The following is a 460,038-nucleotide window of genomic DNA, read 5'->3' as shown; positions in this document are numbered from 1 at the left end:
CTATAAATTGTATAATGTGTCAATAAATTAAGTGCAACTGCTAAACATTGTATCCTTAATAAAAACAAAAAATAGATCAACTTACAACTAAAAATAACAGTTTTTAGTCCAACCATCAATATGTCGATGGTTAATTAAAATATATCATTTTTCAACACATTTATAATGGGCAACAATGTCTACTTCCGTGCTGCTGTTTTGGTTAGTAACAGAGTTCAATTGGGTACAGTATAGTTTCCTGCTCCTATAAGGGAGTCGTCTAACCGAGGGAGGTTTTTACTGTATTTGTCTTCAGTGAATGGGGGAGAGAGAAAAAAAAGGTATATGCAGGCAGCTGAATCCCAAGGTAGCTGTTCCAAGCAAGTCAAGCGTCTGGAAGCCCCACTTGCATGTTTTGGTCAAGGGGTAAATAATAGGTCTGGGATTAGGTTTGTGTTGAATTCATTGGCGGATAACAAGCTTGCGAGGTCCCACGCTATGCATATTCATAGCGTGGTCGAGGCCGTGGGAGAGTGAAGAACATATGCCTGTTAGTCCGAGGGCTCGGCTTTGCTAATTAAACGAGATATTACATACTCGTTTGTGAGCCAAAAGCCCACACGTGCGGAAATCAACTCGCTGGTCATATTAATAGGAACACCCTCACTATCTACAAATCCAACTTTAGGATAGATGCTCTTTTGTAGTGCATTAAAAAAAGAAATTTTAGGTGTATAAACAAACTGCACTTTTTGATTGACTAAAAAGATATAATTTCCTCCAAACAGGGTCAAGTTAAGAACTTTATAACGCGGGGTTAGTTTCAAAACGAGATTATCCTTCCGATTAAAATCTCTCGTGTTTTTCTTTCCGATAAACACTGGAATGTTGAAAACCTGTCGTTTCAGGCAAAAAACAAACAATCTGTCTTTCTTGCTATTAATCAGTGCAACCATCGGATGACTTCATTTACACGCAGAACCGAAAGAAAATAACGATTTCATGGGAAGATCGTAACTCCGTCATAATAACAATCCTTATGTGCTGCTTTTGGCCCGATTTAATGGTGAGCTAAGGTAGTTAGCCGGGTAAGTGAGGATGTGTTTGTTGCTGTGACAAGTCCCCCCACTGTTCATTACTCAAGCAGCAGGTCTAAATGATGGTAATGATAATGAGCTATTGAATCTGCCACCTCCTGGGACAGCCATCAGCGAGTGCCCCTGTACATCAGGAGTCAAACCCACTGAGGTTCATCTCTTCATTAAGTTCCAGTCACTCGCGACAGCAACGCATGCAGTAAAAAGTCTGGAAAGGTCACGTTGGATGCTTCACTGTTCCACCAATAGACAGCCCTTGTTATGTTTGTAAGATTTTCTGATGGGAATATGCAAATGAGATGACTAACACTGGCGGCGCTAGGATTTTTTTTGGGGGGGAGGAGCATGGGGTGGCCAAAGTTATCTCAGCAATAACAAAAATTACAAACCCAGAAAATTCTTCCAAAAATATCGGTTAGGATTTATTATGTGGTTCCGATGGGGGTCGGGTGAGAATGTGAAGAAAAAAAAAAGTGTCCGAGGATATTTCTAGCATTTAACTAAGAAGAAGAGAGACACAGGTGTTGGGAATACTTTGCTCATCCCATTGTTTTTTATTTTTTCAACACAGCAACCTTTACATTGGGCAATCAATGTCCCAAGTCCTTGGTCTTTTCTTCTCTCCTCGTGGGAAATAAGAACTTTAAACACAAGCCTCAACAGTGCAATTTACCCTTTTTAGCGAGAAAAGGACACCATCCTGGGGGAAATGCTCAGATTTCTTGTTCCCACCACTTTTCTGAGTTTGCCAGCTTGGTGAGCTTCATGTCATGCACATATTGTAAATACTACGCACTTGTGGAGGTGACCTTCAACTGGATCAATTCCTCTTTCAATGATTGCTACGGAGTGAGGACCAGAAGGATTCGAATAAAGACATTGAAAAAGAATTTTGGCGAGATGATCCTGTTGGAAAAAAAAATGTTTGACTCAGAGAGCAAATGTTTCTTTCAGAAGAGGCAACATCAAGAAAATAAATCATGATTAAATTAGTATTCGTATTAATAAGTATACTGTCGACCAGTGATTCTCAAAGTACAGTTTGCGCGCCCTCTAGTGGTATGTGAAACAATTACTACCTGAGTACATTTCAGTTGTATTTAACTTTTAAATGGAATCCATCTTGAAAAACTATTTGCTTTCAATCACGTTGAACAAGAACTAAGCCGTTTAGCAAATAAAGGCGTCAGCCATGCTCGAAAGTGACTTGAACCGATTTTATCTCTCGTGCGTAGTCTCGTTTCCACCCAGCGGGATGGATGTTCTACTAAACACTTTGTGAATCTCGACATCCCCTCTGGCATTTGTACAATCGCTGTTCCTTTGGTACTTGAAGTGCCTTTTGTCATCTAGCGCAGTTCTCAGGTTCTTCAGCATCAAAGCCATTGATGCTGCTAATGCGCGACAATATCCCCACTTACCTTGAGGCAGCAGGCGGAGGAGACGCGCTTTGTACAACTCTCAGTGGAGTGTCGTGTTTTGTGCCAAGCCTTGCCTGCCTGCGTCGGCACAGTGTCAGGAGCTTGTCGTTGGGTTCCTTGGGGATTTTTCATGCTACTGCATTTGAACAGATGTGACATAATATATCAATCCATATAATTTGTTATAATCCAATACGAATGAAAGTGAAATAAAGACGCAGTGACAGAGACTCCGCCATCAGTCCCAATGAGACAAATACAATAACCTGAACGAATGACAATATTCATGACCTCGCTTGCCCTGCTAGTGAGTTTGTTGTTTTGATCTAAAATGAATATTTTTTTGTGGATATTTTGGTATTACTTATTATTTTCATATTGGTTGTGTATCAAAGTAGCTCAGCTGTCACTGCAGTGTTTATGATGGTGGTTTCTGGTTGACACATCCAGGCCAGAGGCAAAGCTGGCGGGTTTGTGAAAATGCATACTTTTTACACTAAATGCAGGAAGTGTGTCCTAACGAATCTGTGTGATGGCTTGGATCTTTCATTTATGGGCTTTAATCTGTCCTCGGAAGGACAGGCTGCATATACTTGAAAGTGGGAAATACAAGGTGCTAAAACGTGGCGGAACATGCCTGTGCAGATCAAGCATGCGCGTGGAAGTGTTCAAATGACAGTAAAGTGCAGATGCAATGCTGGATTTATTCATTTTGTTCCATTTGATGTCAAAATGGCTTTTCCTAATTTGTTATTGTATCTGGCCACAAACAGGGCTGTTCCATTGATGCATGGCGGTAATTAATTTTCATGACCAAAGACAGAAAGGAACATTCAAATAAATCACGCGTCAGTTTATGTATCTGACCGAGGGCACGGGCAGATGTTGCACATTATCTTGCAATTTAGTGCCGCTTAAATGGTTTTTCGCAAATGAGCGTCGTAATGACAGGCTGTGTTCTTGGGTCAAGAAACAGCCTGGCAAGATTAAACAACATTTGTGTGACTGCAGACTGCAGTGACTGCAGCAAAGCCATTTGTCATATTTCTTAATTTTCCTCGAACCCTGACACTAAGACGGTAAGCACATTAGCCACACAAAATGGAGTTGTCGAGGCTTACTGGCAAGCCAGATCCAACCATTGTCTCTATAGAAATAGTCCTCATTAGAGTCATGGGTTATCTGACGTCAATGTATATATACAAGGATTGAACTTTTTCACTGAAGAGCTTTGTAGTTATTTTTAAGTTCTTCTTTCTTGGGGGGTGATTGATTAAAAATGTATGTTTGGGCTTGGAAGTAAAAATAAATAAATAAACTCGTGAATATTAGTATATTGAAAATGCATCCATCTATTTATAGAATTTGGAGTTGATTTTTGTCAATGTCATATGTCGCCTTGAACTGTCGTAAAACGTCGCGCTTCTTATGACGTAGGTGAGCAACAGCGGGCTAGTTTGAAATGTGGAAGCCATAATAAACAAATATGACGTGTTTAGGATGCGGTTGACAACCGTCGTGAAGGTCGAAAAAGACATTTAGAGCATGTCTCGTTATGTGATTTCTTTGGAGGATGCTTTTGAGCCAAGACGGAGATTTTATCATCGACAGAGACTTGCGAACGAGTGCGCGACAGCTGCTGGCTAACGCTTAGCATTAGCTCCCGGTGGCTCTGTTGTAGCGGTATTGTGAAAAGTGTAATTATATTAATATTAGAGGGAAAACGACATTTCTGGAGCCACAATGTCGTTTGCAGACGCCTCTTGTATGTTGGCACTGGAGGAGCAAGTGAGAAGCTTATCGGAGGAGTTGGTGCAATGCCAGGTATGTCGCCAAAACACTTACAAATATGTTTGGGCTGATACTTTGTGTTACAGTTTGTACTTTTCCCTTTACCGAGCTAAATAACAATGTCACAAAAAGTGAATTCACGTTAATTGCAATATAGTGGAAGAACATATTGTTTTGCCAGAACCTGTTGAACATAAATATCGACTTAAGTACAGTGACGTTCTTTGAAATCTGTAACTATTATTTGCACTGAAGCCATTCTTGTGCATGTAAATCTAAAGATGCTGCTCACTGAGCATCACTGAGCAGGCTCTCCTCCTCAGTTTGTGATGGAGAGATGTTTCCAATGCACACTCGCCACCAGGTGGTGCCTAACAACATGGGAACTGTTGGAATGCTTTGAATAAGTCACAAGATTGTCATGCGACAGGTTGTCAGCTCATTTCCTGCAATATTGACTCACTTTATTGATGGTCACATTAATGAGCCATCTCCTTGCAAAATGAACGTGACACAATTTACTTCTTCATTGCAAGGAATTGATCATTAGAAAGTCACTTGATCAATTGGAGCCGAAAAGCATGTTTTCCTATTTTGCATTTAGAGTAGGGATGCACCGAAAATTCGGCCACCGAAAATTTTCGGCCGAAAATGACCCAAAAGTGCATTTTCGGTTTTTGGCCGAAAGACCTAAATCACCGAAACAACACGGCCGAAACTTGTGATGACGTGAGCAAACAGCGCAGCCAGCACACGGGAAAACGGGATAAGAGCCAGCATGTCTGCGGTGTGGACTGATTTCACTATCTCAGAGAAAGACCCACGGATAGCGATTTGCAAAACATGCAATGCTGAAATTTCAAGAGGGGGTGCATCTGCAAAAAGTTTCTCCACGTCGGGTTTAATTCATCACCTGAAATCCAAACATCCCGATCGCCATTCTGAATATGAGAAGAAGGCGACACAGAAAAGGAAACTGACACCGAGCACGCCCACTCCGTCTGTGGCGGACGTTTTTGAAAAGGCAAGAAAGTTCTCCAGTGATTCTGCCAAGGCAAAGGGCATAACACACAAAATTATGGATTTCATTGCCTTAGATGATCAGCCGTTCTCTATCGTAGAAGATGTGGGATTTCGTAGGCTGATAGATCACATTGAGCCCCGTTATGCTATGCCAAGCAGACGACATTTCTCAGACGTGTGTTTACCTGAGCTGTTTAATATCGTTATTATTTAATGTACACATGAGTGGGGTCAAGTTAAACATTTTATTTTTATTTTATTTTATTTTTGAATTTTAATTTATATTGTGCATTGTTGTAATGTCAGTGCTAAATAGATATTTTCATACTTTTGTAACTGGTTTATTGCAATGCCTTGATTTTAGTGAGGTTAGTACACATGTAGCCATAAATGCTGTGGTTCTAATAACTGACATAATCATTTCTTCCGGTGTTTCGGTTTTCGGTTTTCGGCCTTGGTTTCCTCATTTTTGGTTTTCGGTTTCGGCCAAGAATTTTTATTTCGGTGCATCCCTAATTTAGAGATTATTTATTTATTTAATTCATTTCTGTGTACAGTATAATTTTGTATTGACCAAATCTCATGAGCATGCATAGATGTCAGTGAAAGAAGCGTGGGGGGGGGGGGGGGGGGGCAAGCCTTGCTCAAGGGTAGAGATGCATACAGCTTCAGATTAATTGAAAAAAAAAAATCAAATATAGTAAATAACATACTACAAATCCATCGTCGTTGACTACATGATACTTTAGATGCAACAATCAATTATCGGCAAATAATTATCAACGTAATTGCTATTTTGATCGTAATCATTTTGAAACGTAGCTTTAAAAAATCGGATCAACCCTTTCATTGCTTACTGAAATAATTTTTAGTTCCAGGCTATTTTTTTTAAATATTTTATGTCATAATTCAATAAGTATATTTCGACCAAAATGGAAGTGCGTAACATTTCCAGTCAACAAGCCGATGGCTTCCCTCTGATTTTCTTACTGCCACTAAACTGCCTGAAAGGCGCAACATCCTCGGTGGTCTCATTCACGGAATATGACATCAGAGCTCCGGACCGTCTAATTAGGGAAGGGGGGTGGGGGGGGGGGCTTTATTCCTGTAGTGTACCATTTAAATATTGCCATTTGAATATCAGTGATGTCTTAAGTCTCTGGCAAGATGTACTCAGGGACAGCCATTAACTACAAAGGCGCCCATCTGTCAGCCAGCAAGTGCTCCTGCTAGACTGATGCTAATTTAATTATCATGTGTGGCTGGATTCCAGTGGCTATGTTTTGGCCCGTGGTGTTTCGCTGTCTTAACATGAAAACTGAATAATTCATCCGGCCATCAAACGCACATCCGACACATGTTTTAACGCGCGCTGATGAGGTTCTTGACCAAACACGGCTAATGGCGGCTAAAGGGTCCTGCATGTTTATTCGCGTCGAGCCGCATTGCAGAATCTCCGGCAGCTCTTCCACGGCCGCAGATACCCGTGGATAGCTTAGCTTGACACTCCTTCCACTTGATATGTTCCTCTCATGGTCTCATCAAGGTCCGCTCTGCCATTTGACTAAATAATTGATGAGACACTTTTGAGATGGGGGGCTAAAATTCATGTACTAATTGGAGACCGGCGGATTCCAGTGGGAGGGATGACTTTTATCTTGTGATGATGTGAACATAATTTATCAGATAATTTTATATCAAGTCGATTTGGTGTAATTCTGTCTTTTAATGTCAGAAACGTGTGGGGTTTTTTTTCTCGCCGTAGATGTCCCTCATTAAACCAAATGTAGCTTTAGAAAACTCCAGAGACAATTTGAATTGGTAATGCGGCAGGCAGGCAGGCAGAGGCCGGCCGGGTTGGTCGACTTGAAGATGACTCGGTCTGTCATCGGTTTTGAGTTTCTTTGGGGCTGCTTAAAAACAGATGTGGAGCGCTTGATTAATGAAGAGACTCCGTATCAACATGGATGCCAGCCCCCTCGCCGATCATAAATAGTGCATGGTGACAAGTGTCAATGCTTGCTCCCCTTGAGTCGAAGGTCACATCCCAGGCGCTGGCGTTCAGAGCCGACTCGGGCCCATCAAAAATTATTTTGTACAAGACGGCCTAAATTATTGATGGGCTTCTCTTTTCCCTGGTATGCTAATGTCATCAGCGATTCCTCTTCATTTTTGTTTTTGAGGGGAGAGAAAACTGACATGTTTTCCTGCTGTCCTTACTGGAGGGAAGTTAAAGGAAAATGTTGCCGAATGTTAATAAGGGTCCAAATTAAAAAAAAAAAAAACAAGCGCCTGCTGCGTTTTGAGCAAATATTGTCGTGATGTCGCTGCTCGTTCAGTCCATTTTGTGATAATAACTTTGTTTTCTCAGGCCGATAAAGACTTTGTGTGGTCCCTGTGGAAACGACTTCAAGTGGAACATCCCGACTTGACCCAGGCTGTGAGTCTGGTAGTTGAGCGGTGAGTCCATTCATTTATTTTTCTCCAGTGCGGCGAGATCAGCGTGAAAGTCGCTCGGCGGACGTAAGGCACCTTGGCCGTTCTAGCGGGGTTAGGACGGAATTTTCCGCAGATGCCCATTTAAGCCTTGTTATCCTCAGCATCGCCGTTCAGCCACGGAAACCTTTTTAATGAAAACACGCTTACTCGGCTCCCGTCGTGGACCGTCCAAAGACCCCTGCCAACGGGCGTCTTTAACGGATAGATTCAGATTGACTATAACCTTTTTTCACCGAGTGGCTAAGCCACATCAAGATCACTGGCATGGGAACGTTCAGCAAAGATAAAATATGTACCGTTTTGCTGACAATGCCCGTATGGATAAATGTAATCTAATATCGGCGGCTTCTGTCCTGTTCCTGGACCGAAAGATCCAAGGACGGGAATATCTGGCTTCTCAGGGTTTTTTTTTTTTTAAAGTCATATACGTGATTATTTTTGCCGTTTCGAGCCACGTTAACATAAAATAATCGATGACAAATCTTCTCGACCGAGTCACACACCTGGTTTGAAAATAGCTTCAATAAATAAAGATGGATGCACTGAAGCTACAATATCAAGGCCCTGAGAGTTGTTAACAGATTCCAAACAGGAGAGTTAAAAAAAAAAATAGACACCGCGTATAGTAAGCGCGTCGAGAGAGTTGCTACAGGTGCGTCCCGGTGTTTCGTCTCAGCTTCTTCAGTTAGTTCACAGCCCCCCGCAGGAAACCCATCAAAGTGTGCTGGTCCGCCGAGACCGCCGGGGGAACATCGCAGCGTGTGTACTGTATCACCTGATGCACAGGAGGATATTGACATGGTAATTATGTCGACTCCAGTCAAGCGCGGGTCCCCACCGGGAGCCTCCGTTCAAACCCCCTCCTTTCCCCCTCTTGTGGATTTCTTTTGGAGGAGCGATTGGTTGCTTTACGCGGTGAGCCTCGACGCACCAGGAGATGTAGCTAGGGCAGCTCGCGTTCCATCGCTTACCCCAAGGGAACCCGCCAGATACTTATTTCAGCGTCTATCAGGGGAGAAAGCTGATCAGAAGAGGCAAAGAGACTGGAGGAAAGGCCTTGAAGATGGGAGGTGTAGCGGGAGTGAGCGATGGGGGGGGGGGGGTGTCCTCCAGCAGTTGAAACAAACCGGTCCCCAATTGCTGCTCTGTTTTTGTCTCCCTAGAAGTTCACACGATTAAAGATGTGCCAGGGGGGGCTGAAAGGAAAGTTCACTGCGGTGTTTCCTGTAAATCTTTAGAATTTTCTTCTTTTTTTTTTTTATTTTTTTATCTACGATATCAATTTTGTGGCATTGCAGCAAGAATCGTGGAAGTCAAGATTTGCTTCGGCGGGCCACACAAAGTGTTGTGATGGGCCTGGTCGGGTCTATGGGCGTTAGTTTGAGGTCTGTCGGGTGCATTTAAACCCTTTTAGAACATGTAAGTTCCTTCTGCAGTGTTTAAAAAGGTTCTTAGGTTGAAAAATGTGTGGGAGACTCTGACGATATCATTCAACAATGTTCCCGGGAGCTTGGTGACTTGGGGATTCCTCCCAGTCTGCTATTTATTTGCCCTTTCCGTGCATTTCTCCATCATAGTCTCTTTTAAGAAGTGACTTTGATCTGAAAGTTTGTAAATCTTCCACCGTTCCGTCTTTTAGGGAGAAGCACAAAGGTGAGATGAAGGACAGGAAGGTGCTGGAGATCCTTCAGGCCAAAGACTTGCAGATACAGGAGCTGAAGCAGGTAATGTCGGGATTATTTTTATAAAGAAAAATCTCATTCCATGTTGTTGCTCCCACTACTTTTTCTAAACTGTTATAAACTTTCATTGTTAACCATATTGGGAATGCACGTGCTAAGCTTTCTGTCCTCGACCTTTAAAAAGCGTCGTTCCCCCTCCCCTCTTACAAATTGAGCACGACCGAGGCTCAGATTGTTCACGCCGACCTCATTATCAACGTTTGAATTGATCTGACGCTCCCACGTCTAAATCTCGATGAAAGCCCCCCAACCACCTCCGCGCTCTTAGCACAGCAATCCGGAAGTGGCGAGGGCCTAAATCCACAATCCGGACGGATCAGAGCCATTTCCCACATCGCGGCAGTTAATTGCATCCCAGAGCAGCGTGTTATTTGAGACGAGTGCACGCTCGCAGAAGGTAGCGGATTATAACACGATTCCAAATCGCGGCCGCCTACATAGCGAGGCCGGGAGGCCCGCAAAAGCTGACAGAATTAAGCAGCAAAATCAGATATTAGCGTTTTTATTGATCTCGGTGGGGGGCGGCCATTTTGCCACCTGTCGCCGACTAAAAATGACATCAGAGTTGCTCGCCCAATCGCGGCTCAACTGCATTCTGAGTTTGGTCACGTGACGTTCAAGTCGAGCCCAATACGATCCAAGACTGTTGTTTGATTTCGCCTCGGCAAAGACTTTTTTTCAGCTTCTCTTTTTTGCCCGCTTTCTATCCGCAGCAAGTGTCCGAAAAGCAGCCAAAGGTGAACAAGCGATGCCCATCGATGGCCGAGGAGGTGGCTTTAATGAAGAGCGAGCTGGACGCCGTGAGTCAACAGCTGCTCGACAAGAGCGCGCAACTGCAGGTGGGTCCGTCAAATGTAGCTCGGATTCTTCTCGAACGCAATGACGAGCTTTGTGGCTTTTTCCTTCCGGATTTGTCCTGCCGCAGAGAATACTTAACAGCTGGTAAGGACCAGCAAAAGAAAAGCCGGTTGTTAACTTGCAGGTAAATACTTAATGACCGCATCAATGGGGAGGAGAGCGGCGAGAGCGCGTCTTTCGCCGCGGACGCCCCCTAATTATGACCGCGTGGGACCCGGCGATGATTAATTGATAGACGAACAGTCCTCTCACTGTTTTGCTGCCGTCTCACGGCGAGAGATGGCAGGGGGACAGCATCAAAAGGCCAGTCGAACGGGCCTCGCGCCCGGCGCCGTTCTCATTAAAGCCGACACGGCGGCCCTTTTGTCGGCGTGCGGCCGGCGAGCGCGAGCCCCTCGGTGCAGGTGACCTCGGCCAATCAGCGGCTCACGCGGGCATCTCCCGCTCTAAATTAGGGGAAAAACAAAATATCAAAGCCCCGCCAAGCATTACATATTCATGCAACGGTAGAGCCCCTACTGTTATTAAAAAAAACAAGGGGAAAGTCGAGACAGCAAACTTGAATCAAAGATGGGTTTATGTGACCCTAAATGTATATTGGGGGAAAAAACACCTCTGGTTTTTAAAATATTTTAAAGGTAAACAGTGGCAAAATTGTGGCTCCATTTGAAAATGAGCTGTGCATGAATCCATTGTGACACCTAATTTACTTAATAACTTCATGAACATCGCTGTATTTTTCATTTAATTTTCCATTGTTGCGTGTGAAATAAATCACGTACTATATGCTGTATATGGCACATCCGGAACTTTTTTTTTTTCTGGACTTGTGCCGGTAGCAAACAATCTGAAACGCGAGGGGAAGGCAAAAGCTCCTCCATCATAACTTTTTTGTTTTTCTCGTGTTATTGTTGATTTGGCCCTCTCGACCCCGTCCCCTGACACGCGCGCCTCCCTCATCTTCATCCAGGAATTGAAGACGGAGTGTGGGAGGAAAGAGGAGGAGGCGCAGCGGGCGGCGCGTGCACTCGAGGAGGAGAAAGGGGGATTAGCGTCCCGCTGCGTCGCCCTGCAAGCTGACCTGGAGGAGAAGGAGAGGCGGGCCCAGCACCAGCGTGACCAGAGGGAGGCTGCTCAGGCCAGAGTCAAGGTTTGGAGCACACGCACGCGATGGTCCTTGTCCTCTGCGGCGTTTCCATTTCTTCTGCACACCTTGACATCGCTGATCCCTCGCTCCTTCCCCTCTCAAACGAACCTCAGGAAAGAAAGGGAAAAAAAATTGCTGCAGCAAAAGCACACTTTGAAAGCACTCATGGAAGAAGAGCTTCCGCTATATATGTGGAAAAAATGGATTTTACCTGGAGGATGGTTTTTGGGGGTGACTAAAAATAGGCTATTTTATTTATGATTAGTTCAAATAAAAAAGGGAAGCGGCAGACACTAAGAAATGTGAAATTCCAAAAAAAGTGGGAAAAAATATTTTATTCCAATGATTTATTTATTTTTCTTCTTCTTTAGAATAAAATGTGTTGAGAATAAAGTTATATTTTTTGTGAATGTGTTCATTTGACTATTTACAAATCCTTAATGACTTTCTCCAAAATTACTTTTCCAGGATCTTGAGGAAGAAGTGCGGATCGCCCGGCAGGAGGTATCCACCACGCAGAGCCACAACAGCGCCCTGGCAGCTCGCCTCTCCACCAAAGAACAGGAAGCGGCCACAAAAGACCATCGGCTTCGCAAACTCGGGTGCGCTCCACGTGCCACCGCACACCTCATCTGCTTTCAACGAGTTTACGTTTAGTGTGCATGCGGATGGCGCTAAGTACCCACCGCTTTCAACGCAGAGACTCGGGGGTGACACTGATATTTCCAAGCGCGGCTCACCTAAAGCCACCCCGTAAGCCCCGAATAGTGGATGCGCTTTTAAGGAGGCAGAAAAAGGAAACTGGGCAGGCTTTGGCTAAGCTGTAGTCGATATGATAAAAACTCTGGGAACCGTTAGGAGCCTTAGCGGTAATCTCATCTCTTTTTTTTTTTCTTTAACTACTTTTCTGTTTTAATGGCCGCCGCGCTCTAATGTGTCAGTCACATTCGGAGCTCGCCAAGGCCTCTCATGGTTTTAGCTCGGTGATTAAAGATGGCTTCGCGCGTTCGAGGAGCACTTTACGCTTGTAATTCCGCAGCAACTCTGGGAATTGATTCGTATTAAGCGTTCTTTATCGGTCGCGCGGTCGCGGCGAGATTAATTTGCGCGACGCGCTTTGTGCGCGTTGGCAGGTGTGAGTTCAGCGAAGTGCAGATGTTGTACAAACGGAGCGCAGAGCACGCGGCGGCCCAAAGCCAGCTCATCAAGCAACTGGAGGGACTCAACGTGGACACGCAGAAGGTGATGAGGAACCAGGAAGAAGCGCATACTGCTGACACCAATTCGTGTCAGAAGGTACACACACATGGGACCGCTGGGACCGATTTTTTTATGCTGCCTAGTCATGCCCCCCATATGTCATTTGACAGCTCTACAGCGAGTTGAGCCAATGCTACCAGACCCTCATGTCAAGTGAGGCCAAGCTGCGGAAGAGCCACCAGGAGCTGAGCAGCCAGCTGGCCCACAAGGAGAAGCACATCTTGCAACTGCAGGCCCAGCTGCAACAACAACAACAGCTCCGACAAACTCAGCGGGCAGAAATTTCCATCTCAAGCAACCGACAAACCAACTTGAAGGTGAGAAAAACAGTTTTAGTGACGGTAGGTAGGCCAGTCTGCCTTGGAGGTCCTTTGTAGTCACATAGCCGTGAGCAGATGCCAGTTTTTGAGTTTGCAATGCGGCCATCTTTGAACTGTCACCCTCGAGTTAGAGAGCGCCTCGAAGCCAGATGAAAACCGCATTCAAATTAAGTGGCAGCTAATGAGGTGAGAAGATATGCGATTTTTTTTTATTTGCCCACATCACGCCGTAGGCCCAGACTTTGTCAGATAACATCTTCACGGCAGCTGATGAGTTTTTGCGCTCGGTCAATCGGACCGCTCGGTAATAACCGGCAGACTGTCGCAGATATCCGATCCAAACGTTAAGCGAGACGCCATCGCCCCGCACCACTTAACCCCGGTAATTTAACCAGCCGCCCGTATGTATAAATGGATCGTTTAGCCGTTAATTAATTACAGCGGCGGAATCTTCCTGCCGGTAATTAATACGATATTTCGAAGAGCCGCTGTTTGCGTGTAGCACGTGTCGAAAGTTGAACGCTCGCTAGCAGCTTGGAGATCACATCTTTTGTGTCTTTAACTTTCACACCTACTGACATCAAGCGAGCAGGTAAACAGATCCGCCGTCCCGAAGCGGGAGCGCTCAGTCGGGAGGGCGTTCTGGTTCCCACTCTGCAATTTCACTGACAGGTTGTGCGAGAGAGGGAAGAAAAAAAAAAAAGGGCACTGAATTAAAAGCGCGTGTGTATTTGGGCACGTAATCACAAATTCCGTAACAAGTTCCTCCGGAACACCTGCTAAATTCTAATGCTCGGGTTGTCGGGGCAGATGTGATTTTAAATTTAAATGTTTTTGGTTGGAAGTTCCCCGTCCAAGGTGATCAAAGTGCTGATCGCAACAGGAGCACGAGGCGGAGGAGACGCGGCGCTCATTTGAAAACAGGCCAGAGTGGCAGCTTTGAACACTCGGCTCATCCCGCGGTGTTGGGATTTTTTTTTCTTCTTCTTCTATTATTGTTATTATCAGGCCGCATAGCTTTGGGGAATACGAGAGGAGAATAAGACCCATTGCGAGTTCCGTGTCCGTGCTCACTTAAGTTGATGCCGAGGTAAAGGTAGCGCGTGATGAACATCTGTTTTTGTGCTCACCGAGGAACCACGGCGGTCCCCGGCCAGTAGCAAACTACACATCTCCACAACGCAACATTCACAAGTTTCACACTGTGAAGTTCAACCAGAGTTTTCTGGAGAAAAAAAAAAGTCTCATAAGACTTTAACTTTACCTCCTTAATTGTGTTTTGCTTTTTTGCGTTTTTTTTTGTGTGTGTAATGCCACGCACGTTGTCACGGTAACCGTCTAATTACAAATTGAATTTAGCACAACGATCTAATGAATCAAACCTAGGATTTCTTTCAACGTAGCTTCTTCAAATGGTGGGTAGATTTTATTTTAATTTCACTTTAAACGGATGAACTTCTCTTTGGAGCTTCCACTATAACTTTTCTACGATCCAGTCGACAACATAGCATCAAGTTTACTCTTGTAGTTTTTTTTTTGTTTTTTTGTCTGGCTGTCAGTCAGTGTTGTGTTGTGATTAAAGGGCACCATTAGAGTGTAATCCGTAGCAGACCTCGGGCTTTCTGGAAGCTTCAGCTGAGTCCATGAGTGATAATGTGCTCATCCTGTGGGCACTCATTCAACTACTGGATGCTCGCCCATAGAGCAAAAGAGCGAAGGTATAAAGAAAAGTTATTTGCTGCTCGTCTTGTGCTTTGACTATTTATTTTTTATTTTTTTAAAGACTCCAGTGTTTTGGTGTTTTTCGTACTGAACATTTAGGTGCCGTGCTAAGTGGCGATGACCATCTGCTCCACTCTTTTAGCCTCTCTAGCAGCATGTTTAATTTAAAAGTAATCCACTCTGCTATTTAGCCCCCATATATTCTCCTCATCTGCATCCTTGTGTTTCTACTTCCATAAAAAGAAAAAAAAAATGCTTCTTCTAGGCTGTGTTTATGAAAAATAAATAGCGTTGTCAACGCGGGTCGCCGTGCGCCTTCTGGAGCCGAGCCACGTCGGCGGCCGGGCTAATGACATGGACTCCGGCGGTGCGCTTTTACCAGCTCAACCGCTCTCATTAGATGAGAAGCCCGGCCCGGCCCGTCCGCGCAGCCCACCTCATTAAGGAAGCGCAGCCATGTGCCGCCTCGGCTACATGGCGCTCGCTTAAGCGCATACGCGCTGGGGTCAAGCAGACTGCGTGGGAGGACTCAGGGCGATGTGTACACACGCAAATATACACACGGCTTACCTTCTCCTCACCGCTCACTGTCCTTCTCCAAAGTCCCTCACCACAGCAGTTATTGCACACACTCATACATATATGCACACAGTGGTTCTTTGAAGAAGCACCCTCTTGCATACCAAGTGCACCTCTTGGCCTGGTGGGGGGGCCTTTAGCTCGCAGCCCCCTGCTTCTAAAGCAGCCGTACCCGCCGACCTTTTTTTATCCCTCGGAACGGTTACATGCGCAGCATGGCGGCTTATTAAAAAAAAAAAAGAGAGAGAAAGAAAGAAATCGGACTTTTACCTCAATTGCAAAAAAGTTTTGTCATTTTAGAGCACCGCTGATTCATGTTTGCTGATTGTTTTTTTACTTTTAGCAGTTGTACACCAGTCTCATGGGTTCACAACCTCCTTACAACTTCATGAATGTAATGATTTTTGTTCTAATTTAATTTTTTTTCTCACAGTCGTTTACTGTATTTTAAATATTTATTTTTGGTTCACTCAGTACCTCTGTTCTTTACAAAATGTGTATTATATGAAAAAGAGATAATGGAAAATTGCCTTTTTTTTTTTTTTTTTTATGAAGGCCGTGCCCCTCCCCAAATCACAGCCACCGTAGTAATCAACATTGATCAGATTTATTTTGCGGTATAAACGGCGCACGTGTCGCACATTAGGCCTGGCAAGTCTCATTGCGCATTCAGCTCAAGAGCTCGGCAACAGACGGGTCACGGGCTTCAGGGAGAGCCATCGCAAGCATCCCTCCATATGGTCCGGCCTCGCCAGCGAGGCCCACCAGTGCCAGACAAGTTCCCCCAAGAACCTAATCGTGTTCGGTAATTACCGAGACAGGCTTTTTTCTTTTTTTCTTCTCCCTCTTATTTACTCCCCCCAGCCTCCCACTTATCTGTTTGCTGTCTTGTTCTCACTGCACCTGCTTCACGCTCACTCCAAATCTGTTGTTTTTAAACTCATGACATCATTATGAGCGAGCTTCTCTTTACATCTAAAATGTCTCTGTCTTCAACTAGAAAATCAATACGGGGAGCGCTATGTATTTTTAGAATAGATTCCTCTGACTGTTTCTTTAGTACGTTGTACAATGCCAGGAAATTAGATCTGGAAATCTGTTCGAGGCACAAGTAGAGTTCACCGAGACTTGGAATTTGCCAAAAATGCGACGTCCGAGCCAAAATCGATGACTTCCACTTCAATTTTGGTGTCCTCAAAACTGGATGTTCTTGCCCGCTTTTGTTTTGTTTTTAATCTTTGACGCTAACAATGAACTAACAAAGTCAAACTGCTCATTTTTAAAGACACAAAAAGATGTTTGCGGATGAAAACCGCCCCTAGTGGTAGTTTGTATGTATTGCCCACACACAAAAAAACACAACCATCCAAATTGCTCAGTAGCCACTGCTGCTGTTGCAAAAAAAAAAAAGTCTGTCTGTCCTCTTGACTGTGTGAAAGTGATAAATAATTGTAGCAGATTCGCCAGTATGGCCAGCGTCCATTAAATGAGACCCCAGATAATTTGGGCTACCCCCCCAACACCCCATCCCCTTTGGCAGGGCAATTTAATAAAACATGAACAAACTCTTCCCAGCTAATAATTTATCATCCACCTCGCCTCCCGGTTTGCTTAAAGTTGATTACTGCAGCAGTTAATGGGGTCGCGCCCAGATGCCAAATTTCCGATAATGCAATCACAACCTCGTCGGAGAGGGAGCAAAAAAGGTGATGACGTGCTTTTCTGTTCAAGACGCCGTTGCTAAGGCCTCTCTTCGTCGGATTTGATGAGTTAAGTGTCGACAGCAGCAGGTGTGACTGTCCCACCCCCCCCCCACTTTACGCCGTAGGTGTAAAGATGTCGGCAAATGTCAAGTTTTGGAGCCAGACAGAAGCGTCTTTAAGTCTCACCTTTTTAAAATAGCTTTTCTGCTTTTAAGTCCATGCCAATCTGTTTTTTTGACTTGCAGGCACCCGCGTCCGAGCTGACGGTCGCCGCCGCCGCGTCCCCAAAGCTTCGCCGCAATCATTCAGAGGATGAAGTCTCTCCTGTCGGGAGGCGACAGGTGGGTCGACGCAAGTTTCTCTTTGACGGGCGCGTGTGCGGGGGGAGCGGCCGCACTTCCCCGAAAATTACGCCGCCGGCGTCAGATCAAAGCGGCAGAAGTGACACGGAGGCAACGGTGCGTTGCTAGCCATGTGATTCATTAGAGCCTTCCTTCCCGTTTTGTCCCGAAAACACATTTCCACACACACTGTGATCAGGCCCGGCGTGTGCTGCCGGTTTCACGCATGCCTTGGGCCCAGGCACCGGCTGATTTACCGCTTGAGCGGGACATTATGAACACGGAGACGAGCTTTTTGATCTTCTGGACAGTCTCTTTAAGTTTGGCAGGTTTGGAGATGGCCTCACTCGCACGACCAACGCTGGCCCGAAGAGAAGTTTGATTTCTGCCACTGTCCTCATTAAGGCTTCAGCGGGAGGGCCTCTTCTTCTCCTTTATTCACGGAATGTAATTATTTTGCGGCAAATACTTTAATAGTATTGATGCCGTTCAACGAGCTTTCCCGGTTTGCCTCAGGACCGACAGGCCGGCGCGATATTGTTGTTTCCGCCTCATCATCATTAAGTTGCCGATTCATTTCCCGTCTGCTTTAACGGAACCGAGGCTGCAATCAAATGATGTATTTTTTAAACGGACGTGATACTAATCTATAGAAGTCCACCAGCGTGCAGCCCTTATCATTTCTAATTTATGATTATCGACGTGGATGTGCTTTATTCGACGCTGCCTCCGCCTTGTTGTTTTTACAGACAGGAAAGGAATTTGTGTGTATGGTTTAATTCAGTGCTTCTCAATTATTTTCTGTTACGCCCCCCCTTAGCAAGAAGAAAACTATTCGCGCCCCCCCTCCCCACCGTGACTATCCTAACTTGTCTTGTAAGTCGTAAAATGTTGCACTGTCGCAAACGTCACAGAAGTAACAACGAGAGCGCCACTGCCCCCTGCTGGGATGATGCGCAATTACACTTTATTCTAGTACTGCAAAAAAAAAAGCCTGTTCCCCAGGGTCACACGCGCCCCCCCAGGTATAGCACGGCGCCCCACTATTTGAGAAGCACTGGTTTAATTTGACCCAGGAGCGGATTAACTGGTTTTCGATTGTTTCCTATGAGGGAAAAAAAGTGTCAAATGCAACGGTTCGAGGTGATGATCCAGAATTTTCTTTAAAAATGTTTCGATGCCGTCAAACTTGAACAAAGTCGTGCTTTGAGAGCTCCAGATTCCCACGAGCCACGGCGCCCACCTCCTAAATAAGCCAGCCCATTGATAGCCGTGACCTCTCTCGCTCCATGCGGAGGGAAGGCGCGAGAAGATGTCTATGAAATGTTTCAGACCCTTTTTTTTTTTTTTTTTTTTTTATATCCGCTCAGAATAGAGAGTCTTCAAATGCTGTATTGACAACGCGCAGCTTCCGCCGTGCGCGTTACGCTTCTGGAGACATTAGCGGGTGCGATGCGGGCGGGTCATGGCCGTCGAACAAGCTGCACAACCGATGCAGACCGCGGCGGCGTCTTTGCGTTTTCCGAAATCTTTTTTCCACGACGACAAAAATATCTGGGCGAGTCAGAAAATGCCATCATCAGAAAATCACACTTTTGTTTTAGTGTATCTTTGGTAGATGCCAGCTTATGCTACCTTAAAGTTTTTAACATTCTGAAAACTGACCTTAAGTACCCCTCACCACACACACACACACATTGAGAAGAAATTTCAACTTCATCTTTGGCCTTTTCTGGTTGACCTCGGATTCCCCTTCCGGCCGTTCGCTTTCGCCCCGCGACATCCACGCGAGGTCGGGCCAATTGGCACGCCTCCCATCGCGAATATGCAAATCGAGCCGCTAATTAGTTGCACGCAACCATTAAGGCCGAGTTAAAGCACGCGCGGTCGGCATCCGAGCGGACCGCGGCGGCGGAACGAAGCGGGCCGGGTCACCGGAGTCGGCCGTAGCCGTCGCGTCCCACACACACGTGCCTCCAGAGTGCGTTTGAACGAGCAACTGCGGCCATCAGAACTGCAATTAATGATCTGCCATCTTATCTCACGTGCTTCCTCTTTGCACTTCACACCCACTCCAGCTCAAGGACTGCTGCGTGTTTAGGCGCCCTGCATTTTTTTTTTTTTTTTCGCCCCGCCATCTGGTCAGGCCTCCTGGGTTCCACAGGGCGCCTCGCATCGTCTCCTATTCATATTCCACCCGCATATTGTTCCCACTGATTTTTTTTTCTTTCTTTCTCCATATCACTTTATTTATTTATTTTCATGTTGAGGGGGAGGCTGGCGAGCGTAGTTCAGCCAGCCAGCCAGCCAGCCCACCTACCCGCCCCGCTCCCCGCTAATCGGTTGTCCTATCAAGTGTAACCTGGAGGCCCCTAGTAGAGCAATTAGAGCGACCTCCCTGCCCACCTCTTGTAATGAAGCCCAGCACATTGTGGAATCTATAGCCCCTTTAGTCTTCCCTAATGGGACATCATTATTGTCAAAGAAACAATGTAAATGGAAATGAACATACTCATTAGCCAGTCGCAGGGAGAAACCTTTGCCGGTCTTTCACACGCGAGCTGAACTTTCTGCCTGCTGCCCCAGCATGCTTTTATTCCTCTGGTAGCCACTTTGTTTTGCTGAGCATCTGTGTGTACCAAAGTCAGCAATGCCTGTTTTTTTTTTAATGTCAAGGTGTGAGGAAGGAGCAGGGATTATTCACCTTTTTTTTTTTTCTGTTGGCATTTGCTTAGTAGCTACCAGTAGAGATGTTAATCGTTGTCTTTCGTCTCTCAGGGCGCAGCTGTACGGCGATCCCGGTCTCTGTCCCCAGCGGGCAGCGTCGAACTTTATCACGGAAGAAAAAGAGAAGCGCAACAAAGAATTCAAGACCTCGAAGACCTGCTGCAGTCAAAGGTGACGTTCCTCGTGTAGATGAACATTTTGTGTCAAGTGCCAGAACGCCTGACAAATTTTCCGTGAAGGAAAAACTAAACACACAAAAACAGTTTTCAAATCGGCCATAAGTGAGGATGCTAAATGTGATCCAATGTGGCTGACTTTGACTTTTGTAAAGTTTTATAAAGAGCCTGGACTACAGCATGTGGCCGGTGGCTCACTTGCGGCACGTTTGATTACAGCTATCAGCTGCCGCAAGGTACGAATCTCCGCATCTCGGTATTTGTCGCCGTCTCAAAAGGTTCAATTGCGATTCCTGGGTGACCTTCTCGAGCAAAAGCCTTTTCAAAGTACACGCTACGCTCAAGCCGAGGGAAAAGTGAAATCACAAATCATTAATGGATTGATTGTGAATTTGTTTTTGAGCCTTTTAGAATGAAGATCAAAGTGCGACACATCTCTCCTAATTGATTGATAGAACTTTAACTTTTAATAAAACACTCAACGATACAGTTCACATGGACGAAGCGTCATTTCAATCGCTACGACGCAAACCGGAGCGGCCCTCCGCTTCACCTCTCCTTTCCGTCTTTTGGGCCGAGCGGCGAGCGAGTGATCAAGCAGAGGTCATCTCCCTTTAGAACACAATCCCGACAAGGTATTAGGCATCATTTTCTTGTCAGATCTGAAGTGTCCGACTTAATATCAGCAAGGCGGACGATGATGCTCGGCACCGATTCAGACGACACGCATGACTGTCTTAGTTAATGGTGCCATTTACGTATCTGCCGCTTGAAGAGCGTTTCGTGAAGGAATGCAGAGCAGGGAGGGAGGTGGGGGGTGACAACTCAGACAAACTGGAACTGACGGCATTTATTCATGCTTTGAGTGCATATGGGCATTGGATAAATGTCTTGTTAGTTTTTGCCTAGATTACAGGTTATCAATTAAAAGTTACATTTATTTAGATTTCTTTAAAACAGTGTATTGTTGCACAGCAGCAATAATAATTTGTTTTTATTTATTATTTATTTTATTTTTCATTTTGATTAGTAACCACTTGAAAAAATGATCAGAATCAGTTTTATTGGCCAATAAACTAATCTTTTTAGAGGGAATAGAAAAAAGTTCATTTGTTGCCATAAGTACGCACACCCTCACGTTCTTTTAATGGGGCTGCAGCCGTGTCCCAAATGCACCTGTCACATTCTGATTAAATACATTTCAGATATTCTTTTGCGCTTTTCCTGTCTATAAAAACATTTTGAAATGATTTGTCTTTCTCCTTTTTTTTTTCGTATCACATCAACTTGGCATTTGAACAGGGGTGTGTCGACTTTTCGTATCCCCGGCCTGCCCATTGAAGACCTCTGCCCTAGATCTCCCGTTAAGCAATGTGCCCCGCATCAAATTGCCGTAAAGCGACCTCGCCTCCAGCGTCTTGCACTCTCGGCCGCATCTTCTAAACTGGCTCTTTCCGACAGAATGCCTTTCAAATTGGGATCGCCTGGCTGTGCCGCTGACATGTTGACCTTAGCAACTAACGGCGGCCGACTGGCAAACAAACAGCACTCTCCATTGTCTTGGCTTTCAAGCAAACAGTGGCTTGTTGCCGTGTAATTATTTTTCAGCTTGAGAACGTCCACCGCACGAGCTACGTATCGATCTGCCGCGGCCAAGGGTCTGTGGCCTGATAACCGAGTCGGGCCGCCCATGGGAGAGCAGCCTGGGAATCCATGATGTGGCTAATGCCCTGCCACTTGTTCCGTCCCCCCCCCCCCTCGGTCGCTCCAGTTAGTAGCACTCGTGGACCCTTTCATTAGAGCCTTGTTTGTCAGAGTCTGCGGGCTGCTTGAAGGGGCAGTCTTGCAGATGTCCTCTGTGAATAATCCACGCTAGGGAAAATCCATACTTGTCATTGGCAGTCTCTGTTTGTGCTCACTCGCCGTCCGCCCCGTGTTTGTGTGGGCTCTCTCTGTTCTCTTTGTCCTTGTTAATAATAACAGGGCCGAGGGCTCGCATTTCCCTCTCTGCAGGGCAGCCGTGTCATATCAGCGGTAAACAAGCTCCTTCCCTTCAGAAAGACAACTCTCCCAAGCCCTGGCCACTCGAGCAGAAACCGAGCCACCCCCACCCCGAGCGCCCCCTCGCCTCGCTCACCCTTCCTTTCACGTTGCCTTTTTGCTTTCTTCTCCTAGTAATTTCTTGGTTTTCGCCGGATCTCTCCTTTTCACTCGCGGCCCCCTCGTTCGCCATGTCCGCCCAAAGTGTTTTCTCGCTCGCCCTCGCCATTAAGGTCAGAGCGATGGGCAGGAGGCGGAAGGGGCTTCTCCTGACAAGAAAAATCCATATGTTGTCTTCTCTCACTACTCCGGTTTGAAGTCAGGAGTCCGATCTCGCTGGGTTTTAATAGCTGTCAACAACGCAACCTACTGTGCGCTCGCTCAGCCAGTTTCAAGTACGAGAACACCGCCAAAGTACAACACTTCCGCCGACATTCCATAAAAAACAAAATGGCCGACTCAATTGAAAGGTTCAGTGGCCCTTTAAAATAATTCCAAAGTTCTTCATTTAGTCTCTCTGCAGGGGAGTTGTTGAAGATGTCAGATAATCTATCTTTTTTTTTTAAATAAATGTGTGTTTCTTACAGACTGAGGAGAATGAAGAACTGAGGAGAGCCCACGACAGAAGACGTGAGCGTCTTTTGTTAGTACAGAAGAACTACAAGGCCGTCAGAGACCAGCTAAAAGCGGCAGAGAAAGCAAACGACATGTACGTACAATCACGTTTCATTCACGAATTGTACGTACTTTTTCACAATATTGATCTACGGGGGCGTTGAAGTGGCTGTCACGCTGACAGAGCAGTCCCGATTCGCCTTCGAGAGAATCAAGCCAACTCAATTTGAGGCGTTTTGTGACTCTCCCACCTCGGCGTTCATTAGGACGTGAGAGCCGGAGGCTGGAGGTGTCTACTCCTGCAGGGTGGCAAGGTGCGGAGAAAAGAGAAAGGGCCACTTCCTGCTATCTTCACCAGTAACCACAGGATTTTTTTCTTTTTTCATACAAGTGTCAAAATATCATTAATAAGCGGCCATTGTTATCTCTATTCATCCAGCGAGGCTGTTTAAAAATGCATGTACGAGTGCACATGGGTGGCGGCTGAACGGGAGCTAAGTGCGGACCCCCGTCAGCTGTTTTCTCTCCGGGTTAATTAAAGAAAACAGCGGTGCAACGTGAGCCCGTGAGAAAGTGCGGCGGGCGCGCTCGGCGCGGCGGCTCACGTCAGCTCAGCGCCGTGTGCTCGCTCGGGGTGAGAACAAAGGGCGGGCGGAGGCAACGGCGCTTTGGCCACAATATTTTTTTCACGCCATCAATGACTTGTTTCGCGCTAAAAACTCTGGAAATGTGGGAGCAGCCTGGTTTTACACTGGCCAATTACTGAAGTCCACTTGGGTGCATTTGATTGATTGATCACTTTTGTTTCACTTTGTCAGAATTTTTAAAGACGTTTAGAGACTATTTAAAGGCAGAAAAAAAAGAGTTTCGAGTTTCTCCTGCCTTGCTTTGACGAAATGAGACGAGTCCCTACATGTTGCCCACTTGCGATTTATCAACATGTGATTCTGACCAAATCATTTTTGTCATCAAAACATCATTGAAGAGCTAAAATGTTCTCGAAGCAGTATTTTTACAACTCTTAAATTGTCACATTTTAAAGTTACCCGCTCGCCGTGTTGCCGAGTGACACACACCGCCGAGAGAGAGAATCAACGGAAGCATGGGCCAATCACAAAGCAGGCCTGAAATTTGTTGTCTCATTAACATGCAGACAGTGTGCAGTCCCGATGAAACCTCGCTGCCATTCAACATTACCAACATTTTTTTTTTGCAAAACGGCTTGGTCGAGAGCGGGCAAAAGCTGACTTCCTGTTTATATTAGAGAAGGGAAAAAGTTTTTTAATCATACTCGGTGTGATGGGGGGGGGGGCGCAAATAAAATTAAAGGTTATTAAAGCATCCGTACTCTGATCAAAGCTGCGCCCATAAACAGATTCCCCCTGAATCAGAGCAATTAGCCGTAGCGGCGTGGAAAAGTTCTCTTGGTTTCCCCCTGCTTAATAATGGAAACTAGGATACCGTAGGGGGGAAGCACTCAGGCCTGAAGACGATCGCTCTCTCATGGCTCTGTGTTCAACAGCTTTTAGGAGCACTCTAAACAAATTAAAATGTATAAAGCTTTACTGTGACTTAATAAAGCGTCTCACGTATTTCTTTCGAAACGCAGATCGCACGGAGGGAATTGAAAGCACTGCTAAGGTAGCAGAGGCCAAATTCATGACTGTCGAATGAGATTATTTGCTAAGTACATGACACGCAGTTCGAGGGATTCGTTAGCCCAAAACGCCGACAACTTTGCTAGCATTAGCCTAGCCTGCTAGCATCTACCGTACATTGCATGTCAGTTTTGAAGTTACCAAAGCGTCATTAAGTATTTACAAGCAAGGTGTCGACATCCGAAGGGCCTTGTTTGCATACGTGGCGCGAAAGCCATTATTCACATTTTTCAAGGTGCTCTGGGAATGCTCCGCCGCATGGCCGTGCGAGGCGGCGCCTTTGGGCTTTTAACAACTACGAAAACAGCACCGTCGGTGGCTGCGCGATTTGCCGCTAAGACGTCAAAGTCAAGGCTGCTCATTTCAATACGGCCAAAGCGGGCAGCGTAACGAAAACAGAGGGCCTCGTTACCGCCGTGCGAATTGGCCAAAGGCGCTGAGGTAATGTGCGCTACCCGCCATTATCCCCAAAGTGTTGCTTTATAGCTCTGCATTACATGAACCTTCCCACTACGCAACAAATTAACTGGGACACGTTGCCATTGAACCTACACAAAATAAAAAGCAGAAACAAAATGGCACCTCCCCGCTCTTAATAAGTGTATCATTGATTTCTTAAGATGTGTTTTTGTTCGTCAGGCCACACGGAAAGATACCTCGCGCCGAGCCCTGGCAGCTAAGACAAGAGAACAGCGATGCGGTGTGGAACGAACTTGCCTACTTCAAAAACCTCACCCGTAAACTCACTCTCGAAAAGTAAGTACTTGAAACACTTTCCCGTGAAGATACCGACACACTTATTTCAATTTTTTTTTTTTAAATTCACTATGACCTTCCTGACTTCACAGCATCCCCCCCTCAGTCCGTCACATCATTACCCAACAGCGGGGGTCAGAGTAAAATCATTAGACTTTCCTCATTTGTGAAATTGGCCACCCAAATATTCACACATGAAAGCGCAGCGGATACAAATGACGTGGTCTCACCGAGGGTGTTTTCACACCTATAGTTCACGTTATCCGCTACAAATCGGTTGATGAGAACTTTCAATGTTCTTTTTTCGAGAGTAAACCAAAGTGCATCGCAACAAACCACAAAGGCAATCGATTTTTTGGGTCATAATAGATGTCGTTAAATAATAATTGTCCGCTCTGATCTTTCGCAACTTTTGAAACACACGCACTGTTTTCTTTGTCTTGTTCATTGTCTCGTGTGATGTGGAGGAGCGCCTGTAATCGGGGCTCTAGCGGTGACCCTCCGTGTGTCTCGGCACAAAGCTTGGCCCAAAGCCACGGTCTGGGCTCCTCCCGTCTCCCCCGGCCTTCACCTTCCCTCACCTCCTCCATCCTCTCTCCTGCGCCTGGCCGCTTTCTTTCCTCTCCACATTTCCCGGTTGCCTCCCCCTGGCCCTCCACGATGCCGCAGTGTAGGTTGAGGCCAGAGTTCTGGTACCCCCCCTCCGACGCTTCCCCTCCGCTCACCCCCCTGCCCTGTCCTCCTAATCCCAGCTGAGCTCATTATGATCTAGCCCGGCTGCCTCTCTCCAAGCCTGAGCTGTCTGAGTTAATTACAGGCTAGTAGCCCTCGTGCCGCTGATGCTGCCTGTTAAGGGATGTGCAACCGCCAGCCAGCCTGCCTGCCTGGAACTGAGCAGTTCACTGGATGGTCTGGGGGAAACAGGGGCCAGGGGGGCGGGCAAACACACTACACGCAGGGTCCTTGAAAGTGACCCGCGGGGGGAAGCCACGAGGGATGACGAGGGCCTGGCCTCTTTCCCTGACTGTGTAACTTGCCTGTCCTGAGGGCTTAGCGTTGATCCCCTTCATGTGCCCCTGAACAGCTACACTTTATTTTTCACATCACAGCCTTTCACGGGTCAGCCCAGTTACAACGTCAGTTTGGATTGGATCACCAGTAACTTCTGGTTAGCGGGGTGAGACGCTTGGTTGCGGTCAAGGTGTTGGTCAGGATGGATGGGTGGTGATGGACATTCCTGATCGGGACATCTTGTATTGGTTCTAGCACACAAAAAAAAAAAAATCTGACTATAAAGTGGAGTCGCAATGAACAGGTTTATTTTCAGAAATTTCCGGATATGGCAGCACACAAGTCGGACTTTATTCAACTTTAATTTAGAATCTATTCATAAGGTGCACCTTATCATAAGATCAATTTTTGAGAAAAGTAAAGGATTTTAATTGCGCCTCGGAAAAATACCCATATATATTCGCATATGGTAGCAAACGGGCCGGGCCGCGGTCACAGAATTCGCCGCCTCTGTCTTTGCAACAGTCGATCCATCATAGAGCACAAACGGCGCAATTTTCGAGAAGTATAACTCGCGGGGCAAGTCGTCACAGCTTGCTCCTCCGTTGACCGCCCGATGATGATTACGCTTGTGAAGGTTACGCCGCGCAATCGTCAACTAATGGCTAATTAACTCGCGCTGGTTGAGAATTTAGGAGCAAATGAAGACCCATTTCGAAGCTTTCAATGCCAGCCGCGTTCATCGCTCCATTTGTCTTTTGGCTTTCGTAGCCTTCTTTGTCATGGGACTCCGCACAGATGCTCTCTTCGGCAAACAATTCTTGCAAAACAACTTCCAGAGGTCCAAAATGACTCTTTGGCTCTGGGTTAGCTCTTTGGGTTAGCTCCCGCACAGCAGGCCCCGCGCATTGCCTTCTGTGATATTCGCGCCGTAATTCAAGGTTGAGCCAGGAGGTGAAGAATGTGCTTTAATTGACTAACTCTGCACGGCGACTAAATATAGACGCATTTCGACCTTCGGAACCCCGCCCCCGCAACGAGGACTCAGTGACTCTCGTTTAGCTAGCATCAAGATTTACGATTGCCAACCTGGCTCTTTTCTGAGCACATTTGATTGAGATGTCCTCGCGCTTGACTGCTTCGAAAGTAAAAAGGCAGTGTGGGCTCTAAAAACTCGCAGTGGGATCCTTTTATCTGCCTCATTATCCGCCTTTTCTCCACTCTCTGTCCGCGCTTGTTAATTGTTCTAAAAGGTTTGTTGGTTAAAAAAAGAGGCAGGGATTATTTAGTTTTCATAAGTAGAGTAAACACATGCAGTGCACCCTCAGACTTAAGATGCTGCACTCGGATAACATCAAAGTATAAATTAGCCGGCGTTTACTGGCGAGGGGGGGGAGAGGGGAAGAAAAAAAAAAAGGCTTTGAGATCATTTGCGGCAGCGGCGGCGGCGCGAGATCCTTTACACGGTGACCATTACGGACATGAAGCTCCCCAGCGAGCGACGTTGACTCTAATTAAGTTTAATAAAGTTTACCACCATGTTCCTCAGCTTGCCGCTCGTTTCATCTTGATTTGCTAAAAGGTAATACCAGTAATGAGTGTCTTTTGCCGAACCACGGACCCCAGGCAGTGTTGGAGGAGGGACATATTTTGCTCACACAAACAGAATGTTTTATGCATGTTTTAAAATCAGACCGCTAACGATTTTCCCCGTCATTAATTATTTGGAAAATTTATAGTTTTTTTTTTTTTCTTTTTACATGCTGTAATTATAATCCATGCTTCAATGCTGCCACCCGGTCTTAGCCTACCTCAAAGCGGAAATAAATGAAAACATAAATAATGCACTTATTTCAATGAATTCACATTCAAATTGAATTTACTTCTTAGAAAAAGGGTTAAATTGTGATTTTTTTTTGCTGATTTCATCACTTAGCAATCTCGCAAAATGGCTCCAACTGAAGATCCGCTATTGTTCAAGTGCCTCTTGGCCCAAAAAATGGATTTTCTCAGCATTGTGAAAAGTGGCTTTACAATTCCCCTCATTTGAAATCCAGCACTAGGCTATGAACTCCCCGTTTCAGCCACCGGAGACTCTCCGAGAACAAGAAGCCCTCGAGCTCAAGTTTGACTCCAGGGCTATCCCCCAACAGCCCTCAAAACAAGATTATTTTTCCAACAATGGAAATGCCAGAGGTCCTTCCACTTCTTTTTCCCGGCGAATTCTTCAGTTCCGAACAAGTGCTCTGCGCTCGCGAGCACAATGGCTGCGAAGGACGCAGCTGCGTTGCGCACCCTCGCGGATCGAAACCGGTCGACTTGACATCAAATGACGTGCAGGGTATTGCTCTGGGCTAAAGTTCTAGCACGCCACGAGAGATTCTTTTCTTTTCTAAAACACAAGACTACAAGTGTCGACCACATCGCCAAGTTGCATCTGTTTGTTGCCATCAGTTTTGTTTCTGCAAAAATCGATTCTTCCAATTGTTATTGAACTTTTGAAGATACTCGGGCCAGTAGAGGTCCAGTACAGCCCCTCAAGGTAAGAACGGCACTGGTGCACCTTATCGGGATAAAATTTGTACTCCAGTGTGACTATTTAAACTTGTTCAGGGGCTCTTTCCAAACTGTCTACGTCAATAGTCCCTTTTTGGCAGCATGTTGTATACACTAATGGTGGGATTGTAAAAATAAAATCTTCCTCCTACTGAGGACCAATGCAAAGTACGGTTTTCATTACCATTAAGGTGATGGAGGGGGTTGAGTCCCACGGAATTCCACAAAACCCGCATGAAGAATTTTGCGGTCGATCTTGGATGTCTACAATCATCAAACATCAAGAGATTTACTTTTGCGCTCGGGGTGTACCCTTTGTAGGTTCTACGAGATCCTTGGCTCAGTTTCCCCATGTCTCGTGTGTTAGATCCATTAGCCGCGCAGCATGCTAATAAAGAATTCCTTGCTAGTTTTGAAGTCAAACCGGAGGCTCTCGGTCATCCATACCTGCAACCGGATCCTCTCTCCATCACGAAAACACGCTCAGCCTTAAACAAAATTGAATGTTTCGCATGTGATTTTTGGCTCGGGCATCAATAACGCCGGCATCTCGACGTGCGCTCCGGAGAAACACGAGCTGGAGCAGGCGTCTTGCACTCACTGCATATTTCAGCTCGTTTGTCCCATTAACAGGCGGGACGCAGGAGGCAGCGCTGGTGCCTCATCGACTTGAGTTCATTTATGGAGGAAAATCCATAAAGGAGCGACACATATCCATCTGCTGCCTCACCCCCTCCCCTCAGGGAGAGTCATTTGTGTACTTATTTAAGCTGCGGTCAGCCATTAGGCCAGGCAGGCGTTTACTGGACTGTGAGGGCTAAAAAGCTAATTATTCCCTGTCCCTGTGCACTGGCTATAACTTTTCCCCAGGTCATTTTCCTGACATTTGGCAAAACAAAACAAAAAATCTCGTAAAAATGAAAGTTGTCTCGTTAATTGCCATTGTGATCGTCGTTGTTTTCCCGCTCACACAAGTGACCTCCTTAACTCCGCGGAGTGGCTCACGCGTTTTGATTTTTTTTTTTCTCTCTTTCTTCCTCTGCAAATGAGGTTAACAGACGGTAGAATGGCACCGAGCTGGTTTCTGCCGCTCCGCTCGGCAGCAAAGGGGAGGGATGCGAGCGAGGTGTGTGTTCTTCAGGTGCGCTGGTCTCGGCGGGGGCCTCGTGCGTATCCTCGCTAGACGTTCACTTGGTGTCCTAATAATAACTTGAAAGTGCAAAGTCTCCAGAACGGTGCGGCGTAATTAGCCTTTAGCAAGAATCAAGCTAATTGCAGAGCGGTAATTGGGCACGCTTTCCTAAGTCGGATTGTCTACCGTGTTGCTTGCGTGACGACCTCCTACCTCGACGTTTCATCTCTTGTCACTTTGAATTGCATGTGAATAAATAAAACACACTTTAATTAATTTCTTCGTGTTATCTTTTCTGCGGGGAGGTGAATGTGGAGCGCGGGATTTCCGAAGGGAACGAGGAGCTAATGTTGCGACATAAATGGAGGTCACAACGGGATGTTTGGAGAAAATTAGGCGGTGTGGTGGAATTATTTTTTTTTTAAATCTCCTTTTGATGTCATTAATGCAGGGTCAGCTTGGAAGAGGAGCTGGACATGCTTCGTGTCCAGGCTGTGATGGATCGGGCCACGATGAAGGAGTTCCACCTGAGTCTCACTGAAGAACACCAAGGTGAATAGATTCTCATTTTTCTGTGGATGCTTTTCAGTTATTTCAAAGAATTAGCAAACATGACGACATTGGAAGAGGTATTTGTGATCAATAGTTGTACAATGGGAAATGTGTTCAATCTCAAGGCATCGCTTAATTTCTTGCAGCATGAAAATATTCCCGTGCGAAGAACTCTTAAACGTGACAGCACTTTTGACTCCCATCCGTGGCAATTTGCAAGGCGAATTAACGAGGCGACTCGGTGGAATTAATAGGACAACTCAATTAAGACTTGATCAGCCCTTCCGCTAATTGATCGGTAGATCAAACACTGCTCATCTTGTCAGCGTGAAACCGTTGCCAATGTTAAAAAAAGAAACGCATCGCTTTTAATTCCGTTTGCAGCCTTTTGTCAGTCGGTGACCACCGCAACCGCCGTGGCTTTAATTAAGAAGTTCAATAACAAATCTGTCCCGGATCACTTTAATTTTGCTCACCGCCAATGATGGCGTCTGGCGGTCGAGGCGCTCGCATTGCATTAAAAGGACGGCGCTAATTGAAATGGAGCGTCCTTTGCTATTGACACTCGAGGCGGGAAGTATTGAGCTTCTTGGAAAGGACGTTCTAATTTTACATCTTCTCTGACAAATAATCGCTCGATGGAGGTGTTGGGCATTTACTTTTGGTGTCATATGATTCATGACTATTACATTGGGTTTATTTTCAACGTTAAGAGTGGATGATTGGTACCCATTACCGTTTTTTCCCCCCTCTTTTCTGTGCTGAGCTGCTGAAAGGAGCAAATTTCCCCCCTCATGGAATCAATAAAGTTCTTTCTAGCTAGCTGACTAGCTAGAAAGAACTTGATAGAACTTGTTCGCTCGCTAGCTCGCTATGTAGCTTGTTAGCTAGCTAGTCAGCGAGGTATCTTAAAAAATAATTTTCTAAAAAATAAAAAACAATACAGCGACGATCAAACTACGCTTTTCGTCACGACCGCTTTTGACACATTTGGAGTGTAACCCTTTTAAATGATTCATCTCATTATTTGCGGGCACCCTCATGAACAGTTTGACTGTAACCTCCGCATCAGGAGCCTTGAGGAGCTCACCTCAACCGTCCCGGAAAATAAGTTGAGAGTGACTACAACGCTCACTCGCGAAACCTCTGCGACCTGATCAAAGAGCTTCGGGGTTGAGGCGTTCACGCTAGGATTAGCGCTAACGAAAGGCAACACATGAAAGGCAGCGGGGGCCTTTGTGCCATAGCCCGTGAACAGACATGGGAGGGGACACTAATGTATGCCGCCGTGCCAGGACCTCCTCCAACAGCGGGCGACTGGGGAGCCACCGCGTCTTCTTATCAAGGAGGTGCCGAGGTGACAACTCCCAATCGGGTCGGAGCTGGATAATTTACTCCCGCCGCCCGTTACGTATATACCCAACCTGTCCTGGCGGCCGCCGCTTCTGATTGGATGTGACGTGCCAGGAAGACAAAAGAGCCGGCTAATTCCAAGTAACAAACTTCCCAGGACAAAACACGAGGGAGCGGGCTCCCATTTCGCTTTGTCCTTCTTTTGTCTTTGACACTGATCTGAAATATCCATGTCGGAACAAATTATTTTGGTCACCTAGTCCCCCTTTTTTTTTTTTTTTTTATTTAACCAAAAAAGTATCCACTTCTTTCCTTATTTGCTCCGCTAAGAAACTGTCATCCAATTTTTGTTTGATCTGATCCATTTCAATTCATAATCCAATTCCTTGATAACGTCACAGATTACAAATGTCAATGCATTAAATACCCTTGAGAACAATTTGAAGAAGGAAAAAAAAAAAAACATTCGAATTCAATCTTTACTCTGTACTGTGTGAAACCCGTACGTCAGTCTGTCCGTCGGGGAAAGCTCTCGGACTACAAAGCTTGGCAGCCCGGGGCTGTACAGCGCTCACCAGAGATTGAACTACTCGCATTTGTTTACGATCCCCCGAGAGAGAGAGAGAGAAAAAGAGGCTGCATCTTATGTGCTTTTTTTTTTTTTCTTTCCATCATTGTTTTCGCATTTCCTTAAGGACTATTAGAAAAACACTCATCTGTTATTTAGGATGAAGACGCCTAACCGTCTGACAATTCTCCCTTCTTTCGGTTTGACTGGCAGAAGGAAGAAGAAAAAAAATCCTTTACGAATCTGCGGATGAAGAAAATTAGGCCTATAGCGGCGCTAATTGATTTAATGCAGCCCCTTTTTTTTTTGCCGTCTTACTCACCAAGCCGCTCGGGTTTGACGAAGCGTGTCACAACAAGCACCTTTGTTCTCCCGTGCAGAACTGCTTCGCAAAGTGGAAGAGGAGCGCCGGGTCAAAAGCACTTCTCCGGAAAGGCCCTCCGTTTCTTCGAAGCGGTTGGAGCAGTCGTTTGTGAAGGTACCACGCTATGCCGTCACTTAGTCTTCTTTGTCACCAGTAAAAAGAAAAAAAAAATTACAGATGGAGCCGTAACTGCAGCATAATGGCTCTGAGGAAATTAACCTCTGTCAAGTGCGGGTTTTTTTTTGGGGGGCGTCACAATTCAGTCCTTCTCGTGTCTTCAAGTCAACTTAAAAAGTGTTTTTCTTTCACTTGCCAATGTCTTAGCTTCAATTAGTCAGTCATTAATGGTGTACCTTTCAAATGCTTCTGCTTTTGTGGCATTGTCTCCTTGGCTCTGTTTTAATTCAAGTCGGAAGGTACCGAGCTTCACCCAACAGGCCGAGCAAAACTCGATTGTAAAAAGGGAGGAAATGCCCGGAGGCACAATCCGAGCAGACAGCCACTGTTGCAAAACAATGCTAATGCGAGAGCTAGCTAACGATCTGATTTACGAAAGATGCAAATGGTTGCAAATGTCACTCACTCAAAATTATGACTATTTAAGTTGTAAAAAATCATTTCAATCAATAAATAAGGATGTAGATATATTTTCCGGAACACCAAAAACGTATTTTTGAAATGCCAGAAATAGATCAACTTATCTATTGAGCAAGTCACTTTTGGAGCTTTGCAGCTTGGGTTTGGACATTTGATTTTTAGCACCATGACAATTCATGCTAATATCTCAGAAATGAAATCCAACCTGACTTTAATCGAATCTAAAAGGCCTTTGACCATTTCTCGTGAAATGCCCGATATGCAAAATTCCGCTGAGGCTCGGAATCCTTGATTCCCCTAGATTGAGCAGCTGGAGCGGAGGATGATGTCCCTGGAGGGCGACACGGAGCTTCTGAGGGAAGAGAAACAGCAGCTCCTTGAGGCCAACGAAGACCTGGTCCACGACTGCCGCGGACTCCAAGCCTCGCTGGATCACCTGCGAACCCAGGAAGCCGTCCGCCTGCAAACCGTACAGGCCCAGAACCAGGCCCAGGCCTCGGCTCAGGAGGAACGACATCGCGGCGAGGTGGCGGCTCTCCGATCCCGACTGGCCGACTCTCGGAAAGAGTCCGGCGAGCTCCATCGGCGGCTCCTGAAGCTGAGGCAGGAGATTGGCATTCTCCGGGCGGCCGGGGACTTCAACAGGAAGAGCGCGGCGGGGCCGAGCGGGATCGCCGGCAACAAGGCTAAGCTGAAAACAATTCGGCTCCGGGGTTCATTACGCCAGCGCAGCCACCCGACCGTCGCCGCCAATCAAGCCATCAGCTGGCAAGGCCGTAGCCCGAGTCCCTCCAAGGACGAGTGGGAGGACATGAGCGTAGCGAGGTAATGATACACGCGCACACGCTCGCCCATTCCGACCTCATTATTTTTAGGTGTTTCGAGTGGGCCGGCGGGCCGCCGAGCATCGAGGGGACACCGCGCATATGCAAAGCGTAAGCAAATGGCTGATTGAATTTCAGCCTTCCGTCTAGTTGCTATTCAGGAGCCATTGAGGAATACAAGCAAGAATGATAGAGGGAGAGGGGGGGGGCACTGTCAGATCCCCGTCAAGCGTCCTGGGACGGCTGGCTCGGAGCTTATTGACTGAAATTTGCATGCAAAATTAGAAGTCTGCGTATCGAAAGTTGAAGCGGTGCCAGAAAAAGCCCATGGATGAGGGGGCCGCCAAAGTCTTGATACCTTTCAGCGGTGCCATTTTCCTGCGCTCGTAACGCCGCCCCGGAATTGACAGTTTGGCAGTTTGATTTAATATACTGGTCCTTTGCATATTCACTAACACCCCCCTCAGCCCACCGGCAGCCACCCTTGACAGCTCTAAAGATCCCCCTGCAAGCACTAAAGCACCCAGCGCACATGCGGAGAACCTCGCCCCGTGCCTCGTTGTCTTGCTCATCTTGTCGTGTCAATTCGCAAACGTGCCTTTGCCACACACATAGCGCTACTCTGCTTGCTTTAATTTACTTGGATAAATTTTGAATGACCCTGCTCGGCTCTGTACCAGATGTCTACAAGCTGTTTAACACCCTCTAAATTAAGACCCATCGACAGTAATTATTTCATGTATGTTTTATGCAAAAAAGCCACTGAGCCGTTTATTGAGTGATGGTCGGAATGATTTGATTTCAAACACTCGGAGCTATTGCTGATATTTAGTGTCCACCCCCCCCCCCCCCCCTCTCCTCACTCATTTCCCCCCCCGAACTCTCCCTTTACACTCAGCCCCGCCTCCTCGCCGGCTAATTCGTCAGACCGTGATCCACGCCGGCCCACTCGAGGCAGTTTAACGGGGACCGGGTGCGGCTAGGCCCCGGCTTTCCCTAATGTGTGGCTAATAAGCAGCCGTCTAATAGACGCTTTTTTACCTGCGAGGAAAGATCCGAGCGGATTTGCCGAGACGGCATCTAAAGCAAGATGTTGTCTTATTTAAGGCACCTGTCGACTCATTTGTCGGTGTTACTTTAAACCCCCGCCCCCCAACCCCCGCTTCTCATCTCGCCGAGGCCTTCTTCAATGCCGAACTTCTGCCTCGAGAAGTTCATCCTAAAATGTGACAAAGGTGTCAGGTCTGTTCAAAGATGCTGACACGTCTTTGTTTTCATCCTCGCTCAAGTTTGAAACAGCTGGAGGCAGTTGACTATTTCTGACCACATCAGCAGTTTTATTGTGGAGGGACGGGTCAGAATCAGCTTGGTGTAGAATAGAGATGGGCACCAAAATTGCTTGGATTGCTTAAAATTCTATTTATAATAATGCAATAATATAATGAATAAATAATATAAATAAAACAGTATGAATAAATAATACAATCATAAAATTTAATAATATAAATAAATATATAAATAATTAAATAAATAAAGATAGTGGAATTGCTTTAAAAGAATGCCGACAATGGTGAGGCTTGCTGGCAGCTCCCTCCTGACCAGTTTTAACCCTAACTAGCCTCCGGCCTTGTCATGTTCCTGTTAGATCCCCTTACCGTAGTCTCACCCTCTGCTGCCTTTCCGCCGCGCTCCACCTTAATAAACCCAGCGGCGTAAATGTCACTGGCTTCCACCTTCACGTCAAAGGTCACCGTCAATAAACGTGCGCGGGTGCGTGCGTCTCAGAGAGAGCCCTCACCGGCGCCGTCCATCAGACGCTTTGCTTCTGCTCGGCCGCGCCTCTCGCACCCGTCTGTCACACGTTGGCGGGCTAATGAAGGCCACAGCCGCTCTCATACATGTTGATGCATTCACCGTGGGCAACAGACGCCAGCCACACTTTTTCCACTTAATTTACACCCGCATTTACACTTCCTGCTTAGAAATTGGATGGGAGCATTGATTTTCTGTTAAAAGGTAGGAGGGGAGCTTGAAATGCACATATTTTGCTTGAAGTCAACTAAATCAACCATAAAAGGCAAATTGGATTTTTGGTCCAAGGGTGGTACACACACACACACACACGCTCAAGCTCAGAGTCAACTCGGACTGTAATGAACTTCAACTTTCTTCTCAGCGACAGCGAGGAATACTCAGACAGCCTCAACGGCGCGCCCTCGGGGACCAGGCCTCGCGCACAGCACAAGAGGAAGGTGAGTCTACTCTTCCGGTTCGCGCTATGTCCCCCATTTAGCGCTTCAGCCAACCTGTCATACATAAATCAATTCGGCTGTCAGTTCCAGAGCTGTAAGATGCTCTCAATTAATGTTTGCCCAATTAACGCTGCTGTGTAATGCCGCTCTGGTGTATATATGATGAAGGGGCGCATGTTTTAAAAGTTTGGAAAAGGATGTGGTTCCTTGTGAACGAAACGGATTTATGGAGATAGTGGTGTCATCTTAAACTAATTTTAGACCATATAAATTCAATATTTTATTTTGAAATTTGGCAGGCCTAAAGTATAGTCTTACCAGAATTTGTGGTATGCCAACTCAGACTGGGTGAAATTACTGAAAATTAAATATTACCATATAAAACTGATGTCATCATAACAGCTGATGGACACAATTATTGATTTTTTTGTTTTATTATTCAAAATAAAGTCCTGGAGAAAAAAAGGCAAGTCAAATAAGAGTAAATCGATGGCTTTTTAAACCAAATGGGTACGGACCAATCACGGCTCACCTGCTTTCTGGGTTTGGTCATGTGACATTCGCAAGTTGAGCCCGAAGGTCATTTTCAGTCGGCAGCGGGTAGCAAAATAGCCGCCCCCCTGAGATGAATAAAAATTTGTTGCTTAAGTCATAGTCCACAAACGCAATAGTTTTGGCCAAGAAGTGAAGGGACATTGATGAGCTCTGAATTTTTCTTTTTTTTTTTTTTTTTCAGTTTTTACTGCATCGGTCGCTCCATGTCAACGTTCTAAATTATTAAACCAACCACTTCCCGTGCTCCTTCCTTCGCAAAGGCTTCCCGTCTCTCCAGGCCATAAATCCCGCTCGCCGCTCTCGTGTCCATCAAACGTCTTCACGGGAGAACACGGTAGCACCAAACCCCTGACAGAGACTTCTTGCCAAGGAGTGAACTCAAGAGGGGAACGCGTGAACTTCCTCTACTTTGACAGCTAGCGAGAGCAATAGCGCTTGAGCGGAAATATTTGCTAGCGGGGGTAATATTCTCACACCCTGTGTAGTTTGTAATCTCAAACTTTGCGCCAGACTTTAGCTTTGTTGCTAATTTGCATCTGCAGTCGCTCAGGAAGAAAGAAAATGGCCAAGTGAGGACACCTGCACTTGCTTTCCAGTCATGTAGAGCTGAATGGGGAGAGAGCAGAGTGGAATTTGTTCCACTGGTTACAAGTTCACTAAGTGTACCCCGCAGCTCCTCCCAGGCTGATTAGCGGGATGACTCGCATCACCTTCACGACGCGCTTTGCTCTTTTAACAGTTCATCTCCTGTCGCCTAAGCACGGCTTCTTCGTGTGATCAAACGTGCCGCTGATGAAATCGTACCTGACCGTCACAGGAAGCAAACACAGAAGAGTCGGGGGGGGGGGGAGGGGGGTTCGGAGGAGCTTGCCTCTTTGATGTCACTACAAACGATCTTGCGCTCGGGAGATGTCACACATCGGCGCAAATGACTACGCTGAGACGTGTCATACCGGAGCAGCGCATCACGAGCGGGGGAGACAGTGATTGAACAAAGCGCAAGCTCCCGTCACGGCTAATACGACTGAGCGACGTCGGCTCCCGAAGTCGGGCGAAGGCGCTCAGGTGAATTATTAAAGCGGCGGGGCTGATTTGTCTTGTCGTGTTAAAGCCAGAGCGGCCTGTGATCACGTTGTCGTTATGAGGCGCGTTGCGGGAAGCGCAACATGTCAACCGCTTGTGTTCGATTATGCGCTTGCTTTTCATCGCTGTCTCTTGACTGCTCTCGTGCTTTTAGTTCGACAGGTGGCAGACAAACGCGGGCCAGACAGCGCCGCCGCCGCCGGCGGATTCCGGCGGGAAGCATCCAGGTAGCGCCTCGAACCGAAAATGCTAACGAGCGGACTCGTCAATGGCTCACGTGTCTTCCTTTTAGGCGATAAACAGCACGAGGGTTTCGAACGTGGCGAGAAGAGACGGAAGTGGCTGCTAATAAAGACCCGTCACGGCGCCGCGACCGCCTTGCAGCACCGCGTCGAATCCCTACAGCGGCACGTGGAGGTATTGCGACGTGCCAGGAAGGATGCCGCGCTATCAGCCCGAGAGCAGCGAAGCGCCAACAACAAGATGGCGGCGCAGCTCAACTCCCTCGCCGACAAGCTGGCCAGCAGCAAGCAGCTCACGCAGGCAAGTCCAGCTTTAAAGGCTGCGCAAGTTTGTTCCTTTCTCTTATTGCGCCTGTCATATTTCCGTTTGCTGCCGGGCAGCACGTAGACCCCATGAGTTGGATTGACAAGCAGCGGCGCTCCATCGCACCATCCGTGACTCTTCTTAATGAATGTTTTAACAGCAGTCTGTCACTTCACTTTACTTTCTACAAACATGTCCACCATACAGACACAAATTTGTATTTCTGGCCTGCTACGTAGTGATGGCAAATGAAGCTTCAAGTTTGCTTCGTGAACCACTTGGTGTATTTTTGACTCCACTAGGTGGCAGTTTCGGTTTAACAACAAAATGTGCATATGTAATAATCCACGCCACACTAATATTTGTGACTTTGAATGTTTGTGGCTTTAGAATGTCAAATTTATGTGGAATAATTGTGGCCTCCTCATAAAATCCTGCCATCTTCCATAATATAACTCCTTTAAACACAACACCTCATGATAGCATAGTCATCTTGTCAGAGCTAGCTTGTTCTCACTTGAGAAGACTCAGCCCGCGCCGCTACAGCCAGCCAGACACGGTCATTAATCTGACAGGCCGCACAAACGTCTATGGCGGATTCCATCGTGGCACTTGCCGGCGGAGGAAACCACCTGATTAGGTGTCAGAAGGTCTGCGTGTGCTCTTACACTACGCCGGACTCAAGCACGGGTCGTCGTGCTGACCTTACAGTGATGCTACCTGGGATGTGGCCCTTGTGTGCTCCCACCGAGGCGAGGCATCTGATTGCCGAGTCCAAGCTCACAAGTGAACGACACACACACACACACTGGGTGAAGTGTTGTTGCCTTGTTTACTTCCTCTTTACTCTTGCAGTATTAATGCCACTCCGCCACAAAAAGTTGCAGCCGACCGAGGTGGACCGAGCCGGGTCTCGTTCCCCTCCCCGGAAAGGGCAAGAGGTGACGGACTTCGGGTTCGTTCCAGCCGCTCGCGTGTAATTGGCTTAAGACGGCTCCTGCAGTGGGAGGGAGCGACGTGTGAGAAGCACGATGACACTTTCAGGGGAACTTGTTTGCGTTTGGACTTGAAATATCAAACGGAAAATAGAGTCGTACCAAAAAGGTGTTGGAAAAAACTTTGACTCAAACTTTACAGCTATGATGAAATGGTCCATTTTTTCAAATGAGATTCACCTTGTAAAATTCCCTGGAATTATTTAAAGTGGAATAAGAAGCTTTGAAAAAAATAGGTGACAAAAGCAAGACCTTTTGATGAAACGCTTGTGTCATGCATAGCATTCAAATACAAGATCGTTTCCTCGCTCGTACGGATTACTCGGCTCCATTTTTTTTTTTTTACCTGCCTTATCTTTTTAAGCGTGGAGTGTCTTACCCTCCTCTTTCATGTTAAACGCTGGGATTATTGCGGGATTAAAAGGCGCACTGACTGAGCCCAAAAAAAAGAAAAAAAAAACTTAAATATCGGTCTTTCTTTATTGCCCCGTCCTCGAAAGCAGCAACTTCACCGTCAAGTGTATCTCGAAACATTTGACAGGCAGTCTCGGACATGTGGCTATTTCTGCAACCTGTCCTCCCTAATTTATCCCGCACTTGATTGACTGTCACCCGGAGCCACGTTAGTCACCGGAGGCGTCTTGTCTTTTCCGGCCTAATGGACGGAGCGCCGGTGTGTCATCACTCCACGTCAGTGTCACGTCTCACCGAGGGGGGCTGAAAATGGCCCGGCCAAATCAAAGCCTGCGTTACAAGAAGTGTCATCAATGCTCCTCGGAATTCCCGCGGCGCCGCTGGCCGCTCTCTGTCACTTTTTAACTCGCCTCTTAAGCGCCGGGATTGATCATTTTCGTCTTACTTGTACATATTTGGTTAAATTTGGTGGTCACTTTTCAGAAGCTGACATCTGATTTGGTGGGTCTGGAGCAGCAGAAGAAGGTTGTGGAGATGGAGCTGGAGCAGTGGAGGCAAAGCACTTTCCCCCGTCGCACAGCTGAATGCTCCTGCCAGGCCTTGGAGGCGGAGGTCAAACAACTGCAAGCCAAAGTCAAGGTCAGTCTGCTCACTGGACGCTTCATTAGGTACACGGCTCCCGACTGAAGGGAAGAAAGTCTCCTCTGAGAAAGACGCTCGCTTTAACAGTCTCGTGAAATACAGATACCGTTCCTAATATTTTGCTACATTTGAAAAGTCCTCCAAGAAGCCTTATTAAATGAATACAAAAAAAATGAATATGCAGGTCGAGGGGTTCAATTTGATTTTCCGAGCGACCCCCTTTATCTGGTTCACTTTGAAAACCACGCTTTCCTCTTAACCTCCTTTAGCACCTTTCCCCCCCTCCCGCTGGAACTGTAATGAGGAGGCATGCTGCGGCTGACCTGTCATCAGCCGTGTCGTGCCCCCCCCCACACACACACACACTCCCCCTCTGCAATCAAGCCCACCTCCCCCATATACAGCACACACACACACTCACAAGGTGTGCCCTTCTTCCCTCCCCCACCAGAGTACAAGTGCGGAGGTCACGAGGCAGGTGGCCGCTAACAAAGCCCTGCGAGGCCAAGCGCAGGAGAAGGAGGACAAAGTCCGCCAGCTGCAGGACAAGTTAGTTTGGTTCTTCTTGTTCTCCTTTCTTCATCAGCTTCCCCCTCTGCCTCTTTGTCTCGTACTCTCCGTCCTGGCTTATCAGCCGCAGCGCTGATCTGCAGTGCTTGATTCCACCGTGTGGCAGCACGCAGGCACACGCTCCTTCACTCTGCACGTTTTGTATGAAGGCAAAAATCGCCACTCGTGGCTGGAAGCAGTATAATATTGTACAGGGCTATTGCACTGTACATTAAGATTTTCTAACGGAAATCCCAATTTTGTTCATAAGAAAAAATATCAAATAAATTATTAAATAAATGCATAAATACATATTGTTTTTGCCCGTAATTTTATGATTCAAATACCTGCACAATAAATAGTTGAGCTAAATTGGATTAAATAAAGCATCTCCATAATACACAAATGGCCGAAAATATATGGTTGTGGTTATTGTTTATTAAATAAACGATCGAATCACATGATTATGCATACGATGAATGCATACATACATTTAGTTTTAAATAGATGTCTCTTTATGTCTCGTACTCTAAATAATATATTACTGCGTCATTTTTCGGGGGTCATCTACTGGGCACATTTGTTGTCCTAATTGGGAATTGGTTTATTTTTGTCTGGCATTCAAAATATCAAAACATGTTTATGTATTGATTAATACAGAATTTTTTCATCTATCACGTGATGCAAATATGCTGATATAAATTTACTTAACGCTGAAAAAGCATCCCTGCTGATAGATTGAATTAAAGGCCCCACAAGTAAAAAGTAAATAATTGCTATCGATAAAGAAATGGAAGTACATCACTGACGATACATTTTTTTTTAAGGCGTTCAATTCAGAGCATCATCAAATTGAAATGAGATCGTTTGTCGTCACTCACACGCGAGCGAGTCGGCGCATGTGTCATGTAGCGCCGCCGTTGTTTATGTGGGCAGCCGATGCGGCTTGCTGATCAAAGCAGCGCAAGGATCGATAGCGTGCCGCAGGAGGCGGCGTTTTGCCCCGTGACACTAAAACCCACGCAGCCTCACTCGTTGCCTGCGGGCCGGGCCGCCAGCCTTAATGAGTTAGATGGCGCGCGGACGCACACTCGCACTGCGCCACTCACACTTTTCTCAACGTCATACTACAAACACTTCACCAGCCTTGTCGTGCAGTGAAAGTTCAGAGGTCAAGCGCACGCTGTCCTGGGAAGCCCGTGGACCTCTGGATGCTTTGGGTTGGAGCAAATCCCATGAGGTGGCATTTCAGTGAGTGGCGAGCTTAACGACATAGCTAAGCACCAAAATGTCTGTCAAATTCCAAACCGCCGCATCCTCTCCTGCCTCCTTTCTTTTTGTCAGGCATGCTGTGTCGTCCGCTCGCCCGATCAATAATGCATCCAGGGCGTGTGTACAATCGCAGCGGGTGTGGCGTGTTTGGATGTGACCAGAGCGCCGGGCGGATCACAGCGTAGACAGAGCGAAACATCCCCCTGCGCTCCGTTTCCACGACAGCCTCAAAAACCCAAAGCGCGCACGTTCGGAGCCCGCCGTTCCTTTTGCCTCCGTGTAGGGACCCCTCTTCTCCAAATGAAAGAGCACGTCTAGACGCCTCTGAAATATACATCTCGGCGTTGCGCGCAGGGACCCGAACTGCTTCGACTTAAAGAAGAGAGTAGCACACATAAAAAAAAAGAATTTCAAAGTACACCGGCATGTCCTCAGTCAATATCCGGCACTACGGCGCTGCTTTATTTATGAAGGTGCGGCTTTCATCTTTTCACCCCGTTGTCTATCAGCCACATCAAGTGTCCGCCGTGTTCCGAGCCCCGGCTGGAAAAAGCGCACGCGCGCGTGTGCGCTCGCCGCTGTTATCATTACAATGCGCGCATGTTTGATGAACAATATTGCCGCAACAAGCGGCGGAACAAAGGGAACAAACGCGGCCAGTGATCAGAGCCGTAGTTTTGCCGCTCTGCCGTCTGCTAACACTCATAAATACAGATCACACACTGGAGACGTATATATATCTCCCTCATTCTTTTTCATCCCCTATTCTTTTTGGGCTGCACAAGAAGGGAACATCTAAAATAAATGTTGTCCATCTAATTGCCATTAGCGTCGGGGTAGAGCGAGCCTACCGGGGCTCTTATTGCCGCTCTTCATCTTTAAGTCAACACCAGACAGTCATCCGAAAGGTTCAATATGGGTTTTCTCATTAATGGCCCAATCCATAGGGGGGGGACCGGTGAGCAGCCCACCCGCCCCCCCTTAAAGTCCTCAGGCCAGACTCCTCCACTCTTATTTAATTTAATGCCACTCCAATAGGACAAGCAGGCTCACATTTATTCAGCCGTTGTACCCTCGGGCGCTCCTTCACCCAGGGAGACGGGGACATTTACTTACACCAAAGCATTTGCTCAAGCGTTGTATCATGTGTTTAGTAGGACGGAAGGTTACGAGGCGCTCCATCCCGCAAGCTGCCATAGTATAAACAGCTTAAAAACTTGCCGATGTAGTGAGCCTGTTTGAAATTGAAATTTGATTTGTAAATTTAATCTGTATGAGGGATTGCAGTGCATGAGCACCCTCTAGTGGTACACCTAGGTATTACTCAAATAAAATCAAACGTGAAAATAGAACTAATAGAGTTGAGATTGTGGTTGTTTATATTAAAATCTGGCATAATTGCATTTAATCGCGAAAGCTGTTCTAGGGACGTCTTGTGTGTGGATTGATGGAAACAAACAAAATGGAGGCCAGTCTGTTTAACACTAGTTGCAGAAGACACAAATTGTTATAAATAAAAACAATAGCAGTATATGACGCATATTTAAAACCATTTCTGTTTGATGCAAGCTGTATTAGTTGTATGAGGTTTGCCGAATGGAGAAAAATCAAAGACGTCACAAAAGGCCGCTAATTGAAATGGACACGAGACACATTTTGTCAAAATGAAACAGCTGGCGCCGAACGAGCCACACGCCGCCGCCGCGTCTGAAGGGGGGAATTATTGTCAGCCCGCAAATATTTCCTGTCATCCATCCTAAGACCTCCCGCCGACGCCTTCTTGTGTGCGACTGCCGCACTTCTGATCGTAATTTAAACATTTACGCTCATTGATTAGCGGTGTCACCGCTGATTCCAAACGCTGTTTGTCAACAAGCGGGGTGGCTCGCTGTCACACTTGCCGCACCTCCTCCGCGCCTTTGATTTATTATGCGCCTGTTGGGATGCGTCTTCAAGTCAGCAACTCTTTGCCTATTTAATGGTCACCATGAGCCGTCGTCGCCCTAGCATGTTAGCGTTGCATTAGCCATCAAATCGCTAGTTCAAAAAGAGGAATTTGAAATTTACGCTAACGTGTGTGCAGAGCGAGCCACGCCGAACGGGACGTGACCATGAAGAGGCAGCTGGTGGAGGACCAGAGGACGAGGCTCAAGTTTTTGCAGGAGATGGAGAAAAGTTACCGTGGCCAGGTGGAGGAGCTGGAGAAGAAGGTGCTCGAGATGCGTCGCTAAAGCTAAAGAAAAATCACACGGTGATTGTAAAAGACAGTTTAATTTTTTGTATTTTTGTGCTGACAGGTCAAATGTTTATCAGAAGAAGCTTCCAACAGAAAGGCCTTCATCGAATCTCTCAAACGGAGACTGAGCGTCGCAACCGAAGAGAAAAGCCAACATGAGGACTCCTGCGCCAAACTGAAGGGTGACTTGGAAAAAAAGGTTTGATCATGTAATTACGCAACTAATTCTGAGCTAGCGAATTCAGTTTAAAGGCGACCCGCTTTTTATAACAGTCCCGACAGGCCCGCAATGAACTGGATTGCGTTGGGGGGGTTGTCATGTTTTGCTAATCCATGGCCTGGACGCTTTGCTAAAAATGAGTTCAGTTGATCCAGACCGTTTGCAGGAGAACTTCTGGCTGCCAATTGAAGCTCAACAGAATAGATGATGTAGCAGAATAACAATTCGAGGAAGAAAAAAATAGTCACGTCATTCTCCCATCCTGCACTGTGACGAAGATCAGATCTAGTTTTCTGACCCATGTATGCAGAAATCCAGATCATTCCAAAGGATTCACATATTTTGTCTCGCCACAGTGTATGTGATTGATCTCCTCTGGTCCAATTTTTTTTTTAAATACATAGCTGACCATCATTGTGTGCATGCAGGAGCAGCGCATCCAAGCCCTGCAGGCTCGCGTGGGAGCCGGCGAGCAGGCCTTGGCCGTTCTGGAGCGGAGCGCCGCCGAGCAAACGGAGCAGCTGACCCGGCAGCGCTCCCAAGCGTTGGACGAGCTTCAGAGGCAGCTCGGCCAGGCCTCCTCCCAGCTGGAGCAGCTCCGATCTTTCATCAAGGTGCTCCGCTTAAAGGCTCCGGCTTGATCAAAAGTCAGCGGGGAGGAGGGCGGGCGGGGGGCGTCCAATCATCCTAACTCGTTTTATATTTTTTCACCCAAAATAAACAAAAAATGATTGATGTCATTATGCCTGTTTTGAAGAGATAAAGGCCATCGCAGGTAGATAAATGAATGCTTTGAGGGAATTGGCACGGTTATTTTTGCCGAGATGTGATCCATCACGCGGCTGGCCGTGTGTTTCCGTATCTGGCGAAAAAGAAGCCAAAGCGATAAAAGATTGTCCTGCAGCTCCGCTCTGCTGACACCTGTCTGTCAAAGAAAGAAGACGCCGGCCAGAGATAGCCCGCTCGATTCCCGCGCATCCATAAATCACGCGCAGCGTTTGGTGGCGCTTTGCCATGGCCCTTCGGATTTTATCTCCTCTCTTCTTTCCAAAGCGCTTACATTGCTTTCGCTACAATTGCCCCGTTTTATTTTATCTCCCTTTCTGCCAATAAGTGATGTTTGGTATTTCTCGAATGTTTTCCGACGAAAAAAAATGGTTATAAAACTTTGTGTTTACGATCGGGCCGCCGTGCCAAAGAGGTCTGTGCTTAGTCTCAAGTTTTTCATGTACGTGGGCCAAATCCAGATTCAGCGCGCTTCGAAATGGGGCCGAGGTCATCCGTGACATGCCGATATTCCATTTTTATTTTTTTTTAGTTTTTGCAGTTGGGAAAAAAATTGATCACTTTACAAGTAGTTTTAGGATTGTCTGCACAAAAGTTCTTTTTTTTTTTCCCTCACTATGCCGCGAACATGCACGAGATCTATCGCGCATATGATTTGAACTCACGCAAGCAACGACGTATTGATATCCAGTCGATGGCTCCATTTTCCCATACCCTGAGGCGGGGTGAGGCCGTCTTGTTGTTGTTGTTGTGTTGAGGATTCACATTATTGTTTGTCCGCCGCCGGCTGCTGTGATCCCGTATAAGAAGCCGGGCCGGGCCTTTGATTGGGCTGCCTGACGTCCGGAGGAGATTTACTCTTGTCGTGTATTGATCACGACCGGAGGGGCTGCTGTGCGCGTGTTTACGGGTCGTCTCGGTGTCTTTGTGAGCTTGTTGTTACTGAATGTCTTTGCGCTTTTATTTTTTTTGATTATTTTATGCAGAGCCTTTTGGCCCCTGCGTACGCCTCAGGCTGTCAAAAGTCGCTTGTGTAGTGGCCAAGTGCACGATAACTTTCACGTTATTGTCCTTCTTAGGAGTCAAATCTGTTCCTGGAATGCATTTTTCAGCGGCAAATGATCATTTTCTCGCTCGGTTTGCTCTCGAGCGGCCCCCGCCGCCCTCCCGTGCGTGTGCGGCAAGGTTCAGAAGGAGCCAGTTATCATTGAAGATGTCTTTTTAGCTGCTCGTTTCATCCCCATCGCTATGCCTTAATCCTCGCCTCGTCTAAATTGGCCCTCTGGCTACGCCAATTGTGCTGCTAGCCCGGTTAAGAGTTCTCAACTTAAGTACGCGCTACACACACGTCTAGCGTGTGTGTGTGTGTTGAGCCGTTCTTCCCGTAGATCGGAAGGTCTGATGAATTCCCTTCCTAATCCCCTTTCCGGATTATTCCACAAGCAGGGTTTAGGTCAATTAAATGTAACCCTCGACTGGTGACAGTGAATATCTATTAGGCGGTAAATAAAAGAAGGGGATGCGTGGCTGTTAGGTAATGAGCTGTGTATTCCTCCAGGGCAAACGGGGAGCCTTTATCGCCCGAACCAGCTCGAGCGGCAGCGGACGTTTATCAGATCAAACGGACGACGGTTAGGAATTAGCCGCGTTCTGCTCGCGACGGAAGGCGGAGCGTGATTTGTTCTTGGATGCCGGTTGACCGCTTGTTTGGGGGTTTTGGTTTTCAGGCCAGCTGTCACTGGCGTGGAAAATAGATTATGAACTGGTTTGCGTCTACATTGTCAAGTAGGACTGAGGAGTTAATCCGGTTTCAATGATTCAATTAGTATTATTATTTGTGATGTAACATTCCATTTTTGTAATTTGGGGAGGGAAAAAAGTTTGTTGTCTTTCAACATTCTTGAACTTCGGGTCAGTAAAACTTTTGTCTCAAATGTTCCCCGGGTCATACCTCCGGACAATGTTTGACCTTTCACCTTTCATGCTAGCAACTTGAAAATAGACCAGGCCAGAATTGTAACTTAAGTGACCACTTTTTTTTTCTTCAATCAGTATGCTCTTTGTTTCTAAACATTTTAATTCCATCCCAACTCTGCTTGTTGTTTACATCCCTTTTTTTTTTTTTTTTTAATTCCCGCTCACAAACCAAAGGTAAGTTCACCACAGCTTTATTAACGTCACCGGTGTGCAACTACGAGAGCAATAGATGTTGCCGCGCTTCATCACCCGTCCCTCGCTCGGCTCCGAGAGCAAGTTGTACACTTCTTTTTGTTTATTTGTTTGCGCGCAATGAGAGCGGGAGGCGTCCCTCGCTCCCGCCTCTTCTATTCCAAGGTCAGCTTTTCGCCAGGCTTGCAGGGGAATGATACGGAAGATTATTGCCTCGATCAATAAGCTGAAAATGAAGCAAAGGGGAGTTTGCTTTATTGACTTGCTCGTGTACAGTGGCAGTTTTAACATTTAATTGTCTCTCCGTATTTAGCGTACACGCTCCCGTTTAGCGCCCCGGCAGCCGGGCCATCCCGGGCCTCGGCTCGCCTCGCTCGTCCGTCCGTGCGTCCACCCGGGCACCATTTTCACGCGGCCCCTCGCAAGCTTAATTATTAAGCGTGTTATGCTGCCCTGTTGTGCCGCGAGACCTTCAGAAAGCAAATAAATAAATGAATGGCTGTATCTTTCACGAGCACCCGCCCCTCCCCCACCCGCCTGTTCTGCCTCTGATGAATGATTCCCTGTCTGTGGAGATTTTAGCCAAAACTCGAGGTGCATTCCATATCAAAGGCTCGTTCCCGCAGCTTTTCAATCGACGGGGCAAGGCACCCTCGGGACGGCGTTCCTTCAAGGGAGCGCGCGGCGAAAACCGGAGAGAATCTGAGCGCACCAAACTCGATAGTCCTCCATAATGTACTAAGCCGCCGCTCTGGCGCACGCTTGATCAATTTCATTTATTCATCTGCCGGGGCACGGCCGTCGCTCGCCCTTCTTCTCCGTTTCGTCATGTTCTCTCTTCGCTCCCATTCCTCCCCGCAGGCGCTGGCCGGCGAAACGCTCCTCGACGTGCACGAGGTCAAACGGCAGCTGATGAAGAGGAGGAGGAGGGCGGCCGGCGTTGTTGCGGCCAAAGGCGGCCCATCAGCCAAATCCATGATCAAAGCCAAATCCGTCGCCGCCTCCATCCTCAATATGTCCGAGAACGATCTGGCCGACATCATGGACTCGGAGCAGGTGAGGCCGAGGGACGACGGGGTCGAGCGTCCAAACTTTTTCTTCCATAATCGCACAAGAGTGGTGGACATTTTGGGCCTGGACTCGGATAGTTGCCTGTTTGAACAGAAAGCACAAATGAAACCGACCCGCCCACCGCTATAGATCTCAACCGAGCAGGGTCGTCAATTAGCACATCGGTGTTGCAATCAACCTCAAGTCCCGTGAGACGTCCTCGTCTCCTTCTAACGGGAGATGAGACTGCGCTCGCCCTGCCCTCACTCACTCACACTTGAAACCAATTTCATTCCCTTGCAGCTCAGCTCCACCAAGGAGAAGTAAATGTCCCACTCATCATGACTGAAAGCTCCATGGGTCCAAATTCCACTCATTTCCTCACCACTGCTTTCTTGACAGCTTCTCCAGTTGATGTGGTCACCAGTAGGGGATGGATTAGATGATTGCGGGAACTTTTTGCGTCTAAGCGCTGCGTTTACCTTCTCGGTGAAAGGAGCAGATGCTCGTCATGTCCAGCTTGCTTCTTCTCCAAAAGCCATTTTGTTTGCTATTTCTGCCTCATTGATCTTCTCCTGGAGCAGTTTGACTCGAGGAAAATATTCGGTAATATTAATTGGTCTTCATAGCTAAAGCAAATCACACATCTAAGCTGGCCCGTTGGATGGAGATGGATGGTGCCATCAGACGCGACAAAGGTTCCGTCCGCCAAGGTCAAGCGGGCCTTTTGAATGGCTTTTCCAGTCACCTCTGTCACGTTTGAAGACCAGCTTCTCACACTCCCCCTTTTCTCGGTTGCTGTTAAGCGGCAGTCACTAATTAGACGCACGCTGAAATTAGCCCGATCCGTGGTGTTATCACAAAGCATCGCACGTGTGCTTCCGGGAACCTCACAAAAGGCCGAGGGATAAACACGCTCTTAATCTACTGCAAGTGTTAAACCCCGAGTGTGTGTGTGTGTCGGTGTGTGTGTGAAAAGAAAAATGGACTCTTCCTGTCATCAATGTATATTTTAACTTGAAATAATGACCATGAAATTATCATATGGATGAACTAACAGAGGTGCGTGGGCATTACATTTATTTTAAAATGGCATGGAAAAGGCATTCAATTAAATTAGCTGATACCATCATTTAAACAGTACATGAAGGGAAACTTAAAAAAAAAAAAAAAATTCATAGTGGACAAAATAACGTATAAAACTGACTGAATTCGAATCTTTTAAAAAGATGACTGCGATAAAAAATTGCTAGCAACTTCTTTATTTTTTAAAAGCAAAGACAATTTGTAATTTTAGTACTGACATGAATTTGATTTGTCTTTGCGGGCCACATAAAATAATGCGGTGGGCCGTACCTGGCCCCCGGGCCTTGACTTTGACACCCATGCTCAACAGTGAGTTCTATATCATCTTTCAGTGCACATAAAGTTTGTATGCGAACGTCGGGTCGGGCTTTCCAGGATTTGTGAGTGTTTGCTTAGCTAGGTCGGCACAGCCGCACGCTTTCTCCCCTGTTTGGCCTTGTCGCACTGAGACACTAGCGGTCTTGTCGCTTCATTTCAAACGGTACCACCTGGTCCAAAGCCAGGAGGTCGAGTCGTGCGGCGAGCAGTCACTCTTCACTGAGTTCATTAGCCGCTACAAGGCTAGCCGCTCTTAGGGCTCGTTTGACGCGAAAAGCATGTAAACATTCGCTGGCGTCCGCCGAGTCTCCGGGGAGAGTCGTCAAGGTCCGGACCTCGGCGCACTCGGACCCGTCTGTGTTTGCATAAATAGTGGCCCGTTCTCTCTGGAGAAATCAACGTTGGTTTTGGTCTTTGCTATTTCTGTCACTGATGGCAAATATTATCTCCGTCTTTCAGGGGACAGAGAGCCTTTCAGAGGATTCCAAAGATCAGGCATGGCTGGACAATGTCAACCACATCCTCCAGCAAAAGGTTGGTGCTATCAGTTTATCTGCTTTAAATCGACTAGATATTTTAAACAATTCATTGATTGAAAATTTACACGCTTGGCCTAAAAATTGTGCCTGTGCTTTGTTGGCAAATTTTTTGCAATAACAAAAACAAAAAACAACCAAAAAAATCACATATTTATATATAGAAAGCATTTTGCAATAGCATAAAAAAACTGTCATAATAATATTAAAAAATATAATAAATAATAAAAATGCAAATAGGTGAGTTTTTTCAGATATTAGCTGCTGATTACACAGAAAAAAAATAATTTGTGACTAGTCAACAAAAAACAATGCGGCCTGCCAACTTGTTTTGGCTTACATTTCCAGTGCCACACATAGCCAAGAAGCGTGGTGGCCCTGAAGGGTCAAAAAGTCTCAATATTGGAGATGTGATGGCGTCCCAGGGTGCAAAGGTTACCCACACTCTGCCTCACTCTGAGGACTCACAGCGCCACCTCTTGACTGTGGCATGCGTTTGAGACTCGTGCCTTTTCACCAAATAATAATAAAAAAAATCCTAACAAAACAAGATAATTGAACAATATCCTCGCACTTGTGTGTACATGGACCTGAGAGGCAGACTTGTATCTTCCCCAGTAAAAAAAAAAAAAAAAAAAAAAAAAGAAAGCAAGTCGGGCCACTCATCTGCGAGCGCTCTGCAGGAGCTTTTACTGGAGAGCTGTCAACGTCTGCTCGCTGTGATACGTGTGTGATTGAGTGTTGCTCTGCGTGTGTGTGTGTGCGAGCGCGCATGTGTGTGTGTATCTCGTCTGTGTTCTTGTCAGAGGCTGCCGCAGGCACTCATGCGTCGCCTCCGCACCACGACACACACCAGGCACCGTTCTCTTGTTCCCCAGATCTTCCTCTGACCTTTCCACCTTCCTCTCCCCCTCCCACACACACACACACACACACACACACACACACACTTGACGCTCGACTCGAATCTGTGTTTTTCCCTTCTAGCTGGACAGCTTTCAGTCCCTGTTCTCTGTCTGTCTCTGCCATCCTGGCCTGTCCCACATTTCTCTCTCGCTCTCTTTCTCGCTCGCTCGCTCTCTCTCTGGCTCAGACCCCGAGGCAGCTTGTTAGTGGGGAACTAAATATTGATTTGGCGGGCCTGTCGATGCCGGGAGAATGAGCTAGTGTTCACTAGAGACCTCGGCACCGGCAGCCTGCTATCGACGTTTTCCGTGGGCAGAACAGGGGTGATGGGGGGGTGGGAGGGGCGGAGGAGGAAGAGAAGAGCCGAGTATGACAAGCCTGAGACTTGCCCCCGGGTCCCTATGGGGACCGCCGGGACCCTTGCAGTCAACCCACCCCCCCCCCCCCCCCCCCCTCATCGCTCTTTCCAGCAGACTTTTTCCATCTTCTTTCAAGTCCATCTTGCTCTTTTTTTTTTTTTTTTTTTAACTTATTTATTTATTTATTTGGAGAGTTTTCTGCCCTCATCTTGATCTGGCATGTTCCACTCATCTTGTTTTTGTCGAGGAGAATTTTTTTTTTTTGTAGTTCAACAGCACATTTGCCTTTTTGTGTTTTTGGGGAGTCACCACAGTCAGAAATATTAAGCCAAGATTTATAACCGCCCCAATAATTCTTTTTTTTTTTTGCAGATTAGACAGAAAAAAAAATATGATCACACTTTAATAACCACATTATAATAATCAAAAGAGAGGGAAAATGCTCAAAATTAGCCTGATTAAAATATTTGTTTGTACCTTACCCCTGCCCAAACAGAGCAAGCAGTGATAATAACCTGCTGGTGAAACACACCCACAAAAAAAAAGCATGTCTTCTTCTCCTCCCTGTCATTGCTTATGAAAAGCTCAGCGAGCAGAACATCTGTGAAGCCGACTGGCCCCGCCTGTCACCCTGCCCGTGACACTAATAGCACTCTGCCAGCACTCTGCCCTAATGGTGATATCATGCCACCGACGGGCAAAATAAGAAGCCACCGAGGAAGACCGAAATAGACGGATGAGGAGGAGAAGACGAGTGTCCTTAACTGGCTGGCTTGTCAGTGGCACGAGATGAGGACTGCGTCCGTCCGTCCGTCGGCCGGCCGGCGCAGCCTCTTCTTGTCACTGACAGAGTCTAATAGAGCTGCCAGTGGGACAGCGCTTTATTATCTCAGTGGCCCTGTCAATAGCTGAGCCATCACTCACTCAGTGTGTGTGTGTGCGTGTGTGTGCGCGTCAGTGAGGGCCATTCCTCTCCATGCCTGTCATGTTCAGCCACATGTCAACATAACAAGAGCAGCAAACGGGCAACGAGACATGTGGCGTGTTGTCTTTGTGTGTGTGTGGGGGGGGGGGGGGGTAGCATCACAGCCCAGCCGTTCAAAGCCAAATCAAATTTGCCCTTCGTCTCCTTTTTGTAAATTTAGCGTCGCAGGAAATAGGAAATTGATTTTTTTCCGAGATGAGATGGAATCCCTGAACCGCGGCCTTTTCTAAAACTACCATCCAGTTTGACACTTGACATTGAAAAGTTGAGTTTTCCCAAATCGCTCGCTTCCGACGAAATCAAAACCCGGGCCGGTCATCGGAGAGCCACCACTAGCGGCTGCTGCAATCGAGGGACGGCGCTGTCTAATAACGATGAGCAGGCCGGCGGGGGTGCTGTACGGCTCCACCGCAGCCCGCCATGAATAACGCCAGCGGTGAAGATGGAGTGTCCACGTGGGCCACGGGGTCCGGGCGCCGGCCCAGGGAAGCATTGATTTAATTGCCTTTGGTTTATTTGTGGAGTCCTAATTATTGAATAGAGGTAGATTTTAATGGGCCAAGTCTTTATGAAGACAGGGAAATGACTGGCTTCTGCTGCTGGCCAATAATGAAACGGAGAAATGCGTGCACCCAAACACACACACACACACATGCTCGCTGGCGTTCCCTCCAGATCATTTTTCAGACTCATTTCACAACGCGCGCTCGGGCCTCCAGCCTCATGACACTATATTAACATTTAAAAAGTCATTGGCTCTGTTGATTTCTTTATGAGAGGACAGCGGTTTACTGGCGCCGGGCGACGCCGAGGGCCCGCTAATATTTACTCGCCAATCACACCCGGGGGAGACCTCCCCGCATCGCTTCTTATCAGCCTCGGAACCATAACAAGCAGGTGAACATTAGCCCGGCCGTGTAGAGACAAGCCGGACCAATCTGGAAGGGGCCTGGCCATAAAACGTCAAAGGCCTTTATGGATTGGCTACGGGGTTGACATAACTCCTTTCGGTTTATTGAACTTTGAGAGGACGGAGGGAAGGGGGGGGCGCTATCGCTCACCGCTGCTAAATAATACACTTAATTTGTGCTGCCACAGCCGCTTACATCATTATTCCTCTGCGCTAAACATATCAAAGAATGAAAGGAAACTTTTATTGTTATGATGCGCCGCGTCGTGTTCCGTGGCTCATTACGGGCTCGGTAATGACAAGGAACCAGCTCCGAGTCGAAGCGCCTCTCCCAAGGAAAGTGACTCTAATTAAGCTTCATTTCATTATTGGACTAATTAAATCTTTTTGGGGTGTGTTTGGATGCGTGCGGCGGGGACTGGAGCCCGTGGCTTTGTTACGGTAAATATGTCACAACACTGTGGCAGCCACTCTCCCGAGAGGACGTTTGTTTTTTTTTTCTCGAACCCAGATGGAGTTATTTGGCTTGTTAAAGTGTCTTTTGATAGAAGTGTCTTTTTATGTGCCATTAAACGCTCTCTGTGAGTAAATAGCAAAAGGCAGCGTAGTAAACGATGGGAATTGAAATAACGTTCCGTGTCTTCGATGATGATGGCGTCCCAAAAATTAACTCCAACTCCAGTTAATTGTTCAGCCGTTCACCGAGCCGAACTCTCCAATGCGCCGAGGTCTGGCGAGATTTCTTCAAGTCAGACATTTTAACCAACTTTTTGTACCCGCTTTCCATATTTGCCGCCGTTTTACCCAACGGGTGCAAATCCTCTCGTTGATCCTTTCGCCGCTTCTCGCCACATTAACCCTCTCTCGTGCCGATGAGCCGCGCCAAAGTCGCCGGCGTGTTCCGGATTGCTAAATCCCACCCAAGGGTTCCATCTCCTTTGTATGGCTCTCACCTTTTGTAAATTTCAAACCCAGCGGTGGCCCAATCAGCTCATTTTCCACACCTAACGAGCGTAGCAACCTGAAACAAAGCTCCGGTGCTTCCCTGTGTTTAATCTGGCCCGTATTTAGGTCACATCCCTAACAAATGCACGTTGCACACCCAAAATGATGTTTCCAAACAAGGTATCAAGTGCAGGAGAGCTTTTTAATTACTCCACGTGTGGCCCCAAGTGTCCAATTCCCTTTCATATCAGTCTCCCGTGGCTCGGAGGGGAGAAAGGAGGGATCGGCTGGGCCGGGCGGCTGGCTGCAAGGGAAGGTAATTACCAAGGAGAGAATGGGCTCGGCTGCGCCCCGGCGCTTCTCTTACCTGCAAATGTGACATATTCATTATCGGGGATAATCAAATGCAAGATTTTCCGACGCCTTTGTGCTTGGACTTTTTTTTTTTTTTATCTATTTATCACCCATGTTGTTGTTGTTGTTATTATTCCCCCGTTTGATACATTTGATTTTCAAACAAAAGTGAGAAGATCAAAGATCAGCAGGAGTTGCTTTTTGTTGTTGTTGTTGTTTTTAAGCCCCTCCCCTTTCGCCTCACCTTGAAATGGTGGCCTACATCGGAGTGTAGCCGGGACTATTTCTTTAAGTTCACGACCCCTACTAGCTCATTTTAGTCCGTTAAACTAACATACAATATAATTTTCCAAAACTATCATTTTTTTTTTTTTTTTTTTACACCAAACCGTCCCCGCCTCGCTTCCTCCCTCCCTCCTTCCCCTGTTCTCATTTTACACATTCAGCAGCCTGCCACAGTCTCCCAAATTGAGCCCTTGAATATAATCGTGCTAAGCTGTTCCGAGGGAGAAGACAAAAAAGTCCAAATGATGGATCTGTGGCGGCGAAGAAAAGAAAGAAGTTGGCTGGTGTAACGCCAAAAGCAGACAATGGCCACTGGAGTGCCGCAAACTCCTCCACCCCGAGGTGCGCCTCGGGCTACGGAATAGCAATGTCATTTAATTGGCTACCGAAAACACCTTTTGCTTGCTGAGCCGCTGTCCTTGTTCTCACACGCGCACACACTCGCACACGCGCCGGCAGTGTTGTCAGTGTCACTGGCTTTCCATGTCAGTTCACTTCTAAAACATGTTCATGGAATCACAGCGAGACAAAAGGTCTGCTCTGCGGGGCCTGTTGAATAGTAATGGCCGTGAGTTATCGTGGCTTAATGCTGCTGTAGCAATTTGCCTGTTGCCAAAGGGGACAGGGCCAAGCTCGTCGGGCCTGCTTAGCGCCCCCCTTTTTTTTTTTTTTTTTGACACACCGGCGCCGGCTCTCGCGCTACGCCGAAGGGGACAGGGGGCGGCCCGGCTAAATCAAGTGTAGCATAACATTAGCGGCCCAGCGCTAACACCTTTGCCTTGAGCGGCCCAGGGGATGCAGGAGAGCAGGTGCGGACCCCTGTGCACCTCCAAACTAGACTTCGGGGTATCGAGTGTGCAAACCATTCGAGAGAGAGAGCTGGTTTTGAATAAATTAGCACTGTATGCAAAGAAAGGTATACATTAGATGTTCATCAGTGTTTTTTTTGAATATTTTTTTTTGTTCCCTACTCGTTTTCCCAATGCATTTTAATTGGCGTGAACTCTAGATAGATTTTTACTATTCTTTGCATGTGCCCCACCTCCTCAAGCGCTAATGAATGATTTCTTAGGATATAACAAAATGTTTAAATTATTGCCTGGGCATAAAATGATGGCCGGCAATTTACTTTTAAATGTTATTTTCCTCCCATTATTTTTGTACAAAATGACCAAATCTGAGTGTCCCGGAATGGATTTTGTTGTACTTTGGAATTTTCCTCCTCTTCACCTTGCCGTCCCGCCGAGGCCTTGGCGTGTCATGGCCGCCTCGCTCATCTTGTTTGTACCTTGTTAGTGTCTCCGGGTGCAATTAGCTGATGAGGAAACAGCGCACCCTTGTGTGGGTGCGTCTTTGCGGCACCTCCGGAGCGAAGCCCTCCCCCCGGGGGGATGGGGGGGTTGGCTGCAAAGGGGTCGATGTCTCAGCAGTTCCTTTGGGCGCTGGCGGATCTCGGAGGAGCCGCGCTGTGTTTGATGTTACACTGCCCGGCCTTGTGTTGCCATCTCCTACTACCTTTTAATGAAGGCAAGCGAGGCCGGGAAGATTCTTTGGGTGATTTTTCTCAGCGCCGATTGATCTGAAGGTGGTTTTGAAGCTCCCCTCAGCCAGCAAGTGTCTTGAGCTTGTTGTCATTGTAAGCTTAATTTCATTCAAACGCAATGTCGAAGACTTTTTGGACTTGCACTAACCCAGTGATGACATTTTAACTGATAAGAGGTACTCACATTTTTTTTCTTCTTTATCTCTCTTGCCCCTTCTTCTGCCATCACCCTGACACTTCCCCGTGCCCCCCCCCCCCCCCTCGCAGATCCCTTCTGCCGTCCAGCTAATGGAGGCTTTGCGTGTGAAGATGAAGGAGAGGAAAGTGCTGACAGAAGAGCTGGCCGCGCTGGCGGCAGCAGCCGCAGTCAGCGAAAAAGCCTGACTCCCCGGGCTGAGGCTGGGAAAACTGTCATCCTCTTCTTTTTCGACCTCCCCTCCACCCTCAACCCCCGCCCGCCCGCCTCGGTGGGAACTCGACCGGGCTGAGCCTCAGACCCGCAGCGGGCCGAGCTTTTTGTAATGAGCCCCTCAACATCTGTGTTCCAGAAGCGCCTTTTAGCCCCAAACTCCTCAAGAAGGAGCAAATGCTGATTTTTTAAAATCTTTTCTTTTTTTTAATTGGCACTTTATGGACTTTGACCCGGCAAATGCCAAATCGACACTTTGAAGAAAAGTAAAATGGTCGTGGGGGGGATTTAAGTCATTTTGTTGACCAAGAATTATCTCCTTAAATAATGGATTTTTTTTAATGGTTTGTATTTCAAAAAAAAAAAAAAAAAAAAAGGAAATCTGTTGTCTTCTATTTGTGAAAATCTGTCTGTGAGCAATTTGGCTGCACTGTTACAAAAAAAGTGGACCCAATTTACATAATAAGCACCCCTTCCAAATTTCTCAGCCCATGACTTTTTCAGCTAGGCCGGGTGACTATCCAGTGCCACTTTCAAGTTGCTCCATCACACTCTCTCTGCTGGTGATTGACAGCCACCTGGTGGGCGGCGGCCCCTCGCTGTTGACATCACAAACAAGTAAGGCGGCGCCCACCGGAGAGCTTCCATCCTTGACACCTTTTCCGTCTCTTCTTCATGTTTAAGGTGCATCGCGGCTCTCCGCTGTCCTTGAGCCGGCCGACGTCCTCCACTGGAGACCCCACACACACACACACTTCTCTTTTCAAATCACCTCCTCTCCTTTTCATTTGCCTCTCTCGCTCTCTCCATGTTATGTATAATTAACCGTGCAAAGAATCCTCCGTTGAAGAATTAAAAAAAAAAATATCCACTTTTTAATCCCCTCACCGCTGCCACCACCCTCCTCCCTTCTCTAGCATATGCTAATGATGTCGTTTTCCTTTATCTTTTTATAATAAAGGATTAGACCAGGACTGTCTCGGGCTGCATCTCGGGGACCAATTTAGCCAAGATCCAGGAGAGATGAGCCCTGGTGGTTAATTACCATTCATTAACATAGTTTGCATCTCCTCCACTCCAATACCCACGAGCCAGCTATTGTCAATATTTGTCCCATATTAATTTCAGGTTTTTTTTTTTTTTGGTGTGTGTCTCCCCCCCCCCCCCCCCCCCCTCCCTCCAATTTCCCCGCCTCCCTTCCTTTTGTCGCTGTCCTCCAGCGTCGCTAATGACAAACATTAATAACTCGCAGCGACGGGGCGGCCCGCTGGGTTTGAAGAGTGCCACGCAAATTAGTGCCCCTTCTTCCTTTTGCGCAGTCAACATGTTTGTGCTATTCTATTTCAGTGACATATTCAAATACCCCCCCCTCCCCTCCACCTCAGCCCCTTTAGCTGCGACCCCCTCGGGTTTAATTAACCTGGCCTTGCCTCTCATGCTCCCGCGGTAAAGACGTTACATCCATCTTGAACACACGCACACACAAATGTCCCACTCCAGACGTCTTTTTTTTTTTTTTTGTCGGAGTGTCGGAATGGTGTGCCATTCCTTTTCTTCCCCACGTTTCATTCTCCTCGTCTTCCACTTGTCTTTCCTTGTTCTGCTCTCATTAAGAGCGAGGCGTCCGCTGGGAGCGACTTTGATCGCTTCTTCCAAATGCAGACTCTCTTGCCTGTTTATTCATTCCAGCACAGTCAACTCTGTGTCATTTCCCCTCCTCTTATTCCCATGTCTCTCTTTTTTTTTTTTTAACTTTCTCCCAACTTTCTAAGGTCTCTCTCTGCAGGAGACCATCAAGTCCCCCTTGAAATATTAATTTCCCCCGACCCCCAAAAAAATAACATCAAAAAGTGTAGCGTAAAAAAAAAAAAAAAATTCTTCCACAATCCCCGTGCCGTCACATCGACACACGAGGCTCGTGTTAGTCTCGGAGCAAAGTTGCTCGTCTCGAAGGTGATGTCGAGGACGGCAACTGTAAGAGGAGGTGGATTAGCGTGCGGGTCAAGCGCTCCTTCGCTCGCCTTTTTTCCCATCCTCCCCGGGAGCTCAGACTGAGGCTTTAGAGACGGCCGCCATGGGGCCAGGCTTAGCTGGTTGTCCACGGGGAGCTGCCATAAAAGGACGACCTGGACACCAGACGCAAGAAATAAGATGGCGGCACACTATCCAATTGAGATGCTGTAAATTTGAAAGAAAGCAGTTTTTCAGCACATGTAAATTTCGAATATCCTCTGTAATCCGGATTTTTACGCCTACAGAAAGCAACTACTGAGTATTTTTGATCTCATACGCTTCTCCGGCCTTTTAAGTAACATTGCGGACATGATTGGGAATGCGTAAAGGGTGACGGGAAGGTGAAAAAAGGGGATATGATGAGGAAGGCGAGATGATAAGACTTCCTTCCATCTTTTGATAAGGACTGTGCGTTCCCTTGTGGTGCTAGCATGGAGGTTACAATGCAAAAGGAGTAAACACGCTGCATTATACATGTGTCAAAAATGCGTTTGGCTGCTTGTCCCGGCCGGGTTCGCTTGTTATCTGCAAAGCGGGTGCCAAACGTCTGCGGCGGCCCATATCAAAGTGGGACGTTGGCAGCGGAGACAAGTGTGTCAGCGAAGCAGTCACCAGAGAGGCTCCTCTACAAACGACTAATTGTGAAACCGGAACGTTCTTGTTGTTTGATGGGGGGGGGGGCAACCTAATATTGTACCTTAAAAACAGATGGCAACGACATCATTCAAAAGAATTAAAACCATTTTTTGCCCTTTGTGCCGCTGGTTCTGGTGTGCCTGTCTTCCACCACCTGGTGGCAGTATGACACAGACAGATCTGTTTATTTTGGTATTATTACAAAAGCAAAGTCTAGCCAATCGTGTCTTCAGCCAAACATATTTCAGCAAGGCGTGCCAATTGTAATGCTCTGATGAGACGTCTCAACTCTCGTCTGGTCTTATCAATACGGCACTAATATTAGCCCTTCCATGCCCGACAAAGTTGAACTTGGTGACAACCTTTTAGTTTGGCATCCTCCAGCTTGGTGAATTTTCTCCAAGTTCATGCCATCTGAAGACTCTGAAGTGTGTGGAGCATTGTAAGAGTAGCCCACCTCAAGTGATCTCACTACTCATATCAAGCAAGTCACACACTCTTGCTTATTTCTTTTTTCTTATTCTTGTTCTCTCTCTGCTTTCTCTTCCAGTGGCCGACAACAAAGACGTGTTTGTATGCATAATGTGAACGCCTGGTAGGCAGCGCCGCACTGCAGGCCCCCAAGCCCACCTCGCCGTCACCCCTGAGCACAGGTGGAGCAGGCCAGCATCACTGGGACCAATTAGAGCGGAATGCAGGTACATTAGCATCTTTGAACGGGCGGCCATGTTGTAGTCGGGACTGTGCTTTAAAAATACAAGCAGTGCTGGATATATACACAAGCACGTTGCGACCATTCGTTCTGATTCAGTGGTTTTCTAATTTGATGCGCTATTTTCTGGATTCCTCCCCAGACACTTATGGTTTTATATTATGTGATCAAGACGCTTTATCATTATCTTGGGTCATTGATTCCTTTACTGCTTTGTAGTGAGTCATTAAGGATTTGAAAGTTAGCTAATGATTGAGACAGTCTCCTGTTTTATTAACACTTTTTAGCCTCCTTCCTTTCTCTATTAGCTTCAGGCCCCGACTTCCCTGTTAGCTTAATTCAATGCAATCTCGCGTTGAAGCACTTATTTGCGCTTCATTGATTTTGTATAATTGCATTATTCTTGCTGTGCCGTTTTTTAAGCACCAGATGGCAGCAAATCACTTGGTGGAGCGTAACATTGGTGTTTTTATATCACTGCCTTCTGAGTATTACTATCCAGTCCAAATGCTCACAATTCTAACCATTCTCAAACTAAATAGTTAGTGTCCCTGTAGTTGAACATTGAAATATTGAATTTCCAGCTGGGAAGAAGCTACCATTCACGAGCGTCATTTATTTATTTATTTATTATTTTTTGCTTGCACGGTCTCTCTTTTTCCACAAGATAGCGCTGCTTGCACACTAGACGAGGCTGCCTCGTTCAAAACCAGCACATAAGTACAAATGCTCTCAGGACACAGACTGCGTAAACATTACTGTAAAAATAATTAAATATGTAGTCAAAGACCACTCACGACTGAGAATTAAATGCATATGTACAATTTTTTTTTTTTTATTGCTATCAGTCCGCAACAGAGGCACACCGGAAGTCGTCCCCCCGCCCTTCTCTTCCTTCAACCCCATTTAACTCACGTCACGTGACTTGTAGTATGCATGTGTTAATCGGGGATTTAAAACCAGGAGATTAGCTGTTCAAACCACCATCTTCATCTAATTATCCTACCATTAAGAATCGACTAATTAGCATTATCACTAAATATACCAAGAAATTCTAATAACGTTTTTTTTTTTTAGGTTTGGTTCAATAACTGTTTAAAATGAGACACGTCTCTGCCTACGGATTCTTTGCAGGAGTCCTGTTAGGAGGGGGCGGAGTTACTGTCACGACGTCACCAATCCAGCGCCTGGTCACCTGCTCCATTTGTGTCCAATCGGCTTTCCGAGGAGAGCCCAGAGAGACCCCAGCAAAGTGAAGACGTAGCAAGGATAGCGTGCAGCAGCCACGACGTTCTCCAACCCCGTTGTGCATAATAATCTGTATTAATAATTCCATCCATTCTTTGAATCCTGAGCCGTCTCTGCAGTCTGCAAGCATGTCTGTAGCGGGCTTCAAGAAGCAATTCCACAAAGCCACTCAGGTAAGTGAGAACGTCTTGCAGAATGTCGTGTTTTTGGGTCATTCTTGTTATTTTCAATTGTTTTGGGTGGAGGCTCTGCTGGTTGCTGCAGCAGCTCACCTCAAAGCTTTTATCGAATCGGAATTCCGGTCTTTGCACCGCATAACAGCCTTCCATCCTACCCTTCAGATGACATTCTGCGTCACGTGACGTGGGCTTGGCGCGTAATAGCAGCCGAAGAAATGTATTTTTTATCAGCATCATTAGTATTAGTATTATTTTGCTGCACGTGCGCGCACACTCCACGATGTGGGTGTTATGCAATCGTTAAGTGCGACCGGCCGGAAATCCTCTCCTCTCAGTTGCAGCACGCCATGACCTGAGCGCCCTCTAAGCATTAGCAGGCGGACACTTCATTAGGTACGCCCCCTATATTTTATACAGTTGCCCTAAAAGAAAAGTAGCATTGTATTGAAGTATTGAAATGTTTATAACGTTCTGTCCGCCTTTAATTCTACTGGCCTGCTTCTGGTGTGTGCATCTTGGCCACTAGGGGCAGGATACTACGGACAGGTGGACTATATGAAGGAAACTCTGGCAACTATGTTGCCATATAATTAGTCATTTGTAGTCAAGGATAAAAGTGTGTGTATCATTATATTGTCTGACAGCATGTGTTGCTGCACCTTTTGTGTTCATTTACCCGGTGCTTGCTACAATCATGTAGATGTTTGGTTTGTTAGCCTATCTATGGTGTTTTGGTTTGTGTCTTAGCATTGAGCTAGTGGATCGTAAAACAAAGTTAATGTGGTTTGGTTAAATACACAAGGTGTATTTTGTTTAAGTTTGATGTTGGCAACAAACTGCTTGAAGCAAGCACATTGGGGTTCTATTTTGAAGAATTGATCAGAATCTATCAAACTGCTTCTTGTTATTAAATTCGCTGCCAACATCTAGCAATCATAACTCATAAAATAACAAGGTATATGAGAAAAAGTGTCAGAGTCACACCTATTGATTTTTTTTTTTAAATGTTTGAAAAAAAAAAACACATTTGAATTCACTGCAAGCGAGATCGTCTCTCGTCTGTCCTGACCGAAGCTTATCGAGTATCTCGTATGTCTCTTGACAGTCCGGGTCATCCGCGCTAACAGAAAATATCAGTAAAATCGTTGTCAGTTGCGAGCAGTGAGTCGGCGTGCCGGTGACAGCACATCCGAAAAAGGCCTCCGATAGGCTCGTGCAGGTCACCAGTAGCCCGGCTGAGTCATGGACGGCGCCCGCCTTCCCTTCACTCACCATCGGAATGCGTCACCGCGCTCGTTCGATTCCACATCGTTATACAACCGCTTTCTTGTGACGACATCATGACGTGTCAGACTTTTGGAATTTGGAACTCCGCCATTTGTTGTCGAGAGAATTTAGAGGGTTCATTGAATTTATTTGTATTTTGATAACTATGCAAAATTGTAAGTTTGCTTTGGAATTCAGTCAGATCACATTGTTACAAGATTTGTATGAGGTCAAAGCTTAGTTTTCTTAATTAACATCTTGTTGGCGCCCTAGTCTGCTTGTGAGTTGTTTATGCGCCAGCGAGATGCTTGAAGAGGTGACGTGAAACAAATAACACTTAAAACATCATTAGCATAAGCGTTAAATAGAAAAGAGAGAGAAAAGCTGCTCTTGTCCGGGAGTTTGTTAATCATTAGCTCATTTTGCCGCACTGGACCAAGATCAAGTTGTAGGAGTGCCATTGTTTTATTGTCGCCTGTTGGCTGCATTTCTCAAGGACTCGTGTGTGTGTTTGTGTGTGTGTGAGTGTGTGTAAGATAGTGTGTGAGGCTATAATTCTACGAAGCACTGTGTTTCGGCTTTTTACTTTCTTACTCCCTGTCACACATTTGCCATATGAAATCTTTATTCAATAATTCTACAGAAATAATTCGACAGAAATTTAATTTTGGAGGAAGGAGGAATTAGATTTAAATGTTAACAGGTGTTCTCCGCAGGTCCCCTCTAAATGTGATTGGTGAATTCTGCCAAATCAGCCCCATTCCTAGTTTTTTAGGGTGTGCACACTTCTGCAACTACGTCAACTTGATTGATTTCGCTTCCCCTTTCTAATTTATTCCTCAATTGAGTTGTACAGTTTATAGGTCAAATCAATGATGGAGAAAACTAGCTAGTTATCCATCCATATAGCAAACGAGCTATCTTGCTTGCTAGCTGGTCAGGCTAGCTAGCGAGATGTCATCTACCCATAGATTTGTCCAACTAACCCCATTTAGACAAAAGACCCCCACCAACTCTCTGCTCCCCTGCCATGACCCAGTCATATTCAGACTACACACACACACACACAGCCGACACACACAGGAGACACGAATGTGATAAAACATCGATCAGATGCATATCTGCACTAATGGCACATTACTCCATTGCCAGTGAATGTCATTTGACTTCAAACAGCCTTTTAGGTCCTGCTAATCGTGATAATTGATTAATAGCAAATTTATGTCAGCTAATCCAACGTAAAGGCCCCAAAGAAGCCAGGCTGCTTTATCCAACTGATGTAAAAGGCATTGATTCTCGTTCAAGTTGTTTGGCACTTCCACTTGAAATCAAACAAACAGAAACTGGCTTACGCCTGTTGGGGAACAGATGGCCGGTCCCAGAAATGCTGCAGTGACCTTAGCGCTGCACGTCTGCTAGTCGCTAACTAGCTTGGTAGCTTTACGTCAAGTCACGCTAAAGGTCTTAAGCGAGGCGCGCGTTCACCTCCACCTCTCCGTTTATTTTTGCGATCAGGGCGGTGTCACGACGTCTCTCTCGGGGACTCAAGGACGCCGCGGCCATTTTGCAAAAGAAGCGCGGGAGTGCGAAGGGAGAGAAAACTGCAGTCAAGCTAATGAATTTAACACGAGTAGAAGCTGAGGAAAGTGTGTGTGGAAGATTTTGCTATGCACCCCAACTTTGCCTCAGAGCAAACGTTCCTCTCCTAGAACGCCTCAGTTCCCTCTGATGTTTTTTTTTTTTTTTTTTGCATGGAGCTGCAGTTTTTCCTCCTCATCTGATTCTTGTGTGTGTGTGTGCAAGGAGCATACATACAAGCTCATTGTCATTGCTTGTGTGTGCGCGCCTTCAAAGTTGTTGTGAATGATGGCATTGCTTGCAGCCTTCCCTTCATCCATTAAGAGTGATTGTTTGGCAGGATGTGTGTGTAAGTGCAGGAATAGTAAGACAGGTACGGGGGGGGGGGGATGCTCGAGGGGGAGCAGATTGCGAGTGGGTGAGTCATGCCGCCTGGATGCTCGCACTGCAATACAACGGAAAGTCCATCCGGCTGGGAGATAGCAGATGGAGGAGGATTGCGGGGAGCGGCGCAGGGGGCCCTTTCCCGAGGATGGGGGGGGGGGGGTCCAGAGAAGCCAGCAAGTTAAATCCTACTGTGATACTGAAGCTTCACATTATACGTCAGACGCGGAACCGATTAATCGGCCTGGCATTTATATCATCCGATATTTGGTCTTTTTCAGGTTACTGTCAAACGAAACTTAAGAGTGAATGCTAATTGCTAACATAATGACACTTTCTTGTACGATCTTCATCCAAAGTGCTTTTATTGTGGTCATGGCATGAAAATGATCAAGTTAATCATGTCTGCAGTTCTCACACGTCAGAGGACAAAGGATGACGAGATGGCTTCGGTTCATCTCCGACACCTCCACCTCTTTTCTTGCTCCTCTTCTGTGAAGTCTTCATTTGGCCGAAATTGTTTTTGGGGACTTTTTTTTTTCCTGCACTCAGGCTTTTGATTTAAAGCCTTGTTTACACACAGCGCTACTGTTTCCGCTAAGCGATCAATACTGCAGCACTTCCAGGCGCCGTTCTTCTGAGTACAGTCGTGCTGCTCTACTTGAAGGACAAAAAAACATGAGATGTACTCAATATAGACTTGCCTAACCTTTTTGAAAGTGTCCTTCTCAAAATTGGAAATTTTCAGGAAAACCGCCATGAAGGCTTCAAAACAAAATGACGGACTTTGGCCTCTTTGTTTTCTGGTCTAGACTCTTGAGACGACTGACATGCCTACCAATGTTCTTGTTGCTAAGCAAAACAGTCTTCAGAAGGGGAATATTCAAAAATGATTCACAATTCTTTCGGACGACTATTTTAGCCGTTTCAAAGCAAAATGGCCGACTTCCTGCGTGTGAGACTTCCTTAACTTTTGCGTCGAAATGATTCCAAAAGCCCCACGTGCAAGGCCGTTCCCTGGCGCATTATTTGTTCCCGGGAGGTTAACAGCAGACGGACGCTGTCTGTCACCGACTTATTTTTAGCCGGTCGCAACGGGAGTGCCGGTACGCACGCTTCATCGCTTCATTTTTGAAGTCGAAATGAAATGAGGCGTTTTTTTTTTCGCAGAATGAAGCTGAAGCGAAGATGCGCCTTTCTCTGCCGTCCTCCCTCTCGTCTCTCAGCATCAGTATGCGGGCCACGGCTGATTTTTTATTCAGTGCGTGGAACATTCCGGGGCATCCATTTCTGCAGAGAGGAGTGAATTGATGCTTGAGGCACCGAGGGGGAAATTCTTGCCTTCCACTTTGTTTCCATCATTAACAGCAATGGAAAGACGGTGGTCAAACACAACTCTTGATCTAACAACAACATAGCATGTAAAAAAATATATATTTTTTTTTGTCGATGGAGGACCTCAGAGGGCTTTTGAGGTTTCAGTGCGTCATTAAGGACCCCGAGAATGGTCATTAACTCCCCTGAGGTCAGCGGCGCCATTATAACTTAATTAAATGACGCCGGCTTGACACTTTCTTCAAGCCTCATTCTGTCTTTTTGATAGGCTGAGTTCATTCACCGAAGGCCATGACTTTATAGGAGCATATGTCACGAGGAACTTGCTAGTTACAGCCTCTGAGACCTTGCAGGTGCATATTGGCATGGTTGAACTTTTAACAGTCGGTCAACTAGAGGTCGGGAACTTAAGCTTGTCGTGTGGCTTGGTGTGGTTTTCTACTGACTGACTGACAGCTAGTGGAAGAGTATTTAATGGTTATGCCTGTCACAAAATGTTGCTGGCATAGGTATAAAGTAGATAGTTGGACATAGATACATTGCTTGTGGTTAATCAATCATTTTTGGACCAATTAAGTGAAATTGGATCATGACCGATTTGAGGATATTTTATGTTGTTGTTTTTTTTTGTTAGTTGCTACGGGATCGATCGAGAAATGCGATGATAGGGAGAAGATGCCTCGCTGCCAGGCAGCTGCCGCGACTTGTCCTCAATGTGAAGCAATTTGTCCTGTTTTTGTCTTTGCCGTGTCGAGCTGCAGATGGTCCATCCCTTCATTTGTCCACCCTCGATTTGCAGACGAGAGAAAAAATACAACCTCGCGTTTTTTGTGCTTTTTTTTTTTTTTTTTTTTTTTGGGAGGCTTAAAAACAAGATGATGGCATTTGTTCTGCCACGTGCCTAACATGACCTCCTCCCCTCCCCGGCAGTCCGCAGACTGGATGATTCCGCCAGGATTATTGTGTCATTAATCCTAGTGTGGTGATTTTGCATTGTATTGACGGAGAATCTGCGCGGCCTTAATCTTGGGAAACGGGCACGCGTGGCCGTGCCCACTTTGTCATGTCATAGACAGAATGCGTGTTGAGTTTAATGGCCCTAAAACGCGTCCGCTTTGAAGGCAGTCATCAATCCTCACTCAAGTGTAATTGTGCCGTGCAAGTGTGAGGTTGAACAAGCGTCGGTCGTTTGGTGCCATCTTTTCTTCATTTTCCGTGTTTGTCTTAACACGTGGACGTTTCGCATTAAGATGCTGAACAGCCAACACTCTTTAAAATTTCACTCGAGAGAGCCGTTTCATATTTTACCTTTTATTAGGTCACCGAGCTCCAAGAGGCATTGCTCTTTATTATTTGCGCTCCGATCGAACGTCTGCAGTGAAGAACAATTTGTTTTTCTTTTTTCTCTGTATTGATCCGAGTATGAACGCACGTCTGCTTTACGTCCTCGGGGCGTATTATCGCGTGGCTCTCTTGAAGCTCCCGCAATTCATCTTCATCAGGCGTGATAATGAATCTTCTTGCAAACCAAACACACCGTCGTTGCGGCTACACTCTGTTAAATGTGTAATGCGCTCAGGGAGTCCGCAGGCAGCCTGTTTTTCTTGCTTTATTTTAGTCCTCCCGTTCGGCACAGGCATCGACTTCTTGTGTGTTTTGGATCTTTTGGAACCGTGACTGTAATATTAAATCAGGCCCGTGCTTTGGTAGAAATGTGTGAGCTTGCTCATCCCCATCATCATCATCGTTGAGCACACAGACACTCGTAGGGTGCCAGCTGGTCGCCTCCCCCGCCGACGGAGCGCCACAGGGACGGACGGTGAGCTCGCTGGGCTCGCTCTGAGGCGGCGTTCTCACGGCTGTCGTTACATAAGTGAAGGCTTTGGCGTCACGTGACAAACGCGCACTAGAAGCACGAAGGTCAGTCCACGTGGACAACGGGATGAAGCGTTTATGTCATCGTGGAAAATAAGTAGTCTTGTTGATTTGAGATTAAAGGCCATCTTCCGTTATGATCACTCATTTCTGCTGTCAAGATTGAATTTTGTGGAATCGGTGGCCACTTAAAACCTTGACAGAGGTTCATATGAGAAAGAGTGTGACTCATTTGACATGTTTGAAAAATGGCCAGAGCGTACAGTTGAAACATCCCTCCGGTTGCCGATTGGGTGTCGGGATGGGTTAGCATCATCCTAAAAACGGACTGCCTGTTAGCGTTGGGCTTGGGGATTTACAAAGGACAAAAGGATTTCCCTTGGTTCTATGAAACCGTAATCGACGGACAAATGTTTGCTCTCTGAAGAATCGGCGGTTAGCCGCTGTTAGCCGTTTGGTCTCTGGCAAATGGAGATTTTCCTGGTTGATACGTATCTCGGCCAAAGTCATTTTAGGTGCCTATTGAAATTTTCAGAGGACAACAAATGTCATAATTGTAAATTCATTTGATAATCGATCAGTTGTCGATTCATTGCTGTGCCTCCGGTCCACTTGGGTTTGAAGGCCTTCTCTCTCTTGGTAACTCCACTTCTGTGGAACTATTGTCCAATCAGGGCCCCCAAGCGGTTGATTACATTAGATGGATGGAAAAGGACTCCGTTTTTTTCCCGCAGTCACCTGTCCCCCGGAATAGCCTCGCTAATCACTGCTGTCTTTTTTAATCTGCTCTCTTCCACACCGGCTGTGAATTTAAAGGCTCCGATTAAAGCTCTGAGCAGGAAGGGGAGGGGCGCCAGTGGATGGGGCCAGCCGGAGTGCACTCACATTGCTAGCCATGTGAGCCACCCTAATGCTAAAATAGGTGCGGCAAAAAAGCGCGCCGTATGGTCAAAAAAAGAAGCCAAATGTGCTCTGTCAAACAAAATAGACTGGCACCATCCAGTGGCCGAGAGTGGAATTACACCCAAATCAAACTAGAGGGTGAATAAAAGTTTTCTAAACTGTAAAAAAAAAAAAAATACTGTGAAACCCATAAATTAAAAAAATGATTTAGAAAATAGAGTTGTTGGAATGTGGGAGAAATTTCTAATCATCAGGCAAAATAATTGTTTGGCATTCTTCTCTTCCTAATCAGTGGGTCACGTGTCCTTCAACCACTGCCGCTTGGTCTCCTTTTGGAATGAGTGAGCGGAAAATAGCGTTGGCTGATGATTCTGGGTGGAGAGAGCCAGTAAGGTTGCCGCCCGCTTGCTTGCAGCGCATCCTGGCTACATTTGGAGCATTTAATCCCGTCTGATTGGTTGGCGTGGGTCCCAGGTGCAGAAAAGATGTGACGCCTGGAGCTTTTCCCTCACCGCAGAACTTTGGGAAGATGAAGTTGATGATGCCAACCTAAGCTGTTTAGTGAGCAAACATTTTAAAGCAAGGTCAAAACTATGGGACAACTTTAAATTTTCACATGAATTATTTTACCCAACTTGAAATTTTATTTAAGTTTGTTGCCTTAAAATTTTGAGTTCACACGTTTTTCAAAAATTAATTGTTCAATTGCTTAATTGTTTACACATTCACTTTGTATTTTTGAAAATGGCTCTTATTTATTTAAATATTATTTTACTAGAATGCATGTTTTTGATACTTTCCTCATAAATAATTCCTCCTTTTTTTAAACATCCTTTCCAAAGCCACTGCTGAGTTTCCGTCACAATTCCTGATTGATTACAAACATGAAGACGGCATAATTTGCCTTTTGTGTCCTGATCCATAATTACGATCCGTCTCAATCAGGCCTATTTGTGCTTGATGTCGCGCATATCCTTTTCTCCCTTATCTAACCAGCGTGCGTTAAATATGTCCACTCCCCATGCAAATGCGATATTCAGCAGCTGGAGTGCTGATTGGCAAAGCACGTATTTCCCTCGAGTCCTTCATTCGCATAAAGAGAAGACGTCGCTATTATCGTGTGTACCTTGACCAGCCCGGCGCGGGGAAGATAACCGTCTCCACGGCAACCTAGGCGGATAGGAGAAGTCGTAGTGATGTGCAAATGGCTGTAGACTCCAGTGTGTGTGTGCGTGTGTCTTTTGCTGAAATGACTCATAGAGCACACAAATCCTCAGGAAGTCTTACGCGGCGTAAACTGCTGTCACAGTCTTAACATCATAACCTCCCTCCCTGCCGCTATACATTCATCCCCCCGTCACAAATAACTTTTTTTCCTTTTTTTTTTTTTATCATACACCCCCGGACACTTTATTAGATACACTTTATGAAATGAACAATGCTCATTTCTTTTAAGGGACTTATAGAATGTTATTACATTTTTGTAGTCAGCAGTATACTGGGGAATTGTCTTTAAGTTTTAAATTATTTTAATTGTTTAAATAAAATTAAATATTAATTCAATTTATATCTAATTTAAATGATGTAAAATGCATTTTTTTCTTCTTCAGTCGCTCATGGCAATGTTACCTGAATTCTTTTTGCCACCATCCATCTCATTCAATCCTCTGCTGGCAGTGTGTCCTCATTGTGTCAGATCGTCGCTGCCCCCTCCAGGCGACTTGCTCCAGTTTCCAAGGCAGCAACGATTGACAGCGAGACCTTATTGCTAACAGACAGTGCAAAATGCATCGATGCTTAAGGAAAAAAAAAAAATCATATTAAAGTAAGAGATGGGAAATTAAATCGTGTTGTGTGTTTCTTTTGCAGAAAGTGAGTGAGAAAGTGGGCGGAGCTGAGGGAACGAAGCTCGATGAGGACTTTATGGAAATGGAAAAGGTGAGACAAAACTTCATCAAGCAATCCATCAATATTTGCACCAAGTGTGATTTTTCATTTTCTTTAATTTTATTGTGATTTCTTGCGTATACAGAAGGTGGACGCAACCACCCGGGCAGTCATGGACATCATGACCAAGACGACGGAGTACCTGCAGCCTAACCCAGGTGACAAGGCACAGATGAGATCTTAATCATCACTCATTTGTCTCAAAGTTTTACTTCAAGATCATTTTTGAAGGACCTCAAATTTCATGCACTAAAATGAATGTGTGTGTTGTTGTTTTTTGGGAACTGCTCAGCCACCAGAGCCAAGATGAGCATGATGAACTCCATGTCTCGCATGCGCGGTCAGGAGAAGGGACCCGGCTACACTCAGACAGAAGCCATCTTGGGAGAGTCCATGCAGCGTTTCGGTCGCGAGCTCGGCGAAGAGTCCAATTTTGGTGAGTGTCTGACGCCATTTTTCTTTTTTAACACGAAAATAATGACACATTGTAAGTTCACGCCTTCCTCCAGGCCTGGCTCTGATCGACGCCGGCGAGTGCATGCGCGAGCTCGCCGAGGTTAAAGACGCCCTGGACATGGAAGTCAAGCAGAACTTCATCGACCCGCTGCAGAACCTTCACGAGAAAGACCTCAAGGAGATCCAGGTGGGTTTCTCGGAAACTCGGGCGAGGGACCCGGCTGATCGGTTTCGCGTGGCGTCTCGCAGCATCACCTGAAGAAGATGCAGGGCCGGCGTCTGGACTTTGACTACAAGAAGAAACGGCAGGGCAAAGTGACGGAAGACGAGCTCAAGCAAGCGCTGGAGAAGTTTGACGAATCCAAGGACATCGCCGAGCTCAGCATGTTCAACCTGCTGGAGAGCGACGTAAGCTCAAAATTGAGGGAGCGCAGAATCGAACGTTGGTCAAAATCACCGTTGCGCAACAATTGGAGACACCAATCGTTGGAAAACGTTTTTTGCCTCGACAGATCGAGCAGGTGAGTCAGCTGTCGGCGCTCGTCCACGCTCAGGTGGAGTATCACACCCGGGCGTCCGAGATCCTCACGCAGTTGTCTGGTAAAATCGACGAACGGTCAGTGGGGCCAGATTTGAATCAATTGTTCAGATTTGAGTTTTTTTGTCAGTTTTTGTTGTCGGTTGTGCAGGATAAAAGATTGTTCTCACAAGCCTCGCAAAGAGTACGTCCACAAGCCTCGCACCACTCTGGACTTCTCCTCCGTCAGCGAGAACCACAACGGAGGCATCCATGGCGCTCGTTCTCCGGGTGAGTGCGCAACCAAAACTTTGAAAAAAAAAATGGTCGAAAATAGATACCACAAAAACTATTTGTGTGGACTCAGTTGACTATTCCCCCAAGGAGCTTCTTTCTCAGTGTTTTACTTACCCACCAAATTTATTTATTTATTTTTATTTATCTATTCCCCCCCCCCTTCTTTTTTTGATGACTCATCCAGGAGCGAGGTCACCAGGTGAGCCTTCCTAGGTCACACGCGGCGGCGTCCACTTGCCGCTTCACTTGACCGCCACTTCTACTGACTTTCTGTCTTTTGCTTCCCTTTTTCTCCTCCGCTTGCCGTTTGCAGCCAGGTCTCCAGGTGAGACAAAGCAGAAGGTTCCGCGTCATCTCCTCCATCCTTGCTTCAACTTTTTATGTTCCGAAAGCGCCTTTGCTCTTTTTTGCTCATTGACGTTCCTTCGCTTCCTTCCGCTCATCCCTCCATCCATCCACGGTTGCTTCTGCCGTTATCCAATTTTTTTGGAGGTCTCACTTGTCTTCTTCTTTCCCTTTCACAGCAAGATCTCCAGGTGAGCACGAGCGACCCGCTGGATTCTTCCGTTAATGTTTTCGTTTGAACACAGTGGAGGTTCCTCTTGGGCGCAGCCTCGTCTACGCTGATTTTTCTTTGCATGTCTTGTCTAACCCCTTTGTTTCTTCCTTCTTTCTTTTTGGGTTTAGTTGTTCAAAGTTTGACATTCAGGGAATCACACAGGGAGCCCCTACAGCACAGGTGTCAAACTCAAGGCCCGGGGGCCGGATACGGTCCGCCACATCATTTTATGTGGCCCGCGAAGACAAATTGTGCATCAAATTTATGTGTCAATACTAGAATTGCAAATTGTCTTCACTTTTAATATCTTTTTTTTTTTTTTAATATTTGACCAGATTTTACTCGTCTGATTTGAAAACAAGTTATTTGTCAGTTTGTTTTGTAGCTTTTACTGTATATAATATGAGGTGCTCATACATTTATTTGGGTTGACAGTCATAATGGCCCTTCGAAAGGAGCTGACTACAATGCGGCCCGCAAAAAAAAAAAAAAAAAAAAGAGTTTGACACCCCTGCCAGTGAAAGTCACACAAAAAAAGCCTTTGAAAAATATTTTTGGGGACATTCTCCTTTTTATAAAATATTTCTGAAAGATTTTTACAAATATTTTAAAAAATCATTTCATTTCAAAAGAGCCTTTGAAACATTATTTTTGACATTCTCCTTTTTATAAAATATTTCTTAAAGGTTTTTATAAATATTCAAAATATATAAACTATATCGTAATTGAAAATGGCCATTTTTAAAGGTTTCCATTAAAAGATATATTTATATATTTTGATTTCCATTCATTGATTAGTTAAGCTCCGCCTTTGATGACCAAAATGTCAAACTGCACCTTTCCTGAACCACCATGTGTCGAATTGGAATTGTGAAAACCTTCCGACTAACATTTTCAATCCTTGTCTTTATCTTTGCCTTCGCATCGTATCCTGTTGCCTCTCTTCACACCGTCAGCTCGATCCCCAGGTGAGCCCTGCTGGTCACGGGGTTGTCAATGTTTTGTGGGTCATTTACTTCCCTTTTCCCAACAACAGCCCCCATGGACCAGCCATGCTGCCGCGCCCTCTACGACTTCGACCCCGAAAACGAGGGCGAGCTCGGCTTCAAGGAGGGCGACATCATCACCTTGACCAACAAGATCGACGACAACTGGTACGAGGGGATGCTGCACGGCAACTCGGGCTTCTTCCCCATCAACTACGTGGACATCCTGGTGCCCCTGCCGCACTAGAGCGCCACCTGCTGCTCGTCGCTGTAACGCAGTCACGGCCACGTAAGAAATCAACAAATGAAAACATCTCTTCCCCGAAACGACCCGATTGAACCCAGCCTGCTGCAAACTGCTTAATGCAACAATAAAGCACCGGGCGGCCTGCGGCATAGTTTCAACTCTGCATCCGTGTGGTAGTCACCCCCCCCCCCCCTCACCCCCCCCCCTCCACTCCACCATCCCACTTTATGTCCGTTGCTGTACTTTGTGAACGTCCGCCCCAGTAGATAGAATTTTCTCTAAAAAAATAAAACATTGTGTGCATTATATTTGTTAGCGATCAAAAAAGTAGATCAAAAGAAGGTGTTTGGCACCTATTCAACATCTTCCCTTGCATTAAAAAAAAAAAAAAAAAGTTGGGTTTGCAATCCCTTTGTTTGTGTTTTTCTGTTTGTACTTCTTTTTGATTTGGGACTGCAGTGTCTCAGCATGTTGTGTAAAATGGGGTTCAGATACCAAAACGAGCGAACAAAAAAAAAAATCATTTGCAATCTCTTTTATTTTTGCATGTGGGGCGGAACAGTATCTATGTATGTGAAATTCCACGTCCGAGCCAGTGATAAGTGATCACTTGATTTTCCGAAAGATGAAAGTTATGCCGTAACATGTGGTCGCTCCGTATGAAATGAAAAAGTATTTGGTAAATCGGTAAAGATAATATTTTAACTCGCCCCCCCCCCCCCCCAAAAAAAATTACTTGTATTTGTTAGCTATTTTTCCGCAATTGAAGTGACGACATAACTTTAGGAATATAAAATATTTGATGAAATCTAATGTTCTATTTTTGAATCAGTGATGTCGCTACAGTCAATTTTGGCCGATGGCCAATTTGCCCTGATTTTATTTTTGCCTGTGCCGAGGGGGCAATTCCAAATCATATCCGTGACTGTGACATTCCACGTCCAAGACAGTGATTCGTGATGGTGTGACTTTACGAAAAGTTGTGACGTAACGTAAGAAAATCCGATTTGTGACATGCCATATTCAAGCGGGTGATTTGTGACGTGATGACGTGATTTTCTTACATACAAAAGCTGTGATTATAATGTTTGTTTATGTTTATTTATTTATCAAACATAAGTTTTGACGTAATGTACGACAACTGCAATACAAAATATCAGTTTATTTATTATTTTAGCGCTACGATATATTTTCCATCATATTCTAAAAAAATCTACAATACATCCAGATATCATTGATATATTTGTTTGTTTGTTTTGCTGGGTTGACAATTGTGAGCTAGTAACCTTTTGGTGTCATCTTCGTAGCTTGTCTAATAGAGGTAAATCAAGCAATGCCTTGAAAAACCTTTGTGATGTGGTTGGCATGGTTACCATAATAACACGCACTGAATGGTTCAATAATTTGTCCAAAAAACACTACAGTCAAATGGTAAAAAAAACGCATTGTGTCATATTTTTACTCGCACTGCAGACTTTAGAGTTGACCTACTATTTTTAAACTCTTGGGATTGGGGGGATTGTTGTGCTTGGAAAAAAAAAAGTGATTATTTTATAAGCTTATCTAGTGTTGCAAATGTATAGTTGTTTTAATTTTCAAATTGTTTGCCCATCTATCATGTTCAAAATTCTGCTTGCCAGAAGCTGAGCAGCATTGTGTTTGGTTACAGAGTCGATGTGTGGAAAAATATGAATACATGTACCCCTATTTAAAACGATGTTAGGATTCAACACGCCGATATATTTAAGCGTGTAATTACTCTTGATGTTTAGTGGATAGCAATTGGACAAAGGTGGTCTAAAAAAAAGTACTTACCTTGACGTCCAATTAAAAAAAGGCCGCTAAGGCTTGGCAGCCGTACAGACACTTCTCACTATGCCCTCGAGCTGCATTCTGATTGGTCTACTCTTTTTCCGGAGGGAGGGGGGATTATACAAAAGTATATTGTTTTTTTTTCATTTTAATAAGGGTTAAATTTCCACTTTTTCTCTTTGACTTAAAAAAAAAGTATTTTTGCCCTCAATGAGGACTGTACAGCTGTGCGCGTGTATAATTTGTGTACGTGTGTGTGCGCGTGCGCATGTGTGTGTCGTCGCTCACCCACAGTCACGTAATCTTATTTTTGTAACCATGACAAAGTATTGAAATAATGACATAGATGTAAATATAGATACTATATACTCCATAATATAAAACTGGAACAAAGAGATAGTCTGTGCTGCACATCATCATGACTGTTTTTTTGGTTGTTTTTTTTCCTTCTCGGTTTTGCTTCACTCTTGCACTTTGGATTTGGAGACTGTATGCTTGATGTAAAGACAATGTGATAAGTCAATGTCCTTTATTCCAATAAACAGAGAAATGTGCTGGTTTGGGGTACTGACCTGGGTTGGTGGTTGTGGACAGATGTCCATGAGGCCAATTGCTAAATTCAGCTAAATTCCTTTTTTTCTGCTAGCTGCCATGCTTTTTTTTTTTTTTGTACAAAATCTTAATTATTAGTAGAACAGGCCATAAAAAAAACATGTCCTGCTGTGTAAGTCACGACACAAGAGAAATAAATTGGAGTGGAGCTGGAGCGCCCTCTAGAGACAACACAGACATTGGATTTATTTCCGCGCATCATTTACTCCTCCTATCCACCCAACCACCATACATACATAGTTTATATAAGCAAATATATATAAATAATAAATAAACTGGAGACACACATACAAAGTGTTTGCGTGCGCGTTGGGAGGGCAATGGAGTTTAAAAGCATTCCTAGGAGCTTCTCTCCTGGTGGGTGGCCAAAGCCAACTTCCTAACCCTAATTTGAAACCCTACTTCCAAACCCTAACCGTAGTTTGAAACCCTAGCCCTTTTCAAAGTAGGTGTAACACACATGTCCAATAATTCTTTACTGTAACTGACTGATTCACAATTTGGTTTTGTCTGATATCAGAGATTAAATAAAGAAAACCAACTGGCTGATTGATTTGTTTTAATTGAGAGGGAAAAAAAACAGCAAAAGCATTTCACTAGCTGACCAGGAGATGGCGACAGCGTGGCATCTGAAGACCATGGATTGTTTGTTCTGCTATAGCCTAGGTGACTGATTCACAATTTGGTTTTGTCTGATATCAGATATTAAATAAAGAAAACCAACTGGCTGATTGATTTGTTTTAATTGAGAGGGAAAAAAAACAGCAAACGCATTTCACTAGCTGACCAGGAGATGGCGACAGCGTGGCATCTGAAGACCATGGATTGTTTGTTCTGCTATAGCCTAGGTGACTGATTCACAATTTGGTTTTGTCTGATAATAGATATTAAATAAAGAAAACCAACTGGCTAATTGATTTGTTTTAATTGAGAGAAAAAAAAACAGCAAAAGCATTTCACTAACTGACCAGGAGATGGCGACAGCGCGGCATCTGAAGACCATGGATCGTTCTGCTATGCCGGTTTAAAAAAAAAAAAAAAAAACGTAATTAGCTAGGGGTCAAAGGTCAAAGTTTACGGTTCAAAGTTCACCCAGGGGTCAAAGGTCGGTTCAAAGTTCACGGGGTCATGTGCACATTTTCGATTTTTAACTAGAGTTAAAAGTTCAGGGTTCAAAGGTCACCCAGGGGTCACCACGGGGTCACCACGGGGTCACCACGGGGTCACCGCGGGGTCACCGCGGGTTCAAAGTTCAGGGTTCACTTTTTTATTTTATTTTTTTTTTTTTAGGTTAACCTTTATTTAACCCAGTGCTTCTCAATTATTTTCTGTTACGCCCCCCCCTAGCAAGAAGAAAACTATTCGCGCCCCCCCTCCCCACCGTGACTATCCTAACTTGTCTTGTAAGTCGTAAAATGTTGCACTGTCGCAAACGTGACAGAAGTAACAATGAGAGCGCCACTGCCCCCTGCTGTAGTAAACGCGCAATTACACTTTATTCTAGTACTGCCAAAAAAAAAGCCTGTTCCCCAGGGTCACACGCGCCCCCCCAGGAATAGCACCGCGCCCCCCAAGGGGGGCGCGCCCCACTATTTGAGAAGCACTGCTGTAACCTAACCTGGTTAAGTTGCTAAACTCTAAGCGGGGGGGGGGGGGGGGGGGGGAATGTGAGGGTTGACACTCGCACACACACTCATGAAGCAGCTGGCGGTGGGAGTGTGACTGCCAGCGTGTGTGTCATTACATGTTTTGTTTCGGCGTTGATACATACTTGCTCTATTCAGCAGGAAAGCCCGGCTCTCAACACCCGACACAGGCCGCTAATACCCTCACACGCACACACTGATGGCAGATGACAAACGAGCCAGTAAGGCAGGTCCGGCAGCTATGTGGGAGCCTGTGTGTGCGTGCGTGCGTGCGTGCGTGTGTGCGTGTGTGCGTGTGCCTGTATAAACATGTGCATTTTTATGCTATTGAATATGCATGTTGACATCGCGCTAGTGTTGGCTCGTGAGTGAATGATTCGTTCAAAAGACCGAATCTTTTCAGTGAACGAGAGTGAACGAATCACTTTAGGAAGTGATTCTTTTCAGTTCACATGACTTCAACCAGTAGGTGTCAGTAATGCGCATTGAAGCTGGTACCACCTCGCCGTAAAACAAAACGAAGAAGAAAATGACGTAACTTCCCGTTCACAAACGAGTCGTCAATTGCATTTCCTGTTTCCTAACCGATGTGCATTCCAGTTCTTTTCAGTGAACTGAGTCTTTAAAATCAGTTCACTCAAAAGATTCGTTCAAACGAGTCGTTCGACGAAGTCCGCGTTTTGGTCCCTCGTTAAGCGCACCTGCGTGAAAAGATTTAGCTCCTGCAGAACGTGAAAGTAGCTAAAACTTTTCACGCAGGTGCACTTAACGAGGGAATCACACAGACACTCCATTAGGTACACCGCCATTTTCAAGTGTACCTCATAACAGGCCACTTTATTAGGGTGCACTTAACAAGGGAGTCTTGGAAAACATGTTGGAATGCGGCCCCGAGGACTAGAGCTTGACACCTGTGACCTTTGACCATGACATTTCCCTAATAAAGTGGCCTGTTATTAGGTACACTTGAAAATGGCGGTGTACCTAATGGAGTGTCCGTGTGAGTCCCTCGTTAAGCGCACCTGCGTGAAAAGTTTTAGCTGCTGCAGAACGTGAAAGGAGCTAAAACTTTTCACGCAGGTGCACTTAACGAGGGAATCACACGGACACTCCATTAGGTACACCGCCATTTTCAAGTGTACCTAATAATAGGCCACTTTATTAGGGTGCACTTAACCAGGGAGTCTTGGAAAACATGTTGGAATGCGGCCCCGAGGACTAGAGGTGTACACCTGTGACCTTTGACCATGACATTTCCCTAATAAAGTGGCCTGTTATGAGGTACACTTAAAAATGGCGGTATACCTAATGGAGTGTCCGTGTGAGTCCCTCGTTAAGCGCACCTGCGTGAAAAGTTTTAGCTGCTGCAGAACGTGAAAGGAGCTAAAACTTTTCACGCAGGTGCACTTAACGAGGGAATCACACGGACACTCCATTAGGTACACCGCCGTTTTCAAGTGTACCTAATAATAGGCCACTTTATTAGGGTGCACTTAACCAGGGAGTCTTGGAAAACATGTTGGAATGCGGCCCCGAGGACTAGAGGTGTACACCTGTGACCTTTGACTATGACATTTCCCTAATAAAGTGGCCTGTTATGAGGTACACTTAAAAATGGCGGTATACCTAATGGAGTGTCCGTGTAAGTCCCTCGTTAAGCGCACCTGCGTGAAAAGTTTTAGCTCCTGCAGAACGTAAAAGTAGCTAAAACTTTTCACGCAGGTGCACTTAACGAGGGAATCACACGGACACTCCATTAGGTACACCGCCGTTTTCAAGTGTACCTAATAATAGGCCACTTTATTAGGGTGCACTTAACCAGGGAGTCTTGGAAAACATGTTGGAATGCGGCCCCGAGGACTAGAGGTGTACACCTGTGACCTTTGACCATGACATTTCCCTAATAAAGTGGCCTGTTATGAGGTACACTTAAAAATGGCGGTATACCTAATGGAGTGTCCGTGTAAGTCCCTCGTTAAGCGCACCTGCGTGAAAAGTTTTAGCTCCTGCAGAACGTAAAAGTAGCTAAAACTTTTCACGCAGGTGCACTTAACGAGGGAATGACACGGACACTACATTAGGTACACCGCCGTTTTCAAGTGTACCTAATAACAGGCCACTTTATTAGGGTGCACTTAACAAGGGAGTCTTGGAAAACATGTTGGAATGCGGCCCTGAGGACGAGAGCTTAACACCTGTGACCTTTGACCATGATATTCCCCTAATCCTTTGTTTTACGACAAGGTGGCACCAGCTTCATTGCGCATTACCGACACCTACTGGTTGAAGTCATATGAACAGTCTCTCTCCGCCATTCTTTTCAACTCTGTTAAATATTTTCCACTGCACTTTTTATTGCCTGCTCTGTGCTGTGTGTGCGTATGCTGAACAATTCGTTTGAACGAATCTTTTGAGAGAACTGATTGTAAAGATTCAGTTCACTTAAAAGAACGGTAATGCACATCACTACATCTCGACATGGTTGAATTTCAGAATTTGTCCAAATGCGACCCATGTATTTCCGTTTCAAAACAAAATGGCTGACTGCCCGTTCAATCAGGGGGTCCTTATGTGAGAAAAATGTCCGCCCAATTTTATTTCAATCATTTTCCCTCCCATGCCTCTTTTGTATTAATAAAGTAGCACACGGTAAACAATCAAACAAGAACAATGAGGATTTTTTTTTCTGAAATAGCACTTGTTTCCTTTAAAGCAACTCTCCACATATTTTCTACAAATCTACAAACAATGCGCTTTGAGCGAGAGGATCCACGCAGGCTGGTGGAACCTGTCTGCTTGTGGATCTTTTCACCTGCATTAATCCCGGAGACGGGCGCAGCCAGCGCCAGGCCCATTGTGCAGGCCGTGCCTCTCCACGCATGACGGGGCCTCTAAGCTCCAAGTTTAGGAGCGTAGCGGCGCGGCCCAAGTCCCGTAACGGCAAACGTGCGCACTCAATGGTCCTCGGTCACAAGTCAATTAACGTCTTGTCTCAGCGGCTGACGGACGTAAAAAAAAAAGTGGACACGGACCCTCGGGTGGGCTGAAGCTGGTCGTTATTTACTATGGATTGAACATGAAGCAGACTTTAAACATTTTGAAAATTGGTCAGAATAGATAGAAAAAGTGAGAACCACTTAACGAAGCCACACAAGCGTTTTATTAAACAGAAGAGTACAGATGGAAAATTGTCTCATATGATACGCTCGCCTGTCGGAGTGGCTGACTGACTGCTGGCACGCACAAGACGCGGCTTGCCTTTGGCTTTTTGACCTAAGTACACATAATCCGCCCTGTGTCAGTGATTGAGGAGGTACAAATCCCTTTGGTAAAAGACACACAGGTGGCACCGCAAAGGAAGCGCATACCGATCTCGTTGCCATCCCGCCGCTCGGCTGGCCGCCGACCAAGTCGGCCTGAATGGAAGCAGCCGCGGGGAACCATCGCTCAAAAATGTAAGATTTGGATGGATGGCCATTCATTTCCCACAGTACTTCTACAGGAAATCAAAATCTCCTGAAGAGCCTGAACATCAGGTCGTCACAATGCGTGTCGAGCTGAGCCGAGGTCCTTTCCGCAAGTGTTCTCGAGGAGTATGACAGCTGAGAGCAAACACGAGTGTGCGGATGGAGGATCTGGGCGGAAGCCCCCTGAGTGCCTACGTCTTCCTGCTCGCCAGTTGGAGGATTTAGGCGGCGCTGAAGGGAACACAAAAGCCGCCACAAAAGCGACGGTTACATCGAAAGCAGTTCACAAGAGCTGAGGAGTGAAGGGTTGCTTTTTTTAGTCGGCAAACTTTTGTGCTAACTTCAATTAAGTTCGAAATATTTGTTGTGTTGCATTTTCAAGTGTTAGGCTGACACAGTTGCTGTGAGATTTGCAATCAGGCGTGAAAGTCACGGTAAGTCAAAAGGCCCCGTGAGTCATTCGAAGAAAAACCTGAACTGCAACCGACAGGGAGAATGCCATTGTCGACCTGATAAACCTTTGAGAAGCATCAGCATGACAAAGTTAACGTAGACAAACATCACTGCACGAAAAAGAATACATTGGTGACTTTCACTGTTGTGATATTATTGTATTCTATTCTTTTTAGGTTTGGGTTAAGGAATCATGAAGTGAATTCAGGGCCCGACTGTGTGTGTTCTTCAGTTATGTAAACCGGCCTGGGATGGGAACAAGTCAACCGTCGGATTTTGCATCTGCAACAAGACCTTGCAGCTGCTAATGCAAACACACACACACGCTCACACATGCGCTTCAGATTAAAGTGCAACATTTGCAAGTCATAAATTCATTCATTAACTATATATAATGATATACACACACACTCGTATACACGTGCACCCGTATGCACGTATGTCAAGCATTACGGCACCTGCGAGTGCGTGTGTCCGTCACACCGTCCAAATGCAAGTGTTGACATTCAAATATCTCATTTGTTTGCATTTGTTTGCTCGGAGAGCATTTCTCGTCTGGCCTAAGTCAAAAAAGCAGCACGGCACACAAAACGGCCCCACCCCACCATGAAGCCGCCATTTGCGTCTCGTGACGGACAGCGAGGGCCAACGACCCCAACCCCCCCTCACACACACACCTCCCATCCAGCCTCGGTTCTCTGCTTGGCTGAAAGAAAGAGCTCGCCATGAAGAAGACCTCATCACGTCGACAAATGCCAAAGATCATTGTAAACTGGAGCCGAGGGCTGGCCCAGGCTTGTCCGCAATCATCCCAGGGTGCAATGATGTGGCCTTTGCAGCATGCACGGCCAACCGATGTTTTCATGATTAGCATTTTAGATTAATTTACCCTAACCCTAACATGCATTATAAATTGACAGCTTCAACAGTTACAGGCATTAGCTATAGGTTACACTCAAACTCAAAACAATGAATTTGAAAAAAGAATAAAAGGGAGAAAAGTTTTTTTTTTGAGGTTTTCATTTCATGATATATAATACGTATGTATAATTATTGTAGTATTTTTTCCATATTTTATTCTTAATTTTTTAATAAAATCCAGTGCACGCTAAATTAATGAAGTTGTATTTTTTATTTTTTGTTATTATATTGCTGTGTTTGTCACTTTACTGCAATTTGCATCGAAAATTATTTTTGAAAGAAATCTAAGTACATTGCACAATAAAATATTTTTTTTATTTCTTTTGTTCGCATCCAAATAGTTTACACCTAACAAAGCGCGATGCCTTTACTGCCATAACAAAGCACACCTGTCATACCTATCATCTGACAATAGCAGAAAGACACGCTGCTGTTGACCTCTCACAGATGTCATTTCATATTTTAATGCGACAGCACAGAGCAGATAAAGAAGCTGATGGACAAATATCTAGTGCACACATTGTACGCTGGCCAGATGCTGATGCATGAGCAAACTATGGCAAATATGAGCATGAGCGAGCTGGGAAACGAGGCAGCCTCAATTGTTCGCTGCCACCCAGCGTAAGAAGCCGTCTTAGGGCCTAGGGTGAGGCCGCCCGAGGGAAAAAAAACCCGCCTGTCAAACGGCTGTCAACCGGTAAAGTAAGCACACAATCAAATGCGTATTATCGTAGGCAGGAGAACGAATATTCCAAATGTTTACACGTAGCTTAAGGAAACAGAACCTGTTATTAGTGTGAAATGTCCAATTGGAGTTGTTTGCAGTGCACCATTGTGGTGTTAATTGTGTGCACATTTGCACACTGGTTATTATGTGCTAGTGCTTGTCAAATATTTACATCAAGTTCCACCTAAAAAAAAAAAATGCTTAGCTTGCCAAATATTATCATAATCAAAACGAGTAGTTTAATTTTTTAATTATGTGTTTATTGTTAGGAACTGTTATGAAATAGATTGCTATTATTAATATTAGGACATGTCAACTATTTGTAACTATTTCTGTATAACTTGCAACATAGCCGTCGGCACGACTGAACCTTTCATCGGCAGCTAACCCGGCCCGGCCGGCCGGCGCTCTCTCAGCACGTGTTGAGAGGTTGGGAGTGTTTGGAAGCGTGTTCTTCGCTGTTTATTTGAGGGATTAAGGCACTGGAGCCCATCCTTGTTGGGCCCAAATAGCTGTTCTCAGTCAGTATGTTTACACGCATCGAGGAAAAGAAGCAACCACAGTGAGGGATTGCAGATATTTTTTTTTTTTGCAGTATATTTACTGTAAGCTAATTTTCATTAGCCCATCTTTGGAGTTTTGCATTTTATGTTAGCATTAAGCTACAACTTTTTTCCCCCTCAAAATTCTCCACCATAATGGGAAGATTGTTTTTTTTTTTTTTTTAATCTGCAAAATTATTCACATAAAATACGTTCAAAAAAATTCGGTACATTCAGTTTACATAAATCATTTCTAGATGACAGTGACAACCGCAGCACCTGATAAAAGAATAATCTCCGTGATAAATCAATGGGCTGAAATTTGCATGCTGACATCGCAGGTTGAAAAAACACACAAACCAAAACACACATTCATGCCTCAAATGCAGCTGCCGTGTTTCAGAGCGGGGGCAAAGCAAACAAGGTAAGCCACGTAGAAAAACAACATGCGGCCTAACTCGCCGCTAAAGAGGTCCTTTAGGTTGGCGGCTTCCAAACAACGAGGACCATTTCTGAAAATAAACTGAGGTTGACTTCAATTTACATATCAAGAGGAATTAAAGCAACAAACTCTTTCAATCACTGGTGTCAAACCTAAGGAGCGGGGGCCAGATCTGGCCCACCACATTATTTCACGTGGCCCGCAAAGTTCATTATTTGATGGTCTCTGATAATAAAGGAACCCAGCAAATCGTTGACTTTTTAGGGGAGGGGATGTACATGGTGTGCGTGTTTTTCACTACAATTAAAAATTGCTTAAGGATTTATCAATACCGCAATCTGAATTACTATGCTCAATGAGTGTTAGCGTTAAACTAGTGGATTTTCATAAGACTAAGTCATGCAATACCAGTATTTGGTTGCTAACTGTGAAAAATATTTCAAGAGTTTTTGCAACCGACTGGGAGACATTTCAAGATACGCGTACATCATTTGTGGATGTAGAAGTGTCCACCAGCGTGCAAAGAGTCCTGCGGGCAGCACTTGATGCTAGCAACGGGGAGGTGTGGCCCCTCAGTTACTCACGGTGGAGGTAATCCCTCCTAAGCACTTCTGTGACTCACTCTCAAACACACCTCAGACGCCACGCATGGAGGACGCATTGTTTGCCGCTTCCACCTGATCTCAGAAAACGCCGGTGGGAACGAGCTTGAATGCGCCCCGATCCCACCGCTGGGAAAGCTCAACTCGTTTGACCACCTTGGGAAGAAACGTTGCTTTTGGACGCAGAGCGTGACTTACTGTCAAAAGACGACTTCTTGTTTTGTGCCACTGGAACTATCATCGAGATTGCAATCTGCGTCTACCGCAGGTTTTCCATTGCGGGCCTTCCTGTGGAGCCTACGGCACGGAAAGTTAAAAAGTTAGTTTATTTTATGTTTATTTTTCTCGACAGATAATGTTACCTGCCATCATCTGGTTACTTACCATAATGTGAGATAAACAAGAAATTCGCTTCGTTAGGATTGGAACCTTGCTACTTGTCGACTGTAGATTCACTTTGTGATTTGTTTGATTGCAGGCTTTCTTGAGGAATCAAAAATAATGCCGGTGGTTAAAGTAGAGAAAGACCCTCCGGCGGACACGTCCTCGGCGGTCCCTGACCCTCCAGAGGAGCAGCCCCGAGGTCGACGCAGGAAAAGACCCCTGCAGCGAGGCAAACCGCCCTACAGCTACATCGCCCTTATCTCCATGGCCATTGCTAACTCCGCAGACCGCAAGCTGACGCTGGGCGGCATCTACAAGTTCATCACGGAGCGCTTCCCCTTCTACCGGGACAATTCCAAGAAGTGGCAGAATTCCATCCGTCACAATTTAACGCTCAATGACTGCTTCATCAAGATCCCCCGGGAGCCAGGGCGCCCGGGGAAGGGCAACTACTGGGCCTTGGACCCCAACGCCGAGGACATGTTTGAGAGCGGCAGTTTTCTACGGCGGAGGAAGCGCTTCAAGCGATGCGACCTGAGCACCTACGCCTCGTACGTTCAGGAGAATCCGGTTTTCACGCCGGTCCAGATCACGAGGTCGGGGGCATACTCCAACGCGGTGTACCCTAACATGACCGTCAGCCCATCCTACGGGCAACAGCTACCCTCCGCCTACTACCCTTCGCAGTCCCCTCCCGGCTTTGGCCCGCCTCAGACTCGCATGTTCAGTATCAACAACCTAATCGGATCTCCGACCGGCATGCTTGGCGCTCAGGGGCCGGACGGGATGCAGCAGCCCGGCCGCAGCTTTACCCCCGAGGGGATCTCCAACGGATCCAGCCCCTGTAGTCTGGCACCGCCGAGTTTCCAGAGCCAGACATGCGTGGGCGCCGCCCCGCCCCGCTCCACCCCCTCCGTACACCCGGGGTTCACCTATCCCGTACCGAGCCACCAACACCACCACCATCACACCGCCCCCCAGGGCCCCTACGGACAAGGCCAGAGCCAAGTGTACGCCGCCTCCAGTCGCCTGGGCTCCTCAGGCGAGACGGAAGACCCCTACAGTAGGGTCTCGCCAGTACAGTTGGGGTCTTTCTCCCAGTACAACAGCGCCAATGCAGGAGGTTACCTGCGACACCCGCCCTACACCGGGAACATGGACAGGTTTGTGTCTGCTCTCTGACGGTTGACAACTTGAGACAATTTTCTAGCGCCTTTTCACTGTCTTCAAGATATTCGACCAGAACATTACAATTCAGGGGTGTCCAAACTTACACGTACGAGAAGATCAAAGGAAAACCTTCAGCTTTAATTTATTTGACAAGCTAAAACCAAACCATTAGTTAAGACAAATATATGCTCAGGAATCAATTCTAATAGGTCAATATTGAAATATTTGAACAGCTAGATGATAAAGCAAATCCTGAAAGATTTTTTTAGATTTTGGGGTGTCCGCAGCCCACAACAATAGAACCGGCCCTGTACTGAGCCACAGCAGACTTACATCTTCACATTCACAACCAAAATAACTATTAAAAAAAATAGCAAGTCACGTTATTTCTTGCTTTAATTAAATTTGATTTTTATTACTAATATTTTGGACATAGTTTTTTTCGTGGTATACAATTGCAGTCTAACGTTTGTACACCCTTTGAGCGGTACTTGAGCCAAATATTTTTTTATGCATTCCTGAGGACAAAATAATTGATCAAGTTAACCGTTTTTCCACCTTGGTCATAACGAGCTCTACACCGTAAAAGTCCTCTTTACGGCATGCAAATGTAAATAATTGTTTAGACTGCTTGTGGGTGTCCTGATGGACACATTTTAGTTCTGTTTAACCCTTAATTAAAATGAAATTAATTAAAATCCCACATTTGTCACAAACCACTAATATTGTCCACGTACCAATTTTGGGTGGCAGAGACGTACACATCAAACATGAATTATTTTTATATTTATGAAATCACATTTGATGGCCGTTCAATTAAAGATATACTTCTTTTGGACATGTACTACATCATATTGTAGAGTGCGGATTTCTTAGAGATAAGATTCGTGAAGTTCGAAAGAAACGTTTTTGTTTTTTTCATCACAAACCATCAATAGTGAAAAACACTTTGGTTATTCAAAAGTTAAAAAGAAAAAAAAAACGCCACAAAATATCCCTCGGATTTCTTAAGGGTTCATTTTTTTCCGTAAATTATTGGGCTTGATGGCTTTGCAATAAGTGTCTTGTATGAAGAATGTCGCATGAGTTTTTTGGGAACTTGTACAGCACATTTCTTGAAGAGTAAAAAGTGGACTTCAACAAGCGTCATTGGTGCATTTTTTGGTGTCTGCAATGTTTTCACTGTCGTTTTGGAGGCACACTTTTGGATCCGCCGCAACACTTCAGATTCGGCTACTCGAACCGTGCGTTGATTTCTAACGCGATAGTTCAGCCTCGAAAAAGGCTTGAGAAGCAACAATTGCAGTAGTTGTATCTCAACACAGACAAGATGAGACCTGAAAGGATGCACTTTGTTAGCCCGAGACACTTGATTACGTGCCTGGGAAAGAAGCCGCAGTGATTGACGAGGCTGAATTGTGAGGCCGATGGAATCTTGCAGTTTGAAAGGGCAATACAAAAAAAAAAAAAAAAAAGAAGATGCAGTACAAAACATAGCTGGTTGATTCTCAAACTGAAAAAAATGAAGCTTCAATATCACATTACAGCATTCTTTTCAGAGATTTTTTTTTTTGAAACATAAAATTTTGAATCTCTGTTTATGTGCCGGTCCTTGAAAAATTCTCACCCTGAACCCAAAAAGTTGGAAAACTTTAGTTATAGCTGTCATAAAAGCTTTTTTTGTTCATGTTATATTTTTGTTTCTTTCACATCTTTAGTCTCCCATATTCACAAAATTCTAAGAATCACTGTACGTTTGCTATATTAGAAAATGTCCTGACATGGGCTGTTAAATACCTTTGTATTTTTTGGATTATTAAAATAATTAATTTTTAGCAACAAGCCCCAAAAGAAAGTCCCAATGTCCATTATTTTTCTCAAAACTGGGTCAAATTAAGGAGTTTAGAAAATAAATTACTATTAAATAGTATTAAATATTGTAATATAAATGGAAGCAGTTTGACTTTTTACAACATTCTAAATATAAAAACGGAAATGAGAATTGTCACGCTCACTTTCTGTTGGTTTTAAATGTGGTTTGACACAAAATAAAAATGACCTTTTGTGCTGATTTAGATTTTGTCTAACTAAAATACTAAATACATTGGACCGCCCCCCCCCCAAAAAACTTTTTAGTTTGTGTATTTATTTACATTAAACATTAGAGAGCAAAAAGCGCAGACACATTGAATGTATAAAAAGCGTTGTAAGAAAACAAAAAAACAAATGATCAGCCTAAATATTCTAAAAGCTGCTGTAGCTGCTCACACTTCTTCACCGCCTCGGGCAATGACCGCAGCGTCTACAAGCAAAAGGATTTTTTTTTTTTTTTTAAATAATAAAAAAATTATGAGGAGTTCTGAGGAAAGGCACGTACCTCGCGGACTTTTTTAATCATGTTGTTCAACATGTGCACTTCATTCTCGCACTTCTGCTGGTTCATTTGTTGGATTTGTTGCTGCGAAGAGGTGACGCTACACAGTGAACTTCTTTTTTTTTCTTCTTCCGTGCGTGTGTGTCTGCGTGTGTCACTTACATGTCTCTTAGCCCGTTCGAGCAATTTGTGCCTGGTCTGCTCCATCTCCCGAAGGCTTGTCTTCAGTCGATCCACCTGGATAGCGTCAGAATCTTTATATATTGCTATTATCGTCACTTAAAAATATTACAGTGAAAGCTCCAAACTAAAATGGTTATTTGATGAATAGTCATGAAAGAATAAGAGAAAACAAAATGTTGACAGTGTATAAACGAGGCTTCAAAATCGGTTTCCAGACATTTTGAGCAGAAAATGTATTTTGGGCATAGCTAGCTAGCTGAAGTAGGATTGCAGTCCACAGAAAGCCAACACGGTCGTACCTCTTTTAACAAGAGGAGTTTCTCTTCCTTCACATCAACCTCGCCGGCAGTCTGTCCATCGGTTTTCCTGAACTCTGCGCGCAGGATTTGAACTTCTGTTTCACTTTGTTGGAGGGAGCGACGTAGCTCCATTGTCTCCTTGCGCAACTCCTGATGGGGGGTGGGGGGGGTTACATGATTGCATGTGACAAGAATCTAGAAATAATCATTTCGGGGTTCTTACATTATAATCCAGCCTGTGTTTGATCATCTGCTCCTGGGCCTCTGTGACATCATTCATCAGCTTGGTTATCGTTTTTGAATCCTGTCTCGAGAAAACAATCAGTTCGGTGTCATTAAATGAATTAGCCGCTTGAAATTTAGAGCAATCTGAACAACGCTAACTTTGACACAGCAAGAGCAAATGTAATCGAGGCTATTTGTTGCTTATAATTTTATTCACCAGGTTGTTATGAATGTAAATTGTTCATACGGTATTTTAGCTGCACAGGAAATGGTTTGGTTGTGCTTCTGTAAAATTAGAGAAGTTCTGCAGCACGAGTCACCAACATACTGCCCGCTTTCAGGACGCAGGAATAGTAATCGTCAGGGTCATGCACGGGCCTTTCAATTGTTAATTCAATTGTTAATTCCAGGCGATGGGAATGTGTAAAAAAAAAAAGAAATGTTGCCTCCAACCTGAGCTTGCTGCTGCAGTGCTAAATCGCAGCGCTCTGCCTGGGTGCGCATGCGGCTCAGCTGAAGCTTCAGCTCAGACTCCTCCGCCTTGTGCTTGCTGTTTGCGTCCTGCAGCGCCATCTGCTGGCTAAAGCTAAGGCAAAGAGGAACGCTTAAATATACCTTTGCTTAAAAAATAAAAAAAGTCAAACATTCATTCTCAAATAGGAAAATTATAAAATGAAAATTTACAAATATCTATCAACAGCCTTACCATTAATATTTGTATGGGTGAGGGGAATTTTAAAATGTATTTTTCTAAATGATAATATGAGGGTTTTTTGTTTTTTTTAAATAAATAAAGGCTTCCTGGTTATTCAAACTTACCCCTAACACCTTAATAATAATGTCATTATTTATTCATGGGGGATGGTCGATGATCCAAAATTATAAATTACAATAATTCTGCTCCTAATGTGATTTAATTTAAATTTGTATTTGTTCACGCAGCAGACGTGCGTCAAGAATCTGTACTGCTTAACGCGTTCCGATGGACTTACACGGTGTGTTGCAGTTCCTTCAGCCGAGCGTCTTTGTGTCGCTGCACAGACTCCAGCGTGCCGACAAGCTCCGTGACCGTGTTGCTCAAGTGGGCCAGCGCCTCCAGCAGACTGCTCTGCTCCCTCTTTTCCTCATCATCAGACTCCTGCGACACAAATTTCTTTTTCGGGGTGACTGGCAAGCGTGTGAAGGCACTGCTCTTGCTGAATATGCTGTCTCTTGGCGAGTCCGTGGAAACTGAAGAGACAATAACCGCAGCTCTTTTGCATGCTTGGAACAATAAAATTACGTTTTGCAGCCTTGATTTAAGACTACCGTCTGCCGTGTTGGCTTCTTCCTCCTCCTCATGCTTGTCGGCTGTTAGGGCAACCATGACGCAGTCTACAAAAGAGCTGGACGGCTTCCGCCGGTCCACTTGGAGGGCCTGTGACGAGTTCTTCGGTTCTGGCTTCTGAAACACAATGTTGGTTTCAGTCACGATGCAAGGACAGCCGGGGTTAAGCGAAGAAGATTCCCTTCACCTGGCCGCCGAGAGCATCATGCAGCTCGTTGGTCATCCCTCGCAGCGTGTGATGCAGCAGGGTAGTTTCCGTGACGGCCTGAGCGAGCTGCTCGGCCCGCTTCAGCTGGGCCGTGCTGGCTCGCGATCGTTCTGCTTCCAGCTCCTCCTGCATACTCCTCTTCTCTCGCCTGCACACACGTTAAACGTCAAGTCGTGGGCACAACACTAATGTCCACAAATGTCCTCATGCTTACGAGTTTGAAAATATTTTTTCTTTCCCTTCAATATTTCGAGCCAGATAATTCGCTTTGTGTTTGAAATGGAACACGGCAGAAAGGCTGATGATGGCTCACTGTAGTTGGCAGAGTTCTGCTTTCAGGTCTTCACACTGGATGTTCCTCTCGTGCAGAACCCTGGACACGTTCTCGCTTTCGGCAAGCTGGTCCCGGGCCATCTCGTTCTCCGCCTGCAGGAACTGGAAGCAAATTGATCAATTAAATGGCAACTTTCAAAATGGCGGTTTGCAAATTCCGTGGACAGTGACCCCAGCGACTCGAGCCCACCTCGTTCGTTTCCGCCGCATCGCTGAGCTGCGCGCAGACGTCTCTCAGTTGCTGGATCTGTAAACTCTGCGACTGCGAGAGCGCCTGCAGCCGGGACAGGTTCTCCTCTTTCTCGGCCAGATTACGAATGAGCTCCTCTGCCCACTCTTCCGCCTGGCACAGTGAAGACGCCAAACTGGGCAGAAAAAAATATAGAGCCATTTAAATGATTTGTCTGAATTTCACCAAACACATTTTGGGGACATAACTTACTAGTCTGCTTTTTCCTTGGCCTGGCTTGCGTCTTTTTGTGCCTGCTCCAACCTGGAACGACATTTTTAACAACTCCTGGGTTTTGCTTGTGTAAATCAGACAATCCTAAAATTGCAGTACACTGTAATCGTCACCAGGAAGTTCCACTTTGGAGTTTCTACATACTTGGATGTCTCCTCGGCCAGGGTGTGCTCCAGGAAGGTGTGGGCTGCCGTGGTGGAGGACACGGTGGCCGACATTTCCGTCACGGTACGCTCAAGCTGAGCTCGCTGCTCCTCGTGCTCCTTCAGCTTTTGACGCAGCACGCTCATCTCTGGTAAATAATAACATTAAGAATTTGAATTTCACTTGGCACCTCTACCCCATTACACTGCAGCTTTCTCTTGTGTATTTTACCTGAGGTCAAAATAGTAACCTGCAGATTTAAATCACCAATCTGCTCTTGGGCAGTTTGGAGATTTAATAAGGCTTCTGTCAGCTCCTCTTCCACCTGTATGTTAAAAAAAACAATCATCAAAAATACAAAGTAAAATCAGAAAGGAATAAGCCAGCTTTTGGGTCATAATTGATTTTTTTGGGCAGGACAATTTTGAAAAATGTTTTTCTTTTCCTGGGAAGTTTTGGTAATTGATTTCTTTTGGCAGGACAATTAAAAAAAAAAAGTTTTTCTTTTTCTGCTTTGAAAAATGAAACTTTCACTGTTTGTTTGGAATCAGAAGAAATAAAGAAAATGGATTTTCCCGCTGCTTATTCCAAACTGACCTGCTCTCTCTCCTCTTGCACTCGCTCTCGGGCTGACATGTGCTGATCTCTTTCTGTCAGAGCGGCCGCCGCCTTCTCGTTCAGCTTCACCAGCATAGGGGCGGACCGCTGCACGAGGCTCCTGACCACGGACATCTGCAACAAGATCAACAATGAGGAAATAATCAATGTGACTCTAAAGAATTATGAGTGCCAATTATAAGTAAGCCAGCTAGTTCAATAAAGCGCAAATTTGTTCAACTCACTTCTCGAGTCAAATTGATCTGATCCTCCATGGTTTTGCACAGAAGATCCGAAGCAGAGTTCAAGGTTTCACCGTTCATCTTGTTTAGTGCAACCTGTGTGGTGGTGAAGATAAAGCGGATTTAAACTCCAGACATCTTCAGGGAGAACGTTGATCAGCAGTGAGTTGGATTTCACCTGCTCTGGGAAGGTAACATTGAGCGCAGCCAGGAGTTCCTGCTGAGAGCCGATGCTCCTCTGCAGCGCCGCCATTTCGCTAGCGCAGTGAGTCCTCAGCTGCTCCACAGTACTGAAGGCCTGGGCACGGGCCAACAAACGATTGAAACGGCCGCCTCCTCCTTCTCACACGCTGAGCATTTACAAAGGCTTACGGCTTCCTTGGACGTCTGGGCGTCTTCCATCCAAGTCTTCATCTCGTCTCTTTGCCCGAACGCTTCGTCGACCTTCTGCATCATTCGCAGCTGCGTTTCTTTGAACTTCGTATACAGCGACTTCATCTCGCCGTACTAAAAGGAGAACATTCATTAAAAATAATAATAATAATAAATAAGATGTTATATTTATGATAAGGCTTACGTGAGACGAGAGTGTTTGATGATCTTCTCGAACAAGCGCCTCCATTTGCTTTGCGTCAGACAGCGCCGCATCGGTGTCACCGGCCAAAGATGCCTATTGGATTAATTTCATATTATATATTAGTGGACGAAACAATAGAAAGTTCCAAAGCTTTTTAGTTCAGCATATCAGATGAAAAAAAAAAGAAAACCAGAGAAGCCCAAAAACTAAACAGGGAAGCCGAGTCTCACCATGGTGACGCGCATGCCCTGCATATGCTGAACGAGTTCCTGCAGAGATCTTCCATCTTGCTCCAAGTCGCTAATCCTATTCAAAGCCTCCATATACAAGTCCCGATACATTGTGGTCTAAGTGACACACACACACAAAAAAAAGCAAAAACATGAAACAATGCTTTTGCAAATTTCCGCATCAGGTCATTCACCTGGCTGAGCTCTGTGTGCTCCGTCTGCACCAGTTTGTTCCGCAGCTCAGAAGGCGCCGGGGTCGCATGGGGGCCGCGTATGGCCCGGGCCGCCGCCAGCTGCTGCACCAAGGCCTCCACCATGACCATGCTTGACATCAGCTTCTGCTCTAGTTCCTCTCTGGGAACGCTATCCAAGCTTTCCTGGTGACAGCTGGCCGTGCAAACAAATAAGGGAAGCCAGTGAACGAGCCATGGAAATAAAAAATAATAATAATTTCCAGTACTTACTTCCACAGGAGAGGAAGAGGATCTGTAAGTGTGCAGGCGTCTATTTTCAAAAATTCCCCCTTTCTTACAAACTCTCCCGACGTATTCAGGCTTCGGTCCAACTTTTTTATTGGGGTGACGCCCACGCCCACGCCCACATTGGAGGACTTTATGGGAGGAGCAGCAGGAGCGACAGCAAAGTCCATCTTTCCTGACGCGAGGAGGAGAAACTCCGCCATTTGCCGTAGCTGCTGCTGGAGGGGACCATCCGGAATAAAAGGTCCAGCGGGAACCTTTGACCCCTGACTGTTCTTATCCTCGGTTTGTTGACCCTCTGGCTGGATCTTGTTGCTCAGAGTGGTTGAGTTGAAGAGGGGAGAATGCATCGGGCTCTCCACCTGCTCCGTCCACAAAGAGGCCAGCTCTGGCGAAACCACGTTCTTCTCAAAGTCAACAGCAGGATCCCTGCGAGTCCTCATGAGGGAGAGGGACGCCCTTCGAACCGGACTCATGAGCTGCAGAGCCGACACGACAGAAGGGCACTCCGACAGTACTTTTAAAACATCGGGCATGGTCTCGGCCAGGGGTTTCTTCACGGGCGATAGCGCGGGTGCTCTGTTTTCAGACAAACCAAGCGCGCTGTCCTTGCCCTCGCTGAATTCGAGATCTGACTGAACCTTGGGTACCATTTTGTCATCGTCATGCCTCTGTTCCGGTGGCGATGGTGTCGAAGTCTCTAAAATGTCATCGTTTTGGTTTCCTTCAATTGGATCCACTGTGAGAGTTTGATTCTTGGTGAGGAACTCTGAGGACCCAGTTTGTTCTTCTGGAACAACTTGCCTGTCCAAGTCGGTCTCAATGAGAGGTTCAAGAGGATTCTTCTCCAAATGACTGATCTGGACATCAGCAGGTAAAATGTGTGGATCTGAATGAGCGCTTGCAATTGGTTCTGCCGGAGGAGGAAACGTCTCATTTAACATTTGAGTGCCCACGGAAATTTCATCAAATTCATCTTGGGCTGAAACTGAATTGTAAGGTAAAGTCTGAAACGTTGGTGTGAGAGAACCCACAATGTCATCATGCTGGTTCTTTTGAATGTGCTCCAGTGTGTGAGACTCGTGATGATGGAAGTGGAAGCTTTCGGGTTGCTCTTCTGAAAAAGCAACAAGATCATTCAACAAAGCCACTTCTTGTCCAAAAGTGTCCACATCGGTCTCAAAATGGCAGTACGGATGATCAACGTGATCACTGCAGAGTTCCACATCAGCAGGTAAAAAGCTCAGCTCTGGATCACTGGTCGCCATGTGCTCTGCTGGCAGAGGAACTGTCTCATCTTCCACTTGAGTGACGTTAGGAATTTCCAACTCGCCCCCGTCGCAGGTGAATGATTTAAATGTCACATCGCAGACTTCATTTGGAGTGCCTTCATCTTGACAGTAGTAGAGATCATCCACATGTTTGTCGTCTATTACAAGAGGAATGGTTTCATCCGGTTGCCAGGAGGTTGCTGAAATGTCCATCTCACGGATGTCAAAATCTATCGGACCAGTGCTGGCTGGAACAACTTCACCAAAGGCTGCATCCTTTGACTCGGGGTGGTGATAAGGATGTTCCATGTGCACGCTGCAGGTCTCACTGGTGCCCATGTCCTCATTTTCACAAGTGACATCAATATTTTGATCCTGAGGCAAGAAAATGTGGTCTTCTGTGCACAGTGAAGTCTCATCGGAAATCACCACTTCGCCGCTTGAGCAGATGAAGGATTTAAATGTGACATCAGGGAGTCCTAAATCGTCTATTTTGATGGTTTGCGTCACGTTGGATGGTGAAGGAGAGCACGAGTCGAGACAAATATCCTCCTGTTGGTTACAATAATTGTGTTAGTGTGGCGCAAAGGCAATAATCACACAATATATTTTCAAATCTTGTCTCCTTGTATTCTTTTTTTTTTTCATTTGTACTTTTATGTTATTTCATAGCCAATACGTTTTAGATATACATTGTACAATTATAAAAATGTTTTCAGATTTTTAAAAAGGAACATGGTACCTTTTCCACTTTTGACTGTGATTTGGAATGGCGTCTCAGTAATGGCGTAGACAAATGCTGCTTTTCATTCTCCACACTTCTCAAAGGAGGACGCTGCTCACATCTCGTGGAAGGCTAAGCATCCAAATGAAAATATAAATACTGTAGTAAAGCATTGTACTTGTTAGCTTGACGATATTAAAACGATGCCAAAATACAACTCTTACCGAGCCTTCCACACTTCGACTCGGCATTGTTGGAGTACAACTATTTGGCTAGTATCAGCAAGTTGGGACACCTAAAAAAATAAAAAATAATTACGTAAAGAAATCGTACTTGGACTATTCAAAAGAAGTGGCATGATTTGAATTGTTCCTCCAATAAATACTGTATAAAGTTGTCGCGACAGAATTAGCTTACTCTTTTTTTTCCTAGCAAACCTACAAATGACGGAAACTTAAAATAATGCCGAATATATGTCTTTCGGCTTTAATTAAAATATATAGACAGAGAAAAAGGGTCAAACCTTCAGTGAAACCGTCAACAAGCGCGTTTCTTTCAAAACAGAAACAGCCGCGTTTCTATTGGTCCATTTCCTTTCTTCGGCGTCTTTTATCGAGCACGTATTTGAACTCAGCTGGGTAGTGCTGCCACCTACAGGATGGTATGAACCCCATCCCAGAATGTTGACGCCGATAGCGTCTGGGTTATTTTCATAAATAATCTATATTTTTAAATACGCATAAGTAATTTAGCTTTTCTTTCGTGCCATTCTGAATAAATAATATATTATAATAATGTTAAAGAACAGTTTAGAACTTTTATTTAACTGCAATTGGCTGACGCTGAGCCAGCTGACATGGGTTCCAGCACACGAAACAGTACCAGACTTTCTTCCATAACTTCTCCTATATACAAAGTTTTTTTTTCTTGTACAGTCAAGAATGCAAAATGGCAGCCATAAGTAGATCATTCTACATGGAGCCAACGGGGCCCTGAACAGGTTGAACCCGCAGCACCTCTGCGAAGCCTGGTCCAAACCAGCAGGTTATGTCAGCAGTGTCCAGGGTGAAGAAAAAAAGCTTGTCTTTGCATCGAGTTCTCCTGTAGACCGACCTCGGGTCTGCAGACAGCACGCCTCTGATGGCGGCGGTAGCCTCGTCTGAACTACGCAGAAACTTGAACCTCGGACGATCGCTATCGGAGGGATCTGGAAAGCGTGAAAAGTTTGTATTAGAACTGATCCATCAAGTTTAAACCACACTTTAGTGACTACTGATTTGGTGAACAGGACTGAATACCTGATTGGATGGAGGGGAGGAATTCTGCCAACTCTCTCTGTGCGTGAGGAGTGAAGCGCACCTCCAGGCTGGTGACTGGCGGCTCCCTGATCCAGCCAGCGATGGTGCTGGAAGCCTCCTCTGCATCACACGGCCGCTGGTCCTGCTCAGTCCCCCGATGATCTACAGAGTTGCGCTTGCAGTCATAATTTACCTGAGTGAGGTCCCGATTGCTCAAGTAGGCCTTCGCTTCTTCTAGCATAGTGAAAGGGTCCTCAAGATTTGGACTATCGTCAAATTGACCGTCTTCGATTTCCTTCAACAGTGCTTCTATTGGTTCATGAGGCGAGACAGGGGCGGGATCTGTGTTGGACTGGCAAGGTTCCAAGTCTATGGTCTTCCTACTGCAAGGGGAGTCGTAGTCAGGGATGTAGGGTTTAATATCCAGCACAGGGGTGCCTGCAATCATGTCAATGTCTGATAGAAGAATTGTATCACCTAGAAAGGAAGCAGAAGAAGTATGAACGCAGAAATCGGATTACATATGATCTGATTCATCGACTGTGTGGAGGGGGTGCAAAATATGTCGCCTTTACGGTTGAGACGCACCAACAGTTTTGTCCAGCTTTGCAAGAGTCAGGCCCAAAGCGTTTGGCCGGTGTGGACTGCGAGTCGAGTACAAGCCGACCCTCTCGCCGTTCAGCCTGGGGGGTTTCACTTTGGCTTTGTGACTCAAGTGGCCGTTTTTGTGGAAGAGAAAAATAACCCTGCCGTGAAAAGAAGAAAATATTATGAAACGTTTGGATTGGTTTAAGAAAGTAAAAGGCAGTTTGGGGAACTTTTCTAGGGAAGTAAAAGTATAGAAAACCACAATCCACTATTTTAGACACATTTTTACACATACACGTTTTGTAAAGTTGTGATGCAGAAATGTGAGTTGGATCTTAAAAAAAACACACCAGCAAATTAACCTACCAGATATGAGAAAATTGTTCTAGCCCGAGCAGGGCATGTTCAGGGTTATTGAAGACACTATGCTGCAGTCGCAGTTCCGCCCTCGAGGAGCCACAGACGGTGGGCTGCCTGGGCGTCCCATTTTTCTCAGAGAAACAGGAATGAATGTAACCAATTGGCAAGGTTTGAATTTTTCCTGCACAGACAATTGTTGGTTTGCAACAGTGAAAACAGTCTACTGGACATCTGCTGCCATTGTTACCATGCTCTAAATCTGTCTGGGGTGAAGTAGATGGAGGTTGCTTTTTCTTCAAGTCCCCGACACCAACCTTGGACACAGCAGACTCAATAGAAAGCAAATGTTTGCGATGAGCTCTGTTTGCAGACTCCAGCATCTGCCTGTTGGTGAAGGCTCAATTATGAGAAAATGTGTTCCTTTGTTTACATTATAAGTTTCGTTCCTACAGTGGCAATCTAACTCAAATTTGTAGTTGATACATGCATTATAAGGACTATCACCAACTTATGCTAATGCAGTAGTAAAGTCGTAATTACAGTAAATACTTATATTTAAAATATTCTAGTGCATCCAAATTTTGATTTGCATTTGATGGTTGGTTAGTAGCCAATTATCGATTAATTTCGACATCTCTTGTAAATTAGCACAATATATTCTTGTGCCTTGTTGATAATTTCCAAATACTCTATGTTAGACAGTTGTAAACCTTTAAAAAATAATTAAAAAATACAATGTCATGCCAACCAATGAATCGGAGACATTGTTTACACAGACTTTGAAATCGTACTAAAATGCAGTTTACGAATTTTAATAACGTTTCACTTTCGAAGCAGCCTACCGAAGATTCTTGATTTCTTTTCGCATCACAGACACTTGCTGTTTCAATTTATCTACATGTTCGACGCAGCAATCACATACAGGAGCCATTTTCGACATTTAAATGTACAAAAATATCACTGTGCTGAGTCGATAGCCAAAAGCTAACAGCTAACGTGCATTTGCTCTTGAGTTTATAATGGCAACTCAAAACCAATCATGGGACGTTAGTGCCATCTATTGGTCAGACTGGAACTGCAGTTTAAGGGTGTGTCGACGTCCACGAATGAAGTCGAGTATTGTTTAAAAGGCCTACATTTTATAATGTATATATACATTAAATATATGTATATTTGCATCATTTGTCAAAGGCAAGTCTGAAATTTAACGTTTTAATATTGTTTTCACTTTTATGAAAATGAGCCTTTTTAAAAATGGTTTAGTCTATAAGGGCTTGAATCTGATCAATTTTGCATATTCATTCTGATAAATGCGAGGGTTGCAGATCGGCCTCAACACATTTATTTTTTGCCAAGATAACAATGAATGGAAAGAACTGCAGACCTGCGCAATATATTTTATTGGGTGAAATAGTTTTTACAGAGCTAACAAAAGAATTCCTCATTTACAATGCTTGAGACGCATAACATTTTTCTAAAAATAATACTTGACAATGACAAGAAACACATTGTTTGTATTAGAGGGAATGATTAGTTTGTTATTTGTTCTGGCACAACAGCCGCCACCACATTCTGGACCAAAATAATACTGAAGTAAATAACAAGACAATAAAACAAGACTGCGCCTCTTGTTATGAGTCAGTGTCGGAAAAGTAGTTAAAGGGAATCAGAACCAATTTCCTGGGAGGCAGTCTTGGGGCAGCAAAGACAAGGTCGGAATTGTGAATATCTTATTTTATTCTGCCTCATAATTTAACAGCTTTTGGCTCACATCTGGAAAGCAAAACAGGCAATTGAGGGAAACTATCTTTAGCTGTATTCTCATCCACAAATTCAATCACCTTCATCAGCTTTTTTGTCCTGAGTTGGTGGTACATAATTTTCCAGCTGGTCCGGGCCCAGGTCCTCAATAAGGACCAGGTCAAGGTTCTCCTTGCCTTGTGATTCTGTGGACAGGTTCTCCACCCGTTGAGGGGCACAAGTTGGAGCTTCAACTACCTCTGCAACTGTGGCTTGAGATGGAGTGGGAATAAGACCATCTGAAGCTGGAACAAGATCTGGAGTTGAATATTGAACTGGTGCTTCGGCAGAAGCTAGAGGAACTGTGGTGAGAGATGCAACGAGATCTGGATCGAGAGAAGAAGACTGAGCCGAAGCTGTAGACAGATCCTGGACAGGAGTGAGAGGAACTGAATCTGAAGCTAAAGCCTGATCTGGAGCGGTGGACCGATCTGGAAGAACAGCGCTGGGAGGTTGAGCAATATCTGTAGATGACGTTTGAGCTGAAACGGTGGCCGGATCTTGGTCCAGATCTGGAAGAACTGCAGTGGGAAAGACATCTGGAGGAGCTGTGATGGGTGGTGGGACAAGATCTGGAGGTGAAACGACCGCTACGTTTGGAAGTGGAGTAAGGACGGGGTTGGGCGACCACGTCGAGACGGTTTCCAGACTGCCGCTGGCCACAGTGGGTAGAGAGTCCGATCCTAACGCTGGTTGTGGAAGAACCAAAACAGCAGGACCTTGGGAATCCCCAACCTGGGAGCTTTCTGCCGTGCAATCCGTCTTCCTGGGCCTCCCCCTCCTCTTTGTGCTTCTCCTCTGGTCATACTTCCGTCTTTTCCCCGGGCTCTCCAATCTGAAAGACCCCCGCAATTGGGATTAGTCTCAACAATGGCGGATGTTGCTCTTTTGATGCCTTTGAAAAAGCCAATGGTGCAAAGTCCATGACCTGGATGTGAGCATCAATAGAGACGACCAGACGGGAGCAACCTTTGGGAGTCGCTCTTGCCCCACATTGAGTATAAACAGAGCTGTGATAATCTCAAGGCGTGATAATGTCACGGTGGAAACCACACCCTTTGTAAACCGTCTCGAGCTTTACAGATTTTATTGATCCAACAACCATCCAATACTCAATTGTTTGACTAGATTATGTTTATTTTTCTACAAATTTACCCCGAAACCCACTGGTAAGTTTCCTTCTGCTCCGCTTCGGCTCTTTTCCTCTTGAGAAGTTCTCTATCTCGCAATCGCCGACGGATTCCACCTTTCAAAAACACAGAAAAGGGATCGACTTTCATCCAAAAGGCATTTTCATGAAAGATCAATAACTGTCTCTGTTGGTTGCTTTGGTTCTTTTGAAATAAAGGTGAACAGCCTTCAATAACCAAGAAGAAGTCTGGGTGGCTACTTCTGTTCTTTTTTTTTTTAAATGGAGGTCAAATTTCTTCAGCAACCAAGCAAAAAAAAAACTCCAAGAGGACATCTGAACTTGCTCTTGATTGTTGAAGACGCTTCAACTTTAATCTAGAAGTAGTGAAGAAGCTTTTTAGGTTAAACATCTTCACCAACAAAGAAGAAATCCAAGAAAATTTAGTTTTTTTGGTAGTTGGTCTCTTTTTCTTATCTGCACACAACTTTTGTGTTCAATAATCAAGAAGACTTGGATTGGCTAACTAAGACACAAAAACAATGCAAACAAGTCTTCATTAAAGTTGCTCTTGAATCTCAAATAAAAAGCAAGTTTGAAACCATACCTTGGTCTTCTTCATTCTGGATTTTATATTCAATTTCTTGCTGCAACGTCTCCTCCATGGTGAGTCTTTGCTATGAATGAACGGCAGCTTGTTCAAAGGCGGCCGATCCAAAAAAAAAAAAAAAGAGGGGTGTTGTTTTCAACTCCCGCCCAAATATGAAATTATCTAGTTAACCATTACCGTTGAGCTGCGAGAGCTGGTCTTATCATGTTCGTAAAGCCGGCGAAGTTGGCACGCTTTCACCGAGCTAAATTAGCGGCGCCGTAAGAAACAATATCACATCAGGGAAAAAAAAGTCAGTGAGCAGTTAAACAACATGAAATATGAGTTGTCACGAAGGACAGCAGTAACCTTTGACCGACGTTGGATAATGATTGCTGAATTAGCCAATATCAAACGAGTGAGGGTGGAAATTGTCCAAGGTCCAAAAAGTCTTGAATAGCTTTACATGTCAGGAATCCGTAGCTACTATTTTTTTATTTTCATCTCATTGCAAACAGAAATTTTCTCAACACTTATCTCTCACTAAGGGAGAGCAGCTCAACAGGGGTGTGTTCTCAATCTTCTCACAGCACACTGAGCCCCAGAAGTGTGTGTTTGTGCAGGTGTGTGTGTCTAAAGGGGAGGCAGTCCAGCAGGGTAAATAACACTTAACTAAGCCAATAGTTCCAGAAGCTACTGTATGTTAGAGGAAGAGGATTTTTGTTTGTTTGTTAAGAATCTGTCTTTTGTAGGCAGCGCGTAAAAATAGTTTCACACACTGAAATTTATCTCAGTGATTTATTTTCCCTCTAGGCCCCAATTGCACGCATTGGTCCGAATTTGTGTGTGGCAAGGGAATTTTGCATAGATATAATCAGAATATTATCAGATCAAATCATCTTCCCTCCACTGTGGAAGAAATAAGAATGTTGGGAACATTCGGAGTACTGTTGTTATTTTTGTCAGTTTGGTTTTTAAAATATAGATGGTTAGAAAATATGCTAAATATAACAAAAATCTTCCTCAATTGGCAACCATGTACTAGTGTCCAAAAATGTGGACAAAATAAAAGCACATCTTTCAAAGTAAAATACATTGTGAGTGTAGGAAGGTTGGATGTGGCCCACGGACATTCTTTTGCGAGAATGTTATTTCATACTCTAGACGTGTTTATAGCTCATAAAGAAAAAAAAAATACCCACAGTTTTCATTTCCAATATATCAGGTTTGAGTACCAGAGAGGAAACCTACATATACTTGCGTTGATACTGCCAAGATGCTTTGAGACGATTCAGCAAGTGAGCAGACTTTCTTAAATGGTATGCCCACGTTTCTTAAAGTCCATGAATGATGGCTGTATGGACGCCATGTGCTGCAAAAAAAAAAAAAAGTTGCACAATGCAGCCTATGTTGAGGAATCACACAACAGTGCCATCTTCTGGTATATTCTTTAAAATACGTGAATTGCAACGTTAATGTATACATTTTTGTATATATTATGATACCGAATGTCAGAAAAGTGGAATTATGGGAATAATTGAAATTTGTGGAATGCAGAAAATGTGTAGCGTGGTTGCTCCGAATGAGCTGAATCTTTTGAAATGAGAAATTAATTCAAATGAATTTGGAAAAAAAAAATTACTCCATCCATTTGAATGCTCATCAGCATTCAAACAAGAGTAATAAAGAATTTGGATGTTGAATCAAATGCATGCTCTGAAGTCTCACATATCTTGTAGACATTTGGGGAATTTTAAGGAGATGATAATTCATGCAAACTAAAAAAAAATGACTTATTAAAATAAGAAGTGGCAGCAAGTTTAAACCAATAGGTTGTTTATTGATCAAATCACAATAATTACAGTATTAATCAAAGCAACATTGACTATTATTTAAAAGTAACGTACAGGAAGTTTTTTTTTTTTAAACGGTATTAACTAAAGCATTTTTTTTCTTTTAATTAACTTGATATCTTGTTTAAACTTAAATGGAGAAACACAGCACAGCTCTGTTTGGAAAGCTTTGCCGTTTCCCCTTTAGGAGGCGCTGGGCTGGGCGTTTCTGGTGGCAGGTGGCGCTGTTGAGCAGTATATTTTGTTTCAGTCCGGTTTCCCTCCATGGTTTCTCCTCTCCGACTAACTTAGCGTCGGCTCAGTTCATTATACACGGCTACCCCCCACCCCCCCCATATTCTCCCTCCGCCGTTAGGGCATCTCTCTCTACGTTTTGGACTGAAGGACCCTCTTAAGGAAAAAGAAAAAAGCCCCGGCGAGAAAAAAGTTTCACCTCCGGCGGGCACCATGTTGATGGAAAACAGGATCCACTTGGAGCTCAGAAACAAGACACCATCTGAAGTGAGTCGTGCTTTTTTTTTGAGAAGCAAAGCCCTTTAGTTTTCTACGGAGCTAGCCGCGTTAGCTTAGCTTGCTACTTTTTCTTCCCTCAAATTCGCTTCCGAGTACGGTTAACGTAATGGACACCGCGCGGTTCTCTTGTCGACCGAAGCGGAGCCTATCGCCAAGAGACGAAGGGGGAACGCGGCGTTCGCTTGCTACTTTGAGACGGCAATTCCTCAGCTCGCTTCGGCGTTATTGCGGCGCTTTAACCGTTTCGCAGCCGCCACCCCCCTCGTGTGTTCGGCAGCCCAGATCCAAAAGCCACCCCGGCCCCGACCCGACCACGATCTTCCATTCTGGGGACATTTTGGGGGAAATACAGTGCCCCACGCTTGCTGCATTTCGGTGCCCTCGCGGTGGGGCTTTCTACCGACTTGGGTAGCCATGTTTGCTGCTACTTAGCATGGTGTTTAACCGCTGAATGGGGGCGTTCGTTTTAACAAAAAATACATTAAATAGTACCAGTTTAGGACCTGATCATGCGAATTGAGCGAAGGTGCTCGAAACGGTCTTCATTTTCCCCCAATATTTAAAAAACAGCCGTTTCCGCTCGGGAGTCACGTCATTATAACTAGGTTAGCGCTAATAGTCACACACGGTTATGAAAAACAAAAAAGAAAAAACCCCGACACATTCCCTCTCATAAAGCAGTCCACAAAATGTACACTTTTAACTCGTTTTATTTTAGCTTGATTCGTATAGAATGTTCAGATCGAGTGTATTTCCGTTATGTAGCGTGTGGAGATGTTAAGTTGAAAAGGGAGTGTGGCAAAACTCGCGAATAAGTCACCGCGCACTCCAAAATAATGACTTAATAACGGGATTCCAGTTATTATAAAGGTGTAATATGGTCACGTTGTTATTTGGTGGCGAACCGCTCGTGTGGCTCATTTTAAAAGGCAGCCTCCCAACTTGCAGTCTTCCCGCCATATTAGCCCATCCGCCATAGTGGTGGCAGCCCTACAAAAAAGCATGGCGTCATTAAATCCCCGATACAATCAAACACGCATCCCGATGAGTGTAAACGCCGCCGTTGTCAATTTCGACATGATATTTTCGGGATATTACGCTGTAGCCCGATGCCTTTAATAACCGAAAAGTCGAGTTTTCCTTCGGATTGACACGAGTTCCGACACCTAGTGGCGGGCGCCATGCGTGGGCAGACAAAAACTCGACGCCCGCTGTTTGTCATCGGGACTGAAAAACGACGGCCAAATGTGTTTTATAAAAAGGCAACTGTGATAAAACGTCGGCTGCCACAATGTCCATTTAACAGCGCGTGTTACTTGAGAAAAACAGGCTCGGAGAGGCATACTGTTTCTCCGTAGGTCGCCATGTTGCCATTCTGTCGTCTTTGAAGGTCTGGAAGAAAGAAACAGTCTCCATCTTTGATTTTTTTGAGGGGGACTAAATTTCCCTTCGCAGTGTTTTCCCCTTCGCCACACATTTACCACAAAACACCATCAAAGCAAAAACACGGGCGCCGTTCGTTCGACGACGAGGAATATTCCGTTTTCTCCGCCGAGCGCGAACAAAACGTGAAAAGTGTGCACTAAAAAAAGGGTGTATTCGCAATCCTGCCCGTAGCTGCGGCGTGGGCTAATGGCGGCCGCGCACACTTCAAGTCTACTGCACGGCGGCAATGGGGTGCTAGCTGCTAGCATGTAGCTTAGCTGACTTTAAAAAAAAAAAAAAAAACAATCATTGCATTTGTCACAGGCTATGCGAACACGTAAGCAGGGTTTCGCATGGCCGGGCCGACAATTACACGTGTCGACGGTGAACGTAACTAGTGATGGAAATGTGTTTTCTAAACGATGATAGCCTCAAATTTTGTGTTTTATCCGGAGAAATCGCAACTTTTGGGCTTGTAAATACACTTGATGACCAGCGCGAGCAGTGTTAAGTTTTTAATTGGAAAGAACTACCTCCGGCTTCACACTTGCACCTTTCTATCTAAGGATTTAGAACAAACCACATTGCTTTTCGTTCATAGTATTTTTAGGGTTATTGATGGTGACTCGGTTTGATTGTCTTGTGAAATATATAGGGCATTAAGTTACATTTAGTAGCTTACATATACTAGTTATAAAATACATGAAGTGTAAAGTTACTATTTAGGCATTTCACAACAATGATCAAGTCCATAAAATCTCATAAAGATTCAACTTTTCTACAGACAAGAACACGACTCACTAGTTTTTCAGAAAGTATACGACTCCTGAGTCCCAAAAATTCTAAAAGTGTATCAAGTTCCTAACATTTCAAAGGGCACATAACTTCTCCTTACATTTTTAGTATGTTTCATCAACATGGGCCTTCATAAAAGAGTATATAACTTCTTAATTTCTATTTGTTGAAAAATAAGAGCCGTATTGTTTTCCACACTTAAGGTACGAGAACTCGTCCTCGACAACTGCAAAACGGCCGACGGAAATACCGAAGGCCTCACGGATGAGTTTGTCAACCTGGTTTTCCTCAGTTTGATAGATGTCGGCTTATCATCAATCTCCAACATACCCAGACTAGAAAAGCTCAAAAAGGTAAGGCGGCCGGTCGGGGTTACTCACTTGCCGTATGTTGAGAGACATTGTAGTAAGCACCATCTGTTCTCTTTCAGCTGGAGTTGAGCGACAACAAAATCAGCGGCGGCCTGGAGGTCTTAGCACAGAAACTCCCCAACCTTACACATCTAAGTCTGAGCGGCAACAAATTGAAAGAACTCAGCACGTTGGAACCACTGGTATGTCCAAAGCTCTCTCTCGCGCTCTCTCCTTTTTTGCCAACATGGTTTTGTGCAACTCGCAGAAAAAGCTGAAACACCTGAAAAGTTTGGACCTGTTCAACTGCGACGTGACCTCCATTTGCGACTACAAGGACAGCGTGTTCAAACTGCTGCCCCAGCTCATCTACCTGGACGGCTATGACTGCGAGGACAAGGAGGCCTCAGACTCCGATGTCGAGGTGGACGGCGTGGACGACGACGATGACGAAGGTAGGTGGCAAGCGGCCGAGGCTGGAGTCTGCAATCAAATTTTTCATAGTGTTTGGAGACAGTTCTCGATTGCAGCGCCTTAACACAATAAGCGCTATCTTTTGTCCCCCAGAAGGAGAGGACGAGGAGGATGAGGACGGAGAGGACGATGACTTAGATGAGGAAGACGAGGACGAAGACGACGAGGAAGAGGTCGAGGGAGAAGAGGATGATGATGAGGTCAGCTGTGAAGACGAGGTAAAGACAAAAATGAACATGATGATCCCAGGTTTCATGCAAACCTCAAAAAATGTTTCCCTTGCTAGGAGGAGGACTACGGTCTGGACGGGGAAGTAGATGATGAAGAGGACGATGAGGATGAAGACGATGAAGGTATACAATGGGGAAAATGTATGAGAATAAAGTTAATATCACAGGGATGTCAAAAAGATATCCAGGGAAAATGTCAGAGTAATGTCAACATAAAATACTTCAAGAATAATTTTGTAATAGGACAAAAAAAGGAGCAATGGTTTTGAAAGTCTTCCCAAAAGTCAATTTGTAATATTGAGGACCTAGTGAAAATCTTGTAATGTCGCATAGTTGCCACAAGATGTCGCCGTCTTACCTGGTTCACTCTTGGTGACGTTGCTTTTTTTTGCTGAAAGCTCTGGCGGTTGGTCGCCAAGTCGTACTCAAGTTCCTTTAATCATCGTCATCACTCTGTTCATTCCGTGATGACAGTGTGTGGGGGAAAAAAACAAAACAATTGAGTGCTGAGGTCCGTTATACCCTCCAAGGTGATTCAACGGAATTAAAAAAAAAGTCAAAATTAAATGAAACCATTAACCAAACTAATTTATAACCTTAATGAGGCAACAGTATATATAGCCTTAATCTTTTTTTTTTTCTTTCTCTCCCCCTCCTCATTTCAGATACAGCAACCGGCAAAGGTGAGAAGAGAAAGCGGGAAGCCGAGGAAGAAGATGAGGACGAGGACGACGAAGAGGACGACTAGAAAGCAAGAGGAGCACATTTAGCCACCCACCCACCTGACCTCCTCCGACTCGCAATCCTCTACTCCACCACTTCCCGTAACCCCAGCTCCGAGCTCCTTTTTTGGGCCAAGACTATATTGGATGGGTGGGTAGTGTGGAGCAACCGCCACCAACAACCCTCCTCCAATCCCTACCAAACAACTTTTTTTTACCGACCTACCACCCCGTTCCTCGCCTCCATGGAAGCGAAAGCCACCCGACCCCACCTTAACCCCCCCCCCCCCCCCTTCAAACAATCCCGGGATTCTCAGGCAGCCTGCCACTCAGCATTCCACAATTTCACTGTCAATCCCACAACATTTATCCCGTGTGAGAACTTTGGGACTGGTCTAGTCTTTGGGTCTGTGCTTTTAATATTTTGTTGACTGAAAAAAAAATTTTTTTTGGGGTTTATTATTTTCTTTTTCTTTTTGTGTTGTTTCCTTTCGCTTCCCTCAACCACCACCCCAATAAAATTATTGCTATAGCAGCTGTGCAGCCAGTGAGCCATGCCAGTTTTGTTTTTTAGCGTGGCCACCTGTTGCACAAGTCATGGTTGTAGCGACATTTTTACTTTCTGTATGGCAAAAAAAACTTTGTAAATAAAAAATTTAACATTTGCTGATGGTGTCCTAATTGTGACAGTTTATATCGAAACGTTCGATTCGCCTCTCACTTTTTGATTCACACGATTTGTATCATGCTAAATCACATTTTCCACACTTAATAGGCACATATTTGAACTATGTGATCTATTTTGTGTGAAACGTTATTTTGGAGGCTATTTTTCTGACCCGGACGTTAGACGTCTAGTTTGCTAAAACTCCACCTCCGCTGTACTCACATGTTCGTCGGTAGACTCAAGATGTGTTCAATCATCACTCACAAAGTTGGACATCTGAAAACTCGACAAAAAAAATAATCATTAAATGCACCAGACAACATTGACATCAGATGAGCCTGCCAGTTTATTCCTGGCAAAATGTTTTTGTTTTTTTATAAAAGTGAACAAGAGGTGTTCATTGGAGGCTTTTTTTAATAAAATGCCAACTTTTTTTCACAGTGACTCAACCACAGTAAAGAACTGCACCAGCTTTAGATGTCATACACAACAAACATGTCAAGCCCGAGCTTCCATTCATTTGGCGCTGCACTTCCCAATTAAAACAAACCAATGCTGGATGAAAGATGAGGACGAAAGCGTGCTTTTGGTCTTGGCCTCTACAAAAGCTGCCATCAAGAGTGGATGAAAAGATTCAAATCATTGCAAAAGAAAGAAAAAAAAAAGGAAGCACATTATCAGTTTTATCTAGTTTTTTCTTTTCAGTGTACTTTTTTGAACATTGACGCCAACAAACAGAATGGGCTCACATACAATTACGGATTTGTTTTTTTCTCCTTTTTAAAGCAGACAGCATGTTTGTTTTTCTTTCCGCTTATAAAAAGCGTTTTAAAAAAAAAAGCTAAAAAATTGCATAGCTGCGATATAAAATAAAAGTGTGCAAGTTTTTAAAAGCGTGTGGGTAAGAATCACTGAGTGTATTTACATCAACAATATGTGCACCTTATATGTGACTACAGGAAGCGCGTGCTTGTCTAAAAAAAAAAAAAAAAAGAAAAAGAAGGGAACTGTGTTAAAGTGAGTTCTGCTGAGAGTTTTTCAAATTGTTGATCTCTAGCTCCAGCTGCTTGATGTGCACGTCCCTCTGTTGGAGAAGCTCCACCAGTCGGCGGATTTCGTCCTGCTGCTTGTGGAATTTCACGCGAAGCTGCGGACAACATCGACAGAGTCACATTCCGTCGGTAGGCCTTAATTTGCATAAATACGTATAGAAAACATTTATGTTCACTAAAGCTAAAATATCAACATGACAAGTTAACCTGATCTACTTCCCAGATCCTCAACTGTCAAACCTGTCAATCCAAGCCCACACTCGTGTGACATCATCATTCACTACCTCATTTTCCGTTTTGGGTGGCGAGCAGAGCAGGAAGTCTTGTCCGTTAGTCACCACCCTCCTGCCGTCTCCAGCCACGCCGTTGTTGGCCGTCTTGCCGCCGCCCGGCTGTTCCCTAATGTACGCTCTACCGTGAGCCTTATCGGTCTCGCCGTTGGATTCGTCCACCGGACGGCCGGGCTTTAGCGACATCAGCACTGGGCCTACGCACCAGGCGATAGGAAAATGGAGACGTTTGCGGATTTCAGGAAGAAGCAGAAATATCGCTGACCTCTGTCGATGCCGCTCAGCCACTCGTCGGCGGTCAAGGCGGGCTTGTTGCCCGCCGTCATTGGATAGATGTCCTCCTGGTACGACTCGGACTGTAAACGTTGACAAAATATGATGACGCTTGAAGATGAGTCGGCGAGGGCTTCCTCTTACCCTGCGAGGGACGATCATGGACAGCGGCTCGATGAGAGTCTTGATGGTCACCAGTTTGTAGAAGCGAAAAACTTCGCACATGCTCACGTCCAGGCCTCTCTTTGGCATCACACCTGAGAACAGCGAAGGAAATAACTTCACTCTTATTAAAATCTTGCAAATAATTCGTCATCATCCATCACAGAGAAAAATTCTGACGATTACAACTCAAAGAAAAAAAAAAATGGTTCTCAAGAAAAAAAGGAGGTCATGTTCTGGGCTGAACGGCTTTTTCAGCTGCTTTGACTATCCAAAGCCTGCCGGCTATTTGCACATTAGATTTGCTTGCAGGTGCTTGAGCGTCAACAGACAGACAAAAAAAGTTTGTTGTACATTGGTACGTTCCTTACCCATCCCTTTCTGAGGTAAATTGGAGCGGTACTCCGTCAGGTAGTGGATGTACGGCTTTTCCGAGCTGATCTCATAGTACCTGATGTTCCCGTCCCCCTGGAAGAAACACCAGCGCCTCGTCGTTAAATCGGGTTTTCCAAATTAGTTTTTGTGATACATAGAGATAAAAACTATCCTGTAGAGAGCGTTCAAGGATGCTCGCTCACCTTCCCGGCCAGGTACAGCATGTGTGTGTCCGGGTCGTAGAACGGAAAGAGGAAACCTGACGAACCATCTAGATTTTCCTCGACCAAAGGCACTGACAGGTCACCCTGAAAAAAAAAAGAAAATAATTTCCAGGTACATCTCATGGCCGTAAGAATTAAGTCAATATAAACAAACTAAACTGGAGCAACACCGCGATAAAATACATAAAAGTCAGGAGCTACTCGTCCTTCAATTTGTCCACTAGGTGGCAGTAGTTGTACACTACTTCACCTTCTTGTCTATCTGTGGCGACATTATGCATTACATCGAGTTTTCCGATTATCATTGCCAACTCCGCACTTGCAAACAAAACGCACCCTTGGAGTTTTCCACTTGGACATAAAGCTGGATTATTATTTGTATTTTTGTTGCCGTCGCACTGGGGCAAAAGTGACAGCGAGGCAAAATGAGGTCAGAGGAATATAATCTGGAGTCCACACGTGACAGATGTTCTCAATATTACAAATGCTCATAAGTGTTTCTCCTGCATAGAGTCAATATCACACCTTCAGGCAGACCGTGTCACAGTAAAATGAAGTCAATAACACAAAGAGGTCGGATAAAATTGCAAAATTTTCCATTGAGAGATGATCATGGATTATAATCATGATCATTTTCTTTTGAAAATAATATTAAGGTAAATGAAAGCTTTAGAATCAATTTGAATAAAAACAAAGTAAAATGGTAAAATAAAGTGGACTCAGTACAAAACATTTTCTTCATCAGTTTGAAGAACTTACCAGGTCCCAAAGTGCAATCTGTCTGTCGTTCCACCTGGACGTGCCTGAGGTGAGCAGCTTGTTGACGTTGTCCAGAATCAGCACCTTGCTGGCCTTGTGAGTCTTGCAGTTGGTTTCCTGCCAAACCGGAACGCCACAAAGGATTCAGACACAAGCGAGTCAAAATCTCTGTCCGCCCCAAAAAATAAAAAATAGTGGTGTCTTCGCCAAGGTTACAATATTTAATGCAAACTAAAGAACTAATAGGATGAGGTAGGATTCTTCTAAAACTCAAAGTACGGTGGCCCAGAAGGTTTAAGAAAACCGTCTTGCCAAGATTACCTGGAGCAGGGTCCCCGACCGCGGCTCCAGGAGCCGGACTTTCTTGTCCTTGCAGGTTGTGGCCAAGAGGGTGGCATCGGTGTTGAAGGACATGGAGAGCACAACGTCCGTGTGGAGGCTGATGGTCCGCACAGGATTCTTGATCACCTGCTCCGGACAGTCCAGATTCCAGATCATCACCTGGAGCCGAGAGGACAGGACACATCAATCAAAGGTAAAACTGGCTTGGTTTGTCTTTTTTTGGGCTTTCAAGTTTTTTTGGGCTACATTGTGATATGTTCCCGTGCTTGTTTGGAGTATTTGGCGCGGAGAGTAGCGCGTTTACCTTGTAGTCGTACGCCGTGCTGAAGAGGATGTTGTTGGCGCTGGGGTGCCACTCGATGAGGCTCACCCGACGGCTGTGGCCCTGGAGCTCCTTCCAGGCCACCGTCATGTTCTTGAGCAGGCCGTGAGGAGGGATCTCCCATACCTTCACCTGGAGATGCACATTCATTCATTCACAAGTCACCCGTTCAACACCACAATAAAGACTATTATTCTGCATATAGAATATTATGCTATTACCATTTAGGTCTTTTTTTTTTTTCTGAATATTTTTTTTTTCTAAGAATTAGAATTTTTTTTATAAATACGTAAGGGGAAAAAACGAATCCACTCGGAAATCATTTGCTGACGTTTCCACAAATGGGATTATATATATACACTGAATTTAAAAAGTCTACACACCCCTGTTCAAATGCAAGGTTTTTGTCCAATAAAAAAGACCAAATCAAATAAAGTCCAGCTTTTCTAATAGGCTCTTTTTTTTTTTTTTCGGCAAAAAACAGAAACTATTTTTATGCCGGAATATAATTAGAACTGCATTTGGAAGTCAACCAGTGAAGTGCAATCATCATTTCCAAGGAGGTAAAGCTCGATGATGTGTTCCTGAGGAATGTGTGGGATGACTCCTGGTTTAAGCCTTTTTGTGAGGCACCAAAAAAAAGATCTTGCTTCTCCCTCCCTGTTATTCACGAGAATGAGAGCCCGTTTGCTAACCGTGGCATCCTCAGAGCAGGAGGCGATGCAGTAGTCGTCGAAGGGATTCCATTTGACGTCTAATACTTTGCCCCTGTGGCCCGACACTCGCGGGTGGTGAGGGTCCACTTTACCTGTCTGAGCAGAAAGTAGAACGTTGTAGAAAGAAAAAAAAAATACTCCATTATTTTACTTGTATAAACACTGACATGATGGACAGAGAGGACCAGGAAGGCCCCGCCCCCCGCACACTCAGTGATGACGGCGAGGAAGCGAGGGTTGACGGCACAGAAGTTGTTGTCCTGCACGCTGCACGTGATGGGCACGCCATCGTAGCAGCTCTCTTTGGGTGCCGGCTTGCCGTACACATGTCGGAACTTGGAGCTGCGGTACTGAGGACGCCATGACATCTAAAAATAAAAAGAGAAGGGAGTTTTATTCATACGATCTGCAGACAAAGAAAAAAATTGCGCAACTTTAAGCAATTCCACTTTTTTGAAGCCGATTAAGATTCCCTTGAATAAATTTTTCATTTTTCTACCGATTCAATCGACCAAGCAAGGATGACGAGACATTTCTCAGAACAGAAGCACAGTATATACTTTTTGGAGTGACCTATCTGTCTCTCCAGATAGTCGATGCATATGTCATTATGCCGCAAGATAAGCGAGTCTGGTCCTCTGGGACCAAGGCTAGCTAGCCAGAATGTCTGCTTGGCTACTTACCCTGCCTGCCTGCTGGCTTGTATGTACGCTCATTACTTATAAATAAAGGGCGGAGAAGCTTGACGGACATTGACGTTGAGACTGAGCAGCTGCTTGACCGGGAGAAATCTGCCAAAACATACGACTGTCTCAAAAAAAAAAAACAGAATAGAGCAGTAAGACGACAAGTCCAAAAGGTAAAGAAGAAGGCTCAAATTAAGAGAGGTACAAAAAGTAAGAATGAGAAAAGTGACACAGCACGTGTCAGTTTACGCTCTTCTCTATCTCCTTCCGCCCTCGGGCCGCCATTGAGAAGCTGGAATGTCTTCCCATCAATGCTGAGGAAATTCGTTAAGCCTTCCGGGTAAAAAGCCATCCTGGCCGTTAAAAGCTACTGAAATGTTTTTATTCAGATCCGTTCTTGAACGCCACTATTAGCATATTGTGGAGGTAAGAAGAGACAGCATGATTCGGAAATGGCCAAGGGTCAATCTCCACTCCTTGTTGGACGGCGTCACCAAAGCGTGCCCTGACAGAGGCTTGTTTACACTACGTGCGATAATCCCTGGCAGCGTTTGGGTCGATCAGCGAGCAGCCAAGGCGGCGAGCTGCCAAGTTAGACGGCCAAGACGTTTCTTGGCACGTCCTGCTGGCATGGCATGAATCGGTCCTCGCAACACTTGCAAGAGCTGCATTGTGTTGAATGACATACTGGAAAATAAAGAGAGGAGGTGTTGCGAACGGTTTCTCGGGAGTGGACGAAGAGTCAGCAGATCATCGGGGTAATTAGTCGACCTGGCAGTTTTTTTTCCCGCTTGTGTAATGCGGAGCTTGATTTTATGGTGTTACTCTGTATTAATTGCAAAATTCTTCAGTGATATTTGCATTTTTTTTTTTTAAACCTCTTTTCCATTCTAACGTTTAGTAGAGCGCCAAACCAAGATGGCGTCTTCAAAAAGCAGGTTGTAATGAGGCAACAGAAGCCGGCATCTTACAGTCTCAGCGGTGGGCGGGCAGCCCGTCTGAGATTTAGATGACGAAAAACGCCAAGGTGGTTATTTTTACACGCGGCCCCTCGCTGATCAGAAAAACTAAAAATAACCCTTGATGTATTCATTTATGCCAGTACGTTTTGACCACGTCTGGCTCACAGAGCGAAGACGAAAATTGGTATACAGCACATCTGTGTCTATGTATTGCAGTCTATAGAGCATTTAAAGCAAGTCATAATGAGTGAGTGCACAAGCGGCCGCTCCTCTCTTGGCCAAACAATCGCGGGGAGTTCAAAGTTTACATGGCACTGTGACACTAAGCACGCTAACCCACATCAATAAATGAAATCCAATTGTGGGCCATCACTCGCAATCAAAACAACGGTGACCTCCTGCAGATTTAAATCCCGAAAGGCAACTTCGTCCTTTTGACCTTACGAGGGAGTCTTGACCTATCGTAAGAGCTAATCTAGCTAATCTAACGAAGCCTTCAAAGTAGTACGAGTTGATTAAATCACATTAATCTTGGTCGAATTTGCCTTTTTATAGAAATTTCCAGAAATTTGCACTTGTCAGAAGGCAAATGAATAACCGGTGGCGTCCGTCTTTATCTCTATCAGATAAGTCGTTTTTTTCAAACGGATGGCGAAGAGAACACATTGAGAGATGTAATGATTAACACGTACGAGACTGAATTCGGAGGGCGTGATTGGTAGACTGTGGTTTTATCATCGCGGCTGTCTGGAACGGATTACTCAACTGCCGATTGGTGAGTGGTTATTAAAATACGTAGAGTGAAAAAAAAAAGGAATGAAATTGCTGTTTGGATTTGAAGTTGGAAATGTGTAGTTTTAGGAACGTGGGAATTTTTGGAACCGGTTAAAAAAATACTCGTGTTCTGAATTTGGAATGGAGAATTGCGGGAGACGTTTTTTTTGGGTATGTCTGAGGTTTCAAGCTGTTTAATGCCACTCCCAGTTGAAGTTTACTGTCAAATTAAACATAAAAAAAGAGAATTACATGCTGTGTCCTCGATGTAAAATAACCACAGAACGTGCCTGACAGCTAAATTCCAACGTACAATGGAAAACACATTTATATCAATTGTGTTGCTTTTAAAACCTTTTATACTGTTTAATTCTTTATTCTGCATTCTATTTAATTATTTTATTTTTAATTCGATTTTTGTTTTCCGAATTAAAGTTGTGCTAACTGCTAGTCCACGACGCTGCCCCAATTAAAAAAGTCAACCAAATATAATATTTCAAAATTCAAGGCATCAAATCACGTTTGACTTGCATTCGGGAGGTGGGAGGGTTAGCAGCTGAGATTTCGAACCCAGAACTTAAGACCTGCGAGGCAGACATGCAGACCACGGGATTCAAAATTCCATAAAATGGCCCGGTCCAAGCCACGGACCGCAGATGATGTCATTGTCATGCTTGCGGTGCCAACTTCTGGAGGAGGCAATGACAACGTGTGCCTGGGGCGATCCATTTTGAGGACTACACAACCCAAGTTGGCACCACACAATTGCGTTTGATCTTGTCCAAGCTCGCCGAGAGTTTTACTCCAGGGAGAGAAAAAAAAAAAGTGCAGCTGTGGACTCAGTAGCCAGCAGAGTGAAAAGATCAATAAGCCGACGCCAAATTCCACAGAGTGACCTGTCGCATCAGGACATGAAAGCACTCGCTCGGGGAGAAGAACGAGACTCACCCTGACCGGAGGAGGGGGGGAACCTCAATGGGAAGGGGTCCTTGAGGGACGTTCTGTTATGACTCCGGGGCCAAGCGGATCGGCACGGGTGAGAAGAAACATTGACTTTATCTCCAGTACGTCCACCGCCGACGCTGCATTTACACACACTCGACGTGAAGGTAAATGCGTGTGTGAACAAGCACAGGGAAGATGAGTGTGTACACTCCCTTTGAGCGAGCGAGGCGGGGGAGAGAGAGCGAGAGAGAGAAAGAGAAACAGACAGAGAGGCCGATTATGTCGCAATATACGTATGCTAGGTACACACGAGACCAAAAGTCGAAGTGTTACGGCGTAAAATTACAAGGATGAATTTTACGGGAATAAAGTTGTCGGATTACGGGGATGAAAAATCGTAATTTCAAGGAGTCTATTTGTCTCCCAACTGTACTACAATTAGGACGAGTGTGTCCCTCGACGGTGTCTTTGCAAAGGGAGACTCGCCTGTCCACAAGGCAAAGGTTACGCAAGAGGCCATTCGATCAGAGAGCTGAGAACGCGAACCGATTGGCCCGTACGAGGACAGCGTACTGATGAAGTGGCGTTCACACGGTCAAACAAGGGAGGAGCCGATAGGCTGATCAATAACTTGCATTAAACTGAACGGCGTAGCTCAAGTAGAACCCAGAATATGGATTACTTATCAATTATTGGAAATTCTGCAACCCATAATGCTTTGCAGGGAGCAAAGTCCTATGGTCACTGCTGATAAACACTTGGCGGCACCTAAAAATAACTCGCCATTTGTAAGAGCAGAATGTTAAGACAATAAAGTCATATTTCTGGAATAATACAGTAACAATGTTATCAGAGTTAAGTTGTAATATGTCCCTCGGAAAAATTTTTTTTTAAGAAACTGTGGGAGTTTTTTTATTGATAAAACCACCCCCGCTTTAGAATGCAATTGGTAGAGTCCCATCCATTGAAATATTTTGCTTTTTTTCGTGAAATATATTTTCGCTTGAGTCAGCTGGAACGTAGAGTACACCGAAGGCAACGGGCAGGTGTTTGCCAGTCAAAATACAGTCAGACGGCTAATCACAAGCGACAACGCCGGGCAGTTGGAAGGTCACCATCAAAAGGCTCGCGTTTCGTGTTCTCACACAATTTAGCTAGCTAACTAGCGCTTGTGTTTTTTCACAGAAGCTAGCTGGCAATTAGCTTAACTGGCTCTTGTGTTAAGTCCAGCTATTAGTGCTGTTGATGTTTTGATCACAGAGCATCTCTTAGGACTTGCTAGCTCTTGCCCTGTCCTTATAGTCTTATTAGCCACCACTCACGCTCGCAAGCACTTAGCAACTTAGCACTCAGGCAAATAAAAGGAAACGCAGTTTGGAATAACCTCCACTAACAAAAAGCGAAAAACAAAATCAGAGCAACATTGTGCTCAAAGTTGAACACTTTCCGCAGATGTACTGTACGAACACAGCAGTCCAAGTTGATCGCCGAGGAATTGCAGCCTTAAAATAAAAGGCTCCGTTTCATCATTTTGACGGCCAAAGTACAGCATGTCAGCGTGATCTCACCACTCGCCCGCCCCCACGCCGCTTACGTATGGCTCGGCGTGCCCGTGCAACGCGGGCCATTCCAATGGCGCCCACGAATACCTTAACACATACTGCGCATGATGTCACCGCTAAGCTAATCCGTTAGCAGTTAGAAAACAGCCAACAAACAGCTCCACTGGATCCACATCACAGGAAACTAGCGGATACGCTTCAGCTGGTTTCATCCACGAGTGAAGTCAGGCATTTTTTGATGACTACATGCGTGAAGAATGGAACAGGCGGGTTGTTGATAGCTTTTGCTTTTTCGAGATGCCTACCGTTTTTTTCCATGTATAATGCGCCCCCATGTATAATACGCACCCTAAAAATGGCATGTTGATGCTGGGAAAAAGCCTGTACCCATGTATAATACGCACCCAAATTTTGACTCCCACTTAAGTCCGTAAACGTAAAATTATTTCAGAAAAAAGACCATCTTGGGGAACAACCGGATGTTATTCTGATGGTCAGTATCACTGCGCATGCGCTAACAAACTCGATAGCGAAGAAATGTTTCGGATTTGCGTAGGGTACATTGTGACAGCAAGCGAGCAGGTGATCGAGCAAGCGTCTGATACGAGAGCATTGTGTTCGTATGGAGCGTGTTTGAAGTGAACAGCAGAGAAGAAAGCGCATCTGTAATGGCGGCCTCCGTATCATGTCCGGATTTAAAAGAAAAAAAATAATATTTTTTTTGTACCCATGTATAATGCGCACCCCAGATTTTAGGACAATAAATTAGTTAAATTTTGCGCATTATACACGGAAAAAAACGGTATTTCAAATCAAAAGGGGTGAAGGGGGAGATATGAACAGGAAGTAACGCAGTATTACTAACCCTAAGCCATTCACACTCGCATTCAAAATCACGGACAATTTAGAGCCTTGAAAATTTCCCCAAACTGCAAAAGTGTGAGGCAGACGTGCTAACCACTTGTTCGCTCCAAGCATCCTCGGATTCACATGGCCTGCTATAGCGACTGTTGTCAAGGTGAGTTTCACTTTCTGCAGCTCAAAGGCGGGCGGGCGGTTAGGGGGATTATCTTGACACTGCAATGAGCCTTGCTGGTAAACAACACACAGGCCGCTAATCAGATCTCCTCCATCAGCTAAACACATTAATGTCTTGCGATACGCCATCCACAGGAAGCACCGGCTAGCAGCTGTGCTAATAGCACTTGGACATAGATCTATAGCGTGTATTCTGTACAGGATGGGGGAAATTAGTATTACATTTACAGTATTACATATACTATTTTTTTTTTTTATTTTTTTTTTTTAAATGGCACAAAGAAGTAAATAAGAAATAAAGGAAATATTTAGATTTTTTTACATTTCAGGATAACATCTATACCGTGTTAAAAATATTTTTAAATGTCACAAATAAGTAAATAAGAAATAAAGCAAATGTTAAGAGTTTGTTTACATTTAAAATAAATGGTTTATTATAAACTTATTTTTGCAAACTTTTGCATCAAATCGTTAGCTAGCATCCACGAGGCACTCACTACTTTTCTCCTCATGAATAATAAATCACACTCCGATGACCCATCTGGTGTTAAACAGCAGGAAAAGTTTAAATAAATAATAATAAGGACAAAAGAGTTAAAAGCTCATTATATATTGGCCTAATAATGAAACATTTATTTGCTATTTTATTTTCCGAGATCAGGTTTATATTTTCATAAAAAGTTATTTTTAAAAACTATTGATTTTTGGTGATTGTTTTAACAATGTTTTTGCCTCTGTTGCATCAAAACACGATTAATCATGCAATGCTCGGAGGGGAAAAAAGTGGCATGAAAAGGACACAACAAACTTCGTCCACCATTTTGATGCTCAACATGCCAAGACTTTATCTGATTATGGTCCTCTTTTCCACCCAAACCCCAGCGCGCGACATGGAACTAATCCACACACAAACACGCACATTTTATTTTACTTTTTAATTTGATGTAATCCCTCGGCTCTGTGGGCCACGTGGGAGTAGCGTCAGATAATCCGCACTGCCGCAGCTGTCAGATCGAGAACGAGCAGCGCTGACCATAACGGTTTGATAACGTGGGATGTTTTTATAACATTTAATGACTGTATTTATTGCACACAATATATGCTAAACTGCAGCTTCAAAATCAGAAAAAAAAACAAAATGTATCATTTACAGTTCAAATGACAGTTTTGAGCGAGGGGCATCTGCAGCGCCGGTGGGTTTTTGTTACATAGCCAAAGATGTGAGTCATCACTTGGACAAAGTGTGGGAATGTCAGGTAAGTGTTAACAACGTGCCACATCACACGCCTCATGTATCAACTTTAACGAGTCCACATGGAAGCACCCACTATAATTTGGCTGCTCATTTCTCGCCTCGGAATTATAGATGAATTATTTCATTATCCGGTTGAGAGAGGTCCACAATTGCTTGGTCCTCGACCCCAAAACTGTAGCGGCTAGCAAGGTGGCATAACACCTTTGACTCATTTATTACCTGACATGTCTGCACCGGTCTTTAAAAAAAAAAAAAAAGTCCTGACTCAGGGATAATAAAACAGTGTTTGGCTAACGTGTTCAAACTGATGCCCGGATTTCACATAAAGGTTTGTCTGGCAAAATGGGCGCATCGGAGCAACAACGGTCTTTTCGATTATGTTTGGCCACTTTTGAAAGAAGATCCTGCAAAATAGCACCATCAAAGCTGGAATTTGATTATTTGTCATCTTTACGGGAAGTTTGATATAGGCAGCCATCTTGGTGGAATTTTCCAAGTATTCATTTTCTAAATATGAAGTAAGCGCCTCAAGCACTAAACTAAAATGGACATTTTTCAAAAACAAATCATAACACTCTAAAATTCAATTAAAACTGTACATACAACCAGGCTTACTGGATGCGGCATTAGCATCGGGTCATTACACGCTCACACCGCTTGCTCTTTTGTCTTTAAGTATGTTGACGTGGGCGCGAGACGACAACGCAAGGACGCACAATGGGGAGCAGACCCCGAGCATCTGCCCTACTGGGGGTCTCACTGAAAACAACACCACCCCTGCTGGGGAGGAAAGAATGAATGTCATGAACACGCCGTCAATACAAGCTCTGTGAGCAAAGCGGCCCTTCAAATGTAAACAAACAACTATTAGCATCAAATTGATCAGTGAATATTTTATAATGAATTGAATCGTGAATTGTGTCACATAACGTTCCGCTTATCCTCATGAGTAAATTAATATTGTTTGTAATGTTATTTATTAGGGGGGAACGTTCTTTCCCACATTCCAGTTTTTGCGAGGAATGAGTGTTTTTTGAAATATTTTTTAGGGTAATTTTTTTTTTTATCATTGCATGTCAATGATACGTAGATTTTGCACTATTCTTGGGCTGGCGTTGACTCTGTCCCTCACAAATATCGGGCTCCACTGTAGCTTTGTTCACGATCAAATGCTTTTAAACTACAGTACATGGCAAAAGGTACAATGATTATCAGTGCCTGCCCCCCTCAGGTGGCTGCCCGGCGCCCCCGCCGTTTACACGCCCCTGCTTCTCCTTCACTCAAGTGGGAAGGAAATTGTGTTAAATTCTCCGTAAATAACCACCGTGAATTAAAGAATTATCCCCAAGAATAATTTGACGAGTTTTATCAGTTAAGAGTTGTGGTGAAAATAAAACTTTAGACGTGAATGTGCCCCCCACCGATGTTTCGAAAACGCCCCTGCATAAAATATGATTTCAGTCAAGTCCGCTTTCAAACCAAAACAGAAAGGCTAAGTACCACCAGACGTGTCGTTTTTACTTTATTAAAGTCTTCATTCTGCTTGAAATGACTTATTTTAATATTTGTTCCATAAATAAAAGGGGCAGCACTTAAAGTTAGCAGGTGCACGTGTCACGGATGTTGTGAGCGAAAGTGCTTAGTAACACCGCCCAAGATGTCGTCGCCCACGGCGGCTAAGTACTCACCTTTGTGACGACGGTGGTGACGGACAGCGGTTGCCCCCTCCCGCGGAATGGCACCGTGGAAAGCGGATTCCCAGTTAGCCGAGAGCCGGTGTCGTCATGGTGCTCGGCTGTGCTCCACCCTGACGAGTCCGGGAGATTAAAGCTGCTCAAGGGGGAGGATGAAGAGGAAGAGCACGAAGAGGAGGGAGGGAGAGAGAGAAATGGAGGGAAGCACGGAGGATAAAGAGCTGGGCGAGGTCTCCCTTGGAATCTTTATTATTCACTATTCAAACGGCGATTTAGGGATTAAAAAAGTAGGTATATTTAAAAAAAGTCGTAAAACAAATACACTAAATGATGAAATTGAAATGTAATCCTCAAATAAAGCATATAAAATGAACACCAAACAAATAGGCTTGATAATTAATCTTAAATATTTCAAACACTTAATTGCAAAAAGAGCAAACTAAAATAAAGGTACACTGGAGCAACTCCAGAATCAGTAAATCCGGTTACTTGTATGTCAGGAACACCTGTAAAAGTTTTTATAAAATAATAAAAAATAGAATAACGCATTTTTAAAACATTTTATTACATGTACAGGGGCAGCATAGGGAGCAAGTTTGCCATGAGCTCACGAGGGTTCATTCTCTGGCTTTCTTGGGTGGAGTTTGCATGTTCTCAAAATTGCTTGTGTGGGCTTTCTCCAGTTACATCAGGTTCCTCCCACATGTCAAAAACATGCATGTTAGGGCCATTGTAGTCTCCAAATTGTCCTTAGGTGTGAATGCTTGTCTACTGCCATTGGGCTGACAACCAGCCCGGGAAGCACACCAACATATGTACATCTTATTCCATCGATTTGCGTTGAGCTACAGCAGGATCAGTTTCTGTATTGAACTTGTCAATAAATAAAATTAAATACATCACTACCAAATCAAGATTTTTTTCTCAAGTGTGATGCTTAATTTTTTTCTTGCTGTTGCTTTAAACAAAAACCTATAAAAATGTCCTCCGTTAAACTAAATAAAACTATATTTCAATATATTTTCATATTACTGACTTTACACTAACTAGCGCAATCCAGTTAACTAGGTCAAAAATAACATTGGAGCTGTGCTGGTGGACAGTCAGCCGGATGAGTATTTTTAGAACATACTGCAATGCTTGGCCACTCACACTTTTCTGAATGGTCTTTGCCGCCCTCTAGCGTTGAACTAGAGACACTGCAAGTAAAGTGAAGGACACGCCCAACACAAACGCAAATACTCTAACAATGTGATTACAATGATAACAAATGCAAAACAAACGGCATTTTGATTTAGTAAAATTTAATTTACCAACAATTATAATCTGTCTTCTTTCGAGTTGGGTCATAACTGCATCATCTAGCAGGATGACAAAAAATATTTATTTTGACGTTTTCACATCTTGTGTCAGTTTTTGCAGCATATCGTAGAGCAACTACATGTGATATTTATGCAACTTTTGGTGTCTAAATGTGTTAAGTGAGTTCAAAAATTAACTTTTGTTGTTTTGAAGCGTGTTAACTATGAGATGAACGCACTAATTAGTTTTTTCGACTCAAGATGCCAAAAGGGTGTACGCGTGTGGGACATGTGAAGAACAAATGTGGCAACTGCCAGAGAAAGAGAGACACCTGCTTCAAAATCAAAGTCCAAGTTCCTCACACCGGTCCTTGCATTCTAATCTTCATCTTCATCGTCCTCGTCAGTCTGGTCCCTGGTGTCCAGCTCGTCCTCATCATCCACCTGCAGGTACAAAACGTCACGTGAGGTTACATAGGTTTGGTTCAGGAACATCATCATCATCTATTCAAGGTACCGTCTCTCCGAGATCTTTGAGTCTCTTCCTGAGGCTCTGGATTTTCTGGTCCTGGTCGGCCAGCAGCATGAGCAGGTCGTCTTGCTCTTTCTTGGACTCCAGCAGTTCCGCTTCAAGCTTGGCCATCTCCGCTTTCAAGATGGCCGCCGAGCTGGTGGCCGAGGCCGTCTGCTGTTCTAGCTGCTCCCGGCCCCCCGTCAGGCCCTGGACCTCCTCCTGAGGAATTGAGAATGACAGAAAAAAAAAAAAATCCCGCTGATGATATCAGGTTTTCTTAATAATAAAATGAAGCAAGAGATAATTTCCACACACTTTTAATCTCTCCACTTCGGACGTCTGCGCCGCTAGTCTGCTCTCCAGTTCGGCTGTCTTGGTAGCATCCGAGGGGAAGTCGCTGCTAGACTGAAGAGGTTCAACTTGATTAAAAATGACACCAAATATTTTTTTGTTTTTAAGTCCAGTTCTTACCTCAGTTTCAGCTCTTCTAAGCAGATCAGCATTGTCTGACTTCATCTGACCGATCTCAGCTGCCTGCGACTGGACCTGACTCCTCAGAAGCTCCAACTCCTTTAGGTGAAACCAAGTCATGAAGCACACAAGCACTTTGCATCATCATCATGAGCAGCAGTGATGCGACGGTCACCTTGAGGAGTTCCGCGTTGTCTGAGCCTGCTGTGTCACCATCGGTTGGTTGAGACCGCTCGGAACGCTAAGGACACAAATCGGCGGAAAATTACATTTCGGGCAATGGTCATATCCACTGCGGTGGTGCACAGCGACAAAGGTCACGACTAACCAAGGAATTAATGATGGCGTCTTTTTCACCCAGCTGCGTCTGGAGGAGGGCGTGTTGACTGCGCAGCTCCTCCATCTCCTCTCGAAGCTGCGTCGCTTCTTCGGTCTGAACGCCGTTGACGTGGGCGCCGTCTCCCAGTGTGATGCTAGCTTGACTTGAGTTTTCCTTACCTACACAGAGAAATGTTGCAATGTGAAAAAATGGCGCCGATCATTTGCGCGCCATGTGATAGTTGAACTGACCCAGCTTGAGTTTCAGAATGTTGTACTGGTCCTTGTGCTGCTGGATCTGGCTCTGCTGCTGGGTCATGGTGGCCTGCATCTGTTCAGTCTGGGTGGTCAAGGAGGACACCTGCTCCTTCAGCTCCTGTATCTTGGAGTCCTGGACACAGAAGGGGAAAAAAAATTAGTCGGCCGAAGCTCTGGATGTAAGCTTTGCTCCAAAAAGGTGCTTGCCTGCTCTCTGATCAGCTCTTTGTACTGCGTGACGATGTTGTCGTGCTGCTCCAGCGTCTTCTTCACCTCCTCTTCTTTCTTCTCGTCTTCGCTGGACTTGTGGACCGCCTTGGTTATCACACCTGTTTACGCCAGAGGGACAAATCAGCATTCTCAAAAAGCCGCTTTTTCGTGGACTTTTTATTTGAATTCACAAAAACTAACCAAAAATAACCAAGTTGCAATCATGTTAAATAAGATTTCATAATGGCAGCAGTTTGGAACTTATTATTCCAGTTGACATGGCTCCCTGTGAACTTACCCTCAAGTTCTTTGACCAGCTTGGTGAACTCGTGGTCAAAGAGCATCTGATCCGGAGAAGGAAAAACCGGCTGCGGCTTCTGGGCGGCGCGCGAGTACAGCTCGTGTTTGGTGACAAAACCAAGCTTCTCCACAAAGTTCTCCTTGCCGATGCGCTTCTCGATCAGCTGCTTCAACTTCTCTCTGAGGAGGACGAGGAGCACACGCAGATTAAATAAAAGTGATTGTGTAGCAGGGTGGAGGTAAGGAGCTTACTTGGTATAGTTTTCCAGCGAGTTGTCATTGTAATAAATGCAGATGCCCAGCAGCAACGCGCACAGGCCTTGCACCAGACGTTCGTCCTCTCCCAGGTTCTCAGAGATCTGCGCCGTGAGCTACAGAAGCCGAAGAGTCAAGGACACTTGCAGACAGGCAACAATTTATATTAGCAGTACAGCATGTACAGTCATATATTCATTTATATTTAACTCATTCACTGCTAGCTCAGTAAAAATGGATCATTGTCGTTTATAACCGTCAATGGTAGTGAATGAGTTCTTTTTTTTTTTTTAATCATGACTACTGAGGATACAAAAGGCACATTTTCCTGATTGTGCAGAAAGTGCGTGACGGCGATGGGGCAGTTGTTGATCCACGTGCACAGGAGCATGAGGAGCCCCACCCTGGTCTGCACCTTGCTGCCCTGCGGAACACAACACAAGCATCTTGATTAGCATTTTTAAAATGTGAATTTCTAACATTCAATCTAATGTTTACATCTAAACAAAATCAATAGTTAGTCAGCCATTCAGTTACAAGCATCTTTGACGTTGCCTGAAAACATTAGTAGCTTTTTAGTACTTCAAATAAATAAAATTGTTAGAATATTGTGCTTTTTTGAAAATATTTTATAAAATCTTTAAGAATCTGTGTTGTATAAAAGAAGTTATGACGAGGGTGAGTATGAAAAAAAAAAAAGCAACAGTGGTTTTTGGTTAGGTTGCGCAATACATGCATGTCTAACAAAATCGTGATCTTGGCATAAAGGTGGGAGAAGACATTTTTTTTAAATTAACATTACAAACCACGACATGCTTTTAAATACAGATGATATAATTCATATTCTTTCATCAAATACGCATCATTCCACCTCTTGGAGGGAACAAAAAAATATTAAAATGCAGCTTAATGTGTCTTAAAAAGTTGCAAACAACATGCGAAACACTTTGCAGCATTTCATAACCTGCAAAATTGATAAGTCACCTTTTTAGAATAGGTCTCCAAATACGATGCGATGCACAAAAAAAGTTATTGCTTGAATGTAATAATTGATAAATGTTAAGAATGAGTATAAATATCTGTTATTCCCGTTAAATATTGGGGTGGGTCATTTGATTTCATTTAAGTCCACCTGGCAAATTTGAAGGTAATAACACAGTACATATAAACAAAATGGAAAGTAAATAAATGATCGAAACAATCATAATTAAAGATCAATATAAAAATGTAGAAATAAGGGCCTCCTCCCCAATCAACTTAATAAACCCACAAATGCCACCACTGGTCCTTTGCAGTGGAGTAAACAAACTCATACAGAAATTCCGAAAGCTTCAAGCCCAAGAGGGGTGAATTGCACCAGTGCAGCCTGATTAGGAGCCGTTGACTAGAAAGGTGAACCAGGACTTGCTAGTCACCAAGCTCCCCCTTCACACACACACACATAGCCGCTTCCAAAAGGACCTTCCTTCTATGCAGGCCAAGCCGAGACGAAAAAAGGGGGGGGGGGGGGGGGAAACCCACGCTAAAACTACACACAAACACAAGTAGCACGCACTTTACTCACCCGCCGGCTGATCTTATCACCCTGAAAAATCACAACGTCAAACCGCTCATATCAATCACAGTCGACCTTTGCCCCCGCAATTGTGCTTTTCAAGCTATTTTGGAGTACAGTGACTCAATTTCTTCAATCTGTGCTTTGAGCGCTAAAAATCTCCAAGCCACCTTAAAAAGTGTCTACTCAGCGCTGGGCTACCTGGGAGAGGATGTTGGTGCACTGCTGCAGCAAGGAGACGGGCGGCTTGCCCAGGCTGGTGGCCAGCTGGACCCGCAGCAGCTGCTCCTTCTGGGTGAGGTTGTCCTGCAAGGCGTGCGCCAGGGCCACCGAAGCGCACCAGTTGGACAGGGAGTCGGCGGAGAACAGCCCGCCGCACAGCAGCTGGCCGGCTGAGATGGAATTCGCTGAGGGGCGAGCGCAAAAGCTTGATTGATACGTTCGAGCAAGACTGGAGATCTCCACCTGACTGACCGTCGATGGTGGAAGGCAGCAGCGTGGCCACGATCTCCCCTTGCCCTTTCTGGTTCTTGTACAAGAAACATTGGAAGCAGTAGAGCACGGCGCAGCGTAGCACAAAAGGTTGCCTCTCGTTCACCATGGACATGAGCAGGACCACGATAGCGGGTCTACAAACAGGACAGGACAAGATGTTGTCGAGATGACCCCAATTGTGGGATTGCTGCGTCGTACCTGGGTGGGTTGGATGGTGCGTTAACTGACGCAAAGTAGTCCTGGTTGATCTGCGAGCCCCTGATGACTTCTGACACAGTGTTGATGGTCTGCAGGGAGGAAGCGAGATGATTGAAGATGAAACAAACCTCCAGTTGTGTACTGGTGATAACCATTTACCTCAGTGAGGATGTCCGCCGGCACGCCGGTGGCCATGAGGATGGTGCACAGCTGCTGCAGGAGGCCACACTGGTACATGGACCTCTGACAGCTGGCCGTGGCTCCGGGCGAGTTCACCGGGGACACCATGACTCGCACCAGCTAGGATTTTTGTCAGACAGGTCAGAATCCCCAAAAAACAGCACAGAGATAAAATTTCATGTATGGTACCTGCAGCATGAGGTGGAGGTTGGTGACCTTCTGTGCCGACCAGCCCGAGTTGTCGTCGCCGACTTCGAACCATGGCCTCATGCGCTGGATGAAGGAGCCCTCTTTGAAGAAGTTCTGGTTGGAGCTGTTGTTCTTGAGGAGGTTGCGCAATAGGAGCAGGCAGTCCTCCACGACAATGCCTGTGCACATGTGACACGCAAACAGGTCTTATTGGAGGGAAGACACCAGACAGCAATCTTGTGAAACTTCAGATCAGTGAGCATTGTGTACCTCCATCACTGCTGCCTTCTTCGGTGATGATATCCAGGAGACGCTCAAAGGCGTTCTCGAAGGCCACAATCTTCTGGATGGCTGCGTTGCTTTTGGTCAGCTGCTGGAGCAACAGCAAACCCTGAAGGTTTGGGGAAATAGGTCAATTTGGTCACCACAACATCCAGGAATCATTATTGAAAGGTTTTTTTTTTTTAGGTTCTCACGTCGTTGCGTATCACTTCTCTAGAATCGGCCAACAGGTCCATCAACCTGGAGACACCTGCAGGTGCAAGCGAAGGATGTGTACTTGCTGTAGAGAGCTTTGAGGAAACAAAGGCTGGCAAACGTACCCATGGGGCTAACCAGGATGATGCTCTGCAACTGGACACACTGGTTCCTCAGCAGGGCCGTCAGCAGCTTCACGGCGGGCCAACGCACGTGGAAGTCAAACTCCTGCCACGACAAAGAATTCACATTCCAGGGATTGCTGCGAGAGTTCTTGAAATTCCAATAGTCCGTGAGGCCGTGAAGGCGTCAAGCGTGTCATTTGTGATTAGATGAGTGAAGGACGTTTTGCAATACCTCCAACATGGTGAGGAGAAGCGTGATGTGTTCGGGGTCCTGGATGAAGGCTTCTGTGAACTTGGCGCCCAGATCATCTGCCTGCTTCTGGGCAGTCTCATCTGTACAAAAAAAAAAAAAGAGGAAGAAATTTGGACGCAAAATAAATTGATTGGCTTGTTTTTAGAAATGATGCTTATTTTTATTTGCCAATATTTATTTTTATTTTTTTACAGCAATGATGGCAATGGTGGTGTCCGGTAACGGAAAAGGCGGGAAAGGGAGGCAATCATGCACAGTAAAGAAGTTTTACCTTCTGATTCGTCTGTGAGGTTAAGACATGGAAGAGAAGAAGAGAGATGACAATCTTTACACTTAAATCAGACTCGGTGGTGTACAGGAAGAGCGCAATGCACACTGGGTGATTGTCAACATGATTGACACCTTTTTTTTTTTTTTAATGAAAATCAATATTTGTAATCAGCGACGAGTTGTGCACTACCTTGCTCTTCCTCCTCATCGTTGCAGATAATGTTGTACATAGTGTCCAAAGCGTAGCCGAGGATTTCAGAGTCGGATCTGATTTTATAGCAAAAGAGGTTGATGCCATAAAAAATAATGGAAATAAAAAATCATGTTACAGAGTGTATCATAAAACCTTTACTGTACTTTATAGACCATCTTTTACAGAGGACAGAAAAACCTTTTTATATAAAAATTGTCTGCCAACCCATCACGTATGAAAAACGATATTTTTAAATGACCGCATTGATACCTGTCAGTCTGCAGGATGTTTATCAAGTGATCCATCGCCTGCGTGCCAACCTCCATGCGATATTTCTACGAAGCAAATCGTTATTTCATGACAGGTGGGTTACACAGAAAGCAGGCAATTAAAAGGAACTACACTTGTAAATCTCACAATTAGTTCATGATTTTATGCAAACAGATAGTTCACTCTACATTTAATTTTAATTTAGCAGTTGAGATCTTACCTTAGAGAGGGATTTGAGAGCACGGACCGCATCCCTGCGATCTTCGAGGAGAGTCGACGAGGCAACTCTGTCGCACAATTTCTGGATCTGTCCGCAGAGGAAGCGGTATTGATTATTAAGATCAGGTTTATGGCCAAGAAACAGAAAATACAATCCTGGTGTTATTTTTAATGGCAAAATAAGGATAAAAGCGAACCAAATAAAGATCATGCAGCAATTGGATCAATATGTAGCTAGCTTTGTACTAGCTTGACATTTTATATTTAAAGTTACCCATACGTACAGTAGATGAATCACACCCGGATATTGATAATGACGCCATTATTTATAAACTGTTTATATCTTATCCAATAATAAAAACAACATACATGAAATATGTTAGATACAATCAATTAAAATAACAATTTCTCGATTGGTTCAGATTTATTTGCAGCATATGGATTGGATGAACGATATATTGAAATATTTTCAAAGAATGAACAATTATTAAGACCGCAAGTAGAAAACGCCGTAAATGACAGCTTAGCAACATTAGCATCGACACTAGTCAATGTGATTAGACGAAGCTACTTCCGCCATTAAATGACGGACGCCACGTAAGGTAAACGTAAAAGCTCAGCTTGAAGTGGAGTTTAAAGGCACTTCCAAACACGCGTTTGAGGTATTACGGATCAAATGCTAAACCAATCGCAGCCAGCCGGGGTTAGCTTCATACCGTCTCCGCTCCGGTCGGCTGCGGCCCGGCTGCCTGCCCGCCCATCACTCCCCTGAAGAAGTTCATCTTTTCTCCACAGAGGCCCTTTTGCGGCCGGAATCTCCTCTGATTCGGGTGAGGGAAAGATAATATGGAGGAAAGTGTACAGAACCGTGTGTTGATGTTTTTTTTAAATTATTTAACCAGGTTGACAGTGCGACCCCGGAACTCCTCGCGGGCGAAGGAGACTACGCATGCGCGAGGACGTGGCGATACGTGGCCCATTAGTGTCACATTTAAAGGGACAGGACAACAAAAACGAACTGGGAAAATGTACGGAGGGCATGGGAGGACAAAATTAAGCAAATCTAAACAAACCATTGAATTATGGGACAATCGCTGAACTTATTTAATGACCATTTGTTCAGTTTCGTACTTATTGAGACATTTCACTACAAAAACAATGCTGAAATCCAAATTGTACCCCTTTTGATTGTCTGGCTTTGTATGACGCACTGTCAAAATAAAATAAAAAAACAAAATATTATAGATAAGCCGCATAAGACACAACCAGTGTATTGAGTGGTGCTGATATCAGTAGTTTATTGAGTCTGACACATTCAAAATGGAAAGGAAAGTCAAACCAAGAGGAAAGTAAATAAAAATGTATTGGAGCAACAAGCCCAAGTTAACACAGTCAAAGATGGCTATTATGTTTGTAAGCAGTCTATTTCTATTAAAGAAGGACTTGCATGATTCACTGTGACTATCCAGTCTACTTGCAACCAGAGAGAAAAATAATAATTTACAGCTTTGTCTGCTTTTGAAGATCCGTAAGCAGTGGATCTTCACTGCCACACACACACAAAACAATTCAGATAAAGCATTGAACAAAATGACTCTGAAAAATAGGTTGTGCCAATTCAGATGAATATTGGAGGCCACGTTCAAAATTGTCAGATTGTCCTTGAAAATGTTGCCACCCCGCCCAAAAAAACAAAAAATAGTGCAATACCCACTAGACAAGGAAGACCTCGTTCCCATCATTTGTTGCTACATCACTTTCCCTCTTTCAGTGCAAGATAATCAAAACAAAACCTCCTGTAGGGCACATGAATGAAATGAAGCGCAAAAGTAAGCAGTTATGAAAAGTACAAATGTGGCTAGAAAGGTGATCTCAGGTTCTTTCTGGGTGGTCTACAAAATTGTATTTTGAGAAACATGAAAACCTGAGAGGAAACAAAGATAGTGGAACCTCCAAAAGTTTGTAGTCGGCCCAATTTTGAGAGTGGAAACAGTCGGAAAGTTGCATTTTTTCCATTTTGTTACTCCACAGAAAAGTAGATGGCAACGGGTTGGGAGGGAGAAAAAAAAAAGAAACCACAAAGCAGGAATCAGGAAAGTCTGCAATATAAGCAATCCAATTATCTAAATGTGGCATTCACAGATTTTACAAGAAAATACTGCCATATGACAAACTGACTAATTTCCAAATGTGAGTAGTTTGACTTTTTTTTTTTACTTGGCGTGAGGTTTTTTTTTTTGACTGATCATAATCTCAACATTGCCTATACAATTTCTTCATTGTTTTTATGCTAATTCATTGCACATCTTCAATATATTTTTTCTTTCGATTTTGGAGGTTCCAATATGTCAAAGCTGGGCACTATATTAAAACCATGAAATTCTGTATATAAATGTACCTTTAACCTTTTTTATTTTTTTTAAGACGGGCCCCTCAAAACTCAAACAAGAGCAAAGAAAATGTACAAAAAGTCACATCTTAAAACTGGAATTGGACTATAAACATTAACTTCAATCTGACTAAAGTCCGGCATTGCTTCGTTAACAGCGAAAAAGGTGAACGCAGAAGGCACCGTGCTTTTGTTTTTTGTTTTTTTTATATACCAAGAGAAAGGAATGCGAAACAGTAAACGATGACTTTTGCTGTACATTTATTCTGTCACGTTTTAACGACAGGAATGGCGTCCTTCATCCGTAGCTGGGGAAAAAAAAAAAAAAAAACATGACGAAGTTTGAATGAAAAGAAACCAGAGCGCCACTCTTCCATTCGTCTGTATCCTTTGCCCTCCCCCCACGTTCAAACATACTGTCATTTGGTGAACATCTTGGATTATTTATATTAGAAACGAGGCAAAAATAGGTCATCTTGTCCATCCAGCAGTAAAATGTAAATTTTCGGTATACATTGGTCACAGCAGCGAGGCCTGCCCCGTTTGTGTTGTGTCGCTCAGTCGGCTTTCTGAGAATGCCAACTTTAGAAAAAGGAGAAGAAAAAAAAAAAAAAGGTATCCATGAGTGCATATTGGCGAATGCAAATTTTGAAAGAGTGGAAGGGTGGGGGGGGAAAAAGGCAGGCCTTTCCCTTCGGAACAGCACAACTTTTGCATCTTCCAACAGTAACTATCATAGAAAATGTGCAATGGAAGGTTAAGTCAAGGCAGATAATCTCTTTTATCCAGAACAACGGGCTGTTTTTTTTTTTTTTTAAATGGTACTTAAAGTCTTTCAGTCCCTCCGAATGTGGCACAAAATGACTCCTGGTTGCTTTCCCCACTCAAAATGTACAAATGATAAGTTTGTAATTTCATGTCGTAGCAAAAAGAAGAAGAAGAAAAAAAAAAAGAGGATCTTCGGCTCACAACTAAATAACCTCGATCGGCAGGGTGCGTCATAATTCCAAAGCAAAAGGGGAAACCCCCCCCCTCCCAAAAAAAAAAGAAAAATTTAACAGATGACAATGATGAAGCCAGCGGTACGACTTCCCGTTCTCAACGGCGCTGGGTTGTGAAGCGCCCTTCACCGAGGCCTCCAGAGCCCCTTCCAGACCCCATGCTGGGTTTAGGAGCCATGCCGCCCCGGGGCGGGGGTCCCCTGCCGTCGCGCTCCCGCATCATGCCACTTCCCATGAGGCCCCGCGGGCCTCCGGGTCCTCGGTCATTGCGCCTCATGTCCCGACGGTCGTCGACTCCACCGCCACTCCGGATCTCTCGCTCACGTGCCGCCCGCGTCTTCTTCTCCTCCACGTTGAGACGGACTTCGCCTCGGAACATGATGGGCTGCAGGAGGAAGGGCAAACTTAGGATGGCAAGAAAACACTAAACCCAATAAAATACTTTGTATGAGAAAAACATTTTGTTAACATGTAGGAAGAAAAAAATGTGACACATTTCTGTCGATGAAAACTTGGCAGGGGGGAAAAAAAAAAAAAAGGGAGAACATCTTGGGGCTGATTTCCCCGTTAAATATTTCGGCCCAATTGTGCAGGCCAGTGGTTGGGAATACGTGAGGAAAGAGTGACGCACCACCCAGTGAGTAAAATTGGTAATTAAATGTCAATACATGCCCCGTCTACCTTGGCCCCAAGGATTTTCTGCACGGGATCAGAGTCGTCAAAAACCACAAATCCAAAGTTGGGGAGCTTGCCGCCGACACCCTTGGTGTTGATGCGCATCTCCACGACCGTCCCGTAGGCTGCAACGTAGAAGAAGATCAAAACTTTATCATAAGACGACTCGGAAGGCAATAGATTGGGCCAAGCGTCGTCTGAAAGCTGTTTGAAGACGACAATTTTGGCCGTACTCATAAAGAAGTCTTTGAGCTCGCCCTCGTCGATGTCGTGCGGGAGGTTGCCGACGAAAAGCTGGTGGCTGTCCGGGTAGCGTACGGTTCGCCTGCCGTCCATTTCGCCGGGTTCACCTTCCCCTCTGTTGCCTGACACATAAAACAAAACTGATTAGAAGCAGAAATCATTCCTACCAATAATCTCCACCAAGGGCAATCACTCAGTATTTGTAGAAAAAACATGGAAATAAATTCCTAACATCAAGACGGTAAAAATGTGATTTACCTTTGTTAACAAAACTCAGGTGAGGTTTTCCCATTTGTGCATCCGATGATGGGGCGCCATCTAGTGGTGAGAGTAAAAAGGCACCCGCTTCAAATTTCATTGAATTTCAAAGAACGTCATGGCAGAATGTAAAGTAAATTGGTCAGTACCTGGTCGAGGGCCTCGTGGGGGGAAGACCGGTCTGTCGCGGGTGCGTTGGTCTCGGGGTCGGAGCGACGCTGCCTGCGTTTCTGGTTTGGCTTCGACTCGGGCCTACGGACGAATCGATTGCTTGTCATTTTTGGAAAAGCTGCAGACGAGGCATGAATTAAAGACATGTGTCACAGAAGGCTTACTTGTGAACTTGAAGCTTTAACAACGTGGGGTGGGATTCCAGAGGAGGTGCCGGCAGGAGGCAGGTTTTTGCTGGTCACTGAGGCCCATGAAAAGGTCTGGGAGGGAAACAGAGATTCGACTGTCCAATTACAAATTCGCACATGCATATTGTGTCAATTTTAACTTTCAATAGAAATGTGTTACAATGTTTCTCGTGGCGTTATCGCATACCTTGGGTGGCTCCTGCGCATGAGGCGGAGACTCAACCGGGACCGGCGAGGGAGCTTTTTCCTCCGTTTCTTCCAGAACCTTCTCGTCCACTTCGGCTTTTATCTCCTCGACCTTGGGCTCGGGCTCTGGCTCCATTTCCGGCTCGGGAGCCGGCTCCTCCATTGGTTCCTCCACTCCGTTTCTGCAGAGAGCCAAAAATGGGCTCAAATTGCTTTTCATCAACGCCTCAAACAAGAATAAAACCGGACAGGCGCGAGCGTACGTGACGGGGTGGGGCTCGTAGTAGGCGCTGCTGTTGGGGCTCTCTTGCAGCGGCTCGGGGGATGCCTGCCTCTCTTCTGGCTCCTCTTCAACTTCCTCCTCTGATTCTAAACCAGTCAGGGAATTTGCAACAACATCAACAACACTGTGCTACAGCAAAAGCAGCGACGCCACAGTAAAATATCTCACCCTCGTCAAGTTCCGCTTCCGAGTCGCAAAAAACTTCGTCCTCGTAGCGGAAGATGTCGTTGTGTACGTAGAATTTGTTGGCCACTGAACCCTGGAGAAGGTCATTCAAAAGAATGTATTTACTATTAATTAAATAACAGATAGCACAGCTATGGGCGTAGCAGCCGCAGCCTACCTCTGGGGCAAGCACAAACGTCTGCATGAACTTCCGCATGGGCTGCCCGTTGTTGGAGAGCTCGCCGAGAACCTGCACCACCACGCCGTCGCTGAGCGTGGCGTGGGCGTCCACGTGCCGGATCTTTGTGTGGCACTCGCTGAACTTCAGAGACATGACCTTCTTGTGGATTTCCTACCAGACGGACGACAAAACTTGGCAGTCGTTCCACGTTTGATTTGCAAGCGAACCGCACGCGTGGAAACAAAAACCCTTACCGATTGCCCGTACACCGCTTCCACCAGCTTTCCGCTCGGGTCAAGACCTCCATGAACATAGGAAGAGTTCCTCCCATAGAACCTGATAACAAAGCAGCAGTTGAGGAACGGAACACGGTGTCCCCAACAAGCTACAAAGTACATGCACGCCGATAATTACCTGTGCAGGAAGTCTGGTGCCTGGTTTAACAGCGTGTAATACTGCCTCACAAACTCCCGCCCTACAAGCAGGGGACTTGGTTTCTCCATCACCATTTCTTTGGTAAACAATATTAAGTGCTGCAAGGCAGAAAGATGGGGTTGTTATAGCAACGCTAAAGTCGACTTACTGTCAGGCTCAATTTAAAGCAAAGATCTGAGAATGGGAAACGAGTAGTAGGAGCAACTTCCAATACAGCACCGTAGCGTCGACGTAACACTGCATTTACAATTAAACAAATGACACCCAACCTGCTAAATAGGTAGGAACTTTCATGTCATTTAGCACGATACAAAGGCGAGGTCGACAGCCTCCAAATATTATAGGCGGGACAAATCCTTGATTTGCAACGGAATAAAGCTTTTGAAAAACACAGTTCTTTGTCTCACTTCTAGGCCCGCATCATTCACACAACAGCTGACTGTTAGCATGGAGGCTAGGTCAGGAGCTACGCGTGACATCACGTCCATCAAGTCAAACAAAGACACAGGTCGACATGCAATACAGGACACGCTAGAAAAAGGCTGATTATTAGAAAATATTTGGCATATAATTATGTCCCCCCCCCCCCCCGTACAGTCGTGGCCTAGATGCACAACACGAGCCTCCTGTTTGTAGCATTATGTCATCACTATTGATTAGCGTGCAATGCGGCTCTTGGACTTTCTGACGATTATCTCAATTAAAAACATAAATAAAGCGACATTTTAACGACTTCCGCGTGTGATAAACAGAATGCCCCCCCCCCCCTCCGGCTAGCCCGCTTTAACTCGGTTAGCACCGGGGCTAGGCTAACTTGTGGCGTCGTCTTTAATTATTCAGGACACTCGCGGTTAAATTGATAACATTATCGTTGAGTTAAGATATTTTATCATAGCAAAGCACACAAGACAAAGCATACAATATAGAAAGCAACATGAAATCCAAACGGAGGTGGACACACAACGACAAAACAAAAAGCCACGGCAGCCGTTGTTACGTCTACGTTGTAAATTGTACATTACATCCATTCAATGTCGGAGGTTTTCATTATGTCAGAATAAAGCTTTTCAACAATTTGCAATCAACTTCACTGTCAAGCCTCAACTTGCTATGTCCTACGCGGTCAGGGAAAACAAAAGACAGCGACTAGAACGCTCTAATTCTGTTCATTGCCAGGAAATGTGGAGTGTCTATACAAAAAACTACTAGTTTGACAACATCAAACTACTAGCAGCTCCTCTTAACGAGCACTTAGACGAGACAATGCGGCTAAAGTTAGCATTTAGCTTGTAAGGCAGCCAGAACATTAGCTACGCTGAAGGATGGAGGTTAACTTACCGTGTTAAAGACCTATATGTAAACAGAAAGGATTATAGTAATAATAATGATAATAATAGTAATATAAGTGACAGTGACTTGAAATTACACAGCCAGGTGTTTACAGGTCTCTCGCCGACAATTTCTGATCTGCGAGATACGAGATTGAACATTTAAAGCGATCGGTTTCGATTTATTGTTTTACCCCTGCGTTTTGGAGTAGGAGCCCCCAAGCGCGGCGTGCTGACCAATCAGCTGCTCTAGAAACTATGACGACACAGGAGTTCTGCCTACCAAAAACTTTATACAACTTGTTCAACATTGGCGAAAGATACAGCGTGAATTTTCGCGATTAAAATGACTCACAAGTATGTTAATATCATTTTTAAGGTGTTAAAAAACAATCACAAGAAAAATAATAGTGCAGAATTATCTGAGCCATTCCTCGAGGCAAAACGAACCATGACGACACAGTATTAGTCCTGCCCACACTAACTTAAAAAATGTCATCTGATCATGGGACAAAGTCAGATATGTGTAATTTTTACAATTCTAAAAACAAATCTCAGTTTCTTAATAACATATTTGTGTCTCGTGCTTTGTAAACACCTTAATAATGATAAATAATAAATAGTGACGTTTTAGCAAACCGACCAATCAACGGCCTCCACTGGGCATCCCTCCCACCCTCAGTTTGGAAAACACCGAGCGGCTTGTTGTGATTGAGCGGGTTGCCATAGCAACAGGTCAATAAACTACATATTATGTAACATAATCCCTTTAAAAACACAAAACTTTATTCGAACACAATGTTTCAATCTACACAGAATGCGTACAAACTCTCAACCGGATAACTAATGGATTAAAACAAATTATAAAAAAGAAAAGAAAAAAGAAAAGAAAATTCCAACATTATTCGCTAAATGTGTTAATGCCACGTATAAAATGTCAATAGGCGATTTGTGTCAATTTTCTATGATTTTATTTGACGCCATGACCATAATGTAACCCGAGAATTACCGTTTTTCCTTTAGGCGTCGGGGGGGCAGCGAAAGAACAAGATGGCTGTCCCGGGACGAGAAAACTTTTCTCGCTCTCAACCTTTTTACGGAAACCCGACGATTTTCCGTCTCCTTTAGTTCCTAGAAGATAACAACCAAGTAATAACAGGCATATTTTGTGTGTGTTCATTTTTATGGGGCGACGTGAGCCATTTTCGAGCCGAAGTTAGTTGGAAGGACTTTGGAGCGACGACGTCGAGTTTTTTCCCCCTATAATAGCTTTCTTAAAAGTTTCCCCTTTCTCTGATTAAGTTTTGCAGGTTGTTGTTTTTTTTTAAAACTTGTATGATCGTTCGGATTAAGTAAGTATCCCGAGTACCATGAGCTCATCATCTCGGGTAAAACCCAAACACGGCGCCCTGGAAGCGAGCGAGGGCATCGAGATGGAGAACATCCAGGAAGAGCAACATCGGGATTCGGTGGCCGTGGGAATGACAGCTGGTTCTCCGTCCTCGCCATCCAGACAAGCTTGGAGCCGCGACAACCCGGGTTTCGAGCCCGGCGAAGAGATCATGGCAGCGGACTGGCCTGCAGCAAGCCCGGGGAAGAGATCTGCATCCACGGCTTCCAGCAACAGCAGCTGCAGCAGCGGTTTGGGCAACTACAACGTCGGCGGCGGAGGACGCAGCCCTCAAATCCACGATGGAGGAGCCTTCCCGAGCCCGAGTGGAGATGAGGGGCAGCGGGGCAGGCGTGAGCACAGCAGCTGTATGAAGCAGATACTCCAGAAAATTAGAAGTAAGACACAATCTTCATGATCAAGTTTTATGTTAAAATTAGTTGAAATGATTTATATATGTATTTATTTTTAAAAATTGTATTGACCAAAAACAGTAGAGTTGCCCCAATCAAATAGTTATCAATTACAGGAAGTCACCAAGGTATCAAATGTGCCTGAGGAGGATGTTCGTAAACTGAATAATTAGTAAATCTGAACACATGAAAGTTCAATTTACAATTGCTGATTTTTTTTTGTCAACATCTTGGGGTGCACAACCTTAATGAGTTTTTTTTTTTTGGTCTCCCTCGTTACAGTTTTGTGGGGCACGGAGTTAATGGAAGACAGCAACAGCAGTCGCGAACGCTACTTGTGGAATGTTTTGCGAGAGATGCTCACCTACGTCGCCTTCCTCATCACAGTTTGCGTGTGTAAGTAACCCATTTCAACCCATTACACTGATGACCTAGAAAAACTCTACCATTAAGGATTTGAGCAGATGGAATAACGTAGGATTAAATGACTTGACTGGCCAGACAATTTGAGAGAATATGCATGCCGAACGTTTTGCTCTTTTCTATTTTGCTGCTTCAGTAAAACGAATGTGGTTAAGGGCGGTTCAGGAAAATGTTTCCTGGCATAATACACTGCGCAGCCCTGGATAAACTGCTCTTTTATAACGGGTTCATTGAACTACCGTTTTTTTCCATGTATAATGCGCCCCCATGTATAATACGCACCCTAAAAATGGCATGTTGATGCTGGGAAAAAGCCATGTATAATTCGCACCCAAATTTTGACTCCCACTTAAGTCCGTAAACGTAAAATTATTTCAGAAAAAAGATCATCTTTGGGAACAACCGGATGTTATTCTGCCGGTCAGTATCACTGCACATGCGCTAGCAAACTCGATAGCGAAGAAATGTTTCGGATTTGCGTAGGGTACATTGCGACAGCAAACGAGCAGGTGATCGAGCAAGCGCATCTGTAATGGCGGCCTCCGTATGATATCCGGATTAAAAAAAATAATAAAAAAAATTGTACCCATGTATAATGCGCACCCCAGATTTTAGGACAATAAATTAGTTCAATTTTGCGCATTATACATGGAAAAAAACGGTATGCATTCTACACTGCTGTCTCTTTGTGTAAAAAGAAGCTGATGTCTTTAAATGTGTATATTTGTGTGTTTGGAATGATGTGCAGTGACATACGGGATGGTGAGCACCAACATGTATTACTACACCAAATTCATGTCGCAGCTTTATTTGGACAAACATCTTTCCCCTGGAGAGGACACCACCTTTAGGAGCCTTTCGACTATGGAAGACTTCTGGAAGGTACATCGCAATCGATATTAATTGATCTCATGATTGCATCATTGGTAGAATGATAGTTAAAAATATACAGAATACTCACTCCAAAATTAAAAGCTTTCATTTGAGAAAACAAATATACCGTAATTTTCGGACTATAAGTCGCACCGGAGTAAAAGTCGCACCAGCCATAAAATGCCCAAAAAAGTGAAAAAAAAACCACATATATATGTATATAAGTCGCTCCTGAGTATAAGTCCCCCCCCCCACCCAAACTATGAAAAAAAACGCGACTTATAGTCCGAAAATTACGGTATTCTATATTTTGGCTTTATGCTCTATAATCACGTCTCCTTGTCCTCTCAGTACACCGAAGGACCTTTTCTTAACAATATGTACTGGGAAGCGTGGTACAACGCCAGCCGGCCCGAGAACCCCACTCACATCTTCTACGAGAACCTCCTGCTCGGGGTGCCTCGCCTCCGGCAAGTCAAGGTCCGCAACGAGTCGTGCAGCGTCCACGAGGACCTGCGCGACCAAGTCCGCGACTGCTACAACGTTTACACGCGCGCCAACGAGGACACCGCCCCCTTCGGGCCCGGGAACGGGACGGCGTGGACGCACGTGGCGGAGGCCAGAGCCAACGGGAGCAGCCACTGGGGTCGTGTGTCCAAATACGGCGGCGGGGGTTATTACCAAGATCTATCCCGGACCAGGCAGGAGTCTGCGGTCCAGCTACGCTTCCTCAAAGACCACCAGTGGCTCGACAGAGGCACCCGAGCCGTCTTCCTGGATTTTGCCGTCTACAACGGTAACATCAACATCTTCTGCATTATCAGGTGAGGAATGTCTAGTGAAAGGACAATTCCAAAATCATGACCAGCATGTCTAGAAGCTCAAACAACATTTGTCAGGTTGTTGTTGGAGTTCCCGGCAACTGGCGGGGCGGTGACGTCCTGGCAGTTCCAGACGGTGCGTCTCATCCGATACGTGTCCAGCTGGGACTACTTTGTGGGCCTGTGCGAGGTCATGTTCTGCCTCTTCATCCTCTACTACGTGGTGGAAGAGGCGCTGGAGATCCGTATCCATCGCCTACATTACTTCAGGAATCCGTGGAACTGTTTGGACGTCTTCATCGTCACCGTACGTATCTGCTCGTGCAACGTTCTGCCTCATTCCTCCATCGTTTTCTAAACTCTAAATATATTGCGGTTTCCTTTTTGCAGTTGAGTGTGGTGGCCATTATCATGAACATAATCAGAACAACCATGGTCAGCCACCAGCTGAAGAGCCTTCTGGAGAACTACAACACACACCCCACCTTCGAGCCTCTGGCCAACCTGCAGCTCCAGTTCAACAACCTGGTGGCCGTCATTGTCTTCTTTTCTTGGGTTAAGGTATGGCTGGAAAATGTTTTAGGAGGAATAAATAAAGGGGACTAAATCAAATTAACGAACGCCACTTCCCTCAGCTCTTCAAGTTCATCAACTTCAACAAGACCATGAGTCAGCTGACAGGCACCCTGTCTCGCTGTGCCAAGGACTTGGTGGGTTTTGCCATCATGTTCTTCATCATCTTCTTGGCCTACGCCCAGCTAGCCTACCTGCTCTTCGGAACTCAAGTGGACGACTTCAGCAGCTTACAGTCCAGCATGTAACGATCCGCTGCGTTTCCTTAAAGGCTTCTGCGCCACATTGTCTGTTGCTAACCAAAACGCTATCGCTACTTTTGTGTAGTTTTACTCAATTCCGCATCATCCTGGGAGACTTTGAGTTCTCCGAGATCGAGGAGGCCAACCCGGTGCTGGGGCCTGTTTACTTCACCACCTTTGTCTTCTTCATCTTCTTTATCCTCATGGTGAGCACAAACTCACGTAACCAAATATTTCCTCCACTGACACGTCATCACATTTTCATCACAGAACATGTTCTTGGCCATCATCAACGACACCTACTCCGAGGTCAAGGCCGACATGTCTCAGCAGAGGTCTGACATGGAAATGAGCGACCTCATCAAGAAGGTAACAAAAGACTCTTCAAGATTCAAGAGCGTCTTACCTTAAAAAATGTTCCCTTAGGGTTGTAACAAAGCCTTGATGAAGCTCAGGCTGAAGAAAACGGCGGTGGACGACATCTCGGACAGCCTGCGTCAGGCTGGAGGCAAGCTCAACTTGGATGAACTGAGACAGCATTTAAAGCGGTGAGTCAGAGACCACAAGATGGCGCTAAAGGACTACTTTTGTCCATGCAAAGAGTTTCCAATAGGTTTCGAGAATCGGAACCTCATCGGAATATTGTATACGATATACCTTTTTTGTGATTTCTGTCTCGGCACAGAAAAGGCCACACGGATGTGGAGATCCAGGCCATCTTCGCCAAGTATGACCACGATGGTGACCAGGAGCTGACGGAACACGACCACCAGCAGATGCGAGACGACCTGGAGAAGGAGCGAGTTAGTAGAAAGACCATCCCATTTGTTGTGGTGGACCCAAACAAATATCTTATCTGACTTAATTCTGAGAATGGAGCACGTGAAAGCAATTCCATGACCTCAATTCCATTTGCAGGAGGACTTGGATCTGGAGGGGAACTCTCTGAGTCGAGCGTGCAGCGGGCGAAGCCTGCCGCCTCGCGGCCAGGACGACTCGGAGGAGGACGATGACGAGGACAGCGGGCACAGCTCGCGGCGCCGCGGCAGCAGCTCGGGCGGCGTCTCCTACGAAGAGTTCCAAGTGTACGACACGCTTAAACCCAATAAGGGGGTGGGGGCACCACCGTGACGGCCGGGTTGTGGTTTGCAGGCTGGTGAGACGCGTGGACAGGATGGAGCACTCCATCGGCAGCATCGTGTCCAAGATCGACGCCGTCATCGTCAAGTTGGAGGCCATGGAGAGGGTCACGCTCAAGAGGAGGGACGTGTTGGGAAGACTTTTCGAAGGAGCCATGGAGGTATGGCAGGGTTGACAAAACCCAACTTTGAAATCCTAACCCATCTTTGTGGTTCGAATAACTTGTCAGGAGGAGCGCGGGAACGGTCGGGACGCCGACGCTCACAGCGAGCAGGAGCGTCTGGTGAGGGAGGAACTGGAGCGCTGGGAATCGGACGACGTCTCCTCGCAGGTGGGCCACCCAGGCGGACGCCCCCGACCCCCTTCCTCACTGTCCTTGGACGCGACGGACGGCAATGGTAGCGCTCACGTGTAAAAAAAAAAAGTAAGGTTAATAATAAAAAAAAATAAAAAAAGACACTTTATTGCAAACAAAATAGGAGCAATTAAAAAGACCTCGGATGCACTGACGGTAAGTCTCAAAAACAGCCATACGTGATTCTTCCCGTCGGGCAAATAAAGGATTGAAGGAAAACTATTAGGCCTCACCACGCTGAAAAGAAATGAAATACTTACATTTATGCACATTGTTACGAGAAAGTGAGCCACTGAGAGCTTAAGTGTGATACCTCCATTTTGTCTTTTGGAAGGACACGTGATGTTTAAGCTTTACGGCTGCAAAATCCAGAAGATGGATGTTGTGATTGATATGGCATTGATTTTAAAATCGTTGAAATCGGTACAATAGCAGTAATCCATGGAATGGAATGTTCCAACTTGTACGACTTTCTTTGTATCCTTTTTATGACTTCTTTGCTTTACGGTGTGGCCTTAATACGCATTTGTAGCAAACGCCAAAGTGCCAGCATCAAATATGGTTTTGATTTTTGCACACATTCACATTCCACTGTCACGTTTGAACGCGCACTTTTCTACGATGTTCATTTTGTTGATTTTAATTTACAGTAGTTGCGTTGATATGAATTTCGCTTCGAAGCTTCCAATGAGCTAGATTATTATCAGTGTTGTATACACACACACACACACACACACACACACACACACACACACACACACACACACACACGCACAATGTAACTTGAAACAAACTTCAATTTGGAGTGCAAATAGTGTTCATGGGAAACTCATGCATTTATATTTTATCCTGTGCTGTAAGATTTTCTTATCTACCTTTTTACAATTAAAAGTGATACCAAATTTGGAGTTGGTTTTTTTCATTATCCATCCATGCATTTTCCAAACCGCTTATCCTCACATCACAATTTTGCTGTCTAATAATTAATATTGACAGAACTTTTATGTTTTAGTTAATACATTTGCTACCGTAATTTTCGGACTATAAGTCGCGGTTTTTTTTCATAGTTTGGGTGGGGGGGGCGACTTATACTCAGGAGCGACTTATATACATACATATATATGTTTTTTTTCACTTTTTTGGGCGATTTATGGCTGGTGCGACTTATACTCCGGTGCGACTTATAGTCCGAAAATGACGGTATTTTAAAAAGTAAAAACAAACCACTTAGTGCTTTTACCATGACATTTATATGCGAATGCAGTTGTACAAATTGCTTGAAATAATAAAATAAAAACAGTACAGTTTTAAATTTTTACTGCAAAGGTAAATAAAACAAATCAAGTGATCTGAGTGCCAAGTACAATAAAAAGCACATCTACTTTTAAAATAATGGATCAAAGGTAAATATTTATAAATAAACAATGTACACTGTGAGCTACCTTTTTACGTGAACTTCTTCATGTAGCGAAGTTTTAGGTATGAAATGAGCAGGAAGGCCACTAGCATGACGGCTAACGCTACGTGGTTCTGCCACAAGCCCCACGTGTCGTACTGGCTCCCCAAATAGTCCAAGTACTGCTCCCCCGTACATCTGCACCAAAACCACAAATGTTTACATTGTTGTTTTAGGACAACTGGAGATTGTGGAGTTTTTCTACTCACGTATGTCCAACCTTGGTTGCCACACTGCAGTTGCAACTGGACACAACGGTGGCCATGTTGGTATTCTGGCAGAATTGTAACCCCACAAACTCGTTGATCTTCAGGGCCTGAAGATCCCAAAGTAAGAGACAAATGACTCAAGAGAAATCTGTTCCATCAAGTTGGACTTACCGCAAGGCCGTAGCGGGGAATACTGAAATACTTGAGCCACGCCAGCCAGTCCATGACGCTCGGAAGGTTCACCAGAAGACCCGAGAAGATCTACAAAACGTACGTCCGGCATGGAATACATTGTGGTATAATCCGGAGATGTTCCCTCACCATCATGAAGACAAAGGTGATGGTCATGAAGATGTTGGCGAGCGCAACCACCGTCTGGTCTGCCGAGATTGCCATGGTCATGGCGGTGGCCGTGTACGCCACCAACGTCACCGTTAGTGTGAACACAGAGAATGCGGATAAGGTGCACTTCAACCCTGAAGACCATATTGAGCGTGATGGGAAGAGAGAAACATAAATAAAATAAAATAAAATAAAATAAAATAAAATAAAATAAAATAAAATAAAATAAAATAAAATAAAATAAAATAAAATAAAATAAAATAAAATAAAATAAAATAAAATAAAATAAAATAAAATAAAATAAAATAAAATAAAATAAAATAAAATAAGGGAACTACTAGAGGGGCCAAATTGTCCGTACCGATCATAAAGTATACACCGCAACTGAAGATGACAGAGGTGACGGTGCGCAGGACCACGTCGGACAACACCTTGGACAGGAAATAGACGGATACTCTGTAGTAGCCGCTGATGTACTCGTGCCTGCAGCAACGAGTCGCATAAAGTCAAACCTTCGCCATCCATACATTTTGAACAAAACTAAAACTATTGGCTATAAAGATGAAAGTTTGTTGACTATGTAAATGAGCATTTAAGTTTGTTGCAGAGACTTTAATATTGATGATTTTTTGACAAATTATTTTTTTTTGTAAATTAAACTATTACTACAAGGAATTAATACATATATTTTTTAATACGGCGTTCATTATTGCTAACAACAACGTACGTGAAGAGCTTCCGCTCGGCGATGAAGAGCTCGGCCGCCGACACTGTGCTGAAACACTGGTTGGTCGTGATGAAGAAGAGCGCCCCCATCCTGGAGGAAGCAGAAGACAGAGGTGAAGCCTGTTTTCCACTCCGTGACCCTTCGCGGGCGTTCTTAAGGGACGCCGCTTAAGTAGTGTGAATGCAATGACCTTCTGCTGGGTCTGGAGACCGCTTGGGCTTTGCTGACCTTGTGAGTACCAGCTTGTGCCAACATTAAGAGGATTAGTAAGTCCCCATAGGAATGAATGCAATTCTCATTTTCGGCATTACAGTAGAGGGACGTATAGTTGTTTTTCTGCCACTAAATCATTGATTTTTAAGGTGCGACGTGAAAAGACAATTTTTCATTTGACTCAATTCTTCCAAAAATGGAGACATCTATTTTTGCGTTCCTCTCACCTGTTCTGGATGCCGCTCTGATCGTCTTTGACTCGGAAGAAAATGGCTCCCACGACGAGAGCCAGGAATATATGCACGGCCACCTGCACACGTGTTCAGGACAGGATGGAAACAAAATGCAACAATCTTGCCACTTAGAATTTCCAGGTGGGGGGACGGGGGGGGGGGGAACAGACAAGTTTTAATCCCAACAATTGACACATTAAGACAGAACTAAGCAGTTCCCAGGATGAAAGGATCAGCTCATGACGCCGGAGTGATGAACCGTGACAACGTCATGTGATGCGGCGGCGCCCGTAACCGCGGCCGCACGGGGCGGGGTTAATGCCGGTTTGGGTTCAACGAGGGGGCTTAGGCCAGATATGATATCGAGCCCAAAGGAGGCAAGAGTCGGGTCACCGCAGTCACCAAAGCCGATTAGGGCGCCCACGCCGTCCAGATCCCCACTTGCGGGATTATGCGGTTTTATCTGGGCCCAATTGGCTGTTAATAATTCTTAAAGTGAGGAGACTTCTCAAGGCTTTGAAAAGTCAGGTTGATCCCACCAAAGGCTGTTCATCCAAGATAAAATCATCTTTGACACAAACGTTTGATGGGATCGAGATTCCAAATTGTCTGACGAAAAACCTTTCAATCAGGATTTTAATCATATCGACGGTTTACATTGGTAACTTTAACGTTTGCGTTTGTTGAAGACTCCAAAGCTTGTGTACCTGTGCCACAGACGTTTGTGGGTTCAGCAGGAGGTTCTGGAAGGTTCTGTGCAGTACCCAACGCATCTGGTGGCCAAATGAGGTGATATAGGTGACGGTACGGGAGGCGGGCGGCGCCGAGTGCCGCTTGTTCTGAGTGATGCGTTGCAGCTGGACCGACGTGTCGCTGCAATAGCTGCTCTTCTTGTACTCCTCCACCAGCCGCTCCTCCATGCTCGCCCTGGAGCTGCTCACCTCCAAGTTCAACTCTAACCCAGGAGACGAATGTCAAATAAAATAAAGGTAAAAAAAATGCCCGGTGGGACACTACAATGTAGGTATGGAATTGTAAACACGGCATTACCTTCAGAAAGACTGACTTTGGACATGCTGGTTAAAGTGAAGTCTCCATTGATCACATCCAGGAAAAAGTCAGCTGGGTTGTTGTGGGGCTCGCAGGAATATCCTGAAAGACAACAGTAGTCGATCTGAGTCATTAACTAGCTTAATGGAAACGTATACAAACAATAGGGGACCTAAGATTGACCCCTGGGGAAGACTTCCCCGGGAAGTCACAAAAAAGTGATCACCAATGTTTGCAAAGTAGTCCAATGTGTTTGCCGCTGGTCCGTGGTACACCATCTTGCCTCCAACCAACAGAGTGAGCGAGTCAAAGAGTCTGTAGATGGAGTAGCGAGGCTGGTGGATGGACATGATGATGGTTCTCCCTTGATTGGCCATCCTGGAGGAGAAACATTTTTAACCAGAGATTAGATAGATGGATAGAACAGCAATCATTTGAGTCGCTACCTTCGTAGCAATAGCAGGACCGAGTTAGCTGTGCTGGCGTCCAGGCCCGTGGTGGGTTCGTCCAAAAAGAGCACAGGAGGGTCGATGATCAGCTCCATACCAATGTTGGTCCGCTTCCTCTCACCTCCCGAGATGCCACGAGTCATCTGAGTGCCCACCTGGGAAGAACGCCGTAGGAACATTTTCGACAAGGAGACATTTGCAACCATCTTCTCTATAGTTCACCTTGCAGTCGGCCACCTTGGCGAGGCCGAGTTCCGTGACGAGGTGATTGACGCGGGCCTCTTTTTCACGCTCTGACACACGGGCGGGTAGACGCAACGCTGCTGAGAAACGGAGATTCTCTCTCACGGTTAGCGTTCCCATGACCACGTCGTCCTGGTACAGAGAAAGAAACGAAAGTCGGAGCCATACAACAATTTATGCCCATTAATACTAACGATGTTATTTAGGCCAGATTATGGCTAATAACATTCACGGGACCAATGCTAACGTGTTAGTATGCTAAATACTATATTGATCTAAAAGGTACCTGGACGACGTAGCCAGACAGACATTTGAAGTTGGGTGGTTGCGGCGCTCCATCGATTAAAACTTCCCCCGAAAGGCCAGAGGGATCTTTCCTCGCAGCGAGAATATCCAAAAAACTGTTTGGAACGACGTGAGAAATATTATCGATATTTATGTCGATGTTTTTATTTGGACAAATTCAGTTGCACTCACGATGACTTTCCACTTCCGGTGGGGCCGAGAATTGCGTTCAGGCCAGGCCTCATGATACCACTGAAAACAAAATAAGGCAAAAATATTGATCTAAAAGCAGGATTAAAGGAAATCATTTTTTTTTTTAATGCAATTCTTGTATTGAATCTCATTAAACTGCCTGAGTAGCCAAAGGCTTCAGCCAGTTCCCCCTCCCACACACACACACAATATGTGCAGCCTTATAAAATGGACTTAAAAGATTGACCACAAGCCTGGCCATGGGTCACGTGACGTCGTTTTAATGCGTTCCCTTGGCAGACGGCGACAATGCTGAGAGATTAAAAGTGGGAAACCATGCCTAATATCACAGGATTAACGCAAGGAATAATTCATTCTTGCATGGGAAACACTACACGTGAAAATAATGTAAAGTGGGACCTTTCACACAAGTGTTGATTCAAAATAAAATATTGTCACATTGACAGCGGTTAAGTTATGAGGGATGAATGGTGTAAGGAGGTTGGAAATAATTTACAGCTAAGAAGGAACTAAAATAAAAATGGCGATGAATTATTATTAAAGGCGGAAAGAAACAACAACAAAAAGTACTCACTTGAGGTCCAGCAGTATCTGGCGAGTACTTGAGGTGTTTTTGCAGAAGAAACCGTTTGTCTCGTAAACCTTGTAGCCCACCTCGTGAAAGCTGACGGTGGAGCCGCAGAGCTGCTTGGCCGGCGGCTCCGTAACCGTGGCGACCCTTGAACCCATCAGGCCGTTGGCGCCGATGTCGTCCACCATCGCTACGTTGATGTGACAACCTCGCTCCATCGCTGTATCCTGTCATGGCAAATATTTTTTAGTTGATGGCTGAAAATGGCAAAAAATAAGCACAAAATGTCCGCTCGGAGCAAAAATCACAGACTATTAAATTTGGATTTGAATTCTGACCGTCTGTTTGCTTTTTAAATATGAAAGCAAAAGAGAAACTCACCTGGGAGGCCTTGCAAGCAAGCGAGCGTCGCTGCACTGGTCAGGAGGCGGCGAGGGAGACCGACGAGCATCTCGAGAGCTCCGAGTCAAAGGTCAGCGTCACAGCGTGCTGCTTTAACCCTTTGCTCACCAAACACACTCACTAATCCATTTTTAGGACAACTTTCATCAGGTTTCATTTTTTTTTATATTCATCTCTTAATTTTGTGCTGTACATTCTTGTAGTAATTTGAGTCAAATTGAAAGGAGAGAAAAAAAATATTTTCCACAATGAACTAAAAAAAAAGTTATGTTTGAGAGCCTTACTATACATGGTTACTTTTTTTTTACGAAAAAAAAGCCTTAGTATTTACAACTAACTGTTATGTTCATTAATAGTAACATTTCAGAAGTGAATCATCTAAGATTTTTTTGGGGGAGTAAAACATTTTTTTTTTATTGGATAGCAAACGTAGGAGGAAAATATATATTGACAATGTAGTTTTACTTTATCACAACAGAAGATTTTCTTTCAAAAGTGAACATTACTACTACCACCACATTAAATTAATTGATTATTAATTGTTTAAAAAAAAAAAAAAAAACTTTTGAAGCATATCCAGAAGCACAGATTTAATGAAGTTACAACTCATTGGTGTGTAACACAAAACACGTCCACTCTGTACAGTACATCCCAAGTATACATTCCACATGTAACAACGATTACATAAAAAGGCAACGAAGAGAAACGATTCACAGATGCTTGCGTCCGTGGTGAGCAAATATTTACAAACATGGATTGACAGACGCTGATAAATTACGTACAACCGGAGGTTAGTTATGCACACATTTAAATGGTTTTGCATAAATAGCTGCTATTTACACAACATAACCTGTCTGGATTCATCTCAGTGCCACCCTCATTCATCTCGGTGTAAAATTTGATTGTGATTACAGACAATAACTGTTCATAAATGTCAGCTTCACTCGTAGGGGGGGGGGGGGACCCCAAGAACATTCTGGCAAAAAAAGATGCTGTTCATTCACATCTCCGACCCGCTAGACTGTGCAAATGGTTTCTTTACAAGTTATTTTTGGTAATGATAAGAAGTGCAAGGGGGGGGGGGGACAATCTCGGACACGTACAGTGCTCACGGCCATATCCAAGTTATTCAACGTACGAGCCAACAGATTCGTTTGTACGCTTGGAAGCTAGGTAGCTAGCCGGCCGTGCTCTACTAAAATATTCTAATCCATGACCGAATAAGAAATCAGCATTCTTTTTGCAGCATTCAGATTGGTATTATTTAAAGTGAATGCGAGCTTGAGCGGCCAAAAATCCATACACTGAGCCGATTAGTTAAAAATGTACACAACGCCTGAGGGAGAGAGAAAAAAAAAAAGAAGGTTGCCCACCCTTGCTTAAGTTCCACAAGTTTCAACAGTTATGCACAGCAGAGCTGCTAAGTGTGTATTTAACGACACATCGTCTTGTATTAACAGTCTGAAAAACGGACTACGTTGACTCATTTCAAAATGAAACTTATCCAAGTTGTTCTTTCTGCAAATGCAAAAGTAAATGTTGCCAAGAGCAACAGAAGAACCTGTAAGATCCGACCCCATCACGTGGCCCGCAACGCAACACCTCCCACTTAGAACAATCCATTGCAGGGTCAAGTTATCCTGAAAACAATTATTTTGAAGCAGTCTGGACAATTTATACAAGTTTAAAAAAAAATACACTCACCCTTAATTTACTTGACTATGTGTAGCTGACTTTGGTCTAACTTTTTTCTATTATTATTACAATTTATTCCTGACAAAATTACAAATGTTGATATTTTTTCCTCAGTATTTGTGATAAAAGGACTTTTGGTCATAAAATGGAAAAGGTTCCTCAAAAATGTTACTTTCTCTCATAAAAAACACTTTTTTGTGATATGACATTTTCTGGCAAATCCCAACCGCTTTCTTCTAGCTTACAACTTTATCTCCCATAAAATATAGCTTTTTTTTTTTCTCATAATGTCTTCTCGCAACATTTTGATAAGTACTACTCCTCGCCGTGCTAAACGAAAACACAAATTGATGCATATAACTGTACTTATAGATGCAATAAATAATGTATTCGATTGTAATTTGGGATTTTACTGAGCAGCCAGGACGATGTCCAGTGACAATCTCTACAATTCCGAGACTTTCAGTGCCATTTTGTTGAATGGAGCTCACACAGCAGTTGTCTCACACATCAGATTTTTTTTTTTTTTCCTAAAGAAGCATTGTCGACTATTGCACTTACTGGGAGGGTCCGCAAAGCGCGCCCCCTTTCCCCAGCCCGCCATCACTACGCCCAGCGCCCGCTCGACACGAAGCTTCGGCTGAAGGAGAAGCTCGTGTCTGAGTTGGTGTGCTTGCCCCAGGCGCCGAAGGGCACCACCACGATGGTGCTGTTGTCCTCCGAGCCGTACTGCAGAGCCTGCGAACGTTTGGCCGCCTGTTAGCAACTTTGAACCAACCCCGACGTGAATGTGGACTTGATTCGTTTTGACAAATCGCAATTTTTTGACCCGGAGTGGGATAATCAAATTTTAACCAATTAATCGTGGGAAGAATTGAGAAATGAGCACTTCTAAAAAAAAATTAACAACGTGGCCATGTCCGCCCGTACCTGCTCAGAGATGCGCTGTGCCGCCTCTTTAGGGTCGTGACACTGGTTGATGACGTTGCAGATTTCCTGGCTGTTCATGATGAAGTTGATGCCGTCGGTGGTCAGCGCCAGGAAGGAATCGTGCGCGGGGCTCAGCTGAGAGAGGAGCAAAGTGTTTGCCACCACCTAGAGGTGTCTTTCTGGTACTGCAGCAGTGAAGCATTTCAATGATACAGAAATGACCCAGACGTACCACAATCCTCTTGGTCTCCGGCTCGGCAATGACCCCCATCCCCTTCAAGTCAAAGTCGCCGATGCTCCGCGTCATGGCCAGCCGGCCGTTGACGTTGGACTGGCCCAAACTGTTCCAGGTGATGAAGCCGCCGCTCCTCTTGATCCTAAGCGGGCGCACAAAGGTTAGCGCCGCTAGTTTTTCCCAAAGCGTTTTTCCACTTGCCTCTCTTTTTCGTCCTTCCTCTCAGGCGTGTGGTCGACGGTGAGCTTGAGCGCCTTGCCCTTGCGGCACAGCATGGCGCGGCTGTCGCCCACGCTGGCCACCACCAGCTCGATGCCGTCCCTCAGCAGCGCCACCGTGGCGGTGGTCCCCGCGTTGGCCCCGGGCGCTACAGAGACATGACGGAAGAGGGCGAGGGTGAGAGACGCGAGTCGACGCTTGGCAGGTGCGCACAGGTAACTAACTACAGGACAGATCTCGAGCACACGCAGACATGAAGAGAGGGGGTGGGGGGGTGGTCGAGGAGGTCATGGAGGAGATAATACAATGGAGGGGGGAGGGACTGTTGCACATGCACTTTGAACAGTTGAGTGTGTCGGTTAAACGGACATCTCAAACGGCACTTTGCATTGCTTTGATAAACAAACAATCACACACAGTCAACGTTTTTCAAGATGGCGGCGCGTGCACACGTACATTATATACCAGCAGCAAAAAAATTATCATTTGAATTTTCTCAAACTGAATTAGTCAGACACATTTCGTTGAAATATTTATAACGATCTTTTTTTTTTTTTTAAACAGTATTGCAATAGGGGTGTGCAGACTTTTTATATGAGCTGCGTCAAGCAAATTGAAAATTTTGTTTTTATTCAACTAGTTGGGTCCTTGGATCACAATAGCAACTTCCTAGCTCGGCGGAAAATGTTCTATTGTAGTATTGATCTTTTTTGAGTGAGTATTGATTTATAAGGCGGAGCCTGTGTCGGTGAGTGTCGTTGAATGAATAGTGTAGCGCTCGCTGGTTACTACTTTCTTAGCGTTTATCCAATAATGCGATTGTCAGGGCATGGACGGCCGTGTTCAATCTTGACCGCTAACTAGCGATGGTGGGCTACATTCAATTAGCTTACGTCAAGGTTACCTTGTAGGCATGTTGTAAGACGACACATGGCTCGATGTTTTGTTTTGAACATAAAAATATGTCACTAAACGAGTTATTTGGTTGCAAGGCGTAGACGAGACGGGTTAGCTAAGAGCAACGCCCCGAGACCAATTGCGCACATTGGACATGCTGCGTCGGGTCGAGCGGTTCCGGCAGAGGGTGACGACAAACGTTCTCAAACGGACGCCCGCTCTCACAAGAAGCGCTCGCAAACACTCGTTAAGAGGAAGAGAGAGCTAGAGAGACTCGCGATGGATAGAGAGAGAGAGAGATTGAGAGAGGTAGGGAGATGGAGAGAGAGAGAGCGGGGAGTGAGAGAAAGATAGGGAACCTTCCAGAAGTCCAGGATTTAGGACCCGCTGGACTCTCTCCTTCAATATCTAGCCCCTCGTCATCCACATTGGTGCCAAGGGCCTCCAGCTCTGAGCTGGGTCCGCAGCTGTCGTAGATAACATGCACACACACACACAGGCATATTGGGACATTTCACACAGCGCGGCCCCCCCCGAGGGTGCCACGTCAACTCATGTTAACATTAGCCTGAACAAACACAGTTGGGTTATGTTTAAAATATTGACTTGCATTTGAAGGAAAAGTCATCATTTGCATGCATTCCATTTTGTACACTGATTGTTGTCAAGCTTTTTTTTTTTGACACCAGGTACATCCTCAAAAAAATAAAAGGCTCTCAAAGAACCAATTAAAACACAAAAGATTTAAATGGTCATTAAAATGAGGTTGTAACTTTATGCAGTCTGAACATTACAAAATGAAGAACGTCTTGAATAATAATAATCAGATCAAATCTGTTGCATATATACTAAATTAAAATGGTTTCTAGTCCAAGATAAGTGTTCTACCTCTTTCTACTTTGAACCAACTCTAAAAATGAGTTGCTCTTTTCTTAAAATGACAGACCTCCATGTTGCGAAGCCCCCCCAAACCGTATCATAGTGCCCGACAAAAAAAACAGTAACAAAGACGAATAATATTTATCGTCAACCTACCGTCTGAGGAGTGCTGCAAATGCTTGGCCAGAGCTTTGTCTACTTCCAGGAAGGCTCGTGTTAAAACCAGCTGCAGATTGTCCTCGTCCGCCACAAAATCCCTAAAACAAACAAAAAAAAAACCCCGTAAGGGCACAAAGATGACTTATTTGTGAACAGAACGCTCAAAATACATTTCCTCCAATGTGAGCCACTGCTGTGTGCATCGTGCATACGCCAAAGAAGCAGCGGCACAATCGTGGCTTTCACGCAGAGGTGGGAGAACTGAACGGAGTCGTTCTTCACACTCGTGTCCTGACTTCCTGCTATTCCCTTTCAGGCAAAATTGTGAAACTAATGACATGATCTTGGCCGAAGCAGACGGACCCCCTGACAGCTGATTGGCTTTCCGTAGCACATTCTTACTTGATAAAAGTTTCCATGTATTTGTGACAGAAGTCCGCCGCTTCCGGCCCGCCGTGGCCATCAAAGACGGCAAAATAGATGATGCTGTCGGACATTTGGGAGAGCTGGAAGCGGTCCTCGTTCTCCTTGCGCTGGCCGATGAGCGAGGCGCAGCCTACTTTGGACAGGCTGACCTTTGGAATGGGCTTGCCGTAGCGGATGCTGGACGGCAGCAAGATGGGCTCGTCGATGCGATTGTCCCAAATGCCGAACGTGTCCCAGGTGGTGGGGCGGCCGCTGCTGTCGGCGTCAAAGCGCGTGCCGCTGCGGCGCTTTTCTGAAGGGGTGTGGATTTGCCTCTGTTGGACGGTGGAGTGAAAGTTGATGTCCTGCTTCAGCGGGAGGGGCGCCAGGGCCATTTGGGGAAGGCCGCTCCGTCCAGCATGGGGCCCGCTGTACCTTGCCAGGCGGGCGAAAAAGGCGATTGACATCACCTTTATAGCAGGAATACCAGAGAAGCACTGGATGTCGAAGGAAGCAGTCACCCAACGCTGCAAAAACAGTAGACGATAATTATTTGATTTTTTATTTGCTTGCATAGTAGGGCTGAGCCTGAACGATTCTGAAAATTAATTTGTTTATTGGTTCAAATTAATCTGTAAATGTTATCAGATTTATTACACATGGTTTAGTCTTGGTCAGGCTTATGTTTAAAATCAAATCAAATGCATTTTCAAGCACATCATGAGTGGCAATTTCTGCAATCTGAAAAATGCATTCTACAAGAGTGCAATATCAATGTGAAGTTGAGGATTTGTACAGGGCTGTAAAAATTAGACACCGGCGTACCAGCCCCTCTAAAATGTTTAAGGCCGATCGCCATAAGGAAAATTCCTCGGCCCCAAGATGGCGGAAAAAAACCCTCCCGTAATGAAGCTCTTCTAAACACGTCAACGAGGTTCCTTAGCAGCAGGAATATAATGCAACATCAACAATAACTACAAAGCACTGCTTTAGTAGAAATATGCCCCGAGATGTTGCCATAGTAACGCTTTATTACTTTAAACTGAGCAATAAGAACCGCAACTCCCCCGCCCGCCCCGCGCCAAAAGCTGACACACCACACACAAGTCAGCAGGACACTATTTACCTTTGTATTCGTTCCCGTTTTGACATATCAGTCGTACTAATCCAATCGCAGACTATGACAACGCACAAGAATACAAAATGTTGAAAGACGATGCTGCTGTATTGTATAATCAAAATGTGCATCATAAAAAAAGGTGTAGCCAAAGTATTCGGCGAACATTAGCTGGCTGTTTGACAGCAGAGTATTGCCTTTCGTATCTTGTGCGCTCTCTAAACTTGTATATGCAGTAAAACATTTATTTAACTAAGAACGAAGCCCAAAATGCGACGGTTCCGTATATTTTGATTTTACTTCGTGATTAGCATGTCGTTAGCACTAGTTAGCCCACAAGCTAGCTTCGACGACTTGTTCTAGGCCGGACAAACAAACAACAGTGGCACTACAGCAGTTTACCTTAGGCGTATTTTTAATACAGCAATCTTGTTTTATTCCCCTTTAGGTGTTTGTTTCGTTGCCTTGTTGAATGGTTGACGCGTGCTGGCGAACGACACCACTCCCTCCGGTCCCGCTAGCTTAAGTGATGCAATGTTGTTAAACAAGGCGATAGAGAGCCGCCAACCAATCAAACCGCTGAAAACCTCTTATTTCCATCGAAGACGCCCCTCAAACAATGAAGCTGATTGGTTGTTGAGAATGCTAATGACAGGTAAGAGAGCCAATCATTAATCAGAAGCTTGAATGAACAGCCACTAGCAGGATAGCAACAAGTCAGACGGAGGCGACCTACATTCTTGTGTTGACGACTCCAGTTTGCGTAAAATAATAATAATATTAATAAATACTATTCAAGGGTGACAAGACAGTCTGGGGAGGAGCATTGTTCCATCAATTGCAGTGCATGTTTATTGAAAAGTTCAACTAAGTTTGATTAAATGGATTGATTTTGAATATGGTTTGCATGTGCCATTAATTCTGTGCAAGCAAACAGTAGTTTTGCTGTCATGCCAAAGTCCCTTCTGCTGCTCTTTAAATAAATACAAGTGGTTGAAAAGCATGCATAATTGTGTGCAGTTGTTGTGTGGATTAGTTGTAAAAAATATTACCATCATCCCATTACATCACATGATATGATGTATCTACTACAAAGAACACCAGAAGGCCTACTCAAAAGCCCTTGGGACTGCACGTGCCCAGTTCTATTCCAATATCATAAACAATACCCCTGGAAACTCAAAACAACTCTTTTCAACCATCAACCACTTTCTCAAACCACCTCACACCACTCCAACAGAATCCTCAGAGGTAGTGTGCAATAACTTTATGACCTTTTTTACCGCTAAGGTTAACAACATCCGCACCCAGCTCCTCTCCTCTTCTGGCCCCACCACTTCACCTCTTCCCCCCTTCCTTCCACCCGGGACAGTCCAGCCTCTCCGCTGCTTCTCTCCTATCTTGCAGTCGGAGGTAGAGGACATCATCAAAAAGATGAAACCCTCCACATGTGCCCTGGACCCTTTCCCCACAGCCCTCATTAAACAACAAACCTCAGCCATTAGTCCCCTAATAACCAATGTCATCAACCTCTCACTCCAGTCTGGCTCTGTACCCCCTGCACTGAAGACTGCCATTATTAACCCCCTGCTCAAAAAACCCTCGCTTGACCCGGACAACCTTGCCAACTACAGACCAATATCTAAACTCCCGTTCCTCTCCAAGGTTCTGGAAAAAGTGGTAGCTGCCCAACTTCACACTCATCTTACCCGCAATAACATCGCTGAGAAATTTCAATCCGGGTTCCGCTCTGGCCACAGCACTGAAACAGCACTTGTTAGGGTCACCAACGACCTTCTCATGGCTGCCGATGCAGGCTCCCCGTCACTTCTCATCCTGTTGGATCTGTCCGCTGCATTTGACACTGTCCACCACAATATCCTCCTTAACCAGCTTCACTCCACTGGATTCTCTGGCACTGCTCTAACCTGGCTTCAGTCCTACCTCTCAAACCGGACCGAGTACGTTTCCCTGGGGGGGAAAAAATCCGACACTCACACTGTCACCTCCGGTGTCCCCCAGGGATCTGTACTCGGTCCTACCCTCTTCACTCTCTACATACTACCCCTCGGCAATATAATCAGGAAGTTCGGCATCTCATTTCATTGTTATGCGGACGACACCCAGCTATACCTCAAACTTGACCCCCCGCCCTCCATAATCCAGCCTTCTCCATCTCCCTCATCCATCCTCTCCCTGTGTCTGGAGGAGATAAAGGCGTGGATGAATCTCAGCTTCCTGCAAGTTAACAGTGACAAAACCCAAGCCATGTTAATTGGCACTCCCCATCAGATACATACCTGCCCAATAACAAGCATCTTATTCGCCGGTCTCACTATTCCCCTCTCAGCCACTGTCACCAACCTGGGTGTGAAACTGGACCCTCAACTCAACCTTGAGTCACACATAAAACACATCTGCAAAACCTCCTTCTTCCACCTCAGAAATATCTCCAAACTCCGCCCCACACTTACCCTGACGGATGCTGAGAAACTTGTCCACGCCTTTGTCTCCTCAAGGATAGACTATTGTAACGCACTCCTCATCGGGATCCCTAGCAAGAGCCTCCAGAGGCTTCAGTACATTCAAAACAGCGCTGCTAGGATCCTGATGGGGGTGCGGAAAAGCAATCACATCACACCCATCCTCCGTTCTCTGCACTGGCTCCCCATCAAATTCCGAATTGATTATAAGATCGCCCTCCTCACTCACCATTGTATCCTTGGACATGCTCCCCCATACCTCAAAGAACTCCTTGCCCCAAAACCTGCCACCCGAAGCCTCCGCTCATCCAATTCACACCTTCTCCACGTTCCTAAAACCAAGCTGCGCACCATGGGCGACCGAGCCTTCTGCTATACAGCCCCTACACTGTGGAACTCCCTCCCCGACCACCTAAGAGCACCCCAATCCACTGACTCTTTCAAAACTGGACTTAAAACTCACCTTTTTACCTTAGCATTTCCGTAATTTTTCTCATATCTTGGTTGTTGTCCAGTTCTAAACTTGTCCTTGTTTTGTTTTCTTGTTTTTTATCTGACATGTAGCACTTTGAGATTCCCCCAAATGTAAAGTGCGTTATAAATATAATTTATTATTATTATTATTATTATTATGATCTGGTAGAATTAGTTTGGGGAGTTATATCATTGCAATGTTATGCAATGTTTTTTGTTTTACCTGATAAAAAGGGATTTCTTTTAATTGTAGATGAAATTGAGCATTTTTTTTTAATTTGGGGAAAAAAGGAAAAATATATTTCAATTCTATGCTATTGTAAAATGATGTATATCATCAATTAAAAAAAAAAAGTCAAAGAAAATCCACAAGAGCCAGAGAGTCAGTAAAAATATCTTTTTACATTCATATATACAAAATACAAATACAGTTTATGTACTAAAATGTACACACTCTCGATGTGCGAAGCCGCGCCAGTGCTTATGTTCAATAAAAACCAATATTCATACTGATTGACTCATCCATATCCATAGTGGAAAAAAAAAAAAAAGAACAGAAACGTACGTGCTCACACAAATGTAAACATATGCATACGTTGTTTGGATTTTCAGCAGGAGGGAAAAGATTTGGACATTTATCACCATTATAATTATCATGATCTTTTTTTTTTTTTTACATTAAATTCTCACAATTGTTTACTAAACTGAACAAACGTGCTAGTTTGACATTACTACTGATCATAAAATACACTGTGTGAGTCTTTGGGTTATTCTATATGCAAGTATTATGGGCCACATTAAAAAAATGACAAAGAAAAATCGATATATGTGACAGCAGATAATTAAGTCAGAATTATTCTTACCATGGGAATTATTTGTGGGAGAAAATCAAAACGAAATAATTTAATAAAATAAAAGATAAGCCTTTTAGATCATTTTGCATGAAATAATTCCAGTTTCCATTTCTCTTACCAAATCATTTGCAGACTATTCATTTATATCTTGCAAATGATTTCAGTAATGCTGTGACATTTTCTTTTTCCTTTTCAAGTGTGGCCCATAATACAAACAAAACAATCATTTTAGCAACTAGCAAGCATTTTTCTACAGAGGTCACCCCGGACGACAACTCTCCATCAAATATAAAGTCTCTCGTACAAAAATATCCCGCACCATCTTCTCGGCAACCGTTTTAAAAATAGCATTTCATCTGTGGACTTCTATGGCAAAAGGTGAGAAAGGTTGTTGTGGTAGAAACGGACACAAATAAATTAGTAGACATTACAAGCGTGATTGTTTGCGGTGAAGATTTCGGGGTTTTGGGGCAGCGACCATCGACTGCTGCACAAACCATCACGACAAGTCTTTGATATTTTCCTGTTTTTGCTCAGATGAACTTGCTGGATTCTCGTTTGCTGAGGAGTACCTCAAGTAGCTTCAGTTTGGCTTTGACGTGCTTGTACTCGTTGTACTCGGAGGCTAGAGGCAAGCGGTCCTCCTTCTGAACGTTCCTGTGGAAACATCACCATAATCCTCAGGTTTTTCTTTTTTTTTTTAAATAATTATTGTCATGTTTAGAAAAATAGTTCCCAGACCTGGAAATGGGTATAATCAGATTTTGTTCTTACCTTCCATTTTGTCGCAAGAACTGCTCCTCAAACTCTTTGAGAATCTTGCGGATTCGTTTCTTCTCCTCTCGGGTTTCCTGGAGTTGCTCCACCAGTTCTTGGCTAAAAGATGCCAACAAAAACTCCCGTGATTAAAAAACAATTCGAAATACACCAGTCACCATCTCGATTTTTTTTACGGTGAATCCGTCAGTCTTACGTGGTGGCCGAGTGCAGGTTGGATAGTCGCATGTCCGTTACGTTCTTGGAGGGAATCAATTCGTCTACTGGGGAAATGAATCCGTCCACTTCCTCTTGACCCAGGAAGCTGATCACGTTAAGGTCAGGGCGAGCGGTGACACAGAACTGCGTCTTGGCGTCGCCATCGTCCTCTGAGCCGTCCTCTTCCTCCTGCGCGAGGAAAAGAGAGAGCTTGAGATGGTGTTCCGGACCGGCCGTGATTGGTCGAGGCTGGCTGAGATTGCTCCAGACAAATCAAGACAATCTTTATTAGTTCTCATTCAGGCTCAAAAATATTATGTTAGTAGAATCATTTTGAAAAGACATCTTGGCAGAGCTATTTGCTCCAACATAAATGAGTTTATAATAATATAAATAAATCGATAAATAAATAAAATCATGCTCCACAGCAACATCCCCATGGCAGGAATACCCAAAATAGTCAACAAGGAAATGTATATTGGGTGAGAACCGGGTTAGTGCAATTTCTCAAAAGCAACCATGCCTATAGCAGAACTAAAACAAAACAAAAACATAAGCTACTGATTCAACACGAAAACGGCAGGCAGCTGTCCAATCAAAAGGCAGCCATGTTGCAGGTGATCTACAGCGAAGGGGGGTGGTGGTGGGCAAACTTTGGCACGTAAGGGTCACATTTGAACTTTCAAAACAAACAGATGAGCAATGTCACACAATGTTATTACAAATGATGACAGTAAAATTAATTCCTAGATTTTAATAAACCAATTTTATGCTCAGATGAAAACGTCAAATGAGCTATAGGTGACCCTTGAACCTTAACATGCCCACCCCTGATTTAGAGGGCAGTCAATCAAATCAAATCAATGGCGGGGGGGGGGTTCTGATTATGAAATCGGCTCAACGCAGCATCATCCCTTTCACCTTGCCATCATCGAAGAAGAGCGCGGTTACGCCCTCAATAATGGGCTGCAGCAGGGGGCCTCGACGCTTGCTGGAGGGCGAGCCCTGCGGTGATGTCGAGAAGTAGCCGATAGCCGGCGTGGAGTTTACAGCGCCGCCGCCGCTGCCGCTCTGACCACACCAACATTTTGTTTTGCGTTAGCGCCGCAAACAAAAACCACGGCTACACTTTCACGGCGACGGGTTCGTATCCCGATATAACCCTCGCTGACACGCGACAGCTTGAAAAAGGTCATGGTGCAGCTACAAAGTACAAATGACTGCAGGAGTTGACCTTTGACATCATTTTTGAGGATTAAACCGTGCACATCATTGGCAAGAACAACACAGACGGAGGCATCGTGGACACTACAAGGACAGTGGTCTCGGTTTGCGTGACGCCCCCGGGGGGGGATTACAGAAAGACCGTTGCGTAACGAAATTCGGTGGAGATCATTTCTTACATAATAAACAAAAGCTAAACAAATACAGGAATGGGTGGCATGGGCGTTTTTTTTTTTTAATTATTATTCAGAGCCTGCAGCACACGCGTGGCCACAGCCTCCCTTCATTGGACACTAAAGCCACAAACATGAGCTGGGATTAAGCGTTCGCGGATGTTTGGACAATGTGCTTTCGACACGAGGCCGGAGGGCGGGTTTTAAAAAAAAAAAAAAGAAAAAAAAAACAGGAGGGGGTTGGATTACATGACATGACACGGCGACTTACAATGACTGGGATGGTGGAGGCTCTGCAAAGGATCTGCTTGACCAGCCGGTACCGGTCGTACAAGGGCTTCATGATCTCCCGCTCGCTTTTGGTTACCTGAGGCGATGAAAACGCAGAGGAGCATGTTATCATAGCACGCTGCTGTTTTTGGTTCAGCAACAGAACTCCAACGGAATCAGCGGGGAAACGTTTTGAACAATAGCATCGGTGACCTGAGATAATCGCGGCGACTGCTTGAGTCATTGTTAACACTCCATTAGCAATCTGGGTCACAGGGGGAAGTGTAAACAAGCTTATTCTCAGTGACTGGACCCAAGGGACTGCCAGGGGATTAGGTAAAGGATCTTATTTTTCATCACTTGCCGCAGGAAAAAAAACTAGCACGGTTGTGGAAAATGTCAAAATGTATATCAAAGTATCTCGTGTTGACTCACAGGTCGTCCGTGTATGCTCTCGTAGTAGAGGAGAGCTTTTTGCAGGGCCAGTTTCTCAGCTCCTATCTGCTCCCTGGTCATGTCCTGTCACGATGGAACACACAACGCTCAAATACGATTGGACGATTTTCACGCTTCAATCCCAACACGAAGTCGGTGCTACCTTGATGTCCTCAGGCCGGTCCACCTCCTGGCGCTTCTCCTGCAACTTTTTCAGGATGCCTTCTAGCGTGCTCTCCACGGGGGGCTTGGGTAACTTCTCCAGCGCGGGTTTCTTCTCCAGCTGTGAACCGAAGCTCTTGGGGAGCGTGTTGCTGCGTTGCCGCGTCAACGGCGGCAAGTCCTCCTCTGATTTCATCAGCTTTTGTTCTGGGAAAAGAGAGACAGATGTTGTTTAGGATTCATCCAGCACCCGTGAGTCGGTTCTCGGTGGTTACCTTTGAGTTCTTTGCGCAACCCAGACAGATCGTTCATCCATCGTAGCACCTCTGGGTTTCCGGCTTTGTCGCTGTGGGAAGGCTGGAATAGAAGACGGCATGTGAGTCACGTGTTGAAATGACCCGTACATAATCCAACCCGGTGGAACACACGCTAACCCGGTATTTCCGCTCGTCTTCGAACCTCTCCTCGAATCGGTGGATCTTCTTCTTCAGAATGTGAATCCTCTTGGTTAACTGGGCGACGGTCAACTCCTCCTTGTCGTCGTCGCAGGAGCCCAGAGAGGAACTCCTTCTGCGACTACACACATGTAATAATAATGAATATACAAAAGTTGCCAAAATATTTTTTTTCCCATTTACTTGAGAACAACGGTTTATTACCTAACGAAGGAGTGAGCGTTGGGCGGCGACGGCGGCACTTCCGTGTCGTCCAGATACTGTTGGCATTGGCCGTAGGCGTAGAAGCGAGGGGACGGCATGGGGTCGCTGCATTCTTCCAGCAACTGGCGGATGAGGCGGCCGCCGGCGTGCGGGGAGAGGCGGGCCTCCTCGCGGTCTGCGTTCTCCCGCTGTAGCATCGTGTAAGCCGGGACCGGTTCTATTGGACATGGATGATAGTGCTTGTTATTTTTTGGACATATTGTGAATTATAAACCTGGGGAAGCATTTAAACTTGTGTGCTGGCTAAAAAAAAATTATTGGATTATTGAGCAGGACGAAGGATGACCTTTTTGTTCGGTTGGAAAATGGTCAAGAAACATAAAGCAAAGCCTCCGCTTGTTTTTCCTCACTGCTTGTGTTCAACGACATAAGAGGAACAAGCGTTACCATGGCAGCATGCTAAATCTCCCGTCGCTGCCGGACAGCAGCCCCTCCCTTCCCTCCCTCCCTCTAGTGTGAAAGCCTCCACCGGGACTTTTGTCTGGGTTTATCTTCTCGTCTCCACTCGGACCGTCATTATGTCTGCTGACAATCCTCGCTCTATTAATAATGCTTGGCGCTTTCTCGGCGGGATAATGTCAGAGCGCGACCCCCGCTGTGCGATACACTTTGTACCTCGCCCATGGCAGGACATTAAGAGAGAGAGAGAGCAGCAGCTTGTCGGGGAGGACAACAGATTTAGTATTTTCATTATACATGACGACGCCTCCACATTTGCAGCATCTACTGTACCATGTGAACACACAAATATATCAAAATATAATATAAGAAAAAGCATCATGACTTAACTACCACAGGTTTGTATGACTGTAGATTTTCTGCCAATGAAAAACAAGCATTAATAAAAATTTTGAAGGTGTCAGTGCACGGCAGGCAAATGCCCTAAAGGTGCAGCTGCATATTTTCCCTAGTTTGTTTAAATTCCCCTCAGGGAAGGAGAGGTTTGAATCTTCAACACGCAGCAAAAAAAAAAAAAAAAAAAGCCAACACGTCCAAATGTCCTTGTTAGCGCCGCTCCGAGAATCCTTCTAAATCAACGGCGTGTAGATGAAGTACACTAATGAAACACCAAACATGCCAGCTTGCCATTTAGATAAAGGTTGACAAAATGTTCCAGGAACGCTTGAGCATGTTGCCATGCCGACCGAAAAGGTCATTTGAGATGTCTTTGACATATAAACAAGCATATATACTGTGCAGTACCGAAATATAGAGTCATTAAAAATAATTTAAAAAAGACTTGTTTCAGACAAAAAAAAAAGAGCCTTCAACTTGTAAGGGGAAAAAAAAAAAGGAAAAGTTTAAGGAATTTTATCACAACACGCAACAATCTCGCTTTGTGTCATTTGTAAAATGTTAAATGGAGGTTTTAAGCGTCTCGCCCGAGGACGCTTCAAAAGCATTCTGAACCGGAATTTAAACTGACAAAAGTCGCCGAACAACACGCTTCACTAACCGAGGCACAGCGGCAGCAAAAGGGCCCTAACAAAAAAACATCACCATGCGACCATGACCAGATTCTTATCCATATTTAGCAACACAGAGTGTTACTAGGATGGAACGCGACAAACACACGTGAGACCTTCTGGTTGGCGCATCTGCAGCCACGAGAGGCTTTGAACGGCAAATCTCTGTTGGAAGACGTACAAAGATGACAAATGGCACAAAGTCGACTGGGACAAAGGTGTCTCCTGCCGCCATGCCGTTATTTAAGTATATGTATGCAGCGGGCCCGCGATGCTACAATCGCGTGACTGAATTCAGACAACTGATGTAGCCACAAGAATATTTCATATTAAGTTGAGAATTCTCTTTAGCTGCGTATTGCTATTATCTTGTAAAGTCACAGGGAATGAGTCAGTTGATGAGGACAACTGTGGAATTTGGTTGCATCAGGGTTCATATGGACGAGTTTGGGTCACCAGGCTTGACTGGAACAAGGTTGAGTTGGGCAAAAAATAAAAACAGCAAAGTTAAATTCTAGTAATGGCGAAAAGGAAACTACAATTCAGTATGTGAATGCTGCTGAATTAATGGAACTGTAGATCGTTAGAATGGTTTGAATTGGTCAAGAAATGAGACATTAAAAATGTAAGCTCTCTGAAATTTGGATTTTTCCGTGTTCAAATGATTTGAATAAAAAATGTGGACGTGTTAATGTAGGACAAAGTTCCAGAGATGTGAATAATTTATAGTATGGAATGGGGTGAGTCAGTGGAAAAATATCCAAATAGCAGAACGGAGAAAATAACCTTCAGCATTCACCCGAGTTGCTCGTGCCATAGTGCTGGCCACTAGAGGGCGCCCCAGACACCCTTCTGATATGACCCCAACACGCACTCACGCACGCGCATACCACACAACCCCACCCCGAGGTTGTGCATAATTCAAGTTGAAGTATTTGTTTTGGCAAACATATGGAACGCTTACAAAAGCGAGTTTTTAAACACGTGGCATCGTCAACCTGTTGCTCATCATTCCAATCCATAAACAAGAAGCATGGGGAGTTAAAAAAAAAAGGGGGGGTTGTAAAATAAATAGACTGAGGAAAAAAAATAGAATGCCAGGGCTTGTTTGCAGTGAGCATGCTGATCATGTGACTTGGACAGCTCGCAGAACTAGAGTGCCACATGTGCATAAACGGTATGTAAATAGTAAAGTTGAACAAATGTGAAAATCCCGCATTTCTGCAGATACTGCTGACGATCATTGCCATTTAATTCTTGCATTTTTGTTTTTTTTTTGCCAGCAAAGCAGCATGCGCGTGTCGTGGAAAGCTCCCCCCCCCCCCTCCCATCCTCACCTCCCCAGTTGTTGTTATCCAGGCGGGGCACGTCGTCGCAGCTCGCCTTGTCCCGCTCGGGGTCGTAATCCTCCACGCCGCCGCAGGCCACGACGGGCGACTCCTGGATCTTCATCCGTAGCGTCTGCACAACCATCAGAGAGAGACGGAAAAGACAGAAGCGCTCGGTTGAGCTTAGATTCAGAGTCTGCTCGCATGCAGTGTCTTAAAAGCTCGCTGCAGAAAAAAGGGGCGGCGACCGGGCTCGCCATTGGCCGCCAGGGGCGCAGCCAGAAAATACGCCCATCTGTTTGGGGCTGGGTTGGAGAAGGGTGGGCGTTTTCTTCCCCACCCAGGACTTGTTTGTCTCGTAACGGCAGCAGGAGGGGTGCGGGTGGGGGAGAAGAAGAAGGGGAAAAAAAAGTACAGAGCTTGTGAGCCAGCACACGTAGGCTGACGGCCTGATTTTTTTTTTTCTTTTTCTCCAAGATAAACATTCATCTCAGATAAGAAGCACTTACACTAAAGTTCCTCCATCTTACCTCCCACGTCTGAATTCAAGTCATAAAGAGCATCAAAATTGAAATGAAATAGTTTAAGGTGCAAATATGAAAATATTTATGAGTGGAAAAACATACTCTTGAGGGTCAGAGCCACAAACATTAGCCAAAGTCACTATTCGGGATGGACAGTGGAAAAAAAACATAAACCATTGGTTTACTTAATAACAGCAGCGTTGAATGGAAGACCAAGAAAAACAATGCTGCTGATGTTCACAACCCCAAGTAAAGACGCTCCAACGAGTCTTATGGCCTGAATGAAGTTTGCATGTGCAAAAAAGGGTTGCAAACCTGATCGCTCACTGACGTGGAAGCAGTTTGCTAAAAATGCAAATTCCTTTGTCACGAGGTGTCAGATCACCTGTAGATGATTTTTACCTCGTAAATAAGAGACTAAAAAAAGTTTGGGGATGACAGCAACGACGATGGATTTGCTGTTCCAATACTTTTGGCGGGGAGGGTCACTGGCAAAACAACGTCCGAGCTGGACGTGCATCTAGAGCGTGCTAAACTGATAGCGTCCCATTTCCTCTGTCTCTGGGTGTGGGCCTGGCTATTTTTAGGGAAAAACAAGATGAGCTCCCTAAATGCCACTGGCTATTTACTGGAAGGCTCCCATTACTACTTGTCTTAAACCGGAACCTCACACGAGTTGTTCTGGGACGCTGATTTGAATCCCTCTCCATCGTAAAAGAACAAACTGTACAGGGCACGTTTTGGCGCACCCCACATTCCGAAGACTGACATGGGACAAATTCCATCTTATCATAGAAAGCGTGTAAAAGAGGCTCCCGTGCAGCACTGTCCATCTTGCCCTGCTGTTGTACCAGCTGGGCTTCTCCCAATGACGTAATGGTGCTTTCAGGGCAAATGTGTGTGTGTGTGTGTCTACAACATCTGCGCTCACGTTAATCCCAGTTGGTACTCCTCCCGGATTTTGCACCTCACAGTAATCCCATTATGATTAATCAACAAAGTCAATGGTGTTCATCTGATGAAGCGTTTTGAAATAGAAAGCAGCGAGAGAAGCTTTCAGCTCTGAAGAAGGTTTTTTACGTAACATTGAACCCCCCCCCCCCCCCCCGAGCGAGAGGATGACGCTTTGAAAAGCCTCACGGGGGCCGTGTGGGTTTTAATTGCATCCAATCAAGGGAGCGAGATGCTATTTGCTTCATTAGTACGAACTAATGAAATTGTTATTGCATGGGATTTTTTTTAAATCTTTTTTTTTTTTTAAATCATTCATGTTTTTATTTTGAATGACTTAAATATTTCTCTAAAAATAAATGTTCAAAATTAAGGAAATTGAAAGAAATATTTAACAAAAAGAATATCCATTTTGAATTGACTGAAATTTCAATTCTTTTTTTAAATGTGAAATTTTAAAATGTATTACCATCTGCCTCTATATTTGTATTGGTCAACAAATACTAAAAAGTATACAAGTCAAACAAATGAATGCTTAGCCATGTTAGCAGTATGCATTCCATTTGCATTAGGAAAAAAAGATTCTAAATTTAAAAAAAGGCTAGCACAGTTCAAGACAGTCAATGCAAATATTCCACTGAAGCCATCAATAAATTTAAATAACAATACATAACAAAAGTGGCTTTTAAACGGAATGATTACCTGCAACTGTCGCCCTCTCCAAAAATAAACAATGTTTAGTGTTTGATTGCATCAGACCTACTCAATCCCTGTCAACTTTGACTTGAGAGACGATGAACCAGCAGGTGCAAAGCATCGTGGGGGTGTTTCTTCGATGACAAGGCCCACCTAGACGATTGTTGTCCGATTGAGTGCGGCACTGTAAGGCAACGCCTAACAGCTGCGGAGACTTGATAAGGTCTGTTGGCCTCGTGCCCCCCCCCCCGCTGCCTCATAACAATTATGTCGTCGCTCGTAATCTCCCGTAAACCTGCCTAAACAAAACGTTGGTTTGACAGGGAGGGGGGAACTGAACGAGTTAGTGTCAGTGACGTAAAAGAACCGGGACACCACCGGTGGGTGTTGTAGGGAAAATGCCGGAAAGCCCGAATAGTTTGATGTTGTGGCAATATCTCGCTTGGTTGTGTTGTGGCAATATCTCGCTTGGCTGGGGTTTGATGCGTTCATTTTATGCGTGCGGGCGGGAAAGAGGCTAAAAATACATTGAGGCTGCCTGGCGAATAGCGGCATGCTAATTTTGGCACATTTACGTTGATATTGCACCAGATGATGAGATTTTATTTTCCTAATGAATCGCCATTGACAGGGAATGAGGGGTCAAAGTTGGCAGTAATATTTCTGGATCTGTGTTTAAAATCTGGCGTTGCAGAAGGGGACAAAAAGCGTGAGGGCGATCGTACCTGTAAGGGAGAAGATAGGTCGTCTTTTCTTGAAGCGTCATTCCTGGAAAATGTGCCGGGAAAAAAAAAACATGTTTGTGTTTGGATCTGTCCAGTGGATCCGGTGTACTGTATAAACACAACGGCGCTGAGATCTACAGGTGGCAGCCGCACGTTCGTCGACCCAAAACAAGGTTTTTACGAGCCGTTGCGATGTCGTCATGTTTTAAAAATGAACATTTGAGGCGCTCACCTTTTCTTATAGGGCTCCACGCGGCCGGGTCTGGTTCTCTCAAAGGTTGCCGACATGCTAGGCTCCTTCAATGGAAAAATAAAATTCTTATGATTCTTGTTTCGGGACCTCACCTTGAAGCCACCGAGACATATTATACAGATAAGTGACCAGTAGTAATTCAAGAGAACTCACTGAGTAGGCTTCCTGGTTGAACCACGCCATTGTCGGGTTGTGTTTCCACTTCCTGGGTTTTGATCCGCTCTGCCCACCGTGTGATGCTCCGTAAAAGTCGCTAAATTCCTCCCTCAGGTTTCGACTACATCCGCTCCCACCTCCTAATTTTGGGATGTTCTCCTTGTTGGTATTCGCTCTGTCAGGAGAAAGGATCGGTGCTTCTTTGTGAAACTCAATGTGGCGTCAAAGCTCGCATTTTATAGCCTGTGTTGTTTAGCCTTCTGGGCTAATTCTGTTTACCGTCCACACGTCGTATTGACTAACGCGCTCATCTAACTCCATCAACAAGGACTTTGTGGATTACAAATTCTTGCGGCCGTACCCGCTTCTGTCTAGCGGCCCGTAGCCGTCGTCCTGCTGTTCTCTGCGGTGACGTCGTCGCTGTCTCGCCGTTAGCTGCCGTGGGGACAGCCCGCCGCCGTCCGACGTCTGATGGCCATCGAAGAGGTGATGCTTCACCGCCGAACGGATGGTCCTGTCCAGGATGCTGTTTGGAGTGGATAAACATGGAATTGGTATTCCCCAAAAATGCCAATAAAAGAGAAGACTTACGTGGTGGCATCAGGTGTGCAAACTTCAGGGGAGCAGTGAGGACTGAAAGAAGGAGAAGAAGAGTTTGTTCAATACAAACTGAGAAATGCTAAAACAAAAGTTCCTCTATGACTGTTATAGGGGGGGTGCAAAAATATGAAAAAATGCTTCTCAGAATGTGACCTGTGAGAAATATTCCACAAACACCAGTGTTTACAATAAACAGCACAGGCCACTCAAAGTGAAGGTGAAAAAGATATGCGAGATAAATACTGACGCCAAAAAAAAAAGAAAATCATACTAGAGATCAAAATGCTCAGTGACTAGAAATAGACCTACCATTTACGACGGCAGGTTAAAGCAACATAAACCCGTTAATGTCTTACTAGTGTTGACTTAACCTTTGACTCTAAATTGCTATAAAATGAAGATATCAGACGCTCTGACACGTGCACAACTTTTAGGTAGCAAACAATGGTCTGCTTCGGCTCCGACGTTGAATGAGATTGTCAGAAAGGCCTTGTTTGATCAGGCCGGTACTGTGTAACCCGGCCCGTCCGCTAATCCCGTGTTACACCGCGGTGGCATATTAACCAGGAGCGTCAGATGTTGTGCTTGGAAGAATAACATAATAACTGGTGGGCAAAAGTTAACTCAAGTGTGTGAGAAACACGATGCCAATATGGATGGAGTTAACGATTTGTGTCCATTTGCATGTTAGCACGCTACGCTCTAGTATTTGGTGTTGGGATTAAAGGGACGGACCAATTTGCATTCTGAACCTAGGGGAACTATTAAATCATGACTATAATGTGAAAAAAACGCCTTCATGGAAGCAACGTAATTAAAACACAAGGCGGGAATGTGACCAGGGGAGTCCCGAGTGCAAGTTAAATCGATAATTACAGGCAGTCAATAGGAAAGTATTTGCAACATTCCTAATGAGATGAGATCCTTTGTCATGTCAAAGCCTACGTTAGTAAATTGAAAATCAATTTTGAGGATGCTAGCGAGTGAAACTGGAAGGTTCCGCTTGATCTGTCTGCCATTTTCACTTGTCGAATTTGTGTCTGGTGTCTTTCGATGTTTTTGATGATGATTAAGGGGCTTCCAACAGGGCCTACCTCAGATAGAAAGGAGATATGGGCCTCTCATCTTCTTGGGTGCTAAAACATAAAAGACAAATACAATGAGTTAGCTTTAGGGCGACTGGAAGGCTGCTGGTACCGACTGGATAGACTAAGCCAGCCAGCGGGCGAATTACGCAATGACTTGAGCGGCTCTGTACGTTGCTTAATATTTTCATACGTGGTCACTGGCAGGAAGAGATGTCGTAATCGCTCGCATTGTTTCTCCAAAAAGCTGACTTGAATGCCGTGTTTTCTTCCTGATAAGTCGCGAGGGCGAAATAACATTGAAAACAAACCAGGAATCGACTGATTAGAGTAAAAAGTTAGATGGCATTTCTTTGTAAAGCCAAAAGTCTACAGCATTTTTCTTTTTTGGTACACCATATTATTTTTAAATAATACTTTTTTATTTACATTTACAAAGTTGACGCTTTTAAAGATGCACAACCAATTTGTCAAGTTTTTTTATTTAATTTATATTTATATTAAATTATGTTTTTTTAAAATTGCATAACCAATTTGTCAAGTTTTTTTGTATTTAATTCATATTATATCGACATTAAATTATATTTAACTTCCTACGGTAAACTGAAACAACAGCCTAATAATCAACGGTGCTGCTGCCAAGTATCAGGTTTCATTTGGAGCAGGAAATAGAAAATCAATGTTCCAATAAACATCAACCTCTTGGCGTCACACCAAGTCAGAGGGAAAGACGTTAATTTGCGTTTCCCCGGTGAGTTTTTGGTACGTGACTGGTCACCATGCTGCTTCCTGCAAAGGGCACGTCTAACATTCAAAACAAAGGATTTAGGTTTCCAGTTGGGCCAGTGAGTAAAATGGGACAAAGTTCAGCAAAGTACAAAAGTCTTCACGAACAAATCACGAGTGACATGGACCATTCCTTTAAGCTTTAGATTTTTTGGGGGTTGTAATTGTTCTGACACCCGCATGTTCCGAGCTGGTGTTTTTACAGTCTGGCAAGCGTATTAAATATTAGCGCTCGCCGCCGCCGAGTGTTGCAAAAGAGCGGAAATCCAGCTTACCCACTACCTTACTGTCGGGATAACAACATGCTTTGTGGGGCTGCGGAGAAACACACCGGTCAGTCCCGGCTGAACGGAAAATTACCCAGAACAAGCCGGTGCAAGGGGGAGTTGTTCTTGTTTTGTACTTGACCTTCATTAAAGATGTCAAATTGATTGTTGTTTACAAAACACATGAGATTGCCCAAAGACAGTAAATATTGGGTTCACTAAAGGTTAAATGATCTTTAATGACCCTAGAAAGGATAAGCAGTGTTGAAAATGGATTTTGATGAAGACTACCGTTTTTTTCCGTGTATAGTGCGCAAAATTTTACCAATTTATTGTCCTAAAATCCGGGGTGCGCATTATACATGGGTACAAAAGAAAAAAAAAAATAAATTTTTTTTTAAATTTTTTTTTTTTTTTTTTTTTTTTTTTTAAGTCCCAATGATCGTCACACACGCAGGGAGGCAATGGGTCCCATTTTTATAGTCTTTGGTATGGTCTTAACTAGGCTGGATGTAATTTTTTTTGTTGGCGTTGATTTCTCCGACTGCCCGTAAACGCACCACCGCGCTTCGTGCGCGCACGGGACAGCAAACGAGCAGGTGATCGAGCAAGCGTCTGATACGAGAGCATTGCGGTCGCATGGAGCGTGTTTGAAGTGAACAGCAGAGAAGAAAGGCAAAGTGTTGTGAAATAAAATGCACAGAACGGATGCGCAAGACACGTCAGCTATATAAGGAGCGAGAGTTGTTTTCTTCCTATTAGTTTCAATTTACAGTTTAATTAGCAGTTTCAATCAGCAAATAACAAAATGCGTATTACAGGTAATATTTTATTTCACAACACTTTGCCTTGTTCCTTTGGTCTCTGCTGTTCATCCTAAAACACAAAGGCGCTCTTTAAGCAATGCGACAGTGAGCGCCCGGCGCGCTGCGGTTGCGCGACCGCACCAAATTAAGCTCCCTGCGCAGTGCGCACTGAGGTCCACTTAAATTTTAGAAAGTACATCAGGACTTTAAAAATATCTTCTAAATTTCAGCGACGGCTCTGTCACAATAATCGACCAGCCCGGTGCAGTTGGGCGGTCGGCGGCGCGCTACGGTTGAGCGTTCTCTCGCGCGCTCTCTCTCTCGCTCTCTCTCGCTCTCGCACACACGCAAACCGGATATCATACGGAGGCCGCCATTACAGATGCGCAGAACGGATGAGCAAGACACGTCAGCTATATAAAGAGCGAAAGTTCAGTTCTCTACCTAAATCCGTATTACAGGTAATATTTTATTTCACAACACTTTGCCTTGTTCCTTTCTTCTCTGCTGTTCACTTCAAACACGCTCCATGCGCACGGAGCGCGGTGGTGCGTTTACGGGCAGTCGGAGAAATCAACGCCAACAAAAAAAATTACATCCAGCCTAGTTAAGACCATACCAAAGACTATAAAAATGGGACCCATTGCCTCCCTGCGTGTGTGACGATCATTGGGACTTAAAAAAAAAAAAAAAAAAAAAAAAATTTTTTTTTTTAAAAAAATTCATAAAAATTGGGTGCGTATTATACATGGGTACAAGCTTTTTTCCAGCATCAGCATGCCATTTTTAGGGGTGCGTACTATACATGGGGGCGCACTATACACGGAAAAAAACGGTAAATTGTTTACAAAAATATGGCCGTTGAAGATCTTATAGTATTTCAGATTTAACAAAACAGTTGAAGATTAGAACCTCCAAATAATCGGCTAATATTTTCTCTTTCAAAAATGGAAGATTTTTTCCCTTCTACGAACTTAATGTAATCAAAAAAATCAATATATATATATATATATATATATATATATATATATATATATATACCGTATTTTCCGGCCTATAAGGCGCACCGGACTATAAGGCGCACCTTCAATGAATGGCCCATTTGAAAACTTTGTCCTTATATAAGGCGCACCGGACTATAAGGCGCACCATTAATGCATCATGTCAGATTTTTAATCCAAATCAAATCATTCTCCATTTTATCTTTTTTATTCCAACTTCAGACAGAACAAATGACTTTATAATCATAAAATAATGATCCATAGTCTTTTTGAGTCATGATTCATAGTCTTCAGCGGGCCACTTATGATTGATTTCATGACACAATGCTTTGGGCCAGTTTAAATTTAGGAATTTAGTCCATATATAAGGCGCACCGGACTATAAGGCGCACTGTTGGTTTTTGAGAACATTTTAGGTTTTTAGGTGCGCCTTATAGGGCGGAAAATACGGTATATAGATTATTTTATTATATAATTTTTTTTAAAATTCATGTTTTATTTGCATTAAGTTTATGGACGACAAAATTGTCTTGTGTTCTCATAAATACATTAGGTCGACCGAAAAACGTGCACGTGTCCGTCGGAAAAAGTTGATCTTCCAACGACATCGTTAGTCCGGTCAGAAGAAAGATGGATGACTCTTTCCCTGCCAACGACGCCATCGCCATTCACCCTCACACCTCATTGCGACGTTTCTCACTCCCGCCCGGCTCCGTAGACGCTTCTGAGAACGCCTCGGTTGCATCACGCCCTTCCCGTGGACCGTCGCAACCATACACAAAAGCCAGCATGCATCGCTCTGCATGCGACCGGGAGCACGGTAAGTTCACATGACGCCGCTATGTTGGCTCATCTGCGGCCAGTGAGGGTGGTGTCATATTTTAGGTGGAGGTGAGACCACCAAGGCGTTGACACAAAATGGAGATAGCCAAGACCATTGAGGATGACTTTGTGGAGAATTAGCATATATTTGCCACAAAATTGAGAGAACGTACGATACTATGCACTATGCTATGAGGATTAAAATACAGTTACAGGTTGAAACATAGCTTTGCTAAATCAAACAACAACAGGAACTAGATTAACATAAAAATAGAAATTTTGGGAGATTTGGGGGAATTTCATCATGATGCCATGTCAACCTGGGTCATTGTAATCCACAAAGATTAAATCCAATCAACTCGACGGCCTCCCCCGCAATGAACTGGGGAACACTATTGAGAAGTAATCCTCCATTTTGATCTGCCGTGGGCGCATCTGTTGGTAAATACCAGCACGGACTGCTGACGCACTTTACTGGAGTCCCTGGTCGTACTGTACGCAGCACCCCGAATACGATCTGACACGGGGGAATGTCAAATGAAGATTTACTGACGCTATTTTGATTCTTTACATGCTGTATGTAAATGTACAGATGGCAGATCAAATGTGCTGACTCCAACAACCTATATAATTGAGGCCGATGGTTTTCAATCAATAGTAAATCAGTTTATCCTATTAACTGCTCCTACTGGAACTCCCACGCATGTGTCACACAAACATCTATGTAACAAGTCTATGATGACACACTATTAAAATCTGATCTGAAGCGACATTACGAGTTGAAGGGACTGGTGCCGAAGTGAGCTGTCGTGGATTTGAATGTCTCGCCTTACAGCTTCGGTGTCATCGCTCGTTTTATTGCTTTGCTCCGTATTGTACATTCCAGCTCTACCGTGTTATATTTGTGCCTAGAAGGACGACATTGGACCCCCCCCTGATACAGAGGAGGTTTCTGTTCTACGGGGTTGTTTACTAAATGTATAAGTTATGTGCCACCTCAAAAAAACTAATTTAAAAAAAAAAAATCCAATGCTGTACTTTCATTTTCGTGAAGCACAGTGAGCTACTTCAACCATCACCCTCACCCATGACCCACACAGGATGTCGTCGCTAAGGTCAGACTATTGGGGAACGTGCTAGCACTTCGCCTGGCCCAATGTTTAATCAGTCTCTAGAGATTTCCTGACGTAAATGCGAGAGGAAGCTGGGTCCAAAGGTAATATCGATTATTGAGCTGATTGATTCTTGAAGTAAAGCGGGAAGTTCTCGGTGAGACCCCTTTCACGCAATGCTTGTCAAAACAGCTTTTTTTTCGCAGCATCGCTTTTGTAAAAAAAAAAATCTAAGGATATCGCATGAGATGATGATGTCGTCCAGGAGATTTTCCTGCTTCTCGTAAAGTAACTAAATAAAAAGGCTTTCACACGGTCTGTCCGTCAAAACCGTCTTTGTTTTTCCCGCGTTGCGGTTTTGCGTGAAAGGCACTGAGCCGGTCTCACTTTCAGATGCTTATAATAGGCTTGTGTGCATGCCTCATGCTCAAGGCCATGGGGCTCAGGCTTTAGATTCCTGTTTGCTGTCAAACACTCACCTTTCACCCCTTGCCCCTGCACTGAAAAAAAAAAATCTTAAACGTGATGTGGTTAGAAAAAAAATTAAATCTGCATCATAAATACATAGTTAACTAAAACAAAGGCTAAATTATTGTATTTAAAAAAATGGATTTTTAATTTTTAATTAATATTATTATTTTCATCCAAGAGGAAGTGTCTTGTGGCACCACCTTACCTGACATGCAGGTTGGCATGGAAACAGGTAGGGACGGGAGAATCCTTGCGAGTCGTCTTCATGAACTCGGCGGGGCTGGCGCTCCTCAGAGGCACCACTATTGGTACGCCGAGAGCCCCCCGACCGCGAGGCAGCGGCACCGGGCGGCCGGGTGTTTGGAGCGCGCCCCCGTCAGTGTTGCCGTTCTTCACCTTCACAAGTGGAAACAAAAGTGGCGTTGACATTTGTGACATCACTCACACACATCAGGATACAATGAAAAAACGCATTTGAAGATTCCGAGATGGAATCAAGCAATTTAAGGCACGGGAGAAATGATATAACAAAAATCCCAAAAAATCTATTGATGTTTGCTTTACCGTGCCAACATAAAGCGGGTGGAGTTGCAGCGAGCCGCCGATTGTGTTGTAGGCGAAGAATCGCAACCTGATCACGGCCACCTTGCGACACGGACCCTTCTGCATGTCGGCGAACTGTCCGCCCGAATGTGGGACTCGGGCACTTGATGTCACTGCTGACGTCAGCGGTTGAAACCTTTGACGCGTTACGTTTAGTTAAAAGCCAATTATCAGCGGGTCGTTTCCATATTGAACCTTTGCTAGTTACCTAAAGGCTACATTTTTGTAATTAGCGCAACCGCTGCGGTTTCTTCAGCTTGACCGGTTATGCGATTCCAATTCTTCCTGGCTGCTGTATTGATTCCTCTAAATACATTTGCCTTTCACGGAAAGCAACGATTGACCCCCCCCCACAGCCCTTCCCATGATGTTTTCGTGCGTAAATTGCCATCTGTCATATTTCAATCATATATAGAATGGAGTTGGTGCATAATATTTGCTTTGGCGGGCCACATAAAATGTTGTGGCGGACCGGATCTGTGTGTGTCAGCACTATTACCTCTCTGAAATCTCTCACGGGTATGTTTGGCCTTGAGAGTGCGACATAGCTTTTATGGAGTTACGATAATGAGTGTAGAGATGATTAATAAACTTATCAATCATTACTGAGGTCAAAGCCAGCAATTTCTGAGATTCTTCTACATATATCCAATGTTTTCAGAGCAATAATCAATACATACTGTACACAGTAATTTTACACTGGTTGAGAGTGCAGACCAGTGTCAAAGCTCCTTGCTCTCTTATATTATTTAAAGTGGCAGTTTAAAAAAAATTTTTTTTTTTAATGTTTTGCTTCCTGCTGCCGAACGCTTTCATCAATCATATGATCATAATCCGATTAGGACCGATACATGTTTTTTATTGCTGGTAGAGCAAAAATAAAAACCTCAGATAAGAAAGCAGGAAATAGATCTCGGAAAGGAAAAAAAAAAAATAGATACTGTAAGTGGTAAAGCCTTTACATGAATATGTGTATTGCGTACCTTCCTCTTCCTCAGCTTTTCAGGTGTGTTGCTGTCTTGGCATGGAGGCTCTGCATCAATTTGTCCAACCTTTAGAAAAAAAAAAAAAAAAAACATTTAAAATGAATCAAAATTAAATTACTTTATCCACTTTCCAAAAAAAGCAGTGCATAAAAAAAATAATTTAATGTATTCTATTGACATTTATTTTCTATAAATTGAATGTAAGTATTCTAGAATTGAAATACTATTATAGTCTTAAATATTAACATTATGACACCAAAATATAATATGAATTAAAATGATGATTTCTCCTCCTCATTTTATTTCTATATTGTATTTGAATAAGTCATTGGCTATTTGAACCACTGGTGTTTGCGAGAACAACCTTCCCTCGCTGCAGTCAGCTGATAGCATCTGCAAAGCCGCGAGCGCACGCAGAAAAACAGCTTTCCCATAAACAGGCCCGCATCACGCTAATCGCGCTGCACGCGTCACATGGTCGGTGTTAAAAGGGCCTATGTGAAGGAATTTCAACGGAGCACGCACCTGGGGATGTCGGGAGCAAATAACAATGTTAAAGCCTTCCGGCTAGGGGTGTGTGTATGTGTGTGTGTATGTGTGTGGGGGGGCTAATTAGACCGCCTATTCCCAGGTTTTTTAAATGATTCCGCCAATTAATCAGTATTTTATTCTGCTAAAAATTAGCATTGGCCTGAAAGAAATCCATATAGGTCAGGCCCTACATAAACCCGAATGAAAATAGAGCACCGCATGTGCTGCCGTCATGATGTCAGACTGAGGTGAAGACAGGCCGGATGGACTTATTGTATATTTTTGCTTTCGCACGCGTGTTTGCACGTAAGGCGATCTTGCAGGGACTGATGGTTTCCCTAAAATGTTAAGGCGGCGTCAGGTTGACAAGCGACCCGGCGGTCAAAGTCACGTTTCGCCACGGATCCGTCCATCCATCACCCGCAAAGATGTCACGCAAGGATGACTTTTTGCCATACCAAACATTTCTTGCGCGGGAACTGTGTCACAGTAAAAACAACACTAAAGTATTTGTTCGTTTTTAAAGTTTTCCATTGAATGGATTTTTTTTTGAAGGAGGATGTTTTTGTTCCGCTTGTTTCTTGCCAGCCAAACAAGGCAATCGATAAGACACTGTGGCAAGATGTCCACCTCCCTCGATCAATACGGCTATTGATTTTTTGTCCTGCGGTTACGTAAGTGGCTGTCCGTACGACGTCTTGCCGGGTAAATAGGCCACGAGTGATGTCATATGTCAGATGCTTCAATAGGCATCAGATCATGTCCGCTGCAGTCAGCAAAAAACAGTAAGATTAGCACACACCTTGACGTCATCTTTTTCTTCGTGTTTTGCGCCCGCTTCGAATATACTGCTGTAGTTCTGGATGAGCCGGACTAGGATCTTGTTGCAAATGTTCTGCTCGTTGAGGGCCTCGAACGCGGGAGACACGCTGGATTCCAGGGAGAAAGATTGACATATTAATCATGGTCAAATAACACAAGCCACCACGTGTCGGAGTTGACTGAAGGGCTCAAAACCTGGGGGAAAAAAATCCACTTTGATGAGGTTCTGTGTTTGACTCTGAAAAATCATTTTATGTACCGTAATTTTTGGACTATAAGTCGCACCGGAGTATAAGTCGCACCAGCCATAAAATGCCCAAAAAAGTGAAAAAAAAAACATATATATGTATATAGGTCGCTCCTGAGTATAAGTCTCCCCCCCACCCATATTATGAAAAAAAAACGCGATTTATAGTCCGAAAATTACGGTATTATAAATTATAGTGAAATAGAAATGTAGTCATTACATGAGTAGGATAAGTGGCTGAAAATGACAAGTACTTCTAAGAGAAAATAGCACCACCTTCTGGCCAAATAATGTATTAGTAGTTTTTGTCTAAAAATACCATTTCTGTCCATTCATAACTGTTTGAAACCAAAATCTTCCTTTTTTTTTCTCCTAATTGTACACACTTACTGGAAGACGCTGGGTCCGAACACCGTGGCGAGGTTTTGGGCGTTCATGCGATTGTCCTGCTGGTTGCTCTCCACCAGTGTGAGAAAGTGACACAGGTAATGCAGCAGGCTAAGGTGGACCTCTGTTAACTTCTGCAGATGCTCCCTCAGGCCTGAGCAGGACATCTCGTCGCCGCACTCTTTGGAAACACAAAATACGTCAAGGTATGCGCTGATCATTCAGATTTTTTTTTATTGAAAAATGCTCCAAGACTTCAATGAAATCCTTTTAAAGAGTGGATAATCAATCACACTGTATCGTTTACAACCTTAATCCTTTCCCGGTACGACTAGATCAGAGAACAAGACTTGATTCCGTGCCATGTTGTGTTCTGCAAAGCGCTTGCAAATATGTTGATACTATTACTCGGGGAATAAAATGGCGTCAGAGTTGGATTAACGCACGTGTGGAGACCGATACCAACATGCCCAATGACGCACGTATTGTAAGGTGTGTGTGACGGGAGAGCTCGATTGTTCCTTCAGATGTCAGAATTGGTTGAATGAACCAAATCATATTCAACAAACCAAATCTTCTCCTCACCTTGGTAGTAGCGCAGCAGCGCTCTTTGGACGTCAGGTTCCACCAGGCCTTGGGGGAGGTCCCTCAAGTACCTTTTGAGCAGGCTGGCCACGGTGCACGTGTCCGCGTCACTGGTGATGTCAGCATCCTCGTCGCTCTCCAGGTGCTGCCGCAGCGCCTCCATGGCCCGCACGCTGCCGTTCACCCGGAACAAGCCCTCCTGCTGTAGTGCTGGGGGGTCACAGTCAAAATTGTTTTCGCTTACTGACATCTAGTGGCCAAACGTAAATAGTGCACAATGAATTGATGGCTGTGGGAAAATGCCTCCATCAGCATTTTGAAGCGCCGATAAAATCCGCAAGTCAAATTTTTTAGAGTTAACAACTCTAATGGAGATAAATCAATAAAAGTCTTTTGTATTAAATCATAGTCCACATTTTAGAGTAAATGATAAATGTTTTAGACTATATATTGAATATTTTAGAGTAAATATTGTAGAGTAAGCACAGCCAATCAGATTAAAACTATTGCATATAATAATTCTGATATTGTGTACAGTAATACAGATTAATTTATTGTTTGAGTGAAAAGAGGTCAATTTGTAACTCGATGAAGGGCTCGTTTCGGCCTCACCATTGTTGCACAGATGCTCCACCATCCTGCGCACGACCAGGGGCACCCCGTCTTCAGTCAGGCCTTTCTCCTGCAGCTCAGGGAGGGGTGCACCGAACAACCTGATGTGCTTGGATGGCACCGAGCGCGATTTCAGCACGGGGATGCGGACCATCTTTTTCATGTCCTCCTTCACTTGCACCGCTGCCTCGTTGTGCTGCGCAGAGGACGGACGGTGGTTAGTAAAGAAGAAGAAACTGGCCATGTCGCACCCACGTGCCGGTAAGAGGAGAAGAGCGAGAGGGCGTTGCTATGACAGATCTCGGGTTACCACGCAACACCTTGAATGTGCTACACGCACAGACACTTATAGGGAAGTTCTCAAGGGAGGTAAAAGATGTTGAGTCTGCAACCTTACAAAATGAGAACAAATTGAATACTCCCCGGATGCACTAAAGACCCCGTCACTGAGCACATTAACCTCCACAAGTAAACATTAAGCAGCTGTTATTATGTCTATCTTGCCTCATTTTGTTCTTGTCTGCAAACACACTTTACAAGCACACCTATCAGGTTTGTTTACATTAGGACAGCAAGGGGCCCAAAGTCTACCGTTAACCTTTTATAATAAAGTAAGCTGTTGCCCATTTAAATAGCAATTTGAGAATAATCCTTTTATTTTCCTTCAAGAATTTATCTCATTAACCCATGTATGAGCAATGATGTAGGATGCTTTGGATGATTACTTTTCTCTTCGCCTCATTCCAATTCACACTGTATTTGCATTTCTTTTTTTGGTCCTTGAAATGGAGGAAGTGTACTGATCAAAATGGTCATTCCTAAATGATAATTCTGTAATTTTTCTGTGTGAAATAGTGAAAAAGTGGACTTTTCCCACCACATTATGTTTGATTTGTTCATATTTGGCAATCTAAAAAGAAGACAAAAACAAGATTAATTTTAAGTCATGACCATCCATGTCCATACATATTGTTATTCCAACTTTTTCAAAACTTTTGGTTATGATTGACGTGACGTGACGTGCCATTACGTAACAAGACGTCTTGATAACGGCATACTTTTCAAAAGACTCAATTATGATGATTATGATGTGCTGTCATGTCACAAAGTGCGTACAAAGGGGATTAAACTATATTATCGAAATTAAAAGGTATTAGGATACAAAAAGAAAATAACATTCATGGAAGAATGCGATTGATGTCTGCTTTCTGGTCCCTCCTTGATGACGTCACGCATCACAGTGACATAGATGACCATTTAAGAAAGCAAATAGTTTTTGTTAAACCAAAAGCTATTTGGAACATCATTGCGCGTCATTACGCGCATAGCAAGACTGTAAGAAAGTTCCATGGCAGACTTCATTTAAGGCGTTAAAAAGTTGATATTTTACTCACACAGATGGTCAGAGCTCCAGCCCCCATTCTTCCACGCAAGGTGATGATGGGGGGCAAGACGAAAAGCGTCTCTCCTTAAAGTCGTCCGGAGTAAACTTCCTTACAAACAAATGTCATTTTCGCACCAATATCCGCCATTAAGTTAACCCATAGCGACGCGAAAAGTTAGGGAAGTGTCAACGATGCTGGTAAAGTTGTGTTTCTAGTTTTTTCATGATTATCATTGTATGGCTTCCCCCCCTCTCGTCTTCGGCTTCTCGGGCTGGAATCTGAGCTGTCCTCTCCTATTGGCTGAGAGGCGTGGTCACGTGAGCCGGTCCCAACTTCAAACGGCCTTTCCGCTCTCCGGTGGAATCCAAACTTCAACGCATGCGCAGCAAGAGTTCGTCATGTAAAAAAAAAACGTGATTATACTTCGCAAAAAAATAAAATGAAAACTATATGTAGTTTTTAATCTGTACATCTTAATTAAATAATTGCAAACAAATATATTTGGAAAATGAAATGCCACAAAATAAAAATTAAATACTGTGGGTGTAGAAAGTGAACATAACGTCAAAATATTCAGGAAATAATTTGTACTATAACTGATAATCTCATGTTGATATACAGATTTCTGATGGGGCTCAGCCCCTGGTGGATAAGGCGCACGCACCAGAAGGAATGTCAACAGAATTATTTTACTTTAATTACTTTATTATTATGTTTTTATACAGTAAAATACAATAGCGAGCTATTTTCTTCTTTGATACAAGTTATTCAAGTTACGTGTTTGTTCACGGAACAAATTAAACTTGTAAATCAAGGTACCACTGTAAATAAGCTGTCCCGTTCGTACGTGAACTTCCTGATTTTGTCATGGATCCAGTGGCTAAAAGCAGAAACCCGCGTGAACACGGACGGCTTCTTATCCTTGATGCATCCCTGCGCTCCGAAACTGACCACACCGTGCACTTCCCAGGTGGCGCCGGCCTTGCACGCAAAGGGGCCCCCAGAGTCACCCTGCAGGGTGAAGAGAGACTTGGATGAAGCTGCAGCCAACATTATAACAATGCCCCTATTTTGGTGTGCAATTATGCAAACAGTGGCTGAATGATCACAAACAAAACAGGCTGTCACGTAAACACGAGTCGTGAAAGGACTGCACACATTCCTAAATCCAGAAATATACAAAAATATTAACTTGTTGACTTGAAAAAATTTGGCATATTAGAGCAAATACTGGAAAACCCAGTAAATTGATTACAAAATTGGCAGACCCGATTCCTACATTCTGTCTTGATAGCTTTCAATAGATGAAAAATAAAACAATGTGAAATGGCCTATTAATAACTATTCTCATACAGAGATCCTGCAAGATCATTTCACACAGAACCCAGCAACAGCCTGATAATTGAGGTATCACCTTGCACACAAATGGCGCTGTGCATTTTTTAAAGCTCTGATACTCCCCCCACGTGTATTCTCACCTGGCACGCCGATTTGAGTTCATCCGGGGACTCGTACCCGGCGCAGATCATGGAGGGCCGCAGCGTGTCCCACCAGTAGGCGGGCTTGCTGCAGGTCTTGAAGTCCACCACAGGAAGAGCAGCCTGGTTGAGTTTCTCAGACACTTTGGGGAAGAAGTTTCCTACAAAGCAATAGAAGATAGTTGGCTCCATCCCTCCATTTCTGTACCATCCGGATTTTTTTTTTTACCTTTCTCGTCCCCCCAACCAGTGACAAAGCATCGCGTCCCAGCCTCCACCACCACCCCGGGCTGGGGTAGACAAACAGGGCTGATCTCCTTTGTCATGTTGACGGGATGGACCAGATGCACCAGGGCGATGTCATTGGTGATGTCAGTGCGGTCGTTCTCGTAGACGAAGCCCTCGTGGCGGATGATGCTGTCCACCTTGTAGCACGCCTCCGCCGACGGGATGTCCCTGGAGGAGTTCATGTGGTGCTTCCCCAGGCACATGCGCCAGTACGAGCTTTGGTTGAGCGGGCTGGAAGGCGAGAAAGAACATTTGAAAGTGATGTTTTTGCATCTACCTGGTTTTGCATCTAACTTACAACATAAAACAGTGAGCGGCTGTTAGGATCCACTCTTCGTGGATCAATGAACCTCCACAGCCGTGCATGTAAGGAATGAGAGACATCGGCGAAGCCTGCAGAGGAAATGATAAATATGTGTGGAATTTTATTTCAATTTTAAAACATTTTTCTCAAATTCACAGGGAATAAGGACCCTGTCCAACTGTGAACGACAAAAATCTAAATAATTCATGCAGCTCTCTAAAACAGTAACGAATTTTCTATGGGAGTGTTACCTGCATGGAGACTTGCCAAGGCCAGGAGTGAGGTAGCGCTTCTTCTCCATTAACAACCTTTGTTGTGCCTGTATTGGGAGCCACTGCCGGGTTTCCGCAGTTCTCTGGCCAGCCTGGTACAAGATATTAATCTATTAGTATTAAGACGTGCTTTGTAAATTCATTCTTATGATGAAATATTTGCTGACTAGATTTGGTCAAGTCATGATGTTTTTTTAGTTATCATGACCTTGTTTATGCATGTGGCTAATGTGTGCTAGCTAACTTAGCTCATTAGCCACCACGCAGCTTTTTAGGTGTAACGCTAAAGTAAAATAAATGAATGAAAAGAAAATAACAAATAAATTACTTTGACTTTATATGCAGACATATTTAATATCTGAAAATGACTTATAAGTAAAGCAAGTGTGAGATGTTTCATCACGTTTCCAAACTCACTGATGGTAATGTTGTCCCACGGGTTGGGCGTGGGCGGTGGTAGAGTCGGGATGACGCCGCCGTCGGTGGTCCAGTAGCCGCGGAAACCTTGCTGCCGGTTGGCGCCGTTGCTCAAGAAGCGGATGACGGCCGTGTCGCCCGGCACGTTCAATTTGGGCGGCAGTTCAAAACCGCAGAAACGACCTGTGAAAACAGGTTTATAATTTATTAATCAGTAAATTACTTCCATTCTTATCCATGGGGAAAAAAAACAAACCTTGCGACGTCATGTTCTCTCCAATGAAGACCTCCACGTAGTCCACACAGTTGCCCAGCAGGTTGACGGCTTGCAGCTCAAAGTGCGTGAAGGCCACGTGGATGCTTTTGGCGCCGTTGACCCGAATCCTCCATGTACACACAGCTTGGGTTGGGTAGTCGTTGGGCCAATCGGGACTGGTGAGTTCACCCTGGGGGCTGCTAAACGTTCCCCCGCAAGGAGCTGTAACGTAATGAAGTCATAGTTGAGATGCCCTGAGTACAATTATTAGTAGTTAATTTGATAATGACTTTTTTTTTTTTGCAGATCCTAGTTTGAGTCTAAGGAAATCTTACCTTCCGAAGGTTCTACCACCTTCCAGCTGGCCGAAAATCCCGTGTCCACCACCTTGTCGTTTGACGAGAAGCTGATGTGAAGCGAAGTCCCGTCACTCACCAGGTCCATAGGTGTCGTGTGACTGCAGTACGAGCCTGATAGCGAAGGAGGAACACGCACAAACTGTCAGTAAAAGAAATACTGTGTGTATATATAGGATATATAAATAATTAATAATAAAAAAGTACAAATATGTCAATTACAGTAAAAAAAAAAAAATTATCCAATACCCAGACTTCCTGTTCCATCTGAAATGCTGACTTTGTCGCTCAAGCACATTTGACTCTCCTCCAGAGAGAAGTTGGAGAAGTGAAGGTGCACCAGTTTGCCGGCAGGCGCGTAGATGTTCCACTGGCATCGAGCCTTGTTGCTGTAGCTTCCCGGGAAGCCCATGGAGGACAACATACCGCCCGTGCCCGTCAAGTCCTTTGGTCCGCCACAGCCGGATGCTACATGAGGAGGACAGATGGTGAACCCAAAAAAAGTAGCAGGGTGGCAGGTTAAGTAAAGATTGAAGAAGAAGGAACCTACTGTGTTGGTTGTAGATATCCCTGCGGATGACGTTGCTGATCCAGGGAAGGTAGGCGGATGTTCTGGTGAACACAGAGGGTTTCTTGTTCATGATGCACCCGATGGGACCGAAGCTGGTGATTCCGTGAACTTCCCAGGCACTGTCGGGGCGATCCTGGCACACCAGAGGACCACCGGAATCTCCCTGTGTCATAAAATCCAGAAAATGTCACGGTTGAAAAATAAATTCCTGCCTCTAAATTCATGTTGTTGTTTTTTTACCTGACAGACGGACTTGAGCTCGTCGGGCAATGTGTAACCGCAGCAGATCATGGAGGTCTTCACCTGGAACCACCAGTGGTCCATCCGCTTGCACGTGTTGTACGGTACCACGGGTAAGGCCACCTGGTTTAGAGCCTCTGCCACTTTGGCGTTCAGGGAATCCCCTAAAAAATGGCAGCCATCTTTGTTCATCTTGGAAAAAAAACAATCCATTATCTATATATCGAGGATACGGACCGGTTTCATCTCCCCAGCCGGTGGCGTAGCACTTCTTTCCCCCAGGCAGAACCTCCTCCGGGGAGGGGAGGCAGGCGTAAGAGATCTGGTCCCCAACTTCAGCCTCCCCGTCCAGCCTGACCAGGGCGATGTCGAACTCCACGGTGGGCACAGTGGGGTACTTGAAGCTCTCGTGGCGGTAGATGCCCGTCACGCCCAAGCAGCGCTCGCTGGGCTCTGTGAAGGTCAGGTTGTGCTTGCCCAGGCACATTTGCCAGCGGTGCAGCTCGTCCGCATAGCTGGATGTGGAAGTTGGGGAATTTATTACATTTAAATGTCAAACTAAAATATATCCTGTAAAAAGGAGTGGAAAGTTACGATTGGATTTTTTTTTCACCCAAACCTCACACTGAGCATAGTGGGGAACCTTTTTCCCCTTTCATCCTTTCTTTCGCTCTTCTTTTTCATATACGAAAATAGGAACGCCGTCAACGACTCATTTTTGTCTCCCTCTTCTGGTCATTGTTTTTATGACGCTTCAATAAGTCAAACGTTGCTCTCTTTACCTGTGATATGTGCTTTGGCAATATAATTGAACTTGGATTTCCTTTTCATTTCCTCTTTAATTCTAACATTTATTTTTTCCCTGACCGCCCCCCCCCCTTCTCAATTGTCCAATTAAATCGTGTTCTGGAATCTTGAATAATACTGATAAACTTACTTGATGAAGCAGTGAGCTGCCGTGAGCACCCAGTTCTTATGAATAAGAGTGCCGCCACACGTATGGAAGAAAGTTGGTTCGGGTCGACTGGACGGCCATACCTGACGGTAAAGACCACCACATCTGAATTAAGACACAAATACTATATTACAGGTGAGGGAGGGGTCAAGGAAGGAGTAGCCCACCTGCATGGAGACCTGCCAGGGCCACGAGTGCGGCGTGGCTGCTTCTCCGTTCACAATGCGAGACATAACAGCCGGCGAGATGGCTGGTTTGCCGCAAGTGGTGGGCCAGTCTAGAACAGAACCGAGATGGTTCATCTTTTTGTCGGAAGCACTCACCTCTCCACGTCCCACTTTCACAATGGTACCTATGATGATGTCGTCCCAAGGATTCGGTGGAACAGGCGCCTCGGTCGGTGCAGGCAGACTGGGATTCGTAGTCCAGTAGGCCCGGAAACCTTTGTCCTCCGTGAACAAGTCTGAATGGAAGCGTACCACGAGCCTATTCCCTTTGGTCTGGATGGTTTTTGGAAGCTTGTTGCCACAAAACGGTCCTAAGAAAGGTTCCGAGAGTAATTGGAGTTGCTCATGACATGATGGCAGTGTGTCACAAATACCCACCATGTTTCTGATTCAAGGAATTGGTCAAGCCGTTAATGTCGTACACCACAACGTTGTCGAAGCACTTGGCTGACAGGAAGTCTTTGGCTTCCAGCTCAAAGTGAGTGAAGGTCAGTGTGATTTTCTTGCCCAGCGGCGCCGCGACGTTCCACATGCACTCGCCGTTGGCCTTGTAGTTCATTGGCCAGTTGGCAGACTTGATCACGCCGGTCCCCTCCTTTGACGACAAGCCGCATCCTTGGAATTCTGGGAAAATAATAAAAAATATGTATTTATTTATTTGTAGTTATTTTAATTATTTATTTAATTCATATGTATTCTAATATACTTGTAATAAAAACATAATAAAAAATATTTATTGATTTATTTATTAGCAATTATTTTAATTATTTAATTATAATATATTTGATGCATAATACATTCCTATTACCGTATTTTCCGGACTATAAGGCGCACCGGACTATAAGGCGCACCTTCAATGAATGGCCCATTTTAAAACTTTGTCCATATATAAGGCGCACCAGACTATAAGGCGCACTGTCGGCTTTTGAGAAAGTTTTAGGTTTTTAGGTGCGCCTTATAGTCTGGAAAATACGGTACTTTAAATGCACAATATGTAATAGACAGCAATGATCCCCCAGCATGCCCCGTGCGCGGCCTTGCAAGCTTATCGAGAAAGTCATAAAATATTTTTTTGCAATCTTTATTTCTATACTCGTGAACGCTCACCGTGATAAAGTTCACACAATCGCTTCGATTTCAGTGCGGGGGCAGAAGGGCGTCAACGTTTCAGCGTCAGGCTTAATGAGCTGTATGCAAGAGTACCTGCTATGTCCTCAGGGTAGACGGCCTCCCACTTGGCAGAGAAGCCCCTGTCGGTGAGGCGACTGTCCGACAAGAAGGAGACAGACAGAGTGTTGGTGGCGGCCACCATAACTGGAGGACGGATGTAGCCGCAGTGCGTGCCTGGAAATTGACATGGAGACCATTAGGCGGGCGGGCATGCAGAGGACACCATTTTTCATTCAGACCGTTGTTGTGTGTCTATGTGTGTGTGTGTGTGTGTGTGTGTGTGTGTATAAAGCTATTCCATTATCATAAGCACGAGATGAAGGATCCTCATTTCAAAGTTAAAGAGGCTCACTTCGGGGAAATGTCTTCAATCTGTATCTACAAGCTGATAGCATCCTGATAATATTTCAAAGTACACTTTGGAAGAAGACAAGGATAGCTTGAGGGTAGCGGAGGTTGCAACAAAGTTGAGACTCTAGTTAGTTTGTTAGCGAGTTAGTAAAATCAATAGCGTGTTTGTTAGTTGGGTTGTTAGTTTTTTTTAACTTCAATATTTTGTTTATTAATTCGATAGTTAGCTCGTTAGTTTGTTTGCTTTACTTCTTTAATTAAACAACATTTTTTAGGCTGCTAGTTTCGTTAGTTATTAGTTGAAGTTATTCCTTTCCTTTTGTCATAATTCTCTTCACTAGCTCAAAGGATTATGGGAAAGAATTAAGAAGCCCATTTGTTAATTTGCTTCTTTGCTAGGTAGCTGGTTAATTTAGCCAAAAAGCTAAGAGGATTACATTAAAAGAAATATTCAAAATGCAAAAATTCAGTAGGACTGTATTAACGGCGTCACCTAGCGTGCCGTAAGCGTCCGATACGACCAACTTGTCGCCCTTGCACTGTCCGGTTTCGCCCGTGATGGCCAACTCAACGACGTGCAGCTTCAACAGAAAGCCTTTGGGTACGCTTATCCTCCAGGAGATGTTCTGGTGAGCTGGATATGGATCAGGGAAGCCCGTTGATTGGAAGACACCCTTGCGCCCGCTGAGAATAATCGGACCACCTGATGGGAGAAAAGTCACGGTTGATATGTTCCGTAAGATGGAGAGATTCCTTTTGGAACTATATTTTACCGGTTGCTGTGGTTGTAGGCGGGAGAGTCTGGGTGGTGGGTTTGGACGTGGTTGTGGGCTTCGTGGTGGTGGGGACCACAATAGGCGGGAGGCTGGACTTTGTGTAGGTAGCATTGAAGCCTCTGGCGTTCTTGCTGCTGTCCGATTTGAATCGCACCACCATGGTGTTGCTGCTGGATTCCACCGGTTTAGGCAAAGCTCCCCCACAGAATTTACCTTCCCACAATTTATTTTTTTTAAAAATTGAGTTCAATAGTGACGGGTTATTCTCATGCAATTACCTATTGATGAAGAGCCATCGTAGACCTGCACAAAGTCTCCGCACACTTCCGGCACCAGGTCGAACCAGGTGAACGTCAATCGAACCCGCTCGCCTTCGGGCACGGTGATTTTCCACTTTGAATTCACACAAATTTTTGCATGGAGTGCTGAATGAATATCAGAATTCCAAATTCTTCTACCATCTCCGGGTTGAGTAAAGAATCTACTCAGTTTTGCGTTACCTGGTACAGCGCACCATTGGGGTAGTTCTGCTCAGGAAAGCCAGGGGTCAGCAGACTCCCCAGGTCACCTTGGAGAGCACCACCGGCTCCAGCTATTTCTGGTGGCAAAGATGGAGGACACTTCATTTTCAAGGGTACATGCATACACGACCCCCCTTCCCCCACTATCATCCAGCGACACTCCATTTTCTAGGTCAATAACACTCGGCGCCATCTTACCTGAAGTCCGCTCCGGAGACACGGCCTCGTAATGAGCTTTGAATCCTTGGTCTGTTTTTCTGTCGTTGGTGTCGAAGTAAACGGTCAGCCGGTTGGTTAGAGACACCAAAGGCAAGGGTTTGCTGTAGCCGCAATATTTGCCTGCAAACGTTAGCAAGCGACCACGATCATTTAGGAACACTTTATATTCTCCGCAGATCCAACTGACCGATGATTCCGAGAGAATCTCGCAGCGTGATGAAGTCCGCAGTGCACAAGTTGGTGTCCTCCAAGGCAAACTCTTGGAACCATAGTGAGATCACCTGCGAGCAAAACAAATGTTTGATCGTCATTCATCTTTTTATTGAGACGAAATGAGATGTTGCTAACGGACACGAACGACGCAAGCGCGGCAGTGCGTTAAGGTTTACTCTGCGGTCTGTTTCTTTTTTTTGTTGGAAAGGAAGGATGAAGGGGACAGAGGCTGCCATCTGTCTGTTTTGGGCCCATCCCATCTGTCCTCCACTGCTTGGCTTCGCATTAGACAATCAGTAAATAAACTCGACTTACGAGGCCTCAGCGGTAGCAACGATTCGATAGAAAAGCTGCTTTTCAAGGAGGAATTTACTTCTGGTTACAGAAGCTGGGTCAAGTAAATTTTAGTTATATTTTATTTTTATATTATATTCAAAGCAGTCCACCGGAAAAATGACGGAAGTCAAACATCAAAATCCTGGAACTGTCCACCATCACAAATCAGAAAACGTTCAAACCAACAACAAAATAAGTACCGTATTATCCGGACTATAAGGCGCACGTAAAAAACAAAATTTTTCTCAAAAGCCGACAGTGCGCCTTATAGTCCGGTGCGCCTTATATATGGACCAAATTCCTAAATTTAAACTCGCCTGAAGCATTATGTCATGAAATCAATCATAAGCGGCCCGCTGAAGACTATGAATCAAAAAGACTATGGCTCATTATTTTGTGATTTGTTGCATCTGAAGTTGAAATAAAAAAGATAAAATGGAGAATAATTTGATTTGGATTAAAAATCTGACATGATGCGTTAATGCTGCGCCTTATATGTAGTCCGGTGCGCCTTATATAAGGGCAAAGTTTTCAAATGGGCCATTCATTGAAGGTGCGCCTTATAGTCCGGTGCGCCTTATAGGCCGGAAAATACGGTACGTGATTCATCACAGAAGTAAAAAAACGAGAATCCATCTCACCTTATCAGGGTCCACGGTAATGTGCCAAGAGCAACTCCTGCCGTTGTCATAGCTACTTGGGTAGTGTCGGCTGGCGAAATTGCCAGACGCTGCGGTGAGCTCCCGTGGACCGCCGCAGCCCGAATCCGGCCCTGGAGAGATGACGCACGCGCTCCGTTATAGTATGCGATCAATCCAACTGTTATTTTTAGAGCTCAATTTCTTTTCTTTTGCTGAGTAAGAAAAAAAAATCCATTCAATTCAACTTATTAAACATATTACATATATATTTTTTATATTTATTTAACCATGAGTTAGTAAATGATTACCTAATAGTTTTTAATATTGCATTTTTTTTCCCAAAGCTGAATTTTTGCCTCTGCTTCACTTTTCAATTTTATAACCCGATAGATCATTTTGTCACAATTATCATTTTAATAGCTGACTTTCTGCATCTTTTATACTTTCCCAATTTATTGGTAAGATTTTCAAGTTATTACATTTTCTGTATGACATTCTTCAAAATTAATTTGACTATTATATATATTTTTTTCTAATTTTTTATATGGATCTATTCATTTTCTATACCAATTTTTCTTATTAGGGTCATTGAATAATGGCTCATTCTCACCCTCTTGAAGAGGCGCAGGGTCTTCCTCGTTGACAAAGTAGAGGACCACGAGGGCCACGCTCACACCAGTCATCACCACGAAGAGGAATATCAGCCATATTTCCAGGGTGCTCAAACCCCGGGAAGAACCGCTCTTCTGGGCCAAATCCACGTGCCCTTTCCTCGCCATGGCGAAGACACTGAACAGTGCAGTGTGTGTGTGTGTGCGTGTGTGTGTGTGTGTGTGTACTTTGGCCGTCAAGAGGCGTCACATTAAGGGCTAGTAAATGAGCAATGAGACTAATTGCTTCATTATCACTAACTTTCATCAGACGAGGCCCATGTGAGTCATTTGAAACTACTTTTTTTCAGACCAGGATAATTGTAAATATCTGGTTATGAAAAAGCAGTAAAAAGTTATATGAAGTTATAATCCAACTAGAAAAACTAGAAGAGGTGGCCTGGCTAGCTCACCAATATTATGACGCATAAAATGGATCATATGAGGTTGCCATGACAACAGGGATACGATACATCTTTCATTATCACACATTATTTTCTTTAGGTCCCACTTTTTAATACTATACAGCTGCTAGGAGTTTGAATTTTTAATTTATGTAAGAGTAGTTTGTCCTATTGCGTCTTACTCCGACTTGTTATTTCCAGATTAGTACTTACTTTTTATTTTTTCTCAATAATAGAGGTAATGATGCAACAAAAGCAGCTTATGGCTCCATGGGGAAATGACTACTAAGGCAAAAAGGATAAAAAAAAAATACATAACGTGATGATTTTCCACTGAACAAGTTTTTTGTGTGGAATACTGCAGATTGATAAATGTGACACGTTTGGCCATTTGTTTGGGGATCTTCGCCTGGAGGAGCCACCATGATTTATGGCCACATCTGTCAGCCATCATACAACAGTCTCTAATGAAGCCACAGAAGGTGACCCGCGTTTGTTTGTGCGCAAAAAAAGATGACGAGATTCCAGGCACAAATGCGCCAATAGGACGAATTAAAAAATTCTGCATGCCTTTACGCGCCACCAATCTACCATAGTAACAAGGGGAACCTTTTGGAACATTTGAACTAACTTAACATTTACACGGTTACTGCATGATGCTCTCACTCTGGAAGACAAAGCATACTAATTTCAGTGGCGGCTGTTGCTAGCTTACTCGCTATACGTAGCTTTGACTAATAACCACCACATTCATCCATCCATTATAAGTACTTCTTAGCCACATGCTAACCACGCTAACACATTCTGGCGCAAAAAGTAATGGCTAATGCCGACTAGGCCCTTAATCTCATTGACACACACCGCCAAATAAAATTTATAATCCGGTGCCAACACACTACAGACTTTTTCAAATGGAGCCACCCCAATTGGTCCACTGGAGTAAAAAATAAACAATTGTACACAAATGTATGTGCGTGTATAAATATATATAAATAAAAAAAAAAAATGCGAGGTTAGATGAAGCTCAAATTGAATCGCACGGCCCAAACAAATGTAGGCCACATATTCCACCGGGAGAGGATGAGCCGTCAAGAAGACAAGCAACGACTTTCTCGGCGACTCGACACTCTGATACATAAGACTAGGCAGCTCACGATGCTGCTTCGCGGCGGGGGGGGGAAAATGTTCCGCGGATTAGAAGGTTTTTAATCACTCCACTGTTCTAGAAGCTCATCTGCTTCATTACAATCACAGAGAAAATGGGCCATGCAAATTGAAGGCATAGAAAGAAAGCGGAAACCTCCACCGAGATTCAGCGCGCTCAGACAGCCATTCCCTGAATTTTATCATTAATAGTCATGTATTATTCACTCCAATCCAATTAAAAATAGCTATTTTTAAATATGAACAGCAACTGTCATCTCTTTTTGATTTGAGAACTATCTATTGAAATGATTAAACAGAATAGTGTAGCCCAACTTTGTTGCGAGATAGTTCAAAATTGCCGATTTAAATCCTGGATTAAGGAGGATTAAATTGTACCCCTGCGCCGCAATCATAAGATTTACTTTTATCTGTTAGATATCAGTTTGAACTTTAAAACGGCTTATCCAATCCAAAAATGAAAATCCAGGTTTGACGATACAGCCAAGAGTGATGGCGGTCCAATTTATTCTGGAAAACGATCAGTGATTTCATTGGAGATGCTAACTCAGCTTGGGCTTTCCCTTGTTTGTGTGTACAAACAACTGAGAATGTTTTTCCTGACCGTTTTCTTGCACACACGCATGAGTTATGTTTGAGTTCCCGGAGAGCGAACACGTGTGACCCATGTGTTCAAACACGAGTGGCCGTTTTACAGCTTGCGAAATTCCAAGCTATCAGCCATGTTGATAACACAAAGGTTAAGACAATAATATCAGTGTCCTGCTATCATTAGATATATTTCGTAAATGCCGCCAACATTTTTTTTGTTAGGGAATTTAAGGAATGTTATTTATTTAATGCAGGGCTCTGCAGTATTAAAAAAAAAAAAACCCATGTGCCACTCGACTTGTGTTTTTTTCCCCCGTCTTTAATTAAAAAAACCAAACAGTAAACAGACATGTATATGCATACAGTCTTTTGGTCTTTTTTTTTTTCTGACAGCACTAGAAAATAAATGTTCATGAAATTTCAAAATACTGGACCCCAAACAACCTCAAGAAGAACCGTGAAGAGATGTTTGACAGAAAATCATACCGGTTCTTCATCGTCATATAACCATTGCAACTAATACACATGCGTTTCGCTATTATTGCCTCGGATTAGTTTATAGACATATTCTCTCGTTTATAGACATATCTTTTTTTTAAATATTATTTAAATATCCATTTCTATCAAAATTCATTTACATTCCGTTTCACTTCCTTTTGATCACAATTGTCACAAATAGTCTAGTCTACGACATTCTGGGATACTCACGGGAAGTGCTGTCCCGTCACGTGGCATCACTACAGCGACCACCTTGAACTGTGAGGGGGGGGGGGGGACTAATCGAGGACGGCCGAGGGTGGCGGCCGAGCGCAGCAGTTGGGGCGCCGCACGTTCCGTAGTATGGAGCGAAAGGGGTTGTGCTGCCGCCGCTTGCTCTTGGTTGCCGCCCTCGGTGAGTCCAGGCCGCTGATGGACTTGCGGATGGACGTTTGGGCGATGAGTTTTCGCTCCTGCTCCTTGATCTTACACTGAAGGTGGCTCTGGATGGCGAAGCCCAGAGATTCGGGGTCCACGGCGGCGCCGTAGACCTCCCAGGTCATCCCCTGCTCATCCCAGACCACGTCGTGGACGCTTTTCCGCGTCTGCTTCTCGTCGTCGCTTTCTTCAGTGTCTGTCTGCTGCTTGGTCTCCGTTTCGGAGTCTTTTGTAACGTCATCAAACTCGGATGACGTGTTTGTGGCGGCGGATGACTTGATCTGAGCTGTAACAGCCTTGTCCGCAAGTCCAGACTTGCTAGGGGCATCCGTTTGGGATTCTCCGAATTTGGTCGCGGGGATTTCCACCGCCTTTCTGTTCTCTGGCTCCTTACGATTCCCGTGCTCGATGTTGATCTGATACATCGGTTGGATACTGCTGAGAGTCGGGGCGCTTTCTTTGGGCTTGGCCCCCAGCTTGGCGTCGAGCGGGGCGGAGACGGCGGCCGGGCACATCTCCGCCTCAACGGTGAGCCTCTCTACAGTCGGCCCCTGGCCCATATTCATCGATGGCCCGATCTGGCGGAAGCCCAAACTGCCGTCAGACTGGTAGACGACGGTGAGGCTGTGTGTCTCCTCATGGTTGGTCGCGTTCAGCCTGAAGGGCAGCAGGCTCGGGCTGGTGGACACGGCCTTGCAGCTGGTGCTGGCTACCGCCTGGACCTCGGCGTCACGTCCTTGCTCGACTGCGATGGGAGGAATTCGAGGGGAGGTCATGGTGGAAGCCTCTCTGTAGATCTTACGCTGAAGCTTGGTCTGACTTTCCTCATGCGTCACCTGAGGCAAGGTCTGCAAGGGCCGGTGTTTGTCTACGAATCCTTTCTCGGCAGATAATTTGTCTACGGATATTTTATCTCCCGATGCTTTGTTGATGTCTTGGCTGTTGGACGAAGGCAAAGTGGAGTTGAGCAAGGGCGCAGTATCCGCACTTTGCTTGAGCTCAGGCGGCTCTTGAAGAGAAACCGAGTGTTTTCGTTTGTGACCAGGCTCCTTGGGACTCGACCTGTCCTTGTGAAGTGCAGCTGCCTCTTTATCCGTTTCAGGCTCGACGCGTTTTGCGCCATTGTTACGGCTGGATGAGATATTCCGTGGCGAGGTTCTGACGCTGACCTCGTCCTTGGACGTTTTTACCCGGCAACCGGGACTCTTAGAGACTTTTTCATCAGCCAGGGTTAACATGTTGCTGATGTTAGCATTAGCATCTCTTATCGCTTCTGTTTCAGCCAGACCTTTTTTTGACATGTCTTCAGTCTTTTTGAGGGTGCTAACAGGTGCTACAGGTGAGAGTTTCAGGTTGAGCTCCGTTGACTGGTTGGAGTTGGCTGGGGTGTCCGCAGCAGGCAGCTGAGGCACCATCTGGACGCTCACTGTCCTTTTTGGGTTAGATCCCATGCCGGACGGATGCGTTCACCCATGAATAATCCAAATGGGCACTCTCCTACCGCAGGAGAAAAGCAGCAGCGATCAGTCAGCGCAAAAATTGATTTCAGGGCTCTCAATTTCTTCGAATAATATTGACGACTGATCATTCATGCAGGAACCATTGCAGGCCTCATAAAGCACTGTCGTGAATAAATGGTCTACTAAAAGTACACTATTAAATTACAATATCAAATGTAGCAAATAGAGTATTGAACAAAACAATCATTGCAAAAAAAACTAAAAGCAATTCTAAATATTGGCTCAGTTAAAGGTTGACACGCACACCGAGTCGTCACACCGCATTTGAATGTTGCTGGAGCTACTATTTTTGATAGTGGCAATGCGTCATTCAGTTGTCACTCGCTGTTGCCATAGAGACAGATGTCAATAAACATTAGCATAAGCATTACTACAACAGATTGGATTTGAGTGCATCCAGCGATTTTGTCCTCATTGAGATAACTGCTTCTTTTTTTTTTTTTTAGACTGTTAAAGCCGTATTGATTATTTTTTTATTTATTGAAGGTATCCAAAACAAAATAACACCAGATTGGTTATAAAATTAAAGAAAATAAACACAAAAGAATGAAAATAGAAGATTTGTTTTTACAAACAAAACGGACTACATGTTCATTAGGAGTAAGAATCAATGAAACCTTTTTCGGGTCCGATCCCTAATTCCCAATACAGATTTGACTTGTATGATATTATTGAATACACAAAAATGGAATTACAGTGTATTTGTTTTTCTTACATCAGAATCAGAATCAATCTGATTTGCATATACTTTTAACATGCTTCTTTATTATATATTTCAAAACATGGCTCCAGTTCATTGTCATTCCACAAGTTCACTCCAGAGACACAAATTTTTGTTGAGTACATCTGTTCCCATCAAATGGATGGACACAGACACACTCCATCACTAATTTACAATTACGGTGACATCATTATTGAAGGTGATCAGTTGCAGTCGACAAACACAAAGGCCATCAGTTTTGTTTTTAAAAAACTGCTGCCATATTCAGTGCTGGCATTGTTTCAAGCCAGGGAAGGGTCACAGAACATGCAGGTTACCTTAGTGGGCAGACAATTGAAGCGTTTGTGTTTGCCCTCCCACTAATCATGCCCCCGTCTGTCACCATAGTGCAAACATTGATGGGGAAACACATTCTTGTTGCCTTTAAATACATTCGGCTTTAATTTCATTCTTGAAATAATTAGGCGTGGCGTTTCTGTTGCTTTGCAGCAAAGGGAATTCACGCTGCAAACACAATCATGCATGTGTGTGGATGTTTTTTCTTCAGGTTTGACCTTGCGGGTGCACGCAACGAAATATTGAAACACGGTGCGGATGCATTAGGGGTGTGGAAACAAGACCAAGGGGGTCGCTTACCTTGCTGCGGTTGGCGCATCCGTGTCAGCGTGATATGAGGAGGTTTGAAGAAGCCCTGGCATGAATATGGAGACCCACAGTCTGTGACATGAGCCACGCCCTCCCACTGCCTACTAGGAGCATTTTTTTGGGAGGGGGCGCGCGATCCTCCGCACACAACTCAATGCAAGCTGCAGTGAGTCACTGCAAAAAAAAAAAAAAAAAAAAGAAAAGTCGAGTGTGTGCACGATGCATCAAAGAGTGTAAACAAATTCTATGATGAATGAATAGGTGGGACGACTGTTTCTCGTTTGTTGTGACAGCACCTTCATTCACCTGCAGTTATATATGACGTCACGCAAAAACGGATGGATGCAAGATGGATGTAGAAATATATTGTTTGCACACATAATACTTTTGCTCTTGCAGAAACGTACGCAGGGCTCATGCTGAGACTTTTTTTTTGTGATCTAATACAGTGGATAGATGCATGGACACAGATTACATGCAAATAAACGAAACACCGGTTAAGTGGCGGCATCTGCTGGCTCATTTATGAATTGGAAGAAAAACATGGAACTAGAAACCACACTGGCGAGCGTGCAACATTCACGTTCATCCCGTTAATGAGAATATTTATGGTTTTCTTTTTTAGATGCACGCGGCAAAAAAAAAATTGCCCAAAATTATTCTTACCTTTGAAAGGTTGCTCCCAGCTTCGTGCAACCGTACGCAGCGCAATGCACAGGCATCTTTGTTTTAGTATTTATCCCGTTCACAACAACGGACTGTCACTTTGCCCCCACTAGCTTAGTTTGGCCGAACACGGGCAGGTCAAACGCACCACTTCCGGTAACGCCAGCTGTTGCCGGAAGTGCCGCGACGACACGCTTGTCTTGTCAGTCCGTAACCTGCAGATTCGTTCACCCCGAATTGTGATTTGGACACGTTTCCCGTTTTTATAATTATTAGAGAATAAGAACGGTAAGAAAAAAAATGAACAAACTTTTTTTTACCGTCTCCGATTAGTGTCAAGCAGGCTTAGCCGAGTGTGCGAAGCTAACTCTTGTTTTGTTCGCCCGGGTGTCAACTTCACCTGATGTCCAGACAATGCTTTCGTGGCCACTTTGTAGTTCGTTCATCGTCTCCTCGGCAGTTCGTACAATTGCTGCTAATTTGCGTAGACGCACAATAAAATCGATCGTTTATATCAGATCACGTTTGTGTTTATGCTTAGCAACGAACCCCGGGTCTCGCATGCCCACCTTATTAATAATAACTCCATTTATAATGCACATTGTTGGTTTAGCTTCGAGAATATTACTACTCTGTAGCTGAAGAAATTCAAATAATAAACCGTTTTAATGCAACGCCACCCCCGCAACTAATAACCCAACAATTAGGAATAATAACAAAAATATTAATTTATTCGTAGCTCCTTATTTATTTGATTTGTACATTTTTAACAACCAATTTCCTTTTCTCCCATTTTTCAATTTTGTATTTTTACATTATATAAGCCAATATGGAATTTTGTCCCTATATCATAATTACACTTCATTACAATAGAATAGATCTATAGTACCGGGTACCTAATATTTTTCTCTTTTGGCATTTGCAGGAAGTTTGCCGATGTATATCTGGCAATACTTGTACTCAACCTACTTGAGATATTGGCTCAAGTGGCTCATCAGGCAGGCGACGGGAACATGCGAGCTGCAGAGGATATGCTCGGGATACGGGCCGGGGGCGGCCAGAACATTAAATACAGGTAGAAATGTATTATTCTATATTATAAGTTAGTGTCTTACAATTCTGTATCTGCCATTGCAGAATACTCCCTGAAGTCATCAAAGAGCAAGGTAAGCTGATGTGTTATCTTGCTAGGTGTGAAGACTTTCGCAAGTGGATAACACCGCTTCCTGTTAATCAGTTGTGGTAATAAATAGGATTACTTTTCATCACATCAACTTTCACAACTATGGTTTCATTTGTGATTTTCCTCCCTCTGTAGCTTCTACGGAGCGCCGTGGAAAGCAGCGAGGAGCACTTCGGAAAACACGTGGAGCAAATCATGATGGAGAAGAAGATCAAAACGCAGATAAATCCCCTGTAAAATGAAGATCTTTCCAAACCGGATCAGACAAATCGTCTTAACTAACCTTCATTCCTTCCTTGCAGTTTCAAGGAAAGCCTGCACACGTCGCTCCTGCAAATAACAGGCTACAAGAGGCTTTATGGAACTGTGGAAGAGGTTAGGAAGGAAGTCTTCAGCCCTGAGAACCCACAACACGAGGACATGCTGATTAAGGTGCGTAGAGTTAAGGATGGACACAAATCATCTCCATATGTAATGTCAATTTAGCAATTGGACTCAAAATGGGATCACCCTCAGCTTTGGGAGCTGCTCATGCCGAGCGTCGCGCTGGAGTCCAGGGTGACCAAGCAGTGGGGCGACATCGGCTTCCAAGGTGACGACCCCAAGACGGACTTCCGAGGAATGGGCGTGCTGGGTCTCACAAACCTTCTGTGAGCGAGTTCTTTAAGCCACTAGAGAATATATCTATAGTTGTCGATTAACTTGATAATGGATTAGTTGCCGATTAACAAATTTTGACCGTTTTTTATTGTTTTTGTTTCCCTCATAGCTTCTTCAGTGAAAACTACACACAAGAAGCTCGTCAGGTCCTGTCTCATGCCAACCATCCCAAACTGGGGTGAGACACAAACACCTTTTAAACAGCTTAGCCGCCGTAAAAGCCATCCCCTGATATCTGCCGTGTGTTTTAGGTACTCGTACGCCATCGTGGGGATCAACCTGACGGGGATGGCGTACAGCCTGCTGAAGAGCGGCGCCCTCAAAGCTCATTTTTACAACACGGTGCCGGGCGCTCCCGACCTACGACACTTTCATCAGCTCTACTGTAAGGAAGCCAAACTTTCGTGAAAATTGCCTACGGATAAAAATTGGTCTTGATTTTTTTTTTTTTCTCGTCTCTCGCTGCAGGCTACCTGGCGTTTGAGTTTGATAAATTCTGGCGGGTCGAGGAACCCGAAAGCATCATGCTCTTCAACCAGTACAAGGAGAAGTTCCACAACGTCATCCTGACCCGTCTGGAGGATCCTCAAGTGTCTCTTACTCTAAGCACCCCGTCCTAAAATTACAACGGTGGCAACGCTAGCCTGGAAACGGACTGAACAAGACAAAAGCACAAACCTCCAATGGAATTCATGTTTTGGTCAACTAATCCATAATAGTAATAATACACAGTAATAATACTCAGGATTTTGATATATGTGTCCTTAAATATGTGACTAATGTGTGTGCAAGATTGTTGTACGTGACCTTTCACCCTGTAAACCTTCTAATAAAGGCACAAACACAGCAAAGTGTAAAAGAGGTGAAGTTTGTTTATACATACACTTCTTCATATAAACATCTTATACAAATGAGTACTATGGACATTTGGGAGGATTAAGACATCTTATTAAAGTGCAAATGTTACCTCTGACCCCACCCGCACTTACACACAGTGTGTCACACTCATTGGACATAACATTTGATACTTTTTTTTCCCCCCTTACACCCCTGAGAGAGGAAATACTGTTATGTAGTCGGTATAATAAAAGTTAACATGTTTTAAAATAGCATCAACAAAATACATTGCCAGTATTAAAAATGCATTTTGTGGCATGTACATGAGGATAAGACATTTGTTTTTATTTTTTTACAATGAACATTTCATTAAATATATAAAACATTTGATTGTGTCTGTATTAAATAATTGTATATGGTAATTCATTAAATGCAATTAGGTTAATTATCTACAATATATTGCTTAGAATATGAACTATATTTATGCGAGAAAACTGACTTTTACTGTATTCAATAATTGTATTTAATGTATTGAATTAATAAAACTTTTCATATGGGAATATTTCATATTTTTCACTGATTCTTTTATAATATTAAACTGTTATATTCACTTCTAATTAAATCTTGAATTGTATTAAATATAGTCATTCAGAACAGTAATCATATTTAATTTGTTGGAATATTTTAGAAAAATACTCAAAAGTATTGTGCATTTAACTATTCAATCTGAAAAATATTTTATTACTACATTTACCGATAAGCATATAATAAATTATTTGATAACCCCACAATTTCTCTCTTGAGCGGGAGATGTACCTAATGTTGTGTCCACTGCAGTCAGGCTCAGTTGGAGGCGTCAAAGCGCTTCTTGGTCACCATCATGGCGCGCTTGATTTGCTCAAAGGAGACAAACATGACAACGTTCCACGAGCCCAGCCTCAGGAAGGACGGCACGAAGCTAAAAGACACAAAAAGGGAAATTACGAGAAGGTCTTGTGCTGTTCCATGATGTGGCGTAGAAGCTCACAAGGCTCGCCATCCTCACCCCTTGTAGAAAGCCGTGGGCCCTTCCTTGGTCATCATCGTCCAGGCGCAGTTGATAGCGCTGCGGTACTGACCCGGCGGTGAGTTCATGTACCTCGTCTTCACCACGTCCACCGGGGAGGCGATCACCGTGGTGACGAAGCCGGCGCCGAAGGCCGACACAAAATGACACGGCAGATTGTCTGTAGGGAGGCGCGGGGAACGCCGGCGACTGTCACTCTTATCAGCCGGAGGGAGTGAAGGCCACGGGCCAATGAGATGCCTCGGAGCTTTTATTACCTGACATGAGCTTGTGTCGCAGGATGGCCTCTTTGATGAGGTCGTACGTCACCAGCTCGGTGCAGTTGACCAGCGCGTTCCTCGTGATGTTGGGCAACGTTCCTGGTGGGATTCCCAAATCTTTCATTTAGAGGCCGAACGTGTCTCGGTCGTCACGACGACAGACCTTTCCAGAGTCCGCGCAGTCCTTCGTTTCGGAAGATGTGTTTGTAGGCTTGCATGGTGCCGCTGTAGCGCCGCGCCACTCCGTCCAGGTTCATCTGAGCCTGGAACCTCACCTTCACCACGTCGGTGGGCTGAGCGAACGACACCGCCATGGCGCCCGTCGTGCAGCCGGCCAGGATTCGCATAAGCACGCTCGCGTCTGTACCAAAAATATCGTGAATGAAATCTAACAAATTTGGAGAGGTTGTATAAAAACCTACTTGGGGTTCCTCCGGTGTAGAAATCTCTGACGTTGTCGTAGAGGCCGATTCGCACCGAGGCGAAGCACAGCTGCCGCTGCAGGCCCGCCACCAGCCCGTTATAGAGCGCCCGCGGACCCTCGGTACGGATCATGGTAGTGATGGTCCCGAACACGCCTCTGTAACGGATGTCTTTGGCTGCTGCCGCCGCCACCTTCTCACCTTGGATCTGAATTGGAGAAAGGTGTTTTTTGGAGGACTCGTAATGTCACACGCACACACTCACCTGAAGTCTGACTTTAGCCGTGTCCAGGGGAAATGTGACGATGTCGGCAATGCACGCCGCCGCTCCCGCGCTTGCCATCTTCACCCCTAAGGGCGGGGGCACGTCTGAGGGTTTCAGGCCGACCATGTCGCCCACAATCTAGGGGGGGGGTCACATGCTTTTTTTTTTTTTTTATCTGTAAAGGCCTTTTCACACTGCACTTAATGGATGTCATGGATGATCTATTGCTCACAGCAAAAGACCAAGTGCAGTGCGAAACGCCCTTGGAATCGTACCTCCAAAATTCAGGGGGACCTCAAAAACTGTATTTTTGTTCAACCATTCACATTGCATCACCAGAGAGCAAGGCATTTTCAACACTTGGGATTTTTAAAAATGACACCCACACGTGTGGACTGACCAATAGATTTGTGGGAAAAAGATGAAATATTCTTGTCTTGAGTATGACTTCAATCAAGCTCAAAACATTGGAACTGATTTATTTGAGTAGAACTGAATTGTATCTTTGTTTATCTTTCCAGGTCAGCAATTAAATGCAATTAACTCCGCTGATTGCCATTCATAAAATAGAAAACTAAACAAGCCTACATTTTGCATGACAGTTTGATTCATTATGATTATTTTAGTGCAACCCAGTACATAATGTGGCAATTTTGTTTGGGAGTGTGTGACCCCCCCCCCCACACACACACACATACCTTAAAGTATGTGCATGAACAACATTCAATAAAAAATACTTACATGACGTGAAATGTGGATTCTCGTGTGTCGCCGGGCAGGATTAGCAGATTGTAAGCCATAAAGGGCAGGTAGGATGTGGTTTGGCTCCGTTATTTATGCATTCCCCCCCCGCCCCTTCCGATCTCTTTATGATACCGAAGCAAGAGGCGTTACTTGCTGTGTCCCCCGGAGTCAAAAGTCCAGTGACTGTCAAAAAGTCAATGTTCAATTGAGCGCTCTTCAAACAAACAACCTCGTCATAGGCCTCCCGCGACCCCCCTCACCCCACCACTGTAAGTAACGTCTAGCATGACAAGCAAAATGTTAACTAACTCGTATTATTGACACATCAACTGGAGACAATGTCTCCACGGGTGTCATGTTTGCCTGTTCAGTGCTCTTAGTTCTCCATTTTTCTCTGATGGCAGAGAGTGGGGGTGTGTGCGTAGGGGGGGGGGGGGGGTTCCTTGACGGCGACAAAGGTAAAAGTTGTGACTGAAGTTCACAGTGGAACAGATAAGAGCTTTTCGCATCACGCTATCATGTCGTAATGACGTACAGTGGAGAGTAAAAGTCTATAAATGTCAGGAAAAGCAACTTTGAGGTGAGGTGAAAGTGATTGGTTTAGTCGGGCCACTAGCACATCCCAGTTATAAGAGGGTGTGCGCACTTGTGCAACCACACTATCGGAGCTGTTTATTTTTCTGAAATGATCTTGCTCTAGATTTGTTATACCACAGAAAAAGGGACTTAATCAGCGGTGTGTAGATGATATCAACTCTCTTTTCAAGATGTTTGGATTATTTTCATTAACTTTGTCACTATATACAAAAATAGAGACAACTAAAATGAACTAACCAGGATTAAAACAGTTATTTTTTGTCCACAATGAAGTCATGAATATGAATAAAAAGATATAAAACGGCAAAGTCAGTATTATTTTCATTTTAATTTGACGGAGTGATATTCAGTGCATCAAAAAAAAAAAGCAGCAACATAAAAACATACAAAAAAGATTGCTTTAAAAAAAAAAACATGCAGTGGGGAAGGTAATAAAATACACGAGTGAATTCTATTAAGATTGAAGACCCCACGTAAAGTGACTATAGTGTCATACACCAGCGCTAGTGTCATCGTACACTCAACACTCGATAGTTCCTGTGCACTTTTCAAGACAGCGGTTCTACAAAACAGCTTTCACGGGAATCATAGGAAGAAGTGGACTAACCGTACACTATTTGTCAACCGCATGGCACCCGCTCGGGTCCACTCGCTTTGTTTCCCGTATCTGCTTGGCGCTGCAGGTATCTCGTCAAGCACGTGAAAGCGGCATGGCTAGGAAAGACAAAAAAACATTTTCATTTAGTGCCTCCTGCGCCTTAGTCTCGACATTGCTGCAGCGCTTCAGTTTTGTCACTGCCCGCAGTGTCTGTTGCAGTGATCTGCTCCTCAATCTCCACTTTGGTTGAGTTTTTCTCAATGTCTGTAGTCTCATTTGCCCGCAGTCTCCTCTTGGATAAAGTGGATAAAATCCTTTTTTTTTTTTGGCGTGGGATTTTTTAGGACTACAACGTGATATTAAGTAATAATGAGCAGCATACGGACATGCAAAGGAATTGTGTTGCATCAGCCCGGACGGATTCCTTACCACTGTGCCCAAATGATTTACTTCCACTTCATTGGTCTGAAAGTGATTATTTCCTACAAATCTTTTTTTTTTTCATCTATCCAAAGAGTGACGTATAGTGACAGGCAAAATATTGAAATGCTCTTCCATTAGATGGTACAATTCACTTCTGCAGTCCAGCTGTTGCCGTTCATGCAACGAAAATAATAGCAGAGTTTGAATACACAGGCCCAAGACTATAGTGTGTTTACATTCTGGGACATTTTTGTTTGGTGGATGTGCAGGAGTTTTTTCGTTTTTGAATGTAGAATAAATGACGTACCTTGGCTGAAATAAAGTTGGGAATAAACGGTCATAAAATAGTGACAGCACTTCTAGTGGTCAGATTTGTGATTACATTATGTTGCATCTACATTTTACATTACAGTAATCGCCCACATATCGGTGGGAAGTTATTCATGGATTTAACTTTGTTTTTTTGGGGGGAGGGTCGAGATTAACAATAGAGAAAAAAATGGGGGGGAGTTTAATGTCATTATCTTTATTTTATATTTTAACGTGTTAAAAAAAATAAACATTTGGCAAAAATAAAAATAAAAACGTGTGATTTTTGCCAATCGTTTGGAGAGGGTGTTTGAATGCCATTAATAAAATCAGTTTTAAAAAAAAATAAACAATTGGCAAAAAAACAGAAAAACAAAACAAAACTATCTCAAAAGAAATATAAAAAAATCCAAAATTTGCAGATTTTAAAACGGCTAATATCGGCTGATTAAATCGGCCAGTTCATGCCCTAATTAGGGCGAAAGCAATAAAAACGTTGCTTTGAATGTGCGTGGAGGAGCTTCATTTTCGGCAAAGTAGTGTATCGTTGCTATCTCGTGGCATCTTTGCGCCGTGCAACAACTAGATTCAAGTCTTTTGAGAGGCTTTGACAAAAGTAGTGCTTTGATGCCAGCTTGTGACGTTCATAGTCGAACGTAATCCTTCTTAGGGGGCTTCAATGAGTCGCAGATTTTTTCGCTATTGGTGGCAGGGCTTAGTTCCTTCCCGCCGCCAATAGTGGGGGATTACTGTGAATTTAGACTTGTACAGTAAATTTCCTTCTAAAACTGTAGAATGGCGTCTTCCTCTCAACCGGAGAGCGAGATTTCATAGTCGCTGGTGGACAGCAGAGCTTTGCGTCCGACTTTGCAGACGTTCTTGGCGTTGGTGATCCGCGCCGACACGTCGACGGGCTTCTCGAAATAAAGCACCAGCGCCTGCTCGGTGAGCACCGACGCCAAGAACTGCTCGAAGGTGATGGCCCAGTCCTTGTCCACGCCGGGCTCGGCGTGGCCGTTTTTCTTCTTCTTCTTATCCTCGTCGCCTCCGTCGCTCCTCACCAGCACCGTGTCGTCGGCGATGTCTTCGCAGCGCAGCTTGTCGTCCGGCTCGTGCGAGCCGGCGCTCAGGACCGAGTACGAAGACACCGACGTGTCGTCTTTGGCTTCGTCGTCCGAGGTGAGCATGGCCGATTTGGGCGAGGAGTCTTCCAGCTTAATGTCCTGCATGGCTGGCAAACGCTCCTCCTCGTCCTCCTAAAAATAAAAAAAATATTTTAGATACACAGAAGTCACTCTAGTGAGGATGGTCTGCCTACCTCGGAGGAGTGATCCCCGAGTTGGTGGTCCCGGCGAGTGGCGCGGAAAAGTTTGCCCACCTCTCCCATCTCTAGCAGCAGGCTGGTGACGGTGGCGGTGGCGTGGTAGAGCTGCTGCTCGGCGGGATCCTCGCTGAACATGCTGTAGAGCGTCTTGCACAGCTCGATGAACTGAGTCTGCGTGGCGACACATTTGTGAAAACGTGAAATAACAAACAGAAAGATGGGTGAGAATGCGAGCGCGTTACCTGATTGAGCTTCGGGAGATCCTTGGCATGCTCCGTTTTGGACTTGCTGTCCTGGTTCCACAGCTTTAGGTAGTAGCGATAGTCGGGAGCGCTCAGCTTCTTCACTGCAAACATATTTCCACAAGCATCAGCCGCTGTGACATTGCGTTCATTCACGCTCAGCTGGGGGAACAATGCAGCCTGCCCGCAAATAAAGACAAATGACATTAGCGATTGGCGTACGAATGCCGTTGAATAGGACAACTTGTTCCAAAGGGATTTTCCGTCTATTGCTCATTCAATGCATGACATCCTGATGCATGTCGACATATTGCGTTCGAGTTACAATTTCCTTTTTTTTTAATGATCTCAGTTGTGACAGATAAATGACCTGGCTTTCATGAAATACGATTCGCTCGGCGCTCACCTTTTTCCGTTTTCAAAGTAACCCCGACAAAGCCGTCGTCCTTCTCGCTTCGGTGGCCTGAAAAGAAGATGACAAAATGCGTTGCAACGATTTGTTGACTAAACATTGATTAAAAATGGATGAATTGCTTTGTTTCCAACGTTTCTATTACGGAAAATAAAACTGGTTATTTGTCGACCTGATTCGATGTTCTGTTTGCGCCGAAGCATTCGTGTGCACAATGGTTACCCATGGACGTTTCCGGGGTGATGTCTTCAAAGAAGTACTGAGTGGCCTCGAAGGCTGAGTCGGGCTCTTCTTGCTCGCTGGTCACCTCTTGACACACCAAAACATGAATATTGTCATTCCACGCAAGCGAGCGAGCGACATCGCCGCTACTGGGAGGGCTTTTTGGCGCTCACCGGGTAAAACGTGCATTTTGTAGAGGAGCTTCAATTTCTCCGTCAGGTCCCCATGGCACAGAACACCTGCAATACACCAATATTAATAATACTGGTAGAATGAATGAATGAAGAAATACATAAATAATTAAAATGAATACATTTTAAACAAATCTAAAAAGACAAACAATAAAAAAAAAAAAATGAAGGCATTTTTTTTTTTTTATTATAAAATAAGCCATTTAAAATTTGCTGTCGGCCAAAAATAACAGATGAGTTTTAGTGCACCTACCGAGGCCATTGATGAACTCCCGGAAGTTGATGAAGGCGTCGCCGTTGTGGTCGAGCAGGCGGAAGAAGCGCACGGCCAAGGGGTCGGAGTGGGCGCCGTTGGCCCAGGGGAAGAGGAGCTTGAAGAGGCCCTTGAACTGCTCCACGTCGATGCGGTACTGCTCCAGGTAGGGCAGGCTTGGGTCGTGGCGCTCCGTTGGGTTGCTGCAGCCTCCCCAGTAGCAGCTGGTCAGGTGCTCCGCCTAAAAGGACAAATGAGACATGCTGGATTGTTTTCAGGTATCTCAAAACACAATGTTGACAGGTTACCTTGAAGAGGACGAAGAGTTCCTCCAACTCTTCGATGCTGAAGGCCGTCTCCGTCACAATAGTTCTGACCTAGAAAGTGGACATTTCCGTCACGCTCCGATCCATTTTCTCACGCTCGAGGACGAGACGGCCTTTTCTTACCACGTTGCGTTTGGTTGTGTCTTCGATGGTCTGGATGACCCTCAGCCTCTGTTTGAAACGCATCTGCTCGATGACGTCCGCGCGGATGGAGCCGAATTTCTTAAAGCGCAAGAGAGCGACAAACGTGACTGGTTGGAAAAAAAAAAAATCACGGGTGACTAAAGAACTTCTTGGAAAGGTTAAGCCGGACAGTCTGATGACATCCGTGTGGAGGTCGCATTAAAAGAACAACAGAGGATTTATGTTCCTCTTAACTTGTCATAAAGGTTAGCAAGATAAAACAGCCATCTGACGGGAAGTGTTGAAAGATTAATGACCGCTAATTAGTGACCATGACCTCATCAATCTTGTGGACATAATCGGTCAGTTTCACTTAGCCGTGTAGCATTGACAGTTCCTGGCGGTTTGAAATGATGTTGCCATGTCTTGAAAGCGCGTGAAATACCTCGTAAGAGCTGCGGACCAGTTTGAAGATGTCCACCTCAGGATGCGGCTCTCCGTTGTCCGTCAACAAGGAGTGCAGATGTTGGATGGGCGGCAAGGTGCTGTCCTTATTGGTCACGTTGTCCAAGTACCTACGAGCGGCAAACGTTTCGTCGATACAGAAGCACAAAATGACGCCTCTTTGCGACCTTCTCACCTGCCCAGCACCGTCATGGCCTCGCCGTCGTCCTTGCAGCCGAGCAGCTGGTGGATGTTGGCGTGCAGCACGGCCAGGGCCAACTGGAAGATCACCTTGATGCCGTCGAAGAAAAAGCAGTCCACCACCACCACGGCGCTCGCGAACGGCATGACCGAGAGGAAGAGCGTGAGGAACCAGGAGAGCGAGATGGTGGAGATGACGCCGAGGTCCTGCATGCAGTCGTAGAGCTCGGGAACGTACTCGCGGGCCAGCTCCTCAAAGACGCCTTGATCCACCAGAGCTCCTGAGAAGATCAAATAGGCCAGATCACATTTTTATCCGGCTCCAGAATTTCGAAATGCTGATTCGGCATACTGACCTACAACCCTGGTGTTATAGTAGTCGGGCAACATCCTTTCGCAAAGCGCCACCAGTAACCAGAAGGCTTCTTCTTCTTTGGCGTAGAGGAGCAGCACCGACGTCACGATATTCATAGCCTGTGATGTCACGGAAACGTCAACCCCAAAATGTCCACGTCACAACGGAGGTATCGTACCTGACAGTATCCGATGTTGGGGTTCCTGAAAGCGTAAGCGGTGAGGACACGGCGGAGGGCGGCGATGCCGATCTCATTCTGGAAGGCGGGATGCTCCGGCAGGGAGCGGTGGAGGTCCCGCTCGATTTCTTCGGTGGCCAAGTTGTATTTGCCCATGGAGCGCTCCACCAGGTCTTGGTAATAGCCAGGATGGGTGGCCATCTCGTTGATGGCCCCTGAGAACAACAGAGGCCCCCGACCGTAATTGGTCAATTGTGACAAAATGGTTACGATTGTGTTCGACCATTTTGAATCCTTTGAATTGTGTGCAGGTGGGAGCTAGATCGATGCGTTGGAGCTCACCAGAGAAGAGGAGCCAGAGATCTCCTCTCATGCCCTCGGGGATGCCTTTGAGGACCAGATCTTTGGTCTTCTCGGTGCGGTACATGCACACACCCTGGCCGAACTCGGTGAAGTGGTTCTTCCAGGCTTGCTCCTTCAGGAACTCCTTAGCCTGAGCACACGAGCGACATTTTTGCTCCTCATGGAAGTGTGATCATCTCTCATCAATGAATTGAGTTGCAAATGGATTTTTGGCTCACCAGTTTAGGATTGAAGTCCTCGGGCGAGCGCCGTCGGTACATGGTCATGAGGGCCTGCGAGGCGGTGGGCACGCTGCTGTCGTTCAGGTTGAAGGCGCGCTCGCCCTCCGACCTCAAGCTGTGCTCTGGGCTGCTGGACAGCGGCGGGCCGTAAACCTACAAAAAGCACGGAGCGTGTTGAGAGGAAGCGGATCTTGGACGAGCGTGACACGTGCCCAACAATCTACCCTCTCACCTCGTCGTCGGAGCTGTTGAGGCTGCCGGTGAGCTCCCAGTCCAGGCAGCTTTTGGAGGGCGTCTGCTGCAGGAAGTCGGAGATCCTCTGGACCAGGAAGTCCCGGTCCTTCAGGTTGGCAAACAGGAATGTCATTCGGTTCTTGGTGCTGATGGAAACGGGACTGGGGAGCACGTTGGAGCTGTCGGCCTTCTCCACGATGGTCACCTGAAAGTTGTTCATGGGACAAAATATTCAAATGACTCTTCCGTGATTGTCCTGATGATTCATTCCGACCTCGCGGAGGGGAATAATGAGGCTGCACTGCATCTCCTCCTTGCTGGTGAAGCAGATGTAGTTGGTGGAGACAAACATCTGGCCCAGGATGTGCATTTTGCTGAAGGGGGTCCACAGGGTGCAGTCCGTGTGCCCGTCCAGTTTTTCATCTTTGGGCAGACGAAAGAGCGCTCTGTAGCGCTCGCTCTTGGCCCGGGCATCCAAGTCCCTGCGGAAAGAACGACCAGTAGGTAAAAGAGGAAAGCGTCCAAAGCGGCGCCGTGGACGCTCACCTCTTGAGGGCCGACACCTTCTTGGGCGACTTCTTCTTGAGCTTGGGCAGCGAGCGGTCCTCCTCGAAGCCCTTGTTGTCCAGGAGCTGGCGCATGGCGATGTTGGCCAGCTGCTCGGCCAGTTTGAAGGTCTCGTTGATGTTGAGGAAGACGGAGAAGACGTGCTCGTGGCTGCGCGTGCTCACTTTGATGCCGTCGGGCAGCAGGAGGGTGGCGCTCTTCTCCAGTTGGGTGATGTCGGCCCAGCGCACCACCAGTTTGACTGAAAGACACGAACTAAATGGTCAGGAGCCTTTTTCCCCCTCATCTAGTGGAACCTTCTAACCTTCTTTGCCCAGCAGGTAGGAATAGAAGCACAGATGGTTGATGCTGAGGTAGAGCCAGCCTTGCCGCGGCACTTTGCCTTTCCAGTAGCTGCACGAGTAGTAGTTGACCAGCTTCTCCTCGTCCGGCATGCCGAACAGCTTGCGGAACTTGGAGCTGGCCTCCTTGAACTTGTCCGTGTCGTCGTCCTCTTTGGCGTCGTGGTTCTTGTTGTACTCGGCGATGATGCCCTGCAGAGGAGGTTGAGTTGAGCAATGAAAGCCTGTTCGAGGAGAAGACGTTTTTCTTTCGACTTGCCTGCACTTTTCCTTTGACAAAGGTGGTGATGTCATTTTCATTCTCAAAGATGGAGAGCGTCTGCAGCATGTTGTGCTCCAGCCACTCCCAGTGCTCTGTGATCTCTTTACGCGACGTTCCTGAGTGGGGGGGGAGGGGGGTGACGACATGTTGAACGTTTTCCCCGCCAAAAGCAACTTGACAAGCTAGCAAGCCCCGCTAGCTAAATTGTTTTGTCTTCCACACTCGGAGTGGATCAATAACTGGAATGTTCCACTCAAGCACTCTCCCTCAACAGGGGAATGAGTTATGTTTACTTGCAAACAGAGGAATTGAGAAGGGAAAGTGAAGGCTATCGTGCGAAATTAAGCTAGCAAAATAATGTTCGAACCGGCGTGGATACACTCAAAACTCTTCCCAGCTGCAAATTCCTATTTGCTATACTAACTGGACAAAATGTAACAACAGAGGATACATCTGTTGAAGACAGGAAATCAAAGTTGAAATTCCCTTGTTGCGAACATCCATCACATGGGAAATGACAGGAAATGTGGCGGATGGAGAGGGGGGGGGGGGGGTCAGCTCCTTCCTTTCAAAGACGACTGTAATCTTAGACTTGTTGAGTTGCCGCTTACGCACCGTGAGCGATGATCCAGTAGGAGAGAGTGTCCGGGGTTTGGTAGAGAATCCTGTAGGGAGCCACGCGGGCACTCGAATCCAGGACCACGTCTAAGGTCCCCACCAATAGACCTGCAACAATGAACAAATATTGAACAAAGCTTCATAACAAAAAAAAGATCCGTTCATCTGTGTGAGAAGAAGACCTGGGGAAATTCCCAGGCTAATTTTCTCCAACCCCCCCTGGACAAAAACATCTCTGAAACCATGTGATAGATTGTAATCACAATTAGTGCTTTGTGGAGTTAGAGCAAAACAAATCAGCTTACCTCAAAGAATTTATTTATTTATCATCCATTTTAACGTTGCGCTTTTTACTGAAGGTTACCGATATGCTGGCATTCAATTCAGAAGAACTGCTGGCTTTGTGAAAGAAGGCCGTGTCTCTCGCCAGGTTGCATAAGCCTTGTTAATGGTGTATTTCCAAAGTTTTATCCGGGTTTATTTAGAACCCATTAAGATAAAAATAAACTCGATTAAGAAGCACATTTTGTAAAATGCACTGTTCCAAGATGGCACTTCAGATGAATCGTTTCAATGACGAGAGAAAAGACAACAGTGGACACCAAATGGCAGACGGCTTGCCGGGTTGCATAAGACTTTGGTTTATGATCCAAGTTCTGTTTGTGATGTGTCTCTTAAGCTTCTGGCACGAGAAGCATAACTTGGAAGCTGAAAAAGACACCGTGTTCCAAGCTGATGATTTCAATATAAAGGCTATTATAGAGGGCAGTGGTTGAGGAAGTACGTAGGGTTGCTTTATAAATCATGTTCATCAAACAGACCAGCTCAGGTCCAACATTGAAAATTCTGCATCCTGTAAGTGCTGACAATTGTGTGTAGAACGAAAAAGAAGAAGAGCAAATGTGGTTAGCGCCCGCGTCGCAGCTCTGCCAAGTGGCAAGCTCATCATTTACATAAGGATGACATCATCCCCCAGCACCAGCACCAGCACTGCCCAGCGCGCCGGCAAGAGAATTTCGTGGAAAAACTTAAAACGCTACAAATTGTTTTCAATTCGTCCGCAACAATGGCGCTTTCATGACAGCGACGCCGAGGTCATCTACAGCCGTGCACAAATCCATCTCTTTATAGTACATCATTAGAGGACATGGACCACAAAGCACTCATCTACTTTCTCCAAGCTATCCAACGTTGCTATCACATTGAGTCACAAATGAGGTGATTACAATGACACAAGCCCTCCAAAACAATTTGTTGAAAGAAGCTCATTTGCAAGCAAAAACAAAGGTTAGGAAGTGAAACCCAAACCCGCGTTACTTCTTCTTTGTTTGTGATGTATCGGTTTGGCCCAGTTTAGATAGAAGCTCAAAAAGGGAAGAAGAAGGGGGGGGGGATGATTCAGCATGAAGCACATACATACAGTGGCTACACTGTTTTTTTTTTCCCCAACAACACACAAGCGTCTGCATTGTCAGGCCATTTTGAGTTTCTCAACAGGCAGGAACACGTCCTGCTTTTATTGCTTTAAGGCATTTTCTGCAGAATCTCCTCCAACTGGACATGCTTGTTGCGCAACACTGGCTTTTAAAAAGTGTCAGTGATTTTCCAGTGGGATTGAGTGACATTTAAAAGTCCACTTGCAACACCGAACAGGTCATGTGACCGTCACGCTGTCCCTATGCAATGCTAAGATAGAAACAATGGCAAACAACACACGTAACAGTCAATTCCCCTTTTTATAAGTCCTTCCTGATCTGTTTTTAAGCTTAGCTCGCTGAATCGCACTTTTGACACGAATCGATGCATTGTCAAAACGATTACAGTATTTGGCTTTATCACATTTAAAGAGACTTATCTTAGACTTAGCGAGGAACAAAGTTCAGTGTTTCAATAACAAAGGGGATACAATAAATATTAAAATAAAAAACCTGTGGTTTGAATGTGACTATATAGTAGGCCCGCAATCTGACTGGTGTGAATTTACAGAATTGATTATTAGGGGAGCGAATTACTCCAACAAAAGACGATTCGATGCACATTTCGAGAAATAAGTTGTGATGTGATTCAAGGGTGGGTCGGTTTTAAAGTGGAACGAATCGGTTCAATCAATAGGGTAGGGTTCAGTTTGAAAGGGTATGAGGCAATTAAGTTGCCATTTTACATACTTGAGAATTAAGTTGTTAGTGATGTAATTGTGGCATTTCCTTCAAAGATCTCTCTCTCTGATTTGATGCTTACGTCCATATTTTAATTTGAACTGTTCAGTTTGATACGATACATTTGCATGTCCAAAAAAAACGATTTTCTAATTCAAATGAGTCTTTGTAACATGTTACACATTGTGGCCTTTCCTTCAAAGATCCTTTTCCGATCTTTTTTTTTTTTTTTTACATATCTCTTTATGTCCTTTCAAGTGGAACGATCCAATCCGGTTCAATGCCGCTCATGTCTTTAAAAACAAAACAGATTTCCTGATTCAAATGGGTCTTTGTTAGACCCCTGGAAATTATACTACTGATTAGTCTATGATAGGCTCAAACCAGTACAACAAAGAAGGCATGTAAAAACGAGATAAACAGAGCAAAGGTGGACCCAAAGGAGGCCTGTCCCCCCCCCCACTGTCCCCCCCGTTTCCATTTGGATACATTCATAAGGCTAAATATAGACTATGGGTCTCCGTCGTATTTATTGCTTTTCAAAGGTGAAACATATCGCTTTAAGAACAAAGCATCAACAAAGATTACGAGTACAATAGTGAACTAGCAATCGGGGGTAATAATGAAGCCCCTTACCAGCCAGTCCTCCGCCTTCCCCGCCGTGGCCCTTCCGCTTCTGGAGGATGAAATAAGGATTCGCCCGCTCCGTGATCCACAGAGCGCCCGCCAGTAACACCTCTTCGGGACTCACCCACATGATGTTGACCTCAGTCGTTTATGTTTTTCTAAGAACACATTGACGATTAATTAAGAGTATTACTAAAATGAGTAATGTTTAAACAAATAAAAGGGAGCGAGGACTCGCTGTTAGCGCGCCAGCTTCCTCACTTCAAAACAAAACAGCTGGTGGTGCGAACGTCATCCAAATAACGAACGCCCTCCTCTCGATAAGCATCGATAAAAAGACTAAAATAGGATTTCTCGGAGGGTCGCAGCCATTTTAGAAGGCGTTTGTTATGCTCCAGCTCCGTGGCAGGTGCGCGGACTCGACGCTCGTTATGCTGCACGTCCGCGAAATTCCGTGTTTATTCTCCACACGCGACTCCCGAAAATATCTAAAAATAAATATATGTCATAAAATAAGCTTCGACGGCAGCAATGTCGATAGGTGGGAGTCGAAGCGAATGACAATGACGCTGGCTGCCAGAAACCATCCTTCGTCTTCACTCGCTCTTCCTCCTCCTTCCTTGACGGAAAGTAGAGCTTGGGCGCTACGCGTGACGTCATAAACTTGGACTAACGTATGACGTCACAAGCCGTTGCCGACGTGTGACGGGCTCGTTTCTCACCTCCACCGGCAATTTTTTTTTTTTTTTAAATCTAAAAGTTGTGTAAAATTATGTCTGTCATTTCGCTTTTATCCAGTTACTCAAATAAATCATTCTATAAAAAAATAAAATACGTTTTTTTTGGGAAATTTAATCATAGTAGTAGTGAAAAGTCTTATGTAAAAGCAAGGAATAAATAAACATTTTTGACAAGTGGGATACAATGAGGATGTTGACACGTTTTGTTTTCGCTCACTTTGAGTTGAAAAAATTGTAAACAATAAAAAAAATATTTTTATAACACACGTTACAAGTCCTGTGATTGAACCATTAAAATATGAACAGAAAATAAATGCAAACCTTCAAACAGGCAAATGGCAGTAAAAGTCATCCCCACTATTTTTTTCATTCACTTTTATTCATGACATAATACACAGGTCAACAATGTACAGGGGTGAGGTGACGTTATAAAAATCAAAATTAGCAACAACTTTAATGACTTCCATCCATACACATTCTTCAAATCATAAAGCATAAATGTTGCCAGGTAAACAGCAAATCTGACACATACTGTAAATCGGCAAAAAAGTAACAATGGATACCGTATTTCCTCCACAAATAGAGGCCATTTAGTCACTTACTGCAACAACTATGAGGCATGTACTGGAAGTAAGGCATTCAAATTTGCACAAAGGCTTTCTCAAGGACAGATTTTAACAATAATGTGTCGACAGAACAATTACAAAGTAGATTCTGTTTGCTCTTGCCTAATGGCTGCAATGTGTATTTCACCATTGACGCATTTGAAGCAAAGTGTAAATGTTTTTTTTTTTCTTCCAGGGAGCAAAACACTGTCGATTGGATAAAGGCGATAATTACCCAATAGCACCCCCTGCTGTTGTATTTTATATGAACAAGTTCATGGAAGGATTGTAAGGCAATTATGAGGTTTGTATACTGTAAGTTCATGTGCCCGATCCAAACACTGGATGAAAGTAATTAGTTATCAATAGAAAAGAGGGAATGAGGCATTCACTTTTTAGTAGTAAGGTGTTAAGACTATGCAATTTGTATTTTGCTTAGGTGTCATTTAAAAGTAATGACAGTTATCTAATGACACTCCATTAGGGGGAAACTAGGAAGCATTTAAGGCAATTAATAGAGGCACAGCATCTATTGGATTGGAGTAAATACGGTAAATTCAAGTGAAAACAAACTTCTGCTGAAAACAATGCGATTCCAAAAGGAAAACAAAATTGGAATTAAGCATCTCCTTCCAGTTGGAATGTTGTCCACGTTTACAGTTGAGAAAAAAAATAAAGTGTCCGCTTCTCCATCACGCTGCTCCTACATGTGTCAGGACGACCTCACAGTCGCTCAAGGTGGGCGCTCGGCACACGCCCTTGCCCACGACCTCCAGGGGCACGCCCTTGTAGGTAGCCACACACTGGCTGTCTGTGCGGAGCTCTGACCCAACATGTTCATAGACATTGGCGGAGTCCAGCTCCTTGTCCGGGTTGCCTAAGCAGAACAAACACAAATTTGAACGCATTGAAACAACATCACCAGTTCTGTAATACCTGTAAATCCATGAATGGTGACTCTATCGCCAGGTACTGCTCCAGGCGGAGGTGCGAGGATCTCCACCATACCCAGTGACCTCACGCACACGACCACGGCCTGGGACGCCACGCCTCGCACCTGCGTGGGCTTCAGGTTGCACAGTAGAACAGCCATGCAGTTCTGAAACTGAACACAACACATGCTAACATTAGCTTTGATAGCAGACCAGAATGGAAAATGCCTTGATTGTTGATAAATGGAGTTTAAATGTGGTACGGTTGTAATTCTTAGTGATGTACCTGGTTGATGGCTGCGCATTCGCTGACCACCGTCCTCGGGTGAGCTTCGCCAACATCCACATGCTGCAAGTACAAGCCGTCCGTACCCGGGAGCTGCATGGTCCTAATAATGCAGCCCGCCCGCAGGTCCAGGTGGGACGCGTCCACCTCGGCTTTGTCCTCAACGGAGACTTCGGCCACTTTTTGTGCCTTCTTCCTTTCTAGCATTAAAGACAGAGCAAAATGATGACAAAAAAAATAATCAAATGTCAGTTTGTATTGCAATGATGCCTTGAAATACAAGTTTAATTTATTCAGCAACTATTGTTGTAATTCAAAATTGTTTTGGGTTAATAAAAAAAAAAAAAAAATAACGCCCCCCCCCCCTCAATACATTTCAATGGGCGTCAAAGAGACGCGAATATCGGGGGTACTCTGTAATATATTATATTGCGCGAATGCTAAGTCCAGTTCGGCTATTAGCTTAGCTCTTGGTTGGTCATAAAAACAAGACAGCGACAAGTTTACGTCTAAAACTTACAAGAGGAAAAACAAAAGAGCGCTTAGGCTAAAATGGCACGCATTCGCATTCGCAGGGCTCCGGCGCTCAGGGGCGGCCCTAACCCACCTTTGGCCTTGCCTTCGGAGGACGACCGCCGACTGAGGCCCATCTCCCGCAGCTCCCTGCTTACGGTGGCCGCGCTGACGTTAGCTCCGGACACCCGCCTGAACTCCGCAGCGAGCGCCTGCAGAGACGGGAAGGTCTGCTCCTGGGCCATCCGCTCCAGAACCTGCCGATGCTCCTCCTTGAGCTTGTGCGGCCGTCCGCAGCGGGGCAACGGGCACGTTCGGCCCTCTCGCTTCCATTGCACGATGACGTTATTGACGGTGGAGCGCGGAAGGTTGAGCAAGGTGGCGATCTCCCTCAGGGACTTTTTACACATATGGCATCCGACTACGGTGCCCCGCTGGAAGTCGCTCAGCTCTCCGCTGCGACCCATCGCTGACGTCGTAGGAACTGTGTGTGCACAAAACGTTTCTTCTTTCTCCTCTCTCCTTCTACTGTAAATACTCTATTGCCCCCTAGAGGGCAGTGTCGTTCCAATAAAATTGGATGGGATTCTATCAAAAATAAATTTTGCAGTTTAAATCTGTCATATGAAAACCCCCCAACAAAATCATAAAAATAATCTGGAATTTATTCCAGCACAATGCTTACACGTGCATCACGGTTAACATTTTTCTAATAATATATATATATACACACAATACGTTACAAAATAGTGATGGCGTAATCTTTGCTGGACGGTGTGCAATATACAGCATTGGTCCCTCTATAGACATCAAATATCACAAGCTAGCACGAGTCATGTGCTGTATCAATGCTACGTCCTCCGCATTCTCACTCCCACACTTTACAATCGTCTCACTCACTGGAGCGATAAAGTGCAACAGGTTTACGACAAGACAGGTAACGAGGACGGGCGTCTTTTGACGCGGAGAACCAACTTCGGTTACAGGCAGGAGAAACAGTCAGTTAAGTGTGGCTACACATTTAAGTTAAGAGAACCTGGTGATGTGTCATTTATAAATCTCGCATTTTCTCACACGACTTCAGAAGTACCAGGTTGTCCATTGGGAGTTTAAAGTGGCCAATCAAAGCTAAGGAACCGTTTGTTGTTCCTAAAATAAAAAACCTGGTACCCTGCAACTGATTTATCCAAACACATCCGACCCCGCTGAAAGGACATTTTTAAATATCTTGGACTGAATGATGCAGCATTTTCTACTAGGCAACAGTAAACAAGTGTTACGCCTGGCGTCCCGTGATTGGTCCGCTTCTGTTTCCCTTAAGACCAAAACGGAGACGCACGGGACAGACGTGACGGGTTTGTGAGGTGCGTCTGCAGTGTGCTCAGCGTTTCACCTCCTGACCCTCGAGGTTGACATCACTTGTGCAAAAACAATTGTCCATACAAGAGGATGTGTCAAGAGTGACGGGCTGTTGAAAATTGGGGAGAGGGATGGCAGTAATCTCGGACATAACTTATTTCTAGATTCCATTGAACCTTTCATTCGTTTGTGTCCTTTTTAGTGGCTCGGGAAGAAAGGCAACCGTTTTTTTAAAGTCTTAACTGCCAACACGAGATGCAAAAACGAACCGATAAAATGTGGATTTGTAAACCACCATGTTGAAACTTTTCATCGGCTTAAATGTGGGGGGTCTCAACAAGGGCAGTGTCCGTGGATGCAGTGACAAATATGTCCAGTAGATGGCGAGAGCGTGACATTTCTGTTGGCCCTCAAGCGCTTGGGCTCCCCTTCTCCTCCTTTTCTACAATCCTCTCGTCACCTTGAAATAATCCCGGGTCAGCTCCGGAGCCAACATTGTCTACCTGCGGCCCGCTTACCGCGTTGAGCGACGAGTCGGAATCGCTGCTGAGTGGCAGCTGGTGCTCACCTGACGAAAGAGAAACACGTTTGGATTTGAAAATGTTAAAGCTAAACTACACGACCAAATCAAAGTGCTTTAAACAAGACTCACTGCCAGAAATGATGTAGTTCTCCTCCGCCTGCGGCGCCAACCCCATGTTGGGACCGAGCCGGGTCGGATCCGTCGCCCTCTCGACCAGCTCCAGTGCCACGGAGCTCTCGTTGACGGTGATATCGCTGGCCCCGCTGATGGCCGGGTTGTCAGACGGACCCCCCAGCGTCATCTCGTAGTCCGGCGGCGACTCGTCCTGGCAGTCTACGTTGAGCTGGATAGACCGCATGGCATTTTAATCATGTTATTCAATTAGCATCAGCGTGGCATCTGGTACTGAACAATTAAGAGGATTTTTTTTTTTTTGGGGGGGGGGGGGGGGCAGTCAAGCCAAAACCTCCTATGGCCAGTTTCATTTTTTGTGGGTCACAAATCGATACTGTCAGACAGACAATCGTCACTGGCTTGGCTAAAACTGACAGATTTGGAGACAAGTGAAAGCACCAAATTGGAAGCAGAGAAGAACTCACCAAAATTCCCAAGGCCTTGAGTATATTCATTTTACACATGGGACACGTCTGGTGATCATGCAGCCACGGGTCCACGCAGTGCTTATGGAACACATGCCTGGGAAAACAAATTGGATTAAACAAGTATCGCAACGGCGTGTCGTCGCATTTGCAAAAAGGCGTACCGGCAAGGTAGCACCCTGACAACGTCGTTAGGCTTGTAGGGCTCGATGCACACGGCGCAGCTATCAAAGTCGCGCTCAGTCTCCTGGGAAATAAAAAAAAATCCCGTCGATGTAATGGCCGTTCAAATAATGTCACGCGACGGCTGCATACCTTGTCTCCTTTCTTAATGGTCCGTACTGGAAGCTTGCTGATGGCTTTTTTGGCAGCGTCCCCCAAGCGTCTCTGCGGGCCGTGACAGAACACACTCTTAAGTGCGACACCGGGGCGCTAACAAACTTAACGTGAAACTAAAAGCGGTTGATCATCAGCGACTTGATCTTGGGATGGACGTTTTGCTACAGCTCCCATTTCACAATAAACCAGGCTGGCGGATTTTTATGGCACAGTACAAGTTCTGCTTCAATCAACAATAAAGTTGATTGAGTCACTGTTTCAATACTTTTGGAAGGGCCTGTCACATTATGTTTTTATATTTCAGTCGCTTCGGTCAGTATTGATGCTCTGGGTATAAAATGATTCATTATTTCAGAAAATGAGAACGTAAAACTCATTTCAGGGTAAATTCAAATTTGAAATGAAAATTTATGAACAGTTGGTTGGACACGCTACAGTCATCACTTTTTTTTTTGAAAGCAAACAATGGCTGCCACCCCTGCAGATGTTACAATAAGAGACGCGGCGATGATGTAACAACGGGCTATTTGCTCTCGTTGATGGTTCACTGCTTTTCTGGGGCCAGCTGTTGGGCTAATTCCAACCTCTCCCTGCCGGCCGGCGACCAGATTGTACAGCGAAGCGACCGGCCCTCACAGATATTGCAGTTACATAACAAAAAAAATAAAATAAATAAAGCTCAAGTCATACCTGGTTGCGGTCGCGGGCATTAGCATAGCGGAATCTCTGGATATAGTAGAAGACAAGCCAGGCGAGGGAGATTATCATGAGAATGATGAAGGAGATGGAGACAAACACTACCGACGTTCTGCTCACATACTTCTGCAGGTTGCGCGTCCCTACAGTGATGTGCAAGGTGACGGCGACGTTCTGCTCCAGCAGCGCCATAATCTCCCGACCTTTGTTCTCCGGGATCATGATGGCCACTATGTCGCCTGTACCTGTACGCATGAGGAAATCATTTTTAAAAAATGGCCGCCGGTCAGACATGCAGCTTTACGATTTAAAATGTGCTCCTTTGCATATCCATATTTTATGGACTGATACAACTTTTTTTCCAGTAAACTACAACTGGGAGTGGCATTAAACACCCTGAAGCCTTTTTAAATGACGTGTTCACTTTTATTTGCCAAGTTGCTGCCCTTTGTTAGGGGAGTTAAATGGAGTTCCCTGGCGCTACCATAAAATGTATCAAGTCTGGACTTGCAAGTCAAAGAAAAAATTCAAAATTAACTGCCTTGCTCAGTAAAATTTGTGAAACACTGATCTTAATATCCATTTGAGACATGGAAGGGTTAAACCCAGAGAAGCCAGGCCAGCTGTGTTGGCTTGGCTCACAGAGAGCGTTCCGCTCTTTATTTGGTAGCCTCGGGTCGGGTCCGAAACACCGGTCGCCGGGCTCTACATCTGCCTGCCAGCAGTGACATCACCCCTCAGACTTTTCTCGACCCTGCCTCCCACCCTCTTTGATTCGAGGAAGCGAGACAATAAAAACCAACCTTGGAACTATTACGTGCTTGGCTGCAGGTGTACTTTGTTGGGCTGTTGCTGCGTTGCCATGCTTCAGAATTTAAGGCCATGGATAACAAAATAGGCCTGGAGGGAAACCATTCCAAGACTCAAACGGCAAAAATGATGGAAATCCATGATAAATCTGAGTTTTCTGACAAATTGCCAAGAGAGAGCGATAGTGACATATTTCCAAGGGGATGGATTCATCAAATAAGCCTTAAGACATTGAGGCGTTTTTATTCGCGTAGCACGCAAAATGAACAGACTGGGAGAATATTTACAACTGAGGTGTATTATAATGATTTGCATTAAATGAACAAGCGTTTGGGAAATTTCTGGTTCCTGTAAATCCATTAAAATCTGAAGCTAGGCAAAAAAAAAAAATCAGGTTTTGGGTGGAATAGTCATTACAATGGGTAAAAAATAACTTTTTGTATGCCTTTAGGATTGTCCGAAAAATCCCCAACGTCATGCTCACCAGAGTCTGAGCTGCTCTGTGTTTGTTTACGGTGGTTTGATATTTGCATTGGATGAAAGCAGCCTTGTGTGTGTTCGTCTTACCAGAGTGGGGCATGGTGATCGTGTCATTGGTACCACTGGAGCCCACATTGTACACGACCACCGCCGAGGCGTTGTTGCCGGCCGCGTTCCGGATCTTCTCGCGATATGTGCAGTTCCCCGCGGCCACCAGGGCCACCCAGGCGGCGGCGGAGCGCGACGCCGGAGGGAAGCGGGCGGCCGGCTCGCACATCTGACGCTCCTGCGGCAGCGACGGCGCCAGCACCAGCCCCCGGGCTTCCCTTTTGGGGGAGTGTTCGCCATAGCGGCCGCACTCGCTCTTGTCGCTCCGTGGCTTAGCGGTGAGAGGATCCAGGTAGGTGATGTTGACGAAGGCCGTGTACCACTCCTCCTTCTCGGCTACGGTGAAGTCCAAGCACAACAGGTGTACGGAGCACAGGGAGGAGACGAGCCACGTCGAGAGAGCTACACTGCGGCACAAGCGAGTGATGGACGGCGCCATGGTGCTACCCGGAAATAGACAGTTTCACTCCAAAAAAACACCAAGCACGGTTTTAGCGGTCGACCACTCGTCTGGTGCTGATCCACTTGTGAGAAGTCTTCTCCACATCACTGCCACCTGTGAGGGGCGGGGGAGGGAGGTGGGAGGGGGATGTTGACAGTCGGAGATTAAGCCGCTACCTGATTGGTTGGTGTTTAGTCGACCACGTGACAGAACGAGGCCAATGTGGCTTTGAAGCACAAGGGCACGTGGGTGCGCCTGACTAAAAATAAAGCTTTGACTGTTACGTACGAGAAGAAGAAAAAAATGAGTGTAATGGAATATGTGTGGAAATTATTTATGACAAAATAAAAATGTAATATTTGAAGTGTCCTCGGGCAGTGATTCTTTTGCTTAGCATATGAGGAAGCCTTTAGAGTACAATTTGAAATCTCAGATTTAAAATGGCTGAACGGATAGTAACTGTATTATAAACTGTTGATATTGCACAATGAAATAGTTTTGTAATATGAGGACATTTGTGAGAATAAGCGGTTCGGATAATGAACGAAAACAAAAAAGCCTATTTGGCTTTTGTGTCGACCCCGGAACTAATTACCGCTGGGGTCTTGTTTCCTGAACGGTTACATTTTCGATCGGACCAGTAGACTCGCTTTTTTGGTAAAGTAAAAATAACGTTTTTGTTGTTTTTGTTTACGATGGCGCCCGCGTATAACTCACATAACCATTAAAACAACCAACTAGCAACACATTTGTGGCTCCAAATGTGAACGTTTTAGTTGGAGTAAATTAATTTTACTTGCGCATGTCATTTCTCGTCACGTTATTAGCTAGTCGCAACCACATCGTACGGCTCATCCAATTCAAACTTTTAAACGACATTTTCCCGACGAGCTTTGTTAACAATTTAAATTAGTTGCGTATTGGTACTAGACGAGTCAATTAGATCCCTCCTATTTGTTTAGATGATTGTATTGGCGATACAGAGTTGAATACTGTCGTTGCTTTCGCGTCAAGGATTGCTGTCAACCGGGTGCCAAAATGCCGAAAAAGAAGACAGGTGCCAGGAAAAAGGCGGAAAATCGAAAGGAACGAGAGAAACAGAGCCGAGCCAACCGGGACCTGGTGGACTTGGCTAAACACCCGTGCAACGTCAACATGGTGACATGCCATTGTGGCTTACTCTCTCCATTTCTAGTGCCACAACCATTAATGCCTTTTTCTCCTTGCTACTGTATTTAGGATTGTGATAAATGCCAGAGGTGAGTATTTCGATCACCAACGCAGCCCAGCTAGTCAAAGTGCTAAGTGTGTTTTCTGTCCCTAGAAAACAGAAGACCCGAGCATTCTGTTACTTCTGCAATGCTGTACAGAAACTTCCTACATGTGCACACTGCGGTGAGTGAAGTAGGGTCAAAATATTTCACAATTTTGCTATTGTGTTGTGTTCTAGGGGGGGGTGTTCTTTTTGTTACAAGGCAAAACCAAATGTATGAAGACGTCAGACTGTGTCGTCAAACACCCAGGGATCTACAGCACCGGGATGGGAATGGTGGTAAGTTGGAAGCAGATTTCTCAACACGGAATGTCCCCTGAGATCGTACAATCCATGAAAAAAAAAATGCCACTAATGTCAACTTTTCCGGAACAAATACATGTACTTACATCGAAGTACTTACCGATACCAAATACCGATACTTGACAATGCCAGTCCATCCTGCAATTGTGTCGAAATTGTTATACTTTTAATCCAATATTTTCTAAAAACACTTTTACTGAACATGGCATGTGTCACTCATGCGCTACAAAGTTTGATGTAAATGCAACTTCCGAGAATAGCTTGCAACTATTTAGTTCTTGTGATGCGAGTAACTTTGTCCACTAGGGGGCAGTGTGTGACTTCTGTGAAGCTTGGGTGTGCCACAGCAGGAAATGCCTGAGCACTCACGCTTGCCTGTGTCCTCTGACGGAGGCGGACTGTATCGAGTGCGAACGCGGCGTGTGGGACCACGGTGATGACCCCGCCCCTAATCCCCCCCCCCACGTGACAAGCTGACCTCCATGAAGTCACGTCGTCCTCACAGTTTCCATTCCTTCCACAGGCGGGCGTATTTTTCGCTGCTCCTTCTGTCAAAACTTTCTTTGTGAAGATGATCAATTCGAACACCAGGCCAGCTGCCAAGTCCTTCAAGCCGAAACATACAAGTGTGAGTCACTCTTCTGCTCAATATTTGAAAGAAAAAGGCATATTAGTAAGGTTGGTGTGCAGGTATGGGCCTACATATAACCCGACTTTGTTTTCCTGTCTCCTAATATAGGCGTTTCCTGCAACAGACTGGGCCAGCACTCATGCCTGCGTTGTAAGGTGGGGGCGCAGCTCTCCTTATCTGTGCAGAAAGCCATACTGTGAATATTTGATCGAAGGGGCTTTATTGTCTGGATTATTTTTCAGTGATTATTTTGCAGTGTTTTATATATGGGCATTTCATCCATCCCACATTAGCCTGTTTCAAGTTTACCCTGTCCACTCACACTAATCAGTGCATCCAATAACTTTAACATGAATAAAAGTCCCCCAAACTTTTTTTTTTCCCGCTGTGGGACCTGAGTTGGCATTAGAAGGTGTCGTTGTCCCGACAGGCCTGCTACTGTGACGACCACGCTAAGAGCAAAGTGTTCAAGCAGGAGAAGGGGAAGGCGCCGCCATGTCCCAAGTGTGGCCACGAGACCCAAGAGACCAAAGACCTCAGCATGTCAAGTGAGTCCCCCAAAACGCCCCAACTGACTTCTAGGCTTGTGGATGAACATCATGTGTCCCCCGTGTTCTCCTGCCGCCGCAGCTCGCACGTTGAAATTCGGACGCCAGGCCGGCGGTGACGACGACGATGACGACGACTACGGAGCGTCGGGCTACGACAGCTACTGGAAGAACATCGCGTCAGGAGGCGGAGGACGCAACTATGACGACGACGATGAGGAGGAAGATGACGATGAAGATGACGACGATGAAGAGGAGGAAGAGGAAGACGAGGGCGAAGAAGAAATGGCCGCTCTTAAATTAGATGCAGCCGCCAAAGTCTGAAACGGGACAAGATTTGAATGAAAATCAGATGGTGGTTTTGTTACACCCTCAAACTCGTTTAACAACTTTTTGACCTCACTGTCAAATGTTAGGACGGTGCCTGAATAAAATGAATTAGCACAGAAGTAAACCAATTGTGTGTTTCAAGCAAACCAATTATTTCTGCAAAACCACATATCCAAAGTTTTAAGGGCAACAGCCAACAAAAAACAAAGTGAATATTAAAAGTCTACACACCCCTCAAATGTTAAGATTTTGTGACACTTGAAGAAAGAAATAATCCACGATGCAATGCAATGACCTATAACCTCTGCAACTTAAATGTTAAAAAATATTGAGGGGGGAAATGTGCGTTTAAATTTCTGGTCAATGGGAGTCAGCCATCATTTAAAGTGCCTCCAAAATAAAGTTCAGCCGTTCTAATAAGCTTCCTGTGATTTTGCAGCCTGATTAATTTTCAGATCTTAGATTAGCCTTCCTGCCCTTTCTGTAGTTACATCAACTAGTTAATCACAAGCACTTGAAAATTCCTCCCTATCTCCCCCTCGCTCTCACCTACTTCCCTCCCTCTCTCTCGTGACGAATGCAGAGGCGTTCACTCAACACTGAGCTTGTGCGTGTAATGTGCAACCTTTTGTTTTCTCTGCCCGGTGTGCTTCGTTTAGTTTTTTTTTCTTACCCCCTGACGGAGACCACCAGCACGACGTTCTCCCTGTCCGTCCTGCAGCAGTGCACCGGAGCGACATGCTGCATTGACTGTGGCCGCACGAGCACGGCGCACACAGCGGCTTCATGACGGCGCGCCAGCTCGTCCCTTTCCACCTGATAAGTTGCGGAACGGTAAGTGTTGTTCTCACTCAATTCATTTCCAACGCGACGTTCGTGCGCGTTTGAACTTTGACCGAAAATCTATCGAGCGTAATAACTTGCGCGTGTGGGCGATGAAACCACGCGTGCGCTCGCAGCCTTTCCAATCCAGCTTCTTAATAACCACAACAGGAAAAGTCCGCGATAACTTCCACTTTCGAGTGCCTTGATGTCTTTTGGAAACTGCCCCCTTCACTCATTGAACACATTACGGACGCGTATCCTTACAATGTCTAAGTCATTTGACTCCCTCAGCATCACCCAAAAGAAAGTGCGCTTGCCCTAAACATGGCTCCTTGAATTCCAAGGAATTTGATATTAAACACAAGTCATCTGCATTGTGCGGCGCCAATCAATCGTAATCACCCATGAGAAAGGCCTTAAAAATACTTAAAAAATGCTGATCAAGGTATTTACTGCCACTCCCAGTCGATGTTTACCGTCACGCTAAACATCGAACAAAACAATTACACCAATGTAGCTTTGTTCGATATAAACCTGTTTAGCTTAATGCTAACACCATTGACATGCTAATGATGGAGACCAACAAAGCAATAGCTAATTGAAACGATGCACTGACACGTAGACATATAATATCTACGTGTATAATATATAATTATATAAAACGTATAATATAATAATATTCACAGGCATGTTTTCTTCATTTTGTGAAAAAATGACAATCATTTCAGTATTTTAGAGTCACTTGCAGTCAGAAGAGGAAGTCTAACTTTATCTTAAGGACTGTCCGGCGCTGCACTGCCTCCTGGTGGCCAAGACTAGAAGAAGCACCACAATGAATTTGATTGCAGCATTGAATTCATGTTTCATAAACTATTTTTTATATTCTATATAATTGTGACATTACATTGTTTTTATAGAGTACAATCTGAAAAAGTTACATCATTTTAAATGAGATTTTTGAAGGGAGGAGGCTTGACCTATTTGCCTTTCCATCGATTTCAATTGGGAATACATATTATTTTGCTTGGATTGCATGACTATCATTTCTTTTTTAAAACATTTGTTCCCTCTGATGCAACCGAATGGCAGTTAACAAAAGGTCACGGCCGCCACACGCAATCATAACCACGGTTAAATAAATCACTTTGATTGTGCCGATGAAAAGGCGAGTGTCATCAATCTGTCACGACAAAAAAAAACAAAAAGGTATCATCAGTTTTGTTTGTTTGTGTGGAGCAGAGCCAAGATATTCATCTGTGCCAATCATCCGTGTTAAGCAACGCAATTGTGCCGTCATTTATTTTTCGTATATCGGTGTCAGCAGAGCTGAACTTGTGAGGATGTGCACTAACCCGTCCGTGTTGTTTCCAGGCAGGCATCCGGCTGTCGCTCTGCCCTCACCTGTGCAGGGACAGACACACAACTCAGGTGTGGCTTTGTGTGTTTGTGCTGAGGTACGACGACAGCAGTGTAGCATCGCTTCGCTTCCTATGCAAACAAACATCAAGTCAACCGGTGCTGGAAGAAAATTGGGCCAATTATCATTATTTTATAATTTGGAGTGATTATAATCATCTAATTTGACAACACTATTTGCATGCAATCAAATCAAACATCAAATACATTGAAAGCACCAGAATATTCATTTTGATAGCATGAAACAAAATGTTTGTAACTTAACGATGGTCTTCACTGTTCCTTCCGCAGCCTCCTCGTTTCGACTTCATGCGCGTTGTCCCCGGATCACTCGGAAACCCTGCAAAAGTGCCTGAGCAGCCTGACGCCCTCCATTGAGGTGAGCAAAAGGTATACAAATTGTTATGCTTATCACGCTTCGCCACAACCAGTGACATTTTTCATTTTTATTCCATCAAGTGAAATCAAAATGTTTTTGCCCATTCAGGAGTCCAGTGCAATGTTGTACGCTCCGTCCATGAATGAAATTCGAGTAAGCCAAATGCTCCCAAAATGCTATAATTAGTCTATGGCTCCCTTGTTGATGTGCAAACCTCTCCCACAGGCCAAGTGTCATCATCTGTCCCTCAAATGTTACTTCCTGGAGCTCGTAATGGTCATGGACGAAGAGGAAGTTGCCTTGGACACTAACACCGACTGCATCCACAATTTCAACGACATGCTGCAAACTGAAAGGAACGCTGTGAGTATCCTTTTTTTTTTTTTAAATCAAAATTTAGATTTACGCACCTTCAGTGTAGCAGCACATTATGCCACAACATGCCAGTGATTAAAAAAAAAGTATTTTATTAGCTATCTTTATTGACGCTTCATGCATAAAGCTAATTTAATATATGCATGCAAGGTTATCATTTTGGCAGAATGAAATTCAGATAACTAATTAATCAGACAATTAATTAAAAACAGACGGATTGTAACGAAGACATGTTCTCTTGTTTTAAGTTGCAGGTCAACTGTCCACCATGCGAGGCGCACTCAGTCGGGAACATCACAACTTTTCTGGATAGATTAAACACCCTCCTGCAAGCATTGACTAATGCCCAACACTAGATGTAAATATGTCATACTTTGTAGGAACTAAAAATGTTTTTATATGTACAGTGAGGTCCACACGTTCTTGGACAATGACTGTTTTCCAAAGCAAACGTTCCTCATCGCGGGAGCCTCAAACAAGTCCTTATTTGAATGAATACTATTTTAATGAGATAACAAAAATCAATTTTATTTTGAAATGTTGCCGAGAAAAAAAACGTCATTGTCCAACTACTTTTGCAGCAAAGTATATACAAGTGAATAACTTCTGAGTGTGTTTTGAGTTTCTCCATAACACTTCGTAGCTCAATAGGAAGAAAATATGTGAAGTATTCTAACGTGGATGGACTTGAGGTATCACCAAGGCCGGGCAGGTGATATTTGAAAGTGACCATAAGCTAACTGCTAAACAGCCATGAATGTATAGCGAACCCCAAAATATGCTACTGAACTGAATGTTGCTAGCCCCAAATATGCTAATCGCTAAAACAAATGAATGTACCAAGTCAAAATATGCTGAATGGACAGCAAGTTCTGCAAAAAAAAAAAGCACAATGGACATTGCACAATGGAATGAGAGCATTCAAGTTCAGCAGTTCATCCTGAAATTTCAACGGGCCGTTCTGAGTTGACCCTGAGTTGAGCTTAATGCGAACACACAAAAAAATGTAGCCACACAATATTCTGTGAAAAAATATCAATCCAGATTACTGAGCAGTTATCATTTTCTCTGTATAAATGTATATACTTGAATATACATTGTAGCGCCCCCTAGTGGCAAAGGTGAATTAAGGCAAGAAATCATTCTGCAGACTGTTGAATTCTTAACATTCCTTTGAATTATTATTAATATATATGTTACAATATTGTAAAGTTCTATTTTGCCTATTAAAAACATGGTAACATTTTTTTGTTGGATTTTTTTCAGGGCACAGTCATTTCCATTCATATCAATGGGGAAAGCTGATTTGCGCCGCATGTCATGAAAAAAAAAAAAACCCAGAATATGTTGAAGTCCACTACGGTTGCGCAATAATACAAGCTCATAAAGACAGTGGGAACATTTAAAGATTTTATTTGTTAAATGCAACAAATTACATCATTTGTACGTCAGTACTATCGTAGAAAAAATAAATATTTGTTGGACAGTTTTCAGATATGACACGTTAAGCTGCTCGTGGGACGATGCCATCAAGTATCCACTTTTCCGTACGAGCCCTCGGGCGGCCTGTAAGACTTTGGGAAGACCATCAGTTGCAACATGTTGAAGGCGTACTTCCTGCAGCCGATGTTCTTCTCCACGTTCTCCATGCGGCAGCCTTCTCTGACAGCCAAATGCAACAACAACGATGGTGACAGTCACCTCAGAATTGTCAAATTTGAGCCAAAATGTGCTTTTTAGGTGGTGCTCCACTTTTGGTGGGTGGGCTTCTGGAACTACAGCAAAAAATGTTGTGTTTAAAAAAAAAAAAAAGGAAACTAAATAACTACAAGCAAGCTGCAAAAAAACGAACTCTTCTTTGTCCACAAAATATGAGCGAGCCTCAAGTCGTCTAAGTGAGCAATCTTGAGGGTGCCGCCTTGACGTCAGATAATAAAACAACAGTCCTCTTGGAAGGTGTCGCTAAGGCCAGACTTGGCGTTTCCGATGTTTGGAATTTCCTCAGCTGCACGTTTCGCAAACCACGAGTCTAATTACAACCCATTTAAGGCAGTAAGCGCGGAACCACTTGGTGCCGTTCCAAAGTCTTAAACAGGACTTTCCTGCACGGGAGGTTGCCAATCCGGGCAAATTCTGCCTGACGGGAAGAAAAAGCTAAAAAGTTGCTTTCCCGAGGCTTAAAGCTAACAACAATTTGTTTTCATTTATTGAGTTGGTTAGTCAGGCTTTGCAAATCCGGAAAATTCCGTCTGATGGGAAGATGCCAAGAAGTGAAATCAAGTTATTTTGCATTTTAGCACCTTGACTAATTTCATTTGCGGTGTTAGTGGACTAACCAATGCTAATACTAGCACGACCCCTATTGAAGCTAACATAACGTTGCTTTTGAGTTAGCTGCATGCTAACTACGGCCTCTTTTCATTCATTCAGTTTGTTAGTTCAACTACTCGCACAAGTGAAAGTTTCTCACACGCACTCGCATATTGGAACACATACATACACAACTGACACACAAGTCATACACACGGAAAAAAGTGCATCGGCACTTCAGGAATTCTCACAAGCCAAATATCGTATATTTTCAGTGGTGTGAACGAGCGGTAAGACAAAGCCGAAGAATGGCGAGGGCGGCCGGCCGGCGAAGAGAGCGAGCAAAGGCGTGGTCGTTGTCAGCAGCTTTATTGATACTTTGCCAGCAGAAAAACCAGACTTAAAATGAGCCAGACGACCAGTAGGTGGGAGCTGACGAGAAGCAGGGCGATGGGGTAAAAGTGACGCGACGTCGGTTTGCTCTCGGCCGCCGCGCCCGCCTCGGGATCCTCCCAGTGACCCAATTCTCCGTGAGACAGCCGACTGAGAGAAGGAAGAACGTCCACGACCCCCCCCACCCCAATTGCGAGCAGAGAGAGAGAGAGAGAGAGAAAGCCAGGTTAGTGGGGAAACTTGGAGACGATGAAGACGATGGCTGGAAATGGGATGAATACGGCACGGATGGAGGGAGGCGGCATGCGGCATGCAACTGTCCTAGCTAGCTCTATACATCTACCAGATCTTCCTTGTAGAACTATCAAAATAAATCGATTAAATCAAATTTCATCAATTTTGGTGATTGAGTAATCGCTTCTCGCCATTTTAAAAACGTCAACTGTCCCTTTATTTCGGCTAGCGGATAAAAAGCCTCCTAAAATGAATTTTGTGATGGGTTGTACCCTGGAGGATTTGGCTTTGGTAAATTTGACATCCTTAACCTCCAAAAATGATGCCGAGCTATCAATTACTTCCAGACGAGAGTCCGACTTGAGGTTTGCAGACGCCAAGCAATGCCAACCAGCCCAGCAGGTCTTTATCGCTGATCTACTTTTTGGGTTAAGTTTGATTTGAAAAACAACAAACAAGCGGGCCAGGTGTTGCGTTCAAGCGCATTCCGAGCATTCCTCAACGCAACCCAGCCGAAGCTAACGCCTTCGTTTTGAACCCTCTCGGCAAACGTTTACAAACACCGCCTGAAGTTGTCACATTGTTGTTGTTGGGATGTGTAGCCGTGGGAACACTCGTGTGTGTGTGTGTGGGCGGTGGTGGAATGCAGCGAGCAGGGGCGGGGCTTACGGCAAAGACGATGCCTCTGAAGGCCTTACCTCCGCATGCAGTCAAGAGCGCGGACGAAGAAGTCCTTGCTGAGCTGGTGCTCGTCACGCAGCAGGGCGCACTGCTCCAGCGTGACGGACATTGACGTTCGGTCTTTGGCACTTTTGCAGCTGGTGAACCTGATGCCGTTCAGACGCCGGCAAATCTGGATCGCGGCAAATAAAACAGTTGAGTACGTCGGGGCCGGGAAGAGTTTGAAGAGCGAGGGTTTGATATGGGACTTTCCCAAGCATTATTTGCCCTTCGCCTAACTGAAGCCCCTCATTTCAACCTAATTCCTTGGCACAGGAAGGCAGCAAAGCACTACTTTTGTCTAAATGAAGCTCCTCAACAACTTTCAGCATTGCTCCTTGGCAAAGAGGTGTTACAAAATGGTGACAAAGCACGACGTATGTCGAAATGAATCGCCCCCACCAACTCACTCCAACTTAAGTTTCTTGGCACCGCACCGTCACAAGATGGCACCAAACCACTACTTTTGTCTCAACTCATTTCAGCAGATTGTGCGCTGAATATATTCCACACTCAAACGTGACTTTTTTTTTTTGCATCAAATTCCAGCTTATGCAACGCAAGGGTTGTTTTATTTAGCAACGAGGAAATTCCCGGTCGGAGCTCACCGCCGCAGCGCTCCACAGAATCTCCACATTCTTCCTCCGCTTAGCGACTACATTCTGGCCCAGACTTTCAAGTAGTTCCTTGATGTCGGTCTGACTTTGGAAACATGGTAGACCTGTTTGAAAGAGCAAAGCAAGTGAGAGTGAAAACTCTCTCCCCGTGGTCCGTCTGACCGCACCCTTGGTGATAAGCACTGAGCCAACTTACATTCACGTGGCACCTTTTCACTCAGCGTTTTGCAATAACACTCCAGCGTTTCAAAGTTCTTCTGGTTGATCCTCTCCTGAAGGGAAATGTCTCCAAACCTGCAAGGCAATAGATGGTTTTCAAATCGAGGTGGTAGCTCGAGGAGGGGGGGAGGTTTGCGCTGACCTCTCGGCGATGGTTTGCTGCTCGTTGATGCCCACGTTAAAAAGCACCGGAAACACACGCAGGGGTTGGCCCTCCTTAATTTCCTCAGGCATGTTCTGGAAGGCGGGGCCTGGCAGTGGGACCTCCACGGTGAAGTGGTCCCTGAGAAAAGCCACAAAGCTTCGCATCAGAACATCAATACTCACGTGGGAAAGTCCACGGAAGCGACAGATCCGAGTCTCACCGCCTGCCTCGCACCACGGGCTGAAGGTCACTGAGGTGGTCCGTTCTAGCTTGGGTCACCTTGAACACGACCCTCTGGAGGTCGGCCACGCCCACCTCCATATCTTCCAGCATGCCGATTTCTTCACCTTGGGACGTTGCCACGTTAGCGCGATGACTCAGCCACAAGGCCGCTAGTTCCACATGGGAACTTACTGTAGGTGCTGAGCAGGCTTTCAAACTGGGCCACCAGGCCGACCAGGTGGAGCTGCTTCAAAAAGCCTTTGTCCTGCATTCCGGCGTAGACGCGCATGACGAAACCGCACGCCAACACCGCCAGCTGGTGCGCACAAACACACGCGTGCCTTTTAATGACATGCTGACACATTTTTCATGAATCCGCATGTTGCATCCATTCACGTTCAAAGAATCCCAATGCTGCTTTTATGAATCCAACACACAAAGCGGACGGATGCTTGTTTGCAAAACCGGAAACAGACATGCTCCTTCACTGACTCACAAAAAAGGGTGATTCTTGTGTCAAATAATCACGAGTTCTGATTCAACGTCTTGTGTTGTTTCAATAGAAAATGGACTTAGCACAGCCGAGTTGCATGCTAGCAAAACACTTACTGTTAACACGGAGGTGTGCTAATAACATCGTGTAATATGTCTCGTCACCGTGATTTCGATCTCTTTGTGTGTCTCGGCATGTGAAGACGTTGACAACAAAGCAGACTTTGACTTATCAACCTACTAAGAGGCAAGGAAGTATATTGGGTCATTAGCACCATTACGTGTCTGGCCACCGAGATACGGATCTGAGAGGTTATAAAGCAATGAAGCGATAACTTATTGAGTTAGTGATTGATTTCCATAAAATACAAAGAGAGTACAGTGCAGTCAACGGAGAGAGAGGAAATATGACGCCCCCTGCAGGAGCAAAGGAGCACATGCATGTCTCATTGACCCATGCAGAATGATTTCAAAGTATGGCTGGCTCCATGTTCTATTATTTACCTTATCTTTATATGGTGAGGATAAGCAAGTCAGATAATAGATATCTAATTCAGAGAATAATTTAATTTGATGCAATCCACGTTAGTTTATTCGAGTTAATTTTAACCAACCTTTTTATTCTACTTCATGTTTCATCAAATGCATTTGATTTCATTCATGAATAAATTGACAGTTTTCTTCATTTCTGTTCCATTCCCATTTAAATGAACTTGATTTCATTTTGATGAAGTTAAAATAGTCCATCATTTATTGTATTCACGTTTTGTACAGTTGTATTTGTATTTAATCAACTTGTGCAAGTCAAATTAAAGTAATTGATTTTTTTTTTTGGTTTGTATAAGTACGTCTATCGTAATTGTTGTTGTTGACTCACAGCCTGACTGAAGACGACGTCTCTCCTCTGCTGCAGTAGGAATCCTTGCGGGATGCTGCAGGCGGCCTCCTGCAATAGCACAAAGGTGACGGCTCTCCTGGCCTTGTCCACCACCTGGGTCACGCACTCCTTCAATCTTGTCACCAGGGGGCACAGTTGCTCCCGCCAGTCACCTGCTTTGCCAACATTGGAAAAACAAGGAAGAACCTGAATGACGTTGGCGTGACTTCCCGTCTCACGCATTGACCCAGTGGCACAGATAGCGAGCGGGACATCACTTCCTGTTTTCAAGACATTTGGCGTCTCAAGGGCGACATTTTAGACTGCGTCACAATGCATAATAGATGATTCACAGTTAATGGCGGATCATTAAACGCATCATAAAATTGTCTTTGTGAAAAGGACACGACTCTGAAAAGACTAAATGAAATGACATCAGTAGACTAAATTGAATTAGACCGCTCCACAAATGACTCAAAATCAAGATAATTATAGTTAATGAAAATTATAATATGTAATTATAGTTAATGAAAACTACAATATAAACTATAACTGAAATTACTTTTTCATTAAGGAAAACAAATAAAAATGCTTAAAAACACTAACCAAAACTACATCTTACATTTTAAAAAAATCTAAGATTCTAAAGATTTGCAAGGTTACACTAATTTTTTTCCCCCCTTAATAATTGTTTTCATAAAAACCCGTTTTGCAAACTGTTTTCCCAAACTTGGTGTTGCTTCACCTGTTTTCACACGCACACTTTCTATTGTTCGTATGTTTTTTTTAGAACAGTGATCTTATCAAAAGTGTCGGCGTGCAGACAAAAGCTTATTCGTGTAATTCTTTAAGTGGTCAACAGGGGGCAGTAATGTATCAATGATGTCTTCTCGAGCCAAATCACAAGCGAGCGCAGTGAGAGCATTGAAGGATCTCTGGAAATGACTAAACCAGCTTTTGGGGCTGTATTCACAAAAAAATAATAATAATACAGAGGTGGATTTAAGCCAATTTTAGCCACGTATTATTATTTTCAAAATTCCTTACCAGGGTTGTGTGAGGTGATGACATCAGCGAGTTGTTGCTGCTCGCCACCGCCGCCGCCGCGCTCCTGCTTGCTGCGGTCGTCCTGGTCGGCCAACTGGTCCACCATGGCGATGACACAGTTGAGACGCTTGGCCACGCTGGCCCAAACTCTGTCCTGAAACAATCCAACAGTCACACAGTGCACGCTCGCTTCATCAGGCAAGAAGAAGCTCTTGTAGAAAAAAACATCGTCCGTGAAAAGAAAAGGTGACGACAACTTCATAGGAAAAAAAGAAAAGAATGTCCAAGGCATTACTATACGTAGCATGAAAGACAGTGGCTCAAAGGTCACATTGTGATTATTAATTAAACACAACAAGAGACTTGCCCATTCCTCTTCGTCGAACTCTTTATGGTGCGGGATGGAGTCTTCGCCTCGCCTCGGGCCCACGTTGTTGCACGACGTGGCCTCGTCGGCGGCAGGGGCCAATGGTGACGCCGTCCGGACGGGACTCGGGTCTCGCTCGCCGCCCTTCTGGTTTTTGGACACGTAGGCCGGCTGGGCGGCGTGCAGTGCCAACAGGGCGCACTTGACCAATTCATCCTTGAGCGTGTGGACAAATTGCTCCGTCTGCAGCCAGTAAGAGGAAAGGCGAGGTGGGGACAAGACAACCAGTCGCTCAGGTCAAACCACAAAAAATATATATATAAATAAAAAAATAAAATAAAAATAAAAAATCGACGCAATTTGACTCTTCTGGTTTGTTGAAAACTTTTCATCCTTTAAAACAAAAGACTGATTCAGTTTTAATTTTAGTGGGGCCCGACCGATTGCATCGGCTGGTATTAGCTACTGCATTTCAAAATTTGCAATTATTAATAGGCCAAATTAAAAAAAAAAAAATTAAGGCAATAATGACATTGAAAAATGCCAGTCCCGATAATCATCAATTCTTTAACCATTTTGCTACAGTATATTAATTCTTATATACGCTTCCAAAAGTGTTAGCATTACGCTAGCTAAGCTAACATATCATTCTCCTATGTTTATGTGACAGTAAACCTCAACTGGCAGTCACATTAGAAAGCCATTTTTTTTTTAGAAGAACGGTTTACTATTTGCCGAAGCGCTTCTATCGTAAGTTGAGCGAGATTTAACAGCGGACATCTAGAGCTTAAGAAGCCTTTGGGACTGAAGGTGGCTTAAAAGAAGACATTGCGGCCAGTGAGCAACAACAAACGATTCAATTACTTGGACTTGCGACATCACCGAGGAGCGTTGTTCCTCTGATAAAGAACCCGCCGGTGTCACAAGTTCCCGTTTCTCGCCAGAGTGAAAGTGATAAAAAGGTCTCCCGAGTCGCATTGCCGGGCGCCGCCATTACAACCGAGCAAACCGGGGAGATCTTCATCAGCAAGCTGCAATAATCTTCAAAATTTTACAGTTCTGCTCTTGTAAAAATTTGGAAAGAAATTATTGAAAACAATTACCCGTATATTCTTGTTATGCTTATTTTTTTTTCCCTCTTTTATTTCTTTGGTCAACAGTATTTTAAATGTTAGTATTTACAGAGCAAAGTGTTTTCACGAGGTGGCACTTGGCGTAAAATGGACAGCAACTTGGGTAAACATCGTAAAAGCTCACTTTTATGAATTTCGAAAAGCAACAATTGGGACTTTGGTGGTCCCGTCAAGCAGCTGCTGTAAATGCTTTTTTTTTTTTTTTGCTGGTGCATTGGAGTGATAACATAACTGCTCTCCTGCGGTGTTAATGTTTTTTTTTTTTTTTTTTCTTCTTGGTGGCATTTGGCAGCGCCGCAGGATGCGTCCTCTAAGCGAGACGCCGCTTTGTGAGCGAGGAAGCGCTTAAATGGCAACTTTGCGTTTCCTTCTCTTTCTCTTTTACACATGAAGCCACGAGACGCCGCCCCGGAGACATTTTGATACTGCACCTGCATGATTATGGAGCGAGGAAGAAAAAAAAAAAAAACGAAAACGGGCCTCTGTGGATCTGAGCTGAGGAATAGGAACATAACAGACATAAAAATAGCACATTTGTACAGAGGCTTGAAATCCGCCACCAGGTAAGCCCAACACATTGTTGGCCGTGGAACGCCACCGATCATTATAATGACATCCACAAGAGGATTCCCCCCACTCAACACCTCTTACTGAACATAAACTACCTTGCCAACTAAAAGAGAGTAATGGCAAAGTCAGCAGGGAGTCCAAATACAACCAACACAATAAAAAACGTGAATGATAAAATGAAAAGTAAACACGCTGGCACGTTTATGTGGGGCGAGTGTAAATGGATTTGTGAGCTCCGAAGCAAGCACGTTGATATGATTGGGATATTGCGGTATGAGTAGAAAAACACAATATGCACGAAAAAAAAATGACTCGGCAAAAACTTGGATTGCAACAGATAAAAGTTGTTTGTTTAAGAAGGAAAAAAAATAATTTTCAGATCAATAAAGGACTTTTTAATTAGAAAACTTTTTTGGGGCGGAAAATTCTTTCATTTTCGGTTCTGTCTGTTCTATTTAAAAAAACTTTGTTTTTTAAAGAATTCTTACATTTTTAGTTCTGTTTAAAGCAAAATCAAATTTGTTTTATTTGTTGAAATTAATTCGTTAAAGTGCAAAACTTAAGTACAAGTAAAAATTCATTTTCAGATCAATAAAGGACTTTTTAATGAGAAAACATTACGGGGGGGGGGGGGGGGGGGAAATTGTTACATTTTTGGTTCTGTCTGGTCTATTTAAAAAAAAAAAAATTTTTTTTTTAAATAATTCTTACATTTTTAGTTCTGTTTAAAGCAAAATCCAATTTGTTTTATTTGTTGAAATTAATTCGTTAAAGTGCAAAACTTAAGTACATCGCACACTGACTATCTCGTGCCTGTCACTCACTCACTCACTCACTCACTCACTCACTCACTCACTCACTCACTCACTCACTCACTCACTCACTCACTCACTCACTCACTCACTCACTCACTCACTCACTCACTCACTCACTCACTCACTCACTCACTCACTCACTCGTCGGCTGACCAGGGGCATCCCCTTTCCCTGGCAGGTACGTGCGTGACTAATCAGGGATGAGAGCGAGGCGAGCGTGGCAATTAACGCCGGCTGATTGGGCTCCGATCCACGCCGGCTAAAAACAATCTCTGGCACAACAGATTGCAGTCTGACAGCAGCAGATGTCGTTCATTAATTACGCCGATACAAAAAAAAAAAGATGTCAGCGGCGGGCGCGACGCTCCAATCAACCGCAAGCTCGCCATCGAGTCACCTTCTTCCAGAAACCAGTTGGAACGAGCAGAACCAATCTGGCGAGGAGTCGTAATGCCACGCCCGGTGTTTCAGGGTTTCCTCACCTTGTCTGCGAGGTTCTTGAGCGCCTCCCTCAGGCCAGGAGAGGAATGCTCGCGAGCGGCGTGTAGTAGTTGATCGGCTAAGGTGCCGATGAGCGGCTGCAGGAGGCTGACGCTGCTCAGAACCTCCTGAGCTTTGGCCGTGTGCTCGGGGGAGTAGTAGATACACTGGTAGGCCGTACTGAAGCTGCAGAAAAAAAAAAAAAATCATGAGTCACAAAGTCGTAAAGAGTCACTGACGTGAGAGAACCATTCATTTAATTTTTAATCATAGAAAAATTGCCCGTACATTTTAAGCAGGAGACTACCCCCTAGTGGCCAAGGTGAGCACACCAAAAAATGTCATTACATGAAATCCCGATGCCCCAACTGGTCTCCTCGTACCAAGGACACGGTTGGGAGCCTCATCAGCATTCCAGTGCGAGGTCCACTAATGACTTCTGACACTTCTGATTGAACACTATAGCAACGTGCTTTTTAGACCTGGAATTTTAAAACAACACTTCAGGTGAAGACAAGATCTTTGGATTAGCACCACTCGTCTTTCTGTTCCCCGAAGAACTTGTTATTTTGCTTTTTGTATAGGTGGGTTAGAGGCACGACTTCAAAGTCGGATTTTTTTTTTTTTTTTTAGTGAAGACACCTTGCTCTAAATTACCAGGAAAGAAAAAAAATAAAGGAAGGGTGGGGTGAGCATTTTGGGATCTACGTTCTAGAAAGTGAACTTGTTATTTTTAGACGCAAAAAAAAAAAAAGAAGTTTTTCTTAAGAGTCTTGAGTTTATTACTTGAAAAGAAGTATCCTCAAAAAAAAAAAAACACCTCAGTCGAGTGAATAGGAGAGCAGGACCCTCTTTTAAAGCGGACGCACTGGCAGCTCTTTGGCTTGCAAGCCAAATTAGACCAGTCACAGAATATAAAATGGACCGGCGCCAATGTCCCGGGAACTCGTTTTGTTAGACAACATTCTGCCACGTCGCGTTAAGTCGGACACCCGCCAGACTTTATGTGACATGTGGTCCCTGCGAGTGCGTCCGTAACCACGACGACGACTTGGTTCGGTCCCGCTTGACGCAGCATCTTCCACTCAAAGCCTTTTGTCCACTACTCCAAAATTCTAAAAGTCAAAATGAGAGTTGTAAATGTAAGATTCGATTCCGTTCAACGCAGACTTTTATAAGAGCAATTAAAGCGGGAGCGCATGTATTCAAGGAAGATAAATGCTCAGTGCATGTGCGTCCTCGCCCTCCCAAAGAATACTAAACTAAAATATCGATTCAAGTCTTTTGGGGCTCATCCTGCAAGACAAACTACATCAGACGCGCCGGTCATTGCCAACTTGGGCTGATGTAAGCTTTTTAATAGATGCTGAATGCTACACACACACACACATTGGAGATACTCCACTACATGCTCGCCTCCTTTGGAGGGTGCGGGAACAAAGACAAATTGCTCTTTTATTGGCCTCCCGCTAACACCTCCGTGTTTCGGCTTCTTCACTCTGTCCGTCTCCAACTGTGATGGATTAATATCACAGAGAAGAGATTGCAAATGTGGAGATGAAAGCCAGTCTGTAGTGTGTGTGCTGCTTTGCTTGTATGGATGAGCGGCAAACATATTTATCAATTCTTGGGTTATTCAGAATTTTGATTAAGTGTCAAATCCATCAATCAAATGTTCTTATGAGAGATAAGATGACACGGAGGTGCGATAGATTTCAGTTTTGAGACGAAACAGCGGAGAGCGCAATTAATAGCTGGGTGCTAATTACGAAGAGCTAAAAATAGAAATACGTGGTTTATTTTGATGATATCCTTTCAAGCAACATCTCCAAATATTTTCCGCAAGGTGGATGGAATGCGGGCAAGAGTCCATTAGAGTGCGAGTGAGGGGGGAAACAACATTAGGACCAACTTGTAAAGAGGATTGTCAAACGGGCCGAGTCAAAATGTGGATAAGGTGAAGTGCCGCGCTCTCGGCAGCTAGCCAGGCGGAAAATTGCAAAGTTTTTTTTTTTTCAACTCCAGCGAGTCATTAGCTAAGTTAAATATGAAACAAAAAGCTTTTGTCTGGCAGGAAGATTATGTTTGGCGTCTAATCTCTCTCTTCTTTTCACTTGAATGGATTCTTTACAATATGTTCAGTTTATCAGCATAACGCTACGCTACGCTAACAGATAGGGATGACCGTCACGTGTGCGCTTTAGCGTGAAGAAGTCTTCATTTTTGTAGCGATAAAAAAAAAAAAAAGAAAAAAATCCACCACTAATCGGATCCGGCATGGACTGTAATGGCTTTGCGTTTTATGGGAGCTTAGTTACAACGATAAAAAAAATAAAAATCAGCCTTCATTTTTTGTGGCATCACTCAAGTGACCACACAGGGAGCGACGGCGACACATGGCTCAGTTCTGTTTCCAAAGCGGTCAGGAGTGCTCATCTATCAGCTTTCAGGAAATTACATTGGTGACCACAGCGGGGCACAACTTAGACAGATTAGTTTTTCGTCTTGGAGAGGTTTTGAAAAAATGAGAAACATTGAGAACAAAGGACTGGCGAACATTCCGCGCCAATTTCACATCTGGGTTTTTGAAACACGCTACATTGTCACGTCGTGTTTTGCCGCTTTTGTCGCGTTCCCTCCCATCTTCAAAACAATGTGTATTTATTGACGTTGACAAAAGAAAACATCGGAATAATCCGCGCCTCACCTTTTCTTCTCGGCTTCGTATCTGCTGAGAAGACGATGCAGACCGCCGCCCTTGAAGCCTTGGTAGTGTGCGGCTGGGGCGCCCGCCGTCACGATGTCGTACGTTGCGTCTGCAAACGAGAATGACGGCGAGTTAGTGCGCTCTTCTTCAGGGCGCGCGTATAGTGACAAAAAAAAATGAATGACTCTGCCAGGTGGATGTTATTATTTTGGTAACACCTTGTATCTTACTGTTGCAAGTTATTTAGGTTATCACGTAACATATTAACTTTTAGCCTCATGGTTGGATTGTGTTGTTATTTAACAATCTAATTAGGAAACATGGATTCATGTACATGCTGGCTATTTTAAATGCCTTGCTGGCGCCTTCTCACAATTCCCGCCCCTCCCCTCCAGTGTTGTAGGAAATACTGCCGCAACTGATATGGTTCTGTCCAGTGTGACAGGAAGACCCTGACCCTTCTCCCTAGGCTCAGAACAACACAATAGTAGCTTGACACGTATGGTTTTGTGGGATGCTCTGTGACATTGCTCCAACCCAATTCCATTAATCATCTCTGCGTGTCAGGGCCGTGTGGCACTTATTTGCCGCCAGACTTTTTTTTTTTCACGTCCTTCTTCTCCCCCCCGCGGGCTTTTCTGAAGTCCGACTCGCTGTTAATTGGTTCTGCCGCAGCAAAAAAAGTACAGCAAAGTGGACTCAGGACACAATGACACTGTCTGTGCTCGTTTGTGTCCTCCGATGTCCAAAAAAAAAATCTGACACGAAAGGACTCTTCAGTAGTCTTAAAGGCATTTTTTTTTTAACGGTAAAAAATATTAACGCAACTACTGAAAAATATGCAAAACTTTGATATGTTGAGATTTTGTAACAATTTCCTGTCAAAAAGAAAAAATCCACTTTGAGTCATGAATATTTTTAACGTTACAGCTGAGGCATGACAAGTTTGGTATTTTGATTCAAAGTCAATTTATTAAAAGTTGATCCGAATGCCGCGATACTAAATTTGAACCGCGGAGACTCAACCTAATTTTTTAGCTTATTATAGCACGTGGGCGAAACACAACATTAGTTGCCTTGCCACAAAACTTACAACTCCGCAAGATAGGCGTGGGCACGTGTCATATTAAAGGCGCCTACCTTCCAACACAGCCTGCTGATTTGATTCTGAGGTTACGCTCTCAATTAAAAGCGCTGGAGCGATTCCAGGTGACGCCTGTAAAGTCAAGCTAGCAAGTGATAAATAAACATGGACCTGTCTTTCTGGGGCACGTCACCCTCATCCTCTGAGTGTGCAGGTTGATTGGGAGGAACTCCAGGGATTGCTGCGCTTTGCAGCAGCTCTGCTTGAAGGACGGACCTGAAAACCACCACAGTAGCATTAGCGTTTGTAGCACTGCAAATTCTGACGGAAATATGGGCTGGTTCGGCTGGTTCGTAGATGAAAATGTTAGCTTTTCCCTGCGTCGGTACATTCTCATTAGGCGCTTTGATAAAAGTTGGATATTAATGGCGGGGCCGAGCCGATGAAGTTGCTGACTCGTGGAGCTTGGACGAATTAGCCACATCGAGGTCCATCTGCCGGTCCAGGTGTGCCGACAGCAGGGCCCGATGCCGATGCAGTCTGACATCTGGCCTACGCGCACTACTTTTATGACTTCTTTTTTTTTTTTGCCGTGATTGGGCCTCCCGCTGAGTATGAGGTGGGGGTGGGTGACTTGTGACGGTTGACAGATAGTGGAGTGTTTCTTTTCTCCTTTCTTTTACTTCTTCGTTTTCTGCACGCTCCCGCTGTGCTGCACACATCAGACTTTGTAGAATACGGGGGTGAATCATTTTAGCATATCTAACACGTTTATGCAGCTGTACTTTACTTCAAGAGAGCATTACCAAACTTATTCGCTGCTTGATGCTTCTTTAGAAAGAAAGAAAAGAAGGTTCATTAAAAAAAAAAAATCTAATCGAAAATTCAAACAAGGTGTCATTTCAGCAATGTTTTTTTTTTTATCATTGCACTAATCATCTTATTGCCTGCGCTGTCGTTCTCATGTTGACTCACTCCACTTTGCATGTAATCACATTAGTTATCAATAATTAACGAGCAGCGGCTCGCCCACGCCGGTTGTCTAGCAACGTCGCATTCGCTTCACGGCGGACGAGATCACAACGTGAGAGCGCCGCCGCCCACCTCGGGCAAATGTGGGCCACACATGCGACCTGTGTGAGGAAGTGGAGAAGAAGAAGAAGAATGCCGCCGCAACACCTTTGCCCGGGGGTGCCTTCATGGCCGCCTTGGGCGCACAATAACAGTCTTCATTGCTCATCAGTAGAAGGATGAAAAGAAAAAAAAATCTAAAAAGTCAAAAAGGGGAACAACAGTGGAGTCAAAATGTTATATATTATTATTATTATAGATTATAAAATATTCTATAAGGAAATTATTTTATTATTATTAATTATTATTTTTATTTTATTCAATTCCTGATAGACTTATAGACGGATGTTTGCTCAATTAATTAGCAAAATATAACCCATCAGGTTTAATTACAAAATTTAACCACACTCTGACAATATTAGAAACGAAAAATGATTTCGCCACCTCTAACTGTCGGTGTCTCTAACATGGCATTAAACATATTCCGTAATTTGTCATGTGCAATCATCAAAGGCGTATTAGAAAGTCAAAAGGCAGAATTTTTCTCCTTGCTTTCTCCATAAAAGAAAAATTTGACAACGAAAAACATTCGGCTGAGTCGGCTGAAAAAAAACGCATGGAAAACTATCCCAAAACAAACTTCAGAGGAACGAAACCATTCAAAAAAAACTCAAGCAAGCAAAGACATTCATCCTAAGCAAACCAAGAATCTTGTGAGGTTTTCAGCATCAAAGTCGCTACACCTCTGCTACCACCAATTAGTTCCAGAGATAGAAAGGAAAATTTTCCCTACTAGTTAATTGCTACGCTCGGCGGGGGTCCTCGGTGAGCATGTAAGCTGCACAAGCGTGCCGGCGGAGCGCCGCTGCATGTCAATGCGAGCGCACACATTTCCCAAGGACAAACCACGATAAGAGTTCATTTACATGTACTGGAGAAAATCTCGTACAAAGGCTTCGGAGGAAGGGGACCTTCTCGGTGCCAAGGACGGGCCGTGCTTTTCAAACGAGTGTGCAACGAAAACAACAACATGGAAACGGTCCTCACCGCTCATCTTTTCCATTTCAGCCAGTGTCTCCTGGTAGGAGCTGATGATGCCGCTGTATCGCGTGATCACCTCCTTCCGTAAGTTGTCCCAGTGTGGTGAAAGTTCCCCCAGCTCCTTCAGATCCTGCACCCTGCAAATAAACATGCTTTGACATACTTTTTGAATCTGAAAAAAGAAAATACAGTGGGACGCACCAAAGAGTGGAGTTCCAGATTAAAGTAAAAATGGGTCTAATACCAACGTGATATAATCGTGGTTATGTTTGACAAATTGTAATTACTGGATCTCCCTAGCAAGTGGAGGCATCCCTAATGTGATCACATACAGTATTAAGGTCACGCATGAAAACATAATCAGCCAGCGATAAACCAAAGAAGCTCTCGCAGGCGAAACTAAACCCAGCCAAAAAATCCAAAACAAATGAAACCAACAAAAAAAAAAAAAAGGCCAATGAGCCGCCCAAAAAAAATAAATAATCAAACCAACCCAAGACGTTAAACACACCAATCAAATCTAAATATATTCAACCAGTTAAATAAATGAAATTAACTAAACAACCAAAGATATTCCACCAAGTAAAGAAAGTAAACTAACCCAAACTAAATTTGATGAAGATTCCAACCAAAAGTAAACCCAACAAAAAAATAACCTAAGAAATTCAACAAATTCAAACAAAACAAAATGAACTAAACACCAAACCAACAAAAGGAAATGAGCAAACTAAACTCTCGAGAACAACCTCAACTAAACCAATGAAACCAAGCAAAACTAAACCAACCAAAAACAAGCAAAACTAAACCAAATCAAAATAAACCCCAAAAACAAACGAGAGCCTCTTTCAAAACTTTGCATGACAAAGACATAATGGGACCAACCAGCAGCAATTTATCGTCCATTAAAATTGCAATGATACTGCGTTAATAAGGGCTCCCAGCCACGACTACAAGTTGTCCAACAGTAATATGCTCCCAAGACAATGAGCCCCAATTTTCTGTAATTATGCCTCATAAATGTTTTATGCGCCATGTTGGTCTTCAAATGAAAGGCAAAAAAAAAAACGGGCCCTATTTCAATTTTTGATTTACATAATTTTACAAGCAGGTGGCCCCACTGGATGAGTATACTTTTCATATCCTTACCAGCTGTGCATTGTGTCGCTTTTGTTCTGGAAATAAAGTCATAGTCAGATAATATTGGACGATACGCTAAAAGTGCACATGGGAGATGAGTGTGATGATCCGATGGATCAAATCAAAAGCGGGACATCTGCTCGGGGTGATAAGGCCGAGGGATGACGGAGAGCGTTGCGGGTTATCGCTCTTTTTAATCAGAGCGCTATTGTCTGATCTGAGGAAAGGGTCAAGAGATGAACAATACGATATGCATGTTGGAAAGCTGACATTATCAATCAAATCTGCCGTCGGATGGAGACGACGATACGCCTCCGAATGTCCAGTTTTTATTTTTATTCTTTATACAAATGTGAGTGCTGTATTTCTTTGCCAATCATCAAATGGGCTTTTTGCTACTCATGCCTCACTCTTCTCAAAATTTGTGATGGTAATCTACTGGGGCGAGCCCTAAAACAGTCTCCAACAGCTTTTATTTATGATAGAAAATGTCCGATGAAGGTCACTTGGCCGTAATGGCGCCGTAAATTTAGCGTACGGCTGCTGTGCGGCTTCCTTTATTTCATTCGGTTATCGTGCAGGCTCCATTTTAATTACATAGGGGCGTCGTGCGCCTGCCCAATAAATCCAGCGCAAAATGAAGAGTGAAATACTGTACACACTTTTGAAACAAAACAGAGCAAAGCAAAACAAAACTAAAGCAACCACAGAAATGAAGCAAACACACCAGACAAAACCAAAACGTAAACAAAAGTTATACAAACCCAAAAAAAAAAACAGACACTAATGAGTCTAAAACAACCTAGCAACTAAACCAACCAAAACCAAATCATTCACAAATATCAAACCGACCAAAACTAAACCAGCCACTGAAACCAAACCGACCAAAAAAACGAATTCAACCAAAACTCAATCAACGTAAACAAATCAAACACTACTTACCAAACCAAACAAAGAAACAAAATGACCTAGAATTAAATCAATCACAGAAACTATGCCAACCAAAGAAACTAAACCAACAAAAAAACAATAGCTGCAAAAAAAAAAGGGCAAACATCATGAGTGTGCTCTTGACACGCATTAGCGCTGTTTGTTTATAAATACACAACCTTTTTTTTTTATCATTAACGAAGCAGCTCCTAATGAATCTCAACTGGCGTGCGTTCAAAATACACGACACGAAAGGAAAGCACATCACAGCCGGCGTACGCAAATAAGCGAGAAAAACATTACGTATGGAGGTCATGCTAAAGCCTGCTGTGCTCGAGTGTGCTGCGTTACTTCGATAAGGAACTAATAAATATTTCATATTCCAACTCTAAATGGAGCATAATTGATCCATGCAGGGTTCAAAAGAATATTTAATGACATTATTGCTGACAAAAATAATTGAAGTCCTCAAAACGGCTTCTTATTAGTATTACTAAACAGAAGCATTCATTTATTTCGGTACATATTAGTGTCGGTGTAAGAAGGCGTGGAATTAAAGCTATTAGGAGGTACCAGAAAGTGCTATTTAAGAATTTAGCACGGCTTTTTTTTTTTTATACCAATTGCTATGTATAGTAATAAACTCCAAAAATGGCCGACAAACTGCAACTTAGTCCTCAAACATGGCCGACATGCTTTGCTAAAAACACTTTTTAAATCCTTTCTACATACTCTGTTCTAATATTTTTGACAATAAAAAGTGTATTTCTGGTAAAACTAGTGAGTTGCAAAGAAACCTGGCTACACAAAAGCCACCATAATGCTCCCAATACTATTTTCGTCCTTGTGAAGATCGTCCTTGATTGCGCCATACAAATCAAGTCGGCCCTCTTCTGTCATGATTATCAATCGAACGCCTGCCCGCGAGACTTTTTTTGCCATTTTTCATCCGTCCTGTTATGATACGAGCAGAAGGTAGTGACCAGGAAAAAAAAATGAAGCGAGGTTGCCAAGGACGACGGCGGGAGAATGGAGAAATGATCCGTTGTGACTAACCCTATTCAAGCCTGAAGGAGACTCACTCGTCTGGTCTTGACCTGGCCTCACACCAAGACTTTAATCTCTGCCTCTCACCTTGATATGTTCTAACTTGACATGAGCTGGATGTGACCCGTTCAAAACCAAAACAAAACATCCAATCGTAATCCCCGCTGAATCAAAGCGAATCGTTTGGGTTGTGACGCTACAAAGCGGTCATGTGACGCGTCTCACCGGCTCATGTCCTCTTGCATGTAGAGCGCCAGCAGCTGCTTGGGGATGCTGAAGGACAAGGTGCACTCCTCCATTTGCTCGCGCACCAGCATCCACTTGCTGTCCGCCGTCTGGAACCTGTACACTTTGCATACCGGGTTGGTGAACACTGCGGAAGAAAGCATCAAAAGCAGACCCGGTGAGATGAAAAGCGCTGCTGGGCCGCTAAACCCTTCAAAGTCAAAGGACGGATTCAATTTGATGATCAATAGCCGCGACGTCCGCAGATAAGCCCTGATTCATCTTCGTCTACTTTTGTGGAAAGAAAGATAAACATTGTCCTCACGCTCAAGCATTTCCATTTTAATTGCTTCGTGGCCCCGCATGCAGATTGACCCATGTCTAGTCAGGGACGGCCAATTAGCGATAAAGATGAGTGACATTTAATGATAACTAGTCAATATAATGATTGACATGTACCGCACGAACGGCTAGGCAAACGATGAAACCGACCAATTAGCGACGCTGTGAGCTGTCGTTTCCCGACGGCCCAAGACTACTAATTAATTGGACAGCCCCAGAATGATTGACATGTACGCTAAGCATAGCCTAGCGAGTGGCATTTTCAACTTGACTTGTGATAATAAATCGCTGGATTGTTCTCCTAACCGACTCGCTGGGCACCTGTGGATTTGGATGAATTATTCCGAGCAAGCAGATTCATTTGACGAGATAAAACTGGCCGCCGCTTTGGATCATTTTGTGTCCTGAAGCTGAAGAACTGGAAATATGAGTCATTTGAAACTGAATTAAAAAAAATGATAACATTTTTTAAACATCTGTTTGAAAATAACCCTCGATGAGCGCTGCATTAACATTTGAATTGAACGACGACTAGGTAAAAATCAACCAATGGTTGCCATTCAGGCTAACAAGTGACAAAATCCACCAATTAGCCGCGCCGAGTGTGGAAAGTAACGAGATAAAAGACAGAACGCACTAAATCCTTCAAAGTCAAGTTGAGAAGGAAGAAAAAATTCAATTTGTTGATCAATAGCTACGTCTCGCCGCCGTTCATCGAGAAAAAGACAAACCTCACTTGCTCCATTTTAATCACATATTTATTGCGCAACAGTCGAGTCATTGTCAACGCGCAAACTGACCGACCCGCTCCCCCATTAAGCCAATTTCCATCTTTTCCGTCAGTGCAAATGTCGACGGCGCGGAGGAAGCTAATGCTCTTATCTGCGCGCCGGCAGCAGGAGGCGAGGAAGCCCGGCGCGCCTTGAAACGCCGTTTACCGCCGCTTTCGGCGTCCCGAAGCTGCAGTCAGACAGCGAATCAGTCAATAAGTCGGCCACTGTGAAATGTCGCGTTGACAACTGGAGGCATCCAAACGCGCACGGTAGATTTTACGTCTCAAAACAGCGTCGATCAAAAAAACTTTTTGCAAAGGTTTTCCTCTCAACTCCAAACTTAGCTTATTTTTAAATGCCTGCGCGTAAATCTTTGCTTCTTTTTTTATCGTTTTGAACATTGCTCTTCATCAAAGTGTCACCACGTTGCTATTAATTCAATTAGCATCGAGGTGGCCTTTCAAAGCCCTTCAGGTAATTGACTTTGGGGCCAAACTATCCAGCTTCATCATTTACTATTCCATTAAACGGCTGTTTTGGGCCAGGAGTGACATTTAGCAAAGAGTGAAAGCTGCTCCATCAGCAGCGAGGAAGTGAAATAAGAAGAGGTCGCGAACCCCGTCGTGTCAAAATTTTAAGAGCGGTTGTCATGGTGCCGCTATCTTGCCTTTTTTTTTTTATTTATTATTATTGACTGCACATGCGCAGCCTGTTGCAGTCTCCGCTCCCTCATCCAGATGGAAGGCGTGTGATGCAATTTAGTCCTCCACTTTTATTACTTTTGAAAGGCCCAAGAAGAGAGCAGAGGGGAGGGGGGTCTCGAGAAGTCATTTTCTTAAGAGGTGTGAGGAACAGAAACGGCGGTGCAGCGACAACGGGGGGGAAGTTCAAGGGTGACCGAGGTTCAAGTAACCCTTTCCTTGAACGACAATAATGTCGAAAGATTTTGGCAATGAATGGTCCCGAGTACCTGGTCCCGTCAAGAGGTGGTCTCTCTCGACGCAGCTATGAGACGCAGACTCGCACACTAAGGGACACTGGAAAAGAACACAAAAATACAATTAATGCAAAAATCATGAACCTGTCAATGTCCACCCTCACACAGAAGCATCCGGAAGCATTTTCGTTGCGCAATCACCTAAGGCGCCCGCTGAGGCCTCGCTGATTGGCGCGTGCCTCGGACTGCTCGTCGCGGCGACCGCGGGGCTGGAGTCGTGATTAACTCGCTATTGTCGTCGGCCTTGTCACTTGAAAGTTCTTTTCACACTGCACTTAGCAACATGCAGCGCTCCGCTGATGAAGTCATTCGTTCTTTATGTCCTGTGAGTGCATGATTACGGAACGTATATATTTACTTTATTTACCGTTTTTTTCCATGTATAGTGCGCCCCCATGTATAGTACGCACCCCTAACAATGGCATGCTGATGCTGGAAAAAAGCTTGTACCCATGTATAATACGCACCCAATTTTTATGAATTTTTTTTAATTTTTTTTAAAATTTTTTTTTTTTTTTTTTTTAAGTCCCAAAGATCGTCACACACGCAGGGAGGCAATGGGTCCCATTTTTAAAGTCTTTGGTATGGTCTTAACTAGGCTGGATGTCATTTTTTTTGTTGGCGTTGATTTCTCCGACTGCCCCTAAACGCACCACCGCGCTCCGTGCGCACACGGCGGCTCTGTATGGGAGAGACGTTGAAGAGGAATAAAAACACCCTTGGAAACCAAAACTTGCCCCTCGTCGTGACTCGGAGCCGCAACAAATGTTTCGGATTTGTGTAGGGTACATTGTGACAGACGGCAAACTAGCAGGTGATCGAGCGAGCGTCTGATACAAGAGCATTGCGGTCGTATGGAGCGTGTTTGAAATGAACAGCAGAGACGAAAGGAACAAGGCAAAGTGTTGTGAAATAAAATATTACCTGTAATACGCATTTTGTTATTTGCTGATTGAAACTGCTAATTAAACTGTGAATTGAAACTAATAGGTGGAGAACTGAACTCTCGCTCTTTATATAGCTGACGTGTCTTGCGCAACCGTTCTGCGCATCTGTAATGGCGGCCTCCGTATGACGTCCGGTCCGCGATGGAGATTAAAAAACAAACAATATTTGACACTAACACACCATCGAGAATTGCACCATCGCATCAAACGATGTGTCGTCAATTATGAATTTTACTAAGTGTGTTGGGCAGGATGGCTGAATGCGATGCGCGATTGACAACAAACAAGAAGAAAGGTGAGTTTTATTTCGGGGGAGATTTGTCATGTCTCGTCCCCAGTTTTGCTATGTGTCTAGGTTGCCATAGTTTCTGTTCGTGTCACCCCGCTCTTCCTGTGTCACCTCAATCGATGTAACGTGTTTTGTATTTAAGTCCTGTCTGCCCCTCGCTCACCGTTGGATCATTGCATGTGTTACTGTCATTCTGTTCCTGTCTTTGGTAATGTCACCCTGTCTTTTTGTTCCACGACTTTGTCGGTCAGTCCTGTTGTTGGTTTTGTTGTACCATGACTTTATTTAAAAAAAAAAAAAAAAAAAAAAAAAAAAAACATTTTTTTTTTTTTTCTTTGTACCCATGTATAATACGCACCCCAGATTTTAGGACAATAAATTAGTAAAATATTGCGCACTATACACGGAAAAAAACGGTATGTTTTATTTAAATTTTATTTAAGTTTTATTTTATTTATTTTGATTCATTACATTTGATTTGAATTACGGATTACGGGATGGTGCCCTCGAGTGGAATTTTTCAAATCCAACCGAGTCAGCTATTATGAGAAAAAGTGTCAATAAAATGACCTGAATTAGTTGCTCACGTGCCAGACCATGATTACAATTTCTACGCATTCATTCCAGTCTCCTCTCCACACAATTTTTCTTGCTGCATGACTCATTGAACAAGGTTAGACGAGCAGAAAAGGGGGGGGGGGGGGGTGCACGGCACTACGAGAGCGCCGATCGTTGTCAAGCATGTGTTTCATGGGCTCGTGATCAAAAAGGTGAACGGAAGCTTTTTTTACGAGGTTCTTTCATCTTCGGGAGAAATGCGCAAACCGACCAAGCGTGAAATGTTCTCAGTCACTACAAAAAAACCTGCAATTTAATAAATGTCATTATTTCTGTCTGCATGTTGAAATAATTGAACTCCGTTTTCTTCGGGATGAATCTTGCTATGAGGCAGCCAAGGCAAAGATATTTAAAATAGCAGGAAAGTCATACTGGTGTCATCCCTCCCTTTTGTTGCAAAAACCAGCACTGTGGCACATCACACTAGCCCGCGCTCCGTTTCAGTTTTTATCATTTCCCTCCCTTCATCTCCACGGCGACAACAGTCACACACACACACACACACACACACGGAGGGCGACAGATTCATCAAGGAGACATGGGCAGATTGTCAGTGACGCTGCCGAGCCTGGCAGGGAACCTCCCTTCACCAGCCAGGCGAGTGGGCACGACTCAAAGTCAGTCGGCCGTGCAAGAAGCCCTCGGCCAATTATACATGTGTACACGGCACACAACACAAAAAAAAGCCGTGCCGTGTGGTGCGGCAAGAAAACCGCAAGGTTCCTGAAAACAGACACTGATTTAAAACTCCTCACACAAGTTCATTGGGGTCGGGAGGGGGGGCGAAATGGCGGCCTCTACTGAGCATGTGCAATCGGGAAGAGTACGTACGATGTCATTCCTGGTGTGCCGGCATCCCATTGGGAATTAAAGGAAAAGGTTCTGGTACTCCCGTGATGGTCGCTGTCGAGTGCAGGCGAGTGCTTTGTAGGAGATTAGTGCGCACACACACACACACACACACACACTGCAAATCGCCATTAGGCTGCACTGGAGGTTCTGTAATCTCGTTGGTGGATTTGAACCGCATTATGAGCTCCTATTACCTAAGGCAGCCTTCCGGAAACTTTTTGAGCCACTGTCAACGTTGTGGCGCCCCTGCTCTCTTATGCATTCAAAAAAATGAGCTTGTGTGTGAAAATGACACTGCAAATTGACTATATTGTTTTAAAAAAAACAAAAAAACATGACACAACAAATAAGGCTGCAGCTATGGAAAAACGGTATTTGGATTTTCTACTGAACAAAAAAAAGTGAATAATCGAGTGACATTTTGGGCTAACAGGGGTGACGTTAGCATCCCGCGTAGCATCAACAAGTGTACCTTCTGTGATGGCGCGTCAGTGGTGATGTGCTCCGCTTCTTCCATCTCACCCATCTTCAGTCGACTCACCACCACTGTTCCGGCTGCGTAGCCACCATCTGACGACCTGAAGGGAACAGAATCAAATATAAATAAATACTTTTTAAAAAAAAGGCCGTTTTAAATCGGTATTTTGAATGAAAATCTTCCCACTGTGTTTCATCCAGGTGTTAGGATACCTTTGCCAAAGGGTGCTGAGCCGTTATTAATTAAGACTCTGACTCTAAGAGCTGGCATGCTGCTTATGCCTCCATAGGGAAGCTAATGGGGCCCGGGTAGGGCGTGCTCCATATAACGCTCCAAATGGCCGTCTAATAACCGCAGGCGACGCGCTCTGACGGACGCCAAATTGATACGAGACATTTCAGAGGGCGACGCCCACCCTTCCTGTTCGATTAAGTCGCTGATAGAAAATCCATGGTATTGGCGGAAAGTCCCACGCTGCGGTATCAAGAAAAATGATCCCAGGTGTTAGACGGGCAACGAGGAGGATTGTTAATGTGCTCGCTTGGAGCTCGGGAGCCGGGCGGTGATCAGAGAGGAGGGGGGGGGGGGGGGAGTAGGGGTGACGGGAGACAAGAAAAGGATGGCGATGGAGTCAAATTAGAGATGCTCTCAGAGATAATCCATCTTGGCTGGCCAGAGGGAAAACCCGATTGCACCCGAGGGGGCAGGAGCAGAGGAGAAGATGAGGAAAGGGACGTCGGCAAATTCAGATGCTCCCATCGAGCCCGGGTTAGGGTTCAAAAAAGAAACTTGTGTTAGTCGTCGTCTCCCGGATGCCTCTGTTGGATCCTCATCACATCGCTTCATTTATAAATCCAATCAGCGTGGCTCGCCAGACACCTGTCACAGTGTTTACTCCCCCCCCCCCATCTCCCCGAAAAACTTGTCGCTAAAAGTCACCCTGACTTTGAACAGGCGCCGTCATGCGCATCACAGAGGGAAGCGAGATTAACACGTGTCCCATTCCGTAATAGCGAATCTGGGGGGGAATGCAGGGCTGGCCCCTCCCCCACTTCTTTTCCTCCCCTCAATCGTCTAATGCAACTTGCAACGCAGGCTCATTTTTGACCCGCAGCCAAACAGCGAGTCAACACCTGGAGGCGGGAGGTACTCGGACGTGAGGAAATTAAAGTTGGCCAACATGATTTGATTTAGCGCTGTTTTAATGCGACATTGTAAAAGAAAGTTATATATATATATATATAAAAAAAAAAAAAAGCTGGAGACGCATTAATTTCCTCACAGACTGGTGTGGCACGCCCTTTCTGGTAGAATATAGTGAGTGTAAAGGTTGTAATAAATGTCCACTCCCCCCCCTCCCTCCTGGGCGTATTTTTTTTATTTTTTTAAAACATCTATTTGGCCCACAATCTGTTTCATGGCAGCACTTCATTACAGACTTTTATAAAAGCGACAGATACAATGTTGCTGAGATGGATGACTCTAGGACGTTAGCACCGCCGGCGGACAAATATTTATCAGGGAAAGGTCTTCAGTGTAACAGCGTTAAGCCACAAGCAGCCATGAAGGCGACATCGCTCATATTTTGTCATGGTGAATTCCGGAAATGATCAAACTATGCCGATACAGAAGTGGAAAGCATCCATTTGAACCAAAATGGCCGACTTTGTTTATTTGTCGTCCTCAGTAGCAGCTAACAAGTAACTGTTTTATTTCTATTTCTTTTTTTGCGTTTCAACATTGCCTTGACGTTATGATCAGAAGATGATTCTCGGTTCTAGTGTCCAACAGCAGCTCGCAGAACGTTGAATAATTAAATTTCACGTTTACAAAAGAGGGGAAATGAATAGACGATGGAGAGGGTGTCAGAAGCAGTTGGAATTAGAATGAGCCAAGGTCAAACAATTTGAAGCATGATCAGCAACACAATTTCTTTTTTTTTTTCTTTTTTTTTAATTCCATGTACCGTTTTTTTCCGTGTATAGTGCGCCCCCATGTATAGTACGCACCCCTAAAAATGGCATGCTGATGCTGGAAAAAAGCTTGTACCCATGTATAATACGCACCCAATTTTTATGAATTTTTAAAAAAAAAAAAATATATATATATATATATATTTTTTTTAAGCCCCAATGATCGTCACACACGCAGGGAGGCAATGGGTCCCATTTTTATAGTCTTTGGTATGGTCTTAACTAGGCTGGATGTAATTTTTTTTGTTGGCGTTGATTTCTCCGACTGCCCGTAAACGCACCACCGCGCTCCGTGCGCATGGAGCGTGTTTGAAGTGAACAGCAGAGAAGAAAGGAACAAGGCAAAGTGTTGTGAAATAAAATATTACCTGTAATACGGATTTAGGTAGAGAACTGAACTCTCGCTCTTTATATAGCTGACGTGTCTTGCTCATCCGTTCTGCGCATCTGTAATGGCGGCCGCCGTATGATATCCGGTTTGCGTGTGTGCGAGAGCGAGAGAGAGCGAGAGAGAGAGCGCGCGAGAGAACGCTCAACCGTAGCGCGCCGCCGACCGCCCAACTGCACCGGGCTGGTCGATTATTGTGACAGAGCCGTCGCTGAAATTTAGAAGATATTTTTAAAGTCCTGATGTACTTTCTAAAATTTAAGTGGACCTCAGTGCGCACTGCGCAGGGAGCTTAATTTGGTGCGGTCGCGCAACCGCAGCGCGCCGGGCGCTCACTGTCGCATTGCTTAAAGAGCGCCTTTGTGTTTTAGGATGAACAGCAGAGACCAAAGGAACAAGGCAAAGTGTTGTGAAATAAAATATTACCTGTAATACGCATTTTGTTATTTGCTGATTGAAACTGCTAATTAAACTGTGAATTGAAACTAATAGGAAGAAAACAACTCTCGCTCTTTATATAGCTGACGTGTCTTGCGCATCCGTTCTGTGCATTTTATTTCACAACACTTTGCCTTTCTTCTCTGCTGTTCACTTCAAACACGCTCCATGCGACCGCAATGCTCTCGTATCAGACGCTTGCTCGATCACCTGCTCGTTTGCTGTCCCGTGCGCGCACGAAGCGCGGTGGTGCGTTTACGGGCAGTCGGAGAAATCAACGCCAACAAAAAAAAATTACATCCAGCCTACTTAAGACCATACCAAAGACTATAAAAATGGGACCCATTGCCTCCCTGCGTGTGTGACGATCATTGGGACTTAAAAAAAAAAAAAAATTAAAAAAAAACTTTTTTTTTTTTTTTTTTTTTGTACCCATGTATAATGCGCACCCCAGATTTTAGGACAATAAATTAGTTAAATTTTGCGCACTATACACGGAAAAAAACGGTAAGTGTCTTTGGGTTATTGAAAAGCGCTATATAAATTGAATGTATTATTATTATTATTAATGCAACTAACGTAAGACGCTGTAATGAAACGCAACCAAACAACGACAGGTAAAATAACAACGTGATGTAACGGGAAGCATCGGAACTCGGAGTAACGTAACAAACCTTAATATATCGTCATGTAACACGACATGATGTAACGTAACAAGCTAATCTAACCTAACGCGTCGCATTGAAACTTTGTGTACCACAGCTTCACACAAGCTGACAAAAAAAAAAAAAAAAGTCCTCCAGGTTAGCATTTCCCGTGACCCTGAAAGGGATGAACGGTAAATCACAGACGGATGCTGCGGCTTTCAGGCCAAGTGCATGAAAAGCCGACACGAGGATATGAAGATCAAAACAACAACCTGCGATAAGTTATGAGGATAAAAAAAAAAGTCCCTGACAGCTTGCCGCGATGCAGCCCAGACGGGAAAGTTGGAGCAGTGCAGGCTAACACCGAAGGGGTGTAACGCTTCGATTCTTGACCCATATAACGCTGCTCGCGTGGGCTAAATATAGCGACGGACGGCTTTCACCGAGGACAGATGCGAGACGCGGCGTAATGCGGCATGCCGGCTTTTGCTCCAGCGAGGATGACCGGAGACGTATGACTCAGCTGTGAAAGAAAAAAAAAAAAAAGCCTGATTGAGTCTAAAAGTCAGATCAACGCGTTGGATAACAGGGTTTATTTTAGTTTCTTTGTGTTCTAATCAGCCCTACTCCCCTTTAAATCAACCAATCAGCTCTCTCCAATCTCAACTGGATCTGAATTGGTCCAATAAAATCAGATCCATCGAGACATTTGGAGTCGATCCAAGACAGAAAGCGGTTTCAGGAGGGCTCCGGGGAATAAAACGTGCAATGTTTCCCGATGTTACCGCCACAATTACAGTCTCGCCCGGGGCGGGGCGGCGCTTCGAGCTAAGTGCCGATCAATGACAATCCAATGAGATGATGGCCGGCGACCTTCACTGCCTCACATCTTCAACACTTAAAGGCTACGCGGGGTTAAACCGAGCTAGCGATGGATGCGACGCGTGAAAATGGGACGTGTGCCGCATTCGGAGAGATGACGAGTCTGTAGTGAGCGGGGAGAGTAAACGTTGCCGCTGATAAGCCACTGAGGCCTCCTAATTATTTATAAACCTAAAAAAAAAAAGCTTTTGATGCTGTAATTGCTCGCGAAAAAAGGAAACAAGCAGCGCAAACACCTAACGCGGTCGCTAACGAGCTAACTGGCAAGTGGAAGCGCGGTAAGGGTCGAGTGTGACGGCTGGCAAATATGAAGAGGAGTCGAAATGAGACGGCGTGCCGATGAAAGCAATTTAGCCGCCGCGTCGGCGCAAATCTAACGCAATCCAAAGACATCGAGGTTGATTTATAGTCAGAGTCGTCTCGTGGTTTGAGCAAAAGGAAACTTATGCTACGTTCGCGTTTGATTTCCTGAAAAGTAACGGCCTTCGAGATGCCAGGAACATTTTGAGAAAACTTCAACAGCCATGTCATCGTCAGTGGGTCTAATGTATGTGTTTTTTTATGTCACCATCCAAAACAATTTGGCGCCTGTAGCAAATATTTATATTTTTGTCAACATCAGAGGCAATTTTACGTGGAGCACCCGGGGAGCTGTCGGGGAAATGTCTTCCAGGAGTGCACACAAGACTCATTCATCACACCTGCGACGCCCCGTCCATAGTCGAACTTGTTTCCCCAAAACAAGTACCGCCACCGCGTGTTTTGACTTCATAAAAAAGCAAGACAACATCGGAGCAAATGACTTTTTATCGACTAGCGTTTCCAAGGGCCGAGCATCTTGATAAAGGGTTTTAATATGTGCTCGTGCTTTACAAGCGGCCGCCCGCGTTTGCCTTGTTGTTGTGCTTGGGCTTTTATTGTGCACGGGAGGCACGGGGATAAGATTGCAACAACGTCGGCCAGTCGCTGCTCTTTTTATTGAGCTGCTCGCTCATCAGCATACGCTCAAACACAGCTAATCCCATTAATCGAGGAACAACGGCTCGGCCATACTTACAAATAGACTATTGATTCACCTGAAGTGAGACACTTTTGGAAGAGTGAGTATTAGGGAGGAGTGACTGGAGGAGGGGTCAGCGGTCAATGTTGGTTGAGCGACTGCGAACATGACGGCTAGCGCACAAAGCTAACGTAGCAGTTTGCATGCCAAGCGGGTTTGCGAGAAGCATTTGAGAATTGGGGGAAATAATGTGCTCACACACACACCATGACATACTGTGCTAACACACTCAGTAGGTCCCATTATCCACAGGGACGCTGAGGAGAAATAAAACCCGGCTTCAACCAAGCTGTTAAGGTGAGAAATGACAAAGAGTGTGAAAAATCACAGAAAGCATGAGGCATCCAAATCACAACAGCGAGCTTGAATACCAAAACGGCCTTTTATGCTTTCAGTGCAGTCCGGCTTGACAGCATGGCTGATGAAACCGAAATATAGTCGAGTCACCATCGATTACATAATGCAGTGGAGAGCATTAAACAAACCCTGGAAACTTTTTAATCACAAATGACAGTCGTATAAAAAAAAAATGGAAGCTAGCATGAGATGGGAGCGAGCACGAGAGCAGCTAATGTAGCATTCTACTTAACTGCTCTGTCAAATATATCACAATAAGTTGGTTTATACCAACTTTTAAGTTGGTTTATACCAACTTTGTTTCTGCTTCTTCCCTGATGCAGTTTAACATTTGTGTTAAGTGCCAGGACACGTTTTTGTTTGCTATCGTGTGACGCTAGCATGTTATTCAGTCGAAACACAGTCTTCTGTTTAATATGGAATATGAATTAAACAGGCAAAAGAAAATCCTTAGTTCACATTTCCCGTAACAAAATTCCCAAATTCATGGAGAAATTTCCAAAGTATGTAAATACTCTGTAAATAAATACGGTAACTACCTAAGCGACCAACGGACAAGAGATAAAAACTTCACCTCTAACCTTGCGATGTCGCCACTTGGTGGAGGTAATTGCAACGTCGTAAAGTAGCGCACTACGATGCGGCGTGGCCCAAACATCAGATAAGAAAGCCGGCCAGTCTCGGGCCGAGTCTCCCCCGAGGGGACCTCGTCTCTCTGTCACTTGCGGGAACACGATAAGAAAGGTCAGTCGTAGCTGCATGCGCCTTTTTGAAAATCGGGTTACAGACGGCGGGGTGCGGAGCTTCCTCTCTTAACGGCTTGGCTGTTATCACTATAGACAAGGCGGCTCATCAGCATTCCGCAAAGGCTCCTTCTGGATGTCTTACGGGAAAAATACAACCTGGTATGGGAACAGAGACTTTATGCAAATAGTCTTGTGTACGCGGTGATAACAATGGAAGAACTGTTTTTGCCTCGCCAGTAGGCAAGATTTCCTGAAGGGACAATTTACGCCACATTTTGTCGGAAAAATTAGAAACAAACTCATTAAGCGTATTGGTCACGTCCATGCAATTGCATTTGTGTACGTGGCTAAAACAAATAGCCACAGGCGATTCTCTGACGCTACAATTCATACCAAACCAAATGACAAAGCACAAGAATATATTGCCAAAATGGGAACATGTGCATATGAATGAATAATGCCGAAGCTTTCTTTTTTTTTTTTGCCAACGACGCAAACGCGGCTACCCAGACCTCGGCGACAGCTGCGACAAATGGAAATGAGGAAATTCCAAGCATTACCCAATAAGACCCCAAACTGAGTCATTACGATGCCATGAGTCACAGCGCGCCTATAAATATGCAGCATTCTGCAATTAAGACACGATAACAAACGTTAGAATAGCTCTCAGTGGTTTGCAGAATTCCCCCAAAGCCAATTCAAAAAATAAAATAATAAATTAAAATCTGGATCAGAATCCATTGCCAACGTGCAACAAGACTCCCTTAAGTACAAAAATACTCCCGTTTATTCCCTCAGTGACACACTGACATGATTTCAGCAATGTAAATAACGACTTCTAATTAAGAAGTACATCTAAGTAACGACGTCTCATTATGTGATCAGCTCAGCGTATGAAAAGAAATGGAGAGCAACAGCTACGGAGGTTGTTGCAATACTTGGGAAGGCGTCGCCCGCTTTTTTTTTTTATTTTTTACCCGATTGCAAAATCCTTTCAGTCACAAGTGTTTACTCAACACACGCTTGCAGCACAAACACACTTAATGCGCTCTAAATGGAGGATATACATTAGCACGAAAATGGGACACTCCCGACGGCTCTCTCGCGCATCATTGTGACAAAAAAATGACCGAATTAAAAGCAAAATATTTGGTCTAATCTCATTTCTTTGTATGTTTACCAATCCCGGAGAGGTCTAATGTCCTTGTCGTGTTTCAAAAAGCTAATGAGACATATTTGAGTCCAAAATATACGTTTATTGTCCCCGCTGCGCTGTCGTCCTCTTTCAAGCGGTTAATTTAATTGGCCGCATTGTGCGATCCCCGCTGCTGCATCTTGCCGTTTGTTCCGTAATTACAACAAGAGACCTTCGCACAAATGTTGTCATTTAAAATCTTAGCCCGAGTGGAGGATAATGAGCACAGTGCCGCAGTTATGTTACAAAAACACTGGGTGGTTGTTTGTGTACACAACAGATATTTTGCTGTAATCACCAAGGTGGCCTAATGTCTATTTGTAAGGTTGTCCTTGACTTCTGATCATATTTTCTCTTTGTATATGCTCAGTTCAAATTCATCAGTGTGGAGTTACAATATTGAGTTTAAGGCTCAAAAGCTAATAAAAAAGAAATAATGACATTGCAGGAATGATAAAAAGTCCAAAGAAATTGCCGAGATGAGAAATAATATCGGTAAAAGGCATAAGAGACAGTTTTATTACACTGGACGTCTCCCGGGCTTGTTTTTTATTGAACTAAAGAGCCGTGACCTGCAGTACAGAGCGAAATCTCCGACGCTAAGCGGCACATTTTGCTGCAGGATGACTCGATTGTCCGACAATTGCAGTGGACCATGGCGGAATTCAAGACTTAATGTAAAAAGAACAGAGACTAAGCTTTTTTGACACCCGATACTACATTTGGTTCTTAATGTTTCAAAATATAAACCATTTAAAAGTTTTACACCACAAGCGGCGTCGCCACCTACTGGCCTGGCATGCATATTGCAACATTTTGCAATCTTGTCAACCACTTTTTTTTTTGTTAATTTGTAGCCATGCCCACGGACTAGCATATTTTGACACCCGATACTACATTTTGTTCTTAATGTTTCAAAATATAAACCATTTGACGGTTTTCCACCATAAGAGACATCGCCACCTACTGGCCTGGCATGGATATTGCAACAATTTGCAGTCTGTCAACCATTTGTACCAAATTTGTAGCCATGCCCACGAGCTAGCTAGCATATGCGCACAAAAGCGCCATGTGGTAATAGATTCGCACAACGTACATCACGGAGAAAAAGAGTGCCACTTGGTTGGCTCGGAATAAATGCACATATGGCCTCCGCACTTCCTGGCTCTTTCTCCTTCAATGCTAAATTGCTTCATCCCTGCACTGTTCTTCTGCATAATCTGTCAGATCCCTCCGGCACCGGAGCTCACCGACAGCATATGAGAATAACTAACTCGGCCAGAGCTGCACTTAGGTGACATCCGAAGGGAAAGAATAGGAAAAATTACCCCGACAAGCTACATTAATTACCCGCTATGAGTGATTACGATTGGGCCGAACGGAACGGGGCGCCGTGATGAAGAGCTTTCAAAGAGAACAGCCTTATTAAAGCAGGTGCTGGGGATATTGTGGGATCCATTTGGACCAGTCAATCATTCATTAGGTTCTTCCTCGAGCTCCATTTGCCGCGATGGGGACAAAACATTGAAAACATTTTAGAAATGGAGCAAAATCGTCAAGGGATGACAGCAGAATCGTAACAACAAATTGTGCGAGATGTAGTTTTGTTTGAGCGGCTTAAAAAAAAAAATGGCACTGCGGTTGGCGTTCTTTTATTTAGCTCCGCCCTTTTGACTCCCATTTCAAATATGCGCACATAGGGTGGGGAAGTCACCCGTAATATCCTGCCTTGCTGTTCAATGTTTCTAAAGGTTTGTGCTCGTTTCGGGGATTAGAATGGGTTATCGTGTTGGTAGGGATGGCGGGCTGCTGCTGGCCTCTTCGGCGGTTCAATCCGGTCGGTTTAAGAAAAAGAAGGAACTGCTGTTGTGCATTTTGTCCACTGGAGGGTGCACTAACGGCGACGAACATTCGGAAATTGGCTTGACTAAAAGATGTCAAGCTTTAAAATGAATGGAAAATATTTCAAGAGACTGACAATGGTCAAATATCAGTTAACAGCTTTAACGTAAAAGAGGTGGAACCTTTTTTTGTTTTCCTTTCACGCGCTGCCACAATTTGTATGCACTTTCTTTTTGAATGTATTCTTTTTTTGTGCGTTTACAGCGCTTGGGCTTGAAACAGCACGTCCTTCTCTCAACAGGTCAAAGATCCTCTCTGCAATTATGACTCCTACAGACAATATTTATCCCCCTTTGACTTTTCTCTACTTCGACTGTCATTGCCATTCGTGTCACGTAAAAAGCGAGCGGCTCTTTAAATGTACAATTAAAAAGTGTGAATGAACACGACCCCCGTGAGGGGGGGGGGGGGGGGGATTGGGATCGTTTAATTAACCAGACTGCTTTGGTTTTCCGAGTATGTGCCCAGGTCTTTGTGATTTAATAAAAGAAGAGAGTGTTGTTGACAATAATGAATGCAGATTATATAAGTAAACATCACTGCTGGGTTCCTCTACCTTTGACTTTATGGTAAACTCAAAGTGCCTTGATTGGGTTATTGGGCTATATTTATAAACCATTATTTTTTTTTAAACTGAGCTGGTGTGCCATTTCTGTCAAAATATTGAAAGAGGTGCGCAGCTTGAAATATGAAATCAATTTCCATCCCTTGTGTAGGTTAATTGGACAGTCTTGGCGAGGGAATCAAGTTTGCGGGTGCACAAACTCACAAACAAAATTTATTGGCAATAATAATATTGGAGTCTTTGTGAGAGGAGTAGAGGGGAGGGGGCTGTTTTTCATCCACAGTGTGAATGATTTGACTTGAGTTTCGGATTAACTCCCCGCCCTGCAAAACGATAAGCACAAGTATACTAACGCTGGATCAGACGGCGGTACATCTTCAGGCTTTTAGGCATGATCAGCCACGGCGGATTCTGTGCCGAGTGAGGATGAACGAGAGTTATGGCGCCGCAATAGCAGGTTAAACTTTGGACGAGACGTTCGGACCCAACGGGGGGGAGATGAATGGACCGTGGCGAAAGGCGGCAGACGCAGTGGTCTGTGATAATGTGGCCTCGCTGTGAGACACACACACACACACACACACACACACACACACACACACACTTGAACGGTATTAAAATTCACATCCAAATCAAATGTTAAACTGCGCAAGTGGGTCACGGAGAGCCCTCCGCTTGAGAGATAAGAGTGCAATTCTCGATGCATGGCACCGAGGGGGTACAGCGGTTTTGACTTTCATAATTTTGGGAAACTGTGCCACGTTGAACGCGTGCCAACGGCCTGCCGCACATTATGGGCAGCCAGTCGAAATTCACATGAGGGATTTATAAGATAGTGAAACCCACATTCATATATATACAAGTATGTGTGTGTGTGCGCATATATATATATGTATATATGTATATATACATATATATATACATATATATATGCGCACACACACACACACACACACACACACACACGCACGCACACGCACACACACACACACACACACACACTCACATACCAATAGCAATCCGCCATCACTGTGGGCTATCTTTGCCTTTCCCCTGCGGGTTTCCACACACACACAATAGGATAATACATGCAAAATGCTGGCGAAATCTCGGTGTGAAACTCCCCTGAGCTGCCATGAATATGCGGACAGGGCTGTGAGAGAGAAAAAAAAACAACCAGCAGCAACCACAAAAAGGGAAACGATCATCCTCCTGAAGGAACGCAGCTTCAGACGAGAGGCCGAGTCTGCGCCCTGGGACTCATTTGCTCAAAACGGACGCTAATGTCTATTTGATGCACACAATTTTGGACACGAGCTGAGCTCCGACCATTTCGACGCCATCACCGCAGAGAGGCGAAAGACGTCATTTCCCTCCCGTGTGCAAACACAACATGCATTATTGAGCGCGCTCTCCCATTGTCTTCACGCTGGGAGTGAAGCATGTCATATTTGTCCCAAGCAATGTCTATCATTTTTTAAAGTGACAATTTGTAATCTTAGTAACGACGCAAAGTCGATGCAAAAAGTGTCTTCGTTGGCCACGTCAAACGGTGTGGTGGGCCGTATCTGGACCCCGAGCCTTGAGTTTAACACCTATGAATAAAATCAGGGGTGCATCACAGCAGCATCCGCAAGGGGAGATCTTGGACTTTACCTACCAATGTCACGATGCCAGTGAGTCTATTTCGGTTTCCGCAATGTCAACCACGACGCAACTATGCATTTTAATAAAAATGAGGGGCGCCGATAAGATTGTCCGGGAAAAGTCACCTTCACTTTCATTTTCACAGTGTTGTTGGTCTTAACGTTTTCTATTTGAAGATTTGAGATTGTGATGTCAGCTAAGAATGAAGTATGGACATATACTTTTAAGTGTCAACACACAAAAAGCAATTTTCTTCCTACATATGCTCCACACCAGGGGAAAACTTGAACTTATGAAGCAGTGCCGGTCCAAATGGTACCGCTGAAAGGATTCAATCAAGCCGCCCTTCAGTGCCTTTGCTGAGCGGCGCTATCACCTCCACGTAACTTTGCATTTAGAGCACCGTCTCGAAGCGAGTCCTCGGCTCGGCCAGCTGAGCCAACGTGAACCGTGACTCGCATGCGCTCATCCGTGGGTCAAACAACCGCCGATGACTCATCAAAGGAAAAAGTCGCATCTTTTGAAAAGGGTCCTAATTTTTATTCACACATATATATATATTTATAAATTTTAATTATATTCAATATATACATATACAAATTTAAATGATATTAAATATAAGATTTTAATATGTATATAAATTTAAATTATATTTAATATAATATTATATTTAACATAATATTATATATATCTTTTTTTTACGCTATTAAAGTGAAAGCCATCTGTGCAATTTTAATATGAGTACAATCGGGGGCGGGCTCTTTATAGAGTCATTTGTGCGACGGCTACAATTATATCCCGTATTCCCACTCCGCTAGACGAAAAATGAAAAGCGGAACAAAGGAGAGAAAATGACCAAAGGAGCTCTATTTTCCCCACTGCACGTGGTCCGACAATACAAATGGGAGTGAAATCCTATCAGATGACAGATAAATTTAAAACCATCCACAGTTCGCCATGGAGCGTGCCTGCTAAAAAAAAAAAAAAAGAAAGCTACCAGGAATTGTTCATAATCAAGCACACAACTGCTCTTAGCTGGAGTTGCGTCGTCTTAACAGTTGCCATAGTAACCTCTGTCAACCTCCCAATTTCCGTTGAAGCTTTTAGCCATGAGTCTCGGATGATCGAACGTAACGATTCAGCGAAATCACGACCACGCTCGAGTTTTCAGTCGATGTTATAAGTCACAGGCCAGTCACGGCAAAGTGGAAAGTGCCAACCCGTTTTACGCTTAAATAAAAGTGACAAAGATGTGCTTACCTGAGACTCAAGGACAGCCGTTCATCTTTGGCCCGAAGCAGATCGGCCACCGAAAACGTGGCACCGCCAAGGAAACGGCCCTGTATGAACGAGACGGACAACAAAATGGATACGTCACATCTGATCATTAGTTTTCTCCGCAGTGTTCCGACTCGCCCGGACACAAACTATCTTGCCGCGAGCGTGATGCAGACGCCTCACAAGTGGGTCAAGAAAAGAAGCATGAGGCACCAGCCCATCAATAACCAAGTGGGCTGAGACATATTTTGAGGAAGTTGAAAAACAAAACACTCGACCATATAAAAAGCCTTGGCCTAATGGTGCCAAAGACGCTAAGCAGTAATTAACAGCGGACACAAAGGTGAATACAAAACAGCCTAATTAAAACATGGCGGCAAGTCCTGACATATTTCCTGAAGAATAAACTGGCTTCTATTCAACAAAACCTTTCCAAATATACAATTGTCATTACAAATAAGCCGCTATTGAGTTTTTCCCAATTCATTAATACACGAGACGCAACTTCCCCTGCCAATTAAAAAGACAATTGTCAATTAAGTGACTCTTGTCTTGGCAGCATTCTGTCCTCGGCAACAGGGAGGCATTAAATCTTGAAATGGTGGAACTTCACCCTGAAAATAAAAATTGTTGATAACTTATTAAATAGCTATGTCAACAAGCTAGCTAAGTAACAAATGAACCTTTTAGCATCTAATTGTGAGGCACATGTAGTTTATTAAGGGAACTTTACACAAGCTTGTAATAAAGGTTTCTATTAAATTGCTCTGGCATATCAACAGTAGCGTGACACCAACTTCATTTGTGGTTACTGTGCGGCTTTTACTCTTGATTCTGGCTTGCTTCCTGAAACTTAATGCTCTCCGTGTCTCTCTTGTGCTCAGCAAATGTGCATCAGATAAAAAAAAGAAAAAAAAAGAAAAAAAAACTTGTCCTGTCTGCTGACCTTTTCTTTCAATCATTTCCTCCTTGAGCTTTTTTCCGGCTTCCTTTCAACACACACACGCTTAAGGCTGAAAAAGTGGCCGCACGTAAATAAATGGCTGGAGGAAAAAGGTCAGTCAACAACTGGGAAAAGAATAAAACAGGAGTCTTTGAGGTTTTTCATCAAAGCTACTAATTACTCGTGAATTTTACTTGCCAGCAAATGACCTAAATATCAAACCAGGAAAACAGCGAACTACATAGGTAGCTAATTATCCCTTTAGCCACTAAGCCAACTAACTAGCCATTAAATGAGCTCTTCATCGAGTCACATGGCAAACTAAACTAACAAATTTACTAATAACTATGAATAAATCAGAACTAGCAACAAATCCAAATGGCCACTTCACTAATTTATTAGGAACTAAAGAACTTACAAAATATCTGAGCCACCTAGCAAAGTAAATACCTAGCTAACTTACTACCGTTTTTTTCCGTGTATAATGCGCCCCCATGTATAATACGCACCCTAAAAATGGCATGTTGATGCTGGAAAAAAGCCTGTACCCATGTATAATACGCACCCAAATTTTGACTCCTACTTAAGTCCGTAAACGTAAAATTATTTCGGAAAAAAGATCATCTTTGGGAACAACTGGATGTTATTCTGCCGGTCAGTATCACTGCGCATGCGCTAGCAAACTCGATAGCGAAGGAATGTTTCGGATTTGCGTAGGGTACCTTGTGACAGCAAACGAGCAGGTGATGCAGCAAGCGTCTGATACGAGAGCATTGTGTTCGTATGGAGTGTGTTTGAAGTGAACAGCAGAGAAGAAGCGCATCTGTAATGGCGGCCTCCGTACGATATTCGGATTAAAGAAAAAAAATTGTACCCATGTATTATGCGCACCCCAGATTTTAGGACAATAAATTAGTTAAATTTTGCGCATTATACATGGAAAAAACGGTAATTAGCAATTCCTCAACTGGGCAGCTAAGTAAAAAAATAAAATAAAAACGAGTCACTGACCAAAGTTAATAGCTAGCAATTGTACTAACTAGCCACTAAGTGACAAAGAAAATTACTTTGAATGTGTATCCACTGAGTCAAAGCTCTGTGGGGTATTTATAAAAAAACACGACAAACAAAAACAATGAGAGTGCTTGAGATTTGCCACACAGTGATCATGACAGGTGCTACATGGTGATTCTAAACAAGCCTTTTGAGAGTGTTTCTCTTCCTGGTGCCAGCCCCAACGTGGCCCCAGCTCAGCCCCACCAGGCCATAACACTGGAACATTACAGCCCAGCGTAGCCATTACTTACAAGTCCATCTTGGAAATCCATTCGGTGGCATCTTTTTATGGCCGTTCGCCGTGAATGCTTTAAAAGTAATGAAGCTCCAGAGACTGTCCCTCACAGGTGGGAGATCAAAATGGCCAGACGGGCGGGGAAATGAGGAAGATAGAGGCTGAGAGGAGAAAGGAAAGAAAGCGCAGAGGAAGACAAATGGCGCTCCGGTGCAGGATCAAGGAGGATTGATTATGATGCTCCTGATCTATCTTTGCACCTGTGACCAATAGAACACAACCGCTTCCGTTTGAAGGACACGAGCACATTTGAAAAGCTAATGTAAGACTAACTAACTAGCATCAAGCCACTAATTCATCCCACCCACATGAAAATCTAAAAAAAAATAACCTCTTGCCTCTAGTGAAGGTAATTCCGGACCAAAATATAAAAATGAATGAAAACTACAAGTTTAGATTCGAACTAAGCCCAAGTTCTAACACTTGACAGAAGTTAATGGTCTGACTGGAGATCTATTGATTCCACTAACTACACGCCCAAACTATCCATCCATCATCCCTTCTCACCTCATCAGTCTTCTTGTGAAGGACAAGCGTTCAAACCGGGCTAGCGCGTGGCTTGAAACAACATCAGAGGCAGCATGTGATTCTTATTTATGAATTATGAGCACATTCATACCAGGAAGTGTCAGCGGCGTTGTCTGCACTAATAAAGCGCCCCTTCCTTCACTGCAAACAAGGACGAGCTGGCTTGGCCTCATTAAGTCGTTAGAAACGTGGGGGAAAATGCACATACAGGCTAACGAGTAATGGTTTGGACAGTGCTGATTAAAAATAAGCTAATGTTGCAGTGGAGAAGAAAGAAGACAACTGTTAACCAGGTGTGCCTCCATCTGGTGTGCATGACATGGCCCCAAGGGGGCAGTATAATACAGTCATGCGCACATATTTTCAGAACAAGGTTTTCTGAGCCCTGATTGGTTGTGATGTCATTTTCAGTCGACGGCAAGTGGCAAAATGGCCGCCCTGGGATGGATTAAACCAGGCGAATTTTGCTGCTTAACTCATAGTCTGCAAATATAAAATTAATTAGAATGCCGTGTTGAGACAAGCGAGGGCAAAAACAACATATTGATGTCAAGACGATTTTGGGTTTAACGTCCACTTTAATGCGGGCATGTCTGTATTATATTAAGTAGTTTAAAGTCATTTTTATTTGCTTGTCGCACCATCGTGGGTCCATATATGAAGGTCTGCACTTTTTATAAATGATATGACAATTTAATGAAAATTATTTTGTGGCCGATAAGCTAAGGCTCGCGTACCCCCAGGGGTCCGGAGACCCCAGTGTGAGAACCACTTGTCTGAAAGCAACACCATGAGAGTGGAAACAGGAGTATAGAACATTCCATACGTACATATATTGAAAAATTGTTCATTTTCCACACAAATCTGCACATGTACAATCAAAACAATGAAAAGGTCCACGCACGGAGCAAACTGACTTACGGGGATGTTGCACACAAGCCCAGCTGCAGCCACCAAGCCAAAAAGACCATAGAGCGGAGAGGTCACAAGAAAGACAGAGAAAGACACCCTGCAACCCTTTTCTTGTTTTTAAGATAAGATCCCCGGACTGGTATGCCCTGTGTTGGTCCTCAGCGAGATTAAATCCACATGCCGAGGTCAAGGTAGAAGCAACAGGCACAAAGCGGACGGACGCTCGCAGCAGACGCCTCCGCTGCGAGTGAACGCCAAACCGTTGACAGAGCGAGCGAGCGAGAGAGCGAGCGAGGAGGGAGGGACGAGCAACGGTGGGACAGCGAGAGGGAGGGAGGGATGAAGAAAATCACAGAAGAGGAAGACGAGACAGGCAGGAAGGAAGGGAGGCGAGAGACTGAGAGAGAGCGAAAGAAGGACACAGGGCGAGTGAAGGGCTTGTGACTCACACGGCGGACAGAAAAAGAATCGCCTGCTACGCCTGTGCACATGGAGGGGCAGCGTGATGTCAATATTTCTATGTTTGTTAACAACTGTAGGTTTACCACAGCAAAGGCGAGGTGATGGGTCGATTTTTTTGTCAACATGGTGTTGATGTTTCTTTGCTGAAGGGTTGGACGGCTAACAAATTGCTTTGGTGCAAAGTTTGCAAAGGAGTGGGGGCATCGAAAGGACAGAGGAAGGTGGCAGGAACAGCAACACATCAACATACGATGGCAAAAAAAAAAATCCACAAGAGCCTCCATGATGAAAGCAGAACAGGCACAGCGGGCCGCTGACACAACAACAGCACAATGGGTGACAGCGAGCGAGCAAGCTCGGCTTGAACCCGTCTACGCTGGCATGTTGGATTAGCGAGTAATTCCGTCGGAACAAAAGCTGCGGCCGGCGCGCGGGCCCTTATCACCCCACGCAGGTACACAAGGCAGACGTTGAAACGCATTTCCACAATCACTTAGCAGAACCCAACACTCGAGTCAAAGCTCTCGCCATAGACTCAATGCGTTCTTATTGGCCATGGCGAAGTGACCCTCAAATACTCGTTGAGGTGCCAATGACGCCATATGCCAAGAATGAGTGGAAACCCACTTAAAGGAGCTGAAGTGCGTTGAAAACTGGAGAGGCGACCATTAGAGCGAAGACCTCCAACCCAGGCTGAAAACACCAACTTGACACTTTTGATATCTAACCAATGGTCACGGATAAAACGTCATCAGCATTGAAATATTTTCAATGAGGCACTGAAACGGATATTTGTGCATGTGATGATGTTTTTTATCATCTGTATCAAGACTTGTTTGTTCTTGTTCATTGAGTTTCTGTTTTTATGGTGATTTTCTTTAAATACATTACATCGCCATATCCGTGATGTACGATATTTTCCAGTGTAATCTCTTTGGAGTGAATCAAAGGCGCGGTAAAAATGGAAAGATTGTTCAAATGTGACATAAACGAGGAACAAATGAATGCCTCCTGGGTTTGTGTGAGGCTTTCTTTTTTGGACCGTGGAAAACTTTAATCTTTTCCAGCATTTAGTGCGATTATCCCGTGTTGAATCGTGGAAGCCCGCTTTTAATTGCCGTGACTCAAGCCCCCCCCCCCCCTCCCGTCCGCACACTCGAATAATTTGGCGATAACTCTTATCTGGCATCCGATTCCAATACGGGTGCAAATTAGCGCGAGGATACATGCGGTACCGAAGATAAATTCTAAAGCCGACAGCGGGGAACAACAATTGTGGAAGCAGGAGGGGGAGGTGGGGGTCAATTTGTGTTTTTATTAAGAGCTAGATCAATACTTTAATATCACGGCAATATTAAAATCTCGGCATAAATTTGCTCAATAATCTTAGTAGTAATCTCATTATACTAAATTACGCTAGCTCGAATCCTAACACATAATGCTAAATGGCATTGACGAACTAATTAGCATCAATATAATCCTTCAAACAACTATTAGCAAAATGATTTCTGAAAATGAGTTTGAGTTTAGATTCTGAGGTAATATAGTTTTTTTGTGTGTAGGGGAAAAATGCTTTTGATTAAAAAGAAATCTGGTAAAACACATTTTAAAAAATGCCTTCAAATTTGAGTAAAACAATATAACTGAATTATCTCTTAACACATCACCTTGCCACTCAGAGAAGTCTTTCTCTGACTGATGAGTTTCATAAGCTGGTACAGACCAAAATTCCCAGAGGTTCTCAGAATTGGTGCATCAGAATTGCCGTGACATTTCAAGCACCGTCTCTTGCTCTAACTTGTCGTAAATTGCGTAAATGGAACAGTGGAAAGGGTGAGAAAAAATATTTTTTCTCTGGATTTTGCGGTTAAGGAGAATTTTGTAGGCTTTTTAAGTGCTCATCATTGTTTTCAAGAGGAATACACAAAGATGATGACAAATTTGTTAAATTGCTTTTTTTGAAGTAATTTCAGTTCATTCACATTTTGCCTTCCTCATTGTAAAATCTGGCCTTACTCATTATTTCTACGACTCTAAAATCCACAAGGCCAGAGCCAGTTTCCCTTAGCAACATGAAATTTAGTGATCAATAATACAGTAACCAGGGCCACAAAATAAATCTTGTTTTGAAAGCTACCATTGTCGTTTGAAGTGGTCATGTTTGCATTGTTCAATGTCAAACCAAACCTCGCGTGGTTAGAAAATAAAAGACGAACGACTACGCATCAATCGAGTTTCTATGAGTGCTAAAATGAAAAGAGAATGTTCCCAAAGATTAATTTGTGAGAAAAAAAAGGAATAAAACATCTTTTTTCATATATCCTCAGTAGGTCAAAGCAAGATAAATTCAAAACAATCAGATTACAATGGCGCAAAACCGCTCATGGGATAATCCCCAGATGAATCGGTTTGGTTGCGAAACACACTCACCCTAACCCTAAAGGAAAACCGTTTCCAAACTGAGGGTCGGGGCCCAAAATAGGATCCATAAGCAATATTAATTACGTACAGCAGCATATATTTGTTTTAGCAAGGCTGAAACACTCAGCCGGAAAGCTAATGTATATTTCATTTTCTCTGACTACTTCACTAAATACTCACTCGATATCACCAGGAGGAACTCCTTTATAGATTCCTCCTCAGATGGGAAGTTGCTAGCAGTGCCGGCGCTGCGTACAATCTACTCAACATGGAACGGCAGGCAAGTTAAATATCTATCTCTGTCTCCTTAGGAGAGGGGCTGAGATGGTGAGACGTTCCCCTGCTTGCCTGCGCAGACATTCTTTAGCTTGTCAGTGCTTGCCTCGAGCACAATGTTAGGGGAAAAAGGAACTCAGTAGTGAAGCAGGCCCTTTGCCCGGGTTGTTAGTAAATGTGAACCCACCCCTCTCCCCAAAATAGTCAAAAGGGTGAAAAAAAAAAATCTGTGTCCAGGCTGAACAATTTACGTATTTTTGCCAATATTGTTTTGGCAGCCATTTTGGTTTTAGTATTTGTATTTTGGACGAAAATACTTTAAGTCACATTTTAGTCATTTCTACATGTGATTTTAGGTCAATTAAAGTTGACGGCTAGAAAATTCAAGTTTTGTTTTAGGAAAAAGGATTGATTTGTGTTGATTATTAAAATCATGTTGCCAGAATGTGTGCCATTTTGACATGCAGAATAGCAACAGGTCTAAAATGCTACAAATGTTTCAGATAGTCACTCAAACATGAGTTACTATGACAACGCATTACACTTGCTGCCTGGCCGCACAAGAATAAAACCCAAGCTAATGAACTGAGCTAGTAGTCAGAAGCGAGCAAGTTTAGCTTGCAGCCAGTTTAGTCTTTGACCTAACCTGTGTTTTCATAAACGTCAAAGATTAACCTTCTATTTTCCAGACGACGGATTGTCACAATTAAGGAAATTTGGTCTCTCGTACATAATTCCCTTAAGAAAGAATTTAATTAACATAACACGCATAAACATTAAAACACTCGATCATAGCATTTGTTTTCCGACGCAAGCAAACATGTTTTTGGAAACATAAAAGATGAGCTAATTAACAAACTAATGTGATAAAAAAAATAACAGCGCCTCTGGCCCTCCCTTACCCGCTTAATTACTCACAACTCGGTTTTCGTAATCAGCAGTATTGAATTGATGTCCATCCAAGCGCCGGATGATGCGAGACCTTTGAGACGCATATGCGAGGCTACTCGAAGACTATTATGGAAGTCTTTTGACGAGACTAAATAGAAAATCTAATTCCCAGTAGTTAGGAGCAGGCCTCGGTGAAGGATATGGACTCCTGATACCTGGCCGCACGCTCTTCTTTGCTCCATAAACTTTAATGTTAAAACCCAGTGCAGACTAGGTGATAAAAATCAAGACACCCTTTGTTCTTAGTCGGCAAACATGACTTGGCAGCGAGAACGAAAGACAATAGAGACTCCGTCCAATCCCTGGCTATTGATTCGAATGTCGTTTGTTTTAAAAATAAAAGTTTCTTCGATAAAGTTGTACAACTGCTCCGTCAGCAGATCGGCTGGATGTATCCGTGTTCGTACGCTTCGAGACGCAACCCGCATGTGCAACAATTTATTTTGAGAAAACGGCATATTTTCCAAACATGTAACAATATAAGCTTCGAGGAACCCAACGAAGGATATAAGGGTGTGTCTTGTCTTCTGTGAACATTTACATTTTCCTACTGAGGCATCAAGTTGACTCCCTAACAAACAAACAAAAAATATCCCACATGAACACAAGCCTTGAAAACATTCTCCTCTTCATTATGTTTATTGCTTGGGTTCCCGCAAAACCACAAACCAGCACTGGATGAAAGTGCAAAACACATGTTAACCATTTTAAAAAGAACTCCAAAGAGTCGTGGCGTATTATTTGGCTGGCTTTTGCTTTTAGTGGATAACTCTGAAATGGAGGGTGAAAAAAAAGCATACAGTACTTAGAGTACTAGCGATATTTCAGTGACCCCCAAAAAAAAAAATCTTTCTGGTGGAAGAGGTTGTTCCAGCAATCAGGAAGTGTCAGATGCTCAGGCTATTGTGAGCACGTGTGCGTTGTAATGAGACAAGTGCTATCCTGGCCAGCACAGCTCAAAAATGGATGAACCAAAAATCACATGACCCACATTTGGGTATAAACTGGATTTGGATGACATGTTTTGGAATAGAACTTTTCTGACCCACCTTGTACATCTCCTGCTTGAAACTGGTGATTCCATTTTTTTTTTTTTTGAGCCGTCTGCCATTGTTCGATAGCCATAGATGAAAGGGAGGATTCAGATTGCTATTCCGTGTCTTTATATAACCGCGAGGTGATGCTGCCCCCCCCCCCCCCGAGGCTTTGAGTCTCTCTTTCTCACACACGTGCACACAGTAATGGTACGATAATATGCCTGCTCATGCTTGAAGTGCTTGATAGCTCTCTTCTTAAAAAAGAAAAAGTCCACAGGAGCCTACGAAAGTAAACAGCTCGGATCAAACCAACTCCCGGCTGCCTTTGAAGAGTGGGAGACAATTACAGAGATCAATGGTGCAGCTCAGGGCTGGTTAACAACCCCGACAGCCGGCGATTGATGCCCTATGCCTACGAGGAGAGAGCGACCCGTCTTTGCCTGGCGACGTGCTGAACGTGCACGCCGGCCCCGCCACGCCGAGCTCGGCCCCCAAGCCTCGAGAACACCAAAGCGATAAATAACCATCTGCTAGCTAGAGCGAAAAGTCTCCGGTCGGATGGGATCAAGCTCTTTTTGACTTCACGTTACAAAATAGCAGCAAGAAAATGATTTTTAAGAATACTAATAGCCCGCCACTTCAATTTGTCTGCATTCAATGACCATGGACAAAAGAAAATGACAAAAAACCTCCGTCAACAAATGGAAACAAACGCCATCGCCGACAGTTCACGCAAAGCGCCGAAGCACTACTTTCGTTGCATTGCTGCGAGCACAAAGAGCGAATGAGTTTTTCAGCCAATTAGAAAATAAATTAAAATAAAATTTAAAAAATAGATAAATAAATAAACTTGAAAATTAAGAAATGAAAAAATAAATAACTACATACATAAATAAATAGTATAAATCCATAAATGTACAATACAACTATAAAAACTGGCTGAAAGCGCAAGGTCGAGCATAATGGATGGTCGCGTAAATATAGTAAATAATTCCGTTTTCTCAGAATTTCTCTTCCCTTCAAATGGTTGCTCTTACTGCGTGGGCGAACCGCTGCCTTCCCTGTGGGATGCCCATAAAGCGACGTTGCCTTTATAAAGCGGCTGTAATGTCAGACCACCTTGACGGCGTAAACAAATTGCAAAGTGTGTGTCTTGCCATTAGCTCTTTTGTTTTTTTTGCACACCGACCGTATTTAACCAAAGCAGCCTTGCGGCCGTCGGTTGCGACGCCCACGCAAGAAAAGAGACTTTGGAGGCCAACTGCGCTTTCTGACACAGCTGGTGTTCACATACACTAGCGCTGTCGGTGTGCGCTAATGAGTCTCTATTTTTTCCTAGCCGACAAGCAAAACTAAAATGAAATTGGTCTTTTTGGGGTCTTGATTAACAGGAGCATTGTGACTTATTTTCAAACACAAATTATCGAGTGATCTTTGTCGAGGTCATGTGACCTTTTAATACATGGAATAAAACTTTTGGGTGTATTGAATTTGAACATGTAAATTGTAAAGGTGTTTATTTCAATATTATTAATTATTGGTTGGGGGCAAATGACAAGTACATATTTGCAAAGAGGGCAGGGCATCGCCCTTGGCTATACAAAAACATTGATTGATGTCACTCCAAGTTTTTGGAATAAGTTTACAGCCCTGCCCATGACTTCAGTCATTTGAATAATGATGAGAATTATTAAGGCACAAAGGTCTGTAAACACCAAGGGCAAATAAGAGCAAATGTCAGCTACATGTTTGCTCAGAGGGCAGAGAATTGGGCCTAAGGAAGGTGGCGAGGTGCTATCGGCGCTCAACAAATGCACAAGATGCGAGAATGGCCAGGGCCATGAGCGCAGGGCTCAACATATCTACTGTGAGGTGAAAGAGCACGACTCGTTATTGCCCGGCCGGAACAGCGGCGAGGTCCTAACTGGAGACAGCGGCACGGAAGAAATGACGGAAGTAGAATTTTCTTGAATAGTGTAACTCCGTCATCATAATCGTTTGGCAAGACAATATTTGCTAAGAGGGCAGATAATTGCTTATAAGTAAATTGCTCATTAAAGCGACGATCAGGATCATGTCCTTAGGTCAAGAGCCAAGCTGAACAGTTGCCATTCTGATTACTTAATAACTAACTGGCATGCAAGCTGATTTTACAATGTGCAAACAAGAGCAGCTCTCACCTATCATTTCTAGCTATAAAAGATGACTTTTCATCTAGGTAGTCATTGAGTGGAAGGAACGTGAACTGACGAGTCGACAACAGGCTACTACGATGAACAACGCAATCAAGTGGTTGATCTTGGCTTCTGCTGTCGCCATGCTGATCACAGGTGGTGAGTGTCATTTTATTTCTTTATTTGAAGATATTTCATAGGTCTATTTAGTGAAGAACAACACTTCAAAAAATTGGCTAGCTACGTGTATCCATCCATTTTCTATACCGCTTTGTCCCCACGGGGGTCGCGGGACACCCTGAACCGGTTGCCAGCCAATCGCAGGGCACACAGAGACGAACAACTAGACTGCTCAATCGGCCTACCAAGCATGTTTTTGGGATGTGGGAGGAAACCGGAGTGCCCGGAGAAAACCCGCGCAGGCACGGGGAGAACATGCAAACTCCACACAGGTGGAATCGAATCCGCACCCTCCTAACTGTGAGGCGGACGTGCTAACCAGTGCACCACGAGCTGCCCTTTTAGTTATATTTTTAATATATTTTTATTTTAATTATATACGTATGTATATATAAAATAAAAATGTGTCTCTTTTCCACCACACCACCCTCCCTTCCTTCCTCAGGTGACGCTCTGACATGCACAGGCTGTTATCCCCTTTTTGGACCGTGTATTTCACACATCGTTACATGTCAACCAGGCCAAGTCTGCAAAGACGAACATGGTGAGTATCTGTATGGATTCATTTTTTTTTTCATTTTAGAGGAGACTTGGCAATTGTCCAAAAAGAATCATATTTATTAGTTTTTCTGTAAGAGTGATTCTTGCAGCCTGATTTCTTAAAGTATAAATATCCGTCACAAAACCACTCACAAACTAAAAGCTTACCTTGTACTGAGTTTAGAATTTTCCAACACACACTTTTTGAAGAACTGTAAATACAACTCACTGCTTCCACTCAAAAGAATAATCACATGTTGTGTTTTCTCTGTCTTCAAGTCTTCGGTGGCCAGCGCTGTGCGAATCCGTGAATGTGACGGCAGACAAACCCCCAACGCAAAATGTCCCAAAATGGACTTCTGCGACATGGAAGGATTTGCGGGGGTTGAAGATCCAACCTATCGTCTTGGTAGTTTAGTTGAAAAGCATTCAAAAATGTTGAAAAAAATAAATTAAAAGTGATCATCAAATGATGACTTTGCTCTTGCATTGTGTTGAACAATTTATATGATGAGTAAATAAGAGCAGCTAATATAAAAGACAACACTTAAGAGTAAAATGACCATTGAGTGGCGGCAGTCTTATCGGACTTTTTTTGAAGCGTAAATCTCCATCATAATTATTTGGACGGATGATGAGTACATATTTACTACATGCATAAATACACGGATGATGGGTTCATATTTGCTAAGAAGGCAGAGAATTGCAAGTCAAACTGTTCATTAAAGCCGCATGATCTTCGAAATTTGCAACGTGGATGAGTGTAAACTATACTATAAAAGACGACTCTCCGTCAAGGTGGTCATTGAGGGGCAGGAACGCGAACTGACGAGTCGACGAAAGGCTATTACGATGCCCAACGCAATCAAGTGGTTGGTCGTGGCTTTTGCTGTCGCCATGCTGATCACAGCCAATAAGTCGTACAATTAAAATGGGAATTCCACAAAAATGAAGCTGTACGATTTCAGTTTGTCTCGCGTTTTCTCATTTCATATGGGATTTGAAATGATAAAAAAAAAAAAAAATTCTATTGATTAAGATTTTTTTCAAAACCACTCACAAACTCAATTTCTAAATTATCGCCACTCTCCTTACTATACACCGTTTTTTCTTTCATCCGTGCGTGACTGAGAATTGCCATCCAGCAGTCACGCCATCTGTCTCTGATTGGTTGTTTTTCCACAGATGTGGTGGTTTCTTGCACATTCAAGCTACAACCACCGCAGTTAGCGAGCTTTAAGAGTCACATGATCGCATGTTGTCTTTTCTCGGTCTTCCAGTCACTGGCCTGGTGGTCTCGTACGACTGAATGTGACAGCAGACAAACCCCGAAAGCAAAGTGCCCCATAATGGACTTCTGCGACAATCCTTCAATAAGAGCATGGAAGGATTTGGGGGGGGGGGTTGAAGATTCAACCTATCTTCTTCGTAGTTGGGAAGCATTAAAAAATGTTGAAAAAAAAATAATGATCATCAAATGACTTTGCTCTTGACCCTCATCACTCCGCCAAGAACACAATGTTCAAATTTTAAGTCAAAGTCTGCTTTATTGTCAATCCCTTCATATGTCAAGACACACAAAGAAACCGAAATCCCGTTCCCTCTATCCCACGGTGACGAGACATAGTACACGATAGACATACAAGTAGACGACACAAAATAAAAACAAGAAGGCACAAACAATAAATCATAAATAAATAAATAAATAATATGAGTGATGAATAAATGATAAACAAATAACACAATAAATAAGAGGAGCAAAACTGAGCCAGTGTGCATACAGCAGACAGTAAGCATAGCGCAAAGTACAGGACGCTACGCAGAAAGGGGGAGAGAGTTCAGGATCTTCACAGCCTGGAGTATGAAGCTGTTGGTGAGTCTGGTGGTGGGGGAGCACAGGCTCCTGTACCTCTTCCCAGAGGGCAGAAGATCAAACAAAGAGTGAGCGGGGTGAGTGACTCACATCACTCACAATCGCGGTCGCCCTGCGGGTGAGATGGGAGGTGTAAATGTCTTTCGAGGAGGGGAGTGAAGCACCAATAATCTTACCGGCCGTGTTCACTATGCGCTGCGGGGCCTTCATGTTGTAGTCAGTGCAGCTACCACCCCAAACAGCAATACAGCTGGAGAGGACGCTCACCTGAATGGTGCCGCGGTAAAATGTAGTCATGACGGCCGGAGGAGCGCTCGCTCGCTCGCCTGAGTTTCCGCAGGAAGTTCAGGCGGCGCTGGGCCTTCTTCGCCAGTGACGCGGTATTGGTGGACCAGGAGAGATCCTCACTGATGTGCACCCCCAGGAACCTGGCGCTGCTCACTCTCTCCACCACAGCACCGTCGATGGTCAGCGGCAGGTGTTGGGTGGGACCCTTCCGGAAGTCAACAACAATCTCCTTGGTCTTGTCGACGTTCAGCGGGAGGTTGTTGTCCCGGCACCACGTGGTCAGAAGGTCAAACTCCAACCTGTATTGAGTCTCGTCTCCCTTGGCGACGAGACCCACCAGAGTCGTGTCGTCGGCAAACTTCACTATGCGGTTGTCGCTGTAGGTTGCAGTGCAGTCATGCGTCAGCAGGGTGAAGAGCAGCGGACTGAGCACGCAGCCCTGTGCTCAGCGTGATGCTGGCGGAGATTTTGTCGCCAACACGTACCACCTGTGGCCTCTGACAGAGGAAGTCCAGTAGCCAGTTGCAGAGGTAGTTACTGAGGCCCAGATTGTCAAGTTTGCTGATGAGACGTTGTGGCACAATGAACGGATCGGATGTGCTCCATGACAAGCCGCTCAAAGCACTTCATGATGATGGGCCTATGTGCCACGGGGCGGTAGTCATTGAAGCAGGACGGAGCAGGTTTCTTCGGCACAGGTACGATGGTGGCAGCTTTGAAACACGACGGGACGGTGGCCTGCTGCGGGGAAGTGTTGAAGATGTCCGTGAAGACACCCGTCAGCTCACCAGCGCAGTCCTTCAGCGCTCGACCCGGGATGTTGTCAGGGCCCGCCGCCTTACGGATGTTGATAGCGGCAAGCGCCCTCCCCGCGCTGTCGGCGGAGAGGCACAGAGGAAGCTCGTGTGAAGGGGGAGTGGCCTTCAGCGGGCAAGTGCTGTTCTGAGCATCGAAGCGAGCAAAGAAGCGGTCAAGGTCATTGAGCAGACGGACGTCGCCTTCACAGCTCTGCGGCGCGGCCTTGTAATCCGCGATGGTCTGAATGCCCTGCCAAAGGCTCCGTGCGTCCCTGCTGTCCTTGAAGTGGGCGGTAATTTTGCAAGAGAACGCCTTCTTCGCTTCTTTGATGCCCCGGGACAGGTCGGCCCTCGCAGTCCTCAAGCCAGCCTCATCCCCCGCTCTAAAGGCTTTGTCCCTGGCCCTCAGCAGCCTGAAGACAGCCCCTGTCAGCCATGGCTTCCGGTTAGCCCGAGTGACGATGGATTTTCAGTGAGTCACATCATCCATGCACTTCCTGATGTAGGAGGAAACAGAGTCCGTACACTCCTCAATGTCTGTCCGATCGTCGCAAGTGGCAGCCCTCCTAAACATGTCCCATGAACATGAAGCCCAGGCGTTCCAGTTTTCCCACCAGATGCTGTGGAATGATGGTGTTAAACGCTGAACTGAAGTCCAGGAACAGCAACCGCACGTGGGTGTTCCTCTCCTCCAGGTGAGCCAGGCTCAGGTGAAGAACGGAGGAGATGGCATCCTCAGTAGAGCGGTTCTTCCGGTAGGCAAACTGGAACGGGTCGAATCACGGGGGGAGTCTGTTCAGTGCCTCAAACCGCCCAAAGAAGTTATTAAGACCATTCAGGAAGTCAGCATCAACCTCACCCACCGGGGGGGGGGGGGTACGTTGTAGTCAGTAATCGCCCGTATGCCTTGCCGCATGCTCCTGGTGTTATTGGCGTGGTGGAAAAAATCCTGAATTTTTCGACTGTAGCTTCGCTTCGCTAACCTGATGGCACGGTTCAAGTCGGCTCTCGCAGTCCTCAGCGCCTCCTTGTCGCCAGACTTGAAGGCTGCGTTCCGTGCTCGCAGCGTATGACGTACCTCCTCAGTCATCCAGGGTCGTTGGTTGGCTCGGGTGATGATGTTCTTAGTGGTGCTGACGTCCTCGGTGCGTTTGTTGATGTAGGCTGACACCGTCATGGCGTTACTCATCAATGTCGATCTGATTGTCATATGTTGCTGCTGATCTGAACATGTCCCAGTCAGAGCACTCAAAGCAGTCCTGGAGCGCCTCCATGGCCCCCTCAGACCACACCCTCACCTGCTTCACTGTAGGTTTTGCTCTGATCAGCAGGGGCCTGGAAGCAGGGATTAGCGTTACAGATAGGCGGTCTGAAGAGCCGAGGTGGGGGCGGGGGGCCGCTCTGAGTGCATCTTTTATATTGGTGTAAACCAAGTCCAGAGTGTTCTCTCCCCCCGAGTCGGAAAATCCACGTGTTTGGTAAAATTAACAGGAGCATTATGACTTATTTGCAAACACAAATTATCGAGTGATCTTTGTCGAGGTAATGTGACCTTTTAATACACGGAATAAAACTTTTGGATGGATTGAATTTGGACATGTAAATTGTAAAGGTGTTCATATCAATAATATTAATCATTGGTTGGGGGCAAATGACAAGTACATATTTGCAAAAAAGGCAGGGCATCGCCCTTGGCTATACAAAAACATTGATTGATGTCACTCCAAGTTTTTGGAAAAGGTTTACAGCCCTGCTCATGACTTCAGTCATTTGAATAATGATGAGAATTATTAAGGCACAAAAGTCTGTAAACACCAAGGGCAAATGTCAGCTACATGTTTGCTCAGAGGGCAGAGAATTGGGCCTAAGGAAGGTGGCGAGGTGCTATCGGCGCTCAACAAATGCACAAGATGCGAGAATGGCCAGGGCAATGAGCGCAGGGCTCAACACGTCTACTGTGAGATGAAAGAGCATGACTCGTTATTGCCCGGAACAGCGGCGAGACTGACCGTGTCCGAACTGGAGACAGCGGCACGGAAGAAATGACGGAAGTAGAATTTTCTTGAATAGTCTAACTCTGTCATCATAATCGTTTGGCAAGACGATATTTGCTAAGAGGGCAGATAATTGCTTATAAGTAAATTCAGGATCATGTCCTTAGGTCAAGTGCCAAGCTGAACAGTTGCCATTCTGATTACTTAATAACTAACTGGCATGCAAGTTGATATTACAATGTGCAAATAAGAGCAGCTCTCACCTATCATTTCGAGCTATAAAAGACGACTCTCCGTCAAGGTGGTCATTGAGGGGCAGGAACGTGAACTGACGAGTCGACAACAGGCTACTACGATGAACAACGCAATCAAGTGGTTGATCTTGGCTTCTGCTGTCGCCATGCTGATCACAGGTGGTGAGTGTCAATTTGTTTCTTTATTTGAAGATATTTCATATGTCTATTTAGTGAAGAACAACACAAAAATGGCTTTATTTGAATTAGATAGCTAGATCGCTAGCTAGACATAAATACAATTAAAATTGATCTCCTTTCCACCACACCACCCTCCCTTCCTTCCTCAGGTGACGCTCAGGTGACATGCATCGGCTGTTATCCCATTACGGGACCGTGTACTCCACGCCCCATAACATGTGCAACAGGCCAAGCCTGCAGAGTAGCACCATGTGAGTATCTGTATGGTTTCATTTGTTGTTGTTTTTTCATTTTAGAGGGGACTTTGCAATTGTCTAAAAAGAATCATATTTATTAGTTTTTTTGTAAGAGTGATTCTTGCAGCCCGATTTCTTAAAGTGTAAATATTCGTCACAAAACCACTCACAAACTAAAAGCTTTCCTTGTACTGAGTTTAGAATTTTCCAACACACACTTTTTGAAGAACTGTAAATACAACTCACTGCTTCCACTCAAACGAATAATCACATGTGTTTTCTGTCTTCAAGACATCATAGGCCAGATCTGTGCGGATCCGTGAATGTGACGACAGACAAACCCCCAACGCAAGATGTCCCAAGATGGACTTCTGCGACTTGGAAGGATTTGTGGGGGTTGAAGATCCAACGTGTCGTCTTGGTAGTTTAGTTTAGTTGAGAAGCATTCAAAAATGTTAAAAAAAATAAATAAAAAGTGATCATCAAATGATGACTTTGCTCTTGCATTGCGTTGAACAATTTACCTATCTTGTTGACAGAGGCCGAAAGCAATCTCAGAATTCAACTCTAAAAGACCGAGGTGATCGTTTTGATTGATTGGTATTTTCTGGGATTTGGCCTGAGTGGAGACGCTCATGTAACTTTTGGTAACCATTAAACAACTGTCTCGTTCAAAGCGCGATTAAAGCTGCCATCGGTGGCCCCGGTTCATTAATTGCGGACTCCGCACCGAGTCTCTCGTCTTCCCTCCGAGTCGTACGCACTTCTCACAGGTGTCCCGCAGGGTTGGATGCACGGTCCACCTTTGTTTGGATGAAAAGTTATGTGTCTTCCGGTCACTGGCCTGGTGTGCTCGTACGACTGAATGTGACAGCAGACAAACCCCCAAAGCAAAGTGCCCCATAATGGACTTCTGCGACAATCCTTCAATAAGAGCATGGAAGGATTTGTGGGGGGTTGAAGATTCAACCTATCTCCTTCGTAGTTGGGAAGCATTAAAAAATGTTGAAAAAAAATGATGACCATCAAATGACTTTGCTCTTGACCCTCATCACTCCGCCAAGAACACAATGTGCGACCACGTTCAAATTTTACGTCAAAGTCTGCTTTATTGTCAATCCCTTCATATGTCAAGACACACAAAGAAACCGAAATCCCGTTTCCTCTATCCCACGGTGACGAGACATAGTACACGATAGACGTACAAGTAGACGACACAAAATAAAAACAAGAAGGCACAAACAATAAATAATAAAGAAATAAATAATATGAGTGATGAATAAATGATAAACAAATAACACAATAAATAAGAGGAGCAAAACTGAGCCAGTGCGCATACAGCAGACAGTAAGCATAGCGCAAAGTACAGGATGCTACGCAGAAAGGGGGAGAGAGTTCAGGTTCCTAACAGGCTGGAGTATGAAGCTGTTGGTGAGTCTGGTGGTGCGGGAGCGCAGGCTGCTGTACCTCTTCCCAGAGGGCAGAAGATCAAACAAAGAGTGAGCGGGGTGAGTGACTCACATCACTCACAATCGTGGTCGCCTTACGGGTGAGATGGGAGGTGTAAATGTCTTTCAAGGAGGGGAGTGAAGCACCAATAATCTTACCAGCCGTGTTCACTATGCGCTGCAGGGCGTTCATGTTGTAGTCAGTGCAGCTACCACCCCAAACAGCAATACAGCTGGAGAGGACGCTCTCCTGAATGGTGCCGCGGTAAAATGTAGTCATGACGGCCGGAGGAGCGCTCGCTCGCCTGAGTTTCCGCAGGAAGTACAGGCGGCGCTGGGCCTTCTTTGCCAGTGACCCGGTGTTGGTGGACCAGGAGAGATCCTCACTGATGTGCACCCCCAGGAACCTGGCGCTGCTCACTCTCTCCACCACAGCACCGTCGATGGTCAGCGGCAGGTGTTGGGTGGGACCCTTCCGGAAGTCAACAACAATCTCCGTTCAGCAGGAGGTTGTTGTCCCTGCACCACGTGGTCAGAAGGTCAACCTCCAACCTGTAATGAGTCTCGTCTCCCTTGCTGATGAGACCCACCAGAGTCGTGTCGTCAGCAAACTTCACAATGCGGTTGTCGCTGTAGGTTGCAGTGCAGTCATGCGTCAGCAGGGTGAAGAGCAGCGGACTGAGCACGCAGCCTTGGGGGCCCCCTGTGCTCAGCGTGATGCTGGCGGAGATTTTGTCACCAACACGTACCACCTGTGGCCTCTGACAAAGGAAGTCCAGTAGCCAGTTGCAGAGGTAGGTATTGAGGCCCAGCTTCTCGAGTTTGCTGGTGAGACGTTGCGGCACAATGGTGTTGAAGGCAGAACTGAAGTGCACAAACAGCAATCTCACCTACGAGTCCCTTCTCTCCAGGTGGGTGAGGGCCGAGTGGAGGGCAGAGCAGATGGCATCCTCAGAGGACCGCTCGGCACGGTACGCAAACTGGAAGGGGTCTATGGTGGGGGGGTAGAACGGATCGGATGTGCTCCAAGACAAGCCGCTCAAAGCACTTCATAATGATGGGCGTAAGTGCCAAGGGGCGGTAGTCATTGAAGCAGGACGGAGCAGGTTTCTTCGGCACAGGTACGATGGTGGCAGCCTTGAAACACGACGGGACGACGGCCTGCTGCAGGGAAATGTGAAAGATGTCCGTGAAGTACTTAGAGTACTAGCGATATTTCAGTGACCCAAAAAAAATCTTGGGTCTTTCTGGTGAGTGGAGAGGTTGTTCCAGCAATCAGGAAGTGTCAGATGCTCCGGCTATTGTGAGCACGTGTGCGTTGCGATGAGACAAGTGCTATCCTGGCACAGCTCAAAAATGGATGAACCAAAAATCACATGACCCACATTTGGGTATAAACTGAATTTGGATGACATGTTTTGGAATAGAACCTTTCGGACCCACCTTGTACATCTCCTGCTTGAAAGTGGTGATTCCATTTATTTTTTTGAGCCGTCTGTCATCGTTCAATAGCCATAGATGAAAGGGAGGATTCAGATTGCAATTCCGTGTCTTTATATAACCGCAAGGTGATGCTGGCGTGCGCTAATGAGTATCAAAGATGCTATATTTTTTTCCTAGCCGACAAGCAAAACTAAAATGAAATTGGTCTTTTGGGGGTCTTGATTAACAGAAACACAAATTATCGAGTGATCTTTGTCGAGGTAATGTGACCTTTTAATACACGGAATAAAACTTTTGGATGGATTGAATTTGGACATGTAAATTGTAAAGGTGTTCATATCAATAATATTAATCATTGGTTGGGGGCAAATGACAAGTACATATTTGCAAAAAAGGCAGGGCATCGCCCTTGGCTATACAAAAACATTGATTGATGTCACTCCAAGTTTTTGGAAAAGGTTTACAGCCCTGCTCATGACTTCAGTCATTTGAATAATGATGAGAATTATTAAGGCACAAAAGTCTGTAAACACCAAGGGCAAATGTCAGCTACATGTTTGCTCAGAGGGCAGAGAATTGGGCCTAAGGAAGGTGGCGAGGTGCTATCGGCGCTCAACAAATGCACAAGATGCGAGAATGGCCAGGGCAATGAGCGCAGGGCTCAACACGTCTACTGTGAGATGAAAGAGCATGACTCGTTATTGCCCGGAACAGCGGCGAGACTGACCGTGTCCGAACTGGAGACAGCGGCACGGAAGAAATGACGGAAGTAGAATTTTCTTGAATAGTCTAACTCTGTCATCATAATCGTTTGGCAAGACGATATTTGCTAAGAGGGCAGATAATTGCTTATAAGTAAATTCAGGATCATGTCCTTAGGTCAAGTGCCAAGCTGAACAGTTGCCATTCTGATTACTTAATAACTAACTGGCATGCAAGTTGATATTACAATGTGCAAATAAGAGCAGCTCTCACCTATCATTTCGAGCTATAAAAGACGACTCTCCGTCAAGGTGGTCATTGAGGGGCAGGAACGTGAACTGACGAGTCGACAACAGGCTACTACGATGAACAACGCAATCAAGTGGTTGATCTTGGCTTCTGCTGTCGCCATGCTGATCACAGGTGGTGAGTGTCAATTTGTTTCTTTATTTGAAGATATTTCATATGTCTATTTAGTGAAGAACAACACAAAAATGGCTTTATTTGAATTAGATAGCTAGATCGCTAGCTAGACATAAATACAATTAAAATTGATCTCCTTTCCACCACACCACCCTCCCTTCCTTCCTCAGGTGACGCTCAGGTGACATGCATCGGCTGTTATCCCATTACGGGACCGTGTACTCCACGCCCCTTAACATGTGCAACAGGCCAAGCCTGCAGAGTCGTACCATGTGAGTATCTGTATGGTTTCATTATTTTTTTTTTTCCATTTTAGAGGGGACTTTGCAATTGTCTAAAAAGAATCATATTTATTAGTTTTTCTGTAAGAGTGATTCTTGCAGCCTGATTTCTTAAAGTGTAAATATCCGTCCCAAAACCACTTGCAAACCAAAAGCTTTCCTTGTACTGAGTTTTGAATTTTCCAACACACACTTTTTGAAGAACTGTAAATACAACTCACTGCTTCCACTCAAACGAATAATCACATGTGTTTTCTGTCTTCAAGACGTCACGGGCAAGATCTGTGCGGATCCGTGAATGTGACGACAGACAAACTCCCAACGCAAAATGTCCCAAAATGGACTTCTGCGACTTGGAAGGATTTGTGGAGGTTGAAGATGCCACCTATCGTCTTGGTAGTTTAGTTGAGAAGCATTCAAAAATGTTAAAAAAAATAAATAAAAAGTGATCATCAAATGATGACTTTGCTCTTGCATTGTGTTGAACAATTTACCTATCTTGTTGACAGAGGCCGAAAGCAATCTCAAAATTCAACTCTAAAAGACCGAGGTGATTGTTTTGATCGATTGATATTTTCTGGGATTTGACCTGAGTGGAGACGCTCATGTAACTTTTGGTAACCATTAAACAACTGTCTCGTTCAAAGCGCGATTAAAACTATTAGATTTTTTCCAACTTTTTGGTAGCATATAATTAGAATGTGTTAAACAGAGGCACGTAAATTGAGATAATTTGGGCAACCGAATGAATTTAACTTGTAACCAGCACAAAGTTGCTGACAGCTGGCATGTTCTTGAATTGGTGTGATTAGCTATGGAAAATACGCGCACACGTCAGAACAAATGGCCTCGGCACTTTCCGCCCGTCTCTCAAAGGAAAGGATTAAACGGCAGAAAGCCACAGGAAGCTGAGCAGAAAGGGGGGATTTTCCTCAACCGCTTTTCTTTCTTCATAAAAAAATACTTCATAATAATATTAGGGGGGGGGGGGGAGGAGTTATTTTACAAGAGAAAGCGATTAGAGTCAACCCAAGCGTCTAATTCAGCCATGAGCCACTAATTCATTTGGTTGGTAATCTCTTTCAGCGGGGGCGGGACTTTTGGATATTTGATCATTTATTTAATGTATGTATTTATTCATGTATTTATTTTTGATGTGGACATTTTTAGTGTCTTCGGCGGTTGAGTCCAGGTCAATAAATAGTTAAGCCCCTCCCCTCTGACGTGATACACAAGCCACTCCAGCCACACTGACATTCATCCAAGAACAAGGCGCCAAAATGTGTCAAGCCGCCGCCCTTTCTCACGTCAGCGTTATTGACAGGCCGGGATTAACGGACGCTGCGATTTCCATACTTCAGCAGTTTATAATTGGGAACTCCGGCGCAGCGGTGGCCCGATCAAACGGATTTGCTACTCCCACCTTGAAAACAAGGCAGAGTAAAACGTGAAGACTCACATCTATATCACTTACAAGGCTAAAACACCTCTTGAGAGATTCTGTTTTTGTGGATGTTTATTTACTCCAAATAAAAGGAATATAATAATGTAAGCATAATTGGACAGGAGATTTTGACTTGGCAAGATATCTTCATGTTGTGAAGTTTGCAACTACCTTGTAACATTTTTGCTTATGTGGTGGAAAACTACAAGATACACAAGTCGAATCTTTCTTTCTTTACACAAGTATCTCTACTTCAAGGTGAGGCTATTCTTCCAATTCTGCCGCCGCACAACAACCGAGTCGGAGAGCTTGGGCTGCACCCGAAAGGTCGGCCGGCGCCGGCTCGAGCCCCTCCCGGGTCGCAAAAAAAAAAAAAAAAAGCAAAAGCTTGATGGAAAGCGCCGCGGTTCTGCATGGATGACGCTCTTGACAAGAGTGAGAGCGGCGAGAGAAATAGCCCCCAAAGCTCGGCGCCGTGAAATATAGGGATTATTTTAAAATGACGGGGCTAATACAAGGGCTAAGGGAAAAAATAAATCTAGCCAGCGGTGCGAGAGCCAGGTGTTTAAGAGTCGGGGATCTCGACAGTACTTTTAGGGAAGTTGTTGAAAGAATCGTACTTACCTTGAATGGTGTTTAGTTCTACTGAGCAAGGTGGCCTTCATCGTTAACAATGGTTGTGAAAGAATAACAGAACTCATTTTTATAGTCGTATTTATTTATGTACTATGTATTTATTTATTTTTATTATATTTTCAATCCTTAAACATGTGATATTTCATATTATATTTGCATTATGATATAGATACATTATATTGATAAAATATTTAAAAACATTTTAATAGTCATATTTATTTATTTATGTACTATGTATTTATTTATTTTTATTATATTTTCAATCATTAAACATGTGATATTTCATATTATAGTTGCAATATTATAATATAGATACAATATTATATTGATACAATATTTAAAAACATTTTAATAGTCGTATTTAATTATTTATGTACTATCTATGTATTTATTTTTATTTTCAATAATTAAACATGATATTTCATATTATATTTACAATATTATAATATATATACAATATTATATTGATACAATAGTTAAAAAATAAGATCATTAAATATTTATAATGACAATAAAGTCAATTCTGACTTACGCTAGCAGTTATTATAAGCCTCGTTTTGGGGGAGTCATTTAGCCTGCCGCTAAATGTAGAAGAGCCTCCGGTGGGGACTGACAAGGGCGGATAAGACGTGCACTCAGGAAGGAGGTGGAGAAACAACGGAAGCTGGATGCGGCGCCGAGCTCACATGGGTGTTGTTGCGCATGAATATTCAATGGCACCTAAGAATACGCCATTGTGCTCTTGTTATGAAGCCAACTTCAGCTAAAGGAGGCGGGAGCTAGCTGCTACTCGCGCGCACGCTAATATAATCATTGCGGTAGACAGGTAAACAACTGGGCACATCAATAAACAGCAGATGGCTGGACGTAACGCAGACATATGCTTGGCACTTGGCAGATTTTTATTTTATTTTAATAGTTGCCACAATTCCGCCACTGTTATTCAACAGGAGCACATTTTAACGGTCTGTTGGCCATTTTGTTTTGCTTATCATGGAATGAAAAATGGACACGCTCCAACAGTAGGACTCGCTCGGATGGGCATGTGGATTTCTTTTTTTTTTTTTTTAAATATATATATATATATATATATATATATATATATATACATATAAACGTGCGAGGCATGTAAAGCATAGCGCCATCCGCTCGTAATTTAAAATACATGTGCACGAGTTGCCATTTTTTCGTTTCAGACTACGACTGCAAACAAATGCACAAATGTGTTCCGTGAGGCCTAACGGTGATTCATTCCGCTTGGCGGTCCTCTAATGGAGTCCTTACTCACCATAAAGCTTATGAATGTTTCATTGTGACTTATGGCAAATGAAGATTTTGGCGCCTGGGGAGGGACGGCGATGCTCCATTTTTATCGGGAACGCTCGTAACGTCTGTGCGAACACGAAGTCCCGGCCGACCCTTGAAGGCTTTCCGCTCTTGTACTTTTTGACATCGCCACTGACGTGTCCCGGCTGATGTCCTCCGGGGGAGGCGCATCCTTTTCAAAACGCAAGGCAAGAGGGTCTCAAAGTGACTCGTATGAATTATGGAAGTCATGACTCGCGACCTTTTTAAACCTTTGGATCTGTCGGATGCGTGCCGACGTGATGCAATTGGACGCAAGAAAAAGACAAAACATGTGAGAGCTATTGTTTGGAATAATAAAAATGGAAGTGTCCTGTCACCTTACATTGGAAAACGAGAAGTGGGGGCTTAAATAGTGTAGATATCAAAAGTCTACACACCCCGACTCAAATTGAAAGAAAACATTTGATACCATTAATGTGACCAATAGTATGTATCCTCAGTTTAAAGAGGGGAGATAATCGAGATAATGTGGTTGAATAAATGTGCACACCCCTACTCAAATTGAAAGAAAGAAAACTTTTTGCACCGTTAATGTGACAGATAATATGTATCCTAAGTTCAAAGAGGGGAGATAACAGAGGTAATGTAGTTGCATAAGTCTGCACACCCACTTAGAATTGGGGTTTTGGCTGCGTTGGAAATGAACCAATCACATTCCAACTCACGGTAATAGAAGTCAACGCCTTGATTGAGAAAATATGTTTCGGATAACATTGTTCCACTTACCTGTACGTTCACTACATCACAAGATGATGACAGAACATTGCATATATTCATCAATTACAATTTGGGTCATGATGATAATCATCACCCCAGCATCCTGACACATGAATAAAAATGCTACCATCCCATTATTTTCCCCGCTTGTTCCATTTTTATGCCCATACTGCCCCACTTCATCACTTTTAACTCCGCCAGTCAATAACAAACATAAGAGTTTACTTACGGCTTCCTGGCACTTGTCTTTTACATCATACACTGTCAGCTTGACGAACGTTTCTGGGGTGGCGGGACAGTCCGAGGGGAAGGTCACCCCGGTTAAAAAGCACGGGTCCTTGTTTGCCTGTCACAACAAAAACACAACGTGGGTGACAATTCCGCGTGCACGACCGCGCGCCCCCCTCGAGCGCAACATGCTGATGAACAGGCAGGAAGCCAAACGGGAGCCACACAACGAGCGGGAGCCTTTTGGCAGGAGGAGCGAGCCAACAGCTGGGATCAGTCGTTCCTCAACAGAAGGAGATAGAGACGTTCCTGAGGGGCGCTGGCATGGACGCCAGGAAGCAAAATGTTGACAAGTACATTGCTACGCCGGAGCCAAAGCATCCACGGCGTTTGGTCTTTAAACGCACCGCGGGGCTCAAACACTGGACATCATCTCTTTGACAGCTGGGGGGGGGGGCTAATTTTGGAACACTCCGCCAAATAGAATATTTTAAAACTCATGTTTAAAAAAAAAAAAAACAATAACAATAACTCCTGGCCCTGTGTCGATATAAATTGCAAGAGATGTTCTTTTTCTAACACTTGGTTAGCTATTCGTGGCTGATCGGACTATTTTAATCATGGATATGAACAGAAAGATTTGTGATGACAAATAAATCATCTACACCACACACACAGACAAATGAACATTTATAAGCAAAAATAAAACTGCTGCCCCAGTGTGGATTTGAATTACAGCAGAAAGTGAAGGCGTTTTTTTTTTTTTCCCTGGTTTAGCCATTTTGAATCTATTTGACTAATTCAAAGCACTTTAGTGTTTACATTTGAGCTTCCTCTTCCGCCGGGCGTTTTCGGTCGGTGATCCTCCCGGGATGTTTCTTTACTAATGACTCACATTTAAACAGAGTGGCGGACAAATCCGTAGAAAGTCTGGTCACACCCTTGAATGTAAAAAAAACAAAAAAAAATGAAATGCAAAAGTTGGCTGACACATTTGAGATGGTGTGCCGTCGGGACGTAACACCAAGTGTGTGTTGGTACTTGACCTTGCGGCGAGCACTTGGCTCAACACCCTCGCATTTGGAAGCCGTTCAACTGTTTGTCGTCGTACATCAACAACGGCGAGAAGCAGCCGAGGCCCGCCTTGACATTTATGTGAACATTTCCATTTATTTGCTCAATCCCCCTCGGATGGCGCAAGAAGGTGACGTTCAAATACTTTCGGACAACTTTTAATGGATTCATTCGTGGCCTCGGGAGCCCAAGCAAGTTTTTACGGAAATTGATTTACTAGCTTTCATGCGTGTTAAGAATGATAGCCGCCACATTGCACAATATGTAGGCACAGTGCAAATTGGCAACTCTCAGCACAACAGCAACACACACACACACACACACACCGTCAGAATCTGGCACCCTCAATAGATCCCATTCAAGCTTACCAGCATGCTTGGGAGACTCGGCCGGGTGCGACTCTCCTTAGTGGTGCTGATGGACTGAGATGAGCTCAAGTGCTAACTCCGACAGACGCACACACAAACGCTAACATACACACACGCTCGCACTTGATGCTTTTTGGCCATTTAAGGTCAGAGACCTCTGCGGAATGGCCAATTTGGGCTATTTAGAGTGTGTGTGTGTGTGTGTGTGTGTGTATATATGTTTGTGTGTGTGTTTGATAATTATGAGAGGCCAAGGGAGGGACTAAAACGGTTGTGCGCACACATACACACACACACACACACACACACATATATACAAGGGAGAGGGCAAGGCATGAAAGGACATTTTATCTCCTGGCCTGATGTCAAATCTTTTCCCCTTTCCTGTGGTGTGCAAATGTGATTTTCCCGCAGACCTATTAGCGGGCTCGCTGGCAGTACTTCCCGACGCTAATGCATTCTCGGTTATGCAATGCGGCCGGCGAAGAGTGTGTCTGCGTGTAAAATGCAGGAAATTGATGCAAATGTGCAAAAAGCTAACAAGGGTGAGTGCAAGCGGATCAAATAGAAATGTTACACTTTGGGGTTGGTGAGCACTTCGACATTTGAGATATATTACATTTCCATTGCAAAGTGCTTCAGAGAAAACACACCGACGCGGAGACGTGCTTTGCATCGATGAAAGCCGACTGCTGATTTGACATAATTCAAGAAAGAAATGCCTAATTGTAACTGTAAAATGGGAAATAAAACGTGTGTTTGTAAACGCCACCAGACTCATCAATACGGCACTGATATTTGTCATTCTAAGCAAAGAATACTCGTGACGTGAGTATTTTCGCCAGTGACTTCAGACTAACCTGAAAGTTGAAGTCTTGACTTAGTTCTGATTTGCTCATATCTAAGTGTAACTTGAATAGTGTAACTTGGTCATCATAATCGTTTGGCAAGACGATATTTGCTAAGAGGGCAGATAATTGCTTAAGTAAATTGCTCATTAAAGCGGCGGTCAGGATCATGTCCTTAGGTCATGTCATGATTGGTCCCCAGTTTTGCTAAGTTGCCATGGTTTCTGTTCGCGTCGCCCCTCCCCTCCTGTGTTCCCTCAATCAATGTAACCGCGTTCAGCTGCCTCGTGTTTTGTGCTTGGTATTTAAGCCCTGTCTGCCCCTTGTTCATGGTCGGTTCATTGCTCGTCGATTGTTGCTTGTCGATCAATCGCTGCTGTCATGGTCACGTCACCATGTCTTTCTGTTCCACGCCTTGTCAGGTCAGTCCTATTATTGATGTCAGTTTACCAAGTTTGTGTTTGAGTTTGCTCCAATAAACCCTGGTCCAAGCTGCACATGGTCGCCCTGCTCCATTTCCACACTCCGTGCCTGACAGAATGAACCGACCATCACAGCGACCAGCGCTTGGACCTTCCAGGATCAGCTCCCGTCCGCGACCTGCAGAACACATCGAGAACGCTACACGTATACATAACAGCTTGCAGAATGTGCGACAAAAAGGTCAAAACCGAAGTGACGCAGTTTGATAAAACCAAACTGCGCAAGACTGAACCCGAAGAGAAGACATCACTTCCAACCCAAAAGGAGATTGAAGAGGAAAAGAAATTAAACGAAGAGGAACCTACCCGAATGATCAACGATGAAGTGGTGAGATTTAACCCCAAGAAGCCAAAGCCCAAGAAGCCACAGCCCAAGCCACAGCCCAAGCCACAGCCCAAGCCACAGCTCAAGCCACAGCTCAAGCCACAGCTCAAGCCACAGCTCAAGCCACAGCTCAAGCCACAGCTCAAGCCACAGCTCAAGCCACAGCTCAAGCCACAGCTCAAGCCACAGCTCAAGCCACAGCTCAAGCCACGGCTCAAGCCACGGCTCAAGCCACGGCTCAAGCCACGGCTCAAGCCACGGCTCAAGCCACAGCTCAAACCCGAGCGAAGCCACAGCTCAAACCCGAGCGAAGCCAAAGCCCGAGCGAAGCCAAAGCCCGAGCGAAGCCAAGAAACCAAGCCCAAGAAAGAGCCAAGCCCAAGAAAGCCAAGCCCAAGAAAGCCAAGCCCAAGAAAGCCAAGGCCAAGAAAGCCAAGCCCAAGAAAGCCAAGCCCAAGAAAGCCAAGCCCAAGAAAGCCAAGCCCAAGAAAGCCAAGCCCAAGAAAGCCAAGCCCAAGAAAGCCAAGCCAAGCCCCGTCGGCGCGGATGCTACGGCCGCCACCAATCCAGGCGGCGTAGATCCAGCGGCCGACTACCGACCCGGTCCCGTCGGCGCGGATGCTACGGCCGCCACAAATCCAGGCGGCGTGGATCCAGCGGCCGACCCCCGACCCTGTCCCGGCGGCGCGGATGCTACGGCCGCCACAAATGCAGGCGGCGTGGATCCAGCGGCCGACCCTGTCCGGACGGCGCGGATGCTGCGGCCGCCACAAATCCAGGCGGCGCGGATCCAGCGGCCGACCCCCGGCCTGTCCCGTCGGCGCGGATGCTACTGCCGCCACAAATCCAGGCGGCGTGGGATCCAGCGGCTGACCCCCGACCCTGTCCCGTCGGCGCGGATGCTACTGCCGCCACAAATCCAGGCGGCGTGGGATCCAGCGGCTGACCCCCGACCCTGTCCCGTCGGCACGGATGCTACGGCCGCCACAAATCCAGGCGGCGTGGATCCAGCGGCTGACCCCCGACCCTGTCCCGACGGCGCGGACGCTGCGGCCGCCACAAATCCAGGCGGCGCGGATCCAGCGGCCGTCATCCAGTCGGTCTTCGGGGGTGTTGCAGGACCTACGGCCGGGGCCAGATTCAAGCCAGCTGCGCCGGACCCACGATCGTCCATGGTCCCCACCCCACTGCGGCAGCGCGTGCTGACTCTTGCCGTTGCGCACAGCACCGCCTTCCAATTGCCGCTGATTGCGGACCGGACTTCAAACTGCCACCAATTGCGGCTCTGACTTTTCAAGTTCCCGCCGAGCACGGTTTTGTTCCCCGAGTTGCCTCCGAGCGCGGTTCTGTCCCTGAGTTGTCATCGTTTGTTTTTCTGTCCCTGAGTTGTCATCGTTTGTTTTTCATGTTCCCCAAGTCGCCGCCAGAGTGCGGTTCATGTCCCCCGAGTCGCCGCCAGAGTGCGGTTCATGTCCCCCGAGTCGCCGCCAGAGTGCGGTTCATGTCCCCCGAGTCGCCGCCAGAGTGCGGTTCATGTCCCCCGAGTCGCCGCCAGAGTGCGGTTCATGTCCCCCGAGTCGCCGCCAGAGTGCGGTTCATGTCCCCCGAGTCGCCGCCAGAGTGCGGTTCATGTCCCCCGAGTCGCCGCCAGAGTGCGGTTCATGTTCCCCGAGTCGCCGCCAGAGTGCGGTTCATGTTCCCCGAGTCGCCGCCGGAGTGCGGTTCATGTCCCCCAAAGTTCCTGCCAATTGCGCGTCAGGCCCCCAGTGTGTGCCGCGAGTGTGGCCCTGGGCCCCTGACCTCCGCTGAGTGCAGTTCTGTTCCCCAAGTTCCTGCCGATTGCGCGTCAGGCCCCCAGTGTGTGCCGCGAGTGTGGCCCTGGGCCCCTGACCTCCGCTGAGTGCAGTTCTGTTCCCCAAGTTCCTGCCGATTGCGCGTCAGGCCCCCAGTGTGTGCCGCGAGTGTGGTCCTGGGCCCCTGACCTCCGCTGAGTGCAGTTCTGTTCCCCAAGTTCCTGCCGATTGCGCGTCAGGCCCCCAGTGTGTGCCGCGAGTGTGGCCCTGGGCCCCTGACCTCCGCTGAGTGCAGTTCTGTCGCCGCAGAGTGAGGGGGTTTCCCTAGTCGCCGCCCCCCGGGTGCGGCTCTCTGCCCCTTGTCGCCGCCCCCCGGGTGCGGCTCTCTGCCCACCCGCCCCCCCCTTGTCGTGAGGGATTGGATTTTTGGGTCGTCGGGAGCCGTCCCTTGTGGGGGGGGTACTGTCATGATTGGTCCCCAGTTTTGCTAAGTTGCCATGGTTTCTGTTCGCGTCGCCCCTCCCCTCCTGTGTTCCCTCAATCAATGTAACCGCGTTCAGCTGCCTCGTGTTTTGTGCTTGGTATTTAAGCCCTGTCTGCCCCTTGTTCATGGTCGGTTCATTGCTCGTCGATTGTTGCTTGTCGATCAATCGCTGCTGTCATGGTCACGTCACCATGTCTTTCTGTTCCACGCCTTGTCAGGTCAGTCCTATTATTGATGTCAGTTTACCAAGTTTGTGTTTGAGTTTGCTCCAATAAACCCTGGTCCAAGCTGCACATGGTCGCCCTGCTCCATTTCCTCATCCGAAGCCTGACAGGTCAAGTGCCAAGCTGAACAGTTGCCATTCTGATTACTTAATAACTAACTGGCATGCAAGCTGATTTTACGATGTGCAAATAAGAGCAGCTCTCACCTATCATTTCTAGCTATAAAAGATGACTTTTCATCTCGGTAGTCATTGAGGGGCAGGAACGTGAACTGACGAGTCGACAACAGGCTACTACGATGAACAACGCAATCAAGTGGTTGATCTTGGCTTTTGCTGTCGCCATGCTGATCACCGGTGGTGAGTGTCATTTTATTTCTTTATTTGAAGATATTTCATATGTCTATTTAGTGAAGAACAACACTTCAAAAAATTGGCTAGCTACGTGTATCCATCCATTTTCTATACCGCTTTGTCCCCACGGGGGTCGCGGGACACCCTGAACCGGTTGCTAGCCAATCTCAGGCCACACAGAGACGAACAACCAGACTGCTCAATCGGCCTACCAAGCATGTTTTTGGGATGTGGGAGGAAACCGAAGTGCCCGGAGAAAACCCGCGCAGGCACGGGTAGAACATGCAAACTCCACACAGGTGGAATCGAATCCGCACCCTCTTAACTGAGAGGCGGACGTGCTAACCAGTGCACCACGAGCTGCTCTTTTGATTGATATTTTTAGTATATTTTAATTTTAATTATATACGTATGTATATATAATATTAAAATTTGTCTCCTTTCCACCACACTACCCTCCCTTCCTCAGGTGAGGCTCTGACATGCGCACGCTGTATGATCTTTATGGGGTGTTATCGAGAAACATGTCAACCAGGCCAAGTCTGCCGAAGATGTGAGTATCTGTATGGTTTCATTTTTTTTTTCATTTTAGAAGGGACTTTGCAATTGTCCAAAAAGAATCATATTTATTAGTTTTTCTGTAAGAGTGATTCTTGCAGGCCGATTTCTTAATGTATAAATATCCGTCACAAAACCACTCACAAACTAAAAGCTTTCCTTGTACTGAGTTTTGAATTTTCCAACACACACTTTTTGAAGAACTGTAAATACAACTCACTGCTTCCACTCAAAAGAATAATCACATGTTGTGTTTTCTCTGTATTCAAGTCTTCAATGGCCAGGTCTGTGGGAATCCGTGAATGTGACGACAGACAAACCCCCAACGCAAAATGTCCCAAATAGGACTTCTGCGACTTGGAAGGATTTGTGGGGGTTGAAGATCCAACCTATCGTCTTGGTAGTTTAGTTGAGAAGCATTCAAAAATGTTGAAAAAAATAAATAAAAAGTAATCATCAAATGATGACTTTGCTCTTGCATTGTGTTGAACAATTTACCTATCTTGTTGAGAGAGGCCGAACGCAATCTCAAAATTCAACTCTAAAAGACCGAGGTGATTGTTTTGATCGATTGATATTTTCTGGGATTTGGCCTGAGTAGAGCCGCCCATGTGACCTTTGGTCACCATTAACAACTGTCTCGTTCAAAGCACAACTAAAGCTGCCATCGGTGGCCCCGGTTCATTAATTGCGGACTCCACACAGAGTCTCTCGTCTTCCCTCAGAGTCGTACGCACTTCTCACAGGTGTCCCGCAGGGTTGTATGCACGGTCCACCTTTGTTTGGATGAAAAGTTATGACAACAAAATGACCCTAACGATAACGCCTTTGCCTATTTCAATGCTGACCACAAAATTGCAGTCTCGTCAAAGGAGACTGAAACCAGTCTTGTGACTGATCCTCATCTGGGCGCATGCTAATAAATAATAATAGGTGTGTAAATATGAGCAGCTAATATAAAAAAGACAACACCTATGAGTAAAATGACCATTGAGTGGCGGCAGTCTTACGGGACGTTTTTGAAGCCTAATTATCCATCATAATTATTTGGACGGATGATGAGTACATATTTACATGCATGAATACACGGGACATATTTGCTAAGAGGGCAGAGAATTGCAAGTCAAACTGTTCATTAAAGCCGCACGATCTTGGTCATTTGCAACTTGGATGAGTGTAAACACGAAGAGCAAATAAGAATGTAAAACCTCTATCTTCCTTCTTTCCGGCTATATTGCGTCACTATAAAAGACGACTCTCCGTCACGGTGGTCATTGAGGGGCAGGAACGTGAACTGACGAGTCGACAACACGCTACTACGATGAACAACGCAATCAAGTGGTTGATCTTGGCTTTTGCTGTCGCCATGCTGATCACAGGTGGTGAGTGTCATTTTATTTCTTTATTTGAAGATATTTCATATGTCTATTTAGTGAAGAACAACACTTCAAAAAAATGGCTCGATATATCCATCCATTTTCTATACCGCTTTGTCCCCACGGGGGTCGCGGGACACCCTGAACCGGTTGCCAGCCAATCGCAGGGCACACAGAAACAAACAACCAGACTGCTCAATCGGCCTACCAAGCATGTTTTTGGGGTGTGGGAGGAAACCGGAGTGCCCGGAGAAAACCCGCGCTGGCACGGGGAGAACATGCAAACTCCACACAAGTGGAATCGAATCCGCACCCTCCTAACTGTGAGGCGGACATGCTAACCAGTGCACCACGAGCTGCCCTTTTAATGTATATATATATATATATATATATATATATATATATATATATATATATATATATATATATATATATATATATATAAAAAATTAAAATTTGTCTCTTTTCCACCAAACCACCCTCCCTTCCTCAGGTGATGCTCTGACATGCAAACGCTGTATGGGTGTTTGGTGTTTTGATGAAACATGTCAACCAGGCCAAGTCTGCATATTCGTGCCATGTGAGTATCTGTATGGTTTCATATTGTTTTCATTTTAGAGGGGACTTTGCAATTGTCCAAAAATAATATTTATTAGTTTTTTTGTAAGAGTAATTCTTGCAGCCCGATTTCTTAAAGTATAAATATTCGTCACAAAAAAACTCACAAACTAAAAGCTTTCCTTTTACTGAGTTTAGAATTTTCCAACACACAGTTTTTGAAGAACTGCAAATACAACTCACTGCTTCCACTCAAAAGAATAATCACATGTTGTGTTTTCTCTGTCTTCAAGTCTTCGGTGACCAGGGCTGTGCGAATCCGTGAATGTGACGACAGACAAACCCCCAACGCAAAATGTCCCAAAATGGACTTCTGCGACATGGAAGGATTTGTGGGGGTTGAAGATCCAACCTATCGTCTTGGTAGTTTAGTTGAGAAGCATTCAAAAATGTTGAAAAAAATAAATAAAAAGTGATCATCAAATGATGACTTTGCTCTTGCATTGAGTTGAACAATTTACCTATCTTGTTGACAGAGGCCGAAAGCAGTCTCAAAATTCAACTCTAAAAGACCGAGGTGATTGTTTTGATCAATTGATATTTTCTGGGATTTGGCCTGAGCGGAGACGCCCATGTGACTTTTGGTCACCATTAACAACTGTCTCGTTCAAAGCGCTATTAAAGCTGCCATCGGTGGCCCCGGTTCATCAATCGCGGACTCCGCCCCGAATCTCTCGTCTTCCCTCCGAGTCGTACGCACTTCTCACAGGTGTCCCGCAGGGTTGGATGCACGGTCCACCTTTGTTTGGATGAAATGACAACAAAATGACCCTAACGATAACACCTTTGCCGATTTCAATGCTGACCACAGAATTGCAGTCTCATCAAAGGAGACTGAAACCAGTCTTGTGACCGATCCTCAATTGGGCGCACGCTTATTAATATAAATAGGTGTGTAAATATGATGAGTAAATAAGAGCAGGTATTATAAAAACCAGCTCAGTGACCTAGAGGTTAGAGTGTCCGCCCTGAGACAGGAAGGTTGTGGCTTCAAACCCCGGCCGGGTCATACCAAAGACTGTAAAAATGGGACCCATTGCCTCCCTGCTTGGCACTCAGCATTAAGGGTTGGAATTGGGGGGTTAGAAGGAGTGGAGCTCTTTACAAGCCCTAGGCTTTGTCACCTCCTTGCACAGTTATTGATATAATAATATGTGCTAAACAATAAACTAAACTAAAAGACAACACTTAAGAGTAAAATGATCATTGAGTGGCGGCAGTCTTACGGGACTTTTTTGAAGCGTAAATCTCTGTCGTAATTATTTGGACGGGTGATGAGTACATATTTACATGCATAAATACATGGGACATATTTGCTAAGAGGGCAGAGAATTGCAAGTCAAACTGTTCATTAAAGCCGCACGATCTTCGTCATTTGCAACTTGGATGAGTGTAAACACGAAGAGCAAATAAGAATGTAAAACCTCTATCCTCCTTCTTCCCGGCTATATTGCGTCACTATAAAAGACGACTCTCCGTCAAGGTGGTCATTGAGGGGCAGGAACGTGAACTGACGAGGGCTACTACGATGAACAACGCAATCAAGTGGTTGATCTTGGCTTTCGCTGTCGCCATGCTGATCACAAGTGGTGAGTGTCATTTTATTTCTTTATTTGAAGATATTTCATATGTCTATTTAGTAAAGAACAACACTTCAAAAAAAATGGCTCGATATATCCATCCATTTTCTATACCGCTTTGTCCCCACGGGGTCGCGGGACACCCTGAACCGGTTGCTAGCCAATCTCAGGCCACACAGAGACGAACAACCAGACTGCTCAATCGGCCTACCAAGCATGTTTTTGGGGTGTGGTAGGAAACCGGAGTGCCCGGAGAAAACGCGCGCAGGCACGGGGAGAACATGCAAACTCCACACATCAACTGCCCAAGGATATGCAAGCTTAACAAGACAGCAACTGACCTGAAAGATAAGATCATGACTCGAATGAACAGCGGCCAACCCCGACGCCAACTACAAAGGCTAAGTGAAGCACCACCAGAAAGTCTGGTTGAAGATCTGAATGCAGCACTGAGAGCAATCCCTACAACCACCATCACTGAAACCAATGAGTTGATATACCCTTCAGTAACAGTGATCCTGGAGATGCTTGGTTACAAGAGCAATATCAACCATGAGATACAAGACCCACCATGGAAAAGAAGGCTGGAGGCTAAGATCAAGACAGTGCGGAGAGACGTGAGCCAACTATCAGAGATCCAGAAAGGTGCAATGAAGAAACCAGTACCCAAGAAGTACAGCCAGATGAACGTACCTGAAGCACTGGAGACTGCCAAACAGAGGCTCCTAGCCCTGTCCAGTCGCCTAAAGAGATACACAAGAGAAAGTGAGGCCAGGCGAATAAACAGGCTCTTCACAACCCAACCAGGAAAAGTGTACTCTCAATAGCAGGGTAACAACAGCAGAACAGACCCACCAAGGCTGGAGAGTGAGCAATACTGGAAGGGCATATGGGAGAAGGACACATCACACAACAGTGAGGCACAATGGCTAGTCTCTCTAAGAGAAGACCACAGCAACCACCCTGAGCAGAACCCAGTTACCATCACTGTGGCAGACATCCACGAGAGAGTCTCAGGTATGAAGAACTGGACAGCACCCGGGCCAGATATGATCCATGCCTACTGGATTAAGAAGCTCACTGCACTCCATGAGCGCCTAGCAGAACAAATGAACCAGCTACTAAAAGTTGGAACTCACCCCGAATGGTTAACTGAAGGACGCACAATCCTGATCCTGAGGGATCCCACAAAGGGTACAGTCCCATCCAACTATCGGCCAATAACCTGTCTCCCTACAACATGGAAGATCATTAAAGATTAAAGTCCCAATGATCGTCACACACACACCTGGGTGTAGTGAAATTTGTCCTCTGCATTTAACCCATCCCCGTGTGATTTTAATCCATCCCCTGGGGGAGAGGGGAGCAGTGAGCAGCAGCGGTGCCGCGCTCGGGAATCAGTTGGTGATCTAACCCCCCAATTCCAACCCTTAATGCTGAGTGCCAAGCAGGGAGGCAATGGGTCCCATTTTTAAAGTCTTTGGTATGACCCGGCCGGGGTTTGAACCCACAACCTTCCGGTCTCAGGGCGGACACTCTACCACTAGGCCACTGAGCTGGTTAGGTCATGTCAGGCATCATAGCGGCTAAGATAAGTGTACACATGGCTCAATACATGAGCACAACACAGAAAGGCATAGGCAACAATACCAGAGGAGCCAAACACCAGCTGCTGGTTGACGGAACAGTCGCCCGAGACTGCAAGACTCGACACACCAACCTGTGCACTGCCTGGAATGATTACAAGAAAGCCTACGACTCCATGCTTCACTCATGGATCACTGAATGCTTGGAACTGTACAACATCAACAGGAACCTGAGAGCCTTCATTGCAAACTCGATGGGACTGTGGAAAACAACCCTTGAGGCCAATTACAAGCCAATTGCACAAGTCTCCATCAAATGTGGCATATACCAAGGAGATGCTCTGTCCCCACTGCTGTTCTGCATAGGTCTGAACCCCCTCAGCCAAATAATCAACAAGACTGGCTACGAATACCGACTCAAAAATGGGGCCACCATCAGTCACCTCCTATACATGGATGACATAAAGTTGTATGCCAAGAGCGAGCGAGACGTCGATTCACTGATCCACACAACCAGGATCTACAGCGCAGACATTGGAATGTCATTCGGACTAGAGAAGTGCAGTCGCATGATGACAAAGAGAGGGAAGGTAGTCCATACAGAAGGGGTCTCACTCCCAGAAGGAACAATAACAGACATTGAGGACAGCTACAAGTACCTTGGTATCCCACAAGCAAATGGCAACCTCGATGAAGCCACAAGGAGAGGAGCCACAGCCAAATACCTACAACGAGTAAGGCAAGTCCGCAGAAGTCAGCTAAATGGCAAGAACAAGATCCGGGCAATAAACAGCTACGCCCTGCCAGTCATCAGATACCCTGCAGGAATAATAAGCTGGCCAAAGGAAGAGACGCAGACCACAGATGTCAAGACACGGAAGCTCCTAACCATGCACGGAGGGGTCCACCCTAAATCCAGCACCCTGAGACTGTACACTAGCCGTAAAGAAGGAGGCAGAGGACTACTGAGTGTGAGAGCCACTGTTCGGGATGAAACAGCCAAGATCCATGAGTACATCAAGGAAAAGGCCCGAACGGATGACATGCTCAGTGAATGTCTCAGACAATGGCAAACAGAGGAAGAGTGGCTAGAGACACCATTATGGGAGGACAAACCCCTACATGGGATGTACCATCGGCAAATAAGTGAAGTGGCTGACATCAAGAAATCCTACCAATGGCTGGAAAAAGCTGGACTGAAGGACAGCACAGAGGCACTCATCATGGCTGCACAGAAACAGGCTGTGAACACCAGAGCAATAGAGGCCAAGATGTACCACACCAGACAAGACCCAAGGTGTAGGCTGTGCAAAGAGGCCCCTGAGACAGTCCAGCACATAACAGCAGGGTGTAAGATGCTAGCAGGGAAAGCATACATGGAACGTCATAACCAAGTGGCGGGCATAGTGTACAGGAACATCTGTGCAGAGTATGGACTGGAAGCCCCAAGTTCAAAATGGGAAGCACCCCCTAAGGTGGCAGAGAACGGGCGAGCCAAGATCCTGTGGGACTTCCAGATCCAAACTGACAAGATGGTGATGGCGAACCAACCGGACATTGTGGTGGTGGACAAACAGCAGAAGAAGGCCGTTGTAGTGGATAAAGCAATACCAAGCGATGGCAACATCAGGAAAAAAGAACTCGAGAAGCTAGAGAAATACCAGGGCCTCAAAGAAGAGCTTGAGAAGGCCTGGAAAGTGAAGGCCTTGGTGGTGCCCGTGGTCATTGGGGCACTTGGGGCAGTGACCCCCAAACTGGAGGAGTGGCTACAGCAGATTCCAGGAACAACATCAGACATCTCAGTCCAGAAGAGTGCAGTGCTAGGAACAGCCAAAATACTGCGCAGAACCCTCAAGCTCCCAGGCCGCTGGTAGAGGACCCGAGCTTGGAGTGGGAGACCACCCGCGGAGGGTGAGAGGGGAATTATATTCTTTTTTTTATATATATATAAAATTAAAATGTGTCTCTTTTCCACCACACCACCCTCCCTTCCTCAGGTGACGCTCTGATATGCGAACGCTGTCTGGGTGTTAAGTGTTATTACGAAACATGTGAACCAGGCCAAGTCTGCATATTCGTGCCATGTGAGTATCTGTATGGTTTCATATTTTTTTCATTTTAGAGGGGACTTTGCAATTGTCCAAAAAGAATATTTATTCGTTTTTTTGTAAGAGTGATTCTTGCAGCCCGATTTCTTAAAGTATAAATATTCGTCACAAAAAAACTCACAAACTAAAAGCTTTCCTTTTACTGAGTTTAGAATTTTCCAACACACACTTTTTGAAGAACTGCAAATACAACTCACTGCTTCCACTCAAAAGAATAATCACATGTTGTGTTTTCTCTGTCTTCAAGTCTACGGTCCCCAGGGCTGTGGGGATCCGTGAATGTGACGACAGACAAACCCCCAACGCAAAATGTCCCAAAATGGACTTCTGCGACATGGAAGGATTTGTGGGGGTTGAAGATCCAACCTACCGTCTTGGTAGTTTAGTTGAGAAGCATTCAAATATGTTGAAAAAAATAAATAAAAAGTGATCATCAAATGATGACTTTGCTCTTGCATTGTGTTGAACAATTTACCTATCTTGTTGACAGAGGCCAAAAGCAGTCTCAAAATTCAACTCTAAAAGACCGAGGTGATTGTTTTGATCGATTGATATTTTCGATTGAGTGGAGACGCTCATGTAACTTTTGGTCACCATTAACGACTGTCTCGTTCAAAGCGCGATTAAAGCTGCCATCGGCGGCCCCGGTTCATCAATCGCGGACTCCCCCCCGAGTCTCTCGTCTTCCCTCCGAGTCGTACGCACTTCTCACAGGTGTCCCGCAGGGTTGGATGCACGGTCCACCTTTGTTTGTATGAAAAGTTATGACAACAAAATGACCCTAACGATAACACCTTTGCCCATTTCAGTGCTGATCACAAAATTTCAGTCTCATCAAAGGAGACTGAAACCAGTCTTGTGACTGATCCTCAATAGGGCGCACGCTAATAAATATAAATAAGTGTGTAAATATGATGAGTAAATAGGAGCAGCTAATATAAAAGAGAACACCTATGAGTAAAATCAAAGTCAAAGTCAGCTTGATTGTCAATCCCTTCATATGTCAGACACACAAAGAAACCGAAATTCCGTTTCCTCCATCCCACGGTGACGAGACACAGTACACGATAAACATACAAGTAGACGACACAAAATAAAAACAAGACGGCACAAACAATAACTAATAAATAAATAAATAAAATGAGTGATGAATAAATAATAGGGGTGTAACGGTTCATCGATACACATCGATTAATCGATTTAAATGCTCTACAATTTATTGGCATCGATGCTAAACGTAAACATCGATTTATATCGCCGTGTTTGACCTCTGACATTAGACGCGACTTTATTTTGAAATCCAGTTCATTGTTGCTCGCTTCCTCTTTCCGGGAGCGCACTGCGCGTGTTGTGTTGTGAGCAGAGCACGCACGTGAAAGGGGAGGCGACAACTAGTACGCGGCTCCTGGGCTGCTGCTATGGCTAGTGTCCAAAAAGACGAGGAAATTTGCTCCCCTTTAGGCTTCAAGTCATTCGTTTGGAAGCACTTTGGATTCCAAAGAAAAGATGGCTCAACGGACAAGACACGTGCAGTTTGTAAATCCTGCCATGCGGTGATCAAATATTCAGGGAGCACAAATCTCGCCGCACATTTAAAGAAAAAACACGACATCAAAGTTCAGTGTTAAAGTAAGGAATTTGTATACTACAATACTCTTGTAATTTCCTAAATAAAGAGTTTGCAGTACCTTGTTGATTTTGCGTATGAATTGTTATAAATCAGGATATCGTTCTATATTTTTTATTAAAAAAAAAATAATAATAATCGATCGTAGAGCACTATATCGCGATATATCGTGAATGAATCGCAGCAGGCTTTAAGATATCGGCAAATATCGTATCGTAGTTCTTTATATCGATATTATATCGTATCGTGCCAAAACCCGCGATTTACACCCCTACTAAATATCCATCATAATTATTTGGACGGATGATGAGTACATATTTACATGCATAAATACACGGGACATATTTGTTAAGAGGGCAGAGAATTGCAAGTCAAACTGTTCATTAAAGCCGCACGATCTTTATCATTTGCAACTTGGATGAGTGTAAACACGAAGAGCAAATAAATATGTAAAACCTCTATCTTCCTTCTTTCCGGCTATATTCCGTCACTATAAAAGACGACTCTCCGTCAAGGTGGTCATTGAGGGGCAGGAACGTGAACTGACGAGTCGACAACAGGCTACTATGATGAACAACGCAATCAAGTGGTTGATCTTGGCTTTTGCTGTCGCCATGCTGATCACAACTGGTGAGTGTCATTTTATTTCTCTATTTGAAGATATTTCATATGTCTATTTAGTGAAGAACAACACTTCAAAAAAATGGCTAGCTACGTGTATCCATCCATTTCCTATACCGCTTTGTCCCCACGGGGGTCGCGGGACACCCTGAACCGGTTGCCAGCCAATCGCAGAGCACACAGAGCCAAAAACAACCAGACTGCTCAATCGGCCTACCAAGCATGTTGTTGGGGTGTGGGAGGAAACCGGAGTGCCCGGAGAAAACCCGCGCAGGCACGGGGAGAACATGCAAACTCCACACAGGTGGAATCGAATCCGCACCCTCCTAACTGTGAGGCGGACGTGCTAACCAGTGCACCACGAGCTGCCCTTTTAATATATATATATATATATATATATAAAATAAAAAATTGTCTCTTTTCAACCACACCACCCTCCCTTCCTCAGGTGACGCTCTGACATGCCAACGCTGTATGATGTTTATGGGGTGTCATCAACAACCATGTCAACCAGGCCAAGTCTGCAAATCCGTGCCATGTGAGTATCTGTATGGTTTCATATTTTTTTCATTTTAGAGGGGACTTTGCAATTGTCCAAAAATGAATATTTATTAGTTTTTTTGTAAGAGTGAATCTTGCAGCCCAATTTCTTAAAGTATAAATATTCGTCACAAAACCACTCACAAACTAAAAGCTTTCCTTTTACTGAGTTTAGAATTTTCCAACACACACTTTTTGAAGAACTGCAAATACAACTCACTGCTTCCACTCAAAAGAATAATCACATGTTGTGTTTTCTGTCTTCAAGTCGTGGGTGGCCAGGCCTGTGCGTATCCGTGAATGTGACGACAGACAAACCCCCAACGCAAAATGTCCCAAAATGGACTTCTGCGACTTGGAAGGATTTGTGGGGGTTGAACATCCAACCTATCGTCTTGGTAGTTTAGTTGAGAAGCATTCAAAAATGTTAAAAAAAATAAAATAAAAAGTGATCATCAAATGATGACTTTGCTCTTGCATTGTGTTGAACAATTTACCTATCTTGTTGACAGAGGCCGAAAGCAATCTCAAAATTCAACTCTAAAAGACCGAGGTGATTGTTTTGATCGATTGATATTTTCGATTGAGTGGAGACGCTCATGTAACTTTTGGTCACCATTAACGACTGTCTCGTTCAAAGCGCGATTAAAGCTGCCATCGGCGGCCCCGGTTTATCAATCGCGGACTCCCCCCCGAGTCTCTCGTCTTCCCTCCGAGTCGTACGCACTTCTCACAGGTGTCCCGCAGGGTTGGATGCACAGTCCACCTTTGTTTGTATGAAAGGTTATGACAACAAAATGACCCTAACGATAACACCTTTGCCTATTTGAGTGCTGATCACAAAATTGCAGTCTCATCAAAGGAGACTGAAACCAGTCTTGTGACCGATCCTCAATTGGGCGCACGCTAATAAATATGAGAAAGCCCAGCGCCGCCTGTACTTCCTGCGGAAACTCAGGCGAGCGAGCGCTCCTCCGGCCGTCATGACTGCATTTTACCGCGGCACCATTGAGAGCGTCCTCTCCAGCTGTATTGCTGTTTGGGGTGGCGGCTGCACTGACTACAACTTGAAGGCCCTGCAGCGCATAGTGAACACGGCTGGTAAGATTGCTGGTGCTTCGCTCCCCTCCTTGAAGGACACTTACACCTCCCATCTCACCCGCAAGGCGACCACGATTGTGAGTGATGTGAGTCACCCCGCTCACTCTTTGTTCGAGCTTCTGCCCTCTGGGAAGAGGTACAGAAGCCTGCGCTCCCGCACCACCAGACTCTCAAACAGCTTCGTACACCAGGCTGTTAGGATCCTGAACTCGCTCCCCCGTTCTGCGTAGCGTCTTGTACTTTTACTGTCTGTACTGTCTGTATGCACACTGGCTCTTATTTGTTGTGTTATCTGTTTATTTATTATTTATTATTACTCTTATTATTTATTGTTTGTGCCTTTTTGTTTATGATGTTTTTTACTTTTGCGCTATGCTTGCTGGCTCCGTTTTGCTCCTCTTATTTATTGTGTTATCTGTTTATTTATTATTTATTCATCACTCTTACTATTGATTGTTTGAATTTTTTGCCTTCTTGTTTTTATATTGTGTCGCGTACTTGTATGTCTATCGTGTTATGTGTCTCGTCACCGTGGGATAGAGAAAAACGTAATTTCGGTCTCTTTGTGTGTTGTGACGTGGAGAGATTGACAATAAAGCTGACTTTGACTTTGACTTTGATAAATAGGTGTGTAAATATGATGAGTAAATAGGAGCAGCTAATATAAAAGAGAAAACCTATGAGTAAAATCAAAGTCAAAGTCAAAGTCAGCTGATTGTCAATCCCTTCATATGTCAGACACACAAAGAAACCGAAATTCTGTTTCCTCCATCCCACGGTGACGAGACACAGTACACGATAAACATACAAGTAGACGACACAAAATAAAAACAAGAAGGCACAAACAATAACTAATAAATAAATAAAATGAGTGATGAATAAATAATAGGGGTGTAACGATTCATCGATACACATCGATTAATCGATTTAAATGCTGTACAATTTATTGGCATCGATGCTAAACGTAAACATCGATTTATATCGCCGTGTTTGACCTCTGACATTAGACGCGACTTTATTTTGAAATCCAGTTCATTGTTGCTCGCTTCCTCTTTCCGGGAGCGCACTGCGCGTGTTGTGTTGTGAGCAGAGCACGCACGTGAAAGGGGAGGCGACAACTAGTACGCGGCTCCTGGGCAGGTGCTATGGCTAGTGTCCAAATAGACGAGGAAATTTGCTCCCCTTTAGGCTTCAAGTCATTCGTTTGGAAGCACTTTGGATTCTAAAGAAAAGATGGCTGAACCGACAAGACAGGTGCAGTTTGCAAATCCTGCCATGCGGTGATCAAATATTCAGGGAGCACAAATCTCGCCGCACACTTAAAGAAAAAACACGACATCAAAGTTTAGTGTTAATATAAGCACTTTGTATACTGCAATACTCTTGTGATTTCCTAAATAAAGAGTTTGCAGTACCTTGCTGATTTTGCGTATGAATTGTTATAAATCAGGATATTGTTCTATATTTTTTATTTAAAAAAATATATGTATATATCGATCGTAGAGCACTATATCGCGATATATCGTGAATGAATCGCAGCATGCTTTAAGATATCGCCAAATATCGTATCGTAGTTCTTTGTATCGATATGATATCGGATCGTGGCAAAACCCGCGATTTACACCCCGAATAAATAATAAACAAATAACCCAATAAATAAGAGGTGCAAAAATGACCATTGAGTGGCGGCAGTCTTACGGGATATAAATATACATCATAATTATTTGGACGGATGATGAGTACATATTTGCATGCATAAATACACGGTACATATTTGCTAAGAGGGCAGAGAATTGCAAGTCAAACTGTTTATTAAAGCCGCACGATCTTTGTCATTTGCAACTTGGATGAGTGTAAACACGAAGAGCAAATAAGAATGTAAAACCTCTATCTTCCTTCTTTCCGGCTATATTGCGTCACTATAAAAGACGACTCTCCGTCAAGGTGGTCATTGAGGGGCAGGAACGTGAACTGACAAGTCGACAACAGGCTACTACGATGAACAACGCAATCAAGTGGTTGATCTTGGCTTTTGCTGTCGCCATGCTGATCACAACTGGTGAGTGTCATTTTATTTCTCTATTTGAAGATATTTCATATGTCTATTTAGTGAAGAACAACACTTCAAAAAAATGGCTAGCTACGTGTATCCATCCATTTCCTATACCGCTTTGTCCCCACGGGGGTCGCGGGACACCCTGAACCGGTTGCTAGCCAATCTCAGGCCACACAGAGACGAACAACCAGACTGCTCAATCGGCCTACCAAGCATGTTTTTGGGGTGTGGGAGGAAACCGGAGTGCCCGGAGAAGACCCGCGCCGGCACGGGGAGAACATGCAAACTCCACACAGGTGGAATCGAATCCGCACCCTCCTAACTGTGAGGCGGACGTGCTAACCAGTGCACCACGAGCTGCCCTTTTAATATATATATATATATATATATACCTGGCCAAGTCTGCATTTTTATATATATAAAAATTTGTCTGTTTTCCACCACACCACCCTCCCATCCTCAGGTGACGCTCTGACATGCGAACGCTGTAGGTTCTATGTTGGGTGTACTAAAGAAACATGTGCACCAGGCCAAGTCTGCAAATCCGTGCCATGTGAGTATCTGTATGGTTTCATTTTTTTTTTCATTTTAGAGGGGACTTTGCAATTGTCCAAAAAGAATATTTATTAGTTTTTTTGTAAGAGTGATTCTTGCAGCCCAATTTCTTAAAGTCTAAATATTCGTCACAAAACCACTCACAAACTAAAAGCTTTCCTTTTACTGAGTTTAGAATTTTCCAACACACACTTTTTGAAGAACTGTAAATACAACTCACTGCTTCCACTCAAAAGAATAATCACATGTTGTGTTTTCTGTCTTCAAGTCTTGGGTGGCCAGGGCTGTGGGGATCCGTGAATGTGACGACAGACAAACCCCCAACGCAAAATGTCCCAAAATGGACTTCTGCGACATGGAAGGATTTGTGGGGGTTGAAGATCCAACCTACCGTCTTGGTAGTTTAGTTGAGAAGCATTCAAAAATGTTAAAAAAATAAATAAAAAGTGATCATCAAATGATGACTTTGCTCTTGCATTGTGTTGAACAATTTACCTATCATGTTGACAGAGGCCGAAAGCAATCTCAAAATTCAACTCTAAAAGACCGAGGTGATTGTTTTGATCGATTGATATTTTCTGGGATTTGGCCTGAGCGGAGACGCCCATGTGACTTTTGGTCACCATTAACAACTGTCTCGATGACCCTAACGATAACACCTTTGCCCATTTGAGTGCTGATCACAAAATTGCAGTCTCATCAAAGGAGACTGAAACCAGTCTTGTGACTGATCCTCAATTGGGCGCACGCTAATAAATATAAATAGGTGTGTAAATATGATGAGTAAATAAGAGCAGCTAATATAAAAACCAGCTCAGTGACCTAGTGGTTAGAGTGTCCGCCCTGAGACAGGAAGGTTGTGGCTTCAAACCCCGGCCGGGTCATACCAAAGACTGTAAAAATGGGACCCATTGCCTCCCTGCTTGGCACTCAGCATTAAGGGTTGGAACTGGGGGGTTAGAAGGAGTGGAGCTCTTTACAAGCCCTAGGCTTCGTCTCCCTCCTTGCACAGTTATTGATATAATAATATGTGCTAAACAATAAACGAAACTAAAAGACAACACTTAAGAGTAAAATGATCATTGAGTGGCGGCAATCTTACGGGACTTTTTTGAAGCGTAAATCTCTGTCGTAATTATTTGGACGGGCGATGAGTACATATTTACATCCATAAATACACGGTACATATTTGCTAAGAGGGCAGAGAATTGCAAGTCAAACTCTTCACCAAAGCCGCACAATCTTCGTCATTTGCAACTTGGATGAGTGTAAACAAGAAGAGCAAATAAGAATGTAAAACCTCTATCTTCCTTCTTTCCGGCTATATTGCGTCACTATAAAAGACGACTCTCCGTCAAGGTGGTCATTGAGGGGCAGGAACGTGAACTGACGAGTCGACAACAGGCTACTACGATGAACAACGCAATCAAGTGGTTGATCTTGGCTTTCGCTGTCGCCATGCTGATCACAAGTGGTGAGTGTCATTTGATTTCTTTATTTGAAGATATTTCATATGTCTATTTAGTGAAGAACAACACTTCAAAAAAATGGCTCGATATATCCATCCATTTTCTATACCGCTTTGTCCCCACGGGGGTCGCGGGACACCCTGAACCGGTTGCTAGCCAATCTCAGGCCACACAGAAACGAACAACCAGACTGCTCAATCGGCCTACCAAGCATGTTTTTGGGGTGTGGGAGGAAACCGGAGTGCCCGGAGAAAACCCGCGCAGGCACGGGGAGAACATGCAAACTCCACACAAGTGGAATCGAATCCGCACTCTCCTAACTGTGAGGCGGACATGCTAACCAGTGCACCACGAGCTGCCCTTTTAATTTTTTATTTTTAATATATTTTTATTTTAATTATATACATATATGTATATATAATATTAAAATTTGTCTCCTTTCCACCACACTACCCTCCCTTCCTCAGGTGAGGCTCTGACATGCGGAACCTGTCTGCTCTTTTCTCATGAAACATGTCAACCAGGCCAAGTCTGCAGATACGATTCATGTGAGTATCTGTATGGTTTCATATTTTTTTCATTTTAGAGGGGACTTTGCAATTGTCCAAAAAGAATATTTATTAGTTATTTTGTAAGAGTGATTCTTGCAGCCCGATTTCTTAAAGTATAGATATTTGTCACAAAACCACTCACAAACTAAAAGCTTTCCTTTTACTGGGTTTAGAATTTTCCAACACACACTTTTTGAAGAACTGTAAATACAACTCACCGCTTCCACTCAAAAGAATAATCACGTGTTTTCTCTGCCTTCAAGCCGTCGGTGGCCAGCACTGCGTGGATCCGTGAATGTGACGACAGACAAACCCCCAACGCAAAATGTCCCAAAATGGACTTCTGCGACATGGAAGGATCTGTGGGGATTGAAGATCCAACCTATTGTCCTGGTAGTTGAGTTGAAAAGCATTCAAAAATGTTGAAAAAAAATAAATAAAAGGATGACTGGATGAAAAGTTATGACAACAAAATGACCCTAACAATAACATTATGACAACAAAATGACCCTAACAATAACACCTCTGCTGACCACAGGATTGCAGTCTCATCAAAGGAGACTGAAACCAGTCTTGTGACTGATCCTCAATTGGGCGCATGCTATTAGATAAAAATAGGTGTGTATATATGAGCAGCTAATATAAAAGACAACACCTACGAGTAAAATGACCATTGAGTGGCGGCAGTCTTACGGGACTTTTTTCGAAGCGTAAATCTCCATCGTAATTATTTGGACGGATGATGAGTACATATTTACTACATGCATAAATACACAGGTACATATTTGCTAAGAAGGCAGAGAATTACAAGTCAAACTGTTCATTAAAGCCGCACGATCTTCTTCATTTGCAACTTGGATGAGTGTAAACACTAAGAGCAAATAAGAATGTAAAACCTCTATCTTCCTTCTTTCCGGCTATATTGCGTCACTATAAAAGACGACTCTCCGTCAAGGTGGTCATTGAGGGGCAGGAACGTGAACTGACGAGTCGACGAAAGCCTACTACGACGCACAACGCAACTGTCGCCATGCTGATCACAGCCAATAAATCGTACGATTAAAAGGGAATAAGATTGTAACTTCCACTCTTTCAAGAAAACATGACAAATAACAAATGGGAATTCCACAAGAATGAAGCTGTACGATTTCAGTTTGTCTCCTAGTCCTCCCATCCTCAGGTGACGCCGCAATGCGTGAGGTGTTTGTAAACGCCACCAGACTCATCAGTACGGCACTGATATTTGTCATTCTAAGCAAAGAATACTCGTGACGCGAGTATTTTCGCCACAGTGACTTCAGACTTACCTGAAAGTTGAAGTCTTGACTTAGTTCTGATTTGCTCATATCTAAGTCTAACTGACCCCGCCCCCCCCTTTAAACAGCTGCAACAAAAGAACATTCATAACCCCCCCCCCCCCCAACTAAGTCGATTGAACCCCTGTTAGGTTCCCATTTGACCGAGCCCAGCCTGGTGATAAATGGATAAGACACCTGGCACGTTCCATCATTGATCTTCCAAATGAAAGCTTCACATCACGCAGTGAGCAGGCCGCATAATACATCGATCGCGCCCCAGCCGGTCGTCCGTTCGTGTGTGGCGGCAAAACAGAAAGCAGCTGCTGGGAGGAGACACGCTGGGAATGTCGCATGAACACGCACGGCGGCGTTTGCCTCGCACGCGCTCGTTAGAATCCGCCGCCTCATAAGTTAGATGGCGGTATAAGCAGTGGGGGGTTAAAGTGGGAAATAATTAGTGCAGCCACTTGTTGCTAGGCGGATTTTGTGGGGCAAGACTGACGGAGACACGCTGAGGAGGCGACTTTAGCTGGGGTTGTTAGTGGTAGTCTGACAATTCGCTTCCGCTTGGTTTTGTATCATTTTGAAAAGTTGTCGATGGGGACATAACTCTTAAGTCATTTCTAGATGATGAGGCACATATTTTCATATAAATATATTAGGCAATCGGGGTTTCGGTTTCAGTTGGTTTTCAGCATTTGTTTGCATTATTTAGCCTTTTACTTTTTAATGTGATTTTCTTTTAGTTTTACTTTTACTTATCTATAATAAAGTTGAGATCAGAACTTTGTATGCGCTACAAAATTATTACAGTACAATTAAGATGATTTGCTAACTATCCACCATAGGTGTCAAACTCAAGCCCCGGGGGCCAGATGCGGCCCACCACATCATTTTATGTGGCCCGCGAAGACACTTCACTTCCTCTCAAACCGATTAGTGGACGAGGAGTTGACTACCTTTGAGGTTGTTGTCCATGGTCAACTCGTATCCCAAATTGGGAAGAAAAAAAAAAGAAAAACAGTGTCATCTGCTGGACCTGCTGTGGCACTGCTTCTAAAACAACTCTCCTGACCAAACAAACTCAGCTCCATCCCAACAACACTCCAACCAAAGTCTCAAAAAGGGACTCAACACGCTACTAATGTTGCCTTCGAACACACACAACGTGTCGTGGCATTGGATTGAAAGGATGAGTGGACCTACCCTGCCTGGAAATCCAAAACAGTCCATACTGAATGAAATTTCTCCACACTAGCAGCCATGAAGTCCAAACGGCACTGAGACGAGTGTCTGCAGAGTGAGCACTCAGTATCCTACCACATCCTGTCTTTCCAGCACAGGCACACATACAGACACACACAGACACACACACACGATTCCTTGACAGGAGAGAGAGTGGTGGGGGGGAACAGCCGTAACGCAGCTTTGAATGAGACGCTTGTTTTAGTGGATTAGCGGGAACATAATTCCAGTCTATGAGTCGCTTTTTTTTTTTTTCTTTCCGTGTGCGTGTGTGTGTAAAAGCGGGTGTGTGTTTCTCGAGTGGGGCAGCTGCTACCCAGTGTAGACGGGCTGTCGAGCTCACCGGGGATAAAAAGAAGCAGGGTTGAATTCAAGTGGACAATGCAATGTAGTGGAACGCAATTTGAAAGTCGGAACGGCTGCATTGAGGCCTCGAAGGCCAAAACATTTAGCCATAACAAATCGGATATTGTTGTAATACAGATCGCATTTATTGGTTGTGTTTCTTCTCAAATATACTCTCATATTAAATTGCAATCACAATATTAAGGGGGGGAAAAATAATTCTGTCCAGTCAAAATTGATTCCCTGCTAATTATGTCAACATCTTGACAAAACTGCCCGGCTCTATTTTTCTTTTCTATTTTATTTGCTATTGGTCACGTCCACTTTCACACACTGAATAATTTAACATTCATGTCCAGTCCGTCTTGTTCTTCAAAAACTGGAAACGCCAAGGCAATACCAGCAACAACAATGAACTTCCTTACCTCAACTACTTCGGTGCAGGCGTGGGAGACCAGGCGATCCTTATGAGGGTCCGCCACAGACACGTGGACTACCGCGTTGGGCGTCCCGTCTCGACCTGAAGTCACCAGGTCGTTGCACGCTACACATGGGCAGAGACACATAGTTGTCTTCGTTCAAAGTTACGGTATCTCGATTAAAAAGTCTCTCAAAAACCTTTTCTTAAAAATAAAATGCTTGTTCTTTGGAGGGTGGAAGATATTAGGCCGATATAGTTTACAGAGCAATATAGTTTACTTTTCAGCGTGGGCCCAGTATTTGTTTGTACAAAACACAGTCGAGAGAATAGTCATAAAATGGAATTGCATCAGAGGCTGACGACCAACAGGAGCGCCCAGGCAGTGAAGTGTATGAGGTTGTCCCTCGTCCCTGTCGGCCTTTCATTTCAAGGTACAAGAAATGAAATGGCGCTGCTGGTGAACTGAAGGACAACCGGCTGATGCCATCATGACCAAAATGGTGCAATGACGAATGGATTAAGAACTATTGTGAAACCTTGACCAAGTTGAAGTACGGGACTACTTTTTTTTCTGAAATAATATTTTGTGTTAAACATTTTGTGTACTTTTCTCAATAAATATATTACAAATCCAGAATTTATTTCTAAAAAATGATTTTGTCTTAAACATTTGTAGTATTTTTCCTCAATAAATATCCTACAAATTCACGATCCCATCAGCTTGTCACGTGCTGATCGTAACAAACCAATCAGGGTTTTGTCCTGTCTAAAGGGATGCTAATTACTAATCTATCGCTAATCGCAAGATTCACAACACTGTGGAAAAATGCTATTTAATCCACCTAACCTAAAACGATCAAAGACGCTTGGACTGTTTAAAAAGATGTTAAACCGCTCCTATAATTGCCCATCTTATGTTACCCCCCAATGATTTTCTGACAAAATCTTATGCTGTGCATGCTACCACAGGAAATGCCAAGGCCTGAAAGGAACGAAAAAAAAAACAAAACGGGGCATATATTATATATGATGACCGGGGGACTGCGCTTTGATGGGAAAGTGGATTACAGGCTGCTTTTTAGGGCGTGGCGACACACTGCCACGTTGTGTATTGTACATCCAAGTGCTGTGCAAGAAAATGTACACATGATCTTGCGAGATCGGCTCATTAAATGTGATTTAATCAAAGTCGCAACGCGGTCTGCACAAATAAACAGGTGAGGAATTTGGCAAATGATTTCTCCAAGAGTTAATTAGAGTGAGGAGTTAACCAACCCTGAGGCCAATCAATGCATCTATTGATAGCGATATACAATGTAATTGTTTCGTGCTGCTGTTGTTAAGAAGGGAGCAAATTGCATCTCACAACATACTCCACTGACTTGACTCAAAAGTGATTCAAATAACACTTGACCAGACATCTGTGCATTGTCCCTATTCAATAAAAAATAAATTAAATAAATAAGTAAGTAGGTAAGTAAATAAAAATCTGCGCAGAATATATGTCGTCGAATTCTGATAGTATGAAATAAACAAACAACATTCTTCATCTCAGATTTTTGTTACAGACTATCTAACTCCCGACATCTCCGGTGGAATAAAAAATGAATGGGAGCATCTCCAAGCACAAAAAGTTCCAAGACGGCCTCTCATCGTTATGACAACAGTGTTCTCTTTGCCTTGTTTGTGTTTGTGGGCACCAGCTCCAAAGACCTTGGTGCTTAAATGATCAAAGTCAAGAAAACAGAAAAAGGCCAGATTCAATGTGACCAATTTAGAAAGTCAACTCAGTCCATTAATGATTTTTTTTTTCAGTTGCTTATCAGATTTTAACCACATGTGAGCAATGCTAACCCAGAATGTATTTGAGTTTTTGTCTTTGTATGCCAGAGGAGACTTTTGAGATTTATTGACCTTGCAGTAAAATACTAAATGAATCCATCAGCTTCACAAGGTTGAAATTATATCTATCAATGAAAAAGTCAAAAGATTTAATATCCCAAAAGATTGGATTGTAGCAACTATGGCTGTAAAAATGACCGAAAGATTTGATCAATTTCAAAAATTATGTGAAAAACGATGTCAACACAATTTAAAATTTGATCCAAGTAAAATGGGCCTATTTTTTTTTTCCTTTGAATCCAATGAAGCAACCTTTATTTATAAAAAAAAAAAAAAGTGCTTACCAAGACTAAACTCCACCTGAGGCATCTTGGGAGAGCAAGAAACACCTGAGAAAGGAAGAAGATAAAGTTAAAGAAGCAAAAAAAAAAAAAAAAGCTCTTTTTTTTAATAGCCACTCAGCAGAGAAAAAAAATACGTAGGCGAGAGTTCTAAAAACAAAAACAAATATTCAGTTTCAAGTGACAATCCCTCTCGTGGGCCTGACGTCTGGCAGCATCTTAGCCCTCCGAGCTTGAAGGGCTCTCTGCTGCCGCAGCTCAACGTGTCATCGAAGCTTATCAAAGTTTCATCAGCGCCGGCGCGAACGTGACAACGGCGGCGCGCGCCGCATCCCGAGCAACTGAAAAACCGAGAGTCGGCCGAAAGGAACAAAAAAAAAAAGTTTATATGGAGAGATAATTGGCCTGTCTGTGTCACTCAGTGCCTGTGTTCACGTAAATATTGCAAAGTGGCTCTATCACCTAAAAGGCAGGTGATAAAAAAAAATAAAAAAATGTAGAGACGTTACTCGCAAAAAAAAAAACTACTTCGGTAAAAATCAGAATCTCCGCGGTCCATTAGCAAAGCCGACGAGCCGCGGCGAGGCCCATTGTGTCCGAGCACGTCCCGTAAGAGGATTTTAGCCATTTTCCATCCAGCGCAGATGTTTCCTCTGTCGGTTTGTGTGCCCGACTGTGAACGTGATGAATGAGATAGAGCGGCGGTGACGGATGAGTCGCGCGGTTCCGCAGCTATCACCGCAACGGGAGCCCCCAAGGACAATGGATAACTAGAAAGCCTCGCGCTGACACTCACCCAGATTGCAACGTGTTTGCATAATCTACAATGAATGGCGACATCAATCATTTGTGGCGTTTTTGGGAGGCCCGATACACAACTACTACGCTATCTGTAATGACACGTTTGGGTCGGCTTCGAATATTGCAGACGCAAAATGAAAAGAAGTCGTTCCCGAAAAGGCAGTTTGTTTCGCTTCCAGGCAATCAGTCAGTCTTATTTCAATCGGAACTTTGAGGAATTTACAGAGTTTTATTTAAAACGGTCAATTTTAGGGGGAGTAACTGGTGATTTTAGAGAGTCTTGTTTTGAACAGGACAATTTGGGAGGAATTTAGGAAGTTCCGAGTGGAATGTCTTGCGGGAGATTTATGGTCGTCCTGCCTGGGCAACTTTTCAGTCTGTACTGCACCGTTACTATAATATGATTAAGGGAGTTATTTTTTTTCCAATTGTATCGTCTTATTTCAGCCTACATCATTTTTAAGGATTTCTCCGATCGTCTTATTTGAACCTCATTCACTGGTCGGCTTTGTTCAAACGAATCTATGGCATCTCTAGTCGTCAATGGCGGTGAATGGGTTAATTGGCTAAATTTGTACTTGATGTTCCAGCAGCCTCTCTATTTTTTTTCCCCCTTTGCAGTGCACAATACCACTCCATGCTAAGAATAAAACCAGACCAAGCCAATCGCGGGGATGCCTAATTACGATAATTAAATACGTTACAGATCGGCAACAATCACAAAGCTGAAGGCGGCGCGGATGTGCGGGGAGACAAGTGGCACAGGTGCGGCGCTCACAATCGATATCCGCCGCCGTTATGAATATGCTAATGAGGCCGGCGAGGCAGAGGGCGACATGCAGATGCGGCTCCCGCGGGGGCCCCCCAAAAGCAAATGAGGTGTGCATCGCCCGCTGCGGTGCACTTTTCATCGTGGGTGTGGGGGGGCCTGGAGGAAGAACATCTATCAAGCCCTGTCTGCAGGTGGCACCATCGGCAGAGTTTGCACATGGGTGAGGGCGATTCATTAGAATTCGGGAAGGAGTGGGTGGTTGTCTTGGTCCACTAGTGAGGCACATAGCAGGTGATCATTTAACCTCCTTTCCATTCATTGTAATCTCACTTGGAGCTTTGGCCTTTCGCTCATGGGAGTGTGCGGAGGGGAGGGGGGGGGGAGTCACTGAATCGGCCTTTCGCTTACGGGAGTGTGCTGAATCGCTTCTCATTAGCGTCGAAATTATAAACTTTGTGTTGTATTCACTTTAATCTATGAATCTAGGCAGTTCTCAACATTCAAGAGGGTCTTTTGTTTTTTTTTCACTTTTCATGACAAGCGTGGAAGTATTCTATTCTGCGGGTGTGAAAGCTGCACTGAAGTGCTGAATATTCCTGACTCCGCAAAAAAAAAGTCAAGCTACTTCCGTATACCGTAGGCTCAATAGGAACAACAAGCAATTTCCAAAAAGCTTTGATAAAGCCCTCACCGTGGCTTTAGCATCTTCATGAATACATATTACATGGAAGAGCCCTAGCCTCTGAACAAGCCCTGTTTATATTCCCAATGCTATTTGCTTTGGATTTGGAGATGATATTAATAATTCACGTTTATGTGTGTGCGCGTGCACGGATGGCTCTCCGCGGAAGTTTGATGTTGCTGCCATTCGTTCGACTTTTCACCAGACCGCAAACATCGACACGGGAGAGACGTCACCCAATTTGATTAATCCGCCAGCGAGTACAAATCCCACAAAACTGTGGATTATTTCACCGCCACGAGGTGGCAGTGATGCACAAAATTATATTTTTTAAGTATTTGGCTAACGAGCGAGCTAGCGATTAGGGACAAAAACATCATTGCTAGCTAGCGGTTTTAAGCATCTAATACTGGAGTAGTTCCGTATAGTGTGCTTTGAACGTATACACAAACAGAAAAAACAAAAAATTTAAGTTGTCACTTTGTAATAGTTAGCTAATCATTTTATGCTGATTTATTCTATACATAAAAGTATTGTCTAAATACAATTGCTACCTACCATTTATTGTTGCCAACTAAAAACAAAAAAGTGCCCAAAATAATCGTGCTATAAATAGCTTTCAGCAAATTAGCATAACATCGTGATGGGCGGCGTGCAAAATTGCCATAAGCTTCCACCCGCTTTCCTGTGCTGTCCCCGTAGAGGAGGAGAAGGAGGTAAACCATGTCACCTTGCCACCGATAATGGGGGCCTGTCAAGGCTGTCTCTCGTGCGCAACATGCTAATTACGCGCTTCCCTTTGCTCTGCTTGGGTAAACAAAAAGGAAGGCACAGCGCAGGCACAGCGGGGTGACCGCTCCACTCCCGAACCTGTCACATGTCATCCGCAAATGTGACAGAGTGAAGGTGCGCTTTCACATATGTGGACTCGAACATGGGGCTGGGGTGCGTAAATGCAAAATGCGCTCGCCGATTAAATTGTGCACGTGTGGATTAAGAGGGGAACTTTTGTTATGTCGCAGTATTTTACAAAATAAATATTCAATGCAAAAACAAAATCTTCAAGTTCATCACTTGAGCAGTTTGAGCAGCACTCGACCAACCAAGGTTCCCTCTACGCAACCACTCGAGCAAATAGCAGGCCGGTCAAAATAACGAGGCCTGCTCTTTTCCCACACTTAAGACTCATACCACTTTTTGGGTTTTTGACTCCGACCGCATAGCGAAACTCGAAATTCCAACCGGTACTTAAGCAGGCAGCGTGCCATGCCACCAACATGAAGCAGCTTCTTAAACACGACTCGTTTGGCTCAATTCTGCATTGCTCAATAATGTTTAGCTATGATGACCTCCCCCCCCCCTCTTTACTTCAGATGGACCTTAACATGCTTATCAGAATGAACAGACATTTGCTTGAGGCCACAAACGTGACTTACATCATTTACGACACCACCTAGGACTTGCTTGGCTCGTTTCGGTATCGCCAAACATAAATATGATGGCCCTGAGGAAAGGCTCGATACTATTAGCTACGGAACTTTGTTGATGTCAGTTGAGGAGCTTCCTCGAATACGGTATTTTCTCGACCTAAATTTCGGGGGGGGGGGGGGGGGGTCTACATTAAATAACTTTCATATACCGTAATTTTCGGACTATAAGTCGCACCAGAGTATAAGTCGCACCAGCCATAAAATGCCCCAAAAAGTGAGAAAAAAAACCATATATATATGTATATAAGTCGCTCCTGAGTATAAGTCGCCCCGCCCACCCAAACTATGAAAATAAACGCGATTTATAGTCCAAAAATTACGGTAAATTGCAATTAACGGCAATCCACAAACGGGAAAATTCCAGGAAACTTTTTAGGCATTTACTGGAAATGTTCATTGTTCTTCTTTTATGATATTCCACTGACTCATTAAGTATATTTCTTGTCAACTTTTTGTTTACTCTCCGGGACATCCACTTATATCTTCTTTCTCTTCGATACACCCACGCACGTGCACACACTCGCACGCAAACAAACACAGGCACGCGCCCACTTTCTGGCATGTGTTAAAGGGGTTTCGAAAACAATCTGCTGCCGGCGCAAACAGATTGGAAAGGGATCAATCGGCAGAGATGCTTAACGGTGCGATGATGGTGGAGGACACAGGTGGAAGGCACAGGTGGAGGAGCCGGATGATGGAAAGACGAGGCAAAGCAACCACAATGCAGGAGGTTGGCTCACCGGTCACATGAGGCAGCTCGTCTCCGGGGCAGCCGCTCAGCTCCTTCAGGTCAACCACGCAGTATCTCGCCTCCGGAGCGCCGTCCATCTGCCCGGCTCCCCCTTCTGATCCTCCACCTCTTCTCCAGCCGCCTCTGCGGAACACCGCCGTCCACTCCAGTACCCCCCCCCCCCTCCTGTCCCCCTCACACCTCCTACTGACGACGCAGTTTGACGGGGAAGCTGCCGTCACGGCGATAGCGATCTGCGACCGCGCTCGAGCAGCATCCGAGATGCCTTTTGGAGGAGAGGGACCAGACAGGGACCAGTGAAAAGAGGGGGGGGGAGTTGGAGAGTGATGAGGGAGCGAGACTGGGAATGAAAGAAAAAGCAGGACAGGATTGATGTTATGTGCGATACGTTGCTCTATCCATTAATCTCAGGCTGCCTGAGCGCACCTAGACGACAACGCAGTGCCAAAAACACACACACACACACACACACACACTCTCCGTTCCTCCTCCTTACTGAATGCAGACATGTTCCCTCTGATTTCTGTCATCCGTCTGCCTCACTCTAAATCCCACTCCCCCATAACTCTCTAGTATTTTTCTTTTTTGTAATCCTAGTCCAAGCATCCAACAATTTAGATAGTTAGCCAAGGGCCTAATCAGTCAATCAGTCGTATTTTCATGGATTAAGTGTCAACTTTTTGTTTAGTCCATCAGCCAAGTGGCTAGTTAGCTATGCTACGATGTTAGGTAGCCAGCTATACAGTCAGTCATAAAATGTGTTTTGTAAGTTTATGAGCACACTATTGACTTGCGCGGACACTGCAAGCAGTCATCCTCTTCTCACAGTCTTCTTCAACATTCCGCCTATGCTCACGCAACAATGTCTTTGCGTTTGTTATCGTGCACCCGCCAAGGTCACCACGCGCCAAATCGATGCCCGTTTTCAATCAACTTTGTTTTTGTGCGTGCGAGAGTGTGTTCGATTTAATGAACCGCCGCCTCACGCCGTGATGAAATGTCATATCTTACAATATAGGTCAGTCCTCTAAGAAAACAATGGGCTCTTTACACCATCTCCCACCCTGACAAAAAGTGGCTGTTTTTTTTTCTTCTAGTTCTGCATTATTCCTCACGCAGTGTTTACAGAACAGTACGTGCCCAAGCTACCTACCACAATCGTAGCGGTACATAGTTTACATAAGGGAGGTCTGTGGTCCAGGTCTCGGTTGCTGCTGAATTCCCTGAATGAAGATAAATGGCACTCGGTACAAAGAGGCTTCTTCCTCACTTCTCATCATGCCTCCGTCGGCGCAAACACGACAGGATGATCGCGGCCATCTTCCTCTTAATGGAAATGTCCGTCCATTAACATTCTAATTCAGATTCTTTTCAAGGCCAAGGTTGTCTTATCAAAGGCTGACGACAAAAGAGGAGGACTGGGGCAAAAATCGATAGAAAAGCCCGCTGCAGATGGAGACGAGTGCAAGTACATGGCGACGGAGAAAATAAACATGGCCTATTGTGGAAAATGGATTCCCACTTTAAACTCCTCCACAAAGCAATTGAGAACCATTAGAAGCTACACAAAATCTTACATGGTTGCGCTAACGCTACAAGTCCTTTCAACTTGATTCATAGCGGACTGTGTGTGTATTGCTATCACGTGTCGTAATAATTTTGGTATTTTGCTATTTTTCTATTTGAAAGATACATTTCCCAGCTCTCATTTACGCGGGTACAGTAACTCCACATAGACCCGTTCAGTCCGACTGCATTAGCGCTCGACAAACACGCCGACAAGCGCTCCGGCCAGATGAGTCAGGCGGACCTTTAGATAAGACAAGCCGAACGTGAACGCGCACGGTTCTCGGGGATCAACGCGGTGCTGAGATTTATAGGAAAAGGTCAGACCTCTCGCAGGGAGGAAACGCTTAAGGTCGAAACGCCGGCCGATTCCATCCGAAGCTGCTGTTTTTTTTTTGTCGTTATCTACTGATGCTGCGGGCCAGCAGGAGGCCTTCGCTCTCCGCCGACTACTACTTCGCTATGATAAAACAACAATACAGAGTCCCATGTTAGAAGCTAGTTCAGTGATCAGTCACTTTGTGGCTCCTTCTTTCCTACTAACAGCATGCGATGGAACAAACAGTGAAACTAACTAATTAAATAACCATTCACATAAAATTCTTGGGAGGCGATCTAAATAGTAAACAGACTAAATAACCAACAACCAACCGACCAATTAATTAACCTGACAATAGAGCAGCCAACAAGCTAATTGGCTAACCCAACACCAGATTGTCTGGCCAATGATAAAACTACCAAATTAACGACTTACTGACAAGCTAACAAACCGATTGCTAGACGTCACGAATCAATAATGCCGAATATGCACAGCAGATATGAAATGAGATGCTGAAGGCCTTGCAAACGCGAACGAATAGACAGCCAACATGTCTATTCAGACCTTATTACAGTGTCGTCGGCAGCCGAAAAACGAGTTTAGAATACAATCTGTCAAAGCAAAGTTATAGGCTGACACTATGTCAAGGATACATTTTTGTTGCCCCTATTTTATTACTTGCGGGGGTTGCGGGTAGGTGGGGGACTAATCATGCGGCAGTCAATTCTTGAAAGAATCATTGCGTTTCCTCATTATAGCCGTGAACAAAAGAGAGCCGAATACAATCAGAGTCGGCGTGAGATTTAAAAGCAGCGCACAAGAGCTCATGTAAATGTCCTCTTGTGTTAATCCAATTTGGCAATCACGGCCAGACCTTTGTAATGACTCGCGACGACGATTTAAGACTGGCAAGTGGCTCCTTCTGGCTTCTGTATGGAAAAACTTTCCAGCGTGCCCGACTTTCATTTCCTGCAGGAAGGGAAGGCGACGAGATGAGCTGAGGGCAGGTGCGGTTTCCTGTCGGAGAGGTGGCGACGGTGTTGAAATATTCACAAGGAGCAGAGATGACAAGCATCTTCCCGCCTTAAAAAAAAAATTCAGCTTTAAAGTCACTTGTTGTTTGGTAAACAACATGTAGCCTCCCCGCTTGTTGCTGTACTCTCACGAGAACGGACCCAGCATACCTCGTATAGCACCTTTGTACAATCCATTATGGAAAAATGTGTACACAATATATATAACTGACTAAAGTTGCAACTAACCAACCAATTTATCAACCAACAAGAAACTGCAACTAAATGACTAACCACCTAATTGACTGACCCAACCAACTAACAGACTAACTCACACGCAATATAATTAACAAACTAACCAGCCAAAAATCTAAACAACAACAAACTACAACTAACCGACAAACCAAACAAAAATAACCAACGATTCAACTGATTGACTGATAATTAACCGATCTATAATTAAACCAACTAACCGATATAACGCAATAACTGACTGGCTGAACAACTTAAGTCGAGTTTATTATTATTGTTTATTAACCAACCCAGCAACGTACTGACCAATCGACAAACAGCCTAACTGCCTGACTAATAAACCATCTAACTATTTGACAAACCTGCTAACTAACAGATCAACTGAAAGTGAAAGACCAGCTGAATGACTGACCAAGATTAAGCTGATTAACAAATCAACTAAGTGAATTACTAACAGACCGACCAAGTAACTGACCAGTTAATTAACCAACCAACCAACCAACCAATTAACTAACAAACCAAGACTACCTATCAGCATTTTGTTCTGCTTTTACAATGCAAGACTGACCTTCCTGCGGGTAAAGATGAGCAGAAGTATGATTCGCTATTGATGTTAAAATATTCACCAGTGGCAAAAACAAGTCGAACTGTTGTGGTGCTTTAAAGTGACTTCTGAGTTGGCAGACAACATAGGCTCCCTGTTTGTAGTTGCTCTCTCGCTTCTGTGCCTTGAGTGTACAGCGCAGTGGGACAAAGGCACTGCGACAAAGCAAAGCATCTCAAAAGGTTTGTACCTTTTTAAAAGCCACCAAAAATTGCGACTTAGCCTGTTTACTAGCACCTGAAAAACAGCTCTAGAATTAAAGCGCTTATAGCTTGGACTATTGTAAAAGGGTTTTTACAGGTCAAGCTAATGAAGACACCTTAACTGGCCGACCATGTCAATGACCAACCGAGCAACCTGCTGACTTACAGCCCATTCGAGCAGTGTTTCTGCCCGCCATGTATTTGGCCAACAAACGATACTATGTGTGCCATTTGCTCCTCTTCGTGTCAGCGAATGTTTTCCATCCCCAAGCATTATCCTCGAAACCTAAAAATAATCCAAAGAAACAGTTTCTATATTTCTTCTTTCCACTCTTATTTTCTCCTCTCTCATCTCCCGAACAAGCCACTGAAGCGGAAACGCCGGCCCATTGTTAGCATGCCGTGCGAGATGCACTACCAAGGCACCTCCTTCCCCTGTCATCGGCGACTCCCATCTTGGAAACCTTTTGGCTCATGCTGATAAAATATTTAAGATCTCCCGTGATTAAAGTGCATCCAGCTCACCTTGGCGGCAAAGTCCATTAACCCCAGCGGAATCGATGCCATCGATTCTACCGATAGAGGCAAGGCGAGAGAGGTGTGGAGGGGTCAAAGTACAAGGTGCGGCAGCTGGAGGAGGGACAGTGTGCTTTTGAGGTGGCATGAAAAATGAATGGCGCATCGGTAAGGAGCACACAGTGATTTGCATGAAGCATGGCAACACAAAAAATACAAAATGGCTGCCAGGTACAAAGTATCGGAACACAGCATTCGGACTTTTCGGACAATGGCCAGAAATCGGTGGCCTCTGCAATGTGGAGTCCCTCAGAGTTGAGTACTTAGCCCCTTTCAAACCCTTTTCACCCTACAATCAGCTGAGCACATCGAGAGAGAAATTAGACGAGGCTTTACGCTAGCAACTAGCCACTTAGCGACATTTCGCGCAAAAAATTTGATTGGTCTCTCCTGCGACTCCATTCGAGTCCATCTCCTTGCGCAGTTTCACAACAGGGAGCACAAAGTCGAGCTATACCGTAGGCTAGCTATGTTAGCAACTTGTGCTAGCCGCACTTTAATCAAGCTTGAGCTGTACACAAGCACAGAAAATCATCATCTCCAGTAAGAGCTCGGGGCCTCGTAATTGTCTGCTAAGCAACGACGACGTGCCGACCCGAAGCCTTTGAAGATAAAGCGAAGCCATTAAGCTTTACACCGCCGCACCAAATCATTATCAGCTAAATCCCAGCGACAAGGCTAATGGCAGAGGGAAAATGAGTAGTAGATAAGGATGGAGAGCTAATGATAATTATTTTTTCACTCCCAACAACCCGGGAAAAGAATACCAAATGGACGACAAGGAGATGCTTGTAGAAGTAAATCCCTCAAGGGAGAAAAAAAAAAAAAGGTATGTAAGACTAATTTTGATTCCCCACGGAAAAAGCATAGCGGAATTGCCTTAATAGATGTTACAGACTATGATCGCAACTTGAGGAAATCTTCAAGTTGGGGTGCTTTACAGCAAGTCATCAAACTTTGCCGCCATGCTGCATCTACACTGAGCAATTAAAGTTTTAAAACGAATTCAATCTCTAAAACGAGGCAATTTTGATGGGTTCCTAGAAACGGCCATAACGAGCCTGAAAACATTCCGCAGGGCAAGTTGTCAGGTTCCCAAATTTGAGACCTTCCGATTGAAATGTTCACCCTTCTATACTTGTATAATATTAAAGATTGGAGACTCATATTAAATATAGGAGGCTTTTTACATAATTGTATTGCACTGAAAATGACCAGGATCTTTTTGTTTCTTGCATTTCAGCGCAAACCTCTGGCATCAAAACATCTTTTTATCACCACTGGAGCGGCACAAGCACATTAATGCTAATCCAGACCATCCGTGATAACATTCAAGGGATCACAAAGAGCTTTAACACGATCCATTCCATCAGAATTCTTGTTTCATTCTTCTGACATGGGATCCGCGGGCAACGCTAGACCGTGTTTCGGTGCGGGAATCCAGATGCTATCGTCATGACGACTGTGAGGTTAAGTCCCTGAATCCGTCACCAGCCTCATTAAGAAATCGGTCATTCAGTTATTGAATCTGATCAATAAAAGCTACTAAGAGGACGTGCGCTGTACAAGCTAATAGAAATCCGGATGTAAAAGTAAACATGAAACCATTTTAAATAAGGAGCGATCGACGTGAATGCTCCGAGGCACCGGCTTAGCGTTCGTTAAGAATGGCTGGCTCCTCAGAAAACAAGCCACACAAACCAGCATGCAATTACCGTTCGAGTGAGACAAATTCATGATCTGAGGCGCTTGTGGTCATAACAGATGAAGTGGGGCTCACCTAAGGGGAAATAAAAAAAGAAAAGAAAGATAGTGGAGGCGGGGTTACGGCACAGCCATGATGGCTGCTTGTGGAATTTCTGAATGGATAAAAGTCATTTCCCCAGAAATAAAATACACGCTTAGCCATGTGGAGTCCCTCAGGGCTGAGTACTTAGCCCCTTGCCATGTTCATGGCATTGTATAAAAAAATTAGCCTGCTTGTCAAAGGTGAGTAGTTTCGTTTTTTGAAAAAAGGATTACCGCATTTTTTCATGAGGTGTTCATAAATTTGTTGAAATGATGATTGTGGGCAATTTGTCTGCAGAACTAAATCGCCCTGAACATTCATTTAATATTTTTTCTAACTATATAATCCTCTGATGATGGGCATCTGCCATCTCTCAATGCCTAAAAGCACTCGTAACGCCGAAGATGAAATGTATTTGGGCTCGTGTGGGCCTAATAGGGATCGTAAATGGAAGGCCGGTAGTGAAAATGACTGGAGAATGACGCAGCCGACGAGTCATTTTCGCCTGATTGAAGAACGCGCCTTTGACGTCGCGCCCTGCACTTTATCATCTTATGCATGCGCAAATTGCTTACGAGAGGAAAAAGGGTAAGCTCGATAAAGTAGACACCCCGAAAATTTAGACCCCCACCAACGTCCATCCCCCTCATCATCAAATCAAACAACTTTAAAAAAAAGCACCAATCCTCAATGGCCATTTTTTTTCTCCCCCAACTCTGATTTAGTCCAGGAAACAGCGGGAGCTGTTAGAATCCCATTTCACACTATTAATTATTCACAAAGTCATGTTTAATGTTGTAAATATGCACTTAAGTCCACACACTCTACAGCACTGTTTAAAATAGTAAACAAGATCATGCTTCAAAAGCAAAGCGGCTTTAATGAAGACAATGTGTCTCGCGTATTTATTATCAGAGTGGGTGAGGAAAAAGAAACAAACCAAAAAAAATAGTACCATTACCTTTCTAGACATTCTTCCCCGAGGTCCAGAATTGATTTTATATCACCGCCGACACGTCGCCCAGACTAATTTTACTCCGGGATTTAGTGCGTGCTACACTATGGCTCAAATAAATGCTATTTAATCAATAGGGAGGTATAGTGCCATCGTAAAAAACGTGAAGGTTCTTCAAACGCGCCGGGAACTCTAAATCATGTTTTTTTTTGCAGAGTTCTTTTTATTGTAGCATGGGTAGGATTTTCTATTGAGTAGTCTGGAGCGCTTAGAGAGCACCAAAAAGGCTCCATTAAGAGCTTGTTTCCGTTTTGACGGCGTAACGTTCTTGTGATAATGGAGTGACGGGCTAAAGTTTAAATAAAAAAAGTACAAGCAGGCTTCTTTTCGTTTTGCTACTTAACTGCAGGAACTCTGACACTTGCTTCAATGTGTACTTGCTAAAACTCCAAGCAAAGATCAATTGACACTTTGAGTATCTGTTTACTTGGAGAGTGCAGCCGCCGCCGCCGCCACCGCAGAAGGACAAGCGGTGATGAATGGCCGCGCTGGACTTTTCAAAACGAGGATTCCGACATGACAATCCATCACTTGGCCTGTTGTCAAGTTAAAACAGGCGCGCCGTTTAACCCGGCTGGCGTCCGCCCCAGCCTACAGATTTTCTCGATAAGAGCGTCGCGATGTAGACCTTAGAGAATATTGAACGGCGGCAACGCAGTTAAACATCCACGAGGTCAACTTTCAAAGCGATATCATGCCACAAAGTAACGTAAATAAATATTCGTCGTTGTCAATTTGTGCGCTGAAAACTCACCGCGGTCATTCATGTCAAAACGGCTGGCGACAAAATCGAGTAGAGCCCCAAAGTGAAAATGTCCACATTGGGCCCAATTAGCAACTTTACCTCCATGGTAACTTGCTACTAAGGTCTCAGGTGTGAATGGGGAGCAGATGCGTGGAATTTGCTGTTATTGCTCTTATATTGCTCACTGGAGGTCCTATAAGCTATCTCAGGGGTGTGATCACTTTTGTTGCAAGCAGTTAAGACATGAATGGCTACGTCTTCTGAGGGGACGGGAAATATACGAGCTCTACGCTGACGACCTTACACTAGCAAAGTGTCGGTTCCTCTGTGTTTTGCGATGAAAAGACAAAATCGAATCGTTACAAACACCTTTGATTCACTGCTTACCCACGTTAATCTATGTTGCTAACCAAAACAGCAGTCTCGCTGTGACCCGGACTGCTGTTTTGGCTAGCAACATAGATCAACGTGGGTAAGCAGTGAATTTCCTTGCCCATCTTCTTCCATGTGTGACTCTTTTTCAGCACAGTCACGTTAACGCATGCCAAACACGATTAGACATACATGTAACGGACTGAATGATTTGTTGTTACGGGAATTTTGCAATGCTTAATTCCAAAAAGCCCGCTTTGACGATATTTGCGAAATAAAGCCTGCGCTCAAGTATAAAGCGCCACCTCTGCAGCACAACAGACTCGTTTAAAGCAAGCAGCTGCTCGTTCGGCAAACCAAACAATGAAAGCACACTCGAGTGCCGAGAGGAACGCGCTTGATAAAAGCAGCGCTTGGTGACGCCACAGACTCCATCAACCCGACGTGCCGGAGCAATCTTGTTTCAAGTCCAACAACTCTCGCTCGGTATAGCAATGTTGTTTCAAGACCTTTCACAGATGCCTCGAGTGCTCTCACCGCAATCGCTTCGCGTGGGTTGTCAATAAAACTCTCACAAGAATGACTTCGGATTTTCCAAGCAGAATCAAACAAAAACAACAAATAATGTACTCGGTTGTGTTTCGCCATAGTTGACGAGAGGGCCCAACTATTTGCGCGCAAGCAATAAATAAAAAAGGTCAGCTATTGTGCAGTCATAGAAATTCAACTCGATTTTGAAGAACTTACTAGATATGCCAGAGGTCCATTCACGCTGAATAGATGGCGTGTGTATTCATAGCCTGGATATTTACCGTAGAGGCTTCTTTTATACACACACACACACACGTGCTGTGTGTATAGTGCGCACACGCAAAAAGTAGGACTATTTTCACTGGCTTGATGTACGACTGCTGCAGCGACTGAAGGGAATTATTTTTAATGGAAAACTTTGTCGACGGAAAGTATGCGGAAAGAAAAGAGCGGGGAGGGAGGCCCCTTACCTGCAGCAGGAGACATTTTTGCTTTCTGAGCCAGAGGAAACGAGGAAAACGACATTACATGGCCAAGTGGATGTTAGGTAGACTCGCTTAGAGCTCACTTGGGGTTCTCGAAAAACAAATGTGTGAAGAGAGGAACACCAGCTCCCTCTTGTGGTTGGTGAGAGAATCCCTGAATTAAAAGTTTCGAAATGTTCTTGACGATGTGGAGTGCACTATTTTGATTAATATTGTGTCATATGAATTATGTAGCAAAATTCAACTATTTTTACCGATGTCAAGGGGCGGCCATTTTGCCACTTGCTGTCGACTGAAAATGACATCACAGGTAACGACCAATCACAGCGGAGTTTTTCAAATTCTTAACAATCCATTAACTAAAGCTAACTTGTTCCTGCAAAATGTTCATGTTTCACACATCTTCCTGAATTTGACATAGAAAACGCCCAAGCACTTTTAATATTTGATTCGCTGTCATTGCATGCAGAGCAGCTGATGAGATTTCTAACAGCGGCTGACCTAATGTTGACAGTGTTATCGCACGGGAACGACTTGTGCAGTTTGCACAGAAAGTGACAACGCCACAGGACTTCCTCTTTGGCTTTCGCTCGCGCGTTTGCTCGGCAAACAGCAATTTAATTGGGGGGAAAGTCATTTTCCAGCTGCTGCGCATTTGACTCCAGACACGCGTGTACGAGAATGCTAAATAATTCAAAAGTCCAAAAGGATCAACCTCGGTGGTCTCGAGACTCGATCCGGAGCCTTTAACAGACCCGACAATAAGACGTGTGTTGGGAGACCTCATCGATCTCGAAAGTTGCGGGAAGACGGATTGAGCAAATTGCGGAGACGCGGCAGGGCGGGGGGCGTGTAATATCGAGCGGGGGCGGGGGGGCAACTCACTCGGCTTTCTCTCAATTAGGCAAGGGATGCCTTGAGTGCTCAAAAGTACAAGCCAGTTCACTGCAAGGGATGAGTAAGTCAATTGGCTTTTTCTTGTCATCGGCGCCAAAACTTCATGTGTGATGATAACCATACAACTGTGATTTTAAATTATATTTTTTTTTTAAATAGTATACACATAAAAATGACTCTTACCATTTTGTTGTTTTTGATTACCGTATTTTCCGCACTATAAGGCGCACCGGATTATAAGGCGCACCTTCAATGAATGGCCCATTTTAAAACTTTATCCATATATAAGGACTATAAGGCGCACCATTAATGCATCATGTCCGATTTTTAATCCAAATCAAATCATTCTCCATTTTATCTTTTTTACTTCAGACACAACAAATTACTTTATAATCACAAAATAATGATCCATAGTCTTTTTGATTCATGATTCATAGTCTTCAGCGGGCCACTTATGATTGATTTCATGACACAATGCTTCGGGCCAGTTTAATTTTGTTTTAGTCCATATATACGGCTTGTTTTTTCATCTGCCATGTGGCACTTTGGGATTCCCCCGAATGTAAAGTGCGTTATAAATATAATTTATTATTATTATTATTATTATTATTATTATTATTATTATTATTATTATTATTATAAGGCGCACCGGACTATAAGGCGCACTGTCGGCTTTTGAGAAATTTTTAGGTATTTAGGTGCGCCTTATAGTCCGGAAAATACGGTATATAAAAATCCAACTACATTGTGATGTTGATTTGAATTCATGAGTTTGAAAATATTCCAACTATTGTTATTTTTACATGAATATGTTCAAAACCCGTGTTCTCCACTTCAGTAACTGTTTGACTTTCAGGGTTGTGTTGTACTCTGCATCTGATGACAAATGCACATCCAGAGAGAAGATACAGTACGTACCCGTCCAATGCGGGACTCATTAGAACGCCGGCAGATTGGTCATTAAGCGGTTGCATCGTGGCTGTCTGCAGTGCACGCCGCTGGAGGAGATAAACAAGAAGACATTGATGGAGGAGGGGACATAACAACTAGAAAGGACACCAAAGTGTAGAGTGGGGGGGGGGGGGGGGGGGGGGGGGGAGCCACTATTCTGATATAAAGTGTCATTTTTACTCAAAACAAAAATAAAAAAAATATATGCTGCTCATCAATGATAAAGCCAGTGCTGACATTGCCCTTCCAAATCTACTACTCACCATTTTTTTCTAAGATCCATTTTGGGCTTCAAGGTTTGAGAAAATGTAGTATTTATCATGGTGACGTTTCTTTGTGCTGTTTCTAGGAACAAATATGTTAGTGTACCAAGAAAACATTTCTAAATATAAAAAACTGGACCGCCGGTATTTTCATTTAAGACCTTGCAAATGTTTTTATTGGTTTTATTAAGCTTTTGGATTTGGACTAATTGATCCCTTTTCTTTGGTTACGCTCGGAAATTCTGTGCGGTCTTGAAGCAGAATATAAAAGGAATGGAAGCTTTTTTTTTTTCTTTTTGACTTTCCTGCATTCATTTCCTGTGAAAATAACTGCTACATGAGCCACAGCATGGTGATAGAATCAGGATGAAGTAACGGGCAAAGGCAGAACACAACACATACAGTCAGTGCGACCCTGCCACCCTCGTTCGAGTTCCTGATATCGCAGCAATCAAGCACCTCGCTGGATGAGTCTCGGTCGCACTCGTGAAAACATTTTTATTCTCTCTGGAAAAAAAATAAACTTCAGGGATCACTCGGGCATTGTGCAGAAATCAATAGGAAACTTGTGACGGAACCCTTGACTCGGTCAATAAAAAAAATGTCCACTTTCTCCTTTGTGGAGTCAGCAAAAATAAATTACTTTAATTACAATTGTGTAGGACATGCAAATCATTGACATTTTAATGGGGAATTAGCGCCCCCTTGTGGCGCCTATGTGGAAGGTATCTTGTGTAGTTTAGAATCTAAACCATTTGATCTACGTTTTCTAAACTTTAGATTTTTCAAAAGCAGAGTCAACTCGAGCCATCTCATTCCTAACCACGATGAGTAAACTAATAATCACCTTTATGTCAAACGTCACAGAAAATAAAAGAAGAATCCATCACTTTGACTTACCTTTCAATCGCGTCGTATGTCTGTGACCGACATTTTTTTCTCTTTTCCAGACCCATAGAAAATGAGTTGACTCGTCAAAGTTCTTGTTTGTTTTCTTGTTTCTAAACAAGAAGGTAAAAGACTTATAAAATAAATATTAAATATTTGTCTATTTTCGCACATGTCCTGAGTGTTGTTAGTCACCTAAACGTTGAACAGAGGTCGAGATGTACCGAAGTCAATTCCTTGTTTGGCACGCTCAAACATGGCCGATAAAAATTCTTGAATCTTGAATTCTTGAATCTTGACTTTACCAAAAACCTCACCAGCCAGTGGACCACCGTTGAACTCAGGTTTGTGAAAACACCGTCATTGTGAAACGGAAAGAAAGTTCTTCTGCTTCCTCAACAGCTTCTGCATGTCATTAGAATTCCCGCTTCAGTCTCTACTCAACCAATCAGAGGATAGAAAAATCAAACGTCACTTTGACCTGGTAACGAGGTACTGTTTAGTAAATCTGGCATCTGATTGGTTCACTTAAGCTAGCTCTCTTTTTAGCTAGATAGCAAGCTGGTATATATAACCGCATATAACGGTATGCATGTGTGTGCGTGCGACCCAAAATAATTATAATAATATATAATATATAATATATAATATATAATATATAATATATAATATATAATAATAAAATAACTCAAATAAAAATATTAAAATGTGTAACTTTCTATAATCCAATTTTCCAAAGTCTCATGTTCTTTTAGTACCTATAGAAAACTACTTTTTATTTCTAATTTTAATTGTCTTCATCTCTGGTGTTTTTAAAATGTCCACCATTCTTTTGCCTTGATATGTTGTTTTGTTGTAACTAGGTGACACACTGATAGTCGTACTATTGTGACCCACAACTACACGGGAGATTTATACTCCATCCGTTAAAGCCCAACCTGATCTTTATTTTTGTGTGTGTGCGTGTGATTTTGTTTTCTCCATTCGTGTGTAAAAGAGTTATGACCCAGCTGTCCTGTGTGGAAATAATAATGAATAAGTGCATAGTGAAATCTGATGCATGAGTTGCACACCACCGAATCCATCATCCCTCCTTAATAGATTGTATTTCCAATTTGCTTTCACGCCAGTCTCACTGAGAAACACCTTGCCACTTATTTTGGAAGCAGGCCATACTAAAAGGCAATCTTTTCAACTATCATTTCTTTTAAATCCTGTGAAATGACGATTTCCCCCAAAATACCATTTTCAATGCTCAATTAGTTTTCGATTATTTTCTCACAAGATTGCATCTGTTAGGATTATGACTTTTTCTCTAAATATTATTACGGCCAATAACAATTTTTTTTTAACCACTTTTCTTTGTTGGATTAGAAAGATTTGATATCATACAAACCCCCAATGCTTGCGCTTGTGTTTATTTATAAATAGCAATTCCAATTTAGCTTCCGCTGTGATTTAAAAACAAAGGGGAAGCTCATTAAAAGTACACAGGGCCTCTCTCATTAGTGGCCATTGCATAAGCAAATATTTGTCACGTTAACGCACATTCACTGCTCTTGATTAATTTTACGTCAAAACACTGAGCGTGGAGAGTGGAGTTGATACATACCGTGCGAAGAATGCTATAAAAAATAAAAACAAGTATTAATAGTAATTATTTCACTTCAGACTAAATCGCTGATACCATTTGAATCCAGAGAAATTGCAGTTATTGACTTACTCCTGAGAAGGGGGAAAGAAAAAAAACGCAACTGACTGAACTGAAAGCACTTCATGGAAAATGTTAGCACTTTACCACATTTGAAATAGCAGCAACGGAAATGGGGCGGATGTGAACTTTGATTTACACGGTCAAATTGACTTTTTGAGTGGTTTTTGGTCAAAATTATTGTAATCTGACATAGTCTTCACCTTCTCTCCGCAAAAAAAAAAAAAAGAAAAGTGGAGGAAAAGTCCAAAGGTTACTTGGAGCTCACTTCCGTGTGCCTCTGAAAATCTAACCTCCATACTTTGATCTTTTTAGGAATATTTTATTTCAACCAACAATAATCAAACCCTTTCCTTTGCTTTCCCTTTTGTCCAAAAATGCTAAATGCTAAAAAGGCAACTTTCTGCAGAGTCAGGTTGCGTCCACCCAATTTGGACATGTTAAGACCGCCGTAGGAGTTAAAAAGAAGAATAAAAAGTTCGACAGGCAATGCAGCGAAACTGCAGCAGACAGTCTTGCGTCGAATTCCCCTATGGAAAACCGAGCGGAACATCCTAGATCAGCCCCAGGCTGCTGTGGGAGACAAGAGGCTCAGTGGCGGGACTACAAAAAAATAGGTCTGGTGAAGAATCTGGTAGGCCTCCAGTGCTCAACTATAATTAATACTCAACGGGAAGACGAGAACAAGGAGTGGCTGGGTAAAGACTAAGTGTGATGGCAGATTTGGAAAAACAAAATCCGAAGGTCGGTGACAACTGGTCAATAGAGGGCACTAGAGTGCACTGATTGGCTAAATTAGACAGTACGCCCAATTACGGTACGCCAGGTGAGGAAGAACAAATTATATCGTAGTTGCCAACCGGACAGCCAAGTGATATCCGCCATATTGGCTGTGGTCTACAAATTACCGTATTTTCCGCACTATAAGGCGCACCTAAAAACCTCCAATTTTCTCAAAAGCCGACAGTGCGCCTTATAATCAGGTGCGCCTTATATATGGACCAATATTGAGCCACTACAGCAGACGTATCCAAAGTCCGGCCCCCGGGCCAAATGTATATATCTTATATATGGACCAATATTGAGCCACTACAGCAGGCGTATCCAAAGTCCGGCCCCCGGGCCAAATGTATATATCTTATGTCTGGACAAAATTTTAAAATGGGCCATTCATTGAAGGTGCGCCTTATAATCCATTGCGCCTTATATATGGACAAAGTTCTAAAATGGGCCATTCATTGAAGGTGCGCCTTATAGTGCGGAAAATACGGTAACCTTACAATTGGCAAATCATCTCAAATTGAGTTTGAACGATGTAATACAATCAAAAGCAATGTTTTGGTATGACTCCAATGAGTTGTGGTGTGATGATACCATCACCAAGGAGCAAGTAGGGCACAACAAATATGGCTGCTGCTTCGTCAATGTTGATCAAACTTGCAAAGGGCGTCATTCAAGACTATTGACTCGAAGCAGCAATACGGTAGCATCAAATATATGGAGCAAAGTAAATCCTGTTTGGAGGCTAGTAATAATAATTGGGTCCCCCATGTATTTCTTGTGCCAAGTCTGTACTCTCACCAAACTTGCTTAATGAATTTACCTTGACTTGAGTCAAAGTTACAAAAGCAGTACCCGTCGAAGGACACCTAATTTGTCCAATTTCTACGACGGACCCTTTGCCCGAGAGATCTTGGCGATACACACACTCGCATACGTGAGCCCCCATGGAGGTCAGAGGATACCTCCGTTCCCTTAATTGCGACTACGAGGCTGCACTGCAAAAAAGTCGGTGTCTGTCTGGCAAAGCGGCATCTTAGGTGTCTCGGCCACTTTTGCTAATAAAACAACAATTGTGATGTTACGGTTAAATGCGGCACATGGGGAATCTTCGTCACGTTAACCCTCGGACCGTGTTGGAATTTCATCCTATCTGCTGCAGCCCAGGTTGAAGGCGCCAAATATCTCACTGTAGGTACAATGTCGTTTTCCTTGAGTTAGCCCAAGATAAAGCATCAGCTCCCTTCGCCCGCTTCCATCCCCCGCTATCTCCTCAGCCTTATTCCCTGGCCTGTGCTCTAAATCAAACACGGCGGCTTTTTTTATTAATAGCCTGTCAGCTGAGTTAACATTTGTTTCATGTGTATTCATCTGAGCAGCTTTTACAAATAGCCCGCCGCTTGTGAACCCGCTCTTGAAATATTGGCTGGGTTTCTTTTTTTTTTTCTTTCCCTCCTCTCCTCATGAATTTCAATGACAGAGGGAATATACCATATGTTTATGTGTGGATGAGTGTCTGCAGAGATGCTGCTCTCTGCCTCAGGCTAGGGGGAGGAAAAATAAAATAAAATAAAAAGACCCTTATTTAAAGAGCTCAAAAAGAAGCACAGCACAATATTGTTTGTTAACAGAGAGACAGAGAAAGGGAGCTCAAACATTATATTGAGCTATATTTGAATATCATATTGTTTATTACATCATAGTATATTAACAAACTAACACAAAAACCTATACAAACTAAAATAAGAAATCATTGAAAAATAATAATAATAATGAAAACTAACTGTATAACTGAATTTATAAAGCAAGCCAATTTTTTTTGTGAAATAAATAAATAAATAAATAAATAAATAAATAAATAAATAAAGGGTCAAATAGGTCACATATTGAAAAGCGAGTGGTTGCCCAGAGTGGCCACTTCCAGAGAGAGAAACTCAGAGCACTGACAAATAAGAACAGAGGACACAATCTATTTCTATCAGATAAAAAAAAGTAGCCTGATGACAAATGTGCACACTGGCAGAAACAAAAGGAAAGAGGTTGATTTTTTTTAAGAGGATGTCGGAACGGGAAATAAAAGTGACAAACTTTTGCAAGTTCCCCTTTTCGAAGACAAACACGGCAATGAAATGCATTGTAGATCCAATCAGCGATAGGACTGCACTTCCAATTCTTCTATCTTACATATGATTATTAAACTTTAAACATCTGGAATTTTTATACATAAACACTCAAAGTCAATGTTGACTTATAATATGAGAATTGTCGCGCTACGATAGGTATATGATTAAGTGTAAATAGGTTTTTCCTGGAAGGTCATCATTTTACAAGAACTTTTTTTTTTTAAATCAGAGAAAGTTGTATTTTTCCAGGAAATTAGATTATACTTAAGCCAATAATCAAATTGCATCTGAATTTATTTTCTTGACAACTTTAGTCTCACAATAAAATGACTTTTTGAGAAACGGTATATTTAGCATGGGTCTTCACGCGCTTTTCAGGAAGTTGCAGCATAACAACAACAACTTATTCGAGACATATACAGTCGAGTCCCGCAACAACAAACTAATTGGAAAAATGGAAATACTATTGACTGTGCTGCATACCATCCCGCGCAAACACAACAGCAAGAAGCTGGTGAGGATCGACTCCCTGGTGTGTGTGTGCTATTTTTAACAACACCTGGATGTTTATGAATGAGCACGGTTGCGGTTTGGCCTCATAAACCATGAGAACATGCGTATTCATGAGGATTTGTACTTTGTCGACTCGGGGGATGGTGTAAGTGTCCCCGTTATGGTGCCATGTTTGCATTTACATTTTTGCAGAACAGTTTGGCAAAGATTCCCGGGACAAATGATGAAAGATAATCGTTGTGTTGTGTCAGACAAATTGTCCTGCAGTACCCTTGTCCGCCTTAGTGGCGCTATTTAGCAGCCAAGACGGGATATTGTGACTACAACCGAAAAAAACGGGGTTTTAACACCTTTGTTATTGTCATTTTCTTATAATTTAGTTTGAATTCTTAAAAAACGGGATTGCCACCATATTTCCACGGTATTTCGATCTTTTCACGCAGCGATTCGAAGATTCGTTATCCATCGCGGCCTTTAACACAGAACCCAGTAACACGCAATGGAGCGTCGAAAGCCAAATCTTCAGCCAAACCTTCAGCCACCTCGCAAAGAAACTAAAAGGCGGGGCTGAGGCGACGGCGCGGCACATCCATCTCACGGCGAGCAGGTTTTATCTCAGCGCCAACGAGCACTTTCTCACTTTGATGGCCGCTTGGACGCGTTACGCTGGCGGAGCGAAGGCCCTAAATCTGCCGCTAATAGACAAGCGCTCGCCGCTCGCTCGCCTCCAATGGACTCGGTTGCGTGTACGACTTTCACTTTAGCGCCGTAAACTTAAACGTTGTGTTATGATATACATTTATGACCGAAGGCTTATGCAATCTTTATGGTAGGAAAGGTATCAAACTCAAGGCCCGCGGGCCAAATCCGGCACTCTACTTGGAACACCATTTGATAATCAGCTTTTCGTTAAAACCTCGCAGCCAGTTCATTTCAGTTCAGTTCCTCTTGAGGCGAGCAGCGACCGTGTTCCATTTTGTAAATGATGCTTTGTCATTGACTTTTTCCAACGCTGGCCTGAAGCGCAGCTGGATGCACACTCTTGTAAAATAAAAGCCACAGCACGGCACAGAGTGGCCCCCGGTCGCCTTAACGAGCAGTGCAGCGCTTACGTGATGACGATCGCATTCGCGGTCTGCTAACGAGTAAACGTGACTGAATGAGGTCATACTTTGAATTTTTTTTTCCTGACGGGGCATTTGATTTTATGTCAGCGTGAGAGATGCCAAACAAGAATCATGGCAGAGAAAATTCATCAATAACCAATGTTGTTTAGGTCATAAAAAATAGATCATTTATTTAAAGTATTTTCAAATGCTATAAGATGGAAAGTTTGCACAAATCTGCAAACACATTTCGCAAGACCCACGCGGTCACCCCGTCTCTAAAATAAGCCACATAATATTAAAGTGGCAATTATACAACTTAAATAGAAGTCGCGCATTGGTGACTACGGACACTATTACCTAGCGAGAAAAATCGAAGGCTTTTCCAACAAGCTCACTCTCTGGAAAGTTTTTTTTTCTTTTTTTTTTTTTTAATCAATAGGCGTTAAATGAATCTCCCAGACGTCCCATAGGTGTTTTTTCCCCCTCCATTTTAAAATTTGAGAGCAGGGCAGACAAGTTTGTCTTCATTAAAGTGGTACGGTTCCAAATGCCAACGCCGCAGCTGAAGAAACGCTACGGGAAGCTCATTAAAGTGCTTTAACAGAACACTTTGGCGGGGTTATCGCCAGGGATATCATTTGAAAGTAAATATCACATTTGGCTGCTGATTGCATATTTGACAAAAAAAAAAAAAAAGGTGAGCCTGGGGCAAAGGGGCTAACTGCTGTTTTTGCTCTCAAACGGTTTTAGTTGAATAAACACGTATTTGGACATTGTTGTAATATTGTTTGGATCCGTTTCAGTCCTCTGACTGCTAAAAAATAATATTAATTTAAAAAGCTTTTCCTCATAATAAGTTTTGTCTCAAAAGTGTTACTTTGATTATGAATTCTTCATTAAAAAATAATCCTGGAGGAATTTCTAATTGTAAACCGGCTACCTATTGTTTTCCACTTTGCAAAGACGACCAACGAGTCGAGCACGACCACTTTCAAGCCGGTGCGGTAAATGAACAAAAAGGCAGGTAAAGCCGAGTTCAAATCACGGGCAAACGTAAACATTGGCGGGATTAAAAAAAAGTCAAGTCATCTAGCTGGTGCCAACTGCTTAGCATCGTCAAGAGATGTGACTCATGATGCTAAGTCAAGTTGAAATCCTGGAAGTGGTTCTTTCCAGGAGAGCAGATGACTTGAGTCCCTCATGGAACACGTAACAAAAATATATAATTGTAGCAATAACCTGAATTGTAATATAGCGTGAAAGATGAGTCGATGATGAAAATAGTTGCTCTCCACCGAGCAGCTCATAAAAAGAGAAACCGGAACCATTCTTTATGACGGGTCGTTAGCTGAGCATTAATTAGTATTAGTTCTGGTCTGGTTCCAAGTGTCCTCGGCAGAGGACGCATCAATTGGCCACGGCGCAACGCAGCCCAATTAGGCCATGCAGGGCAAATGGGCCTCTGGAGGGACCTTTGTTCTCGGCGCCGGCGTCGTGGTCTCCATTAACGCGTCGTGCATTAAAACAAGACAAGCCAAATGCTGCTGACTGGTTATCAGAGCTCTTCATCAAGCAGTAGGAGGAGTTTGTTTTAAAACTAATCATCAATCTTTGCTGGTGATGTCGCGAGAGGTGTCAAAATTGATCGATTAATCGACCACAAATGGATTATCAAATTTTCTCATCTGGTGTTTGAAAAATCGAGTAATCATATAGAGCTTTTTTTTTTTTTTGAACTAAACTTAGTCCAAATCTTCTCATTTCAGACTCCCAAAGTAACAATTATCAGATTTGCAAGGTTATTAATAAATAAGATAAAATAAACTGAGATGATGGAACAACTTTATGCTCATTCTGTTGAAGATTTTTTTTTTTTTTAAAGTCTGATGTTCACAAATGCCCCCCAAAGCCCCCCCCCCCCCAAAAAAAAAAACAACAACAGTGGACACTTTCTAATCTCGCATTTCTTTGTTACTTCGTATCCTTCCTGGAGCCGTCATTTTTTATTCTTTTTTCTTGGCAAGGTCCCCACAAAGCAAACGTGATTAACGCAGATGTCTCCGTCACTTTAGCAACATAGAGCAGATTGGACTATGATGTCCCGCGGTTCCCCTGCGGATCGCTCAAATGGAATTGCTAAACATTTGGCGTCACTTTGTGAGATGAGAGCGTGACAGCTTAGCATATGGCTGCTTTTTCATCCGTTATCTGTCTTTATTTATATTTACATGCTGTTTTCATGGGACTTCATTGTCAACGGAAGAAGCGTTGTAATTGGGTGCATCGTTGCAAAAAAACTGAAGATGGTGGACATTATCGCCACCTGCAGGTCACAAGTGTTATGGCATTTTGAAATCATTTCAAATTATTTTGGCATCATTTTTTATTCCTTTTTAAAGCCTAATTTTCGCCGCTCTTTTGCAAATTTAAGGTCAACACATCGACGTAAATGGCATTAGACTGCAGTTTTATTATTGGCTGCAGTCTGGCATTAAATTATAATGAGCACGGTCGAGCCTGCAGACATGACACAGCAAAATGCAGATATGATATAGTTGAACCATTAAGAAAGTCAAAGTAAGAGTTGGAGTCGTATTTACATTTTAGCCCGGAGGAGGAGCATTCCAAGAGCAGCAACAAAGGCGATGTTCAGTTCGTCAAACTACAGCGCTATCTAGTGGTCATTTCTGGTAAAACATGTAAAGAATAATACGATAAAATATGTTGGTTTGTAGTATCAGTCCAAACTATAACACACACACTTGACTTTGAATTTTATTTAGTCCACTTGGAAATTTGTACATTTTTCTTGCAAGATTAAAAAAAGGATGTCATCCACTTGGCATCCCATAATCACAAAGATACTGCGGGGGGGGAAACAAAAAAATCCAATGAAGGCGTTTTTTTTTTTTTTTTTTTTTAGTAGGCACGTTTTTGTTTTCTAAAAAAAAGGTACATGTTAAATTTCATCAATGGCAAAAAAATATGTACAGCTTAGACAGCACACTTTTGGGATATTTCACAGGTTAGTAAGGCCATTTTGTGTCCCTGACGATAGTAACCAGTCTGAAATAAACCGAAGAGGGGTCAGAAATGAGGCGAATGGACCGTGGAAACATTCTACGTACAGAGAATACGACACTCAAATAAATTAGTGATGACTTTTACAGGTCATTAGTACGCGTACCTGATTTCGACGCTCGGAACTTATTTGTCACCTTTCGCATAACTTATAGGGGGAAAAAAAAAAAGTGTCGGCGATGTTGTAAAAGCTCACAGTGAATGCGTCCGCTCATCGCCATGATGGACGACGGACGGGTGCGTCGTCACCATACCAGCAGGATTCTACCCTGCAGAATCTGCGCACCTTCCGAGTCAAACGTGCTGAATATTCTGAACAAATCAAAAGAACACGTCTTCCGATGTATATACATAACACTTTTTATACACGTCGACGGAGTCAGACCGCCATCGAAACTCAAACGGAAGCACCGGTTGACAAGTTCCGTCTTTTTGACGCCGATCGTTTCCCCGCCGCTGTTTACGACGAGAGTCTTTCAACTAGTGGTGACAGAAAACCCTGCTAGTAAGAATTGACCAACGATCGTGGCCGGTCCGCTCGTTCCCCCGACTTCCGCAAAATCCCGCCGGCAGTGCAAAAACCAGAAGATGGCGGAGTGGTTACGGAAATGCCGCGAAGGGCGAGGAGTTCGGTCGTGATGACCACGCGCACGCACAAAAAAAAAAGGTCACTTGGCTCCTTTGGTTGCCGTGTCCGTCTCGGTGGATTGGCGGCCGTCGTTCCAGGCCTCGCGGGTGCTCTTGAGGGCTTGCGTACGTTGCTGGTCCACGACCACGTAGTCCACGCGCTCGTCTGATGCCGCCATGCCGGAGCCGTTGCTCTTCATCTGAAATAGGAAAGAGGGGGGTGAGCACAGAGAGGAAAAAATATATATACATATACATAAACACCGCCTACCTTCCGAGGTGGAGTGGACTTGCCGGAGTCCAGGTCCAAATCCAAGTACTCCACCTGCTTGTCTCCTTTAGGCTTCACCATGGGGCTACTCCCGCCGTCGACCGTCATCGGTGGGCCCAGCTTTGTGCTCTATAGGCACAATTAAAAAAAAAAAAAAAAGATAGTCTGATTGATAGAAGAGAGTGAAAAAGGCAATTACAGTGATGGGAAAACTCACTCTGGTGCTGTCACAATAACCAAAAATGGTTTTGTTGAGAAATTTGAGCATAAAATTGCTCTAAATTACACAATTAATGGGATTTCTAATATTAGGATCATTTAGATTTTTTTTTTTAAAAATCATTTGCAGTCTAACAATTCCAATGACATTTGCGCCATTGTGACAGCACGCGACATATTCAGACCTTGCCCTTGTGTTAATTTGAAAACTAACATGTAGGGTGGAGTGATTAGAACTAAGATGGTGACTAATCCGACCAACCAACAGACGTGCAGCTAAAACCGCCGATCACAATTAAGAAGAAAAAAGATCCACTTCAAGATCCAACAAACACCCAAATGGTGGCCGTGGCAAGTTCCAGCCTTGCAACCCTGCTCACCTCCTCTACGGTGTCAAGTTCCTCCACCTCCCTCTTTATGGGGGTGATGGGGACCGTGCAGTAGAAGGACTCCTCTCTACGCAAAAAGGAAAGAAAAAAAAAAAGCGGGAGGAAGGGGGCGGCGGAGGAAAGAGGAGAAGAGCAGGTAAAACAAATGAAGGCAAAGAAATGAAGAACTCGAGGGATTACGGCGCAGCAAGGAAGGTGGTGAGTGGCTGGAAAAGGCCAACAAAAAGGTTAAAACGACTTCACGGCGCATTCAAAGACATTCCAAAAAAAGAAATAAAGCAGATTTCTTCCGAGAACTGAAAACCTGAAAAGCAGAGGAACAGAAATAGAGAATGAAAAATAAAGTAGAAAAACAGCAGGGGGGGGGGGGGGGGAAGAAAGGAGGAGTCCGTCTGGAGCTGCCGGTCATTTGGCTTTGGGAGATGAGCAGGGACTCGAAAAGTGGGAGACGGACGGCCTCTGTGCGATAGGGAATGGCTATTACGCAATCACACCATTTTAGGCGCCGCTTTGTGTTTAGATTTTTTTTTTTCCCCCCATCTTTTAATTTTAATATATTTAAAAAATTGACCAAGGTCCAATAAAACGAAAATCTTATTGGTGGATCAACATTATGTGCTTATGTATATGCTAAATGTTAAATGTGCATTAATTGGAGGGGGGCGGGGGGGGCACCACTGTATGACAAGATGACCTTTTTCAACTTTTCAACTGAGAGTACGATGCATCGTTGTGTGTTACATACTGGTTCATCTGACTGGTTCTTCATATTAGAGAGCATGGCTACATAATTCTCATCACTGTCCTCGGAGTCAGTGCTGGAAGCGGTGCTATGCACCGACGGGGGCCGGGCGGGCATGGGGAACCTAGAGAGACTGGGCGGCATTCACAATGTTTACACACAAACACACCACTGAGAAACAAATACAGGGGGCCCACAAGAGCCCCGGCGACATTCAACACGAAAATAGAGCTCGCCGCTCGAGTGTTACATAAGCGTCAGGGGGGGGGGGGGGGGGGTATCCCCCGGACTACATGAATGCATGGAAGGTTAGTGGCTACTTGAGTGGACTGGGGAAAAGGATGTGTTCACTAACCAAAATAGAGGAGGAAAGTGTCCCAAAAAATAATAATACGTCATTAGTGAGTCAAATGAGGATATCGAGTAAAAACAGTCGTCTCAGTGGAGCCGCCTAGTGGAGACAAAATGCAGTTTTCTTTTTTTTTAAGTTGTCATCTCCAACTTGAAGAGGTTTATTTGCTCAACAATTAATTGATGGTGTAATATAATTGAGTAACAATTTTTTTTTTTTATAAGAGTCTTAACTGGCTAAATGATGTGAACACACCCTTGGTTCTAGTCACCACTAAGAAGAACCAAAAAAAAAAAAAAAAAAAGTTTGTTGCACACTTACTCCCGAGCAAAGGAGCGAGTAACGGGCGAGCGGACCGGCGTGCAGGGCTCCTCCCATTCGGGCAGTGGTTTGATCTCGAGGGGAGCGGGTTTACCTGAAACGACGCACAACCGGGTCATGATGGACAACTTTCTTGTCGTAGAAAACAAACATTAGTGGCTGGTTAATGGTGGTCGATTTTAAATAAACATTTTTTTGTGCCTTATGTGTCATGATAGCATATGACTCACTCATATTTCATCATTATCTTACACAATAGAAGAACCCAAACACCAGGATGACATGCAAAAAGAGTCAAGAGGAAGACAAGAAGTCAAGAGGACTTTTTGGGTTCAGTGAGGGGGGTACCTACCCTTGCGTCGTCCCCGCGGGAACTCGCCTACAGTTTGGGAGTCGGTTCGCTCTAAACCGACCCCCTTTGACCTTATTACTTTCGGACTCTGACCTGATTGGCGAAAGAAGACGTAATCATTTTATATCACATCATATGCCAACTCCCCCGCCATGCAAAGCTGCCCGGCGCCCAGCTCGCCTCCCCGTCCGATTATGATCGCCATGACAACACATAGCCTCCCCCCCCTCCCTCATGAAAAACATGCACCGCACCGCTTCCCACACAAAGACTGACATCACAGCTGTGCATGCATGACGAGCTGTGCAGAAGCACGGAGAGTCCTCGGAGGCGTGTTGCGGCAAGAAAAAAAAAAAAAAAACTGACACGCACATGGCGCGAATGCAACACTGACAACTTCTATCAAAAGAAAATTCCTTTTTCTTTTTTTCCCCTTGGCACAAAAATCTCAAAACATGGAGCGTCACACTCTTAACACGCATTTAAGGCTAGCCAAGTTCCGTTTCCTCGCTGTGGTTTCCATATTTGACTTTGGTTTCCATGTCCTCTCTGACCCCCCCTCCCGTTACTCAGCATTTAGCCCAGATGGTAATTCCCCCTCGCTAGGCGCTGGCTCATCAAAGCGCTCCATTCACGCGGGCGAAACAAAGGGGATGGAAGGTGACCACTCCGAATGCATCCCGCATAAGCCCATAAACAGTCTGCAGGGTGCCTCGGGTTCAAGAGTCCTTTGACAAGGAGCTCAGTGTGTTTCGGTTTCAAGGGGATGTCACGGAGGTCCAAAATAATTCAAGATGGGCAAGTTAGTGCATTTGCTACTCATGGCTTTAAGAACGGACAGTCAAGCAAGGCGCACAAATTGGTTAGGGCGACTAACACCGATGGCCGGTCAGCGACGCCTACTGCAAAGTCGGCATTCCGCAAGCGCCCCGGCAAACAGCAGACAGTGGTGGTACCTTCAAGTTTCTGCTAAGGGGTCATATCGTGGTGAATTTAAACTTTTGTTTATTTAGAAATATTGTTAGCTCTCCAAAGTGCCAGATAAATCTTCACCTACCTTCTAAAAAAATTACATTTATATTTCCTTGGCGGTACCACCACAGCGACAAGACAGGCCGGTTTGTAAGTCACGGGCCTACCTTTGCGATCCGGTTTAAGGTTTCGGTCCACAGGCGGCGGCTGGCAGTCGCTAGGCATGGGCCTCCGCGGCGGCGTCTTGGGACTGGAGCGGAAGCCCATGTGGGCGGGCGGCGGCACTTGCTTGCCCAGCGAGGAGAACTCCATGGTGCTGGGCGTCATGGGGACGTAGTTGGTCTCGTGAACGGGCTCCGAAAAGCTGCCCGAAAAGCTGCCCGAGTGATGGTGGGACGGGGAATTGGCGCTCATGGGGACGTAGTTCTGGTCCACCTCCTCGGAGGACTGGCTGCCCACGGGTACCATGCCTTTGTTTTTCTACAAGACAACGATTTTCAAGCTTCGCGTATTGATGTCAATTGTAACTATTTTTTTTTGGAGCGCTTCACCTGCCAACACCACGCAAGTCAGCGCGGCTGTACAACTCACTAAGTAGCTGTTGAAACTTTCGTTGAAGTCGAATGAGCAGCTCTTGTCTGACGGGAATGATCTGGGAATGTCGTAGCAGTCCTGGGAACCGAAATCTAAAATAAAAAGACATAAAATGATCAATATTTTACAAAATTGAACACATTTGCCAAAGCGTTAAAGCACAGATGAAAAGTGAGCCCCCCCCCCCTTGCCAATAAAAAAAAGAACTGATCAATGCAAACCTTTGCGTAGGCGCGAACAGTCGACCGTTGCGATCGTGTTGCTGCGTAACGCTTTATTCCCGCCACTTGTCGGCACGCAGTAGTTGCCGTCGGTTTCCGAGGCCGAGCGCGGCACGTAGTAAGTGTCTGTTGGAGAGCGCTCGGCGGGGGGTGGCGGCGGTCCGGAAGCGGGTTTGGGTGGCCTGGGAGGGGGTAAGACGTCCCCGCCCCCCTCCGAGGAAGACAAGGTGCGAGGGACTTGGTAGGTGGCGTTGGCCCCCGGCGTGGGCGGGATGTCGTAGCTGATGGACAGGTTGCGGATCTGCGACTCCACCGAGGCCTTCCGCGAAGGCGTGTTGAAGACGTACACCTCGGACCCGTCGCCGGCGAGGTCCGGGTGGGCCGTGGGGGACGAGGCCGATTTGGGGAGAAGCACGGTGTCCTGATAGGGACACGCACATTAATTAAAGTGGGCACTTGTATGTCAAGATTATCAACCCTACCTGAGAGTAGCTGCGTGGGAGGTGGTAGAGGCCGTTGTCACTCCGGAGGGAGGCGCCCCGCGACGGCGGCGAGTCGTACAGAGACGAAGCGGAGGCGGGGGCCGGGGGCCCGGCGAAGAAGCCGTTCTGCGAGCCGTGCTTGGCCGACGACGTGGACGACGTGGGCGTCCGGTGATACGGGAGGTTGTCGTTTAGGTCCGTCTCGGAGGAGGTGGACTTGGAGCACTCGGTGTGGGCTCTGAGAGGACGAGACGGGACATGGACCCTTTGAGTTTGTGGAGTCATCGTAAAAATGTATGAAACCTTTTGGAATTCAAGCTCCATTTTCCACACTGAAAATGCTTTTGGTTAATTCCAAAACATGCTTCGAAATGGAAGACAAACACCTTCCGGGGGTTTTTGGAAAGATGTTTTAGTTTGGTGCGGGTCAAACACGGCACACGGCAGGCACTTTCAAGCTGAATTGCCGGCCACTCACAGACTAGCCTGAGGAGGAAGAGTCCTGCTCTCGCACTCCTCCAGGAGCAAATACTCCCGGTCTCCGTCCAGAGACGAGCGAAGCGGCACCGAGCTAGTCCAGTAGGGATGAAGAAAGGTGGGCAGGGCCGAGAAGCAGTGCGGGGAAGAACGTCACTCTTACCTGTTGGCGTCGGGCTTTTTGCTCTCACAGTTGACCAGCCACAAGTAATCCTGGGGCTCCTCCGTGCTGGATTGGGAGTCCAGATGCCGCACACTGACCGGCTGGTAGGGAGGCGGCACGGCGGTCAGCGCGGCCGCCGCCGCCGGGCCCATCGCGTTGCCGAGCGCCGTGTGCGGAGGCGTGTCCACGACCGGGCCGCCGATGGCCGAGTGCTGGCCAGCTTTGGCAGCCTCTTAAATAAACAGATGGGAGAGGGCGGCGGCCATTTTAGCATGTCTCTCTCAGTTCATTGGTTGTGACCATTTCAAATCATCTTGCTGTACGAACGATATTTAGAAGCGACGGGGGAACAGGAAATTAAGTTCTCGAAACCTTTATTGGTCAAACAGTGCTCTTGATGTGTGTGAGGAAATGAAATATTTCGCTCGTGTCACACACACCTCCCGCCGTTACTTCTATCCCATCGTCTCGTATCGGTCATCGCGATTATGCCGCGAGGAATCGCCACGTGCGAGAATATTTGTCGCTAGCATCTCGGTTTCTGAGAGTGGCCATTTTTAACCGGCAACATTGTCAAAAAAAAGATGACGTCGATAAAATAGTATGGTTTAAACCGACGAATTGTTCTCTTGCGTGTTCTTATTTTCGTTTTGCGTTTGTCTGTCCGTACCGTCATCGGTGGGGTTGAAGCCGCAGATGTCGCAGATGCAGCGAACCCACGTGTTCATCTCCTTCTCCGTGTCAGCCACCAGGTAGAAGACCCGGTCGATGGTCTTGATGTCAAAGATGAAGCTGTGCTCCAAGTCCTTCTTGTTGAACGTCAGCCCGGCATCCACCTAAGGATCGGTTTCGTCACAGATTTACCGACAAGCGCCGCAGTGAAAAAAATGGGGGATAAAAAAAAAAAATGTATTTGGAGAGCAAATGTACCTGCTCGCACAAGTTCAGGTCAATGACGCGAATGGGCTTCTTGGCGTGGTCATTCTTGTAGTACTCCAGCACATCGGGGTCGCCTGTCAAACGGCCACTGCGAAGCATGAACCACCGCTTCTTCCATGCCTGCAAAAAAATAAAAAAAAATAGCTGAGCGGGTTCGAAAGACTTCATCCAATAATCCGGCCCGCGACTTGTACAAATAAAGAAAATGAAGAGGGGCAGTCAAAATTAAGCAAAAGTGTGCACACCCTCATGTAACCAGGTTTGGAATACTCCATCCAATAATCCGACCGATGACATGGGAAAAAACATGGCGGGTCTTAAATTTTGCCATTTTGCAGAATCTCAGCGTCAAAGCGGCTAATTATTAGTTCACGTGAAAACTGTAAGAGGTCATTTTGCCGGTGAATAATGGTGGCAAGGGCAAACTGTTTCGTTACAATTCAATGACAAAACAAAAGAAACACAAACATGAGGCCAGGACCGCTTCACTAAATACCAAAGTCAGCCGAAGCGTTGCGGAAGAAAACCGAGATCCGCCAGATAACGGCGCATACTGTGTGTGAGGAATTTTAATAACAAGCTTTGTTGATTTGTCGCTTTTGGGAACGACAAGTGCTGGGCCTTGAGGACAACGCTCTCTCTCGCTCTTCTGGGGTCTCTCTTTGTGAGCAGGCCAAGACTCGGGAACAAGCTTTCAGAACACCCTCGCAACTTAACTGGCGGCCAAAATCCGAGGAAGCACCAAAACCTTTACTGGATCCCATTTTTTCTCCCCCCCTTTCATATCGCAGTTATCAGTATTGCTTAATGTGGTCACGGTCAACATTTCCCGTTTGCTTTAGTGTAGGATAAACAAACAGAACCTCACACGGGAACGTTTGTGTTATTGTTATCTTGCGGGGGAGAAAGGAGAGCTTTGCCCTCCGGCATATGACGCGGCCATTTTAGGTCAAGTTACCCGCTTGGCGATGCAAAGGGGACATTGAGCTAAGGTTACAGCGAGGAGGCCCAGGCAATGGAGATGACCAAAACAACAAGGTTAATGCTGGGGAGTAAGAAATTCCAGTAAAAGTGACACGAAAGGTTGGAAGGGTTGTTATGCAAATTAGCGGTAAACACTTGGAATTAAAAAATAAAAAATAAATAAAAAGGCAAGCCCACAGGGGGAAGTCCTCCAGTTATACAATACACAGTGGATGTTTCCAAAACATCAAGTCCTTCAGTTAGCCATGGTGCTAAATGCAAAATGTTATTCAACTCTTTATCTCTTGTCAATCAAATGATGAAGAGTAAAATTCAAAAGCAATTCAAATTGCCAAGGCTCAGTCTGCTTCAAGGTGACGGACAGATCGGGCGCGAGCGTGCTGGTGATGAGCTCAAAACGCTCACCCATCTGTGGGCTTTTTTTTTCCATGCGGACTCAAACCTCTTCTAACTGCAAATTAGATTTCCATCGTAATGCCTGCCTGCGACGCTGTCTTGTAAGTATTGTGAAACATCACATGGGTTTTCCCATCGCTGGCGGTAAATAGCGTGACACTGTCTAACACACAACAAAGCACACTGTGGGACGGCAAAATGACAATGAAGGGCCATCTGTTTATTTCCAGAAGATGACAAGTCACACAGAAACAGACCTTGCGTAATTTTAGTCAGCTACTTTTTATTTCTCTGCTTTTCAAACTTTTCTTTGTAACGGTTTTTATTCAAGATTGTATTTTCTTACCGGTCATACTTAATTATGCGACGTCCATTGAGTTAGCTTGTGTATGCCTTGCCTCGCCTATAGGGGGCGAAAGCCCGGGACCAAGCTACCTATACTTGATGTTACCAGCTTTGATTGACCACCAAATACCACAAAAACTCACCAAAACAATGACACCATGCTGCTACAAATATCCCCGACATACCTCAAGTGAGGAATCCTTAACGAGTGTGAAACCAGCATCAATCCAGTTCCGTGTATTCCGTAATTGGCGGTAAGATCAATCCTTCTAAACGCGTGCCAACTTCAGTTCTCGGGAGCTGGCCTTGTCTCAGAGTTGGGAATGGGACAGCATGGAACCAAGTTGGATGGGGACTGGCATACGCCCCCCCAACCAACCCACCCATCACCCCCTTTCCTGGCATCACAGCTGTCCTTAAACTTTTCTTCCCCCTTTTCCACAGTCTCCTCTCCTGATAGGATGAAAAACAGGAAGACAACATCCACTGGTCCCACCCAGTTCCTACAGCCCGAGGGAGTGGGGGTGCAAACAGAGGAGGTATTGAAGGTCTGAGGTTAGGAAGGGTCAGGGGGAGATGCCAACTGAGTTGAGTCACATTATTAATGATGGAGGGGGGCTCATGATTCATCTTGTGGTGGTGCGGTTCACAAGCGAACATTCTGACAATTTGATGCTAGCGAAACACTTGCCCTGAAAGTCCATCAAACTAAACATGGACATCTCATCATCACACCTGAGCACTTGTGCTAATATTTTCCATTTAATGGCATTGATAAAAGGCTTGGATGTGCATTTGGGATGCTAAAGTGCACTAAATGCTAATCGCTCATGGCGGGCTCTTAAATTTGAAGCTCACGTGTCAGAGCGATAATGGGAAGAGCGCTGGGTTTTTAAACTGTTAGGAATGTAGCCTGGGGGAAAAAAATAAAAATAAAAATAAGCAACCTTTGCGATAAATGATGCACGGTTAGCAACTTAGCACTAAGCAAAAAACGGAGTAACCAGACCATCTGGATTGTGGGCAAGTGACCTGCACTGACTCATCCTCATTTTTGTTGGGATATATAAAAGAAATTAAAAAAACATGAGGGGAATGAGTAAAATGGCGTCAAAATCATCAGAGTTGGTCTTGTTAAAATCAGCAGGCAAAAACACCAGGCCACATTTTGGCATTTTATTTCTAGCTTTGATCTGTATCTCATCCATGCAGGAAATTAAAGAGAGCATCCACAGTGTGTCAGTAATGGTTTCATGCTGTGTTTGGTGGAGGAAAATGTGGACGAGTTGTTCCCGTGAGAATATATTTCTGTTTTTGTGCGATGCTTAAAAAAAAAAAATGCTCTTGATTGAATATTTGATCACATGTATTGGTGTAGCAACACAAGTAGACAGACAATATCTCAATACTTATCTCTGTGTTATACTTCCTACTTCTAGCCAAGGCTTGCATTCCGGAAAGAGCCACGCAAAGATCCAATCACGATGACACCAGGTTCACCGAACACCAAAATAGGCTGGACGTGCTTGGACCAGCGTCATGGAGCAGAGTGTTACGCTGCATTTGCGTTAAATGGCAGCCGCGGAGCATTTCCATGACACAGCAATCCGGTTTGACTGCAGTAAACAAGTACGCGCGGTGCCTGACTATCAGGTCACTAGGTCTGCGCGGGAACAAAGAGCGCTCTGCAAAGGAGAGAGGGGGGGGGGGGGGGGGGATAGAGCGTCACATTTGGCGCTCGCGGCCTCTCGGCGACAAAAGCTCGTCTGTACTCGGTGCCGCCACTTGTATAAATCTGTCTTTGTTTGCGCGACATGACTGGGATTCTTGCGCGCATTGGCTATTTTTACATCTAGCTAGCGCCGCGCGGGGCAGTTAACCGGTGGGCAAAAGTGCAACGGCCACTCGGCCTCGCGTCATAACGCCCCGCCCCCCACCCCTCGTCCTCGGTTTGCTGGAGGCCGGATGGGATTTTCACGAAGGATGCGCGCCGCAATTGTTACTATTTCAACTTTTCAATCGTTCAAACGTTTGGATCTGCTGAAATAAATTTCGTGGAAATGCGGGGCCGACCTCGACGGACCACTGCTGCGAATAGCAGAAAAATAAGGAATTGACACACCACCTACAAATATTGCCTCAATTAATAGTTTAAACTGTAAAAATACCAAACTCAAAATATATTGTGTCTTGATTTCCGTGTCCGTTAAACAAACAATGTCGTGGTGGAGTATTTGTTTACACCTTCAAATCTTATCAAGCAGAGCAGAGCGGCGGAGAGGGAGCACGTAGTTGATGACCCGACTTCCTGTTGGATGTCATCAGCACATCCCCACAACCTAATAAAACGTACGCCTGAAGGACGTCTGATTAGGAACAAAGATAACGAGCTTTCGTCAAATCCTCGTAACGTGTCGAACATCATCCTCAATCCCTCGACTGCCGGAGAGAAAACAAGAGTGAATCTATGTTGAACTGAGCAAAAAAAAAAAAAAAAACGCGTCCCATCTTCCCACACGCAAGGGTCAGCAAAAGCACAGAGCGAGAATCTCACTTGTTCCACAAGACACAAAGTGAGAAGACATCTATTTTTAAAAATATATAAAAAGACAAAGCAATGGAAGAATACTCAGTTGTTGTTGTTTTTTTACATGAAATATATTTTTTAGCCTGTACATTCAATAAAAGGGGTTTAAAAATGCAAATATTAGTCCTAATCATGTACGACTTTATTAAAAACGGAATGTTTGGTGCACTCGCCGGCAGAGCAATTTAAGGCGGTTGGCCCCGGCCCAAAAACAGCACTGGCGCTATGCGGCCTGGCATATTTCTGCCGAGGTCACATTCGTGCATTCTTGCTTTTTGCCAGAAATAAATTGGCATCTGCCCGGCGTGTAACGCAAAGACGCCCGCACGTGTGTGTTTGTTTACGTGCCATAAAAAGGCCCGGGTTATGTGAACGCCGGCGGCTCGGATGACGACCGGGATCGGGTTTCTCCGCATCAACAATGTATGGATCGGTAAGCCGCCGCGATCAAAACAAACTTGTTATCTTGCGCATGAGCCCTCAAGTCAGCCGCAAAACACCCGCCCTGCCTTTCATGTGCAGCTGTGAAATTCTCACTCAACCACCTGACCAGAAAATAAGTGCCAACTGTTTCAAAACAAGCCAAACAAATGACCTTTTTTTTTGGGGGGTATGAATATTCTCTGTAATTATGACTTGAGTATTGAGTGAGCATAGACTACGTTGCATCATGTTTTATCTCAAAATTAACTGAAATTGAAAAGTGGCCTCATAGCAGCAAAACTGTGCAGGGGAAAATCAGAATTTGGAAAAAAATCTAGAAAATCAGTATTCAAGACTCCGGAGCTCAAAGGTCCATAAAAAGCAAATTGCCCGTGTCAAAAATGCTTAAAATATACTAAAGTTCTTTTTTTTTTTAATGATTGTTCCTAAGACACAAGTGAAGCTCCAAATATTGGAACATGGTGCAAAAAGTCATTTCAGTACTTCACATTAAAAAGTGTCAATCTCGCATCCTGATGAATCTTTCAATCCGAATCTTCCTTACCACGATTGTCAAGAAGAAAAAAAAATCCAGCTCCCAAAGTACCAAAGCATGCAAATTGATTTGAACTGTCAACCGGGGCGGCTCCACAAAGATCTCAGGAGGGGGGCGGGGTTGGGTACCTCACTGTCATGTCATCATTCCGTATCATTCAGTAGATTGGTCGCAGGGGACAGAACGTGACGGGAAGCCTGAGAGAGAACGTAAACGGAGATGTCTGACAGTTTTGTTCGGTGCGTGGTCCTCCGGCGACTTGCCCGAAAATCCTCCAGGCGCTCAAGAAAGCTTCGACGTGAGGGTGAAGTATTAACTCCGGTTTAAACATTAACGCGGGCCGACGTCGTCGCATCGAAAGCGGCCCTTAAGCGCTAACGGTGTTCGCCCACCCCCCCCCCCCCACACACACACACACACACACACTCCCAGTACCCCTGCAGCAATTCCAGAAACATGCACATAGGTTGTGAAAGAGCCAAAGAGGAAAGGAAAAACACACACAAGACAAAATAACATCCCTTTGTGGAAGTTTCCACGTTGTTAGCATTTTTTTTTTTTTTTTTTATCTTCCTGCTCATCTGTTTCTCACTCAAACACACACCAGACTTGAAAAAAAGTTTCCTGTTTTGCCTCCTTTTGTCACCGTGGTTGTGTTAGCGGGGGACAGTCGGGGGGCTATCTTTGGAACGCTTAGCTAAAATGCTACGGCTAACAAGTGACCCTCGAAGCTGATGATACGCATTCGTACATTCGGCCCTTTTTCGGCTTACGTTCTAAATTTCAGCATGAAACGTTCCGTGCAAAAGACACTCAGAGAATCGGGGGTCTAAGAATTCAACCTTAGAATTCTTCGGTTTTGTAAAGTTCCGTCACGCCACCTGCAGCGAATTTGCCACTATGGAATAAACAACATCAAAATGTCCAGGCGGCATCTGTGTAAAATGCTCCGTTGGATACATTTTGAAGAGGTTAAAGTTTCTGGGAAGGTATTGGCTAATCATTTTGAGTACCACATCAAAATGAATGGCTTGAAGGACACGGACGGGCGCATCGATATTTGCATCGTAGTTGCCGACCGGATTTATTGAGGCAAGACGAGTTCTGCCTCCGGTGTCAGGAGGTTCAACGGCACTCACGTGTCCGAGATCTTAGGTCGCCCGCATGAGACCGGCCACGCGCTACCAGGATAAACAAGGCGTGAAAGACGATTGCATGAATGGGAAACAGATTCTTTCATTAGATCAATTTGATACAGAACACCGAACGGTGCTTATTTTGAAACGGGTCAAAACATTTCTTCTGTCAATTGGCTCAAGCACTCCACACTGGGGTTAAAGAATAACCTCACAACTTGGCAGATGAACTAGTCCAAACGAGTCGCTACACAAGACAAAACACAAAATCACTTACTGGTTATCTCACAAAAACCTTGCCTGGATTTGAAGCATAATCCGAGTGAAAAAGGGCAGCGCAAACCGAGCGAGTCGCCGACCAGCCCCCTTTTTCTTTTTCTTTTTTTCGTCGAGTGTGGCCGTGCTTCCTGCTGAGCGCACTGACGTCCCTCCCCTCTTCTTCTTACTCCTGTCCAGTCTGCAACACCCTGCTCCAATAACCCCTGACCCACAGGAAGTAGACACAATGGACTGAAAATAACACACACCGCCTCCCCTGGCAACAAGCGCCCACCCTAACCCGTGCAACACTCCAGCACCAAACCTACGCCGGCCGGCCCTCTGCGCCCCCCACGAGATAGGTGACCCAAAATATCAAGGTGCTACTCCACTACACGACACCCACGTGCCAAATACTGCACCCACCTACTTTCCATCAGCGTTAGTGCAGAAGACTCAAATGGTCTACAACGACAAGCACGCAAGGTGCGGCAGACACGGACGGAATGGAGGATGGAGTTGACCTGGACATTTTCCAGGACCTTTCACACTGCCTGTAGAAGACCTCATTGAGAGGTTTTCCATGCTGATCTTCTGTCAAAGTTAAATTCCTATTGTTACAAGTATCTCTCGGTTTCTCTTTCAATTTGAGATCCAAAGAATAACATTCCGGGGACCAGCGGCCAACACGGGTCCCTAGTGAGGTGTTCCTGGCTCATCCGACTGGAAGGAGACATGCTGGAGAGACCGTGTCTCCCGTCTGGCCAAGGAACAGCTTGGGATTCTCCTGGAAGTGTTGGATGGAGTAGTTTAGGGAGATGGAAGTCTGTATTTCCCTGCCAAGGTGACACAACCCCAGAAAAGTGGAATAAAATTGGATGACGGATGGATGGACGGACGGACTGATCTGTGGCTGCGAGAACAGCCATCCATTTTCTATTCCGTTTGTGCATTGTTGCCTTTATTGACCTGGTCGGTCCATCCTCTGTGTGGCAGCCTTAACTGATCTCAAATCCAAAAGTCTAATCCAATCAGTCCAATGAAAAGGAATACAAATCACATTTGGCAGTCAGTGAGAGGTTTCCTCGGAGCTGATCTAATTAGCTGCTCTCTCTCTCGGAGGCCCGTCCACTCCCACAAATGGAGCTGGAGATAGAGCGCTGCCTGATTCCTCCGAGCCTGATGTCTGTTCAGCTATAAGGACGAGACGTCACTGGGTGAACCTTCGGGAGGCGAGGCCCGAGAGCGTGCCCGGGCTTGTTCCTCTGCTAAACTTTCCACGACGCACCTGCAGACAAGTCCCCTGAAACTGGGCAACACCTTCTCCGCCCGCCGACGCTTTTTGTTGTGACGAATACCGCTTCACTTTCAGTTGAAAGGGAACGTGCGGGGAGAATGCGAGGAATTCCTCGTATGCTAATAGTAGCAGGCAACAATGTCACGAGGCGAAACGACAAAGACGCAGCTGACGTGTCGGAGTTGGTCCGACGCGGCGGCTTCAAAGATGGAGGTGGAAGTGTCCTGGAAGATGTCCTTGAATGAGGCAATTATTGCTCCCACAATGTGGTCCCCAACATTAAAAAATATATAAGCTACTTGGGCTAGCTCGTGGCAGCCGGGCTTACAATCAGGCCACCAATCGATAGCTTTTACTCTGCATGGCGGAAAACGACATGAAGGGTCAAAACGTGCAGATTTACATGCGTGTCCACACTTCTCCGCCACACACACGCATTCTTTTGCAAAAATCCTCATCACATGGAGAAACATTTACAACTTGCTACAGAAACATTGTGTTCCTTGACATGAAGTGCCAAAGCAATATTACTTTCACTCCATTGTCTAAGCAATGGGAATCACTGCTGACAGTCATTCCCAGACTGGATGAGCTTAATTAGCGTCACTCGCACAGTGAGCCCTATTCAATGGCTAGGAGGTTGTGCGCGCCTAGGTGGTAGTCCCGTCCGACCACGGGACATGTCGATCATTCCCGCCGTATCTCGCCGTTTGTTGTTGCGTCTTCCTGTCAGAATCCCTCCCTCCCAGATAAGTTGCAACCTTGAAACTTTTGTTTTTTTTGCAGTATGCACGGTCTTGTCTGCCCGGCCTGGCTAAGTCGAATCGCCTGTCGAGTCACATGCGCATGTCAAAGCTGTGCGGTTGGGATTCCACACATTCCTCGATCCTGCTTTGGCTGTAACCACTGACGAAATCGAGTCTCGGGCCAAAAGTGGACTCTCGGGGCAAACGCGTATGCGCTGCTATAGTAAACTGTTTGAAAGAAATTCAAAAGCCAAAGTCTGGCTCGCCATTGGATTTTTAGTCAATACTAAGAACGCCAAATCTAATTTCTTCAACGGGATGAATAAAGCATGTAACCATCTATTGCTATCTACCTCCACATCCATCCATCCATCTCCAAACTGACAAGTCCAAGGTCTAGATCCAGTATGTATACAAACTGCTCAGTCCAAAATACATGGCATATATCCAGTGGTGAAAACAAGCCAGCACGGTGAGCGGCAGCCATCTTGTACCGGCTTAAAGGTTGTCCCACATCATTTGAGAAGGAAAGGTCAAGGGGGCGTGAGCTGAACCAACAGGTGGAGATGGCGTAAATGCTCTCTGCGTGAACAACTGCGCAATGACCATTCCCGCTTTGAACTGCCAATTGGAGAACAAGCCGGGACCAGTGATTTAGCAAACACAAAGGATCGATTGATAAGCACTTGTTTACTTTAGACAATCAAACAGATCAAGAATTGTAAACTCATCTTGATGTTTACTAGCACAACCTAATGAAATCAAACAACGATGCTAGGTATCTACCTCACCTGTTTCAAGCACTGCTACATCTTAAACGTGCAATGTTCACGTAGCTTTAGCTGTAGCATTAGCTCACTAGATCAATAAAAATCTTGTTGTCCATAGACAAACGCGATTAAAACGACAGTAAGACAGCTGACCAACCTTCAGTTCAGTGCTTCGATGATGGACCTGATCAATTTGCTGTTTATCCAACTGCACCAAAAGACCGTGAAGGTTTCTAAAGAGACACCAGTCATCCAAAACCAAGTTCCAGGGAAGGTTTCGAGCCAACAAAGTCTTCTGGACGAAGCAAAGCAGGTCGACCAGCGCCTTAGCTTCTAATCAGGTTGCAAATGAATACTGCGCGGGAGGCGGAGTCTTGACAGCGTTGCTGTGTCTTTTCCCAGCAGTTGTGTGTGTGTGTGTTTATACGAGTGTGTACAGTACACATGCGTGCGGGTTGAACCGCGTCCACGGGCTGGAGGCCAGGCCAAAGATATCATGGGGCACCATAGTAATGCTAATGCAATAAGAGGGCCGGTAACCGCAACAGGACCACTCGTTGAAGTCAGAGCTGTATTTCCAACCTGAAGGGGGATCCCTAAAACTAAAACGGGATTATCTGCTCGCGTCACGGTCACAGGTGACAGATTCTACCCGTCAAGTTCCGCAAAGGCCGACGATGGTTAAATAGTTTTAGTTTCCGAAATTGGGGCGGGTATGCATACAATTTTTATTTGCGTTTCATAAAGGCCTAATTAAAAATGATAATAATACGCAGCCATATCAGTCGAGAGTCGAAAATTGCGCCACTTGAACGACATGACCGAATTTGCTCCAACGACCACAAACAACGACGCAATTAGCCCACCACCGCGACCATTCCTGTGCGTCTGACTCACGGCAAAGTGGGAAATTACACAAGTCGGTGGCGATATTTCGCGCGGGATCTCCGCGCCGGCCATCCTTCAATCTCCGACGCCTGCTCTGGCTCGACAAACACGCACACGTGTTGGCCGGCACACAACGGGTGCAGTGGGTCGTGCGAGCCTGACTGCAGTGGGCTATATTAGGGGCTGCAGACACAGCGGCGAGGGTCAGATCTCACGGTGCCACATTGCTGGAGGGCCAGCTGTATTTGTGCGCAAGTGTTTGTGTAACGACAGCTGAACGCTTTTAAATGCGAGCGGTTACTATACCGGGAGGTGGTGCACGTCTGCCTCACGCTTCTGAGGTTTGAATCTGGGCTCCTGCTGCTTTGGAGGTTCTATGCTATCTTCATGGATTGGGTTTTCTAACATCGAAAGCTAGGACGGGCTCAAAACTAGCATTGGGATTCCGCAAAAGAAGTTGCCTGGATTGCTTTTGCATTTATTGTACCTGCGCGTCTGCTATTTATTTATTTCTTTCCTCTCCGAGTCTTCTGTGTGACAAAGTGAAAACACCTGCCCAGTGAAACTCTCCGATTTCTCCGTGGAGGAGGCTGACCGAGCAAGCATTGTGAGGCAGTCTCCTCCTCTGCGAAAAAGTTGGCAACCACTACAAAGATTAGACAAAAGAGTTTCGGGCCACACAGAAAAGGACAACAAAAACTCTAAGAAGAATCATATTGTTGAGTTATGGACGGCAGTTTTAGATGAATTTGGCAAAGCCACACTGTAAAATTTTACTGCGTTACAAATCTTTTCATTTGATGATCCGGCCAGAGGGTTTCGGATCTTTGTAGATTAGTTGATCCATTCTGTTGATGACATCAGTTATGGACCTCATCCATAATGACATTTTTAGGACCCCTTAAATTTAGTGGAGGTCTGGTGAGTGAGTTCAAGACTCCATCAAGATAAATTGATCACTGATTATCCTACATTCAGGAAAAGCTCATCCCTTATGTTTGCTATTCTGCCTGACTCTTCAGCTAATCGTCCTCGATCGAGGCAAATTCATTTTCGCACGCCCGCCCAAAACGGACAGGCAGCAACGCAGCGCAACGAGTCTAAGACCCCTCCTCCTATCCCTTGACCCGCCATCTGGTAGCCATCAGCGTCTCACACAGGAAGGGGCGGCCGAGCCTCGCCGGGGCGCCAGGGAGCGGCTCCGCTATCCCTTGCGCTGCAGAAACAACAATCACACGTTGCATCGTATGGCAGGGCAGGCAGAGCCTTACAATGAAATGTCTTTATTTTGGTCCAAGGATAGCCCTGACAGAGCCATATTCAAGGGTATTCCAAAGTTTGACACCTGGCCCAGCAATTGATGCTCTGATTTCTGCCGTCCCGTCACAGCAAATGTTGACAAGGCTTGATAAATACCACCAAACTGACGGGAATCCGATAGATTGCGTAAGGGTATTCTGTGATGATTGGGATTCCATCAATTTTCTGCCGCTAGTGAAAGTATCTGAGGCATGTAAGGGTGTTCCATAACCCCTGGCACGTCTTCCATCGTGTTACAGTCAATTTTTTGGTGGATTGTCGACATGTTTTCCGTATTTGGAGGTCTAGCCAGAGCCATAAAATAGTTGTTAAGAGTATTATTCTGTGAAACCGGGCACAGGGATCTGAAGTTTAACGCCAGAGACAATTGTCCAAGTACTTTCGCTGAGGTCAACCAGATACATTTCTGCTGTCTGAAGTATTACCAGAGCAATACAGAGATATATATAAGGATATTAATCCATGACGCCAAGGCTAGGGTGTTCAATTTATCAGCGACCACTCACTTCCCATCAAGACAGTATCGGAGCCAAGACGGACCTTGTTAGGGTATTATTCCATGATGCCAGGTCAGGAATTTACACAGGACTCAATTCTCCGGCCATGTAACTATAAATCAAACCATACGCTTGTGCTGATGTCATCTAAGAATCTCATTGTCTCTCTGGCAAAGTGTTACGACAAATCCTGCTTTTTGCGGTTTGGTATAAAAAGACCATGATGCAGCAATTGTGCATGATCTGCGAGTAAAAGAGGCTACAGTCTTGACCGAGCAGGATGGGAGCACAGAACAGGCTCACATTCCTTGCCGCCGCCGCCTGCCAAGAGGCGCTGGGAACGGGGTATGAGAAAAGAAAAAAAGAAAAAAGCAGGAGAAGAGAACAGAGAGCTGCTCTCTGCGGAGGCCGGCTCATGGTGTTGCTTTCGAGGTCGTGTTGTATTTTTTTCTCATCCCTTTCTCTCCATCCTCCCCGTTAGGATATTCATAGCTATTGTGGCGCGGGCACATGTATCGAGCTGAAGGAGTTTCCCCTGCTTTTACAAGCGATTGGGGAATGCACATGATGATATATTTGACCTGACTTCACCGAGACGATTTTTTTTCCCCCCAAACCGGCCAATCAGACAGATTCGTTCATTTTTTTTTCTAAAGTGTTCCGGCCAAGTTGCTGAAAATAATCTCTTTAGTTTATCATATTTTGCTCTGAAAAAGACTGTAATTGTTAGCTGTACAGATACTCATCAGGCTAGGCAGCCTTGATAATCGACCGGCATCTCATGATCATATTTCTCCTAAAATGTGATTTTCTTGCGTCACTGTTCTGCACAAACAGAACTTGCGAGGATGGCAAGAGGTCAAAGTCAACTTGGCAAATTTCCGTCTTTGGACGTAGTATCAGTGGCGCGTAACTGGTTTCTTGAGACCTTGCCGGGGTGTGATATTGAACACCTGACACACCACACAACCCGACACTCGGTTCTCGCGTCGTTATTGAAAGCGCCGCTGTCCAGAAGTATTTTATATCGTGACACCACACAATTTCCGTCTCGGGAGATTATATCGGTTCTGTAACAAAGCAGCTTAAGGATATTATTTCTGTTAACATCAACTTTACGCTCTGCAGTCTGGTTAGTTTTTCTCTCTCGATATTGACGTCTACCGTCTCCGAGCCGTGATGCCAGCACAGGGTTTAACAGTTGTCACTTCTACCGCCCTGTCATGGCAACTGTCTAATGTATTTTGAGAAGTCATTTCTCCAGAAGCAATTGTTGCTGCCCAACGAGTAGCACCCAATTCAACACTAAGCCTTACAGTGGCAATTGTCGACAAGTCTTTATACGTCACGACAGTTGGTGCCGACGCCAATTTCTCGTGTTGGAAGGGAGTGACAGAGTGCTATCAGGACGGGGATTAACACTTGAGTCACTTCTCGTAACCTGCTTTACGCATCCCACCTGACACTGGCCCAAACGTCAACCCCAGCAAGGTACTAACAGTAAATGAATTGGGAAAGCACCTCTAAGGTTAATCACAAATCTACGTTGCGGTTTGTTGTGCCACAGCATGTAAACGTGACATAAGTATCCCGCCTTTGCTAGGCTCTCTATAAAAAGAAAGGCTCTTTCTCCAATCTCCAAAGCAAATATGGCTCAATTATGCAATTACAGGATGCTATGTCTCTGTGCGGAAAGTCTTACGGCTTTTATCCCACTTTCAACGAGTTCTGTGTACAAAGCACTGGCAAATAAAAGCCTGATCCGCTATTACGTGTTCTGCTTGTCATAATGTTGAAAACGCCGTGTAACTGATACCCCGGTGTGCATCACCACGGGCGCTAGTCTCAAAAGTGGGTGGCTAAGGAGAACAATTGTAGCAGCACCGCCATGAATAATTCATCGCTATTTGTTTGTAATGGACATTCAATTATTAATGACCGGCGCAATCCATTTCACAGACGTCAAATGGATGTGTTGCGGTGGCGACGCGGCCTGCCTGCCAGCTTGTCATCTTTGGCTAGGCTAAGAGAGAGGCTAAAGCTGTTTAGCTGCATCCTGCTTTGCCAGCTTGTTTGTCTCATGAAGCACTTGGAAAGGTCGATCTGGGTGGGGGGGGGCAACAAAAGGTGCTTGTTTGTGCTAAGTTCCACGTGCTAAGCTGATTTAATGAATCCCTCGCTTAATCTAGAGCTTTTTGCTTACCTTGCAGCGCCACTTGCTACGTCACCATTTTGCGGTGGACAAGTGTTACCCAAAACAACAAACTGTAACATATGTTAGGCGTAAGTCTCGATGAAGAGATTAGTTGGATTATTCTCTATTCCAACCATACCATAAAGTTATGTTATTATGACCTACTTTGAGGTAAAACACAGCTGTGGCACGTGGTTGTCAACGGACTGTGATGGTCGAAAAAAAAATGGAACGAAAAGCGAGTGAGGTTGCAGTATGTTACTAAAATAATATTCCAGAGAAATAAAAAGGGAACAAAGTTAAAGCATCTAATGCTACCAAATTGCCAGATCAGACATAAAAAACGTGTTTCATTGGCGACGCACCCTGCCAGCTTGTCATCTTTGGCTAACATCTACTAACACCAGTCATAATTTATTATTATTTATTAATTTATTCTTTCAGACAAAACCGGCTGAACTTTTCATACAGGTGCCGTACTCCACCTGTCTTCAAAATTTGACCTAAGACCTATTTGATTTCATAAAACCGTTTCTTTTTTAAAAAAAAAAAAAACATTATGTGCTGCTATCAGACACGCTTTGACTTTGCTCACTGATTGTTGGAGCTCAAAGGTGGAAGTATTTTAGGAATCCAGAGACTTTTTATTGTTCTTCCAGCCTTTGAGTGAGACAGTACAAAGTGGTGCAATACGAGAAAATACCGGGAACTTACAAGTATACAGCAACTAGAAAGCGTGAACAGAATGCACAACTGAGTTTACCGTGCATCTGAGATGCATGCTGCAATTACGACATAGTTTCTTTTCACTCTTCCAATGCAGTCAAGAACCAGCAGGCAAGCAAACCTTCCACTAAACCGTATTCTCGTTGTATTCCATTCAGTGACCACGTAAACAAAAGGTCAATGAACCTATTCTAGGGGTGATCCAGGTAAACACCAACAGGTAAACAACAACGTGCTACTTTCAAGTACCAGTAATCCAAAGAAATTTGCAATGCAAATCAAACACGAGGAAATCAAGCCATGACACGTCGTTTAAACGCGACACGTAAATTGTAACAAGCGTTTAACCGTAATAAAAAAACAAATGATTATATTTTTATTTTAAAAGGTGCACTTACGTAACGTCGCAACTTTTTTTCCGGCGGAGACTTTCGAAGCCACCCTGAACACACCACTTTCCCCCCGCTCATAGCTGCTGCTCGCTGGCTTTCTCTCCGTCTGGGAGTTCGGCAAGAGAATGTGGCTCTCCGGAGCCCTTTGGGAGTGTCCTCTTGTGCCTGGGAACAAAAAACAACAACAAATCGAGCACTTCATAGTTGTTTTTAAAGAAAAAAAACGTGTATGGGTCGCATTTCATGTGAAAAGCGTCATTTTGTGTTGTTGTTATGTGTGTTCTAGAAATGGGGCATAGTTTACCAGTTAGTCCTTCGAAAGTCGCCTGTCGGGAATCGAAATAAACGCTGAACCAGCCTCCTCGGTGACGCTTTTTTCCAACAAATACCTCCTCCACCAAAAATAAAATAACAATAATGAACCGCGATAAGTTCTGTTTAGTAGTTGAAGCTCGAAAAAGTGCTGTGATTCCCGGTTGGCGGGACGCGACGCGAAGGTCCCGTCGCGCCGCGCCGGTTCATAGTTTTTACGGGGTGGTGGTACTGGAGTGGAGGAGGAGAAAGGGGGGGCCACCGTAACCAAGAGCTAGAACAACAAAAAGCCTCGAATGAAGTGCCTTCGCCGGCCGAGCTTTTCCTACCAGTTTACTCCTGTCGTCGTTTCTTAATTGTGATTGACAGGGTGGCTCCGTCTTTTCCCTCAAGTCGCCCTCCTCCTTCTCTGTCAAGTTTCCGCTGACACCCGCTACCAGAAGTAGGGCGGACGAGTCATTTGCTAGTTTAAAAGTCTATTTATCGTGTTTATTTAAAGTTGTCATTTCTGACATTTTAATTTTTATAGCACGTATTCTATGTATATTTGTATTGTCAATTAACGACGGATTTTCAGTGTGGAATTTCGCCTGTTCATCGGCTGACGGGAATCTTATTGTGAATGTCATAACCGGAAGTTGAAGGCCTTAACGCTAGCTAACTTTGCATTGTTTCAAGTGGAGATTAGCTCTTTGTACCTAAACCTACTTTCTGCCTACCTTCCTTCCTTCCTTCCTGTGACCTCTTTTCCATCTCCTTCCCATACCTGATTTTTTCCCTGGCATTACCCCCACCACCTTTCCTTGACTTTCCTCAGACCTGCTTTTTAATTTGTGCATTCTTACACATCCTTCCATTTTGCCTACCTGCTTTTTCACATCAGTACCTTACCAATACTGGCTCAGAATAAACTTTCTTCCTTCTCCTCTTCATCCCATTACACCTGCTTTTTCTAAATGCATCCTTTGCATCCTCACTTATCAGACACTGAAATTATTTCCGATTGTTCTCAGCACAAAATTCCAATGTTGATATGAATTACAGAGGGGTATGTTGCATCTCCCCGCTTTCAGGCATCTGAGGAATCTTATTGGAATGCCATTGTGATGCTAAACGCCTTCCCCCAAGAATGTGTCCTGTTAGCCACCATGATTAATGACTTTTTCAGCAACAACAACAGCCGGAGGGGTATCGATGAAGAAATGAGGCCCAACTAATTACCAGTGACGCAAAAACAGCAAGCCCAGTTGTTACAATGCCCGCCTGCGTCTTCATCTGGCTGCCCACTCAAATATACCTAAAGCGACATATTGTGTACGTATGTTGTTTTCAATTCAGCTAAATTGAGAATCTTTTTAAGACAAATTGATTTATTGCATATATGTGATATTAAAGTTATCAAATGCCCAATATATCAATCAGCTTGGAAAAATAAAACACGCCAATGATCAAAATGCATGCAGATGAGAAGTGGAACCTCCAAAATGGAACATAGCTACATGCTAATACATTAGCAAACTTTTAGAATTACAAATAGTCCTGTGTGATTCAGTCTTGCTTTCCACTTTGGAGGTTCTGCTAGTTGTATCATAATGCATGGCTCAAACAGCATATTTTTCTTTTGTTTGAACCTTAATTGAAAGAAAATAAATGTCACCAAAACAAAATCTCAATAAATTAAAAATACTTGAACAGTGTACAACACTTTCAGTCCTCAAGGAGCTTTTCAGTGCTTGTTGCCAGGGGTGGGCAATATTCTCAGCGCATAATGCAGTGATACCTTGAGATAAGAAATCCATTCCAGGACCACACATGCTTGTGTCAAATTATCTTTCCCCATTGAAATGAGTGGAAATGCGAATGATGCACCCCCCCCCCCCCAAAAAAAATCAATAAGCGCTAGGATTCAGTAACATTGTATGAAACAAAAACACAATGACATCTAAATAGTTAAGTATTTAGTTAAGAATAGTAAATAATTTATTAGTTTCTGCTTCAATCCGATTCAGTACGCTGCTCCTTGTGCTGTCCCCACCTTGGCCACCAGGAGGCAGTACTGTACATAATGTCGTGGTGCAAACATTGACGGTTTCTTTGACAAAGCTAACGAGCCGTTAGGTCACATTATTTAGTTGTTTTAAGAACACACGTGTTTTATGTTTACTTTGTAAATGTCCACTGGGAGTGGCATTACAGTTTGAAGCACTCCGGCTGCTTTTCGAGTGAGTTGAATTCATTTGACTGCCACCGCTCGATGCTTAATTTTCAAGTTATGACAGCGTCTATATCTGGAGAAAAGGAAAGATTGGGTCACTTGTATCTCAAGGCACCACCGTTCAACGGACCTTCAGAGCCGGCATCTGTAAAGCTGTCTACACCTCTTAACATTGCTATACGGCTAAATGTATCCATCTTTGTTTTTTACATGATCCACTCGCACCGTTCCACCTGTTACAGCTTCGATACCCTTTTATCTGTCCCTCTGAGGATAATAAAAAGACACCCCCACCCCTGCTCTTGTTAGCATTGTGTGCTTAGCTTTAAAAGACCAGTCTACTAATGGTGTTAAAGCCTCCTCCTCCCCCTCCCCCTCCAGACGGTCCGCAACTCCCAGGCGGGTTGTTGTCATCTGAGCCGTTGGGCCTGAAGGAGCAGGAAGAAGACGGCGCCTGCAGAGCCTGAGTCCGAGCGTTCAGCTCTTGTTCCTGTGGAGAGAGAGAAACATGTGAAAGAGAGTTGAGGCGTAGCGACAGCTCCCTCTAGTGGCGGTTTGGTTTGGGACGGTTCAGTGGCTCGTGAAATTACTGCCTGGCTTCTTGCGGGATTTGACTCAAGGCGAAAAAATTTGTTGTATCCAGCATTGATCTTGATGATTTGTTGAGGACGTTTGTTGTATATTGCCGACGCCACAGTACGTGTGTGAAATGCGAATAGGTGTAAAGCTCGCCGTTCCATGTTCTTTCCGTGTGAATTGCTTTGGGTTTTACCTGTAGATACAACTTATTGTCCTTGATAATGGCATCCAGCAGTTCTTTCTGCAACGGCGGCTCGGCCCTCTGCCTTATTCCGCGGGCCGTCGGGCCTTTAATGGAGGCCTGCCCGGCCACTTCCTGTTTCCTGTACATGAGCACATAGGCCGTGTCCTTGGGGAAGCGACTGGTGATGTTTTGCACCGACTGGAAGGAGGCAAACGTCACTCTGCTGTCATTGAAGAGCAGCCAGTCGCTGGTGGGCGCAGAGGTGCCGCCCCCTTGAGCGCTCGGACCCTCCCGGACTTGCTCCCCTTGACTCAAGTCCTCCTGACGGACGGCGTCCCCTTCCGCTGTGCTGTCGCAGCCGTAGGAGTAGTAGTGTCCACTTTCGGACGACACGCCCGAATGCATCACGACGGAGCTGAGCACGTAAAGCACCGACTGGACTTCCTCGTCTCGACGGGAGGGTTTGAGTTTCTTGGCCAGGTTCTCGCTGCTCTCGGGGGAGTCCACCAGGGGCGGGGAAGAGGCGGGCTGCAGGGGCGGGGCCGGCAAAGTCACCGAGGGACGGTGCACGGGAAGGCGCAGGCGCGGCGGGATGGTGACGTTGTCCAGGATCTTGCGGCGGACGTGGCACTTGGCGTCGTAAGCGAAGCGTAGCAGCGTGAGGATCAGGTACTCGGGGGCTGACATCACCTTGAGGGTTCGCTCTGCCCTTCGCAGGCTGCCGCACTTGCCACAAAAGTAGGCGTTGTCCTTATCCAGGATCTCCGGAGCTAGGAAGTAGTCCACCAGGTCGGGCACGGTGAGGGGAGGTTCGTTGTTCTCTGGCAGGCCGTGGACGTGTCCGGATTGGTCTTTGGTCCCCGGCATAGGGGTCTCGCTGCCGCCGTTGACGGAGCCCTGGCAAACCACTTTGGACTCGTCCGACTTGGGAAGACAAGAGACAGAACGTTTCAGCGCCAATATGTGTTAATTCAACTCGATCTTTGTGTGAAAAAGGTTCAATCGCAAATTAGCTATCATTTAGCTGAATCTCTGTCGGAAACAGTTTATGAAATTTGGCAAACTTGCCGATTTGAGTGTGAACAATTTATATTAAAAAGACAAACTTGCTTTGGACTCGTTGGATTTGGTAGCACCCCGCGAGGGGCAGAAGGCCAGCGAAAGGTCCGTGAAGGGCTCTTCCTTCTCGGAGACGCAGTCGCAGTGGGTGCAGCGGATGCCCGTCACGAGTTTTCCGCCAAAAGTCCTCTCAATCAAGGTCCGTCTGTCGTCGTCGTCCACTTTTGGAGCGGAAGCTTCGCCTTCTTCGGGGGACGTCGGAGCGCTCGCTTCTTTGCCGCTTGCATCGATGGCGTCGGTGGGAACACTTGGGTTGTTTGATTCCAACACCTGAATGGTTTTCTCCTCTTCGTGTAACCTTGGTATCAGGAGACAATGTCAAGGAACTTGGGAGAAGCTCTTCAATTCAAATTCACGTGCCGTACCTGTCGAGGAGGAAGCGGAGGTACTCTGAGCAGTCCTGCTGAGAGCCCGCATTGAACCACGGCGGGCGGGACACCTCCAAGAAGTTCTTCGGAGCGTAGGCCGCCCTCTAGGGGGGAACCAAAGACATTGCGCCACACTTTCCAGCTGCCACGATCGTTCTAGTCTTCCATGAACACAAACCTGAGTGTGTGCAAGGAAAGCAAAGAGCATCTGCAGCTTCTTCATCAGCGTGCTGGAACCGTTCAGGCGCAGCGACAACACGTGTCGTCTGAAACTGAAGCAAGACAAAGTTCACCTTTTTTTTTTTTTAATTTCAGTGTGGCAGTCAAGTGTTTTTTTATAAAAAAAAATGGCTGGTGACTTACTCTGTGGCCATGAAGAGCGTTTGGAGGATGCTGTTCATGAAGCAGGTGTTGCCCAGGTTGACCAGGCCCGTTTTGCCAGTCTCGGACTTCCCGACCTGCCTCAGCGGTCCCGAGGCAAAAGAGTTGGACTGGGAGGTCCAGGCACTTTGATTCAGCACCAGCTTGATCTTCTCCTCGCTTGGTTTCGGCAGATCCTGGCGGCACGAGATGCATATTTAACCTGAAAATTCTTCTCATGTTCAAACATGTTCCCGGGTCAGTTTTCACCGGGTATAGTGTTGGGTTGTACGTGACGTGTAAATATATTTTCTTAATTATGTAATAAATATTGAAATAAAGTTAAGAAATAAATAAAAATACGCTCGCTTACCTTGATGGCTTCCAAAATGTGGTCGTAGAGATCAGGGAATCCGGAATACTGATACATCATGCAGTGCACGAGCTCGCTGAACTGCAGCAGGAAGGCTTTGCTGGTGGGGAACCCGTCGGCCTGCAGCGACTGCACCAGATGCACCACGTGCGGAATAACCTGCAACAGATGATTATGGGAGACAATGGAAGAATGTCCTTTTCACGTCTTTTGGCAGGCGAGATGCCTTACCAGATGGAAGGCCTCGGGAGAATGCTGGAAACTGAGGAGCATGTGGGAGAGGACGGCGAGGGCCCCCGGTCGCACGATGGGGTACCACAGACGATTGAACACCTGTGTGAGAAGTTGAAAATCATTTTTAAATGTCAAGAAGATGGTAGATCCCACTAAAACATAACGTGAGCCCATCTCAAGACCTACCAGTTCAATTTTGAGCAGAGTGACATCTATGAGGATGGTGAACTTCTGAACGGCGGCCAGGCCTTTGAGCAGAGCGATGACCCAGGTGTCCACGTGCTGGGCCAGAGGCCAAGAGAGCCAGTCAATCATCCTAAGAAAACACGACGGGTATATGTGGCCTTCATCCAAAAGCGTCATGTTGAGCGTATCATACTTCCACATACCTGCAGAGTGCTTTGGTCATGTTTGCGTCTTTGACATTCTGGTCTGTGGTGAGACTCTTAATAAGCACTGTGATCATCTGGACCGGGATGTACTGCACCAGACTGGCCAAGGCGATGGACGGTTCGAACGCTGGGTCTGAAGTACGATGGTGGGGAGGACAGTAAGTTTTTATCGTGAACGTAAGTCGGAACGTTACAAAAATAAAGTCCCTCCAGACAGCTAGGGGGCAGTACTGAATCAGTCGTCTCACCCGTAGAAGAAATGATGGCAAAGACCTCCTGCAGGGAAGGCAGCAGCGTGGCCGGCTCGGCCTTCCAGATGTTCTGCAGCAACGTGCTGACCTTGGTGACCTGGGCCACGTACTCGCCCAGTTCCTGCTCCTGGTTGGCCAGGCAGTGGAAGTAGCCGATGGTCCTCACCAGCTGCTGGCAGAACAGGACGCCGCCCTTGTCCCTGGGCACGCACTGCACAAAGTCCGACAGCAGCGAGGCGAGACGGGCGCACGCGGCCGGCCCGGGCCGCTCGCACACCATCCTCAGCACCTCCACCTGGACCACGGCGAAAAGCTCCAGCACGGCGGGGCAACTGATGAGCAGCCGCAAGCCGCAGTGGATGTAGTCCACCACGGCGGGGTCTTTGTGATCCAGCTGCTCGTAGCCCTGCTGCAGCAGGCCCAGCACAAAGTCCTTGGTGAAGAACGCCTCAAACGCAGAGCGGTGGTAGCGTGCGTACGCCTCCAGGACCTGGAAGCCCACCTGAGGAGAGAGGATGGGAGGTCACGAGGGGTCTGAGTAACAAACAAAAAGGTTTAGAATTGCTTTTTAATACAAGATGGCGACAGAGCACATTTTTTCTGCAAGACAAGAATATGGCCGACCAAATGAAGCTCTCTGCTGTAAAACGGATTCGAATAAAATCAACCTCAGATATCAAAAGAAAAAAAATCTAGTTGATCACTATGACAAACCACTGCTCACTTGCTTCTGGAAGGGGTCCTCCCCCAGCAGGACGAGGCGGGTCGTGACAGCAAACAGAGCCCGGCACTCCTCCGCCGCCACGTCCTTCTCTGCCGCCTCCACCACCTTTTTCACAATGGCCTTCTTCACCGGAAGCGTGTGAGCAGAGCTGATCAGGCCCTCCAAAATTTTGTCCATGATGGCGGCCTGTGAGAGACAAAGGCAGCGGGACAGGAAAGTTGACAGAATGTTATAAGCCGTAATGTAAAATTGACAAATTTCATAATGTTACAAGACAAATGCAGTTTATCACCAGATGGACCCAAAGAATCACAAATTTAAATCCAAATAAATGTTCACATTTAAAATGTGAAATTTAATAACGCTTCTGGGTATGTGTACAGCCTGCTTCAACCTTTTATAATCCAGATTTCTTTTTTTTTTAACTTTCCAAATAGAGTTCAGTTGTAGTTGACTAAAAGTGCCGAACATTCACATTTTAACTTGAACTACTGCTTGCTTTTAAACATGTATTGAAGTACATTTTTATAATAATGTTTATTATCTAGTGATATTTTTAAACTGGAGCTTGGTTTGAGAATTACTGTACAGTGTATTACAGCTATTTTTATTAGTTTTGTGCGATGTTAATGGCGTTGACACGTCAAATTGGCATAACAACCGAAGTCAAACACATTAATAACAAAACAAATATCATCTATTGTTATTTAAAGTGCAGTTATCGCACTTGTTTTCCACCTTTTTCTTCACTACGGTAGCCCATCAGTCACGCGCGCCTTGACAGTAGCCGTATAGCCATAATAGCAAAGCCACCGCTTAAAACACAAGTCCAAATACACCCGACATCTGATCACCACCGGAACCACATTTAACCGCGCCGCTAGTAAGTGTTTTAAATATATATACATTTGTTTACGAGCGCCGAGTCGAACAAAGCAACTTGAAGGGCTTGACGTTAGCTGTGTGATGTTTCTCGGCAGCCACTGACTTAGCATAAAAGCTAATACGCCCTGAATGGGAAAGAAGGAGGGCATAGGCTCTGAATAAACACGTCCATACCCAAATGGAGCATGTCAATAGTGTCCGACTTGAAGAAGATATGCTCCGTTTTGGTGTTAAATCTCGTTTCGCAGGTAAATTCTGTTGTATTTTGGGGGAAATCACTCAACCGGAATCAGCTGATCAACAACGGCTACGTCATTTCTCTCACGCCTGACAAGCAGTAAGGACCCCCCAGAGCAAACGTTCGTTTTGGTGGTCTTTGCATTGCCTGTGATTATTATTACCTGTAAATTCAAGTTTATACGTGAATTAACCTACAAAAAAAATATCCCATATAGTTTTTACGTTTTTAAATTTGACTAAAATTGAGTTTTTTTCTGTTTATGATTCATGACGTCTACGTTTTAGTTTCAGTTTTGCCGATTCTTTCACAGCTGTTGTCATAAATGATGTATTATTCTAAATACTCCAGGAAAGCATAGTAAATATATGCAACATAGTTTTAGATTTTGTTTCATTATAGAAACAACAACAAGAAATAATAATTAAATTGTATTTTCAATTTTCGTGATGCATTCACGTTCATCCTCGGTGTGCGTTCCGGTATTTCCGATTTTAATGATAGCTACATGGTCAAATCTCGCGATTGCGCGGCAAACTCTCGCCGAGAACGCGGGTGTTCGGGAGGAGGAAAGCAACCACTCGCGCTGACCGGTGTGTCTTTCATTCCACAGACCCAGCAGAACAGTACCAGAACACGGCGAGAAAGTTGTCCCTAAAATCCACAATAGTTCCATCTTACACGGGACCAGCCCAAGAGGGAATAGCCGTTAAACATGTCGGACATTTTAAGCTGCGTGGAACCGGAGCGGGAAGAGCAGACCGAAGTTGGAGAAGCCGGCGGAGCCGAGGTAAAACGGTTCGGAATGGGACACTGTTTTGATTTTTAAACATGGTTGTGTCTTCCAGTGTATCGATATACATGATTGTAATAATTCTCCATTGACTTGAACGCTTCCCACGACCGACTTCTACTTGATTACCCGTTAGCGTCAGTTAGCTCGCGGCTAGCTAAATGTAGCTCAACTTGCTAGCGCCGCCGAAGCCATTGTTGTTCCGTTCCGTAAATGTAGGACGTTGCGACACGCGCTTATTCCCTTCTTTGAGGAATCAAACACTCTTAATTATGGCACGTTCGGGCCTAGTAGTACTTCACCGAAGCTCGCCTTTGTTTCTTTCCATTGACAGCCCGAGGTGATGCCATTGCTGCATTACCTCGGGCGTTTTGTTTTTGTGGTTATATTTTTTAAATTAAATGTTGGAATGCTCTAAATAAAATGGAAAACTTATGTCGTCATTGTAAACTGGGTTCAGGGAGTATGCAAATTAATGAACAAACTGATTAAACAATCTTTTTTTCCCCCTCAAATAGGAAAAGTCTGACTCGGATGCTGGCAAGGAGTCGTCCTCAGATGCAGGACCCGATGGACAAGATGTGTCCTCTACCAAAGCTCCAGGTTATGAAGAGAAAGTCGTAAGGATTTTTTTTTCCTACTCAAAAATGGAAATATTTTTGTTGTCCAAGGAATAATCCAAATATATTTTTTGCGCCCGTAGAAAACGGACCGTACCAACAGATTCGACTACCTGTTGAAGCAAACCGAGCTTTTTGCTCACTTCATTCAGCCGGCTGCACAGAAGACTCCCACGTCCCCGCTCAAGATGAAGCCGGGGCGTCCTCGCATCAAAAAGGACGAGAAGCAGAACTTGTTGTCTGCTGGAGAGTGAGTACATTTTTTCCCAAGTAGAAAATAGTGTCAATTGCTCAAACTGGCCATCAAAAATCCATCATAACGGCAACTTGTTAAGTAAGATTTTAGCTTTGCCGGTAACCGGTAAAACCATGCGTGCATTCCGCATCGCACCGAGTCCAATTCCTGTTTCCTCATGCTTTCCTCTCAGCAATCGTCATCGGCGCACCGAGCAAGAAGAAGACGAGGAGCTGTTGAGCGAGAGCACCAAGACCACGAACGTCTGCACCCGCTTTGACGACTCGCCATCTTGTAAGCGCTCGCCTCTTTAGAAACAGAAAGGAAGAAAGTTGCGTCCATCAAACCTTTACCTTCCCGTGCAGACGTCAAAACAGGAAAGATGCGAGACTATCAGGTGCGCGGTCTGAACTGGCTCATCTCTCTGTACGAGAACGGAATCAACGGGATCCTCGCCGATGAAATGGTGAGCGCCTTTCTCGCAAATGTATCACTTCATTTTGAGACGTGACTTCATTTCTACCGATTGGTCTCCCGTCAGGGTCTGGGAAAGACCCTCCAAACCATTTCCCTGCTGGGCTACATGAAGCACTACAGGAACATTCCCGGGCCGCATATGGTGCTGGTGCCCAAGTCCACCTTGTACAACTGGATGAACGAGTTCAAGCGCTGGGTGCCGTCTCTGCGAGCAGTCTGCCTCATCGGAGACAGAGATGAGAGGGTCAGCCATGTTTGCCATTTTACCAATGTTGTTTGGAATGGGTGAAGGGAAAATTAATCCAGTATCAAGAGAGTTGACTTCTTGTCGATGTTGTTAAATTACATTATTCTCATGACAAATTATTTTTTAAATTAAAATGACACCAAAACAATAGCACAATTTCCACCCTCCATTTCTCAGACGGCTCTCATCCGAGACGTGTTGCTGCCCGGCGAATGGGACGTGTGCGTGACTTCGTACGAGATGCTCATCATAGAAAAGGCCGTCTTCAAGAAATTCAACTGGCGCTACCTGGTCATCGACGAAGCCCACAGGATCAAGAACGAGAAATCCAAGGTACGTCTGCCTTCGTCCTTTAACCCGTGAGGCTCCTCGAATAATAACGCACATTTCCTCGCAGTTGTCTGAGATCGTGCGAGAATTCAAGACCACCAATCGCCTGCTGCTGACCGGTACGCCGCTCCAGAACAACCTGCACGAGCTTTGGGCCCTGCTCAACTTCCTGCTACCCGACGTCTTCAATTCGTCAGAGGTGTGTGACATTCCCAAATCTTTGAATCATAATAAAAACAATCCCTAATTTTTTTTGCATTTGGCCCCTGAAGGACTTTGACTCTTGGTTTGACACGAACAATTGCTTGGGCGATCAGAAACTGGTGGAGCGTCTGCACACGGTATGTTGGGAATATTTTTTAAAAAATTAGCTTATTTTGAAGAATATTCTCAATATTTTTAACTTATGGTTGCGAGTAGGTGCTCCGCCCATTTCTGCTCCGTCGCATAAAAGCTGATGTGGAGAAAACGCTGCTCCCCAAGAAGGAGATCAAGATGTATGTGGGGCTCAGTAAAATGCAGCGAGAATGGTAAGAACCCCTTAGATGGACTTTAATTGCTTGCTAAAAATAGATTTAGGGCAAAAAAAATCATTGATCCATCTCTCCATAAGGTACACCAAAATTTTGATGAAGGACATCGACATCCTGAACTCTGCCGGCAAGATGGACAAGATGCGTCTGCTCAACGTGCTCATGCAGCTGCGCAAGTGCTGCAATCACCCGTACCTGTTCGACGGCGCCGAGCCTGGACCCCCGTACACCACCGACCTCCACCTGGTGGTCAACAGCGGCAAGATGGCGGTCCTGGACAAGCTGCTGCCCAAGATGAAAGAGCAGGGTAAGTTGGAGGTGCAGTTTGGTACAGCAGGACACAACGCTCACAAGATGGTGGGTGTGGGCTTTTTGTTTTTTCTCCCCAGGCTCACGCGTGCTCATCTTCAGCCAGATGACCAGGGTGCTGGACATCTTGGAGGACTACTGCATGTGGAGGAACTACGGCTATTGTCGCCTGGACGGTCAGACGCCGCACGAAGAGAGACAGGTGCGGTGCTAACGGACTGCGTTGCTTGCGCTTTGAAGATGTCGTGACTTTAAAACGTGGGGTGCACTTTTCAGATCTCCATCAACGCCTACAACGAGCCCAACAGCAGCAAGTTCATCTTCATGCTGAGCACCAGAGCCGGAGGCCTCGGTATCAACCTGGCGACCGCCGACGTGGTCATCCTGTATGACTCGGACTGGAACCCTCAAGTGGACCTCCAGGCCATGGACCGAGCTCACAGGATCGGGCAGCTGAAACAAGTGCGCGTCTTCCGCTTCATCACGGAGAACACGGTGGAGGAGCGAATTGTGGAGAGGGCGGAGATGAAACTGCGCCTGGACTCCATCGTCATCCAGCAAGGTACGACACATTTTTGTTTTGTTTTCAAGTTAGCAGGCTAGTTCGTGGCATCGCAAAAAAAAAAAAATCTAATACTCTTTAATGCAAGGAAAATTGTGATTAATGATTCTCAAAGTATGATGGCTCCCTCTAGTGGTACATGAATCGCCAGCTAAAAACATCAGCTTGGATCCATACACTGATCACGGCTGTTTCTTCATCTCACCAGGGCGACTTGTGGATCCGAGCGCCAACAAGCTGGGCAAAGACGAGATGCTGTCCATCATTCGGCACGGCGCCACGCACGTCTTCGCCTCCAAGGAGAGCGAGATCACAGACGACGACATCAACGCCATCCTGGAGAGGGGCGAGAGGAAAGTGAGTCGCGGCTTCAAGCGCGGCCGCCGGGCTTAGCAGCGGACTTTTTTGCCTGACGTCTGATCACCCGGCCACCAGACGATGGAGATGAAAGAGAAGCTCTCCTCCTTGGGCGAGAGCTCGTTGAGGAACTTCACCATGGACACGGAGAACACCAGCGTCTACACGTTTGAGGGAGAAGACTACAGAGAGAAAAAAAAGGTCAGAAGAACCACCGCGGGGAACAACCCTCGTTTTCAGGCCTTGATGTTCATCTCCACCACCTCCTGCTCTTTCTCATCAGGTCATCACCAACTGGATTGAGCCGCCCAAGAGAGAGAGGAAGGCCAATTACGCCGTGGACGCCTACTTCAGAGAAGCCCTTCGAGTCAGCGAGCCCAAAGCCCCCAAGGTGGGTAGTTTTCTACGGCTTGGGTGGTGTAGCTACCAAAACGATGTCCTGTCCTAAACCATATTCATTCTTCCGGGCCTGCAGGCTCCCCGTCCGCCCAAGCAGCCCAATGTCCAAGACTTCCAGTTCTTCCCGCCACGTCTCTTTGAGCTGCTAGAAAAGGAAATCCTATTCTACCGAAAGACAATTGGCTACAAGGTACATCTTCTCACTTGCTCCACACACCTTCTGCGATTTGACAAATGTTCTTTTGATCACGTGAGCTTGTCCTCGTAGGTTCCGCGCAACCCGGAAATGCCCAACTCGGCTCAAGTCCAGAAGGAGGAGCAGGGCAAGATCGACGAGGCTGAAGCCTTGACTGAGGAGGAGCTGGAGGAGAAAGAGAATCTTCTGCAGCAGGTGGAAGGATTTCGACTCTGTTTTTTTTTTTATCTTTAGGCCACAAACATGAACTGTATTTTTTATTATTATTTTTTTATCTTGTGTAGGGATTCACCATTTGGAACAAACGCGACTTCAACCAATTCATCAAAGCCAATGAGAAGTGGGGACGCGACGACATCGAGAACATCGCCAGAGAGGTGGAGGGGAAAACTCCGGAGGAAGTCATGGAATATTCCGGTAATGTGCGCTTGGACTCCAATGCTTGCCCCCTTATTCCTACGTACGTGACGTCCTCCTGCGCTGTGATCCCCCAGCCGTGTTCTGGGAGCGCTGCAACGAGCTCCAGGACATCGAGAAGATCATGGCTCAGATTGAGCGAGGCGAGGCCAGGATCCAGAGGAGGATCAGCATCAAGAAGGCACTGGACTCCAAGGTTCGTCATCAAGCGGAACTTGAATTAGCTTCACAATTCCAAACTGGTGTCAAGCGTGACGAGCTCCAAATGTTTCTTCGAACCAGATCGGCCGCTACAAGGCGCCCTTCCACCAGCTGCGCATCTCCTACGGCACCAACAAGGGTAAGAACTACACGGAGGAGGAGGACCGCTTCCTCATCTGCATGCTGCACAAGCTGGGCTTCGACAAGGAGAGCGTGTACGACGAGCTGCGCCAGTGCATCCGCAACTCGCCCCAGTTCCGCTTCGACTGGTTCCTCAAGTCCAGGACGGCCATGGTGAGCGGACATGTCTCGCTGTCCGCTTCTTCGCCGTCCTTGCTGACTTGTGCGCGCTTGCAGGAGCTGCAAAGGCGATGCAACACGCTCATCACGCTCATCGAGAGGGAGAACATGGAGCTGGAGGAGCGGGAGAAGGCGGAGAAGAAGAAGAGGGGGCCAAAGGCGGGCTCGGTAAGTGGAACCGTTGGCAACCGAGATGTTTCTTTCTCATCAGAAGAAGTCCTTAATCACTTCCTCTTCTCCCGTTCAGGCCCAGAAACGGAAGCCGGAAGGAACCTCGGACAGTCGCGGGCGTCGGAAAAAACTCAAGTTGTAAACAACGCCTCGTTCGTATGTACAGCGGGTCATCGTTAGCCGAGCCGTTTGCTAATGGTGTCAAACATCCTTATAGACTTTGTATCATTTGTTCCTAGCGAGATTTTTCTGCCTTGTTTTCATTTAGCAAAACACTGCAGCTGTGCTGGTTTTGTTTTTCTACTAGTCCTTTATGGAAATTGTATTTATGCCTGTCAGTGGTACCGCATTCCAGTGTACCTTCTCCCTGTGAAGTAGTCTCAATAAATATCCAGTTTTTTAATAAAATTAAATTGTGGTGCAGGAATTTTTGAAAAATTAAATGTATATTATTCCAAAACGGATGAGTTGAAGACTATAATAAGAAGAAACAAGGTCATTTCAATATGGCACATTGAGATGGTTTAGCTTCTGGCTTCAACCACAATTCCAACAATTTTATTCAAAAATATGAATTTCTCCATTTTGCAAAAAGAAACTGATATCTACAAACGTTGACTGAGTGTGTGTGGTGACAAAACAATCATCAATCACATTAACATTCCTTTTCCAATAACATTCATTCCAAGTCAATGAAACACAAATGCCATAATAATAAACATAAAAAAAACAGTTATGTAGGAAATTTGTCATGTCATTAAAATAATGGCTGCCTGAGCTGCTTACGTACACTTAGCGTTTTTTTTCTTTTTGCCTGTCATGCAATTGCAAACTAGATAAAAGGGGAGGGGCCTTTTTTTTCATTTTTTTTTAAGTTAATCGGATAAAAAGGGTCAACTGCGGTCACCCACGATTCCACGACAGTATATCCAAGGGTGGGGAACCTTATGCCCCGTAATTGGGCCTTCACGCAGGTCTACACACAACTTCAGCAAATGTTAACCCAAAAATGCTCAACATTATGTACAGTGACCATCCTTTTCACTAATTTGCCTATTTGGATCTGTCTGCGTATTTTTGTGCTTACCCTATGAAGCTGCTAGATGATAACAAAGCCTTGGATGATAAAAAAGTAAACAGAAGTGATACATCTTCACTGATTTGAAGATCTTTGTATGTCGGTGAGGATCTCCAGTATTTTTAACTTGGGTTGCTAGGCAAAGTTTTAAACACGTGTGTGCTTTAAAATGAGATTCAAATAATGTTTTGGGATGCTAGCTTACTTAACTTTTAATAAAACCAGCGTCAACACGACCCAACCTTGAGGTCTAAACCCGGGCCTCAGAAAAGTGGATCTTCATGGGGGTCCCCCCATCAAGTGTTTCTGTTACTGAAATGAAGTTGGGAAATGAAGGCACATTGGTGGAGGAGACTACAAGAGTCAATGGGGGGGGGTAAATCTAGACCTCGGAACTATCCGAGCCGCCCCACATCCTGGTGGGCCCTCGGATGTAGGCGGCGGATGACGAGCTGGCGTAGGGCGGGAACTGGCTTTTTTCTTTCTTTTTGCGCCATAAAAGGAACACCACGACGGTGGCGATCAAGCACGCCACGAGGATCAGACCCACCAGGCCCACGATCATGGGCAGGGTGGAACTGTCCGGAGCCTCCCCGCTGGAGCTCCTCACCGAGGGGCGCTCGAAAGCATACTCCCGCTCCAAGCTCGGGGACCAGGGTTGACGCTGGCTGACCACCACGCGGTCAGCTCGATCCAGGGCGATGTGTTGGAGGTTAGTGCCACGGTTGTTGTCGGCGCCGATGTCCTGGGTGACCGCGGGGCTGGCGCGGCGCTGACGTCGGAGGGCGGCACCCAGGGCGGAAGACATGCTGTGGTGGAGGGAGTCCACGCTACGTTTGCCACGGTTGGCGTTCTCCCTGGAGCGCACGGTGTAGATGGTGTGAATGTACCACTCCCGGCCTGCAGCTACCTGCATGTCACACAAACACGCTTGAATTGAACATCCGCTTCGACGTCGATTTTCTACATCACAACCATCCGAACCTGGAACAATGGACTTGAGGAGAGGGTGAAGCCATCAGATCCTGGTTGTTTGACTAAAGGCAGAGCTCCAGCCGTGTCTTGAGCCAACGTGGCCTCGAAAGCAACGTCACCAAATGCTGTCGCCTGAGTCTCAGGCTGGGCCTTGTCCTGACATGATGAAAAAGAAACGTTTCAGTTGGACCCTGATCAAGAAAGAGAACATTTAAGGAATCCAGGTCTTTACCAGGATCTTGAATCTGTAGAGCAGAGAAGGGGAATCGGCCAGGCAGCCGTATTCCTTATTGGTGGGGTTATATTTGGGAACGTAGCCATCAGCTCCGGTGCACAAGAACACTTTCTCAATGCTGCAAGAGAAAGAGTCACCCAGGTTCTGCACCGGGTCCACCATCACGCGGCCGTAGATGGACGAGCCTACAAAGACCAGAAATGTTCATTGTAAGGCCTCATCAGTTGCAATGCTGGATACAATCCACTAGATGGGAGTGTTGTACCTTCTGAAAAGGCAACATCGGTGCCCTCCCCGAAGCCCATCGAACCGTCAGACAACCACAAGTTCTTCTTGGACAGGAGGAACATCTGCGTGTTGAGGCTGAACTCGGCCGCTACTGGGTCGCTCACCTCAAGAGGACAATCACATTTTACAATTCGCATAAAGGGAAGCAAGGCTCGCAATAACTTGACTTCAATGACGTAATTTGAGGATTTAGCAAAGCTAAATTAAACACATATTGGGATCTACTGTAATGTCATTTTAAGAACATTCATTGTGGACTTTCGATGGTCGAAATCAAAATTCACGACTGTATTGTGAGAATAAATAACACTAGTGAGATTATAATTATCTAATTTACACGGTACTACTTTTTAGAAACTCTTCCTCCCGGTGGGCGCACTTTGCAACGTAACGAGGCGTAACTCATTTCCGGTTTCCGGTCCTGCCTAAAGGTACGTGTGTTAATTGCTTCATTATTATGCGTATAATTTTCTCTCCAGACACTTATCAAACTGTCAACTACTTTAATTAGACGATTTTCAACTTTAATGCAGTTCCAATCAGACTTTTGTAACAAGTGTACTCATTTAATTCCGGTGTTTCACGATGACATAGCAATCTTAGCAATTAGCATGTCTTCGCCATCTTCTGTTAATTGCTCATCCCGTTGTTAGAACGATACTTTTAGCAAGTGTACCTTACTAGCTTCCAAGCTATATATATATATATATATATATATATATATATATATATATATATATATATATATATTTGTACTAGGTTAGCAAAATTCGGAAATGTACCTGCTGGAAGCGAATGTCCATATCAAAAGTCAGTGGCTCCCTCGGATGGCACACGGGAGGGTTGCTGAATTCTCCGTTGGGGGATGCAATACAGGGGACCATCTTCACTGTATACGTCCCAGAGTAATCCCGTACCTGAAGGATTTACAAAATGATTGGTGTTTAACATTTGTGTTTAAGAATTCTAGTGTTTATTCAACTTACGGCAAAGTCGGAGACAAAACTCCATTGTTGCATGGGCTGGTTGTGGGTGGGCTCGGTCCTGACCAGAACCAAGGTGAACGTCAAGCCAGGGTGGTCGGCGCATATCACCATGGAAGACACGCCGGTCCCTAAAAATGGGTCATGTATAGCATTAAAGCGCTCATATTTATAACCTGACCTTTTATATTGTCTTGGCCTTTTGGACTGAAAACGCTGGCTGACATTTGCTCGGATGACACCTGGTACTTTGACGCCGGAAACCCCCCCTCTACTCTACACAAATGTGGAACTCCAGAAATAACCCAAGGGAGGATGTAGGGTAATCCAATAGGAGACTGCATTTATAGGTGGACCACTTGATGTTTTACCTGGGTGAGTCATAACAAATTGTCCCCTGAAGCGAGCCTCTGTCTTGAAGTTGACCACCAGGCGGCCCTCTTCGTTTATGCGCATGCTTGTCGGGTACATGGCTCCTGCAGATGTTTTAAATACAGTTTAAGCAAACACTGTAGTGGAAATATCTAAGGAGAGTAGCGTCAGAGCATACCCTGAAGCTCCGACTCAGGCGGACTCCCGATGCCCTCCTGCCAGAGAATGGCCGTGTCATACACGAAGGTCAGCTTGAGCTCCGACTGGAGGTCAAAGTGCTGCCAGCCACCCACGGCCACGGGGGAGTGGAAGACGTAGGACACAAAGAGGGGCACGCGTAGGGTGACGTAGGACTGGACCAAGTTGAGGACCTGGGAAAACAGAATTTTGCTCAAAATAAACTGCAACCACTAAACGGTTTGAACAACATTCTGCCAATAGTTTTTTTTTCATACCTGTCCGTCAGTGCCTATGGAGCCACCACAATCATTCAACAACTCTGACATGTCGTAGTAACTGGTAAATTCCCAGAGACAGGCCTCCAAGTTGAGGTTCCGGTAGAAGCGTAGAGAATTGGATGAGCGCATGGCGTTGCTGTACTGGTACGGCGACGTCTCGCCGATGATCTCGGGATTTTTGGTTGCGTCAGTGATGAAGCCGTGGCCTGTCGGGATTTCGTTGAAATCCAGCAAGTTGGAGCAGCGGTGGTTGCCCACGCGGGTGCCGTCGGGGCTTAGCGTGAGCTCGAAATTGGACATCGGTCTCGTAGAGATGACCGGCAACATGCCTGTTGGAAATACAAATGCTTGGTTGAAAATAATTTACAGACGAAACGTACTTGTCTCTCGTTACAAAGATACCAATTTCGATAACTTGGCAAAACAAAAAACATTTGTTGGGGAAGACGAGTATATTTATTCCTCCATGTTTTCCCTCACCATCCATATGGGGCATGCTGATAGTCAGCTTGATGAGGTTGGGGAAGTCCGGGTCATCCGGGCCCGTGTAGCGGATCTTGGCAGAGAAAGGTTCAGCTCCAACGGTACCCTGGATCCGAGGTTGACACATCCCTGTAAAGACCTTAGGGTTGAGAAACTAGACGTCCTCCAAGCAGGCTTACGTTCTTCACATCTACAGTACTTACCTTCGTCTGTGCTGATCACAACGATGGGACTGGAAAGTTCTAAACCAGCGTCCCCGTTGGCATTGAAGGCCCTGGCGGCGCACTGGATTCTGGAGCCGGCTTGGAAGTAGATGGAATCCAAGGTGATGGATTTGGTGTTGGTAAAGAAGGTGTTGGTGTCCACCTCCCTCATGGGACTGGTCACGCCGTCGGACCCGGTCGGGGCGCTGACCAGCCAGCGGTACTGGGTCAGGGTATCGTTGATGCGCTCCGCTGAGCAAATGGATCCGGTTTTGTCAAAGTCGTCATACTTGGGGTTGCAGGCCTTGAAAACAGGAAAACAAGTCTTGCTAACAATCTAGCAGCATAGCATCCTGGTACCGAAACAAAACAGGCGTCGTACTTACCGTCACACACACTACTGGGTAGCCATTGATGGGGTTAGGGTTGTCTTTGGTTTTGGACGTATCGTCGTACATAAACAGAGAAACCACACGCGGCACCGCCGGGAAAGTGACGTCCGCCACGCTGTCCATCTCCTCGATGTACACGATGGCTTTGTTCATCTAGCCAGAGCAGGCAAAGTTGTCCAAATAAATACTCGTAACCCTGAATTATTTTTGTATTGGATGTTTGGACTGTCTATTTACTGTGTATTATATAATTGTGGCCCCAGATGTTTTCTTTTTTTATAAAGACTATGCAGGCCAGAATGGAACGTGGGTCACAATTTAGTTGGGCTATTTCTCTGCGGTGGCTTACATTCTGTTTTTAGCTCCATCTAATGTTAACCCCCCTGCCCCACCTCCTGTCTCATTCCAAAGCCTTTTTATAAGGTATAGCGGTTCAGGCGCGCTGACAGCAATGCCAGCTGTTGCCGGGTTATTTTCGTGCGTTTGTAGCTATGCGCCATCACCTGTATCTCTGCCACCATGTTGTCATCGGGCTTCATGTGCACCGTGAAGGCTTCCCTCATCTCTCGCTGGCCGTCGTAAAGAATCTCGATCTCCACGAAATGCTCCGTGTCGCCCTCCTTGAACTCCACGTCTATGGAAAATAATGTCAGCTTTCTTCACCCATTGACTCGTGTTAAAAGTTTGATGACACCGGCCAGTTGGGTGCGTTCACCTTCCGACAGAGGGTTGTAGTCTTCCCCGGAGGTTGCCGACCCGTCCTTGGTGTGCACCCTCACCACGGACAATTTGGAAGTGTCGCCGGTTCGCAAGATGGGGATCTTGACAAGGGTCATGCCGCCTTTCACCTGCGGCTCTCGCACGCTGTACTTAATCTCAGAGAATCGAATGATGGGCTCTAAAGACGTAGAGATTAAAACCAGTGAGCTCACCTGTTAAACGATTTGTTCCTAACGTTTTTGGTGACCTACTGTCTTTGTTGTCCGTGACTTTAATCAGGGCTTCCTTCTGCTCGCCGATCGAGGCTCCATACGGCGACTTGCTCTTGGGCGTTCCGAGGACCAGGCGAAACTCCTCGTCCTCCTCATGAACCGAGTCGTCTTCCAGTTTGACCACGCAAGGCTTCTCCGTCTCACCTAAGAGGAGGTAGGAATTGGAATCATTGTCGTATATGTTGCCAATGTACTTTGAAGCAATAGAGACAAGTTCAGGCTCGACTCGTATTCTGACTGAACGGGTGGTCAAAGTAGTTGCTTGGAACTCAAGACGTGAGCTCGTGAAAATATTGTAGGATATTTCCTCACCTGGTAGGAAGGTGATAATGGAGTCATTGGTGTTGGGTCTCTCGCTGTAGTCCATCATCACCTGGGCGGTACCCTGCCGAGTGTAGCAGCGTACCGTGGACCAGATACCGACGTCTCCACTGCGGTACACTATCGCCTTGACCTCCCCGTCGGCCTCGTCCACCTTGTAGCTACCCTCCTTGAACTGAACCTTTGGTACTGTAACGACAGTAAGGTTGTCACCGTAAGGTCATACCGGGATACCGCCAGAGGTCGGAGACTCGAGTCAGAAGTTGCCAAGATTAAACATGTGAAAGGCTTGCCGTCCGTGATGGTATCGTTGATGGTGATGGTGGTCGCGCTGGGTTCCCCCAGCACGGCATTCATGGGCATTCTTAACACCAGATCGAAGGTCTCCGGTCCTTCCAGCTCAGGCTGACCCAGGTCGTCCAGGATGGTCACCCTGAACGTCTGCATGGTCACTCCGGGGGCAAAGTCCAGGTTGCGACTGATGCCCACATAGTCCAATCCGGCTGCGTGAATTATACATATGAGTGTTGTCATGATAACGCGAGATCCCCAAGTGTGGCGGTAATCGTTAACCTTCCGCCGAGACGGGTTCGCTCTTCCTGGAGCGAACGGTCACGGTTGCCGTCTTGGAGAGATCGGTTCCCGTCCTCCACACCTTCACTTCCACGTAACCGGAACTCTCATCCACCATGTACTCGGGCTCGCCAAAGTACAGAGACGGTTCTGCAGGAACAGGAAATAGTAGGGTACCAATATGATCATGGGTTTAAATTTTTCATTCGTTTTTATTTTTTTTTGAAAAGTAAGGTAGTCTTTAAGGGTCGAAAAGACAGTTTTGCAAATCCCCCACTTGTGAAATTTGAATTTGTTAGTTAGTAGAGCATCGTTGCAGCTGTCACCTGGTTGGTAAAAACAACAATAGTCGTTGGTAAAGGGAAGTGGTTTTCATTCCACACAGGAAGTCAGAATTCACATACTCCTGTAAAGATTTTCCCGATACACCTGTAGCGAGTGTACTTCACACATGGCCGAACGCCATTCATCTTGCTTTTCGATGACGGAGTAGGTAATTAGCGACATGGAGCGGGGGAGGGAGCCATGGAATTCCAACTCCAGGAACATCCATTTATCTCTCATCACTTGCGTATAAAGAAAATGTTCTTCACACTAACAATGTTCTCGAGAGATCCGCCGATAACCTTTCACCGCGACCGTCGGGGAGTGAAATTGAACAGTTTCGAGAGTTCAAAGAGAAGTTTGTTGTTGTTTTAAAATGAAATTATTCTCTTAATAATTCTCTTCTCTCTTGGGAATTTATACAGAAAGTTCCATTGTCGGGGCAAAAACGATGCCCCGTGCGTTCCCCTCAGCTCCTCTCAGTGCCGATGAGTTCACACGAGCAGGAGGCGGCGCTCGCGTCTGAGTTACTAAGCTGACATGAGCACGTGTCTATTCTTATCTTGTTCCTGCACACTGAACGCGAATGCGAGAAAGCACTAGATGGGAAATAGCGCCATTAGGGAATGGAAATAATCCGGGGTTTGCGGCCGCCGCCTGAACATCTTTTGGGTTCATTGATTGCGTCTGGATCCCGAAATAGCAAAATGGGAGCTTTGCAGAATCACAGGTGGCCGCCGTACTGAGTTATTGTCACGCTAGAGCGGCATAGTGTGAAGTCATTTGTCATATGGCTGTATCGAAATAACGTGGATCATATTTAATCTTTATCCCATTATACAGTTTCAAAGAAAACCATAACTGAATATTGAAATTTGAGTGGTTAACCTTGAGAATAAGCTTGACTAGCATTTTTTCCTCTTGGGGGCGGAGCTAGACACTGCTGTTTGTTGTTGGGGTGACAGAGAATTTCAATTTTTATTTAAAACTTTCCGATGCCAACGCTTACCGTCGTCGCTATCTGCCAAGATGGTGACCTTGGCGGTGGGGAAGGAGGCACCCACCCGGCCCCCCATGGGCATGCTGAGGCTGACGTTGAAGCTCTCCTCGTCCTCGTACAGCGAGTCGTCGATGATGATGATGCGACAGGGCTTCTCGCGCTCGTCCTTGTCGAAACGCAGCACGCTCGTGTGGTCCTCTGCACGCGTGAGGTAGTCCGAGTAGGACAGCACGGAGGTGGGGATGGTGCCCGTAGCTGAACCTGGACGGGAAGATGAATGATCAAATATTTGTTATTTGATATATGACACACCTACAGATTGGAAAATAAAGTTATGGAGTCTCCAAAAAAAGTTGTAGAATTAAAGTCAAATCTTACGAGAATTACCTTGGTGAGTGGAGCAGACGACCATGAGTTCCTGGCTGGCGTCTCCGGACCGTCGGACCGGCACCACCAGCTCTCCGATGTCCTCCTCGATTTTGTACTCGGCTTGAGGGATGAACACGGTCGACTCTGTTTTTGCAAGAGCAAACAATTAGCAATTCCGTGAATGGGTTTAATGTATCTCTGCTATATTACCATCTCCCGGGTCCACGATCTCCACGGTGGCAACGTCTGGGAACTCCAGCACAGCCATGACCGGGTCGGAGAGCTGGATCTGGAAGGTTTCTGACGTTTCGAACTCCTGGTCAGTGAAGATCTTCACCTTCCAGGATGCTGTGGTCTGGCCAGGGTTGAACTGGACCTGCTTCTGGGATTTGCCCCGGAAGTCTTTGTCCTTCTCGGCCGTGCCATCCTTGGTGGCAATACCTGCGGGGCAAGGATTTGGGAGTCATTAATAGTTTTTTAGTTTACAGAATTTATATTACAACAGGATTCTCCAACAATTTCAACTTGACTCTTGATTGGTGAAACTCACTGACAAACGACGTCTCCCCCAAGTATCCTCGGCGTTTGAGCGTCACCTCCAGGAACTTGGCGTCCTCGTCCACCAGATAGTACTCCCTCTCCAGGGAGATCCAGGCCCAGTTGAGGCGAAATGGCTGAGGCTTCAGTTTGTTCCCGCCTATAGATACAAAAACACAAGAAAGCCTCTCTTAGCCAAAATGCTAGGCTACTTTAGCGACAAGTTTTAAAAGGGGGTTTTGTGATGGTAGAATGATCACTAATTCATTTCCTTGTATGGTCAAAGAACAGATCTTCCGTCCGTGTTATAAAAAGTTTGGGCGTCATGATGTGCATTGTGGCGCTCTTTCTGGTGTGCATGCCTTGGCCACCAGGGGCAGTATAACATACAGAAATTCTTCTCACAATAATCTCACCAAACTTTGTCAATATTATATATTTTTTCTGACTTGTAGTCTTAGCTACAGGGTTTAGCTTTTCAAGGGAAACACCTAAAACTATGCCACGACTCGGGGAGGTAATCCCGTACAACCAGTGACCGAGGGGCTGGGTGATGTTGAAGATTATTCGCCCTGCTGCATAAAAAAAACTCGGTGAGATAACTAGCCGGGTGACTCTCGACTTTTGATGTGAAATGGGTCACGGTCAGAGGTGTCTTTAGTTCCTCGAGGTTAGGTGGGTGGGGGGTCGTCTCACTTTAGTTGCGCGTCACTGCTCACACTAACGGACCTGTTGAACCAGCCAAAGACTCAGGGCCAACACTGAGTCGCATTTTTGGTCAGTCTACCTGACACACTCAACTTTAGGAAAACTTTTGTCAATGAAGTTGGAACAAAATAAGCCATAGATTTACTGTATGGAGTAACGTCGAAAGAATATGAGGAGAAAATACCGTTTTTTTCCGTGTATAGTGCGCAATATTTTACTAATTTATTGTCCTAAAATCTGGGGTGCGTATTATACATGGGTACAAAGAAAAAAAAAAAAAATTTTTTTTTTTTAAATTTTTTTTTTTTTTTTTTTTTTTTTTTTTTTTTAAATAAAGTCATGGTACAAAACCAACAACAGGACTGACCGACAAAGTCGTGGAACAAAAAGACGTTAGAAAGACATTACCAAAGACAGGAACAGAATGACAGTAACACATGCAATGATCCAACGGTGAGCGAGGGGCAGACAGGACTTAAATACAAAACACGTTACATCGATTGAGGTGACACAGGAAGAGCGGGGTGACACGAACAGAAACTATGGCAACCTAGACACATAGCAAAACTGGGGACGAGACATGACAAATCTCCCCCGAAATAAAACTCACCTTTCTTCTTGTTTGTTGTCAATCGCGCATCGCATTCAGCCATCCTGCCCAACACACTTAGTAAAATTCATAATTGACGACACATCGTTTGATGCGATGGTGCAATCCTCGATGGTGTGTTATTGTCAAATATTGTTTGTTTTTTAATCTCCATCGCGGACCGGACGTCATACGGAGGCCGCCATTACAGATGCGCAGAACGGTTGCGCAAGACACGTCAGCTATATAAAGAGCGAGAGTTCAGTTCTCCACCTATTAGTTTCAATTCACAGTTTAATTAGCAGTTTCAATCAGCAAATAACAAAATGCGTATTACAGGTAATATTTTATTTCACAACACTTTGCCTTGTTCCTTTCGTCTCTGCTGTTCATTTCAAACACGCTCCATACGACCGCAATGCTCTTGTATCAGACGCTCGCTCGATCACCTGCTAGTTTGCCGTCTGTCACAATGTACCCTACACAAATCCGAAACATTTGTTGCGGCTCCGAGTCACGACGAGGGGCAAGTTTTGGTTTCCAAGGGTGTTTTTATTCCTCTTCAACGTCTCTCCCATACAGAGCCGCCGTGTGCGCACGGAGCGCGGTGGTGCGTTTAGGGGCAGTCGGAGAAATCAACGCCAACAAAAAAAATGACATCCAGCCTAGTTAAGACCATACCAAAGACTTTAAAAATGGGACCCATTGCCTCCCTGCGTGTGTGACGATCTTTGGGACTTAAAAAAAAAAATAAAAAAAAAAAAATAAAAAAAAATAATAAAAATTGGGTGCGTATTATACATGGGTACAAGCTTTTTTCCAGCATCAGCATGCCATTGTTAGGGGTGCGTACTATACATGGGGGCGCACTATACACGGAAAAAAACGGTAGTCGTAATGTGACAGTAATAAAAATGTTTTGTAATAATAAAGTTGGTGATTGCGCCAACTTCACACAGTGGCGGAAAAAAGTTTTCTCAAGCGTAGACCTGCATCGGCAATGACGGAGGCCACAGCCATTCTACCATGTGATGACAGAGCAGAACCAAAACACTGCAGGGACAGCTGGACCCAAAGCCCCCTGAGCAGTGTGGGTGGGCCACGATTTGTTTAAGGGGCCGGGGGGGGGGACTCAGGAGGAGGTCCCCTCTTTTTCCCGTGACTTCTTTTGTGGCGTTTCGCAACACCCCTGAGTTGGATCTGATCATCCCGGTGACAGAATTCCCACCAGGGTATTGTGCTAATTAGTTAGCTTCCTATGTTGTTCCTATTAGCCATACTAGTGTAATTTGTTTAAGGTTAAATTGTGATATGTTGTTGCTTTAACACTAATAAAATATGAAAGATGTCCTGGCTGGCCCACCAATATTTTCCTTAAAGCATTAGTCAGATTTTTAGGCGTCTTCATCTATCCTCATTAAATGCCACTATAGTCGTATTAGTTCGAGGTTATGTTACGGTCCTTTAATTACAAGTGTCTCGCGTTTCACTGTACTAATTATAAGTCGCCTACATATATACAGTAAATAAAAGAGGATGATTATCAAGGAAATGCGACTTATGCGATTCAAGTGTGGCGTCTCAGTGACAAGTTGGCCGGGCCACGCGCCACATGAGAGCAGATAAGAATAACCCGGAGGGCATTCATCACGACGCCTCACCGTCGGTAAATCAGGCCCGCGGAGAGGAAGGATGAAAGTTGAGCGTAACGAGAGGCAAGAAAAGGTGAAGTAATTATGATGAAGTACAAGAAGAAGAATAACGGCCCCGAGGTGATCTTAGGAGAGAGTGACTTTTGGGGAGGGGGGCGAGCTAATAGGGAGTAGGGTGGGGGCGATTGGGTGGGGGTGTGCTGAGGGTCTTTGAAAGGGGATCCCCTCACTCAACTTCCAGGCCTTGCTCTGTCTGAGGCCCCAGAGTCGCGCAGGAAGTGCATTCCTATACAGGTTTTTGGTGATCACATGACACCCATCCCCGGACCCTTCTGAACCTCCCTGAACCCTCTGCAGAACCAAACCCGAGCAAGACCATAACACTAGCAACAACTGCACAGGAAAATGACATCCAATATCTCAAGAGCTGGATCGAATACCGTACATATATTTTTAAAAAGTCATAAAATAAAAAAAATATTAAAATAATATATAAAATATATTATTGGAGACTAAGACACATACTGTTGAATTAATAGTAAAATAAAAAATTCAAACACAAACTTAGCCTACATCTAAAAGAAAATCCAAAAATCAACTGAATTAAACTCTAACAAATCATCGCGCCCCAATGATTTTTCTGTGGGCCATAAATCTGTGGCTTGCTTTGTTGCTATGGCGAACAAGCATATATCCAGTTATGCATGTAGGTCAGGGACCCAAAGACATGATCCACTCCGCAGCTTGAAAATTGCAAGTGAAAAGGACATGGAAATGTCTCAACATGTCAGAAAGTAAGGAGCACTTTGAGCCTTTGGCACTTTGCTCGCCTCACATGGGATGGACGATGCCACACTTTGTATTTGCAACTATTTACGACTTTTGCCGTACACTTTGCCGGAGGGGATTACGCCCACGCACATCTCCACCCTAATAAAAATACCTCACTTAATAGTCAGAAGGTATCGACATGATTGACGAGGGATTGTGTTTATCAAAGTTAATGTGACACCAATTACATTCTACCATGGCAATTCTGACTCTTTGAACTATGTTGGAGACTTTATCTGCGTTTCCCATCTTTGGAGCTCGGAGCTGACCATCGGCGTGTCCGTTCATGTCCGAAATGCCTTCGACCCTTTTTATTTTCCGTCTGGCGGATGTTTGTGGTTATTTGTGTCAAGGTGTCCAATTATCCAGGTCTTCATTATTTTGTCACAATGGCTGCTGTAAGTGAAAATGAGCCATGGAGCTAATGGTAGACAGTATAGCAATTAGCATTAAATCTTAATTCAAAAGAAAATGAATCAATAGTTGGACCCAAATCGTGCAAAATTCAACTTTCCCTCCAGCACAGGTCTGAATTGTGTTGTATTGGCAAGCTGTAGCTAAACTAGCGAGTGCCACCTGTCACTTTTTTAATGCCCAGTCTGTGCTATATATATATATATAGTATCTATATAATTTATGTTTGATTATTAATGCCGTTTTGAAAGCTTGAATTACAATACTTAGAGAGGATACTGTGACTTGTAAAGTCATCGTGCTTAATTTCATTTGAATCAAACACGTAAATATATTAGTCTGCTTAGTTATACTTTTAATTCAAAATGAAAGAATTTTATGGAAGTTTATCTGTGCCATCGGATTTTGAATTCGAATTTGTAGCACTGAATTTTTTTACATCCAATTTTTAACACTGAATTTTTTTTTGCATCTAAATCAGACTTTGAATTTTAAAAGCCATCGAATTTCTAGCACTGAATTTGTTTTTCCTAAGACATTTTTTTCAATGTCTCAAAAAATTCAGTGTCAAAAAATTCAATGTCTTAAAAAATTCAGTGTCAAAAAATTCGACATCTCAAAAAATTCAATGTAAAAAAATTCAATGTCTAAAAAAATTCAGTGTAAAAAAATTCGATGTCTCCAAAAATTCAATGTAAAAATATTCAGCGCGGACATCCGGGGTAACCAAGGGAGAAGTAATCGATCCCTGTATCAAATCATCCAACGTTCAGCCAATCAAGTTACGCTCCATTGGTCATGTGACGTCGAAACAGGAACGTCGTGAAGTTCAAGTTCATTACAGTATTACAGTATTAACTGTTACTGTTACCTTTGAACTTCACGACGTTCCTGTTTCGACGTCACATGACCAATGGAGCGTAACTTGATTGGCTGAACGTTGGATGATTTGATACAGGGATCGATTACTTCTCCCTTGGTTACCCCGGATGTCCGCGCTGAATATTTTTACACTGAATTTTTGGAGACATCGAATTTTTTTACACTGAATTTTTTTAGACATTGAATTTTTTTACATTGAATTTTTGGAGATGTCGAATTTTTTTACACTGAATTTTTTAAGACATGGAATTTTTTGACACTGAATTTTTTGAGACATTGAAAAAAATGTCTTAGGAAAAAAAAATTCAGTGCTAGAAATTCGATGGCTTTTAAAATTCAAAGTCTGATTTAGATGCAAAAAAAAAATTCAGCGTTAAAAATTGGATGTAAAAAAATTCAGTGCTACAAATTCGAATTCAAAATCCGATGGCACAGATAAACTTCCATAGAATTTGATGAATTCTAGAGTGCCCCAACTTTGTTGGAACGTCAAGGTGGATGGATGCGTCGTGATAAAATTCTTAAGCCCCTCTACTGTCCCTCAGTCGCTGTCACTTTTTTTAGCTCGTGGCCCTTTGACCCATGCTCCAACCCGACGTCCTTTAAACCCGCCTCCAGTGGGCCTGAAAGTAAGACGGCGGTTCTATATCGGGTGTCAGTCACGGCCAACTGCCTTAAGTCTTTGTGATGCAAACACTTTGGTCAGACACAGAAAAGAAAAACATTTAGAGGTAATGATTGAAATTCTTACCATTGTCCTCAATGGTGAAGTAGAAGATGTCGCTGGTGGCGTTGGTTCCATCCAACAGGACGTAGCAGATCTTCATTTCGTTGATGTCGGCTGGTGGCGGCACACGGAGGTTAGCGTGTCAAGAGAAATGCAAAATTTCACAGAAGAAGAATATGTAGGCCACATTCACCGGGTTTCAAGTTACAGAGCCCCAAGCAGATAATTTAATATTATGACAACATGTGAGCCTCAGAGTGAATTTCTTTCTCTGCTCATTTGAAAAAATACATCTAATTTCAAGATGGTTATCTTACAAGTTTTTTGGAAACACTAAGCAAGATCCGTGGTCTGTGAAGAATTCCTCTCTAAGAATAAACGGATGGTGGCTTGTGCTCATACCTTGCGTGAAGGTCACGATGCTGTCATTGCCCTTGGCGGAGTTCATGATGAAACCGTGCTGCGGTGCCTCCGACACGATGTACTTGAGGACATCTTGCTGACTGTCGCGGTCCTCTGATCGCAGAGCCTTACTGGTGATCAGGAAGCCCACGTGGCCTGAAGGAAGTAGCCTGAGTGAGCCTGCCGCCTTGTTAACCACGATCTGCGGCACGCCGTTGTCCACCGTGTTGATGTGAATGGCCATCATCTGCGGCTTGCGAGTCTCGTAAATAGTGTTGGGGTACACGTAGAAGTCCGTGTGGGTGCCGTCGGTGACTGTGAAGGAAAAACTATCCTCGTTGGTCTCTGTGCCATCGTGCTTGTAGCTGACTAGGTTCTCGTTCAGGTCTTGTTTGGTGAATGATGTGATGGGTCGGGAGTTGTTCAGAAGCAACTGGCCGTGCACCGGCACCTGAGTTACAATGAAACGCAGCAGGTGGTCTGGCGTGTCTCGATCCTCCACTGTCAGCTCAAACGGCGTGATGAGCTTGGTTTCACCTTCCTCCACAATTAGCTTGCTAATGGTCAAGACAGGCTTCTTGTTGTCCACATCAGTAATGGACACCCGGAAAGTTCTAAATACCGGGTTGTAGCCATCTGTCACCTCAAACTCAAAGCTGTCCATCTTGATCTCGTCGTCAGATGTATGGATGTAGTAGATCTTGTTGCCGGCGAGCTGCATTTGGGTGAACGCGGAAATGGGAACGCCGGGATAGTCCGTGCACTCCAAGTGACCTCTGCTCGGAGCTCTCGTAATGCTAAAACTGAGAAACTCGTCGGGGCTGTTGATATCGCTGGTGCTGAGGAGATCGGTGGTCAGCGTAACTTTGCCACCTTCCTTGAGGGTCACGCCTTTGTTGATAACTTCTGGGAAGACCATGTCGATGCTTCCGATGGTAATGTAGAAGTAGCGATCAATAAGGGCGTTGATGCCGTCCGTCACGTCAAATTTAAGGAGGTCTCGGATTCCTTCCTGGCCAGTGTGCACGTACTGGATGAGCTGCTTGTCAACATCATCCTGCGTGAAGTTCATGCCAAAGGTGATGTTACCAAGTACGTCGCCAAACTTGCTGATGCGCTGAAGGTAGCCTTGGCCCGGACCGTAACGCACGATATACATCAGCGTGCTGTCTTCGGAGTCCAGATCGGTAGCCTTGAGAACCCGGTTGTTGATGACTTTAGTCTCGCCGATCTCAACCTCAAGTCCGTCATTAATCGCCATCCTGGGTGTCTCATCGTCGACCGGAATGACCATGATGAGCACTTTCTTCTCCACCGAGTGTTTCCCATCCGAGAGCCGTATGACGAAGCTGTCCTCTTTGGTCTCGGAGTCGTCATGCTCGTAGACTATGTTTGAGGCCTCCTTGATCTGTTCCAAGTCGAACCTGTCAACCAGGATGGTGCCGGTGCTGAGCTGTTGGACTATGGTGCCGTGTGTGGGGGTTTTGACAATCTCAAAGTACAAGTCGTCATCAGGGATGTCGGCGTCGGCTGCATTCAGGATGGGCGTGTCAATGACCAAACTCATGCCTTCCATCACTATGAACTCACGAATGAAGATTTCCGGCTTCTCGTCATTGGCTGGAATGATGATGATCGGAAAGAAGTGTCGTTCGGAGAAGTTGACGCCATCCGAGCAGCGGAAAGTGAAGCGATCCTCCACAGGTTCCACACCTTTATGAATGCTTTGGACATAGTAGATATGCCCGATGGCAACTTCTTTGATGTTAAAAGCAGTGATGGCCGTCCCCGCCCGGGATTTCTCCGAGCCGGGAGCTGGGGAGATATTCTCCACGTAACCGGATGAAGGCTGGACGATGATGGTGCAGAGGATGTCTTCGCTGTTTGTGTCGATGTCCTCTGCTTGGATTTGGTCCAGAGTGATTACGTTCTTCTCACCCTCCAGCACGACAAACTGCCCCCCAACCCTAATGATCGGTGGGATGCTGTCAACAGGCAAGATGGTGACATGCACCGTCACTCCTTGGACCTTATTGCCACCGACCACCCACTGGTCGGACAAGTCGGACAGCGTGAGGTTGAAGGAGTCGTGTAGTTTCACCGGCCCGATTTCCCCTGAGGTGTGCACGTACAGCACGGCTCCGTTGATGATGTCGGCTTGTGTGAACCTCTCGGCGGGGGCACCGTTGACGAGGATTTCACCCAGCCTGGGTGGCTCCTCAACAATGAACATCAACATGAGGTCGTCCGTGTCTTCGTCACGGCCCTGAATCACGTTGCTGGTGATTTCCGTGGCGCCGTTCTCCAGCACGTCGATGGACGCGGCCACCACGCCGGTGGGAAGCATGATAGTGGGGCTCTCGTCATCAACTGGGTCCACGGTGATCTTGATGTTGATGGGCACCTCATGGAAACCGTCGCTTACATCCAATTTGATGACGTCATTGATGGATTCCTCGCCACTGTGGATGTAAGTCATGCGGCCGTTCGCGATGTCTTGGAGCATAAACGTTTCGCCGTTTGACATATCGATGCCTAAATACTCCAGCCGACCATATTTAGGAACCTGGCTCACCGTGAAAAAGATGTTCTCATCTTCTGTGTCAGTGTCTGTCGCGTGTAAATCGTGACTGGTTATGACGTACGAGCCGCTTTCCATGACACTGAACCCTGTGTTGGTAATAAGCGGAGGTTTGTTGTCAACCGGCTGCAGAAAAATGGTGAACAGTCCATCTGCTGTGTTTCCCGACGTGTCCTCCACCATGAATGTAAACTGAACCACTTTGGGAGTGATGCCAAGCTCCTGGTCTGGGGGTTTGTACGCCACCTTGTGGTGGTTGACTTGGGCCTGCGTGAACTCTGTGATTACAACCTCTGGGTTGTCGGTGAGTACAATCTCACCCAAGAACACCGGGTTGTTCTCATCCATGTCAGTCGGAGGTTTTGTGATGGTGTACTTTAAGTCTCGATCATCAGAGTCTAGGTCGGTGTAGCATAAAAATAACTTCTTGAAGTACGTCAGTTCATACTCCTTGACCATCATGTGAAGGTTGGTACCAGGACAGAGCTCTGGGGCCAAGTCATCGACAGGGTGGATTTTGACAGTGAACAACTGCTCACCGGACAGATTGGGTGGGTCATTATCATCCTGGACCCGGAACACGTACTGGTCGATGACGGTGATGGTGCTGTGACTTCCAACATGGCGGTAGAATAGCTTCCCATCCATGATGTCCTGCTGGAACCATTCAGTCACCACCTGCTCAAACATCTCATCCGTCGGACTGAACTTCCACTGGGAGGGGTCGGAGGGGGGCTCCACTTGCCGCAGCAGGAACTCCCCCACATCAGAGTAAGGAGGCTCCAGGATGAACTTAATGGTGGAGTCTTCCGAGTCGATATCCGTGGCACTCAGGATGAATGGAGAAATCTGCATGACTTCATTCTTGAACAGCACCAGCCCGGTGTTTGCATTAATGATGGGCGGCTCGTCATCAGTTGGCACGATCGTGATGGGAAACAAAAATTCAACTTCATTCTTCCCATCCGTCATTCGGAAAATGATGTTGTCGCTGTAGGTGTCACTCCCGTCGTGCTGATACACTACAATTCCGGCATCCAAATCAGCCGGCGTGAAAAATTTCCTGCGACCCCCAAGCACGCTCAGGTCACCGTGCCTCAGGCCGTCAATTACGGTAATCCTCACATCCTCGAGGTTATCTTCGTCGCTGATCTCTAAATTCTGTGAGCTGGAAAGTGGTCTTGATTGCCCCTCAAACAAGAGCTGCCCCGTGTTTTTGGTGACCACAGGAGCCATGGTGTTCATGGGCTTCACAACAATCATAAACGCAAAGGTGTCAGACACAGCACCGTCCGTATCAACAATTTCAAACTCGAGCTGGAAGATCCGCTCGACTTCGGAGTCATCCGAAGGTGGTTTGTAAGCTATTTTGAGATCTTTAATATCCCGCTGGTAGAAGGAGGTGATGGGCATGTTCTGGTCATCTGTGCTGATGATGTAACCATGCTCGGGGCCCAGTGGTGACGTGACGTTAAATATCAAATCGTCCGGGTCGGACTCCACATCTTCAGCGGCCAGCATGTCACCGGTGATGGCGGTCATCACAAACTGATCTACCTCCATCATCATCATGGAAACAAAGCTGGGTTTTGGCCCTGTGTTTTCTGCTCCCTCCCTGATCCGAACCATCTTTTGGAAATGCTCTTGCATTATCGTGTTACCATCATTGTCCTGCAACTCGACCACCATGGGAATGTAGTCTCTGTTTGGTGAATTGGTCTTAGCTGTGTGCTTGTAACGGATGCCCAGCTTCACAAATTCATCGCAGTCGACCATCTGCCCATTCTTGGGGTTATTAATAAGCGTGCCATACCTAGGGAGGCCTCCGGCGCCGACCAGCGTGGCGATCTTGCACTGCGTGACACCATCCTCGTAGGAAAACTCCAATGCCTTCTCGTCGATGGGCCCGCTTTCGCCATTGAGCTTGTCCACGTTAATCGGCATATTCCTGGTAAGGACCTCCAGCTGCTGGAAAATAACCTCCACCTCCAACATAAAAGGGATCACCACCGTGTTGGTCTGGGAGTCATAGCGCAGCTGTAGCTTCACCCGGTCCGTACTGGGGCTCCGTGACCCAAGATGGGTGTATTTCACTTCGTCGGGCGCGAAGGAACACGGGAACTTCTTGGGGGTCAGCGTCCCCGGTCTCTGAGCCAATGGGTCATTGTCCAAAACTGTTATGTGGCAGCGATCTCCGGGCTGAACCTCTGTCACCAAATCATTCACGGGATCCAAAAAGACAGCTTTCCCCAATGGAACCCTGATCCCGTTGTTGGCGATGATGATGTTGTCTTCGTTAGGTCCGGCTTTGTACTGGTAGAGGTGCGCTTGGTTAAAAGGCTGAGCCGAGGCAAGACACATGCCAAGTACAAACAGGAGGCACCTCCAGTGTGAACTTTGCAGACGAGCTGCCATGTCCACTGCTTTTGTTATTTCACTTAATACAGACAAAAATTCCCCTCACAATTTCAACTACAAAAAAAACAACAACAACCATAAAACCTTCTGGTCCTCTCTCTGCTGCTGCCGCGTCCTCACACAGACGCACAAGTGTGATGAGTGCTGCTGGGGCTGTGCAGGTAATAATGAAACTGTAGACAGGGACCCTCATTGGACCCTCCCCCCTGTCAGCACAGGGGAAGGGAGGGGGGCTGTGGGAGAGTCTGCTACCCCCACAGCTAAATTAAGAAAGACCATTGGAGGAGGTTGTGAAAGTGCTCCTCCAACCAAGAGAAGGCCACCTTCTGTCTTTAAAAAAATAAAAGACTTTGGGGAGGGGGGTTGTCAGTGCAGGAAGCAAGTACGTGGAATGTGTGCTAACCGATTGTCTGCTGCCAACAATACCTTAAAGTTGCCGTCGTGCACCTGGGTGTTAACCCTTGGTCGAGGGGTATAGTAGGGTCATGTCATTGGGACGTCCCGGCACCAGAGCGTCTGCCGCTCGTGCCTTTAAAAAGTATTCATAATTGGGCATCAGCTGGAACAGGTGGGAGAAAACCAAATGACTGGTCCCAATGTTGCAAAAACATGGCCAACAGAATACACAAATTAGCCTAGCGTTAGCTTCTGCATCCTGATTGCGTTCATACGTGTGAACTCAATATGGTGCACAAGGTCATGTTCAGATAAAAATACTGAGCCACCTTGTACGGATAATATTTTGGTGTTGGGATGAGCGTGAGTAGTTCAAACTGACTTTTAGGAGTGTTTGTGATAGGACTCTTAGAATTTTACAGCGCAAATTGAGATGAACGTTGTAAATTTTGTAAATCTATAAAAACAGTGTCACAGGCAAACCATTGGGGGCAATGCTGTGGAAAAGGCGGCCTAAACGACGGGCCAAATAGCCGAAATGCCATACGCATTCTGTATCACGCTTTTCTAAAATAAATCTCTCAGCCTCCTGACTTGACCGGACGGAAATAAAAGCTTGCTAGGGTGGGGAGTGTAACTATAGAAACAAACACACCAAGAGTTTTATTTATACTCACTCACTCTTGGATTTTGCTCACATTCCCAACATGGCGGAAGTAAATTTGGATGGTAACTTGTAGTGTATTTGAAAGCATAATGACCAGTAAGAATTTTTTAAATTGTCAAATTGGGGAGATTTTTTTTCAAGAATTGTTTAACATATTTTTGTACATTTTTAAATTGTATTTTTAAATTCATAATGTATATTTTTTATTTTAATCATATATTGTATATTGTTTGTAAATGATGAAAAATAATCAACATTATTTTAGTTCCTCATAGCAACCATGATCACATTTAAGTTAGCATTATGCTCAAAGCTAGCTTGATTTAAAGTATACTCAAATTAAAAATAATACAAGGTTTGCTGAGGTATTAATAGCTTGTTTTAATTAGCCTTAAGGTAAAACAGCGCAGAGTGACCTTAAATCAATCGGGTGCATTCCACAGGCTAAGCTAGCTGACAAAGTCTTAAAATTAATGTTTTCACTTTATGAGCGCACCATTTCAGCCGTCATTCACTACATTCTAAGTGTGACTGCTCGAGTTATCTCCCACGAGCATCTCTGACGAGACGCTCGGGTCCAGCTGTGTGTCCCGCTTGGTAAAAAGGTGTGCGCCGGTGCGGTGGATATGTTAGCGTTAGCGCTGGGGGATAAATCACAGCACATGGCGTATAAATAGCGACGGCCACTGTGACTGGAGATGTTCGGATGGGCAGGAAGAAGAGGTTTGGATTCCGCTTCGATGCGGGCCGGCCGTGACTGTGGTCGGCTACATCCGTCACCAGCGCACCTCCGAATTTTCACCTGCTCCATCCTGCGGTCGGATCGACTGAGATCCTGGCGCATGGAAACAAGCTGCTTTTAACCTTTGGATCGCAATCAAACGCAAAGAAATGTAATACTGCTCACGGGAAAGATGATACATAATCCCACAGGATGGTGCGCTGCGCACCCGCGGGGATTTTTAACCATCGGATTAAATTAATGACACAACACATGCAAATTGAAATGTCCTTTTTACTAGCAACAACAAAAAAAACATGCTTGCTACTACAGCATTATAGGAATACTCAAGTATATACAGATTTCTTCTCATCAAAATTCACAAAAATAATAAAATAATAGAAATCTGATTTTCAATCTTTTTTTTTTTTACATGTTAGAATATTAAAGTATTACTACACAGTTTCACTTCCATGAATGGAACAACATAAAGCGCAACATTCATGTGAAGTCATTTTGAAAAGAAAAAAAAAAAATCTCAAATTATTATCACAACCAAAATTCTTTGTTTCTGCAGTCGCTAGTCTCTCAACCTGAGAAAAAAAAGAAAGAATGAAAGCAATGTGAAAGCGTCCTGTCCCACAGCCATCACCTGCTTTTTTCCCCCACTCTGACCTTCAACCGTGGCCAAGTTTATGTGGCCTCCAACGTGAACTTTGAACTCCACGCCGAAACAGCGGTTTGAGCAAGAAGCTAGCTGACATAATCTTACCACGCCACCATTGATGTGATTTAGCAAGAATAGCCTGCAAATCGGAACATTCCCTCAGCGCACAATGCTAAAAAAATAAATTGCTTCACATAATAATTTGTCATTAAAAGCCATTCAATTGCGCTAAATATTTCAGTTGATTACATAATTTAATAATAATTTTCAATGAGGGATTTAAGCAATGATTGAGTAAAGCTTGTTCGTTGACAAGTCATAAACTATGGTGGCACCGTGTTATTTTCCCATCAGCACCGCGGGGCTTTCATATTTGACAGCTCGTCTGAGTCGAGGGAAAACTATTGCTGGACTTCCACGGACGAAAACTCCGAAGTGTATAAGAGGTCTACTGTTGGGTCGCAGACAGGTCAAGGATCTTACTGCTCACTTTACGGCAAACAAATGTTATTGTAGCGTATAAAATAGTAAGTACGGGATAGGCAGTCGAGGCTGGATAATTACGTAGCGAGGCTGGGAAGGATGGTCGGGAAGTGCCCTCCCCTTACGAGGGAACAGCTGTCTACAAACCATTAAGTTGTGTGACTTACCATGTTTAGTGGAGATCAGTGAGCAAGCGAGTTCATCCTCACACCGGGCTGTTGAGGGAAATCTCCCAAAAAATGGTGGACGGTTTGAAATCTGCTGACAAATGTGAGGTTAATCAGCGGAACAATCAGGGTGCCCGTATTTTTTCCCTAGCAACCATTCAATTAGCGAACGAATAATTCGACGGCCGCATTTCAGTCGGACGATCGACCTTTCCTCTGCGTCACGTCAGAATTGTTGCTGTTGTTTTCATTCTTTGGACTCTCCTCCACGGTCCCGTCGGGCATTTGTTGGTCCGGGTCATTGGGTTTCACCGGCTCGGCATCTTTGGCATCTTTGTCCCGCGAGTCGTCTTCGGGTAGCGATGGCGACTCAGCTTCAGCTACAAGGGGGACAATAAACACAAATTGCGTCCTTATTCCAAATTTTCTTGGTCCGCTCGATCCCATTCATGCTTTAATGACTTTTTTCTCGTGAGAACTGTTTTTCTTGTTCCAAAGTGGTCATCAACATTGTCCGTGGAGACAGAATGTTGCCTTCAGGCTGTGTGGCAAGCGCAAACATGACCCCGGTGAATGTTAACTCAGTGTTGAAAGGAACAAAGCTCTAATATAAGAACGAGAGTCTGCTTATAATATAAAATGTCCAAAATATCTTTGGCAATCTAATATAATGTGCAACAGCATATAAAGATAAAACCTTTCCCTAAATTGTGGTCACTTCAAGAGTGAAGCGTAAGCAGCAGGTTTGTCAAAGGGCTCCCTCGTGTGGTCAACGGGATTACTGCATAGCACAGCCTCAGCTAAAATAAAGGAGAATAAAGTGGAGATTGTGAAAATGAACTCCAAATATTACGTGCTAAAAAAAGATTTTATTTTCTCGAAATTAAATTGTAAGACTCAAGTTAAAATATGTGCTTTTGTAACAAGGTGGACTAAACTTGTAGCGTAACCTCACTTCCCTTTTTAATCTTAAGACAGAGGAAGTTAATTCATCACAAAAGTCACTCGCTCACCTTTTGCTTCGTCTTCCTCCACATTTGTTGTCGCTTCTGCTTTTTCTTCTTCTTTTGACCTTTCAAATGTCTGCAAGCCTGGAAAGTATATTTACAATGAATAGGAAAAGTCTACACCCCCCCAGGTCAAATGCCAGGTTTTACGGTACAAAAAAAAAAAAGAGATGGAAATGTTTTCATTACGGCCGATAAGCTGTATGACTCATTTGAAAAGCAACAGAAGGCAAGATAGCGTCGACCCACCATGGTGTGGCGCGCCGTCATTGGCCAACATGGGCTCCACGGGGCTCAGAGGGACGCTGGCTTCGTCTGCTCTTGAGGAGAAATCCACAGCGTATTGCTGAAAGAAAAAAGATGATGTCATTCCTTGTTTTCAACCAAAAAAACTAAAAAGAAAACTCATCTTAATTAGGATTTATTTTGATAAATTTCTCAAAAAATTATTTATTTCTATGATATACACTTTTCACCCAAAATAAAAATAAAATTCTAAAATTAAAACGATAAAAATGAAGACTTTTCTTTCTCAAAAAATATTACCTTGTTCTCATAAGATTTTTCTAAAAAAAAAAAAATGCAACTTTCTTCTAATGAGATAAAAGAGCTACTTTTTTGTTATTTTACATTATTTATTTATTTATTTATTTTAAATCACAAAAAATGGCATTCAAACATAGATGTGTGGACTTTTTATACCCGCTATCGCCTCTTGTACTAACCCTTGCTCGCCTCCTCGAGATGAAGCAAGCGATCCCCAATCCGACAGCGACCGCGATGATCACAAGGAGGATGACGATGCCTTGGAGGGATAAAAATGGTTGGGGGGGAAAAAAAGTAACATTCATGACAACACTCATAATTGACATATTTCACTTGAGAAAACTGAAGTCCACTCACCAGCGGTGTCGTAGCCTTTTCTAGCATAAGGCTTTGCTGTTAGGGGAAGAAAAATAACGTAGCTGAAAATAATCGTTTTTTGAATATTTTACGTCAGTCGTAACAAATTTTGGAGTTTAGTTCTTGATTTATGAGTGGCTCATATTTGAGGAAAATTGTTTACTTTTGTCATTCTGCCTTCCCGTCATTTTGGTGGTGTAGATTTTAGGAGTGGTCATGGGTGGAGGCGTGGTCTCCTTGGACGTGCCTTCACTTGTGTTACCTGGGTCAACAAGGTTAGCCATTAGCTACATCAACTTACAGTGCTTAAATAATCTTACAAAAATAAAGTAATTATTTCAGCATTTTATTCCGATATTTTGCAAACCTATTAGATCCGTCCGAGGCGTGGTGGCGTTCATGTAGCTCATGGTGCTATTCATAATGGTCACGTTGCTGTTTCCCATAGTTTCGGAGATGAGACCGTTTTCTGACATTGTGCCAGGCGTGGTGAAATTAAGCCGTTCCGATTCTGTCGTTGAGCCGGGAGTGGTTTGCGATGCCGCGAGCGAGGCCAAAGCAAAGCCTGCGGGAAAAAAAAGTCACTTTGAAATACACTAAAAGATAAATGGAAAAATTGGAAATCTTGCAATATTTTTTTTTTTTATTCAAATAAAGCATATTTAAATTTTTTTTTTTTAAAATGCATACCTACCTGGCCCATTAAAAATTAATCAAATTATGAAAAATACCCCAAAATGTATTCAAATTTGTTTTCAATTTGTAAAAAATACACATTAATCAATTGAATTTGTGTTCTCTTAACAGTCTTATAGAATTTTTTTCAAATAAATATATATAGAACATGTGAAAAAACACACTCTAGATAAAAATAACAAAATAATATTTACATCATTAGCCATATTGTTAAAAGCGACAAACTTACCCAGCGTAACCAAGGACGGCGCAAAGGCTAACATGGCGCAAGTCAAGAATAAAGAATAAATAAATATATGTGGTAAAGTGTATAATTGCGCCTCGAGCTGCAAATGTGGAGGAGCCCGAAGTGAAAAAGAGAATGAAGGCCGCAGACCGCACGCAACATCCTGTCTTGCATCAAAATGATGCAAGCCACAGGAAGCCATCAGCTATTACGCGATTTTACTTTTATTTCCTCACTTTCTAATGACGCCTTTGTTTTCAGGGCCACTTCCACGTTACACACTTGCATTAAAACATTTAATTATGTTTATTAGATATAATTTGAGCTCTTCTGAAACTTTTTTCAATGTTTTTTTTTTTTTAAATATTGTACTTTTTTTGTTAGTGCTGGTTTCCACCCGCTAGGTGTCGCTGTAGCTTAGGGTTAGGACAAGCCAGTGAAGTTTGACCCAGAGGGGCCAAGTAAAAAAAGTTTTCTTATCTTTGATTTCGCAAAATTTGATAATGATTCTATTCAAAACGAAGAATTCTATACTTGATTTAATTTTTTTTTTAAAAATTAAAAAGTATTTATCATTTTAAAAAAAAATCCTCGCTTTTAGTTATGTGATTATATAAATATATTTATAAAATATGAAATCTGATGGCAAGTTTCCAAATTTGGTTCCCTTGTGTCACCAAAGTGGGTACATGGATGGATCCTCATGGTGGGGGTCCGCTCCTCAACTATGGCCAGCCTCAGGCACCAGCAGCTCGCAGGCCAATGGATGAGCTAATTGTGGAGAGATGAGGAGGAGGAGGAGGAGGAGGAGGAGAGAGTTTCTATGTGTGTGAGCGAGCCGGACCACCCACCCGGCGGATTCAGAGGCGCAGGATTCACAGCCCATTCTGTTGACCCGGCTCCGGGCGAGACCCTCCCCGATTGTTTCCGAGCAGGAGGAGGAGGAGGAACGCTAAACAGCGGGTTGCGTTTCTCCTCTTCTGGCGCACAAAAGGCGTCTGAATTGCGCCGGGAGCATTTGCGGAGTGGCCTTTCCTGCCCGTCGCGACTGTGGAGAGAAGTTCTGCTTCGCCCATCAGTCGCACCGGCAACCGGTTTTCGCCTTTATATGATAAAACATGTCAAATTCAGCAACAGACGATTTTTTGCTGATTTTCATGTCGAGTTAAACTAATATTAAACTGCTAAATATTGTACAAAGTCAAATATTAACCTTCTAACTCTTAAGAGACCAAATTAACTTTTTTTTGTTGCATATTTTTTTTTTAATCGAATGATTCATTGGTTATCTGAAATGTAATCAGTATTTGAATCGGTATTTAAGGCTTTGGCTATATTATTAAAATTAATATTATTTATAACAAACTGCGCTTTTGGCAATTATGTCGGTCGGCTAAAATCTGATGGATGAAAACAACACACACACAAACACCATATGCAGCGATACCACTGAGACGTTTCACTTTAATTGAAGTCGAAACAAAGAGCTTTGACATACTTCCTGGTCACTCTTTCCCTTTAATCAATTTCTTGCCTTTTGGCCTTATATCATCTCTAATGACTTTTCCTCACCCGCCCCCTTGTGGGGTCCTGATGCGCATACACACACACGCACATTTTCTATCCCCCTACTAAATGTGAAGGCAATACCTTGAGCATCAATACTTTAAGCCCCCTCGGGGTTCCGTCAAACCCGAACAATGGTAAAGGCCCACTGGCACCAGAACCCCACCAGGCCACCTCTGACCCCTTCCTCAACTACCCTGCTGACCCCCCCCCCCCCCCTACACACAGTTTTACATTCATCGCATACTTTTTCCAGTCGTCAATTGATTTTGACTTAGAGTTGAAATCGGATAGAGGAGATGCCAACAAATATTGATTTTATTCTTGACTTGATATTTTGAAATATTTACTGTATTCATGTCTATGCTTGTTAGCTGGCTGAGCCGTTTCCTACTTTGTTTAATTCTTTGTTTTGCGCCGTACTTAAGAAATATACAGTATTGAAGATCCTGTCATAAAAGCGAGACAAGAGCGTCCAGCGTCCTCAAGTGCTTTAATCTTTCCGTTTCAGGGAGCTCTTGACCCGAAGCGTCATCCTGTGAGTGTTTGTCGCTTTACGAAGCCAAGGGACCTTATTTGGTAAGTCAAAATGGACACTGCACACGATTGATGTGGGGCTTCTCATGTGTGGTTGAAAGAGGAGAGGGGGCGGGGCTTGAAGGTGAAGCAAAGGTCGAGCCTTGCTCTTGATCATATCTGGACTCCTTTCAAGAGTCTAATGTGTAAATGACGTCAAATGTGTGTGTGGTCGGCAATGCAGCTGCCCCCAAAATTCGGCCATTTACCGAAACACACATTGCATGATATTATCGTGTTATCCGCGTCCTTGTCGAGCATCACGTACAGGAAGCGTGTCCGACACATTATTTGCAAGGTCGGGGGTCCACCTGTGTGGAGGAACATTTGAGTGTGTGTCATGTGTATCCACACACACATATAAAAAAAAAAAAAAAACAACACAGAAGGTGCACAGATGTGTAAAGTTGGAGCTTCCATAAGGCACCACAAGTGGAATTATTCCAGATTGTATATGGGAATATTCATGAGAATATGGATATTGATTATCATTAAGGGTCGAGCGCGGCAGCCATGACTGATTTTGTTTGCGCTGGCTGACAAAATTCCAAAACGAGAAGACCACCTTCCCTTTCACGTCTTCCGACCTCCCTGCGTGTGCATAGTTTAGTCAGTGAATACCAAGCATTGTAATTTAATCCTGACCTCCTCCATCAGCACCAGGGGTCAACCTGTAGGTGTGTATTTTTATTTTTGTGGACAGAAACTCTGTTAGCATCATTCAAATTGAAGCAGTGAGACCTAAAGTGGGCCAACTAACCATTTTACGAACTCCGACAGCAGCTCCTCGTGATTCAACCCGAGTGGTCCTAATAACAAAGGTTTTACATCTGCGAGAGAGAAAAAATAGGCAATAAAATTAAAAGCGCCAGGCGCTCAAAGAGACGAGTCACGGAGCGTAAATATCGGCAGAACAATGAAGTGAGGGAACGTAAACGTCAAGTGAAGCTGGAGGCCGAGTAAAAGTCGAGCGTGAATGTCTGAATGGCCAACGGCCGATGTGTGGCTTTCAAGAAGCAGATCCTTGAAAACACTTAAAAAAACCAAAAACAACAACAACAAAAAGTCTTGTCCTGTCACACCGTAAAATGTTCTGCTCTTTACTGTTGACACTTGACTTCTACCCCTTTGGCAACTTTTCGTTACTAGCTGGTAAAGCCGGGAAGGTCCGGTAATTTTCCGTAGGTGCGCTACTACGGAAAATTACTGGCCAACTTATAAGCACTGATACATTTGTTAAATTCAGTTGAATATAAGACAAAAATATTAATGGCTGGATCAAGATCTGGTCAATATCTCCCTGGAACTCAAAGTCTCGACATTCAAGCTAGAACAGGAACAGGAACAGCTAAGTGCCCTCCATCGTATCACTGATGGCGGGTCAGCATTGCTTAAAAAAGCCCCCCGAAGCGGGTGAAAGCGGTGCCGTGACCCGCCGGTCTTCGGCGGCGGCGGATAATCCGGCATGAGAACAACCCGTCAGCCATGATGAGGCCTAACGGCGGAGGCCGATGAGGACCGCGGTGGCCAGTGTTTTTTTGTCATCTGTGCGCCAAATTAGCGTGAGGAAAGGGGAGGGAGGGGCGGGGGAGCACAGATGGACCACACCGACTGCCTCACTTTGGACTAATGTGGACATTTTCTCTCTCCGGGGTCAGATATTTACTCCTAATTAGCCGGTGGAATGCGACGCATGAGAGCGGAACAGATACGTTACCGTTTTGGCCGGAATTTCCTCTCCCCTTTTCCACGGCATGCGCTGCTTTAACCTGATTAGGTATGGCACTTATCGGAGAGAGATGAAAGCGCTCCGGGATCAGTGACGCATTGCCGGACCACCTCCTTTTTTTTCTCGATTCACCCCCCCCCCCCCCCCCCCCTGATCTGTAAATTGTTGGCAGTGATTTAGTGTAACGTCTGACACTTTGCCCTCGGCGTGACACTTGTTGGGCGGAAAAGGGGATCAAAAGGGTCGAGATTCTTTCCATAAAAAATCATGATTACTGTGTGGGGTGGGGTGGGGTGGGGGGATGAATACGAGATAAACAAGTTTTATAAGGTGAGAAAAGGGCCGTGCTGTCAGGAAGTGAGACCGTTCACAACATGTTTGTTTCTTTGCGAGCAACCAAACTGCTGGCAATGATTCAGGGCAGATTTTACCCGTTGCTTTCTTGCACACCATGAAAATCATCTTGATCATTCGGAACCTGATTGATTCTCCATATCTGGCCGAAATCAGGAAAAGTCTGATTATGAGGGTTTTTTTTTTAATGTCAACTCAAACCACTTTTGCCCATCTGGCTCCCACGTTAAGAAGACATAAGTGGATTATTATTGTATTTTTTTAATGTCTTCGTCAGCTGTATCTCGAGTTGTCATCGTTGCCGTTTAAGATTTTCCACCCGGCTGACAAATGAAAACGGTCTGCTGGTGATCACGCTCGATCTAAGATGTCCGATCAGCTGACTCATTCATACGCACGCGAAGCGCAGCATTTTCAGAAATTGTTTCCTAAATACATTTGACCGTATCAAGCCAAAGCAAAAAACGAGCCAGATTCAAACGCGTAAATAAACGCTCGGTTACCAAAACACCGGGGACAGTTGCTAGGTTGGAAATTATCGATTGGTGTGTGGCCCCTGTCCTAAGTTTCGCGGGGACCTCCCGGTTCTGGCCCCTGGTGAACACGACAAGGGTGGGCGGCCGACGTTCCCCCTCACAAGCAACCTCAAGTCATTTGAAGACGAACTTTGTGGCTACTTTCCGCCCACAATGCCAAGCTGCCTTTGATTAGATCTCATTTACGTGGGCCCCGAAGAAGGGGGTAGCGGAGATTTCAAGGGTGGGCTCCCACATGAGGGTCCGCCGCTCTCTCCCGCAGTCTCGTGCATTTTGACTGTCATCATCTCCTGCAAACACCCGAGTGATGCATTCGGGTGCGGTGGGCTCTGGCTCGTGCATGGTGGGGAATGTTGATGAAAAATGACAAGCCGTTATTACGCACGGTGACTACCGACCCACCCGTCGCCACACTCTTTGCTAAAAATAAAAAAGTCCAGTGGCCAGTGGTTCTTTTTTTTTTTTTTTCGCCTCAGCAGATGCAATAAACTGAGCAAAAAATAGGTCTAATGTAGATTATTGCGCGTAGATCTGTCAAAATTAATCGAGATGATCAAATGAATCGACAATTATTTTGAAAATCGATAGAATAATTGACTCTAAAAATATTTGCTAGTGACATCCCTAATCGTGCGCCAGGAATTCTGCCTAGCAACAAGTGACCAATGTATTAAACTGAGCCAAAAAAGAGATCTATGTAGTTTATTGCACGTAAATCTGTCAAAATTAATTGACATTATCAAATTAATCGACAACTATTTTGATAATCGATAGAATAACCGATTCTAAAACGATTTGCTAGTGACATCCCTAATTGTGCCCCATAGATTCTGCCTAGCAACAAGTGACAAGTTATGATTTGGACCCTGAAAAGATTTGAACCGGTTTATTGAGTGGATTTTACATTAGTTGCACACTTTGAGAATACCACATCGGTGATTATTGACTATCCCAAAGCTAATGGCCCGCACGATGAAGTTCACAGTGTACATCAAACGAGCTCATGTTCCTGAGGGTACACAGCTGCAGGCGCAAGGTTTTGACGGGTTAGGTTACCTGTTCGGGACCACCTGGCTTTGCGCACACCTTCCGCTGACCCATGTCTGCAAGTGGAAGTGTAGCGGCAACGCTGCTCCAATGTCACACGTTCCACATGACTGGCCAGGCCTCTTCTTCACACTTGGCCATATCACCCACTGTTTGACACCCCCCCCCAAAAAAAACAACTTTGATGTGTATTGCCCCTTTCACACGGAAGGAAGGAAGGGTGTACATGCTGGCCAGGTCACAACATTAGGAACACCTGGAACAGGTGGACCGTTTGGTAATGATTTCACATCCGGGATTATTAATTGAATTCAAAAATTCTTTCCAAAAATATTTATTTTACTAATTCCATCAACTTTAATTTGAAATTAAATTTTGTTTAATGGTGTTAGCTAAATGTGCACACCCTGCCACTGTCCCCAAAACAACTGTCCATGCTATTTATAGCGTAACTATGTACACACCTTATGTCTTGATGCCGTAATTTGCACTCATTTTTCTTTTTCGAAAGGAACCCCCGAAAATATCTGGAAGCGTTTAGCGTTTTGTTTTGACTCTGCAAACACTTTACGTGCGGTTGACCATGTGGGAATAAATACAATTTGATGAACAGCATGCTAATTACTTTCTGTTCTTTCTTTTTGGGTGGGTGGAGTAAAAATATTGTGAGCCACCCTGGTGTAAATGCTAGCTAGCTGCTACACGCACGGTGCGGTCTACTTGGGTGTGTTGTCATAGCCAGCGTGGTCCACACGAACTCGTTTTGTGGGCGCATGCGACGCTGTGGTGGCAGCCTAAGGAGATACTTGGCGTTAAAAATTGGTTTTTATTGGTTGTTAGCAATTCTTTTTTTGATTTACAGACTAATGCATTAAAACAGAAGCCAAAGACACTCCACCCCCAAAAAAATATTATTTATTATTTTAGTATTGTCAGATGTTCTGCCTGTACTTAATATTTTGATTTTTATTGTTGTAAGCATCAAGGGATCAATAAGTTATTTCATTCCTTATGCATTTTTTCAATTAATCGGAATTCAATTCAAAATATCGGAATTAGCATTAGCCTAAAAAAATATATATGCCCAACAAATTTTGTGTTTGACCTTTTGTTCCGTCAACGTATGAAAGTGCATCGGCGATGTCAACACATTTCTCTCCAGTCGCTCGCTAAATATTTCAATTATTGGCTCACAACTCAAAGCAAAGCAACCAAAGACCGCTCGGAACTCAAAGCATTTCTGTTGGGTCACTCTTAAGTAAAGGCACCACTATAAACTGACGCTAGCCTCGGAAACCTTCTAGTTATCACCAAGAAAGGAAGCATTCATTTTGGCAAAGCCAGAAAAAAAGTCATCTGTTGTAATTATAGTTTGAATGAAAACGTCCGGGCAGTCGGGCCTCATGCCGTTTTACCACCTACGCGGCTAATTCCACAGCCGATGGCTGTGTGTTTAAATCAAGGGTGAAATTGGGGACGTACAAGCCAGTCATTATGTCGTGGCGTGTAAAGTGGGATTAGAGTTGAGTTTTTCTTTTTTACCCCTTCCTTACGGGTGGATAAATAGACATTTGTTAACTCTGCCAGGGAGATTATGTGTTCTTTGTTTGGTTTGTGTTCAACTTCCTGTCCAGCGTGATCTTTATTCTAAAAACATGCCCTTTTTTTTTTTTTTTAAATACCTGATTTTTTTTTAAAAATTGTTTTCATGTAATTATAATATAAATATTACAAACTATTAAAAAAAATTCAATTTAAAAAAAATATATTTTTAATTGAATAGAGAATTCCCAATAATTTGTACTTAACACATAATATTTCAAAATTGAAAAGAAAAATCACCAGCGGTATTAACATTACTTTGATTTGTTTTTTTCTTGTATTTTTAAAGTTCACTAGATATATTTGACACTTCAACATTTAAGATTAGCTAATAATCTATAAAAATAAAAAAATAAAAATAATATCAGTCTCAGGTACCATATATATATATTTTTTTAAATGAATAAAATTGACCAAACTTGGAGATTAGTTGTATTTACCACCCAACAGCGACAATATATTCTAAATACCTGCCGGTTTTCTTTTGAAAAATGTGATGTGACAGAAAAATCAGGTCGCCACACTTGAAGCAGCAGGCAATGGACTTTAACTGACTGCGCTCGTGTTCCACTCTAAATCATTTCTCCATTCCAGGCCAATCTGGCCGTGTGCTCAGCCCAGTCATTATCCAAGTTCTTCTCATTACAGCTGTTCAAACAGTGCACGGTCAAACCATCCGTGTGCTAAGTAAACACCCGATCTACTTTGGCGACGCGCGCTAAAACAACGCCAAGGAGAGCGTAGTCCAGTTTGTCGTAGCTTCCCTTGCGTAGAGACCCCGAAATAACGCCAGAGGTGAAGAAAGAGTGGATCAGATGGTGAGGTAAAAAATCCGAGAAGGCCCCCGTGTCTCTGTGGCGGTGACTCACGGCTAATTAGCACAAGACCCGTTCGCCAGCATGGCGGCTGGAAGTCGACGCAAAACAAAAACGGGCCAGGATAGGTCACACTTGGATCTCACGGGAATGACCCAATCCCATGACGTACGCTCGAGAGGGTTGGGGTTCCGAATGGACTCATCAGAACATCAAGAGCCGTCGCTCACAATTTTCTAATTATTCCCGGAATAAAATGAGATTTTCCTGGTTTTCTTTGCTTTCTCAGCCTCCACCTCTGACCCACGTCATGGCGGTGGAGGCCAAACCGGGAGCTTGGACCGCAGCCCTAACGGGGCCTCGATCAATGCCCGAGTGTTTTCTTTGCATTGTGATTTACTGTACATATGCGGCATGCTAGTGGGAAGACGCGGTGGCTAAGGCTGACATAAAACATATGTATGTACATTTTAGCAGGGGGGGGGTGGCTGTTGGTTCCAGGAGGGGAGGGGGGGAGGATTATCTGGGATCAAAAAGAAGATATGAGTTTGAGACAGATGGGGCGGGGCCGGGGTTTTCATACCAGACAGACGTCTTCCCTTAAGCCTCTCGGTTGGAGGTTCTACCAGGTGGCATGAAGACGTGCTCCGAGAGCCCAAACATTTGATTTGTGGTCCAGGCCGAAGATCTGGGTTCCGAATTTTTTTCGTGAAGGCACAGTCACTGATTGTACGCGCGTGTAACGTCAGTTCACTGTAGCGAAAGATCCAAGCAGAGTGGTAAAACGCACTACTCAAAAGGTACCGAGGGGCTGGTGGAGGATCGAAAGGGGGGGGTGGGGGTGTTGCTGTCTTGCGCAACGTGATTAGGCCCACGCTGCGATCTTGACTCCTCGTCAAGAATGCTCGCAAATCCTCGCGAATGACATCAGCGCGGGCCCATCCAAGCCCTCAGCGCCAGAAAAACTGGACACAAGCGGGAGACAAATATGCCCCCCCCCCCACTATTTCACACCCCCTGCACACCCACCCTCTTCTATTATTCCTAACCCCTCTGCTTGTTCCTAAAAGCTTGGTTACATCATCCTCTGCGTTTCAATAATGCCTCTGAAATCTCCCAGCGGCTGCGGGGACGAAGAAAGACAGGGCGGATGCAGGAATGCGTGACAAAGGACGCAAAATTTCAGGGGGGGAATGCAAAGGGGGGATAAGAAAAATGTTTCCAAGTAGTAGTGGTGCTCCCCCCTCCCCTTCCCCAGCATTGATGGGGGGGGTTACGCAGCCATAGCAGACATTTCTGTGGTGAAATCATTAAACCCACGTGCAGCTCTCCCTCTGTGGTCACTGGGGGTCGTGCTCCTCTGCCTTTAGCTGAATAAATCATAAAGTTGGCCGGGCGGACCACACAAGAAGAAGACGGCGGGCCGCTCACACACACACACACACGGCTCGGCCCCCGCCCCGGACCCTTCTTATAGGTTGCCCGACAGCCCCCCCCCCCCCCCCCCCCCCCAAGAAAAAACAGCAAGAGGCAGAAAAGGGAAGAATATACAGGAGATTGTGTCACGGGGGTTGACTCTGAGCTACAGAGATTTTTTTGGGGGGGGGGGGGGGGGGATGGGGCAGTGCCCACCCTAATCCAGCAGATGACGCTAACACAAGACACAGTGAAATGGAGAGGACCTCTCAGAAATATACTCCCGCTTTAAGAACCATTTTTCTTCTTCTGTCACTGGCTGAGTCAAAAGAACTCCCCAGACTTCAACCCAATAGAGAATAGGGATCAAACTGCAGGCCCGGGGATTAGTTTGCTTGTTGCTCCACCACCTGTGAGATATTTGAAAGTCGCGTACAGGTGGAGACGGTCAGGAGTTTGCGGGGAGGTACGGGAAAAACAAATCCATGCAGCTGAAGAAAAATAAAACAAACATTTGCTAGTAACATCAGTTTCCTGAGCATCGTCGGGGGGCGCTTCCCGCTCCGTCTGGACCCAGCTCGCCAGACTCATCCCTCAGACGAGCAGCGACTTACGCCAAGGAGGAAGTGCGCTGCCGTCTATGGATTGCGCACTGTCTGGGGAACATTTAACCAGGACCGGCTGAGAATGTCGGTGTGTGTGTGTGTGTGTGTGTGTGTTTGCAGGATACACCAATTAATGCAAAAAATGACTCAAGCAGACTGACAGTAAAAACGTCAGTCATGTTTTTAAAAGTAGTTTGTGGGCGTTGGAGAGCAATAACGGGATAAATGTTTCGACACACGTCGGACATATCATTAGGCACACCTGCACGAGTGCCGTCTGCGTGATGTTTTGTCGCGTCGTCAGGGAGTGTCAGCGCTCCGTACATCAGAAAACGACAACGGAGGAGTATGCTAATTGTTAGCCGTGTGCCAATAGTGTTTCTCATTGTATGCCGGCGTGAAGCTAGCAGCTAGCTTTCACCACACGTGCAAATCTCTTTGTTTTATGCTAACCTTGAACTACTGAGACTTTTTCAATGGCTGGTCAGGTGTGCGACTATGAACTCCACTTTCTCAACACGCATCTCAAAACAAATGTCCCCATTCGAGCCCCCGACCCGCAGTTTGAAAACAGGTCCAATAATAATACCCTGTTTACATTTGTGCTCTACTGTGCCTGGATTCCAAATTAGCCACACTGTCAGCTGCATTTGTGTCCCCGAAGCTCCATTATCAACACTCATAGGGCTCATGACGGGATTCCTACCGCTAACTGTACATTCTTTAGCCACAAGAAAGTACAGCGTGTTCTTGAGTTTAAAGAGTTGAGTAGTGTATACACAAGCACCAAGGATACCCTGAATTTTTTATTATTTGGTGTGTTGCAGAATTGAATACCCTCAGGGCCAGTATCGATACTTTTTGTTCCGATATCAATACTGGCATTATTATTATAAATTTAAATGTCTAAATCTCATAGAGGAAATATGCCGGGTCACAAGAAAATGAATGTCCAACATCCCGTCGACTCGATGTCTATTCGAATCATCATCATCACCAAATGTCTCGCGCAACTTCCCGCTCAGACGTTTGCGAAGGCCAGATCCTTCCGTTGGCCACTCGGGGAATGGCAAGCGTCAGCGACAGTTTTACAACGTGCAATGATGGCGCAGATAAAAGCCAAATGCTTCACAAAGGCAAGGGCCTTTCTTAGATAAGCGCTAAACGCTATTCCGGGGCCAATTTGCTGTCATCAAAGTTTAACCGGCCCTACTAATGAACGCCGCTTTCAAGACATTCTGGAACCTTAAAGACATTTTTCTTTTCGATCCAATCAGCTTTTCTTCCACATTAACGTTTCACAGAGAGCTCATTGGCCTCCGAATCCCCTCCAAGCTAACGACTGATACAATCTCCAGGTAATGGCAGCCCCTAGCGCCACCGGTGAGGTCACGGGGGCAGGGGGACGAGGGGGCAAAGTTCACACGCAAATGTGTGGCCGCCCAAGGGAGTCGATAGACGCCGACGCCTCTCTTAACGGCGAGACTATCGTGTTTCAAAAAAAGTCAACCAAGTAACATGACAAACTGATGAATTAGAGGACTTTACCAATACCACAAACTCTCATGGTAAGAGAATGGTTAGCTTTGGTTACCAATCACGGGTCAACGACATGGTGCCCATAGCCTCTGTTCTAAAAATAGTTCACTAGGGATGTGACATTGGGAATGTTGCTCATTTATTTAATGTTAACACTGGCAGAGCATTATAGAAATAGTGTTGATTTATTGGGTTCTTGAAAATATAATTATAGTTATTATAGTATCATCATAGACATTTTTTTTGGAGTAAATGGAGGAAAACCATTTTGAGGGGGTTTTTGGCAAGATATTATTTAACTTGGCTAAAAGCGCTAAAGCAATTAGCACAATATGACTACTTTAGCCATGATTTAACATTACGCTAATATGCGCAAATGTGTTATTTCACAAAGGTGTATGCCCTTTGCATTAATCAGTACTCAAGAAGTAGCTCTTGGTTGAAAACTCCTTCCATACACCATTTACTTTCAAGACAGTAAAAAAGAAAAACAAAAGTCCCATTGTAGGCCCTAAAATACATCGGACTGATTGCCACCTTGTTCCAAAAAAAAAAATGGTGAGGCATCTCTCGTGCAGGTGTATGCAGAACACAGCCCAGTCATTGTGTTGTTATCAGGACTTGTAACAATAAATCACTCTGTTGCGCAGGTGGAGACCCTCACACCGGACCTCAGCATCTCCACTCGTAGGCCAGGGGATATTAGTACAGTGGGGGGTCACACCATCCCTTTTTTTTTTAAAACAGAACCCTCTTTATGCTGCTGTTTATTATGATCGCCCCAACCCACCCCCTGGTTAGCCTTGCCTGGTGCTACGCACATGTCCACATGGCACCGGTGGTTTCGCCGGGCTCCAAACAACTGATAGGGTGCACTGAACCTTCCGTGTAAACTTTAGAAAACACACATGGAGCGGAACTGTAATTATTTACTGTAGCGGCGCGCAGGAGTGCTTTTAAGGAGGGGGGCGATGTGAAATGAAGGTGGGACGGCGGGGGGTTATGATGTTTGTATACGTCAACATGTTTGGTGTTTAAGAGGTGGAAGGAAGTCCTGTGCCAAACTGGTGTCCACCTTTCCAGGATGAAGGAGCTTGTTACAAAGTGTGTGGTGGTGTTTGGGGGGGGGGGGGGGTATTTTTGTGAGCACCCCGACAATGCTCCACCTGTGCCTCAGCCATACCCCGCAGGACCACCCACTTAGGGGAGAGAGAGAGAATCCCTATAACCGAGTTGGGTGGGCAATAAGGCCTCGCATTGAAGCATGTGAGACAAGTGAAAGACTCAGGAGGAACGATTCTCAGCAAACACTATCACAGCACCACCAGCGAAGAATTGGCAAGTGTTGGGAGGAATTCAAGAGACTGCCACCACTGTGTGTGCTGATACTTCCTGTATTTTATACTGTTAAAAACAAGAAGCTTGGCATGAGATGAGGTCATGTGATCCAAATGATTCTGCCTGATAGTAATAAAAATGCTCTATGTTTGCTTTGCACTTCCAGAGAGGCAGTATTGTAATTACCAGAAATGAATCTAGATGAAGAATCAGGATTCCCATCATTTTGGTAACGTGGATGTTGGGGTGTCACTTAGGGTTTTGGACAAATTGATTGCATTTGGATTGAATGGTTTTTTGTTGTTTGTTCAGTAAGATCTGGATCTGGAACAACATGTAAAACTCGAAATTTGATTTGAAATATTAACAGAAGCTTGGATTGAGTTTTGGTAGCAGAACTGATTCCATTTTTTTTTTTAATTTAATGTCACAATCTCGATCTGTCGCTAAAAATGTTATGGAAGAATAAGTTTGCTAGTTCGCTGAGTTTCAGCAACTTTCATCCACCTGTTAATTTTGAAGCTGGGTAGCTTTTAGAGTCTTAGGTCCTCAACCTCATTTCGGTTCACCTAATTATTCGTACTGTACATGTTCCGGAATGGGCTGGAAACAAATCAAGACAAAAAATTCACTAGGTGCTTTATACGAGGCGAGCCTAGCAAGCGCTAGCTACGCTAATGTTAACTTGGAGGGATGAGGCTGTGTTTACTTGTATCCGTCTTTGCTTATGTGTACGTGAGTGATTGATGGGCCAGTGTGGGGGTGTGGTGGGGCGAGGGCCTCCTTCCCGGTGGTCCGGCTGGGCTCTTAGCCACTATTCAATGACCCGAACCGTGTCGCAGCACCGCTAAACGACGCTAAACCCGCCACCAATCTTCCGTCGAGCCCGTCGCTTGTTTTTTGGCAACGCCTGTTTGGATGGTGGCCACCATGGAACTAAAACCCACCGTTTGTTTAGGTGTCACCATTTCGTGTGATTCACGCAGAGTGCCACTCCTCGGCGGCGTGCGTTAAGTGGCAAAAATGAGAACGAGTGGAATAAAACAGCTCCGAAACACTAGCCCGCGTTCAAATAAACAAAGGCGTGTGGGGTCCCGAGCGCAAACACACAATTCATTAGGCGTCTCGGCACACAAACACACTCGCGCGCACGTCTGCTTTTCTTGCTATCTCCCCAATTAGACAATCAAACAGCTGCGCTGACCCCTAGCTTCTCCGGGATGGCGAGTTTACACCCCGACATGGGCCGCCCATTCCTGTTTACCCCGGCAAAGCCCGCTGATGGATTGTATTGTTTGGCCTTTGGCGGCTATAATTGCCTGGCTTGTATAGGTTAAAGCTGGGGATATATTCCGCAGACCCCAAACATGCCACACATGGCCTCTGGGTCAATAACAGCGGTATCAGGCCAGGGCCCCCTAAATGGTAAAAGGGTCACGAGTGAGCATGACAGGACGGTGGCAATGACTTCACCACCTTAGCCAGCCCCTCACCCAGAGACATGAGCATGCCTCGGAACACCGCTACACCCAATAAATATTTACCGGCCAGTCCAAACAACCTGCTAAACCAGGGGTCCCCAAACTTTTTCCTGTGAGGGCCACATAACCTTTCCCTTCTCTGATGGCGGGCCGGTGTCAGTTTGTAACAGAAAAAGTGTGACGATCGTAGGGGAGCTTAAAAATTTTATTGTTTTCCAGAAAGCCACACATAACCAAATAACGGTTATTTAATAACCCTTTCCAGGTTCTATACAGAAAAAAAGTCAGGAAACAAATAACACTACGTATTAATGAAATAAATAATAACTAAATAACCCTCTCTGAGTTCTTCACAGAAAAAACAGGAAATAAATAATAACTAAATAACTCTCTCTGGGTTCTTCATAGAAAGAAAACCATGGAACATTAACTTTCTGTTGTGCCATGCACAATCTTAACAGATAAAAGTTCAGCTCAGTTGTCAGAGCAGAACCTCTCTGACACATATGAGCAGTCTCTTAAAGTTCTTGTGTTCCTTCCTTATAATCCTTTTGTAGGTTCCAGTAGGCTTGTCGACACCGCTGTCTTTTTTGTTAAAGTTTGCTAGTGCGTCATAGTCTGGAGTAAAATTTGTTGTGGCAATTCTTAGGCGAGATCCGAGGTGTTGGTCCGTTTACCTCGATCTTTGACGGGTAGATGTTGACGTTCATGTGGCTGAACGTCACGTCGCGTACGTCGAGCCAAATTGGCAACTCTTTTAAACGCTCGGCACTGCTTTACTTGGGCGACATTTTAACGGAAGGATTCCAGGGGAAGGTTTGTGGGTGGCTTTAGCGCAAAACTGCATCTGAAAGCTCAGCGCGCAAATTACAAGAATGCTGTCGTCACAGCCCACGCTCTAAATTCGGGACTGATACAAATAGAGCGCGAGTGCGCCATGTCCGTACGTACACGCACTTGTGAGTGTGCACCGAGCTTTCTGACACGGCTTCCGGTAGTAAATGCGCAGGCGAGCGCTTCCCCATCTACTGGGCAAACGCAGTCATTGCAGGCAAAATGAGCAAAAAAAAAAAAAAAAAGTTTAATAATACAATTTGTTCAGGGTTGGCGGGCCGGATTAAACGGTCCCGTGGGCCGTATCCGGCCCGCGGGCCGTAGTTTGGTGACCCCTGTGCTAAACATTGGCATAATCTGTTTACGTTATTTAGCGGCCGCGTGTCAAGGTAGAATGTTGGCCTCGAAAACACAAAGTCGAAAGCAGGTTTCTGAATTTCATCGTCGCGTCTTTGCTTTGTAAAATAATTCAGCGGAGACTGAGATTTATTTCATGCGGCCACATGGTTTTGTTTTAGGATAACTGCGAAAGGTACGGTGAACACGTTTGGACAGTTAAGACTGTTTTTGGCCCCAGTTGGCCCTTCCAGGTCAAGGTTGTCTTGTGTTTTATACGATGATCCTGTAAGATTATCTTTTGGTCTGATGTGGATTTAATAAAAAAATGATTTGATTATAGGGCCCAAAATTTTTATATCAGATCAGGAAATTAAATGACATATTTGCTCTCATTGTGTTAGTTAGCTTTATTAATATAAATTGTAATTTTAACTTGTTTAGTTGTAACCATTAGCGTCAAAAATCAGCATTTTGCGTCCACGCAATCTCGCGCCAACAGACAGGTGCATCGTATTCCTCGCGTATGTCGTTAATGTCCCACAACGGGAACACGGGGAGAGCTGGCGCAATCAAACTAGCGGCGTGACCGAGCGCAAAACCGCAGCGCCGCTCGCTGTCCGCACGACAGAGCAAATATTTGGAAATACTTCTTGCCGCGTTCATCCCGCTTAAAAAAACGAAGCGAGGTTCTGAACGACTACAATTTTATAAGATGACCTGCCAATCATTCCATGGTTATGCCTGTCAAGTTAACCCCGCTGGTGGTCAGGACTTTATTGTAATAACACACGCCGGCTCGGCCTCTAAACTCTTGACAAGCCGCGCTAATCAAAGACACGGCGGCCTCTGAGGAACGCTGATTGATTCCACTCTGCTTCCTTCTTTTGTATTTGGACTGCCAAAAGTCTGACTCAAGTGTTCGCTTTTTACAACGTATTAGCGGACCACATGTCTAAGCTGCGTCACGCCTGTTCGCCGAAGACCACCGTTGAAGTTCAGAAGCACATTCAGAAACGCTGGTTTACAGATTTAGTTTATAATGAGCTAGGTAGGCACCTTAGCGCCCTCTGTTGACCAACCACCCCTAATTTTGGGATTTTTTTTGATTGACAGACGTCTCTGTGTGAAACTGCACGCAATGTCATCAATGTCATTTTTTGGCCGGGTTCCGTGTGAAAGGCAAAGGCAGATAAGCGACATCAAGGCCTTGCTGACATAGTACGGAAAAACATTTTATCTGAGTCTTTGGACATCCAGCACAGATGTCTTCTTCCAATCCTTGGTGGTCCTGCACTGCTATCAGCTTGTGGAATGTGTCCACAGGAAGGTCCTGTCCTACGGGCTCGCAATTAGCCGCAGATAAACGAGACTTTTGCACCCTTGTCCCAGTGTACCCTTGTCGTTCAACGACGGGATCTTTTCCCACAAGATGCGTGTTTCCGGTCACTGACTGTTTTGTGTTATTGCGACGAGGACGACGACTCTTCCCGTCAGATGCTGTCACTTGGTGCAGTGACCCCCGTTTGAAGCGACTGCTTGGTCGTCCAGACCCCAGTTGGAGAGACGTTCTTCTTAAAAGGGGAACGATTCTGACTGTGAAAGTGAACTGGAGTTTGAACTGATAACCTCCTGGTAACCTACGCACATGCTCAAAAACCGACTCCGATCTCAGCGAGGGGACCACCTTCAGATTACCCACCCACACTTCCCCGGTCTTAATGAGAACCTTTCCTCCTGGAGGAGACATTAAGGCGCATTATGCATAAGCCTGTCCAGCGTCGGTGGACGCACGGTGAATAATCGTAACAATAACGGCGAGAGCCGGCCATAAATCATGAAAGGTGTTGACGTCAGACTTGAGTGAAAGTAAGACGAGAAGCGGCGGTGGGGGTGAAGCCCAGCGGTAGCGAATCTGGCACGTTGTTGGGATGTCGCGTCAAAGCTTCCATCAAATCCGGCTTCGGGGTCACCGCGGTATGAAAATTCCGGGTGTAAGACGATCTCGGCGCGGGGGCGGCGTCACCTGGGCTTTGACGTGCGACCGCAAAGTCAGAAAAATCAGAGAAGGTCCAAGGAGGAATGGGAAACGTGCGGAGACGAGCCTTCAGATCAATCATCCCGACAAACGCCATCCCGGGACCACCTTGGAGTCGAGGAAAAGAAATCGCTTTCCGTTAGCCTCATAGAACCACGAGGAGGTTGATTCAACTGAGAACATCCTTAAACTGAACATTTTAAACCGCACACTTCCAACGTTGCGCGTTTAAGTTTGGGAATCATTCACGTTCATTTTAATGCCCTTGAAGACTCTTAGCCACACCCCCAAAAAAAATCATTCTCAGCAATAGATTGGCAATTTGAGGGTGGTGGCCATGGCGATAATACTTTGGCATCGGCATAACCCGATGGAAGCGTTTACCAGCAAGTGGCCGCAAAGTCATTGCTGAGCTGAACATTATCGTCTCATGTGCCAGAGGGGGATTGGTCTCTGGTTTTCTATTATGAGGTTGCGGCCGGAGAGGAAGCCCCCCCCCCCCTCCCTTAAAAGGCAGACCACTACAAAGCCAGTTAGCCACAAGCAACAGCGCCCAACTGGTCAACGGCGGTGGTGCTTTATCTCAATGAGGAAAGACAAGGAAAAAAACAGCAATTGGAAACAGGGGAGAAATGAGAGAGGCCAGAAAAGAATGATTAGTGGAGTTTAATCGGATGGACTGGAATCATACAAACCAAAAAAGTGGACCAACAAATAGACATCATAACTAGTTAATTTACTAACAGACTGAAAAACTGACAAACGATAAAGAAATGAACACACTAAGATAACGAAATAACTATCTAAAGGGCATGCTAACTAGCTAGCTAACTAACTAAAGATCTGTGCTAATAATCATGCTAACAAAAACAAACTCACTCACTCACTGAGGGATGTGCTAGTAATCATACAAACTAACTAACTAACCAACCGCATGTGCTAATTGTTCTAACTATAAAAGTAACAAAGGAGTGAGTTAGTTAGCATACTAATGAATTTGCAAACTACGTAGCTAATAAAAATGCTAATCCAGGCAAAGTGTGAGTCTTAAACAATTTCACCGAAAAAATGATGGCTATTGCCCCCTTTCACCAGGAAGAGTGTGGGTTTTTAATTCTTTCCTGGATAAGTAAGTGGGTGTTGAACCCTTCCACCGGGAAAAGTGCCACAGCATGGTCGGCCATCCCGCCGTAGAATCGCAAGCCAAGCTTGGTGGAAACTTGGCCGGGTCGCCATTTCCCAGGGGTCTCCGACACGACGCCGCCCCCTTCCCACCCCCTAACCTCCGTTTTCCGCGTTTGCGCTGTACTGAGGCCCAAACATCTCGTGCCAGCGTGCCGGGCAGTCCTTGGGTGGCTGGGCTTAGTCACACCGTGTGTACGCTTCAGTCAAACACGGCCCGAGGACACTCCAGGGTGGTACGGAGGAAGGATCCAAAGGTGAAGCCGGTGTGGTCCAGCGCGTCGAGTGGCTGATTTAGTGACTGTTGACATCGGGCAGGCGGCCCGGGCTGACTCAGCGCGCATGACGTTGCGTTTAAAGGTCTTGCTGTATTGTGGACTGTTCACACAGCAGGGGGAAAAGGGGGCTACTGGATCCCATTTTGCGTCACCGCACCCCCTCAAAGCGTTCATAAACAGATGGTCCGGGCTCATTAAAGGCTACTCGTGGCGTTGGACGCCTCCAGGCGGAGACAATTGCCAAACGTTAAGACGAAGTTGCGAGCGTAACACAATGCTGCTGTGTGCTCTGAGCCGAGCCGCGGGACGAGCGCTCGCTGATGTCATGCTGACAGGCTTCCGGAAAAGGCCGGAATGCGGTCGGTGTCAAACTCAGGACGACGCAAATAAATCTTGAGCAAAAAGTTAGACAAAGTGGAAATATAGATGCCGTCGTTTGGCTGGTCATCCAGATTTCAATTTTAATTATTGAAAATTATTAATAGAGCAGGAGGCCGAGGCGCGCACAGCAATTATTTTATTTGGATTTTTTTTCCCTTCCTATTATTTGACTAAATTATATTTAAAGTTGAGGTATTAAATATGAAATCAATTTCTGTTGTTGTCCTTGTTCACACCATCGAACAAAAAAAAAGGACGAGCCGACTCCGCAGAGGCTTGGCGGTTTCCGCTTGCGGTTTTTGAGAAAGCACAAATGGTTGCTGTCATCCGTTTGAGTTATGAGGCAAACAATGGAAGATGGCAAGGATCGCAACGGGGATATTTGCTCAGTCTGGGGTAGCGCCGACTTTGTGGTGTCGCTCCTCGTGTGGCCGCAAACTAAGCGGCAACTTCCGGGATGTCCTCACAGGGTCGCACTGGAGAATTTCCCAACGAGGCCAGCGGACATAAAAAGGGAATGAAACTTGGCTTTGTGATGAGAAGCTCTTTGTTTCAAGTCAGAAATATCCCAACATACTAAACTACTAAAAACTCAAATGAAATCTTTGGGGGAAAACTAGGAATAAATCATAGCAGGTTAGAGTGCCTCGCCGTTGCTGTATTTTAATAGAAACTAGCAGCTGATTGGATGGCTTTCTAATTTTATACACATGAAATATCTGTCCATTTTGTTCAATACCTAACATACCAAAAACATCAAAACAAATAAGCCCCCCCAACCCTTCACTTTGGCACTCAGCAGAAATAATCGCATTTGCTATTGGCTGAAAAAGGAATGCGGAAAGGAAGCTTTGGAATTCTTTCACGTGTAGCAATTGCAATAAAACTGCAAGACAACAACCAGGAATGAGACGGCTTTGGAGATTGAGAGTTTTGCAAGACAAGAGACATTGCTCAGTGTGTGAGTGCGTGTGTACGTGTGTGTGTGTGTGTGTGTGTGTGTGTGTGTGTGTGTGTGTGTGTGTGTGCCTGCGCGTGTGTGTGAGTGTAATGATCTATCTCTCAGCAGATGTGCTCCCCTCTGCTCCACATCTGCATCCCACATGTTTTCTCGTCGCTCACTCCCAAACTGAAGCTTCGGACTTTCTGCGCCGTCTGCAACAAGCTTTACCCAAACGGAGGTGTGCGCACCTTGGGGGTGCGCCATATTAAAAAAAAGTGCACCGACCTGACACGGTTTAATAGAGATACATATTTACATCATTTTTATTTCTCCATGGTTATTATTTGTCTTTAAGGATGGCCACATTGGGGTGTGTAAAGGGGTTTGCCGCCTCAAAAACAAAAGTAAAAGGACTGTGTGGCCCCGAAATGAGCCCGCCAATGTAAAGAATGCAGAAGGTCGAGGGACCATGGGGGGGGGGGGGACATCTTCCTCATAGCCGGTCATTTCCATAATTGCCCACAATCAAAGCGGACCCCCTTCTTGGAAGCAGAACCCCCCAAGTAAGAACAGGTGCCAATTCTCTAAGAACAAAAAAAATTGCAGGAGTTGTTTCTCCAAATTGCCACGGTGTTCACCTCTTGGATGGCTGTGGGGTGACTAAAGGGGGGATTCGTCCCACGTTGAGGGTGGTATCAAGATGAACAAAGACGCAAGGGCAAGCAAATGCCAAGTAACGGAGTCACTTGTCCAAGGCGATTGGTCGATATTCTTGAAGGTGCTTTGTCATTGGCACTTGCTCTGGTGAAGCCGTACGTTTGTGAACTTGGCTCTGCCACCTCCCGCAGGTGGATGCCTGAAGACCCCCCATTGGCCATGCCCTCCCCAGGCCCCTGCCTTTCATCCTCAAATTTAAAACTGAAGTTTCTTTTTCATTGTTTGAAATGTTCCAATTTGACCCAGAAAAGGATCGTTTCCAATATTTCCCATGCATTTAAATAACTATAATAGCAAATTTGTGTTGAATTAATTAACTGTTCATTATAGGTCAGTATTGCCGTCTAGCCTACTGGACACATTATCGACTGATTTGATTTGATCTAAATCCCTATATCATCATAAATGTGGACTATTATGTTGCGTGTGTCCGTGCATGCATGCGCGCGTGCACGTGAGTATGTGAATCCGTGTGTCCTCCAATGCGCGCACTCACTCTTCCCTGCAGACAGGTGACCGTCGACCTCGTGTGTGCAAGCGTGTGTGTGTGGAGGGGCATGTGTGCGTGTGTGTGCGCAGCGCGCGCTACGCGCGTCCCCGTTGAACATATACGTCACGGCGCTCTTCTCGCGCGCTGGTTAAAAAGGAGGAAAGCGCACGAGCAAAACATGTGAGCGCTCCTGAGGACTTGCATGAAAGAAGAAGGAACTTTTACTGTCGTTTTTCCTTGTTTTTTTTCCCTCAATGCCTCCACACACTGCGGGATTATCATTGTTATTGTCATCTGTAAGGGACGCCCGGGCTCTGCTTTTGTGGATAAATTGCCATCTTTTTGCTCTTTTCTGGGAAACAGCTCGCATTTATTATTATTAGGAGGCAGACACCTGCAGCATGCTTGTACTCGTAAACGTAATAAACTCCCACATAAATAGTGCTCGAATATAATTAATTGCTTTTATTTTCTTGTGCATCCTCCTTTTTTGGAAGAACTGTGGATTTATTTGTTTGGATCTTTCTTTTTGGATTTTTTTAGTTTCTTTCTAACGTTGTTGAAAAAAAAAGAAAGAAACAATGAAGCACTTGCAATTTGTGCTGGTGCTGGCCATTGCTGTCAATGTTTGGGAGTGCGGGGACGCTAAATTCGGACCCGAGCGTGGCGGCGAACTGGGCGCCAGGAGGCGACGCTGCTACGACGGCAGCCTGCCCAAGCGCCTCAAGAAGCGGGAGAGGAAAGTGCTCCTGGATGGCGGCGCTGGCTCTACGACCACCTCCACGACCACCACCACCACCGGCGGCGGAGCCGAAGTTTGCCACCGGCTCTACCCGCGAGTGTCCTGCTGTCCCACCAGGAGAGCCGCGTATCAGATCGCGCACCGCAGGGATGCCCGGGTAAGGTTTACAAGAGCGACGTTGGGGGCTTTTTACGACCTTCGTCATTCTGTTTTATTGTGGTTTTCGAGGGTGGGGGGGTTCGCCTTCCGGCTGTACCGTAAAGCGACTTTTGCGTGCGACGATATGTTTTAAAAGGTTTTGTTTACGTCACTTTGGCACCGTTTTACGTTACCTGCCGCTCGGCGCGTCGGCACCGTTGTTGCCATTGGTGACGCCTCTCACGGTTTGGCTTCACTCCGGGGAGCAAGGTAAGCGACAATAAACCCGGCAGCAACTTATGTTTAACAATTTAACCGCGGTTCGTCGTTTATTTTGTTAGTTTCTCGGGCTGTTCTTCGAAACCAAGTAAGTTTTATCAACTGTGCCGTTCTTGAATGTCCCCCCCACCAACACGTTCACGTCGTAGAAAGTATGCGACACGGGAGCTAAATGGCTTCGTAACGTCGTCAATAATGGATTTTCTGTCTCTCTCCGCGCTTCTTATGTTATATAACATGTCCGGAGAGGTTTAACTGACCAGTGACTGAATTGGTTTCACTTGGGTGAGTCAAAAACACGCCTGTTTAATCTTCTGTTCTTGAATGCCCCTCCAGCATCCTCATCTCACGCTGCAATTTTCACGTAACGTCACCTGGCAACGTACTTTATATCTCTTGGACAACTTTATGGGTGTCTCATCAGTTGTTTTGGCAGTTGAGTGAAGTTTTACAAACTGTTCGGTGACGCGAAATAACCAGCGAGCCAAAAACCGAAGCTGTAATGTGCCGTTCCCGAACGCACCCAACCCCGCTCGGCGTTTTCACTTTCTAACAACTGACAGCATCTTATCTTGTTTTTCCGGAGTTTTCCCAGACTAGTCTGCGAAGCCCCCCCCAAAAATTAGGTGAGTCAACATAACATAAGCGATAAAAAATGTCGTTTTTAAACGCCCATCTTTTTTGACTTAAAAGCAGGAACGTGAGCTGGCTTATATCACTTTAAAAGCATTCAATGTTACTGCATTTCCAGACTATTATCTGCAGGTGAGTCAAAAACGAAGTGAAATGTGTCATTCTGCAATGACAAGTATTTTCATGTCAAACCACTTCTGGAATCATTCAAGGGGCGCTGGGTAGTGAGATGGGGGGGGGAGTATATTACCGCATCATTTAATTTCCTCAAGTCATGCAAATAAGCCAGGAGAGAGAGGAGGGTCTTGAGAGGCTTTGAAAGAGTCGACTTCTCCTCCCAGTTACACTGCCCACACACGGAGCCCATTCTGATTATGGCCAAAGAATAACAAGGCCATTGTGTTTGTTGGTTTCACTAATGCAGTGCTTCTCAAATAGTGGGGCGCGCCCCCCTTGGGGGGCGCCGTGCTATACCTGGGGGGGCGCGTGTGACCCTGGGGAACAGGCTTTTTTTTTTGCAGTACTAGAATAAAGTGTAATTGCGCATCTTCCCAGCAGGGGGCAGTGGCGGTCTCATTGTTACTTCTGTGACGTTTGCGACAGTGCAACATTTTACGACTTACAAGACAAGTTAGGATAGTCACGGTGGGGAGGGGGGGCGCGAATAGTTTTCTTCTTGCTAAGGGGGGGCGTAACAGAAAATAATTGAGAAGCACTGCACTAATGGGAGAAGCTGGAGAACATCACCCCCCCTCTCTCCCTCCACACCTCTCCTTGCAGCCAAGTGTTAATGCCTTTGGGAGTGTCCCCCTCCTCTTTTGCCAACCAACTTACACCTATTCCCCCGAGGGCAAGTGTTTTGTCGGAGCTTAGAGTCGCCCACATCGCTGCTGCCACTGACTGAATGACAAGTGTTTCTTTTCAAACGAGTGGTTGCGTAGCCAAACAGTGCTGCAAAGGGGATCATATTTGGTTAAATTGGGGGGGGGCGGAAATAGTATTCAAATGTTAAATTGTGCATAATAAAATCTTGTCAGTTGCGTTGCAGGCAAACTTGGCAGTCTGTCTGTGCCACAACTCAAATACGTGACAAGTCACAGAAATCAAAGTCCTCATCACCATCTCTGAGTAAATGTCGGCCTGTTGGAAGCAAGTAACCTAGCGATTTGGGTCTTCACTTGGTGCTCCAACAGAAAAACCCAAATGCCCGAACGTCATGGCGATGGAAATGAGGTGTGGTGAGGTGTGTGATATGCTGACATCGGACATTAGAACAGGTTGGCATTCAAAATGTTTATATCTACGGCATCGTTTCCCCCCAAATATTAGTCCAGTGCCTCATTTCTTTTCCTACATCACGTCATTGATTTTTTAGTTTGTTTTTGTTTGACTACCATCAAGAAAAAAAGGACACAAACACAAAGCCTCGCTTGTTTGGTTTTCCGCAAGGACGCAAATTTGGCATCGGTCCCGGCAACATATGGACACGGCGTACGGCTGAGAGCACACGAATGTTACTCGCAGTGGAACCTTTGCCAGCTCACGCCACTCGGAATCACGAGGCAATTTACTAGAGCGGGAAGGCAGGCATGCCCACCACGCTGCGGGACGTACGCAGGAACACGTGGGCGGGGATTGAGCTTTCCTTCGAAGGCAACAGAAACCATTTTTTTCTCTATTAACTCCACAGGCTATGTTTTCAGTTTTTACGTTTTTAATGGCCATAAAAGTAAGAAAATAATGAGCACAGAAAACATATTCAACACTGCTCGAACCTTGACCACAGCTATAGCTCCATGTCACACTTGAGCTAGCAGCCTAACCGCTAGCTAGCACTACTATATTGTTAGCTGTCATAACATGTGACGACTCTGGCGGGTCGCTAAACACGGCTCAGTGGCATTTTGTTCCGTAATCAGGCAAACGTGAAAGGCATCCTTCTTCTGGCCTTGGGTCCTCGCAGCTAATTGATTTGGACAGACCTGCTAATTTGTTGATAGCAGCGAGAGGGGACGATGTGGCTGTCTATCTCTCCATTTGTGTTTACACATGGACCTCACACGGCGCAAAGTACTGGCAGCCTTGCTCTGCCTCCGCTTGCCCAAGTGGCAACCGCTCTTGACCCAGACCAGATTACATTGTGTTTGGTTGCAGCTAATTTGCTACATAAATAATCCCGCTCATTTCTTTTCGGATTAACTCCCGGGCTACCAACGACCCCCCTCCCGAAGTCGAGCTTGTAATTTTTGCTTCCTTCGTGTCGCGTGGCTGCGAGTTGTTAAAAAAGAAAAGAAAAAAAAAAGGATATTTGGCTCCAGACGGCCTAATTTACTGTGTAACTTTATGTGGGGTTTGGCTACTAGTAGCAATTAGCTGAGTGCTTTTTTTCCCTGCATTCTTTAGCACGCAATCTGACAATGTTAGCATTGGACATAAAACAAAACAAGAACAACGCAATTGCTTATTGGCACCATGATTTTTCCGTTTATTAGTCTACTTGTACCTTGACTTGTCTTTCTCGATTACCTAACTTGCGTCCACTTAAACGTGTCTCGTCTACTTTTTCGCAGAACCACCAATTCCCCTTTAATCAAGCTCATCTGGGAAAGTCATTATCAAAGCTGACAGAAAGTGATGTCATAGAACGGACAGAAGGAATAACAAACGAGAAGTTTCCCAGCTAAACGAAAGCTCAAATGTTTATTTCACTTCAATCTTATATGCAGAATTATTTGGAACAGGGTGTAGACAGCAAACAGGCCAAGCAGTGCGCTGCCTTTTTCCAACGCTAAACATTAATCAGTCATCTTTGTGTGTGTGTGTATGTGTGTGTGTGCGTGTGCGTGTGTGTGTGTGTGTGGTCTCCAGATCTTCTCCACCAACAACACAGAATGCGGCCGTCTGCTGGAGGAGATCAAGTGCGCGCGCTGTTCCCCCAACGCGCAGGTGTTGTTCAACCCGTCGGAACCAGGCAGGATGCCACACAGGGAGCCCGACCTTCCTCGGCTCTGCCAGGACTTCTGCCGCGAGTTCTACTACACCTGCCGAGGACACGTACCGGGTAAATAATCCCCGCCGAGCGTCTCTGAATCACACGCCTTTGTTTGGTTACCTTGTAAGATTCACTCGCGAGTCGGTCAGATGTTCCGTGCGGATTTATTTATCCAGCGCTTTACCTCATCTGACCTCACCTTCATTTGTTGATGACCACCCCTCGTTTGTTTGCTAGCTTGTCCGCCCTTTTTTTTTTTTTGTGTTGCTTTTCAACGCCCTTGTATCTTTTCGGTTGCCAGCTTATTTGGATTAGCCTGACAAACATGTTGTCCCGGCCTTGATTGTCACAACCACGCATACGCACAAATTTGTGTGTTTTTTTTTTCTGACATCAGCGTGGTAACCAAGATGGCGCAGGTGGATGTGAAAAACAAACGAATATGATGAGCGCAAACAAAAATCAACACAAGCCCAAGTGAGCGGAGTCATAGGGCAAGAAACTGCTGCCAAATTTCAAAAATATTTTCTCAGTGATATTTAAATTGACAAATTTTGGGGTGAGATTTTTGTAACATATAGTTTTTCATTTTTTGTAAATTTCCAAGATGCTAAATGTTCCAGTTTGTCCATCTTTTTTTTTTTTTTTATGAGCAGGTACCACTTTTCCAAAGATTTTGCAAGTGAGTCTGTAAATTCCCAAGTTAGCGCGTTCCAAAACATGACCCAATAGTGCACATGCTGCGACATTAGCTCATGGCGCGTAGAGGAGGCGCGGTTGGTTGCGAGTTACTGCCCGGGAGCTGACACACATGTGGGCTCAGGGAGTCAAAGCCAAGAAAAAGGCTGAAAAGACTAGCACCCCCTCCCCTCCTCCATTTCTCCCACCCCGTGTTGTGCGCCTTCTCCACGGGCCACAGATCAGCATATGTGGTGACGAATGACACATTTATTTTTCTACAAAGCCAGTGTGTATGTAAAACTGCTGAAGTGCATCAAGATGTCAAGTACTTGGGCCGGGCCACCCAGGTTGCCTTTGGAAGATAACCAGATGGAAGCTTCAGCGCCGGGGAGCCACGAATATGGACAAGGCTCTGTCTCTCTCTCTTTCTCTCTCTCTCTCTCTCGCTCTCGCTCTCTCTGTCACGCTGCCTCTCACTCGCTCATTTGCTCTGCTCCAATCTTGTTTTTGTATTTGCGTGGGTTCTTCTTTTGTATTTATTCATCAGTTTATGTATTTTATCATCTTTAGTTAGTTATATCTCAGCGTGTTTACATTTCCTAATTATTACGTCTTCAAAATTCCCTTTTTTTTTTTCTGGAAATCACAATGTCCCAGAAGTGCTGCCGCTTCGGCTCACTCTTGACCTTAGCGGGCCTAATTCGGAGATGATTTTTAATGTACAGTTGACCCTATGTGCCAAGGGAGTGAACCCACCTCTGCACAGATTCTGTGAAATTGCCTCGAGGCAAATCTAAAAATCAGGACAGGCTGGAAAGAAGTTGGAAATTTGCACTCGACTTTACTCCCCATTCCGCGTCATTACCATTTGTACAGAAGGATGACCTGGAAACCTTGCCTATCATTTACGTCGTGGCAGCACTTGTGTTCCCCTCCATTAGTTCTCACTCCCACCTTCCTACCGTCACCATTCCCGCTTACCCATGCACTCCCTTGCCCGAGCCGAGTCGAGCTCCCACGCCAGCGTGCTTAAGATAACTGCGGACACAAGCGGGTGGGCGGTTTGTGCTCCTGGGCCACTTTGATCTCCATCTTGTGTTTAGATGTTCGGGGAGGGGGTGGCGGGATGGGGTTATCCTATCACCTCCACTTTTTGCTGCGGTCAGCCCTCGCAGTGGCACATGAAAGGTGGGGGTCGGGGTGGGACCCTGTTTGTGTTTTTATCCCCCCCCCCCCTCACCGTCCAAAGGAAGCAGAATTGGCAAGATTGTTTTTTAACTCGCTAGGGGGGCTCCAGAGGTACTGCACACTAAGACTAATGTTGTGCCAGTCCTGTTTTTTTAAGCGTGTGGTTGAGATCTCAGTTTAGCGCTGAAAGAGCAATACGGATACGGTGCATAAAAACTAGCGGTGTGGCGAAAATCCGAATTCGCTCCTTACCTCGATTTTCAGGTCGCCTCTCGGTTCACACCGACGGTCGCGGCTCTCCAATCGACCTCCCAGATTGATACGTGATAGTTTTGTTTTAAAGAGAATATTAATATCCTAAACACGCGCTCCGTCCTGTTTATTATATACCGAAGGCCAAACATTTTCCAATCTCCAAAAGGGTCTCGGTTTCTCGCTCGCCCGCACTGCAAGCATGTCAAACTGACAGCTGGTGTACATTGTCAATAAATGTTTTTCGCAAAGTCGGCATTTCATTATTCGATATGCACAAACACGCTCGGCGTTGGCCAAAATCATGTCAGTGTAAATTATGGTCTCTCTCCTCCTTGCAATTTTAGCCAGAAACTTTGTCCGCGTTTGGTTTGGCCCGCTGTCTCTTTTTCTCTGCGCTTTGGTTTGACCCAACAAACGCATATCGTATCTTTTTGCCGCTTTCTGTCCACCGCTCGCCTCGTCTTTCTCCTCCAGTCAACAGGAAACGCCCGTTCGTTGCATTTTCGCTCTGCCCGCTTTATCGAATGTACCCGCCCGTATTTCATTTGATTTTATCTGCGCAGAATTGTTCCAGGCCGACGCGGACGAGTTCTGCCAATACTACGGTCGACGAGACGCAGGCCTGTGCTTTCCAGATTTTCAGCGAAAGCAAGCGCAGGGCCAAGATTCCAACTACTTGGGAGATGAGAAAATGGAAGATATCAGCAGGTTTGTGGCCTTAGTTTGTTTTCATTTCAGGGTCCGACTCGGGCGCTAAACCTTCGGCGTTGTGCCGAAGTTTGTTCGCAAAAGGGCCTTTCCCTCACAAAATGCAATTGAATATCAAACACCCCCATTTTATTTCTTTACCTTCTCCTCTGTCTGCCCTTCTTGTATCTCCGCCATTGCCCAGGAAACACAAACACAACTGCTACTGTGCCCAGGAGGTGTTGAGTGGTCTACGGCAGCCTGTGGCCGCGGTGCACTGCGGCGACGGATCCCAGCGCCTCTTTGTCTTGGAGCGGGAGGGATTCGTCCGAATACTCACCCACGACCTGCAGCTGCTCAAGGAGCCCTTCCTGGACATCCACAAATTGGTGCAGAGCGGCCTGAAGGTAAGGAGGAGCCGGCCGCCAGTAACGTCTCCCTTGTTGCCTGCTCGCTATTAGCGTCGCAATTATATCGTTATGCCAAACAAGGAACCATTCATCAAACGTGACGGCGGCCAATCATTGCGCTATTTTCTGCTAATTAACTGTACATACAGCTTGCATTGTGCTGCTGCGCCGTTCGCTCACGCTCACAAGATGGCTTAATGGCCCGCCTAATCTATCCCACATTGTTCCTCTGAGGAGTCACGTTGAAAAAAAATGGTACGATTTGGGAGTTCTGGAAAAAATAGGCCTCAATAGTCAAACAAGAAGATTTTTTTTTAATATTTAGAAAAATAAGCATTATATCGAAATAGTACGTAGAACTAAACTGGTTAAAAGACTTTGTTTAAGACTCTGGTTGAAGTAGACGCTAACTAAGCTAGCATGCAAGAGATGAGTTTGAAGTTTCAGCCGCACAGGCGAGGAGCGATGGGAAGTGTCCTAAATTCTTCAGATTGCATGCGGAGATGGCATTGCCGGGATATTTCAAGGGTGAGGAGGAAGGGGTCCACACGCTCCCGGACAGGAAGTTTGTTCCCGCACGCATGCCAGTCACAGTTTGTTTACAGGGAGTCAAAGCAAGCAAAGCTTCTGAATATCTAAGTGGCCCCTCGCGGGTCCCGCTCGGCATGCTCCCTCTTCCCCTTATCGTCGGCATCATCGCTGGATGTGCATGAAGCCATCGTTATGATGATCCGATTCCCGCGAGTCTTGTTCTGCCCCCCTCCAGCCATGCAAAATGGCGAAGGTGTTTACCGGCAGCATCAACAGGATGGAGCTGCCTCCAATATAGAGCCCCACCGCCCCCCCTAGAGAGGAGCCAGATAACCGCTTTATCATCAGTCCCATGCACATGCTTTGATTGTAATGCCCTGTGTTTCCTTCTCCCACTCCCGCTCGCTCCTTCTATGGACGCCCACCCTCCTCGCCGTCCCCTCCGTGTGCCAATTAAGCTGCAGCGAAACAATGGCGTGCCGCTTCAGCTGCGGGCTGCATGCTGCGCTGTGGGTGTTCCGCCTGTAATTTGATCTCTGTACGCTTGTCCCCGCCGCAAATGCGCACCATCCTCAGTCGTCCTCGCCGCAACTGCTTGATATTTTCCTCCCTCATCTCTAATGTGATTGGACAAGACTCAGCTTGAATGTATTTACTTACAGCTGCAGCAATTTTTTTTTTCCCAGAGGGACAAAAAAATGTCACTGCCAATTTTCGGGCTCATCATTTGTGGAAATTAGTCAACTTCTTCCTTTGGTATGTCAACATACCGCAATGAAGGCCATTGAAAAGATGTTTTTTGTTCGAAGGAGAAGCAGATGATGTGCATGCGAGTCGTTTTTCCGTTACAAAGTGACGTCGCCAACTGCTGGCCCGCCAAGCGCAATACATCGATTTTTGGTGGCCCGTCCATCTGTACGTTCCCTTTATTTTTTTTGCTAGACCTGCATTATGTAGTCTTTGCCAAAACTATACAACCCCTCCCTCCTCATCCTTTCCTCAAGCTTCATTTTCAAAGCCGGACCCCCCGGAGAACACAAGTGGAGGGAAGGGAGGAATGCAGCAGCAGGTGTTTGTGACAAATGAAAAGATAATACCTTGAAAGATTCATTCGGAGCGCTGCCTGACTGCAAGTGTGCTGACAGATGCTGTATTTAGTGCTTACATAAAGGACTGGCTGTTGTACAATGAAGCAATCCAAGTTATTAGCAAGGGAGCAAATCGTTCATTGGCTTGCAACACTGTTTATTCAGGGTGTCGCCCCCCTTGGCCTCGGATCACGGCCTCTTCGGAATTGCGGTTACCTTTAGTTTATTTTGGGGATGTGGGTCAGCGCATCTCCACATTCAACATACGGACACGGCTATAAAACATCCTGACACAATTGGCGGGGTACAAGTCACCTTTTCTTTCCCACCCCCCCTCCAACCCGGATTTGACTCGAGCGAGCTGCTGTCTGACTCTTACGTATCGCAACAGCTTTCACAACATCAATGAAACCCGCGAGGTTCTCGGTGGGGGTCTCTGTTCTTGCTCATCGGTACTCCTAGAACATTCCAGGGTGCCGCGTCATCCTTTTTGATTCCACATGTGGCCGGCGTAAGTGTCTGCGTACACGTTACGCCATCCAAGCAAGACTGCGAGCGGTGGAGTAAACCTCACAACATCCATCTTGATTATTTAGATGTGTTGCACGACCTTTTGGCCGGAATATTAAAGGGCGCGTGTCAGCTGGAGCCCATCCCAGTCGGACTGATTGTGAGCCAATCGCAAATTGCCGTGTCATAGATGAGAAATAAAACAGAACGACTCATTTTTGGAGAATGTTCATTTTTGTCATATTTTTACGAGCGAACCACAATGACGGAATCTTTCTGCCTCCACCTTGATCAAATTCACCAAAATGATGTTAAAGCATCTGCGCCACAATTTAGACGCACTTTTCAGATGGTCTGAAGTTTTGTCTATATTCCGCCACCGAATTGTCAATCCCCTGGTCTGTCCACTCTTTTGCGGAGAAGAGCGCCACGTTAATGACCAAGCCGTCCGGGCCGACCTGCTCCGGCCTAGCTTGGCGCGATTGTTGATTATTACAGCGAGTGAGCGAGCGATGACGGCGAGACCACCAAGGTAGCGGCAGAGCTGCCTCTGGGGCTGAGACAAAGGTTTACATATTACACAAGCAATTTAGATGTTTTCTAAACATGTTGCCAAGACAGTGGGAATTGGCAGCCCCTTCCTTGTTTAGTATTTTGTTTTCAACCCCCCCCCCCCCCTCCTTTTCCCCTGATGATGTGAATTTTGCATGCGTTTTGTGTAAACCCGCGAAGGGGCGCGGTGCGGCCGGGGTGGTACGGAGTTGAAGCACTCTGCACTTTTGTGCTCTCTATGAACTGTGAGCGAGCTAATAAATTCTTTGAGCCACTCAGCGCCGCATTCACGGATATCCCCCAAAGATTACACACACAAATCACCGCACAATAGGGGGCCACCTCGAAGGGCCCCGGGGGCGTCCTGGGAGGGGCGCGGTGGGCGGCTGCGGGGACCCAGATCCCCGAGGACAAGCGCGCATAACCAAGAGGAGTGGGCGGGGTTGGAAGAGGAGCCGCAAACGGCTGCGCTCGGAGTCAAATGCTTTATAATGGCGGGTAATGGTATATTCAAGGAGCTCGGTGGAGGTGTGAAGTGAAACAGGCCATGGTTTGAAAGAGAAGAATGAAAGAATGCCAGCGGTGTCAAAGGCAATGTGATGGAGAAATAAAAAGGGGGATTAGAGAGGGGGGGGCGGTCAGGGGAGGGGGGGGGCTGATTCGGAACCCACACGACCAAGGAGAGGCCGAGGCGGGACATAATTAACTCCTGGATCTTTTGTGCTTTGCCATCTGACTGCAGGGCAGAGATGAAAGGGGCCTGCTAAGCCTGGCATTCCATCCCAATTATAAGAAGAATGGCAAGCTCTACATCGCCTACACCACCAACCAAGAGCGCTGGGCCATCGGGCCGCACGACCACATTCTCCGCGTTGTGGAGTACACCGTGTCCAGGTAACGGGGGGGGGCCACGCTGATTGCAAACATTAATGGGCTCTTTTCACATAATCTTTTTCCATCTCAGACATATATTATCTTTAAGTATGTGATTTTATGCTATAATATAACTGACTGTAAAACGTTCCAGAAAAAGGTGTTAAGGAGCAGTAAAAAGTCGGCGGATCTAAAGTATGCAGCTGTTCACTTGAATGATAAACGATTGGTGGAGGGAAAAAAGCGTCTTCTCTCAATCACACCAGTCCATTTGCCTTAATGATCTAATCTTAATGACAGTTTTGGCACGCCGTCCCGCCGACTGACTGCGGCGCACGGGGCCGTAATTCAACTCGAGGATTTGATGGCATTTTTACAGCGTCGTTATTTTCTTTAGAAAGCTGTTTTTCTTTCCTTTTTTTTTTTCCCGGGCAAATTGCGAGACCTTTAGACACTCAAAATAAGCGAAGATGAAATGTTACTCCTCCTAGTGTAGCCAAAGACTCACTTTGCAAGAGACTGCGTGATGTCATCGCCCGCCCACTGTCTGCCTCATGTCTCAAATCATCTTTCTCCATTGAAATGAATGGAAATGCTATTAATTTGTCCCAGACTCACTTTTTGACGCAGGATCTTTTTTTTTTTTTTTAATCCCTCAGAAAGAACCCAAACCAGGTGGACATTCGGACCCTCCGGGTCCTGATGGAAGTAGCCGAGCTGCACCGGAAACATCTGGGCGGGCAACTGCTCTTCAGCCCCGAAGGTCTGCTGTACATCATCCTGGGGGACGGAATGATCACCCTGGACGACATGGAGGAGATGGATGGACTCAGGTGAGAAAAGGTCCAAAGGTATCAAGACATGAAGGTCATCCAAAGCCTAAAAGATGCGTTGGTGCGCAGTGATTTCACAGGGTCCGTGCTCAGGGTAGACGTGGACACGGATGGCTGCGCGTCCCCCTATTCCATCCCGCGGGACAACCCGTACTTCAACGGCACCAACCAGCCACCGGAAATCTTTGCGCAAGGTTTACACGACCCAGGCAGGTTGGTCAAACGCAAAAAATATATTTTTTTTTTAATTAAGCGCGCCCGTGTCGTTCTGTGCTCCTTATTTTCTGGGTTCTGTGTGGCGTAGGTGCAGCGTGGACCGGATTCAAACGGAGAACGGGAGCCTTCTCCTGCTCTGCACGGACGCCAGCGGCAAAAACTCCACCACGGGAAGAATTTTGGAGATTCACAAAGGGAAAGATTACGGTGAGTTCAAGTAGAAATGTCTCTAATGTGCAGGTGTACTTTAAAACACTATAAAAAAGAATTTTGTCGAGAAATTTGGATAGACACAACATTCTGGGAAAATGTTGAGACATCCTTGGTACCAACTCGTCGAAGCGTGCCGTCAAAGCACTCTTTTAAGAAACACTCCGTAAAATTTATCATGATGTAAATGTGCCTTTTTTGCCCAAGATTTTGGCTTTGAATTGAGAACAAAAAAAAATCCGCCCCCGCCCCCCCCTCATTTTGTAAGAACACAGCAGTTTGGCAACACGTTGCGATACAATTCAGGACAGCTGCCAAGGTACAGAAGGTTACATGTAAAAATTTTAGAAGTGCCAGAGAAATACCCCCCAACACACACACACAAATTCACTCACTTGGAACCCCTGTGTGCACGGAGCACAGAAATGCCAAAAGCAAAATTGCATCCACACTGTGAATTTGGATCTGTCTACAGCAATAACCACAAGGTTGACGGCTTAGCATTGTTGAAAACGCAAATCTCAGCGGGGTTCCTCTCACAATGAGCGGGAAAAAAAAGGCAAATGGCGCTCTTGACCATTTTTAACCCACTTTCCTTCCACAGATAAATTAACGGCTGTTTGTCTTAATAATGACGACTTAGGCAACCCAAATGTCTACTTGACCCCCTTGAGGGATGCTTCGCCACAGGGGCCAATGATCTAAACTGGAAAGTCATTGCCGTGGGGAAATCAACACACCAGCCGCCATTCACATTTCCCATTGCCAAGACCACAGCGCTCCAAAAATAAGTCTTATTACATCAGCGTCAAACTTATGAAGCAGACAGGGGGACAATGCGGACGTCTGCCAAAGTCCATGTGGTACTGACAAAATGCGGACCCAAAATGGCTTGTTCCACAAAAACCATATTTAAAAGTCATATTTAATGGTCATCCCTTTATTGTTGTCGTTTGGCTTCATCATTCTCACAAACTATACTTTAATTATAAAATTAGTTCCTCAACACCCTAGTAAGTAAAAAGTTCTTTTAAAATCTATTTTTTTCTTAAAAGTTAATTTACGGTTTTTTTTTCTTTTCAAAGAATGATTTTGTTTTTCTAATATTTGCTCATCTCCTTCATACTGCGCAGAGAACGAACCTTCCGTCTATGACCTGCAGTCCATCGGAGGAGCGCCGCCAGTGGGCGGTTTCATCTACAGGGGTTGCCAGTCCAGACGATTGTACGGCAGCTACGTGTTTGGAGATAAGCTCGGGTAAGGCACAAACCATATTGCCTCCAAATTGTAGCATGCTTCAGATTGGGGACCATCTTTTAGAGGAAGGGTGCTGCTGTTTTGGTTGGCTACAGAGTTCAAATGGTGTGTTTTGTGTCACCGGCATTTGTGTTCCTGTAGGAGGCAACCATTATAGTTTTTGAGAATGTTAGATTTGCAGACGTCACCACTCGCCATTCTCACCCTCGTCAATCTGTCCCTTGCATCATGGGGTGAATGTAAAGTTCCGTGGGGGTGGGGGACGTCGGTATTGTGTTACTCTTGCCACAGTGGCCTGGCCAGTTGGGTGTAAACGGAGACGGGACATCCTGCCTTGCGCTGTTCACACTTTTCTTTGGTTTGTAATTCATCCTCATTTGCTGATGTCAAAGACTGACGCTCCAAGAGGCAAAGAGCAAGTCAATCACGGTGAGAAATTTCCCTTCGTTGCAGGATCTTTGGGATTGGGTTTGGAAGCATGCGCGGTGGCTGAAATTCCGTTCCAGTTTGCGGATGTGTTGTGAATCTTGTGATTGAGCTAAACCTTCCTGGTGACGCAACGACAGTCTCTAGTGGGATCACGCGGGTCTGTGGGAAAGGAAAATGGTTAGAATGGTAGCCAAGACATGTGCAAGGGTTAATTCATTGACCTCTATAATATAAAATGGCATATTTCCACAAATAAACACCTTGTGACTGACAACTCCCTTTTGTGTAACGATCTCAGTTCAAAGATGCTAATGTCTTCACACAAAATTGCTGTTTGAACTCAGTTGCTAACCAAAACAGCAGCACCAGTCCAGTGGACAGACTGGTGGTCACTGTAACTTCAATCCTATGTTGCATGCACATGTAGCGCCAACGTTTTGGCTAATAATTGTTTCAAGGAAGTACAGCATTATTGAGATTATTTATTTCTTCAACTGGATGACACAGCCAATAAATAATTGACACTTCAGTTGGAGTGGAGGTCACGTAGTTCACGGCTCCAAGACTTGACTTGTTTTGTCCGATCCTATCTACTGTTTATCTCAGCAACCTGCGGATTCTCCAGAAGTCGTCGATAACGCCGTCGGCAGCAAGCGACCAGTGGCAGGAGAAACCGCTTTGTCTGGGCTCCGCCAGCTCCTGCGGCTCCACGCTGGTCGGACACATCCTGGGATTCGGAGAAGACGAGCTGGGTCAGTGTGGCCGTGACGAGGCGTACAGTATTTTACGAGTCAGTTGCCCTTTATGCTTGACCAGTCACAGGGTGCCGTAAACTTTTTTGGAATTCCCGTGTGTGAGCAATTGGAGATAAGCAGAGTTACCTTCCGAGGGAGGCGTTTATTTTGTCAGCGGATGACCCAGCCGGCGACTCGACAGCTTTCTATTCAAGGGACGGCCACCATTTGAGGAAATACGGTTTTGACTTTCAATCGGCCAGCAGGATATTAAATGCATACTTCCTGATGGATTCAATGTCATTGCTATAAAACATCACGCAAAGCCTCCCATTTTGCACGCTGGGCCACCTACGGCGCAATGTTTTGCACGGGTGTAGTGTGTTGCCGTCAATTTGGGAGCGCTCGGGTGAAGTGAGGTGAGCGGCCTAATGTGATACAGAACTTTATACCAGCTGCGGCCCACCAGCCATCGGCGAGGATTACAAACTTTCGGCTGCAGTGTTTCTGATTAAGTCAAGCACTCGCTCAACAACAGCCATCATAAATGTTTGATCGGCGCTCTCGCGCCAGCTGTCACACTCGCCCTTTTTAAGGAGTATTTCCATGGCGGGCGTCCCAAAAGGCACGGGACCCCGCAGACACGTGTTTGTCCCCTTATGGGATTTTGCTGTTCTTCATTAAACCATCCCGGCGTGCTTCCCGCTCGTGAGTGTTTTCCGTGCACCCGTAAAACATCTTCCATTTTGTTTCAGGTGAAGGCTACATACTGGCGAGCAGTAAAAGCATGGTGCAGTCGCAAAGTGGCAAACTCTACAAGTTGGTGGACCCCAAAAGGTACACGTCTACACTTCTTCTAGACTTCCACACTTGCTGCTCGCCATAATCATTTGCATTACGGTTCTCCTGAAGTTGCTCAATTCCCAAAGCACACTGTTGAATTAAAACAAAAGAAAACCTTTTAACATTTCATCAGAGATGGCGCACCCATTCTACCCCGTTAACAACCTAAAAAACAAAAACCCCGATGGTGATTAAAGACATTGAGTTCTGCCCGTGGAATCGGATCATGGCGAGGAAAATCAGGCACAAGTGAGTCAAGGCAACAGATGATGTCTTACTAAAGAAATAAAATTAAATAATAAATAAATAAAATTAAATAATCAAACATTCACCACACGGGGAAACCATAATATAAATGTGTCATTTTAATGACCGGTCAGCCTTCCACTTTTAAATCTCACGTACACATACCACAGATTGGGAATCTGATCACTCGGGTGCAAACATATGGTGTTGGCTATCACATTTTTTTGTAAGCTACCGGTAAGTGTAAGCTGCCGGTGTGTGCAGTCGGTTGTGTCCTTAAATATCTTCGGAGAAGCAGAATTAGACGCAGAGGAGCCATAGTGGAAGTGTACCCAATAAATTGGCCGCTGTCACACAATCCCGCGTTGATACAACCCATGAGGCCTCCATTAATCTCCCGTCTTTCAAATCCTAGCCAATGCCAACGGGTCGTCACATGACGGCCCCGCCTCGGCCCACGCTAACGCAGAACGGCAACCGGAGAGCCAGCGTTGCATTTCACTACATTAGTGTCAGGTATTGCTAACGGCGTAGCTGGATGGACGCGCGCCGCAACTGCCAACGTAACCGCACGCCAGTTATTTTCAGAGCAGTCGCACAGAAGGTTTTATTTTGCTGAGAGTGGGGGAAAAACACCGCGGCACCTGTTTCGTCCCACTTTGACACGTCATTTATCTCACTGCATATGCGCTAACACGGTGTTATGCTAACCTTTTAGTGAGCACTCTCTACGATATTGAGCAAGAGTGTTTTATTTCCTCAACATTTAGTCATGATGCAATCATGAATGCTTGTGACATTAGCAACTGTATTCGATAATTAACTTCTTCAACACAAACAAATGGCCTCATCGACTACAGCTAGCATGCTAGTCTAAATAACATGCTAGCGCAAACCGACGCCATACATACGGGCAAATAAATACGCGCCTGAAACCGCAAATGAAACGCAGATGAGAAAAATATGAATTGCCTACACGCAAAAACAACAAATACAAACGTACGGTATTCAAATTTGCTGAAGAGCAAACATTCTATAATTGGCACTGACATGGAACGGTGGTATGAAATGGACCACGTCAATTTTCCGCCTTCTGAAATAGCACCACAAGCCCCTCTTACGCTGCCCGTAAAAGGCGGCATTACATTACAGGCATTTCTCATAGTAGCGGATCATGTTTGACTTTGGAGGCTAAACGGCGTATGCCATGTGCGCGTGGATTTTGTTTCCATGTCAGCAAACGGGTGGCGCTTAACTCGGAACAGCCGAAGGAACAGCTCGCTCGATGAAATATCTCCTGTTAAATGAAGAGAGACAGATTAAGTAGAAAAAGCAGACTGGGAATCACACTTGAAATATGTTATGCGGCTGATCAGTCGCGGGTGACGACAGTGCCACCCAGGCATCGGCGCAATTAATGACACCGCAGATGTTTCAAAAAAGGGGCCCCGGTGACTTGCTCCGTATTTATGTTTTCTGGCCCCGCCGCTGGATGCGTCGTCGCTCCCCCTCGGCAGAACATTTCTTTCCACCGTGGACTGGGCTTGTTTAGTCTGCAGACAAGTTGCAGCAGTCTTTGGAAGATTTGTTATCATCAAATAAGTTTTTGCTACTTTATAACTTTGCTCCTCAGCATGATCACATGTAATTGTCCTTTTGAGGAATCTTTTCCTTCTACGGGGATCAATCACACTTTCCCATTCACAACGTTTTAGACTTTGCGGTGCCATCGCGTCGTTCTTCTCCTGGTGGATGTTTGGGAACACGCAGAAGCCGTTTGGTAGAGCGCCGACTAAAGGCCCTACAGGGAAACATTAGCCATAAAATCCCTCAGAAGTGTTTGTGTAAACACGTCTTGGGCAGATGACTTCATTTGGAGGTATTTGTTTGTCAGCGGAAGTGCGCCTCCGATAATAAATAGGCCACCATGCGTTGAAAAGCGCCGAACGGGGGGGGGGGCTTGTAAAACAACCAGCGATGCTTGGTGGTTTTGCGGCGTGATTGAAGTCATCCAAATTTTTGGCACGTTCTGACAAATGCGCAAAATGTCAACATCAGGTCAAGTTTAATTGTGCTGATTTGTTTATTATTTATTTATTGTTGTACGCTTTTTGTTTTTGCATTTTTCTCATGTAAGCCATTCAGAAAATGGATGGTACAAATTTATGATCCTAATTATTGTCTGGTGTCATTAAGACTTGTTCTCGTAAAAGAACATCTTCAGATTACGACTTAATTCTCTTAAAATTATTTCACGACACATAACTTTAATGATTCTGCCCGTGACCCCCCCTGTGGGTGAAGCGCTTCAGTAAATGGATGGATGAATTATTTGACAACTTTATTCCCGCCAATTGGATTTTTTTCAACGACTTAAATGTCATCCACCTTAAGTGTTCTTTCTTTTGTCACAATGTTTTGATTATGTTCTCAGAATTTCATTTTACTTTTCATTGAAACCATTTGTGTTTTTTATCATCTTAACATGCTTTCAAGGCTATCCGGGGATTCCCAGTGTGGTCTCTTTTGGCGACCATTGTCGGACCGAGGGTGGCCGTCTTTTGTATCGTCCCTCCTTATTTTAATTGTGCAAGAATATTTACTGTGTATTGTAGCGGCCGCTATTCACACAGCGTTGTCAAAGCGCCGACCACAGCGGAGGTGGTGCAAGATTTAAGAGGCACGGGAAAAGAAAGGGTTTTTATTTTTTTTTTTTGCGACACCATGCTGGGAGTTAGCATATCGCGCGCTCGCACAGGCCCGCAGATGTGCACGTTCGCATGTACCCGCCACCCACGCAGTTTATATCTGTACACAGCACACACACTCGGATAAATACATGCGTATAAACAAGAAGCCGGAGACGTTTGCCGATATGTGACTTGTGTGACGTTGACTGTCAAACAGGAAAAGTTCCTTCCTAAATACTTTTCCAGACCTTCCAGCTAAAGGTCAAAAATGCACAGCCATATAAATAATATCGGATTAATCTGATATAATTTTTTTAAAGACACAGTTTGCCAAATAAGAGACCAAGAGTGCTTGTTTCAAGCTCTCACAATCAGTTTCCCACACTATTTAAAAGAGGCTAACAACAGTTAGCAAAAGAGACAAAATAGGTGGCATCGCCACTTATTCCCATCATATTTCTGTCAGCATTTTAAAGATATCCTGCCTTCCAACTATCTCATGTATGAGCACTTTCTTGCCTCCCTCCCTCCCTCCCTTCCTCCCAAAGTTGCAACATTCCCACAGTGGCTGTTGACCCAGCTGCCTTTGTCAAGTGGCGCTACCAGCAGGTGCTGTTTTCACAGCCACCCTGGCAGTCGTACGCACTGTTTAGTTGCGCCGCTGACCCCTTGCCTGCTATTAACAGTGTTCGCCACGAAAAGCCCCCCCGTCCCTCCTGCAATCCTCTAGGGAGTCTTTCTCTATTTTTTACCCCCTTGTCCACTCAGGGATGGAGTCTAGATTTGGATGCTGATGGGAGCATGGGAATGTACCCTTCCTCCGCCACCATTGTTTGGCATTTAATACCGAATCATTGCATAAAAACTTTTTATCATCAAGCCAAGGTCAGAGACACACATAATGTGCCTTTAAGGGGCGTGGCTTTGACGTCTACTCGTTGTGACTTTGCCCTAAAATGTCTCCGTCATTATCTCCGAACATTAACGCACATCTAATTGCCCAAATTCCCCGACTGATTTCAAAGCGGTTGAAGTAAATTAAACTAAACCCTGGCGCCTGTTTTTTTTTTTTTATCTACATGGAGATCTCTCCAGTAGTTGCTCTTAAATCCTATCTCTGGGTTTCCATCCGACTACAGAGTGACCTCCTGGCCATGATGGATGACGCCTGTCCTTGTGGACAAATTTGCTGACGTCAGCGCCGTGGCCTCCAGGTTCTTGATACCCACAAGAGTCCAGTTACCATTCCCGGTCACTCACTCGCATTGTGTTGGGCTTTTCGTTCGTCTTTCTTCTGTCGCGTGCGTGCCGGGCACATTTGAACTTAATTATGCACTTGGCGTATTGCTTCCAGATTTGTAGCGCGTGATATGGAATAATTATTTGACAGCCCATTCGCCGATGTGCGTGTGTGGGTCTTTCTGCCTTAATACGGAATGATCACAGCATGTCCCCCCCCCCCGCTACACGCTCGCTCTTTGCCCAAGTCTTTGCTGTGATGTTGAGTATGCGGTGGGTCTGGTTTTATTTTTTTTTATCTGAAGCTGTACTTGTATTCCTCACTCAAGATTTCATACCGCAGGCACAATTTTTAGTACCTTCGCAAAACATAAACGAGAGACCAATCGAAGGCAGTCGCGATTTTGTTTTTGTTTAATAAAAGATGACCCCCCACTCACACACACTCAGTACAAACTTGCCGAAGGATTTTTTTGGGTTCACAACACCGCATATTTCGTACGGCACCGCTCCAAGCAAATGTGTTGAATTACAACGTAAGCCGAGGCCAACAAACAAGTTTTGGTTCTGCCCTTGCTTATTGTACGTTGTCTGGCAAAGAACGTTGTAATTCCTTCCTGCGAAAAAAATCAAGATGCCTTTGCACGAAAGCTTCTCGGGACAAACTAAAACTGGTTTGGCGTAAGCAGACCATCCATCAGCACTAGTCAAACATTATAAGTTGGAGTTCCCTACTTTTGGCTCGGTCATCAGGTGGAATCAAGTCCGGGAGACTTTGATAGACATGTCCACCCAAGTTCATGTTCCCGCCCTCCCCGCAAACACAAACTGACTTTGCCCCGCCCCTCTTGTCCCAACTGTTCTTTCCAGGCCCCTCATCCCCAAGGAGTGCCAACGTCAGGTGGAGCCTCCTGAGCTGCTGATGACAGCTTGCTCCAGACACTGCAAGAACGGACACTGCACTCCCACCGGCAAATGCTGCTGCAGCCCAGGCTGGGAGGGGCCCTTGTGCCGCATCGGTGAGGCTTGTTCCCTTCAAATGTCTTTAGAGCTGATTACGGCAAAACTCTCAAACAACTTTGGTAGACCGAGCAAGACAGCAGTCGGACGTACTGCCCAAAAGCATATCGCTAGCCAAGTCAATCACTTGACCTGAAACCGATTGAGTATGCATTTCCCTTGCCCCAATATTTATGGCCCTAAGTATGGTAGCCCTAAATGGTCAAACAAGCTCAATACAGGATTGGAGCTGTTAGAAATTGCAGGTCATAATTTTCCTCCGATTATTATGTACCCCCCCCCCCCCCCCCAATCTAGCCAAGTGCGTCCCAGGCTGTCGCAACGGAGGCGTATGCATGGAGCCCAACAAGTGCCTGTGCAAGAGTGGCTACTCGGGCGACCAGTGCGAGCAGAGCGAGCAGGGCATGCCCAACGACCAGGAGAAGGACGGCCTTCTGGACCACATCATCGACATGACCTCGTACCTCCTGGACCTGACTAGCTACATCGTATAAAGAGACTGCGAGGGGCTCGTCCTCGTCAGCACCTTCATCCCCGCCCTACACGAATCTACCTAGCGCCACCGGCCAACGAGGTATCCATTTTTTTATTTCATTTTGCCCACGCTGACGAGAAAAAAAAAAAAAAGGATCTCCATCGCAGCTGCCTTTGACATCACCGGACGTTACGGTTTCTCACTGGACGATAAGCTACTTGAGCGCCAGGCCAGGCATCCAAGTCACGGAAAACGCCCGCCAAGACATTTCTGCTCCTCTTTGGGACAAATCTAAAAAAAAAAAAAAATAACGCAATGGAGCGACCGTTTATTTCGGCGTGATGTCGTCATGACTTTTGTTCACAAGACTGCATCCACAACTGTTAGACATTTTCATCGCAGGATGAAGAAAGACGCTGGATTGCTACCCACCCCTGCTCTGCATTCATTACAAAACTTTTCAAAAGTCAAACCCATTTGCACAGTTCCGGTCTAACAAAGCTAGCCTCTTTCACACGGAGACCCTGAAAAAGTAAGAGTCATTCGATTAAATCAGTGCTACATGTGACATAAGACAAAAAGCTTTTTGTGTGTTGCAAAATTCGCAGT

At 45.0% G+C, this 460,038-nt stretch overlaps 28 protein-coding genes and 8 long non-coding RNA genes across 89 annotated transcripts in view; 15 read left to right on the top strand and 21 right to left on the bottom strand.

Annotated features, from left to right (window-relative positions):
* Positions 1–3,930: 3,930 nt before the first annotated feature.
* On the top strand, positions 3,931–62,449 carry cntln (centlein, centrosomal protein). Of its 4 annotated transcripts, none has more exons than XM_061273961.1 (27): positions 3,931–4,321; positions 7,683–7,771; positions 9,450–9,534; positions 10,266–10,391; positions 11,381–11,560; positions 12,026–12,159; positions 12,691–12,853; positions 12,928–13,134; positions 17,387–17,482; positions 20,261–20,380; positions 23,013–23,134; positions 25,338–25,454; positions 30,605–30,705; positions 33,007–33,104; positions 33,889–34,412; positions 36,588–36,663; positions 38,456–38,528; positions 38,594–38,844; positions 40,740–40,895; positions 41,350–41,447; positions 44,803–44,929; positions 45,017–45,154; positions 45,604–45,789; positions 48,992–49,186; positions 51,044–51,118; positions 61,016–61,163; positions 62,312–62,449. In XM_061273961.1, exons 1-26 carry the CDS (start codon positions 4,241–4,243, stop codon positions 61,046–61,048), a joined length of 3,651 nt encoding a protein of 1,216 aa, XP_061129945.1. In that variant the 5' UTR covers positions 3,931–4,240; the 3' UTR covers positions 61,049–61,163; positions 62,312–62,449. The 4 variants fall into 4 exon arrangements, with proteins under 4 accessions (XP_061129945.1, XP_061129943.1, XP_061129942.1 ...); XM_061273959.1 differs by lacking the exon at positions 62,312–62,449 and adding an exon at positions 57,675–58,434 and having other exon boundaries at positions 61,016–61,156; XM_061273958.1 differs by lacking the exons at positions 61,016–61,163; positions 62,312–62,449 and adding exons at positions 57,675–58,434; positions 58,501–58,788.
* A 14-nt stretch (positions 62,450–62,463) lies between these two features.
* On the top strand, positions 62,464–75,671 carry sh3gl2a (SH3 domain containing GRB2 like 2a, endophilin A1). Of its 3 annotated transcripts, XM_061273967.1 has the most exons (11): positions 62,464–62,598; positions 71,815–71,883; positions 71,978–72,050; positions 72,185–72,328; positions 72,402–72,535; positions 72,598–72,756; positions 72,861–72,964; positions 73,038–73,156; positions 73,347–73,361; positions 74,678–74,689; positions 74,758–75,671. In XM_061273967.1, the coding sequence occupies exons 1-11, from the start codon at positions 62,554–62,556 to the stop codon at positions 74,952–74,954; spliced, it is 1,071 nt and encodes a 356-aa protein (XP_061129951.1). In that variant the 5' UTR covers positions 62,464–62,553; the 3' UTR covers positions 74,955–75,671. The 3 variants fall into 3 exon arrangements, with proteins under 3 accessions (XP_061129951.1, XP_061129952.1, XP_061129953.1); XM_061273968.1 differs by lacking the exon at positions 74,678–74,689; XM_061273969.1 differs by lacking the exons at positions 73,347–73,361; positions 74,678–74,689.
* A 6,490-nt stretch (positions 75,672–82,161) lies between these two features.
* On the bottom strand, positions 82,162–86,517 carry LOC133151173 (uncharacterized). Its single transcript, XR_009713866.1, has 2 exons — positions 86,377–86,517; positions 82,162–82,722 (listed from the first exon to the last, which is right to left on the bottom strand). It is a non-coding gene; the product is annotated as an uncharacterized LOC133151173 (long non-coding RNA).
* Positions 86,363–91,889, top strand: foxe1 (forkhead box E1). Of its 2 annotated transcripts, none has more exons than XM_061273966.1 (3): positions 86,363–86,497; positions 86,657–87,725; positions 91,759–91,889. In XM_061273966.1, the coding sequence occupies exons 2-3, from the start codon at positions 86,680–86,682 to the stop codon at positions 91,784–91,786; spliced, it is 1,074 nt and encodes a 357-aa protein (XP_061129950.1). In that variant the 5' UTR covers positions 86,363–86,497; positions 86,657–86,679; the 3' UTR covers positions 91,787–91,889. The 2 variants fall into 2 exon arrangements, with proteins under 2 accessions (XP_061129950.1, XP_061129948.1); XM_061273964.1 differs by having other exon boundaries at positions 91,756–91,877.
* Positions 89,862–98,015, bottom strand: spag5 (sperm associated antigen 5). 2 transcript variants are annotated; one of them, XM_061273956.1, is made up of 25 exons: positions 97,932–98,015; positions 97,633–97,703; positions 97,427–97,540; positions 95,399–97,236; positions 95,129–95,321; positions 94,935–95,051; positions 94,705–94,797; positions 94,500–94,634; positions 94,306–94,425; positions 94,131–94,223; positions 93,886–94,020; positions 93,520–93,613; positions 93,289–93,436; positions 93,124–93,174; positions 92,872–93,046; positions 92,662–92,783; positions 92,328–92,496; positions 92,122–92,257; positions 91,806–92,043; positions 91,267–91,399; positions 90,812–90,892; positions 90,589–90,738; positions 90,269–90,343; positions 90,110–90,190; positions 89,862–90,034 (listed from the first exon to the last, which is right to left on the bottom strand). In XM_061273956.1, the coding sequence occupies exons 2-25, from the start codon at positions 97,657–97,659 to the stop codon at positions 89,963–89,965; spliced, it is 4,590 nt and encodes a 1,529-aa protein (XP_061129940.1). In that variant the 5' UTR covers positions 97,660–97,703; positions 97,932–98,015; the 3' UTR covers positions 89,862–89,962. The 2 variants fall into 2 exon arrangements, with proteins under 2 accessions (XP_061129940.1, XP_061129941.1); XM_061273957.1 differs by having other exon boundaries at positions 92,122–92,254.
* A 185-nt stretch (positions 98,016–98,200) lies between these two features.
* On the bottom strand, positions 98,201–100,667 carry trmo (tRNA methyltransferase O). The gene is made up of 6 exons (XM_061273963.1): positions 100,497–100,667; positions 99,902–100,038; positions 99,661–99,835; positions 99,295–99,452; positions 98,707–99,183; positions 98,201–98,615 (listed from the first exon to the last, which is right to left on the bottom strand). Exons 1-6 carry the CDS (start codon positions 100,592–100,594, stop codon positions 98,380–98,382), a joined length of 1,281 nt encoding a protein of 426 aa, XP_061129947.1. The 5' UTR covers positions 100,595–100,667; the 3' UTR covers positions 98,201–98,379.
* Positions 100,668–101,035: 368 nt separating this feature from the next.
* coro2aa (coronin 2Aa) lies at positions 101,036–123,786 on the bottom strand. 10 transcript variants are annotated; one of them, XM_061274506.1, is made up of 19 exons: positions 118,087–118,282; positions 114,884–115,084; positions 114,696–114,812; positions 113,983–114,132; positions 113,658–113,837; positions 113,337–113,453; positions 112,557–112,661; positions 112,350–112,446; positions 111,961–112,073; positions 111,809–111,899; positions 111,538–111,740; positions 110,424–111,348; positions 109,171–109,265; positions 106,884–108,591; positions 104,424–104,544; positions 103,371–103,437; positions 103,191–103,277; positions 102,610–102,700; positions 101,036–102,289 (listed from the first exon to the last, which is right to left on the bottom strand). In XM_061274506.1, the coding sequence occupies exons 2-12, from the start codon at positions 115,082–115,084 to the stop codon at positions 111,214–111,216; spliced, it is 1,509 nt and encodes a 502-aa protein (XP_061130490.1). In that variant the 5' UTR covers positions 118,087–118,282; the 3' UTR covers positions 101,036–102,289; positions 102,610–102,700; positions 103,191–103,277; positions 103,371–103,437; positions 104,424–104,544; positions 106,884–108,591; positions 109,171–109,265; positions 110,424–111,213. The 10 variants fall into 10 exon arrangements, with proteins under 10 accessions (XP_061130490.1, XP_061130488.1, XP_061130494.1 ...); XM_061274504.1 differs by having other exon boundaries at positions 103,191–103,260; XM_061274510.1 differs by lacking the exon at positions 118,087–118,282 and adding an exon at positions 123,627–123,786 and having other exon boundaries at positions 103,191–103,437.
* anp32b (acidic (leucine-rich) nuclear phosphoprotein 32 family, member B) lies at positions 105,391–110,199 on the top strand. Of its 4 annotated transcripts, none has more exons than XM_061274518.1 (7): positions 105,391–105,526; positions 107,962–108,111; positions 108,189–108,311; positions 108,377–108,563; positions 108,679–108,782; positions 108,869–108,935; positions 109,478–110,199. In XM_061274518.1, exons 1-7 carry the CDS (start codon positions 105,473–105,475, stop codon positions 109,558–109,560), a joined length of 768 nt encoding a protein of 255 aa, XP_061130502.1. In that variant the 5' UTR covers positions 105,391–105,472; the 3' UTR covers positions 109,561–110,199. The 4 variants fall into 4 exon arrangements, with proteins under 4 accessions (XP_061130502.1, XP_061130499.1, XP_061130501.1 ...); XM_061274515.1 differs by having other exon boundaries at positions 108,679–108,800; XM_061274517.1 differs by having other exon boundaries at positions 108,676–108,782.
* Positions 123,787–124,178: 392 nt separating the features above from the next.
* On the bottom strand, positions 124,179–132,645 carry uso1 (USO1 vesicle transport factor). Of its 5 annotated transcripts, XM_061274497.1 has the most exons (26): positions 132,400–132,645; positions 131,685–131,771; positions 131,465–131,529; positions 131,192–131,268; positions 131,003–131,014; positions 130,711–130,811; positions 130,479–130,581; positions 130,353–130,408; positions 130,147–130,267; positions 129,877–130,055; positions 129,667–129,807; positions 129,508–129,596; positions 129,289–129,443; positions 129,016–129,221; positions 128,815–128,844; positions 127,573–127,683; positions 127,257–127,375; positions 127,003–127,184; positions 126,702–126,823; positions 126,489–126,627; positions 126,247–126,416; positions 126,094–126,159; positions 125,919–126,017; positions 125,763–125,852; positions 125,451–125,666; positions 124,179–125,377 (listed from the first exon to the last, which is right to left on the bottom strand). In XM_061274497.1, the coding sequence occupies exons 1-26, from the start codon at positions 132,463–132,465 to the stop codon at positions 125,312–125,314; spliced, it is 2,868 nt and encodes a 955-aa protein (XP_061130481.1). In that variant the 5' UTR covers positions 132,466–132,645; the 3' UTR covers positions 124,179–125,311. The 5 variants fall into 5 exon arrangements, with proteins under 5 accessions (XP_061130481.1, XP_061130478.1, XP_061130482.1 ...); XM_061274494.1 differs by having other exon boundaries at positions 125,763–126,017; positions 128,824–128,844; XM_061274498.1 differs by lacking the exon at positions 128,815–128,844.
* Positions 132,646–132,956: 311 nt separating this feature from the next.
* On the bottom strand, positions 132,957–139,383 carry g3bp2a (G3BP stress granule assembly factor 2a). 2 transcript variants are annotated; one of them, XM_061274501.1, is made up of 13 exons: positions 139,197–139,383; positions 137,838–137,956; positions 137,678–137,759; positions 137,421–137,594; positions 137,246–137,336; positions 137,058–137,163; positions 136,796–136,976; positions 136,585–136,680; positions 136,399–136,501; positions 136,250–136,309; positions 135,982–136,113; positions 135,746–135,873; positions 132,957–135,458 (listed from the first exon to the last, which is right to left on the bottom strand). In XM_061274501.1, exons 2-13 carry the CDS (start codon positions 137,930–137,932, stop codon positions 135,171–135,173), a joined length of 1,536 nt encoding a protein of 511 aa, XP_061130485.1. In that variant the 5' UTR covers positions 137,933–137,956; positions 139,197–139,383; the 3' UTR covers positions 132,957–135,170. The 2 variants fall into 2 exon arrangements, with proteins under 2 accessions (XP_061130485.1, XP_061130486.1); XM_061274502.1 differs by having other exon boundaries at positions 135,755–135,873.
* A 648-nt stretch (positions 139,384–140,031) lies between these two features.
* On the top strand, positions 140,032–146,324 carry pkd2 (polycystic kidney disease 2). The gene is made up of 14 exons (XM_061274500.1): positions 140,032–140,974; positions 141,272–141,385; positions 142,161–142,294; positions 142,637–143,109; positions 143,185–143,413; positions 143,497–143,667; positions 143,742–143,923; positions 144,007–144,127; positions 144,192–144,290; positions 144,348–144,469; positions 144,607–144,724; positions 144,840–145,006; positions 145,074–145,221; positions 145,291–146,324. The coding sequence occupies exons 1-14, from the start codon at positions 140,557–140,559 to the stop codon at positions 145,474–145,476; spliced, it is 2,682 nt and encodes an 893-aa protein (XP_061130484.1). The 5' UTR covers positions 140,032–140,556; the 3' UTR covers positions 145,477–146,324.
* A 323-nt stretch (positions 146,325–146,647) lies between these two features.
* On the bottom strand, positions 146,648–152,234 carry abcg2d (ATP binding cassette subfamily G member 2 (JR blood group)). Its single transcript, XM_061274360.1, has 16 exons — positions 151,789–152,234; positions 151,411–151,634; positions 150,816–150,875; positions 150,625–150,739; positions 150,318–150,470; positions 150,093–150,250; positions 149,873–150,024; positions 149,647–149,748; positions 149,304–149,551; positions 148,591–148,673; positions 148,151–148,240; positions 147,785–147,906; positions 147,403–147,557; positions 147,253–147,342; positions 147,082–147,188; positions 146,648–147,010 (listed from the first exon to the last, which is right to left on the bottom strand). Exons 2-16 carry the CDS (start codon positions 151,623–151,625, stop codon positions 146,863–146,865), a joined length of 1,998 nt encoding a protein of 665 aa, XP_061130344.1. The 5' UTR covers positions 151,626–151,634; positions 151,789–152,234; the 3' UTR covers positions 146,648–146,862.
* Positions 152,235–152,384: 150 nt separating this feature from the next.
* On the bottom strand, positions 152,385–158,906 carry ppm1kb (protein phosphatase, Mg2+/Mn2+ dependent 1Kb). The gene is made up of 7 exons (XM_061274361.1): positions 158,748–158,906; positions 157,226–157,755; positions 156,821–156,921; positions 154,871–155,036; positions 154,667–154,811; positions 154,435–154,569; positions 152,385–154,242 (listed from the first exon to the last, which is right to left on the bottom strand). Exons 2-7 carry the CDS (start codon positions 157,693–157,695, stop codon positions 154,111–154,113), a joined length of 1,149 nt encoding a protein of 382 aa, XP_061130345.1. The 5' UTR covers positions 157,696–157,755; positions 158,748–158,906; the 3' UTR covers positions 152,385–154,110.
* Positions 158,907–161,684: 2,778 nt separating this feature from the next.
* Positions 161,685–185,598, bottom strand: fam13a (family with sequence similarity 13 member A). 2 transcript variants are annotated; one of them, XM_061274596.1, is made up of 24 exons: positions 185,330–185,598; positions 183,936–184,131; positions 183,324–183,533; positions 182,742–182,919; positions 182,085–182,211; positions 180,749–180,817; positions 179,368–179,558; positions 173,908–173,949; positions 172,805–172,846; positions 172,575–172,739; positions 172,211–172,388; positions 172,037–172,101; positions 171,805–171,847; positions 168,918–169,041; positions 166,055–166,271; positions 165,830–165,971; positions 165,671–165,752; positions 165,397–165,602; positions 165,234–165,317; positions 164,800–164,895; positions 164,053–164,202; positions 163,130–163,320; positions 162,931–163,032; positions 161,685–162,813 (listed from the first exon to the last, which is right to left on the bottom strand). In XM_061274596.1, the coding sequence occupies exons 1-24, from the start codon at positions 185,354–185,356 to the stop codon at positions 162,690–162,692; spliced, it is 3,051 nt and encodes a 1,016-aa protein (XP_061130580.1). In that variant the 5' UTR covers positions 185,357–185,598; the 3' UTR covers positions 161,685–162,689. The 2 variants fall into 2 exon arrangements, with proteins under 2 accessions (XP_061130580.1, XP_061130581.1); XM_061274597.1 differs by lacking the exon at positions 164,053–164,202 and having other exon boundaries at positions 185,330–185,597.
* Positions 185,599–186,035: 437 nt separating this feature from the next.
* zgc:154142 (uncharacterized protein LOC555481 homolog) lies at positions 186,036–195,713 on the bottom strand. The gene is made up of 25 exons (XM_061273296.1): positions 195,522–195,713; positions 194,912–195,042; positions 193,909–194,002; positions 193,701–193,841; positions 193,482–193,579; positions 193,260–193,374; positions 192,979–193,194; positions 192,699–192,908; positions 191,888–192,028; positions 191,063–191,308; positions 190,810–190,995; positions 190,625–190,734; positions 190,440–190,540; positions 189,740–190,017; positions 189,503–189,666; positions 189,242–189,425; positions 188,941–189,159; positions 188,671–188,805; positions 188,336–188,557; positions 188,080–188,262; positions 187,642–187,754; positions 187,385–187,479; positions 187,028–187,317; positions 186,799–186,959; positions 186,036–186,331 (listed from the first exon to the last, which is right to left on the bottom strand). The coding sequence occupies exons 1-25, from the start codon at positions 195,688–195,690 to the stop codon at positions 186,131–186,133; spliced, it is 4,203 nt and encodes a 1,400-aa protein (XP_061129280.1). The 5' UTR covers positions 195,691–195,713; the 3' UTR covers positions 186,036–186,130.
* A 2,325-nt stretch (positions 195,714–198,038) lies between these two features.
* gprin3b (GPRIN family member 3b) lies at positions 198,039–201,684 on the bottom strand. Its single transcript, XM_061274837.1, has 2 exons — positions 201,513–201,684; positions 198,039–200,132 (listed from the first exon to the last, which is right to left on the bottom strand). The coding sequence occupies exon 2, from the start codon at positions 200,084–200,086 to the stop codon at positions 198,497–198,499; it is 1,590 nt and encodes a 529-aa protein (XP_061130821.1). The 5' UTR covers positions 200,087–200,132; positions 201,513–201,684; the 3' UTR covers positions 198,039–198,496.
* Positions 201,685–202,342: 658 nt separating this feature from the next.
* On the top strand, positions 202,343–204,881 carry elmod2 (ELMO/CED-12 domain containing 2). The gene is made up of 9 exons (XM_061273885.1): positions 202,343–202,475; positions 203,113–203,262; positions 203,325–203,353; positions 203,506–203,603; positions 203,673–203,802; positions 203,887–204,020; positions 204,140–204,208; positions 204,282–204,415; positions 204,499–204,881. Exons 2-9 carry the CDS (start codon positions 203,124–203,126, stop codon positions 204,648–204,650), a joined length of 885 nt encoding a protein of 294 aa, XP_061129869.1. The 5' UTR covers positions 202,343–202,475; positions 203,113–203,123; the 3' UTR covers positions 204,651–204,881.
* Position 204,882: 1 nt separating this feature from the next.
* On the bottom strand, positions 204,883–207,889 carry ucp1 (uncoupling protein 1). Its single transcript, XM_061273883.1, has 7 exons — positions 207,622–207,889; positions 206,881–207,018; positions 206,616–206,823; positions 206,357–206,554; positions 206,191–206,292; positions 205,913–206,093; positions 204,883–205,825 (listed from the first exon to the last, which is right to left on the bottom strand). Exons 2-7 carry the CDS (start codon positions 207,004–207,006, stop codon positions 205,711–205,713), a joined length of 930 nt encoding a protein of 309 aa, XP_061129867.1. The 5' UTR covers positions 207,007–207,018; positions 207,622–207,889; the 3' UTR covers positions 204,883–205,710.
* A 641-nt stretch (positions 207,890–208,530) lies between these two features.
* tbc1d9 (TBC1 domain family, member 9 (with GRAM domain)) lies at positions 208,531–219,857 on the bottom strand. 2 transcript variants are annotated; one of them, XM_061273881.1, is made up of 23 exons: positions 219,473–219,856; positions 219,221–219,369; positions 216,426–216,536; positions 215,808–215,926; positions 215,512–215,740; positions 215,187–215,448; positions 214,915–215,122; positions 214,639–214,845; positions 214,404–214,559; positions 214,165–214,315; positions 213,823–214,037; positions 213,646–213,763; positions 213,285–213,570; positions 213,090–213,219; positions 212,645–212,743; positions 212,504–212,572; positions 212,196–212,436; positions 211,925–211,990; positions 211,752–211,838; positions 211,524–211,580; positions 211,118–211,221; positions 210,870–211,046; positions 208,531–210,807 (listed from the first exon to the last, which is right to left on the bottom strand). In XM_061273881.1, the coding sequence occupies exons 2-23, from the start codon at positions 219,339–219,341 to the stop codon at positions 210,361–210,363; spliced, it is 3,660 nt and encodes a 1,219-aa protein (XP_061129865.1). In that variant the 5' UTR covers positions 219,342–219,369; positions 219,473–219,856; the 3' UTR covers positions 208,531–210,360. The 2 variants fall into 2 exon arrangements, with proteins under 2 accessions (XP_061129865.1, XP_061129866.1); XM_061273882.1 differs by lacking the exons at positions 208,531–210,807; positions 210,870–211,046 and having other exon boundaries at positions 211,168–211,297; positions 219,473–219,857.
* A 452-nt stretch (positions 219,858–220,309) lies between these two features.
* LOC133151120 (aminoacyl tRNA synthase complex-interacting multifunctional protein 1-like) lies at positions 220,310–222,817 on the bottom strand. Its single transcript, XM_061273884.1, has 4 exons — positions 222,382–222,817; positions 221,775–221,974; positions 221,493–221,661; positions 220,310–221,433 (listed from the first exon to the last, which is right to left on the bottom strand). Exons 1-4 carry the CDS (start codon positions 222,752–222,754, stop codon positions 221,249–221,251), a joined length of 927 nt encoding a protein of 308 aa, XP_061129868.1. The 5' UTR covers positions 222,755–222,817; the 3' UTR covers positions 220,310–221,248.
* A 117-nt stretch (positions 222,818–222,934) lies between these two features.
* Positions 222,935–227,784, bottom strand: rnf150a (ring finger protein 150a). 2 transcript variants are annotated; one of them, XM_061275185.1, is made up of 8 exons: positions 227,181–227,784; positions 225,924–226,048; positions 225,798–225,833; positions 225,084–225,155; positions 224,933–225,015; positions 224,769–224,865; positions 224,299–224,512; positions 222,935–224,214 (listed from the first exon to the last, which is right to left on the bottom strand). In XM_061275185.1, exons 1-8 carry the CDS (start codon positions 227,638–227,640, stop codon positions 224,057–224,059), a joined length of 1,245 nt encoding a protein of 414 aa, XP_061131169.1. In that variant the 5' UTR covers positions 227,641–227,784; the 3' UTR covers positions 222,935–224,056. The 2 variants fall into 2 exon arrangements, with proteins under 2 accessions (XP_061131169.1, XP_061131168.1); XM_061275184.1 differs by having other exon boundaries at positions 225,798–226,048; positions 227,181–227,783.
* Positions 227,785–228,141: 357 nt separating this feature from the next.
* On the top strand, positions 228,142–230,856 carry znf330 (zinc finger protein 330). Of its 2 annotated transcripts, XM_061275186.1 has the most exons (10): positions 228,142–228,300; positions 228,658–228,801; positions 228,883–228,902; positions 228,968–229,038; positions 229,119–229,195; positions 229,526–229,652; positions 229,743–229,847; positions 229,959–230,005; positions 230,281–230,398; positions 230,481–230,856. In XM_061275186.1, exons 2-10 carry the CDS (start codon positions 228,682–228,684, stop codon positions 230,720–230,722), a joined length of 927 nt encoding a protein of 308 aa, XP_061131170.1. In that variant the 5' UTR covers positions 228,142–228,300; positions 228,658–228,681; the 3' UTR covers positions 230,723–230,856. The 2 variants fall into 2 exon arrangements, with proteins under 2 accessions (XP_061131170.1, XP_061131172.1); XM_061275188.1 differs by lacking the exon at positions 228,142–228,300 and having other exon boundaries at positions 228,307–228,801.
* A 1,388-nt stretch (positions 230,857–232,244) lies between these two features.
* Positions 232,245–233,580, bottom strand: LOC133151827 (uncharacterized). The gene is made up of 3 exons (XR_009713997.1): positions 233,235–233,580; positions 232,906–233,041; positions 232,245–232,733 (listed from the first exon to the last, which is right to left on the bottom strand). It is a non-coding gene; the product is annotated as an uncharacterized LOC133151827 (long non-coding RNA).
* Positions 233,581–235,120: 1,540 nt separating this feature from the next.
* inpp4b (inositol polyphosphate-4-phosphatase type II B) lies at positions 235,121–343,215 on the bottom strand. Of its 14 annotated transcripts, none has more exons than XM_061275175.1 (25): positions 343,017–343,215; positions 342,834–342,934; positions 341,934–342,440; positions 341,638–341,717; positions 325,860–325,904; positions 323,678–323,796; positions 298,069–298,185; positions 271,963–272,042; positions 258,897–259,002; positions 255,692–255,758; positions 253,607–253,754; positions 250,274–250,404; positions 248,327–248,431; positions 247,072–247,180; positions 244,367–244,550; positions 241,367–241,609; positions 241,000–241,153; positions 239,953–240,128; positions 238,776–238,899; positions 238,582–238,708; positions 238,359–238,499; positions 238,194–238,291; positions 237,989–238,101; positions 237,359–237,513; positions 235,121–235,380 (listed from the first exon to the last, which is right to left on the bottom strand). In XM_061275175.1, exons 5-25 carry the CDS (start codon positions 325,882–325,884, stop codon positions 235,161–235,163), a joined length of 2,742 nt encoding a protein of 913 aa, XP_061131159.1. In that variant the 5' UTR covers positions 325,885–325,904; positions 341,638–341,717; positions 341,934–342,440; positions 342,834–342,934; positions 343,017–343,215; the 3' UTR covers positions 235,121–235,160. The 14 variants fall into 14 exon arrangements, with proteins under 14 accessions (XP_061131159.1, XP_061131160.1, XP_061131153.1 ...); XM_061275176.1 differs by having other exon boundaries at positions 341,934–342,015; XM_061275169.1 differs by lacking the exons at positions 341,638–341,717; positions 341,934–342,440; positions 342,834–342,934; positions 343,017–343,215 and adding an exon at positions 330,342–330,471.
* Positions 283,037–284,225, top strand: LOC133151820 (uncharacterized). Its single transcript, XR_009713990.1, has 3 exons — positions 283,037–283,194; positions 283,661–283,759; positions 284,035–284,225. It is a non-coding gene; the product is annotated as an uncharacterized LOC133151820 (long non-coding RNA).
* Positions 288,967–289,867, top strand: LOC133151821 (uncharacterized). The gene is made up of 3 exons (XR_009713991.1): positions 288,967–289,123; positions 289,291–289,392; positions 289,669–289,867. It is a non-coding gene; the product is annotated as an uncharacterized LOC133151821 (long non-coding RNA).
* Positions 293,240–294,134, top strand: LOC133151824 (uncharacterized). Its single transcript, XR_009713994.1, has 3 exons — positions 293,240–293,396; positions 293,564–293,665; positions 293,941–294,134. It is a non-coding gene; the product is annotated as an uncharacterized LOC133151824 (long non-coding RNA).
* Positions 300,522–305,040, top strand: LOC133151823 (uncharacterized). The gene is made up of 4 exons (XR_009713993.1): positions 300,522–300,536; positions 303,776–304,024; positions 304,488–304,571; positions 304,847–305,040. It is a non-coding gene; the product is annotated as an uncharacterized LOC133151823 (long non-coding RNA).
* Positions 305,802–312,285, top strand: LOC133151822 (uncharacterized). Its single transcript, XR_009713992.1, has 5 exons — positions 305,802–305,958; positions 306,446–306,532; positions 306,804–308,159; positions 311,734–311,820; positions 312,092–312,285. It is a non-coding gene; the product is annotated as an uncharacterized LOC133151822 (long non-coding RNA).
* On the top strand, positions 313,945–320,827 carry LOC133151825 (uncharacterized). 2 transcript variants are annotated; one of them, XR_009713995.1, is made up of 7 exons: positions 313,945–314,101; positions 314,541–314,630; positions 317,662–317,792; positions 318,253–318,342; positions 318,613–319,818; positions 320,281–320,361; positions 320,628–320,827. It is a non-coding gene; the product is annotated as an uncharacterized LOC133151825 (long non-coding RNA). The 2 variants fall into 2 exon arrangements; XR_009713996.1 differs by lacking the exons at positions 317,662–317,792; positions 318,253–318,342.
* An 8,604-nt stretch (positions 343,216–351,819) lies between the features above and the next one.
* Positions 351,820–375,526, bottom strand: gab1 (GRB2-associated binding protein 1). 8 transcript variants are annotated; one of them, XM_061274447.1, is made up of 15 exons: positions 375,416–375,526; positions 374,781–374,939; positions 359,251–359,379; positions 358,991–359,156; positions 358,321–358,552; positions 358,159–358,251; positions 357,681–357,918; positions 357,199–357,619; positions 356,975–357,069; positions 356,551–356,863; positions 355,412–355,504; positions 355,060–355,153; positions 354,390–354,519; positions 353,037–353,165; positions 351,820–352,965 (listed from the first exon to the last, which is right to left on the bottom strand). In XM_061274447.1, the coding sequence occupies exons 2-15, from the start codon at positions 374,850–374,852 to the stop codon at positions 352,807–352,809; spliced, it is 2,364 nt and encodes a 787-aa protein (XP_061130431.1). In that variant the 5' UTR covers positions 374,853–374,939; positions 375,416–375,526; the 3' UTR covers positions 351,820–352,806. The 8 variants fall into 8 exon arrangements, 7 of the variants coding, with proteins under 7 accessions (XP_061130431.1, XP_061130430.1, XP_061130432.1 ...); XM_061274446.1 differs by having other exon boundaries at positions 375,079–375,508; XM_061274448.1 differs by lacking the exon at positions 354,390–354,519 and adding an exon at positions 353,636–353,711 and having other exon boundaries at positions 375,079–375,503.
* A 910-nt stretch (positions 375,527–376,436) lies between these two features.
* Positions 376,437–383,111, bottom strand: usp38 (ubiquitin specific peptidase 38). Of its 2 annotated transcripts, XM_061273976.1 has the most exons (13): positions 382,945–383,111; positions 381,886–382,071; positions 381,159–381,663; positions 380,908–381,043; positions 380,705–380,834; positions 380,516–380,617; positions 380,285–380,443; positions 379,915–380,108; positions 379,730–379,823; positions 379,549–379,655; positions 379,175–379,481; positions 378,074–378,988; positions 376,437–377,791 (listed from the first exon to the last, which is right to left on the bottom strand). In XM_061273976.1, the coding sequence occupies exons 2-13, from the start codon at positions 382,060–382,062 to the stop codon at positions 377,627–377,629; spliced, it is 2,991 nt and encodes a 996-aa protein (XP_061129960.1). In that variant the 5' UTR covers positions 382,063–382,071; positions 382,945–383,111; the 3' UTR covers positions 376,437–377,626. The 2 variants fall into 2 exon arrangements, with proteins under 2 accessions (XP_061129960.1, XP_061129961.1); XM_061273977.1 differs by lacking the exon at positions 382,945–383,111 and having other exon boundaries at positions 381,876–382,014.
* Positions 383,112–383,530: 419 nt separating this feature from the next.
* On the top strand, positions 383,531–389,568 carry smarca5 (SWI/SNF related, matrix associated, actin dependent regulator of chromatin, subfamily a, member 5). Its single transcript, XM_061273975.1, has 23 exons — positions 383,531–383,798; positions 384,320–384,421; positions 384,505–384,671; positions 384,850–384,950; positions 385,022–385,122; positions 385,198–385,377; positions 385,558–385,713; positions 385,778–385,909; positions 385,983–386,051; positions 386,131–386,240; positions 386,324–386,550; positions 386,633–386,754; positions 386,829–387,114; positions 387,323–387,471; positions 387,550–387,672; positions 387,755–387,862; positions 387,947–388,060; positions 388,139–388,261; positions 388,351–388,483; positions 388,561–388,679; positions 388,766–388,978; positions 389,042–389,152; positions 389,232–389,568. The coding sequence occupies exons 1-23, from the start codon at positions 383,724–383,726 to the stop codon at positions 389,295–389,297; spliced, it is 3,087 nt and encodes a 1,028-aa protein (XP_061129959.1). The 5' UTR covers positions 383,531–383,723; the 3' UTR covers positions 389,298–389,568.
* A 97-nt stretch (positions 389,569–389,665) lies between these two features.
* frem3 (Fras1 related extracellular matrix 3) lies at positions 389,666–410,082 on the bottom strand. Its single transcript, XM_061273974.1, has 24 exons — positions 404,944–410,082; positions 404,566–404,655; positions 398,752–398,898; positions 398,412–398,642; positions 398,220–398,345; positions 397,842–398,093; positions 396,509–396,658; positions 396,229–396,438; positions 395,927–396,124; positions 395,594–395,758; positions 395,338–395,520; positions 395,126–395,256; positions 394,617–394,775; positions 394,231–394,534; positions 394,025–394,156; positions 393,542–393,873; positions 393,265–393,457; positions 393,086–393,190; positions 392,718–392,845; positions 392,514–392,648; positions 391,709–391,835; positions 391,441–391,628; positions 391,218–391,364; positions 389,666–391,143 (listed from the first exon to the last, which is right to left on the bottom strand). The coding sequence occupies exons 1-24, from the start codon at positions 409,937–409,939 to the stop codon at positions 390,616–390,618; spliced, it is 9,357 nt and encodes a 3,118-aa protein (XP_061129958.1). The 5' UTR covers positions 409,940–410,082; the 3' UTR covers positions 389,666–390,615.
* A 1,920-nt stretch (positions 410,083–412,002) lies between these two features.
* si:dkey-27h10.2 (uncharacterized) lies at positions 412,003–416,037 on the bottom strand. 2 transcript variants are annotated; one of them, XM_061275190.1, is made up of 10 exons: positions 415,879–416,037; positions 415,321–415,518; positions 415,117–415,215; positions 414,954–414,989; positions 414,776–414,855; positions 414,300–414,396; positions 414,057–414,134; positions 413,253–413,423; positions 413,044–413,134; positions 412,003–412,319 (listed from the first exon to the last, which is right to left on the bottom strand). In XM_061275190.1, exons 1-9 carry the CDS (start codon positions 415,910–415,912, stop codon positions 413,082–413,084), a joined length of 846 nt encoding a protein of 281 aa, XP_061131174.1. In that variant the 5' UTR covers positions 415,913–416,037; the 3' UTR covers positions 412,003–412,319; positions 413,044–413,081. The 2 variants fall into 2 exon arrangements, with proteins under 2 accessions (XP_061131174.1, XP_061131173.1); XM_061275189.1 differs by having other exon boundaries at positions 413,054–413,134.
* A 21,800-nt stretch (positions 416,038–437,837) lies between these two features.
* hhip (hedgehog interacting protein) overlaps positions 437,838–460,038 on the top strand; it is a 23,254-nt gene continuing 1,053 nt past the window's right edge. Inside the window, exons 1-13 of one of the 3 annotated variants that reach the window (XM_061275094.1) lie at positions 437,838–438,577; positions 442,339–442,531; positions 445,150–445,294; positions 445,479–445,680; positions 449,107–449,258; positions 449,897–450,070; positions 450,140–450,283; positions 450,375–450,493; positions 451,630–451,753; positions 452,789–452,934; positions 453,672–453,753; positions 458,805–458,953; positions 459,252–460,038. The exon at positions 459,252–460,038 is cut by the window's right edge and continues 1,053 nt beyond it. In XM_061275094.1, coding sequence (XP_061131078.1) covers positions 438,260–438,577; positions 442,339–442,531; positions 445,150–445,294; positions 445,479–445,680; positions 449,107–449,258; positions 449,897–450,070; positions 450,140–450,283; positions 450,375–450,493; positions 451,630–451,753; positions 452,789–452,934; positions 453,672–453,753; positions 458,805–458,953; positions 459,252–459,448 — 2,145 coding nt within the window. In that variant the 5' untranslated portion in view covers positions 437,838–438,259 and the 3' untranslated portion in view covers positions 459,449–460,038. The other 2 variants (XM_061275095.1, XM_061275096.1) reach the window with 2 other exon arrangements.

Source organism: Syngnathus typhle, linkage group LG3 (genome assembly GCF_033458585.1).
Source record: "Syngnathus typhle isolate RoL2023-S1 ecotype Sweden linkage group LG3, RoL_Styp_1.0, whole genome shotgun sequence".
Classification (NCBI taxonomy): domain Eukaryota; kingdom Metazoa; phylum Chordata; class Actinopteri; order Syngnathiformes; family Syngnathidae; genus Syngnathus; species Syngnathus typhle.
This window is presented reverse-complemented; position numbering and strand designations above follow the sequence as displayed.

Coding starts and splice junctions, on each gene's coding strand:
- anp32b (XM_061274514.1), top strand. CDS start 105,473: ATGTTGATGGAAAACAGGATCCACTTGGAGCTCAGAAACAAGACACCA. Junction 108,312..108,376: donor TCAGCACGTTGGAACCACTG/GTATGTCCAAAG, acceptor TGCAACTCGCAG/AAAAAGCTGAAACACCTGAA. Junction 108,936..109,477: donor TGAGGATGAAGACGATGAAG/GTATACAATGGG, acceptor TCCTCATTTCAG/ATACAGCAACCGGCAAAGGT.
- si:dkey-27h10.2 (XM_061275190.1), bottom strand. CDS start 415,912: ATGTTAGCCTTTGCGCCGTCCTTGGTTACGCTGG. Junction 414,990..415,116: donor GGGAAGGCAGAATGACAAAA/GTAAACAATTTT, acceptor TTCCCCTAACAG/CAAAGCCTTATGCTAGAAAA. Junction 413,424..414,056: donor GGAGGAAGACGAAGCAAAAG/GTGAGCGAGTGA, acceptor TCCCCCTTGTAG/CTGAAGCTGAGTCGCCATCG.
- trmo (XM_061273963.1), bottom strand. CDS start 100,594: ATGTCGAAAATGGCTCCTGTATGTGATTGCTGCGTCGAACATGTAGAT. Junction 100,039..100,496: donor AAAGAAATCAAGAATCTTCG/GTAGGCTGCTTC, acceptor CTTCACCAACAG/GCAGATGCTGGAGTCTGCAA. Junction 99,836..99,901: donor CCAGACAGATTTAGAGCATG/GTAACAATGGCA, acceptor TTGTCTGTGCAG/GAAAAATTCAAACCTTGCCA.
- ppm1kb (XM_061274361.1), bottom strand. CDS start 157,695: ATGTCAATCGCCTTTTTCGCCCGCCTGGCAAGGTACAGCGGGCCCCAT. Junction 155,037..156,820: donor TTTGCAGCACTCCTCAGACG/GTAGGTTGACGA, acceptor ATGTCTCTGTAG/CGCCCGGGGCCAACGCGGGG. Junction 154,243..154,434: donor CACAGCGCATCTCTGAGCAG/GTACGGGCGGAC, acceptor AAACGTTCGCAG/GCTCTGCAGTACGGCTCGGA.
- gab1 (XM_061274447.1), bottom strand. CDS start 374,852: ATGAGCGGGGGGAAAGTGGTGTGTTCAGGGTGGCTTCGAAAGTCTCCG. Junction 359,157..359,250: donor ACCTGAACTTGTGCGAGCAG/GTACATTTGCTC, acceptor ACCGATCCTTAG/GTGGATGCCGGGCTGACGTT. Junction 354,520..355,059: donor ACTCGCTCCTTTGCTCGGGA/GTAAGTGTGCAA, acceptor AATGCCGCCCAG/TCTCTCTAGGTTCCCCATGC.
- sh3gl2a (XM_061273967.1), top strand. CDS start 62,554: ATGTCTGTAGCGGGCTTCAAGAAGCAATTCCACAAAGCCACTCAG. Junction 62,599..71,814: donor AATTCCACAAAGCCACTCAG/GTAAGTGAGAAC, acceptor TTTCTTTTGCAG/AAAGTGAGTGAGAAAGTGGG. Junction 72,536..72,597: donor AAGACCTCAAGGAGATCCAG/GTGGGTTTCTCG, acceptor GGCGTCTCGCAG/CATCACCTGAAGAAGATGCA.
- zgc:154142 (XM_061273296.1), bottom strand. CDS start 195,690: ATGGCGAGGAAAGGGCACGTGGATTTGGCCCAGAAGAGCGGTTCTTCC. Junction 192,029..192,698: donor GGACGCTTACGGCACGCTAG/GTGACGCCGTTA, acceptor GTCAATTTCCAG/GCACGCACTGCGGCTACATC. Junction 190,018..190,439: donor GCAGCTCACTGCTTCATCAA/GTAAGTTTATCA, acceptor TTCCACATCCAG/CTATGCGGACGAGCTGCACC.
- elmod2 (XM_061273885.1), top strand. CDS start 203,124: ATGTATATCTGGCAATACTTGTACTCAACCTACTTGAGATATTGGCTC. Junction 203,354..203,505: donor TGAAGTCATCAAAGAGCAAG/GTAAGCTGATGT, acceptor CTCCCTCTGTAG/CTTCTACGGAGCGCCGTGGA. Junction 203,803..203,886: donor ACGAGGACATGCTGATTAAG/GTGCGTAGAGTT, acceptor GATCACCCTCAG/CTTTGGGAGCTGCTCATGCC.
- uso1 (XM_061274494.1), bottom strand. CDS start 132,465: ATGAACTTCTTCAGGGGAGTGATGGGCGGGCAGGCAGCCGGGCCGCAG. Junction 131,530..131,684: donor CTCTCAAATCCCTCTCTAAG/GTAAGATCTCAA, acceptor TTTGCTTCGTAG/AAATATCGCATGGAGGTTGG. Junction 128,845..129,015: donor GCACCAACATCCTCTCCCAG/GTAGCCCAGCGC, acceptor GTGATTTTTCAG/GGTGATAAGATCAGCCGGCG.
- inpp4b (XM_061275169.1), bottom strand. CDS start 330,429: ATGGACGGCGCTCCGGAGGCGAGATACTGCGTGGTTGACCTGAAGGAG. Junction 259,003..271,962: donor CGGCTGTCCTTGAGTCTCAG/GTAAGCACATCT, acceptor TGTTCCCTTCAG/GTCGTCAGATGGTGGCTACG. Junction 250,405..253,606: donor ATGCAAGAGGACATGAGCCG/GTGAGACGCGTC, acceptor GTTTATTTGCAG/GGTGCAGGATCTGAAGGAGC.
- pkd2 (XM_061274500.1), top strand. CDS start 140,557: ATGAGCTCATCATCTCGGGTAAAACCCAAACACGGCGCCCTGGAAGCG. Junction 140,975..141,271: donor GATACTCCAGAAAATTAGAA/GTAAGACACAAT, acceptor CCCTCGTTACAG/TTTTGTGGGGCACGGAGTTA. Junction 145,222..145,290: donor TTTTCGAAGGAGCCATGGAG/GTATGGCAGGGT, acceptor ATAACTTGTCAG/GAGGAGCGCGGGAACGGTCG.
- tbc1d9 (XM_061273881.1), bottom strand. CDS start 219,341: ATGTGGGTGAGTCCCGAAGAGGTGTTACTGGCGGGCGCTCTGTGGATC. Junction 214,846..214,914: donor TCATTATTCCCCTCCGCGAG/GTCGGAATGAAT, acceptor AACAACTTTCAG/GTGACCATCGTGGAGAAGGC. Junction 214,038..214,164: donor TCTCTGGCTCCTCTTCTCTG/GTGAGCTCCAAC, acceptor TGTTGTTCTCAG/GGGCCATCAACGAGATGGCC.
- gprin3b (XM_061274837.1), bottom strand. CDS start 200,086: ATGGGATCTAACCCAAAAAGGACAGTGAGCGTCCAGATGGTGCCTCAG.
- g3bp2a (XM_061274501.1), bottom strand. CDS start 137,932: ATGGTGATGGAGAAACCAAGTCCCCTGCTTGTAGGGCGGGAGTTTGTG. Junction 136,114..136,249: donor CCTGAGTTTTGTTAACAAAG/GTAAATCACATT, acceptor TTTATGTGTCAG/GCAACAGAGGGGAAGGTGAA. Junction 135,459..135,745: donor TTGGGGCCAAGGTAGACGGG/GCATGTATTGAC, acceptor TTCCTCCTGCAG/CCCATCATGTTCCGAGGCGA.
- frem3 (XM_061273974.1), bottom strand. CDS start 409,939: ATGGCAGCTCGTCTGCAAAGTTCACACTGGAGGTGCCTCCTGTTTGTA. Junction 396,659..397,841: donor CTTGGCAGATAGCGACGACG/GTAAGCGTTGGC, acceptor CTGTTCCTGCAG/AACCGTCTCTGTACTTTGGC. Junction 393,458..393,541: donor CCATAGGCACTGACGGACAG/GTATGAAAAAAA, acceptor CTGTTTTCCCAG/GTCCTCAACTTGGTCCAGTC.
- LOC133151120 (XM_061273884.1), bottom strand. CDS start 222,754: ATGGGTCGCAGCGGAGAGCTGAGCGACTTCCAGCGGGGCACCGTAGTC. Junction 221,975..222,381: donor CTCCGAAGGCAAGGCCAAAG/GTGGGTTAGGGC, acceptor CTTTAATGCTAG/AAAGGAAGAAGGCACAAAAA. Junction 221,434..221,492: donor CACCATTCATGGATTTACAG/GTATTACAGAAC, acceptor TGTTCTGCTTAG/GCAACCCGGACAAGGAGCTG.
- foxe1 (XM_061273964.1), top strand. CDS start 86,680: ATGCCGGTGGTTAAAGTAGAGAAAGACCCTCCGGCGGACACGTCCTCG. Junction 87,726..91,755: donor TACACCGGGAACATGGACAG/GTTTGTGTCTGC, acceptor TTGTTCACGCAG/CAGACGTGCGTCAAGAATCT.
- znf330 (XM_061275186.1), top strand. CDS start 228,682: ATGCCGAAAAAGAAGACAGGTGCCAGGAAAAAGGCGGAAAATCGAAAG. Junction 228,802..228,882: donor ACCCGTGCAACGTCAACATG/GTGACATGCCAT, acceptor TACTGTATTTAG/GATTGTGATAAATGCCAGAG. Junction 228,903..228,967: donor GATTGTGATAAATGCCAGAG/GTGAGTATTTCG, acceptor TTCTGTCCCTAG/AAAACAGAAGACCCGAGCAT.
- usp38 (XM_061273976.1), bottom strand. CDS start 382,062: ATGGACAAAATTTTGGAGGGCCTGATCAGCTCTGCTCACACGCTTCCG. Junction 381,044..381,158: donor TGCCATCATTTCTTCTACGG/GTGAGACGACTG, acceptor ATCGTACTTCAG/ACCCAGCGTTCGAACCGTCC. Junction 380,618..380,704: donor CTCTGCTCAAAATTGAACTG/GTAGGTCTTGAG, acceptor CTTCTCACACAG/GTGTTCAATCGTCTGTGGTA.
- smarca5 (XM_061273975.1), top strand. CDS start 383,724: ATGTCGGACATTTTAAGCTGCGTGGAACCGGAGCGGGAAGAGCAGACC. Junction 384,422..384,504: donor CAGGTTATGAAGAGAAAGTC/GTAAGGATTTTT, acceptor TTGCGCCCGTAG/AAAACGGACCGTACCAACAG. Junction 388,979..389,041: donor TCAAGTCCAGGACGGCCATG/GTGAGCGGACAT, acceptor GCGCGCTTGCAG/GAGCTGCAAAGGCGATGCAA.
- rnf150a (XM_061275184.1), bottom strand. CDS start 227,640: ATGGCGCCGTCCATCACTCGCTTGTGCCGCAGTGTAGCTCTCTCGACG. Junction 226,049..227,180: donor GATCACCATGCCCCACTCTG/GTAAGACGAACA, acceptor TCATGCGTACAG/GTACAGGCGACATAGTGGCC. Junction 225,016..225,083: donor CCATTAAGAAAGGAGACAAG/GTATGCAGCCGT, acceptor TTTATTTCCCAG/GAGACTGAGCGCGACTTTGA.
- spag5 (XM_061273956.1), bottom strand. CDS start 97,659: ATGCCGAGTCGAAGTGTGGAAGGCTCG. Junction 95,322..95,398: donor CCTCTTCCTCTCCTGTGGAA/GTAAGTACTGGA, acceptor TTGCACGGCCAG/CTGTCACCAGGAAAGCTTGG. Junction 90,739..90,811: donor AACACAGGCTGGATTATAAT/GTAAGAACCCCG, acceptor ACCCCCCATCAG/GAGTTGCGCAAGGAGACAAT.
- coro2aa (XM_061274510.1), bottom strand. CDS start 115,084: ATGTCATGGCGTCCTCAGTACCGCAGCTCCAAGTTCCGACATGTGTAC. Junction 112,662..113,336: donor AGATTGCACTTTGGGACCTG/GTAAGTTCTTCA, acceptor TTTTTTTTTCAG/GGTGACCTGTCAGTGCCTTT. Junction 111,900..111,960: donor CCATGATCGTCCCTCGCAGG/GTAAGAGGAAGC, acceptor CAACGTTTACAG/TCCGAGTCGTACCAGGAGGA.
- ucp1 (XM_061273883.1), bottom strand. CDS start 207,006: ATGGTCGGCCTGAAACCCTCAGACGTGCCCCCGCCCTTAGGGGTGAAG. Junction 206,094..206,190: donor GCGACACAAGCTCATGTCAG/GTAATAAAAGCT, acceptor GCCTCCCTACAG/ACAATCTGCCGTGTCATTTT. Junction 205,826..205,912: donor CCCACGGCTTTCTACAAGGG/GTGAGGATGGCG, acceptor TGTGTCTTTTAG/CTTCGTGCCGTCCTTCCTGA.
- fam13a (XM_061274596.1), bottom strand. CDS start 185,356: ATGGGGGCTGGAGCTCTGACCATCTGT. Junction 171,848..172,036: donor GTGGAGCCCTATAAGAAAAG/GTGAGCGCCTCA, acceptor CACATTTTCCAG/GAATGACGCTTCAAGAAAAG. Junction 163,321..164,052: donor TCTTCTTCGATGATGGCAAG/GTGAAAGGGATG, acceptor TTCCTCGCGCAG/GAGGAAGAGGACGGCTCAGA.
- cntln (XM_061273959.1), top strand. CDS start 4,241: ATGTCGTTTGCAGACGCCTCTTGTATGTTGGCACTGGAGGAGCAAGTG. Junction 36,664..38,455: donor GCGCACAGCACAAGAGGAAG/GTGAGTCTACTC, acceptor TCGTGCTTTTAG/TTCGACAGGTGGCAGACAAA. Junction 38,529..38,593: donor TTCCGGCGGGAAGCATCCAG/GTAGCGCCTCGA, acceptor TCTTCCTTTTAG/GCGATAAACAGCACGAGGGT.
- abcg2d (XM_061274360.1), bottom strand. CDS start 151,625: ATGGAGCGAGGTTGTCACATCAACGTAGCGATGGTGGACGACATCGGC. Junction 150,025..150,092: donor GTCCTGCTATTGCTACGAAG/GTAGCGACTCAA, acceptor TTTCTCCTCCAG/GATGGCCAATCAAGGGAGAA. Junction 147,011..147,081: donor GCAACCAAGGTTGGACATAC/GTGAGTAGAAAA, acceptor GTTTTGGTGCAG/ATGTACGGGGGAGCAGTACT.